The sequence below is a fragment of the Bos indicus x Bos taurus genome, chromosome 26, assembly GCF_003369695.1.
Source record: "Bos indicus x Bos taurus breed Angus x Brahman F1 hybrid chromosome 26, Bos_hybrid_MaternalHap_v2.0, whole genome shotgun sequence".
NCBI classification, from domain to species: domain Eukaryota; kingdom Metazoa; phylum Chordata; class Mammalia; order Artiodactyla; family Bovidae; genus Bos; species Bos indicus x Bos taurus.
The window spans coordinates 27,677,512-28,254,227 of NC_040101.1; the positions used below are offsets into that span (position 1 = coordinate 27,677,512).

Sequence of the window (576,716 nt, forward strand, 5' to 3'; positions counted from 1 at the left end):
CTTTTTTGAAAAGCAACCCTTATTCTTGGTTGTTTGAGAATCATTGACTGAAGAAAATAAAGCATCCCTGTTAAAAATCCCTGTACAAACCCTTGTTGTATATCCTTGGATGAGGCCTCACCTCTTCGCTGTGAAAACTAGAGCCATTTTCTTGCTTACGAAGGCCCAGTCTTCAAAAGACTAAGTAGATGTGCTGTCCCAGGCATTTATAAGCGCTCAAGAAAGTGCTGAGAGTTTAAATAGGCATTTCATGATTTCTGTAAGAATGGAACTTTTTTTTTTCAAGGAATATCTAATAACATCTCACAGAACTAGTCATGTCAAAATATACTTTGGAACTCCCCAAATAAATTTCCCAAATGGGGAATTTAAGGAAAAAGCAAATTAGCCAAGATGGAGGGGTCAGTCTCTCTCAGCCCACGGCCTCTTGCTCTTGCCCCACGTTTTGTAAATAATGATTATGTAGCAGCTGAGAGCACTTCCAGCACTGGGCATGCCTGTCAGGAGGTATGTATTTGGCCATAGGCTAGTTTTGTTCCGTAAGCATATATAAGCTCCACCTGGGGGGACCCTTTTTGCTGTTGCCAGGAGAGAGGTTCGGAGGAGGCGATGGCACCCCCACTCCAGTACTCTTGCCTGGAAAATCCCATGGACGGAGGAGCCCGGTGAGCTGCAGTCCATGGGGTCATGAAGAGTCGGACACAACTGAGCGACTTCCCTTTCACTTTGCACTTTCATGCATTGGAGAAGGAAATGGCAACCCCCTCCAGTGTTCTTGCCTGGAGAATCCCAGGGACGGGGGAGCCTGGTGGGCTGCCGTCTATGGGGTCGCAGAGTTGGACACGATTGAAGTGACTTAGCAGCAGTAGCAGCAGCAGCAGGAGATTGGCTGTGTGGTTATGTTATGTTACGTTGTTAAGTTATGTTAGTCTGCTGCTACGGCTGCTGGGCCAGACAGGAGAGAATAAGTAAGTCTGCGATTCTTGTGGCTTCTCACATTTTCTTCCTGTCTCTCAGCTCGTGTCTTGCCTACCATGGGTTCAGTGAACAGTGTGCACAGTGAGATACAGCAAGACAATTGGTCTCACGAACAGGATCAGCAAGACAAGGGAAATACTGTTCAATATCACTGGGAAGGAGTAGGGTGGGACTCAAGCAGGGTTCGATATGAACCCAGGACTGGAGAGAATGGCTAAGATGCAGGCCTGAGTCTCTGATGTGACCAAGAGGCACCATTCTTTCCCTAGGAAGGTGGGACTATAGCACGTACATAAAGAACACTACAAAGGCTTCCTGATTTTTCTAAGAATCATTGCTGTTAATGAGTCACTGTTGCTGATGAGAGTGTGTTCTTAATATAGATGCTGCTTAACCTGAACTTGTGAAATGCTAGGGGGCTAGCAGTTCTGGTCCCACAGTGAAGAGTGTTCCATCTTAATTAAGCCCAACAACTTGTTATTTAGGAAGCAAAATCTGAATGGTTGGTGATGGAACAGATCTACGTGGAAACAAATTGTACTAGTGTCTCATTCAGGTTCCCGCTCTAAGAGACTGCTGATGACTTCACAAGGAAGAACACGGGGATGTAAGAATGAGAGCCCTAATATGCTTTGTTTTTTAAATAATTTAATCAAACTCAACGCATTGTGAAAGACATTAAAATAAAATCCACTCACAATCCTACAACACATTTAGTTACTAATTTATTTATGTAAAAATATATATGGAATCCACAACGTACCAGACCCTGGGCTAGGTGCTGAACTCACTCTCGGGGGATGAGATAAAACACAGTGGACAAGACTGTCCTTGCATCTCTGGAGCTTACAGCCTAATGAGAAGGCAGATGTTAGAGACACAAACACACAAATATTTAACTGCCATTGTGGGAAGTGGAGGGAAAGCATGAAAGAAAATGCTGGGGTAGTGAGACTGGGAAGGCCTTTCTGAGTTACATTTAAGCTAAGGCCATGAATAGAGTTCACAACGTAAATAGTGCTTTATGAAGGGTTGTGGGGACCAGCAACTGAAAAGTGACAATTTGAAATGAGCTCAGTGAACATAGAGGAAACGGTCCTACTTATATATTTGATTTCTTCTTAAAAAATTTCTTTTCCACTTGATTTTTTAATATTTTTATCTGTGTAATAAACATGTGTTTTTTCTTTTCCATTATGGTTTATTTCAGGATATTTAATATAGCTTCCTGTGCTATACAGTAGGATCTTTTTGTTTATCTAGTCTGTGTGTAATGGTTTGCATCTGCTAATCCCAAACTCCCAATCCATCCCTCCTTTGAATACTTTTTACTATGGTAAAATATATATAACATGAAAGCTGTCATTTTAACCATATTTAAGTGTACAATTCAGTGGCATTAGTACTTTCGCAGTGTTATGCAACCATTACCACTGCCTGTTTTCAACACTTTTTCATCATCACTAACAGATGTTCCGGACCCATTAAGCAATAGCTTCCCATTCCTCCCCGCTGCCCCAGTCGCTGCTAACCTCTAATCTACTGTCTGTCTTTATGAATTTGCCTATTTTAAATATTTCACAGAAGTGGTATATAATGTTTTCCTTTTGTGCCTGGCTTATTTTACTTGGTATAATATTTTCTTGGCATAATGTTTTTAAGGTTATCTGTGATGTAGCATGTACCAGAACTTCATTTATTTGTATGGCTGGTCTGTTGTATGGATGTACCATGTTTTGTTTATCCATTCATGTGTTGATGGACATTTGGGTTCATTCCACCTTTTAGCTACTATGAACATTGGTGTGTGTATGTGTGTATCCATTAGAATCCCTGTTTTCAGTTCTTTTGGGTATATACCCAAAAGTAGAATTATGGTAATTCTAGGGGCTTCCCTGGTGGCTCAGTTGTAAAGAATAGGCCTGCAATGACAACCCACTCCAGTATTCTTGCCTAGAGAATTCCATGGACAGAGGAGCCTGGTGGCCCACAGTCCATGAGGTACAGAGTCGGACACGACTGAGCAAGTAATAATTTTCACACACTTGGTTTAGGATTATGAAAATATATTACTATTTCAAACTTGGTTCATTTAGAAAATCACCTTTTTATTTTATTTTATTTTTTTTAAATTTTATTTTATTTTTAAACTTTACAATATTGTATTGGTTTTGCCAAATATCGAAATGAATCTGCCACAGGTATACATGTGTTGCCCATCCTGAACTCTCCTCCCTCCTCCCTCCCCATACCATCCCTCTGGGTCGTCCCAGTGCACCAGCCCCAAGCATCCAGTGTCGTGCATCGAACCTGGACTGGCGACTCGTTCCATATATAATATTATATGTATTTCAATGCCATTCTCCCAAATCATCCCACCCTCTCCCTCTCCCACAGAGTCCAAAAGACTGTTCTATACATCAGTGTCTCTTTTGCTGTCTCATATACAGGGTTATTGTTACCATCTTTCTAAATTCCATATATATGCATTAGTATACTGTATTGGTGTTTTTCTTTCTGGCTTACTTCACTCTGTATAATAGGCTCCAGTTTCATCCACCTCATTAGAACTGATTCAAATGTATTCTTTTTAATGGCTGAGTAATACTCCATTGTGTATATGTACCCCAGCTTTCTTATCCATTCATCTGTTGATGGGCATCTAGGTTGCTTCCATGTCCTGGCTATTATAAACAGTGCTGCGACAAACATTGGGGTACACGTGTCTCTTTCAATTCTGGTTTCCTCAGTGTGTATGCCCAGCAGTGGGATTGCTGGATCATAAGGCAGTTCTATTTCCAGTTTTTAAAGGAATCTCCACACTGTTCTCCATAGTGGCTGTACTAGTCTGCATTCCCACCAACAGTGTAAGAGGGTTCCCTTTTCTCCACACCCTCTCCAGCATTTATTGCTTATAGACTTTTGGATCGCAGCCATTCTGACTGGCGTGAAATGGTACCTCATAGTGGTTTTGATTTGCATTTCTCTGATAATGAGTGATGTTGAGCATCTTTTCATGTGTTTTTTAGCCATCTGTATGTCTTCTTTGGAGAAATGTCTGTTTAGTTCTTTGGCCCATTTTTTGATTGGGTCATTTATTTTTCTGGAATTGAGCTGTAGAAGTTGCTTATATATTTTTGAGATTAGTTGTTTGTCAGTTTTTTCATTTGCTATTATTTTCTCCCATTCTGAAGGCTGTCTTTTCACCTTGCTTATAGTTTCCTTTGTTGTGCAGAAGCTTTTAAGGTTAATTAGGTCCCATTTGTTTATTTTTGCTTTTATTTCCAATATTCTGGGAGGTGGGTCACAGAGGATCCTGCTGTGATGTATGTCGGAGAGTGTTTTGCCTATGTTCTCCTCTAGGAGTTTTATAGTTTCTGGTCTTACATTTAGATCTTTAATCCATTTTGAGTTTATTTTTGTGTATGGTGTTAGAAAGTGCTCTAGTTTCATTCTTTTACAAGTGGTTGATCAGTTTTCCCAGCACCACTTGTTAAAGAGATTGTCTTTAATCCATTGTATATTCTTGCCTCCTTTGTCAAAGATAAGGTGTCCATATGTGCGTGGATTTATCTCTGGGCTTTCTATTTTGTTCCATTGGTCTATATTTCTGTCTTTGTGCCAGTACCATACTGTCTTGATGACTGTGGCTTTGTAGTAGAGCCTGAAGTCAGGTAGGTTGATTCCTCCAGTTCCATTCTTCTTTCTCAAGATAGCTTTGGCTATTCGAGGTTTTTTGTATTTCCATACAAATTGTGAAATTATTTGTTCTAGCTCTGTGAAGAATACTGTTGGTAGCTTGATAGGGATTGCATTGAATCTATAAATTGCTTTGGGTAGTATACTCATTTTCACTATATTGATTCTTCCAATACATGAACATGGTATATTTCTCCATCTATTAGTGTCCTCTTTGATTTCTTTCACCAGTGTTTTATGGCTTTCTCTATATAGGTCTTTAGTTTCTTTAGGTAGATATATTCCTAAGTATTTTATTCTTTCCGTTGCAATGGTGAATGGAATTGTTTCCTTAATTTCTCTGTTTTCTCATTATTAGTGTATAGGAATGCAAGGGATCTCTGTGTGTTGATTTTATATCCTGCAACTTTACTATAATCATTGATTAGTTCTAGTAATTTTCTGGTGGAGTCTTTAGGGTTTTCTATGTAGAGGATCATGTCATCTGCAAACAGTGAGAGTTTTACTTCTTCTTTTCCAATTTGGATTCCTTTTATTTCTTTTTCTGCTCTGATTGCTGTGGCCAAAACTTCCAAAACTATGTTGAATAGTAATGGTGAAAGTGGGCACCCTTGTCTTGTTCCTGACTTTAGAGGATGATTTTTATTTTTTTCAAGCATCTGTTTTGTTTTTTTAAAATCCTCTTGGGCTCAAAGATCTGAAAGAAACACATTTTAATGTTTTACCAGCTTCATCAACTTTAGATTCTGAGCCATTTAATTAAGTCCAGCAATAAGTTTATTATTTCAGTTACTATTTCAGAACTAGTTGATACCATGGGCAATATCTAGTCTCCATCTTTTCTGAGAAATTGTCAGGAGGGAGAAAACAAATATTAAGCATATATTATTAGGAGCTATGAAATGTACTTTACATACAGCGTACCTTTTAATTCTCACATCAGCCCTCTGAGATAGGACTCACTAGGTAAAGAATCTGCCTGCCAGTGTAGGAGCTGCGGGTTCAGTCCCTGAGTCTGGAAGATCCCCTGGAGAAGGGCATGGCAACCCACTCCAGTATTCTTGCCTGGAGAATCCCATGGACTGAAGAGCCTGGCTGGCTACAGTCCATAGGGTCACAAAGAGCTGAACATGACTGAAGTGACTGAGCACGAAAGCATACACATGTTTAGCTTTAGGAGGAACCACCAACCAAGGCTGCACCATTTTACTTTCCTACCAGCAATGTGGGCGGGTTCCAGTTTCTCTACATCCTTACCAACACTTACCTCCTTTTTCTTTTCTTCCTTAAAGTAGGTATGAAGTAGTATCTCTATGTATTTGGTTCTTACTCTTCTGTCTCCTCAGGAATCCATCTATCGCGAAACTTTAAAGTTCTTCGGGGCCACTGATGTAGCGTGGGTCTTCTAATGACCTGATTTCATGTTTTTCCTAAGTGTCTAATTTCTTAAATAGATGTTCAGCCACTCTGGGGTTAAGTATGGAGGATGTTCGATAAATAGGATTGTGATAAATGTTGCAGATCTTGTCTCTCTCATGTTGTATACACCCAACAGAAGTTTCCAACAGGCATCTAGGAGTTCTTTGCTCGATTCAAATGAGTTAATTTTCGTGAGTGTATGAGGCAATTGATCAGTTGGTTACATCCCATTCATTGAAACTGCAGACGTGACCTCTGTCACTCCTCTGCTTTATGCCATCAGGTACTTATGATAAGGCTGCAGATCATTTATCTGATCTACAGTGCCCTGCGAAGTCTGGTTCCACCTCCTTCTGGATCATTTTTTGGCCACTTTCTCCCTTTTTCTTAGGCTGCTGTATATTCTGCAGATATATAAGGTCTAGCCCTACTTCAGGACCTTTATGCCCACAGGTCCCTCTTTAACGATTTCTCTACTCCTCCAAGTAAGCCCCTCTCTCACTTTTTTTTACTTTAGAAAGTTCTATTCAACCCCTGGGTTGGGAAGATCCCCCGGAGAAGGGAAAGGCTACCCACTCCAGTATTCTGGTCTGGAGAATTCCATGGACTACACGCAGAGTCGGACACGACTGAGCAACTTTCACTTTGATTCATCTATTCAAGTCCCAGCTAAGATGTGATTTCCTCAGAGAAATGCTTCCTGACCCTCTCCCTGCCCCAAAGCTGACCCCCTATTTTGTTCTCCCTCAAAGCATCTTTTACTTTTCCTGCATAGCAGTTACCAGAATTGTAGTAAAATTATTTGCTTATTTAAAGTCCATCTTTCTAGGCAGTCAGAAATGTGCATGAGGGCAGCAACTCATGTCTCTATTGGTCAGTGTGAGGCACATGGTAGGAGCTCAGTGCATATTTTTGAACTCATGTAGGTGCTCCTAAGTCCTACATGGACGTCCTTCTCTCAAGTTGAACTAGATGTTTCTAGTTGGACTAAATGTTTTCTAATTAATTGTCTCCTCACATAATACCTGTACTGGCATTATTACAGTTAAGTGCTGACACTGTGCTGTTAGAGAAAGATAGATGAAAAAGAAAGGAGACTTGCAAGCTGGCTGATTGGATCTCTGACTGAACACTTCCTGGGAGAAAGCTTTGGGGGTAGACTCTTTCTAGGCCGTAGGCCAGGATGTTGGGCAATGCTTTCATTTCTCTGAGGGATTCTGCCAAGAAGCAGAAAACTGATGAATGACCTATGAATGCATCTCACATTCTGGGTGATCCAGAGTTTATGGTATTCTAGGGGAAAATTGTGTTAATCAGAAGGGTAGGGCAGCCATGTAGGTTCTTAGGCAGGAAGTTTGGTGAGAAGCCATCCAAGGCCACAGTGGGATGGTCTTTCTTGCCAAGTACTGCCTGAGCCCTTCAGCCAGTGTCAAGACAGAGACACCAAGCAAGCCACTTAAGGCTCTTCTTTGCTTCTATAGGCTCTCCAACCTTCTGTTAGAAGGTTGTTTCATAGTTGGCATGGCTTGTCTTACTCCTGAAAGTCATGAGACCAAGAATCTTGTACTTTTGCGTTTTTTTTTTTAGCTTAATATTTGATTTAAAAAGCAATGCATGAGTGCTTTTATCTTCTAAAACATTACAACTAAAGCTAATACCCCCTTTGAACATTACCCAGAATCTTTGTCTTTTACCCTTATCTTTAAAGATAACCTCTGATTAAGAGTTTGGCCTATAGCCTTACAATCTGTTTTGAAAGTCTTAGTTTGGGCTGATGTAACGGGATACCTGAGACTGGGTGGTCTCTAAATGATAGAAATTTATTTCTTATAGTTCTAGGGTCTGGGAAGCCCAAGATCAAGGTATTATTAGGTTCAGTGTTTGGTAAAGGCCCACTTCCTGGTTCAGAGACAGCAGTCTTCTCTTCTTGCTGTGTCTCACAGGGCAGAAGGGAGTAGGCAGCTCTCGGGGATCTCTTTTATAAGGGCACTAATTCTGTTTACTACCCTCACAATCTAATTACTTCCCAAAGGCCCACCTTCAAATGCCATCACATTGGGGCTGAGGTTTCAGCATATGAATTTGATGGGTACACATACATTGTCTATAGCAGGATGATAAGAAATTATGGTATGTATGTTTGTGTTTTATATTAACTTTTGACTTTGAAATAAGTTTAGATTGACAGAAGAGTTACAAAGATAGTACAGAAAGTTTCAGTGTGCCCTTCACTCAGCCTGTCCTAATGTTAATGGCTTATATAACTCTGGTTCAGTGACCAAAACTCAGAGGTTAATATTGGTACAATACTATAAACTATAGACTTTATTAGAGTTTCAACAGTTTTCCCCCTAATGTCCTTTTTCTGTTCCAGGATCCAATCTAGGATCCCAAATTGTATTTAATTGTCTTGACTCCTGAGTCTCCTTCAATCTGTGATAATTCTCAAGTCTTTGCCTGGCTTTCATAACCTTAACAATTTCAAGGAATCCAGGTCAGGTATTTTGTAGAATATCCCTCAATTTGGGTTTATTTGATGATTTTTCATGATTAGACTGAAATTATGCATTTTGAGGAGAGTGTCTATATGAAATCAATCAATCTCATGCTGCAACTTGCTGTTTTCATTCAAAACTATGATTTTGCTGCTAAGCTGCTAAGTCACTTCAGTCGTGTCCGACTCTGTGCGACCCCATAGACGGCAGCCCAGCAGGCTCCCCCGTCCCTGGGATTCTCCAGGCAAGAACACTGGAGTGGGTTGCCATTTCATGATTTTGAGATAGATCTAAATTAGCATATAGATCAAGCTCACTTATTTAAAGTTCTGTACAGAATTCTTTTACTGTAAGAATTTTCTATATTTTATTTAGCTATTGCCCGATTGGTGGGCATTGGCTGATACCAAATTTTCTTTATTTGCAGTATCATAGCAATTATCCTCATTCATATCTCCATAACATCGGATTATAGTAGATAACTAGAAGCGGCATTGCTGAGACATGGATTTAATAGATGTTGTCTGATTGCCCTCTAAAGTGGCTGTGCCAATTTACATTCTGATATTATGAAGCTTGAAAATTGTTGCCAGTTTGAGTTTTAATTCCATTTCTCTGGTTAGAGATTGGGCATCTCTTTGTATTATTACTGGCAATTTATAACTTTCTTTCTGTGAACTGCCTATTTACATTTGCCCATTTTTCTAGTGAATTTTTTTCTTTTTGATTTATTGCACCCTTTATATGTTGCAGATACACATCCTGTTTTATATATTACAAATGTTTTCTCGTAGTATGTTATCCCTTTGTTTCGCATTTTTTTTCTTTATTTCATCTAATTTAAATTTTTTTTCTGATTTTTTTTCTTTTGGAAACAAAGTTCTTGATTACGAAAGTAATATAAACAGTGTAGAAAATCTGGGAAGTTTACAAAAAAGTATAAAGAAGAAACCACCCTAAGTCTTTTTACTGAGAGAAAACCCCTATGAAAACCATACTCAATTACATATTTCCTTCTAGTCTTCGTGTGTGTGTTTGTGTGCATGCACTTCATTTTCATCACATTGCATATATATATTTATTTGCTTAGTGTCATGATCTTTAGACACAAACTTTGGCCTTTTTCCATGTGCACTTGGTTTAAAAGTAGTGTCAGACTACCTTCAAACTCCTATTTCTTTTCCCCACACATCCTGAAAAATCCAACAGGTAAGAGGTCAGGGCCTGTCCTCAGCCGACCTGTACTGAAGTTGGCTCAAAAACACAAGAGAGGGTAGAAATATTCCAGCAGAGCACTTATTAAAAAGTCTTGGAAGTTTTAGTTGACTGCAAGCTCAATGAGTCAATAGTGCAGGTGCCAAGAATTTTATTTCTTGACTGCAAGGCAATAAGCCCTACGAGGCCTGCTTTGCTCTGATGGTATCACAAATATTTGATTCACTCTTGGGCAACATACTCTGAAGGAGCCACAGTCAAACTGACCACATGTGTGAGAAGAATGAAGACAGAGACCCTCAAAATCAGGACAAAGGAAGAAACAATGGAAGCAATGGGAGATACTAGTTCGGAAAAGACAAGATCTTGGGCAGAAGTCTTCAAGTATCTGAAAAGTAGAAGGTGGGAGAGAGATTAGGCCTGTTTGTTCTCTGAGGCTCCAAAGGACAGGACTTGGGCCAGAGAGTGGACGCTGAAGAAACACCTTCTGGCTGGTCAGAGCTGCTGAGGCGAAGGCTTTCTGTCATTGAGCAGCTTTTTTTCAGACACGAGTTGGTTGGGGTAGGAGTTGATATAATTCACCTTTTTTTGAGGATTATGTGCTAGGCCTGTGCCGAGAACATTTCCTCTATTATTTCATTCTGTCGTCATCCTAAGAGGTAGGCACTGTTGTTAAGGATGTATTAACACCCGTATTAAGAATGAGGGAGGTGGTATGATGAACTCAGGTATATCGCACAAGGTCACACAGTTGGCGAGCTGTGGAACCGAGACTCCAATCCTTTCTGACAAACCTCAAAGTCGTACTTTTATTATTTTATTTTATTTATTACTTTTATTTTATCGTATTTTATTATTGGGACTCAGGCGTAGTTTGGGCCAGAGGACTTTTTGAGGTCCTTTCGTCTGGAAGATTCTGTGACTGGGAAAAACGGATGCCTCCACCCCGCTAAGGGTAAGCGTCGGAGTGTCAGTGAAGTAGTCCAGGGCCCTGCAGAAGGCCCAGGGATGGAGACCTAAGGGACATGGAAGGGTTGTCAACGTGCGTCACCCGACAGCTCAGCAACAGGCGATGTTCTGTTATTTGACGATCCCCAGACCCGCGCCAGGGACCCGGACGCTGGCGCGCCTTGCGCCCGCACTCCCGCAGCGTGGCCAGGGAGCGTCGCGGCGGCCGGGTTCTGCGGCGGAGCTGGGGGACGGAACAGCGCGCCGGTCCCTGGCAGGGCGCTAGCGGGGGGGGGGGGGGGGGGGGGGGGCGGTGCCGGGGCGGCGGGGGCGGGGAGAGCGCGCGCCCAGGAGGCTGCGGCAGTTGCGCGCTGGGATTGCTGCCGTGCGGCGGGGCCGGTGAGTGCGGCGGTACCCGCGGGCGGGCGGGGAAGGAGCGGGCGGGCGAGGGAGCGAGGTAGGATGCGCGGCAGAGCGCGCGACCTGGGCCACCCCGCACCAGTCCTACTCGGCTGCTGCGCCCCTCAGGCCCCTCTGGTCTGAGTGCGCGCCCGCGGACCCCGCACCCCAGATTCCGCACGCCCCCAACCCCAGGTCGCCCCCTGCCTCAGAGCAGCCCCTTCCTTCGCGCCGCGGCGACGCCCCCGGCCCCACGTCACGCTCGCGCCATTGTTTCCCGGCCTTGGGCTCTCCGGGACCCGCCTTACTCTCTCAGCGCGGCCCCTAGTCTCAGCAGTCAGTCTTGCCGCGTTCCGGCCCGTTACCCAGCTTTTCCCTCTCGCTGGTGGTAGCCCCTATCTCACCTCTGGCAGACATCCCTTTACTCAGTTCAGCTTATTTTTTCCTGCCGACGCCTGGCTTCCTCCCGTCCGCACCCGATGCCTGCCTTTCCGCCAAGTTAATGGGCCTCCCCTCCCCGTGCGCGTTCCCGGTCGACCGCCCGAGGAAGTAGCCGGCAGCTATGTGTTAGGATGCAAGGTTGACTGCGATGTAGCAAGAACCACCAGAAATTGCCAACTGAAACCCCACAGAACACTGTGGTCGTTTGCAGCACTTCCTTGGAAAGCTCACTTCGAATTGCAAGCCACCACGAGAAAAACGTGCTAGTTCTTTCCCAATGGCTCTCGAGTCCGGGGCCAACTGTCTAGTGGCAGAGCATTTTTTTCCTGGGGACCCCTGAAGCCCTTGAGAGCAGAGAGTGAGATGCGAATCTGAGGCCTGAAGCTGTAGTTATAAGCATGACGTTTGGGGGGCTTTGACTCTGGTAGGCCTTAGCTTTTAAAGGCAAGTAGGTAGAGTTGGGTGTTAGATGTAGCGTTTTCCCTTGACTTCGGGCCCTTGTTTTGAGGATGCATTGTAAGTGCAGTGCTCTGCAGTGACTAGTCACCATTATAGGGTTGTTTTTGTGCGTGCGTGTGCGTGTCCAGATTCTTCATGATTGAACTTGTTTCGTATTGTTTATATACTGTTCATTTTGCTTCTTAAAGCAGTAGATGCAAACTCTGGTAACTGTAATGTGAAAGAGTGCCATTTATCAGTGCAGTTCAGTTGCTCAGTCGTGTCCGACTCTTTGCGACCCCATGAACCGCAGCACGCCAGGCCTCCCTGTTCATCACCAACTCCCGGAGTTCACCCAAACCCACGCCATTTATCGTGGAACCGTAATGTTACTGAGGTCCTTTCAGATATTTACCTCGACACTTTTCAACATGATTAGAATTTTTCCAGATGAAGGCATCCAAGCCTGAAGAGGTTAAGTTCAAGAAGACACAGCTTGTAATTAAAAGCAGAACTCCACATGCTGGGCTGATGCTAGTGCGCATAAACTTTATTTTGGAAATGCTTTCCTATTGCAGTATAAGCCCCTACATTTCGGTATAGCTTGCTGCATTGTTCTCATCAACCCAGAATTTAGATTTTAGAATTTAATGATCAACTAATCTGTAAAGTGAGAGAGCCCAAGGAGATGCTCGGCAAGGGTTCATTCAGCTCCAAGATTTGATTCCATTGTTTGAAAATTTATAATTGGCTGCTGCTGCTGCTAAGTCGCTTCAGTCCTCTCCGACTCTGTGCCACCCCGTAGACAGCCTCCTACCAGGCTCCTCTTTATAATTGGCTACAGGTTTCCAAAAGTTTATAATTGTAGGAAGATTTATATAGATATTTACAAAGGGTATCTGCAAGCCTGATTAGTTATTTCAGGTGTAGCTTCCTAAAGAAAGCCAGAGTAAGTGGAATGTTGGCAGAACGTTCATCTTCTGCCTCTAGGCTATTTCTAATTTCTACTGCTTAATGGAGTAAAGAGAGGGCATAAAACTTGTTTTTAAAGTACATCTTTTTATTGCTTGCCTTTCTTACCCAAAAGCAAAATTTAATAGTTAAAAAAATCCCCCAACTTTATCACATTATTTGTGACAAATATCTTTTCTAGTTCTTTTATTTTTTTACAATTTATTTATTTTTTGGCTGTGGTGGGTCTTCGTTGTGTGGGCTTTTCTCTAGTTGTGGCGAACAGGGGCTGCTCTCTAGTCCTGATGAGCAGCTTCTCTTGTTGTGGAGCACAGCCACAGTGGACTTCACTAGTTGTAGAACGTGGGCTCAGTAGTTGTGGTGAACAGGGCTTAGTTACACTGAAGCATGAGGGATCTTCCCACGGGACCAGGGAGCAAACCAGTGTCCCTTGCATTGAAGGGCAGGTTCTTAACCACTGGACCACCAAGGATGCCCCTTTTCTAGTTCTTATGTAAATATAATTTTTATTTAGTTACATTATATTATATTCCTTTTTCATATTTTAAAATTTGCACTTCCCCACGTATCTGGATGTCGTCCATGTATCTAGAGAATTCATCTACTTTTCTTTTGTGGAGGTTCCATAACATGATTTTATGCCTAGTAGTCACTAGTGCCTGGCATATAGGCTCTCAGTAAATTTTTGTTGAATGAATGTAATATTTTGAACTGCTTAGGCAACATCTCGGAACACAAAATGTTAAATATCGCAGGGCATATAGTAAATGATGTGTGAGCAGTAAAGGTGATCAATACAAAGGCACTGAGCCAGGAGATGGCATCACATATGTTTAAGGGCCTGGGTTTTGGAGTCTGTGTTTGAGACCTGGCTTGCCATACCATTCATGCACCCTTGGAGAATTAACCTTAAGAGAACCTCACTCAGTTTCTCTCACCATGAAAAAGGGAAAAATAGAACACATTTCACAGAGTTGTGTGGGTTCAATGAGATAATTCTAGCACCCATTAAATTCTCTATAAATGTTAGCTATTTGTGTGTGGTGGTGGCTTTTTTTTTTGGTTCAAAATGGAGAGATTACTGTAGGTTGGTGGAATCAGGGAAAATGGAAAATGACACCTGAGAGTATGGAAAAAATTATATTGAGGGTTTGCTGAATAGATTGCTCTCACTAAAACAAAGAATTTGGTAGATCAATAGTATGAAATAAAACTGGAGTGAGAAATTCGAGTAAACTATTCACAAGATAGGCTACATGGGTTTCTTGCAGATAGAGCAGAATTAATGAAGCAAGACGGCCCTTATTTACAAGTAGCTGGTGTTTGTTTCATTTTTAAAGTTTAGCCCTGAAAAAGTTACTTGTTTTAAGGAAATTGATAGCAAATTGTTATGCAGTGTTGAGTCCTTGTCGCTTGAACAGAATAAATGTTTTAACGACTTTTTACCATTTGAAGCAATTACCTTAAAGCAAATATTATTTGAAACTTGTGTCCTATGATTGGTTACCAAAGTTTGCAGTGGCTGTTTTCCTTTTCATGAAAAACAACTTTAGCAGTACTGCTCACCCCACCGCCCCCTGCCAGCAAAATGGCAAGCAGAGCAGCAAAATGACCCCCCCCACCCATTTTGGTGAAATACAGAATCAGAATTAAATTGACTCAGTGTTGAACTATTTGTTCATGTGTTTCTTTTCGTTGGGAAGCATTATCAAAGAGTGTGAGATGAAAAAACCTGCTGTGTCAGGTCTCCTTAGAAAGAGAAGATTGAAATCTGGTGCCTGAAGTTTAATGGTTGAATATGTACTGTAGGTTCCTTGTTCCCGGACCAAGGACTGACTCCGTGCCCCCTGCAGTGGAAGTGCAAAATCCTAACCCCTGGACTGCCAGGGAATTCCCTGTATATTTTATATGTGTCTATATAAAATACATATATATACATATAAAATATACATGCAGGTTCCAGAGGATAGTGGAGGACAGAGAAGCCTGGCATCCATGAGGTAGTCACAGAGAGCAACAAAAATATACATATCAGCAAATGTGTTGGATATAGTAGGGCTGTCATATCTGGCTGCAAAATGGGGAAAAATCGGAAGGACGGCTGTACTGTGCCATTTTATATAAGGAGCTTGAGCATCTGGGAATTTTGGTATCTGTGATGAGGGGGTGTGTGTCCTAGAACCAGTGCCCCCATGGATTTGGAGGGACCACTGTGTTTGTATGTTTCCCTTTCAGATGTCCATGGAGTACATGTTTTTTAATACTTCTTGGTTCAATTTAATGTGATTTCTTTAATATTTTAAATTTATTTAAAAATATGAAATATTTTAAAAAGAATATAATGTAATCATATTAAGTACAGTTCATATTTATTTTGTGTCTTTTTTCCCCCCATATTAGTCCATGTTCTAATTGTGTAGTCTCTCTTTTCAATTTACTGTATTTTTCAAAGGGATAAAATTACCAATGCAGTTAAGGCCTGTATGCACCCTTGCTGATACTGTTCCTCTCTTTTGCCCTTTCATGAATTCAGTAATTATTCCTATTATATTTGTATACTTTTACTAATATGTGTATATCCATAAAAGGGTATACGCTCTTGTTTAATGTGTTACGCACGTGATTCTCTTGTTTAAGGTACTATGCACAATAAACAACTTGCTTTTGATTCATTTTGATTTTATATTTTTGAAGATATTTCATGATAAAGCATTGATGAAAGAAGCTCATATGAAGATTTTTAAAATTTTTTGATTGGTTTATTTGGTAGTGCTGGGTCTTCATTGCCGCGCTTGGGCTTTCTCTAGCTGTGGCCAGCCGGGGCTATGCTCTAGCTGTGGTACAAGTGCTTCTTGTTGCGGTGGCCTCTTTTGCTGCAGAGAGGACGCTCAGTAGTTGTGGCACACTGGCTTAGTTGCCCCATGGCATATGGAAACCTCCCGGGCCAGGGATCGAGATGGTGTCCCCTTCATAGGCAGGCGAATTCTTAATCACTGGACCACCAGGGAAGTCCCCATATGAAGATTTTGGGGGGAGTATGTTTTTTGGAGGGGGCTATGTTTGACTTCTAGCCCAGCCTGTGTTTCCAGGTCTATCCCAATATTGAGGCTGTTCTTTTTAAAATTTATTTTATTGATGTGCATTGATTTATAGCATTATAAAAGTTTCACGAATATAGTATTTCTGATTCTGTATACCCTTTGCTCACCGCCAAAAATGTAGTGTCCATTGATCACCATATAGTTGATCTCCTTTACCCATTTCCCTTTTCCTCTACCGGTGCCCCTGTGGTCACTAGTACTCTTTTCTATCTATGTTTTTGTTTGAGTTGGTTTATTTATTGTTTATTAGTTTTTTATATTCCACATATGAATGAAATCATACAGTATTTGTTTTTCTCCATCTGGCATGTTTCACTTAGCATAATGTCCTTAATGTCCATCAGTGTTACTGCACGTGTCAAGATTTCATTGTCTGATGACTGAGTACTATTCCATTGTGTATATATGTATATATACGCCACATCTTTTCATCCCTTGATTCCAATCCTGACTATTGTGAATAATACCAGAATGAACATAGGTGTGTGCATGTATCTTTTTTCAGATTAGTGTTTTCATATTCTTTGGATAAATATCCTTGGAAGCTGGATCATATGGTAGTTCTGTTCTTAATTTTTTGAGGGATGTTTATACTGTCTTCCATAGTGGCTGCACCAGTTTATGTTTCCACCAACAGCATATGAGGGTTCCTTCTCTCCACATCCTCACCAGCACTTGTTATTTCTTGTTTTGTTTTGTTTTGTTTTGATAGTAACTTTTCTGCCAGGTGAGCAGTGATATCTCTTTGTGGTTTTAATTTGCATTTCCCTAATGATTAGTGATGTTGTTTAACATTGTTTTTGCTGCATATCCATGTTGATATATCTTTAGTTCGTTCATCTTAATTGCTCTATAATATTGTATTATGTGAATAATCCAGTTTGTTTATGAATATGTAGGGGTTTCTGCCTTTTTTGCTATTGTTAACAGTGCTGTAATAAACATTCTTCAGTGTGTCATGTTATTTACAGGTGTGAGAGAGAATTCTAAGCCTGGGGAATTCTTAGGTTGTAGAGTATAAGGATCTTCACCTTTATTAGATAAGGCCGAATTATTTTCCAAAGTACTAAACCTATCAGCAGGTTGTGAGAGTTCCCATTTTGCCATATCCCTGCAAACATGGATATTGTCAGACTCTTCAATTTTAAAATCAAGCTCAATTCATTTTAATTTGCTATTCTGTTTATTGTAATGATTTATTCTGTTTGCATCCATTTATTGTAAGATTTTTCTTCTCTGTAATTGCTGTTCGTATCCTTCATTCTTTTTTTTTCTGTTGGCTTATTTTCTTTTCCATCGTTAGTTTGCAGCTCTTTATCTCTACTTTATACTAGGTATGATATTGCAATGTCTTCTCAGTGTTTGATTGCTCTTTACTTTTTGTTGTGCATGAGTTTTACATTTTTAAAAAAATATTTGTTTATTTGATTTATTTATTTGGCTACCCTGGGTCTTAGTTGTGGCAAAGTGTTAACAACTGGTGAATCCGGGTGAGAAGTGTAAGTATATTCATTGAACTACCACTGTACTTTTCTGTAGGACTGAAATTTTTCAAATAAAAAGTTGGAATAAAAATGTAAAACTTAAAAAAAAGACAAAAAAACCTGTAAACTTGGGCTTCCCAGGTGGCTCAGTGGTGAAGAATTTGACCAGGGATCAAATCCAAGGCCCCGGAGGGTTGCTTTCTTCCCACATCCTCACCAGCACTTGTTATTTCTTTTTTTTTTTTTTTTGAGAATAGCTTTTCTGTCAGGTGAGCGGTGGTATCTCTCTGTGGTTTTAATTTACATTTCCCTAATGACTAGTGATGGTGTTTAACATTGTTTTTGCCCTGACCAGGGATCGAATCCAGGGCCCCTGCATTGAGAACTTGGAGTCTTAGCCACGACCACCAGGGAAGTCCCAAGTTTTACATTAAAAAAAAATTTTTATTTATTTATTTTTGACTGTGCTAGGTCTTCGTTACTGCCTGGACTTCCTCTAGTTGTGGAGAGCAGCGCCCACTCTCTAGCTGTGGTACACAGGCTTCTCGTCACAGAGCACAGGCTCTAGGCCGTGCAGGCTTCAGTGTTGCCTGCCCTGGGCTCGGTAGCTGCGCAGGGCTCCTGGGCTCTATAGTTCTGACGCAGTAGTTGTGGTGCCCTGACTCAGTCACTCTGCCGTGTGTGGGATCTTCCCTGATCAGGGGTGGAACCCGTATGTCCTGCATTGGCAGGCAGATTCTTCACCACTGAGACACCTGGGAAGCCCAAGTTTTAGTTTTTTGTTTTATTTTTAAGCTTTACATTTTTATTCCAACTTTTTATTTGAAAAATTTCAGTCCTACAGAAAAGTGCAGTGGTAGTTCAGTGAATACACTTACACCTCTCACCCGGATTCACCAGTTGTTAACACTGCCATGTTTGTTTTCTTTCATATATAGATTTTTTTCTCTAAACTGTTTAAAAGTAAGTTGTAGACATCATGGCACTTCGTCTCTCAAAAGATATATTAATACTTAAATATCCTAAAAGCAAGGATGGCCTATAAACCTACAGTATAATTATCACATTTAATATGAATCAGCAAGTTTTGATCCTCCTCCCCCCATTCTCCCAATATATATCTAGAAAAATTCCAATATGATAACACTTTCATCAGTTAGCTAAATAGCTAGTGTAATGCAGGAAGCACTCTTCATCTCTTTCAAAGTGGAAGGATGGGGTCATTTCACTTTTCCAACCAGGCCATGAACTCTGGGTAAAGGAGCACTACCATCCCCCAAAATAACAAACCTAGAAAGACATTTTCCAAAAGTAATAACCTTGAGCTGAGCTTTGAATAATGAAATCCGCCGTACCTTCCCTCACAGCTGGTGCATATATTAGTAGCTCTACACATGCTTACTGACTGACTGAATTAATACACCCCAAAAAGCATTAACATGTATATTTAGCAGAAAGAGAATGCCATACATACATGAAAATGAAAGAAGAAGCATGAAGGATATTCAAAGTTGGTAGCAGGATTAGAAATGCTTCATATTGATTAAGCCTGGGAAGGTGAAGAGTTACAATGGTCTCAGAGGATCAAAAGGACAGATGTGTTGGGATGGATCCAAAAGCTATTCCATGGGATTGGAGAGGGAGAAAAAGGACTGTTGCTTAGGAACAGTGGGAACTTAAGAGCGATATGATATTTAATATCATCTATTCAAGGACTTATAAGATGTAACAAAAAAGTGAGATGGTCCCTATTCATAAGAAACTCACAGTCTGATAGAGGAGATAAGTGCAAAAACTCACAAATTAGAATAGAATGGATTAAGTGATAAAGTTGGATAGACAAGATGTTTTATAGACTTACGTAGGATGGCCAGTGACCCCATCTGTCCATAACTAAGGCTTCCTCTAGAGGTTAGCCAGGCAGAATATGTGCAATGGAGTTCCTGGCAGAGGAAATTACAAAAAAAAAAAAATATATGAATACAACATTATTGTCTAATACACAGTGCGTATTAAAAATTTCTCAGTTGTCCCAATAATGACCTTTATAGTTCTTCTTCAGCCCCATCCCTGGTTCAGGATGATGAGTTGCATTTAGTTGCCATGTCCCTTTAGTTACCTTTAATCCACAACAGAGCCCCAGATTTTTGTTTGTTTTCATAATATTGATGATATTTGAAGAGTCCAGGTTAGTCATTTTATAGAACGTCCCTCAATTTGGATTTGTCTGATCATTTCCTTTTGTATTTAAATTCAAACTAAATGTTTTTTGGCAGGGTATTTAAATTCAGACCAAATGTTTTTGGCAGGTATAAACTATAAATTTTAACTTAGTCAAATTTGTCCATCTTTTCCTTTATGGTTTGTGTTTATTGTCCAAGAAAGTCTTCTCTGCCTTGATGTCATAAGGCTTTTCATCATTTTTTTATTTTCTAAAAGTTTTATGGTTTTGCTTTTTTTACATTTAGGCTTAGATGTTTTTTCTGCGTAGTCTATCTTTAATATGGTGTTCAATGAGCATTTGTGTTACACATTCTTTTTCTGCCATTGTGTTTGTTCTGAAATTACTCTGCAAGTTCTAAAGACTGCATGGCTTTTGTTATGCACTAAATTGTGAAAGTTTTGCGTTATCTGAACTGTGCTAAATGTGTAGAGGTTGAAACACCTCAATTATTCTGTATGAAAATTGTGAACATTTTAAGATGTATTTGGAAGAGTTTCAGCATGGTATCTTGATGTAAATAACACCAAAATGTAACATTGGGATCTTTCACAAATCTGAAATCAGTGAATGCTGTATTCTTAGCCTTAAATTATTGACTTTTGCAGTAGGTATGATGAAGTAATCCTAGGAGGAACTGAGAGCTTTCAGGAAAGAAAGAAACCTATAGATAGTAGATTATATTTAGGATACTTAGATTGACGTGAAAAAACATGTGAAATTGTATAGCCTTTGGCATTTAATTGACATTCTGAAGTTTGGACTCTAAAAGTAGAAACCTACTATAACAGTCCTTCAGACATAAAGTATTTACTACATTGTGCAGAAGTCATAAGTATGAAACACTGTGGTCTCTAGTATTATAAATATTGTAATTTATCATGCACTGTGTACCAGCCACTGTTCTTAGTATGTTGCACTTATTGATACATTAAATCCTTGTTCCAACTAACCATTTTGGAGTAGAAGAAGCTGAGGTGATTGTATAATTTGGTCAGTTACAGAACTAATTAGCATTTGAACCAAGTTTTAAACTGGGTCAGAATGGCTCCAGAATCTGCACTCTTTACTACAAGTTTGTTTCTATAATCTTGGTCAAATTATTTAACTTCTCTATGCTGTTTTCTTCTTTGTATAATGAAGATAATGGTACCTAATTCATATGGTCGTTGTGAGAAGTCAGATAAAATATGTATAGAGCTTAGAATAATACATGAAAAAAAAGTGAGCGCTAAATAAATGTTTTACTGTTGTTTAGTCGCGAAGTCGTGTCCAACTCTTTTGCGACTTCACGGACTGTAGCCCGCCAGGCTCCTCTGTCTGTGGGATTTCCCAGGCAAGAATACAGGAATGGGTTGCCATTTCTTTCTTCTAAGGATCTTCCCCACTCAGGGATCGAACCCATGTCTCCTGCATCGGCAGGTGAATTCTTTACTTCTGAGCCACTAGGGAAGTTAGCTATTATTATGCTAACATTACTAAGACATTGAATTTATACATATCTCTGAATTTTAAAAAAAATTGTTTATTTTTTTCGGCTGCATTGGGTCTTCATTGCTGCCTGAGGGCTACTCATTGTGGTGGCTTCACTTGTTGCAGAGCACCAGCTCTAGGGAACATCAGTTCAGTTCAGTCGCTCAGTCGTGTCCGACTCTTTGCCACCCCATGAATCGCAGCGCTCCAGGCCTCCCTGTCCATCACCAACTCCCGGAGTTCACTCAGACTCACGTCCATCAAGTCAGTGATGCCATCCAGCCATCTCATCCTCTGTCATCCCCTTCTCCTCCTGCCCCCAACCCCTCCCAGCATCAGAGTCTTTTCCAATGAGTCTACTCTTCGCACAAGGTAGCCAAAGTACTGGAGTTTCAGCTTCAGCATCATTCCTTCCAAAGAAATCCCAGGGCTGATCTCCTTCAGAATGGACTGGTTGGATCTTCTTGCCGTCCAAGGGACTCTCAAGAGTCTTCTCCAACACCACAGTTCAAAAGCATCAATTCTTCAGCGCTCAGCCTTCTTCACAGTCCAGCTCTCACATCCATACATGACCACAGGAAAAACCATAGCCTTGACTAGATGGACCTTTGTTGGCAAAGTAATGTCTCTGCTTTTGAATATGCTGTCTAGGTTGGTCATAACTTTGCTTCCAAGGAGTAAGCGTCTTTTAATTTCATGGCTGCAGTCACCATCTGCAGTGATTTTGGAGCCCAGAAAAATAAAGTCTGCCATTGTTTCCACTGTTTCCCCATCTATTTGCCATGAAGTGATGGGACCGGATGCCATGATCTTTGTTTTCTGAATGTTGAGCTTTAAGCCAACTTTTTCACTCTCCACTTTCACTTTCATCAAGAGGCTTTTTAGTTCCTCTTCACTTTCTGCCGTAAGGGTGGTGTCATCTGCATATCTGAAGTTATGGGCTTCAGTAATTGTGGCGCATGGGCTCAGTTGCTCTGCTGCATGTGGGGTCTTCACAGACTAGCGATTGAATCTGTGTCCCCTGCATTGGAAGGCTGATCCTTAACCACTAGACTACCAGGGAAGTCCCATATCTCCGAATTTTCATAAAATAAGTAAACTAAGCCATACATATGAATATATATAATAAAAAAGTAGAACTATCATGGTGATTATTGTGGCACCCACGCTCCAGAGTGCTCGGGCTTAGTAGCTGCTCCTCTTAGGCCTAGTTGCTCTGCAGCACATGGGATCTTCATTCCCTGAACAGGGATTGAACCTGTACCCCCTGCAGCACAAGGCAGATTCCTGACCACTGGACCATCAGGAAAGTCCCCATGAACTTTTTAAAAGGATATTCATGAATCATTACTAAATCATCCATTGCAAAGTATTGTATGTTAGCTGAATGCAAAAACAGTTCAGCTCTGTTACCTTTATGCTTTTGACCTTAGCTAATTACAGCAGTGTTTTGAAATAAAAGTCATATGGTGGTCCCCCTTATCCACAGTTTTGCTTTCCACAGTTTCAGTTACCTGCAGTCACAGCCAGAAAATATTACGTTCCAGAGATTAACAATTCATAAATTTTAGATTGTGTCATGTGAGTGTGCCATTCTGAGTAATGTGGTGAAATCTTGCACCGTCCTGTCTGGGATCCCCAATCATTGACCTCCTTTTGGCCCAGTAATTCAGAATCACCCAAAGCAAATAATCCTCCTCCTGACATATCATCAGAAGATCAAGAGTAGCCTAACTAACACTGTGTCACAGTGCCTACATCACTCACTTTCAATTCGTTTTGTCATCTTATGTCATCACCAGAAGTATGAGTACGTAGAGTAAGATACTGAGTGAGAGACCACGTTCACATAACTTTTGTTACAGTTGTATGTTTATTATTAGTTATTGTGGTTAACGTGCCTCTTGTGTGCCTAATTTTTAAGTTAAACTTTATTGTAGGTATATATGTATAGGGGGAAATATAGCTTATATGGCATTCCATACTATCCAGTTTCAGGCATCCACTGGAGGTCTTGGAACGTATCCCCTCTTGGATAAGGGTTAGGGGGACTGCTGTACCACATATTCTCAGGCACAGTCATTTAAAATGCTTTCTTTACATGCTCTCGTTCCTTTCTGTCAACAACTATGTTATTGTTGAAGGTCTGGTATTACTCAGAACATTCAGTTGAAAGCAACCTTCATATATGGATGAGTTCTGTGTGATGTGGCAGAGGTAATGGAATTCTAGGAGTAGCAGCTGTAAAGTGTTCAGGATAACATAAAATTTGGGTCTTTTTTGATCTGTTTTTGGAAGTTTAGGAACATACGCAACACATGCACATTTTCTAGTTATGGTTTCAAACTAGAGATTGGAGCATGTTGTTGCTTGAAGAAGAAAAACAAATTGTCCTGGCAACAGGTAGTACATTTCTCATTTGACAAGATCTTGTCTCAGTTTTGTTGTTTTCCATCAGAGAACAGGGAACCTTTTGTTCCAAGGCCTGGTGTCGAAATGTTAGCAAAAGACTATTGTAATCAAACTAAGAATCTTATGTGTTTCTGAACCAAGAGTAAGATTTCATGAAGATTGATTTAGAGCATTAAAAAGAACCTGTGTAATATTCTTGCATTTTCAGGTGAACACAGAAGTTAGCTTCTGAAAGCGAAATGCTCCAAATGTAGAGGTGTAAGAGTTTATTTCTGCCTGTGTATTTCAAGTCTGCATTTCAGGGAACTGAGGCTATAGCAGTGAACAAAACAAGTCTTAGCCTAGTGGAGCTTGCATTTTAGAGAAAATGACTTGGCAGTACAAAACTGTCAAATATGTTAAATCTAGAAGTGTCAGTGTTCAAAAAAGAAAAATAAAGGAGGGTAAGAGAATAGCTAGTGATATGTGTGGATAGGTAAATGAGATTTTGTTAGTTGGAATTTGTTAGCCATCTGTATCACTTGATGTGTAAACTTAGTCTTTTACACAAATGTAAAATATGGGCAAATGATATAAAGAACTGTGAATGAAAAATGAGCAAAAAACTCTTGCTTATAAACTAAAAAGATAGGAGTTAATGAAACAATTAACAGTTTATACATAACACACTTTTAAGGAGTCTGACTGGAGAAGGAGATGGCAACCCACTCCAATATTCTTGCCTGGAGAATCCCGTGGACAGAGGAGTCTGGCAGGCTACAGTCCATGGGGTCACAAGAGTCAGACACAGCTTAGCAACTAAACCACCACCACCACCCAAGGAGTCTTACTTTTGGGAAGAAATTAATATTCCTTCATCTTAAAATAATTTATGTGATTATTTTCTTTCATGTATTTTATGATTAGAAGAAACAAAGGTTACAAAAATACTTGCAAAGCTGTATTTTATTTCAAAGTGCTGTTCTTTGATTTAGGGGTGGCCCTATTAACTACATAAAAAATGATTTAGATTTTTAGCAGTATTATTAGACAAGTTAATCTGAATTTGGATCTGGCTTCTCTTGTTTTCCAGGGACTGATTGGTTTGTGGTCTTGTTACAGAAGGGTCCCTTGATGGCAACATAATGATGTAACCAACTAATGTACCTCTACACTTTCTTGGTTTTACTGCTCATCTGTCAAGGATTAGGATTATCAAGAGTTATGTGTAAAATGTTAGTGTGATACCAGGTGTACATATGAGCAATATAGCTTTAACTTTTCTTTTTCAGTTTATTATAGTAAACTATAATAGTTTAATATGTGTAATATTCAGTTACTAATGATAAAGAGTCCGCCTGCCAGTGCAGGTGAGCAGGCGACACAAGAGACGCAGGTTCGATTCCTAGATCGGAAAGATCCCCTGGAGTAGGAAATGCACCCCACTCCAATATTCTTGCCTGGAAAATTCCATGGACAGAGGAGCCCAGCTGGCTACAGTCCATGGGGCTGCAAAGAATTGAACACAACTGAGCAAAGCATAATATGCAGTGAAAGTTGTATATTTGAAAATAAATTTCAGGCTAAAGTGAGGAAATTTGAAAAAGCCATTTAAAAGTATCCTTTCCATTCAAGTCTCAGAGCAGTGTTCATTGTTCTTAGAATGAGAATGGTTGATTATAAAACTTATAAATTCCTAGTTTTATATTGCAAACACAAAATAATTTGCAGTGAAATTTAGTAGAACACTAAGTGTTCGTATTACTCTTATTATATATTGCCTGTAGTGACACACTAATTCCATTGAAAAATGAATATTTGGTTCAAACTGCTGTGTGAATTAAACAGTTTGCCTGATGGATCTGTGCTATATACTGTATTGAAGTGCTACTCACTTCTTTCCAAGTGAGCTACTGACGTGACCTGAAACAGACATTAAAATGGCCTTGCTAACCAGGCTGCAGATTACTCACAAGGCTTACCCTGCCATTTCAGTTACTCTGCTTCCTGTTCTCAGAAGTTGCCTAGAGCTTTGGGGGCAGCTGGTTTCCCTTTGTTTGGGGGAGGGTGATACCGGTGGTGAAGGGAGCTATAAATATGTGTATTTTGCCTAGGAAATATTTTTAAAGTGTGAAACTAAGGTATTTTGAATGCCTGAGAGTTCATTTCAGTTGTTACTCTTCAGATACAACTACTTTGCAGGCTGGATATTTTATATTGAAGCAAAGTACTGTTTCTGGAGAAGGAAATGGCAACCCACTCCAGTATTCTTGCCTGGAGAATCCCATGGACAGAGGAGCTTGGTGGGCTACAGTCCACGGGTCGCAAAGAGTCGGACACGACTGAGCGACTTCACTTCACTTTCACTCACTGTTTCAGTATAAGCTGTACCACTACAGCTTGAAAGGAATTAAAATTTGAGCCTTTTATTCAGCATTAGGCACTGCTGTACCTTACTGAAAAAACTACTCTTAAGCTTTACGCTGTAAACAGGTGACAAACGAAATGCTTACTTACTTATTGGAGCACTCTTTTTTTTGCCATATGATAATCATCTGTAATTTTATTGTTGCTATGAAAAATAGTTCAGCATTAGATAGGCTGGCTCTGTGAATAGAGTCCAAAAGTCTGTCATAGTAACACTTATGTGTGTTAGATAAGATCATAGGAAAACTGTCAAGTAAGGAACTTTTTGAAGATGATCTAAGAAAATCTTACCCCTTAACCTTCACAAAACTGTATAGACTTCATGGCAGATTTTATTTCATATTAATGATTATATGGTTAATCATTTATTTTTATGTTTTTTCGTTGAATAAATTTTTATGTTACCTTTGCTGAGACTCTGTAACTTGAATTTTTAAAATGAAATGTGTTTTGTTTAGTCCATGAATGATCCAAGAAGGTGCTTTGAATTTTTCCTACAAATAATATGAAGAAAGTAATAGAAAAAGAAATTAAAATATATAGAGGAACTCTTTTGTTAGTATAATTACTACTTCTAATTTGTAAGGAAAGAGGGAAAGAAAAGCCTGCCTTTTTAAAAAAGTTTTATTGAGGTATAAATACAACAAACTGTATATATTTAGAGTATACAATAAATTTGACATATGTGTATAGCCATGAGGCAGTCACCATAACTGAGGTAATGAACATATCGCACCCAAAGTTTCCTCGGGCCCTTCCACCTCATTCCTCACTCCAGGCAACCACTGATCTGCTTTCTATCACTGTAGATTAGTTGGCATTTCCTAGAATTTTATATAAACAAAACCATATAGTGTGCACTCAATTTTTTATCTTCTTTCACTCAGCATAATTTTGAGGTTTATTCATGTTGTGTATCAATAGTTCTTTCTTTTTTATTGCCTAATTGTATTCCATTATGTGGATAAAAGACCATATGTATCCGTTCACCTGTTCATAGACGTTTGGATTGTTTTTACCTTCTGACTATTACAACAAAGCTGCTATGAATATTCATGTACAAGTCTATATGGATATATGCTTTCATTTCTCTTGGACAGTTACTTGGGAGTCGAAAGATTGCGACCTAGAGTAGGTATGTTTAAAAGAAATGCTGGGAGTTCCCTGGTGGCCTAGAGATTAAGATTCTGGGCTTTACCTGCTGTGGGTCTTGTTGAGTCCCTGGTCAGGGGACTGAGATCCTACCAGCTATGCCGCATGGCCAAAAAAGAAAAACAACAAAAAAGAAACGGCAAATTGTTTCCAAAGTGCTTGTCCCATTTTTTTTTTTTTTTTAAATTCTCACCAGTCATGTATTAGAGTTCTAGTTGCTCTATATCCTCATCAAATTTGGCATGGTTAATCTTTTTTTTGTTTGTTTTGGCCGCACTGTATGGCATGCAGGATCTTAGTTCCCTGACCAGGGATTGAACCCTGTGCCCCTTGCAGTGGAATCACAGAGTCCTAACCCCTGGATCACGAGGGAAGTCCCTGGTCAGTCTTTTTAATTTTAGATGTTGTAATAGGCATGTAGTAGAATCTCATTATGGTTATAATTTGCATTTCCTTGATGATAAATGATGTTGAGTATCATTTCTTGTGCTTATTTGACATCTGTATATCTTTTATGATGAAGTGTCTGTTCAGGTATTTTACCTGTATTTTGATAATTAGATTCTTTGTCTTATTGTGTGTTGTTGTTTTTAATGATTTAATTTATTTATTTTTTGGCTGTGCTGGGTCTTGTTGTTGCTCGGGGTTTCTCTTGTTGCAGAGCCGGGGCTGCTCTCCAGGTGCGATCATGGGCTTCTCGTTAGGATGGCTTCTCTTGCTGTGGAGCAGTGGGCCCTAGGGCACTTGGGCTTCAGTAGTTGCAGCATGAGGGCTCATGCTGTGAGAGGTGGACCATAAAGAAGGCTGAGTGCTGAAGAATTGATGCTGTTGAACTGTGGTGCTGGAGAAGACTCTTCAGAGTCCCTTGGACTGCAAGGAGATCAAACTAGTCAATCCTAAAGGAAATCAGTCCTGAATATTCATTGGAAGGACTAATGCTGAAGTTGAAACTCCAATACTTTAGCCACTTGATGAGAAGAACTGACTCATTGGAAAAGACTCTGATGCTGAAAAGATTGAAGGCAGAAGGAGAAGGGGACGACAGAAGATGAGATTGTTGGATGGCATCACCGACTCAATGGACATGACTTTGAGCAGGAAGTTGGTGATGGACAGTGAAGCCTGGCATGTGGTAGTCCATGGGGTCGCAAAGAGTCGGACATGACTGAGCGACTGAACTGAACTGCAAATGTTTTCCCCCTGACTGTAGCTTATCTCCCCCTTCCCACCTAAAGAGTGATAGAAAACACTTTAATGGAAACACAACATGAAAATATAGTTTTGTTTCATTTATGTCCTCTGTTAGCCATGAAAAGAGACAAGTGGAATATATAAACAAAGAGTCAATATTTAAACTTCCAAAGGGAATGAAATATTTTTGTGTCACTCATATATATATATAAACCATAATGTGCAGAACATGACATGTAATGCCAACCTAATAATAAGTTGATTTATTGTTTATCTATCATATCCTCACTTTACTGAGGTCTGTGAACAAATGCTGTTTCCTTAAGATTTGACTGTTCAGTTTCAAGCCAGCTTTTTCAGTCTCCTTTCACCTTCATCAAGAGGCTCTTTAGTTCCTCTTCACTTTCTGCCAGTAGGGGTATCATCTGCATATCTGAGGTTGTTGATATTTCTCCCGGCAATTTTGATTCCAGCTTTTGATTCACCCAGCCTGGCATTTTGCATGATGTACTCTTCTTAGAAGTTAAACAAGCAGGGTGACAATATACAGCCTGTCGTACACCTTTCCAATTTTGAACCAGTCTGTTGTTCCGTGTCCTGTTTTCAAGTTGCTTCTTGACCCACATACAGGTTTCTCAGGAGACAGGTAAGGAGGTCTGGTACTCCCATCTCTTTAAGAATTTTCCACAGTTTGTTGTGATCCACACAGTCAAAGGCTTTAGCATAGTCAGTGAAACAGAAGTGGATGTTTTTCTGGAACTCCCTTGCTTTCTCTGTGATCCAACAAATGTTGCCAGTTTGATCCCTGGTTCCTCTGTCCCTTCGAAACCCAGCTTGTATATCTGAAAGTTCTTGGTTCACATGTTGCTGAAGCCTGCCTTGAAAGACTCTGAGCATAACCTTGCTAGCATGTGAAATGGGCTTCCCTGGTGTGTCAGTGATAAAGAATCCTCCTGCCAATGCAAGAGATGTGGGTTCGGTCACTGGATTGTGGAGATTTCTTGAAGAAGGAAATGGCAACCCACTCCAGTATCTTGCCTAGAAAATCCCATGGATAGAGGAGCCTGGTGGGCTACAGCCCATGGGGTTGCAAAAGAGTTGTACAGATCTTAGCAACTAAACGGCAACAACAATGTCCCATTTTATACACACACACACACACAACATCTTCTTTATCTAGTCATTTGTCGATGCACATTTAGGTTGCTTCTATGTTTTGGCTATTTTGAATACTGTGCTATGAACATCAGGGTGCATGTATCTTTTCAAATTACATAGTTTTCTCTGGATATGTGCCCAGGAGTGGGAGCTGGATCTTATGGCAACTCTGTTTTTAGTTGTTTTTTTTTTAAACCTCAGGCTAGAGGATGGACTTTCTTTCTTTAAATGAACCTTTTAATTATTTAATTTTTTGGCTGTGGCACGTGGTGTAGGATCTTAGCTCCCCAGCCAGGGACTGAACCTGTCTGTGCCCTTGACATTGAAAGGTTGGAGTCCCAACCATTGGACTACCAGGGAATACTCTATTTTTAGTTTTTAAGGAACCTGCATACTGTTTTCCATACTGGCTGCACTAGTTTACATTCCTCCCAACAGTGTAGGAGGGCTCCCTTTTCTCCACACCCTCTCCAACATTTGTTATTTGTATACTTTTAAAGGATGGCCATTCTGACTGGTGTGAGGACTTTCATGCATTGGAGAAGGAAATGGCAACCCACTCCAGTTTTCTTGCCTGGAGAATCCCCATGGACAGAGGAGCCTGGTGGACTACAGTCCTTAGGGTTGCAAAGAGTTGGAATGAAGCGACTTACCACACAGACTAATAACAACAACTTAGTGTCTTTTATCATCTGTGTCATTTGTGTGTTTGCTTCAGTTAATTTTTCTCCTCATTATGTATCATATTTTCCTTTTTCTTAGAATGCTGCTAATTTTTTATTGGATGCCATACAGTATACATTTTACCTTGTTCAGTTCAGTTCAGTCTCTCAGTCGTGTCCGACTCTTTGCAACCCCATGAACTGCAGCACACCAGGCCTCCCTGTCCATCACCAACTCCCGGAGTCCACCCAAACCCATGTCCATTGAGGCGGTGATGCCATCCAACCACCTCATCCTCTGTCGTCCCCTTCTCCTCCTGCCCTCAATCTTTCCCAGCATCAGGGTCTTTTCCAATGAGTCAGCTCTTCGCATCAGGTGGCCAAAGTACTGGAGTTTCAGCTTCAACATCAGTCCCTCCAATGAACACCCAGGACCAATCTCCTTTAGGATGGACTGGTTGGATCTCCTTGCTGTCCAAGGGACTCTCAAGAGTCTTCTCCAACACCACAGTTCAAAAGCATCAATTCTTTGGCGCTTAGCTTTCTTTATAGTCCAACTCTCACATCCATATGTGACCACAGGAAAAACCACAGCCTTGACTAGATGGACCTTTGTTGGCAAAGTAATGTCTCTGCTTTTGAATATGTTGTCTAGGTTGGTCGTAACTTTCCTTCCAAGGAGTAAGTGTCTTTTAATTTCATGGCTACAATCACCATCTGCAGTGATTTTGGAGCCCCCAAAAATAAAGTCAGCCACTGTTTCCACTGTTTCCCTATCTATTTGCCATGAAGTGATGGGACCGGATGCCATGATCTTAGTTTTCTGAATGTTTAGTTTTAAGCCAACTTTTTCACTCTCCTCTTTCACTTTCATCAAGAGGCTCTTTAATTCTTCACTTTCTGCCATAAGGGTGGTATCACCTGCATATCTGAGGTTATTGATATTTCTCCTGGCAGTCTTGATTCCAGCTTGTGCTTCTTCCAGCCCAGCGTTTCTCATGATGTACTCTGCATATAAGTTAAATAAACAGGGTGACAGTATACAGCCTGACGTACTCCTTTTCCTATTTGGAACCAGTCTGTTGTTCCATGTCCAGTTCTCATTGTTGCTTCCTGACCTGCATACAGGTTTCTCAAGAGGCAGGTCAGATGGTCTGGTATTCCCATCTCCTTCAGAATTTTCCACAGTTTATTGTGATCCACACCGTCAAAGGCTTTGGAATAGAGGAGTCTTAAAATATAGTTTTAAACTAGTTTTTAACTCTAGTTTTTAACTAGAGTCTTTTTTTTTTTGGCCACACCTGTGGTATGCAGAATCTTAGTTCCCCAACCAGGGATCGAACCTGTGAACCCTGCAGTGAAAGCGTGGAGTCTTAACCACTGGACTGCCATGGAAGTCCCTTGACTAGTACTAGCCAGTATCATAGTTACCTAACTAGTATTAGCCAGTACCACAGTTACCTAAAGGGTTTGGAAATTCTGATTACTTCAGAAACATTACAGACCTAAATATATAGCCAAGAGAATTGAAAAGTAGTACTCAAGTAAATGCATTGTTCATACATGTTCATAGCAGTACTGTTTACAGTAGCTAAAAGGTGGAAAGAGTCCAAATGTCCATTAATGGATGAATGGATAAACAAATTGTGGTACATACAAATGGTGGAGTATTTCTTATTCAGCCATAAAAAGGAATGAAGTATCTGAAACATGGTACAACATGGATGAATCTAGAAAACATGCTAAGTGAAGGAAGCCAGACACAAAAACTCACGTATTATATGATTCTCCTTATATGGTACATCCATAATAGATAAACCCAAAGAGACAGAACTGGAATTGGTAGTGGCCAGGGGGTAGGGGGAATGGGGAGAAACTGCTTACTAGGTAAAAAAAAATTTTTTTAATATTTATTTGGCTGCACCAGGTCTTAGTTGTGGCGCGTGGGATCTTACATCTTTGTTGTGTGTAGCATGTGGGATCTTTAGTTGTGGCATGTGGGATATCTAATTCCATGACCAGGGATTGAACCCAGGTCCCCTGCATTGGGCATGTGGAGTCTTAGCCACTGGACCACCAGGGAATCCCTGAGTAAGGGGTTTTACTCTGGAATGATAAAAATATTTTGAAACTCGGTAGAGGTGGTGGTTGAACTATACTATGAGCATACCAAATGCTCATAGTATTGACTTAGTCACTATAAACTGTTTTCTTACGTGAATTTCGCTTCAATAAATTATTTTCAAAAGCTACAAAGATGACCTATTTAAAAATTAATGTAAACAGTGTTAGCATTTTCAAAATGGGCAATAAGTTAGAATGCAGATGTTTTCACAAATATTGGTACTTTGAAAGAAAGAAAGGTGAAAGTGAGGTCGCTCAGTCGTGTCTGACTCTTTGTGACCCCATGGACCATAGCCACCAGGTTTCTCCGTCCATGGGATTTTCCAGGCAAGACTACTGGAGTGGGTTGCCATTTCCTTCTCCAGGGGATCTTCCCTGGAGAAGGCCAAACCCAGGTCTCCTGGGGTCAACCCAGGTCTCCTGCGTTGCAGGCAGATGCTTTACCCTCCGAGCCACCAGGGAAGCCCTATTGGTACTTTAATAAAATGTTAATAAAGATTTAACTCTAAAAAAGGTTATTTTTCATCCTTATTTAAAACTATTTACAGATGAAAACTTTTGAAAACTGAAGCGAAACCTATAACAGGGCCTATAGTTAAAATACAGTAAAGACATTTACCTGCTTACCTAGCTTTAAATGTTTATTCTAATGAGATTAAATCTTTTAGTTTATTTCTTCTTCTAGTTCAGTCTTTAATCCTATCTGGAAGATAATTTATTGTAGAAAAATATAAAAGCATAATCTAATTAGAAGTCAAATGCACGTGACTTATATTTGTAGTACCATTGACCACCTGATCTGCCTCTTGAGAAATTTGTATGCAGGTCAGGAAGCAACAGTTAGAACTGGACATGGAACAATAGACTGGTTCCAAATAGGAAAAGGAGTACGTCAAGGCTGTATATTGTCACCCTGTTTATTTAACTTCTATGCAGAGTACATCATGAGAAGCGCTGGACTGGAAGAAACACAAGCTGGAATCAAGATTGCTGGGAGAAATATCAATAACCTCAGATATGCAGATGACACCACCCTTACGGCAGAAAGTGAAGAGGAACTAAAAGCTTCTTGATGAAGGTGAAAGAGGAGAGTGAAAAGTTGACTTAAAGCTCAACATTCAGAAAACTAAGATCATGGCATCCGGTCCCATCACTTCATGGCAAAAAGATGGGAAAACAGTGGAAACAGTGGCAGACTTTATTTTTCTGGGCTCCAAAATCACTGCAGATGGTGACTGAAGCCATGAAATTAAAAGGCACTTACTCCTTGGAAGGAAAGTTATGACCAACCTAGACAGCATATTCAAAAGCAGAGACATTACTTTGCCAACAAAGGTCTGTCTAGTCAAGGCTATGGTTTTTCCTGTGGTCATGTATGGATGTGAGAGCTGGACTGTGAAGAAGGCTGAGCGCCGAAGAATTGATGCTTTTGAACTGTGGTGTTGGAGAAGACTCTTGAGAGTCCCTTGGACTGCAAGAAGATCCAACCAGTCCATTCTGAAGGAGATCAGCCCTGGGATTTCTTTGGAAGGAATGATGCTGAAGCTGAAACTCCAGTACTTTGGCTACCTTGTGCGAAGAGTAGACTCATTGGAAAAGACTGTGATGCTGGGAGGGATTGTGGGCAGGAAGAGAAGGGGACGACAGAGAATGAGATGGCTGGATGGCATCACTGACTCGATGGACGTGAGTCTGAGTGAACTCCAGGAGTTGGTGATGGACAGGGAGGCCTGGCGTGCTGGGATTCATGGGGTCGCAAAGAGTCGGACACGACTGAGTGACTGATCTGATCTGATCTGATCTGAGTGAATTTACTGTGTTTATCAGAATTTAAAAATTTCTTACTTTGCATATTTTGAACATATGTTAACTGAACATTATATATTTTCTCAAATCTTTGTGTTCTCAGCGCCTCTTCTAGAATCTGGGGTTAAAGTAAATTATTACTGGCTATCATGCTTAATTATTTGAAAGTGATATATGTGATCTTTCTGGATAGAAATTACTATATGAAATTATTTTCCTAAATTTACGTAGTTTAGAAGTGTTGATTTAATTTTCAGTTTATTTCCATATTCAGTACATTTTATTTTATTTTTTCAGAATGTCCCTTTATTTAGCTGCACTGAGTCTTAGTTGTGGCGTGCAGGGTCCGCATTGTGGCGCAGGCTCAGTGGTTGCCCCGTGGCGCAGCTGCTGTGCACTGTCACAACCGTGTGGCACTGTGCACCTAGTCGCGCCCGCAGCAGGTGGGATCTTAGTCCCTGACCAAAGATTGAACCCGTGTCTCCTGCATTTGGAAGGCTGATCTTAACCACTGGACCAGCAGGGAAGTCCCTCAGTATATTTAAATAGATAGTTATATCAGATAGTTTGCAATCTACAATTTTACTAATTTTTTTAAAAACCTAATATCAATATATGGATGACAGTGTTAATATGCTAAATTACTGATTTTTCTTTTCTAGAATTGAGCGTACAATTAAAACAAAATGACAACCTCCTGGAGTGATCGGTTACAAAATGCAGCAGATATGCCTGCTAACATGGATAAACATGCCCTGAAAAAGTATCGGCGAGAAGCCTATCATCGGTAAGTATTTGATCTATTTATTTTATTTATTCTTTTTTCATTTTTGGCTGCACTGGCTTTTCTTTGCCTTGCATCTGGGCTTTCTCTAGTTGCGGCAAGCAGGGGCTACTCTTCCTTGTCATTTGGTAGCTTTTCTTGTGAAGCACAAGCTCGAGGGCTCTTGGGCTCAGTAGAGGCGCATGGAACTAGTTGCTGTGTGGCATATGGGATCTTCACAGACCAGAGATCGAACCTGTGTCCCCTGCGTTGGCGGATTCCTAACCTCTGGCCCACCAGGGAAGTCCTGTTTTATCAACTTAATTCTCAAAACAGCTGTATACAATGGGCATATAATATCTTCATTTTACAGATTATGAAATTAGTGTACAGAGTGGTTAGGTAATTTACCCTAGATCACATAGCTAGTTCATGGTTCAAACTCAGTCCAAAGTCCAGACTTCTAATTGCCAGACTTCTAACCACATTGCTGTTGCTGCTTTAAAATAAAATTTTTTTTACTGCTTCTTATATCTACTTACATCTTCTTATATCTACTAATAAAAGTCCTCAAGAGCAGAAAGTCTTCAGCTGCCAAAAGATTGGGCCTTAGTTATTGATAATACAATTCTTAATTATAATTTACCAGAAACTGATTATAATTTTTAAATAGAGTTTTGGAATTGTGCCTACTGATTACTGTGTTAGACTTGAATGTAAATAATTCTGGATATTAACAGCATTTTCTTATATTAAGACTTTAAAATTTCCTTTAAATCATTTTTCCTTTAAAAGTTTAAAGTGTAAAGTATTCTCAATTTATTTGCCACTTTTAATAGATTCAGTTAAATGGCTGTTTCTAAATTTTAATGGCTATCTGAACCTTAAGTAGCTGAGATACTTGGAAGTAGGTATTGTAATTAGGAATCATTTGGTTTTAGACAGAAATTAGAAATTTATACTTACAGGATAGAAACATCTGGGCTGCACTAGAACCATCTCTGCTTCCGTCTTGGGAAAGCCAGGAATTAGTAGAAATGCTGGTTTACTGGTAGTGCTAAAAAATTGCATAGGAACTCCAGGAAATCTGTGACAGCTCAATTACTCATCTGTTCTGAGATGGTTAAATTAGTTTCTACAGATAAGTTTTTGTAAAGCAGATGAAAGAATTATTCTGGTTCCATTCTTTCCTGTGTAGGAAAGCTAATCCAGATTAGGTAACATTTCAGTGGTTCAGTAAGCATTAATATTTTGAAGAAGATTGATACTGAATATTGAGTATTTTGAAAGTTAATTATCGTTTCAGTAGTTGGTTTTTAAGTAGGTTGGTGATACTTTTCTGATAGTAGGTCACTAGGTAGCATTTTTTTTTTCCAATTTGTTGTTTACATTATGAAAAAAAAGTGGGAACAAATATTATGAGTACTATTTGTACTATAGAACAAAACTTAGAGAGTAAAAGATGAAAAATTAAAAACTGAATTCCCAAAGCAGAAAACTGTATGTTTGAATCATTTAATTTATGATGTACACAAATTGTTATCACTTCAGGTGAAAACCACACCTTCCTGCCAACTACTGTCACATTCTAGAAGGATGCAAAGGATGAACCTTGAACCTCACAAAACGTGCTGATTTTTGTATTCTTGAGTTTAAAACATGGGTACTGACTGCCTTTTCCAAATTCCAAATCTTTCATTCTGCTTTTTCTGTTTGCTTGTTATGTTCGTTGAGAACACCAGTTCCTTCTACATTCTTGATTTGGTTTCGACAAAGGGGTTTTAATGATCATCCAGAGTTTGTTGAACAGCTTCATGCAGTGTAAACTGTCCTTTCTTATCAGTTTCATTTAATGCATATTTATATTTCACATAGTCCTAGAGCTCAATATGGCATAAATTAAACACATGCTGCTGCTGCTAAGTCGCTTCAATCGTGTCCGACTCTGTGCGACCCCATAGACGGAAGCCCACCAGGCTCCCCTGTCCCTGGGATTCTCCAGGCAAGAACACTGGAGTGGGTTGCCATTTCCTTCTCCATGAGCTGACAACAAACCTGTCTTGGCAAGGTGTAATCTTCAGTCCATCCCACTGTAGACAGTATAACTTATTTTAGACCCCCATAAGTTTTCTGTTTTGATCACTTACTGGTACAAATCTATCAGAAAGAAAAATAAGCCATAATTATACTGGTAGTATACTTCAAGGAACCAAAACATTTATATTGAATATTTACACATAATTTTAATAACCAAGGTCAAAAAGAAATGCACACAACTAATGTACTTTAAAAATGTGTCTAGAAATCATATATATTGTTTGTTTATGATACATTGAACCTAGAAACAGTGAAGATGACAAAATACAAGCTTATAATGCTGTCTCTGAAATTAGTTCTAAACAATGGAAAAGGATTAAAACAGGTGGAGTCAGAGTTGGAAGAGCTGAGTTCAGATTTTGTTGTGATACTGGGGAATCCAGTTAGCCTCTCTGGGTGGTGGTTTCTTTAGCTGTAAAATGATGAGATTAAAGATCTCTAATGCTTCTTCTATAAAAATTTTATGCTCAGTAAATGTTTGTTTTTTTAAACTTACTAATGCTAGTTAATAATTGCCTACTGGGGAGCTTACGATACACACTGCATGTGAGTCTTTGGTTAACTGATCCACAAGTGAAAACAAGCTGAGCATTTACTGAATAAACTCCCAGTCACTGGCCCATCATGTCCTGATTTCATCTTCATGGAAATTCTCTGATGAATGTGTTTATATGAAGGAAACAAAGTATTTCATAACAAATTGATTTGACTCTATTAATTGGTGTTGGAGAAGACTCTTGAGAGTCCCTTGGACTGCAAGGAGATCTAACCAGTCCATCCTAAAGGAGATCAGTCCTGGGTGTTCATTGGAGGGACTGATGTTGAAGCTGAAACCCCAGTACTTTGGCCACCTGATGCGAAGAGCTGACTCATTGGAAAAGACCCTGATGCTGGGAAAGATTGAGGGCAGGAGGAGAAGGGGACGACAGAGGATGAGATGGTTGGATGGCATCACCGTCTTGATGGACATGGGTTTGGGTGGACTCCGGGGGTTGGTGATGGACAGGGAGGCCTGGTGTGCTGCGGTTCATGGGGTCGTAAAGAGTTGGGCACGACTGAGCGACTGAACAGAACTGAATTCCCATCAAGATAGGAAAACTCAAAATTGGTCAGTGGGTATCAGTGATCCTCTGCAGCAATGTTGTTTGATGTATGTGGGAATTAAACTGTAAAACAGACTGTTTATGTGTGTGTGTAAAAATAAAAGGCATAACATACGCATTTGGATATGGACTTCCCTGGTGGCTCAGAGGGTAAAGCATCTGCCTGCAGTGCGGGAGACCTGGGTTCCATCCCTGGGTCGGGAAGATCCCCTGGAGAGGGAAATGGCAACCCACTCCAGTATTCTTGCCTGGAAAATCCCATGGACTGAGGAGCCTGGTAGGCTACAGACCATTGGGTTGCCAAGAGTCAGACATGACTGAGCAACTTCACTTTCACTTTCTATGCATTTGGAAGAAATAAAATCCAGAGAGAGGTGTTTTGTACTTTTTATTCAGTTTTTTGTGTGTCTTTATATTCATAAAGTATACATTTGGTTATGATGTAACATCACTGAAAACAGGGGCTTAGAATTAGGTAGTGAAGAGAGGTCATCTAGGAAACATCAAGCATCCTAATTGTATTTAATATGTCACAGCCTGAGAGCACTCTGGGATCATAGAAGCCTGGAAGATTTTAGACAGGCTCTGATACCCTATGTACTTCATATAGTAGAGTAATAGGAAGACTAGAAAAAGCATCCTGAATTTTTAGATCATTTAAAACTTTTTTCCCCTTTTTTCTGTTTTAGTAAAGTGTGAAAGTGAAGTCGCTCAGTTGTGTCCAGCTGTTTGCGACCCCATGGACTGTAGCCTACCAGGCTCCCCCATCCATGGGATTTTCCAGGCAAGAGTACTGGAGTGGGTTGCCATTTCCTTCTCCAGGGGATCTTCCCAAACCAGGGATCGAACCTTGGTCTCCCACATTACAGGCAGACGCTTTAACTTCTGAGCTACCGGGGAAGCCCTTAGTTAAAGTATACATGACCTAAAATTTGTCATCTTAACTGTTTTTAAGTATACAGTTCAGTGGTATTGAGTATATACACATTGTTAGGTAGTCATCACCACTGTCCATTCCCACCACTCTTTTGTAAAATTAAAACCTATATCTATTGAGCAGTAACTTTCCCAGTCTCCTGTCACTCCAGCCCTTGGCAACCAGTCACCATTATCCTTCTGTCTTGATGGTTTTGACCACCCTAAGTACCTCTTGTAAATAGAATCATCCAGGGTTTGTCTTTTGTGACTGGCTTATTTCACTTAGCATGATGTCAACAAGATTCATCTATGTTGTAGCATATTCCAGAATTTCCTTTTAATATAGAGAATTAAGTTTTTGAACTCTTGCAGGTATTTGCTCTTGTTAATTAAAATTTTTAAATAGAAAGCATTGAAAAGAAATTTAGTTTTTTAGTTGTCAATTTATAGAGTATTCTATTTCAGGGCTTTATATTAAAGACATTTATTGGAGTTGGTAATTTATCATTGGTTAAAACAGGCAAGCTATGATGATTTATCATAATTGTACATTGTATGTGATGCTTCAGAATTCCCTTTTGAAAGAAGCTAAATATTTTTAATTAAGTAAATAAATACCTAACTCCCAACTTTTTTTCTTGCTTAATATTAGTCTTCTAAATTTCAATATGGAAATGATGTTCATGTGTCATTATTAAGAAACTGGCCTTTAGAATGTATGACGTGTTCTTCTTCCATTTCCTTATTATGATTGTTGAGTTGTCTATGCTGGGGTTAATCATCAGGCCAAACCCTTCACTGGAATATGTTTCTGTATATGGTCAGAAGACAGGCTGAGCTGTTCAGATCTTATTGTGGCTTGAAGGAGGCAGGTTAAACAATTACCTTTTGAATAGTACCCTGTTGGATATCTAGAATTTGATAATAATGAGTACCGATCACAGTTTGTGTCCACCAAATCCAGGAGTGAAACTATTAGAACTTTCATTTGCTCTTCCTGTTGACAGTACCCAGGATGCTGAAGTCAGGTATTTGGTTTTATCCTTTTAAAGTTTCAATGATTACAGTACAAATGAATTTTTGTAAGTGAATTTGCTCTTCATGAACATAGCTTGTGAATTCATCGGTTGTTTTTATCTTGTCTAACTGAAATTAGATAAGTAACTGGGCTTGTGAATTTTTGGTTATCCAAACTTTTGTCTTATTCTTGAAGACATTGTAGTCACTTTGTCTTTAAAGTTCTTTGTATAGTTGCCTGAAATTATTTTTTAATTGAAATTTTGGCCTTTATATCAGTATTTACTTAGATCTGTTGAATAATAGTTTATTTTTCAGTTTATTTCAGTTTATTGTATATGTCTAAGGAATAAAAGGAATTTAATTTTTAGTACCTACTCCTTAGCACATTAATAGAATTAGAGATGTTAATGATGTTTTAACCTCAGATTAAAGACAAGTGTCAGATTTTATGCAGACAAGGACTACAGGTAAGTAAAGTTTAATTTTTTCCTCAATTACTTACAGATATCCATGAATGTCATTCAGCTTTTTGTATTATCAAAATGATACCATTTTGTCTCATCACCAACCATGTTAGGAATGTGCTTTTAGGGAATAGGGAATGCCAATTAAAACCACATTGTATATACATATTACAGTGGCTAAAATAAAAAAATACTGGCAATACCAAATGTTGATAAGAATGTGGAGCATTTAGAACTCTGTTTCATTGTTGGTAGAAAGGCAAAATGCTCCAGCTACTCTGCGGAACAGTTTGGTAGTTTATATAAAGTTAGAGACCCTTATCTGTCATTAATTACCATTTTGTATCATTTTGAGTTAACCTGCCATTTTAGCATAGTTTCTAATATTCAAGTGGATAAATTGTTAAAATTTCAGTAGCCATATTATAGATTGAAAGTCAAATGGAAATATAGTTCCTCAGAAATGCCAAGAAGCCATCCTTAAATAATGTACAGATGTACTGTCAGAATAAGAAGAATGGGGTAGAGCATCAGAACTATATTAATTTTTTTGTTATATCATTCTAATGCTTTGGTTAGTGTTTCATATTCCTAAGGAATGACAAATGAGGACTCAGGGATTGGTAAGATTTTGAAACATTTGAGTGATGGAATACTATTCAGCAGTAACAAGGAGTGAACTATTGATGCACACAACTTTAATGCAGCTCAAGAAAACCATGCTGAGTTAATAAAGCTCACAGAGTTACTTACTGTATGGCTCCATAGCATGCCTGAAATGGAAATAATGGAGACTGGGGACAGAGTAGTGGTTGCCAGGTGTTAGGGATTGGCTTGGGTGGAGGGAGGTGGGTGTAGCTGTAGGAAGTGGCAAAAGGAATCCTTGTGATGGAACTGTTTTGTATCTTGACTCTGGTGGTGATTACATGAATCTACACAGACACAAATGAGTGCATGTAAAACTGGTGAAATTTGAATAAGGCTGGTGAACTGTATCAGTGTCAGTTTCCTGGTTATGATATTGTATTATATTTATGCAAGATGTTCCCATTGGGGATGAAGAGTATAAGAATCTCTATTATTTCTTACTATTACATGTGAATCTATAATTATCTCAACATAACAAGTTTAATTTATAAAATTCTCTCAGTGACATAACTTCTTGTATCATGGGTATTGTGGGTTCTAGATACAAGTTCTCTTTAAAACGTGCAGTGATGCTACTTTATGGAATACAAATTCTCTAAACTTTATTGTTCAAAAGAAGATGCTAGATCCTAAAACATTCTGAGTTTCTCTGCCACCATTCCCTCTGTGCTTTTTCCCCAAACAAAACGTAAAATTAAAAAGAGGAAAGTAGTGGTGGTCATGGCAGTGGCAAGGAAGAGAAAGAACAAAAGATAGCAAATCTTTGATTTAATGAAACCCTATAGTAAGAAACTTTGGCTGAGGAAATGTTATTCATATTTAGAGATAGTCTATTTCACCTTCAAGGATTCTTTTGTCTGTGTGTGTGTGTGTGTGTTTATACATATGTTTTCTGTAACATCTTACAAGAAAACTTGAATGAACTTTTTGGCCAAACCAATATATTTATAAATTAATATTTGGTCGTGCCATGCGGCTTACAGTATCCCAGTTCCCTGATCAGGGATTGCCCAGCGGTGAAAGCCAGAACCCTAACCACGAGGCTACCAGGGAACTCCCTCAAGGATTCTTTTGGATATGGCTTCTTTTAGTCAGCATAATGTCAGCCATGTTTTTGTGTGTATCAGTAATTTGTTCTTTTTTATTACTATCTGGCATTCTGTTGTATCATTATACCACAATTTGTTTATTCATTTGGAGCTTTCCACTTTTTTCAGTTTTTAGCTACCAACTTAGAAAGTATTTGTAAATCACACATCTAATTAAGGACTTGTATTCAGAATATATGAAGAACATTTAAAATTCAACAATATAAGAACAACTCAATGAAGAAATGGGCAAAAGATTGACACGTCACTGCAGAGGACATGTGGATGGCATAAAAGGAAATTCATAACATCACCAGCCATGTTAGGAATGTGCTTTTAGGGAATAGGGAGTGCCAATTAAAACCACATTGTATATACCTATTACAGTGGCTAAAATAAAAAATGCTGGCAGTACCAAATGTTGATAAGAATGTGGAGTATTCAGAATTCTGTTTCATTGTTAGTAGAAAGGCAAAATGCTCCAGCTACTCTGCAGAACAGTTTGGTAGTTTCTTATAAAGTTAGAGACACTTAGCTAATGACCCAGAGATCTTACTCCTAGATATTTGTACTAGATAAATGAAGACTTTATGCTCACACAAAAATACTGTGCGTGAATAATGTGTAGAGTATATTAGTCTGTTGTTACTCCATCACTAAGTCATGTCTAACTCTTTGCAACCCCATGGACTGCAGCATGTCAGGCTTCCCTGTCCTTCACTGTCTCCTGGAATTTGCTCAAACTCATGTCCATTGAGTCGGCGATGCTATCTAACCATTTCATCCTCTGTCGCCCGTTTCTTTTTCCTTCAATCTTCCCAGCATCAGGGCCTCTCACAGTGAGTCAGCTCTTCGCATCAGGCAGCCAAAGTAATGGAGCCTCAGCATCAGTCCGTTCAGTGAATATTAAGGGTTGATTTCCCTTAGAATTGACTGGTTTTGCCTCAAACAGGAGACAACCCAAATATCCTTTAGTGAGTAAATGCCTAAATAAAATGCAATACATCCACACAATGAAATATAACTCAGGAAGAAGGAACCACACTATTGATAAGATACAGCACTTTAACCCTCAAAGACAGTCCTGGGTCAAAGAAGCTGGTCTTAAGAAGTTTCATTCTGTATGATTCTGTTTATATGGTACTCTCAAGGACAAAACTATAGTGATGGATGGGCTTCCCAGTGGCTCAGTGGTAAAGAATCTGCCTGCAGTGCAGGAGACACAGGTTCAATCCCTGGGTCAGGAAGATCTTCTTGAGGAGGGCACGGCAGCCCACTCCAGTGTTCTTGTGTGGCGAATCCCATGGACGGAGGAGCCTGGCGGGCTACAGTCCGTGGGGTTGCAAAGAGTCGGATACAAGTGAAGTGACTGAGCACACTTAGTGATGGAGAACTGATAAGTGGATTCTTGAAGTTGTCAGAGGGGGAGTAGCATGACTACAGGAGGAAAGCAGCAGAGTTTTGAGGGGGTGATGGAACCATTTTGATTCCAGATTGTGATGGTTATTATACCAATCTATAAATGTATTAAAATTCATAGACATGGCACACCCCAAAAGTTTGATTTTGCTGTATTTAAATTTTGAAAAAAATAAAAGAATAGCAAGAAGTAGTATTCTGGGCCAACGCTTAAAGCATACATTTAGCTTTAGTACAGAGGAAACATCGATTTCCCAAGTGGTTACTCTGATTTACAGTTTTACCTGCAATGTGTGAAAGCAGTGTAACCAGCACTTTAATATCAGTCTCTTGAACAGTATGTCTAATTTAAAAGTAATTTTGTTGGTTATGTAGTGACATATCGGTTTGGTTTTAATTTGTATTTTCTGGCGGATTGTTAGGTTGCGCACCTTTTTCATATGTTAACTAGCCGTTTGGATGCTGTCTTGTGACTTGACTCTTCCAGTCATTCGCTAACTGAGTTGTCTCTTTTTCTTATTGATTTGTCTTAATACAGATTTAAAAAAAAGATGTATTGAGATTAATTCATAGAACATAAAATAGTAATATATAATTCAGTATATTAGTTTATTGGGAGTTGTGTAAACATCTCCATTGTCTAATTGCAGAACATTTTCATCACCCTCCCAAGAAAGTCTACACATGTTAGTTCCTCATTCTCTTCTCTCCCCAGTCCCTGTCAGTCTCTTACCTACTTTGTCTCTATAGAATTGCCTATTCTGGACATTTCATATAAATGGAATCATAAAATATGTGGCTTTTTTTCTATCTTTTTCACATGATGTTTTCAGGATTCATCCATACTTTAGCATGCTGCTGCTGCTAAGTCGCTTCAGTCATGTCTGACTCTGTGCAACCCCATAGACGGCAGCCCACCAGGCTCCCCCGGCCCTGGGATTCTCCAGGCAAGAACACTGGAGTGGGTTGCCATTTCCTTCTCCAATGCATGAAAGTGAAAAGCGAAAGTGAAGTCGCTCAGTCGTGTCCGACTCTTAGCGACCCCATGGACTGCAGCCCACCAGGCTCCTCCGTCCATGGGCTTTTCCAGGCGAGAGTACTGGAGTGGGGTGCCATTGCTTAACATGAGTCAATACTTAATTCCTTTAATGGCTGAATAATATTGCATTGTATGAATATGCCACATTTTGTTTATATATTCATCTGTTGCTTAATACTTGGATTGTTTCTACATTTGGCTGGTATGAATAATGCTACTGCAAACATTCGTGTGTACATCTTGTGTGGATATGTTTTCAGTGTTGGGGTTATATATATAGCAGTGGAATTTGCTGAGTTGTATGGTAACTTTTGATTTAATTTATTGAAGAATAACCAAACTTTTGCCATGCACATGCATCTTTTTACATTCCCTTCAGCAATGTATGTGGCTTCCAATTTCTCTACATTCTCAAAATAACACTTATTATTGTCAGTGGGTTTTTAAAAATTACTGTATCCATCCTAGTGTTTATGTGGTGGTATCGTGGTTTTGATATGCATTTCTCTTATGATTAATAGTGTTAAGCATCTTTTATGTTCTTATTGACCATTTATATAACTTCTTTCAGGATATATCTCTTCAGATCCTTTGCCCATTTCTTAACTGAGTTTGTCTTTTTATTGTTGACTTGTATAAGTTATTCATTTTTCTAGGTACTAAACCTTTGTCTGATATATGATATTCAGATATTTTTTCTCATGCCGTGAGTTGTCTTTTCACTTTCTTGGTAGTGTCGTTTGAAGGACAAATGTTTTTACCGATGAAGTTCAATCTGTATATGATTTCTGTTTCTCATGCTTTTGTTTTCATGTTTAAGAAATTGCTAATCTACGGACAAAGATTTATACCTGTATTTTCTTCTGAGAGTTATATAATTTTATGTTTAGGTTTTAAATACATTTTGAGTTAACTTTGTATATGGTGCAAGGTGAGGGTTTAAATTCCTTCTTTTGCATGTGAATATCCAGTTGTCTTAGTTCTGTTTGCTGAAAAAGAGTTCTGTTTCCAATGCTCTTCCAGTTGTTAAATTAGGAAGAAAGGTTGCAGTCTTTAATGATTAAGTATGATGGTAGCTGTAGGTTTTTCACAGCTGCCCTTTATCAGTTTGAGGCTGTTCCTTTCTGATCTTAGTTTGAGATTCCTTTCTACTCCTGGTTTTCAGAACCAAGGAAATAGAGGGTTGACTGTAGAGTTACATGTGGATTTTCAGTTGTGTGGGGTTTGGTGCCCCAACCCTCTCCTTGTTCAAGGGTCAACTATATTATATATAATAGTAACATGGTTTCAAAAATCAAAACTATGCAAAAAGACTGTCAAAAATGTCACTCCCACTAATGTTCCTCCCAAATTGGTAGGTAATAAACTTTGGATTTCTTTTTATTTATCATACTTGGGAATCATTGGAGTTCTTAATTCTATGCATGCCTTTATGGTTTATAAATTTTCAGCTGTTATCTTTTCATGGGTTGTCCTTGCTCTGTTCTCTTTGGAGAAAGAACTCTGATAAGTGTATGTTAGACTTTGGCACTGTTTTCCTCCCTTCTCATATCCTTTCTTTTTTTTTTTTCTTTTGATTATGGATTTATTCATGTGATTGAGAGTTCAGTTATAGACTTTTCCTCTCCTAAGCTGTAGTTATAAGATGTATAGATGTGTTTTTAAGTTTCATAAATCAATTTGACTTATAAGTCACTTAAAAGTCAAAGAATAAAGAATAGTCTTAACACTTTGAAGCAAAGGCTGAGTAAAAATGGATTTATGAACAGTCTTTTTTCCTCATTTAACAACTGCATTAATCCCAAATAGATGTTTTTCATACTCTTGAAATGTCAAGTTTCTGTGAAACTTTCTCTTTTTAAAATTTTTTTAATATTATTTTTTTACTTTACAATATTGTATTGGTTTTGCCATACATCAACATGCATCCGCCACGGGTGTACACATGTTCCCATCCTGAACCCCCCTCCCTCCCCATACCATCCCTCCAGGTCATCCCAGTGCACCAGCCCCAGGCCTCCTGTATCCTGCATTGAACCTGGACTGGCGATTTGTTTCTTATATGATATTATACATGTTTTAATGCCATTCTCCCAAATCATCCCCCCTCCCTCTCCCACAGAGTCCAAAAGACTGTTCTATACATTTGTGTCTCTTTTGCTGTCTTGCATACAGGGTTGTCGTTACCATCTTTCGAAATTCCATATATATGTGTTAGTATACTGTATTGGTGTTTTTCTTTCTGGCTTACTTCACTCTGTATAATAGGCTCCAGTTTCATCCACCTCATTAGAACTGATTCAAATGTATTCTTTTTAATGGCTGAGTAATACTCCATTGTGTATATGTACCACAGCTTTCTTATCCATTCATCTGCTGATGGACATCTAGGTTGCTTCCATGTCCTGGCTATTATAAACAGTGCTGCGATGAACATTGGGGTACACGTGTCTCTTTCAATTCTGGTTTCCTCAGTGTGTATGTATGCCCAGCAGTGGAATTGCTGGGTCATATGGCAGTTCTATTTCCATTCTTTTGTATTTTTCATCCTTTTTTGTCTCTGTGTTACATTCTGGAATGTTTTTCCTGACCTACCTTCCAGTTCACTAATTCTGTTTTTGGTTGGGTCTGACCTGAATCTGTTCATTACATTTTTTATTTTAATTAATTTTTAGTTTCTTCAGCATTTCATTTTGGAATCTTTTTTCAAATATACTGTTAACTTTCTTTTTATGATTTCCAGTTATATATTAAGCATTTAAATATTTTTTTAATAAAAGAAGTCCCTTTCTTAGGTTTTTAAAAAATAATTTTATTTTTGGTTGTGCTGCATCTTCATTGCTGTGCAAGGGGCTTTCTGTGGTTGCAGTGCGTGGGCTCCTCGTTACGGTGGCTGCTCTTGTTGAGGAGCATGGGCTCAGGAGTTGTGGCACACAGGCTTAATTGCCCCACAGCATGTGGAATCTTCCTGGACCAGGGATCAAACCCGTGTCCCCCTCGTTGGCAGGCGGATTCTTATCCACTGTACCACCTGGAAAGTCCCTCAAACATTTAAATCTTAATGAATTTTGGTTTAAGAATCAAAACGATCTGAAGTACATTCCTATCTCTGTTTCCAACTACTTCCCTTTTCAAAGCTTTTTAAAAATAATTGTAATTGTTACTATTCTCATTAGGAATTCAGCCCATCTGTGTGTGTGACTACCATAAATCCAAGAAATAGAGAGTAATACAGTTATCAATTGCAAATTTTAATCTTGTAATTATTTTTTAAAAGTGCTTGAAATTATTTAGGTAATACATAATTAAATTCTTATTGTGCAATATTCAGGAATTCAGAAATATATACAGTAAAGTATGAAAATTCCCCTTCATTTACATTTTCACTCCCACTCCTCTTTGTCATAGGTAAACACTGTCAGTTTGGAGAGCATTCTTCTAGTCCTCTTTCAGTGCATTTACACACGTGAGCATGTGTGCATTTTAATACAGCCTCCTAATCTTTCTAGATTCTGGCCTGTTCTTTTCATTCCTGATGGTGCTAGTCCAGGCTCTGGTCATCACTGTCCTGCATTGCAAAAGTAACTATAAGCCTGCTTATGTCTGCCTGTTTTTAGCCTTGTCATCTTCAGATCTGTTTTGTAAATCATGTTTATCACCCAGCTTAAGACCTTGAGTGGCATCATATCAAGAATGCTATAGGATAAATCCTAAACCCATTAACATAGCATTTAAGACCCTGTGGGGACTGGATCTTTTGCTTTCCACTTTCATCTTGAGCAGCTCCCTTCCTCAAATGCTTGTATTCTGTCAATGCTGGATTGCATCTAATTTTTTTTCCACACACCATAGTATCTGTGTCACTCGGCTTTTCATTCATAATTTCTCTTCTGTTGGAATGTTCTCCACCCCTCTTTTCCTCTTAATCTGATTAACACTTGCTAATCCTTTTTAGTGTGGTGGTTAGGAACCTGGACCTTGGGTTAGTATTTTGGATTATTTCATTTTAATTTCTTTAGAATCACAGTATTTAACTGCTGTAAACTTTGTTCTGTCGTCTATGAAATATGAGTCATTTCTATCTCATAGAGTTATTGAGATTAAATGAGATAATACCTGTAAAAGTGCTTAGCATAGTGTCAGTTTAACAACAACAATTTGGGCATCTTGTCTTTCAGTAAGACAGAGAGCTGCAGCTCTCTGTTAAGCATTTGTCTAATACTACAATCACATACAACTGTTCAGTGTTTTTGATGGCCCTCCTCCACTAGAGACTCCTTAAAATCAAGAGCTGTCACGTTTGTCTTTGTATTACTGGTACTAGGTACTGGCAGGTAGACATTTAGTAAACATTTCTTAAATATATGAACTGAGTTTGAAATAGCTGGTCAGTGCAGTTTCTTTTGCACGGGAAACTCGTATAAGTGTGTTTACCTTCTGTTCCAGTGAGATTTTTGTTTTCCTTTCTCTTTACAAGTAGAAAGTCTTAAAATAGTAATTACATTTATTTCCACCACACTGAGCTGTGATGCCACAACTGGAAATCCAGGGAAGCCATGGGAAGTTGGCACTCTTAGGGATTAGATCATTTTTCCATATTCAGTTTGTATTCTTGTATTTATGGAATTTGGTTTGAGGATAGTGAAAGTTCTTCATATTCATGTATAATTTGAGAATTGGATTTTTACAGTGTATCTCCCAAGAGATATTTTGGTGAGATAATGTTTTCCCTGTTACCCCCCAAGTTCCAATAGTTCTTTGAGTGCTTACAAATGACAGACAGATGTTATCTGTCTTCTATAGATGAAAAATCTCAGGCTTAGGTTAATTAACTTATTCAGCCAGAAAGCTGAATTTAAACCTAGTTGCTCTGGTGCTCATTCTCTTTGACCATACTGCTTTTCTAAATAAACTGAAAATAATTTTAGTTTGAATTTGTAGTATTTGGTAGTGATTTTAGTTACTTGGTGACTGTTTAAACATTTTATAGTAACTAATAGAAATCTTTATGGTAAGATAGTTAGATACTGTTTAAAGATAAAGTTTTTAAAAATTTAAATCCAACTAGTGTTTCTTTAAGGTATGTATATTTTATTTTTAAATCAAACCATCAGTAGGAGGATTTATTTGCCTTATCAATGTTCTTAGACTTTAGCACACTTGTTTATTTCTTCCCCTGTTGCATAATCCCTATGCATTATATTGGTCAGGAGGCAGGAATGTTGCAAATGTTTTTCTTTCAAACTGCAGCTTTGCTCTGAAATTTGGAATTAACTTTTAGAATGTTCTGGGTGTATCCTCCACGTGCCAAAGATCTGTAAATTTCTTTTCACATGGGCTGACATTTTCAGGCATATGAGTAAAATATTTGTGAACACAGATGTTTTCCTTAAAAGTAGTGAATGATCAGAAAAGAGACCACAGTGTGGAAATACTTTAGGTTACTCCTGTAATATGATCGGCACATAAATTATTATTTTTCTTGTAGTTCGCATTGTTCATTTTCTAAGGGAGGAAATAACTAAACTGATAATTAAAACATACTTCTGTGTATTATGGTGTTTTTTTTTTTTTCCTCCGAGAGTAAACTAAATGATTTGAACTGACTAGGGCCTCTCCATTCTGTGAAACTCACATTGTTTGCGTACTGTTGGCGGGCCTCATTAGGGGGTAAATTTGCTTTTTCTGAGTGTTTGCCAGTAACGATTCCTGTCTCCTATGGGAACTTGCCATTTGGATAGTCTCCTTCCTACACTGGCCAGTCTTACACAGTTCAGACCATCAGTTATTTTTCCTGCTCTTCAATTTTTTCTTATTATTCTTTGGTTTTTAAGTATTTAAAGCTGAGGATATTGGTCTCTGAGATATTGCCTGCTTAGGGTTCGGCATCTTGCCCGAATTTGTTGGGCCTCTCAGGGCCTGAGTTCTCTGTGCTTTAACAAATGAGCTACAGTTCTCAAGAGATCAGTGAAGCTTGTTTGTTGATCCTGTATTCTCTTCCAGAGGAAGTAGATCTTTGAGAATGTCTAAGGAAGGGTAAGTGAGTTTATTATTCTTTTCCCCTCATTTTTCTCAGCAAAGAGATGTTCTAGTCATCTGAGTAAATTGGAAGATTAATAAGCAGTGCTACCAGTCTGAGTGGAGATGGGGGAGCGATTGAAAGAAATTCAGCCGAAAGTTTACATTGCTAGTGTTTCACATGTAATCTGCTGTAAAGTTACAGTTGCTATTTGGAAGGACTGCATTGAGGGTGGATAATCGTCATAGAAATTCAGTGAGAGATAAGCACCGTTTACCTTGTGGTAAACTCTCATTTGTTTTTCAGTAGAAAGTGTTTATGAAGATTGGAAGCAAACTGTAGTGTCTTACCAAAGAGTTTTACATAGAAATGAGTGAAATTTAAAAATTCAAGTGAATTTGAAAATAATTTGTACCTTTAGAAAATGGTGTGAAAGATTGAAAAGCAACCTGTGATTTTGTTTCTTTCTGGTCACTTGTAGACAAAAATAATTTCAAGTGGAATGCCCCGTTCCTCTTTATTTTGCGATATAAAATAGTTCTGTAGGGTTTTTTAATTGTCTTTATAGTTTTTTCTCTTATGTTTCAGAATTTGAATTATTATTGGTATTCTTTTTATGATCACTGTCATAGGTGACGTGCAAGTTAATAGCTACATCCTGTTAACAATCTCATTTCTAACCTTCAAGCATAACTTGACCTGGTTAATTCCAGAGAAACATCCCCTTTGATCAAATAGGACACAGATTCCCTCAAAAAAAAAAAAAAAAAAACCTCTTTAAAAATACAGTGCAATTTAAATTTTGATTTTTTTGAAGTTCTTAATTTTTTTCTAGTAGAAATTTTGAAGTAGTTTCAGAGTCTTGTGTTTATAATTTATTTTAATCTGGTCATGTATTGATTATGAGCAAAATAAAATTGGCCCATTTTACTGCTATTTTATAAAGCCTCATTATTAGTTAAAAAGAGCAGCCATGGGTGTAAATAATTCTGCATTATTTTTAGACCTCTCATGACATCACTGGAATTTTGAGGTTTCTTTAATGTGAAAATTATAAGAGGACTGCCTCTTCAGGTTTGTGTATTTTCTTTCCTTCTAGCTCTAGCTCTAAGCTTGCAGTTTTTATTAAACAATTTTTATGATACATATTATCATGGATGCTGGTAATATTTGTCAGGCTTGTACAGTGGTTATTTATAAAGCTGGTTTATAGATCTAAGAAGAACTATATTTCTAGATGCAGTCAAAGTTCTTGGGAAGTAATTAGTACCTCCCCCCGCCCCCCATATAGAGGGGGGAGGTAAAACATATGTTAGAATTGGTTGTTTAAAAAAAGATCTGTGTAAGTCAGAGGACACTATAAAGCCTGGAGTATTCTTTTAGGTTATTTCTAGGGATCCATGAAGCAATTCTTGTACTTTCTGAATGGGTAATGAACAAGTGCATTTGAATTGCATGGAGACTATAAATGAAGTCAGTTAGCTTTTATTCTCCTTTGCTATCTTTAGAAATAAATGGATAAAGTTTCTACTTTGGGATGAAATGATTCTTATACTCAGAATGTTGGTATATGTGATTATTTTTATATCTATGAAATATTTCCCAAGTAAGTAATAGAAAAGGATTATTAGTAGAGTTAAATCATCAAAAATTATACTTGAGCCTTATGTAAACCTATAGTAGTCGAGACAGTGTTATCAGTGTAAGGATAGATTTATAGAGAGATCATGAAACCTAATAGGAAGTTTGTAGACCCACACATACAGGCAGTTGATTTTCAGTAATGACGCCATGCTAAGTCAGTGGTTAGTCTATGTAACAGATGTGCTGAAACAACTAAACATTCATAAAGAAAAAAAGTGAACCTCAACCTTTGCCTCAATCGTATATATATTTAAGAAAACACAGAAATGATCATAGACTTAAATATAAAAGTTTAAAGCAAAGTATAGGTGAAAATGATTGTGACTTTGAATTAGGTAAAGATTTCTCTTTAAATACATAAAAAAAAAAAATGGAAGATAAAATTGATAAATGGGGCTTCATCAAAAAAAAAAAACAAAACCCTCTGCTTTTAAAAAGACAACATTAAGAAAATAAAAAGGTAAGCCATAGACTGGGAGAAAATATTCTCAATTTATATATATCTGATAAAGAACTTATATCCAAAATACCTGAAGAATTCTTGTAACACAGACAAATAACCCAGTTTGCAAATGATTCTTCACACAAAAAAACATGGCCAGTAAACATTTGAAAAGATGCTCTGTATCATTAGTCATTGCGTGCTCAGTCGCTTCAGTTGTATCTGACTCTTTGCCGCCGTATGGACTGTAGCCTGCTAGGCTCCTCTATCCATGGGCTTCTCCAGGCAGGAATGCTGGAGTGGGTTGCTATGCCATCCTCCAGGGGATCTTCCTGACCTAGGGATCGAATCTGTATCTCTTGTCTCCTGCATTGTCAGGCAGTTTCTTTACCACTAGCGCCATTAGGGAAATACAAATTAAAACCACAGTAGTGTATCACTGCAGACCCACTAGAATGACTAAACACTGACAATGTGGAGCGAATGGAACTCTCATGCATTGTTGATGAAAATGCAAAATGAAAACATTTTGGCAGTGTCTTTTAAAGTTAAACATACACTTATTAAATGGACTAATATTTCCACTTCTGGGTATTTACTCCAAGAGAAATGAAAGCATTATGTCCATACAGATTTGTGTGTGAGTGTTCATAGCATCATTATTTGTGATAGCCAAAAACTGGGAACAACTCAAAATATCCAGTAATTGAATAGGTAAATAAATTGTGGTATATCCATACAATGGAATACTACTTGGGAATAAAGGAACTAATTTTTGATACATGTAATAACATGAATGAGTCTCAGAACTATTGTGTTAAGAAAAATAACCAGACATAGACTACATGGTGTTTGATTCCATCTACATGAAAACTAGTGGAAAACAGCATAGGTCAGTGGTGTTTTGTGGCCATGGGTTTGGGAGAGTATTGCAAAAGGACATGAAGGAACATTTTGGGTTGATTGTGGTAGTTGTTAACATGGGTGTATACCATTGCCAAAACTCACCAATCTTCACACTTAAAATGGGTGAATTTCACTTGAGGTAAATTATACCTCAATGAAGTTGGAGGGGGAATGAGACTTGAGAAACTCAACTTGCTTATTTAAAATCTTATAAATAAAATGATTATTGTCAAAGCATAGCATAGTCAAAGGAATATATTTGGAAAAATATAGGTACTCTAGGATGTGTAATGCAAGGGGGGAAAAAAATACATTCTTCTTTCATTGTAATGATCGATCCCTCGTCTTCTGGAGCTGTTCAGAATGCCTTTTATTACCAGAGCCTGCTGTCTTTTAGGTGAGAAGCCAAAATCAGTTTTGTCATTTGCTTTTATTTTAAGTTCTAGATTTTGACCTCTGTTTTCCATTATGGGCACAAACAGCACACTTGTTAATTTGGCCTAATGATAACATGGGTAAATATTTTCTTCTCTAATTTTTATTCCACAGAATTCAACCTTAATATTTTGATGTATTTTATAAATTATCTTCTATACATTAGTTTTTACTTTTAAAAATTGGGGAGAAAAAGTAAATAATTTAGGGGAAAGTAGGAAAAAAAGATTGGAAAAAACGTGTTTTTAATTAGACTGAGATTTTTGAACAGTAATTTTCAGAAGTACTGCCATTGTTCCCGGTTTCTCCCTTAATTTATGTATTCTTCATTAGTCCTCTTTCTTATTCCCCACCATTCTGCTCTCATTACTGCAGTTTCTTCATTTGAGGTTGAAAGTGAAGGGAATTTTAATGTCTTTTAAAGAGCTTCTCCTTAAAGTATGTTTTGAAATCTTTGGGGAAAGATACCATAATCACTACTCTTACTAGTCTTTGTTTATCACTTTTTAAGATATACATTTTTTTCACATTTAGACATCTCTGAATTTGGGCTACATCTAGTAATATACCACTTAATTCAACTTAGAATTAAGTTGAGATCTTCTAGAGAGAATTTCATTTTTGTCAGTCACGTAGGGGCAACATCAACCATGCTAGTAGGGTAAATTTAAACCACAAACCTACCAGATTTATTGTTCAAATTCTCAGGGGGAGTTTTTTCCCGTTTCTTGGACTTGGTGTCAGGGTCAAGATGCACAAATGTCCTTGTGTGTTTCTTCTATATTGCAGATTTAGTTCTCCCTTTTCCTTGTACTATGGATATAGTCCTTTGATAATCCTAGCTTTACAAGACTCTGACTTTTCTTGGGCACCCCTCCTGGCCCTTTTTTAGTGGCATGTGATATGGGTGAGTTCTACAGTTGATGCATCTTCAGTTTTAACCATCTTTAATTTTGTTCCCTCCACATTCTCTTCACTGGGACTTTTTTATATTGAGTATTTGAATAAGAAAAATTATGATAATTCATGTATTATTTTAGGAATGATAGCATGCTTATTCAGACTTTTGAAGCACAGGGTGCTGTTCTCATGGCATAATCTGATAATGTATCCTTCCTGAGGATGTTCCTCAGAGAAAATATTCAGACAAATTAGTAAGAAACTGTTGGCTGGACATTTATGAAAAAACTGATGCTTCAGTGACTTTACTTTTATAATCTAGGCCACAATTTCTTGTTGTGTCTGTATATTTGAGGTATTTAAACTTTCAGTTTTTAAGGATCCATTTTCATAAATTAGATTTTTTTTTTTTAAGATCACTAGTACTCTTGCCTGGAAAATCCCATGGATGGAGGAGCCTGGTAGGCTGCAGTCCACGGGGTCTCGAAGAGTCGGACACGACTGAGCGACTTCACTTTGACTTTTCACTTTCATGCATTGGAGAAGGAAATGGCAACCCACTCCAGTGTTCTTGCCTGGAGAATCCCAGGGACGGGGGAGCCTGGTGGGCTGCCATCTATGGGGTCACACAGAGTCGGACACAACTGATGCAACTTAGCAGCAGCAGCAGCAGCATTCTTTTACTGAAGAATGGGAGCATAAAGGCAGACTAAGGTGTTGTCATTATGTTTTTTAAATAACAGCATTATTGAGATCTAGTTCACATACCATTCATTTCACCCTTTAAAGAGTACAGTTCAGTGGTTTTAAGAGGTTACCTCTCGAGAGGTGTGTAAACAACAGCACTAATTTCAGAATATTTTTTTTATCCCCCAAAGCAAATTGCCCATTCCTTCTTCTCCACAGCTCCGGCAGTCACTAATTACTATTAAGTTTTTAGTTTAAATTTCTTTTAGTTTAATTTTTAATTCAGTTGAATATTGTGTCTAGTCGTTACTAGGCCCTATGCTATCGTTGGGAAGGCAATAAATCCTTGTCTCCAAGATTATAACCCAGTAAAGAATAAGGGAATTAAACAGTTTATGATAAAATATACATAAGTGCCAGAACTGCTCACATGTATCACATTATAGAACTTTAGTTGCTGGTGAAATATCTTTCAGTTCAGTTCAATTCAATCTCTCAGTCGTGTCTGACTCTTTGCGACCCCATGAGTTGCAGCACGCCAGGCCGCCCTGTCCATCACCAAACACCCGGTGTTCACTCAAACTCACATCCATCGAGTCAGTGATGCCATCCAACCATCTCATCCTGTGTTGTCCCCTTCTCCTCCTACCCCCAATCCTTCCCAGCATCAGAGTCTTTTCCAATGAGTTAACTCTTTGTATGAGGTGGCCAAAGTACTGGAGTTTCAGCTTTAGCATCATTCCCTCCAAAGAAATCCCAGGGCTGATCTCCTTTAGAATGGACTGGTCGGATCTCCTTGCAGTCCAAGGGACTCTCAAGAGTCTTCTCCAACACCACAGTTCAAAAGCATCAATTCTTCAGCGCTCAGCTTTCTTCACAGTCCAACTCTCACATCCATACTTGACCACTGGAAAAATCATAGCCTTGACTAGACAGACCTTTGTTAGCAAAGTAATGTCTCTGCTTTTGAATATGCTGTCTAGGTTGGTCATAACTTTCCTTCTAAGGAGTAAGCGTCTTTTCATTTCATGGCTGCAATCACCATCTGCAGTGATTTTGGAGCCCCAAAAAATAAAGTTTGACACTTTTTCCACTGTTTCCCCATCTATTTGCCATGAAGTGATGGGACCGGATGCCATGATCTTCGTTTTCTGAATGTTGAGCTTTAAGCCAACTTTTTCACTCTCCACTTTCACTTTCATCAAGAGGGTCTTTAGTTCCTCTTCACTTTCTGCCATAAGGGTGGTATCATCTGCATATCTGAGGTTACTGATATTTCTCCTGGCAATCTTGATTCCAGCTTGTGCTTCATCCAGCCCAGCGTTTCTCATGATGTACTCTGCATATAAGTTAAATAAGCAGGGTGACAATGTCTTTAATTTAAAAAAGTAATCTGAGACCCAAGGGCATCATTGTTACAGAAGTTCTCTGGCATGGCCAGAAGAGTTTCTTAAAGAAATTTCTGGGTCTTGAAAAATAAGGTAGAGATAACTAGGAAGGACGTTTCATGTATGGAGCACAGTGTAAACAAAGCTTCAGAGAACTTTTAGGAAATAACAAGTAGTTCATTTTAATTACTAGAGCTAAAGGTGTGTGATGTGGAGCGATGTGAGAGAAAACTGATTTTGGAAAGATAATGAAAGCGTTGAACTCGAAGATTTTTTTAAAAATTGTAATGTATTTGGTAGTAGGTAGTGAGGAATGTCTAAAGGTTATTAAGAGGGAGAGCAACATGATTAGAGCTGGGCCTTAGGACAGTGCTTCTCATCTATGTTGGAGAACCATTTTCTTCTAAAAGACTTCTCTTCTGTTAGAAATTGATACTTAGAATAAAAATGAATTACTTGAAAAATGAAGAGACATAAAATGGAAGTATATCTTTTTTGTTATTATGTTCAACAAACAAAACTTTTCTGACAAATGGTTATAAAAGTTTCTAAATACTTCCAGTCTCTTAAATCAGTAACAGCACTTCACAAATCCGCCTTGGCCTGTGGACCCCACTTCTGAGTGGCACCACTTCAAAGCAGTTAATTTGGCATTAGTGCGCAGGCAGAGCCATTGAGAGATGATTGCTGGAGAGTTAATGAGGGACCTGGACAGGTTGTTAGCAGTTTGAATTGAATGGAATGGAAGATCTGGATTAGAGACATTTGGAAATTTAAATGAAGGCAAGTGAGATGTTGTGGATTTGAGGGAGAGGAAAGAATCAAAAGATTTTAATAACTAGGTTTTCGACTTAAGGGGAAAATGAGAGTGCCCTGGTGGAAATAGAGACTAGTTTGGGGAAAGAGATACAAATTAGGTTTTCAACAAAAATTCACCATAGCATTTTTCTGTTAATTAACAGACACTCACATACATCATTTGGTTGATAATCTAAGTTTGCACTCTCCAACAGGCACTTGTAACTGTAACAAACTTTGAGTATATAATTACACAAACCCATAACCAAAACATGCCTGAGATTTTTTGCTTGTATCCTTAGTCTCATTTTTTGTTGCAGTAACTCTTGTTGGGCCTTTGGCCAGGAAATTGTGACTGCTGGGCAGGAGGAGGAGCTAGGGATAAAGTTCACCAGTGCCAGAGAAATTCTATTCCAAATGGATTCATGTGGAGCAACAGTGATATCCAATGACAAGTTAAATTAGACACAGAGGTGTTTTCTCCAGCACTGTCTCAGAAGAGACATACTGTGGAGGGGCCTGGTTCCGACTAAAACGGTCTTTTTGAAGTAAGGTTAAAGTCACACACACAAAAATTATACTAGGGATTTGAAGAAGAATTCTGTTATGTGACTTCAAGAACTAGTTGACTCAAATAGTTTCACACTTTGCAGAACGGCAACCAGTGACAGATGAGGTAACGCTGCTTTGAATTACAAGTTAAATCGCAAAACCATTAAGAGTTTGCTATTTACAAAATTCCAAATTTAGTAAATTGCATGTTCATGTTCCTTTAGTGTGAGAATACTAGATTCCTGTTCTTAAAGCACATTAATAGTCTTATTTCTTTTGTTTAACGTCTGTATTTATTTGGATAGCATTTCTTCAAGTTTTATGCCTTACTGCAGTGCCGTACGATAGTAAAAGCTGTTACATTTGTCTTTGTGTTGACGTCTGTGCTCAGTTTTATAGTGTTTCTGGGTCTTTCTGCTGAAGATTGTGCCTGTTGTTTTAATGCTCAAATCTATATCTTGCAAATAACTTAGTACATAGGAATAGGAATTTTGGGCTGATAATTACATTTTAATGTTGGTTGCTTAGTTCAGTCATGCTTTCTAGGGTGGCAGCTTTGTGCTTTATTTAAAGTAAGCTTTGGAAAATTTCACAAATATATGCAGGCTCTTGAAGATAGAGATGTGGAGTATGTTCCACTGGTTAATAATTTAGAAAAGTGACACAAGTTAACAGGCATTAATGAAGATACAGTCAAGGTTCTGGGACCAATAGAAAATTTTGGATTCCCCAAGGCAGATAATGATATTTTTGTTTTAAAAGTGTGGTGAGACGATGAATCAGCCTTTTAATTGATAGAGCACCTAGCACTTTCTTTTATATAATAATAGTAAAAAGTATTTATTAGTTTGACGCCAGGAGATCAGTTTCGCTTTAAGGCTATATTCTGGAGACGTGGTATTTCTGGCTCAAGGCTGCCTCTCAGCTGAAGTCAGTGCATACTTTCAGCATTTGGATGTTTATTATCTTTATAAATCATGGCATGTATACTACTGCAGTTATCTATAATGCAGCTGTTCCCTTTTGTCATCACAGCTTTGCTTATGCACTTTAGGTATTCATGCATGAATTAGATTTAATTCCCTATTGCCCCCATCTGCCATGTTGTAGCTTAAATTAGGGAAGGAAAAGGAGTGGTGAGAATATATGTGAGGTTTTTCTTTTGTTTCATAAGTTATAGGGGAGACAGGAGTGATTGTTTTTTTAAGCTCAGGAATTGCTTCTGTAGGTGAGGGTACTTACTTTAAATGAAAATGAAAAGATAAAGGATATTTGGTTTCATAGAAAAGCATCTTTTCTAATTTTAGACATCTAAAAAATCTTACTAGTTTTAGCTACTCCCTAAAGGACAGCTTCTAGGATGTATGTCATAAAATGGTACCTGCTTCGTAATAGGCATTTGACAAACATGTTGATTGAATAAAGTGACCAGTTAGTCAAAGGAAAGAGTGTGATTTAATGGATATTTAGCAATGATTATTTTTGCAGAAACAACAGATTTTTTTATTCCTGATATATATCATTCCCAGAATTTCTATGGACAATGCCTAAGGATAATAGTATGATCTCTGTATCCTTAAAAATGTGATAAGGAATACAGGTTAATCTCTCTTCTGGACGAGAAAGAAGTGGGTGGATTATCTAGCTGGGTCTGTTTCTTTCTACCTTTAGCAGTGACTGATACCAGCAAAGTGTCTTTTTGTCTATGATTCTAGCTGTGTCTAAAACCAGCTTGCATCATTCTTATGTCAGAATCAAAGCTGTGCCTTTTATTATGTGGTCCCATATATCTCTCTCCTTGATAGGAAAATCTTCCCAGTCTGTTTCTGCTGAATTCCCACAGAATATTTTAGGCATGTCAGCTGTTTGGGCTTTAATCAAGGATTTGATCCAGTTGGCCCCCTAGCCTGAATTGAGAGTGTTTGAAAAGTCTCAGCTTCGGTGGATTCCGGGCTGCGATGGCGAGTAGGGAGTTATGTCTCCTACTTGTGCAGGAAGCCGTTTCTCGCACTCATTCTCTGTAACTGGGCGAGGAGGGGTGACCTTTAGGGTTCGCCTTGATCGGAGGGGTCTGGTTCCCGCGCTCCCACCTGGGCCACATAATCTTGCCCAGCACCTTTTCTTCCTTCTTGGTTATGGCTTGACGAACCCTTAAGGACTCGTCGGCCAACGTTGTGGCACATTCCTGAGAAGGACAAGGACCCTTTACCCGAGGGGGGTAAAGACAGTACTTGGAAGATGACGGATCTAGTCATCCTTGCACAAGGAAAGCCTTCTGCGCGCTTTGGCGTCTGTACATGTTGGGACTCCTCAGGCACTGAAATACTGAAGTCCAGCTCATTCTCAGTCGCTTGAAAACTGTGTTCACTGTTGGACAGTACTGGCACAGAGTGAAGCCAGACTTCCCTTCCTGCCAGGCTCACCCCTTCGGCAGCCGGTAGAGCCACAGCAGGGCGGTTACCCTCCTGGCTACAGCTCTGGCCGCGGGGCGGGTGGAAATGGACCCAACCTTTATTCTGCGTGTGAGACCTCTGGACACCCCTCTGAGACTTCACTTCCACCCAAGGAAACCACATCTCTAGCTGAAAACCAAGATGAAGATTCACTAGAAGATCCAAATCTCCACTTGAATATTGAGGAACTCAACAAAGAATTTATGGTGAAAAGTGAAGAGCTCTACCAATCTCTCATGAATTGTCACTGGCAGCCTCTCGATACAGTGTACTCAGAAATCCCAGACAAGACCCCCCAAGAGCAAGATGCTCATTAAGCTACCAACTATCATATTCATTGTGTCTTGTTTTGTTTAAAAAGTTCTCGCAGGAAGGCACTGGATTGTGTGTATAAATACAGATTCTTGAGAGAATGTCATGTAAATAAACGTTACCAGCACGTTCAAAAAAAAAAAAAGTCTCAGCTTCAGTGTTTCCAGAGTTAAAACCATTACTCAGTGTCTTTACCTTCTCTTGTTGCCTTTATGTAACTGAAAAAGGTGATAATAAAGTAGATGCTGCAGTCGGTAGTAATAACAGTGAAATTTGATGAAGTGGCAGAAGGGTCATGGTGATATATTTGGAGTTTGGGGGTATTTTAAAAAAGATTTGAGTAGGTGTCATTTGTCCTCTAGTTCCCTGTATCTTTCAGCTATTCACTGCTCTTCCTCTCCCATCCATTATTAACCCAATCAAAATAAGGGTTGATTTTTCCAGAATAACAGGTTTTCTTAGGGAAAGAAAGTATAAATGTTTTACATAACATCTCTCTCAGAAACTAAGAGTTTTATAAAGCTTATCTAGTGTGCATAGCACACTATGAGAGAAATAAATTCATATTTTTTAGGGAATAACATTTCTGAATTCAAGGACCTATTAAGTCCCCCAGTTAAAATGTTGTAAGCAAATATTTGATTATTTGCATATAAAATTGGTGCATGCATTCTGAGATGAGAGGAAAAGCTTTCTATTAAAGTTTCAAACAATAGTTTTTGAGTTGGTGAAGAGGTTTTTTTTTTAAGTCGTTATCTAGATTAATGATTTCTAAACTTGAGTATTTCATCAGTTAAAGTATGAAACAGTCATCCCTCTGGATGCATGCTTAAATTACATATACTACTATCATTACTTGTGTGTAGTAGAAAACATACACAAATTAGACATTTTAAAAATATGAAATAATTTTGAGTAGAAGCTGTAACCCTTTGTTCTGTATTCCAGGGGAGTCTTTCATATCCTCAGATGCAGTCACTCCTCTTTGGAGACTACTGACCTATATTGTCAGTGGGAGAAGCCTAGCCCAGGTATCTTTATTTTTATCAAGTTTCCTGGGTGATTTGTAGCATTCTCATTTCTCATAGTTACTTATGAGATGAAGGCAAAGAAAAGGTTTGGTAATAAGAGGATAAACCATTCAGTAATTTTGGCCTCCAAACTTTGGGATCAGATTGAGGGGCTGCCCTTATTTTCAGAGATGCTTGAACCTCAGCCCAGAGCACTGTCATGATGATGACCCTCCACACTGTTGTGTTTAGTTTTCCTTGTGTCTCGTAGTTATCTTTCTGGAGTTTGAATCTGCTTATTGCACTTCATCAAAATCTGATAATTTGTTCTTGCCTGCAGGATAAAGTCCCATCTCTCTAGTGTGGCACACAGTCTTCATTAATCTGACCCTTGCTACCCTTTTTTAGCTTCATAACCTTTATTGCTTCTTTCCCTTCTCTGAAGAACTTCCATTTGCAAAAACAGAAAAGTAAAACCAAAGAAAACTCAGTTCCAGCTCCAGTAAATGTTTTTTGGTTCACTGCAAACCTTATCTTTACTTTTTCATTCTGTGTGGAGTGCCTTTCTTGCTTTGTCCTACTGGAAAACTTCTACTGATTGTTTAAGATCAGCTCAAACAACTTGTGCTCTCTCCTGCATGTTATTGTATAGCATTTATTGAAACACTTTAATTAGTTGCTTAAGCCTCTCTCCTGCTACTGCTGAATTCCTCAAGGATAGAGATCGGTTAAAATGTAAATAGCATTAGAACAGGTACTCTTTTGTTCTCTGCCATGTCACAGTGCCTGGTATGTAGTAGGCATTTGGTAAGTATTTGTTGAATAAATCTGTTTATATTTATGTCTTTAGTGTATGGCATATGATGGGCTTTAAGTGAACCTCTATTCATTAAATAAATTATAAATGAGTGAATGAATTATAAAATCTCAGAAATAAGCTATTTTATGGGGTCAGACTTAGAAAAGGAGAATTGATTCTCTGAAATCTTGAGTACATAGCATTGTTAAAATAAAGACACAGTAAGAAAATTCACACATTTTTGTGTAGTATCTGATGCCACCTATGGTATATGGAGGACTTGAATAATTTATATTGCGAGTCTTTTTTTTTTCTTCTTTTTTTTTTAAATTTTATTTTATTTTTAAACTTTACAATATTGTATTAGTTTTGCCAAATATCGAAATGAATCCGCCACAGGTATACCTGCGTTCCCCATCCTGCGAATCTTAATATTGGTATTTAAATGGTATCTAGAAAGGTAGCCAGATAATTCCATTGAACTTAATTTTTTTTTGGCTACAGTATTATCAGTTTTTACTCTTTTTTTTTTTTTCTTTAGGGTGTTTGTGAACCGGAGTTTAGCCATGGAAAAAATAAAGTGTTTTGGGTTTGACATGGATTATACACTTGCTGGTGAGTAGCACTTTCTGGTTGCTTAAGAACTACTACTTTGGATACAACACACTAGACCTTTCAATAAACACTTGTTGATGTAGTCACATATTTAGCTGCCAGAAGCTCTTGTTACCAGGCTGCTTTCATTGACATTTGTGAATATTGAAATTACCATATTTCCTTGAGATTTAGATTGTACAGGTAGAACAAGTGCTAAATTAGAGACCCTGGTAAGAAATGATACAATGAAAGTATGCATTAATATGTATATTTGTGCACTTTTGGCTTTTACTTTATTAAGCTGTTCTTCAAGGATGGAATTTTGTGTCTGTGTACCACAGGTAAACTTTTATCAGTTAAAAATTTCAATGTTATTCTTAAAGACAAATGGAAAATACGTTGGTTTTCTTTTGAAATGATTACGCATATACTATGTAAAGACTTTAAAAGCTAGAGCTATTACTTTTTTCATTATCAAATAGACCTTAGACACCAGCATTGTTGTTTTTGCTATTCTGTCTCTGAGATATATTTGAAATACTTAATGTATTAGCCAATAGTTGCAACATATTTTGAGAACTTACGAAGTTTTTATTAAAATATTTGCAATCTGGCAAAAATGTCATTTAATTTAAGAGGTAGTAGGGATGAACAACAAGATCTACCGTACAGCACAGGGAACTATATATTCAATATCTTATAATCTATAATGGAAAAGAATCTGAAAAAGAATATATATATACATAACTGTATCACTTTGCTGTACACCTGAAGCTAATACCAACATAGCAAATCAGTTTTACTTCAAATAAAAAAAATAAACTAAAAAAAAAGGGGGTGAAGAACTGAGTTGAGCACACGTTTATATGTTTGTACCTGCACGTGTGTACAACTCAGAGTCTTTCAGAAACTTTCTCTAGAACTGTTGTCTTTCAGTACACAAAACGTTAAAATGCATTAATTCACTTACCTTCAGAAACGCTATATAACAGTGTTAGAAAATGGACTTCCATCTCCAATTAGATAAATCTCAATTTGATGTTCAATTTAGGCAACTATAAGTGAATGTTAAAAATGTACAAAAATGAGCACATGTAGTTTATAGGTACTTGTTACAGGGATATGGGTATATTTTACCAAACAAATTATATATTGAAAATATGCACTGACTTGATTTTCATTTCTCTTTCTTCTCTCTATAGTCTTTGTTATTTATTTAGTTTTCTTTAACCTTCAAGCTGTTTTTGCAGTAGATTCTTTTATATTTTCCCAGTTGGACACAGGCGCTTTTAGATATTCTTACCAGAAAGCAGTTAGAAACACTATGCTTTCTCAGTGTAGATCTTGTTTTCCAAATTGGAAGAAAATCCTGCAGTCTCTCCTTTCTAGAATTCTGCTGTCCAGGGAAAAGAAGATCATTTGGCAGCTGAAAGGGGTATTAGCTAAAGCAGAGATAGAAGTTAATGGGGCTGGAAAGTGGCAAACTTTTTTTTCTTGGTTACTAAGACCATCTTACTGTATTGAAGTAGTTCAATAAGTATTTGTTGGAAACTTGTAATGTGCCTGGTGCATTTTGTTACTGAGCATTGAGATAACTGTATATTCTATAGAATAATTAAAAAAGGAATTCTCTCGTTTAACAAAAAAGTCACTGAATCTTGGTTTCTAAACTTTAAAGCTACCTAATGGTTTCTTCTTTTTATATGCTTTTTTTTTGGTAATCTTACTTTATATTTTAATGTTTATTCTTAATTTAGACACTATACTTTGCTATATATAATAGTGATTATTATCATTTATTAGGTACTTATTATATGCCAAGCCCTGTTCTAAGTGTTTTACATAGGTTATTTCATTTAATATGCAGATTATCTCATTCGCATCACTTATTTAATATTTACAGAATCCTATGAGGCAGATTCTACTATTATTGTTTTCATTTTATAGAGGACACTAAGATTTTGAGGGCTTTGTCTAAAGACATTCAGTTGTGATATAGCTGAACTAAGATTCAGACTTAAGCATGCATGTATATATATGTATATAATGGATGTGAATATAAGTTTACATTATATTTTGAATAATGACAGTTTATAGCAGGGTATAATTTGAAAGTGATACACACTTCCTCCTCCCCTGCAGACAAACCAGCCAAGACTTAAGCACTCAAAAAGACAAAGCTCTTTAAAGTAGCCCCCTTGAGAGACTATATATTATTCCAGCAGTTCTATTTTGGATGAAAAACACTGTTACTATCCTTGTGGTATTGCCTTCACTTCATAAAGCATGTAGGGAAACAACCTTACTGATTTTATACTGCCACCTGTTTGCCGTAATAAATATTCATAAAACTTACCTGAATAACTTTTGGTTTTTAAACAAACACACCACACCCTTGAAGTACTAAGGACTGTTCATGAGAAAAATGTGCCATAAAGTACAGTGACAAGACTAAAAGAAGTGTTTTTTTGAAAGCTTTGAGTATTTGGGATAAATATCCCTGAAATAAGTGGAATAGCCTCACAGGGTGAATTCTTGGAAAGGGCTTGTATTCTCTCTGAAGCCGTTCCTGAGACATTGTCTTCTCTGCAATCCTGACACTTGGTGTATCACTCCCCAGAGCAGTTGTAATTCACTTGCAGTCTTTGTTCACTTGCTTGTCTCCCCTTTGGCCTGCTAGTTCCTCAAGGGTAAGGAGTTTCTTTTTCACATTTATGTCCTATGTGTGGCCTAAAATCTGGAGTATAGTAGTTGCTCAGTGGATATTCATTGAATGAACACTTTGGGTGCATAAGTTTTAATATATCAGTTTAAGAATCAATCATGGTATTTTATGTTTACCCAATATAAAATATACACTAATTATTCAAGCTAAATACTTTTAAGTGTGGACTTATTTTAAAAATTTTAATAAACTTTATATTGCAGAATAAGTTACATGCAATGAAATACATGCATTTTAATTATATAGATTGGCTTTGACAAAATGTGTATGCCTGTGTAACCAGCAACCATCATCACCACAATCAAGATAGAGAATTTTTCTACCACTACAGAAAGTTCCCTCACTGCCTTTGTGAAATTAGTTCTGCTCCTTCCTCTCTCTTTCCCCTGGCTTTTTGTCACTACAGATTAATTTTACCTTTCCAGAATTTCATGTAAATGGAATCATACACTGATATACTCTGTTTCTACCTTCTTCTGCTTAGCATAATGTTTTTGTGATTCATTCATGTTGTGTCTGTCAGTAGGTAGTTCATTCTTTTTTTGACCCCTAACTTTTTAAACTTTTTATTTTGAAAAATTTTTAGATTTGTGGAAAAGTTGCAAAAGTAATAGTTTGCCTTTACTCTCTCCTATGGTAACGTCTTACTTGACCCATGGTTAACTGTAGGACAATTATAAAAACTAAGAAATTAACATTAGTACAATACTGTTAATTGAACTACAGACTTTATTCAGTTTTTACACTAATATCCTTTATTCTAATTCAAGATCCAAACCAGAATTTCACATTGGGTTTAGTTGTCATATTTCCTTTGTCTCTTCTGTGATACTTCCTGAATCTTTCATTGCTTTGACACTTTTGAAGAGTCCTGGTTAGATGTTTTTGTAGAATGTTTCACAATTTGTATTTGTCTGATTTTTTTTTTCCATGAATAGATTGAAGTATTGTGCATATTTGGGAAGAATACCCCAGAAGTATATGCCCTTCTTAGAGCATGATACCAGGGGCCCATAATAGGTCTTATTACTAGTGATGCTAACCAGTGAAACGGAGAAGGCAATGGCACCCCACTCCAGTACTCTTGCCTGGAAAATCCCATGGGCGGAGGAGCCTGGTAGGCTGCAGTCCATGGGGTCGCTAAGAGTTGGATACGACTGAGTGACTTCACTTTTCACTTTCATGCATTGGAGAAGGAAATGGCAACCCACTCCAGTGTTCTTGCCTGGAGAATCCCAGGGATGGGGGAACCTGGTGGGCTGCCGTCTATGGGGTTGCACAGAGTCGGACACGACTGAAGTGACTTAGCAACCAGTGAAAATTATGAAATTCTCTTTTCTCTTTAAACTTTACTTGTTTGGGTCGGGAGACCAGGTAGCAGCAGTCCTTTGTTATTATGCTGCAGTTTGTGTGTCCATTTATCTATTGATGGGCATTTGGGTTGTTTCCAGTTTGGGGCTATTGTGAGTAAAACTGTTAACATATGTGTAGGAGTCTTTTGTGAATGTATATTTTTATTTTTTTCTGGGAAAACATTTAGGAGTGTAATTGCCAGATAATGTTTACCTTGTGGGAAACTGACAAATGGTTTTTCAAAGTAGTGATACTATTTTAAATTCGTACCCAGAAAACATGCAAATTCTAGTTGCTCCACTCCTATCTACACTTGATATTGTCAGTCCTTTGAATTTTAGCCATTCTAGTGAATATGTAGTGTTATTTCACTGTGACTTTATTTTGTATTTCTCTGATAGCTAGTGATGTTGAAAATCTTCATGTACTTACTGGGTATATGTGTTTTGTGACGTGCCTATTCAAATGCTTACGTTTTAATTGGGTTGTTTATCTTTTTATTGTCAATTATAGAAGTTCTGTATATATTCTGAATGCTGACCCTCTGTCAGATATATATCTTGTGACCATATTGACCAATACATGTTAGTCTATCTATTGACATTCTATTCCATTGATCTCAGTGAATGTCACATGGTCTTGACTGGTTATTGTAGGTTTATAGTTAGTCTTAAAGTAAGGTAGTGTTAAGTCCTTTAACTTTATTCTTTTCTCAAATTATTTTGATATTTTAGGTCCTTCATATTTTAGAATATGAATTCTAAATTCATAAATTTTAGAGAACGTAATTTTTATGTTCTCTAAGAACATAAATTTTAGAATAAACTTGTCAGTTTTTCAAAAAAGCCTGGATGGGGTTTTCATTATGATTGTCTTCATCCCTTATTCTATTTGACACCTTAACTGTCTTAACTATGCAGAATCTTCCAGTCCATGAACCTGATACATCATTTGATTTACCTAATCTTCTTTAGTATCTTAACAATTTTTTGTGATTTTTGGTATAAAGGTTTCATACATATTTTGTTACATTTGTCTGTTAAATATTTCATATTTTAATGTAGTTTTAAGTGGTGTTTTACATTCCATTTTCTATTTTTTTTGTCATTAGCATTTGGAAATGCAGTGTGTTTTTGTGTCCTGTGACCTGCTTAATTTGCTTATTAGTTCTAGTGACTCTTTTGTAGATTCTTTAGAATTATCTACCTCTATGATCATATCATCTGCAAATGATTTAATTTTTCCTTTCCAATCTATATATCTTTATTGTGGTTTGGTCGCTAAGTTGTGTGTGATTTTTGCAACCCTGTGGACTGTATGTAGTCCACTAGTCTCCTCTGTCCATGGGATTTCCCTTCGAGAATACTGGAGAGGGTTGCCATTTTCTTCTCCATGGGATCTTCCCAACCCAGGGATCAAAACCAGGTTCCCTGTACTGCAGGCAGATTCTTTACCAACTGAGCCACCAGGGGAGCCCATATAACTTTATAATTTATTTTATTAAAAATTTTTTTTGACTTCATTGTGCTGACTAAAACCTTTGTACCATGTTGAATTAACTTCCTGAGTGTTCTTGATCTTAGGGAGAGAATGTTCAGTTTTTCACTGTTAAATAAGGTGTTGGTTTTATGTAGATAATTTTTATCAGGTTGAAGAAGTTCCCTTTTATTCTTAATTTTCTGAGAGTTCTGTTTTGCTTTGTTTTTTAACGTGAATGGGTGCTAAATTTCATCAGATGTTCTGTCTCAGTTGAGATGATTATATGTTTTTTCTTTTTTAGTCTATTAAAAGGGTGAATTGCACTGACTGATTTCTGAATATTAAACCAGTTTTGCATTCCTGGAATAAATCCTGCTTGGTCATGTACATGTTCTTTAAATATTTGATAGGATTAACTAGTGAAGCCATGTAGGCCAGGAATTATCTTTTTGTGAGAAGGTTCCAAATTATTGGACTTCCCTGATAGCTCAGTTGGTAAAGAATCCACCTGCAATGCAGGAGACCCCGGTTTGATTCCTGGGTCAGGAAGATCTGCTGGAGAAGGGATAGGCTACCCACTCCAGTATTCTTGGCCTTCCCTTATGGCTCACCTGGTAAAGAATCTGCCTGCAGTGTGAGAGACCTGAGTTTGATCCCTGGGTTGGGAAGATCCCCTGGAGAAGGGAAAGGCTACCCACTTCAGTATTCTGGCCTGGAGAATTCCATGGACTGTATAGTCCATGGTGGTTGCAGAGAGTTGGACATGACTGAACTACTTTCACTTCAAATTATACATTCAACTTTTAAACAAAAACATGGGGCTAGTCAGCTTCTGTTTCTTCTGTATCAATTTTGATAATTTGTGCCTTTTCATCTAAGTTTCAAATTTATTGACATCAAATAATTCATAATGTTTTAAAATTATTCTTTTGATGTCTGTAGGATCTGTAGTAATGTCGTTGTTTTCATCCCTGATACTGGTAATTTGTACCTTTTTTTTCCTTCATCAGTCTAGCTAGGGGTTTATCTTTGTTATTAATCCTCTACCCCTTAACCTCTGCCAAGAAAAAAAGAACCACCTTTTGGTTTCAATGAGTGCTTGAGAATGAGGAAGAATTAAATTTAGTGATGATTTTAAATTAATTATGACTTTGAGTTTGCAACCTGCTTTTGTGATAATTGTTAACTATAAAAACAGTACTTACAAAATTATTAAAGTACTATCCAAATATTCCAGGCATTTTCTTCATTTGGTTTATATTTTTTATTAGGATCTAGGCAATAATATGGCACCCCATGTCAGTACTCTTGCCTGGAAAATCCCATGGACAGAGGAGCCTGGTAGGCTACAGTCCATGGGGTCGCTAGGAGTCAGACACGACTGAAGTGACTTAGCAGCAGCAGCCGCAGGCAATAATAACTTTTATTTCTGATTATAATTTTTAAGTTTGATTGTTTTGCTTCTGTAGTCTCTTAGCACCATTAATATCTTTGATGTTGTTGACGTACTTTCTTGCTTCAAGCATTAATGAAATATGCCAGTTCTCTATGTTGAATGAAATGTTGCACAATACACTTTGTTTCATTTTTCCCCTTGTATTGACTTTAGAGTTTGGGGGTTAAGGGCTTGGTTATTTTAGCTTGTTTTTTATTTTAGTATTATCAATAACTAGAACTAGTGAAAGTCGCTCAGTCGTGTCTGACTCTTTGCAACCCCATGGACTATATAGTCCTTGGCACTCCAGGCCAGAATACTGGAGTGGGTACCCTATCCCTCCTCCAGGGCATCTTCCTGACCCTGGAATTGAACTGGGGCCTCCTTCATTGCAGGCGGATTCTTTACCAACTGAGCTATCAGGGAAGCCAGTCTTATCAATAGCTCGGTATATATTAAGTGCTTAATAAATAGTAGCTGTTAAAGTAAATGGCTACCTTCTTTGTGTAACTCTATTCCTAAAGAGAATACATTGAATAACCATTTGCTTTTTTTTTTTTTTTAGTTGGGAGAAGGAACAAGCTAATAAACATTCATTTTATCTGGAATGAAATGGTTAGATAGGCTGTAAAATTGGTATCTAGCATAATCAATGAATTGGCTATTCTGGCAAGTGATATTTTGAGTGATACAGGGTTATCATTTACAGCATAGATGGATTACTGGTTTTCAGAGTTAGAATGCAGTGAGATTGATAGTAAGGCAAGGATTGGTGTTTCTGAAGAGTCTGGATAGGACATTACATCTCAAGTGGCAGTCTTGTTTTGAAATGGTTCATTCAGTAAGAGAAGGTGCTTATGGTTTCAGGGCCTACTTTATCACACTGTAAACCTTGCCTAAGTTTCTTCAGAGAAAGCAACTACATAGGTTTTCTCAAAGTTTCTCTTCCTGTGTTTACACATGTTTGAAATATGTATGACCTTTCCATGAAAAGAGTTTGGGATGGAATCTAACTTTGGGGAGTTAAGCTATTTTCATAAGAAAACAGTTCTGCTTGGGTCTAGAAAATGACCATAGGAGACCTTCTTTGGGAGCAGAGGTGTCATGGATTGGGTTAACTTTGGGTCACTTTTAGTCCATATTGATCGGTGAAGCTTTGATAATCTTCATCTTCATGTCAGATGTCAGGGTTGATAGAATTAGTGGTAAATAATCACTTAAAACTTTGGTTTATCACTAATAAATAAGAAAGAGGATAACTGAGGCAAAAATGCATACATGGACTCTAAGCATGTTAAGCTGTGTATGTAATTATTCCAAACTTGCAGTTTTCCATAAGTGAATTATACGAACCCGTGATAGAATAAAAATCAAGTTGTGGGATTTTTGTTCTTTTAGTTTATTAAAAGAGAAATTGATTTTGTTTTTGTTGTATTGCTAAGTTGTGTCCGACTCTCCGTGACCCTGTGGACTGCAGCACACCAGGCTTTCTCTCTCCTCCCCTACCTCCCAGAGTTTGCTCAAATTCATGTCTGTTGAGTTAGTGATACTGTCTAACCATCTCCTCCTTTTCTGCCCACTTCTCCTTTTGCCGTCCATCTTTCCCAGCATCAGGATCTTTTCCAATGAGTTGGCTCTTCGCATCAGGTGGCCAGATGGCCTTATATTAATTTTCAAAAATTTCATGATTTTGCTTAGAGTTTGGTACATTTATTCATTGAGTGAAGTGAAACACAGTGTTCAGTAACAATCCATTTTGATGGGCGCTTCACTGTCTTCATCTTCTCTCAATGTCAGCCTCATACCTCACATAGTTTTTTTTTTGTTTTTTTTTTTTTTACTAGAAGATTGCTTTATCATCAGCTATCCTTGTGATTAAATCAAGCTATACATTTTTTTGTTATTAGTTTATTTGCAGGATTTCTGTTTAAGATTGACATTTTTGTATAGATAAAAATTAAAACTTGGAAACAGAGAACTTTTGGACCTGAATCAGTTTTAATCCTGAAACCTGCCTATAGAATTAATGCCAGTATTGGTATTTATTTAAAGCTTCATCTCTGCAGTACTGTAGGTTAACACTTTATTTCTCTAATGGAATTATGTACATTAATTATAGTATAACCAGTTTGTCTACTAAATACAGATTAAATACATACAAAAGTCAGTGTTTAGAATCTAAGTCATACTTCAGTTCAGTTTCTTAGTCACGTCTGACTCTTTGCAACCCCATGGACTGCTGCATACCAGGCTTCCCTGTCCATCACCAACTTCCAGAGCTTGCTCAAATTCAGAGCCATCGAGTCAGTGATGCCATCCAACCATCTCATCCTCTGTTGTCCCCTTCTCCTCCTGCCTTCAATCTTTCCCAGCATCAGGGTCTTTTCAAATGAGTCAGTTTTTCTCATCAGGTGGCCAAAGTATTGGAGCTTCAGCTTCAGCATCAGTCCTTCCAATGAATATTTGCAACTGATTTCCTTTAGGATTGACTGGTTTGATCTCCTTGCAGTCCATGGGACTCTCAAGAGTCTTCTCCACACCACAGTTCAAAAGCATCAATTCTTTGGTGCTCAGCTTTCTTTACGGTCCAACTCTCACATCCATACATGACTACTGGAAAAACCATAGCTTTGACTAGACGGACCTTTGTTAGCAAAATAATGTCTCTCTGCTTTTTAATATGCTGTCTAGGTTGGTCATAGCTTTTCTTCCAAGGAGCAACCGTCATGCTTAGTCTTGTATATTAGCTTCGTTACCAACAAGTGGTGGACTGTGTTCTGATTTCCTGTTTTATTAAGTTGTCTAGTGTAGGTCCTTTCTAGACCTCGGAATTTGTGTTTGTGGCCTTCTTCTGAGAGTAATGTTTAGCCTTTTTGTGCCTCAGTGAGACAGACAGATGGATCAGACTTGTAAGTGCATTCTCTAGGACAAACCAAGCCCAAAAAGATCTTGATAGTTGACCTAAAATTAGGTTTTTGAACTTGTGAGAGAGCAAGAAAGTTGTTTTTAACCACATTACTCCCTCTCCATAGAATGAAGGGACCAATCTGTACTATTTGTTAGTTTTGTTTCTTTGATTTTGTTTGCATACAGGACTTCTAAAAATGTTATGTTGCAGAATTTTTTGTTACTAACAGTGGACAGAAGAGTGAAAATAGAAAATAAAAGGAGGATTTGAGTTTTTAAGGTTTAGTTCTTGTTCATTTTTCAAGTGGCATATAGGCATAAACAGACCTGGGGTTTCCATTACTGTTAGTATTTTGTTACTTAGTTTTATAATATTATACCTAGAAATTTATTGCTGAGGTTTCAAAGGAGAAAATCTTTTATGATTAACTGAGTCACATAATGTGCTTAAGATTACCTCCTCATGGTAATAGATCATCACTTTCTGACAGACTGCTAATCTCCAAAACGTGGTTTCTTTAACAAGCAAAATGCTAGTCACTAGCTGTTAAGTGAGTGTCGGTTCAGTTCAGTTCAGTCGCTCAGTCGTGTCCGACTCTTCACGACCCCGTGAATCGCAGCACACCAGGCCTCCCTGTCCCTCACCAACGCCAGGAGTTTACTCAGACTCATGTCCATCGAGTCAGTGATGCCATCCATCCATCTCATCCTCTGTTGTCCCCTTCTCCTCCTGCCCCCAATCCCTCCCAGCATCAGGGTCTTTTACAATGAGTCAACTCTTCGCATGAGGTGGCCAAAGTATTGGAGTTTCAGCTTTAGCATCAGTCCTTCCATTCAACACTCAGGACTGATGATCTCCTTCAGAATGGACTGGTTGGATCTCCTTGCAGTCCAAGGGACTCTCAAGAGTCTTCTCCAACACCACAGTTCAAAAGCATCAATTCTTTGGTGCTCAGCTTTCTTCACAGTCCAGCTCTCACATCCATACATGACCACTGGAAAAACCAGTGTAATCTTGATATAAAAAAGTGATTAAAAAAAAAAAAAAGCCAGGATAGCTCTTTTTCTGTTTTGAAGGATAGGTTCCATATACTTTGAGTTCAGACCCAGTCTTGTTTTTCATCTTTGCCTTAGAGGCTCTGTGGTTGGAGAGAAAGAAGAGTGGTAGACCTGGATCTGGATCCCAGCTCTGCCTTGTACTAGCTCTTGGCTACTAGCATGTTACTTAACCTCTTCATTTAATCCAAAAACAGGGCAGGGTTATAGGGATGAACTATTGGTATAAGGTTTGAGTGGAATAATGAATATATGTAAAATGATAAATGCAGGGAAAGTAGTTTTCTTGCTTTGACTGGTGATACCAAAATGTTAATATACTGAACTTGAGCATAAGGGAGACTCTAAGGAGAAAAATATCAATATTAATTAAACTCATTTGTATTCCTCTTAATTGTGGGGAAACCTGGAATGCTGAACAGTTGACAGTGGAATATTTAATCACTCTTTTGAATTTTCTTCTTAAGTATTGCCAATGATCACAAAAAACAGAAAGTTAAAGTTCTTTTCTGAGTAGATTCTTACTGACAAAGTATTTGGCATCAGATTATGTTTCCATAGAAATTAAGCAGTGTTTTCAGTGAAGGGTTATTTCAGCATGATCCTCTGAAGAAATAGGTTTCTGTGAAAAGGTTCTTACTTAAATTTAAAATTTTTACTTTAAGACAGAGGTATCACTGATATGCTTGTAATAAGTACAAGGGGAGTTATTTGCTTTTTTTGAAACAGTAACTCTTTTAAGTGGAAAGAACTAGTTGACTTTTGGGTTGCATGAAAAACTGAAACATACAGTAAGTTCCATAGAATTAACATCAAAATTATATATGTAGAATTGTTTTCAGAAATTTATCCCAAGGGAGAGTAGCACAACATTTTTGGGTAGGAGTGGGGTGTGGAGAAAGTTTCACTAATATTTACTTAATGCCCTTCACAAATATAAAGTCACCCTTGGACTTCCCTGGTGTCTCAGACGGTAAAGAATCTGCCTGCAATGCAGGAGACCCAGGTTTGATCCCTGGGTCAGAAGGATTCCCTGCAGAAGGGCATGGCAACCCACTATAGTATTCTTGCCTGGAGAATTCCATGGACAGAGGGGCCTGGTGGGCTGTAGTCCATAGCGTCGCAAAGAGTCAAACATGACTCAGCTGCTAATACTTTCATTAGGAGCTATGAAATGTACTTTACGCACAGTGTACCTTTTAGTTCTCACATCAGCCCTCTGAGATAGGAATCACTAGGTAAAGAATCTCCCTACTAGTGCAGGAGCTGCAGGTCCAGTCCCTTAGTCTGGAAGATCCCCTGGAGAAGGAAATGATAATCCATTCCAGTATTCTTGCCTGGAAAATCCCGTGGACAGAGGAGCCTGGTGGCTACAGTCCAGGGGGTCGCTAAAGAGCTGGACTTGACTTAGTGACTAAACAGCAATAGCAAAGCTCCATTTTACGAATAAGGCCCCAGAGTCAGCAGGTAAAATGCCTTGTATATAGCTTGTACATTGACTTAAGACTCACACGTGTATACACTCAGGTGCTCAGTTGTGTCTGACTCTTTATTACCCCATGGACTGTAGCCCACTAAATTCCTCTGTCCATGGAATTTTCCAGGCAAGAATACTGGAGGGGGTTGCCATTTTCTATTCCAAGGGGTCTTACCGACCCAGGGAATGAACCCTCGGCTCTTGCATTGGCAGGTGATTCTTTACCATTGCACCTCCTAGCTAAAATTTAAAACCAAGTCAGTTTGCATTTCTCTTGCTGCTCCCAGCTATCAGAGGTACGGAAATTATTTACTCACCTCTTGATAAGAACTTAATAATAGAAAAAAATTCATAAACATAAAAGATAACCCTTCTTTTTTTCCCCAAAATGGGAATTCTCCCTAAAGCAAAATCCCATCTTGCTCTGGCGTCTCAATGTAGTCCTCATCCTTAAACTACAGAAATAGTAGTCACCCCTTTATCAACAGTTTCATTTTTGATGGTTTCATTTACCCAGTCAACTGTGGTGTGAAAATATTTAAGTGGAAAATTGCAGAAGTAAACAATTCATAAGTTTTAAATTGCACATTATTCTGAGTAGCTTAATGGAATCTTGTACCTTCCTGTTTCGTCCCACCCAGAATATGAATCATCCCTCTGTCCAGGGTGTCCTCCCTGTTAGTCACTTAGTAGCCCTCTCAGTTATTGGATCAGCTGTCGTGATATCACAGTGCTTGTGTTCAAGTGACCTTTACTTTTTTTAGTGGCCCCAAAGAGCAAGAGTAATGATGCTGGCAGAGTGTACATGCTGAAGAGAAGCCTTTAAATGAAAAAGTTCTCAATAAAGGGAAAAAAAAATCATATGCCAAGGTTCAGTTGAGTTGAGTCGCTCAGTCATGTCTGACTCTTCTCGATCCCATGAATCGCAGCACGCCAGGCCTCCCTGTCCATCACCAACTCCCGGAGTTCACTCAGACTCACGTCCATCGAGTCAGTGATGCCGACCAGCCATCTCATCCTCTGGCGTCCCCTTCTCCTCCTGCCCCTATTCCCTCCCAGCATCAGAGTCTTTTCTCTTCGCATGAGGTGGCCAAAGTACTGGAGTTTCAGCTTCAGCATCATTCCTTCCAAAGAAATCCCAGGGCTGATCTCCTTCAGAATGGACTGGTTGGATCTCCTTGCTGTCCAAGGGACTCTCAAGAGTCTTCTCCAACACCACAGTTCAAAAGCATCCATTCTTTGGCACTCAGCTTTCTTCACAGTCCAACTCTCACATCCATACATGACCACAGGAAAAACCATAGCCTTGACTAGACGGACCTTTGTTGGCAAAGTAATGTCTCTGCTTTTCAATATGCTGTCTAGGTTGGTCATAACTTTCCTTCCAAGGAGTAAGCGTCTTTTAATTTCATGGCTGCAGTCACCATCTGCAGTGATTTTGGAGCCCCCAAAAATAAAGTCTGCCACTGTTTCCACTGTTTCCCCATCTATTTGCCATGAAGTGATGGGACCGGATGCCATGATCTTCGTTTTCTGAATGTTGAGCTTTAAGCCAACTTTTTCACTCTTTTTCACTTTCATCAAGAGGCTCTTTAGTTCTTCTTTACTTTCTGCCATAAGGGTGGTGTCATCCACATATCTGAGGTTATTGATATTTCTTCCAGCAATCTTGATTCCAGCCTGTGCTTCCAGCCCAGTGTTTCTCATGATGTACCCTGCATATAAGTTAAATAAGCAGGGTGACAATATACGGCCTTGACGTATTCCTTTTCCTATCTGGAACCAGTCTGTTGTTCCATGTCCAGTTTTATCTGTTGCTTCCTGACCTACATACAGGTTTCTCATGAGGCAAGTCAGGTGGTCTGGTATTCCCATCTCTTTCAGAATTTTCCAGTTTATTGTGATCCACACAGTCAAAGGCTTTGGCATAGTCAGTAAAGCAGAAATAGATGTTTTTCTGGAACTCTCTTGCTTTTCCCATGATCCAGCAGATGTTGGCAGTTTGATCTCTGGTTCCTCTGCCTTTTCTAAAACCAGCTTGAACATTTGGAAGTTCACGGTTCACATATTGCTGAAGCCTGGCTTGGAGAATTTTGAGCATTACTTTACTAGCGTGTGAGATGAGTGCAGTTGTGTGATAATTGTTCATCTCTTACTGTGGCTAATCTATAAACTTTATCAGAGGTATGTATGTATAGGGAAAAAATAGTATATGTAAGCTTTGATACTGTCTGCAGTTTCAGGCCGGAGAAGGAAATGGCAACCCACTCCAGTACTCTTGCCTGGAAAATCTCATGGATGGAGGAGCCTGGTAGGCCACAGTCCATGGGGTTGCTAAGGGTCGGACAGGACTGAGCAACTTCACTTTCACTTTTCATTTTCATGCATTGGAGAAGAAAATGGCAACCCACTCCAGTGTTCTTGCCTGGAGAATCCCAGGGACAGGGGAGCCTGGTGGGCTGCCGTCTATGGGGTCACACAGAGTCGGACATGACTGAAGTGACTTAGCAGCAGCAGCAGTTTTAGGCATCCAGTTGAGGTCTTGGAATGAATCCATAGAAGATAAGGGTGAGTTCTATAGTTTTATCCAATTTTTCTTTAATTTTTATTAATAGAAGTAATCTTAAGGGAATGAAGCTTCAGAGTACTATACAAATATTCTATTGTTAGAATTCTAAAATTGTGCTTTTTTTTTTTCAATTAAAAAATCTTGGCAGAAATTGAAAATATGTTTTCCTTTTGAATTTTAAAATATGACTCTTTCCTTTTGAATTTTTCTGACCTCCTCTCCTATCTACACCATATCATGAACTGCTGGGGGTGAAATTTAATAATCCCATATTCCTAAGCACTTTGCATTAACAAGCCTAAAGTGGGGAAGGAAGATAGAATAAAAAGCTACTAGGAGCATCAGGGAAGAAATAAAGAGAAAGTAGTTCTTGGTCTTGGTAAATCAGAAGATTATCTTGCTACTTGCAGAAGCATCTCAGGACTTTTGGTTTCTTATCCTATCCTTTCAGGCATAGTAGATGCTCTCTTATCTTGTTTTATTGTTACTAGAGTTGACTCAACTCACTTGACATTTAAATGAACATTTTTTGCATGGTGTATTTGCTTGGACTAAAGTCAGGGGCGCTCAGATCATGTTTCTGTCAGCAATTGTGTATTCTTACCAAGCTTATTGGCATTATAAGAATTTAAAGGGGTGAGGAAAAGAATTCTAAAGTAAGAAGTATTATATAGTACTGGTGGACTGTCCCTGAAGACATCTCAAACAAGGTAGAGCACATTTTCCCTCCCTTTGTTTAAATTGTGGTAAAATATTCATAACTGCTGTTTTTTCATTTCTAATCATGTGATTGAGTGGCATTAAATACATCCACAGTGTTGTGCAACCTTCACTACTATCCATTTCCAGAACTTTTTCATCATCCCAAACAGAAATTCTGTACCCATTGTGAAAGTCACTCAGTTGTGTCTGACTCTTTGCGACCCCATGGACTAGTCCATGGGATTCTCCAGGCTAGAATACTGGAGTGGATAGCCTTTCCCTTCTCCAGGGGATCTTCCCAACCCAGGGATCGAATCCAGGTCTCCCCCATTGCAGGTGGGTTCTTTACCAGCTGAGCCACAAGGGAAGCCCAAGAAAACTGGAGTGGGTAGCTTATCTCTTCTCCAGTGCATCTTCCCAACCCAGGAATTGAATCAGGGTCTCCTGCATTGCAGGTGGATTCTTTATGAACTGAGCTATCAGGGAAGCCCTGTACCCATTAGGCAATAATTTTTCATTCCCTCCTCCCTTCAAGCCCTATAACCTCTAATTTACTTTCTGTATCTGTGAACTTACCTATTCTAGATATTTAATATAAATAGTAGAGTCATAGAATATTTGTCTTTTTATGTCTGGCTTATATCTCCTAGCATAATGTTTTCAAATTTCATCCATGTTTTATCATATCTCAGATTTTCGTTCCTTTTTGAGGCTGAATAGTGTTACTTTATTTTTATATACCACATTTGTTATCCACTATCTGTCAGTGGATACTTTGATTGCTTCCACCTTTGGCATCTGTGACTAATGCGGCTATGAGCAGTGGTGTACAGGATCTGCTTAAGTCCTTGCCTTCAGTTATTCTCAGTCTATACCCTGGGATGGAATTGCCGAATCATATGGTAATTCTATGTATAACTTTTGGAGAAACTGCCACACTATTTTTCACAGTGATTGCACCATTCTACATTGCCATCAGCCGTGCAAGAGGGTTCCAGTTTCTCTGCATCCTTACCAAAACCTATTGTTTTCAAGTTTCTATTGTTTTTATTTTGATAATAGCTCTCTTAATGGGTGTGAGTTGGTATCTCGGTGTGCTTTTAATATGCATTTTCCTAATGATTGGTAATGTTGAGCATCTTTCATGTGCTTATTGGCCATTTATTTGTATACCTTATTTGGAGAACTATCTAGAGTTCTTTGTCCGATTTTTAAATGGGTTGTTTGTTTTGTGGTTGAGTTGTAGGAGCTGTTTAAATATTCTGGATGTTAATCCCTTTGCAGGTATATGATCTGCAAATGTTGTCTCTCATTCTGTGTGTTGTTTTTTCACTCTCTTGAGAGTGTCTTTTGAAACAGAAAGTTTTTAATTTTGGTGAAGATTAACTTACCTGTTTTTTCTTCTGTTGCCTGTGACTTTGCTGCTTTCACATCCAAAAATCATTGCCAAATACAATATAATGAAAACGTCCTAAATGTTTTATATTTTTAGCTCTTAACATTTAGATCTTTGATCCATTTTGAGTTAATTTTTTGTGTGTGGTATAAGGTAAGGGTCCAACTTCATTCTTTCACATGTGGACATCTAGTTTTAACACCATTGAAGACTGCTGTTTCCTCGCTAAATGGACTTAACATTCTTGTCAATCATTTGACCATATTTGCAGGGAGAGCACTTTTTTAAAAAGTGAAGCATATGACAGTGTAAACTTGTCTGTGCTTCAGCACCTCTCCTTAAAGAAGGATGAGGTTCTTTGCAACAGTGCTGAATGAAATTAATATGAAACATCAGCTGAGTTGAACTTAATTGTGGATAGGTATAAACTGGGTGAATCTGAAGTTCTTAGTGTGACAACAGGGTCTCTTAAAGAGACCTGAAAAAAAAAGTTTTATTTTTATAAACCAGGGATGTAGTTTGATAAGTAAAGTGCATTCATTTCTCCCCTGATAAATTTTTTTTTCTCAAAAGAACTTTTGAAGGTGGTTTTCTGTTCCTTGTTTCTTCTGAAACAGTAGAAAAGGGGGATAAACTGAGTGAATAGAGAAACTAGGGTAGCAGATAAAAGGAGAGAGGGAAACCTTTCTCCAAAAAGAGATGATCCCTTTCCATAAAAGAAAAAAACAAGGATGCTAGTTGATAAATTTATCAGTAAAAGTAAGTTGGAAAACACCCTCATAAAAACAAGCAAAATAAAAATCTAATTAGAATATATTATGAGGACTCAACCCCAAAAAAGAATTGTGAAGATGAGAAGTGATAATTTAGTACTCAAGTACAATCAGTGATTTGTGTCAAAGAATAAGCTGTACTTGACAGGGCCTGTGGTTGAATCGGTTTACATAGCTGGAAGGTTTGTTATGTACAAAGCAATAACATTTACTTTTATGTAAACCCCCAGAAGAGATTTGAAGTGACTTGCAAAATTAAACACATATAAAATGGGTCAAAAGACTAATTTTTATAAAAGAATGTCCATAAGAAGATACGCTTCCAAATACATATTATCCTTCATAAAGTCACCTGATTAGAGAAAAATTACTGTAATATGGCTATTTCTTAGAATTTTAGGATTCTTTTGGAATTGTTTCCATAGCCAGTTTATAAACCCACAAGAAAATGTACTTCATTGCTTCAAGTAGTCACACCTGTTTTGCTTTTTAATATTTATTTTTTAGAATTTTTGGCCGTGCTGGGTCTTATTACTGTGCCTGGGCTTTCTCTAGCTGCTGTGAGTGGGAGCTGTTCTCTAGTTATGGTCCGTGGACTTCTCATTGCGTGGGCTCCAGGCATGGAGGCTTCGGTAGTTGTGGTGCATGGGCTCAGTAGTTGTGGCGCTCAAGTTAGCTGCTGAGGCTTGTGGGATCTGCCCAGACTAGGAATCAAACCGGTGTCCCCTGCATTGCAAGGTGGATTCTTAACCACAAGACCACCAGAGAAGCTCTCCGCACCAACCTGTTTTTTTTTAACCCAGCTTGAATTTCCCTTTTAATCACTGGTTGCTCTCAATAACTGCCTCCCCACCACCTTAAATTAAATTCATCATTTGTTGATGAAAACATATCACCAGGGAGATATATATCTAGAACAATGTGCTGTCAGCTCTGAAAGTAATTTTGAAACAATTTCAGATATGTTTTGAGTAATGCATTATTGGAGTAAGTATATATTGCTGTGGAGTGGTTATTTTGAATGAGAAAAGTCTCATTTTGATGAGTAAGTTTTACTACATTTGCTTTTAAAAGGCATTATTTGGGGAAAGAATAGGGGAAAGGCATAATACAGTTTGATTGTTTTCATTTCAGGATTGTTTTGGAGATTTTTTGGTTTTTCTTTTCTTTGGGGGTAGTTGTGTTTTAGGGAGAACTACTTTGGAATAGATTCATTGATCCTTAAGTAGAAATACTTTATTAGTTTGTTTCTTTAATTGATTTAAGCTATTCTTTTCTTAAACTGAGCTATTGTTGATGGCATCCCTAGCTTAAAATTTTTCTCACACGTTTACACTGTTTTATTTTGTTCCACCCAACATACCAGCCTATATGTTAACTCTGATTTCCTTAGAGTATTAATGCATGGTAATACTAAGCCAGTCCTATCATACTAAAAGATTAGTGCTTTTGGTAGAATGATTTTCTCATCAAGACTATAAAATTGATAACCATAGTATAGTTAAAATATTCCTGAGCAATCCTTAATTTGGAAGGGTTTTATTATAACTTACTGCTAATAAAAAGACTATTCTTCATTGGCCTCTAAATGGAAAGGAGATTTAAACTGTAATTAAAGGATCACCTGACCTAGGTAATGGAATAATTCTGTAGGTGCATGCGTATGATACTTGTGTGTGTGTTAGTCGCTTAGTCGTGTCTGACTCTCTGTGAATTTATGGACTGTAGCCCCCCAGGCTCTTCTGTCCATGGAATTCTCCAGGCAAAAATACTGGAGTGGGCTTCCATGCCCTTCTACAGGGGATCTTCCTGACCCAAGGATTGAACCCTGGTCTTCCTCTTTGTGGGCAGATTCTTTACCATTTGAGTTACCCAGGAAGCCCTTGATACTTGTGTACATTTGTGCTATTTAAATGTTCTGTTAAAGATCAGTTTAAAAAGTTTTTCATCTAATAAAAGTTAACTCAATTGGGGTAGAATAAATTAGGGAGGATAGATGAAACAAGAATACAAAATAGTGATAATTGTTAAAGCTTGGGTGACGGGTTTAAAGTAGTTCATTTAATTTTCTCTCTACTTTTATGTATGATTAAAAAATATCCTTAGTAAAGTTAAATTTAAAAATCAGGTGGAAGAAACTGGCAAAATACAGACAAAGTGACTTTATATTTAAAACAGCCTTTAAATTTAAAGGTCTTTTTTAGTCTTTTTATTTCTATTTGAGAATATAATCTTTATTTGAGCTCCTCTTACTGCTTTTTTCTTAAACTTAAGAATTTCTTACACTACCTCCCTCAGGAAATGAAATACTATTTCTCCAGCTAAGCATACTTTTGAGGTGGTCTCTGTATATTAGGAAAGAATTAAAAAAGAAATACTATTTAATACTCCAGTGCATTTTCTTCTTGTGGATTACAGTTCTTTTTATTAATTGAGATATATACTCTGAAAACTATGATTTTTAGATATAGATTTATATTACATGTATATTAACCTGTGTTAAGCTTATACATTACTTCTGTTATTGTTTAAAGTCGTATTCAACTCTTTTTCGACCCCGTGGACTGTAACCCACCAGGCCCTTCTGTCCATGGGATTTCCCAGGCAAGAATATTGGAGTGGGTTGCCATTTCCTTCTCTTCCCTACCCAGGCATCAAACCTGCGTCTCCTGCATTGGTAGGTGGATTCTTTACTACTGAGCCACCAGGGAAGCCCACATTACTTTTAGGCAGCCCTTTTGTAGATAGATAGATATCAATAAAAATATATCTGTGACTACACGTCATTTCTAAGCTTTGATTGATTTCCTGTCATTTCTATATCCCAGTAGAGTTTTCACTAATTTTAGATTCATCTCTGAATTGCAGTAATATGTGGTTTGTTCCTAGATCATTCAGTTGAGCTCAATTCAGTTTGCGCAGTTATGTCCAACTCTTTGCAACCCTATGGACCAATTCCCTGGATCATTAAGGAATTGAAAAGATTGCTTAATAAAACCCAATTTCATCTCTATATTACATAGTGTAGAAATAATTCATTTTCAGTGTCCATGATCTTTGTTTTCCATTGCCAAGCATAAAGACATTCAAATGTAAGTCAGATTTTTCTGTGTGAATAAACATCATATATTTCTAGCTGCATCAGTAAAATTACTAAAATGAATTTTTAAAAAAGTCATCACATGCCATTTTCAACATGGAGAAGTTTGTTTTTAAAGTATTCCTAACATAATAGCTCTCTTTGATTCATTATCTCTTTTCTGCTTACACATTCTCTGAATGTTTACTTTATTATAGGGATAATGACCACTGAGAATAGGACAAATGATAATAGAGTTAAGCTGTGTAGGGAAGATTTAGGTTAAACCTTATAGATAAAACCTGCTGGGTCAGGGAACTCTGAAAGTTGGTTACCTAGGCAGACCATGAGATGACTGTTTCTTTCAATCACTGGGAACATTTGTTTGATTTCACAGTCATGTGAAGGAATCAGATTCAGATAATTCCAGTTGTTAACGACATAATTGTTCAGCATTGTGGTGGGGGACCAAATCAAGTGACTACAGTAAAGGTTCCTTTATTTCCTAAGTTTTTTTAATCCACCCCTCAATTTTTCCTGTGGCTTAGACGGTAAAGAACCCACCTGCAGTGCAGGAGACCTGGGTTCAATCCCTGGGTTGGAAAGATCCCCTGGAGAAGGGAATGGCTACCCACTCCAGTATTCTAGCCTCGAGAATTCCATGGACTGTATAGTCCATGGGATCGCAAAGAGTCGGACACCACTGAGCGACTTTCACTCAGTTTTTCCTGAGATGAATAGAACATTATCTAGGATATTCTGTGGTTGTTGAAGAATGAATTTATTTCCACCTGGATTTCCAGTTCATTAAGTACCTAAGTTCTATTTCTTTAAGACTCTTTGAAGAGGGGAATTCTCTGGTGGTCCAGTGATTAGGATTCTGAGCTTTCACTGCCAAGAGCCAATTCACAAGTTCAGTCCCTCATCAGGAAAGTAAGATCCCACAAGCTGTGTGGTGCAGCCAAAAAAAAAAAAAGATGACGACTCTTTGAAGAGGACACTTGAAACATTTCAGTTAGATGAAAGAACTTACATGAAAGTATCTGATCTAAGTGTACACTGGAGGTTGCACACCAGTGGCACATGGGCACAACTGAAACCACAGACCATAGTTTGGCTCAAATAAAGTTTATTGGTTTTCTAAATTGAGTCCATAGCTAAAAATTGGCAGATTCCAAGTGAAAATCTAGGCTGGTTGTTACCACATAAATGGCAGCATTTAACTTTCATTCCCACAGGGAAGTCAGCTATAGCTGACAGCTCCTTCACCCTTTATGCCAAGACCTACACCAGCACTTAGACCATTTTGCACATTAATTGACTTGCCTGACCCTGACAGAGGTGTTTGAAACATGTTATGTGAGTCTCAGAAAGTTTGGTAAATTTTGTAGTACCTTGAGATACTCTAAAGGAGATCAGTCCTGGGTGTCCTTTGGAAGGAATGATGCTAAAGCTGAAACTCCAGTACTTGGGCCACCTCATGCGAAGAGTTGACTCATTGGAAAAGACTCGGATGCTGGGAGGAATTGGGGGCAGGAGGAGAAGGGGACAACAGAGGATGAGATGGCTGGATGGCATCACTGACTCGATGGACGTGAGTTTGAGTGAACTCCAGGAGTTGGTGATGGACAGGGAGGCCTGGCGTGCTGCGATTCATGGGTCCGCAAAGAGTTGGACACGACTGAGCGACTGAACTGAACTGAGGTACTGGTTATAAAAATGAATTATCCATATAAGCCTGAGTAAATCACACATATTTTTTTAAAGAAGACTTCCTGGACTGGGCTGATTGGCTCTGTTTCTGTCCTTCTGTACCTCCTTAGTCACATTGTGTTGTAGATCTTCTAAAATTCATTATAAAAATCCAATTGTGGTACACTGTGATCTCCTTCAGGCCTAAGATTATGAATTCTTTTGTTTTCTGTTCACAGCATCTAATAGCTGTATACAGTAAGCATACAGATGTCTGTTACATTCTTCTAACTTCAGGTACAGGCATTTGAGTGTGATGATCTATTCTTACTTGAGGGAAAAATTATATACTAGCTATTTCTCTCTTTTAAAAAAATTAACAAGCATCTTCTTTGGTTAAAGAGGGTGTTTAAAGTTATTATTTCAAAAAATGCCAGTTTTCCTGTTTTAAAATGAAAAATATAGTCTAAGTACACATTCATACTAAGCATATAGGTTCTCAGAGGGGAAAATTTGAGTTAGGTAATTTTTTTCATTTTATTTTAAAATAAATAGTCTTTTAATTTCTTAATAACGTTTTAAACAAATAAATCTTTTATTTACCATTTAATTTTGCATTGGCAATGAATTGAGATTGACAGTCTTTCAGATTCTACTTGTTCACTTACTTACATATTTAGCCATGTCGGAGTTGGTTTTATTTTGTATTACTGAAAATGTTGAATGGTACCTAGCTTTTGGATTTTAGGTACTTTAAAATTGAGGTAGTTTTTATAATTTTTCATTTTTTTTAAGATCATTTGTGATCTCATAGGTTAGAGAGAAAATTTTTGACTGTCTATGATAGCGTGTTGGGGTTTTCAGATAGTTGTGAAAAATAGAAAAGGCTCTGGTATTTGTTTATATGAGAATGGATAGATTTAATTTAAAGTTTCCTTAATGAAAATGTAAATTATTACCTTTCCTAGTTAGCTCAGAGAACCAAGTTCATGTAGCCTAAATAAAGAATGTTGATGTTGATCACATTTATAGCATAAAAGCAAATAACTGTTCTTGAGTAGTTGTGTTGGATTTTTGCTTTTCATAGTATGATTGGTAGTATTTGTTTCTCCTAGTTGTAATAGTTTTAGAAATTTTCAACATTGTATTTGGTCATTTTGCTCTTCCAATTAGTACCGTCTCCCTTTTACAAAAAATACAGAAGTTGGAGGAATCTAACCATATGTTTTCAAAAACCTAGATGTCTCTAGGGAAGATGACACCCTATAACTTAAACATAATTCATATCCTAAATTTATCAATATCTTGAAAGGATTTACATATCTTCAAGTCAGTTATTTTACTAGACTAGGTAGTTTCTTTAACTTTTAAAAAATAGAATAATATGACTCCATTTACCAATGGCAAATATCCATTCACAGAATCCAAAAAAATTTCCCTTCTGTTCCATATTTGGACATCAAGTTAGATTTTTAATAGGGGAAGTTGGTTCTTACCTGTATCAAGATTACAAATTTAGGTGCTGGAAGGGTAGAAAAGTGGGATGTTAGGTACAAGTAGACTTTGTTTAAATGAGCACTTAAAAGTGAGATGAGACTGCTCTGGTTTATTCTTGTATTGTTTATTAGTCTGTTTCACCTACTGTAGTTCAATTTTAAACTGTTTACCAGTTGCATTCAGTTTTGGCATATAAACCTGAAATGTAGCAGAAAAATAAACTAAGACAACAGAAATTTATTTTTCTATTTGTCTTTTGACTTTAACATTTCAGGATCAGGCTTGTATTCTAGGCTTAGGGTATAAGAAAAGTTAAATAATGTATAATACTTAAGCTTATCTTCAATTCTCTTGTTATAGCTAATTAGATGAATTTTAGTGATGGTCAGAGGCTTCTAAATAGGAGGTAGTAACTCCTATTAATACCAATTTCCAAATGGTATCTCTCTGTTCCAGCCCATCACAACAGTTTTAAAACCAGTTTTTGTTTTTGTTTTGTTTTGTTGCTTTGTTTTGTTTTTTAACAGGAGAGCCAGTGTAACTCCTTCAAGACTGGAGTGACACACTCTGCGTCTGCGTCTGCCTCATGTGAGTTCTCATTTTGGCAGCAGCATTCTGCTAGGCTGGAACCTCTGTAGAGGTTTGCCCTTCCTTTTTTCTAAAATCTCTAAACTGTCACACAGTGTGTCTTGGTGGCAAAGGTAAAGAGTGCATGAGAGTTCCCGACTTCCCTGCAGAAAGTTTTCGGCTCATCCAAAGGGACTGTCTCCTCTAATATAGATTGTATCTTAAAATATGAACAAAATCTACTCAAAAGAGAGCCCGCAGCTTTCATCCCCACAACAGGCAGTTGATACTTTTGGAAGAACTGTTTTTCTCTCTCGCAGATTATGGAGTAAAGAATATCTTCAAATGCTCTCAGTAGCTTCAGCTCTCAAAGCTTTGGTTGTTCTCTTTATAGTCTGGTTACGTAACCTGAGAACACTGTGTGCTGCCCTGGTGCCTGAAGCAGGCCTCTTTTTTGGACTCTGGCCCTTAAAATAACCTCTTCCTTTGTCTCTGGATATTGGGTAAATTAGGATAGGCCTGAGGACCTTCTTGAAGAAGAAATAAGCAATGCATGTATAAGGCTGTGTTTACGCCTGAAGCTATTGGCTGTGTTTTGGAAAGTCAAGTTATAAGAACTGAGTTTGAAGCTGTGCATCATTTACTTGCCAGTTTTGCCAGAGGAATTGAAATTAGAGCCTTTGCAGCTGTGGAGAGGCATATAGAGCTCTAAGGCTGAGGTGATACACATGGTTACCCACAGATGTCAAGGCTGGCTTTGAAGTGCCTGGTTGACTGAAAAAGGAATTTTGCTTTTCATTTATTTATTCATTTGAGGCATGATGGTACTATGTAGGCTTCAAGAGTAGTAATTTTTGCCACCAGGTCAGAACAGATTGTAATTATCCTCTGGGGACACTTAGAACCAAACATTTGGATTTCATGCTCTGTGCAGCTGCAGTTCTGCTTCTCCAGCCCTGGTTGTAGTGTATAGTTCTCTAGCAGATGATTTAATGACCCGGGAGTTCGTATTACTGAAATGATTATCCAGGAAGCTTATGAGAAAATGTCAATAGCTTGTAGGTCTTACTGATTAACATAGAGCTTAGTGAAATAGATAGTGTTGTCAGAGTGGAACTTGGACTCTCTTTGCTAAATCCATTCCCATCTGTGAGTAGAACAGTTTTTTTTTTGGACTAGTTGAAAGAAACTGGAGGGAGAGTAGTGTGTTTCAACACCCAAGCCTAAACTTCCATGGCCTGCGCAGTCTAGAAATTCATTTTTAACAGTGGCACTATATGCCACCATGAAAAGCTTTGGATGAGACTCAGGAAAACCTAAATTCTGGCTTCAGCTCATGTTTGTACTTGTCATGCAACTTTAAAAGCAATTGGGGAAAACACAGTGTATTTTTTGGAAGCATCCTAAACTCATTGAGAGAAAGGAAATTTGAAGTATTTACTTTAGTAGGTGGAATTTCTAGACAATCATTTGGAAGTTCTGCCTGGAATAAACACAAACGTGACAGGAGTATAGTGTTTAGTTTCTGCTATTCTGTTCATTATGGTGGCAAAATGGGAAATTGTGTTCTCTAGCCTCCCACATTTTTTTTCAGTAGAAATTCTCAATAAATTGATTTGGGTTTCAGTCCAAATTGCCTCATAGAAATAGATTTTAATGAATATTACTTATTCATCACTTCTCTAACTAAGGAAAATTGTTCATTTAGAGGTAATCAGTGGGGATGATTAACTTTTGTTTCTGTCTCTCATTCTTAAGGTATATCCAGCAAATTATCTTTATGAAAATTTAATAATTGAAAGCATTTTATATGGGCCAAATCCTATGAGAATAAGTGTCAGTGGATTATCCAAATGACTTTGCTATTCAGGAATTTTGTTCCATTAAATAAAATGTTGTTTGAAGTAAGTGGGGCTTTGATAGGATTGAGAAGTAATCTTTGTTTTGTGAAAATTTTGTTAAAATGAAATTTACTTTCAGTTGAGGCGGAAGCACGAGGGGTGAGATTTTATTTTATATTCTCAAAATAATTCCAATTGACATCAATGGATACCATGCTTTCCTAGTTTTTATGATAATACACCAGCTCTGGTTCTGCTTGCATGTATATATACATAGCACTTCCTTTACAACAGTGTGCATCTTCGATGCCTGAGGATTTAAAAAGTTTTTTGTGGGAGGGATGGGTGAGGATGGCGCTGGAATTGAGAGGAGGAGAAAAATATAGCCAGTTTTGAAAATGTTAGCCAGAGTTAGCATTAGCATGAAATCATCATTCCACAGAAGAAATGACGGCTTCTTTTGGCATTTTTCTGGTGAGCTGAGGCTTAAGCATCTCCTAAAGGACCTTAAAATTTGTAGGCTTTTTAATATGACAAATGTTTATTGAAAGCTCACCTTGTTTTTAAAAATTTCAATTTAAAAAGGATAGATAAATATATTAACATATTGCAAGTTTTAGAGGTATAGAAGAAGGTACACGAAAGTCTTCTTTCCTCTCCTCTTAGCTGCTCAGCTCCCTTCTGGAGGCAACCAGTATTACCATTTTATGTATTTCCAGAAATATTCTAAAGGATTGTTTTCGGAAAGGGAAAGTTGAATCATACTCATTAAAATATTAGCTCTAACTTGGATAGGCAGTCTAATTACAGTGAAGAGTCCATTTGAGCCATAGGCTATATGTTAATTGTAGATAGAAGAACTATAGTAATAGCTTCATTGTTATAAGACATAAGAATAGGATGTTTGGGGAGCTTTTTGGGCCTAATTTGGCAGTTAGCAAGATCACAGGTGTTTTTTATTTTTAAATTTTTAAAATGGCTTACCTGCTCCTAGAAAACTGATGGAAGAATGTCTACCTACATCTTTTATTTTGGAAGAAAGCTGTTTAAAGGAGCAACATTTTCTTTATACTGAACTGTGATGATTCTGAAAAGGTTTTTCATTATAGAAAACTTCAGACATACATTATATTTGAGAGAAACTCCCATATTCCTATTTTACTTCACCTATAAAAAACTCATTGTTCTCTAGCAGATAAGGAGTGTATATATATAACATTAATATATATTTTTTATATATACGTGCACATATTCATTCTTCCATAATCAGGTGTCATAAAATGAGTTATAATTCTTCAATGTCTTGATTCCCAATTCATATTCAGACATCCCTGTCTTAGACATATCTTTTTTGGTTGTCTTAGCACTAATAATTTGTAAAATGCAATTTTGATGGCTATGACATTGTTAGGACTGATAAAGAAAACACGTAAGTCCTAACAAATAGAATTATGCTGGTTGGAGTTTAAGGCAACTCCTAAAACAGATAGTAATTCTAAAAATAGACTAGTCTTTTTTAAAAAATATAGTTTCAAAGGATTCCTATACCAGTCATGTACATCAGTGAGGACTTCAACTTATATAGACCTCTCTATCTAGTTTTATATTAATTACATTCCCATGGTTAATACCACAGCTGTGCATATTACGTTCCCCGCCCCCCACCTTTAGATTGTGGGCATAAGAGAATAAAAAGGAAAAAATGATTGGATTAGGTTTCCTAAGAATGAAAAAACCTGAAATGCCGATAATTCATCTTGTTGCTGCTTCTCCTATCATAACATGACCTGTTTCCACAGACTAACAGTTCTGCGATTACTTGGGGCAGTACAAAACATGGAGTTTGAAGGAAAAGAAGAAAAATGGCAAATTAGTAGGAGAGAGGAATTGGGAAAGTAGAAATTCGCTCGTTTGCCTTCCATTTTAATTGGCTGTGTTTTAATGAGAACCTCCTCTTTGTGCAGTGTACAAGTCCCCGGAGTATGAGTCCCTTGGCTTTGAGCTTACTGTGGAGAGATTAGTTTCTATTGGCTATCCTCAGGAACTTCTCAGCTTTGCATATGACTCTACATTCCCTACCAGGTAATTTTTCAAGATTATTTTTGGATTAAAACCCATCATTTTGTCCCCCAAATTAATAATTCCAAATGTGTCCCTAACCAATGCCATCCCCTGGACAAACAAAAAGATGCAACAAAACATCAAAAGGTCTTTGGGGCTTTTTGGTTGGTTTTCTGAAATTACCATGAACCTTTTATGTACACCATATCTTTTGTGTTCCTGATTGGAACTTTGAACTTAGTTCATTGCTGTTAAAGAAGGTCCATTTATGAGAAGGGCCTCCCTGGTGGCTCAGTGGTAAAGAATCCGCCTGCCAATGCGGGAGACTCAGGTACCATCCCTGGGTTGGGAACATCCCCTGTAGAAGGAAATGGCAATCCACTCAAGTATTCTTGCCTGGAAAATCTCATGAGCCCAGGAGCCTGGTGGGCTGCAGTCCATGGGGTTGTGAAAGAGTTGGACTCAATGTAGTAACTAAACAACAACAACAAATTTATGAGAAGAGGGATTATTAAAACTGATGGTCAGTAATTGCAGATGCTCCTCCCTTACGCTGTTGGAGTTTTGCTAATATATTTTGTTTTGCTAATAGCATGTTTTACTAATATATTTAACTTGGTAATCAGGAGCCTTATTGGCAGTTTGCATTCTGGATTTGATAAGAAAGATTTGAGGTTAAACTGAGGCTTATTTTGAGATGCCGTCATATATGTCCCATGTGTGCTTAGGTGCTTAGTCGTGTCTGACTCTTTGCAACCCCATGGACTGTAGCCCGCCAGGCTCACAGCATTTCTCACAAAAGTCCTGGGGCGAGATACGACGGACTGGACAGGTGGGCTTGGGAAGGATTCTTCACTTCTCACCGGGCAGCGGAACGCACTTCCGTCCGAGGGGAACCGCAGGCCACCTCAGGCCGTGCGAGAAATGTCTAATAGAGGGAAATAGAAGCCAGCTCAGTTGTCCAAGGGAATAAAAAGAAGCTCTGTTTTAGAGCAGAACCAGCTGTATTCAGAGAAATTATTGTTTACACCTTGTTTGATTAAGCTCTCTCACACAAAACAGTTGTGATTATTCATCTGGACAGAGTTAAGTATTTGTTAGTTGCTCTGGGATTCGTTATTAAGATTTTATTCACTTACTTTACCCTCTAGGGTTGTATTTTTGGGTACATACTTGAGCCACCATAAAACTTGAATAAGATAAAGGTTGGTTTGTGGTGATTGAGTAAATACTACATTAGATCATTGCCTTTATTACTTTGTATGATTGGTGATATCTTCATTTTCACATAGGGGACTAGTATTTGATACACTGTATGGAAATCTTTTGAAAGTTGATGCCTATGGAAACCTCTTGGTCTGTGCACATGGATTTAACTTCATAAGGGGGTGAGTACAAAGAACCTTTAACCTCTTTCTAGTGTTTTTTTTTTTTTCTCTAGTGTTTTTATAGTCAAACAATATGAAGATGACATTATCTTCCCCAGTATAATATACTTTCTTATTTCCTCATTATTAAAGAGCAATTCCTTTACATAAGAATACTTATTTTTTTGACAGCTAGGACCCAAACTGATGTATAAATATAGTTACATTTTGTTTAAATTAAGTGCCTTCTAAAATTATATAGCATCCAACAAAGCTAATCTTGAAACTTGCCCAAAAAATTGTAGTGGCTTTGACTTATTTGAAATTCTAAGATTTTTATTTTCTCCTTTTTAATACAGTTCTCAGGTAGCTGCTCAAAAGAGGTATGTACATAAAGTGCTTTAAAAAATTTAAAACTACAGCAATGTAAATGAGTAAGATTTTTAATAGCTAATACATTAATTTTTAAATTCTAATATATACCTTCAGGTATTTGATCATGTGGTTAAATTTTTTAAACATGGGGTTAAAATGAATACAGAGTGGTACTATTTGAAACAAATAAGGATAAGTTTTATTTTCATAATTAGCATATTTCCACTATTCTTACTAATTTGGACTCTCCACCCTAGTAATAAACAGCAGATAAAATTTAGTGTCTAGTGTCGTTTGTGAAACATCTCAAATTTTTTCTTTGAAAATCACAATACCCCAGTTTGACAATTTCTGTAATTGTGGCTTTACAGTTATACATTTTCTCTACTATTATACCACTTAATTTACCATTGACACTATTAGGGTCAGAACAACTCTTAAAACCAATATGGGTTAAGTATCAGTCTATTATTTATTTTCAATAGCAAAGTAGTAAAAACCACACAGTCTACACTGAAATTTGTTAAATAAACAATGTCTTTTTGGTAAATACTTTTTTGTGATACGAGACACTAACTGAAACTGTGCCAGAGTCTCCTTTAAATCTGAGGTAACCATCATGCCCTGTTTGGAATTGAATCATCCGTTAAGTCTTCAGCTGGCATTATACAGGCTCAGTGATTTCCAGGTATACACTATGAGAACAGTATGAAATAAACACCCTACTTTGACACATCTGATTAGACCAGTAGTTATATCTACCTTTCTTTCACCATTTCTCTCTGAGGGATTTGTTCAAGTTCATGAATATCAAAAGGCAGGATTTAGAAGGTGAAGTGACTGCAGATAGTACTAGAAACCCAGACTCTTTTATGTATGGATATTGTCACTATAATGCAGAATCCCAATGATGATGAACCAAGGTTCTATTTATGAATTCCTGAAGAGGGATTTTTGTGTTATTGGGTGGGAGATAGAGAAGAAAAGAAAGAGAAGCAGTTCCATATGTTAGAATTACAATTAGATTTACTAACTCAAGATCTACAGACCTTTCTTCCCCCCAGAGAAGCCAATAAAATTTTCTTTGGAAATGTATTTAATATTGTTTCAGAAATAAATCATTTATGAGTTACATGCAGAATCATTCAAACAGTACTTAGCACTGTACAGTCTTTAGAAAGCCCATGGAGAAGGCCAGAATGAAGATGGAGGGAAGCGGAGATAATTATTGAAATACAGTGGTAAACAAAGTTGGAAGAAAAATTATGGCTCCACCAAACATCACCTTACATGCCTTGCCTGTGAGTTGGAACCTCTTTTCAGGCAATAGTAAAATAAAGGCTTTTAAAGTTTTAGGTTAGGATAATGTTGAGGTCAAATCTTTATTCTGTGGGTCACAGATAGTTAGCAATACTGAACTCTGTTTTCTTCCTAACTCTAAGTCTAGCATCCCTTCTTTTATAATATATTACCTCTCCGTGAGTCAGTTTTCATTTTAAAGGTATACTAGCATAACTTGACACTTAAACAAAATGTAATTGCTAACTGTATTTATAAGTCAGTTTGGGTTCTAATTGCCTAATGATTAAGTTTCCTATGTAAAGGAATTACTCTTAAATGATGAAGGGAATAGGGAAAGATATTTAAGAGGACAATGTCATCTTACCTAACCTAACTGAGGAAAGTATATCATTACTATTCCTTTCTGCTTTAATTTTCATTACAGAAAATCTTGGAAGGCTAGAAGATACGATATTCCACAAAGTTATTCTTCATTGGGAACTCTTACTTCAGAATGCTGACTAGGACAGGGAACCAATGTGATTTTATATTCCTAAGTAGAGTGTATGACATTTGTAGTTAACAAACATTACCCAAGTTATCCTGAGTATGAATTTAAATTTGATGTCCTTTATTTAAATTGGTTAATCTTCATATATTCATTGTGAGGACTGTGCATTTTTATATTTTCGTTTTTCTCCTTTTTGTTTTCTCTGTAATAATTAGTACTATCCCCTTCCTCTTCTTGCAGTGTTTTATTTCACTCTTCAAGGTTCTCATGCATCTTTAACAATTTCTGTTTGTTTCACTGGCTTTTTCTTTTAAACTCTGAATGTTTGCTGTGGCCCTCGACACAGTCTTCTCTTTTTTCTCTACACTCAGGTGGCCTCTTCTGCTCTAATAGTCTACCTGACTGCACCTGTTAACCTGTGTGTAGATGATCACAGCAACCTCTCAAATTTGAATCTCTGTTTTAAGTTCTTGACCTTTGTTTCTAATTGCCTATAAAAATGTTTACTTCCAGATTAACATATCCAAAATAAAACTCCTCTTGTATTTTATCTAGTTTTTATGTTTCAGTTAATGTTACCACCACCCTCTCAGAGATACCTTAGTGTAAGAATTATCATCTTTGGCCCTGTGTCCCTCGTCTACCACATCTGTTCAGTTGCCTGTTCTTTGTACCTTGGCAGTCCCTTTTGAGTAATTCTTCTCTTTAGTTTCCTTTGCGCCCACTCTAGGATGTGCCCATGCCCCTCATGCTTTCAGCTGGCCTCCTGCAGGAACCCCTAACTGGTTTCCCAGGCCTCTGTGTCTGTGTCAGTTAGTTCTTCAGTTCAGCCGCTCAGTCATGTGCGACTCTTTGCAACCCCATGGACTGGGGTTAGTTCTTGCTGTATAATAAATGACTTCAAAACTTAGTGGCTTAAACTAGTAGCCATTTGATTTAGGTCAAAATTGCGAATGGCCTCATGCACATGTCTGACAGTGAGCAGCCTGTCGGCAGGGGCACCTCATTTCTGCATGGGGCCTTTGATTCTCCAGCAGGAGTACACTGGCTCTAATGCACAAGTGTTTTCCAAGTCTTCTTGGATCCCGTTTTCTGCTACTCAAGCCTGTATTCAAGGATAGAGAGAGAGACTGTGCCTCTTAATTGGAGAAACTGCAAAGTCACACTACTAAGGGATAGGAAAGACTTGTAGCCGTTTTTTGCAACACATCACATTTCTTTTTCCATTTTATCCTAATACTCCTACTAATTTAATACTTTTATAATTTAGCTCAGGTGAAAAGTGTATAAAAACAATAGCATGATTGCCTCAATTCATCTTTCTAGCTTTATTTTTCTGTTCCCCTTTCTCCACTTGAATCTGACTAGTTTCTGGATTGGGCTGTTTAGGTTTTAAGGATCAGCTCATATGCCATGACTTTCATGGATTCTTCCTAGGTTTTCCTCTCTGCATTCCGTTTTCTCTACCCATTAAGTTGAAATGGTCTGTCTTCCCTTCCTCTTTTTCTCATAGCTCTTTGCACCTTTCTTGCGGCAGTTCTGTTTTGGACCTGTACAATTGTCTGTGTGTGCGACTCCCTCCCTTAGCCAGACTGAGAATGTTTTAGGGGCTGAAACAGTGAGTGAGCCTCTTCATTTTCAGAGTTTTCCATGTGTTTTATTTGGAACCCCACCTTGCATATAGCCACCAAAATATTTGAATTAATTTTTGAATGAGTTATATTATTTTTGAATGTCAGTTAATTTTTTTTTTTCTTTCAGACCAGAAACTAGAGAGCAGTATCCAAATAAATTTATTCAACGAGATGACACTGAAAGATTTTACATTCTGAACACACTATTCAACCTACCAGGTAGATTCATTCTATGCTTACATATACTGATGTCTCCCCTTCTTTCCATGATCATTTGTCTTTGCTCAAGGGAGATAAACAGATTTTAATTATCTCACTTATAGCTTATGAATATCTATTCTTCATTTTTCAGAGACCTACCTGTTGGCCTGCCTAGTAGATTTTTTTACTAATTGTCCCAGATACACCAGGTATGTGTGTACTATAATTTTCTTTTTCCAATTGATTTTTTAAAATTAATGTACAGGGTTTTAGAGAACTGGCCATTGTAGGTCTTTTCTGCTTTTCTGAAGTGAATTTAGTGCTAGTGAGAGATGCTACATTGCCAGCCTGAGAGATGGGACAGCACCAGCAGCTCCATGCAGGCTCTCACCTCCCACACGGCCCTCTCCTTGCCAGTGTGCTGCAGCCATGTTTGGAAGGGACCACTTCTGATTGGCTTCTCCTGGGAATGAAGACGGCCAGCAGAGGTGCTAATTGTGACAACTGAGTGGGAGGTTTGTGTGATGATTATCTGTCCAAGCAGAATTGCACTAAAACCCCCCAACTCATTTCACAGCAGCTACCCAGGAGCCATTCAGGGGTAGTAATTTCGTTTCATTCCCAGGCCCAGCAATATTTGATTGAGGAAGATACTATTTATCCTCCCTGAAGTAAAAATGTGCTTAAGTCTTGAAAAAGATTTCCTTTCCTTTCTAGGGGGAATTGTAAGTTTGGCCATATGTGCCAGAGTTTGCTAACTTCTTATCCTCTTTAGGCCTTACCCACTTCAAGGCACTACATTTGGTTGAGCACTAAGTCACTAAGATATATAAAAAATAGACAATACCTTAGTACCTAGAAACAGTGTCAAAAAAGTCAGGGTGGAGAGAACCTAAATTACCAATTTTGTTTCTTTGATGGGAACCTGTTTCTTACAAGTGATGAATAAAACAACCTGTTATTTTTGGAACACTAGCCTTTTAGCCTCCATCATACTCTTCTACCATTTTGTATCTGTTCACAGTTACTATATTCCATTGAACACTGTAGTCATCTCTGATGGTCAGAATGGATTTTCATTAGGGAGTGATTATTTTCTGAATTAGCCACACAGCCTTTATTATGTGACAAAGGAACCTTTGGGTCCCCTGGGCAGTGTTTGGTATTCCCTTTATTTACCCTCCTTTGGATTCCCTGTCATGTTCTTTTCATCTTTCTGTAGCTGTGAAACAGGATTTAAAGATGGGGACCTCTTCATGTCTTACCGGAGTATGTTCCAGGATGTAAGAGACGCAGTTGACTGGGTTCATTACAAGGTACCTAGGAGCTGCTTCTTTACCTGCTTACTGCCTGGCATGTGTCTTTTATGCTCTGACATTAACTTTCCAAGTGCAAACAGAGCAGAGTTTTTCACCTGTTAAAAAAGGGGGATTTGCCTCTAGTAATAGCTCTCTAGAGTACTTTTGTCCTTGTCTTTGGCTGGCTGGCTTACAGAGGTAATGCTGGTCTTTCCTCAGTGGTGGTGCTTGGCTTCTAGATCTTATTTCAGTTTGCATTTTCCAGACTTACTAGAAGAGATTTTAATGTTAGGGTTATACTTGACATATCCTTTCAGGATGATTATGGTCCATTTGTTTTTTCCAAATACCTCCCGCTTGGCTGATAACATTAACTGATTAATAATATGTTTACATTTATTATAAATTGTGCTGAATTAAATATGAAATTCCTTTTGATTTATATTTTAAATACACTTTGGAGGCAGAGTTGCAGCAAATCACATCTGCCATTTTAATTTTAGAAATATTTAAGAAGTGCATTTAAGCTAATAGTAGACACAGTTTTTATAATAAACTTAAAAACTGATTTTGTTCTTTTCTTGCTTGCTTTTTTTTTTCTTTCTTTCTCTAGGGTTCCCTTAAGGAAAAGACAGTTGAAAATCTTGAGAAGTATGTAGTCAAAGATGTAAGTAGTAAAGGGAAAAGTAGATCTGCATGATAGTTTCCTTTACCTATTAGGGAAATTAACAAGCTTATTTATAATGAAATGGACAAAAGAAGATATTTCTTTGTCTTGGCAGTTTAACACATGCCAAGTATAATCACCAAGTATTCTCAGGTGGAGCATGGGGTTTGTTTTTCCTATTTTTTTATTAGGAAAAGAGGACCAGTATTTCATTTATCCTTTTAGCTCGAATTATAGTAATAGCAGCTAGAGTGGTTAATGTGTACACATCACTGTGCTAAGTGTTTACATTCATTATCCCATTTAACCTTCCATAAAACCCTGAGTTAGTTTTTCTTACCTCCTGTTTCGAGATGAAGAAACTGGGGACTCAGGATTAAGTAATTTGCCCAAGTTCATACAGTTAGTAAGTAGAAAGCCAAAAGTCACACCTTAGTGTACTCTGAATCATAACCATGGCACTAGATCATCTAAAAAAAATATACATGTGTGACTGTTATTTAAATTGTCTTTAACCTATCAACTGGGAATAATGAGGAAAGCTTTAAAATACTTCAAAAGACATTAGTGGTAAACATAATAAAAATTTTAAATGTCTATAGTTAATAGCATTGTGTCAATTTCTTAGTTTTGATCATTGTACTGGGGTTAAGATTAAGGGAAGCTGGATGACGAATACATGGGAACCCTCTGTACTATTTTTACAACTTTTCTGTTAAGTCTGAAATTATTTCAAAATAAATAATACACAAACACACACACACAGCACTGAGATGAGATAACTTCTTCCTTTCTTATGGAGTAATAGTAGTAGATACAATTATTTCCTCAAAGTTCTTTGGTAAAGATGTCTTATTTTCAGACTTTGTACCTCCTATTTCCCATCCACTCCCACATCCATGATTGTTTCAAGAAAGAACACTGAGGGGTTCAGGAGAGGTACAAGAGGATTTGAGTGAAGGAACCTATTTACTGTGAGAGAAGGAAAGGCTGTTTTCTTTCTGGTCACATCAGGAGTCAGAATTTCTTCATGGAGCTGCAGATGAGTCTGGGTACTTGCAAGTTGCATTCTATACACATCATGCCATTTCTGCAAGGTGTTTCATAAAATGAAAGTGTACATACTGAGACCATAGCTGATGCTCTCCATAGAGTACTTAGCTGATTTTTTTAAATTGGCTTCTCCTAATCTATAACACACTTAATTCACTTACTTTAAGAGATTACAAGGTAATTTAAACTCTTTCCTGAGACAGACATAAAGAGGAAGTTAGAGTTATGTTTTTAATAGGCATATAATTATATATTTTATATATGTCTATTATATACACCATATATATTCTACATATATAATAATTCAACATGTGGTCTTCTAAATGCAAAATTCTGAAACCAACCAACTGTCCCTTAAAGAGCATCACCTGTTCCTGTTTCCGTAGACAAAAAAAAAAAAAAAGTCCAGTATCTGACCACTCCACAGTGTAGGTGAATATATATATATATTTTCACTCTCACAGGAACCATATATATATATATTTGGTGATACATTTCAGTATAAACTGTGTGTTGAATTTTGAATCTTTTCCTGGCCTAGTGATATGCCCTCTCCTGAGATGCTGGGCAGCAGCAGGGAGCCATAGCTCCTAATCAGCTAAGAGGTCACAAGGGTAAACAACTGGAACATCCATTCTGCTTTTCACTCTAAGTACAGTGTTCTAGAAGTTACAGTAGACTTTGTGTTAGATGATTTTGCCCAACTGTAGGGTAATGTATGTTCTCAGCACATTTTAGGTAGACGAGGCTCGCTGCCATGTTCAGTGTATTATCGGGACATAACCCCATCACATGCGGAAGATCTGTGTTTGTGTTTTACTGTTTCGCTCATCATCATAATTACATTTCAGGGAAAACTGCCTTTGCTTCTGAGCCGGATGAAGGAAGTAGGAAAAGTATTTCTTGCCACCAACAGTGACTATAAATATACAGATGTAAGTGCTTAATATATTTGTTTCTTTATACAAAGGAATTATTTTGGACTGAAGAACTGTGAATATAATGAAGAAGGTAGTTTATTAAGTGAGAGTAGTTTTTTGCCATTTCATTTTGAAAACAGAATGAAAAAAGCAAAAATAAATGGCACACATCATAGTGGTTCTCAAATTTTTATGAACGTTTCTTTTGACAATTTTCCCTGATTACAATTTGCTACTTAAAGGTTTTCATTTTGAGGTTATTTAAAACATTTGTGCTGATTAAAATGTCTTCTGTGTCTTCATGTGTCATTCTACAACTTGAAAAGTTACACCCTTTATTACATGTGTACATACGTTCCCTCCCTGCCGTTGGGAGCCAGACAGCAATAAATGGTAAAAAGATGTTTTGACTCTTAGCCATCAGAATTTACTACCTCTTAAAATTTTTGCCATGATTAAAGCATATAGAAAAGCTGATTTAATTCCTTAACCTCATGTTACTTTTGCTAAGCTGGTTACAAGTTCATAGTCCTAGCAAGCTTAGTGCTCGCTAACCCTCTTTATGTAAAATGCTGATTTAGAAATCTGGTGATTTGGAGTAAGTTGGCTTGATTGTCCTGGGAACAGTAGCAAGAGGGCCACAGTGTGTTATTTCCATGTGAGTCATCAGTTTTCTGTACACCCTTATCTCAGATACCCCTTACCTCCAAATACATGTTCCGGTCCACTTGGAGAACTTGATAGGAATATGGGGATGAATCTGTATAAAAATATCTCCTAGAAGAACCCTGTGTTCTACTGAGAATGTCAGAAGGCTTGCATTTGTTTGCTGTGATGAAGCATTAATTTCTAGCTTCAACTCCCATGATTTCATAAACTTTAGAGGAAACAAGAATGTAACAAAGCTTGTATTGAAAAAGACACGTCTTATTAAAAGCTTGTGTGTGCTTTACTTAGGTGTCCTATATCTCTTGCAGAAGTAGTAAATGGATCTTATGTTGGATTTTCTTTTTTCCAGAAAATTATGACTTACCTGTTTGATTTCCCACATGGCCCCAAGGTACTCTCTGTAATATAACAGACTGTTGGTTTAGTAATAATGAATGCATTTAATATTCTGGAATATTGAGCATAAGGAATTGGTCAGGAGCCATCCAGAAAACTTCATTAATATTAGAAGTAATGCAGGAGCTAGTATAATTTAAAGTTGCTAGCAATTTGAAAACTTGGTAGACAGAAATAAGAGATTCGTGTGGTATTTAGTAGGATGGGATCAGAATTTTATGCCCAGGAATTATACAGAATTGCTAAATTTGTGTGGCAAAAAGGAATTTTCAGGTTGAAGGAGATAATCTTATTAAAAGAAAGAGAAAATGTATATATTCTTAGCAACTTCTATATTCTGCTGTTAGTAATTGCTGAGATGTGTGTCAAAAGAACAGCTCACTTTGATACTTAGCAGAGAAGTCTTCTCTTCATTCCTTCTGTATGGCCATACTTAGATTTAATGAATACTAATCACAATTTAGGGGCCTTCCCTGGTGGCTCAAATGGTAAAGAATCTGCCTGCGATGCAAGAGACCCAGGTTTAGTCACTAGGTTTCTAGTCACTAGGCTTCTCTGAATAAATGTTCGTTAATGACTTTTGAGATCACCCAGAAGCACAGTATTTAGTGCTCTTTGTCTTGACCTTAAAAGATTAAAAGCCATGGTTCCAGTTCAGGATAAAGTAATGTTAATGGGCATACCTTCCACATTCGTGCTGATTAGCCTGCAGTATGAGCCAAAGACCAGTGTGTACCTGGAACCACCATTCTGAAAGCATAACCCATAAAATTTGCTAATAATAGTTCTGTGTTAGCTGTATACTTCAGTTCTGATGCTAAACTGCCTTTTTCTTAGTCCACCTCTTACATATTTGTCTTTTTGCATCTCTCCTTAGCCTCTTTGAGCCTCTTAAGCCCATTTTTAGAGTATGAGCACACTCTGTCATACATTAAATTGCTTGAAATAAATTAATAAGTAGGTGAAACAATTTAAAATCAGATTATTAGAGTCATTGTTTATATTTTCACTTTGCCTGCTCTCAAGAGGATGTGGCTTATAAGCCACAGTATGCTTTTAATAGTGGCGTTTTCTGGTTTACTTAGTGTTTATATGTTGCTTTCATCCGACTTGAGATGCAACAGTAGCGCTTTTAGATTAGGAGTGACGTTTCGGCTTTTGCTGTTTCTTCCTTATCAGCCTGGGAGCTCTCATCGGCCGTGGCAGTCCTACTTTGACCTGATCTTGGTGGACGCACGGAAACCACTGTTCTTCGGAGAAGGCACAGTACTGCGTCAGGTGGATACTGTAAGTTGAGAGGATGGCCTGTCCACGAGCGGTTATCCTTCATGTTCTTCCTTCCCCCACTCCTATTCTTCCCCCAGGAAACAGGTATTTTTAACTTACTAGCTTTATCTCCTCTTTTGAAGTTAGAGTTTTGGTCTCAATTAATACAGCTGAATAATTCAAATGAATGTAATTCAAAAGTGACATTCATTTGGCAGCCTAGCCAAGGAGCATTTTTGGTGGAGATCGTGATAGCTTTACAAAATCCAGTTTCTTTTCTCACAGAAAACTGGCAAGCTGAAAATTGGTACCTACACGGGCCCCTTACAGCATGGCATCGTCTACTCTGGGGGTGAGTCACGCACTTTCCTTTATGTAAGTCTGTGCTTGAATCTCACCATGAAAGCTTTGGTGTCCTCCTGACACCATGCTACTGATGTTCTTTAGTATTCTAAAGATAGCGTCTCCTGAAGGTAAACACTTCAGTCATCTACTAAAGAGTTGGGAGGATGGGTTTGAGAAGTCAGCATGTCCTAATTTGATTTTCACTAAAAGGACCAGTTTTTCCTGTCCTCCTCCTCTGCACATTAGAGGCATTTTCTCAGTGTTGGAATCATGTGGGTGGTTCCCAAGGCCTCAAGGGGGTTTTAGGAGTCCCTGCAGACATAGATGCATATTTTATTGGAATGAGAAGCAGTTGAACAAAGCCACCCTACTGGCAGACCTGTGAGGAGAAATAGTAGTGGTACTTTGGAGGGTTATGGTCCCTCAAGCTGAGACGTGGTTTTATTGCTCTTGGATTTGGGGATTGAGAGCTCTGGTCAGCACAGTGGAGCTAAAGGCCTTGTCATAGAGGCAGTAAAAAGAATGATGAAAAAAACAATGGTGAGTCTTTGTCTTAAGAAAGGTGAGCCCTTTTTCCAGTCTATTCCTCACATACTTAAAAGAATAAAATTAATCTATATACTATTTAATGGTTACGGTACTTGGAATGCTGGTTTTTATTTTCTCATTGCATTGTTTCAGGTTCATCTGATACAGTTTGTGACCTGTTGGGAGCCAAGGGCAAAGATATTTTGTATATTGGAGATCACATTTTTGGGGACATTTTAAAATCAAAGAAACGGCAAGGGTGGCGAACTTTCTTGGTGATTCCTGAACTCGCACAGGAACTGCATGTCTGGACCGATAAGAGTTGTAAGGAACCAGTATTCTTACTTTATAAGTCTCTTCTATTGCTAGTTTATATCTTGACGGCTAGCTGTGAATCAGTCCTCTTTGATGAACCATTACTTTGTATGCAGGGAGTCAGAGGAGGTCAGAGGCGGGTCCTAATATTTAAGCACCTCTTTCTCATATAGCCACATACTCCACACAGGTCCAGAATTTGGAGAGATTATCTTGTTTCCCCTTTTTCTTGAATTCTTTTAAAATACAGAATGTTACTGCTCTGAAAACTCAGCCTGCCTCAGGTAGTAACCCTGGCTCTACCACTTAATATCTTCATGCCCTTAGGCAGATGCTGAGACACCCTGTGCCTTAGTATCCTCAGATGTGAAAATGCAGATAATACCTACTATCATAAAGTTGCTGAGATTTAACTGAGACTGTGTTTATAAAGGAGATAGAAGTAACAACCTTTCTCAACTGAGGCTCCTTGTTTGAACCTCAAAACAAAGATGATTTGATATGACTCTCAGTTCTCCCACAGATAGTAGATCAAGAATATTTGTTATATAAGTGGATGCATCACTGCTTAATTCTCTTTGGGGACCCCAGGCTGAGAAAGGCTGGAATGCTTACAACATATTTGGCTGTTGCTACTGCTTGTAGTTCTTGGTGGGACTTTGTGGCTAGCCATGGCAACCCACTCCAGTATTCTTGCCTGGAAAATCCCATGAACAGAGGAGCCTGGCAGGCTCCATGGGGTCACAAAGATTCGGACACAACTGAGCGACTAACACTTTCCCTTTCTTTTCAGCTTTCTACCTATGGAACCTCAGAAATTTAGTTGATCTGGTTCTGTTTTCTGAACTTGTGACTCATTTTCTTACCCAAAAGTGAAACTGTTAACACTTGCTTTGCTGACATACCCAAAATGGGGTATGAATTGGCACTTCCTAAGCTCAGAATCAGCATCCAGTTGGGAAAGTTGTATAGTTAGTGGTTTTGAGGAGGAGGAGGAAGGGCAGTTAAAGAGGAAATTCTGGTGTCATCTGCTGCCAGATTCCAAGCAGTGTTAATAATGGGTTTTCCTGAAGGTGAGGCAAGTCATTTTATACATTCACGTACAGCTTTACTCTTCAGCCATATCTGAAACCTTTTAATTTAGTTTTTAGTAATAGTTAAAAACTACATGGTTTTTGATTTACTTAAAACATTTTCCTTTTTCTTCCAAACTTTAGCACTTTTCGAAGAGCTTCAGAGCTTGGATATTTTCTTGGCTGAACTCTACAAGTAAGTTTCCTCGTATCAAAAATTTCTTCCCTAAAAACCATCTACCTCTTCAGGAGTCACCTAGATATATGAGACATCCTTTCTAGAGATTTTCACTGGATTTTTCTTGTCTCCAGGCACCTTGACAGCAGCAGCAATGAGCGCCCAGATATCAGCTCCATCCAAAGACGTATTAAGGTATCCACCAAATGGGATTTGGGAGAAAATTTGGACAATAAACTTGAAGTGATTTCTGTATTTCTGATTTTATACAGGCAGTGGCACATAGCCAGTGTTCAGTAAACGTCTGCTGAACGAGCTGAGCGTTAACCTTGTTTTCTGTTTTAGAAAGTAACTCACGACATGGACATGTGCTACGGGATGATGGGGAGCCTGTTCCGCAGTGGCTCCCGGCAGACCCTTTTTGCCAGTCAGGTGATGCGCTATGCTGATCTCTACGCAGCATCTTTCATCAACCTGCTGTACTACCCATTCAGCTACCTCTTCAGAGCGGCCCACGTCTTGGTGAGTTAATACAGCCCAAGGCCACTATTTACAGTTAAGATAACCTGTTAAGGCAAGTTCTGCAGTTAGCTATCTGCATGACACAGGAAAGTTTAGATCATTTCTTTCTAATGTGCAGAGCCCATGGCCAGCCTACATGGTTGCACAAAAAGGAGTCTGAGAAAGATCAATCAAGATAGAATGTTACAGAGTTTAACTTTGACACTATTAGATTTAGAAGTTGTTTGAATGGTGAAGGCTTTCCTCTATTTAGTACTAAATGAGAGACGTGTAATTTTATATTCCTATATTCTGTTAATAATACTCATCTAGATTTCAACACTTTTTAGCTGTGAAATAGTAATTTCTCTCCCATCTTACCAGTTTTAGACTAGAGCATCTGATCTGGGCACAGTTCTGAGGGCTTGGGAGTTTCTGTGCGGCCATCTAACACAGGCAGAGGGCTTAGGACCTGGGAGACAGCTGTGTCTATTCCACCTGCTTTCTGAACTTCTGGCTTTGTTGTAGATGCCTCATGAGTCAACAGTGGAACACACACATGTAGATATCAATGAGATGGAGTCCCCTCTCGCCACCCGGAACCGCACATCAGTGGATTTCAAAGATACCGACTACAAGCGGCACCAACTGACACGGTCGATTAGTGAGATTAAGCCCCCCAACCTCTTCCCACTGGCCCCCCAGGAAATTACACACTGCCATGACGAAGATGATGATGAGGAGGAAGAAGAGGAGGAGTGAGGAGGAAGATGCTGAGCACTCATTACACAAGTTCTGGCAGGACTCACAGGAGCAAAGGATGTCCCTGTGTGGGTCCTAGTGGGGGGTGGGGGGGGCTCCATCAAAGGTACATCTGGGAAGTTTCTGAAGGCTAAAATATTCTAATCATAGGGAGATACTTGTTTTAGTTCTGTGTGTCTGCACTCTTTGCAGACGGTTCAAAATTGGAGTCTGTATTGGAGGAAAGTAAGGGTAAAGCTGGGCTGAACTGCATGCGACTGGCTCCATCGTGGCTTTGTGACGCGGTTTCCTTGTCTTGTTTCATCATCGGTGTGTGGTGGTGTATTATCCAGATACACTAAGGGTGGCGAAGGGTCTCAGAGTGGAGCAAGGACGCCCGTGGGAAGATGCGATCCAAACATGTGATGGTACAAATTGTGCTCTTACTCCGAAATCCCATCTTTTTCAGCATTGCATAAGTATTGTATATCAGTGGAGAAATATATTATTTCCATTATCAAATGTAGTCTTCTGTTAAGGTCAGGGTTTCTTTACAAGCTTTCAGGTGTTTTCCATGACTCTGGTAAGGTGCTGTCAGTGGCTTTGCAGGAGTGTTCTCTACTTGCTGTAGGCCTGGTCTGGAATGGACTGTAGTGCTTGCATTTTGAGGCAAAAGTCTTCATCCACATCAACAGTATTTAGATTGATAGCAAAAATTGAAAAAAAAAAAATTGTTTTTTTTTTCCCCCCAAAATGGTCTTTTTCCCATCTGAGGTAAATCTGTGGAAAGAATTTAGCTGAAAGAGGACAAAGGAGCAAGCCACCCGAAAAGAACAGAGCCTCCTTCTTTACCATAAGTGAGTAAAATTCATTAATGTGGGCCATACAGGTAGCTCATGCCACCCCATTCCAGCCTTCTCTATCCTCTTTGTCTTTTAAACTCAAGCATTAGAGGGTGGGAAGAGGGCTTTTTTGTGAGTCAGAACCATTTACAAAAACAGAGGGCACAATCAGTGTGAATAAATTCACTTCAGACTCCCAAGTGAAATTACTTCTTGTTGCTTGGAACAAGAATGGCTCATTACTGTACACTTTAAGGTATTACAACTGCCTCTTCAGAACAGTGAACCTTGTTACAACATTTTCCACAGTGGTGTAGATGCTCACTTTAACCTTCATATGTTTCTTCCATTCTTACTGTTATTTGTCAACACGGGATGGTAGATTAGCTGCTCTAGAATCAATAAAGTATAATATTTCTAATACTGACTTTGAGCCCTTCCTTAGCACAACTATAGACTGCTAGTTCAGGTGGGTTTAGGTTTGACTGCTAAGTTGCTTCAGTCGTGTCCGACTCTGTGCGACCCCATAGACAGCAGCCCACCAGGCTCCCCCGTCCCTGGGATTCTCCAGGCAAGAACACTGGAGTGGGTTGCCATTTCCTTCTCCAATGCATGAAAGTGAAGTCGCTCAGTCGTGTCCGACTCCTAGAGACCCCATGGACTGCAGCCTACCAGGCTCCTCCGCCCATGGGATTTTCCAGGCAAGAGTACTGGAGTGGGGTGCCATCGCCTTCTCTGTAGGTTTGACTAAGTGATATCAATTTGACTTTCTCTTAAAGGAAACATAGTCTAGTATGATTAATGACCAAATTTATAGCACTTAAATGGGCCTGAGTTTTTAATGAAACTATTTTGGTACAGGACTATAACGTGGGGCTTTTTTCCGAAAGTCATTTTATAGGTGGGGAACACAGCTCAGTGACTTAGCCAAGGCCATATTACTTCACCACTTTCGATATATATGGCTTTACATCGTCACATCAAGGCATGTACATCTGTTATCTATTAGGAATTAAATGCCGCTTTTAAAGTATTAGGTTGGAAATGCTATTGCAGATAGCAATTACATACTGCTCCTGTTTTAAATGGTAGCAAATGTGGTCACCCCAGATATTAATTATTCTCATTCAAGATGAAAATGTTGCTCAATATGACAATGTCTTTAGTGATCCCAAAGCTAGATAGTATCTGGCTGACTTAGTACCTTTAAATATTCTCCCTGTTAGAGTAAGGACCAACAAGCTCACGTTGCTTTAAGCTGCCACCCATTTTGTATCATTTTATTCACATAAGATCTTACCTAAGAATTTCTTTTCAGCGAGATGAGTCTCTGGTAGTGGGTCCAAAGACTGAGAAGTGAAAAAGCACACTCCTGAAATAAGAATTCCACTATTGGTCACAGCTTGCTTTAGGACCACCAAAATATATTTTAAAGACCCAGGATTCCATGAGTCTGAGACCCAGAGCAGAGCTGTTGTCTCTCTGCATATTATTCATTCCTACTGGGGGAGTGCTGGTGAGTAAGTGGCCCACGGGCAGCTGGCTACTCAGAGTAGCTGTAACTGGACTTGTTAAAACGTGAGCTTCTCTCTGTTAATAATTAAGGAAGTTAAACATAAAACTATAATTTTCTTTTAGAAAAAACAAAAAACTTAAGGTGTTTAGGCTGAGAGGAACTCTGCCAACTCTTCAGAATTTCTTTCCTGGGTATATGGTGACCACCACTTACTTTCAGACTCTTAAGGCCCTAGGCACCCCAGCATATCCAGCAGCTGGTCAGAACACAGCCCAGCCTCTGCAGAAGGACGCACCTGCACGCACATCTCCACAGAGGTGGTCAGGCAAAACTCAAATGGTGTACTTTAGAGAAGTTACTTAGAGCCAAAAAGTTTAGTGTTCTGTTCAGACATTAAGTTTTCTACCATAAGATCCTTTGAGACCTAAAATAACCTTTCTAAGGTGCTTTTAGGAAAAGCAGGTCTTAACAGAACAACTAAGAGCTACAAATCCTTTTGACATGTTAGTGTTGTTTTTAAGCAACCACTTTAAAAAGCCACTTGCAGTGACATGTCAGATTTAAAAGTACTTTCTCCATGTTTAGATATTCCTAAATCAGATTTATTTGTTTAAGAAATATTTTGTCAGCAACTTTAAAGCCCTGCAATTTTTCCAAGGCTGCCACAGCATTTAAAAATACTCCACTTATTCACCACAAATAGCCTGAGACAAACAACGGCATATCTAAGTCTACATTAAGGGTAGGAGCCTTGTCCACATTCCACGTTATGGAAACTATTTAACCTTTCTTTGATGGTGGGAAAAATGATAACTATGATCTAACTATTGCCATACACTTAATCCCGACTCCTCAGTTCAGTAGCTTATGTCTCAACACTTAGGTTTCTCATGACATTCTTTCTTGGTGACTAGAGCATAGAGCTATTCTTAAAGTTTTTCCTCAAATGGAACAATTTCAAACGATACACAGCTTTGGGAGGCCCTGAAAATGAAACCTCAACCATGGGGCTACCTGAGAAGCCTTGAAAAAAGACTCGGTGCACGGCCCCCAGGGAGGACATGCACATGGCACAGCAGCCAGCTGACTTCCCGGAACCCACACAGTCCCAGCCCACGCCTCCCGGAGCAGGAGAGCAGTACACGGTGTTCTCACTGCTGAGCGTGGAGGCACCGCAGAGAGCGAGTCATCTACGGAGAGCGTTCACTTGCAGAACGAACAAGGCTGGTTTTCTGTTTAGCCTGGCAATTTCAAGCATTTCTCCCCTGCCCTCAGACATCATGTCTTCCTCCCAAGGCCACAACTGTCTGACTTGTTCCCATAAAGGTAGATAAAAATTAAAGTATAAACAATAGTTTAAGTGCCTTTAAAGAGCTTTAACCCCAAAAAGTACTCCCAAGTGAGCACAGAACACTTCCTCTCAAGCCCATCAACTCTTAACTATAAATGTAATTCTATTTTCTAATTTAAAATGACAGAAATTTTTGGTCTGGTCACTGCCCATAAAATACCTTTGCTCCACTTTATGGATGAGACAGATTGGTTCATGAATCAAATTAGGCACATATATATTCACCGAAATGCTCTGGTCTCCCACTGTGCTCTTCCCAAAGCTGTGTTTGGCCGGGGCTATAGATGAGGCTGAAGAGTCTAGGCCAATGGAAACCTCATCACACGGTCTTCACATGAAGGACAGTATTAGTCCTTCCAAGGCTCACAAGTTCCTGAGATAACTGGAAAGAGGATTTGTCATGCACACCTTCCCAGCACTGAAAAATATTAAGTGTTCAGTGTTTGCCAGAGGGTTTGCACCAAAGATAATGTTTAGCTTGTGGGTGTGGGAATTTTGAAGCAAGTAACTTTGTTTTTGGACCCATTGCCCTCAGGTCAGTGATGTAGCAGAGTTGTCGCAGGGAAGCTGGCTTCACCTAAAATTCCTGCCATGTGTAAGCCTACTGTTTGAGGGCTTCATAGTCACTCATATCCTAGCAGGAAAAGCACTCTGACAAAGAATTCTGGTACCCAAATCCCCCTGCATCTTTAGGCCTCACAGTCATCCCCTAGGGGAGATGTCCTGCCACCAGAATGTCACAGAGAGGCACTATAACCACGGCTTTGTTCTGGGACTTTTTGAAAGAGCAGAGATGTGAGGATCTTGGAGGGAAAACGATAAAACAATCATACAAAGAAGCCAAACATTTATTAGCCATCTCATATAATGAAACATTTTGGCTTTAATAAGGAATTATCTATTAAATTACCTTCAAAAAGTGTGTTTCCAGAAATCAACTCCAGGCTACAAAAAGGTCATTTGTACTGGTCACTTTCTCTACAAGACCATCTGATCACTATCTTTGTCTTCAGAAGTGCTGTGTTAACAAGAGGCACTGGGGAGCATGATGCATGAGATGAAATAAAAACCCCAGAGTTTTTATCATGATACAGCTCGGGAATGAACCAACGTGCAGGCAACCCCATGGATGCAGAGGGAAGGCTTAGGCAAACCTCATCTTCACTGGAGGAAAAATCACATTTTCCTTTGAGGATTTCCTGATTTGAGCTCAGGACTCACCTAGGCAAAGTGAGTAAAGCAGGAAAAACTAAGCAAAGGAGTGAACTGGGAGCAGACATGCTAGAGAGAATTCCTTCCCTGGCCCTGCTTTCTGCTCTTCTAAGGAGAGCAAACAGGCTCCCAAGAAGATAGCACTTAACTGGGATGTAGCTCTACCTTTTTCCACTTTCAAGAAATTGGGGGTGATGACTGGGGAGGTGGGAGAGGTGGTTAGGTCAGGTGGTGTCTTAGCCAGCTTTGTCAGCAGTTCTTCACTAAAATGTCTCCAATCCACAGGACTAGTGTAAGTAAAATAGATCAAGAACATCACGGTTAAAACAACATGGTAGGAAAAACAAGGGACTAGTCATTAAGAAGCTCAATTCTCAGAAGAATGCAGAACTGAGACAGAGGGGAGGTAAAAAGGAATCCAAGAAGATGTGGTCTAGGAATAGATCACAGAGGGGCTGTGAACCTCGACTGGAAGATCTTCAGGATCTGGTCATGTGAGTGAGGAGGGTAAGGAGGAGCAGAAGCCTGGAATAGAAGTGGCAGTGGGAGAGGATGGGGCTCACACAGGAATCAGGCAGGCCCACGGAATCCTGAAGAGCATCCGACCATGACTCACCACACTCATGCCCTTGATTTTAACTTGGTAGACCATCTGTGCCTCTTGCAACCATTGTATTAGGCTTCCCATCACAGAGAAAGATCTGCAGAGCCATTTTCATCTTTAAGAGCCAACTGAGAGGCTTGAATGAGGCCTCTGGGCTTGCCTAGGGAAAAAACAGTCAAGGCATTTGCCAGCTGAAATGTGTTTTTAGTGATGGAGCTGCAAATGTCTGGGGCAGTTTCAATGGGTACCCCCAGCATCTTTATCTAAAATGAACTGATGGGGAACAGATTATGATCCTTGAAAAAGAGAAGACAGCCCTGCTGTTGGCTGGAAGTTGGAGTACGAGGCTGGAAGTTGGAGGCTCAAGTTCTAGCACCTGCTTCTCTTTTAATGTAAGACTTGGTAGTGTACATCCAAAGGAAATGCCCCGCTGTGTTGCCTTGGTGACAATCAATCTCAGCTTTCCCACTAAGCAGGGGACGAGGCCTGTGTTGGCAGAGGTGATAGGGGAGAGAGGGAAGACACATTCGCTAGAAGGGTGAACAGAAATCATCATTTATCTAAATAGAATAATAGAAATGAACAAAAACCTTTTAAAACAATCACAAAATTTACAAATAAATTGATACAAAATAAATAGATTGTAAATCTACAACATCGTTTGAATTATAAAATGCATTCATTATGACAATCAGCTCATGAAACCTATACATGTCGTTTGTGCTTATTTAGGTTTATGGACACAGCTCTAGATAACTGTGTTCAGAAAACTTCGCTGCGCAAAGCATGAAATGTACACTATGATACAGTGAGTTAAGACTAAGGAGGGTGGAAATCAGACTCAAAGCAGGTCTTCTGTGAGGCGCCAAGGCAGTGCTGGCATCGGACCTCAAAACCAAAAGGCGTCTCAGAAGCCCAGGTGGGTAGGCAGCTTCCCTGGTGCACAGAGATGGACCCCGTGATCCAAGGTGGGAACTGGAGACCATCCCTGTTGTGGGGCCAGGCCACCAACCTGGCTTCGGATTGTGGGAGTGGAGGCCCTGGCCTCAAAGCCATGCTGTACCACTGCCTAGAGAGCAGACCCAGTCACCATGAAACCACCTCTAAAGTATTTCATGGAGGTCCCTGAAGAGGCCCTGCCATGAAGTAGGAGACCTGCCTCCATCCTCATCTCAAAACACTTGCTGTCAGGAACAGAGGCGGGTCCAGTAAAGGGCCTGGCACACTAGGACCAACGTAAGAGCAGCAACCTGTTTAAGACGAAAATAAACAAAACTGCTCCTTCTCATCCACTCTGAAAGACAACAGAAGCCTAGGCTCCATGGATGAGGGGCTCGGGAACAGATCTCATCTTAGTCACAGACGATGCACTAACAGTAGAGGCGTATGTACATAATAAATAATAATATAAAATAAAGCATATACATTTGTGGACTTAAAGGACTCCGGAAATGAAAAGTCAATGGACTGACACACTCCACCTTCACAGTAGACTTTAGACACGGGGAGTAATGAACCAGGAGTGAGGCTGGGCTCTGGGCAATGAGAGGCCTGAGGCCTTCCTTTTTTCTCCCTCTCCCTTCTGCTCTATGAGCCTGCAACCAGCTGTTTACACCCAAGGGGCCTGGGCCTCCAACTTAAGGGCAGGCACCCAAGGTCCTCCAGGTCCACACTTGACAGTTCTCTCCAGGGTAAGTCTGAAGAGGAATCTGGGCCCACTTCTCAAAGGAATCCTTGTTGGTCAGATGTGGGCAAATGCCAGAAGATACGCTGCCAATGAAGACAGTACTCTCAGTCATTCTTCCAAGTCGTTCATGTCTGATACCCAGTGGGTATTCAAACTTGAAAATGAGTACTCACTCAAGTTTTACAGTGCGTGTTGGATGTGTGTACATATAAACCTTGGCATGCAAACTCCTAGAACTTTACTCTCCTGCCACTTGGAACCTTTTGTTTCCATGTTGCTTCAAGTACAGCCCGATATTTAAAATAATTCCTCTGAGATGATGTCAGTGGCTCTAGCATATACAGAGAGAAAGCTCACTTGAGCCAAGTCAACCACAGAAGTCCGCAAAGAAGGTTCCCAGCCCAAGATGGTGGGATGGAAAGCTGCCTCAGGTGCTGCAGCTGCTGTGAACTGCCCTCTTCCCTCCTGTTCTCAGGGCTGACCACGGACTCCTGGCATCTCCAGACAGGGCAGGAGGAAAGCCAGCTCATAAGCGCTCCCTGTAGGAAGGATGCCCGCACGTGGTGGAGGTGGAAGGCCCACCATCACAGCCTTGAGCAAGCTTGGCTTGGGTGCCTTGCACATCCAAAAACAGAGGCGACGAACAGCAAATGAACAACATTCCCCAAACTCATCTCTTCTAACAGCCCACTCAAATACAAAAGAAATGTTGAAAGATAAAAATCTGCAAATGGCCCTGAGGTATAAAAATCCACTGAGTAGGTTCCTCACTGATAACGTTTACATGGGAAAAGTTTCTGAATTCCTAAATCACTTTAATATTGAACTCCTTAAATCCCCTCTAATTCTGCATTAACCTGCCAACCCTCCAAGATGCCCTTGCTAGCCTGAAGCACCACTAGTCTGGAGGCCATAACAGAACCACACCTGACCTGGGACCAGAGGCCATGTCCTCAAGTAAGAAAGTGCACAGTGGCACTTCAGAAAGCTCCACGCCCTGAACTGCCCAGCTCAGTCTGGCAGTCCCCACCACTCTGCAAGAAAAACCATCTCCAGGATCAAAGTGGAGAGGGGAGTTGTATCCCGCCCTCGTGCTAACACGGAGCTTGTGTCATGTGACATGCCCCAGGCCAATCCTCCCTGGTGGCCTCCTGCTTAGAATCCCAGGGAACAAGGTGAGCACCTTCCTGTGCCAGCCCAGGTGAGTCCTCTACCTGGACTGGGCCCTGGCGAACACTGGAGGGATACTGGTCTCCTGGCTCAGGAAAGGAGAAAGTGGCTGGTTTTCAGAAGGTGACAGGGTTGGGTTTTGTTTCTGACCAGCCATGACACAGGCTCAGTGGGCCAGGGCCTACTTAGGTCTGCTCCTCGACTTGAGGTAATCTGAGGACAGAAGTTCATGGCCCCTGCTTAGCCCAAATTCCTGTTGCTTCATTTCCTAAGGGAAATGCACTTCTTGTATCTAGCACTGTTTTCCAAGACATGGAAAAGCTGGTCCTTTAACTGTATGGTACCGGGGACAGCACAGGTCAATATATTCACAGTTAATGTTCCATAATAGTGTGAAGTTTTACATTCAACACGTGCACAAAAGTTCCTTGAAATATTATTAGGAAATGGCAAGATGCCCTCTTCTTCCCACCGAGGGAAGACAGTCCTGTCAGCATGGGCACTGAGCTCTCTTCCAGAAGTGAGGTGAGGGAGGGAGGGGAGGAAAGTTACACAGGGTGCCCTTTCAAATTCAAATTATGTAAGAACCAAGGCTTAAGCTAACTGTAAGTTGACTAACATCCCAATTTCCATGCACAAATCTTAAGGTTCTGTTTTCCTAAAAGTTTAAACACTTGATTTTGGATGAACAGAGAATTAAAAGAGAGGGAACCTCTAAAGCACTAGCAAGTCTCATTTATGAAGAAAAAGCAGATTGTCCTGGCAACACCTGGATACCAGAATCTAGTTCCAGGAGGAACATTCGGGATGCCGGAATGGCTGCTCAGGAGCAGGAGGTGGCCCTGTCTGGTCCCTCAGAGCCAGGGCTCGCAGCAGGGGCCCCGAGGACCCTGAAGAGGACAGCGAGGCCCTGGGCCGGATGGTAGGGCTCCCACACGCTTCGGAACCCCGGGGCCTGTGTCTGCTCCTTGACCCACTTCCTCACCCACGCTTACAAACCCAGCAGCCCAAGGAGAGGACGATCCACCGGTGGTGCTAAGGACTAGCCACCACACATCAAGATCTCAACTATCTGAGATCTTTCTCTGCCCTGCTCCCGTTTACTTTACAGACACAAATTGCACAGACCTTCTAAGCCCAAGTCATTCTCCTGCTCGCCTGCCTCACAGAAGCAATGAGCCAGCATCTCTCCTTCCACAGCCTGAAGTTAGTTTCCAGAAGGAAAGTGGGACCTGGAAGAGATATCTCTCTCTCAGATGTTGAGTGTTACATCTGAAGGGTCCTAAGCTTTCCTCAAAGGAGATGTAACTGTTGCCAAATGTTAGCTTTCATTCCTTCAGGGACCAGACAGGACCTACTTGGGATTCCCTGTTGCTATAAAACAGTGTGAAAAATCAAAGGTAAAGAGTAGTTTATAGAAAATAAATACGAACTTGGGAGACTAAAATTTCATCCTCCAGGAGCCCCACGGCAAAGCCCTCTTGCCACCAGCTCCTTTAGAGAGGACTTTTCACAGAGCCACACTGAGCAGGTATAGCAATGTGGAAAAGTTATCCATTTCTCCCTGAAGCCAAGGAGCCAGCAGCTGGAATCCTCTCAGCAGGGCTTTACGATTCTCAGAGAAGCAGGTGGACCCCAGAAGATCCAGCACGCTAACAGTGGTTCCAGAGGCTGCTTCCAGTGGCAACATGCTGGAGATGCACTGTGTGGGGAGGCAGGTCGGAGCAGATCGGCCAGGGGAAGCTGACAGGCGGAGATCCTGGAGGCCAGAGGTACCACGGCTTGGCAGCCTGGCTCCACCAGGGACGGCAAGTACTGTCCTGGCCCAGAGTGTGGCCCGGGGGCTGGCTCAGAAACCTTCCCCAGCAAGGCCCAAGTTTCCCTTATTACAGGGAACTCTCATTCCTGCACGCCCCCCTACACAGACAATCCCAGTTTCCGAGTCACATCACGCTGGCAGTGTGCTCAGCTCAACGCATCTTAAGAAAGCAAGACCTTTTAAACTTTATGTCAAGCCTGACGGCGGCAGTGCCATCCCATTGGTGGTATCTTGGGTGCTGGCAACAGGCCACTCAGCCCCTAAAGGGGCACCCCAGTGACTTCTACCAAGTGAGGCAGTACTTCCCTCACCAAGGGACATGGCACCTTCTGGGAAGATGCTCCAGGACCGACGCACCAGGGGAAGCCATGTGCCGGGCACACATACGACACTGGAGCCGCCGAGCTGCCCCCTGGGAGGCAAGCCCAGCGTGTTTCTGGTTCTTCCCCGACCACAGCTCCCACCCACCAGCACCCAGCCTGGGGTGCACAGTCCTACCTGGAGGAAGGAGAAGAAACTGCTGCTTAGCCCCAGGGCTTCCCTTCGTGCAGTAAGACCCAATGGAGAAAACGCTATCTTCTTGCCTAGAGACTGGACACAGCGTGGACTGACGGGTCTACCTTAAAAACTGTGGTCAGTAGGAAGTCACTTCAGTGTATGAATGTTGCCCCCAAAATGCACATATCCCTTGGGTTAACACTTAAAACACAGCTAAGAGTTAAGAATTCAGTCATTCAAGAAATACCTCCTGACATTAATCTCACTACACATGATGAATCTGGTATTAAAATAAGACAGAGACACACATGAAATGGCCATGACACACATTTGGTTTCTGAATCCCTGTTTGGGGCCAAACTGACCCTGGCTGTTACAGGCAGCCTCTCTGGCATGGGCCAAGTCCGAGGCAGAGGCACAGAGCCCAACCCTGCTGGGCCCCGTGGGCCCAGGGCTGAGGGGAAGAGGGACAGTTGGCTCCCTGGACGGGGGGGCAGGGGCTGGCAGTCCCCAGAGTTCCCTCCGTGAGACACATGGGTCTGGACGCGCCTTCTCGGCGGGGCACAGAGCACAGCTGGAAGGTCTGACTGCTTTTCTAACAACCACATACCGACCCAGCAGGAAGGGCAGGAGCGTGGACGACACACCTCGAGTTTACTTGAGGGCCCTGTGGAAGATTTCCATTTGGCATCTGTGTAGCAGCATCTTGGGTTAACAAGAGCAAGGCCGGGGGTGGGGTGGGATGACGGCGCTCTGGAGGTTCAGATGGGGAAGAGGCTTGGCTGAGCCAGAGGTCCCAGGCTGGGGGAATGTTGGGGGGATCCACCCTGGCCTCTTGCAAAGATAAACCATCAGTTTAAAATTCATTAACATTCATTTTGGTGATAAAAAAAATTCCTTAGAGTGGGAGCAAAATCACATTCCAAGCAAATGTTAAACCTTTCTGAGGGGAAGGGACATGGTTAAACATTAACTTAAAACAACACTGAGCTCAGAGAGGCAACTGCGGGTCCCTGTTCAGGCTCCACCGCAGGGCTGACAGCCTTCGCAGGTCTGTGTCATTCATCCTTCAGGTTCGACAGCGACACCCACTGGGGCACAGAGGAAGGGTGCCCCTCCCTGGGGCGGTGGGGAGGGAGGGCCCAAGGGAGGCCACTGGAGGGACAAGTCCATCCTCTAACGGTCACATCATGGGGTCATAGCAGAGTTCAGACAGAACAACTTACAACTCTGCAAAAGACACTTTTTAAAAACATGATCTCTCGGAAAAAAATAAATCGCGACAATTTTCAACTTCATGCAAATCGAGGGAGGAGGAGAGTGAATAATGATAAAAGGTACAGCTGAAAAAATAAACATGATTCTATTTGGGCGGAAGAAGTTCATCTCCATAATCTCGAAATGCCACGCCCTGGCTGTCGACTTCCTGTCTCCGGTTTCCATGCCTGCCCTCCCCGGCCTCCTCTGCTGCTTCCAGGAAGGGGACAGAGTCTTTGGTGTCAGGACGTTGCAGGATGCAGCATGGCACACAAGCTCACACTAGTGGGATTCACGGTCGGACGGCGGGAGGCCGGCGGCCTGGTGTGGGGCCGGGCGCCCTAGATGGCGCCTTCGCTGTGCAGGCTGTGGTTGGCCTTGGTGTGCGTCACACAGTTCTGTTCGTTGAGCAGGTTGGCCGTCTCATCCGGCAACCCATCGTGCAGCTCCGTAAGAGTCAATTCAATTTTAGTGTTTTCACTGTCTGAAGACTGAGGAGTCTTGTCCATCCGGGATGCCATCAAGGCATTTTGGTATTGCTGTCTTGAGATCTGGGGCCAGGAGATGGTACAGAAAACAAACCAAGATAATATTTTTAGGCTATCTTTTCTCCACATGGCATTATATTTATTATACCTTATATCCCCTGAAGGGCCCCAAGTAGCTGCCCTAGGTGAAAACCATCCTTCAGTCACTTTGTACAGTTCACGTTGACTCTACGAACAGGTCAGTTTATACTGGCATAAGCTATATCCAAAGTCTGTCTCAAAATTCCACCCAGACTAGAAAATGGAGATAGGCTTCCATCAGCTAGAGCTGGCTCGTCCCCTCAAAGCCATCTTTATTCCAGACTGAGAAAAAAGCTCTGTCTCGGGGGAGGAAGTAAGTTGAGGGTTCTCCCTAGCAAATCCTCCAAGTTTCTCAGAAGTCCGTGAAGACTGGCTGAAAAGGTTTCCTCTTTTTCTTACCATCTCCAGCTCTCGTTCCCTGAAAGAGAAAGCTACATCTGATTTGGCAGCTCACTGGACAGAGCCAGGGAGATCAATGGTCTTCCCTGGCGGAGGCGGAGGCACAGGAGCTGGAGGCAGGGCCCCCGCATAATGACCAAGGAAGGCTCCACACAGGGGCCAGGGAGCCACCTGCTCACAAGGGAAGCAGACCTTCCCCTGCTAGGCCCAGCCGGGCCACCCTTCCCTCTCACCTTAACAAACTGGAGATCGGAGAGGGCTCGCACTGAGTAGTCAGGGATGTAGACCTGGAGGAATGCAGAGTTGAGCTGATTGTTGCTATTCCCCAGCGTCGGCGTTACCGCATCAATTCGGTCGCTGCGACTGAGAGAGTCTGAGTGATTCAAGCCACACGGGCGAGGAGGTGACTTGTTTTCACCTGGAAAAGGAGGAAAAAAAAAAACCCAGCTGCCTTTTAAGTGAGGTCAGATGTCACTCAAAGTCAGCTCTTTATTTTCCAAGTAAAGTAATAAACAAGCTCAGCTTCAGGGTCTCTGACAGCGTGCTCACGGCTTCTCCTGCAACAGATTCCCAGCCCCATCCACAAGAACACACCGAGTCTCCAATAAGCAAAGACCCGTGGCCGCATGCTATGTCAGGGGAGGCGAGGCCCCAGACACAAAAGCTACTTGATAAAGGCCTGGGCTGCAGGAAGGCAGCACAGCATCATTTTGCCAGGAGCAAAAACGCTTGAGAATGTTCCTAAGTCAGTACGTGTTTTTAAAGGATCAAAATAGGTCTATCTGTTCATACTTCCCAGCCAAACCTGTTATTTTTGCCTCTGACCCCAGTAAAATCCCTGAAAGGGAGCCTCAGGACATCTCGGGATTTTAAGCACCCTCAGTTCAGTTCCGGAGAAGACAATGACAACCCACTCCAGTACTCTTGCCTGGCAAATCCCATGGACGGAGGAGCCTGGTAGGCTGCAGTCCCTGGGGTCGCTAGGAGTCAGACACGACTGAGCAACTTCACTTTCACTTTTCACTTTTGTGCATTGGAGAAGGAAATGGCAACCCACTCCGGTGTTCTTGCTTGGAGAATCCCAGGGACGGGGGAGCCTGGTGGGCTGCCATCTACGGGGTCGCACAGAGTCAGATACGACTGAAGCGACTTAGCAGCAGCAGCAGCAGCAGTTTAGTTCAGTCGCTCAGTCGTGTCCGACTCTTTGCGACTGCATGAATAGCAGCACTCCAGGCCTCCCTGTCCATCACCAACTCCGGGAATTCACTCAAACTCATGTCCATCGAGTCGGTGATGCCATCCAGCCATCTCATCCTCTGTCGTCCCCTTCTCCTCCTGCCCCCAACCCCTTCCAGCATCACAGTCTTTTCCAATGAGTCAACACTTCACATGAGGTGGCCAAAGTATTGGAGTTTCAGCTTTAGCATCAGTCTTTCCAGTGAACACCCAGGACTGATCTCCTTCAGAATGGACTGGTTGGATCTCCTTGCAGTCCAAGGGACTCTCAAGAGTCTTTTCCAACACCACAGTTCAAAAGCATCAATTCTTCGGCGCTCAGCCTTCTTCACAGTCCAATTCTCACATCCATACATGACCACAGGAAAAACCATAGCCTTGACTAGACGAACCTTTGTTGGCAAAGTAATGTCTCTGCTTTTGAATATGCTATCTAGGTTGGTCGTAACTTTCCTTCCAAGGAGTAAGCGTCTTTTAATTTCATGGCTGCAATCACCATCTGCAGTGATTTTGGAGCCCCCCAAAATAAAGTCTGACACTGTTTCCACTGTTTCCTCATCTATTTCCCATGAAGTGATGGGACCGGATGCCATGATCTTCGTTTTCTGAATGTTGAGCTTTAAGCCAACTTTTTCACTCTCCACTTTCACTTTCATCAAGAGGCTTTTTAGTTCCTCTTCACTTTCTGCCATAAGGGTGGTGTCATCTGCATATCTGAGGTTATTGATATTTCTCCCAGCAATCTTGATTCCAGCTTGTGCTTCTTCCAGTCCAGCATTTCTCATGATGTACTCTGCATGTAAGTTAAATAAGCAGGGTGACAATATACAGCCTTGAAGGACTCCTTTTCCTATTTGGAACCAGTCTGTTGTTCCATGTCCAGTTCTAACTGTTGCTTCCTGACCTGCATATAGGTTTCTCAAGAGGCAGGTCAGGTGGTCTGGTATTCCCATCTCTTTCAGAATTTTCCACAGTTTATTGTGATCCACACAGTCAAAGGCTCTGGCATAGTCAATAAAGCAGAAATAGATGTTTTTCTGGAACTCTCTTGCTTTTCCCATGATCCAGCAGATGTTGGCAATTTGATCTCTGGTTCCTCTGCCTTTTCTAAAACCAGCTTGAACATCAGAAGTTCACGGTTCACGTATTGCTGAAGCCTGGCTTGGAGAATTTTGAGCATTACGTTACTAGCGTGTGAGATGAGTGCAATTGTGCGGTAGTTTGAGCATTCTTTGGCATTGCCTTTCTTTGGGATTGGAATGAAAACTGACCCTTTCCAGTCCTGTGGCCACTGCTGAGTTTTCCAAATTTGCTGGCATATTGAGTGCAGCACTTTCACAGCATCATCTTTCAGGATTTGAAATAGCTCAACTGGGATCCCATCACCTCCACTAGCTTTGTTCATAGTGATGCTTTCTAAGGCCCACTTGACTTCACGTTCCAGGATGTCTGGCTCTAGGTGAGTGATCACACCATCATGATTATCTGGGTCATGAAGATCTTTTTTGTACAGTTCTTCTATGTATTCTTGCCACCTCTTCTTAATATCTTCTGCTGCTGTTAGGTCCATACCATTTCTGTCCTTTATTGAGCCCATCTTTGCATGAAATGTTCCCTTAGTATCTCAAATTTTCTTGAAAAGATCTCTAGTCTTTCCCATTCTATTGTTTTCCTCTATTTTTTTGCACTGATCGCTGAGGAAGGCTTTGTTATCTCTCCTTGCTATTCTTTGGAACTCTGCATTCAAATGGGTATATCTTTCCTTTTCTCTTTTGCTTTTCACTTGTCTTCTTTTCACAGCTATTTGTAAGGCCTCCTCAGACAGCCATTTTGCTTTTTTGCATTTCTTTTCCATGGGGATGGTCTTGATCCCTCTCTCCTGTACAATGTCACGAACCTCCATCCATAGTTCATCAGGCACTCTATCTATCAGATCTAGTCCCTTAAATCTATTTCTCACTTCCACTGTATAATCATAAGGGAGGGATTTGATTTAGGTCATACCTGAATGGTCTATTGGTTTTCCCCACTTTCTTAAATTTAAGTCTGAATGTGGCAATAAGGAGTTCATGATCTGAGCCACAGTCAGCTCCTGGTCTTGTTTTTGCTGACTGTATAGAGCGTCTCCATCTTTGGCTGCAGAGAATATAATCAATCTGATTTCGGTGTTGACCATCTAGTGATGTCCATGTGTAGAGTCTCCTCTTGTGTTGTAGGATGAGGGTGTTTGCTATGACCAGTGCACTCTCTTGGCAAAACTCTATTAGCCTTTGCCCTGCTTCATTCCGTATTCTAAGGCCAAATTTGCCTGATATCCCAGGTGTTTCTTGACTTCCTACTTTTGCATTCCAGTCCCCTATAATGAAAAGGACATCTTTTCTGGGTGTTAGTTCTAAAAGGTCTTGTAGGTCTTCATAGGATTGTTCAACTTCAGCTTCTTCAGCGTTACTGATTGGGGCATAGACTTAGATTACTGTGATAATGAATGGTTTGCCTTGGAAACGAACAGAGATCATTCTGTCGTTTTTGAGATTGCATCCAAGTACTGCATTTCGGACTCTCTTGTTGACCATGATGGCTACTCCATTTCTTCTAAGGGATTCCTGCCCACAGTAGTAGATATAATGGTCATCTGAGTTAAATTCACCCATTCCAGTCCATTTTAGTTCGCTGATTCCTAGAATGTCGACGTTCAGTCTTGCCATCTCGTTTGACCACTTCCAATTTGCCTTGATTCATGGACCTGACATTCCAGGTTCCTATACAATATTGCTCTTTACAGCATCGGACCTTGCTTCTATCACCAGTCACATCCACAACTGGGTATTGTTTTTGCTTTGGCTCCATCCCTTCATTCTTTCTGGAGTTATTTCTCCACTGATCTCCAGTAGCATACTGGGCACCTACCTACCTGGGGAGTTCCTCTTTCAGTATCCTATCATTTTGCCTTTTCATACTGTTCATGGGGTTCTCAAGGCAAGAATACTTAAGCACCCTGGGAGACACCAAACCCCTTTAGAAGGTTTGATTAGGTTAGCTTAGGTGCTGGGGCAGTCTTCAAAGAACTTTCATTAAAACAAAGTGAAAGGAAATCCAGGTGACTCTAAATGTTGCTGCTTTAAAAGGCACATTCACCATAGCTTCTAACACATTTCATTAAAAATAAAACCCACCTCCCCTCACCAAGGCTTCTTCCATTTTTGCTTTTCTAGTCAACCTACTGCACAAATATCAACCGAGTGCCCACACTGGATTGCACAACGTCACAGGATGGAAGGGGACGTACTCTCCCATCTGATGGCTGGCTCCTCTTTCCAATGTGGTTCTGACTGGCTCTCAGCTGGTCCCACCCTTCAACGACTGGAAAGTCTGTCATCAGAGCCATCAAAATCTGCTTCCTCAACTTCAAGTGACAGCCTCTCCACTCTATGGAGCTCTATTGAATAACTTCCACTCCTCTGCTACTTGGAATAGCCCTGAGGAGTCTGAAGATAATTCTCTGAAGTCTGTCTCTTCTTCTCTGGGCCAAATAATTCAACCATTCACCTTGTATTTTATCTTTCCTTAGCCTATCTGGACCACCATCTGAGAGACCATTGAGCAAAAGTCCCTGTTTAAATATGACAAGCAGAACAAAACATGGCAAGTACCCAAGGAAGCTCCTATGATGGGTTCATTGTCTCCTAAAATTTTCATGTCACAACTTTCTCTACTCTTTTCATGTCAGGAGCCAATTTTCCATTGTTGGTCAAAATTAAAGTCAACAGCACTTCCTCTTGTTGCTTCCACTTAAGAGAACATGGCAAATTAATAATTTATCAGATATCTTCTATTTAGCAGGTGACCAACGACTGAACGACTTCACTTTCACTTTTCACTTTCATGCGTTGGAGAAGGCAATGGCAACCCACTCCAGTGTTCTTGCCTGGAGAATCCCAGGGACGGGGGAGCCTGATGGGCTGCCGTCTCTGGGGTCGCACAGAGTCGGACACAACTGAAGTGACTTAGCAGCAGCAGCAGCAGCAACTTTCATCAGATGGCCCAACTTTGCTAAGCCTCAGATTCCCTATCTATAAAAAGCAAATAGTAATAGCACCCGGCTTATAAGGTCTGATGATGAGTCAACATGAGATAAGGTAAAGCACTTAGCATGGTGTCTGACACCCAGTAATGAGCCTCGTTAACATTATTATAGTCTTCCCCTGAAGCCCCACCCCAGACCTCTCCACCACTCTCCTACCCTCAGGATCAAGCTTCTCTGCACTCCTGGTAACTTTGCACAGGCTGACAGATGCAACCATCTGTGAAATAAGGGATCCCACTCTATCCCCAGGCTTTAGCCCCAGATCTACAGATACTTCTGAAATGGTGTTTACTTCTTTGAGTTTCAATTTAATGTTATGAAAACAAGACATTTGGGAATGTTCTGGCTGTCCAGTGGTTAGGACTCAGCGCTTTCACTGCTGGGGGCCCAGGTTCAGGAAACTAAGATCCTGCAAACCGTACGGCACAGCCAAAAAATAAATTATAAATAAATACATAAAAACATTTTAAGAGCACTTTTCTTATTTGATCAGACCCTGTGCGTTGCCCGATCACTGTCAGGAGGCCTTCGGCTTCTCAGTCTCCTGTTACTTTTCTCCTGAGGAGGATTACAGGGCAATTTCTCTGGTCTCCCAAGGTATCTATAGACTCCCAGTTAGCTTCCTCTCAGCCCACAGACCTCTGTTTTTTGAGAGATAAACCCTCCCCTTTGCCAGGAAACCACTGCCTGGCATCACAGCCACAGTCCAGAGCATCGACCGTTTTCCAGGACCTTTTCTGCAACTTAACAGAAACCAGCACGCTCACCTTTTATCAGCATGTGGTAAGATGTGCAAGTCTTCACACCCAAAGATAACAAAGACTTCAAGTTCCCACCCCGTAGGGCAGGTTTTGTTGCCAAATTTATGTGCCAAGGTTTTATGATGATAATTACAAAAAAAAAATCTATTTTAATTGCTCTTGTGCCTTCTCAGAATTTTCTGTTTGGTTTTTTTTTTTTTGGTCTTGGCTTATATTTTATTCATCCCACCCAGGAATCCTTTCATTAGCTAGTAAGCCATAAAGACACAATCAAGAAACATCCCAGCCTCCTCCCTTAGAGCCGTGAGGCCCTGTGTGGAACTGTTTGCAAATCACTGGTGTAGTTCAACCTCCATTCATCAGGTATCTTATTATTGTAATGCCAGCAGCCCAAAGGCCTGGACCCTCAAAATGGATTTTCTTATGACTAGATCAGATGGAACAGGCTGAACTATGAAATCGCTAAGTTCTAAGAAAAAGTGAAACACAAACGACATTTCCAGGAGCTCCATCCAAAAGTCACTTTACTTCAGTATCTAGGACATTTTAAATCAGTAGCAGATGCCAGCAAATAAAAGGGGAGAAAAAAATACCAACATACATATAAATAAATATACGTTTATGTATACACATGTATGTATATACGTATATGTATGTATATACGTATATATGTATATATGTATATACGTATATGTACATACATATATTCTGTCAGCTGGTAGGATTCAAGCAGCCTGATTAGTATCTTACGGCCAAACACCCTCAAATCTTTTAAGAACAAAGACCTGAAAAATATAACGTTCCTTCTAAGACAAGTAAGTATTGCCTCCTTTACCAAGTATTGGCATTTTAGACTTTTGCTGAAACTGGATGAGGAGATACAAATTTCAGTCAGATTTTAAAATATAAGCTGTACTGAACAAAATACAGAAAAACTGGACTACCAAGTAGGAAAGCCCAGCAATTTTAATTAAAGAGATTAAACCTTTGCCGTTCTCTTTAGCAGCTGGACATATTAGGAAGGCATGACCACATTCTCCTGCGGGGCAAGAACCAGCAGCTCCTTAAGAATGTACACTGTACTAGTTTCAAAAAGAAGAAAGCGAGACAGGAGAAGTGGGGCCACCTGCCTGACGGAGGGTGGAAATACATGCACCTCGTTCACGTGGACATCTGAAAAAAGGACCAAAGAAACAGGAATGCTGGGGCCTCCAAGGATGGAGAATCAAGGAAAGTTCACAGTCCTCCAGCCTTTTGGCTGAATGTGTTCTGCAGAAGAATCCTTGGGTTTGGGGCCTCTGCAGATTCCACACACCATGACTCTGCTGAGGTCACCCAAAGAACCAAAGGGCAGCAACGAAAATCCAAGGTCAGCGGTGTGGGTGGGACCTACAGAGAACACTGGTGACTCACGTTAGAACCACTCTCCTTTTCCCAGTGTCATCGCTGCTCATGTTTCAAGATTCCCTTCCCAGCTCCCAAACCCTCTCTGCCATCTGTTGAGGGCTAATGCTTTCCTGGGTAGCTCACTCTTAGGTCATAGAACCATGGACTTTTAAGAGCTCAAAGAAAAACTGAAAATGGCCTTAACTGAATAGAAGGAGCAGACCTGGCCAGCCAGGCTTTGGCGGGGTCAAGGGAGGCGATCAGAAGAATTATGAAAAGGAAACATGCAGAATTACCTGGAGAACCTGCTGCTAACAACTCTGTTCTGCTGACAACAAAGGTACGAGACAGGGACAAAGGAACTGAAAAATGGAGAAAAACAGGGTGAGACGGTTTCAAAAGGCAAGACAGGAGCTCTCTGTAATCAAGGGACAGGAGTGGATACCTGTTCTACTCATATGAGTATTCGGTTCCAGATATGCAGAAGCCTATATGATATTATATAAACCAAGAGAACACACACTGCTTTCCAGGAAGAGGAATATAGGGAGGCTGAAATCGGGAGAAATTCCACTCACATGCTTCTTTACTAACCTAGAAACCTCTTAAGCCATTAATACCCAATTGCGGTTTATAGCTCAAAATGTGCTCTTAAGGACTTCAAACACAGCTAGCCACACAGACTGGGAGCTCGACCCGTCATCTGCCCCAGGAGCATGACCCAAGACGCTTTTGCCAAAACACGGCGATGTTCGTTCAGTGCACAGCCTACAGCATCCCCATCTCTGCCAAGCAATTAGTTATTCAATTCATTTACACTCTTAATTAGTCTGATTGTAACTTTGACTGGATTGTTTGAAATTGCCAAGTATTCCAAAGCAATTCAAAGTATCAGAGGAAGGTCCTGGGTTGGCCAAAAAGTTCGTTCGTTTTCCATAAGCGCTCACCCAAAAAATTTTTTGGGTAGCCCAATAAACAAACATCATATGCAGATTTCCTGGGAGTGGCAGACCAAAGTCAAACAAAATGCCCTACCAGGCAGGGGTCATATTTCCTGGGCAGGTTGTTTTTTTTTTAATTGAGATATAATTTGACAAGTAACTGGGCAGGACTTGATAACTGATTACCACAGGGTTTTCTAGGCAATCAACAATAACAAACAGAAACATTATCTTGAGACTACAATACTAATGCATCTCTCAATGGATATACAAACCCTGAATCCTAATTGTAAAGTCAAGTAAAATACTGGGCTTTTGTAGTAAGCAGGATGCTAATTCTCATCCTTCTGGACATTTGCATACTAGGTAAGGCTATTGCAGCTCCACATGCTTTCTGTATGGAAGGCCTGCTCTTCCTTTTCTGAATGCGATTTACCCCTATATGAATCCATAGTTCAGTATGAACTGGGCTAATATTTAGGTTTCAAGAACTAGTAACCAATAAAAATGTACAACTTACATTTTTACAAAGAGGACTAGCTTTCTTTTCAAAGCCACCTTATACACTGATTCTGCTAACCTGGGCTAACATGAGGATGGTTGCCAAGCAAGAGTCACAATCTCAACACCTTGTGTTAATATAAACATTTCCTCTTGTTCCTTAAAGGTTACAAAGCCCTTGTATGAGTATCACCACATTCTACTCTAACAATCACAGGAGATGATCTTACATCCTTTTAATAGTGAGGAAGCCAAGGGCCTTTCTCAGTTGGGAGACCCATAAATGATGGAACTCAGGCTGTCACCCAGGTCTTCTCGACCTAGTTAAGAATGTCCCTGTCCTCTCACTAGCAGTGAAAACAGATCATCTTCAGGTTTACAGCAGATACCTATTAATTGTATGGGGTTCAACAGGCTTGTGCTCACACTAGGTGTCAGTTGGCACTTGACAATGGAGATGCTGGCCCATGGAACTCAGTAACCTGCACCAGGGCAGTGAGAAGATGCATGGGGGCAGGGGAGGCTTCAAACCTCAGAATTCTTGACCTTCTCTTGCTTTCTGTTACATCTCTGGGTGCCTGAGACACCATGTGACGCAGTAAATGAGGACCAAGGTCACAACACAGACTTGTCTGGAGACGTCCCCTCCCCTTCATGGGTGATTTTTAAGTTTGAGGTTTATAAGGAAGGTATTTCCTAGCAACACAGCATGTCATTAGGCATTCTGACCACAAGGTGGTACTCCAAGCCCTGTTTACCTGCCTGCCCTGCTGTGCTGTGCTGACTCCTGTTCAACTCTTTTTGACCCCATGGACTGTAGCCCACCAGACTCCTCTGTCAATGGGGTTTCTCCAGGCAAGAAGACTGGAGTGGATAGCCTATCCCTTCTCCAGGGGATCTTCCTGACCCAGGAACCGGGGTCTCCTGCACTGCAGGTGGATTCTTTACTAGCTGAGCTACCAGGGAAGCCCACTGGCCTGCCCAGTTAAAGCAAAGGAAGCTACAGAGAAACTATTCAAGTCCCATCCCAGAGGTGAGCCAAGTCTCTGCAGCCACATTCCCATTAGCACAGACCCCGCTTTCTGGCATTTTGTGTCAGAGAACTGGATTGATACCCTGAAGGTATACCCAACCTTACTTGGCAGACTTAATTGGCCAGCTCTCTAGTTAAGAAGAACTACAGGCAATGGATATGTATCAACACTTATCCTCAGAAAAGTGAAAATTTAAAAAGTCCAGAATAGTTAACACCTAAAAGATTCAACAGTATCTAGTGGTGGCCAGGTGGACGTGAGGCAACTGGAACCCTCGTTAGCAGGGGCAGGCGTGTGGAAACTCCTCAGCACTCTGGGAAACTGGCAAGAGCTATTAACACGGGCCCCAGCGTTCCGCTCTTACATGTAGACCTGACAGAAGTGTCTTCACCACGGGACATGTGCAGTGTTACTGCCACACAATTCACAGTTGCCTCCAACGTGAAGCTACCCGTGTCCACCAGCACCGAAAAGAACAAACGCACTGGTGTATATTCACACTGTGGAACACTATACGGCCATGAGAAGGAAGACTGTAAGCTCGCACAGCAGTACAGATGAAGATGACCAGGACAACCCTGGGTGGGAGAAGCCAGATTCAGTGTAATAATTCCACTGACCTGAAGTTCAAAAAGAGGCAAAACTTATTAAGGCTCAGAAGTCAAGACAGTGGTTACTGTGGGGAGACAGTAACTAAAAGGGAGGGTGGGGTGTCGGGGGGTGGTTTCCTCTGAGGGTTGGTGATGCCCTTTCTGTCTCCTGATTTGGGAGCTGGTCTACACAGGAGAGCTGAGTTTGTGAAAACTTCAGAGGTATATATGTACGAGGTGAGCAGTGTTTTTTGTATGCAACTTCAATAAAAAGTTCATAAAGTAAAGAAACAAGCCTTGTGTTTAGCCAGCAGGTACAGAGATAAGAGTGACAGTACAGGGCGTTATTTCCTGACACCTAGCCCTGCCCTGAGGCTGACCAGGACACTCACCTGGGGAGGCTGTGAGGGCCATCACACCATAGTATGAAAAAGCACTGGCTTCAAACTTCATACCTTCTTTTCCAGCTTCTACTTCCACTTTCCCCTGTGAAAAGGAAAAAGGGAGCATTTTCAGCCTACTTATATGAACCTCTTTGTAAATTCTATGCAAGATTTAGTCCTTCCTCAGATTTTGGTCTGAATTCCTTTCCCAACAATACCAAGCAAGTAAAAAGCCTCAGGTAGCCCTTTCCCACTTAGACAGAGGAGAGGGTTAATCCACGAGAAACTGGATTTAGCTGGAGGTGAACTGGGGATGGTAGTGTGATGTTTAATTTCCATGAGTTCACTTAGTAGTCCCCAGCACCCCTGTTCATGGATTCAAGAGCCCTCCCAGGAACAGAAGGATAGGGCTCTTGCCCCATCCACGGGGCAACACTGAGAAAGCGCTCTGTGACCGTCATCCAGGCAGTCCCATGGGAGCCTGAGTCGGAGCAGAGTCAGGGTCAAGGGCCAACATGGTTTGTGACCATGAAACAAGGAGGACTAAACCAGTTCCTGAGGGCAGAACTTACTCTTCTCTCCCTATCATAGTCGTGACCAATTGAGCAAACAGCCCGCAGGCCAATCCCTGGTCATCCAGACACCCAAGAGGCGCCGCGACACTGCGGTGCTCCTCTCGTCTTGGAAAAGCACCTAAGAAATGTCTTTCCATTAGGACAAGACCTCTTCTAAGGTTCTTCCTTCTTTCCTTCCTCTAACTTGATCACAACTTCTTCACTCTCACCATTTCTTCTGGGACAGGCTGTGCTTTACTTATTCCCCCAGCCTTAGGGTTCACCATAATCTTTTCATGGTAGGTGATATCAACATGCATTTTTCTGGGCTACCGGAAAACCCTCAGAAGCAAGTTGTATTCTAGATTTCTAAGCCAAGGATCAGGAAAGTCCTTGCTCATCTTACCTGTAATTCTTGCCTCTCTGGTAAGAGTGTACCTTCATGGTATATCCTTTACCATGCATAAACAAAGCTTAAGCTACCATTTATTGAAGAGGAACTGTGCCAACAATCATACTGCTTTATTAATTCACTTAATGCTCACAATTCTATGAAGCAGACACAATCATCACCCTCATATAAATCAGGAGAACGGGGCTCAGAAAGATGAAGTGACCAAGAACAAGCTCTTAATCAGTATGCTACACTGTCACCCACGAATCCAAACTCTCACCACTGTGATCACTCCCTTTTATTCTACACTAAACTCCCATTTATGGAAATCTTTTCTCGAATCCCTTCCTCAGAAAGCCATCTGTTGTCTCTCTTTTAGGTTTTCCTTCACTCGATGGAAAATACTAGTTTTATCAATCTCCAACCAATTCTCTTGCTATTATACAAAATCAACCTGCAAACCAAAAGGTGCTAAAACCCTGACCACACAGGGTCCTATAGGAGAGGCTGTGCAGCCTTGTGAGAAGACAGCCTTTGTGCTCCAAGAGCACACAGTTCAGGTAAGGGGAGAGCACATGAAACGCCATGATACAAGGCAGTGAACAAAAATTCCACATGAGGAAAAAGACAAGAACACAAGGACTTCAGGGAGAGAAAAAAATTACTTTCTGTTCTTGTATAAAGACAAATTTTACACAGGAAGGAAAACCTAAGGAGTAGGATTTGAGCCAAGAGAAGGGAACAGTGTCAAGGAAGGTCAGAGGTGGGCAACAGCAGGCTCAGTGGGTTTACCAGGGAAGAAGGGGAGAGGGGTTTGAAGAGAGTTTGGTGAGCAGGTTGGACTGTGGAGCTCCTTGAAGGATGGGCCAGCTCAGTAAGGTTCTTGAGAAGGTTTCAGGAAGATCAAGTCTAGATATACACAAAGGCAGTAACCACAGGACTGGAAAAAGATCGCCATGAGAGGAGCCATGGATAAAGAATGAATATAATTTAGTGAAACCGTAAGGGAGAAAAGCATAAGGAGAGAAAGGAGGGGTGTCGAAAATTCCAAGAAAAGTTTGCTTTTAGTGACTTGAAGAACGGGGACTCCATGCGTGGAGGTGGAAACACTAGGAAGGGCGGTGATGGGAGCTGGGAAAAGAGGACGAACGCCCTTCAAGAAAACAAGACCTTTCGAAGAGCCCATCAAAAAGGCTGAAATGGAAGAACAAAGGTCAGGGAAAAGGTCAGCATTGGAGATGGGGATGTGAGAGAGAAGAGAAAAGTGGGTGGGAAGAGAAAAGTGGGTGGAAACAGAAAAGAAGCAACTGCAGACTGTGACTGAGAGCTGGAGGAAAAACAAACAGAAGTAGAACCAGACGACCGCATCACCGCAGAGGAGCGGAAGAACCTCAGAGTGAAGGGACAGACGACCACATCACCGCCGAGAGGACGAGGGAAAGAACCTCGGAGAAAAGGGAGGGACGACTGCATCACCGCAGAGAGGAGGAGGGGAAGAACCTCAGAGTGAAGGGACGGACGACCGCGTCACCGCAGAGAGGAGGAGCGGAAGGACCTCAGAGTGAAGGGACGGTCACCTCACCGAGGAAGGCACTGTGGCCTGAGTGGGTCTTTTCCCGAAGAAATCAGACAATGGATGGAAAGGGAGGGCAGGCGGGACAAAGCACAGGAGGCAGGGCCACAGAGGGGAGATGGCAGCAGGGTGAGGAGGGTGCTGTGGGGTTAATGAGGGCTATTCTGTCGTTTTTGTTGTTTAGTTGCTAAGTTATGTCTGACTCTAACACTCTTGCCTGGAAAATCCCATGGACGGAGAAGCCTAGTAGGCTGCAGTCCATGGGGTCGCTAAGAGTCGGACACGACTGAGCGATTTCACTTTCACTTTTCACTTTCATGCATTGGAGAAGGAAATGGCAACCCACTCCAGTGTTCTTGCCTGGAGAATCCCAGGGATGGCGGGGCCTGGTGGGCTGCCATCTATGGGGTCGCACAGAGTCGGACACGACTGAAGCGACTTAGCAGCAGCAGCAACACCATGGACTGCAGCCCGCCAGGCTCCTCTGTCCATGGGATTTCCCGGGCAAGGATACTGGAGTGGGTTGTTGCCATTTCCAGGCAGAAAGGGAAGACAGTTAGAGGAGGGAGAAGAGGTGGGAACTTAGGGAGCAAAAGCCAAAAGCTGGCGGGAAAGAATAGGAGGCAGGTCCCTAAGAGAGGTACGGAAGGACAATATTCAGAAATGGTAAGCAAGAGAAATGGAAGTGCCCGTTGGTGGATACCTTCAGTTATATGTCCATTTCGTCATGGACTAATCCTTGATTTTGTATCAGGGAGCTAGGATGCACATAGATGCTATTTGAAAATGTCTGCCTTGGTGATTGTAAACTCAAAAGTGGCTGCAAGACCATCTCCTAACCTGCATTTCTATGCAGAAAATCAGGAGGCAGGATCAAATGCTGTAAAGACTCTTAATGACGTCCATCTGTATGAACCACCCGTTGATCTGGATCTTTTAATTTTTTTTTTTTTTAAAAGAACAAGTGACAGGGCCTTCCGTGTTCTGTGTCCCTGCAAATGGGTATCAGCTCTGGAAACTCTGGGCATTCTGGCCTCTCGAAAGACTCCCCACAAGCTGTCAGTTAGACCAGGACGGCTGCTCAAAAATTCTCAGCCCCCTCAGGTGATCTCTCCCTGCTCCCTAAGACTGGCTGGCAGGCAGAGGAAGATCAGCTACCTTCCTTGTGGAGTCTACCGAGTCTAGATCCATCAGATTAAAGGCAGGTATACTAGGTCAGTGGTTCCCAGCTTGGATCCCAAGAACTAGGAAAATCCATCTTCCTCCTCAGGAACAAAGAGAGGGTTGCCACATTTTTATTTCATAAGAGATTTTTTTTTAAACACACAGCTATCTGTGTGAGACCATGATTTCACAGAAGCCCAGATATTTTAATCCCCAATATAGAAAATACATAATTTCAGAATGTGTGCTTAGTCGCTCCGTCGTGTCGGACTCTGTGACCCCATGGACGGTAGCCCACTAGGCTCTTCTATTCATGGGGATTGCCAGGCAAGAATACTGGAATGGGTTGCCATGTCCTCCTCCAAGGGATCTTCCCAACCCAGGGATCGAACCCAGGTCTGAATTGCAGGCAGATTCTTTACCAGCTGAGCCACCAGGGAAACAAACTGAATACACATAGCTGCATGAAGAACTCATTGCCACTGTCCTTTATTCCCCTCATTTTGCCTCAAACTGGAGAAAACTTTGTCAAGTATCAAGCATTTAGGAACTGCTGCCCTAGGCTAATCTTGCTTCATTTATAAAACGTTAGTAGAGAAGACGAACCCTATGGTTCTTTCAGTTCTAACATTCTGTGATTCTACAACCCCCAAAACTACCCAGACCTCCTTCTCTAGAGTGAGGCTTTCCTGACCGGCAAGTTTTAAAAACATCCAGTGAACACATTTTTATTCATCTGTGTGTGTCAATGACTCAGAAAAGTGACCATTTTCAAGTAAACCTGCTGCTGCTGCTGCTAAGTCGCTTCAGTCGTGTCCGACTCTGTGCGACCCCCTAGAGGCAGCCCACCAGGCTCCCCCGTCCCTGGGATTCTCCAGGCAAGAACACTTGAGTGGGTTGCCATTTCCTTCTCCAATGCATGAAAGTGAAAAGTGAAAGTGAACTCACTCAGTTGTGTCCAACTCTAGTGACCCCATGGACTGCAGCCCACCCGGCTCCTCCATCCATGGGATTCTCTAGGCAAAAGTACTGGAGTGGGGTGCCATTAAGTACACAAAACAGCGCTGCCCTTTGAGGAAATAAGTATTTTGCTGGGCTCAAAACAATCAGGGAACTTCTCAGATAACGACTTTCTATATACGGAAGGGGCTATGTATCAATTTTACTTTTGAAACATTCATGGCTTTGCTCTAGCCTGTCACCAAAAAAAAACTGGGACAGGGCAGGACAGACTCCCAAAGGAAGAAGGGGCATCACATGGGTAAACTGACCAACAGGAAGAAGGCTTCACTGCCCCAAGCAAAGCTGCTGGCTCCTCGAGTACAGTGACTCCCACAGGATCCCACCTTTCCTTGGAAAAAGGTGTAACTCCTTTCAAAGTTTCTAAGCATCCACAAAGTGCTCAGTGATCACATGGACCTGGCCTCTAGGGAGAAGCCTCAGCTGTCCTCGCTGGCATGAACAAGGTCAAGCGATCAGTGGAGGCCATGGGCTCATGGCTGAAGACCCTCAGATCCCATATGCTGAGCAGCTACTTGGTCTCCTGCTCACTCTGGAATTGAGTTCTCTTTTTATTTCCTGTTTTTCAAATCATCATCACAAGTAGGCTTTGACACGTACAGGGAGATACCATTAAATGCCAGGTCACCAGCACTACCCAATAGGAAGAGGAACACCACCCATCCACTCTAAAGCAATATTTTTCAATCTGGAGTCCGCAGATGTTGTCCTGGGACTCAGCAAGTTCATAAATGCTTAAATTAAAAAAAATTTTTTTTTGATGGTCAAAAATTAATGTACACATATTTCAGGCTATCTCGTTGACCATCATCTAACCAAGTGCTACCACCAGATGTCAGTGCCAGCACTTGCCTTTACTGCTCAAATCTCTCTGTTAGGAAGCTGTTCTTACTACATAAATCATTGTGGCTAAGCCTTCTACTCATCCAAATGGGAGTTTGTTAAGACTCCACCCTAGATGTAATGAATCCTCAAGAGATTCCCAAGCACACTGAAGTGTGAGAAGCACTGAGCCAAAGAGAAAGCAGCGAGGAGGACTAAACATAGAAATAATCCGGTCACACCCAGCAGAGGCCAACTAACAGCACAACATACTGTACAAACATACAAAGTAGCTCAAGCTGAGCACAGGGCTGGAGGGTGCCTTCCTCGCCAGGTGCAGGGGAGCCGAGTGCGCTGGATGCAAGAGCAACAGTCTGGGCCCACTGGCACTTTCCTGTCAGCCGAACAACATCATTTACACATTCAAAGTGCTAATTACAAACTTGCTCTCTTTATTGTTCTATACAAGAGTTCTCCGCTCAAAGGGTTCAAAAGGAACTTATATTGGTTTCATATTGGGTTGGCCAAAGAGTTTTTTGAGGTTTTTCTGTAAGGTGTTATGGAAAAACTCAAATGAACTCTTTAGCCAACCCAATATTTATACATACTTTTTTAAAAAAAATAGGGTTGACGCTAGGTAGCTAATTTTTTTCATTAACGTGACTGTGTCATCAGTACATGAGTCAAGAGTGAGGAAATATTATCCACTGAGACACATAAGATCCTGCAACTCAAAACTCCATGAGAAGGTTTGATATTGAAGGCTTAAAATTCCTTTCCCAAATAGCAGGTGAAATGATGTTAAGTATTGTGTTTTTTGTTCACTGTTCATCATGGATTTTTACAGAGATTTTTTTTGGTGGGGGTAGAGGGTTTGTTTTCTAAAATCAAGAATGGATGTTTACCTCTGTCAGTTGCCTTTTTGATAACTATCGATAGTATAAGGATTTTTTCTTTTACTGCTTTCTTAATTAACATGGCATATTTTAGTTTTGTTGTCCTTTTATTAAACTGGCCCTAAATTTCTAAAATAATCCTAATTCAGTCACAGTGAATAACTCTTTGGGTCTACTGTTGGTTTCTAACTGCTATCTTTTTATTTAGGACTTCTCCATCAATGTGGATAAGTGAGACTGGGCCACAGTAGTATTTACTCAGACTTAATTAGATAAGGCCATGTTGTCCTAAAGAATGCATATGACAGTCAATCATTTTTTTTTCTATGTGTGTAATATAGAAATTGAATTCTTTAAAGTCTCAACTTTTCCCCCAAGTGATTCTTTTGATTCTAGCTGCTTTTCAGGGGGGCAAGAGAGAACTTCTAGTTTTGCTTTTTCTCTTATCACATTAATTATGGTATGAGAATACTAAGTTTGTTCATCTTTTAAAAGACCCAATCTTGATTTTGTATATATGTAGAGTTTTTTCACTTTAAAAGTTATTTTCATGACAATCTATTATTTAATTTGTTCTTTTGAGTTTGTTGCTTTGCTCTTTTTCTATTACAGAAAATTATAGGTATCTTTTTTCTTATGCAAATACTTATAGAAATAAAAGTTTAAAATTTGCCATATTATGTATACAGTATTTATATTATTTAATAGTCTTATGGTATTTTATGATAATCTATATATTTTCTCCCTAATTCAGTTGCTACTTAGGGTTTTTAGTTTGCCATTAATTCACAATTTTTAACATATTTAAACAGGTAGTACATACACATGGAAATTCAAAAAGAGCAGTAAGTTTCCCTTCCACCCTATTCCTAGTTCTCCAAACCTCCTCCTCAGAGGCAATGATTATTATGTGTGTGTAAAGGAAGAACGTAGGTTCCTTTAACACAAATGAGAACATCTTATACTGTCTGTTATATACACATCTTTGTAAGAGAACTGACCACAATTTTAAAATAGCTCTGTACTTTTCAATTACGCATTTTTATGTTTAATTTTATTTCATTATGATCTGTGCAGATTGTTTTTATGAAATTTCTTTCTGAATTTACTAGACATTACATGTGACAGCAAATGACCAATTTTTATGAAGTCATATAAAATGTTTTTAAAAGTGTACTTCCCTAGCTTTATATTTAATTTTCTTCAACCTGGTTAATTTTGTTTTATTATGTACACAATTTAAAACTAATATTTTTCCTTCTGTTTTTATGATGGTAGAAAAAAATTTTCCATCAAAATTATGTTCCTATCCATTTCCATTATTTTATTAAGTTATTTAAGGTATGTAGAGCCAATAAAGTTTTCTTTCACTATCTACTGTGTTTTTATCAAAATACATTTTATTTAAAAAACTATTTTCTCAGATAAAACTTGAAAGTGCCTTTTTATTCATCTGTAGTGGGATGTATGTGCCCCATAACCTATAGGATATTCTTTTAATTAAGCTTACTTGAGTGGTTTGCCCTTTGAATAAATTTATTTCATCTAGGGTTTAAACTCAAAATGATGTTTCTATTTATAATTATATTCCAGACATCAATCATTTGATAAGAGTTTTCAAGTATCTTCAGAAGAGGGCAGCTCGCTAGCCCTGGGACAGGAAGGGAAGGCAGCTACTGCTGCTTTCTACTAATTTAATGCTCTTAAAATACAGTGGAACATATTCAATAATCTGGCATGAATTTCCAATGATGGATTAGTGATATTTTAGCTTGGACTATACTCTGTATGGGGCTTCCCAGGTGGCTCAGTGGTAAAGAATCTGCCTGCCAAGGCAGGAGACACAGGTTTGATCCCTGGGTCTGAAAGAATCCCCAGAGGAGGAAATGGCAACCCACTCCAGGATTCTTGCCTGGGAAATCCCACAGACAGAGGAGTGTGGAGGGCTACAGTCCATGGGGTCACAGTCAGTCAGACATGACTGAGCGACTAGGCATATGTTAGACTGACAGGGTATTAGATTTCATTTTGTCATACTCTGCGTACCTCAAGTAACTGGCTGGCTCACAAGAACATGACTTTCACCAAACTCTATAATTTGAACACCTCCATAAATCCTGTACATCTTTATAAAACCCTCATGACATCATCAGTTCCAAGAACTTGTCACATTTACAAAAATATTTAACATGACACAGGTATTCAAATATAGTTACATAGACCTAAAAGTCTTCTGAAAAATATCTTTAAATATTTACTTATAAAAGAACAAAGATTATGAAGTCCCTCTTCCATAAAATCTACTTTTAGATCTATCAGCCAGGAAATGGCTTTCTTACATACCAATAGAGCATTAATGAATCTGAATTCATAAATGCTAACTATATAAAAATCAACAATTGAAAGCCATAGAGTTTCTACTATTACTGAAATTCACAATGTCAACCCTCAGAGTTCTCCGAAATAAACTGTCTTTAATGTCATTTAGCTTCCCTAGGTTTAAGGAATATTCATATCGACCTTTTATGAGAAACATGAATGCTTTTCCTTCACTGTGGTAAATAAAGTTAATTCTCAATAGCCCCCTCAGAGTTTCAAGCTCATCTATCCCCAGAGAAACAAAAAACACAGCTCAGGACTGAATGAGACTAAGTTTAGTAGAAGCATCAGGGTACTGACTTAGAAAACCTGCAAACAGAAGTTTCCAAGGGAACACCCTATGAAAGCAGCATATACCCAGTTAATCCAGACTTTTCTACAGCTCCTGACTTCTGCATCCAGAATTCACTGTACAGGCCAAACATAGGGCATGAACACAACACTTCCCAGAGTCTCCAACATCTAGACATTTGATAAACGTTACTTTCAAATAAAAGAACTTTAGTTCATTTAGATAACTAGGACTTGCTAGATGCAAACTGTAGATGGCCCTCTGCTGCTGCTAAGTCGCTTCAGTCGTGTCCGACTCTGTGCGACCCAATAGACGGCAGCCCACCAGGCTCCCCCGTCCCTGGGAGTCTCCAGGCAAGAATACTGGAGTGGGGTGCCATTGCCTTCTCCTATAGATGGGCCTACCAAGTGCTAATTATACTCTTACAAAGATCCTTCCAATTCTTATTAGGAAGTAACCAAGAAACAGGAGAATGCTAAAAGCGCTAGTATTCTCGTACTGAAATACACTCCGAATTCCCATAAAAGTAATTGTTCACTAAATAGGTATAAGAAATCAATAAAACGAGCACACTGTTCTTTGTACTATGCATGTTGGTCTCCATGCCAAGAACTGTGCTCTACCAGGTGAAACTGTGAGATAACAAGGGCCTCCTGTCAACTCAAGCACAGAAGCCCCTCTAAGAGGACTCAGAATGGAGGGACCTTCTCACCTTATATAGTGGATTATGTTATAGTAAAGAAGGAGGTAAGTAACCACTGCCGTGAGAGGCTGTGATTACCCATCAGTTGCTCATTAAAACAGAATCTGGTTAGTAACCAGGAATAAAAGCAATACATTCGGGTTTTTCCATAACACCTTATGGGAAAACCCAAACGAACTTTTGGGCCAACCCAATAAATGGATTATTCTGACAACATTAAGAGAAGAGATAATAAGTAATCTCTAAGAAGCTGTGTAAGGCCAAGTCTTAATGAGGGATGGAAGAAAGAAAAGACAATGAGAAGAAGACCCAAGGAACTCACAACACTAACATTTCAAATGTCCAGCCAAGATTTAGACACACACAGTTAATTCCCCAAACTCTTCCAAAAAACAAACAAACACCTGAATTCACCCTTCTTCAAAGGAATGCCTCGATGCCTCAGCAATCACCAAGTGCCTATCAGTACTGGAAATTAAAGTAACTAACGACACTGCTTTTGCAGATATGAAAACAGGGAGATGAAATTCTCCCACATATAAGGCCACCCCAGAAGTTAAGTGTGCAATCCTTGACACCCATTCACCTACACCAAGTCTCCTCAGAGCTGGAAGGGTGGGTACTCAATGAGATCAAACAACTATTGATTAATACTTCTGACCTGCAAAATGAGAACGAAGTAGTCTACAGGTTTGTTTCGCTGGTAGAGGTAGTATTCTGGAGCTTTCTTGTTCTTCTCATCATACTTCAGTTCCTGGATGACATTGGGGTGCTTTAGCAGCCTTAGAAGGATCTTCTCTGACATCTGGGATGGGCTAAATGCTTCTACTTCTATAGATATAAACACAACTCGATATTACACTTCAAATGGATGGAAAAAATGATGCTAGTGATTAAAGTGTTTAAAGAATACTTGGAATCGAAGCAATACAGCATGGATTAATGAGACTTCCGTTTCGTGATCCACTGGGGGCAGATAACCTGGGAGAAATTAGAAAATGCTGAATTCTCATGTTTGTTGCTTTAGAATTTTTCTTTTTCAACCTGTCATTGGTATCAGGTATCATAAAAAAAAAAAAAATACCCTCATTTTCTGACTGACACAAAGGAAAATCAACCAGAAGCAGGCTCCATGACTGCCAGGACACCCTGCAACAGGCCACAAAAGACTGACTGTCCAACAACAGCCAAAGGAAGAAGCAGAGGTCAGGAAGCGTCTAAGCGTGGGTTAGTACCAGGTGCTCAGACGCAGTGCTCACATCTCATTCTCCCATCGACTACCCTGAGAAAGTCTGGAAACAGAGGAAGGTAGAGATTCAGAATAAAAGCAAGGCACGTGCACACAACAACATGCACTCCAGCTTGCTATTAAAAAAAAGTAATGTTGATCTGAATTGATAAAGATAGTGATTTCATTTAAAATAACAAAACCCCAAGTTACTGACTTAAGGGTGCTATACTGAAAGTGAACTTTATGGTATCTCTGAGGCAGAATAAGATAACATCTAAATTGTGGTTCTTAAATGATGAAGAACAATATTATCAGAAATAAAAAAAATAAGTTAAAGATATTGTTCATATGTCTTAAAAGGTTTTTAATTATGTTATATGTGAGACCTATAGATTCTGCATTAGTTCAGTGACTTTTTTGTAATAACAAAATAAGATAGTACATCACAGAAGTTTTGGAAAATACAGAAAAAGAGAAAGAAGAAAATAAACCTATAAACCAACCACTCATAACCATTCTGAGCAATTGGTGAATATTTCTTTCCCATACCTCACCTAGGCATGAGTACCATGTACATACGTGTGTGTGTACACTAAAAAATACAAGGATAATCTTGTGTACACATGGTTTTATACTGTTTCTTCTTACTTTACACTAAGTATTTTCACATGTGATAAGTATTATATGATGAGCCTTTCGAGGTATCTGAAAAAATGATCTTAAAGAGTGTATAACATTCCATCACGTGGTTGCTGTTAGCCTTCTTTTCAAAATATCTCAAGTACACTGCATTCAGTTGAAAGGCACTGGCTGCCCATCTTGGACACAGACGTCTTCTATAGGCCACTGGGCACTCTCAGATTCTCTCACACTTCCCCCTGGCCAACAGAGCTCACCCTTCGCCTAGAGAGCCATCTGGGGATGTGAGCAGGGTCAGTCAGTCTCTCAAATCCGTTCGACCTTGACCTCCCTGGAGCAGTCACTGCCGGCTGGGTCGGTGGTTTTAATAATGTGAACACTTGCCTCCTGGAATGGGCCTGAGTTAACAATCTGCTTTGAAGAGGCCATCAGGAAATCTATGTCAGAGTTCTGAGGATTTCTGATTTCATTACAACCAGAAAGGGTAAAGATTTAATTTTGAGAATTTATTGTTCTTCACTGCAAATCATAGCACCTGTGCCACCACTGATGTCCAACTGTTCTTCCGAGGCAAGCTGAAGAGAGAGCTACTCAATGCCTGACACACCGAGATGGGGTCTGGTATGCACTGTCCGCCTGCTCCGCCAGCTGGCTCTCCCCTGGACTGAGCTGAAGCGGATGGCCTGGCCTACCGTTCACATGCAGTGTGGCACTAACATTCATCCTTACCTTTCAGACCAATTTTAAGTTACTGGTCCACCCCTGGTAAATGTCTCAGAGGGTTCATGCCGACACTGAACATAGGAGAGGAGAGAATTTAAAAAGAAAAAAACAAAACAAAACAAACAAAACAAAAAAAACAAAACACAAAAGTGGCATTACTTATCACCCCAGGTCCCAGGCTCCACCCCCAGCCCACCCCAGTCAGCGTGGGCGAGAAACTTGCTCCAGGGTTGGCAGAGATTTCAAACTGTGATAAGCGCACTTGCCTGTTGCTAGGAAACGGTGCATGGCCAAGAGAAGCTGTGGTGATATTTTAACCTTCATCTCGCTGTCTGTTTGCTTAAAGGCAGAAAAATCTTGCTTTCTTTCTCGATGGGCCACTTTCTTTTTCGTTCTGTTATCAGCTGAGGGAGGAACGAGAAAAGGAAAAAGTAAGGAAACACATTCCATTAGATCAGGGCTCTTTTTGAACAAAAAATGACACGATATATTGGAAAGGCTAAGCTCGCTCTCCAGATGGTGGGCACGCTACATACAAACAGCACGTGGAGAGGGGAGGGACACTCATCGGACCAGTGCAGCACAGGCGTGGCTATGACACAATCCAGAGTACGAAATCACAGGTAACATGATTAGGGATGACCGTGGACATACGCTGGGAAGATCTACAGGGCCCTTCTAAGTATTATTAATGGGCAGCTGTGGACAAAAATCCTCCCCTCGTAGAGCCTTTACACAACCACGCAGCGACAGGACATGAGCCCAGGGCGCACACAGGCTCCTGTTACTCAGGCTGCCACACAGCAGGAAGAACAATCACACTACAGAAGACACAGAGAAGCATGTCCCTGCCAGCCTCTGCTGAAAGAGCACACACACACACACACACACAAAACCTCGAGAAATGAACAAGAACACTTTCACAGAACAGTGATTATTTGTGATTGATTTTAATAATATTATCTGTTGATCTTAGTAATAATACCCCAGACCATGAGACCCTCAAGGTCAAGCAAATACGAAGGAGTGATTCAGAACAGAGGTCAGCACATTTCCTCTGCAAAGGGCTGGACAGTAAATACTTCAGGCTTGCGGGCCATGTACACTCTGTTGCAACTACATCTCTGCTGTTGAGCAAAAAGAAGCCATGTGAAAATGAATTAGCAGGGCTGTGCTGCAGTAAAACTGTATTCTGGATAGGACATTTTATTTATTTATTTTTTTTCCTTCATGTAGACCATGTACTTTATTAACTTAGGTCTAAAGAAAAAGTCCATTGCTTTCACTTACATTAAGATACATACACAGGCATACACATAAACACAACAGAGAGAGCAAGGTCTTTGCATTTTAGAAGCATTTATTGTCCCTCTTAATTCCGTATCATTTTTACGTGTCACAAAATAATATTCTTTTGACTTTTTAACAACTGAAAAAATGTTAAAAAAATTTTTTTTAGCTTGTAAGTGTAGTTTGCCAATCCTTGATCTTGAACGTGTCAAATGCAAAACTTCTGAGTATTTTTCTGGACAAAGTAATGATCAAGAAAAAACTAGGTTAGAGACAATTTGCTTGCTTTTCCTAATTGCTTGCTTTCCGCACTCAAGAATCATGAGTCTTTACATTACCATTTCATGCCTAAGGCAAAACACTGACGACTAATCAGGCTTGTCCTGGGGAGAAGGCAATCACAACCTGGAATTTTCCTCTGTCCCAAATTCTCTTTAAAGTCAGGCAGCAAAAATCAAGGCAAGCATTCTGAATCATTTTCTAATGTCAAAGGTCGTCATCATCCCTGAACTGAATCAAGACTATCCTTGAAACACAGTTCAGTATCTCATCTCAGGAAGCCATGTATGAAATCAGTCTCATCAAGGTTTAAAAGAAGTGAGCTGAAGTGTAAACATAAAGGCGCATAAATGTCTAGATTATCTTTCTTACACTGAGGATTACCCCTGGGGAAACATATAAATATGCAGAGACACACTTGGTATTAAACAGTCTCTGTGAGGAAGGATGAAAAGAATGTAAACACACAATTAACAATATTCTCTATTATGAAAGCTCTGATTATTTTCCAAGAGTCAAAAGGATAAAACACATAGGGACCGGGGTTGTTTAAAGAACACTATACAGATGTGAGGGAAAAAAATAAGATCCATTTGGGAAGCAGGTCAAGAAATAAATATTAATTTTTTTTTTTTTTAAGGGTGGACGGAAGACTTCAGTTTTAAAATGAGGGACATTCCCTTTCCAATAGGCCTGAATAAAATGACTCTGCTTTGAGCAAGGCTGGTTTTGTCCTTGGTGCTCCAGGCCACCTGAACGGTCCCTTTTCCCCTCCAATTCAAGCTTGAAAAGCTCAACAGGATACAAAGAGCCCAAATTCTCCTTCTCTATACCACCTTTGACAGCCCCTAACATCTCAGGCCTCAGGCCATCTTTGGCATTAAGAAACTCTTTAAAGAGTATTACTTTGCTAAGAGTGAGGCTGAGGAAATCCAACAGTTGTGGATTTAATAGGACAGAATGCAGGTTCATTGCCCAGCCCAGGATCCGGCCTATGTGTGTGTGCTAAGTCACTTCAGTCGTGTTTGGCTCTGCGTGACCCTAAGGACTGCAGTGCACCAGTCCATGGGATTCCCCAGGCAAGAGAATCCTGGGGTGGGTTGCCATGCCCTCCTCCAGGGGATCTTCCCAATCCAGGGATCGAACCTGTGTCTCTTAAAACATCTCCTACACTGGCAGGTGGGTTCTTTACCACTAGCACCACCTGGGAAGCCCCAGGACCAACCCTACTCCTGGGCAAACAGCTGTGGATACCCACCGTCCCCAATCCAAGCCCACCTCCCAAAAGGCAGAGAAACAGAACGAGAAAGACACGCTTTGACTGTGTACCCTAACCTGTCCTGCTCTTGCTATATACTCCGCAGTGACAACACTACCCAGCAAAACTACGCCTGCAAACTTCACCTCTATCCCGACCCATGGGTACTAGAACGAGGAAATTTCAACAGTTCCTATCCACAAACCCTTTTCAGTTTTTAAGCATTTGAATTATGACTTTAAGTAGAGGCAGAAACTTAACTGAAACAATTTGCCTAACTGTGTAAAATGAAAGCCAAGGATGGAGTTCTCTGTTCAGGGCAAATAATGCCCAGCTCAGAAGCAGTTGGCTTTTCAAAAATAAAAAACCATGGCCAGTTGATATTACAGGACCTGCACTCTTCTTCCTCTGCGGTGGAAAGACTGGTGTATACTTGTAGGTGGTACCCAGCCTACACACACTGTGTGTTATTAGAAATAGACAGACAACAGCTGGAGAGATGTCAGATGACTCACAAACAACATGGCAAATAAAAGCAAAGGTTTTGCAAAGTTATACTCAGGCGACGGTACTCACTGTATAAATCTGTTTCATCTAGAATCTCAGATTTGATGATTTCTTCAATCACATCCTCTAATGTGACAATTCCCAGAACTTCATAAAATGGATCCCCCTCTCCCTCATTGTTTACTCGCTGCACAATAGCCAGGTGAGATTTACCTTTAAAGGAAAGAAAGCAAAGAGGTAATTTTCAGAGGTGATTTTCTCAATTTCCTGAATGAAATCTTATAAAGGATTATGTTAAAAACAGCAGCAAACACAGATACCAGATTATCAAAGTCTACCTTTCAGCATTTAAAAATGGTTTAGAAATGTTTGTCCACAAACAAATGGCAAAGCTTCATGGGCCATCAAAAGTAAGACCAGTTAAGCCAAAACAGCATCATCATCTACACCCCGGGCACCACCATGGCGCCATGTGCTTCTTAATGGAGCTGGTCTTGGTTATGTCAGCTGTTCCTTTGTGACCACTTAGCAACTGCTGCTTTACCTGAGGACAGCAGCTCTCAAGGTATGGTGTGTGGACCCCTAGGGGCACCCAGGACCATTTTAGGAAAGTCAGAAAGGCCAAATCCTTTTCATTTAGATTACTAAAATGTTCCTGGAGTTTTCTACTGTGTTGGTATTTGCACCAATGGTATAAAAGTGCCTCAGCACAAGTCAAGGCAGCGGTAGTAGTAGGTCACTACTAGTGGTCACTGTCTTCTCCAACACACACACACACACAGTAAAATGGGGAAAATCTGTTCAAGTATCCTTTAAATTAGGAGTTTGGGATTAAAACATACAAATTACTATGGATAAAATCTATAGCCATCATGGACCTACTGTATAGGACTTCATAAAATGTTCCCTATAGTACAGGGAACTATACTCAATATCTTGTGAGAACCTACAATGGAAGAGAATTTTTAAAAGTATATAAAACTGAATCACTTTGCTATACACCTGGAATTAACAGAACACTGTAAATCAACTGTATTTCAATTAAAAATTGTAAAAATAATTCTTTTCCATAGGGAAAAAAATATCCTTGATGACACAGTAGAAGTAATCAGCTTAATTAAATCTTGATTCCTGGGACTTGTCTTTCAATATTGTACATGACAAATTGAAAAGTACCATAAAACATTTCTCTTGCATTCTGAAGTATGATAGTTGTTTTGAGGAAAAGGACTCATGCAAACTGAGTTGCAAGTTGGATCAATTTTTTCACCAAACATTTTAAAGAATAACTACCAAGCTATGGTTATTTAGACTTGGATATTTGGCAGACATTTTCTTGAAAATGAACACGATGAGCCTATTACATTCAGGAAAACAACAGCAGTGTTCATTGCCAAACAGAACATCTGAGCTTTCAAGGGAAAATTAGGATTTCTGGAAACTTGGATCCACCACCGTGAAACTTGAGAGCTTCTCAGTGAAGACTTACCTGATGGAGACAGGTGGCGCTATTAACAAATGTGATTTCTAAAGTACTGAACAATAAAATGTGTCAACAGTTCAAAGATCTGCCTAACTCTGTGAACCAGTATTCTCCAAATGACCATGGCCATGATGTTACCAAATCATGCATGGGTAAACGAGTTATTCAAAATGCAATGCATAACAGTGGATTTTTAAAAACCTTTTATTTTGCAGTAATTTTAGATTTACAGAAAAGTGACAGAGTTCTTGTATACCCTTTACTCAACTTCCCCCTTCCACTATTAACACCTTACTTTACCATGATATATTCATCAAAACTAGAAGTTGACACTGATATGGTAACAGTAAGGACATTCTAGATTTTATTTGGATTTCACCAGTTTTTCCATTAATGTCCTCTTTCTGTTCAAGTATCCAATCTTGAGGACCACACTGCACTTAGCTGTCGTGTCTTCCCAGTTTCCTCTGGTCTATGACGGTTTCCCAGTCTGCCCTTGTTTTTCACGAGCTTGACAATCAAGGAGTTCTGGTCAGGTACTCTGCAGAATATCTTCTGATTTGGACATACTTTTCCGATGTGAGTTTTTTCGTTACAGGACATCAGGGCTCACATCATCACAGGCGACGTCCACGGTCACTGTGTGGCCAGGGCAGTGATCCTCAGGCTTCTCCACCACAGAAGTTACCCATTTTCCCTTTGTCCTCATTCTACTCTTTGGAAGCAAGTCATTTGGTCTAGCCCCACCCCCAGGGAGGGCGAGTGGCAGGAATTAAGCTCTACTTGTTGGAGTCAGGGAATAGCTACACACATTACTCAGAATTCTTTTGTAAGGAAGATTCCAGACCAAAAGATCTTAATGGAACAGGGCACCACAAGTCCACTGGCATAGTTTCAGATGCTACACCGCAACTAACCTTAAAGAAGCGATCACTTGGGGGGGTTGGGGTTATTATCAAAGAACATCTAAATATTCATAAAGGTTATTAAAATACCCCTCCCTTTTCAAATACATATCTGTGTGAGGACAGAGTTTCTTCACACGCCTCAATAAAAACAGTGTATAGCACAGACTGAATGCAGAAGAGGATCTAGCTGCCCTCCATTTAGCTTGATAATAAACAATACACAGAAAGGCAACCACTACTCTCTTTACTATTCAAGTTTTGGAAAAAGTTATTTTTACTAAAAATGCTACGTTACCACTTAATGGATTCATGGCTGTCCCTTAAAAATAAGTAAATGTTTAAAATTCCTCAGGTTTAATTTCAAATATAGTAAACATCAAAAAGATATCCTATAAGAACACATGCTGTGAAACCGACCACTTCTGGATGCGAACTCTAGTATCACCGCTTTAGCTACCACCAGCTGTGTGATCAGGACCAAGGCCTATGTAACTTTTCTGAGCCTCAGTCTCCTCTTCTCTAAACCCAGGCTCATGATAACTGCTGCCATGCAGGATTATCGTTAGAATCAGGGATAATGTACCTAGCAAAGGCAGGAACTGGGATCAACTGGGCAATCAATAAATGGTAGCTTATATTAATTTATCAATATTCTTCCTCAATTCTAAGGCACTATCAACTATTACCAGCTTAGTCAGAAAGAAAAAGTCTACTACATTAAATGTGCACTGTGACAGAAACATAAATTACCATATGTAAAATAGATAGCCAGTGAAATTTGCTCTATGACGCAGAGAACTCAAATCAGGTGCTCTGTGACAACCTAGAGGGGTGGGAGGGGGGAGGGAGTTTAAGAGAGAGGGGACACGTGTATATCTATGGCTGATTCATGGTGAGGTATGGCAGAAACCAACACAATATTGTAAAGCAATTGTCCTCCAATTAAAAATTTGAAAATTAAAAAAGGATGCATCTCAATTTCAGAAAGATCTTTTAAAAATATTAAATTTATCTCATACACCAATCATTGGTTTTCCTAAACCAAGCCATGAGGGCAGCTGAAACGTATCCTTAAGCTAAGCCAAGGAGACATGATATCTGGAAACTTCATGATCATTTTAACATTATATTATTTTCTTTAATTGGAGCATAACTGTTTTACAATGTTAATTTCTGCTGCAGGACAACATGAATCAGCTATATGTATTCATATATCTTCCCCCTCTTGAGCCTCCCCCTACCCAATATAATTATATTTTTAAATGACAGGGTGAGGTTTTTTTTGGAGGCGGTGGGAGTGAGGGCACGTCATTTAAATAAACTTTACTTCAAACTGGGTGAGTTTGCTCAGACACAACCAGCCAAACTAAAAATTTCCTGAAGACCAGTTCTGATGAAGTTCCCAGCACCTACTTACTCAGAGGCTGGCTTTGGGTCTGTGGGTTCATCTGCCCTTTCTGCTCTGCCTCAGACCCCTTTGCAGGCAACGCTGTCTGGAGACTGAGAAGTTAAGATTGTTAAGACAACTAGGCATCCTAACAATCTGCATCCTTAGCGTGCTCACACTCAAAGAATGAAAATATTTTGAGCAAATGAGACTACAAGGGAAACTTATCAGCAACAGATATATAAACACCGCATCAGGTCAAGTCAATTCCAGTCTAGTCAGTTTGGTTAGGTCAGTTTCTCCCATCTGCTTTCCCAAGGACCCAAACATAAGCAGTTAAAAATTCTTGGTGAATGCTGTCTGTCGAAAGTTAAATTCTTTTGCTATTCCCAGCTTGTGATCATTTAAAAGGAATTTTCCAAAGCAAGGTCTAATATTAGACTCAAAATGAAGTTTCCATTCCACTGAGGCGCTATTCTCACCAAAGTAACTACCGCATAATCAGATTGTCTTGGAGCAATTCGTTTAAATGCAGATGGACATACTTGAAATACCAGCTCGACAGCACCAACAGATCTGACTGGAAAAGGCCTTACTCTAGAAATTATTCATGTAAGCTAGGCTTCTTAGATGGAAAATTAGGTTTTCTTCCTAGCTCAGTGTTCCCTTTCACACCCCCACCTCCAATGTTGAAACTTCTTCATCTGCCCCAGAGTCACATATTTTTAGCTTTGGAATTCCTGGTGAGAAGTCTTGTTTTCTAACCTTCTTCCCAGTAAGCAGTACCAAAAAAAAAAAAAGATATCCCTCTTCTCTAATCATGCTTTTGGAAGACAGCAATATAAGGTACCTCTTCCCCTACTTAACCATTCACTGCAGGGAGTTCAGCCTTTGGCCTCATCAATGGAACCATCAAAGGGAAAATATAAACTTATCAAAACAGAAATTTAAAGAACTGAGCTCAAATAACATCATTCTTAACCTGAGCGTTGGAGGGATTAAGCCAGGATTGAAAGCAGCAAAGCAATTTTGGGGAAACTAATAAAAGATATTTATAAACCAAAAACTAGAAAAGATTATGAACTGATGGATTCTTAACTTCCAAAGAGAAGAATAAAAACACAGCAATCAGCACAATATGCGATTACAGGCATGAAATAGCACTAAAGCTTTTTAATATAGCTAGATTATATAAACTTGATTAATTATATATAGAATAAAGCAGACATTGCTGGTACAATTAGGGCTTGGAGACAGCCCTTTGTGGCTAGCTATAAGGGGTCTTGCAGTATTCATGTCATTTCAAACTGTCCTGAAACTTATACCTACAGCCTCTCGACTAGTCTGGTCCTAGATGACTAATGGAATACTTAAGTCAGACCTAGGAGAATCTATGCAGGCCTCTCTTCAGAGTATAGGGCTCCATAAACACATTTCCAGTCAAATTCAGAATTGTTAAGTTCACTGTGAAATAATCACCTAGATTTTAACTGCTATGTGTTCAAAACAGGGCACTTACACAGATGAAATTATAATAACACGTCTTCACTGTGAGGTAGGCTAAGTAAAATCATCTATATGCAATAAAATTAGGATCAAATTTCTGCCTCCGCCTGCTTCCACTGCTCCCCAAATCAAAGTACTGCATCATCTCTTTGGAGAATCGGCTCAGAATTGTTGTCGGTTGCCACGCTCGAATCTTTTAACCTTACCACAATGCTAGGCTCAGATTCTGAATGACAGATACCATTTGTATTTTGATAGGGATAATTAACTAGGTAATGATTAGGCTGACAAAGGGTACCGTAACCGCCTGATGAAAATATGGACTCATTTGCTCTCATACAAGTTTGATGTCAATCAAGTGAAATGGAACAGTAGGCAGAGTATCTGAAACACCTAAGGAAGAAAGCCAAGTGAGCAGATGAAGTAGAATGGAATCAGGAAAAACTTGACACAGCTGAGCTAATAACAAGCGACAAGCAGTAGTCCAAACGACCGAACAATGTGAGCACAAAGCAGACAGGGTCTTAAAACGCCACTTGTTTTGAACAGCAGGAAGAAAACAAACAGAAGATTCAACGATGAGAAACTAAAGCCAAACATTTTACGTCTGCCATGGCTGCTGTGTCCCACAACTGTAGGAGTTGTGCAGCGTCATGCGTGCATGCTAAGTTGCTTCTGCTGCTGCTGCTAAGTCGCTTCAGTCGTGTCCGACTCTGTGCGACCCCATAGACGGCAGCCCACCAGGCTCCTCCGTCCCTGGGATTCTCCAGGCAAGAACACTGGAGTGGGTTGCCATTTCCTTCTCCAATGCATGAAAGTGAAAAGTGAAAGTGAAGTCGCTCAGTCGTGTCCGACTCTTAGCGACCCCATGGACTGCGGCCCACCAGGCTCCTCCATCCATGGGATTTTCCAGGCAAGAGTGCTGGAGTGGGGTGCCATAAGTTGCTTCAGTCATGTCCAACTCTGCGACCCCATGGACTGTACCCCACCTGGCTCCTCTGTCCATGGAATTCTCCCCTCAAGAATGCTGGAGTGGGCTGCCATGTCCTCCTCCATAGGATCTTCCTGACCCAGGGACCGAAACCCCATCTTCTGTGTCTCTTACACCACAGGTGGATTCTTTACCACTTGGCTACCAGGGAAGCCCATGCAGTGTTGTAGCCCCCCCCACTAAACAAGGGCATTAGGGCAAAGGAGGCATTTGATATGCCTCTGTTTTTAAACATTTCCCAGTTTACCTAACATAAGAATTATAATAATTCAACAAGTAGGAATCAATAAAGTTCCTAAGAATGAAACCAGTGATAAAATAAAGAAATGCTCTGTAAGTTAGAAGTCAGGTCCCCCTTCACTCAAATAAAACAAGATGGAGGATAGAGTTGAAGGCCATACTTAAGATCTCCCAAGGAAACCAGTTTGCGTATAGGCCGTCAAGGAAGTCAATACACTTTAAGTAGCATTAGTTAGATTTAGTCTGATGTACAAAAATTGAACACACTGACCAATGATCTAACGTTTTTGAACATAATGTATAATCCATAAGGTACAATGCTATGTAAGTGTCATGAACTATAGTCACACACTCATTCATTCACTCAGTAAATATGTACTGATGTCTACTATATATGCCAGGCTTATACCTCAGGGCACAAAACAAAGCTCTGGCTTTCAAGGAACATTCTAGCAGGGGAGACAAACACTCAGGGAAACAGTATAAATGCATGTCAGACTGTATAAAATGTGCAGTGCAGAACAAAAAAGCAGAGGCCAAATTATTTAGCTTAGGCTGGCCAGGGAAGGGCCTCCCTAGTAAGGGGACAGTTGAACAATGCTGGAAGGCGTTAAGGAGCCAAATGAAGTAAGTAAGGGGTTGGGGAAGATGTTTCAGGTGGAGGGAACGACGGAGCCCTGGAGAGGAGAGGCCTGGCGTGCTTGAGGGAAAGCAAGCAGTGTGGCTGGAGCAGAGTAAGCAGGAGAGAAAAAAGCAAAGATGAGATGGGGGTTGGGGGGGAGGCCGGGGTAGTTGGGGATGGGGGTAGTGCAGATCACATCTCCATCACCAAGACCTTAGCTTTTACTGAAGTGTGTGTGTGTCTGTGTGTGCGCGCACGCCGTGTGTGCAGTTGCTCAGTCCTATCTGACTCTGCGACCCCATGGACTGTAGCCCACCAGGCTCTTCTGTCAATGGATTTTCCAGACCCAGGGATCGTGTGTATAAAATAGCTAACTAATGACAACCTACTGTATACCACAGGGAACTGTACTCAGTGCTCTGTGGTGACCTAAATGGGAAGGAAATTCAAAAAGTAGTTGGAATCAAGATTGCTGAGAGAAATATCAATAATCTCAGATATGCAGATGAAACCACCCTTATGGCAGAAAGCGAAGAAGAACTCAAGAGCCTCTTGATGACAATGAAAGAGGAGAGTGAAAAAGCTGGCCTAAAACTCAACATCCAAAAAACTAAGATCATGGCATCTGGTCCCATCACTTCATGGCAAATAGATGGGGTAACAACGGAAACTTTATTTTCAGACAGACTTTATTTTCTTTATTTTCAGTGATTTGGGGCTCCAAAATCACCACAGCCATGAAATTAAAAGACATTTGCTCCTTGGAAGAAAAGCTATGACCAATTTAGACAGCATATTAAAAAGCAGAGACATTACTTTGTCAACAGAAGTCCATATAGTCAAAGGTATGGTTTTTCCAGTAGTCATGTATGGATGTGAGAGTCGGACCCGAAAGAAAGCTGAGCACTGGAGAACTGACACTTCTGAACCGTGGTGTTGGAGAAAATTCTTGAGAGTCCCTTGGACTGCAAGGAGATCCAACCAGTCAATCCTAAAGGAAATTGGTCCTGAATATTCACTGGAAGGGCTGATGCTGAAGCTGAAGCTCCAATACTCTGGCCACTTGATACAAAGAACTTTTACTCATTGGAAAAGACTCTGATGCTGGCAAAGACTGAAGGCAGGAGGAGGAGGAGACAGAAGATGAGACGGTTGGATGACATCACCGACTCGATGGACATGAGTTTAAGCAAGTTCTGGGAGTTGGTGATGGACAAGGAAGCCTGGCATGCTGTAGTCCATAGGGTCACAAAGTGTCAGACAGGACTGAGCAACTGAACTGAACTGATACGTGTATGTATAGCTGATTCACTTTGCTGTAGAGCAGAAACACAACATTGCAAAGCAACTATACTCCGATCAAAATTTGAAAAAAACAAAAGTTATTTCAGTGATCTCAGTGACAAGGATGGTGGCCTGGACCAGATGGCAACAATGGAGGGGGTGGGAAGTACTTAGAATCTGGGTTTATATTTTAGATTAGAGTCAACAGGTTTTGTTGATCGACTGAATGTATGCGGGAAAGGAGGAGACAAACCAGGGCTGACTATAGGATTTGGGGGCCTGAGCAACGGGAAGGACGGAGTTGCCATTTATAGAAGAGGACTGTGGAAGGTACTCGCCTGGAAAGAAGAAATCAGTTCAGTGTTAGGTTAAGTTCAAGATGCCTATTAGACTTCCCAGTGGAAATATCCGGAGAAGGCAATGGCACCCCACTCCAGTACTTTTGCCTGGAAAATCCCATGGACAGAGGAGCCTGGTAGGCTATCGTCCATGGGGTCGCTAGAGTCAGACGCGACTGAGCGACTTCACTTTCACTTTTCACTTTCATGCATTGGAGAAGGAAATGGCAACCCACTCCAGTGTTCTTGCATGACAATCAAAGGGACGGGGGAGCCTGGTGGGCTGCCGTCTATGGGGTCGCACAGAGTCGGACACGACTGATGCGACTTAGCAGCAGCGGAAATATCAAACCGGCAGTTACATACCTAAGTGCAGAATTCAACAGAGTGTGAGCCATGGGAGTTACAGATGAAGAGTGAGAACTCCCAGAGAAGAAAGGCTAGTGAAGCCAGACACCAGTGGAGATCACCAAGAGAGGTGGTGTGTGCAGCCTGAGCCCAGGGCAGGAAGTGGAGATAACTGTCAAAATGGAGACTGAGAAGGAGGGGCTGGTGGCATGAGCAGAGAAGAGAGAGATTGGTGTTTGGAAGCCAAATTTTTAAAAAACTACTTCAAGAAGCAGAAAAGTGGCCAACGTATCAAATGTGGCCAAAAGATCATGAAAGGTGACTTTGGGAACAAAAGATGCTCAAGATAAGAAAGGTCACAGATGAAGAATCCAAGGCTCACCATCTCAGTGTGCGATCCATGCGATTCCCACAACATCCTTCCTTCCTCTAACAAGAACAAACACACTGGCCTGCTTCTGCCAGGGCGCCTTCGCCTGAGAGCAAAGACCTGTATCTTTAGGCAGTCTTTGTCCTTCCTTAGTAACACCTCCCTCTTCTAAGTGCCACCTCTGGCAAAAGGGCCATTGGAGTTCCAATCACCCAGCCTTAAAACTCTGAATCACCTTTGCCTCTTTTCTCCAGATCTTTTCTTCTTTCTTTTTGAATGAAGAGTGAATGAATATAAACCTACTTACAATAACATGTAGGGGCACCGAGTGCAGCAGTGTGTGCACGGGACCTTTTGAAGGAGGTCATTATCTTTGTTATCTCCACCGTAGTTTGGCCTCAGGTCAAATGACAGGGAGGGAACACAGCCCCACCCATCAATAGAAAATTGGATTACAGATTTGCTGAGCATGGCCCCGACCCTCAGAACAAGACCCAGTTTCCCTCTCAATCAGTCTCTCCCATCAGGAAGCTTCTATAAGCCTCTTATCCTTCTCCATTAGAGGGCAGACAGAATGAAAACCACAATCACAGAAAACTAACCTATCTGATCACACTGACCACAGCCTTGTCTAACTCAAAGAAACTATGAGCCATGCCGCGTAGGGCCACACAAGATGGACGGGTCACGGTGGAGAGTTCTGACAAAACGTGGTCCACTGGAGAAGGGAATGGCAAACCACTTCAGTATTCTTGCCTTGAGAACCCCATGAACAGTATGAAAAAGCAAAAAGATAGGACACTGAAAGAGGAACTCCCCGGTATACTACTGGAGATCAGTGGAGAAATAACTCCGGAAAAAATGAAGAGACGGAGCCAAAGCAAACACACCACCCAGTTGTGGATGCGACTAGTGATGGAAGTAAAATCCGATGCTGTAAAGAGCGATATTGCATAGGAACCTGGAATGTTAGGCCCATGGATCAAGGAAAATTGGAAGTGGTCAAACTAGAGATGGCAAGAGTGAACATCAACATTTTAGGAATCAGAGAACTAAAATGGACTGGAATGGGTGAATTTAACCCCGATGACCATTATATCTACTACTGTGGGCAAGAATCCCTTAGAAGAAATGGAGTAGCCATCACAGTCAACAAGAGTCCAAAATGCAGTCCTTGGATGCAATCTCAAAAACGACAAAATGATCTCTGTTTGTTTCCAAGGCAAACCATTCAATATCACAGCAATCCAAGTCTATGCCCTGACGAGTAATGCTGAAGAAGCTGAAGTTGAACAGCTCTATGAAGACCTAGAAGACCTTCTAGAACTAACACCCCAAAAAGATGTCCTTTTCATTATAGGGGACTGGAATGCAGAAGTAGGAAGTCAAGAAACACCTGGAGTAACAGGCAAATTTGGCCTTGGAGTACAAAATGAAGCAGGGCAAAGGCTAACAGAGTTTTGCCAAGAGAATGCACTGGTCATAGCAAACACCCTCTTCCAACAACACAAGAGGAGACTCTACACATGGACATCACCAGATGTTCAATACTGAAATCAGATTGATTATATTCTCTGCAGCCAAAGATGGAAAAGCTCTATACAGTCAGCAAAAACAAGACCGGGAGCTGACTGTGGCTCAGATCATGAACTCCTTATTGCCACATTCAGACTTAAATTGAAGAAAGTAGGGAAAATCACTAGACTATTCAGGTATGACCTAAATTAAATCCCTTATGATTATACAGTGGAAGTGAGAAATAGATTCAAGGAATTAGATCTGATAGAGTGCCTGAAGAACTACAGACAGAGGTTCATGACATTGTACAGGAGGCAGTGATCAAGACCATTCCCAAGAAAAAGAAATGCAAAAAGGCAAAACGGTTGTCTGAGGAGGCCTTGCAAATAGCTGTGAAAAGAAGAGAAGGGAAAGGCAAAAGAGAAAAGGAAAGATATACCCATTTGAATGCAGAGTTCCAAAGAATAGCAAGGAGAGATAACAAAGCCTTCCTCAGTGATCAGTGCAAAGAAATAGAGGAAAACAATAGAATGGAAAAGACTAGAGATCGCTTCAGGAAAATCAGAGATACCAAGGGAACATTTCATGCAAAGATGGGCACAATAAAGGACAGAAATGGTATGGACCTAACAGCAGCAGAAGATATAAAGAAGAGGTGGCAAGAATACACAGAAGAACTATACAAAAGAGATATTCATGACCCAGATAATCACGATGGTGTGATCACTCACCTAGAGCCAGACATCCTGGAATGTGAAGTCAAGTGGGCCTTAGAAAGCATCACTACGAACAAAGCTAGTGGAGATGATGGAATTCCAGTGGAGCTATTTCAAATCCTAAAAGATGATGCTGTGAAAGTGCTGCAGTCATACGCCCCCAAATTTGGAAAACTCAGCAGTGGCCACAGGACTGGAAAAGGTCAGTTTTCATTCCAATCCCAAAGAAAGGCAATGCCAAAGAATGCACAAAACTGCACAATTGCACTTATCTCACATGATAGCAAAGTAACACTCAAAATTCTCCAAGCCAGGCTTCAACAGTATATGAACCATGAACTTCCAGATGTTCAAGCTGGTTTTAGAAAAGGTAGAGAAATCAGAGATCAAATTGCCAACATCCGTTGGATCACTGAAAAAGCAAGAGAGTTCCAGAAAAACATCTACTTCTGCTTTATTGACTACACCAAAGCCTTTGACTGTGTGGATCACCAACAAACTGTGGGAAATTCTTAAAGAGATGGGAATACCAGAGCACCTTACCTGCCTCCTGAGAAAACTGTATGCAGGTCAAGAAGCAACAGAACTGGACATGGAACAACAGACTGGTTCCAAATAGGAAAAGGAGTATGTCAAGGCTATATATTGTCACCCTGCTTATTTAACTTATATGCAGAGTACATCATGAGAAATGCTGGACTAGATGAAGCACAAGCTAGAATTAAGACTGCTGGGAGAAATATCAATAACCTCAGATATGCAGATGACACCACCCTTATGGCAGAAAGCAAAGAACTAAAGAACCTCTGGATGAAAGTGAAAGAGAGTGAAAAAGTTGGCTTAAAACTCAACATTCAGAAAACGAAGATCATGGCATCCGGTCCCATCACTTCATGGCAAATAGATGGGGAAACAGTGACAGACTTTATTTTTTGGGGCTCCAAAATCACTGCAGATGGTGACTGCAGCCATGAAATTAAGAGACACTTGCTCCTTGGAAGAAAAGTTATGACCAACCTAGACAGCATATTAAAAAGCAGAGACATTACTTTGCCAACAAAGTCTCGTCTAATCAAAGCTATATAAATAGAGTAGTCACATATAGATGTGAGAGTTGGACTATGAAGAAAGTTGAGCGCTGAAGAATTGATGCTTTTGAACTGTGGTGTTGAAGAAGACTCTTGAGAGGTCCTTGGACTGCAAGGAGATCCAACCAGTGGGAAATCAGTCTTGAATATTCATTGGAAGGACTGATGCTGAAGCTGAAACTCCAATACTCTGGCCAGCTGATGAGAAGAACTGACTCATTGGAAAAGACTCCGAGGCTGGGAAAGACTGAAGGAGGGAGGAGAAGGGGACGACAGAGGATGAGATGTTTGGATGGCATCACCAACTCAATGGACATGAATTTGAGTACACTCCAGGAGTTGGTGATGGACAGGGAGGCCTGGTGTGCTGCAGTCCATGGGGTCACAAAGAGTCGGACACGACTGAGCCACTGAACTGAACAATAAAATGTATAAGATGCACAGTTCAACAAGTACTTAAAGAACTACCACCCACAAAGGACTAAAGGGGTCAGGGCCTAACAGTGGACCTCAGGGTGTATGAGGCAGGAGGCGGGAGCAGGAATGGGGAACAGAAGGTGATAGGAGAAGTCGCTAAGGAAGGTGAGCAGACTTAGGCAGGTTTCCAGGGGGAACACAGGCCCACTTGTGTCCTCTTCACTAGGACCTCCTTCCCAGAACCCCTTCTCTTTGTTAACGGCAGGTCTCCCCAGAATAGATGTCCTGGTGGTCCAGGAACATATTATTACCTGGTGACTGAGTGCCAATACACTCTCAGAACAAGGAAAGCAATGCTCCTACTACGGTTAGCCTATGCAGAATACTGTGTTCATGTTTGGGTCTCTTATTTTATGAGGCAAACTGAGAAGAGAACTACCAAGATCTTGTAAGATGTATAAACTATGGCACATGAGGAGGAAATGGAGGCTAGAGACGTTGAGCCAGAAGAGAAACCTGGGCCAGGGTGAGCAGGACAGAGGCCTTCAAATCTCTGAAATGGAAAGCAAGCCTTTGGTTCTGTGCCTCCTCACCTGAGCACCTCCTCAACCAACTCACACCTTACTCACCACAAGGCTAGGAGATCATCAGCAACGCCTAGATGACAGGGACCTCTGTGTTCCTCATCTTTGTATCATTCTTCATCCACAGGCCCCACCAAATCTAGCACAATACCTAACACCCCCCACCACCCCCCCCCCACCAAGACACAAAGGTAATACTTACTAAACCCTATCATTCTACAACTCAAAAGTGCTCACTTCCCTTCAATGACTGAATTTAAAAGAAAATGGCTTCGAGTAGGGTTCAAAGGCCATCAAGAACCTGGTCCTTAACTGCCCTGTCTTTCCCTCTTTTGGTCTCCAACATACGCCTCTTAGGGCTTCCCTGGTGGCTCAGATGGTAAAGAGTCCACCTGCAGTGTGGGAGACCTGGATTCGACCCCTGGGTTGGGAAGATCCTCTGCAGGAGGGCATGGCAGCCCACTCTAGTGTTCTTGCCTGGAGAATCCCATGGACAGAAGAGCCTGGCGGGCTACAGTCCATGGGGTTGCAGAGTCGGACACGACTGAGTGACTAAGCACACATACTCCTCTTATGTTCTTCTTCCCCAGCCGATCAAATGACTTGATTTTCTCCAACCGTAACCTCCATGGTTTTATTCATCCCACAGAACAAGTAGCAAGGAATCTCTCTCTCCTCAGGGGAAAGGACCAAAGATCACAGTGGGCCAACCCCTGCACGCACAACCCCCCGGGACTGCCCCGACCTGGGCCATGCTGTGTCATATCACAGCCGCACCTCACTCCCGCCAAAGCCACACCTGGGCTGTGGGAACGCCTGTGTCTCTACACCCAGAGTACATTTTTTTAAAAAACTTTTTATTTTATATTGGAGTGTAGCCAATTAACAATGCTATGGGTAGTTTCAGATGCCCAGCAAAGCAACTCAGCCAAACATATACATGTACCCATTCTCCCCCAAACTCCCCTCCCATCCAGGCTGCCACACTCATATTGGTCTTAACAGTAGATACGTCCTTATCCTACCCCTCTCCCTCAACCAGCACAAAATCAAAAGAAAAAGAAACCCTGAATTACAAGCTATATTACACAAAACAGCTAATTTCTCACAGATTTTCATAATGAATGCATGGATGAATTCTTACACATGCCTTGTAGATCTTCTACTGACTTATACAGTGACCGATCTATTATTATAACATGAGTAAAATGGTAAGATTTGTTTAAGGAGAAAGAAGCAACACAATTTCACTTAGGGAGCTACTACCTTGCTATTTCCGTCCTCTTTAAAGACAAAATGAAGAAAAAAACCCCAAAACTTCATTTCTTTTTAAAGTCTTACTTTACCTTACCATCCCCATCAGAACTAAGTGCATTTTTTCCAACTGAATTTTCCCACCGTAAAATACACCAGAAAAAATGTGACACAGATCTTAAAATAGTCCTATATAAATAATACAGGAGTATATATATAGAAGCACTTGCTGTATATAGAAATCACTGGTTTTAAGTGATGATAACTGTTGCTATTCCAGGAGACAAAAGCTCCCTTTCACCAAAAGTTCAACTACTTTTAAAAATTCCAGTATCCACCCAGTTAAGTGGCTGGCTGAGCTCTCCCTAGCAGGACAGCTTCTCCACCGCAGGTGTGTTGGGGTCCCTCCACCCCCGACAATCTCACTCCCAGTTAGGTCACATCTGCCAGGAGCTGACTGGGGTGAAATATGGAATCATGGTTTCCTAAACACTTGAATTTATGGGGGTGAGGGCAGGAGTTGATTTGATGCAGACAGTATTTCTTAATCGGGCTGTTTCCTGGGTAGAACCCTAAATTTATCTACTAACTTAGATTATAACAGCTTTCAGGGAACAGATCCTGCTGTTCATAGGCCAAACTCTGAAAGAAAGATGGCAATCACTTGCTGAGGTGCTCAGCCTCTAAGGCACTTAAAAAAAAAAAAAGCAAAGCCTACACCTTCACTAAAGGTGACCAGAGAGTCCTGGGCAGAGCGCACGGAGCCCCCAGGAGTCAGATCACTTAGGCCTGTTACCAGGGCCTGGCCCAATGATAAGGGCTTTCTTGGTGGTTCAGTGGTAAAGAATCGGCCTGCCAAGGCAGGAGATATGAGTTCCATCTCTGGGTTGGGAAGATCCCCTGGAGAAGGAAATGGCAGCCCACTCCAGTATTCCTGCCTAAGAAATCCCATGGACAAGAGTCTGCTAGGCTACGTGAGTCGGACATGTAAGTCATGTCCTACGTAAGTTGTAAGTTATGAATCTTACAAAAGTCACGAGTTGGACACGACTTAGCGACTAAAGAACAACAACCGCCCCAATGCTGGTCCCTGGAGGTTACCTGATTGTCTGAGCCTTCTTTCTGTTTGCTATAAATACCTGTTTCTTAACATTTAAACTGAGTTTGGTCCCCACCTTCCCATTTCTTAACTGTAGTTTCCTATTCTATATCCCTAAAATAGAAATACCTGAAAGACATTTCAAGTAGAAAATATCTTTTAAGACAATCCATGAATTACATTTGTAGTTATCTTTATAAGTTACTATTGAATTATTTTTGACTGATGGAATTTCACTTCTCCACAAAAATCTGATATAGTTGGATCAGAAATATACACTGAGAAATTCCAATCCACATGATTCTCAGATTTTGACAGCTGTATCAGTTGAGATTTGGGGAAGGTGTGGCTGCCATCAAGGACATCAATATCTACATCTAGAAAAGTTTCTGAAATACATGAAAACTATAGATAGTTGCCTGGCAGAGAGGCACACAAATGTTCACTAAATGAGTGAATCCACACATTTACCTAAATCCTTCAAACAGTTTTATTTTCAATCTATTCAACTTTCTGGGCTAAGATGGTATTTGTCCCACAACTACCTCCCTCCTGCACATTTCCAATGTTTCCTCTTGATTTACACTTTAAGTTTGTTATTGTTCGGTTGCCAAGTCATGTCCAACTCCTTCTCGACCCCATGGGCTGTAGCCCACCAAGCTCCTCTGTCCATGGGGTTTTTCAGGCAAGAATACTGGAGTAGACTGCCATTTCCTTCTCCAGGGGATCTTCCCAACCCAGAGATCATACCCACTTATGCACTGGCAGGCAGATTCTTTACCACTGAGCCATATGTAATTTATTCAAGCATAGGACTAAGATATATAGATGATTACCTCCTGAAGAAAACATGACTATTTTTTAAAAATGGATTAAAAAATAATTAATCATATTATAAAAGGATTGCTTTATAAAATGGGTTTTTTTTTTAAATTTATTTTTGGCTGTGCCAAGTCTTGGTTGTGGCACATAGGACCCAGCTCTCCTGACTGGGGGTCAAACCCGGGTTCCCTGCATTAGGAATGTGGGGTCTTAGCCACCAGACCACATGCGAGGTCTCTAGAATGGATGATTTTTCAATTAGAATTTTAGTTTGAAATAACTGTGCATTCTTATACAGCGGTGAAAGATCTCATGTGTTTTCACCCAGGACACCACATACACTCTTGCCCATCAGTTTCCGCCACCAAGAATATCTTGTGAAGCCAAGCTGTGTGGCAGCACAACATTACGACCAGGACACTGACCCTGATACACATACAGAGCATTTCTATCAGCACCAGGACCCCGCGTTGTCCTTTCACGGCCTCATTCACTGCTCTTCCCACTCCCCAGAACAGATCATTTTAATAGCTTCTCTGATAAAGTCAGTGCTTGGTTTTCCACTGGCAGTTGGCTCTTGAGCTTTAGCTTTTAAGTTTAAACAAATATTTAAAAACTCACAAAATAGCAATCAGTAGGGAAACATTTTTCAGTCAACAAAACCCTGTTTTATGTGCAACTTTTGAAAACTCAAGAGTGGGGTTTGGTGTCGACAAGATTAACTAACCAGGCTCCCGATGGTGGAGGTACTTGGCAGGCAGTGCTACAGCTGTGGGTGCTCAGAGACGACTGCTTGTAGAGAGCAGTGGACACCAGCCCTGATTTCATGAATGCTGCAGAAGCACCTATGTGGCAGTTATGTCTCAGGCAGCTCCTCTGGCTTCTCTGAATGGGATGGATTTTTGCTGTGTCCATTTGGCTAGGTAACTGCCCTCAACAATTCACTTAAACATGAATCCAGGCGCTGATGTGAAGGGATTTTGCAGATGCAGTCAAAGTCTCTTTAAGGGTTGCCGTCCTCGGTGGGACTGACTCAATGTGCTGACAGCCTTAGAAGCAGGGCGAAGGCTTTCTGAGGGAGAGATGACCTTCCACCTGCTGAAAGCCGCTGCAGACCGTGCCCGTGGGGTTTTCACCTGCTGGGATCCTCCCTTCCTGACAGCCTGCCCTACCAACTCTAGACTTTCTTAGACAGCCTCCACAATTCCATAAGCCTGCTCCTTATAAGAAATTCCTTAACGCATGTGGGTGTCTGTCTTCTACTGGTTCTGCCTGTTGAACCATGATCGACCTACTCAGGACCCACCAAGGGATTTAGAAAGCAGATACCAAAAGAAAACTAGGATTATAGACTAAATTGTATTTCCCAAACCCAAGACAATGAATGACTAATTATCTAGGAAGATAATATGTACTTATATATATACTAAACGCCAGAGAGATTTGCTGAATGAACTTCCTGGTAGAATAGCAAGTGAAGTAACCACTAGAAACAAAATATTAACTTAAACTGAAGTTGTATTCAAAAGACAAGAAACTAAATCATTATGAAAACAATACTGTAATGCAATTATCCTTCAATTAAAAACACATACATTACAAAAAAAAGGCAAATCATTTGTTTCAAATCATCTGCGTGGACTGCCCTATTAAGGAGAGCCCTGTGGTTCTCCCACCTAACTTAGGGTTCCAGGCCACAAATAATGGATGGCCTTGCATTCCCACACCACCATCAGCTGTTTGCTCTCTTTTGCTTGTACTTCAGTCTTGCTGCCAGATACATTAGCCAGAAACCCAAAGTGGGGCAATTAATATAAGATTTCGGTTACTCTGTGACTTGCTTAAAGGCCCGTCCAAATGATTTGTGAGAAAAATCTTATGAACCAACAGAACAGAAACTGTAGAGTTTTTTCCATTATTCTCCTCTCCCAGAGTATTTAAAGACTTGGACTTTCCCATCTTTAGGGGAAATATTTTCTTATAAATAGTGAGGCATGCCGGGCATCTCCACTTCATCTTTTTTGGTGGTCTGTACCACTCACTGCACACTCACTGGAATGTTTTCCTAGTAAGTGATCAGCAATGGAAAACGTGGCTAAGACAAAGGATGGCTTTCGGGATGAGATGATGGGAACCTTCCCGTCTTTCCCAAGAGATAAGCAGTTCTTCTATAGAACCAAGGGGCTAATTTTAGAATCAATGAGTCTATTTCTGTCGTTTCCTTCAGACTTGTAGCTTTCCTAAGGATGATAAATGAGGAATGACTGTGTTAGTGAGTTAACAGCCCAAAAGATGAGTAATTGCCCAACATATCCAATAATAGGAGATTCAAAAACCAGAAATATATTTCCGTTGCTAAGGTAAAACCAACTGTCTGTGCTTTAATTCTTCTCTTCCTTGTGACTTAGTCTTTGGATCAGCAACATTCAGAACTTTGTGCTGCAGTGCAGAACTCTCAATATTGACTGAACTAATTTCTTGGATGACTTTTACAACATAAGGAGGCAAGATCAGTAGTTATATAAAAGACATAAAAACATGGTTCTTTTGTGATACAGTGAATAAAAATTACCTAAGTCCAGATGATGTGCTAAAAAATACTACAGACTCAACTACCTCATACATTTGCCTTAGAAGCAGGCATTTTAAGGAGAGAGGTGAGGTCATCACTTCTTTTAAAACCTGCTTAAAGGGAAAACTAAAGGCTGGTTTTATTCAGAAAAACCTTATCCCCTTTTCTTCTTCAAGTCTCCTCTTTTCAGAAGTCCTTTCTGATGACCTCGAATTGTAATGAGGAAATGGAATTGCTATTATAAATTTGCTAATTATGTATTATCATATCATTAATAATCACGATATGAAGGAAAAGGCCTAGCAAAACTGTCAAAATATCACCGAGTCCTGATGTTGCAAGGAAAAATGAAAAGTCGAGTTCAAATTCTCATCCAGTGCCATTAAGCTCATCTGCAAATTTTGTGCAAACAATAAACTTAAAAAAATACAAAAGGGGGCAAAAATACTGCGTATTTTTCTTGGTGATTCATCATCATCACAGAAAAGAGATAAAACTAGACGACTTTAAAAACCAAACCTTTTCTAAAATTCTTTCACAATTCCTCTCACCATTTCCATTATCTATCTTCCCCACCAAGTATCTCTTAAAAATACATCAGAGATAAAAGAAGTTTTTGTATTTCTATAAGGAAAAACATCCAACAACAGAGAACCAACCCTGATTAAATAAATTCTCATAAATCCATATAATGGACTACTACGCAGTCATTAAACAAGATTAAATAGGTCTACTTAACTGTTAAAGAAAAGTTACCCAAAATAAAGGAAAATAAAAACAGGAAAAAACAGGACTATTTTACATAGTATAATCTTATTTGTATAAATTATATATGTATAGGAAAATTCTGGCAAGGAATAGTTGGTTAGTGGATACTTAGTCTTATCCAAAATGTCTATGAGATTCCCTTGAAATTCAGTCTTGTCCCAAATCACGTGTCATGGTCCAAAAATGCTCAGGACATTTTGGACAAGACCAAATGTCCTGCAAGGGAACTAGTTCACAGTAGCACGTTGGGGGAAATTTTTAATAGCCACGACAAGGTTGAGTTCTACAAGTAGAAATTCTGATAAAGTCTATTTTGTGTGATTGTCATCAAGAAGTAAAACAGAATGGAGATTTATAACAACATGCCCTGTATTAGCATATGTAATTCTAACAACAGAGAAAGTTTGACCATGAATGAATGAGAACAGAATCCTCTGTCAACGTTAGATGGCTCTTAAGCATCACTTCAAAATCCTCTTGGCCCACTGCTTACCCCTTCCATCCCTTCCACTGCCACAGTGACCAGTTCCACACAGGCTCAGACTGGTTTCACACCCATGTAACCAGTGCAAGCAGTTTTCAGGTGCGAGGTCGTGTTGGACTCTTTTGTGACCCAGTGGACTGTAGCCTGCCAACGCTCCTCTGTCCATGGGATTTCCCAGGCAAGAATACTGGAGTGGATTGCCATTTCCTTCTCCAGGGGATCTTTCTGACTCAGGGATGGAACCTGTGGCCTCTGCATTGGCAGGGGCATTCTTTACCACTGAGCCACTGGGGCAGCCCAGTACAAGCAGACGTCACCTCATATACAGCTCACAGCATAGCTCATTGCGTCTCTCACCTCTGCTTTGGGACTTCTGTACAGAGAAGGAATTCATGCCCATGGGAGAATACGTCCCCCTCTGTACTCAAGCACAGTCCTGAGAGCATCTCACAATGCTCCTTTATAAGTCCCAGGTAGGACAGAACACCTGCTACCTGTAGTCAAAAGCCAACAGACTATCACATCCTTTCTTCCCATTTCACTTCCCTTGTTCTGAACTCCTGCACCCTGGGATCCCATTCCAAATACACCTCCCAGCATGCAAGCCTTTGTATCAGGCAGATGTGCAGGCTATAACTTCATCAGAAGTTTTTCTACTAATCAGTTTCTGGCTTTGTACATTTCATCCTCTTCTATTTCCATGATTCCAGTGCCAGAGGTGTAAAGATACATTCATATCTCAATATAGTTACAAAGCTGGTTATGCAGCTTTGTATCACAATACCAGGTGAGCTGGCACAGTGCAGGAGAACTTCTCAAAGTCATTCCTACATTGGGATGGCCAGCAATAACTACACACTGAAGTGCCTGCAAACCCAAATTAAATGCATTTCAGGCTCAGCTTCTCCACAGCTAGAATCCAAAAAACACCCGCGACATTCCAACATTACCAGAGATAGAAAGAGTGAAAGAGGGTAATTAAAAATGCCAAGAGAGGATTTTAGACCAACTGCAGTAATATCTGGATTTTTCAAATTTCACAAAAACACATGACTATGTAAACACATTTGCTAGAGCCCTTCCTGAAGCCTGTGCATATGAGAAGCATATATGTTTAATTAGCTTTATGGTAAATCTACCTTCACTATGTACTAATCAAGTAAGTGTAACCAAAGTAGACAGAACACAAAGACTGAAAAGGATCAAATCTATGCCCTACCACCATCCCCAGTCTAATCTTCTCTCCTAAACTTCAGGCATAAAAATATTCCAACTGCCAACCTGGTCCTCTTCACTTGTCCCATGAGCATCTCAAGGCTCAACACGCCCCACACTATCATTTTTTCTACCAAACCTGTTCCTCCACTTTTACTCCTCTTGCTGACTAATGGTACCAGTATGTATCATGTGTGGAATTGTGGGAGTCATCTTAGATTCCTCCTTTTTCTCTAGTTTCATAGCAGGTGACCCTGCTATGACAAACTGGTCACCAAACACTGTGTCAAGCTGTAAACTGAAGACCACCTCCTAAATATCTATTGGATCTAATAGCCATTGGATCTGCCCCATATTCTCCATTCCTATCATCAGCTCACTTTTAGTTACAGGTCCTCAATATTTCTGTTCTGAACTGTAACAACCTTCTAACTTCTCTTTCTAATTTTACTGTAATCTCCCCATCTCCCTGATGCCATAGTAATCTTTCTAAAAAGCAAATCTGAACATGTTATACTACTGCTTAAAACTCTCTAATAGCTTCCCATTGCTGCTAAGTCGCTTCAGTCATGTCTGACTCTGTGCGACCCCATAGACGGCAGCCTCCTGGCTCCCCCGTCCCTGGGATTCTCCAGGCAAGAACACTGGAGTGGGTTGCCATTTCCTTCTCCAATGCATGAAAGTGAAAAGTGAAAGTGAAGTCGCTCAGTCGTGTCCAACTCTTAGCAACCCCATGGACTGCAGCCTACCAGGCTCCTCCGTCCATGGGATTTTCCAGGCAAGAGTACTGAGGTGGGGTGCCATTGCCTTCACTTGGGATAATCTAAATGCTTCAGTATGACCTACAAAGCTATCATGACATGATCCCTAGCTCTTTCTTTAGTCTCATCTCCTATTTCTTTGGTCATTCAATGTTAGAACACATTCTGCCACTCTCCAAACTAGACATGCTATTTTACAGTTTCTTCTGCCAAGAACCTAGACAGCATATTAAAAAGCAGAGACATCACTTTGCTGACAAAAGTCCATATAGTCAAAGTTATAGTTTTTCCAGTAGTCATGTACGGATGCGAGAGCTGGCCCATAAAGATGGCTGAGCACCGAAGAATTGATGCTTTCAAACTGTGGTGTTGGACAAGACTCCCGAGAGTCCCTTGGACAGCAAGGAGATCAAACAAGTCAATCCTAAAGGAAATCACCCCTGAATATTCACTGGAAGGACAGGTGAAGCTCCAATACTTTGGCCACCTGATGGGAAGAGCTGACTTGTTAGAAAAGACCCTGATGCTGGGCAAGATTGAGGGTAGGAGGAGAAGGGGATGCCAGAGGATGAGATGGCTGGATGGCGTCACCGACCCAATGGACATGGGTTTGAGCAAACTCTGGGAAACAGTGAAGGACAGGGGAGCGTGATGTGCTGCAGTCCATGGGGTCACAAAGAGTTGGGCACAACTTAGTGACCGAACAACAACTGGCAAGAACACCCTCCTCCCCTTTGTTCTTATTCTCCTCAAGGATGCAACCCAAGTATCCCTCATCCTGGAAGTCTTCGTCACGTCACCTATGCCAGTTGGGTTTGATGTCCTGTCTCTGCACTTCCACAGAGCCTTCATTAGTTCCATCAGAGATTTCTTATCCTGTATTATGATTTGCTCCCTTCTCTACTAGACTGTGAGATTCTTGAAGGCAAGCGCTCTCTTTTATATCTAAAGTCTCGGAGGCTAGCACGGTACTAGGTATATAGCACTGTCAATAAATGCGGAATACATGGCTCAAATTAATCATAAGAAAATAAGAAGGAAGATGAAGATTGGGGCGGGGGGAACAGTATCATCCTTGCAAGCTCGTGTTATAAGAAGAGATTGTTTTTCTTCCTGGGACACAATACAGTAAATGGGGCCAATCAGTGACTGCCGGTTGATTGTAATTTTAGCAACGATTTCCCAGAAGAGTGACCAACTATTGTTACCTAATCCAAGGCCTGGGACATAGAAGACTCTCGTTTCCTATTTAATTTAATTGTACTGATTTTATTATTTCAGCTCCTATTGGCACCAACTTTGAGAAAAGTTACAATAGAGTTTGTCCCCAGTTGAAGCCAGCTTGAAAAACAAGTACAAATCAAACCCTGTGCTCCTTCCTGTTGAGTTTGAGAATATCTTCAAAGAATTTTCATTGTCTTCTTAAACACACAACATGAATTCAGCCTGGAAACTGAGACTCCAAATTTTGAAACATGATGGTTTGTCAAATAAGAGAGAGAGAGAGAAAGGCACTTAGCTTACCAAATGAATGAATGAATGTTCAAAAGAGGTCAACGATCATTCATTTACGTAAAAATCCTCAAACACCTTTTGAGGTATCTGCCCCTCAGTCAAGACAACAACCTGTCTTAAGTTCTCTGGGAGTAGGTACTACAACTGCCTGAAAAGAACATCACCTTGGTTCCTGACAACATTCAGAAAATCTAGGTCATCCATCGCCACTAATCCCTCACCAAAAAAGTCAGTTTTAGAGCTCAAATATGTGTGCTGGGACCCCAGAGAATACTGTCAGTGATGACTAAGGGCTTAAACTAAAATTAGACAAATCTGGGTTTGAACACTCTGGTTCTGCTACACACTTAGCTGTATGACCAAAGACAAGTCATTTACCCTCTCTTGGCCTCTGACTTTAATCATCTGTGAAACAGAGATAAATCCTAGGCTTCCTATGAAAACTGAAGAAGTTCAGAATTTAACACAGGGCCTGGCACATAGCAAGTAATGCAATAAACGACAATGAGTATATTCTTGATGAACTTTCTGTTGGTTCTGAAACCTAATAATCATCTCAAAGGAATATGTATAATACGTTTAGTATCTATAGAAGCAAGATCTTGGAATCATTGGGAAAATTCAGCTACAAGCTGCTGCTTTTAAAATAGAGGCTATGGGCTTCTATGAAAAAGCATAATTAACATCCTGTGAGCATTCAGTCCTAGGCAGCCTTGTTTTAAAGTTCTTCAGCACAGCAACTCCACATATTGTTCACTCTGTTTCTCAAAACCAAAACTTTGCCTCTGAGTGGATTCAAATGGATTGTGGAGATCGTCCTCCATCCCCTCTCACCTCTAGAAGTGGTTGCTCCCGCTTACTGGATGGGGCAGTGGGGAGGGCGGCCCATGAAGGAAGCTTGTACAGCCATTGCCTTTGTCATATTTCCTCTGTGAAGAAACAGAAGACTTCAGTTCCTGGGATTGGTTAAGCCCTAGAACAGAGAACTAAGGAACTACTTTGTATTCTCCTACGAATCTCATCTCTTTGTGTATAGCGCCATAGAAGCAGAATTGTTACACATTTTTGCATCTTGATCAGGAAACTGGAATGAAAATGAACACAGGTAGCCTGCCGTACACCATAAATGGAAGCTGGCACAGAGCAGAGAAAGACTCAAAGACTGAGGGAATGTGAAGAGGAAAAGCCAGTGAAAGAATAAATTATACACAACGACCATGCCAAGCCTGACGTTTGCAAAACACTGTGAAGGTTACTATATTTAAGATCAGCGTTGACTTGAGGTCAATGTGGTCTCCTCTGGTGCTGGTTAAGGATTCATTCGACAAATATTTTTATCGTGCACTCATTACCTGCTGGACTAAGCTTTAGGGTTAAAATAAACACATGAAAATAAGACTAGTCTTCACTGTCAAGGAGCTAGAAATCTAGTGTAAAAGACAAGTAAAGATTATAACATGGTAGACTCTCTCAAGGGACATCCATGTGACAGCGTGCTGATTAACTGACATGTTCATTCTCCCTGTGGAACACACTGACTGAGGTCTATAGGACACTGGAAGCTTTTGGCTAGTAAAACTACTATCCAGTACTCTGCATAATCTACTCCCATATATTAAGTAGAATGTTTATCAAGAATTGGTTAGTTTTGTTGTTTTCAAACCTAGTTATACCATCTGCGCTTGATGCTACAAATTAAATGTTATAGAAACGGATGATAATAAAAAGAAATTGCTGTTTCTATGGAAACAACAGACTGGTTCCAAATAGGAAAAGGAGTACATCAAGGCTGTATATCATCACCCTGTTTATTTAACTTATATGCAGACTACATCATGAGAAATGCTGGACTGGAAGAAACACAAGCTGGAATCAAGATTACCAGGAGAAATATCAATAACCTCAGATATGCAGATGACACCACCCTTATGGCAGAAAGTGAAGAGGAACTCAAAAGCCTCATGATGAAAGTGAAAGTGGAGAGTGGAAAAGTTGGCTTAAAGCTCAACATTCAGAAAACGAAGATCATGGCATCCGGTCCCATCACTTCATGGGGAATAGATGCGGAAACAGTGGAAACAGTGTCAGACTTTATTTTTCTGGGCTCCAAAATCACTACAGATGGTGACTGCAGCTATGAAATTAAAAGATGTTTACTCCTTGGAAGGAAAGTTATGACCAACCTAGATAGCATATTCAAAAGCAGAGACATTACTTTGCCAACAAAGGTCCGTCTAGTCAAGGCTATGGTTTTTCCTGTGGTCTTGTATGGATGTGAGAGTTGGACTGTGAAGAAGGCTGAGCGCCGAAGAATTGATGCTTTTGAACTGTGGTGCTGGAGAAGACTCTTGAGAGTCCCTTGGACTGCAAGGAGATCCAACCAGTCCATTCTGAAGGATATCAGCCCTGAGATTTCTTTGGAAGGACTGATGCTGAAGCTGAAACTCCAGTACTTTGGCCACCTCATGCAAAGAGTTGACTCATTGGAAAAGACTCTGATGCTGGGAGGGACTGCGGGCAGGAGGAGAAGGGGACGACAGAGGATGAGATGGCTGGATGGCATCACTGACTCAATGGACGTGAGTCTGAGTGAACTCCGGGAGTTGGTGATGGACAGGGAGGCCTGGCGTGCTGTGATTCATGGGGTCTCAAAGAGTCGGACACGACTGAGCGACTGATCTGATCTGATGGAAACTATGATGAAGCCTCTGGAAGGAATCAGCAAAAGCAAGTTGCTTAAACACACACACACACACAGGCACGTCAAAAACTGATACTGAATTAGAAGTGGGCAAGAGAATCACAAAAAGTGAGGGGGAAAAATCTTTAACAACTCTTTAATTTGTACTATTTGTTTAAAAATCCTTTGTAGGGATTTACCTGGCGGTCCAGTGGTTAAGAACCCACCTTGCAATGCAAAGGACACCGGTTTGATCCCTGATCTGGGAAGATTCCACATGCCCGTGCACCACAACTGCTGAGCCTGTGCTGTGGAGCCCACACACCCCAGAGCCCATGCTATACAACGAGAGAAGCCACTGCCACTAGAGAGGAGCCCCCACTCTCTGCAACTAGAGAAAAGCCCACACACAGCAGGGAAGACCCAGAGCAGCCAATAATAACTTTTTTTTTAAGCCATAACATAATATAATAAAAGTTGCTCAGTCGCAGTCGACTCTTTGCGACCCCACGGACAGTCCATGGAATTCTCCAGGCCAGAATACTGGAGTGGGTAGCCTTTCCCTTCTCCAGGGGATCTTCCCAACCCAGGGATCGAACCCAGGTCTCCCACACTGCAGGCAGATTCTTTAGTAACTGAGCTATGAGAGAAGCCCTTTAAAAGCCATAATTAAATGGAAAAAATCCTTTGTATTGTTTGTTCCACTTAAACAGAAAACTCCAATTTAGAGAACGGAGAGAAAATATAGGTGTTGGATGAGTTCATTCAATTATTACAGGGAACACAAATCAGCCCATATTCAAAGAAAGGGCCTTGATTCTGTACAAGAAGAAAGACAATAAAATTTTCCATTGCCTGTTGATATCATACTGATTCAAGCAAAGAACATAAATGACTGCTAAACACTAGAGCAAAGGGTGGTGGAGAAAATAATTTTCACATGGTGCTGAAGTATCACTCCATGAACTACTGTGGTAATTCGTGGAAGGGGAGAACACATGTTTACAATGGAGACAACTGGTAGTTGCCACCTTAATCAAGTGACTCAACATCAATAACAGTGAAGATCAGACTAGGTGCCCCCTGATGTGATGTGTTGTTAAGTACATACAACTCATTAAAATATTCTTGCCAAAGGTTGCTTAAAAATTTGGATTTAATTTCCAGTATATAGGCAATATAGGAGATCAAAAAAATTAGTTAAATGATAATGAGAAAATCATAGAAGCCCCAAATACAGAATACTCCATGAAAGAACCAGCTTGGTTTCTTTAAAAAGTCAATGCCATTATTAATTTTGTTTGGTATCATTACAACACCAGTTTGGTTACCTAAGAAAATGTTATTTTTTAGAGTTCAAAGAGATAAAATGACATGTCTTGAATTTGTTTTTAAAATATGCCAGCAAAGAAAAAAGATGAGGAAAGGTAAATATGGAAACATGTCGACAATTACTGAATCAATGGACATACTGGGGTTTATTGCCTATTTTCACTACTTTCGTATGTATGTTCGGAGAAGGCAATGGCACCCCACTCCAGTACTCCTGCCTGGAGAATCCCATGGATGGAGGAGCCTGGTGGGCTGCAGTCCATGGGGTCGCTGAGGGTCGGACACGACTGAGCGACTTCACTTCACTTCCAAACACCAAAAACAGAAAACATTCAATGTCATGAAAAAACTGAGGAGGGGATTATTCTGGTTTAAAAGATACATAACAACCAAACACAATGCACAAACCTTGACTGAATCCATGTTAGAAAAAAACAACTGTATATGACATTTTGGGAAAATAGAAAATCTGAATATGGACAGGGAGTAAATGATTCGGGGAACAATAAATTTTCTTAGTTATAATGGAATGCGGATGATGTACAAGAAGTAATGCTGGGTCAGCTCTCACGACAGCTGCAATTTACTTTCAAATGGTTCAGGGAAAATCATTAAGAACTATCAAATCTAGAAGACAGGTATATGAACATTAATTATACTAGTTGTTCAACTTCTCTGTATTTTTGAACATTTTCATAATAAGGTTTTAGCAGTTTGTCAAACACTTGCAAATGTTTTTTTCAAAATAATATATTTAAGATGCATATATAATTTTTTAAATTCTACACTTCAGCTAATTTTGTTATTCAGTGAACTGAAAGAGGGACAGGATCCAGACAGTGGGGCACTGATACATGTTTAACAAGTTCTCTGGGGAATGCAGCCCTGGTTTGTAGCATTCACCAGTTTTCATGGTATGAATATCCCTACCATGACTGATTTCAAATTACTAACATCTCTTCCCAACTCTGTGTTCAGTGACATGAGTACAACTGGTCTTTCAAGACACAGCTAGTTCGAACACATCACTGAATCCATATCATAACAGAAGGATGCCAGCTGTAATAGGAGAGATAGAAAAGATGGTTTGCAGAAAACAAAGAACCAAAGGTCATCAGCTGACAAGGGGTGAGGCAGGGGAGAAGGGTTTGAACACAGAAGACAAAGTATTAAATTATCTATAAATATTCAGCACAGTGCTTGGTATACAGTAATCACTAACTTACTAAGCACTTCCTACAATTCGACTATACAGAAAGCTGAGCACCAAAGACTTGATGCTTTTAAACTGTGGTGTTGGAGAAGACTCTTGAGAGTCCCCTGGACTGCAAGGAGATCCAAGCAGTCCATCCTAAGGGAGATCAGTCCTGGAAGTTCATTGGAAGGACTGATGCTGAAGCCGAAACTCCAATACTTTGGCCACCTGATATGAAGAGTTGACTCATTTGAAAAGACCTTGATGCTGGGAAAGACTGAAGGTGGGAGGAGAAGGGGATGACAGAGGATGAGATGGTTGGATGGCATCACTGACTCAATGGACATGAATTTGAGTAAATTCCAAGAGCTGGTGATGGACAGGGAGGCCTGGTATGCTGCAGCCCATGAGGTCACGAAAGTCGGACATGACTGAGCAACTGGACTGACTATTACCATTTTCTAGCCTGATTCATAATCTAAAAGGTCATCTTATCCTTTTAAGACGGCATTTGACGGTTGCTTCTAAGGAAGGGAACTGAATGGCTGGGCAACTTGCCATCAGGAGTGGGAAGAAGCCACTTCACTGCTCTCAGCCTTTTGAATTTTCAAAAATGTGAATGTACTATAAATATTCAAAATATAAATGAAATTGAAATTTCTAAATCTTAGGACATGGGTCTCTTGAAAGAGCTCTTTTCTCACCATAACCTCCTAATCTGACATCTATGCAGTCATGCATTTATTCCCATCATTCCTAATACAAGAATTTAAAAATCAACAGCCAACAGGGACCTCCTTGGCACTCCCAGTGCAAAGGGCATGGGTTTTATCCCTGGTCGGGGAAGTAAGATCCCAACATGGTCAGAAAATAAAAATAAAGAATCAACGACAATAAACTAGTACCAAAAAAAAAAGTTCCAAATCATCATGCCCGGCTGACAGGGTAGAGGTTGTAGTTTAACAAGTTTATTCACATGTGGAAAAGTTAGAATCTTGGCTGCCTCAGTACCCATGATAAGATTCACACGAAGCCTTCAGTCACTCAGAATGCCACACTTCACTCCAAAATACAGTCATGCAACAAATATTCACTGAGCACTTTCTATGTCTTTGGGTCTGGGAACACACATGAACAGAATTCTCTCCAACTCTAAGGAGTTCTAATTTGGCTTTGGAAAATTTCCTTTGCGAGGAATTTATCTAATCTTAGGCAACTATCTTTAGGCCGAAATTACTATTTATAATTATGAACAGCAGAAGCAACTCTTACTTAGAGGACAAATATTTTCTCATAAATTTGCTAGAAAACACATTTTGTTAAATGAATCCTGGTTTCTAAACCATAAATTAGAGGTGTATTCTTCTCAGGGGAAAAGGCCACAGGAAAAGGAGTACATTAATGTGATCCCTGGACTTAACCACTTAATCTAACTCTATTGTAGGACTCCATGCGTCCCCTGGCAGGAGCCAAGTGAAGTAGCAGAAGTCAAAAGAGAATTGCAATCCTGAAGTAAAATAACCCCCCAGCAGGCCAAAGTCAAGCAGGAGCCCCAGAACTCTGTAATTCTGACAAGACCATACCAGGTCTCCCCTTCAAAACCCATAGCTTCTCTGCCAATGTCTACCTTGGGATAATCATGACTAATTTCATCATGCCCTTGACACCATTCACAAGAAGCCAGGACTGCCAGGCCTTCCTTATTTTTTGCCAGCCTCAAGTGGTTTCCTCACAGGCATGTATTCAATAGTACTCTACTAAAGACTCAGGAGAACCCCTTGCAGATCTGTGCAACTCTCTCTTCTCCAGTATTCTCTGAATTCCAGGCTCTTTAACCTCCTTGGATTCTCAACATTGTCTCAACTCAAGGAGACCGCAGACTCTGTTTAGGTTGGCCCTTCTTGAATCATAACCTCCATATAGGTAGAAAGCTGGTGCAATCATAAGGGCTCATCTTCTGTCAAGATCGTCTCCGGTACTGCCTGTTGTCCAACATCTGAAAACCACTATATGTATCAGTTCAGCTCAGTCATGTCCAGCTCTTTGCGACCCATTGACTGCAGCATGCCAGGCCTCCCTGTCCATCACCAACTCCCGGAATTCACTCAAACTCGTCCATTGAGTCGGTGATGCCATCCAATCAACTCATCCTCTGTCATCCCCTTCTCCTCCCACCGTCAATCTTTCTCAGCATCAGGGTGTTTTCAAATGAGTCAGCTCTTCTCATCAGGTGGCCAAAGTACTGGAGTTTCAACTTCAGTCCTTCCAGTGAATATTCAGGACTGATTTCCTTTAGCATGGACTGGTTGGATCTCCTTGCAGTCCAAGGGACTCTCAAGAGTCTTCTCCAACACCATAGTTCAAAAGCATAAATTCTTTGGCGCTCAGCTTTCTTTATAGGCCACCTCTTACATCCATACATGACTACTGGGAAACCATAGCCTTGACTAGACGGACCTTTGTTGGCAAAGTAATGTCTCTGTTTTTTAATATGCTGTCTAGGTTGCATATCTGTTTACTTATTTAAGGAAGGAGGGTAAATCTGGCCCCTATTACTCCACAGGGGCACAAATGGAAGCCTCTTCTCTGTTTATTTTCCATCCTAACTTAGTCACTTTCTTCCACGGTCACTCCCTTGACCTTGTCATTTACAATTACTGCAACCCCTCATTATCTCAATTCCAAACATCTACTCCCCAACCACCACCACCTCTCTCTCTCTTTTTTTTAGGACAGTCCTGCTAGTACAATCCCAGCAATCCTTTGCCTCACTTTTAATCCACTGTTTCCACCACCTTCACTTGTCCTTTTTCTCCTCCTAATCAAGCTCTACATCATTTCACTGTCAATCATTTTAACTAGATCCTCAATTCCCTGGGCCCTCTCACTTCATCTTATTTGCTTGGCTACATAACAACCCAATTTAAATCCAACTAATTATCTAAGGAATAGTACACATTTTCTGTTTTTATCTTATTTATTGTCTTCTATTCCATAGAAGGACAGCTCCGTGAAGGCAGGGACTCTCATTTGCTTTTTTACTACTTTTGTATTCCCAGAGCTGAAAACAGTCCCCAGTAAATGGATGATACTCAAATTATTTCTTGACTGGTTTAAATAATAAAATCCAAAGTTCAAAGTAAGTATTCAAGTGAAAACACCAGAAGTGAAAAGCAACACTGTCTAGAATATCTAACTGCTTCCTGCTGTAAAACAGATCATTAAAAAAGAAGCAGGTAATGTGTATATACTTTCAGTCCTTTTTTTATAACCTCTTTAATGATTTTTTTGTAATGTTATATACATGGTTCTAATAAGATGGAAAACTATAGTAGGCTCCCAAAAGAAACTTGGAGATCTCACAGACATGTTAATGAAACTCACACTAACACAAAAGCTGTGACAAAAACCGCAGGCAACAGAAAACAGCCATGTTTCAGCTGGAAAGAGATGCCTATGGTAGGTCCTAAGCAAGTGGCATAGAAAACACTGGAAGGGGACAGGCTTCTCCACGTGTGTTTCTCTGTGTTGTTCATGCCTCTTGGCCCCCACTGCTCACAACGCTCTTGCCCAGCTGGTCTGACAGCAGGATCAGGGTGGTATGCTTAAGTAGGCTGGGTTAAATAGAGGTACAAGCAGCTGTAAAGCCCTAAGTATATCTTCCTCTTTTACCCTCCTTCCCAGCCAGAGTGAGATAAGGACTGTCTCAGAGGCATAAGCCAGTGCCTCTGTGTTGTTCACAGTCCAGCGACCCATCAAGAGATGACAGCCAGAAAAAAAGGACTCACAGAGAAGACAGATGAGCTCATCTCAGGGGCACAGCTGCCACAGAGAAGAACAAAATTAAAGCAGTTATATCAAATAAAAGCAAGTTAATAGATCAGTATGTAAAAAAATAAATTAGTAAATATCTTCCAAGAAGGACCATACATAACTGGAAACGTGCAGTAAGAACAAAGTGGAAGCGTTAGTTGCTCAGTTGTGTCCGACTCTTTGCAACCCCAAGGACTGTAGCTCGCCAAGCTCCCCTGTCCACAGAATTCTCCAGACAAGCATACTGGAGTGGGTTGCCATTTCCTACTCCAGGGGATCTTCCCAACCCAGGGACTGAAGCCAGGTCTCCGGCATTGTAGGCAGATTCTTTACTGTCTAAGCCACCAGTAAGAACAAGAAGTTTTAAAATAAACACCAACTAAAGTTAATGGTGTGAAAATTTAAGAGCCAGGATAATAAAGAACCCAACAGCTGGGCTCAAGAGCCAAAGATCAGGTTAAGAAACTCTTAGAAGATATTAGGAAGGGGAAAAAAAGAGGAAAATAAATAGCGAGAGGTACAGGACGGAAGTGGAAGTGTCAATATATCTATATAATGAGGCCCAGAGGAAAGGAAAGCTGTTTCTCCTAGCAAAACAGAAGGACAAAATTTTGAATAAGAAATAACTCAGGGTTCCCAGCTCTAATAAAAGATGTGAGACCTCAGACTGAAAAACAAAAAACAAACAAACAAAAAAACATAAAAAGGATAAGGGGGGTGGGGGGTGGGATTTATCACCAGTCACAGTATAATGACTTCCCTTGTGGGAACTCATTATAATGCTTTCCTTGTGACTCAGCTGGTAAAGAATCCACCTGCAATGTGGGAAACCTGGGTTCAATCCCTGGGTTGGGAAGATCCCCTGGAGAAGGGAAAAGCTACCCGCTCCAGTATTCTGGCCTGGAGAAGTCCATGGACTGTATAGTCCATGGGGTTGCAAAGAGTCAAAAACGACCAAGCGACTTTCACCTCACAGTATAATGAAATGAAAGAAAAAGTTGTCTAAAGTTTAGAGGAAAAGTAAATCACTTATAAAGGAAAAACAAGAATCAGATTGACTCCATAATTCTCAAAGGCAACACTGGTTCTAAGAGGTCAAGGAAGTGATATGTGCAAAAGGTGTGAAAGAAAAAAACTTGAAACTTAAAAATAAGAAATACATATTCTGGAATACACTATAAAAAATGGGAAGGGTAATAAGTAAATAACTTATTAACTATTGTCTAAACAAGGTACAAAACAAAACAAAAAAGTAAATCCATAGCAATTGCAGAACTAGTGTTCTTTAAAAATCAAAGCACATTTTTTTTTAAGGTGGGGCATGGCTGGAGGGTAGAGAGGAAGATGAAAGCTTCTAACATACTAGTCTTTTTTTAAGTATGTGTGGGGAATACATACACTTAAAGGTTTAAAATAGAGAAATTTTTTCAATAGGAACAAACACAAGTACATATATTATCAAATTAAGAGTAAGAGTTACAAGCACTGAAATTGAAGCTGTGATCAAAAATCTCCCAAAAAACAAAAGCCCAGGACCAGACAGCTTCACAGGAAAATTCTATCAAACTTTTAGAGAAGAGCTAATGCCTATCAATCCCAGAGAAAGGCAATGCCAAAGAACAATCAAACTACCGCACAATTGCACTCATATCACACGCTAGTAAAGTAATGCTCAAAATTCTCCAAGCCAGGCTTCAGCAATATGTGAACCATGAACTTCCTGATGTTGAAGCTGGTTTTAGAAAAGGCAGAGGAACCAGAGATCAAATTGCCAACATCCGCTGGATCATGGGAAAAGCAAGAGAGTTCCAGAAAAACATCTATTTCTGCTTTATTGACTATGCCAAAGCCTTTGACGGTGTGGATCACAATAAACTGTGCAAAATTCTGAAAGAGATGGGAATACCAGACCACCTGATCTGCCTCTTGAGAAATCCGTATGCAGGTCAGGAAGCAACAGTTAGAACTGGACATGGAACAACAGACTGGTTCCAAATAGGGAAAGGAGTACGTCAAGGCTGTATATTGTCACCCTGCTTATTTAACTTATATGCAGAGTACATCATGAGAAATGCTGGACTGGAAGAAGCACAAGCTGGAATCAAGATTACCAGGAGAAATATCAATAACCTCAGATATGCAGATGACACCACCCTTATGGCAGAAAGTGAAGAGGAACTAAAAAGCCTCTTGATGAAAGTGAAAGTGGAGAGTGAAAAAGTTGGCTTAAAGCTCAACATTCAGAAAACAAAGATCATGGCATCTGGTCCCATCACTTCATGAGAAATAGATGGGGAAACAATGTCAGACTTTATTTTTTGGGGCTCCAAAATCACTGCAGATGGTGACTGCAGCCATGAAATTAAAAGACGCTTACTCCTCGGAAGGAAAGTTACGACCAACCTAGATAGCATACTGAAAAGCAGAGACATTACTTTGCCAACAAAGGTCCATCTAGTCAAGGCTATGGTTTTTCCTGTGGTCATGTATGGATGTGAGAGCTGGACTGTGAAGAAGGCTGAGTGCCGAAGAATTGATGCTTTTGAACTGTGGTGTTGGAGAAGACTCTTGAGAGTCCCTTGGACTGCAAGGAGGTCCAACCAGTCCATTCTGTAGGAGATCAGCCCTGGGATTTCTTTGGAAGGAATGATGCTCAAGCTGAAACTCCGGTACTTTGGCCACCTCATGCAAAGAGTTGACTCACTGGAAAAGACTCTGATGCTGGGAGGGATTGTGGGCAGGAGGAGAAGGGGATGACAGAGGATGAGATGGCTGGATGGCATCATTGACTCGATGGACGTGAGTCTGGGTAAATTCCGGGAGTTGGTGATGGACAGGGAGGCCTGGCGTGCTGTGATTCATGGGGTCGCAAAGAGTCGGACACGACTGAGCGACTGAACTGAACTGAATGCCTATCCTTCTAAACCTCTTTCAAAAAACTACAGAGGAAGGAACACTTTCCAAACTCATTCTTCAAGGCCACCATAACCATGATACCAAAACCAGACAAAGACAACACAAAAAAAGAAAACTACAGGCCAATATCACTGATGAACATAGAAGCAAAAATCCTCAACAAAATTTTAGCAAACAGAATTCAGCAACACATCAAAAAGCTCATACACCATGATCAAGTTGGGTTTATTCCAGGGATGCAAGGATTCTTCAATATACGCAAATCAACCAACATGATACACCATATTAACAAACTGAAAGATAAAAACCATATGATCATCTCAATAGATGTAGAAAAAGCCTTTGACAAAATTCAGCACCCATTTATGATTAAAACTCTTCAAAAAATGGGCACAGAAGGAACCTACCTTAACATATAACAAGCCAACGGCAAATATTATTCTCAATGGTGAGAAACTGAAAGCATTTGCCCCAAGATAAAGAACAAGACAAGGGTGTCCACTTTCACCACTATTATTCAACATAGTTCTGGAAGTCCTAGCTACAGCAATCAGAGAAGAAAAAGAAATAAAAGGAATCCAGACTGGAAAAAAAGAAGTAAAGCTCTCACTGTTTGCAGATGACATGATACTGTACATAGAAAACCCTAAAGATGGTATCAGAAAATTATTAGAGCTAATTAGTGAATTTAGCAAAGTTTCAGGATACAAAATCAATACACAGAAATCACTTGCATTTCTATATACTAACAATGAAAAATCAGAAAGAGAAATCAAGGAATCAGTCCCATTCACCACTGCAACAAAAATAATTAAGTATCTAGGAATAACCTTACCTAAGGAGACAAAAGATTTGTACACAGAAAATTATAAGACATTAATGAAAGAAATCAAAGATGACATAAAGAGATGGAGAGATATCCCATGTTCCTAGGTAGGAAGAATCAATATTGTGAAAATGACTATTTTCACTACCAAATAGTCTACCAAATGACTATCAAACGCAATCTACAGATTCAATGCAATCCCTATCAAATTACCAATGGCATTTTTCACAGGACTAGAACAAAAAATTTCATAATTCATATGGAAACACAAAAGACCCTGAATAGCCAAAGCAGTTTTGAGAAAGAAGAATGGAGCTGGAAGAATCAACCTTCCTGACTTCAGCTTATACTACAAAGTGACAGTCATCAAGACAGTATGGTACTGGCACAAAAACAGAAATATTGACCAATGGAACAAGACAGAAAGCCCAGAAATAAACCCATGCACCTATGGGTACTTTATCTTTGACAAACGAGGCAAGAATATACAATGGGACAAAGACAGCCTCTTCAATAAATGGTGCTGGGAAAACTAGGCAGCTACATGTAAAAGAATGAAATTAGAACACTTCCCAACACCATACACAAAGATAAACTCAAAATGGATTAAAGACCTAAATGTAAAACCAGAAACTATAAAACTCTTAGAGGAAAACATAGGCAGAACACTCAATGACATAAATCAAAGCAAGATCCTTTATGACCCACCTCCTAGAGTAACGGAAATAAAAACAAAACTAAACAAGTGGGACCTGATTAAACTTAAAAGCTTTAGTACAGCAAAGGAAACTATAAGCAAGGTGAAAAGACAACCCTCAGAATGGGAGAAAATAATAGCAAATGAATCAACTGACAGAAGATTAATTTTCAAAATATAGAAGCAGCTCATACAACTCAATGCCAGAAAAACAAATAACCCAATCAAAAAGTGGGAAAAAGATCTAAACAGACATTTCTCCAAAGACGACGTACAGATGGCTAATAAATACATGAAAAGATGCTCAACATCACTCATTACTAGAAAAATGCAAATCAAAACTACAATGTGATATCACCTTGTAGTGATATCACCGGTCAGAATGGCCATCATCTAAAGGTCTACAAACAATAAATGCTGGAGAGGGTGTGGAGAAAAGGGAATGCTCTTGCACTGTTGGTGGGAATGTAAACTGATACAGCCACTGTGGAAGACGGTATGGAGATTCCTCAAAAAACTAGGAACGCAACTACCATATGACCCAGCAATCCCACTCCTAGGCATATACCTTGCTGCTGCTGCTAAGTCGCGTCAGTCGTGTCCGACTCTGTGCGACCCCATAGACGGCAGCCCACCAGGCTCCCCGTCCCTGGGATTCTCCAGGCAAGAACACCGGAGTGGGTTGCCATTTCCTTCTCCAATGCGTGAAAGTGAAAAGTGAAAGTGAAGTCACTCAGTCGTGTCTGACTCCTAGCGACCCCACGGACTGCAGCGCACCAGGCTCCTCCACCCATGGATTTTCCAGGCAAGAGCACTGGAGTGGGTGCCATTGCCTTCTCCATATATATATACCTTGAGGAAACCAAAATTGAAAAAGACCCAAGTATCCCATTTTTCATTGCAGGACTATGTACAATAGCTAGAACATGAAAGCAACCTAGATGTCCATCGACAGATGAATGGATAAAGAAGCTGTGGTGCATATACACAATGGAATATTACTCAGCCATAAAAAGGAACACATTCAAGTCAGTTCTAATGAGGTGGATGAACCTAGAACCTATTATACAGAGTGAAGTAAGTCAGAAGAGAAAGATAAATATCATATTCTAACACATATATATGGAATCTAGAAAAATGGTACTCAAGAATTTATTTACAGGGCAGCAATGGAGAAAAAGACATAGAGAATAGACTTATGAACAAGGGGAAAGGGGAGGAGAGGGTGAGATGTATGGGAAGAGTAACATGGAAACTTACATTACCATAAGTAAAATAGACAGCCAACGGGAATTTGCTGTATGGCTCAGGAAACTCAAACAGGGGCTCTGTATCAACCTAGAGGGGTGGGATGGGGAGGAAGATTGGAGGAAGGTTCAAAAGGGAGGGGATGTATGCATACCTATGGCTGATTCATGTTGAGATTTAACAGAAAACAACAAAATTCTGTAAAGCAATTATCCTTCAATAAAAAATAAATTAATTAAAAAGGAAAAAAAAGTTAAGGACAACTGCCAAAGAATAAAAACAGAATGGATAACTTTCAAACAGGAGGAGTATTATATTTAGCCAATAATAGATGGTAGGAAAAGAGGATAACAAAAATAAGCAAATAGAAAACATGCAATAATATAAAAAATCAAAATAAATATTTTATGATTGATATAAATCAGTTAGCTCACTGACATTCTCAGAATAACTTTTTGAAAGATCCAGGTAATATATGCTCAGTGTACAAAAACCATGAGGAAATAGTCTGGAAAACAGAGTCAAATGAAGAAATTAAAAATCACCAATAAAATCACCGACATTTTTCTCTACTGTGTATTAATCATTTTTCATGAAAAATACTTTTCTGCACTTAAATCTGAAAATCTTTCCATATCAATCAACACAAAACTTCATGATTTTTACTGGGTAAACTGTAGTTCTGCACTGTATCACCATAATTGTTACATAGCCAATGTATTTCATTTCCTCTAGGTTAGACATTTCAATAGTTTCCGGTCTGTCATCTTTCATGTAACGTTTGATACTTCCTCCCGGGAAAACTACCCTGCCCTGACTGCCACCTCCACAGGTTTAGAAAAGGCCCAAGGGTTTTATGTAGGAAGACTGTCCCCTCCATCACTTGGCTCTCCTTCTCTACGAGATAATTCTTTTTTTTTTTTTTTTAACGAGATAATTCTTATCAGTACATTCGAAGCCCAGAATATTTCCCATCTTTAAAACCAAAAAACCTCTCCAGCTTCTTTATCGCTTTCCTGCTATCATTCCATTTCTCTACTGCTCCTTATAGCAAAGCCCTTAACAGAACTATCTCTGTTCACTATCTCTATTTCCTCATCTTTCATGTTCTATTCAATATGCTGCAAACCACTCTTGTCCAATGAAACTACTCTTGTAAAGATCTCCAATAAACTCTTCTTTGGATACATTCAAAGATCAATTCTTAGCCCTCATCTTAGTCCATTTTTTATCGCTCCTTTCCTGAAACCATCTCTTCACCTGGCTTACACCACACCTCTCTGGGTTTTCCCTTCCTTGACAGCCACTCCATCTCAATCTCCTTGTTGGTTCCTCTCATTCCCCTGACCTCTAGAAGACAGAGTACTCTTGCTCTTCATTCTTGGATCTCTTCTCCACGGACACTTATTCACTTGAGTAATTATCTCATTTAATCTCAAAGTTTTAAATATCTCTAAGTCGATCATCCCTCCATATAGTTCCATCCAGATCATTCCCCCATCCCAGATTTATATATACTATTGTCCACTTGACATCTCCATCAGACTGTGTACCAAGAATATGAAACTTCCTTTCTCTAAATCTGTTCTTCCTTTAAAGGGGGAAAAGATGTTATCAACATTCACCAAAATTAGTGGCTCAAGCTAAAACCCCAGGTTTCATCCTTAACTTTCTCCTTACTTCTAATCCTCTGAAAAAATATCCAGAATTTGATCTTCTCTCACCAGTGACCCCAACCAGTCCAAGCCACTGTCATCTTTCACCTGAACTGCAACAACAGCCAGCTAACTGTGGCCTCTCTGCCTTACTCTCTCTCTCTATAATAAACTCTTTGCAGAATAACCAAAGTAATTTTTTAGAGTTCACTAAGATTCTGTCACTCTCCTGTTCAAAAATTCCCCATTGTGGGACTACCCTGGTGGCCCAGTGGTAAAGACTCCACGGTCCCAAGGCAGGGGGCACGGGTTCGATCACTGGTTGGGGAACTAAGATCCCATGTGCTGAATGATGCAGTTAAACCAACCAACCCACCCTCCACCATACTTAGAGTAAACACAAACCCCTCGCTATGACCTGCAAGGCCTTACTGATCCCCGCTGATCTCTGTGGCTTCATCCCCCATCACTTCTGGCTTACTTTTCTTTAGAAAAGACTAAAGACACTTCTGCTCTTTAGACACTTCCTGGTCTTCCTTAAATATGCCAAACGTTCTCTGGCCTAAGGATCTATGCTCTCCCTGTTCCCAGCTGTGGACCACCCTTCTCTCCATTCTCGTTTCTTACTCCCCCACTTCATTCATGTCTCTGCTCAAATGTCACCCCCTTATGTGGTCTTCCCTGACCATCCATCTAAACTAGCTTCCCTCGACCCAAAGGTCCTCCTTCTATGCTACATGTAGCACTTATTAGTAGCTGATGTTATATTCCGTATTTATTTGCTTAGTGTGCTCCCCACCTAGCTATAGAACGCACAAAGGCAGAACACTCTTCTAGTGATGCTATATCCTCTGTGCCTGGAACACGGTCTGGGACATAACAGGCACCACATCTGAGTAACACTGACTGAATATCCTCAGCCACGCATCTTCACGCATTTGTCTATTCAGGGCTAATGATGCACCTCTTCCTATCCCTACAAAAATCAAGAGAGTCAGACCAAAATTTTAAATAAAGAAAAAATGTGTTATTATAAAATATTTCAGACATAAAAATAGTATAAAGAAATACCCACGTGCCTACTACCCAGTTTAAGGAAAAAAAAAAACATAAATATAATCCCATGAATACTAATTCACTCCACTAAGCCAGCTTAATATCAGATTTGAAGAAAAATAAAGGAGAGAAGTGTGTTTTTTGAATCATCTATTTTTTTCTCACCTGCTTTTTAAAAAAATTAAAATAAAACTATTTCACATATTCTCCAGTAGTTTTCCAATAAAAGTTTGGGAGATGGGAAAAAAGAAACACACACACACAAAATTTAACAAAGTACTATAAGTATCCCTTCCTCCCCCAACCCCAAAAAAAGGAAAAAAACTCCATGTCACAGAGAGACTGGGGGTTTTGAAGGAGAAAACAAAAGAAACAGGAGAAGAAATACTAGGTTAAGTGAGTAGAAGGAAGCAGAGGTCTGGCGGGGTATGCATGGCACGACTGGGAGGAGCAAGGCCAGAACAAGGTAACATCAGGAACCAGGTGCTGGTCATCTGTCTTCCCTACTGAACATATGGCTACAGAGCGATTACAGACAAAAGCTGGCCAGGCACCAGGATCGAAGAAGGCACGTATCACAGAAGGCTTAGACAACACGAAGGTCATCACAGTTCGGCACAGCACCACATACTGAAGTTGGTAAGCGAACGTTGCTGTATACAGAGAGGGCAAACAAGCTGGTGGCTCAAAGCAAAAGTGAAGAGAGACGGAAATTTTTTTTAATTAGAAGAATACTTTAAGGATTTAATAGAGTTAAATCGGAAACTCTGTGATCCATTAAAAATAGATCTTTCAGATCTTTGTCACTAAGGAGCAGTATCAGTAATCCAACGGAACAATTTCATACATAATCAAATTTCAAACATATCTAATAGCATCTAACACTATTCTGCCACAAAAGCTACTGGCTCTGCAGATAGTATCTGACTCTAGTCTTGGGCAGGGGTGGGGGAAGGGATACATCAGGATGGGGCTAGAATATCTTGTTTTTGCCAGAAAGTCTAGAAAGGAGCCAGTTTAGAAGATCAAATGGCAATCTGACCATTAATTCTGTGAAAATTCATGAGTCTTAATGGTACTCAAAAAGGGAGTTTTTGAGCTATAGGGTACCTAAGGCAAACACGGCAAGCCGGAGTAAAAGTCTAGCCAGGCTTAGCTAGCTGAACCTTGAGTCGTGACCTGAGGCCTTTTGTAATTATTTCATCTACCTAGATTGGCACCTGTAATTCACACAGAAAGTACTGTTTGTGCTAGAGATTGTCCTGGGTATGGGATTACGGTGTATGTAAAGTTCCAATAGTACTTACTTTAAAATGTCATGTGCCAATCTGCCAAAATGACTACCTCTGACTACTGGACAAGGTCCTGTTGATGCAAACTCAATAGGAAAGATACCATCCAGGCAGGGTCTACAGAATCCTGTCATCTCTAACGTAGATTAAGAGACTATGGTCAAAAATTAGATAAGTACAGGGACTCCCCTGGTGGTCCAGTGGGCTAACACTCCTTGAGCCCAATGGAGGGAGCCTGGGTTCAATCCCTGGTCAGAGAACCAGATCCCACATGCTGCAACCAAGACCAAGCACAGCCAAATAAATAGTTTTTTTAAAAATTAGATAAGTACAAAATGAACTTAGTTACATAACAGAAAGAGTCAGATATAGAAAACAAATGTATGGTGGGGGGGGATAAATTGGGAAATTGGGATTGATACATACACTGCTGCTGCTGCTGCTAAGTCACTTCAGTCGTGTCCGACTCTGTGCGACCCCAGAGACGGCAGCCCACCAGGCTCCCCCATCCCTGGGATTCTCCAGGCAAGAACATACATACACACTACTCTATATAAAATAGGCAACTAATAAGAAATCACTGTATAGTACAGGAAACTCTACTCAATACTCTGTAATGATCTGTATGAGAAAAGAATCTAAAAAGAGTGGATATCTGTATATGCATGGGCTTCCCCGCTGGTTCAGGTGGTAAATAATCTGCTTACAATGCAGGAGACCCAGGTTTGATCCCTGGGTCAGGAAGATCCTTTGGAGAAGAGAATGGCTACCAACTTCAGTATTCTTGTCTGGAGAATTCCACGGACAGAGAAACCTAGCAGGCTACGGTTGCAAAGAGTCGGACATGACTAAGCAACTAACACGTATATGCGTGACGGATTCACTTTACTGTACAGTGGGAACTAACAACACTGTAAATCAGCCTTACTCCAATAATTCTTTTTAATTAGATAAGTACAAGATACAGAAAGAGGCAGAGGCTTGGGCAGTCCCATTACTATAAGGCATTTAGGCCAAGAAGAACAAGCCTAGAATTATTGACCCAGACATGTATCTCCAACCTGGACGCTATAGTAGCTTCAGAATGGTAATTCTGTCCACTTTGGTTGGGTACATTTGTAGTCTCTGAATGAAGACACAGTAGTAGTGATAATTTTAAGTTGTATTTATACAGTGTAGTAATAACTTTTATTACCATTACAACCATCAGTGGTTGTAATGTTAAAATGTTTAAAATTCTTAAGAGATGATGACTTATCTGTCTTTACTGGAAGTTTGAAGTACTTGAGGAAATCAGACATTAAATTTGTAAGTATGGCTTGAAATGTTTAAGGAACTCTAACCAAGTTTGTAAATAGTATTAATATGAGAATTTCATCTATTTAAAAGCACCTGAGCATCAAAAAACTAGCAAATGTGTTTTTACTTATTTGTTTATTATTTGTGGCTGTGCTGGGTCTTCGTTGCTGCACAAGCTTTTCTCTAGTGGCAGCAAGCAGAGGCTACTCTTTCGTTGCAGTGCGCAGACTTCTCACTGCGGTGGTTTCTTTTATTTTGGAGCATAGGCGCTAGGGCTCAAGGGCTCAGGAGTTGTGGCTGAGGTGCTCCTCAACATGTAGGATCTTCTTGGCCCAGGGACTGAACCCACGTCTCCTGAATTGGCAGGTGGATTCTTTACCACTGAGCCACCAGAGAAGCCTCAGATGTGTTTTTATTACAAGTTTCATGGACTTATTAGAATTCTATTTTACTGGATTTATTATTTTTTTGTTGGGTTTTAAAGGTTTAAAGAAAATAGGTTTTAAAAAATCATAAATTTAAGGACTTCCCTGGGGGTCCAGTGGTTAAGACTTCACCTTCCAATGCAGGGGTGCAGGTTCCAACCCTGGTGGGGAAACTAAGAACCCACATGCCTCATGGCCAAAAAACCAAAACATAAAAGAAGCAGTATTGTAACAAATTCAATAAAGACTTTTAAAATGGTCCACATTTTTTTAAAAATCTAAATTTTTTTTTAATTAAAAAAAGTTAAAATTTTAATAAGCTAAACTCTGACCAAAACATACTGTGGGTACTCAGTGGCTGCCGGCCATAGTAGAACCAGACAGCCTACATTCAAATTCCTGCTCTCTACTCCTCTTTAGGCAAGCTACTTGAATTTTTGTGCCTTAAGGTCTTCATTTGTAAAACAAAATAAAAGCACTTGCACCAAAGTCCTTGTGAGGATTGAGTCAACACGTACAAAGCACTTGCCTAGAAAACTAAGTCCTCTACAAATGTTCGGTGTTCTTACTATAGTCATCATTATTGATAGAACCTGACAAGGCTACAAATGCCTTGAGGACAAGAACAACGTCTTATTTGTCTCTATATTTCTAGCATTTAGCACACCGCCTGGTACCCAACAGGTACCCAGTAAATACTACCTGAATTTAATCTGAAATTCTAGCTATTAGGTTGTAGGTTGCAATCAGTAATACATAAGACAACTACCATCATAAATGGCAATAGCAAAGATAAAAGGGCCAATAAAAACAAGACCCCAAATCTTATATGGTCAAAAAATATTGTTTCTTAGCAGGGTTTTTAAAAAATTTATTCCGGGTTTCTCAAGGTTCAACTCATTAGTAAGGGAGTTCAATTGGGATCGGAAAGTAATAGTTGATCAAAGTCTAGACTCTCAGTCTAGAATTACACAGATTCACTAGAAAATGAGATTCCTCTCCCAATAAATTTAATCTAAGAGTTCATGGTCAAATTAATTACTTTAGCTTTTTCCAACCACAAAACTTGTTTCTGAATTAAAGTACAATACAGCCTTAACCCATTCAATTCGGGGCACCCTTTTGATTTTCCATTGCTCTCGGATTTTCCAGCAGTTTAGTCTCATTTGGATTAATTGCCAGTACTCTAGATGGAAAATTCTCCCAGCAGATTGTTCCATTCATAGCCATTTAGAAAGCACTGCTTGCGTCAGACTGTTTTCTGCTTGAATAAAGGGGGCTGTTACTGCAAACCCCAATTTTTCTTGGCGTCCAGCAGTCACACTTCATTGAGTACACCCTGTGCTTGCCTTCTACTAATGACCTCTCAGAGCAAAATGCTTTATCTAACCCACCAAGTTGCAGATTTACCTTTCCTTAGAGCACTGATTAAGGCCAGAGAGGCTATAATTCCATCAACAGACATCACATGACTGCAGTACTAGTAATAATAATTCACAATTATTGAGGGCCTGTGTATACCAGCCACTAGGCTTGTATATCTCATTTAATTATCCAAGAACCCCAAGAAGAAAATATTAATTCCATTTTATAAATCACAAAACTGAGACTTAAAAAGCCTAATATTCCCTGGGTTTCTGTCCTTGTTTCAAAGGACTCCAAGTAGATTGCTCAAAACAGTTTCCTCAGACAAGCCCAGTGAACTATTGTCCTCATGTTATAAGAAACTGAAGATCAAAGGTATTATAACTAAGAAGTATATAAAAAGTATATTCAAAAAACTAAGATCAAGGCATCTGGTCCCATCACTTCATGACCAATAGATGGGGAAACAATGGAAATAGTGAGACTTTATTTTCTTGGGCTCCAAAATCACTGTGGACAGGGACTGCAGCCACGAAATTAAAAGACGCTCGCTCCTTTGGAGAAAAGCGACGACAAACCTGGACAGCATATTAAAAAGCGGAGACATCACTTTGCTGACAAAGGTCCGTACAGTCAAACAGATGTGAGAGCTGGACGGACCATAAAGAAGGCTAGGCACTGAAGAATTGATGTTTTTGAACTGTGGTGTTGGAGAAGACTCTTGAGAGTCCCTGGGACAGTAAGGAGATCAAACCATCAATCCTAAAGGAAATCAACCCTCAATATTCACTGGAAGGACTGATGCTGAAACTCCAATACTTTGGCCACCTAATGCAAAGAACTGACTCATTGGAAAAGACACTGATGCTGGGAAAGATTAAAGGCGGGAGAAGGGGATGACTGAGGGGCTGGATGGCATCACTGACTCAATGGTAAATGAGCTTAAGCAAACTCCAGGAGACAAGTGAAAGACAGGGAAACCTGGCATGCTGCAGTCCACGGGATCACAAAGAGTCGGACACACTGAATGATTAAACAAAATATAGATAAATGTGAATTCTAGTTGATTACAAAATCCATAGTTAATTATTTTGCTATGCAATCTATACAACTAAATAAGTCCTTTCATAGAACTTCCTTCCACTCTCAGCTAAGGAATAAAAAAAAAAATTGCCTGAAAAGGCTCTATTACCACTGGAAAAACCATAGCCTTGACTATATGGACCTTTGTTGGCAAAGTAATGTCTCTGCTTTTTAATATACTGCCTAGGTTGGTCATAACTTTCCTTCCAAGGAGTAAGTGTCTTTTAATTTCATGGCTGCAGTCACCATCTGCAGTGATTTTGGAGCCCAGAAAAATAAAGTCAGCTACTGTTTCCACTGCTTCCATGAAGTGATGGGACCAGATGCCATGATCTTCATTTTCTGAATGTTGGGCTTTAAGCCAACTTTTTCACTCTCCACTTTCACTTTCATCAAGAGGCTTTTTAGTTCCTCTTCACTTTCTGCCATAAGGGTGGTGTCATCTGCATATCTGAGGTTATTGATATTTCTCCTGGCAATCTTGATTCCAGCTTGTGCTTCTTCTAGCCCAGTGTTTCTCATAATGTACTCAGTTCAGTTCAGTCACTCAGTCGTGTCCGACTCTTTGCGACCCCATGAATCACAGCACGCCAGGCCTCTCTGTCCATCACCAACTCCCAGAGTTCACTCAGACTCACGTCCATCAAGTCAGTGATGCCAGCCAGCCATCTCATCCTCTGCCGTCCCCTTCTCCTCCTGCCCCCAATCCCTCCCAGCATCAGAGTCTTTTCCAGTGAGTCAACTCTTCGCATGAGGTGGCCAAAGTATTGGAGTTTCAGCTTGAGCATCATTCCTTCCAAAGAAATCCCAGGGCTGATCTCCTTCAGAATGGACTGGTTGGATCTCCTTGCAGTCCAAGGGACTCTCAAGAGTCTTCTCCAACACCACAGTTCAAAAGCATCAATTCTTCGGTGCTCAGTTTTCTTCACAGTCCAACTCTCACATCCATACAAGACCACAGGAAAAACCATCGCCTTGACTAGACGAACCTTTGTTGGCAAAGTAATGTCTCTGCTTTTCAATACGCTATCTAGGTTGGTCATAACTTTCCTCCAAAGAGTAAGCATCTTTTAATTTCATGGCTGCAGTTGCCATCTGCAGTGATTTTGGAGCCCCCAAAAATAAAGTCTGACACTGTTTCCACTGTTTCCCCATCTATGTCCCATGAAGTGATGTACTCTGCATATAAATTAAATAAGCAGGGTGACAATATACAGCCTTGATGTACTCCTTTACCTATTTGGAACCAGTCTGTTGTCCCTTGGACTGCAAGGAGATCTAACCAGTCTATCCTAAAGGAGATCAGTCCTGGGTGTTCATTGGAAGGACTGATGTTGAAGCTGAAACTCCAATACTTTGGCCACCTGATGCGAAGAGCTGACTCATTGGAAAAGACCCTGATGCTGGGAAAGATTGAGGGCAAGAGGAGGAGGAGACAACAGAGGATGAGATGGTTGGATGACGTCACCGACTCGATGGACATGGGTTTGGGTGGACTCCGGGAGTTGGTGATGGACAGGGAGGCCTGGCATGCTGCAGTTCATGGGGTCGCAAAGAGTCGGACACGACTGAGCGACTGAACTGACTATTATAAAAGAAGGAAAAAGGAAGGAAAGGCTATGGCAACTTCTATCTCCAAAGGGTCTTAAACTCTTATTTAAAAAAGTAGACTATACCAAACTGGTGAGGATCACAGTGAAATATCATTAAGTTCTGAACCCTTTAACATTCTTCAATGTCTTCAGAACTTCAGTAAACTGCTTAGTTTCCAGGTAAATAAATTTAACCATTTTTTGCAATTCAACTCAAGATTTTATTTTTAATAGATGTGTCAAGTCTCTCAAAACTCAATTATAGCAGGTTATTCTGTAACATGTATCAATCATACAGTGGTCTGCTCAGCTCAGTGTTGACTGATCAATTAGCACTCATTTTTAGAAGCTCTCATTCTATAATTCTTACTGATAAGTATTTTTAAATTCAATCTAGTATTGAATGTTCAATTTAAAAAATTCAGTTGTATCACATTATTTATTACTAATGGAATCTCCAGCAAGTTTTGTTGTTGGTGGTGGGTTTTTCTGGTTTTAAGTATTTGTGTTTTCAAATGAGCTTAGAATTTAAAGTGGGAATTCAAAGAACACTCATGCAGTATTTACAAAGTATCAAACTTTCACTGAGCTAAATACTTAAGGTCTCCAACTAGAAAATTGTTTTATTAAATACTCCTGACCTGAAACCCTGGATGTTCATTGACAATCAGTCCTGGGTGTTCATTGGTAGGACTGATGTTGAAGCTGAAACTCCAATACTTTGGCCACCTCATGCGAAGAGCTGACTCATTTGAAAAGACCCTGATGCTGGGAAAGATTGAAGGTGGGAGGAGAAGTGGACGATAGAGGATGAGATGGTTGGATGGCATCACCGACACAACAGACATGAGTTTGGGTGAACTCCGGAGTTGGTGATGGACAGGGAGGCCTGGCATGCTGCGATTCATGGGGCTGCAAAGAGTCGGACACGACTGAGCAACTGAACTGAACTGACCTGAAACCCACAGCTATATGCTGCAATCTAATCTTACACAAAAGTATCAATTTCACAGCTTAAGTGTGTTCACAAAATTGAGCTCAAATCACATAAATTATCATCTCCTTAATTAAGTAAAGATAATTTACTAAACAGTTTATTCTACATTAATAGTATAAACTGACTACAATTCTATTAGACAATGTTTAAAATAGACGAGAGGTTTATTTTAGTTTGATAAATATTTCATGAAACTGCTTTCCAGAAAGAAAGCCTATTATTCTTTTATACCCTTAATGATGGATTGTCAATCTTTGTATTTAATTTAACGAAATGTATAAAATAAGATGTCTTATTGATTACTAGGTTAGATTTAACATAGTTTCACGTTGTTGACCACTATTTCTTTTTTCATATTCTGTTTTTATCCTAGCATATTTATCCTTCTAAAGATTTAAAAGGTTTTCATAAATTACATATTTTGTCCTATCATTTGTCTTGCAAATATTTACCCCGATCTGTGGTTGCCTTTTAACAGACTTGGCTACAACCCATGAACTACCACAGAGAAGGCAATGGCACCCCACTCCAGTACTCTTGCCTGGAAAGTCCCATGGACGGAGGAGCCTGTTAGGCTGCAGTCCATGGGGTCGCTGGGAGTCGGACACGACTGAGCGACTTCACTTTCACTTTTCACTTTCATGCATTGGAGAAGGAAATGGCACCCCACTCCAGTGTTCTTGCCTGGAGAATCCCAGGGACGGGGGAGCCCGGTGGGCTGCCATCCATGGGCTCGCACAGAGTCGGATACGACTGAAGCGACTTAGCAGCAGCAGCAGCATAAACTATCAATCTTTTCCTTCATGAATTCTGGGTTTTTAGAAAGGCCATCCAACCAGAAGTATAAAAATAATGTATTCTCCTACAGTTTATCCATCCAAAATTTGTTCTGGCACTAGAGGTGGTCACTTCTTCTTTTGAGAGTCCTATATACTCCTAGCTTCTAAAACTCTAAGACGGATTAATCAAAAAGTGTGTGCACATTCATATTTTTCATGACTCAAAAATTTAGATGTATTCCACCCTAGTGTATGTGCTAAGTCACTTTAGTCCTGTCTGACTCTGTGAGACCCTATGGACTGTAGCCCACCAGGCTCCTCTGTCCATGGGATTTCTCCAGGCAAGAATACTGGAGTGGGTTGCCATGCCCTCCTCCAGGGGATCTTCCCAACCCAGGGATCGAACCCACGTCTCTTATGTGTCCTGCACTGGCAGGCAGGTCTTTACCACAAGAGCCACCTGGGAAGGCATCCCACCCCACTAGTTGTTACTTCTTTTTCTGAACAATACTTTTTAACCCCAGTCATCCTCTTAACTGGGCTTCCCAGGTGCGCAGCGTTAAAGACTCAGCCTGCCACTGCAGGAGATGCAGGTCGGAAAGACCCCCTGCAGAAGGAAATGGCTACCCATTCCAGTATTCTTGCCTGAAAAGTCCCATGGACAGAGAAGCCTGGCAGGTTATAGTCCATGGGGTTGCAAAGAGCTGGCTATGACTGAGCATGCACACATCCTAATCGTTAGTTATCCTTCTCCAACTCAGTCATGTTCTTCCCATATCACTGCATCCAAAACTGAAACCAATACTTCAGATGAAATAAAAATATTCCAATACATGACCATGATGATGTGCCTCTGTTAGGTTTCAGATTTCTTAACAATGCCCAGTACTTCATCCAAACTGTACTGAACCACTGTTTTTAGAACATGGTTTATAAGTCTTAGTTCATATTCCTCTAACAAAAAGTATATACTTTATCCTTGTCCACAATGAATCTCATTTGTCAAGAGTCTGATTACTCATGTAGGCACATTTTTCAACATATCAGTGATACCTGGAAACTATAACAAAATCTCTCAGATACTGCTGGTAAAAGTGTTAACTACTTTAACTTCACTGAAGGGCACTTTGGCCAAATCTACCAAAACTGCAAATGCAGACATTCCTTGATTTATCACTTCTATTTCAAGGAATTAATCTCACAGGGAAACTTATACACGTGTAAAATTACATATAAACAAGGATATATTCTATTGCATTGTTAATAGTGGTAAAGTTTGCCAACAACTTAAGTATCCATTAACAAGAGACAGTTAAATCAATTATATATCCATACAATGAATACTGTGTAGCCATAAAAAATAAAAATATAAATTCTTCCATACAACAATATAAAACTTATACACAACAATATAAAATTATCTCTAAGACATACAGTGGGGACAGGGGGAAGGTAAAGAATTGTGCATACAACATGATATCATATGTAATAACAAAGGGGACAACATGCATTTTGAGTATTTCTAGAATGATACACAAAAATTTCAATGTTGCCTCCAGGGGAGAGTCCTGGTAGCAAGATGAAGGGACTTCATGATATGTTTTTGCACTCTAAAGATTTTATGTACAGTGGACCCGTAAACAACACGGGTCCCATTATATGTGGATTTTTTTCCACTAAACATCTATTACAAAAAGCCAGAGTTGGTTGAATCTGCAGATGTGGAACCAGGGATACAGAGGGCAGACCATAAAGTTATATGAAGATTTTCAACTGCATGGAGGCTTGTTATTGCTAACCCCCCACCTTGTTCAAGATCAAGGGTACTGTAAGTACACTACTTTTGCAAAACAAACCAGCATAACATTTACCAATTGCTTTCTGAATGTTTTTAAACTTTTTACCTGACAGTAACACTTTGTAGTCTTTTCCATTAATTCTCACACTCTTTATAACATATGCTTTGCTTAAAAATAGCTTACTTTACTTTGCCCATGGTTACAAAATGTTTTTATTACTCTTTGCGAACCTATGGACCACAGCCTGCCAGGCTCCTCTGTCCATGAAATTCTCTAGGCAAGAATACTGGACTAGGTTGCCATACCCTCCCCTCCAGGGGATCTTCCCAGCCCAGGGATGGAACCCACATCTCTTACATCTGCCTGCATTGGCAGGCAGGTTCTTTACCACTAGCTCCATCTGGGAAGCCCAAAGACGAGATAGTATGAGCAAATATTAGGTGTCTCCCATGTGCCAAGCACTGTGCTGGATGTTAAGACATATACAGTCTCTGCTTAAGTTATATCACTATTATAATTTCTTTTCCCCAAGAGGAAGTATTTCCCCCCAATTACAAAAAAAATCACATAGGCTTATAGCTTTTTAAAATAGGCAACAGAAAAACATGAAAATCAGGTTTAATCCCACTATCAAGAGACAATGATTTTTTACATTTCATGCATCTTTCTAAAGTTTCTCACTTAAGATATATCTTTAAAAAAAATGGGGATCATATTATATTATTTGGCAATGCATATTTCCATTTGAAGAACACAGATAAACACCCTATGTTATTAAGATTATATTTAAATGTTCCAAATTTTGTTTTAAATCAATGTGTTTATGATTAAACATCCTCCTACTTAAATGTTCTAAAATGTTCAATTTTTTAGCAGTTTCTTTTGTAATTATTCCCAGCTCTGATGTTTCTCCCATTATTTTTTGAAAATTTATAACATTTTAATAAAATAACCTGAAGTAGTGAAATCCAACGAGATCCTTGCATTGTAAGTCTTACTAACTGTTCTTTAAGGGGGAGGGGCTTACATCTCCTTTGTCTACATGCAAAAGCTATGAAATCCAGATTGATATGGGGGTGCTGCATTGATGACACAACAAACACCTCACGATGAAGGGCTGTAAAGCTTCCAAAGTGGCAAACTGCTCCATTCACTATTCCCTGACTTAGGCCTTCTGGTCATGGTCTATGGAGATCAGCTCACTGTGCATCATTTTTATCACTGCCCATATCGAGTCCTCTGTGCTCCCTATGTACTTTTTTTAGTGATACATTCTTTATCACTACCTTCATAGCCTTGGAAAATATAATCGTTACTTTCATTTTCTTTTTCTATTTTAAGACAGTAGGCACTGCCTTACCACTTTTAAGGTAATGATGCTGGCACTCTTTTTCATTTAGCTCTCTTCACCTCCACTTCCCTCTCAACGTGTACCATTCTAAGTCTACTCTTTGGTACAATCAAGCAACCACTATCAAGTCTAATGGTTGTACTACTTTCCATTGTATGAATACACCATAATTCACATGATGAAACCTCTACTGAATAACACGTTCCCCATTTTTCACTCTTAAAAACAATGCTGAACAAACATCTTATATGCACCTTATACACTTGTTCAGTTTTTTCTTTAAGGTAAATTCTTAGAAGTGGAGCTTTCTGAGTGAGAAGAACCTTATTAAGGCCAAATTACCTTGCAAAAAAGATTTACAGGCTTTGAAATTGATTAGAAAAATGATCATCTCTGAATGTTCATACTTCCATTTTTTTTTCCCCAAAACTGAATTTTATTGGAAGGTCTGGTTCTCATTAAGTGTCATACAACAAATCATTCATTTATATAAGTATGCATTTGCATATTTCTATTATATTCTGAAAACAAAATAAAATGATTGGGTATATTTACATATTCATAAGCTGATGTTTTTGCCAGTTTATTTGGCAACTTTTTTTTTTACTGCACTGTGTAGCATGAGGTAGCTTAGTTCCCCATCCACTGCGATGGAAGCATGGAGTCTCATCCATGGCCTCTTGAAGGAAGTCCCCAAACTGGCTTTTAAGCATAAATCATAATTTCTTATAAAAGGTATTATTATATAAGCAAATTTCATACTTCCCTAAATTTCAAAATTGATCAACTCGTTTGAAGACACATTTTATACACACCCCCCCCCCCAATGAGGCCATGTACTTTTTTTTGAGGCTAACAATACCTAGACTTTCCTCAAGCATATTTTTTCTTTAAATTTTGTCTCCAAAATCTAATACTGAACAACACTTTCCTGATTCAATTGGTTTTTTAAAAGTCTACGAAAATGTCATAAATCAACACAGAATTTCTCTTATTTTTATAAACTGATCATATTTTTAAGAACACACAAAATGTTCTCATAGTTGAGTGTATCAAGTTGTCTAAGCTGACAGGCATTTAGCTAATATTATAAAATTTTATAATTACAGTAGAAATTTGAAAAATCTGATTTTTCAAATGCTTGGGAATATGCATTTCAGAGTTCAAATTTATGAAAATACAGTGTGAACATCTGAAAAATTTTAAGAAAATTTCTTATTTCTGTCTTAATACAACTATTTAAAACCAATCTATACACAGTGGTGATAGCAGAGCTGGTCATGAGCATGTGAGCAATGGTCAGAAGGACCCCATACTTGGTGTATTGTTCTGCTACTGCTGTCTTGAAATTCTTAATTTTTGAGCAAGATACCTCACATATTCACTCATCCTGCACCTTGCGAGTAACCAATGAGGTAAGCCCCCCAATAATTTGAAGCCAAGATGAATAAGGTTTCTCTCTAGAATTAAACACAAAAACTGGTAAAAATAACAAAAACACACTAGCAGTTCCCTAACACAAGAAAGTGCAAATGTATCTGGAAAAAGATCTGTAACACACACAACTCCTCTTGGCAGGGTTTAGGAACAATCTTAGAAAAAGAGAGAAGTAATGCACATATTATTTTAGTGAAAAGAAATTTAAGTATATTATATCCAGCTTCATGAACATAGCTGGAAAGGCAACCCGTTAAAGATGAGAGAGAAAAAACAAAGAGGTTAAGTTATACTATCTAGCCATGAATTGTTCCTGAGCAAAAATATCTACACCTCATATATCCCTATCACTGATGAGTCACTGGGCTATAAGAGTTTAAGGCCTTGAGAATCAAAATCATAGAAATACCTAATTAATTAAAAAAGCAAGATATGCCATAGGTTTCAATAAATTTCAAAAGATTAAAGCTTAATTTTCTCTGATCACAATAGCGTGAACCTACAAACTAATAACAAAAAGGTAACTAGAAAGATAGTTCTGAATTAACTATAAGAAATAAGGAAATTAGAAAATATTTTCAGCTAATATTAAAAATAAGGCATAAAATGTTGCAGAATGCAGCTAAAGCTGTGCTTTAAAGGGATCCTAAAAAAGAAAGCTGAAAAATTCAATAATTCAAGTATGTATCTCAATAAATCAGAAAAGTTTAAGCCCAAAGAAATAAGGAAACAATAAAGCAAAAAATGAGATAGACAACATGCAATAGACAGTTAAAAAAATAAAATAACAAAGCTGGTTCTTTGAAAAGACAATGAAATTGATAAGAATTTGGCAAGTCAAGGGGAAAAAAAGAAAATGCAAATTATCAACAATAGGAAAGTAAAAGGGCCATAACTAGGGTCCCGTAGATGTTAAAAAGATACTTAAGCGCTTGTTTTGAACAATTCAAGTACATATATCAGAATATTTTTTAAAATATATTTGTAAAATTCTAAAAACAGAAAAATTCCTAGTAAAACACCAAAACTAAGAGATAGTATATAGTTCTAAATCTACAAAATGTATTAAATCCAGAACTAAAAACCTTCCCTAGAAAGACAACTCGAGGCCCAGTTGCTTCGCCAGTAAACTCTTCAAAACATTCAGAGAGGAAACAACTATTTTATATGAACTCTTCCAGAGACAGAAGAAGTGGAATACTTCCCAATTCATTTGATGAGGCAAGCACAAAATATGGCAAACGCAACAAGGAAGATTCTATGCTAATCTCCCTCTTTAACACAGATGTAATAATTCTTACCAAGTATCAGCCAATCCAAACACATATAAAAAAGAAGCAATACATTTCAAACTCCAAGAAAAGAGGATGCTCTGACATTTAAAAAACTCAGTGTAATTCATCACGTTATCAGAGGAGAGGAGAAAAGTCACATATAATCACCTCAATAAAAGAAGAAATAGCATATGACCAAATTCAGTATCGAGCATGACTTCAAAAACAAACAAAAAACCCCCAAAAACTCTTGGCAAAGTTAGGGTTATACGGAACCTTTTTTGATTTGATGAAGGGTATCTACACAAACGCTGGACTGGAAGAAACACAAACTGGAAACAAGATTGCAGGGAGAAGTATCAATAACCTCAGATATGCAGATGACACCACCCTTATGGCAGAAAGTGAAGAGGAACTCAAAAGCCTCTTGATGAAAGTGAAAGTGGAGAGTGAAAAAGTTGGCTTAAAGCTCAACATTCAGAAAACGAAGATCATGGCATCCGGTCTCACCACTTCATGGGAAATAGATGGGGAAACAGTGGAAACAGTGTCAGACTTTATTTTTCTGGGCTCCAAAATCACTGCAGATGGTGACTGCAGCCATGAAATTAAAAGACGCTTACTCCTTGGAAGGAAAGTTACGACCAACCTAGATAGCATATTCAAAAGCAGAGACATTACTTTGCCAACAAAGGTTCGTCTAGTCAAGGCTATGGTTTTTCCTGTGGTCATGTATGGATGTGAGAGTTGGACTGTGAAGAAGGCTGAGCGCCGAAGAATTGATGCTTTTGAACTGTGGTGTTGGAGAAGACTCTTGAGAGTCCCTTGGACTGCAAGGAGATCCAACCAGTCCATTCTGAAGGAGATCAGTCCTGGGTGTTCACTGGAAAGACTGATGCTCAAGCTGAAACTCCAATACTTTGGCCACCTCATGCGAAGTGTTGACTCACTGGAAAAGACTCTGATGCTGGGAGGGATTGGGGGCAGGAGGAGAAGGGGACGACAGAGGATGAGATGGCTGGATGGCATCACTGACTCGATGGACGTGAGTCTGGGTGAACTCTGGGAGTTGGTGATGGACAGAGAGGTCTGGAGTGCTGTGATTCATGGGGTCGCAAAGAGTTGGACACGACTGAGCGACTGATCTGATCTGATCTACACAAAATCTAAAGCAAACATCATCCTTAATGGTGAAGTACTGAATGCTTTCCCCCTGAAATGGGAAATACAAGAATACCCACTATTTCTTTTAGTATTCAACACTAAATTGGAGATACTAAGCAGAGCATTTAGGTGAAAAAAACCAATGGTATACAGTTTGAAAAGGAAAGAAATATCACTTGTTATTTGCATGACATGATTGAGTTCACACACACAAAAAAACCCCAAAACAATCTATATATAAACACTTAAAATCAAGAGAATTTACCAATATACTTGATTAAAAGTAACAGATGAAAGTCAATTGTTCTATGCATCAGGCTTGACATTTATGAAATAATTTAAGAACAGAACTATTTACAACAGCATTAACAAATGAGATACTTCAGAATAAACTAACAAAATAAAACCTCGACGCAGAAAGCTGTAAGTGTTGTTGAAACAAACAAAAGGCTAAATCAATAATGGAGGGTGATATACCACATTCAGAGATCTGAATGTTGGAAAGACATCAATTCTTTCTCAAATTGATCTCTAGAATCAATACAATCCCAATCAAAATTCCAGCAGGTTTATGCACATGGAAACTGATCCTAATCATAAAATGTAGATTAAAATACAAAGGTCCAAGAAAAGCTGAAACAATCTTGAAGAAATGCAGAGTTCAAGGACAGGACTTATATTAGCAAATATCAAGTCTCACATAAAACTGAAGTAATCAGGAATGTAGTACATGCACAAATAGAAAAACCAATCAATGCAACAGAACAAATAAATGTAAACAAAGGAATCTTATAAAATGCTGATAAGAATGTAAACTGACTCAACTACTCTGAAAACTACTTGGTGTTATTTACTAAAACTGAATATAAGTGTATCAGTTATGAGTAGATATATAAGTGTCATAGGATACTGTAACCTTGCTAATTCAAAGTGTAATCCAGAACCAGTACATCTGGAATTCCCTTAAGCTTGTTAGGCACACAGACTCTCAGGGCCTATCCCAGATCTGCTGAAGTAGACTGCATGTTAAGAAGACCCCCAGTGACTGATATGGACAAGATAGTTTAGGCAGCAATGCCCTAGGATCCAGCAATTTCACTCCCCGGTACACATACAGCCATCAGAAGTCCAGTCTCTTGACAAAACCCTTGTTAGCCTTTGCCCTGCTTCATTTTATACTCCAAGGCCAAATCTGCCTGTTACTTAACGTGTATCTTGACTTCCTACTTTTACATTCCAGTCCCCTATAATGAAAAGGACATCTTTGTTGGCTGTTAGTTCTAGAAGGTCTTCTACAGGTCTTCCCAGAACCATTCAACTTCAGCTTCTTCAGCATTGCTGGTTGAGGCATAGACTTGGATTACTGTGACACTGAATGGTTTGCCTTGGAAACCAAAAGAGATGATTCTGTTGTTTTTGAGAATGCACCCTAGAACTGCATTAGGACTCTTTGTTGACTATGAGGGCTACTCCATTTCTTCTAAGGGATTCTTGCCCACAGTAGCACATATAATGGTCATCTGAGTTAAATTCACCCATTTCAGTCCATTTTAATTCACTGATTCCTAAAGTGTCGATGTTCACTCTTGCCATCTCCTGTTTAACCACTTTCAATTTACCTTGATTCATGGACCTAACATTCCAGGTTCATATGCAATATTGTTCTTTACGTAATCAGACTTTACTTCCTTTACCAGTCACATCCACAACTGGGCATTGTTTTTGCTTTGGCTGTATCTTCATTCGTTCTGGAGTTATTTCTACACTCTTCTCCAGTAAGTAGCATTATTGGGCACTTACTGACCTGTGGAGTTCATCTTTCAGTATCCTATCTTTTTGTCTTTTCATACTGTTCATGGGGTTCTCAAGGCAAGAATACTGAAGTAGTCTGCAATTCCCTTCTCCAGTGGACCACATTTTGTCAGAACTCTCCACGAAGAATACAAGAGAAGACTCTATACATGGACATCACCAGATGGTTGATACCATCTGATAACATCAGACTGATTATATTCTCTGCAGCCAAAGATGGAGAAGCTCTATACAGTCAGCAAAAACAAGACCGGAAGCTGAGTGTGGCTCAGATCATGAACTCCTTATTGCCAAATTCAGACTTAAATTGAAGAAAGTAGGGAAAACCACTAGACCATTCAGGTATGACCTAAATCAAATCCCTTATCATTATACAGTGGAAGTGAGAAATAGATTCAAGGAATTAGATCTGATAGAGTGCCTGAAGAACTATGGGCAGAGGTTCATGGCAGAGGTTCATGACATTGTACAGGAGACAGGGATTAAGACCATCCCCAAGAAAAAGAAATGCAAAAAGGCAAAATGGTTGTCTGAGGAGGCCTTGCAAATAGCTGTGAAAAGAAGACAACTGAAAGGCAAAGGGGAAAAGGAAAGATATACCTACTTGAATGCAGAGTTCCAAAGAACAGCAAGGAAAAATAAGAAAGCCTTCCTCAGTGATCAATGCAAGGAAATAGAGGAAAACAACAGAATGGGAAAGACTAGAGATCTCTTCAAGAAAATTAGAGATACCAAGAGAACATTTCATGCAAAGATGGGCTCAATAAAGGACAGAAATGGTATGGACCTAACAGAAGCAGAAGATATTAAGAACAGGTGGCAAGAATACACAGAAGAACTGTACAAAGAAGATCTTCATGACCCAGATAACCATGATGGTGTGATCACTCAGTTAGGGCCAGACATCCTGGAATGTGAAGTCAAGTGGGCCTTAGAAAGCATCACTACGAACAAAGCTAGTGGAGGTGATGGAATTCCAGCTGAGCTATTTCAAATCCTAAAAGATGATGCTGTGAAAGTGCTGCACTCAGTATGCCAGCAAATTTGGAAAACTCAGCAGTGGCCACAGGACTGGAAAAGGTCAGTTTTCATTCCAATACCAAAGAAAGGCAATGCCAAAGAATAATCAAACTACCGCATAAGTGCTCTCATCTCACACACTAGCAAAATAATTCTCAAACTTCTCCAAGCCAGGCTTCAACAGTACATGAACCATGAACTTCCAGATGTTCAAGCTGGATTTAGAAAAGGCAGAGGAACCAGAGATCAAATTGCCAACATCTGTTGGATCATCTATAAAGCAAGAGAATTCCAGAAAAACATCTACTTCTGCTTTATTGACTATGCCAAAGCCTTTGACTGTGTGAATCACAATACACTGTGGAAAACTCTTCACGAGATGGGAATACCAGACCACCTTACATGCCTCCTGAGAAGTCTGTATGCAGGTCAGGAAGCAACAGTTACAACTGGACATGGAACAACAGACTGCCTCCAAATGAGGAAAAGGAGTACGTCAAGGCTGTATATTGTCATCCTGCTTATTTAACTTATATGCAGAGTACATCATGAGAAATGCTGGGCTGGAAGAAGCACAAGCTGGAATCAAGATTGCCAGGAGAAATATCAGTAACCTCAGATATGCAGATGACACCACCCTTATGGCAGAAAGTGAAGAGGAACTAAAAAGCCTCTTGATGAAAGTGAAAGAGGAGAGTGAAAAAGTTGGCTTAAAACTAAGCATTCAGAAAACTAAGATCATGGCATCCAGTCCCATCACTTCATGGCAAATAGATGGGGAAATGATGGAAACAGTGACAGACTTTATTATTTTGGGCTCCAGAATCACTGCAGATGGTGACTGCAGCCATGAAATTAAAAGACGCTTGCTCGTTGGAAGAAAAGCTATGACCAACCTAGACAGAACATTAAAAAGCAGAGACATTACTTTGCCAACAAAGGTCCGACTAGTCAAAGCTATGTTTTTTCCAGTAGTCATGTATGGATGTGAGAGTTGGACTGTAAAGAAAGCTGAGCACCAAAGAATTGATGCTTTTGAACTGTGGTGTTGGAGAAGACTCTTGGACTGCAAGATCAAACCAGTCAATCCTAAAGGAAATTAACCCTGAATATTCATTGCAAGGACTGATGCTGAAGCTGAAAACTCCAATACTCTTTGAGAAGAGCTGACTCACTGAAAACACACTGATGCTGGGAAAGATTGAAGGCAAGAGGAGAAGGGGACAACAGAGGATGAGATGGTTGGATGGCATCACCTATTCAATGGACATGAGTCTGAGCAAGCGCTGGAGATGGTGAAGGACAGGGAAGCCTGGCGTGCTGCAGTCCATGAGGTCACAAAGAGTTAGACATGACTGAGTGACTGAACTGATCAGAAATGCAGACAGATGTCCACCAACAGACATTACAAAAAGTATTAATAATATTAATAGCCAAAACCAAAAATTACCCCAAGGCCAGACAATGGAAAGAATCAGTTGTGGGATAATCACCAAAAAATGAGAAGAAACACTAACTATAATTCACAAATATATAGCTATATAAACAAAGCAGACCAAGAGAATACATCCTGTATGTTTTAATTTACATGATGTACAAAAACAGGAAAAACTATGCATTCTGAGGGCAGCAGTTATTACCTTTAGGTGACCCGGGAACATTACTCTCTCTTAGTTACTATTTCATGAGATGCAGTTTTACATGGATGGGAAAATCCATCAAACTGTATATATACATGCATTTTGTATACTTTCTGTATATATATTGTACTCTTTAAAAAGTTCTTTAAAAAGTGCCAGAAGATTAAATGGGTCACCTATATAGAAAATGAATTCTCTCTCAATAAGTCTGCCTTTTGTTTTTTTAAGTTCTGAAAGGACAGACACCAAAATTTAAAAAATTTTTTCCTCTGGGAGAGGCTTACAATGGTTGCATTCTTTTGTTTACTCTTCTGAGCTTCTTATTTCTTATTTTCTACCACTAAGGACACTAATTTAGTAAATTATTTTACAAATTTTTTGGAGGAAGATGGGGAGATTATTCCTAGCAATGACTTCCCAAGGGTTTCAGTGACTCTGAGAAACCATTCAAAAATTAAATAATTCTTACTATAAGTGAACAAAAACGTTGTAGTTCTAAAAGCTAATTTATGGCGCTTACACACAGTTCAGTTCAGTTCAGGCACTCAGTCGTGTCTGAGTCTTCACAATCCCATGAATGATGGACAGGCCTCCCTGTCCATCACCAACTCCCGGAGTTCACTCAGACTCACGTCCATTGAGTCGGTGATGCCATCCAGCCGTCTCATCCTCTGTCACCCCCTTCTCCTCCTGCCCCCAATCCCTCCCAGCATCAGAGTTCTAAAGAAAACAGGAATCCAGCTAGTTTAGGCAAAGAAGATAAATACAGGCAAAATTTCAATGCCTCAAGTTAAGCTCTGTGGTGTTGGAAAAATTTTTTAACTAGGAGTATATATTACTTTTACATTGTCAAGCTATAGATACCTTTTCGTGTCAATATTTTAAAGTTTACTTTATCTCCCTCCCCTTTGTTTAAAAACTTCTATAACATATAATTCACGGGCCGTATCTTTCACCCAAAGTATACAATTCAATGGTTTTCAGGATATTCGAGAGTTGTATGACCATCACCACTATCTCAGGTGGTGCTAGAGGTAAAGAACCTGCCTGCCAATGCAGGAGACAGAGGAGACACAGGTTCAATCCCTGGCTCTGGAAGATCCCCTGGAAGAGAGTGTGGCAACCCACTCCAGTATTCCTGCCTGGAGAATCCCATGGACAGAGGAGCCCGGGGAGCTGCATTGCATGGCATCACAAAGAGTCAGACACAGCTGAAGAAACAGCATGCATGCACCAATATCTAAAATGGCAGCACCTTTTCATCACTCCCAGAAGAAATCCATTCCAACCAGCAGTCACTCTCATGTCTCCCAATCCCTTCAGTTCAGTTCAGTCGCTCAGTCGTGTCCGACTCTTTGCGACCCCATGAATCGCAGCACGCCAGGCCTCCCTGTCCATCACCAACTCCTGGAGTTCACTCAGACTCACGTCCATTGAGTCAGTGATGCCATCCAGCCATCTCATCCTCTGTCGTCCCCTTCTTCTCCTGCCCCCAATCCCTCCCAGCATCAGAGTCTTTTCCAGTGAGTCAACTCTTTGCATGAGGTGGCCAAAGTACTGGAGTTTCAGCTTTAGCATCATTCCTTCCAAAGAACACCCAGGGCTGATCTCTTTCAGAATGGACTGGTTGGATCTCCTTGTAGTCCAAGGGACTCTCATGAGTCTTCTCCAACACCACAGTTCAAAAGCATCAATTCTTCAGCGCTCAGCCTTCTTCACAGTCCAACTCTCACATCCATACATGACCACAGGAAAAACCATAGCCTTGACTAGACAGACCTTTGTTGGCAAAGTAATGTCTCTGCTTTTGAATATGCAATCTAGGTTGGTCATAACTTTCCTTCCAAGGAGTAAGCATCTTTTAATTTCATGGCTGCAGTCACCATCTGCGGTCCCCTCACCATTAGGCAAGCACTAAGTCACTTTCTGTCTCTACAGATTTTCCTATTCTGGACATTCAACAACTTTTTGTCGTTTGCACAGAACAAGTTTTGCAATTGTTTTGTAAATAGATTCCTAAGTATTCTGACTATAAATAGAAATGTCTTAATCTCATTGTTGAATTGTTCATTGTAAATGCATAAAAATACAAATGACTTTCCTATACTATTGCTACCCTCCCTGATATCCAGGTGAACTCACTCACTAATTCTTATAGTTCTATACTGGATACATTAGGAATTTCTATAAATATATACAAGATCATGTCATCTGCAAACATAGTTTTACTTCTTCCTTTCCAACCTGGGCACCTACCTTATCCTTGTAGGGGCTGGAGATTATATATATCACCTATCACCAACACATTGATATTTTAAAGACCATCCTGCCTAGAGGCACCACAGTATTTTTTCAAGTTCCATGAAGCTGTCCACTCTTAATTAGCATATACACATTAAGGATACATGTTAATTTCTAGAACAAAACAGTAGCCTAGGAATAATACATACGGTTACATTTGAGAGCGAAAAGAAAAGAGTGGAAAGTACTTATCTTTAGGAGTATTGAGTAACTTGTCAATTATGCATATTGATGTGGTTAGCCAGGCCATTCTAATTTCCTTTGCTATTACACTAAAGAGAGTCCTGAGGGACTTCCTTCCTCTAGAGGCTGGTAAATCTACTCTGCAAATATAACAAGTATGCATCTCATGAGTTCCCACCCCACCTGAAGTCATATTTGCACTGTGAATAAGAAAGCCAGTATAAATAAATAACTCATCCCGCTTTTACAAAGCAGGAGATAATTACTCATGAAAATGTTTCTATAAAAGCCACCTAGGTAGGTACCATTTTATGCAGCATCAAAATAGATTTTACAAACTCTCTAACTTAAAGATATCCAGAAACAGGGGGAAGAAATAAAACCTGAATGCTGACATAAGGCTATCAACATGGGATATGTCCTGTGTAGTGCAAGTCATGCTAAATGTATGACTTTTTATGCTCAAGGAGATATCTGTTCTAAACCTTCATAAGTCCAGAGGTAACATCAGTTTATCCTTTTATCCTTTCAGTGTTTTCATTCCTTGAGTTGCTATATATTACTACATACTTGGTCATTTGTTAAGAGGGAGGAAATGAAATCACGTTAGAAATCTAATGGGACTGCCAAGAAGATAGAAGTAGACATATCCATTGCAGTTTTATCTCTGAATAAAATACATTACATTGATTAGAACCTTCATATTCTATCACATAACAGTATTTTTAACCTATACTCTATGGGTCTTTTTCCTGAACTGCTTTTCCATAGAAATTACACTTTACAAATATTTAAACAGACAACTTAAATATAGCTGGTCTATAGCTTGTGGAACTTAACACTTTAGAATGCTGCTGTATATACATAAATATTAAAACCAAAACACTAGACTTTACATCTGTGTTTCCAGTATATTTATTCGTCAGAATTTGAAACAAACTTTTACATACACTCAATATCTAAATTATAGCAGGTTGTATTATGTTTCTAAATCAGAAATAAAATCTCCCATAGAAATAAGGTCGTAAGTTGTTGTAAGATTTTTTTCATGGAAAGCTGTTTATGGGAGAGGCTTCCCTGGTGGTCCAGTGGTTAGAACTCTGTACTCCCACTATAGGGGACACAGGTTAGATTCCTGTTTAGGGAGCTAAGATCCACATGTCATGTGGCAAAAAAAAAAAAAAAAAACTTAAAAAAAACCTATTTAAAAATTAAAGAGTTGCTAAAATCTACCACTTAAATACAGTATTGGACTCAGCAATAATACAGTCAACAAACTTTTGTGGACTATTCTAGCTACCTAACTATGATGGGCTCAATAAAGGACAGAATTGGTATGGACCTAACGGAAGCAGAAGATATTAAGAAGAGGTGGCAAGAATACACAGAAGAACTATACAAAAAAGATCTTCCTGACCCAGATAACCACGATGGTGTGATCACTCAGATAGGGCCAGAAATCCTGAAATGTGAAGTCAAGTGGGCCTTAGGAAGCATCACAACAAACAAAGCTAGTGGAAGTGATGGCATTCCAGCTGAGCTATTTCAAATCCTAAATGATGATGCTGTGAAAGTGCTGCACTCAATATGCCAGCAAATTTGGAACACTCAGCAGTGGCCACAGGACTGGAAAAGGTCAGTTTTCATTCCAATCCCAAAGAAAGGCAATGCCAAAGAATGCTCAAACTACTGCACAATTGCACTCATCTCACACGCTAATAAAGTGATGCTCAAAATTCTCCAAGCCAGGCTTCAGCAATACATGAACCATGAACTTACAGATGTTCAAGCTGGTTTTAGAAAAGGCAGAGGAACCAGAGATCGAATTGCCAACATCTGCTGGATCATTGAAAAAGCAAGAGAGTTCCAGAAAAACATCTATTTCTGCTTTATTGACTATGCCAAAGCTTTTGACTGTGTGGATCACCACAAACTGTGGAAAATTCTTAAAGAGATGGGAATATCAGACTACCTGACCTGCCTCTTGAGATATCTGTATGCAGGCCAGGAAGCAACAGTTAGAACTGGACACGGAAAATCTGATTCCAAACAGGAATTGTCACCCTGCTTATTTAACGTATATGCAGCATACATCATGAGAAACGCTGGCCTGGATGAAGCACAAGCTGGAATCAAGATTGCCAGGAAAGAGAGCAATAACCTCAGATACGCAGATGATACCACACTTACGGCAGAAAGGAAAGAAGAACTAAAGAGCCTCTTGATGAAAGTGAAAGAGGAGAGTGAAAAAGTTGGCTTACAGCTCAACATTCAGAAAACTAAGATCATGGCATCCAGTCCCATCACTTCATGGGAAATAGATGGGGAAATAGTGGAAACAGTGGCTGACTTTATTTTTGGGGTTCCAAAATCACTGCAGATGATGACTGCAGCCATGAAATTAAAAGATGCTTACTCCTTGGAAGGAAAGTTATGACCAACCTAGACAGCATATTAAAAAGCAGAGACATTACTTTGCCAACAAAGGTCCATCTAGTCAAGGCTATGGTTTTTCCAGTAGTCACATATGGATGTGAGAGTTGGACTGTGAAGAAAGCTGAGCGCCGAAGAATTGATGCTTTTGAACTGTGGTGTTGGAGAAGACTCTTGAGAGTCCTTTGGACTGCAAGGAGATCCAACCAGTCCATCCTAAAGGAGATCAGCCCTGAGTTTTCATTGGAAGGACTGATGCTGAAACTCCAATACTTTGGCCACCTGGTGTGAAGAGCTGACTCATCTGAAAAGACTCTGATGCTGAGAAAGATTGCAGGCAGGCAGGCAGAAGGGGACGACAGAGGATGAGATGGTTGGATGGCATCACCGACTCAATGGACATGAGTTTGGGTGAACTCTGGGAATTGGTGATGGACAAGGAGGCCTGCATGCTGAGGTCCATGGGGTCACAAAGAGTTGGACACAACTGAGTGACTGAAGTGAACTGAACTATGATATTCTAGTTACCTAACCGTGATAACACAGAACATTATTTTTAATACTAAGCAAAGGCATTTTTCAAGGTCTTTTAAAAATACTGTGACTTTTGTCCCCCTTCACAGTCATTTAAATTAATTCTTTAAGGTCCTCAAAGTCTATAATGTCAATTGAAAGAAAAACATAGAAAGAAGAAGTAAAGAAATACAATAGCAGTTGATTGGAGAAAAGACAGAAATAATATTTCCTTCACAGGAAAAAGGAAAGGAAGTTGAAACTTTAGGAATGCAACTTTTCTTCTTTAACCCTTCTGGTGACTGTGACCATGTGGCAAGAAAATAACAAAACTGAAGACTGCCCATCAGCACAGCATAGGAATGTTCACACATGGCATTCAAGTCATGCACTTGCTGTATTTCAGAGTGTCTGTACATATTTCTTCAATGGTATTTCAAATTCAAACAGAAAACTCTTTACCTTCTACTTGGGTATATAGAAAATATCAATGGATTAATTGTAAATGATCAGATAAACTATTTACTATAATGAATACACTCATTCTCCTTACTTTGAAAAAAGGATTTATTTCATCTACATTTCCCACTGTTCAGTGAGGTTTTTTACGCGGGCGACAAAGACTTCTCTCTTTAAGCAATATTACGTTAGTCGCTCAGGCATGTCCGACATTTTGCAACACCATGGACTGTAGTCTGCCAGGCTCCTCTGTCCGTGGGTTTTCCACGCAAGAATACTGGAGTGAGTTGCCATGCCCTTCTCCAGGGGATCCTCCCAACCCAGGGATCAAACCTGGGTCTCCCACATTGCAAGTAGATTCTTTACCATTTGAGCTACTCAAGTATTTGGCTTTAAAATGAACAAACATATATCAAAGTAACCTGAGATCTAGTCATTCCTTTCCCCTGGACCTCCACTGGCATGAAGTAACCTGGATTTGCCTTGGTAATAACAAGCTACTGGGAGAATATGGTACAATGTTCCTTAGCTGAAGCATCAGCTCTCCAGGTTCCTAGCAGGGTTTGTGAGCACAACCTGCTTCCCTTTGATCTGCTCGCCTACTGCTACTGCAGCCCTCCAGATCACTTCCCCTACAGCATTCCTTAGCAAATGCTCAGCCTCATTTTTACTTCTACTTTCTCTTTCTTCCTACTACCTTGAAGTGAAAGTCATTCAGTTGTGTCTGACTCTTTGCCACCCCATGGACTATATAGCCCATGGAATTCTCCAGGCCAGAATACCAGAGTGGGTAACCTTTCCTTCTCCACAGGATCTTCCCAACCCAGAGATCAAACCCAGGTCTTCTACTACCTTACTTTGACGCTTATTCTAAATAGATCATTTGGTCATTCTGTTTCTTTATACTTAACTAACTGTTGTTTTCACGAGAGAGCTCTACAACTAGAAAATACTCCTCAGGAACAAGGACTCAGCAGGAGGTATTATCGAAATTTAAATGTTTCAATATTCAGACAAAGGCATTATTTTCCCATATATTTAGATTAGAAATCCAGCACTTTATCATATTTATCTCTTTTGTAGTGGAGTAATATGGGGTCTAATTCCCCTCCCCTTGGGTCTGGTTGGCTCTGACTCATCGGAAACCAAAAAATGAGAAGTGAAGCAATTTCTGGAACCAGGTCAGAAGCAACCCAGTAGCGTCCTCATGTTCTATTGGGATATTTCATCTCTGGACAGGTCATCTCCAAAAAGTTCCCTGGGCAAACTCTCCCTCTCAGAACACAGCCATCATGCATACACATTCAAGTCAATAGAAAAGCCATGCAGAAATGCTCTGGCCAGGAGTTTCAGCTGAGCAGCATCTTCAAGTGTGAGCACTAGACATGGGAGTGAAGAAGTCTCCAGCTGATTCTGCCCGCCAGCTGCTGCTTCTTGGCTGAAACCCTAGATTTCAGAGAACAGAGCAAGCCATCCCTGTTATGCCCTGTCTGAGATCCACAGAATCTATCTGTGTGTGTGATAAAATGACTTTTTAAACGTTAAACCACTAACATTTGGGGTAGTTTGCTACATGGCAATCAATAAGAGTCTCCAGTTACGAATTTCAGAAAGAAAATCAAGAAAACAGGAAAAACTAGCCAAGTAGTATTTGCAAAGAACATGCATCTTCAAACTAAAATGGCCTACCAATGGCCAATACAACAAATTTTAAAAGGTTTATGTCAAGATGTATCATTGCAATCTCTCAAAGATCACATATAAAATCAGACCTCTACACAGGAACAAGCATTGGGATTGGACTGGCCTCCTCATCACTGAGACTGGACGCTAACAGATAGTATAACAATCCATCAGAATTCTCAGGGAAAACACCCAACCCAACCAGCCATTATATGTACAGAGGGAATAAAAGGACTCAAAAAGTGTACTTCCTTCACATTTTTCAATAAGGTGGTTCTTAAGGATATGTTCCATCATAATCAGGGAGTATGTCAAGAAAGAATGACATTTTAGAAAAAAGACCACATAAGAAAGGAAAGGTAATCAGGATATAGTGCTAGGATGAGAAGTGAACAGTATTTATGTAGTCATAATAATGTAAGTGATTTATAGATTCAACCTATATACAAAGCAAAGACATCTAAATTGCAGTTACATTACAGAATGGAATAAAAATCTCACCAGCTTTGATGAAGTCCTTTACTTTTAAAAACAAAAAGTAAAAAGATACCACAAGTTGGAATTATAAGAGGGAAGATGAAAAAAAGGTAAAGGCGCTACTGTTCTAACCACTTAAACAGGTAAAACCAAACTTCTGTTTTTTGGTGTGTTTTTTAAGTCTACAAAATTGATAAATCTCTAGCAAGAATAACAAAGAAAAAAACAGACAACATGAATTTTTGTCAGGAATGAAAGGAGGGAATTTCAATACAGGCATTGAAAGAAGAGAACACTGCAAACAATGCTACAACACAAATTCAACAATTTAGGTAAATGGGCCAATTCCTTAAAAACTCCAAGCCATCAAGACTTATCCAAGGTGAAAGGGAGAACTCAAACATTTAACAAAATTTAACTATAGACAAAAACCTTTTGTCTATCATTTCACAGATGCAGAGAACAAACTAGTGGTTAACAGTGGGAGAGGGTAGGAGAGAAGGGCCAATAATGGAGGAGGGAATTAAGAGTACGAACTATTAGGTGAGTTACAAGGATATACTGTACAACACAGGGATTAGTTACTGTAAAATACTGGCTCTAATCCCTAACTATAAATGCAGTATAACCTTTACAAACTGTGAATCACTGTGGTATACATCTGTAACTCATAAAATATTGTAGAGCAACTATACTTCAGTTTAAAAAAAAAAATCTGGGGAAAAATTCTCCAGGCCCCTATGATTTCACTGGTAAATTCTCTCTCCCTCTTTAGTCGTGAAGTCATGTCTGACTCTTGCGACCCCATGGACTGTATGTAGCCTGCCAGGCTCCTCTGTCCATGGGATTCTCTAGGCAAGAATACTGGAGTGGGTTGCCATTTCCTTCTACCAAACATCTAAAAAAGAAGTAATGCTAAATATATGTAGTCTCTACAGAAAATGGGCTTCCCTTGTGGCTCAGCTGGTAAAGAATCTCCCTGCAATGTGGGAGACCTGGATTCGATCCCTGGGTTGGGAAGATCCTTTGGAGAAGGGAAAGGCTACCCACTCCAGCATTCTGGCCTGGAGAATTCCTGTATAGTCCATGGGGTCACAAAGAGTTGGACACAACTGAATAACTTTCACTTTCACTTTTCACTACAGAAAATATAAGAGGAAGGCACACTTCCCATTCTATGAGACCAGCACTACTGTGATTCCAAAGAGAGACACTGAAGGAAAACTACAGACCAATATCCCTTCCTAACAAACCTATATACTCAAAATTCCTCAATATAATACAGCCAGTCCTCTCCATCTGTGGGTTCCACATCTGAATTAAACTAACTGTGGATCAAAGATTTCAGGGGAAAAAATGGCAAAATAAAATAACAAAACTTCAATTTCCCTCACAGTATTTGCATTATATTTACAACTACTTATATAACATTGGTGGCTCAGATGGTAAAGAATCTGCCAGCAATACCAGAGACCTGAGTTCAATCCCTGGATTGGGAAGAGCCTTCTCCAGTATCCTTGCCTGGAGAATTCCATGGATAGAGGAGCCTGACAGGCTACAGTCCATGGGGTCACAAAGAGCTGGACACAACTGAGCAACTTTCACAAGAAACTTTCACACAAACACACAACATGTAAATGCTATGTAAACAGATGTAAATACAATATAAATACTATGTAAATAGTTGCTGGCATATACAGCAAATTCAAGTTTTGGTTTTCAGAACTTTCCAGAAATTGTTTGAATACTTTGTATCTACCAGTTGGCTGCATACAAGGATGGGGGACACGTAGATTCCCCATCTTCCACTATTGAAAATCCATCCTTGAGTAAATGTACTGGTGAGGGTTTAATTATGATTCCCGTTTTCTAGATCAGGAAAATGAAGCTTGGAGAGATTAACTAGATTTGTTCAAGATTGATCCCACAGCTGGAAAATGAGAGTGCCAAGGTTCAAATCTAGGGCTGACACCAAAGCCTGTACTCTTAAATACTGAGCTTATGCTGTGGCAGCAAGAGAATCAGGAACAGGGGAGGAGTCACACCCCCACTCACAAGAAGGCCGACTGTGCACAGCTCAGCCTCCCAGCCTTCCCCCAGCACAGCCTCCCCTCCCATTCACCAGCACCCAGACGGAAAGGCAGAAAGGAACTGGAGCTGCTTCTCGTAAAGGCTACCCCCAACTAAGACGGGCACCAAGCAAAGTCTTTGGCAGATATGTTTACACAGAAGAATGCCAAGGGCCATGCTTCCTGCCCTCAGAAAGCTTGGTCTAGTTTATACCCAAAGATCATGTCCTCCAATTGCCCACAATACATGGTGTGCTCAGGGACTGTAGTACATGTGCACATATACATCAGCGTGTGTAGTGGATGTAACAGTCATGCAAATGCACATGTATATGGAGAGCACTAGAGAGTCTCCTGAAGCCCTAGTAGTGCCACTCTACTTAATAATATAATCACTCATACAACTGAGCTAAATGGACTCTCACCCTGGCTATGAGAATTAAAAAAAAAAGTTTACTAAGAGCACATCCAAGACCTTAAGGGTTACTACTGGTTAAACTACTAAGAACTCTTTCAAAGTAGCCTCAAGCACTTAAACATATCTATATACATACAAAATCAAGACTCAGGTAACTGAAAATTCCTTAAAGATCATGCAAGGTAACATGTGGTTTACATTTTATACATACATATATAAATATATATATAATTATTTATATGAAATTAAAAGATGCTTACTCCTTGGAGGAAAAGCTATGACCAACCTAGACAGAATATTAAAAAGCAGAGACATTACTTTACCAACAAAAGTCCGTCTAGTAAAAGTTATGGTTTTTCCAGTAGTCATGTACAGATTTGAGAGTTGGACTATAAAGAAAGCTGAGTACCGAAGAATTGATGCTTTTGAACTGTGGTGTTAGAGAAGACTCTTGAGAGTCCCTTGGACAGCAAGGAGATCCAACCAGTCCATCCTAAAGGAGATCAGTCCTGCATATTCATTGGAAGGACTCATGCTGAAGCTGAAACTCCAATCCTTTGGTCACCTGATGCGAAGAGCTGACTCATTGGAAAAGACCCTGATGCTGGGAAAGATTGAAGGTGGGAGAAGGGGACAACAGAGGATGAGCTGGTTGGACAGCATCACCAATGCAATGGATATGAGTTTGAGTAGGCTCCAGGAGTTGGTGATGGACAGGAAAGCCTGGCGTGCTACAGTCCATGCGGTCACAAAGAGTCGGACATGACTGAGCAACTGAACTGATATACACATATACACACAAATGATAATATACATTCCTTGAAAAATACTGTTTAGCAAAGCAAGTGACAAAGGATTAATCTCCAAATAAACAAACAGCTCATGCATCTCCATATCAAAAAAACAGCCTAATCAAAAAATGGGTGGAAGACCTAAACAGACATTTCTCCAAAGAAGACGTACAGATGGCCAAACACATGGAAAGACACTCAACATCATTCATTATTAGAGAAATGTAAATCAAAACTACAATGAAGTATCAGCTCACACTGGTCAGAATGGCCATCATCCCAAAGTCCACACACGGTAAATGATGGAGAGGGTGTGGAGGAAACGGAATCTTCCTACTGCTAGTGGGAATGTAAACTGATAAATCCACTATGGAGAACACTATGGAGGCTCCTTACAGAACTAAAAATGGAACTACCATGCGACCCAGCAATCCCACTACTGGGCATATTCCCAGAGAAAAGCCTAATTCAAAAAGACACACGCACTCCAACATTCACTGTCGCACTATTTACAAGAGCCAGGACATGGAAACAATCTAAATGTCCGTCAGCAGAGGAATGGATGAAGAAGATGTGGTCCATAAACACAGTGGAACACTAGTCAGAAAAAGGAACGAAACTGGGTCATTTGTAGAGACACAGTTGAAAAGAGAGACTAATACAGAGTGAAGTCAGAAAGAGAAAAACAAATATCACATATTATCCCATGCATATATGTGGAATCTGAAAACATGTATAGACAATTTACAAAGCAGAAATAGAGATAGAGACAAAGAACAAACGTATGGATACCAAGGGGTAAGGGGAGGGTGGGGCGAGGCAAATTGGGAGACTGAGATTGACATATATACACTGTTGACACTATGTATAAAATAGATAATTAATGAGAACCTTAAAAGAGTAAAATATACTGGATATGTAAAAGTTTTTAAAGCAGTTAAAAAAAGAAAAATACTGTGTTTATAATTTTAAGCTAGTTAGTTTAGACCGGCCTTCCCTCTACTCCCTCAAATATTTTTAAAGTTAGTATGGCTTTTTAACATACGATGGAAACTAAGAAACAAAGTAAACAAAATTCTAAGAGCTAAGCAAACCAATGACGAAACGTGGGAGATCACCGTAATGGGAGAAAATCAGACGTCACAGTTCAAATCCTGAGATCATATACCACAATTTAAAAAGAAGGCAATCCAAAATAATTCATAAAAATATCCATTTTAATCAATGTCTTATTTCCTCCAATTATCTCTATCTCATTTTAGCTAGAAAGGATTTCATGAGAGAGAAGAAGAGAGAGAACACACTCATTGAAAATGACAAATTTCCTAGGACCACAATTTCTGAGGCCCCAGCCCAGCACCTTACACCATTTCTTAGTTCAGGATGGCATGTGTACTTCATTTTACCTTTCTGTCTCTCAACCGCTCACATATATAGGGACGATGACCCTCTCACATATATGCAATTTTCATGTGTAACAAATACTTTTCTTCCAATTTTATGATATATACTTAACATACATCAGCAGTGCATAAGTTTAAGATGTATAGTATTATAATTTGACATCATGAAATCATCACAAAATATCCATGAGATGATGAATGTTTACTAATCTTGTTATAATTAGTAAACATCCATCATCTCATATAGATACAAAAAGTTTTTCCTTGTGATGAAAATTCTTGGTAGTAAATCCTAACAACTTTCATATGTAACACAGTATTAACTGTCACATCCCTAGGACTTCTTTTTTTAATTGAAGGATAATTACTTTACAGAATTTTGCTGTTTTCTGTCAAACTTCAACATGAATCAGCCATAGGTATACATATAGCCCCTCCCTTTTAAACCTCCCTCCCCATCCCACCCTTCTAGGTTGATACAGAGCCACTGTTTGAGTTTCCTGAGCCATACAGCAAATTCCCATTGGCTATCTAGTTTACATATGGTAATGTAAGTTTCCATGTTACTCTTTCCATACATCTCACCCTCTCCTCCCCTCTCTCCACGTCCAGAAGTTCATTCTCTATGTCTGTTTCTCCACTGCTGCTGCCCTGTAAATAAATTCTTCAGTACCATTTTTCTAGATTCCGTACATATGCATTAGAATATGTATTTATCTTTCTCTTTCTGACTTACTTCACTCTGTTTAATAGGTTCTAGGTTCATTCACCTCATTAGAACTGACCCAAAGGCATTCCTTTTTATGGCTGAGTACTGTTCCATTGTGAAATATGTACCACAACTTCTTTATCCATTCATCTGTCAGTGGACATCTAGGTTGCTTCCATGTTCTAGCTATTATAAATAATAGTCCTGCAATGAACAATGGGATACATGTCTCTTTCCCATGTATCTAGCTATTATGAATAATAGTCCTGCAATGAACAGTCCTGCAATGAACAATGGGATACATGTGTCTCTTTCAATTTTGGTTTTCTCAGGGTATATGCCTAGCAGTGGGATTGCTGGGTCATATGGTAGTTTTATTCCTCGTTTTTTTAAGGAATCTCCATATAATCTTCCATAGTAGCTGTATCAATTTACATTCCCACCAACAGTGAAAAAGCATTCCCTTTTCTCCACACCCTCTCCAGCATTTATTGTTTGTAGACCTTTAGATGATGGCCATTCTGACCGGTGTAAGGTGGTATCTCATTGTAGTTTTGATTTGCGTTTCTCTAATAATGAGTGATGTTGAGCATCTTTTCATGTGCTTGTTAGCCATCTATATGCCTTTTTTGGAGAAATGTCTTCTTTAGGTCTTCTCCCCACTTTTTGATTGAGTTGTTTGTTTTTCTGGCATTGAGTTGTCTGAGCTGCTTGTATATTTTGGAAATTAATCCTTTGTCAGTTATCTCATTTGCTATTTTCTCCCATTCTGAGGGTTGTCTTTTCACCTTGCTTATAGTTTCCTTTGCTGTGCAAAAAGCTTTTAAGTTTAATCAGGTTCCTTAGGACTTCTTTTTCTGATAACTGGAAGTTTCTACTTTTTCATTGCCTTCATCCAATTCCTCTTCCTTCTCCCCTCCACCTCCAGTAACCACAAATTTGATCTGTGGTTTATTCTTGAAATATAGTTAACCTATTATTAAATGTTAGTTCCTATTACACAACAGTGATTTGATAATTCTAAACATTTCAAAAGGATTACTACAATAAGTGATTATGACCTATCACCATACAAAGATACTACATAATTATTGATTATATCCCATATCGTACATTTCATGACTGTGACTCATTTATTTTGCAACTGGAAGTTTGTACCTGTTAATATCCCTTACCTATTTCTCTCCCCTCCATATCCTCAACCCATCTGGCAATCCAAAATTAAATTTTAGTTTTTCTAAACATGGAAATTTACATTATCATGTGTAAAATAGATAGCCAGTGGGAATTTGCTGCACAACTCAAGGAACTCAAACTGGGGCTCCATAACAACCTAGAGGCGTGGGAAGGAAGGTGGGAGGGGGGTTCAAGAGGGAGGGGATACATATACATATGTATGCCTATGACTGATTCATGTTGATGTTTAGAAGAAACCAAGACAATTCTGTAAAACAATTTTCCTTTAATTTTAAAAATAAATTTTAAAAGTTTTAGTTTCTTCTGTTGATCTGACTCATGTCAATTTAATTCCTAGCCTAGAGAGAAGAACCTAAAAGGGTAGAGTTCTTCCTTCCTGACAGGTCTCAGTCTTAGAGATCTCTTCTCTCCAACGATAAGGAAACCTCTCTGTTTGGTTGGAGGATGGGGTAAAAGAAACAATATAGTACATTTCCGCAAAGATCTTTAAAAGTCCACCCCCTCAAACAACCAATCGAGGCACTGCACGTTAAGGAAGGGATGAAGACACCCCTCTCACACCTCACAATTCAAAAAGTGGACAGGTCAGAAAGAGGATCGAGGTTACACTAAATCCACCATCCACCAAGGAAAAGCAGCCAAGATGCAGGTTACCATGATGACCATCACTCTGGAGGTTGAACCCCCGGATACAACAGAAAATGTAAAGACCAGGATCCAGGATAAGGAATTTCCTTCTGATCAAAGACTTCTCTTTGCTGGCAAGCAACTGGAAGACGGACTCTGACTTCAACATCCAAAGGAGGCTACTCTTCATCTTGTGTGGTGGTGCTAAGAGAGAATCTTACACCACTCCGAAAAGAATGAGGGAAAGAAGGTTAAGCTGGCTGTCCCAAAATACCGTAAGGTAGATGAGAATGGTAAAAATAAGCCACCTTCCGAGGGAGTGCCCTTCAGATGAATGTGGGTGCTGGCTTTTATGGCCAGTCACTTTGACAGATGCTATTGTGGCCTATGTGGTCTGATCTGCTGTTTCAAGAAACCAGAAAACAAGTAATTTTACACTGGTTAACAAAAGACATGAACTAACAGGCTAAAAAAAAGATTACACAAAAGAAACGCAGTATGCAGGGTTGGTGACGAGTGTTCTAGATTAGGAACTGGGCTTGTTCTCTCCTCACTGCTATCACCGGCCTTATGCCCGGTCCACCTGAAAGCCCAAGGGACTGGAAATGTAAGGGACTGCAATGACACGGGGGACGTCCCTGGTGGTCCAGTGGTTAAGACTCTGTGCCTTCACTGCAGGGGACAGAGGTTCGATCCCTGGTTTGGGGAACTAGGATCCAGCATGCTGTGCAGCATGACCACAAATCAAATTTTTTTTAAAAAAAGATACTCTTCCTACCATACTAATTACCTTCAAAGAACTAGGAGCCCTAGAGTTCAACAAATGAGTGAAGAGGACATTTTAAAAAACCCAAAGTACATTTAAGTGTTTCATCTTCTTAGTGTAGTTAGACATCACTCACTTCAACTAGGAACTCACACACGAGTTTTTTCTTCCCTGGCACAACAGGCCAGCCTCAATTTAAAAAAATTATTTGCTGAAGCAGCCTCAGGGGAAGAGGCAAGGAAAAAAGACCACAGCTACGTTTTTAGATAAGACAGAACTTACTGAAGGAAGAGTACTTTTCTTCAGGAGTTTTTCAAGATGACCGAAAAGATAATGAACAGTTCCCCGGTTCATCCGAACATGTTGCCTGGGCTTCAGCGACGGGGGTTTGCTTGTCTGAATGGACAGAAGTGATTCAGGGAGAGGACTTTAAAAATACTTCTGTTTACCTAATAGAACTCAGTGTTCGGAACGCTCGTCTCTCTTCTTTCCTGGTTCACTCACCACAAACAGGAGCCGAGATCACTTGCTCAGGAAGAAGGGGAGCAAGACACTGCCACATACCAGTACTCTTATTTTTCCCTTTCACCCAAGCACATGTATTTGGCAATGCTCTTTGCAAACATCTAAAGCATTCTAAAACTACATAAGGTGAATAACCACCATCAGTGAATTCACCAATCCTAATAATGAATGGCCTGCCTCCTTTGACAAAAAATTTCTGCACCAAAATTCAGAAACTCAAATCTAGTTTCCATCACATAACACCCATGTTTAAGGACTTAGAGGGGGAGATTCTTACCATTTATCTGAAAAATACATCTTGTAGGTGACTATTTTCAAGCCTCTGGACTTTCTCAGTCACACTCATATCCCATACCCATTATTTTTTATCGGTGTCTTCAGCTCTGTTTCAGTCACACTTCCATCACACTCACCTTGCTCAGTCCCATCCAAGCACCCATGCTGAAGCCTCCACCATCACCCCCGGAGGACCCCACTCTTGTCTATGACTTAGCGCATGTCAGGCACTGAGATATTGGGATCCCCTTCCTCAAGGGAGGGGCTCTTCCTTCCCCCTCACATCGGGCGTAGGCGGCCTCAATTCATGTTGCAGAATAGTGAATAAATGTTGTCTCCCCACCTCTGAGACACTGATTCATACCCACTACTCTTTTCCCAGACTTGGAGCAGCTTCTCTATTGGAGTGGCTCCACACCAATCCTTCTTCTGTTACCACCACCACAAAACAGATACTTACTGAGCCTCTGTCAAAGCCAGGTGCTGCTGTCCAGCTGGAATAAAGCAATGAACCAAACATAAAAAACCCTGCCTACATGGAGCATGCATTCGAAAAGGGGAGAAGTGATGCCCTGGACAGCTCACATTCAATTAGAACTTCAGTATAATTCAGTTGTTTTGATTCTACATTGAGTCAAGTGACTGCGGGTGGTCTATCTACCAAGATTCCTGTGGTAGATATTCTGCAAAGACAGGTACCCCCAACTCCTCCTAAACCTGCAGACACAGGACTACTCCTCCCATTAAGAGGTAGAGTCTGTTTCCTCTCTACCTGAACTTGAGCTGCCCTGTGACTCAATCAACAGAATTATCAGAAGTGATGGCTGTGTCAACTCTGGGCCTAAGAAAGCTGACAGTTTCCACCGTCCAGGAAACCAGACACCATATGAAGAAGCTCAGCCTATCCTGCTGGAGAGAAGGCCATGCAGACAGAAGGGCCCAGGTGACAACCAGGACAAAGGCCACACGTGAGTGAGGCCACCTCCTACCTTCCAGCCACCAGGTGAATGCAGCCCCTTGAGTGAGCCCAGCAAACATCACTGGAGCAGAGACCACCACCTATGATGAATTTCTGAACTACAGCATCGCAATCAGTAAAGTGGTGGTGGTTTTAAGCCACTAAATTTGGGAGTGGTTGTTAGGCAGCAGTAGATAAGGGAGATCCTGCCTTCACGAGACAGAGTTCTTAGCCAGAGTCAGGATGGTATCTTCTACGTGTTTCTAGACCTTCATTACATAAACCATTACAGTTAGGCAAAAAGGAAATACGCAGCCAAGATCTGACAAGTGACTATTTTTTTGTTTTTTAAAACAGCTTTATTGGGTTAGAAATTACATACCCTAAAGTTCATCCACATGAAGCGTACAGTTTAAGGGCTTCAAGTAACCATCACAGAATCTAGCTTTAAAATCTTTTCATTGCCCCCAAAAAAGAAACCCCACAATCGCTAGCAGTCGCTCCCTATTTTCCACCAACCCCCAGCTCAGTCCTAGGCAACCACTGATCTACATTCTTTCTGTCTCCATGGATTTACGTATTCTAGACATTCTGTATAAATGGGATCATACGTTATATGGTCTTTTATGACTGCCTTCTTTTGCTTAGCATGATTTTTTTTTTAATTGGGGTATAGTTGCTCTAATGATGAGTGAATATTATAAAACTAAATGGGGGAGAGGATTCTGGAGAAGTCGCCAACGTATAACACACCAGAATCTGTCTTCCCACCTAGCCAACTGCACTGGTGGAATCTATTTAACTATTTTGGAACCTTGAATGCTTACACCTTCCAGGGGAAGGTAAGATGATAAACTGTGATGAACTGCAGTCAATCTTGGCTCTTAGCACAGTAGGAGCCACCCGTTCATCACTCCCAGACCCTTAGCAGACAACTGCACATGTGTTCCTAGAACCACTGCCCACAGCCTGTGGGAACTAGGGTGGGCATGAAGGACCCTGTGCTCCAAACACCGGGGGTCCCTGCTGTGACTGCCAATAACTGCTTCTGATCACAGAGGTGAGCAGCCACTGCGCCTCCCCTACCCTATTGCAGTTCCCTTCCCTTGTACCCGAGAAGACTTCCAGGGGATATGAAAGGCCAGGTCCCTTCTCCCCCTTCATTCTTCACTTTTTTCCCCTTTGGAGCCAGACAGTAAAGACTAGGACATTTAAAAACAACTGCATATATGAAAAAAATTAGAAAGTGACTATGTGTGCCCTGAGAAAGGCTCAGAAAAGACCTGGGAAGACCTTTGGTTCCCATCTCAGGCTGATCCTCAGCAAAGGGACTGTGTACAACAATTAAAATCAAAAACAAACAATAAGAAAAACAAGCAAGCCCTAGGGAAAGGGGAAATCTGATTTCCAGAGTTACCACATTATTATACTCAAGAGTCCATTAAAATAAATCATAAGGCATGCAAAGGAACAGCAAAGTACGGCTCATTCAGAGAAAAAAAAAAATCAATAGATGCTGTCCCTAAAAAAGACATAATGGCTAATACACTAGACAAAGACTTCAAAGGAAATGTCTTAAAGATGCCCAACAGACTAAAGGAAGATATGGAAAAAGCCAAGAAAACAAAGTGTGAATGAAAGGAAATATCAATAAAATGACAGAACCAAAAGGAAGTTCTGGATGGAGTTCAAAAGTATATAGCTGAAATGAAAAGTTCCTTAGAAGGATTCAAAAGCAGATTTTAGTAGACAGAAGACTCCGCGAACTTGAAGATAAGACAATGGAAATTACTGAGTCTAAAGAAAAGAAAAAAGATGGAAGAAAAGCCAACAGAGCCTAAGGGAACTGTGGGACACCATTAAGAAGATCAACATAAGTATAGAGGAAGTCACAGAGGGAAAAGAGAGAAAGGGAAGAGAGAATACTTGAAGAAATAATGGCTGAAAACGTCCCAGATTTAATGAAATACAGACTACAAACATCCAAGGAGCTCTGTAGACTCCAAATAAGAACATAAAGAAACCCACACCAAGACACATTATAATCAAACTTTCAAAAGACAAGAGAGTCTTGAAAGCACAAGACACAAGTGACCCATCACATAAAGGGATCCTCAATAAGATTACCAGACTTCTTGCCAGAAAGTTCAGAAATAACAGCGGACAATGGGCTGATACTGCAAAGTGAAGAAAACAAATTATCAAATGAGAACTCTGTTTCTGGCAAAACTGTCCTTTAAGAGTGAGGGAGAAAGCAAGACTTCCCCAAACAATAGTTGAGAAAGTATGTAACCACCAGACCTGCCCTGCAAGAAATGCTCAAGTAGTCCTACAGGGTGAAATGAAAGGACACCAGACAGTGTTTTGAAGCCTATAGAGAAATACAAATCTCAATAAAGCTGAGTGCATCCACAATTACAGAAGCCTAGCATTATTGTAACAGTGGTCTGTAACTACATTCTTCTACATGATTTAAGAGACTAAAACATTTAAAGAAAAAACAACAGTACAAGAGCTAGTATTACTGTAATTTGGGTTTCTCACTCCAAATCTTCTTTTCTATATAATTTTAGATCAGTGCATTTTTAAGGAATTATAAGTTCATTTTAGAGTGTATTATGTATAAAGACATTAGTTTTGTGACATCAACAACCAAAGAGGGTGGGGACAAAGCTGTAAAGATTCACATTACTAAAATCAGAAATGAAAATAGGGACAGTAGCACTGGTTCTACAGATATAAAAGGGATAGATGTGAACAACTGGATGCCAACAAATCATATCTAGATGAAAGGGACAAATTGCTAGAACCACAAAAGCTACAAAGATTAAATTATGAAGAACTAAAAAATCTGGTTATTTCTATAGCCAATAAGGAGACTGAATCAATAATCAAAAATCCCCAAAGAAAAGCCTTGGACCTGATGGCTTGGCTGATGAATTCTACTAAACATTTAAAGAACTAACTCCAAAAGTTCTCAAACTTTTCTATAAGACTGAAGAGGAGGGGATATTTTCAGACTCACTCAGAGGCCAGCATTACTTTGATACCAAAGCTGGATAAGGACACGGTAAGAAAACTGCAGCCCAATATTCCTTATGAACACTGATGACAAAACCTTCAACAAAATGCAACAGAAGTCAGCAGCATATTAAAACGATTATATACCATGAACAAGTAGGATTTATTCCTGAAATGTAAGGATAGTTTAACAGACCAAAAAGGTAGTACACCATATCAACAGAATGAAGGATCCACATCATCATCTTAATTGAGCAGAAAAAGAATTTGACAGAAATTCAACACCCTTTCATGATAAGAACATTCAAACTACAAACAGAAGGAAACTACTTCAACATAATAAAAGCTGTATGTGAAAACCCATGGAGATCGTCATTTTCAATGGTTCAAGGCTGAAAGCATTTCCTCTAATATCAGGACCAAGGCAAGGATACCCACTTTCAGCATTTCAGCTCAACACAGTATTTGAGGTTCACTCAGAGCAATTAGGCTAGAAAAAGAAAGGCATCCAAATTGGAAAAGAAGTAAAATTCTCTTTGCAGATGATATGATCTTATATGTAGAAAATCCTAAAGATTCCAGACATACCAAAAAACTATTAAAACAAATTCATTAAAGTGGCAAAACACAAAAGCCAACACAGAAAAAAATTCAGTTTCATTTCTCTGTATATAACAATGAACAATTTAAAAAGGTAAAAAATTACAAAGACAATTCTGTTCACAGAAACAATTCTATACACAATAGTATCAAAAAGAATAAAATACTTAGGGGTCAGCCAATAGAAAGATTTGTACAATGATAATTACAAATATTGATAAAAAGAAATTAAGGCCATAAATAGAAACATCCCAAGATCATTAATTGGAAATCTTAACACTATTAAGATGTCCATACTACTCAAAGGTACTATAGATTCAATGCAATCCCTACCAAAATCCCAATCATGATTTTTGCAGAAATAGGAAAAACAAAACAAAAAAACCCATCCTAAAATTCATATGGAATCTCAAAATGACCCCAAGTAGCCAAAACAATCTTGAAAAAGAATAAAACTGGAAGACATACTTCCTGAATTCAAAATTTACCACAAAGTTACAATAATCAAAGAAGTGTGGCATTAGTAAACAGACAGACATATACACAATGCAATCTACTAGAGGGCCCAGAAATAAAATCCTTGCATATATGGACAAATAATTTTTGATAAGGGTGCCAAAACTTCAGTGGGGAAAGGATATTCTTTTCAACAAATATTTCTGGGAAAAATGGATATCCACATGCATGAGAATGAAGCTGTATCTTTATCTAACACCATATACAAAAATTAACTCAAAAAATGGATCAAGGACCTAAATATGAGCCCTAAAAGTATAAAACTCTTAGAAGAAAATATAGGACAAAAGCCTCCCAACAGTGGATTGGGCAATGATTTCTTAGATATGATACCAATGGCATAGTAAACAAAAGGAAAAAAATAGACAAATAGGTTGCTGGGAAAATTTTAAATGTTGTGCATCAAAAGATACTATAAGAGTAAAACAGCAACCCACAGTATGGGAGAAAATATTTACAAATTATCTAATAAAGGAATAATACCCAGCATATATAACTCCTAAAGCTCGAACAATAAAACAACCCATTTAAAAATGGGCAAAGGACTTGAATAGACATCTCTCTAAAGATCTATGAATGGCCATGAAGTACACAAAAAGATGTTCAACACTACTAGTCATTCAGGAAAAGCAAATTGAAACTACCATGAGATGCCACCTCATACCCAGTGGGATGGCTACTATTGAAAAACCAGAAAATAAATATAGACAAAGACGTGGAGAAAGTAAAATTGTCCAGGCGCTATAGAAAACTGCTGGTAGTCCCTCCAAAAATGAGCAGTAGAATTGCGATATGATCCAGCAATTCCACTTCCAGGTCTGTACTAAAAAGAAAAACCCGAGGAGGGTGTGGGGGAGCTGGCTTCATTCCCATATTCATAGCAGTGTTATTCACAATAACCAAAACAAAGAAGCAAGCCAGTGTCCACGGACTGAAAACTAGATAAAGAAAATGTGGCATGTATACATAATGGAATATTCTAAAAAGGAAGGAAATTCTGCAATACACTGCAATAATCTTGAGGACATTCTGCTAATTAAGCCTTTTTGTATTTGCCAAAAATACCAAAAGGCAAATAGTGTCTGATTCCACTTATATGAGGTACTTCAGGTAGTCAAAAAATCATGAGGAAAGAAGGTAGAACGGTGGTTACCAGGGGATGTGGGTAGGGGGAAAATGAGAGTTACTGTTTAGTGGGTATAGAGTTGCAGTTTTATAAGATGAAAAGAATTATGGAGATAGAAAGAAGTCATGATTACACAACAATGTGAATATATTTAATACCACAGAACTGTGTGTTTAAAGATGGCTAATATGGCAAATTTTATTGTTTTAAAACAAAAAAAAAATTTAACTTAAATTGGATATCTATAAGCATGGAAGCAGAGAAGGCAATGGCACCCCACTCCAGTACTCTTGCCTGGAAAATTCCATGGACAGAGGAGTCTGGTAGGCTGCAGTCCATGGGGTCGCTAAGAGTCGAACACGACTGAACGACTTCACTTTCACTTTTTACTTTCATGCATTGGAGGAGGAAATGGCAACCCATTCCAGTGTTCTTACCTGGAGAATCCCAGGGACAGGGGAGCCTGGTGGGCTACCATCTCTGGGGTTGCACAGAGTCGGACACGACTGAAGCGACTTAGCAGCAGCAAGCATGGAAGAGACCTAGAGCATTTTATTTTTTGGACAGAGGACTCAAATCATTTTTTACTGCATATTCTGTTAGTTAAATGTTGACCATGTCTCTTCTATATTATTAATTATACACAAATATTACTAAATTAATGCATTATGTACATTAAGAAATACCTTCAATAATAAGCTTAAGTAACTTCCCTGGTGGCTCAGACAGTAAAGGCATCTGTCTACAATGCGGGAGACCCGGGTTCGAGCCCTAGGTTGGGAAGATCCCCTGGAGAAGGAAATGGCAATCCACTCCAGTACTATAGCCTGGAAAATCCCATGGACAGAGGAGCCTGGTAGGCTGCAGTCTATGGGGTCGCAAAGAGTTGGACACGACTGAGCGACTTCACTTAAGTGTTTATATACTTATGTTTGAATAAACATGCGAGTCCTACTGCAATCTGTTAGCTATGCATGCAACTCACCTCGGGGACAACTGCTTCAGGGTAAACCAGTTTCTATGTTATTCTCTTATTTCTTCTTCCAACTCTCTCCCCTTGGCCTTTGTACTCTAAACTATTTCAGTTTTCTTCCTCTCAATGTTTTCCTTCAGCAGTTCCACTTTCTGCTTTCACCTTTTAAATACGGGCTTTGGTGTCTGGGCTTCTGCTTCTGTACTTCTTTCAAGGACACCCTCCCTTGGCAAATTCACCTTACTAACAAATCGCCAGGTTTGTCAACTTGTCTGCTCTCTGAATTAGTCTGCAACCTGAACATTTACACCTGAGTCAAAAATCTCACCACTAGTGTATCATCTAGCCCCTCACCCACACTGCCCAACAAAACTCTCCAATTTGCTTATCTACCTTCTGCTGAATCACCCAATGTAACTATACATCTGGAGCCAACTCAAAACACTTTCTAACAGCTCTACTTAGAAATTCTGCTGGAATTAGGCTAAAACTGACTTCCTTGTAACTTTCACATTGGGTCCAGTTTGGGCTTCTGAGGTCTCACAAAATACCATCACTGCATGCATGCGTGCTTAGCCACTCAGTTGTGTCTTTGTGACCCTGTGGTTCCGACTCAGGGATCAAATCCGCGTCTTCTGTGTCTCTAGCACTGCAGGTAGACTTTTTATCCACTGAGCCAACGGGGACTACCCACACTCAAAGTGAAGTGAAGTCACTCAGTCGTGTCTGACTCTTTGTGACCCCATAGACTGTAGCCTACCAGGCTCCTCCGTCAATGGGATTTTCCAGGCAACAGTACTGGAGTGGATTGCCATTTCCTTCTCCAGGGGATCTTCCCAACCTAGGGCTCAAACCCGGGTCTCCCGCATTGTAGACAGACGCTTTACCATCTGAGCTACCCACACTCAAATCTAAAGCAAATGCACCATTTTTGTCATCTTTAGGTTTCAGTGGCAAGACATGAGGACCTTTTCCAAGTAAAACAGGGCAGCTGGAACCTCACAGCTAATCTGTGTCCTATAAACCAAAACAGGCACTGAACACTTCAGGTGAGTGAATCAGGACAAGCGCAGAATAACGTCCAGGACTCAGACCCAGTTCAGCGGGCATACGAAACTATGGGTTTCCAAGGTGACGGATGATACAAAGTCTGAGGCCTCTCATCAGTTGGTTTAGTTCAGTTCAGTCGCTCAGTCGTGTCCGACTCTCTGCGACCCCATGAATCGCAGCACACAAGGCCTCCCTGTCCATCACCAACTCCTGGAGTTCACTCAGACTCACGTCCATCGAGTCAGTGATGCCATCCAGCCATCTCATCCTCTGTCGTCCCCTTCTCCTCCTGCCCCCAATCCCTCCCAGCATCACAGTCTTTTCCAATGAGTCAACTCTTTGCATGAGGTGGCCAAAGTACTGGAGTTTCAGCTTTAGCATCATTCCTTCCAAAGAAATCCCAGGGCTGATCTCCTTCAGAATGGACTGGTTGGATCTCCTTGCAGTCCAAGGGACTCTCAAGAGTCTTCTCCAACACCACAGTTCAAAGGCATCAATTCTTTGGCGCTCAGCCTTCTTCACAGTCCAACTCTCACATCCATACATGACCACAGGAAAAACCATAGCCTTGACTAGATGGACCTTTGTTGGCAAAGTAATGTCTCTGCTTTTGAATATGCTATCTAGGTTGGTCATAACATTCCATGCTTATTCTCTGCTTAGAGAACCAGGCAAGTCCTCCACGCTCCCAATTCTGCTTTTACGACTGTCCCTTGTTCAGTCATGTTCAGTCACGACATGTTGTGAACTGATAACACTGTAGCTTAAAAAGCTTTTTCATCAATCTGATCTAGTAATTTAAAACCAAAACAAAGACACTATTGTGGAATAAGCCATTAAGTGCTTACTTAAACACTAGGCGCTTCTGGGTACTGATGACTTGGTCATGACATTGGAGGAATTGATGACTAGAAGGAATATGACTAAGAGTGGTCAGTGAGAACCCAAGGAAGAATCTGAAGTGGTACAGAGTGGCACATTAGCCAAGAATACACCCAGAGAATACCAAAGAGAACACACATGAGACTGGTCTTCCAGCCTGTCTTGGGTCATTCACACAGAAGCAAGGGACCAGAAAGACTTCTGATATCTAACTCTGATGATGAGAACTGGGAGGAAAAATAACTTGTGTGTTCTCCATAATGTTTTAAGAAGAATTGACTGTATCAGACAAACTATGTAAATACAGAAGAGGAGTCCTAAATAAGTTAAACATGAGGGTGAGAAGAGGAAAATCATGTAGAAAGAAAAAAAAAAAAAACAACAAACTATTAAAATTCTTCTGAGGGGAAAAAAAAAGACAAAACAATTAGAGCAATTCAGAATTCTCAAGATCTGCCAAGATTTCCTACACAAAGCAAGAATTTTGTCCACTTGCTGTAGAAAAGAAAGATCTTTCTCTTTTACATTTTTACGTGTTAGAAAGTGTTAGCAAAATTCAGTCTTTCAGTCCTTAACAATGACTAAAATGTAGTCACACAATTACATTTAAGTTATATTGCGGACTTGAACTGTCAAAGAAAGAGAGAATATTTCGTGAACTTTTTATACATACTTCTTTAAAATCACTAATAACATCAATTTTTTTTTTCCCTGCAAAAATTTTGAACACATATTTGGAGCCACTGCTATAGCTTAAAATATTGGAATTCCGTTAATGGTTACTGGGAACTATGATAATAGAAATTATTTTTACTAGTATTTCTCTGAATTCTATTTATTTATAACACTTTCTATAGTCATGCTACTCTTCAGCTTTCTTAAATTGGCCCATTTAGCCTTGGCTGTCCCACTAATTATATAAGCTTTTTGAATCCTGACTTTATTTTTTTGGGCTCCAAAATCACTGCAGATGGTGACTGCAGCCATGAAATTAAAAGATGCTTACTCCTTGGAAGGAAAGTTATGACCAACCTAGACAGCATATTAAAAATCAGAGACATTGCTTTGCCGACAAAGGTCCATCTACTCAAAGTTTTGGTTTTTCCAGTAGTCACGTATGGATGTGAGAGTTGGACTATAAAGAAAGCTGAGCACTGAAGAATTGATGCGTTTGAACTGCGGTGTTGGAGAAGACTCTTGAGAGTCCTTTGGACTGCAAGATCAAACCAGTCTATCCTAAAGGAGATCAGTCCTGAGTATTCATTGGGATGACTGATGTTGAAGCTGAAACTCCAGTACTTTGGCCACCTGATGCAAAGAGCTGACTCATTTGAAAAGACCCTGATGCTGGGAAAGATTGAGGGCAGGAGGAGAAGGGAACGACAGAGGACAAGATGGTTGGATGGCATCACCGATTCAATGGACATGAGTTTGGGTAAACTCAGGGAATTGGTGAGGGACAGGGAGGCCTGGCGTGCTGCAGTCCATGGAGTCGCCAAGAGTCGGACACCACTGAGCAACTGAACTGAATCTCTAAAATCTCTTGTCTTCATTCTTTACCTATAATGTACATTTGTTTATTTACTCATTCAACAAATATTTACTGAACAACTACTGCCAGTCAACAGCATTCTCATAAAACTTACAACCCAAGTGCTATATAAAATGGAAAGGTTAGACTGAGATGTTATTGTCCCTTTAAGATCTAAAATTTCATTATATAAAAGATCACCTACATTTACCATTTTAATTGATCAAAAAAGCAGAAGACAAAAACTTGGCATTAATAAGAAATAGAAATATTTAGACCACACCCAAGCAAGGTCTGCTTCAATCCTGGGTACAAATTTCTAGCTCTATCACAAGTTCCTGTCTAAACAAAGTCAATGTCTGTGTTGATCAAACAGTGGGTCACAAATATATGAATCTTTGCAAATTATGAAAAAGCTGGGAAATGATTAAATAGTACATTGTAAATTGGATAGTTATTTAAACCTACAAAGCTCAGGTTTGAGGAACGGTTTTTTTACAGTTAGTTTCTGAGTTCATTTAGAGAAGATCTTCTATAACTTAGGTTCGTTTAAGGTTAATTTTTTATACATTCAAAAGTTCACACTACAGTAGAAGTTTACAGAATACAGTACCAATCACAGAAGTGTACTGCAACTCAGTCGCTGAGTTTAAACACATGTTCTTCAAACACTCATCTGAAATATCAAAGTACTGTCATCTAATTCAGAATAATAAACATTCATATATACCAGTAGAAACACGCTTGTTTCCAGCTGTTTACAAGTCCCAGAGTCGTAACTAACACACTGTTGAAAACAATTCCTTGTAATCTAAAGGCCCTAAAGCCACAAACAATACACTACTAATCAAAGCTTCACAGCCTTGATTACTCAGGGGAGTGCAGCCACCCACCAAAAAGCCCAAAGAGAAGCGAGCTTATCTTTCCCACAAATTGGTAATGTTTTTCCTCTTTTCTGCCAAATTCTTGAAGAAGGGACACACTGCACATACAAAGATTCAATAAAAAGAATCCTAATATTTCCTGTTCCTGACATGTAACCAGACTCATTTAGCTAACATGTATTGTATACTTCACTATGGCAGGCTCTAGGCTAACCCTCTGAAAGACATGGCCCCTGTCTTCCAGGAAAGTTAAGTTCTAGAGGGATAGAGCAGTATGAACAAATAACTAGTGTGATAAATACTGTGAAAGAACAGTAACAATGTTAAAAGACTTAGAGGAGAATTTTACCTAATACAAGAAGGGAAAGAACACCACCTCTTGCGAAAGTAACATTTAATCCGGTATCTGAAGGACGCTGCTTATCTTAAATTTTTTCTCTGCATATTTGCACAGATATTTATTTTTGGTCAAATAAGTTACACATTTAAAAACATCCTATTTTGGAACTATAGTCGGCTGGTATATTTAAAATACAAGAAAGGCACGTAAGCTTACCTGGTTGCCTTCTGCCATCACCAGGTAAATATCACACCTTGGCTAGACTGCCTGTCCCCAGGGAGGATGAGACTCCTGAAACAGAGCTAGGTCACACCAATTGTCCCAGCCAAAACCAAAAGATAGCCAAACTCCTGAAGTCAGCAGAGCCCCCAAACCAACCACCCTAGAAATGTTTTGAACAAATACTTATTGTGAGCAACTGATGTTTCTCAGTCATCTGCCATGCAGCATTACTATGGCAACAGATAACTTATACACAAGATCTTTAAAAATTACTATTCCTGTATCTTTTCTCTGGAAACCACTGAAGGATATGTCCTCCCAAGAGAAATGAGTAAACCAAGAAAGACTCTGATTTGGGATCCAGAAGTGAAGGATTTAAACATAGGAAAAAAGATAATTTTTAGGTTAATTTGTGAAGGGAAGATTCAGAGCAACAGGCTGCTACAGTTCTATAGTTACTGTTGGCAATTCTAGGACAAATGCTTCCAAAACAACCTAAAGAACTAATATATAACCCAATGTGTGTTAGAATCCTGGCAAGGAGTATGAGGGTAGGAAGTTAGTTATGTGAAGAAGAATAAGCAAACAAAAAAAATGAGAATTATGGCAAATTCCAGGGAAAAAAAAACCTAAGATGTGATCATAACATATAACCTGGCTCATATAGAAAAACTTTTATGTTTACAATAATGTATACACTAAACATTTGACATGAGAAGCTAGAGAACAATTCCCCGAGAAAGTGACATTTGTGAAGACCACTGAAAGCATGTTTTAACAACTTAAAAACATTTTTAAATTTTGGACAATTATACTGGGAGGATAGGGGTAAAGAGTGTGTGTGCTGGAGGGAGAAAGAAGTTTAAGAAAAGTAGATCTGTATCTTCCAGTGTAGAAAGCCCTCAAATAAGATCTAAAACTGAAATATAAAAGACAGCGATTTAACCATAGATTTTTTAAATATCAAATTTAATAGCATAAGAAACAGCTAGAAAGTAGTCAAATCTGGGGAGTTGGGAGGAGACAGAAGGCTGCTATTTTTGAATCATAAGCCCAGTGTCTTTTGAAGCTATTATTTTAATAAAAATTAAAATTTTCACCTATTTTTAACCTCATTTGCCTTACTTCCATTCTCCCCAAATTTCTATTTCTAGATGCCTTATATCTATTACAACTAGAACTATTTCCTGAATTCATTTATTCTTTCAACTATTTACTGAGAAGCTATTAATGTCCACTGTTTCTGATAAGCAATTAACAAAAAACTAAGTCTAGTGGGGACACACAAAATATTTTAGATATATTAAACATACAGATAGGCCAAGAATTAAGTGGTAAGAAGAAAAGTAATGCAAAATACACAGATGGATGTGTGCATGCTCAGTCACGTCTGACTCTCCACAACTCTATGTACTGTAGCTCCCCAGGCTCCTGTCCATGAAATTTTTCCAGCATTTATATATGTTGGTGGCATTTAAGCAGACATCTGGAGTTAATAAGGGAGAAGTCCATGCAGATATGTGGCAAAAGAACGGAGGAGGTGGGAAAGCAGCTAATGCAAAGGCCCTAAGATGTACATGCGCTTAGCATGTTCAAAGACAAGCTGGAAAACCAGCTATTTAGGGCCTTATGTGCATTTAAGTACTTTTGCTATTACTCTGCATGAGCTAATGAACCATGGGTCTTCAAATGAGTTACAGCAATAGGAGTTAACTTTTACTCTTTAAAAGATCACTTGCTGGTGTATAATCACTTGCCAAAAAAAAAAAACTGGCAATATATGCTAAGGCTTATAGATATATATATACACACTATATGTTAAGACTGAGACAATATACACTAACACTGGACTTTCCAGGTGGCGTGGCAAAGAATCTGCCTGCAATGCAGGAGACCCCGGTTCAATCCCTGGGTCGGGAAGATCCCCTGGAAAAGGAAATGGTAACCCACTCCAGTCTTCTTGCCTGGGAAATCCCATGGACAGAAGAGCCTGGTAGGCTACAGTCCGTGGGGTCGCAAAGAGTCAGACATGACTGAGCATACACACCATGAGGCTAGTACATACTGAATCAAAAATCTCACTCCTAGGTATATCCCCATCATAAATTTATACATAAATGTATACATGTATTTCTCAAAAGCCAGGTACTAGAACATTCATAGCAGCATGATTCATAACAGCCAAACACTGGGAACTATCTGAAAGTCCATCAACAGTAGAACAGATCAATAAATTGTGGTGTGTATGTGTTAGTCGCTTAGTCGTGTCTGACTCTTTGCAAGCCCATGGACTGTAACCCACCAGGCTCCTCTCCTTCCATGGGATTCTCCAGGCAAGGATATGGGAGTGGGTTGCCATTTCCTTCTCCAGGGATCTTCCTAACCCAGGGATCAAACCTGGGTCTCCCACACTGCAGGCAGGTTCTTTACTGTCTGCACCACCAAGAAAGCCCTAATAAATTGTGGTATATTAACACAAAGGGGACGACAGAAGATGAGATGGTTGGATGGCATCACCGACTCGATGGACATGCGTTTGAGCAAGCTCCGGGAATTGGTGATGGACAGGGAAGCCCGGCATGCTGCAGTCCATGGGGTTGCCAAGAGTCGGACACAACTGAGCGACTGAACTGAACACAACTGAATAGTTCCCAGCAATGAGAAGAAACCAAATTTCACGCACCATTGTGGATGGATCTCACACACATAATGTTGCATAAAAGACAGACTCAACTTACACATTGTAGGATTCCATTTACATGAAGTTTAACAACAGACTAGACTAACCTGTGCTCTTAGACAGTGGTCATCCTTGGGGGATCAGTGTCTGCAGGTGGATGTGAGGAGTAGCTAGTCACATGCCGATTTCAGCTCTGGGTACGGCATACATAGATGTGATCAAGTTGTGAAAATTCACCACAAACCCATAATATGTGCAATTTTCTGCATGTAAATGTAAGGTTCTTTTTAAAAGATGAATCTGCTGGGTGGAAAATGGATTCTAAGGAGGCAAAACACCACGGAGAGCAGTTAGGAAGCTGGTGTAATTCTTCAAAATAAGACGGTGGCTCAAGCAGGAGAGGCAGAGACTGTGCTGAATGGCCACATCCTGGAATATTTTGAAGCTAAAGTAAGCGTGATTTCCTAATAGACTACACCAAATAGTAAAAGCAACAAGGATAACATGAAGTGATTTTGTTTTCTTTTTTTTTTTTTTGCCTGGACAACTAGAAAACAGAAGTGCCTTAGCTGAAGTGGAAAAGACTATAGAAAATGCAGATTTGGAGAGCATGGGGCGGGGGAATGTCTAGTTTTGAGAACCCTATGTTTGTGAGGGGTCCAAATAGAGCTGTTAAAACCTGTAGTTGGATGCATAAATCCAGAGTGCAAGAAAATCTGGATTGCAAAATAAATCTGGGAGTTGAGAGCAAAAGCACAGCTTTAAAACCAAGGGACTGCCTACCTGTGCCAAGTGATCACGGTTACTATCAACATTCATGAAGTCACGTACCCCTGACACGAGACGACGAGAGAGACACTTGGCGGCCCTCTCCTCAAACCCTTAACTCCCAACAAATCCTTCTACAAAATACCTGACTAGTACTCCTTAAAACTGTCAAGATCCTCAGAAACAAGTGAAGTGTGGGACACCGAGAACTGGGGATTCCGTTAGCATTGTTGCTCCCGTGACCTGTTTTCTCACTTCTTCCCTATCACCTTCACGCTGCCCTTGCTTCCACTGTTGCTCCCTCTAGGGCACCACTGTCCAACAGAGGTTTACGTGATAATGAAAAGAAGCGTTCTGTATGGCCGACTCACACAGTAGCCCCAAGGCACATTTATCTACTGAGCACTTGCACTGCGTCTATAGTGCCTGAGGCACTGAGTTTTTAGTTTTATGTAATTTTAATTTAAATTTAAATAGGCACAGGGTTACCAGTTTGGACAGCACAGCTCTGAGTTCATGACCTCTTATTCGATCCGTTCTTTTCTTGACCTTTTATAAACCCTGATACTTCTCCATACTTGATTATCCTGGCCATAGTCAATCCTTAAAGAACATCTGAAGTCAGATTTCACTTGGCCTTTGCTCCTATCTTTCTATACCTACACAGCACACCTGGAAAAGGACAGAAGCCTCCTGGGCCAAACAAGCTCCCTCCCTAATCTGCCTGTTAAGTTAGGCCTCAGAGATTGATGCCTGTGAATTCAAGGAAAGATTTCTCAAATGTGAATTTAAAAAAAAAAAAGAAAAAAAAAGACTCCAAGTGTTAATGATAAACTAGATATAAGAAAAAAAACTCTTTTAGAGACTCAGAGACTTAGAAAACAAACTCATGGTTGCTGGAGGGAAGGGACAGTTAAGGACTTTGGGAAGGTCATGTACACACTGCTATATTTAAAATGTATAACCAACAAAAACCTATTGTATAGCACATGGAACTCTGCTCAGTGTCACGTGCCAGCCTGGATGGGAGGAGAGTCTGGGGGAGAATGGATACACGTATATCTATGGTTGAGTCCCTTCACTGTTCACTTGAAACTATCACATTGTTAATTGGCTATACCCCAATACAAAACGTTTATGCTGTAAAAAAATAAAACTTTAATAAAATTTTAATAAATAAAACCAAAAATAAACTTTTACAAATAGAAAATAATACTCAGATTAATGACATCAACTCAGTGAGTTAAGGAATACTCTCCTCCTAAAACTAAACCACTATTCACAATGTATGGTACCAGCTTACACAGCACGTACTCTCGGCACTTTCCTCCAGTGTAAAATCCTCATTTGTACAGTGTCTTTACAGCTATTAGGTAGGAAGACAATTCTATTAAGACATTTTCTCATGAATATACAATAATTATGGCAGCATAATCTGGTATGGGGGCTTCCCTGGTGGCTCAGCAGTAAAGAATATGCCCACCAATGCAGGACAAGCAAGTTTGATCCCTAGGTCAGGAAGATCCACTGGAGAAGGAAATGGCAATCCACTCCAGTATTCTTGCCTAGGAAATCCCACGGACAGAGGAGCCTGGTGGGCTACAGTCCATGGGGTCACAAAGAGGACACGATTCAGCGACTAAAGAACATAATCTGGTATAGATTCAAAATGAAGTGCCCAAGCTCAGCAATAATCTCATCATCCAGAAGATCCAGACTTTATTTATGCTAGTTTTGAAAGATAATTGAAATAAAGGCAATTTTTAAAAATTTTATGGAGAACAAGGATTCAGAGAGTAAATTCCCAAAGAACTGTAGCTTGAGAAACAAACTATCCCCAGCTGAAAATGCCAACAGCCAAGAGAGAGTAATAAGAGCTTGTTATAGTTTAGCTATCAGATGCTTTCCTCTCTGCAGTCAGATGAGAACAGCTCTTCAGAAAATTACTTCCACAGAGGTCAAAGTTCTTTTGTTCTTTTAACATTTTCATCTGTTCACTTAGTGAACTAAGTGATTCACTTAGTTCAATCACTAAGTCGTGTCCAACTCTGTGAGACCCCAAATGACTGCAATGCGCCAGGTCTCCCTATCCTTTATTTACTATCTCTCAGAGTTTACTCAGACTCACATCCATTGAGTCAGTGATGCCATCCAACCATCTCATCCTCTGTCGTCCCCTTCTCCTCCTGCCTTCAATCTTTCCCAGCATCAGCACCTTTTTCCAACGAGTCAGTTCTTCACATTATTGGAGCTTTAGCATCAGTCCTTCCAATGAATATTCAGGGTGGATTTCCTTTAGGATTAATCTCTCCTTAATATTTTTATTAGGAAGAGATTAATACAATGAGCCTCCCTGTACCCAATACCCAGCATGACCAATAACCAGCCTGCAAAAGTTGTTTTAATAAGACAAGTGCATGATGAAGACATCAGCAACATCTCAGAGAAATGCCAAGACAAGTAAGTAGTACAATGAAAGAGAAGGGAAGTGAAGTGAAAGTCGCTCGGTCATGTCCAACTTTTGCAACCCCATGGAGTATACAGTCCATGGAATTCTCCAGGCCAGAATACTGGAGTGGGTAGCCTTTCCCTTCTCCAGAGGATCTTTCCAACCCAGGTCACCTGCATTGCAGGCGGATTTTTTACCAGCTGAGCCACAAGGGAAGCCAGAGAAGGTAAAGGGGCTCCTATTTATTTAGTCAACAAACATTTATAAAACCCTTACCATGCATCCAACCAACCCTGAAAGCCCAGACACAAAACTGGCCCCTGTCTTCTTGATGCGTATAGTCTAGGGGCTTGGAAAACCACCAGCCAATAACAAAGCAGTGTAAAAGATGTTATAACAGGCTAAGTAAAGTACCAGGCGGGTGCCTAACCCAGAATCAGAGGCTGGGGGAGGCTACAGCGTGAAGGATGAGTAGGAATTTGCTGAGGGCAGAGAAGTCGGCATCACTCTTGACTACATTCTTCTTTAACTAGTCATAAGATTCCATGCACTGTGTCTTCTTCTCTTTTTAAATCCACCACCCCCTCATATAAGAAACGAATCGCCAGTCCAGGTTCAATGCAGGATACAGGAAGCTTGGGGCTGGTGCACTGGGATGACCCAGAGGGATGATATGGGGAGGGAGATGGGAGGGCACCCGTGACGGATGCATGTTGATGTATGGCAAAACCAATACAATATTGTAAAGTAAAAAATAATAATAATAAAATTTTAAAAATAAAATAAATCCACCACCTTTCCAAAAAGTTTGTGAACTTGAAAGAAAATTAGCATAAGGAGGTATGTTTTAGACTATTTGAGGCTCAGACTGCTGTAAGTTTTCTTTCTCAGCTTCTAATCCCTTCAGTCAGCTCAATGAGCTCAGACTCAACAAATGTTATTTTCATTAACCATCCAAATCTCTCTCTCCTTAAGCGTGTCGAGGTTTCCTCAACAGAAAGGACCCAGTAAGGTTCTTTCACGAGAAGGGAGCAGAATTTCACTTCAGACTGGAAGTGGCTCTTTACCATGAGGACACCTCCTCCTCCTCCCCCTATGTTAAGAACATATTTCAAACTGCTGACTTCATTATAACTGTGATTCCCAAAGCTGTGGTCAATTTCAGAGGGAACAATTACAGTCCATTGAAACTTTCAATTTTAACTGGCTATGGTTCTATTACTCTGTAACTCTAAACTGCTGCTTAACATTTATTAGAAGATCATATACCCAAGAATCTTACAACTGGAAGGAGTCCTTAGAGATCAGTTAGTGCCAAGGTTTGCACACTGTCCCAGAGAAGTGCTTCACAGGCCCTGCCAACACAGACACTCACATTTTAACATGAAGAGTACACTCCTTCAGTTTTATATAGCTCCCCACTCGACTCTTCAATGCACAGATATTTGCAGGTTCTTATAACCGTGTCAGTGATGAGAAAAGGCTATATCTGTTTTAAAAAGATTCCAGCTCACACAGTTCACCTAGGGAAACCTGCTCAGGTAGGTCCACTATCCATTACTGACACTGAACTGAGCAGAGCAGCAAAGAAGGCTGAAGTCCATCTGCTGGTTCATGCTAAAGGCATTACTATCACTTGCAAAATAATCAAACTTGATAATGTTATATCAAGAAGTCTATTAAAATTTGAGCACGGTCAACTTTGGATGTTTATTGCCTTTTCAATTTACAATAAGGATATGGGAGCAGCTGCTAACAATTCAACTTAAAATTCCCCTAAAACATGGCTGCCAAGTGTCTGGGCAACCAATGCCCTCACGCCTCTAGCAACAGCAAATTTATCTTCTACTCAATCATTAGACAGCTTTCACTGTAAATTATTCCTTAAACTGAACTATGTCTTTCTTCCCGTAGCTTCCATCCACTGGCCTTAGTTCTATTCCCTGGAAACACAAGGTACAAACCCTCTTCCTTTACAATATTTGACTGTGGCCTCCTTCCCCAGGCACCAAGTTCTCTCACCTCCAAAGCAAATATTCTTTCAATCTTTCTTCCATATGTGGCTTTCCAGTCCCTTCATCACCTTGTCTACCACTTTTGAACATGTTCAAGAATAGACCTGGATTCCATGGTTGTATTTTATTCTGTTCTAGAGTGGATACAACCATCCTCTCCCCAAATCTAGATTTCTAGATTTTTAATTCCTTTTTAAAGAAAGCATCTGAGACTGGCTTTTTTGTTGCCACATCTCCCAGACTCACACTCAGCTGCTGACCATTGCCCCAGAGTGCCTCTATCATCCACATATTCTTCTACATCTTCCAGTGCTTACTTATGCAGTTGGTTTCATGGACCAAAAATAGTTAAACTCCATCTGTATTCAACCCTCCATCATCTTAGTTTGACAAAAATACAATTCCAGTTTGGACATGTACACATCCTCGGGTCTTAGATCTGTTTGTGTTTTCTCTCCCTCTTCATTCAAAGTAAAGGCCTGACTGGATGATCTAGCTTCAGGCTTATACATACTAACCTAAACATCCCTTCCAATCCCTCCATTTCAAGCCAAAAAATCATTTCAAACACAGTTTCACCTGGAATTCAGAGAAACCTGGCAGGCTACAGTCCATGGGGTCACACAGAGTTGGGCACGACTGAAGCAACTTAGCATGCAAGAAATAAGCTTTGCCAAATAAACTACGGACATGCTATCATCCCAATTTCATAAACGTTAAAATGTGAAAAAAAAAATGTACCTTTACAATCAATGAGATATAGCCTACAGTTTTGAGTTTGTTTTAGCACACAATTGGCTCAAGATCAAGAAATTTAATTATTTTTAGGATACAGTATACAACAGTTTTTCTTTTTATCAAGTACATGAAGTCTCTCCTTACTAATTCTCCAGACCTGTCACAGGAATTCAGTGGATGGATGCAGGTGAAAATACCCTGCATGAACTTCAACCAGCATCACTCCATTTTAAGAAAAGACATCTACTTTACATATTGAGATTTATAACCAGGGTTTGACATCACAAAGGAAAGCTTCTTCCTCTCCCTTCAAAATAAAACAAAACACAGAACTGGACCTCAAAGCTGATCTACCAAGAAAGAACATCTTAGCAGGAAATCACAGCATATGTACTGGAAAAACTCACCTAAGTTATTCTGATGCTTCTCTAATTAGGAAACATTAAATTAAAAGATAACTACACTTAAAATACTCAAGCACAGAAACTCTTTCTAAGCTTAACTCCAAACTTAAAAGCAATGACTGTTTGGCAAATCTGACACAAAAAATATAAAACTTCTGTAAGGAAACACTGCACCATAAAGAAAAATAAGTTGTGAGAAAATACTTGCAGATGCCAAAATATATAAAGACTTCTTCCTATTAATTAGAAGATAAACCCAAAAGAAAAATAAGCAAAGCAACTGGCAATTCAAAGTACAAGTGGCTAGTAATTACAAGAAAAAAATACGTTCAGTTTCACTAAAGAAGTGCAAATTATGACAATGAGCTATTTTTCACTTATCAAATAGGCAAAAATTTTAAAAGATTAATAACAGGCAGTCTTTGGTAAGGCTACCTGAAACATATGAGCATATCTAATTAAGAACCAAAAATTCACCAACAGTTCAGTAAATTATAGTAGAATCATACAAATGGTATGCAGCTGCTAAAATCAGGCACCTCTAAATGTATGCATGTGGAAGAAACGGCCATCACAGACTGTGCCAAGTTAAAAAAAACTTTGACATTAAAACAGTATGTATATTATAATTTCATTGTTATAAAAACCACAAAATCCAGAAAGAGGTCTAAAAGTAAACAGACTTAATTCCTAACAGTAATGACCACTAAGAGTATAGGAAGCGGGTGGATGATGGAAAAATGTAACTCTTACTTTACACACTTCTCTATTGTCTTGATTTTTTTTTACAGTAAGCAATTTTTTTGAATTTCCCAATTGATGAAAAAGTTGCACATCATCACTTTCCAAACTTAATACAAACAGTTAACATGATACCTTCCTCTACAAAAGCTCCGGTCCTTTCCCCCTTAGTCTTCTGAGAGCTTTTTCTAACTTAACCCTCCTAACTAGAGCCACCAGCCAGAAAAGAGATCATTAGCAAACGAGTCTTTTAACGTTCCAGTCTCTTCTCTTGCAGGGCGCCAGTCAGCAAATGGATTTGGGTTTTTCAGTAACAAACTGGAGAACCAATGCGAGAACTGAATAAAAAGGCCAGAATAAAATCTTTTCTGAATCTAGGCAAGAGATGGAACAGGTGAGTGAGAAATTAGAAAAGTTCGTAAGCATTTTCTGTAAAGGACCAGAGTAAATGTTTTAGGCTTCACAAGCCATCGTTTCTGTCATCACAACTTAACTCTTGCCATCATAGCACCTAAGCAACCAAAGATCACACGTAAGCGTAAGCTTCATTACGTTCCCATCAAAGTTTGACACGGAAATCTTAGCTTCACATAGTTTTCACATGTCATGAAATATTATTCTTTTGATTTTCTATTCTTCTGATTTTCAACCATTTAAAAGTGGGGAAAAAAATTCGTTACGCTGCAGGCATATGAAAGCAGGTGGTAGGCCACATGCGGTAGTTTGCATTAGAAGATAATCTTACAAATCTCAGAGTAAAAACAAGCAAATAAACAGGAAGTCTCTAGTAAAATACTGTCCGGATTCTTTACATAGAAAATTTCTTCCAAGAGGTCTATAATTATACAGTGAACCACAGTACCAATTATCACTATTCTAAAATGAGCTTTCTCTCAAATGACTGGCAGAATTTATGATATTAAAAGGGGTTCCTGAGATTTCCCTCATAGTCCAGTGGCTAAGACACTACGCTCCCAATGCTGGGGGCCTGGGTTTGATCCCTGGTCAGGGAACTAGATCCCACATGCAACAACTAAAAATCCTGCATGTCGCAACTGAGACTCATCGCAGACAAATAAATAAAAATAAATATATTTTTTTAAAAAAGGGGTTCCTAGTCACTAATGAAAGTGAAGTAGCTCAGTCTCCGACTCTTTGTGACCCCATGGACTGTAGCCTACCAGGCTCCTCTGTCCATGGGATTTTCCAGGCCAGAGTACTGGAGTGGGTTGCCATTTCCTTCTCCAGGGGATCATGGAACCCATGTCTCCCGCATTGCGGGCAGACGCTTTACTGTCTGAGCCACCGGGGAAGCTCTCTTAGTCACTACAGAAATGCAAATGAAAGCCACAATAAGGTATCACTACACTTCCACTAGAGTAATTTCAATGCAAAAGACTGGCAACAACAAATGTTGAAGATCTGGAAAAACCAGAATCCTCAAACATTGCTGGTTTGTAAAATAGTACAGCCACTTTGGAGAACAGCTTGGTGGTTTCTTATAAAGTTAAATATATATTTACTATATGATCCGGACATGATTGAGTGACTGAACAACAAAATATGATCCAGCTATTTCACTCTTAGGTATCTATTCAAGAGAAATGAAAATATATGTCCACAGACAATTATGCAAGTGTACACAGGAGTATTATTCATAACAGCCCCAAACTTAGAAGCAATACAACTGCAATCAACTAGCAAATAAATGTAGTTTATCCACACAATAAAATAAAATTTACCTTTAAAAGGAACAAGTTGCTGACATATGAACATGGCTGAACAAAATACTATGCTAAGTGAAAGAAGCCAGACGGACTACATAATACACAGTATTCAGTACCCAGTTTCAGTGCATGGGTTTCCCCCACATACACACCAAGCTATTCTTTGACACCAGTTGGGTGCCCTACAATTCATCAGTTCTGACACTATCCAGAGATAGCATCAGATTCCACAGGTTTAGGGCTCAGTCCTACCAGACAGCACCCCACTTCAGATGCCAGTCACAAGCCCAGGTTGTTATCTGTGTTTCTGACCAACTGACGGGAATCAGAGGTTCCCATCGCCCATGGGTTCGATTCAGAGAACTCTGAGAAGCAGTTTACTCACTAGATTTGTTTATCACAAACAACGTTAAAGGCTACAAACGAACAACAGCCCAATGAAGAGATACATAAGAGATACATAAAGAGCCTCCGTACCTGTGGGGTTCAAGGCGAAGCACAAGCTTGCCTGAGTCCTGGTTCACCAACCTGAGAGCTTTCCAAACCCAATTCTTTTGGATTCTTGGGGGCTTCATTACATAGGCATGATTGATTAAATCATTGACAGCTGGCGACTACATTCACTCTCCAACCAATTCAATCTCCAGAGGGAGGTGAGAGAGGGGCAAACTGAAAATTCCAGCCTTGTGATCATGTGGTGGTTCTCCCTGGGAACCAGCCCCCATCCTTAAGTGCCTTCCAGAAGCCACCTTATTAACAAACTCAGGTGTGTTGAAAGGGGTTTGTTAGGAATATCCAGGCATCTTTAGCACGCTTGTCACTTGGGAAAGCCCAAGAGTTTTAGGAGTTCTGAGCTAGAAACAAGGGACAAAGATCATCTATTTATTTCCTATGATACATCACAGTGTTACGTTATATGATTCCTACTTTTATGCAATTTCTAGAAATGGCAAATCTATCCAGACAGAAAGCAGATCAGTGGTTGCCTCAGAGGTGAAAGCAGAGATCTAGTAAATCAGGAGGGTGCTCTGTAGGAGGAAAGCAAGCGGACACAGCTAGACTGGGTGATGGCTGCACAACTCCACAAACTGACTTTACAAATATGACTTTTATACTCACGATGGGTAGATTTTATCATATGCAAACTATACCTAAAGAGACTGTTTTAAAGGGGGGAGAGAGACCCCAAACAGCCCTGTGGACCCATCGGTGGCTCGCAGTCAGCGTGCCCAGGCACTCTCTTGATTCGCCCTGTGGACCCATCGGTGGCTCACAGTCAGCGTGCCCAGGCACTCTCTTGACTCTATGCCTTTGCTCTGGAAGGTCCTGGAAAACCTCCTTAACCAAGAACCTCCTCTGTAAGCTTCACTCCACCCCGACTTCGCTCCCGAGGAGTTGGCTTCTTCTCGGAACCATCCCAGCGCTTGTGCTCGAACTTTTTATCATCACCTTTAGTCCTAACCTCTTACCTGTGATAAATTCCTTGAGCAAAGAACTGTGTGTGTCATTCACCTATCTGTTCTTTATTATGCTCTACATACAGCAGGCACTCAGTGACTATTTGTAATAGTTAACAAAATCGACAGGATTAGGTGCTATCTTAAAAACCTTCTTGCAGCATGAAAAGTGGCAAAAATCTAAACCTTGAAGACTCACTCATCCAACCCTACATCCCCCACTCTCCTCCAAAAAACCATTATCTAAATGCCTTCCAATTGTTAAACATTTTTAGTATGCTCATTCCAGACATTTCCATTTTAATCACACAAATACAGGAATCACAAAACCCATTTCAATGCTGAGCACAAGCAAACCTGACAGCCAGTTACTAAATCTGCGAGTGAGTGGAAACTAAGGGAGACTAGAAAATATGGCTTCATACACTTCAACCAAAGCCAGATTTCAACCGGTAAGAAATTTCCAAACTAGTAAAAACATCATCTTTAGAAACCTTTCTGGTAAAAGCCTGGTTGAAATGAAGCTCCTCTGCTGTGATAGAGGCTACCTTTTATTGTAAGAAGTGTTAGCGCTGGTGGTACCAACTGAACATGGGTATACTTGCCAGCCTCGCAGCAAAGCCAACTTACTGACATTGGGTTGTGGTGAAGGAGGAACGTCTGCACCCAGCAAGGAGATCTGGCAGTTCACTGCTCAAAAGACCCAATGGCCTCTAGTGGATGGTTTTTAAAGGCAATGATAGGGGTGAGCACGGCAGGCTGCATGACTTTCTTCTGATGGGTTGCAGGTAAGGTAACAAGTGGCGTTCTTAGGAATCAGCCTAAACTGGTTTCAGTCAGTCTGGGGTCTAAGTGCTGCCCATCACAGAGTTGCCATCATCACCTGGGTTAGGGTCTTAGTTCCAGTAGAACAATTCAAAGACATGTGTCAGATTGCTATGCACATCCCTTGAGGAGGAGCTAGGGCTGGTTTTTAGGCCACTATTATTTCTTGACTGCTTTCCCTTCGTTTCTGTGACTCCCTTCCCTAATTAGCAACTGCTGGAGTCTGCTCTTTGGAACTCAGGGAAGGCTAAAGAGACTAAAGTCTTTTTCTACAAGAAATGGGTGACACAGAGGGGCTTCTGCACCCAGGAGGGCCCTACTGGGCCCTGCTTGGTTTCAATCTCTCCTTTTCTTTGATACTCTTCAATACAGAAGGGAAGGGAAAAGAGAATAAAGTGTTTTTTAATTAATTCATTTTTTAATTGAAGGATAATTGCTTTACAGAATTTTGCTGTTTTCTGCCAAACCTCAGCATGAATCAACCATAAGTATACAGTTTTGAATAAATAAAGTTTTGAAGAGAAAAGTTAATCATAAACTCGGCAGAGGAACTCAGCTTTAGGGGGACCTGATTTCACTGGTCACTCTTGCCTGAAATGGACAATACAGAAACCCTAAAGCTTCTAGCAGCTTTGTGGCTTCTCAAATGTTGGCCATAGGTTTTTTAAACTTCATATATAAGTAACTTCTGGAAACTATTTGCTCTTACTTTCAAAGAAGGTAAGGCAAAGCAAGTTCTTTTTAAAATCACAATTTGCATCAGATGGAATTTAACTCTCCCAAAAATGATGCACTGAGATAGAGGACATAAAGGCCAAACACTGATAAAGACAAAGCGCTGACTCAACACTTAAGAAAAACAAGCTTTAAAACAGTGAAACTGACACTATGAGGGATTAAAAACCATCTACTGGTCATCTTCAAGGAAGGAGTCTGAGAGTCTAAGAACTTCTATCTCCAGTCAAATAGCAAGAATTAACTATGAAGACGTCTGAAGATACCACTGGGACAGAGGCACACATCTGTAGCTAGTGAAAAAGATTTGCCACGTGTCTTTTCACTCAGACCTGCGAATAATTAGACACCTATTTTAAACATCTATGACTGGAGTAAGTGTAAACCTTCTGCTATTAAATATCTGTGCTTTTATTAAATAAACACAAGCCATCCCAATATGTGACTAAGAGGGAGGAGAAATACTGAAAGCATTTTTAACTTTCCATCTTTTAATGGCTGATGCTTCAAATAAGATCAGGCAGGGTGAGGAAGAACCCCAGTTATTGACAGCCATGGGTCAGGTGCATTACATATAATATCTCATGTGATCCTCACCAGACTCCTATGAAGAGTTTTAAAGAGGAGAAGACTGAGGAACAGAAAGGCAAAATAAAACTTAACAGCACTGGGAAACAGCAGAGCCAAAGTTTCTGTCTGTCTTACCATCTCACCTCGCCTCCCTAAGCTGAATAGTTTGTCTAGTTAACTAGCTCTCACTGTCAGTTAATTAATTACAGGACATCTGACACCAATCCTCCTCTCTTGATTTCTACATTAAGAACATCTAATTAGCCAATTAAGTGAACTTTTTTTTTTCTTTCTGGCAACACCCTGCAGCATGTGGGATTTTTAGTTCCCCAACCAAGGATCTAACCCATACCCCCTAATATTACAAGGCAGAGTCTTAACCGCTGGACCACCAGGGAAGTCCCAAGTGAACATTTTCTGTAACTTTCAATATTACTTTATGCATAAACTTACATTTCATTACAGTTGGTAGACTACAAACTCCTTGAAAAAAGGCTTGATAAATATTTGTAGAATATTTTTAAAAATCATTAAGCCACTTTTAGGCTCCTTACCTAAAAGAATAGCATCCAAACATTTTCACCTTCCCTTCATTTATCCTAAAGTAAAGAAAAGCAATAAACAATGGTCTGTTTGTTTAATTTCTAAAAGAAAACTCAAAATATATGATTCCATGACCAGAAATAATTGCCTGATTTGAATTCCCACACACTTCATGTTTGTCTTTTTGAGCCCTGATCATCTTCTATGTGGATTAAAATTATTTCCGTGCATTCTTTACCTTCTCGACCAGACTGTAAACAACTTTAATATACCCCCCAGCACCTGGAATAGCAGATGCTGAATAAATGTTTAAATGAAGGAAATTACTTCTTTTTATCCCTACATTTCTGTCATATAGATACTCAGAATAAATGTTTTTTATTAAAAAAAGATTTATACAATAATAAATGAGATTCTCCTGGAACAATCAGTCTTGAGTCCAAGTTGATTTCTGTCATCAGGTTCTAATTAAGAACGGCAGATAAAGCAGATGGAGAACAGCTTTAATCTTCATGCTAAGTTGATCCTTCTCTGGTGAAAACACAGAAAAATTGTTTGGACAAGCCAACTGAACAAACATGATATTGGATGTCTAGAGGAAAGTCATTCTTCAAGAGTCTTCTTTCCACTAGATGGCTATCTGAACTTTAACCAAGAGAGCTGGTCCACGGGAAAAGGACTACTTAATGTTACTACGTACTCCAGCGAGGCCAAAGAACGGCGGTGGTGGTAATGGGGAAAAATTAAGGACAGGGGGGATTTTTTTCCCCCTATTTTAAAAAGATTTCTCCTTTTGGAACTACATACTTAGTCCTCTTCCCGTTTTACTTGCTCATGTCATTTACTCAGCAATGTAGAAGTATTTTCAGAGAACTGATGAAATTTTGCCAAACTTCTCATCAAAGAAATTTAGGGCTCCCTGGTGGCTCAGACGGTAAAGCATCTGTCTACAATGTGGGAGACCTGGGTTCGATCCCTGGGTCAGGAAGATCCCCTGGAGAAGGAAATGGCAATCCACTCCAGTACTATTGCCTGGAAAATCCCATGGACAGAGGAGCCTGGTAGGCTACAGTCCATGGGGTCGCAAAGAGTTGGACACAACTGAGCAACTTCACTTTCACTTTACACTAAGTTGTCATTTGATTTCTGATTAAAGCTTATCTAAATGTGAAGTCCTCCATTTTTTTTTAAGTAAATGGCCCCAAGATAAAAGTAAACATTAATTATTAAATGCTACCAAATAGTTTTCCATTAAGGATAACGTACTGTGATCTATGCAGTAAAACTCTGGCCATCTAAAGTGAATCACATAGGGCCATTTGTCCAAATCATTATTTCATACTAATGTTTATTCATTTTTTGGTTATAGAATAAAAAGCTCATGAAAAAAATTGGGGAAATTTTAAAAATGTTTGTTTGTTTCTATATAGTCTTAAAAAAATTTTCTGTGCAAATAAATTGACTCTTACAAAACTCACATAATACCGTAAAATAGAAAGTATACCAACCACATTGTGAGAATTTCCCCATGTTATTAATTATGCTTTTTAAGCACATCATTTTAATAGCTATATAATATTTCATCATTTGGATATATCTTGTTGGACATTTGAACTGTTTCCAGTATTTTTCTGGTTGAATACTACTTTGATAAACATCTCTGTGCACATTTCTATGTCTGAGTTAGACCGTGTCCTCAGGAAAAATGACTGAAAGAATAACCACATGAATTTCAAACAAAAATGTTCACTGGAAAGGGTGTGTCCAATCCCACTGGCGGTGAGGATGCCCATGTCCTCATACCCTCATTACCCCGAATGTTTTGTGGCAGGGGGGTGGTTTGGCTAATTAGATAAAAACCAGTATCTGGCTGTTTCAATATTCTTTTATCACCAAATGGAAATTATGTTCACTTTTTAAAATTTAAGTGGCTTATTTCAAGTCAGAAGTCTATTTTTCATTAGCATGATTGCACAGTCTTCGTTAAAACTCTGTAAAATTGGCTCTAAAAGGCTTTATTCTACACCACAACAGATTTGGCTATTCTTAAGATAAATTAACTACTGCAAAATTAAAAAAAGGAGTAATATCTTTAAAACAAAATTTCATATCATATCTTTATCGAATTTAATTGTAAAATTTTACCATTGAATTTTATAATTAAAAAGCTAAGGTAGTTATACTGCATTAAATCCAGGAGTTAAAAACAATGTAAAATTCCTCATTTTACAGGAAGAAAAGCATTTCATGAATGTTTCCTTTGCTAAAAATGTAAATATTTCTTTTTATAAGACATGCTCAAAATGAGTTACTAGAGAAATAGCCTCAGCATCGCAAAAAAATACCATTAACCCTTCAGTTTAAGTAAATGTTCTTTCTTTTTATAATATCAGCTTCTTATAAATGAGAGAGATTTCTTGACTTATCAAGAACATTTAAATATCAGTTAAAACTGCAGAATAAAATTACTCAGTTATCTATTTCGATAGCCTGGTGTTGCCTGCTACAGTATTTGATGGAGAAAGAACAACATGAAGGTTAAGAATGGCCTGCTCCATCTGGTGGGATGTTTCTGTGTAGCCATTTAAAATGGTGTTGAGTTTAAAACATAACATCAATTGAGGGGAACAGATACAACACTATAATCCCTATAATTATGTAAAAATCATAGCACATAATCCCACTATAATTATGTTAAAGATAAATAAATAAAAGATAAATATGCACTGGGAAGAAAAAAGATATGCCAAAATGATGAAAAAAACAGACAACAAGGACTCCCCTGGTGGTCCAGTGGTTGAATGTCCAGGATCCAGTGCAGGGGACCCAGGCTGGATCCCTGGTCAAGGAACTAGATCCCGCAGGATGCAACTAAAGATTCTATATGCTGCAATTAAGACCCAGCGCAGCAAAACAAAAAAAGCATATTTTTAAGACATTGTTTTCAATAGTTGAATATTGGTTGTTTTATTGCAATCACATTATCCATTTACATAACAGTGACAGACTTTATTTTCCTGGGCTCCAAAATCACAATGGTGACTACAGCCATGAAATTAAGACACTTGCTCCTTGGAAGAAAAGCTATGACAAACCTAAGCAGCATATTAAAAAGCAGAGACATCACTCTGTTGACAAAGGTCCGTCTAGTCAAAGCAATGGTTTTTCCAGTAGTCATGTATGGATGTGAGAGTTGGACCATAAAGAAGGCTGAGCACCAAAGAACTGATGCTTTTGAACTGTGGTGATGGAGAAGACTCTTGAGAGTCCCTTAGACTGTAAGAAGACCAAACCAGTCAATCCTACAGGAAATCAGTCCTGAATATTCATTGGAAGGACTGATGCTGAAGTTGAAGCTCCAATATTTTGGCCACTTGATGTGAAGAGCTGCTGCTGCTGCTGCTAAGTCGCTTCAGTCATGTCCGACTCTGTGCAACCCCATAAATGGTAACCCACCAGGCTCTCCCATCCCTGGGATTCTCCAGGCAAGACACTGGAGTGGGTTGCCATTTCCTTCTCCAATTGTGAAGAGCTAACTCACTGGAAAAGATCCTGATGCTGGTAAAGACTTAGGGCACGAGGAGAAGGGGACGACAGAGGATGAGACGGTTGGATGGCATCATCAACTCAATGGACATGAGTCTGAGCAAACTCTGGGAAATAGTGAAAGACAGGGAAGTGTAGCATGCTGCATTCCATGGGGTTGCAAAGAGTCAGAAATGACTGAGTGACTGAACAACAATTCATGTAACAACAACAAAAGATTCCATAATTATTTAGTTACTGCCCCTTCAATAACTCTTCAGTCATGATCTGCAGAGTATGTACATACTTGTACACGCTAGTATGATCATTACAAAGCACTGGCCAAGCTTTAAATGAAATGTGAGTAATAAATCAAAGTGGGGACCTCCTCGGTGGTCCAACGGCTGAAACTCTACACTCCCAATGCAGGGGGCCCTTGGGTTCCATCCCTGGTCAGGGAACTAGATCCCACATCCTCTAAGACCTGGCGAAGCCAAATAAAAATAATATATAATTTTTTTTAAAAAAAGACCAAAATGCTTTTTAAAAATTATTGAGCACTCAATGTGTCGGGTGCGTTGCTGAGTCTTCACGTGGATTAGTTCATTTAACCCTCTCACAAAGCTCAACGATACTATCACTGTTCTCGTTTTAAAGCTGAGGTGCTGAGGCTTACAGGTAAACTGAAATAACTAGCCCATGTCATACGATCAAGTGGAGAAGCCAGGGTTCAAAGACAAGATGTTTAATGGCAAAGCTCATGCTTTTATTGAGAATGAGATGCTGGCATTTCTTCATTAATAAGCACACATCCAACACCCCAGATCCAGATTATAGCTTCCTGGATTATAATCACAACTCAGATCTTCTGCAGAAAGCTGGCGAATCCCTCCTAAAGAACAATGTTTAATTCACTTTTCATGTGTAGTTATACTGGCAAATGTGCAACAATAAACTCACTCAGACCTTCCAAAACCAGGATAACCATCTCTGCCTCTGAAAGCACACACTGAATTCTGGCTATCGTTTAAAAGGGGTTTTTAAAGCACCAATCTGAAATAGCCATCACAAGCCAAAGCACAAAGTCCAAATTGTAAAAAACAAACACAAGTTCCTAGAATTTAGAATAAGTCAATTTAGACTCAACAGTCTATACAGGAACAGGGAATAGCATTAAGAGGAGGCCATGCCAAAAACTATCCAACTTCAAATTATATTCACTTTAATTCGTTTGCTGTCCATACAATATTACTTTTTGAAACTAAATATATTGAAGAGTCTCAAATTGTGCAACATGGGAAGAAAAAAATGAAAATTGGACCTTCTAAAATCTCACACAATTCAACTTTCTCTCCCAGAGCAATTGCTACTTAGTATGGCAGTATTCTAGATTGCAGTAGGTGTAGGCGCTTATTACAGAGAAGCAAAAAGTAATGCCAGAGTGAGCAGTTCTCCTCCAGTCTCCACACCTCAAAATGCCAGATTAATTACTATATGGCACCTGAAACTGTATCAGAATTAAACAGAGAAATCAGTCCCTGTCTTTAAAAGATGTTTTTCTTCCATTAGTGCTTAATTCCAGGGACAAAAGTCAAGACCTTAAGAATGAAAGAAATCCTGACCTAAATAAAGGCTATCAAAAGAGCCTTCTTTGTGAGAAGAAAAGCCACACAACCTTAAAAGCAACAGTTTGTTGATTTCCTAAATTGAAAGCAGTGACTGAGCATAAGAGATGCTTGATAAATGTCAATGAACATATAATCAACTAGTACATAAAGTTTAAATCACTCAACCTTGCACTCACACACTCTTCTTTCTAGATCAGTTTTCCTTTCCAGCCCACACCCCCACTACTCTCTCTTCCTTGCCTGCCTTCCACCCTCCTGACCTACCCCTCTCTCTACCAGTGGAAATCCTACTTATCTCTCAAAGTCTTCTTCAAAAGCCCACTTCTACTTGAAGTCTCCCCCTCCCACAACTGGTTGTTAACAACATTCCCCCATCTGTCTCAAAGCACCAGTTTATCCAATAACTACCAGCAATGTCTTTCTTTACTGCCAAGACACTGCTGCAAAGCCATGAACCAAACAGGGAGCTAAGACTTCTTCATCTTTGCACAGTCCACCTAAGCCTAGCAGTTTTGTGACTCTCACACAGTCGGCTCAATAAATACTTTTTAATAGGTGTAAGAAAGAAAAGTGAAGTCGCTCAGTCGTGTCCAACTCTTTGTGACCCCATGGACTGTAGCCTACAGGCTCCTCTGTCCATGGGATTTTCCAGGTAAGAATACCAGAGTGGGTTGCTATTTCCTTCTCCAGGAGATCTTCCCAACCCAGGGATTGAACCCCAGTCTCTCGCATTGAAGGCAGACGCTTTACCATCTGAGCCACCAGGGAAATAGGTGTATTTCCCTGGAGAGGAGACATTAAAGGTTGATTGATATCAGGGCCTTCACTGTCTTATAAGTAATTATGAACTGATTGATGAACTTACAAAAACTAAATTGTTTTTTAAAAATTTACATACAGAATAGCATGGACAAGAAGCAACAGTCAGAACCAGACATGGAACAACAGACTAATTCCAAATTGGGAAAGGAGTATATCAAGGCTGTATATTGTCACCCTGCTTATTTAACTTATATGCAGAGTACATCATGCAAAATGTCAAGCTGGATGAAGCACAAGCTGGAATCAAGACTGCTGGGAGAAATATCAATAACCTCAGATATGCAGATGACACTATCCTTATAGCAGAAACTGAAGAGGAACTAAAGAGTCTCTTGATGAAATTGAAAGAAGAGAGTGAAAAGACTGGCTTAAAACTCAACATTCAAAAAATGAAGATCATGGTATCCGGTCCCATCACTTCATGGCAAATAGATGGGGAAACAATGGAAACAGTGACAGAGTTTATCTTGTTGGGCTCCAAAATCACTGCAGATGGCGACTGAAGCAATGAAATTAAAAAAGACGCTTGCTCCTTGGAAGAAAAGCTATGACCAATCTAGACAGCATATTAAAAAGCAGAGACATTACTTTGCCAACAAAGGTCCGTCTAGTTAAAGCTATGGTTTTTCCAGTAGTCATGTATGGATGTTAGAGTTGGACTGTGAAGAAAGCTGAGCGCCAAAGAATTGATGCTTTCAAACCGTGGTGCTGGAGAAGACTCTAAAGAGTCCATTGGGCTGCAAGGAGATCCAACCAGTCAATCCTAAAGGAGATCAGCCCTGAATATTCATTGGAAGGACTGATGTTGAAGCTGCAGATCCAATACTTTGGCCACCTGACGCAAAGACCTGACTCACCGGAAAAGACCCTGAACCTGGTAAAGACTGAAGGCAGGAGGAGAAGGGGACGACAGAGGATGAGATGGTTGGATGGCATCACCAACTTGATGGACATGAATCTGAGCAAGCTCCAGGAGTTGGTGATGGGCAAGAAAGGAAGCCTGGCGTGCTGCAGTCCATGGGGTTGCAAAGAGTCAGACACAACTGAGCAACTGAACTGAACTGAACTTGATTAAGTGTTTTTGAGCAGTTTGAGATTCACTCCCACTCAGCCACTTTCTCATGGAGAAATCCTGAACAGTTACTTGGCCTTTCTGAGCTTCAGCTTCCTGACTTGTATATTAGGAATAATAATACTGATTTCATTGGGCTGTTGTCAGGTAAAATTAAATAGCACGCACGGTACCTGGCTTATAGTAAATGCTCAGTAAATGGAGCTATAGTCACTATTACATGAAAACTCTTCCTTTTTGCTAGGTAAGTTTTAAGTAGCAAGCTGAATAAAACCTGAAACCAGCAATTTTTACTTTTCAGAACTTTATTTCACATAAGTCTTCCCTGAGAAATCATAAGTCACTGTCCATAAAATTCCATACTATATAACTGGTAGGATACTAACTTATTTAAGTTTATTAATCTGACTCAATAATTAAATCAATACATACCAAAGTCATATTTTCTTCTTCTGTATACTCATCAGTAGGAAATAATTCAAAGTTTCCCTGTAATATACCCACTCATCTTACAATGAGATCACCAACTAACCCTATTAGCACATTCTATATGTTTCCAGCACAGAACCATCAAGGCCTTTTGTTCAAGTAACAAAGGAAAACTACTTTTCAGTTACAGCTTCACTGATATATTACTATTTCACAGATGTACAGAACATGTCTCGTGGGCTTCTACCAGGAGGTGGGGAATACTGTGCTGCCCTAACACTGAGGCGCCTCAGGAAACAAGCCTCATGTTACCCCGTACTCCACTCCACTAATAAATCCCAACAGGCTTATCTGAAATGGTACTTATTTAACACTTTTTTTAAAAAAGTATTGAAATCAGTATCTATACAGTCGGATAAATCACCACACTAACCTTTCAGTTCCTTGAATACACAGTGTTAGCTCCTACCTCCTCAATATATCTCCTTGTAATAGTCTCTTTTCCACAACCAAATTTCCCCTAGTTGTCTCCGACTTAAGTGTCAGATCTCAAGTCACTCAAAAGTCACTTCCTTCCTCAGCTGATATTCTCTCAGGGCACCAAGCACTTTTTCTCCAAGGCACATCCCATGATGGTGAGTGTATCTGTGTGATTATCCAGTCCATGTCCATCTCCCGCACTTAACTGCAAGCTCCAAGAGGCCAGTGACACACTTACTTGTCAACAGAACTGTTTAAAAAAGAAGTGATTTTTCCGAAACTTGGAAACAGAAAATTATGAGACTAGTGTTTTTGGAGAAGGAAATGGCAACCCACTCCAGTGTTCTTGACTGGAGAATCCCAGGGACAGCGGAGCCTGGTGGGCTGCCGTCTATGGGCTTGCACAGAGTCGGATGCGCCTGAAGCGACTTAGCAGCAGTAGCAGCAGCAGTGTTTTTAACCTGTGGAATTTCAGTGTTCTTCTACATTTCTTCTTTATAACTATTTCTGAATATTTTTAAAAAACCCAGTCAGTGTCTAAAATCACGATGTGAAACCCTGGAGGACTAATACATTTTTTAAAAACATGGAAACAAAGGCATTCCACATCAAAAGCTTTTGCCTGCCTGAACTTATTCCCAGCTTTAGAACTCTGTGAAGCATAGCTATTAAATATAAAACTGAACCTTTTATAGGTTTATTTTAAAACCCAGGAAGCTATAAAAGGATTATAGCACCTATGAAGCAGTAAGAAAACAATTAAAATGTATGCCAGAGAAGAGATTACAGAACATATGACTGGGGAATTTATGGTAACAAGGTTAGTAACTAAAAACCTCTTTAGAGTAAGCCAGTATTTATAAGGGAAAAAAAAATCCATTCTTTAATGGCTCACACTTCCCATCTTACCAACACTTACTATAAGCAAAAAGTTCTGGCATTTGGTGAAGAGTTATTCAAAATATAAGCAGAAGTATATTTCAGAGGGGAAAAAAAAACAGACACTAATGTATTAAAAAGGCACATGTCTAGCTCTTTCTCAGAAAACAACATCGCGTTCTTCAAGTTGGTACCACCTATTAGTAAGTTTCAGGGTTTTCTCCTCATCTGAAAAGAAAACAGCTAGAAAATAAGTATCCTGGTGAAGGCTCCAGGCCATTCTCAACGTGCTTACATCTCAATATTCTGGATGTAAATTACGTTGAATAAAGTTTTCAGATAACAGAAAACACTGAAAGTTCAGAATTGAAGCAGTAATGCTTCATAGGTTTTCAATCATTAACGAACTTTACCTATCTAACCTAAAAGAGTGAAGAATCTGGGCTCACAGGTGTTAACAAGCAGTGAACAGATCTTTAAAAAAATACTTGCGTTGGAACAACAGCTACCCAGTGCTTGCTTGAAAAGTCCTCCATGGTAGAAATTAGCGCAACAAAAGATTTTTCTGGCAATCAGTTCAGTTCAGTTGTTCAGTCATGTCCAACTCTTTGCAACCCCATGAACCGCAGCACGCCAGGCCTCCCTGTCCATCACCAACTCCCGGAGTTTACAGAAACTCATGTCACCCAAACTCATGTCCATCGAGTCGGTGATGCCATCCAGGCATCTCATCCTCTGTCGTCCCCTTCTCCTCCCACTCGCAATCCCTCCCAGCATCAGGGTCTTTTCCAATGAGTCAGCTCTTCGCATGAGGTGGGCAAAGTATTGGAGTTTCAGCTTCACCATCAGTCCTTCCAATGAACACCCAGGACTGATCTCCTTTAGGATGGACTGGTTGGACCTCCTTGCAGTCCAAGGGACTCTCAAGAGTCTTCTCCAACACCACAGTTCAAAAGCATCAATTCTTCAGTGCTCAGCTTTCTTCACCAGTCCAACTCTCACATCCATACATGACCACTAGAAAAACCACAGTCTTGACTAGATAGACCTTTGTTGGCAAAAGAATGTCTCTGCTTTTTATTATGCTATCTAGGTTGGTCATAACTTTCCTTCCAAGGAGTAAGCGTCTTTTAATTTCATGGCTGCAGTCACCATCTGCAGTGATTTTGGAGCCCTGCAAAATAAAGTCTGACACTGTTTCCACCGTTTTCCCATCTATTTCCCATGAAGTGATGGGGCCAGATGCCATGATCTTAGTTTTCTGAATGTTGAGCTTTAAGCCAACTTTTTCACTCTCCTCTTTCACTTTCATCAAGAGGCTTTTTAGTTCCTCTTCACTTTCTGCCATAAGGGTGGTGTCACCAGCATATCTGAGGTTATTGATATTTCTCCCAGCAATCTTGATTCCATCTTGTGCTTCTTCCAGCCCAGTGTTTCTCATGATGTACTCTGCATAGAAGTTAAATAAGCAGGGTGACAACATACAGCCTTGTACTCCTTTTCCTATTTGGAACCAGTCTGTTGTTCCACGTCCAGTTCTAACTGTTGCTTCCTGACCTGTATATAGGTTTCTCAAGAGGCAGGTCAAGTGGTCTGGTATTCCCATCTCTTTCAGAATTTTCCACAGTTTATTGTGATCCACACAGTCAAAAGCTTTGGCAAAGTCAATAAAGCAGAAATAGATGTTTTTCTGGAACTCTCTTGCTTTTTCGATGATCCAGCGGATGCTGGCAATTTGATCGCTGGTTCCTCTGCCTTTTCTAAAACCAGTTTGAACATCTGGAAGTTGGAATGGGTGAATTTAACTCAGATGACCATTATATCTACTACTGTGGGCAGGAATCCCTTAGAAGAAATGGAGTAGCCATCATGGTCAACAAAAGAGTCTGAAATGCAGTACTTGGATACAATCTCAAAAATGACAGAATGACCTCTGTTCGTTTCCAAGGCAAACCATTCAGTATCACAGTAATCCAAGCCTATGCCCCAACCAGTAACACTGAAGAAGCTGAAGTTGAACGGTTCTGTGAAGACCTACAAGACCTTTTAGAACTAACACCCAAAAAGATGTCCTTTTCTGGCAATACAGGTGTTCGATTAACTGAACCAGTAAATATATCCTACTCTTCTCTAAAAGCAAAATGGAAAAGACTCAAGATAGCAACCAATTCGTACAAAGAACCATCTACGTGTATGCTATTTATAAGGCTGCTGCTGCTGCTGCTAAGTCGCTTCAGTCCTGTCCAACTCTGTGTGACCCCATAGACAGTCTCCTACCAGGCTCCTCTGTCCCTAGGATTCTCCAAGCAAGAACACTGGAGTGGGTTGCCATTTCCTTCTCCAATGCATGAAAGTGAAAAGTGAAAGTGAAGTCGCTCAGTCGTGTCTGACTCTTAGCGACCTCATGGACTGCAGCCCACCAGGCTCCTCTGTCCATGGAATTTTCCAGGCAAGAGTACTGGAGTGGGGTGCCATTGCCTTCTCCGATTTATAAGGCAAAGAAGCCTAAAAACCAGTCAACTCAGCTGCTCAAATTCTTCCAAACACAACTTTTCTGATTCTAAGCCTTCCCCAAATTATTCTCTCCAACTGAAATGCTCTGACAATCCCCTCAGCCTCTGGCCTCCTTTGGGCCTACCCTGAGGACACTCTACCCTCCCAGTGCTACAGCAACACAGAAGACTCCCTATAGCATCAATTAACTCATTCTGTCTTTTTTTATAACTATAGTCAAGACTTTCCCCTCCACGTTCCTTGAGGACTTGTATAGCACACAAAATAGCTTTCCATTTTCCATACTGCCCTGCACATTCTAGATCAAATATTTATGGAAGCTATCAGAACTGGAGGGATGTGGAGTTCTGAATCTCAACCACATCTTTATGATAAAGCAATCAATGACCACAGAGCTGAAATGGCTTCACTATTAGAGCACGTATTGATTGAGCATTCTAAGTGGCAGGCCCAGAGACGAACTAAACAGAAATTCCTGACCTCGATGAGCTCACAGTCCAATAAAAGAGACGATAACTGCAAACAATTATTAGCAAAAGGAAAAAAAATCCACACAGTGATACAGGAGATATGAATAAGGTCCTATAATAACAAAGGAGGGCACCTAACTCAGCCAGAAGGTGGGTAGTCAGAGGCCTTCTCAGCAGAACTCAGCTCATTAATAGTTAAAGAGTGAAGGGAAGTAGGTGAAAGGCAATGATTTTTTGGAATTGACACCAAAAGTACAGGCAACAAAAGCAAAAATAAACAAGGAGGACTACGGCAAACTGAAAAGCTTCTGCACAGTAAACAATCAACAAATGAAAAGGCAGCCTATGGAACAGGAAAAATGTATTTGCAAACCATGCATCTAATAAGGGGTTAATATCCAAAATATATAAGGGACTAATACAACTCAATAGCAAAGAAAAAAAAAAAAATCAACAACACACAAATAACTCGACTTTAAAAATGGGCAAAGGATCTAAATAGACATTTTTCTAAGAAGACATACAAATGGCCAATAGGTAGATGTAAAGACACTCAACATCACTAATCATCAGGGAAATGAAAATCAAAACCACAATAAGGTATCACCTTACACCTGGTAGAATGGCTATTACCAAAAAGTCAAAAGATAACAAGTATTGGTGAGAATGAGGATAAAAGGGAAGCCTTGTACACAATCCGTGGGAATGTAAATTGATAGAACCACTATGAAAAACAGTCTAGAAGTTCCTCTAAAAATTAGAAAATAGAACTACCATGTGAACCAGCCATCTCACTTTTGGGTATAAACCAAAGGAAATAAAATCATGATCTTGAAGAGATATGTGCACTCCCATGTTTTAGTTCAATCGCTCCGTCGTGTCCGACTCTTTGCGACCCCATCAACCGCAGCACGCCAGGCCTCCCTGTCCATCACCAACTCTTGGAGTTTACCCAAACTCATGTCCATTGAGTCGATGATGCCATCTAGCCACCTCATCCTCTGTCGGCCCCTTCTCTTCCCACCCTCAATCTTTCCCAGGATCAGAGTCTTTTCAAATGAGTCAGCTCTTCACATCAGGTGGCCAAAGGATTGGAGTTTCAGCTTCAGCATCAGTCCTTCCAATGAACACCCAGGACTGATCTCCTTTAGGATGGACTGGTTGGATCTCCTTGCAGTCCAAGGGACTCTCAAGAGTCTTCTCCAACACCACAGTTCAAAAGCATCAATTCTTGGGCGCTCAGCTTTCTTTACAGTCCAACTCTCACATCCATACATGACCACAGGAAACACCATAGCCTTGACTAGATGGACCTTTGTTGACAAAGTAATGTCTCCGCTTTTTAACATGCTGTTTAGGCTGGTCGTAACTTTCCTTCCAGGGAGCAAGCGTCTTTTAATTTCATGGCTACAATCACCATCTTCTGTGATTTTGGAGCCCAAAAGAATAAAGTCAGCCATTGTTTCCACTGTTTCCCTACCTATTTCCCATGAAGTGATGGGACCAGATGCCATGATCTTAGTTTTCTGAATGTTGAGCTTTAAGCCAACTTTTTCACTCTCCTCTTTCACTTTCATCAAGAGGCTCTTTAGTTCTTCTTCACTTTCTGCCATAAGGGTGGTGTCATCTGTATGTTCACTGCAGCATTTTTCACAGTCACCAAGATATGGAAATAACCTAAGTATCCATCGACAGATGAATAGATTTTAAAAATGTTACACCATGGGATTTCCCTGATGGTCCAGTGGCTAAGATTTCAAGCTCCCAATGCAGTGAGCCTGGTTTTGATTCTTGGCCAGCGAACAGAATCCCTCATGTCGCAAGTAAGAGTTCACGTGTGGCAACTAAAGATCCCACGTACCAAAACTGAGACCCAACACAGCCAAATAAATAAATTTTTTTAAATGTCACACGTGCATGTACACACACACACAGACACACATCCCACAGAGAGGAGTATTATTCAGCCTTAATAAATAAGGAAATCCTACCATTTGCAACAACATGGATGAACCTAGAGGACATTATACAGAAGGACAAATATTGCATGATCTCACGGTTATGAAATCTGAACACTGGAACTCATAGTAACAGAAAGTAAAACAGTGGTTACCAGAGGCTGGGGGGTTATCATGAGAGAAAAAGGGAGATATTGATCCAAGAGTACAAATTTTCAGTTTATAAGGTAAGTAAGTTCTGGAGAACTAGTGAACGGTGATTACAGTTAAGAGCAATGTATTGTATACTGAAATTTGCTGAGAGTAAATCTCAAGCGTTCTCAACACAAGAAAGATAAGTATGGGAGGTGATGGATAAGCTAATTAACCTGAGTATGGCGATCATTTCACAATGTATACATATATCAAAACATCACACTGTGTACCCTAAACATACACACTTTTTACTCATTAAAAATAATAATTAAAGGACTTCCCTCTTGGTCCAGTGGCTAAGAATCTGATCAAACACAGGTCTGATTCCTAGTTAGGGAACTAAGATCCCCATGCTGAGGAGCAACTAAGCCCAAGCAGCACAACTACTGAGCCCACGTCCTCTGGAGCCCAACACGCTGCAACCAAGACCTGATGCAGCCAGATAAATAAATAACTAAATATTTTTAAAATAATAAAAATTTTTATTTAAAAAAATAAAAATTAATTAAAAAAAGAGAAAGGAAAGATAAATGTAACAAGCCAAAGGAACAGCACCTAGGAAGACAAGAGAGCTGGAAAGCATGGAGCTCAGGTTTAGCTGGGCTGCACCATGAAGGATATGGGAGGGATGGGTAGAAGAGCTTGATTTGCCTCTTTTGAATAAGTGAATAAAGGAATGCATGCAGAAGGAAAATGAATATATGCTTTCTACTTGCAAAAAAAGTATACTCTATGTGAGGTAATACATACATGCTTTGGGTTTTGCATTATTGGTTAAGAGTCAATAGAGCACAGCTGGAAGTAGCACTGGATTAAGAACCAGGAAATCCAGATTCTGGTCAGTAACTTTGTTACTAGCTACAGGACTGCTCTGGGGTTGGGGTGATCCCCTGGAGGAGGAAATGGCAACCCACTCCAGTATTCTTGCCTGGAGAACATCCCACTGCTAGAAGAGCCTGGTGGGCTACAGTCCATGGGTCGACTGAGAGCTAAGCGCACACATGCATGCACATAACTGCTCTTGGGCGAAACATTAACTGCTCATCTAGAAAATAAGATGTTTCAAACAGATTTACTACTGTCTCTTCCTATCTCAAATGTCTATTTTCATGCTCAAATGGAAGAAAAACCAGATTAATACAGAAAAGATTGATGAGACAGACTTGCAGAATGATACTTTTAAAAGGAGTAAGATATCAGAACCATTGGATAAAAACTGTCCGGAGAGTCCAGGGTATATACGATCTCAAAGTATCATCCCACAGCTTACTCACTACAAGGGAGAAAGGTTGTCTACAATGTAGTATTCTTGCCAGAAAAAAAAAAAGTTTTAAACTGATTCTAATTATGAGAGGAAAAAATCAGACAAATCCAGATTGTGGAACATTCTACAGAACAACTAGCCTGGACTCCAAACATGTTAATGTCATGAAAAAAAAAAAAGGAAAGAGAACTATTTCAGATTAAAGAAAATGAAAAGAATGCTCAACAACAGTAATCATCAAAGAAATGCAAATCAAAACCACAATGAGATATTACCTCTCATCTGTCAGAATGCTGCTGCTGCTGCTAAGTCGCTTCAGTCGTGTCCGACTCTGTGTGACCCCACAGATGGCAGCCCACCAGGCTCCCCCATCCCTGACATTCTCCAGGCAAGAACGCTGGAGTGGGTTGCCATTTCCTTCTCCAATGAATGAAAGTGAAAAGTGAAAGTGAAGTCGCTCAGTCGTGTCTGACTCTTTGCGACCCCACGGACTGCAGCCTACCAGGCTCCTCCATCCATGGATTTTCCAGGCAAGAGTACTGGAGTGGGGTGCCATTGCCTTCTCCAATTTGTCAGAATGGTTATCATCAAAAAGAACACAACTAAAAAATATTGGTGAGAATGTGGAGACAAGGAAACCCTTGTGCACAGTTGATGGGAATATAAACTGGTGCAGTCACCATGGAAAACAGTATGGAGCTTTCTCAAAAAAATAAAAATAAAACTACCATATGACCCAGAAATTCCACTACTGGGTATATATTCAAAAAAAACAAAAAACACTGAATAGAAAAGATACATTCATCCCAATGTTCATGGAGGCATTATTTATAATTGCAAGGGTACAGAAGCAACCTAAGTGCCCATCAACAAAAGAGTGGATAACTATATATACATATCAGAGATCAGATCAGATCAGTCACTCAGGCGTGTCCGACTCTTTGCGACCCCACGAATTGCAGCACACCAGGCCTCCCTGTCCATCACCAACTCCCGGAGTTCACTCAGACTCACGTCCATCGAGTCAGTGATGCCATCCAGCCATCTCATCCTCTGTCATCCCCTTCTCCTCTTGCACCCAATCCCTCCCAGCATCAGAGTCTTTTCCAATGAGACAACTCTTCGCATGAGGTGGCCAAAGTACTGGAGTTTCAGCTTGAGCATCATTCCCTCCAAAGAAATCCCAGGGCTGATCTCCTTCAGAATGGACTGGTTGGATCTCCTTGCAGTCCAAGGGACTCTCAAGTGTCTTCTCCAACACCACAGTTCAAAAGCATCAATTCTTCGGTGCTCAGCTTTCTCCACAGTCCAACTCTCACATCCATACATGACCACAGGAAAAACCATAGCCTTGACTAGACAGACCTTTGTTGGCAAAGTAATGTCTCTGCTTTTGAATATGGTATCTAGGTTGGTCAGAACTTTCCTTCCAAGGAGTAAGCGTCTTTTAATTTCATGGCTGCAGTCACCATCTGCAGAAATTTTGGAGCCCAGAAAAATAAAGTCTGACACTGTTTCCCCATCTATTTCCCATGAAGTGATGGGACCGGATGCCATGATCTTCGTTTTCTGAATGTTGAGCTTTAAGCCAACTTTTTCACTCTCCACTTTCACTGTCATCAAGCGGCTTTTTAGTTCCTCTTCACTTTCTGCCGTAAGGGTGGTGTCATCTGCATACCTGAGGTTATTGATATTTCTCCTGGCAATCTTGATTCCAGCTTGTGTTTCTTCCAGTCCTTCCAGTTCTTCTTGTCTTTCTCATGATGTACTCTGCATTTAAGTTAAATAAACAGAGTGACAATATACAGCCTTGACGTACTCCTTTTCCTATTTGGAACCAGTCTGTTGTTCCATGTCCAGTTCTAACTGTTGCTTCCTGACCTGCATACAAATTTCTCAAGAGGCAGGTCAAGTGGTCTGGTATTCCCATCTCTTTCAGAATTTTCCACAGTTTATTCTGATCCACACAGTCAAAGGCTTTGGCGTAGTCAATAAAGCAGAAGTAGATGTTTCTCTCGAACTCTCTTGCTTTTCCCATGATCCAGCGGATGTTGGCAATTTGATCTCTGGTTCCTCTGCCTTTTCTAAAACCAGCTTCAACATCAGGAAATTCACAGTTCACATATTGCTGAAGCCTGGCATGGAGAATTTTGAGCATTACTTTACTAGCGTGTGAGATGAGTGCAATTGTGCAGTAGTTTGAGCATTCTTTGGCATTGCCTTTCTTTGGGATTGGAATGAAAACTGACCTTTTCCAGTCCTGTGGCCACTGCTGAGTTTTCCAAGTGTGCTGGCATATTGAGTGCGGCACTTTCACAGCATCATCTTTCAGGATTTGGAATAGCTCAACTGGAATTCCATCACCTCCACTAGCTTTGTTCATAGTGATGCTTTCTAAGGCCCACTTGACTTCACATTCCAGGATGTCTGGCTCTAGGTCAGTGATCACACCATCGTGATTATCTGGGTTGTGAAGATCTTTTTTGTACAGTTCTTCTGTGTATTCTTGCCATCTCTTCTTAATATCTTCTGCTTCTGTTAGGTCCATACCATTTCTGTCCTTTATCAAGCCCATCTTTGCATGAAATGTTCCTTTGGTATCTCTAATTTTCTTGAAGAGATCTCTAGTCTTTCCCATTCTGTTTCTTTGCTTTGATCGCTGAAGAAGGCTTTCTTATCTCTTCTTGCTATTCTTTGGAACTCTGCATTCAGATGTTTATATCTTTCCTTTTCTCCTTTGCTTTTCACTTCTCTTCTTTTCACAGCTATTTGTAAGGCCTCCCCAGACAGCCATTTTTCTTTTTTGCATTTCTTTTTCTTTTTTTTTTAGTTTTTTTTTAAATTTCATTTTATTTTTAAACTTTACATAATTGTATTAGTTTTGCCAAATATCAAAATGAATCTGCCACAGGTATACATATGTTCCCCATCCTGAACCCTCCTCCCTCCTCCCTCCCCATACTATCCCTCTGGGTTGTCCCAGTGCATTAGCCCCAAGCATCCAGTATCGTGCATCGAACCTGGAAAAGACAGCCTTCAGAATGGGAGAAAATAATAGCAAATGAAGCAACTGACAAACAACTAATCTCAAAAATATACAAGCAACTCTTACAGCTCAACTCTAGAAAAATAAATGACCCAATCAAAAAATGGGCCAAAGAACTAAATAGACATTTCTCCAAAGAAGACATACAGATAGCTAACAAACACATGAAAAGATGCTCAACATCACTCATTATCAGAGAAATGCATTTCTTTTTCTTGATCCCTGTCTCCTGTACAATGTCACGAACCTCATTCCATAGTTCATCAGGCACTCTGTCTATCAGATCTAGGCCCTTAAATCTATTTCTCACTTCCTCTGTATAATCATAAGGGATTTGATTTAGGTCATACATGAATGGTCTAGTGGTTTTCCCTACTTTCTTCAATTTAAGTCTGAATTTGGCAATAAGGAGTTCATGATCTGAGCCACAGTCAGCTCCTAGTCTTGTTGTTGCTGACTGTATAGAGCTTCTCCATCTTTGGCTGCAAAGAATATAATCAATCTGATTTCGGTGTTGACCATCTGGTGATGTCCATGTATACAGTCTTCTCTTGTGTTGTTGGAAGAGGGTGTTTGTTATGACCAGTGCATTTTCTTGGCAAAACTCTATTAGTCTTTGCCCTGCTTCAATCCGAATTCCAAGGCCAAATTTGCCTATTACTCCAGGTGTTTCTTGACTTCCTACTTTTGCATTCCAGTCCCCTATAATGAAAAGGACATCTTTTCTGGGTGTTAGTTCTAAAAGGTCTTGTAGGTCTTCATAGAACCGTTCAACTTCAGCTTCTTCAGCGTTACTGGTTGGGGCATAGACTTGGATTACTGTGATATTGAATGGTTTGCCTTGGAAACGAACAGAGATCATTCTGTCGTTTTTGAGATTGCATCCAAGTACTGCATTTCGGACTCTTTTGTTGACCATGATGGCTACTCTATTTCTTCTGACGGATTCCTGCCCACAGTAGTAGATATAATGGTCATCTGAGTTAAATTCACCCATTCCAGTCCATTTCAGTTCGCTGATTCCTAGAATGTTGACATTCACTCTTGCCATCTCTTGTTTGACCACTTCCAACTTGCCTTGATTCATGGACCTGATATTCCAGGTTCCTATGCAATATTGCTCTTTATAGCATCGGACCTTGCTTCTATCACCAGTCACATCCACAGCTGGGTATTCTTTTTGCTTTGGCTCCATCCCTTCGTTCTTTCTGGAGTTATTTCTCCACTGATCTCCAGTAGCATATTGGGCACCTACTGACCTGGGGAGTTTCTCTGTCAGTATCCTATCATTTTGCCTTTTCATACTGCTCATGGGGTTCTCAGGGCAAGAATACTGAAGTGGTTTGCCATTCCCTTCTCCAGTGGACCACATTCTGTCAGATCTCTCCACCATGACCTGCCCATATTGGGTTGCCCCACGGGCATGGCTTAGTTTCATTGAGTTAGACAAGGCTGTGGTCCTAGTGTGATTAGGCTAGTTTTCTGTGAGTATGGTTTCAGTGTGTTTGCCCTCTGATGCCCTCTTGCAACACCTACCATCTTACTTGAGTTTCTCTAACCTTGGGTGTGGGGTATCTTCACGGCTGCTCCAGCAAAGCGCAGCCATTGCTCCTTACCTTGGAGGAAAGGTATCTCCTCACAGCCACCCTTCCTGACCTTCAACGTGGGATAGCTCCTCTAGGCCCTCCTGCGCCCGCGCAGCCAAGGCTCCTTGGATGTTGGGTTGGTCCTCCCGGCCACCGCCCCTGGCCTCGGGCGTGGGGTTGCTCCTCCCAGCCGCCGCCCCTGGCCTCGGACATGGAGGCGTGGGGTTGCTCCTCCCGCCCACCACCCCTAGCATGTGTGCATATCACACATACAATGGAATACTACTCAGCCATAACAAAGAATGAAATTTTGCCATTTTTGGTAACATGAATGGACTTGGAGAGCATTATGCTAAAGTGAAATAAGCTAGACAGAGAAAAACAAATACTGTATAAAATCACTTATATGTGGAATCTAAAAAATACAACAATCTAGTGAATATAACAAAGAAGTAGACTCACAGATTCAGAGAACAAACTAGTGTTCACCAGTAGGGAGAGGGTGGCGGCGGTGGTTGTGGTTTAGTCGCTAAGTCGTGTCCAACTCTTGCGACCCCATGGACTGTAGCCCACCAGGCTCTTCTGTCCATGGGATTTCCCAGGCAAGAATACTGGAGTGGATCGCCATTTCCTTCTCCAGGGGATCTTTCCAACCCAGGAATCAAACCAGGGTCTCCTGCATTGCAGGCGGATTCTTCACCAACTGAGCCACCACGGAAGTCAGGGAAAGGTGCAATAGAAAGATGGGGGAGTGAGAGATATATACTATTTGCTGAAACACAGGCTCTAGGATATATTGTACAACATGGAGAACAGAGTTAATATTTTGTAATAACTTGTATACAAATAATAAAATACACATAAAAAATAAAGGACACCAAATAGATCAGATAATCCAATGAATATGGACCGAATATTAGACAATATGTTTGTATTGACATCAAATTTCTTGAGTGTAATAATGTTACTGTGATTATTTGGGAGAACATCATTATACTTAAAAGATCCATGATGAAGTATTTAGGAGTGAAATATCATGATATCTGCAACCTACATTCAAATGATCAAGGGTTTAGAAAAAAAACACACATATATGTACACACACAATATATATGGAAAAAGAGACAAACGTGGTATCAAAATATTAACAGTTAATAAATCTAGATGAGAGGTATACAGGAATTCATTGTACTATTATTTAAACTTTTCTGTGCTGGAATTTTTTTCAAAATAAAAAGTTGTATAAGAGGAGGATGAGTGAAAATTAGGCAGAGAAGAATAAGGTCGATCTGGAGACAGGCAGTATGACAGACACAAAAGTAGCAATTTAAAGACTGAAGAAAATTAAGAAATAGAGGGTTAATTATATAGGACATAAATGTAAGTAGTGTAAGAGTTAGAGATCAGCAGAGATTTCAGGAAAAAAAAAAACAGCATTTTAACAAGGTACTAAAGGCACAGCAGAGCTTTGATGGGCAGAACTAAGTGTCTATTAGGATAACATGAGTAGAAGTGTGCAAGCCACAGTATGTGTATGCAGAAACACATACACATGTAAACATATAGACATATGTATATATGCATATATTACATATATGCAGTTATGAGATGCCCTTTTGGACAGAAGGTACAAATATGGGTGAGAGTCAGAGCATAAAGAGTTCTGAAAACTCTAGAAGGGTTTGGATTTTATACAAGAGATACAGGGAACTCCTGGAAGTTTTTTGTATTTTCCCCTAAATAATAAAGTAATGCCTGCTTGCTTTGGGGGACAGATTATTGTCATGTGTCTGTGTTACCTGCATTCACTCAGATTCCAAATGACTTGGGGAGAGAAGAGGAGCCTCATCTAACTTCTTTGCAGTTAACACTTGATGCTTCAGGTCCTTTATTGGGCAGGGAGAGTTGGTGCAGTAATATACTATTTTTGGAAGATAAGCCTAGAGAGTTTGAAAATGTTACGTTTGGGCACAATGTTTAATTCTGGAATTCCACCTTAAAACCAGTACAGTAAATAAAATGTTCTATAGCTTAAGTGCCCACTGAAATTTATAAGGAATTCCAGAAGACACTGGAGTGTGAGCAGGTCTGTCTTTTGACCTGGGAGGCCTAGAGATCCTGCCAGATTTCCTATGAGGTGAAAACTTGTCATAATGACACTAACATATTACTTGGCCTTTTTTTTTTTTTTTTTTTTTTACCATTTTCAAGTGGATTTTCTAACTATGCAACAATGAAAGAGCAGATGCTATGAGAACCTAGATGTTGTATTAAAGAGATCCATGTCAATTTCTAACCTATTTATAAATTACAATAGAGATGACTATATGCTGCAGTAGTCGAAGCTGGAATGGAAAGAAAACAAGTATATAAGAGGCATTTTCAAAAATATCAATTAACTTTGGTAACAAGACACAGGGGGCAAAAATGTCTATGTCCTATGTCTTACAGGTTACTCAAGAACAGGAAATATACCTAAATCATTTTTGCATCCTACACAGTTCTTTTTTATTATGATACTGAATAAATGCTTATGGATTAAAAGTGAGTCAAAGAAAACTTCCTAAACATGGAAAAAGACCATGGAATATAAAAACAAAATCTTGGGGAACGCTCAATTATGGACGGAAGGAAGAAATCAGGAATTTAAAAGGAAAAAGGAAAAAGGAAACAGTCAAGAGAAACAGGAGGAGAAACAAGACTGTGAAGAGCTAAGCTGGATGTGACAAGCAGCTAAGGAGTCAAGGGAGTGAGGAAGGATAATAACTAAGACATAGGTCTGGCAATAAAGGGAGTCCTGATCAGTTTGAAGCCAGACTGTAGAGGATTGAAGATGAAAGGAGTCAAGGAAAGGGAAGCAACTACCTATTCCTTAAGAAACCTTGAGACTTCCCAGCTGGCCAGTGGTTAAGAATTCACCTTTCAATGTAGGAGACATGGGTTTGATCCCTGGCCAGGGAACTAAGATCCCACATGCAGCAGGGCAACGAGGCCCACTTGCCAGAGCTAGAGAAGCCCAGGCACCACAACCAGAGAAAGCCTGTGCACCGTAAGGAAGATCCAGCACAGAAAGAACTTTTTGTTTTTAATCTTATAGTAAAAGGAAAAAGGGAAAATAGGTAACAATTCCTTAACACACATAACTGCCAGAAATGCTTACACTGGCCTCTGCACATGCAGTGAGGCTAGGGAAGCTGTAAGGACTTACTTAACAACATTCGTCCTAGTTGGGAGCCTCAACCAACCAGGTAGGCTGAATGAACACAGGAAAGATTTTATCTGTATTATGTATGAAGAGACAGCAAATCTTCACAGTTGCTACTAACAGCTGGTTTCGTTAAGTGCCCTTAAGAGGTCAAAGAAAGTAATACCTGGAAGTGACTTGGTTTGTTGGACTTTAGTTAATGTGTGCTAAACCAGCTTTAGTCAATTAAGATTCTTTTTTCTGTTTGTTTCGTCTCACTATTAGAAGCTCTCCTCAAATATCCAGAGATGTTTAGCTGTCCATTCATATTGAAGAAGCTTATGCATAAACGCTGGCTGAAGGTTCTGTGTCAACTGATGAGTTTCAGTGTAGAGGAACCACAGATCAAATTGCCAACATCCACTGGATCATGGGAAAAGCAAGAGAGTTCCAGAAAAACATCGATTTCTGCTTTATTGACTATGCCAAAGCATTTGACTGTGTGGATCACAATAAACTGTGGAAAATTATGAAAGAGATGGGAATACCAGACCACCTGACCTGTCTCTTGAGAAATCTATATGCAGGTCAGGAAGCAACAGTTAGAACTGGACATGGAACAACAGACTGGTTCCAAATAGGAAAAGGAGTACGTCAAGGCTGTATATTGTCACCCTGCTTATTTAACTTATATGCAGAGTACATCACGAGAAATGCTGGACTGGAAGAAGCACAAGCTGGAATCAAGATTGCCGGGGAAAATATCAATAACCTCAGATATGGAGATGACACCACCCTTATGGCAGAAAGTGAAGAGGAACTAAAAAGCCTCTTGATGAAAGTGAAAGTGGAGAGTGAAAAAGTTGGCTTAAAGCTCAACATTCAAAAAATGAAGATCATGGCATCCGGTCCCATCACTTCATGGAAAATAGATGGGGAAACAGTGGAAACAGTGTCAGACTTTATTTTTTGGGGCTCCAAAATCACTGCAGATGGTGACTACAGCCATGAAATTAAAAGACGCTTACTCCTTGGAAGGAAAGTTATGACCCACCTAGATAGCATATTCAAAAGCAGAGACATTACTTTGCCAACAAAGGTCTGTCTAGACAAGGCTATGGTTTTTCCTGTGGTCATGTATGGATGTGAGAACTGGACTGTGAAGAAGGCTGAGCGCCGAAGAACTGATGCTTTTGAACTGTGGTGTTGGAGAAGACTCTTGAGAGTCCCTTGGACTGCAAGGAGATCCAACCAGTCTATTCTGAAGGAGATCAGCCCTGGGATTTCTTTGGAAGGAATGATGCTCAAGCTGAAACTCTAGTACTTTGGCCACCTAATGTGAAGAGTTGACTCATTGGAAAAGACTCTGATGCTGGGAGGGATTGGGGGAAAGAGGAGAAGGGGACAACAGAGGATGAGATGGCTGGATGGCATCACTGACTCGATGGACGTGAGTCTGAGTGAACTCCGGGAGTTGGTGATGGACAGGGAGGCCTGGCGTGCTGCGATTCGTGGGGTCGCAAAGAGGCGGACACGACTGAGCGACAGATCTTGATCTTGATGCATAAAATAGATGACCAACAAGGATAGCTGTTGATACGTAGCTCAGGGAACTATACTCAACATTATATAATAACCCACAAGGAAAATAATCTGAAAAAGAATATAACTGAATCACTGTGCTGTACACTTGAATGTTACATTATATTGTATTTTGGTAAATGTTCTTCTAGCCTTTGTGGGTAAATGCAGATACACAGGAACAAAGAAATAAAAATTTTAAAGAAAAAACTTAGCAGATGGCCCACCGAGTATGATCATAATAGTATTTTACCCAAATGATTTGCTTGCAGCAGAATCTCACTCCCTCCACCAAACAATCCCATACCCCTAAAGTATAACCACAGGAACAGGGAAAATCTCTGCTCAGTTATCAGCTCTACAGAGACCAAATTATTTCTGCCATGCCTTAAATCAAGGATGTAGACTAGTGACTATTACTCCTACCAGTGACATTACTACTACTAGTAACTACTCAAGAAACAAAACTTGAAGGAGATGAGAACACAGTCTCATTTTAGCTGTTTTTAGTGTTACCTCTAAAAACCTGCTCAAATATTTCCATCTCTTGCATGGTCTTCCCGACTGCCTCAGCCCCAAATGCCATTCTGCAGAGGCTCCATGTTGAGTCAGAACATGGTTTTTATGATTGCAGATGGGCAAATGGAAAAACTGAGGCTTTGCACACCCCCATAAAGATCAGATGATGCCCTCAATATGTCTTTGCTAATGGGAAAACATCTTCCCTGTCAGATTACCAGCCCCCACCCCCTACACAAAAAAAGAAAACAGAGCAAAGAGTTTCATTTTGTCTCTTCCGGTTACCTCGTACCTAAAAACCTTAAGGATTACATTGACAATGGCCGTATGAAATGCAGAGTGACTAAAAGTCAGGGTTTTTTCTAGTCTCTGTAAAAACGACCCAAAGAAAACCTTTGGTAAAATGGCCTGGAGAAGAAAGGCACATTTAGATAGCAACCAAACACATCTGTGCTCATCTCCTAGCCAAATCCCAAGTCTTATACAAAGTCACTCTAAACATTAAATACAGATTAACCTTTAAACTCCCAAGCTCCAGCCAGCTGTATTTTTGGTCTCTCTAAAACATTTCACACAGCCTATTTCTTTTTTACCTACATCTAATCTGAGAAAGAAATTTTATTCTTTCCTATCATCTTTGCCGAAGAATGACAATGTCAGTCATATATAGAGCTTCACTCTATATACATGAAAGTGGTAAGTAAAAATGCCTAAATTTTTTAAAGAAAAAATTAAGTCCACTACAATCAAATGACACATAGGATCAGTTCAGTTCAGTCGCTCAGTTGTGTCCGATTCTTTGCGACCCCATGAATCGCAGCATGCCAGGCTTCCCTGTCCATCACCAACTCCCAGAGTTCACTCACACTCACGTCCATTGAGTCAGTGATGCCATCCAGCCATCTCATCCTCTGTCGTCCCCTTCTCCTCCTGCCCCCAATCCCTCCCAGCATCAGAGTCTTTTCCAATGAGTCAACTCTTTGCATGAGGTGGCCGAAGTACTGGAGTTTCAGCTTGAGCATCATTCCTTCCAAAGAAATCCCAGGGCTGATCTCCTTCAGAATGGACTGGTTGGATCTCCTTGCAGTCCAAGGGACTCTCAAGAGTCTTCTCTAACACCACAGTTCAAAAGCATCAATTCTTCGGCACTCAGCCTTATTCACAGTCCAGCTCTCACATCCATACATGACCACAGGAAAAACCACAGCCTTGACTAGATGAACCTTTGTTGGCAAAGTAATGTCTCTGCTTTTGAATATGCTATCTAGGTTGGTCATAACTTTCCTTCCAAGGAGTAAGCGTCTTTTAATTTCATGGCTGCAGTCACCATCTGCAGTGGTTTTGGAGCCCAAAAAAATAAAGTCTGACACTGTTTCCACTGTTTCCCCATCTATTTCCCATGAAGTGATGGGACCAGATGCCATGATCTTCGTTTTCTGAATGTTGAGCTTTAAGCCAACTTCTTCACTCTCCACTTTCACTTTCATCAAGAGGCTTTTTAGTTCCTTTTCACTTTCTGCCATAAGGGTGGTGTCATCTGCATATCTGAGGTTATTGATATTTCTCCCGGCAATCTTGATTCCAGCTTGTGCTTCTTCCAGTCCAGCGTTTCTCATGATGTACTCTGCATATAAGTTAAATAAGCAGGGTGACAGTATACAGCCTTGACGGACTCCTTTTCCTATTTGGAACCAGTCTGTTGTTCCATGTCCAGTTCTAACTGTTGCTTCCTGACCTGCATACAGATTTCTCAAGAGGCAGGTCAGATGGTCTGGTATTCCCATCTCTTTCATAATTTTCCACAGTTTATTGTGATCCACACAGTCAAAGGCTTTGGCATAGTCAATAAAGCAGAAATAGATGTTTTTCTGGAACTCTCTTGCTTTTTCCATGATCCAGTGGATGTTGGCAATTTGATCTCTGGTTCCTCTGCCTTTTCTAAAACCAGCTTGAACATAAGGAATTTCACGGTTCACATATTGCTAAAGCCTGGCTTGGAGAATTTTAAGCATTACTTTACTAGCGTGTGAGATGAGTGCAACTGTGTGGTAGTTTGAACATTCTTTGGCATTGCCTTAATCCCCCCCAAATTCACATGTTTTTGAAAAGCACTTTCCTATTTTACCATGTGTTATGTAATAAATGAGTTCAGTAAGGCTGCAGGCTACAAGATCATTATACAAAAATAAATTATATTCTATATACTACCTATGAAATTAATAAAATGATTCCATTTACAACAGCATCAAAAAAACTTTTATTCCAAGTATTTTATTTAACAAAAAGATTGCAAATGCACTGAAAAATACAAAACACTGTTGAAAGAAATTTTAAAAGACCTAAATAAATGGGAAGATATCCCATTTCATGGGTGAAAGATTTAATATTGTTAAGACTGTAATACTCCCCAAATTGACAGATTCAATGCAATCTCTATCAAAATTTCAACTGCCTTTGCAGAAATGAAGAAGAATATCCATGAATTCATATGGAAATGCAAGGGATCGATTTCATCAAAATCATCATGAAAAAGAACAAAGTTGGATAATTCATTTGTCCCAATTTCAAAACTTACTATAAAGCTATAAGAACCAAAAGGGCATGGTACTGACATATGAAGACATGTATCAGTGGAAGAGAATTTAGAGTCCAGAAATAAACCCTCATGTTTATGGTTAATTGACTTGTGATAAGAATGCCAAGACAAGTCAATGAAGAAAGACTAGTCTTTTCAACAAACTGTGCTTGAACAATGAGATATTCACATGCAAAAGGATAAAGTTAGACTGCTATTACATACCATATACAAAAACGAACTCAAAAAGGATTAAAGACTTAAATGTAGAAGGTAACCTATGAATGTCTTTGAAGATAACATAGGCAAAAAAGTTTGTGACCTAGGACTGGACAATGGTTTCCTAGAAATGACAATAAAGACAAAGCAAAAAAAAAAAAAGGAATTGGACTTCATCAAAATTAAAACTTTCCTGTTTCAAAGGTTATTATCAAGAAAGTGAAAAGACAACCGACAGAATAGGAAAAAATATTTGCAAATTATACATCTGGTAAGAAACTTCCTGATGTTCAAGCTAGTTTTAGAAAAGGCAGAGGAACCAGAGATCAAATTGCCAAAATCCACTGGATCATGGAAAAAGCAAGAGAGTCCCAGAAAAACATCTATTTCTGCTTTATTGACTATGCCAAAGCCTTTGACTGTGTGGATCACAATAAACTGTGGAAAATTATGAAAGAGATGGGAATACCAGACCACCTGACCTGCCTCTTGAGAAATCTGTATGCAGGTCAGGAAGCAACAGTTAGAACTGGACATGGAACAACAGACTGGTTCCAAATAGGAAAAGGAGTCCGTCAAGGCTGTATACTGTCACCCTGCTTATTTAACTTATATGCAGAGTACATCATGAGAAACGCTGGACTGGAGGAAACACAAGCTGGAATCAAGATTGCCGGGAGAAATATCAATAACCTCAGATATGCAGATGACACCACCCTTATGACAGAAAGTGAAGAGGAACTGAAAAGCCTCTTGATGACAGTGAAAGTGGAGAGTGAAAAAGTTGGCTTAAAGCTCAACATTCAGAAAACGAAGATCATGGCATCCGGTCCCACCACTTCATGGGAAATAGATGGGGAAACAGTGGAAACAGTGTCAGACTTTTTTTGGGCTCCAAAATCACTGCAGATGGTGACTGCAGCCATGATATTAAAAGATGCTTACTCCTTGGAAGGAAAGTTATGACCCACCTAGATAGCATATTGAAAAGCAGAGACATTACTTTGAAAACAAAAGTCCATCTAGTCAAGGCTATGGTTTTTCCTGTGGTCATGTATGGATGTGAGAGTTGGACTGTGAAGGCTGAGCGCCCAAGAATTGATGCTTTTGAACTGTGGTGTTGGAGAAGACTCTTGAGAGTCCCTTGGACTGCAAGGAGATCCAACCAGTCCATTCTGAAGGAGATCAGCCCTGGGATTTCTTTGGAAGGAATGATGCTCAAGCTGAAACTCCAGTACTTCGGCCACCTCATGTGAAGAGCTGACTCATTGGAAAAGACTCTGATGCTGGGAGGGATTGGGGGCAGGAGGAGAAGGGGACGACAGAGGATGAGATGGCTGGATGGCATCACTGACTCGATGGACATGAGTCTGAGTGAACTCCGGGAGTTGGTGATGGACAGGGAGGCCTGGCATGCTGCGATTCATGGGGTCGCGAAGAGTCAGACACGACTGAGCGACTGAACTGAACTGAAGAAAGTAGTATATGGAATACATAAAGAACTCTTACAATTAAATAATAAAAAGACAATGCAATTTTTAAAATGGACAAAAGAGATTGGAATAGACTTTTCTCCAAAGAGGATAAACAAATGGCCAACAAGATGAAATGATGCTCAACATCATTAGACACCAGGAAAATACCAATCAAAACCACAATGAGACACCACTTCACACCTACTAGGATGGCTGTAATTAAACAATCAACAATAACAAGAGTTGGCAAGGATATGGAGAAATTGGAATGTTCATACATTCTCAGTGAGAATATAAAATGGTGCAGCCATTTTGGAAAACAGTTTAGCAGTTCCTCAGGGTTAAATATAGAGTTACCATAGACCCAGCAATTCTACTCCTAGGCATTTACCCATGAGAAGTGAAAACTTACATCCACACAAAAACACGTATACTCATATTTATAATAACCAAAAACTAGAAACAGTCTGAATGTCCATCTACTGATGGGTGAAAAAACAAAATGTGGTATATCCATAATATGGAATACTATTTGACCATAAAAATGAATGAATGAAACACTGATACATGTTACATGGATGTACCTGCATGAACCTTGAAAACATTACACTAAGTAAAAGAAACCAGACACAAAAGGCCACGTAGTGTATGATATAATTTACATGAACTGTCCAGAACAAGCAAATCCACAGAGACAGAAAGTAGATTAATGGTCTCCAGGGAAGAGGGGAATGGAGAGTGACTACTAACATGATTCTTTCTGGAGTAGAAACTGCTCTAGAAGTAGACAGTAGTGATTACTACACAACCTTGTGAATACACTAAAAACCAAGTTGTACACATAAAATGGGTGATTTTTGTGGTATGTTAATTATATCTCAATTTTTAAAAAATGTAAAGGAACCATTTGTCTCAACAGCAAAATGTTCCTAAGGAGAAATGGAATAATATGAGTTCTCCATTAGTAAAGGTCAGTTTTCCCAAGAACAGGACTCATAATGTTCTCAGCAGATTTGAATTTTTGCCAGGTATGTTATTCTGCAAAGTTAACAAAGGGATCTTTGAAAAGATGATCTATGATCACCCTATCCTAACACATCAACTATTAACTTGTCCATGTTCCCTTCCAGTCTATACACATGTATATTTTCACATATCTATAATCTATACAAAATAGTCGGTATAAATCTTCCATATTGCTACATGGCCTTTAATGACCATATGATCATTAAATGGTTGTGATTAATTGATTGTGATTAATTGACACCTATCATTTTCTTAACTCCTTTCTTCCATGTCCTATCTTAAAGTGTTAGATATATTTAAGTCATCTCTAATTTTTCACTATTTATAGGTATTTTTGCAATATACATGCAACATGAAAAGCCAACATAGCTCTTTTCTCCTCTGGAACTGTATCACTGAATTAAGATTTCCAGGGGAAAAAAATTACTAAACCCTTTGAAGGATATTTCTATGATTCCTGGTTGCCGTCCAAGTATTACAAAGTTACATTGCTATTAGCAACAAAAACTTGCTATATTAGACACTGATTATGTCAAAAGCATAAAAAATAGCGATGCTAAAAAATTTTGTCCGAGTAATTTGACATCTTCCTTTAATCTTCTAACTTTGATTATTCAAGGCTTTCCAAAATCCATGAGAATTTGTTCTATTTCTTTTAAACTTCGCTGTCTTTTTCAGTCTCTTACAGTTAAAGAGAATGAAGTTTTTTTTTAATTCAGCATTCTTACTCTAAAGAGGATAGAACATGTAATCAATTGCATTGTTTTCCTTAAAAACATATACACATGTGGCCATCTCGTAAGTAACAGCATTGGCTAGAAAAGCCTAGAATTCAATCACACACACACAAAAAACAACCTACTATGATTAGCCACTTTTCAAAGTTTCGACATCCAGGGGAATTCCAGACTCAGCACTTCCCTGTAGGGGCCCCAGTTCAATCTCTGGTCAGGGAGTTAAGATTCTGCAAGCCACACGGGCCCACCAAAAAAAAAAAATTGCAACTTCCATTAACAACTAGGTGCACACATGACCCAAGGTGTCTCTCTTGACTTGCAATCATTAGTCTAGAGAAATACCAAGACCACCACCAAAGAGTCTACAGAATCATTACATAAAAATAATGGTTAACTGAGCTCTGTGGAAAATTCTTAAAGAGATAGGAAGACCAGACCACCTTACCTGTCTCCTGAGAAACCTGTATACAAGGTCAAGAAGCAACAATTAGAACCGGACATGGAACAACTAGAAAAGGAGTTCACAATTGGGAAAGGAGTACAACAAGGCTATATATTGTTACTCTGCTTATTTAACATATGTGCAGAGTACATCATTCGAAATCTTGGGCTGGATAAATCACAAGCTGGAATCAAGACTGCCAGGAGAAATATCAACAACCTCAGATATGCAAATAATACTGCTCTAACAGGACAAAGTGAAGAGGAAATAAAGAGCCTTTTGATGAAGGTGAAAGAGGAGAGTGAGAAAGCTGGCTTAAACCCAACATTCAAAAAACTCATGGCATTCAGTTCCATCACTTCATGGCAAATATAAGGGGAAAAAGTAGAAGCAGTGACAGATTTTATTTTCCTGGGCTCCAAAATCACTGCAGATGGTGACTACAGCCATGAAATTAAAAGACACTTGCTCCTTGGAAGGAAAGCTATGACAAACCTAAACAGCATATTAAAAAGCAGAGACATCACTTTGCCTACAAAGGCTGATATAGTCAAAGCTATGGTTTTTCCAGTAGTCATGTACAGATGTGAGAGCTGGACCAGAGGGAAGGCTGAGCACTGAAGAACTGATGCTTTAGAACTGTGGTGCTAGAGACGACTCTTGAGAGTCCCTTGGATTGCCAGGAGATCAAGCCAGTCAATCCTAAAGGAAATCAACCCTGAATATTCATTGGAATATTCCAATGGAATATTCCAATACTCATTGGAAGGACGGATGCTGGAAGCTGAAGCTCCAGTACTCTGATGCAAAGAGCCAACTCATTGGAAAAGACAGTGATGCTGGAAAAGATTGAAGGCAAAAGGAGAAGGAGGCAGCAGAGGATGGATGGTTAGATAGCATCACGGACTCAAAGGACATGAATCTGAGCAAACTCCTGGACACAGTGAAGGACGGGAGCCTGAGGGCGGCAGGCCACAGGATCATGGAGTCAGACACAACCCAGCACCTGAAGAGCAAGCAGCAGAGTGACTGCTACTGGTGTAGAAGCATTTTCACATTCATTATCACATGAATCCTTACTAAGTACAGTATGAGTTAGAAAATATCCCATTTTACTATGAAAAAACTGAAGCTTAAAGAGGCTAAGTTACTTGTCCAAAGTAGATTCAGGAAGACCACGTATTTTTTAACCTTTATGCTAGCAGGTAGTAGCCTCCCCACAGGATGTGAATTCAAAGAAAGAAACATTCCCATCTATGTCTGACAGCAAGAGAGGGTTAAGTATGAAGAAATGAGGATCTCATCGTCACTATATCAATATTTATGATCAATGGTCGCACTGATGTCAAAGTGGGGAAGAGTCAGCACCCCCATTATGTCCATCAAGCCCTCAGCCAGTCTAATAAACACATCATCTTCAGAGGGTGCTTGTTCTTAGTCCCCTTTCTCCCCCTTCCGCAGCCTGCCTCCCTGAACATCCCTCTATGCAGACATCCTAGAGGTGCCAGTGATGTGATGTTGAAAGAATGCTTCCTATTGTCTCTCCTTTGCAGTGTTGGTAGGATTTCGGGTTTCTTGTTCGTGTTCTGAGAAAAAGAAGATGAAAAGACAATACTGAAATTGTATTCAATCCCAGTCATCCATGTCTATGTATTTAGTTTAATAAATGTCCTTTACGTGCCAAACAAATCTTACTGGAATTGACGCTTACTACCAATAAAATGTGTATTTAGAGGAAAGGGCTCCTTAGAAAGAAATATACTAATTTATATGTAACTAAAGTACTGTAAACATCTAATTCAAGTCCAGAGGTTTGCTCTTAAAAGTTGAAGTAGTTCAAGAGCAAATAAAATCATAAAATATTATGTTGGCTCAGTCTATTTTGTGCATTTTCCTGGTTAATAAGATTTTAACTTGTGTTTAGGGCTGCTAATAATTAAAATTAACCACTACCTCATAGTATGGTACTGGTTTGGAATGATAAAGACCAAGAGAAAAAGCAGAACAAGATCCTTTCCTATTTCATCCAGGTAATACTAAGTCAGACCTGGTATTCATCTATGGCATGTCTTGACCTAAAAGGCTTCAGTGATACTAACACAAATAACCTTCAAAATTCAGACTGGATCCTCTGTAAGAATTATGTTTACATGATAAAAAACCTGAAAAGGGGAACACACAGATGCATGAATGGGACACATGCTTCAAATGCTTTAATGACTATTTCAATGGAAATGTCACAGACCTGCACCTTGAACAAAAATTAAAACAATCAAAGAAGATTCACCCCTTAGTCCCAAATCCAATCTTCACTACTCTCACAGAAGAAACAATAACAACAACAAAATCATTCAGGGATATCTAAAACAAGTTAGTTAACTCAAAAGAAAAAGAAATAGTTTACACTTTACCTAAGGCTTCAATCTATATATCAACACCCATTTCATAAAACACGCTCATAGTCTAATCTTCAGTTCAGTTCAGTCACTCAGTCGTGTCCGACTCTTTGTGACCCCATGAATTGCAGCACGCCAGGCCTCCCTGTCCATCACCAACTCCTGGAGTTCACTCAGACTCACGTCCATCGAGTCAGTGATGCCATCCAGCCATCTCATCCTCTGTCGTCCCCTTCTCCTCCTGCCCCCAATCCCTCCCAGCATCAGAGTCTTTTCCAATGAGACAACTCTTCGCATGAGGTAGCCAAAGTACTAGAGTTTCAGCTTTAGCATCATTCCTTCCAAAGAAATCCCAGGGCTGATCTCCTTCAGAATGGACTGGTTGGATCTCCTTGCAGTCCAGGGGACTCTCAAGAGTCTTCTCCAACACCACAGTTCAAAAGCATCAGTTCTTCGGCGCTCAGCCTTCTTCACAGTACAACTCTCACTTCCATACATGACCACAGGAAAAACCATAGCCTTGACTAGACAGACCTTTGTTGGCAAAGTAATGTCTCTGCTTTTGAATGTGCAATCTAGGTTGGTCATAACTTTCCTTCCAAGGAGTAAGCGTCTTTTTATTTCATGGCTGCAGTCACCATCTGCAGTGATTTTGGAGCCCCAAAAAATAAAGTCTGACGCTGTTTCCACTGTTTCCCCATCTATTTGCCATGAAGTGATGGGACCAGATGCCATGATCTTCATTTTCTGAATGTTGAGCTTTAAGCCAACTTTTTCACTCTCCACTTTCACTTTCATCAAGAGGCTTTTTAGTTCCTCTTTACTTTCTGCCATAAGAGTGGTGTCATCTGCATATCTGAGGTTGATATTTCTCCCAGCAATCTTGATTCCAGCTTGTGTTTCTTCCAGTCCAGCGTTTCTCATGATGTACTCTACATATAAGTTAAATAAGCAGGGTGACAATATACAGCCCTGACGTATTCCTTTTCCTATTTGGAACCAGTCTGTTGTTCCATGTCCAGTTCTAATTGTTGCTTCCTGACCTGCATACAGATTTCTCAAGAGGCAGGTCAGGTAGTCTGGTATTCCCATCTCTTTCATAATTTTCCACAGTTTCTTGTGATCCACACAAAGGCTTTGGCATAGTCAATAAAGCAGAAATAGATGTTTTTCTGGAACTCTCTTGCTTTTTCCATGATCCAGCGGATGTTAGCAATTTGATCTCTGGTTCCTCTGCCTTTTCTAAAACCAGCTTGAACATCTGGAAGTTCACGGTTCACATATTGCTGAAGCCTGGCTTGGAGAATTTTGAGCATTACTTTACTAGCATGTGAGATGAGTGCAATTGTGCAGTAGTTTGAGCATTCTTTGGCATTGCCTTTCTTTGGGATTGGAATGAAAACTGACCTTTTCCAGTCCTGTGGCCACTGCTGAGTTTTCCAAATTTGCTGGCATATTGAGTGCAGCACTTTCACAGCATCATCTTTCAGGATTTGAAATAGCTCCACTGGAATTCCATCACCTCCACTAGCTTTGTTCATAGTGATGCTTTCTAAGGCCCACTTGACTTCACATTCCAGGATGTCTGGCTCTAGGTCAGTGATGACACCATTGTGATTATCTGGGTCATGAAGATCTTTTTTGTACAGTTCTTCTGTGTATTCTTGCCATCTCTTCTTAATATCTTCTGCTTCTGTTAGGTCCATACCATTTCTGTCCTTTATCGTGCCCATCTTTGCATGAAATGTTCCCTTGGTATCTCTAATTTTCTTGAAGAGATCTCTAGTCTTTCCCATTCTGTCTAATCTAAGCAGAGGAGAAAAACTCAAAAAAAAAAAAAACTAAAAGAAAATGAGGTCACATATTCAGACTCATTTTCTATGTAACAAAATGCCTGTCAAAGATGACTTGAATGCCAGATATCAAAAATATAGATATCAAAATCACAAAGCAAATAAAAACCAATGGCAAAGCTGAATATTTGTTTAAAGGTACCCTGAACTTGGAACCAGAAGACCTGCTTGTTGGAATGGAAAGACCTCCATTCCATTCCAAGTCAGGTTGTAAGGCTACTGATGCTACTAGTTAGGTGGGTGGCCCTACACAAGTCACTTAGCTTTCTCTCCTCATTCTCTCCTGCTCGAGAAAGGCTGACTAGACCAATGATTAAGAGGTTGACTAGACCAAAGTTTCCTAAACTCACCTCATCACAAGAACTACCTCACAGTAACTGTTAACAGTGTAGAGTCCAAAGCCCCTTCCCTAGAGAGTCTAGTTCAGGGGGTCTCTTAGTGAGGCTTAGGAAGTAATTCTTAGTAAGTGATCCAAGTCAGTCTCATCATTTGGTAAGCTTCACAAACTGGACCACATGATCCATGAGCTGTTGCCTGTCTTCCAGCTCTGATTCTATACTATCTGGATATTTCAAAATTATGTTCTAAAAACGTGCAAAATCATACTAGTATCACATGTTTGCACATTAATTTGCAAAGAATTAATAAACCTACAAGATCAAAAAAACAAATATATCCACCCCCACCCCTTCACCCCGACACCAGTCACACCTTTAAATATCAATAAAAACATCCTCCTAGATTCTAGACAAATGGAACACTGTATTTGGTGAGGAAAAAAGTTTTCAATATTAAGCTCTCAGCACATTAATACAGAAAGACTTGTGTTACAGGAAGGGAGAACTTGTATACCTAATGTTTAAGTGAAAATTACACACTGCATTCTTCCCTTAAAGAACATTATCTGATGAGTTTACCTGTTTCAAGTTTTAAAAAAAATGAAAGAAATAGTCCGGCAAAGTCTGCAGCGGCTATAGAACAGCCTGCTCCGCAATCCTGGAATACGACTGTTCCAAAGCTACAAGAAACAAAAGGAAGCAAAACAAACTAGGAGGCTCGGAGCCCACAGACTTTGGTTAGGTTTCGCCAGGTATAGTAGGAGCCTCCAGGGCACTTTCTGCACACAAAGGTAGCAAGCTTTAATTTAGCTTTCCCTTCCTCTACACTACTTTGCTTTAGGTGATTTTTCTAAAATTCTCGTAATCCACTAGTGGGATTTACTTTTATTCTCTTTTTTAGGTTTATAAGTAACTATAAAAGCTTACAAAGAGAAAGGCTGATGGTGGCACACTGGGGGGTGGGGAGGGGCAGGGCTGTACAGGAGGCTCGGTGGCAACCAATTATCCCAAAAGTGGCTACAAAAAATGTAAATAAAATCAGGATTAAAACACAAAACTGGGTTTGAGTTAGCCCTGCAACACAAACAGACGTGAGACTAAGAGTGAAACAGGATGCCATACGTTAGCTACTACTCAGTGGATACAGTAAGCCGCTACAGCGGCAGCGGACTACAACACAGTGTTAGCTCAAAACAGTATCAAAGTGAATCTTGACCCACAATACTGGAAACAGAATTGTTTAGATTTAGGATCATACACATCAGAAACTGACTTATTTTAATGGCAAAAGTGGGGACACCAACTGTTAGGTACCAGATCACAAAAGCACTGGTTTAAGACCGTGTTTAATGTTTAAATACATTTCTGTGTCTGTTGCTTTCAACAAGCCCTGAGGCAATGTTTTGATCAAACCTCACACTCACTTAAAATAAAAATGTAAAATCGGGATCAAGGGATCAGCATAATAGAATGGTTAAGAGTACAGGTCTGGTTGTCACACCAACCCCAAAACAAGAAATTACTCAATGACCTTGAACACATCACTTCACCTATGCCTCAATTTCGTCATCTGCACAATGGAGATGGCGCCTCAATCAGTTATCAGAAGATTTAAACAAGGTGATTCATGTAAAGCACTAAGCCCTGCACCTTGCAGAGAGCAAATAAGTAATAATAATGAGCTAACTGCAAAATTAGCATAATTACTGTCTTCTAACCTCAAGGAAAGCCATGAGTTTCCTGGTAGCCAGGGCTGCATGCATGCTGAGTTGCTTCAGTCCTGTCCAACTCTTTGCAACCCTATGGAGTGTAGCCTGCCAGGCTCCTCTGTCCATAGGATTCTCCACACAAGAATACTGGAGTGGGTTGCCATGCCCTCCTCCAGGGGATCTTCTCCACCCACGGATCGAACCCGTGTCTCTTATGTCTCCTGCATTGGCACGCGGGTTCTTCACCACTAGCACCAAAGCCAGGCAAAAACTTTTAATCATTAGAAAGAAGATTATTTACATATACTACATAACACAGAAAGGTGATTGTTGTTTTAGTCGCTTAGTCATGTCTGACTCTTTTGCGACCCCATGGACTATAGCCCACCAGGCTTCTCTGTCCATGGGATTTCCCAAACAAGAATACTGGAATGGATTGCCATTTCCTTCTCCATGGGCTCTTCCCGACCCAGGAACTGAACCCACATCTCTTGCATTAGCAGGTGGGTTTTTTACCACTGAGCCACCTGGGAAGCCACTACATAAGGTAGCTTTTCTTTGCACATTACAGAAACTTTGCCCTTCCGTAGTAATGAACAACTGAGACTAACGATGCAGACCTATACCCAGGAAAGGCTTCAATGCAGACATTTCTAATTAGGAAGGATAATTTTTAATGAGACATGGATTAAGGGTCTAACCTGTGTGGGGGAGTTATAGTTGGTGGTGTTAGGAGAAAGAGGAAAAGAGAAGAAGTAAAAGTCTTCAAACCATCCCATAAAGCATTATTCAATTGAAAAAAACAGTAGCAGGTTGACTGTTCACATTACTTCATAACTGAATCAGAAAATGAAGGAAAGAAAAATCAGGTGAAATATTTTAACTAACGCAGAAAAAAGAAATAATGCAGCTATTAGTAAGGTTAAAACGGCCACACTCTTTTAAAAAAAAAAAATCAAGGAAAGGAAGGTGAAAAATCAATTATTTCGACAGTTTAAGCAACAAGCACCCACTGTAGCCTTTTAAGATCGTGGCTTAAATTTCCCATTTGCAACCAACTGTCATTGCCCACTCTTCCAAATAAGCTTCTAGCATGAATGCACCTTTAAATCATACTGTCTTCTTAACTGAATACATTATTCTGGTTACAGACAAAAATAAAATCTTGTGCATTATCTTTTTTTTTTTTAGAATTCACAGGAAAATATTATCAATTCAATCAATTTAAAGGATACACTTCAAAGAAAGGACTGTGAGAGGTAATTTGGGGAAAAGAAAAGTTCCTAGTAAAAATAAATCATTCAGAGGAAAACTGCTCAAGGACAATCAAAACCAAATTTCAAAATAATGCAAATCTTGAGATTTTGAGAGAGGGGCAGGATTAATGAGTTGCAAGGGGCAGAACTAAATTCTCAAAGAAAATAAAAGATACAGAAGTGAAGAGAAGATTTCAGCAGGGAGTACACACCAGTGCTACCATCAGCAGATATGCAAAAATTCTGAATAATAAAAATATATATATATTATCTCTATCAATATTGGGAAATTTAGCAACAAAAGGAAAATAAAGTATTTCAAAGCCATTTTCAAGCATTTCAAGACAGTTTTCTGTATTCCACATTCTACTGCAAAATGAAAAAAGAGACTGGTTAGATGCTCTAATTAACAATTTAGTAGTGAAAGAATAATGCCATCTCCAAAGAAGCTCTGTCACTTAGAGATAATGGACATTTTCTTTTTACTGTTTAAGAATCCAGAAGAATCTCCTTCTGCTTTTAAATGCAAATTACCCCATCTCTGAAGCGCATTCTGCTCTATCTGAAAATTACTGCAGTGTGATCCTGTTCCAGAGAGGACAGCGTTCAGGGAGGAAAATGGAATTAGGACAACTGCATACTCTATGTTCATATCATCACAGCCATCGGGCTGTCATCACTTACACATGGCCTTTTTCAGTGGAGAGACCACTCTCAGTGATCAAAATTCTACTGGAAGAAGGAAAAGTTAGTTTTGAGGACTATTGACTCATTAAAAGGTTAGTGCACATTCTAACACAGGAACACGGCACCCACACCATAACAATTTAAAGACTCAGTATCAAAATCTTGGCTTTCAACTAACAAAGCTAGCTACTTACTGGAAACATTTTTAAAGTCAGAATTTCAGTGATAACAGTATGAGTTGCCGGTTTGTTACATGGTAAAACAAACAGAAAACACCACTATGCAAGAAAGGTGAGCACACCACCCTCTGTACTTCTCTTTCCTGGTCAAACTCCCTGGAACAGGGAACAATGACTCGCAGACATACTTCCATTGAACATACCAGGTGATCAAGGTTAAAAAGAACACTTTTAAACCAGAAAGTCTCAAGAAATAGACAAACCGTATAGAGGAATTAATCCCATTGTTAAAGATCCAAGCTTTCTGCCAAAACCACACTCAGTTTGGGAAATTTTATTTGTTGTTAGGTAAATGTAAACAAACAGTGAAGAAAGCTAAGCAATATAGAGCCTCATAAAAAGTCTCTCCAAGTTATATATTAACAAATAGCTTTAGTTTAAAAACAACAACAACAAAACACCTCTTTTCCAGCTAAGGCAAGTCAACCAAATGAGTGATTTTCTTTAGTGATACCTGGCTTATCCCATACCCTATTCTCAAAAGCAGACCCTAATCTCTCCCACAGGTCACCAGACAACCAGGAACTGAGGCAACTGAAAATGCACTTCCAATCTTGGAAATATCAACTGATTGCTCTGGGTTTAGAAAAGCCATTTAAACGTTCTCCAAATGCCTGAGATTAGTACATGGCAACCAAATGGCACAGCATGGCATCAGCGGGTCCCTTTTTTCATCTACCCAGTCAGAATCCCTCAATGAATGCAGCAGATCTCTCAAGGCCAGAGTGCAGGGGGTAAGAGTACCATGCACAGAAAATAGGAAGCCTGCTTTGACAGGGAGGGAAGCAAGCCAGGGCAGTCTTGTGGTTTTAAAGAACCTAGAAGGGCTTACTAGTTCAATCCACCCCCAAATCCATGCCACCCTTTCAACTTTACAATTAAAAGAGAGGAGAAATTCCGGTCAACTCGCCTTGGGGGGTTGGTCTAAGGGTAGAGGACTCAAGTAGGGAGGAGGATGGAGTGAGAAAGAGCAAGCCAATGAAAGGGTACCAAAATTTTCCCACCTTTCTTAAATTCTTCCAGCATAGCGTCCAACTTGGTGTCATTGAAAACAAAGTGCAAGGGGTGGTTATAAAATTTCGTGATGGTTTTCAGGGGAGTACAGTCATCTGGATCCACGAAGGCCAAGTCTTTGACGAAGAGGAGGTCCACGATGTTGGAGCGTTCCCCCTCAAATACTGGAATGCGAGTGTAGCCGCTCTCCATGATCTCCGACATGGTGTTGAAGTCCAGAATGGCTTCGCCGGTGATCATGAAACAGTCCCGGAGGGGAGTCATCACGTCCTCCACCGTCTTGGTGCGGAGCTCCAGCGCCCCTTGGATGATATTCAGTTCCTCCTTTACGAGGTCGTTGTAGGGGTCTGTGACCCGGAGCATCTCCAGCAGCTTTTCCCGGTTATAGACGGTGCCTATCTCCTGGCCCAGAACGCAGTCCAGCAGCTTGCTGACCGGGTAAGAAGCGGGAAAGGTCATCATCATGAAAAACTTGGTGAGGAAGATGGTGTTGGCTCCCACAGCCAGGCCGTGCCGGGAGCAGATGGCCTGGGGCACGATCTCCCCGAAGATGACGATGCCGATGGTGGAGACCACCACCGCCACCAGGCCTGAGCCAGCGATGTCGTCGAGCAGGATGGTGAGCGTGGTGTTGACCAGCACGTTGCCCAGCAGCAGCGAGCACAGCAGGTAGTTGCCCTGCCTGCGCACGGGCTCGATGCGCTTGGCGTAATTCTTCTCCTTCTCGGTGCCGCAGTTCTGCACAATGCGCAGCTCCATCGGGTCTAGGGCCATGAGTCCAAGGTTGAGGCCGCTGAACATGCCCGACAGGCACAGGAGCAGCGAAATGAAGATCACCTGCAGCCAGAAGGGCAGCAGGAACTTCTTTTCCTCCCCCACGATCATCTTGGTATCCTCGCCATCGTGATAAATCCAGGTGGTCTCGGCCCATGGGGGCGGCGGGAGCCCGGCCACCCCGGAGCCGCCCTTGCCCCCGACGGCGCTACCCGCGGACCCAGAGCCGCCGGCGCCTAGGGCTGGCGTGGAGAGCGACGTGCACAGGTAATAGGACTTGCTCTTCTCCATCTTGCGCAGCGGTTTGATCTCTATCTCAATGATGCCGGATGTACGGCGGTTGAGAATGATATGGGGCAAGATGATGATATCTGATGTGCGGATGCCGCAGCGCTGGGGGCCGCTGTCCGGCTCCGGCGGCGCGGGGCCCCCCAGCCCGCGCTCGCCGGGGCTGTGGCGCTGCCGCTCGTGCTCTGTGAAAGCAATGCGGGACCATGTCTCGTTGTTGATGTTCTGCCCGTACACCCGCAGCTTGACCCGGGTCCGCTCGCTCACCCGCAGCGCCCCCCCTTCCATGAAAGACACGTCGTTCGTGTCCTCCAGCCGCAACCCGATGATCACCGTCTCTTCGTTCTCGCCCACCGCCGTGCAGCCGCCCGCGCCGCAGCAGCAGCTCAGCAGTAGCAATGGCAGCAGCCGCCCCGCCGCCGCCTGCAGGACCCCCCGGCCGCGGGCGCTGAGGCTGCGGCGCGCCGCCATCTTCCAAGAGGGCAGTGCGGCGGCTGCCTGCCCGCCCGCCATCTTTACTTCGGGTTCACAAGCGCCACAGCCAATCATAGGGTGGCTGCTCCAGCTGCGGCTTCATGCTTCTCAGCCGGCGGCACGAGCGCAGGGACCTGCCCTGGGGCGAGATTGCAACGCAGTGTTCGAACCCTCTGCTCAGCAGCCCGCCTCCCTGACTGACACTGACTCGGCCTGGGCCAGCACCGAGACCTCGAGGCTAGCGGGAGGGGGGAGAGGGTGGGGGGAGTGCCAGCGGCTCCTGCGAGAGGCAGGCCGACCAGCCAATCACCAGCAGATGCCCGCCCTCCCAGCCAGGGGGCTGGAATGGGGGCGTGGCCGTGAGCGGTGCCGCGAGCCAATGGCAAGATAAGTGGGTGGGGAGACGAGGGACAGCGTCCTCCTCTGCACTCCAAGTTTCCAACTGAAAGGCGCGTGACTCTTGTGTATGTGCGAGGGGAGGAGGTGTGGCCAGCCCGGGCCCAAGAGCCAGTCACAGATGAGAGCCGTACGAAAAGGGGCGGAGTCCCCCGTCCCGGCGGCCAATGCACAGGGGCCTTCTGCGAGTCTGACGTCCCGGAGGGGCCTCGGTAGTACCCCTGTCCCTAGGTTGGCTCGCTAGACTAATGACCTGTGGCCCGAGGCGACCGGTTCTCGCCGGGCCACGCTGCCGGCTCCCGCGTGCTCAGTGCCCGCTCAGAGAAGGCTGCGCCTTCCTGACTCAAGATGCACATTAGCCTAAAATGAAGCTGAGCCACCGGCTGCGCCCCGCTTCTTTACTCCTGTGCGCCTCTCCGCTCGGGATGAGCAGTGGCCGGTGGGCCCCAACACCACACCTACGCGCTCCGCTGGAGCCGCTCACTTGTCCGTAAGGGACAGACGCCCTCTGCAGCTCACGGTCAGGTAGCGCCACCTGCCGGTAGCACAGGCTCCCTGCAATGCTTTCCAGGTACGCTGCAAACCCAAAAAGGTGTTCAGGAGGTGGGGCAGTTCCCCATCTTCCAAGTTTTAAGAATCCCTTCACTTTCTTACTGAAAATATATATTCCCTGGCCCCATTCCATACTTACTGGATGGGTAGGACTTACGAATCTATTCCTAGTAGGCACTTGGGTAAATCTGGGAAATGGGACGGGGCGGACATCCTAAGCAGACCCATAAAGGCTCATTCTTAAACACACTGACCAAACCCTGCTAGGTTCATTGGTGGCTCAGGAGGAAAAAAAATCTGAAGACCAAGGACTCCCAAGCCCCTCTGGATCTGGAGGAAACAGAGTAGCCAAAGTGCTTTTTTTTCTTGGAACTTAAACATCCAAAAAATAATTATTTCCGTTTTTTCTATGCTGCAAGCACATTTTCCTTTCTGTAAAATTTTTATTAATTTCTAATAGACATAACTGCAAGGGCCTCCTCACTGTTCTATCCTCTTCTACACCTGTCCCCTTCCCTTCTCAACCCACCAGCCAGAGTAGTTTTGTTAAATAAGCCACTGTCCCTTCTTTGTTTGAAACCCTACTCTGGCTTTCCAACTCATCACAGTAAAAGCCACTGGCAGCTATAGTATTGACAAGGGTCTAAAAGACCTACTGTCCCCCCCGCTCCCGCCAGATTCTCTTGGTTATTCATTCTCTCTAGGGATGCTCCCTCAGGGAGCCTGTACACCTGCTGCTGTTACCTGTGCCTGGGACTCTCTTTCCCCCAGATGTCAGCACAGAACCCTAGTCTACCTCCTTCAAAACTGTTTCAAGTCCATCTTTATAAACCAGTGACCAAACACTCCCTATACTCCATCCTTGCTGTATTTTCCTTAATTTGGTTTATATCTGTCTCCTACTAGAACTTAAACTTCCTGAGGGCAATGATTTTGTCTGTTTTATTCACTGCTGTATCATCAGGGCCTAGAAGAATAGTAGATGCTCAGAACAGTACTTGTATTTTTAAAAAATGAAAGACTTTTTATTCTGAGTGTTCCAAATAATGTCCTCAACTCTAGTTTCCAGTCCTGCAGTCTTTTTTTTTTTAATAAAGTTGACTTCTCTCTTATATGGAAGAGGACTAAAGGTCTGCATTCAGAGCTGCTATGAAGGTGATTGCAGCCATGAAATTAAAAGACGCTTACTCCTTGGAAGGAAAATTATGACCAACCTAGACAGCATATTAAAAAGCAGAGACATTAGTTTGCCAACAAAGGTCCATCTCATCAAGGCTATGGTTTTTCCAGTAGTCACGTATGGATGTGAGAGTTGGACTATAAAGAAAGCTGAGCGCCGAAGAATTGATGCTTTTGAACTGTGGTGTTGGAGAAGACTCTTGAGAGTCCCTTAGACTGCAAGGAGATCCAACCAGTCCATCCTAAAGGAGATCAGTCCTGGGTGTTCATTGGAAGGACTGATGCTGAAACACCAATACTTTGGCCACCTGATGTGAAGAGCCGACTCATTTGAAAAGACCTTGATGCTGGGAGGGATTGAGGGCAGGAGAAGGGGACGACAGAGGATGAGATGGTTGGATGGCATCACCGACTCAATGGACATGAGCTTGGGTGAACTCCAGGAGTTGGTGGTGGACAGGGAAGCCTGGCATGCTGCGGTTCATGGGGTCGCAAAGAATCAGACACGACTGAGTGACTGAACTCATACTGAACTGATGAAGGTTCCTTGGTCATCGGGTATTATTGGTTCATTTTGGTGTTTTTTGTTGTTTTGGGGGGTTGACTGTGTGGCATGTGGGATCTTAGTTCCCTGACCAGGAATCAAACCCAGGCCTCCTGCAATGGTAACACAGTTTTAACCACTGGACCACCAGGGAAGTCCTTCTAACCCTTCAGTTTCTGACACTGCTTCCCGCACCCACAATTCTCATACTGGTACATCTGAAAAACAAGTTTAGATTTTTAAAAAAGCCCTGATTCACAGACTTGGCATGCATTTACAAAAATAACATTATCAAAGTTTGGAAGAAATGTTGAGCTTTGGGGGAATATATGACAAAGGTTAAGGATAGATATGGTCTTCTAAATGAGCTGATTAAAACTACAACTGTTTTACCTTCATTAAAAGTGTGAGCACAAGTCTGCTTAGGGGAGCTAAGAGGGAAGTTGATTAAAGGCTTTTAAATGCTGAGCGCATACCTTTGGAATAAGAGTGCAGAGAAGAGGGTGAGGAGAGGCTTGCCAAACCTACAGACATCTCCTGTACATTTCAGAGAAAACTAGAACAGTCAGGAAAGTGTGGCATTCAGCAATTTAGAAGCAAGTTAGAAGTTCATAGCAAAATGTCAGAAAACACCCAGCAAGACAATTTATAATATAAAAACAAAGCAAGCTCAAATTTACACACAAGTTCAACAATTCCCTGTGTGAATTTAATGTTCATCTAGATGTGAATGTGGCGAGTGGGGATCATATTCTCCATGAAGGAATTCCCTGGTGGTCCAGTGGTTAGGATTCTGCTGTGCTTTCACTGTTGAGGGCCCAGGTTTGATCCTTGGTCAGGGAACTAGGATCCCACAGGAGGTGCTGTGTGGCCAAAAAGCAAACAAACAAAAATACATTCTCCATGTACACCCAAGACACAGAGCAATCTAGACACCCCAGCCGAGTAATTTTTCCATAGCAAGTGGGATCCTGCTTCAAGTTTGGAGGCTTTTTAGCTGGCCTACCCTCTCTTTAGTGGGGGCCTACTAATACAGACTTGACCTTCAGGAGCTTCCCAGTCTGTCCATCTGGATGAATTGAGGGCAGGGGCAGCACCTATTTCTCAGGATCTCTTTTTTAAAAATCTGGCAGAAAAAAATAAAACAAAACCCTGAATTCTGAACATGTTTAATCTCCACAAAGAGCTACAAAAGGCTCAAGACTGCTTACTGGTTGCTACGGATGTCTAATCCTAGGTAGGCTCTGACTCTGACCTTCCACACCTCCTTAGGTAAAGCAGAACCTCCAGCAGATAACTTCCCTAACTTACCCTCTCTTGCTAGAATCCATCACTGGGTCCTCCAGGGGTCAGGCGCCTGTTCAGTTCTCTCATCTGCCAGCAATATGCTCCCCTGTCTGCAGGTTCAGAGACAGGAAGGCACTGTATCCAGACCTAGAAGTCTTTTCAAGTTTGATTTTAAAGATAGCAAGTAGAACACCAAATGGCTCTCTCTGCATTTGGTTTCTCAACATAAAGCTCCAGTTTTATAGAGAAACTTTTTCCCCCAGAAAAATGCCTAGCTGTAGAAAAATATTCAAAATGACATTTTAATGTCACTGAAGCACTGGGTCTTTTGAGGAAAATTAGGAACTGGGTGATGCTGGTGTTGTCCAAACTTTGCCTCCAATCAAATCAGCTCCCCCTGAAGCAACGCTGTCCACTTGTTTAAAGACAGAACTCTTTTAGCTCAAATGAGAACTCTTCACAACAGAGGACAAACAAAATAAGATCAGCAATGCAGTCTACCTTCTATAGAGGGCTTTTCAGGCTTTTTGTTTCAGGCTTTCCTATTTCCCTCCTTTTCTGGATACTTTCTGGACATAGTCACTGGGGTAAAAGAGAAGGGAAAACATGACTTTTTGACAGAGTTGTGAGAAAATCTTCCTCCTTTGAGAAGGACCCAAGCTCCTCAGGAGAGAATCCCTGCCAATGGTGGATGGCCCCCTGCCACTTAAAATTCTGCTGCCTCCTCCCTCCTCACTGCCCTCCTCCTGGCCCCGGCCCCATGGTGCATTGGACAGCACCCTACCTACTCCCCTTCTCCCAGGGAGTTTGCCCCTCCTAAACCTCCCATGGTGTCCTTCTTCTGCACTAAGTCCACTATTTGCCCTGCCCCCAGTCCTCCAGACTGCCAGACCCTACAACTGTGGGACTTTCTAGAGTCTTCTACATGTTCTTTCTGACTTCTGTATCACCTCAGTTCCAATCTCCAGCTCAGTCTTGGACAAAGTTGTAAGAGATGTTCTGTGCTCCACTATCTTTATCATTGTGACCAAAACATTCAACCCAGGTTGCAATTTTAGGTTTTAAAATGTTGCTCCCTATGAATACTGCTGATTCAAAAATCTAAACATAAAAGCCACACTTGGGGAGTGAGGAAGATGTGGGAGGTAAGGCAGACTCTGACAGGAGGAAGGTAACTATGAGATCACAGGACTGCAGGAAAAGGAGCAGGTCCCTCGAGTCCAATTCTGAGCCCTGGATCTGATACCCAAGCTCTGATCTTCGATTATGCCTCTAGACATAAAATGCTAGTTTTTCCATATCAACTGAGTTCATTTGTATGGTCTTCTTTGCAAATCATTTGAAGTTGCAGCAAAAACTCTACTCTGGTAATTAGTCAAATCTCCACATATAGACAAATAATAGGCCAGGCATCAGTGGGAAAAAATTCTGCTCCTATTTTTAGTTCCTCTGAGATATTTGTTTTATTTGAAACACCACTACACTGAAGATTTAATGTACTTCTTCCCATTTATTAATACCACATCTCAATTCTCTGCTTTCTCTTTAAACTTTAAGTGTGTGTCTTATTTCTCACCCCATTTCTTTTTTTCTCTTTCATTCATTTTTTCCCTCATTCAACCCATAGAGATTGCATTTCTAAATAAGCACTAGGCATTGCGGACCTAGAGGTTACCCCAGAAAACTTACTAGTAAGAACATCAGGAAACATGCACTAAGTAACTACATAATGCAGGGTGGAATATCGAATGTCTTTAAAAGAAATACAAATAAAACGGAGGAATTGAAGGGAGCTTCACGGTCAGTCAAGGAACTTCATGTGTCAGTCGCTCAGTCCATGTCCGACTCTTTGCGACCCCATGGAACCCGCCATACTCCTCTATCCGTGGAATTCTCCAGGCAAGAATAGTAGAGTGGGTTCCCATGCCCTACTCGAGGGGATCTTCCCGACCCAGGGATCGAACCCATGTCTCTTACATCTCCAGCACTGGCAGGTGGGTTCTTTACCACTAGCACCACCTGGAAAGCCTCATAATAAACATCATTGCTGTTGCTGTTGCTGCTAAGTCGCTTCAGTCATGTCTGACTCTGTGTCACTCCATAGACGGCAGCCCACCAGGCTCCCCCATCCCTGGGATTCTCCAGGCAAGAACACTGGAGTGGGTTGCCATTTCCTTCTCCAAAGCATGAAAGTGAAAAGTGAAAGGGAAGTCGCTCAGTCGTATCCAACTCTTCACAACCCCATGGACTGCAGCCCACCAGGCTCCTCCATCCATGGGATTTGCCAGGCAAGAGTACTGGAGTGGGGTGCCATTGCCTTCTCCAAATAAACATCATAAAGGTGCATAAATTTATAGTAGCTGACCACATAATTTATTGTTTAAAACAGAACCTGTTTTAGAGTAAAAAATAAAGGTACTATTAATAAATAACCTAGTTTGAGGCTAACTGGGACAGTCCCAGGCAAAGATTATGTTGACTTTGTAATCTTTTATAATGGTAACAGGAACCACCCCCTCATTGAGAAAACTCCTATCTATCACTTCTGGATCGCACACGTTCTTTACCCTACATAGTGATCCTTGTGTGTGTGTATTAGTCGCTCAGTCGTCTCCAACTCTTTGCAACCTCACGGTCTGTCCATGGAATTCTCTAGGCAAGAATACCGGAGTGGGTTGCCATTTCCTTCTCCAGGGGAATCTTCACAATCCAGGGATTGAACCCAGGTCTCCTGCATTGCAGCCAGATTCTTTCATTTAGGCAGGAAGATTGCTTACCGTCTGCACTACTATAGTGATGCTTGCTTTTGTACTAATCATTTCCCGTCTTAATTCTATATTTTAAAATTTTGGGATCACCTAAAGGAGAGCATTCTTTGGCATTGCCTTTCTTTGGGATTGGAATGAAAATTGACCTTTTCCAATCCTGTGGCCACTGCTGAGTTTTCCAAATTTGCTGGCATATTGAGTGCAGCACTTTCACAGCATCATCTTTCAGGATTTGAAATAGCTCAACTGGAATTCCATCACCTCCACTAGCTTTGTTCATAGTGATGCTTTCTAAGGCCCACTTGACTTCACATTCCAGGATGTCTGGCTCTAGGTGAGTGATCACACCATCGTGATTATCTGGGTCGTGAAGATCTTTTTTGTACAGTTCTTCTGTGTATTCTTGCCACCTCTTCTTAATATCTTCTGCTTCTGTTAGGTCCATACCATTTCTGTCCTTTATTGAGCCCATCTTTGCATGAAATGTTCCCTTAGTATCTCTGATTTTCTTGAAGAGATCTCTAGTCTTTCCCATTTTGTTGTTTTCCTCTATTTCTTTACATTGATCGCTGAGGAAGGCTTTCTTATCTCTTCTTGCTATTCTTTGGAACTCTGCATTCAGATGCTTATATCTTTCCTTTTCTCCTTTGCTTTTCACTTCTCTTCTTTTCACAGCTATAAGCATCAATTCTTCGGTGCTCAGCTTTCTTCACAGTCCAACTCTCACATCCATACATGACCACTGGAAAAACCATAGCCTTGACTAGACAGACCTTTGTTGACAAAGTAATGTCTCTGCTTTTCAATATGCTATCTAGGTTGGTCATAACTTTCCTTCCAAGGAGTCAGCATCTTTTAATTTCATGGCTGCAGTCACCATCTGCAGTGATTTTGGAGCTTAAGAAAATAAAGTCTGACACTGTTTCCACTGTTTTCCCATCTATTCCCCATGAAGTGATGGGACCAGATGCCATGATCTTCATTTTCTGAATGTTGAGTTTTAAGCCAACTTTTTTACTCTCCTCTTTCACCTTCATCAAGAGGCTTTTTAGTTCCTCTTCACTTTCTGCCATAAGGGTGGTGTCATCTGCATATCTGAGGTTATTGATATTTCTCCCGGCAATCTTGATTCCAGCTTGTGCTTCTTCCGAAGAGTTGACTCATTGGAAAAGACTCTGATGCTGGGAGGGATTGGGGGCAGGAGGAGAAGGGGACGACAGAGGATGAGATGGCTGGATGGCATCACCGACTCGATGGACGTGAGTCTGAGTGAACTCCGGGAGTTGGTGATGGACAGGGAGGCCTGGCGTGCTGCAATTCATGGGGTCGCAGAGAGTCAGACACGACTGAGCGACTGAACTGAACTGAAAGGAGAGCAAGGACAGACCTTCCGAGGCAGTGGTGCCAGTCAGAAGAGCCGGGTGTAGCCTTGATTCTAACATTTCTTAGACTGCACTCCCACTGAGAAAGTCATTTAAATACCTGCAGCCTCAGTTTTCTCCTCTGTAAAATTAGAAAAATCAGCATTATGAGGGAGGTGTAAGGGAGTTCTTTTCAGAAGAGAAACAACTTGGGATATTTGGCATGCTTTATATGCACACAAAGCAGTGAATTTTCCTCCTCCCCAGGAGAAATCACCATTTGTGAAGGGCTGCCTCGGTGGGGTCCTGTTACATTATTGAAAAGCAGAAATAAAAACACCTCCTTTACATCATTTCCCTAGTTAGATCCGACTGAAAGGAATAATAAGGTTAATAAGAAAAAGAAAAGAAAGACAGTTAATAAAAGATTAACTATTAAGCCTAGAAGCCACACAAATCCTTTTGCGCTCACTGTGCAAAACCTTTCCTCCCGAGCAACTTGACATTTTGAGGCTTTGCTTTCCTGGGGATGCTCATCTCATATTCACAGAGACACTGATGTGATGGGAGCCTGTTAACTCGGAACAGAGAATAAACCATCCAGGTCGCCTCACCTGACACAATCAGGCTCCGAGTTATATGTCAAATTACCATAAGCAGCCCCAGCGCTCTTCGGTTCCCCGCTGTGAGCACCCCTGCCCAGCTCCAAGTGCCCTTCTTAGCTTCTGCTTGTAATGAATTAAATATATAAGTCAGAGTCATAGATTAAGCCAGAGGCCAGCCATCATTTGAATTATAATGGGGAGACACACCCTCACTTTTAATTATGATGAAACTGTGCTAAATTCCAGTCCTAAAATGGGACCCTTTGCCTACAGGGGTCAGCAAAGTTGACCAGGTAGAAACGATGCCTAAAGAGACATGCCCTGTGTAACAGGGAAACCAGTATTCACTGGGACCATGGCAGCTGTGCAGAAATGCAGGGTCAGGTTGCCAATTTTTCAAGAGAAGCCAGTAATTCGTATTTTTTGGAAAACCTTCTGATTTATAAATGTGGGTAACTAGTTCAATTGTTCAAAACTCTGTGGCTTCCCCAGAATCTAGACCTGTTAAGTCTGTTTCTGAGATGGAAGGGAATTATGCAGAGTTCAAAACCTCATTTTACAGCTGAGCAAAGTGAATCCCAAAGTGGACAAATGATTTTCCAAGGGGAAAGTGACAAATTCAGCAGCAGAACCAGAACTAGAAAGAACACTGTTTTCTGTCTCCTGCATCCCTTTTCCTTCCATGAATGAGGTTAATGGCTTTAGGCAAAGTGAGCAGACCCAAGTCTGGCTTACAGAGCACCCAGAACATCATCCATTTGCCATTCTACTTACTCTCTCTGGCTTCTGGACAGTGTACAGGAAGCATTCTCTGTTGTTATATGAGGCAAGAAGCAGAATGCTTCTGTTCCCAGTTGATTTTCCCCTCACCTGTCACTGTGGTAGGGCTCGGCGTCATGAAAGGACGGACTAGCACTCCCACGCCTATTGGGGAAGGGGACTGCGATGGTCGACAGTCCAAGACAAGCAAGGCTCACCCAGCAGGAGAAAATGAAGAATAAAACTTATGTTCACATAACACTCCCACTAACCTCAGTGGGAGCTGTGCTTACGGGAACTGCAGCATCAGCAGTTAAACAGAAACTGGAATGAAGCAGGAAAGCTCAAGCCATAGGTCATGATTAGGACTGTAGAATTCCAGCTTCCAATTTATAGAAGAGTTCACTATCTAGGGAGATCTCCCTCTGCTGACTCTTAAGGCAGGGTCTACAAAAGAACCCTGGTTTAGATCCAAATGGTGGTGTGTGTACAGTTGAAGAAACTTGGCAAATCAGAGAAGTAAGGACAGATGCCAACAAAGTTTAGAAAATACGCCTAGCTGGTTTTGTCCTGTCGGCCTCTAAGGTGCATAATATTCCAGTGTGAGGAATCGGAGCCTGGGATGGTGCCTGGGAAACAGCAGGTACTTAATTAATATTTAGTGGCCAAATGAAAGTGTAGACTGAAAGAAAAATGCAGAGTTGAGCTGAGTTTTATTCAGGGTCTTACTAAAGACTCTAGCTTGGGAATCATCCCCTCCATAGCTTGGGGGGGTCTGCTCCAAAGAGACAGGAGGAAAGTCAGTATAAAGATGACTTTGACTAGGGAATTGGTGCAGGAAAGCATGCATCTCAGTAAAAGGTTACTGTTAATCCAGAGGAACAGATATCTCAGTTAATGATTTTAGTGCTTTTCTATATATGTGAAGATACAAGAATCTGGGTTCATAAAAGTTTTTCTTGAAATCTATGTAACTGTCTAAGGGAACTGTTTTGCCAAAATATAGAGTGCTTCATCCTGTTTTTCATCCTTAATTCTTTCCAGGGTGTACTGTCATCAGTGACTGAAGTAGCTGAAGACTTGATCCTTGCAGAACCTGACAGCAAGCAACATTCTTTGACTTACAAAAAGAAAAAAAAAAGGATAGACAGGTTCACATTTCCTGCTGGACTCATGTAACAGGCCTCTCAGCCTAATAGGACAGAACTAGCCACTACGTTGGCTGCTTCTTGGGAGCCATTGAAGAAAGGCCAAGAATCTATAGGAGGAGAGGGTTCTGCTGCTGTCCTGACACAAAGCCATGACCTTTAAAGCTGTGTGTGGCTCAAGGCAGGGTGGGAGTAGGGGCCCAGTTCTGGCTGCAGCTGGGCCTCCCCCAGTAGGTAAACGGAAAAGCCTCTCAGTTCAGTTCAGTTCAGTTCAGTCACTCAGTCATGTCCGACTCTTTGTGACCCCATGAATCGCAGCACGCCAGGCCTTCCTGTCCATCACCAACTCCCGGAGTTCACTCAGACTCATGTGCATCAAGTCAGTGATGCCATCCAGCCATCTCATCCTCTGTCGTCCCCTTCTCCTCCTGCCCCCAATCCCTCCCAGCATCAGTCTTTTGCAATGAGTCAATCCTTCACATGAGGTGGCCAAAGTACTGGAGTTTCAGTTTAGCATCGTTCCTTCCAAAGAAATCCCAGGGCTGATCTCTTTCAGAATGGACTGGTTGGATCTCCTTGCAGTCCAAGGGACTCTCAAGAGTCTTCTCCAACACCACGGTTCAAAAGCATCAAGTCTTTGGTGCTCAGCCTTCTTCACAGTCCAACTCTCACATCCATATATGACCACAGGAAAAACCATAGCCTCGACTAGATGGACCTTTGTTGGCAAAGTAATGTCTCTGCTTTTCAGTATGGTATCTAGGTTGGTCATAACCTTCCTTCCAAGGAGTAAGCATCTTTTAATTTCATGGCTGCAGTCACCATCTGCAGTGATTTTGGAGCCCAGAAAAATAAAGTCTGACACTGTTTCCACTGTTTCCCCATCTATTTGCCATGAAGTGATGGGACCGGATGCCATGATCTTCGTTTTCTGAATGTTGAGCTTTAAGCCAACTTTTTCACTCTCCTCTTTCACCTTCATCAAGAGGCTTTTTAGTTCCTCTTCACTTTCTGTATTAACTGACCGTGTTAATATATTTTTTGAAAAATTTGATGCCTCCACCTACCACCCTGTTCCCTCAGACCTCCCAGAGATTCTTGTTTCATTCATCATTTTCCTCCTGCATCTTCCACTCACCCTCTTGGTTGGCCTTTTCTCCTCAGTTGACAAATACGCTTAAGACTTTTATCTCAAACAAAGTTTTAATATCCTCCACTGATGCTATGTTCCCCTCTAATTTTCCTTTAATTTCTCTTCTCCAACTTGCAATCAGGCTTCTTGGTAGTATAATATGATGAACATTTGTGTTTCTATCTTATTCCCCAATCATTGTACACTTGTAGTTTGGCCTCTGACCCACTACACTGGTAGATCCATAGGATGTCTTTCAGACCTTCTATCCATCTATCTATCTATTAATTATTGAGATATAGTTGATATTATAATAGTTTCAGGTGTATAACATGGTTCAAAAATTCTAAAGGCTATATTTCATTTGCAATGATGAAATATTAGCTAAATTCCCTGTTATACAATATATCCTTGTAGCTCTTTTAATACAGAGTAGTTTGCACTTCTCAATCCCTTACCCCATCTTGCCCCTCCCCTCTTTTCGCTCCCAGTGGTAACCACTAGCATGTTCTCTATACCTGTGAATCTGTTTCTTTTTTGTTATGTTCACTAGTTTGTTTTATTTTTTAGATTCCACATATAAGTGATATCTTACAGGATTTATCTTTCTCTGCTTATTTCATTTACTGTAACACCATCCAAGTCAATCCATATTGTTGCAAATGGCAAAATTTCATTCCTATTTGTAGCTGAATCAAATACCATTGTGTTTGTGCGTATATATGTGTATATATCTATATCCCACATCTTCTTTATCCATTCCTCCATTGATGGACATGTAAGTTGCTTCCGTATCTGGATTATTTGTAAACAATGCTGCAGTGAACACTGGGGTGTATCTTTTTCTTTTTGACTGCACTCTTGCGGCTCATAGCACCTCAGTTCCCTGACCATGAACTGAACCCTGCCGTCCCCAGTGAAAGCACTGAGACCTAACCACTGGAGAACCAGCGACATCCCCGCAGGTATCTTTTTGAATTAGTGTTTTCCTTTTTTTTTCAGATATATTCCCAGAAGTAGAATTGCTTGTTTACATGGTATTTCTACTTTTAGTTTTTGAGAGAAACTTCCATATGTACTGTTTTTCACAGTGGCTGCACCAATTTACTTTCCCACCAACAGGGCACGGGAGTTCACTTTTATCCACAGCTTCACCAGCGTTCGTTATTTGCGATCTTTTTGAGAACAGCTATTATGGATGGCATCACATTGTGGTTTTAATTTACAGTTCTCTGATGGTTAACAATGTGAGCATCTTTTCAAGTGCCTGTTGGCCATATGTCTTCTTTGGAAAAAAGGTCTATTCAGGTCTTTTGCCCATTTTTTAATCAAGTTTGTGGGTTTTTTTATGTTCAGTTGTATGAGCTGTTTATATATTTAAGATATTAATACCTTATCTGTCATATTGTTTTGCAAATATTTTCTCCCATTCAGTAGGTTGTCTTTCTGTTTTGTTGGTGGTTTCTTTTGCTGTGTAAAAGCTTTTAAGTTTAATTAGGTCTCATTTGTTTATTTTTGCCTTTATTTGCTTTTCCTTAGGAGACAGATCAAAAAAAAAATTGCTTCAATTTATGTCAAAGAATGTTCTGCCTATGTTTTCTTCTAGGAGTTGTATGGTTTCCAGTATTACAATTAGGTCTCCAATCCATTTTGAGTTTTTTTAATATAGTGTTAGAAAATGTTCTGTGCATGCTAAATCACTTCAGTGGTGTCTGACTCTGCGACCCTATGGATTGTAACCCAACAGGCTCCTGCGTTCATGGGATTCTCCAGGCAAGAAAACAGGAGTGGGTTGCCATGCCCTGCTCTAGGAGATCTTCCCACCCCAGGGATGCAACTAACATCTCTTATGGCTCCTGTGTTGTAGGTGGATTCTTTACCACTGAGCTTCTGGGGAAGCCCAACATCATCCCTTTACATGTAGCTGCTTTCAGACATTCTCTTGTAAAGACTCTCAATTAGCATTATCAGTTATTTTCATCTTCTTTACACCTTCTAATATGAAACATCACATAGCTCTGCATTCCTGGTAATTGGTTTCTCTTCTAGTTCCCCGTGTCTTCTCATGGATGTCAGGTTTCCCTAGTCAGCTGTCTTTGGCCCTTCTCCATCTGCATTCTGCCTGAATGATCTCACACTTTCAAGGTTTTATCTATTATCAATACTCAACCTTTTTTTTTTAATGGTCATTTTTCTACCAATGTTCAAAGTTTAGCAAATCCTTACTGCTTTTGACCCTCACAGAGCTTAGAGACGTCTGTCATTGCCTCCCATACTCATCTGACTTCCCCCAGTTTGTGTGTTTGTGTCTTGTGACCCTGACTGAAATAGGAGGATATGGCCAACGGGGAATCTATTCTCAGGCTGAGTTAAGCCAATCAAATTCCTTTTGGGAATTTGACCCTGCACTGTCAGGAACGATGCTGACTTAACAACCCTAGTCACAGTCTAGTCTGGCGGTACATTTTCCTTTTCATCCTTGTTAGCCGCATAGGCGTGTCCAACTCTTTGCTACCCCATGGATAGTATCTGTTCATGGGATTTTCCAGGCAAGAATACTGGAGTGGATTACCACTTCCTTCTCTAGGGGATCTTCCCAACCCAGAGATCAAACCTGGGTCTCTGACACTGCAGGCAGATTCTTTACCAACTGAACAACCTGCAAAGCCCATTTCATCCATAGGTATCAGTTATACATTTATCATCTGACTGTTGAAAAGTCTTAGTTTATGAAAACCTTTACATTTTAATTAACTTGCAAAAAATCTACCATTTCAAAATTAAAACAAAAATCCCCCCAAACAGTGGTCTATCAGTATCCATGGGGTGTCGGTTCCAGGACCCCCATGGATGTGAAAATTCACAGATGCTCAAGTCCCTTACATAAATTGGCATAGTATTTGCATAGAATCTACTCACATCCTCTTGTACACTTTAAAATATCTCTGCTGCTGCTAATGCTGCTAAGTCGCTTCAGTCGTGTCCAACTCTGTGCGACCCCACAGACGGCAGCCCACCAGGCTCCCCCGTCCCTGGGATTCTCCAGGCAAGAACACTGGAGTGGGTTGCCATTTCCTTCTGCAATGCATGAAAGTGAAAAGTGAAAGTGAAGTCACTCAGTCATGTCCAACTCTTAGTGACCCCATGGACTGCAGCCCACCAAGCTCCTCCATCCATGGGATTTTCCAGGCAAGAGTACTGGAATGGGGTTCCATTGCCTTCTCCGAAATATCTCTAGATTACTTATAATACCCAATACAATGTAAATGCTATGTAAATAGTCACTGGCGTACAGCAAGTTTAAGTTTTGGTTTTTAGAACTTCCTGGAATTTTTTCCCCAGGAATGTCATCTATATGAGGTTGGTTGAATCTGTGGCTGTGGAACCGGTGGTTGCAGAGGACTGGTTGTACCTTTAGTCAAAATGGGCTTTTTCAGAAAGGCTGATTATGTAAAGTTGATGATAAACTGATCTACTCAATAGTAAGGCAAGAATCACCTGTTTGCCAGTGTAAAAATTCCTTCCAAGAGTACATATATACCTGGTGAGGGTGTAATTATGATCTGTTTTCTAGATCAGGAAAATGAAGCTTGGAGAGATTAACTAGATCTGTTCAAGATTGATCCCACAGCTGGAAAATGAGAGTGCCAAGGTTCAAATCCAGGGCTGACACCAAAGCCTGTGCTCTTAACTACTGTGCTTATGGTGTGCAGCAAGAGAATCAGGAACAGGTGAGAAGTCACACTCCTACCTATAAGAAGGCACACTGCACAGCTCAACCTCCCAGCTTTCCCCCAACACAGCCTCCCTCCCATTCACCAGCACCCAGACGGAAAGGCAGAAAGGAACTGGAGCTGCTTCTCATAAAGGCTGCCCCCAACTAAGACGGGCACCAAGCTAAGTCTTTGGCAGATATGTTTACACAGAAGAAGAATGTCAAGGGCCATGCTTCCTGCCCTCAGAAAGCTTGGTCTAGTTTATACCCAAAGATCATGTCCTCCAATTGCCCACAATACATGGTGTGCTCAGGGACTGTAGTACATGTGCACATACACATCAGCGTGTGTAGTGGATGTAACAGTCATGCAAATGCACATGTATATGGAGAGCACTGTAGATTTTTCTCTAAAAATATCCTAGCAGCTCCACTCTACTTAATAATTTAATACTTCATATAGCTGAGCTAAATGGACTCAACCTAGCTATGAGAAAAATAAAAAAGGTTTACTAAATAAGAGTATACCTAAGCTTTAAGGGTTACTGGTTAAACTATTAAGGACTCTTTCAAAGTAACCTCAAGCACTTAGAAATTTTCCATTTACATGTAAAACCAAGACTAAAGAAATTGCAAATTCCTTAAGGATCATGCTAGGTAATATGTGATTTATGTTTTTTATATATACATATACACACAAATGAAAATACAACAGTCTTTGAAAAACACTGTATTTAAGATTTTAAGCTAGTTAGTTTAGTCTTCTCTCTACTTCTTCAAATATTGCAAGTTAGTATGGATTTATTACACATGATGAAATTTAAGAAATAATCAAAATTCTAAGAGGTAAGCAATGATGAAAAGTGGGAGATCAGCATAATGGAGATAATTAGTTGTCAGAGCTTAATTCTAAGATCATCTGCCACAATTTAAATATGAAATGTGGAAATAATCCAAAACAAATAATAAAAACAAATATCTATTTTAATCAGTGTCTTACTTTCTTCCATTAATTATTTCTATCCCATTTTAGCTACGATTTCACAAGGGAGACAAAGTGATAAAAAGGGACCACTCCTGAAAAATTAGAAATATCCCAGGACCAGAGTGAAAAACATAAAAATTTGGTCTATACGGGTTCAGAACAAGCATCCCCCAAATGGGCTACTCTTCAGTTCAGTAACTCAGTCTTGTCCAACACTTTGCAGCCCCATGAATTGCAGCACGCCAGGCCTCCCTGTCCATCACCAAATCCTGGCGTTCACCCAAACTGAAGTCCATCAAGTCGGTGATGCCATCCAGCCATCTCCTCCTCTGTCGTCCCCTTCTCCTCCTGTGCCCAATCCCTCCCAGCATCAGGGTCTTTTCCAATGAGTCAACTCTTCGCACGAGGTGGCCAAAGTACTGGAGTTTCAGTTTTAGCATCAGTCCTTCCAAAGAACACCCAGGATTGATCTCCTTTAGAATGGACTGGTTGGGTCTCCTTGCAGTCCAAGGGACTCTCAAGAGTCTTCTCCAACACCACGTTTCAAAAACATCAATTCTTCAGCGCTCAGCTTTCTTCACAGTCCAACTCTCACATCCATACAGGACCACAGGAAAAACCATAGCCTTGACTCATAGCCTTGACTAGATGTACCTTTGTTGCCAAAATAATGTCTCTGCTTTTGAATATGCTATCTAGGTTGGTCATAACTTTCCTTCCAATGAGTAAGCGTATTTTAATTTCATGGCTACAGTCACCATCTGCAGTGATTTTGGAGCCCCCCAAAATAAAGTCTGACACTGTTTCCACTGTTTCCCCATCTATTTCCCATGAAGTGATGGGACCGGATGCCATGATCTTCGTTTTCTGAATGTTGAGCTTTAAGCCAACTTTTCCACTCTCCTCTTTCACTTTCATCAAGAGGCTTTTTGTTCCTCTTCACTTTCTGCCATAAGGGTGGTGTCATCTGCATATCTGAGGTTATTGATATTTCTCCCAGCGATCTTGATTCCAGCTTGTGCTTCTTCCAGCCCAGCGTTTCTCATGATGTACTCTGCATATAAGTTAAATAAGCAGGGTGACAATATACAGCCTTGATGTACTCCTTTTCCTATTTTCATGCAAAGATAAGCTCAATAAAGGACAGAAATGGTATGAACCTAACAGAAGCAGAAGATATTAAGAAGAGATGGCAAGAATACACAGAAGAACTGTACAAAAAAGATCTTCACGACCCAGAAAATCACGATGGTGTGATCACTCACCTAGAGCCAGACATCCTGGAATGTGAAGTCAAGTGGGCCTTAGAAAGCATCACTATGAACAAAGCTAGTGGAGGTGATGGAATTCCAGTTGAGCTATTCCAAATCCTGAAAGATGATGCTGTGAAAGTGCCGCATTCAATCTGCCAGCAAATTTGGAAAACTCAGCAGTGGCCACAGGACTGGAAAAGGTCAGTTTTCATTCCAATCCCAAAGAAAGACAATGCCAAAGAATGCTCAAACTACCGCACAATTGCACTCATCTCACACGCTAGTAAAGTAATGCTCAAAGTTCTCCAAGCCAGGCTTCAGCAATATGTGAACTGTGAACTTCCTGATGTTGAAGCTGGTTTTAGAAAAGGCAGAGGAACCAGAAATCAAATTGCCAACATCCGCTGGATCATGGAAAAAACAAGAGAGTTCCAGAAAAACATCTATTTCTGCTTTATTGACTATGCCAAAGCCTTTGACTGTGTGGATCACAATAAACTGTGGAAAATTCTGAAAGAGATAGGAATACCAGACCACTTGACCTGCCTCTTGAGAAATTTGTATGCAGGTCAGGAAGCAACAGTTAGAACTGGACATGGAACAACAGACTGGTTCCAAATAGGAAAAGGAGTACGTCAAGGCTGTATATTGTCACCCTGTTTATTTAACTTCTATGCAGAGTACATCATGAGAAATGCTGGACTGGAAGAAACACAAGCTGGAATCAAGATTGCTGGGAGAAATATCAATAACCTCAGATATGCAGATGACACCACCCTTATGGCAGAAAGTGAAGAGAAACTAAAAAGCCTCTTGATGAAGGTGAAAGTGGAGAGTGAAGAAGTTGGCTTAAAGCTCAACATTCAGAAAACGAAGATCATGGCATCCGGTCCCATCACTTCATGGGAAATAGATGGGGAAACAGTGGAAACAGTGTCAGACTTCATTTTGGGGGGCTCCAAAATCACTGCAGATGGTGACTGCAGCCATGAAATTAAAAGACGCTTACTCCTTGGAAGGAAAGTTATGACCAACCTAGATAGCATATTGAAAAGCAGAGACATTACTTTGCCAACAAAGGTTCGTCTAGTCAAGGCTATGGTTTTCCCTGTGGTCATGTATGGATGTGAGAGTTGGACTGTGAAGAAGGCTGAGCGCCGAAGAATTGATGCTTTTGAACTGTGGTGTTGGAGAAGACGCTTGAGAGTCCCTTGGATTGCAAGGAGATCCAACCAGTCCATTCTGAAGGAGATCAGCCCTGGGATTTCTTTGGAAGGAATGATGCTAAAGCTGAAACTCCAGTACTTTGGCCACCTCATGTGAAGAGTTGACTCATTGGAAAAGACTCTGATGCTGGGAGGGATTGGGTGCAAGAGGAGAAGGGGAGGACAGAGGATGAGATGGCTGGATGGCATCACTGACTCGATGGACGTGAGTCTGAGTGAACGCCGGGAATGGTGATGGACACGGAGGCCCGGCGTGCTGTGATTCATGGGGTCGCAAAGAGTTGGACACGACTGAGCGACTGATCTGATCTGATATGATCTGTTGTTCCATGTCCAGTTCTAACTGTTGCTTCCTGATCTGCATATAAATTTCTCAAGATGCAGGTCAGGTGGTCTGGTAAATAAATCTTCCTCTGTGATAATGAAGGACTGAAAATACTGTATTTGATACAATAATCAATTAAGGAAAAATCTGCTCCTTAAATTTTTAAGTCCAATATCTTTTGAAAAGGATTTGCAGTGAGGGGAGAATGTTTCTGTGCTTCTATTGTCAGTAAATATAATGTTAAAATGTATTGAATGATTGCAGATGGTTAACAATTTTTTTTTTTTTTTTTTTTGATGGTGGTGGGTAAATGGGTCATCCCTACAATTCTTTAAATCTTTCTGTATGTTTGAAAATGGTTACAGTAAAATGTTGGAAGTAAAGCTGCCCACAGTCAAAAGACCTGCAGGCAGCTTCATAAACCATGTTCTGGCAGCAAAAGGAGCACTTGTCCTGACATCACATGCTTGCAGCAACCATGTGGATCTAAACATGTGCTCTCTCAAAGAACTTTATACAAATCAATAAACAAAGGCGTGGAGATGTGAAATGATTTTCTCAAGGCCAAAATGCTAAACGGCAGAGTTGAGAGGGAAAAATACTAAAGCGTCTGGCATCAACTTTGGCCCTTAATTATCATTCCATACTGCGTCTCACTCTCATAAGGGTCAAATATTCCTAGCTGTCTATTTCACCTATTTTTGAATATTTATGTAACTGTTTATGGCATTTTTCTGGGTAAAACGCATCTAATTTTATATTGTCTAATATATATCTCTTCTAGGTTCTAGACCAAATACAATTCTTAACATGCATAAAGTATGTTATTCTTTGGAAAAGAAAAATGTGAATTTCTAGCCTAATCTCATTACTCAACCTCTTATGCAGGCCAGGAAGCAACAGTTAGAACTGGATATGGAACAACAGACTGGTTCCAAATAGGAAAAGGAGTACGTCAAGGCTGTATATTGTCACCCTGCTTATTTAACTTCTATGCAGAGTACATCATGAGAAACGCTGGACTGGAAGAAACACAAGCTGGAATCAAGATTGCCGGGAGAAATATCAATAACCTCAGATATGCAGATGACACCACCCTTATGGCAGAAAGTGAAGAGAAACTGAAAAGCCTCTTGATAAAAGTGAAAGTGGAGAATGGAAAAGTTGGCTTAAAGCTCAACATTCAGAAAACTAAGACCATGGCATCCAGTCCCATCACTTCACGGCAAATAGATGGGGAAACAGTGGAAACAGTGGCTGACTTTATTTTTTTGGGCTCCAAAATCATTGCAGATGGTGACTGCAGCCATGAAATTAACAGATGCTTACTCCTTGGAAGGAAAGTTACGACCAGCCTAGACAGCATATTCAAAAGCAGAGACATTACTTTGCCAACAAAGGTCCGTCTCGTCAAGCCTATGGTTTTTCTAGTAGTCATGTATAGATGTAAGAGTTGGACTGTAAAGAAAGCTGAGCACCGAAGAATTGATGCTTTTGAACTGTGGTGTTGGAGAAGACTCCTGAGAGTCCCCTGAATTGCAAGGAGATCCAACCAGTCCATCCTAAAGGAGATCATTCCTGGGTGTTCACTGGAAGGTCTGATGTTGAAGCTGAAACTCCAATACTTTGGCCACCTGATGCAAAGAGCTGATTCATTTGAAAAGACCCTGATGTTGGGAAAGATTGAGGTCAGGAGGAGAAGGGGACAACAGAAGATGAGATGGTTGGATGGCATCACCGACTCAATGGACATGAGTTTGGGCAGGCTCCAAGAGTTGGTGTTGGACAGGGAGGCCTGGCGTGCTGCAGTTCATGGGGTTGCAAAGAGTCAGACACGACTGAGCGACTGAACTGAACAACTGGTGTCAAAGAATAGCTTGGTGTGTACGTGGGGGAAACTCATGCACTGAAATTGGATACTGAATACTGTATATTATGTAGTCCTATGTCTGGCTTCTTTCGCTTAGCATAGTATTTTGTTCAGCCGTGTTGTTCATGTGTCAGCAACTTGTTCCTTTTAAAGATAAATTTTATTCTATTGTGTGGATAAACTACATTTATTTGCTAGTTGATTGCAGTTGTATTGCTTTTAAGTTTGGAGCTATTATGAATAATACTCCTATGTACATTTGCATAATTGTCTGTGTGGACATATATTTTCATTTCTCTTGAATAGATACCTAAGAGTGAAATAGCTGGATCATATTTTGTTGTTCAGTCACTCAGTCGTGGCCACCTGATGCAGAGAGCTGACTCATTGGAAAAGACCCTGATGCTGGGAAAGATTGAGGGCAGGAGGAGAAGGGGACAACAGAGGATGAAATGGTTGGATGGCATCACCGACTCAATGGACATGAGTTTGGGCAAACTCTGGGGGTTGGTGATGGACAGGGAGGCCTGGCGTGCTGCAGTTCATGGGGTCGCAAAGAGTCGGACACGACTGAGTGACTGAACTAAACTGAATAAACCAAATAATCAGAACACCATATCTTTTCATCATTTACTGTTGCAGGACCACCGAGCACTGATAGCAAAGTAGGCTTAATCCCAGCTGTACCATTTTAAGTAATACTGTCACTGAAGTAGGTTATGATTGAATAGATATTGAACTCTACAACCAAGAAAGCACTGTTTAGAATCAAGGTCACACAGATGCATCAGCCTTGAAGTATACCACCAGTCCTTTCCTCAGTTTGTAGTAGTAAGTTAATGTCTATACCTGAACCCATTCAGAAATATGAGAGTTTTTCTATTTTGTTCAGCTCTATTAAAAGAGGGTTCATGTCCTATAAATTCATTCCAATGTTTTAGAAGACCTAAAAACTTTCTACCTCTAACAAAAAAAACTCTTCAGTCATGCGTGTTCCCCCCCTTATTCTTTTTGCACTGAACTCAGAGCAACTAGTTGATATTTGCTTGTCAAAATTCTTCATTGCTTGAAGGTTGTTATTTAAAAACTGAACCATCAGCTGATGACCAGGGCCGTGGCTTATACATGACTTACATGTTCTGCCCCTAACAAAGTCTTCAAGTAAAACTGGTCTTCAATTGATCTAATCATTCTTGAAACTTCCCTTAAGGTTCTTAATTTCTAATGATGCAACTGTTAGGTAGGTAGAATATGGAAAAGGAGTCCAAAATGGCAGTGGCTAAAAGACAAGGAAGGTCAAAGGAAGGTCCGAGGACCAGAGTGAAGACTTCAGGCAGAACAAACAGCACTCCTGGCTAAGCCCTATAAAAGGAGGAGCCAAAGTGCTTTCTCACGGACTCACTCTCCTACGAGCATTCGCTCTTTCTCTCTCTCCCTCTATCCCTCTCTCTCTCCCCACCCCCACCCCCCCCCACCCCTCCCCGCGCACTCCTCCACTCTCTTCTCTTCGAGTCTTTGGGTTGGCATGCCCTCACACTTCGAGGATGGATTCTCAGGCTATCATCTAAATAAAATAGAGCTGTAACACTTGACTTGCCTAAGAGCTATAACATGGTTTGTCCAAGACCCGAGAGCTGTGACGCGCCGAGGGCTTTAATGTCCATCACTCCAAATCTTTGTTGTGACGAGACAAAGAATCGAGAAACATACACTCGCGTGACATCTATGGTGCCGTGACTCGGGTTTAACCTGGCTGAAACAACCTCCGCGCAGAAGAGGCCAAGCACAGCAGGAGCCCAACTCAGCGAAGCTCCCACGCTAGAAGTGGAAGGCGAAGAAACCCATGGCAGGGGAAGGCCCTTGGTGCTGGAAACCACGACAGTGAAAAACGAACTCACAGAAAGCTCATGTGGCCCAGTCTCAGGTTCCAGAAGACCTCCGGTTAAGGTAAGAGGTCCTTGCTCCTATGGCTGGAGGGACCTTTACAATCTCCCATTTCTTGTTTCCTCGAACCTCCCTCGAACAGGCAGGCAGCAGGGGGCACAACTGAGGGACTCTGGAGAGGCTACTCCTCAGCATGTCCCAAAGGCGCTATCTGCTGAGCCCCAGTAGCTGTTACACAAGCCGGTGGGGGTTCTTCTGTCCTTTCTCTTCTCTGTGCCAAGCATCAGACCAATGAAACTGTGAGCACCAGTCAGATACTTAGCAAATTTTCCATGAAATTTGGGCTATGAAGGGGATTCCTTGGCACGTTTTTCCCACTGCTTTTTCCTCCTGTCCTTCAGCTCTCTCCCGGGACTCAAGCCCAGCCTAAACTAATGAAACTCAGGTTCCGATGTCTCATTGCAAAAATTCATTGAGAGACAAAGCGATAAGAGGTGGATTTGTTAGGATCTGGAGAGAAGCCACTCTTCATGGTGTGAACCATTGCCGAGGGCAAGGGCTGGGGCCATGGTATTAGGCCTGGCTAGGTTTTGTGCTGCTACTGCTGCTAAGTTGTGTCAGTTGTGTCCGACTCTGTGCGACCCTGTAGATGTCAGCCCACCAGGCTCCCCCGTCCTGGGATTCTCCAGGCAAGAACACTGGAGTGGGTTGCCATTTCCTTCTCCAGTGCATGAAACTGAAAAGTGAAAGTGAAGTCGCTCAGTCGTGTCTGACTCCCAGCGACCCCATGGCCTGCAGCCCTCCAGGCTCCTCCGTTCATGGGATTGTCTAGGCAAGAGTACTGGAGTGGGGTGCCATTGCCTTCTCCAGGTTTTGTGAGGGGGTGGGATTCATATGCTAATGAGTGAGAGGATCATCCCAGCCATTGGGGAACCACCCACTCCTCCCTCTTTTGTCCTTGTGCCTTGGAGCTGCCCTGCCACCTCTGGGTGTGTCTGTTGGCTTATAGATTGGGGATTAAGGTTTACTTGAATTTGACTTGTCATCTTGGACCCAACTGATTTTAATTGGTTTACATTATACCCTTATGCTATGTCATTCTTTCAAAGGTTGTGCTCTGCCCCCTTCCCTCCTGTTTCATGCTCTTTTCCTGAGCCCCATCCAGACCCATAAGGTTGCCTCTACAATCTTCTGGAGAGACAACCAGAAAATAGCTGGCCTTGGGAGGGAAATACTCTATAATATCCAACCCCCTAATCCTACCCAATACTGGTCACACTGGAGATCTTGGGGATGCCCAAACTCCAGTCCTGGGGATCCCAGGAGGTCATCACGCCTTGACCTGCCCAGGGACCCAATTCTCGGGAGGCTGTCACGCCTCGACCTCCCTGGGGATTCGCTCTCTAGGAGGCTGTCACGCCTCAGCCTGCCTGGGTATCTGCACCCTGACCCGGAGACGCCTGGCTCTCAGGTTACAACAGTACTAGGTAGGATGAACTTACATCATATCTATTCCTGTCCACGGTAGGCAAACTAGCAATGAGTTACAAACCTCTTAATTCTACCCAGCACTGGTCACACTGGAGATCTTGGGGATGCCCAAACTCCAGTCCGGGGGGTCCCAGGAGGTCATCACGCCTTGACCTCCCTAGGGATTGGTCTTTGAAAGGTTGTGATGCCTCAATCTGTTTGGGGATCCTCTAGTCCCAGGGGTCCCAGGAGGTCGTCACACCTCGACCTGCCCAGGGACCCAGTTCTCGGGAGGCCATCACGCCTCGACCTGCCCGGGGATTCGATCTCTAGGAGGCTGTCACGCCTCAGCCTGCCTGGGGATCTGCACCCTGACCCGGGGACACTTGGCTCTCAGGTTGCAACAGTTCTGGGTAGGATAAGCTTTAGAAAGGCTCACCCCTAAGGAAGTCCACCCATGAAAATCCAAAGAGGTCTTTTTCTTTTCTCCCTGTCACGACTGTCTTTCAGATGGGAAATAACCAATCCACTTCCCGGCAGACCCCCTTGAGATGTATCTTTGATAACTGGAAGCTGTTCAACCCTCTAGCTCTAAGGAGAAGTTGTTTGAAATTCTTTTGTGCCACTGAGTGGCCACAGTATCCACTGGGGGACGAGGAACACTGGCCTGAGGATGGAACTTTAAATTACACTACCATCATGCAATTAGAATTATTCTGCAAAAGACAAGGGAAATGGACCGAGATCCCCTATGTCCAAATTTTCTTCCGACTAAGAGATATGAAGGAACTCTGTCTTAAGTATGGGGTTGTAGTACACCCTAAAAGTGAGCCCACTAGGCAAATGGTGTTAGGCACAGGCAACCAAGAAAAGGAACCCCCTCGTGAAGGCTCACCTCCCACAGCTCCCAAGTTGCCTGGTGCTCCTTCCTCGTACCCAAACCTGCCCCCATATCTGGGAGCACCTCCTCCACAAAAGCCAGCTCAAGTATGTCCCTTAGTTGAAACTGGAGAATTTGGACCAACCCGGGTCCATAAGCCCTTCTCCCTCTTAGAACTAAGGCAGATCAAACAAGACCTGGGAAGCTATACAGATGACCCAGGCAAATATATAGATACATTCCAACATATTACCTTGGCCTTTGACTTGACGTGGAAAGACATCATGGTCATATTTAGTCAAACTTTATCTGATCCTGAACATACCAGGGTCTTAAAGGAAGCCCGGAGGTATGCAACAGGGCTCCACATGTCCAGTGACAGATACCCAGTAGGGGAAACTGCAGTCCCCTCCTCCGATCCTAATTGGAATTATAATGACCCTGAGCACATCTGGGAAAGAGATCATTTTCTAATCGGTGTGAAGGCAGGACTGAAAGCAGCCCAACAAAAAGTAATTAGCTATGTCTGGGTCTCAGCAATAACTCAGGAGCCCAGTGAGAACCCCATTGCCTTTCTGGAAAGGCTAAAAGAGGCCCTCCAAAAGTTTACCAACCTGGACTTAGACTCTAACGAGGGACAGGTGATTTTAAAGGACAAATTCCTGTCCCAATGTGCATCAGATATCAGAATTAAGTTACAGCAGCTACAACAGCAGGACCCTGCTGCCTCTTTAGATGAGATGGTCCAGACAGCCACCAATACCTTTTATAACAGAGAACAGGAGAAGGAGGCCAAGGCCCAGGAAGAGAGAAAGAAAGAGACAAGGCATGCCCAGATGCTGGCCGCCCTCCAGAGAAGCCCTATGGCAAACCCTGAGTCCTTGAGGGACAAGGCACGAGACAAATGCCTGATCTGTAGACAGGTGGGGCATTGGGCCAGAGTGTCCAAACCGTGACAAGTCTCTTAGAACGGCTTGCCACAAATGCCATCAACTGGGACATTGGGCAGCACCCTGCCCTCGGGACCCAAGAGCCTCAAGGTCAAGGGCCAAGCCTACCCTCACAATGGTTCAAGAGAACTGAAGCGGCCCGCTCCAGCCAGCCCGCCTGTCACAGATAACCATCACTGGGCTGGAGCCAAGGGTGCAACTGGATGTGGCAGGTAGGGCTAAGAATTTCTTAGTTGACACGGGGGCTACCTACTCTGCCTTGCTCTCCTACTCCGGAGCCTTCTCCTCCCAAACCTGTACCATTTTGGGTGCTGCAGGAAAAGCAACTACTAAAAGATTCACCTGAGCACTTCTTTGTTGCTGGGATGGACAAATATCTTCCAACCAGTTTCTGGTGGTCCCTGAGTGTCCTACTCCCTTATTGGGAAGAGATATACTCACTAAACTGGGGACCACCCTTGTGATGGGAAGTTTTTCAGCCCCTAGAGCTCTACAGCTCCTGGTTACTACTGAAGAACCCATTAAACCTTCAATAGAGAGGGACCAAAAACTATGGGCAGACAAAATTAACCCCCAGGTGTGGGACCAGGGGATTCCTGGACAAGCCCACCAAGCTGAACCGGTCATCACTGTCCTCCGAGATCCCACTCAGTTTCCTAACCAGAAACAATATCCTCTCAAAAGAGAGGCTCGGGAGGGACTACAGCCTTTAATAAATAAATTCCTTGCTTGTGGGCTATTGGTCCCCACCAGTTCGCCATGTAACACCCCAATCCTCTCAGTAATGAAAAAAGACGGAACCTAGCGAATGGTTCAGGATCTACAGATCATAAATGAAGCTGTAGTCCCCCTCCATCCCACAGTACCCAATCCCTATGTAATCTTGGGAGAAATCCCACCCAGTGCCAAGTGGTTTACAGTCTTGGATCTCAAAGATGCATTTGTTTTGCACACCACTGGCTAAAGAATCCCAATACCTTTTTGCCTTTGAGCGGGAGGCCCCAGGAGAAAAACACCAACAGATGACTTGGACAGTATTACCTCAGGAGTTCAGAGATAGCCCCCACCTGTTTGAACAGGCCCTTAGCCGGGATCTCCTAGATCTGGACCTGGGACCTAATGGGAAAATATTACAATACGTAGATGACCTACTAATCTGCTCTCCAGATGAGAAAAGTGCCCAAGAACATGAAATTCAGGTTCTAAACTTCTTGGCAGAAAGGTGATATAGTCTCCCGTGCTAAGGCACAGATGGTCAAGACAAAGGTCACTTACCTGGGAGTTCAGATTACACACGGGTCCAGGAGGCTGTCCTCTGATCGGATACAAGGAATCCTCCAGTTTCCCTCCCCCACGACTCGAAAACAATTGTGAGCTTTCCTGGGGCTAACTGGTTATTGTAGAATCTGTATACCCAACTACGGTCTAATTGCCCAGCCCTTATATGAAAACTTACAGGGATGAGATGATTCAATCCCACTGATGTGGGGAACTCCTCAAAAGAAGGCAGAGGCTACACTAAAACAGGCCTTAACTCAGGCACCTGCCTTGAGGTTGCCAGACCCAGAAAAATCATTCCAACTTTATGTCCATGAAAGAGAGGGAATAGTCTTGGGAGTGTTAACTCAAAGGTTGGGATCTGAGCCCCAGCCTGTAGCTTACTTATCCAAGAGGCTCGATCCAACTACCTGAGGTTGGCCCCCCTGCCTTCGAAATCTTGCAGCTATTGCAATCATGATAGAAGATGCTTTAAAACTCTCCTTTGGGGGCAAACTAACTATTTTTACCAGCCACCAAGTAAACAACTCCTAAACAGGAGAAGCCATTTATGGATGTCTGATCAAAGAATCCTCAGATATCAAGTAATGCTGATGGAAAATCCAGGCCTCACTATATCCCCTTGTGAGGTTCTTAACCCAGCCACCCTCCTACCTACCCTTGAGGGCTCTCTCCCCTTTCACTCTTGTCTAGAAACCTTGGACCACTGGACAAAACCCCGAGAGGGATTGTCAGAAGATCCTCTGACCAATCCTGAGGAAATCTGGTACATTGATGGAAACAGCTTTGTCTTGGATGGAAAAAGAGCTGGGTATGCAGTAGTCTCCAATTTTGAGACCACAGAGGCTAAGCCTCTGCCACCAGGTACTTCAGCCCAATTAGCTGAGCTCATAGCCCTGACTCGAGCTTTAGAGCTGGGAAAAGGAAAAAGAGTAGCCATTTACACTGACTCCAAGTATGCCTTTCTGGTGCTACATGCACATGCGGATATTTGGAAAGAAAGGGGCTACTTGACCACCCGAGGGTCCCCAATCAAATATGGTGATCAGATTCTTCAACTCTTGGAGGCAGTCCATCTGCCCACTAAGGTTTCAGTCTCCCATTGTAAAGGACACCAAAAAAGGAACACGGAAGTGGCACGAGGGAACCAAGCAGCTGATCAGGCAGCTAGGAGAGCAGCATTACAGAACCATGACCTAATAGGGATTGCCACCTTAGTTCCACAGACTCATTTGCCAGAAACTCCTTCATATACTGAAGGTGAGACTCTTAAAGCTAAGAGCGAGGGCTTTCAAGAAGATCATATGGGGTGGTTCCAAAAGGAGGGACTCCTTTTTCTGCCTGGGAACCTCCAATGGAAGTTGGTTAACTCCTTACATGCCATTACTCATTTAGGAGAAAAGGCCCTCCAAAGATTACTAGAAAGGTCCTTCAGAGGAACAGGCCTCCAAACAGCTATAAGACAGGTGGTCTCCTCTTGTCCCACTTGCCAGTTAAACAACCCCCAAGGAGCTCGAAGACCGTAGCTGGCCCAGCCCGTCCAACGACGTGGGGCCCACCCAGGAGAGGACTGGCAGATGGACTTCACCCAGATGCCAGTTTCTCAAGGGTATAAATACCTATTAGCTTTGATAGATACAGTCACAGGATAGATTGAAGGCTTTCCCATCTGGACTGAGAAGGCTGAGGAGGTGGTAAAAAAACTGCTCCATGAAATCATTCCAAGATTTGGTCTGCCCAGGTCATTACAGAGTGACAATGGGACATTACTTACTTCTAAGGTCACCCAAGGAGTCTCGAAAGCATTGGGCATTACTTATTATCTCCATTGTGCCTGGAGGCCTCAATCTTCAGGAAAAGTAGAAAGAGCCAATCAATTCTTAAAATCAGTGATAAAAAAGACAACCCAAGAGACCTCCCTGGGATGGAAGGAGGCTTTACCAACAATAGCTCTCCTCTGCACCCGCACTGCCCCTAAGGGACAGGTTGGTCTTAGTCCTTATGAGATGCTATATGGGAGACCTTTTGTTTATGTCAATGCCCTCTTCCTAGATCCAGAGGTTCAGACCCTCCAGTCTTATACCATGGCCATTGGGCAATTCCAACAGGATATATGCTTGTGGGGTATGAACCAGGACCCAAAAGATTCTAAGGAGTCACCACTATATGCTCCAGGGACTCAAGTGCTAATTAAAGTCTGGAAAGATGGGTCCCCAAAGGCTCAACTCCAGCCCACATGGAAGGGCCCCTACCCTGTAATACTTTCTACCCCCACAGCAGTCAAGGTACCAGGACATGACTCCTGGATTCACTACTCACGAGTCAAGCCGTGGAAGACAACAGAAGAGGACACTCGATACACCTGTGAGCCCCTGGGAGATCTCAGATACCTATTTAGAACTACCAATGAGTGTCATTCTAATGAACACCCCCAAAATCTGATTTCTGGGGACAACATTTCTCAGGATAACTCTAAAGAGCCAACACAGCCTGACAGAGACTGTACTCCAAAACAGACAGAAGATAGATCTTCTGATCCCTGAACAAGGAGGGACTTGAGCCATCCTGGCCATGTGAATTTAAAATTGACCAATGTCCCTACTAGTCCTTGTTATGCTATATTGATGATACTTATGATTATTCCATGTACTGTCAATTGTCTAACCTGTTCTGTCTCTGTCCAGGTCAACCAGCTACAACATGCAGTGCCAGTTCAACAAAGATATAAAACTACAGCCGACCACAGAAAATATCACACACCCTTGGACACCGCTATAAGGACTCTGAGGATTGAGACTAGCAAGAGGGGGAGGCCCAATACCCCTCACCATCCCAGTTCAACAGGAAGTAGCCAGAAAGACCTCGATGCCCCTATTCCCAAAGAATTGGGCCTCCCATCTCTTGGCAGGGGGGAATGTTAGGTAGGTAGAATAGGGAAAAGGAGTCCAAAATGGCGGTGGCTAAAAGACAAGGAAGGTCAAAGGAAGGTCCAAGGACCAGAGTGAAGACTTCAGGCAGAACAAATAGCACTTCTGGCTAAGCCCAATTTGCATAGGGCAGGCCCAGGTGGAGGAAAAAAACATATAAGAGGAGGAGCCAAAGCGCTTTCTCACGGACTCTCTCTCTCCTACGTGCGTGCGCTCTTTCTGTCTCTCCCTCTCTCTCTCTGTCTCTCCCCCCCACCCCCCTGCGCACTCCTCCACTTTCTTCTCTTCAAGTCTTTGGGTTGGCATGCCCTCACACTTTGAGGATGGATTCTCCTGCTATCTTCTAAATAAAATAGAGCTGTAACACTAATTTGCCTAAGAGCTATAACACGGTTTGTCCAAGACCCGAGAGCTGTGGCGCCAAGGGCTTTAATGTCCGTCGCTCCAAATCTTTGTTGTGACGAGACAAAGAACGGAGGAACATATACTCGCGTGACACAACCATCCTTGAAATCTTCAACCATCCTTGAAGATTGAGGAGAGAAGAATCCCTCAATCTTCTTTAACTATGGAAACTAGGACTAAACCTAATACTTTCCTACAGGTTTAACTAGGGCATTTTATAAAGAAAAAGAAAACCCACCATTTTTACATCTAGTTTGTCTTTTAAAAAGTATCAAACTGTTTTCCTGATCTGGTTAAGATTTACTGCATATGGTTACCATGTTGTCATATGTTAGGGTAAACTGAAGTCAAAAAAATTAACACTTCGGTTTTTTCTTCATTCAACTGCACATTGGAGGAAAAAAACTGATATAAAAGACCATTATCTCCAGAGCGCTCCTACCAAATTTGATTTGGCAATCTTTTGGCATGATTCGAATGATTTCAGTAGGAGCTTTGTTTAATGAGCACACACGGTGAAAAGTCGAAAAGGTTCTGTGTGGGTCAGAAGGAAGATGTTTTCCCTGAGACTCAGCCAACTCTCTTTTCTAAAGCCTTTCTTGCCCATGGGCCAAGCTTTCAGACTGCTGCTCAGTTCCATTTCTGGCCACCAGGTGGCACCAGAATCAGGTAAGAGGAAACCGGCTTAACGGGTCTTAACGTGATTTTGATGTAAACCTTTAATACTTTGTAAAGATAACTCATTTATTTTTATCTAGAAATCAGTGGACTTCTGCCACTTGTTCTTTCGTGTGGTATGGGCTACGGGAAAGGGTGGGTTAAGACATGTATAACTCATTCTTTCACCTCCTGCCCACTGTCGTCTGGTCAGCTGTTGTTTTAGGAGCATTTCTTTGTACTGCAGCAGCCACCAACAGCAGGGAAACTTCTGGACTCCGCACTGTCAGACCTCCCTGCAAGCTCAAATGGATCTGTGACCACATCCTGTCAAAAGACAAACCAAGACGAAAGGATACGTTAAAGATGTTTTGACAGACACTAACATTTCAGCTGGACTTAACGCTTATTTCCTACAAGGAGGACAAAATTGTACAGTTCTGTGGGGTCCGGGACTCACTTATCAAGGTGGCTGTCTTTTCCTGAAGTTTCTAATCAAGTTATCACTATTTTCAAGGTAGACTTCATTTAAAGCTTCTAAAAGGTCCCTTTTGGGCCAGAAGAGTGGATTTTGCTTTATTCCATGGGATTCCCGTTTGTTTGTGCCTTTTACCTTTTTAGAACTGAGCTACTGACATGCTGGATCTTCTTCTCTTCTCTTACTCTAATCTCTAGAAACGTGTGCAAGAGAAGAAGGAAGTCCCAGATACTAGGGCCCTCGTTAGCAACTGCTGATATTCAGATGTTGAGATTGCCAACCACAACCAGTAAGATTTCAGGGCAGAGTAAGTGGAACTTTCAAAAGACAAGACAGCAGTCTTTATTTTTCCTCCTTTCACCTTCTAATGAGATACCTCTACCAGCAGTCCCAACAGTCAGAGAAAAAACAGGCACAAGACTGCACATCAAGAATATGCTCAAGCCACCTTATTAATGAAAGTGAATTCATTAAACATGATCTTGCTGCTACTGCTGCTAAGTCGCTTCAGTCGTGTCCGACTCTGTGCGACCCCATAGATGGTAGCCCACCAGGCTCCTGGGATTCTCCAGGCAAGAACACTGGAGTGGGTTGCCATTTCCTTCTCCAATGCATGAAGGTGAAAAGTGAAAGTGAATTCGGTCAGTCGTGTCCGACTCTAGCAACCCCACGGACTGCAGCCTACCAGGCTCCTCCGTCCATGGGATTTTCTAGGCAAAAGTACTGGAATGGGGTGCCATAGATCTTACACTCTTATTATTTGTTGGTGGGTTGCAACCTACAAGTTATTTGTTTATAACTACAAACAGAAAGATTGGAGAAGGAAATGGCAACCCACTATAGTGTTCTTGCCTGGGGAACCCCAGGGATGGGGGAGCCTGGTGGGCTGTCGTCTCTGGGGTCGCACAGAGTCGGACATGACTGAAGCAACTTAGCGGCAGTGGCTGCGGCGGCAAACAGAAAGATGTACAAGTAATATCAGTACCACTTCCAAATGTCTGCAACCAGCCCGAAAAGCTCTCAAAACTTGAAGGAACTAGAAGGTGGGACACCCTGACAAGCAGTCCTTTCCAGCACTAACTGTGCTTGTGTGAACAGTATAGATATGGAGAGCTAGTGCAGCATACTGGTTAAGAATGTCAGCTCCAGAAACAGATGTGGGTTCAGATTTACTCCTTTCTAGCTGTGTGACCTTGGATCAGCAAATTAATCTCTCTGAGCCTGTTTCTTCATTTGTAAAATGAAGAAAAGGAGTATTATGAGGACTAAATGATGAGGTGCCTTCAACATATTAACTGTTTGATAAAGATGAGGTCCTCTAGACTACAACCAAAATCACTGTAGACGGTGATTGCAGCCATGAAATTAGAAGACGCTTGCTCCTTAGGAGAAAAGCTATGACAAACCTAGACAGTGTATTAAAAAGCAGAGACAGCACTTTGCCAACAGTGGTCTGTACAGTCCAAGTTATAGTTTTTCCAATAGTCATGTATGGATGTGAGAGTTGGACCATAAAGAAGGCTGAGCGCTGAAGTGCTGATGCTTTCAAATTGTGGTGCTGGAGAAGACTCTTGAGAGTTCCCAGGACAGCAAGATCAAACAAGTCAATCCTAAAGGTAGTCAATCCTGAATATTCATTGGAAGGATGGATGCTGAAGCTGAAGCTCCAATTCTTTGGCTACCTGATTTGAAGAGCCAATTCAATGGAGAAAGACCCTGATACTGGGAAAGACTGAGGACAGGAGGAGAAGGGGGCAAGAGAGGGTGAGACGGCTGGATGGCATCACTGACTCAATGCACATGAGTTTAAGCAAACTCCGGGAGATAGTGAAAGACATGGAAGCCTGGCGTGCTGCAGTCCATGGGGTGGCAAAGAGTCAGACACAACTCAGTGACTGAACAACAGCAATGACTGTTTTCATGTGATTACTCCCACGACTATTAACTAGAGCAAGACAGGACATAGCACACATCCTATCTGCATCACTATAGATGCTGCAGGGTTTTAATAGTTCTTTTAAATAGCAAAATACACTTTGCTTGTCAGGATTAAAGAAGGAGGAGGAGGAGAAGAAAAAAGAAAAACTAGGACTCTCAAAAACAGTCATTATGGAAAAAAAAAAAAAAAAAAAACAGTCATTATGGAGTCAAGTCCCAGAAAGAAGCAGTACTTTGATTCTTCTACTGAGCCAACTGATAGGATGACAGAAATACGAGCAATTCCCCACATGCCTCCTGCCTCTGGTTCTCAGGAATCTATCACAAAGGTCTTCCATAAAAAAGATAAGAATGTCCTCCTCCGAAAGCCCAAGGTTGTATTTCTAGGACACACAGCTGCTTCATTCTTCAAATCTTCCTTCAGCGTCAATTAGTCCCATTTCAGACATGGAACTGACGGCACACCCGCAAGCTGAAAGAAGTACGGCGAGAGAGATGGGAGATGGTTCTGACAAACCAGTTCAAACACGTAGAAAGCTGCATTCCTGCTAGAGGTCAGGCATCCTCCTGCACATGAGGTGCTGGAGAGCTCTGCTGCCAAAAAATTCTCTCCTGCAGAAGCAAACGCATCTAACTACAGTTTCCCAGCCAGACTGGGCTGGGGGAAAGATTCTGTTTACTTGTAACTAATTCTCTGACAGCCTTCAGAACTACGATTCAGGAAGCCAAGTAAAGGAGACTAGAATGATGAAAGTATTTCCAGATAAACACTGATCTTGATCAGCAAGATTTTGTTATCAGTGAACGACCAAGAATTTCAAAAGACCAGTAACACATTCATGAAATGCAATGGACTGATAAGTCAGAATTCAAATTTCTCTACTTTTCCCTCTAAAGTTCTTTTTCCCTCAAAAGTAGAGTGCTCAAGAATCAAATAAAGCAAAAAAAAAAATGAATAAAATCACTTTTTACCTCTAGAGATGGCTTCTACACTTAGCTCAGATTATGCCACCAGGGAATTCCCTAATAAGCTTCACTCTTAAAAGACTGCCTGGGGACTTCCCTGGTGGATAAGAGTCCACCCGCCACTGCAGGGCCATGGGTTTGATCCCTGATCCAGGAAGATCCCACATGCCTCGGAGCAACTATGCCCATGCGCCACAACTACTGGGCCCACACTCTAGAGCCTGGGAGCTGCAACTGCTGAAGCCCATGTACCTTCCAGCCTGTGCTCCACAACACGAGAAGACCACGCACCAAACCAGAGTAGCCCCCCTCGCCGCAGCTAGAGAAAGCCTGTGCAGAGCAACAAAGACCCAGCAAGGCCAAATAAAGAAAGACTGCTTGGGAATTCCCTGGCAGTCCAGCAGTCAGGACTCAGTGCTCACTGCTGGAGCCCGGGGTTCAATTTCTGGTTCCGGAACTACGATCCCACAAGCACTGAGGGAAGAAAAAAAAAAAAGACTGCGAGGTAACAAAAGGTGGAGGAAAAGGCACAAGAGTTACTTGTGTATCAATGTTGTTGCCCCATGCATCTAAAATTTCTACAAAATATAAACAGCAGAAAAGTAAAATTTTTGAAGATTATAGAAATTCTGAGCCAGGAGAAAGGGTACATGAGAGAATGATGAAAGAATCCTGCAAAGAGGGTCAGAATTCAAACACACAGAACACAGTTCCAAGATACCCAGAAACTTCAGTTCAGTTCAGTTCAGTCACTCAGTCGTGTCCGACTCTTTGCGACCTCAAGAACCACAGCACGCCAGGCCTCCCTGTCCATCACCAACTCCCGGAGTCCACCCAAACCCATGTCCATCGAGTCGGTGATGCCATCCAATCATCTCATCCTCTGTTGTCCCCTTCTCCTCCTGCCCTCAATCCTTCCCAGCATCAGGGTCTTTTCCAATGAGTCAGCTCTTCACATCAGGTGGCCAAAGTACTGGAGTTTCAGCTTCAACATCAGATCTTCCAATGAACACCCAGGACTGATCTCCTTTAGGATGGACTGGTTGGATCTTAGTCTTTAGTTGGACCAAGAATCTTAGCAAATACAAATCCATAACCATAACCACCTCTGTTTCTTGGGTATGTTATTACTTGCCAGGCGTTGCCTAACATTTACATGTATCATTCCATTTGACTTTTATAATCTGAGGGGAAAAGGGATTATTATCTTGCCATTAAACATGAGGAAACAGAGGGTTTGAGGAGTTTAGGTAAGGAATCCAAGATTACACATAGGCGGCAGAGCCGAGATGTGTACTTAGTCTATCGTGTACATATACCACCATCCTGCCCCAGAAAGAGCAGGAGCTTCTTTTGCTGGGCAGGACTCTGGTGCAGGTTAGAAGTTCTGTCAGACAAAAAAGACTTGAAATCCATCACTAAGCCTGTTCTAAATAATAGAATATTATAAATTAACAAATGGATTAATAATTATAAGAGCATGAATGGGGGAAAGGTAAAAATAAATAAGAGAAAGATGCCACTATCTGTTACCACACCCTATCCACCTTCTTCATAGGGAGGTTGTGAGAGGTGACTGGAGATAACTTGTGATAAAATGCTTTTTAAAATGCGACACCAATATTTCAGTTACTAGAATAATTTTTAAATAAGAATCTAAAATATTTTAGAAAATATTCATTTTAGAACATGCTGGAATACTGGCTCAAATACTTCACACTAATGAAGAATGGCTACAATCAAAACAGAAAATAACAACTGTTGGCAAGGATGCAGAGAAATGGGAACCCTTGCACATTGCTGGGAGGATTGTAAACTGGCGGAGCCACTGTAGGACACAGTTTGGTGACTTCAGAAAGTTAAATGGAGAATTACCACATGACCCAACAATTCCACTCCCAGATACAGACCCAAAAGGATTCAAAACAACCACTCAAACAAGTACATGAGGCACATAGACATGCATAGTCACAGCAACATTACAATAGCCAAAAAGTGGAAACAACCTAAACGTCTCTCAACTGACGAATGGACTAAAAAGAAAAAACTGTGGTATAGCCATATAAGGGACTATTATCGAGCTATGAAAAGGGATGAAATACTGCTATAATGGATAAACCCTGAAAACATTACATTAAGTAAAAGAAGCCAGACAGAGAAGGTCACAAAGTATTTTATGATTCCACTTTTACGAAATGTCCAGAAAAAGCAAATCCAGAGACAAGAAAACAGATTAGTTACTGCCAGGGATCAGGGAGGGGAGGACTGGGGATTAGCGCTTAATGGGAACAGGATTTACTCTGGGGGATGATGAAAGCTTTCTGGCACTAGACAGTGGTAATGGTTGTACGACATTATAAACAGACTAAAAGCTACTAAATTGTACAGATTAAAATGGTTAAAAAAATTGGTTAAAATAGTGAATTTTATGTTATGCCAAGTTTACCTCAAGTTTTAAAAAGCACTAAAAGAAAACAAGTAAATTTATAATGTTCACAAAGAGCAGATCTTTCTAATGGTAACACCAGAGCCAGATACCATAAAGGAAATAAAAACTGCATAAAAACTGAAAACATCTATTCAGGACAAAAAGCAAATAAAAAGGGGAATTCCCCTGTGGTCCAGTTGTTAAGACTCTATGCTTCCACTGCAAGGGGCATGGGTTCAATCCCTGCCCAGGGAACGAAGGTCCAACATGCCATGTGGCACAACAACAAAAAAAGCAAATGAAAAGGTAAATGAGCAAAAATTTGCAACATAGTAATAAACAAAGTCTTATATTACATAGGAAGTTCACAACAGATGAAATGTAAATGGTCAATAAACATAACCAAAAAGTTCAATGTACATAAAATAAACAAATTATATTCTGCTTATCAGACAAACAAAGATTTTTTTTAAGTTGTTGTTCAGTCACTCAGTCATGTCTGACTCCTTGTGATCCCATGAACTGTAGCATGCCAGGCTTCCCTGTCCTTCACTATCTCCTGGAGTTTGCTCAAACTCATGTCCATTGAATCGATGATGCCGTCCAACCATCATCTTTTTAAAAAAGTAATAACCATATTAGTAAGGATACAGGGAAAAGGTATTCTCATAGATAGCAGCAGGCATGTAGGCTGGTACCATCTTTCTGACTATTCACATAAAAAGGTCTGTTGTTGCTGTTTTGTCACTAAGTTGTGTCCAATTCCTTGCGACCCCGTGGACCGTAGCCCTCCAGGCTCCTCTGTTGGTGAGATTCCCCAGGCAAGAATACTGGAGTGGGTTGCCATTTCCTTCTCCAGGGGATCTTCCTGACCCAGGGATCGAACCCACGCCTCTTGTATCTCCTGCATTGGCAGCGGATTCTTTACTGCTGAGCCACCACAGAAGCCCACATTAAAAGGTGTATGTATATATGTATACTTTGCATAATTTCTTCCCAAGGTAGCTCTTAATCTTTTTTGTATCTGTACCTCTTTGGAAACCTGATGAAAGTAACAGACTCTTTGCCAAGAAAATACACATACAATTTTAAGGGGTTTGTGGATGCTTCAAAGTCCATTGATGGAAATACCAAGTCAGCATTGGAAAAATGAAGTTATGAAGTTAAATCATTTTATAGGTACAAAAATACTAGAAATAAGTTATGATGGCCAACTAAAAGAATAATGATTTGTTTCTTTAGCAGTCTGTGGTGATCTTAACAATTTTTTAAATGGTTCTCCGTTTGAGGTTAGGGAATTAAAAGCCAAGCCAACCTTTACTTCTAAAGCAGTATAGGCTCCACATGTTGGGAACTTCTCTCCATCTGGCCCGATCAGAAAATCTTGGGCAAATCGTGAATTCTTCAAGATAGCCACTGTTTCTTCATCTACTTCAACAACTTCATCTTTCTGAAGGGAAGCATGAAAGACATTCTTAGAGATGCCACTTTCGTCTGAATAGAAGAAAAACACCCTGAAGGGTTCTTCTATCTACTACTATCAAGAAGCATCTCAAGATAAAACACCACACCTTTTGACACAGTATTTTCTCACGTTCAGACCCTGCTGCTAGTAGCTTCATGCTTATTTCTCCATGGAATTGACCAGTGTCATTATTAGTTTTCCTTTGGTGGCAACACCAAAAAAAAAAAGGACACTCATTGCTCCAGTGTCTAGTTTCTGCTCAGAAGCAAATGTAGAAAACCACTGCTCTCCGAGTTTCACCTTATTTGTTGCTAAAATAAGGTCTTTGGACTAATGGCTTTTCTGGTATGTTTCCTTGAGTCCCAGTGTGCCTGGGACATGCGTGAAGGGTCCACGCCTTGGGAACCAGGAGTTAGCACAGGAGATTCTGAGCTGTCCAGTCTCTGCTCCTGTCCGATAAATTCTGCTTGTATCCCTTCAGATACTGGGGTTACATAAGGCAAGGACCTACACATAGTTAAGTATTGGTCTTTTAAATAAAATTGTGGGCCTCCCTGATAGCTCAGCTGGTAAAGAATCTGCGTGCTTTTGCTGAAAAAAAAAAAAAATTCTGGGGGCAAGTAGAGGGTGGGCAGATTGTCTGACGGGGATCAAAAGATACAAACTCTCAGTTATAAAATAAATACCTCATGAGGCTGTAATGTATAGCATAGTGACTGTAGTTAATGATACTGTTTTATATATCTGAAAGTAGCTGAGAAAGATTCCAAAATTTCTCATCATAAGAAAAAAAAAATTTGTAACTACGTATGGTAATGGACATTAACTGTAGACTTACTGGATGATCATTTTGCAATATACACAAATTTTAAATCACTGTGTTTTATACCTAAAGTTAATATAGTGTTATGTGCCAACTATGTCTCAATAAAAAATAATTCTGCCATTAGAAATGTTTTTTTGAAAGCCACTAGACCAGAGTGATGATTTTACTGATTCTGTGGCTCTACTGAGCAGGCAGGTGGCAGTGTGTCAGTGAAAAAGCATTAACGGCTCTGTGGCACCAGGAGTATTTAAGAAATCTGAAAATGCTATCTAGACCAAAACATCAGAGTAGGGAAACAGTTAAGTTCTTCCACCTTTGAAACAAATAATGACTGTATCTTCTATTTACTGAGTTCCCAGTACCAATGTTTTATTACAGCATTGCTAATCCTTATAGAAAATCTGCCACATAGTATTATTATTATCCCTACTTTTACAGTGGAGCAAACTGTTTCTCAAACAATTTTGGTGGCATATTCAAGTTTACTCAAGTAATAAATAAATGACAGAACTAGAATTTGAAACCAGCTATCTAGATCCAAAGCCTGTACTTACCTGTTTTGAAAAAACAAAACCTACTCTAAAAAGAGGAGTAGCAATATCAGCGTCATCATTAAACACGAACAATTCCTTAATCCCAAAATAACAATTAAACAACTGAAATATTGTTGCTCAGTACTCTCACAGTTTTCCATCTTTATAATACCATGACTCTGATGTATGAATGACGTTTCATAGAAAAGTTTTTAAGGTAATGATATTTGGTTACGTAAGAGAACATTCTATTCTTAGGAGATGTATGCTGAAATATTTAAAGGTAAAATGTCATGATATCTGCAACTTACATTTTAATGGTTTAGCAAGTATATATATATATATATATATTTGTTGTTATTTAGTCAAGTCGTGTCTGACTCTTTTTCGACACCGTGGGCTGTAGCCCGCCAGGCTCCTCTGTCCATGGGATTTCCCAGGCAAGAATACTGGAGTCAGTTGGCATTTTCTTCTCCAGGGGATCTTCTTGACCCAGGGCTCGAACCTGGGCCTCCTACGTTGCAGGCAGATTCTTACCACTCAGTCACCAGGGGAGCCCACAAGTATGTGTGTGTGTTTGTGTGTGTGTATATAGACAGACACACAGACACATACACATATACCAAGACCAGAAAAGTGAGAAGCAATGCAAGATTAAGAAAAGGTTTGTGGAGCAAAAGTAAGAAGAGGAAGAATGCTGGAAGTCATGGAAATCTTTAGTTACCTTAAATGTGAAATTTGCATCAAATATTAGTTCTTTTTCATGTCCTCTGATTCCTCCATTGTAAATAACTTGGCATTTTTGGGTTGGTCCTGTCTTAGGGAGTTTGAAGAGGCGAAATGTTGCAGAAACAAAACGGCAGTCGCCTAAAAACAGAATATACTCATGGTTTGTCCCAGCACTGCAGTGGTTATTGCTCTGCTCAACAGATGAAGACTTAAATATTATAAAGATGGTATCTTCTTTGCATGCCATCAATCATCTTTCTGGGCACATGACTCTATTTACTGCATAACTTCAAAGTGCTTTATTAAACACCAAACTTTGGGAAGCTGCCATTAAAGGGGAGATAAGACAGAGATTTCCAGATGACACAGTCTCCTTCAGTGAGACTCACTGAGGAGATACTTGCTAATCACCAAATCAGAACCATTCAGGTTGGAGTTACAACAGTCCCTGCCACTGTTTCTTACCGATCACGTTTTCCAGCTCCTTGTTTTGAACTGTAATGAAATTGGCAGTGACCAAACGTGGAGGGCAGAACCCAACTTTTTTGGCAAGGATAGAAAGGTCCTTCCAGTACAAAGCACCACCCAGGCACTCACCTAAAAAAAGAAAAATCACAGATCAACCAATACAACTAGATATTAGGGAGTTATTCTTCTGGTATAATTGATTAGGCTATGGTATTACTTAGAACACAGGTCCTAGAAAAATAGAAGAAGCTGAGAGTCCCCCAAGGTCTAGAAAATCCAAGTGAAGGCTGGATATGCTAGCTAAATGGTTCTATCAATCATAATATCCATGCATATATTAGGTCACATTCTGAAAAATACTATGTTATGTGAGTAAAAATATACAAGAAAAATTACAAAACTGCCGCTTAGTTCCAGATTAACCTTATAACAATCTGCTACTAGAACAGTAATTACTATTAACGTTCATAAGGCATTTACAGATTTCAAGTTCATTACATCAACAAATTAGAAACAAACTAAATCATTACCAAGAAAGAAATGGCCAAATAAAATATGGTTCAGCTGTACAATATAATTGTATGATACACTTTTAAATATTTTTTAAAATTTTAGGCTTAGGAAATATGCTAAACAAAACTGGAATACTAAAGTCTATATGCAGCATATTCCCAAAATTTTTACACTCACCCACAGGGAAAAAAGCAAACCTAAAAGTGTATATACTAAACTATCAAAAGAGTTACATGTTTAGTAGTAATTTTTTCTTTTTGTATTTTCCGACTTTTTTTTTGGCCACTCCACTCAGCTTTTGGGATCTCAGTTCCCTGATGGGGGATCAACCCTGCACCCACTGCATTGACAGCACAGAGTCTTAACCACTGGATTTCCAGGGAAGTCCCAACAATATCTATTTCTTACTGTATAATAAGAAAAAAGTTAACATAATTTATTTTAAAAGAACTTTTGATTTCATAGCCAAACCGACCAAACACATGCCATTTATCTCCTCAATGTCCAGAAACTCCATGAAAATGACACTCAACAGATCAGCAACAGAATAATGATGAAAATACAGGGAATTAAGGACGCATCATCTCTGGAGCAACTGGCGTCATTTCCACACTAGAGCTTTTAAAAGAATTTTTCACACACATTATTCCATTCAATCTTCATGACAGCCCTATGAGGCAGACTGAATTATTACCTACATTTTATAGTTAGGAAGTCATGATTCAAAGAGCATAATTAAATTGCCCAAGGTCTTATCAGAGTTGAGTGTCAGAGGAGGAAAAGAACCTACGCCTGTTACCTAAAGGCATGTGTTCCCACAGCACAAAGCCTCACCCTGGACATCAGCAGGATGGAATGCTGTACTTGAACGAGTATCTGCCTCAAAACAAAACAAAACACAAACACCTACCCCATAAAACCTTGTGTGTCCTGATTTCTTCTGGCAATTCAAGGCTAGCATAGACGTCACTGAAATATAGCTCCCCACCATGCTGAAACAGAATTAATCCAAACAAGGTTAAAGATTACATTAGTCCCTGATAGCAAAGAAAGGCATGAGGGGATAAAATCAAGTTTTAAAAAAACAACAGAAGTTCCTGAGTTGACCCTTTTTGAACAAATAACTACTTGGCTCCCTCTCTAGTTACAATCAATAGCAAACTGCCAAGATTTTTTTTCAGTGCCTCAGTCAGTCAGTTCAGTCACTCAGTGTCCAACTCTTTGAGACCCCATGAATCGCAGCACGCCAGGCCTCCCTGTCCATCACCAACTCCCGCAGTTCACCCAAACTCATGTCCATTGAGTCAGTGATGCCATCCAGCCATCTCTTCCTCTGTTGTCCCCTTCTCCTCCTGCCCCCAATCCCTCCCAGCATCAGGGTCTTTTCCAGTGAGTCAACTCTTCGCATGAGGTGGCCAAGGTATTGGAGTTTCAGCTTTAGCATCATTCCTTCCAATGAACACCCAGGACTGATGATCTTTAGGATGGACTAGTTGGACCTCCTTGCAGTCCAAGGGACTCTCAAGAGTATTCTCCAATACCACAGCTCAAAAGCATCAATTCTTTGGCGCTCAGCTTTCTTCACAGTCCAACTCTCACATCCATACATGACCACTGGAAAAACCACAGCCTTGACAGGACAGACCTATCTGGCAAAATGTCTCTGCTTTTGAATATGCTATCTAGGTTGGTCATAACTTTCCTTCCAAGGAGTAAGCGTCTTTTAATTTCATGGCTATAGTCACCATCTGCCGTGATTTTGGAGACCCCAAAAATAAAGTCAGCCACTGTTTCCACTGTTTCCACTGTTTCCCCATCTATTACCCATGAAGTGATGGAACCAGATGCCATGATCTTTGTTTTCTGAATGTTGAGCTTTAAGCCAACTTTTTCACTCTCCACTTTCACTTTCAACAAGAGGCTTTTTAGTTCCTCTTCACTTTCTGCCATAAGGGTGGTGTCATCTGCACATCTGAGGTTATTGATATTTCTTCCGGCAATCTTGATTCCAGCTTCTGCTTCTTCCAGCCCAGCCCAGCGTTTCTCATGATGTACTCTGCATAGAAGTTAAATAAGCAGGGTGACAATATACAGCCTTGACGTACTCCTTCTCCTATTTGGAACCAGTCTGTTGTTCCATGTCCAGTTCTAACTGTTGCTTCCTGACCTGCATATAGGTTTCTCAAGAGGCAGGTCAGGTGGTCTGGTATTCCCATCTCTTTCAGAATTTTTCACAGTTTATTGTGATCCACACAGTCAAAGGTTTTGGCATAGTCAATAAAGCAGAAAGGGATGGTTTTCTGGAACTCTATTGCTTTTTTGATGATCCAGCGGATGTTGGCAATTTGATCTCTGGTTCCTCTGCCTTTTCTAAAACCAGCTTGAACATCTGGAAGTTCACGGTTCACGTATTGCTGAAGCCTGGCATGGAGAATTTTGAGCATTAATTACTTTACTAGTGTGTGAGATGAGTGCAGTTGTGCAGTAGTTTGAGCATTCTTTGGCACTGCCTTTCTTTGGGATTGGTCAGCTAATAGCTAATAAAATAACTTTACAAACTTAATCAATCTGAAGCAAAGCAGACCAGGCTTTCACAGAACAGACGTAAACAGTACTCATAAAGTCTCCTTCCTTAAAAATTATATAACTTTTGTAACACTTATTTATTTTTGTAATAACACATTATCTTTTTAAAACATCCTTAAAATTTCAGGCATATGCGTTATCAGGAATTTTAAGATTTTATTTAGCTAATTTCAAGAGCATGGAGGTCTAGATTCTACAGTAACGTCTCTACCTTCTACAAGTATACCCTGGTGAAAGTCATGAACTGGTCTATAGAATGGCATATTAATTAAGACACTGTTAAATCATTTCTGCATAGTGTCCAACTCTTTTCAACCCCATGGACTGTAGCCTGCCAGACTCCTCTGTCCATGGAATTCTCCAGGCAAGAATACTGAATTGGGTATCCATTCCCTTTTCCAGGGGATCTTCCCAATCCAGGGATCGTTTAAACCTGGGTCTCCTGAATTGCAGACAAAAGCCCTTGATCTCTGCAACAGTAATATAAACCAAGAATCTCAGAATCTTCTATCATGAAGAGATACATCTCATGATACATACAGAGGGTGTGGAGTGCCTGCTACTTTAAGAGAGTAGTTAGTGTAAAAGATTCACCTTCTGTAACTTCCCAACGATAATGGAATACTGATGGGTACAAAATAAGGAGCACTGAGAAACACTGTCCATACTAGGAGAGTATATTCAAAATAACCTTAGGAGTCAGTCCAAAGGTCCCCGCAGCTCTGCAGATGCTGTTCTAGGCTCCTCTACAGCAGCAAGCAGGAGGAAAAACAGTCAAAAAAGCAAATTTTAACATATTCAGTCACAATCGTGACTCTCAGATTTATCACCGTTTGCAACCTGAGAGGGAAAACAAATTCATATCTCAGGTATTCCAGTCACCCCCTCTTTCTGCCACTCTTTCTAATTTAATGGATAAATTAAGAGTTGGAGCTCTCAGCTCAAGGGGACAAGGACAGGACAGATTCCATGTGTTCTCACTGATGTTCAAAGACAGCCTGTCTCCCTCTTCTCCTCACCTTTAACACTCGATATACCTCCTGCAGCACTTGCTGTTTATCAGGTACAAGGTTAATGGCACAATTGGATCTAAAAAAGAACAGAGAGAATGTCAAGCACACCTTCAGACTACTAAGACACCCTCAAATCCTTTTAGTCCCTAAAGGTGGTTCCCACCATTTTCTCAAAGCTACACCATTTTTCCCACCTCCCTCCTCTCTTCCCCACACTCAACCTTGTCCCAAGATAAGGGAGATAGAGTGTTTAGAATCTCAATAAACTGTTAGCAAGTTTGAGTGTGCAGAAAAAATTCTGAGGCATGATGTTGGCCATGCAACAAAATGACCTGGGACCAGACGCCTACTGCACAAGGCATTTCTTACACCGCATGTAAATAGGTTGAGCTCCTCAAAGGCAGCTTTGTTAAGGCTGTCACTTGGGCATGATTTGACAACTCGGAGGAAAAACAGAAACACAGAATCTTATCATTTCCCATGAAAATAATATTAAAAATAACAGATCAATGTACATTATACAAGCAGGCTCAGGAGTCTTGCTGGTCTTTTGGGCACATTCATAAACCACAGTTCAACTTAAAATCTGTTCTCTCTTAGGCTAGTGTGTTAGGTGGCTGGACTACAAGTGCTTCAGGCTAGCTCCATCCTTCTGTTAAGCCAGCCTAAGTTGACTTTCAGCCCCTAAATGAGAATCCATTCAACAAAAAGTGGTGATGTTTGTGCGTTCAATCAAGGATGCAGACCTACATAACAATATCATAACTCTCATTCTTGATTCCAGCCTCTTCCAACTTTTCTATGTAGCCATGAATAAAAGTCACATTGGGTGCCTGGAACCCATATTTTTCCATGTGATATTCAATGTACTTGTTAGCTACTTCCACCTACAGGAAGGAAAAAAATAGATTTGATAATCAACATTTTTGAATGCACTAATAATATCCTAACATTTCCTATTACTAATGGAATATACTCCCCCCAGACTATTTTAAGTAAGTAAACAAGGTTCATCTGGGCAAGGAGAATTTACTACAACATAGGACAATTCAATGAAGCATAAACCCCCTGTCTGATACATGGGTTTGATTTGAACGAAGAAAATCTTTCAGGATAAATGGTAGAAAGAAGGAAAAGATCAAACTCCATTCAGACATCATGAGACTCATATATCAGATCAAACCTCTGACTCCCTTCTCCCAGAGAGGCCCCTAAACCTCAAAGTTCTCAGCTTCCAAGTCAGGAAGCAATAATGGCAGAAATGAGCATTGCATTTAGCATCTCTCTTAAATTATCCTTGACACGTAACAAGGAAACAACTTCATCTCTAAAAATGGCAACCCACTCCAGTGTTCTTGCCTGGAGAATCCCAGGGACGGGGGAGCCTGGAGGGCTGCCGTCTCTGGGGTCACACAGATTGGACGACTGAAGTGACTTAGCAGCAGCAGTATCCCTGAAATCACCTCACCTGACCTTCTGTCATGTCTATTCCAGTGACATGTCCCTTCTCACCAACCAGCTGACTAAGAGCATAGCAATCTCTGCCACTTCCACTACCCAGGTCCAAAATCCAGCAGTTTTCCAGACACTCAGGGATGACCAGACCACAGCCATAATACCTGGAAAATAGAAAATACATACATGTGTCTATTATTTTCCCTCTAGAAACTAGAAGACATGGAACCACTAAATCATATAAATCCTTCCTCCTTCCCTCCCTCCTTTCCTTCCATCACTCATTCAATTTCTCTTCCGGTGTTTAGTCTCCCCCAATACACTGGAAGCTCCATGAAGGCTGACTATCACTGCTTTGTTACCACTGAATTGACGGGCACTGTTCCAGGTAGTAACAAATAAACCAACTAAAATATTTGTTAAGGCACTAACTGAGCATCTAATGCAGGTCCAGGACAAGCTCATTACTGAAGAAGAAAGGTAAGACAAGTGTATTTAATGGGGGAGATAAAACACAGACACAGAAAACATTTTCTATGATTTACTGAAAAACAGTGGTACAGGAAGTAAGTGCTATAGTGGTTTGGGGAAGCAGTGCTCAAGGACTGAAGACAGCTTCACAAAGTAGGTAGGACATCAGTGAGGTGTTGGACAGGCGGGATTCAGAAAGCATTCCAGATTGATAACAGCATGCCGGGCAGGCAGAAATCATCTTGGCTGCGTTGATGGTAAGAGGAAAGGAAAGGTGGGCCTAGAGTAGTCCAGGGCATCGGAGGGAGCCAAGACTGGTTAGGAAGGTAGGGCCAAACTGAACAGGTTGGAAAGTCAGGTCAAAGGAGTGTGAATGTAGCCTGTGAGTAAAGGGTTGTGCATTGTGGGGGGTGAGGGGGGATGTTTGGAGCTGGGAGGCGAGGGGGTGTCACTGGATGTTCTTCAACAGAGCAGTAAGATAATCAGTACGAGCTTTACCGATTTTATGACAGGTAAGGCAAGCCACATGGACTGGAGGAGGCAGGTTAATTCTAGTGACCTGGCATCACTATCTTTTGAGAAAGCTGCTGTCTGGGGTCTTCATGGAGGCAGCACAGAGCACTTTACCTCAAGGATACTTCCTCGTGTACATTCTGCAGGGCTTCCCGGATGTGCTGAGGGACCGGCCTGGCTGCAGTGACACAGGCATTGGTCTGGAAGTCTGCTGATTTCTTCAGCACCTGCCCATAGTAGGTCTGACCCAGGGGCCAAAGGTGGGGTGAGAGGTGGGGAAAGAAGAGCTGGTGTCCATTGGGGTAAGGCCCGCTGCACCCCACCAACCCCACTCCAACCCACTGAGGCCTGGTCGGCCTTTGCTCTCTGCAAAGCTCCAAGCCCGGAAGTGGCCCTGCCCCCACCCCAGGAATCCTGGCGGGCCAGGCCGGGCTTCCAAAGGCCTAATGTCCCCACTCAGCCGATGCTCCACCGCCACCACTGGCCCTGCTGCTGGCACCTGCACGTCCTTCCGGATCTCAGCGTCGCGCGGGGTGGCCACTGCCGGGAGGGAGAAAAGGCAGCTGAAAAGCCAGGGCGCTGAGCCCAGCGTGGAGGTGGGGGAGCACCGGGGCAGAGGGGTGGCCTAGAGCCGGAGCTCCCTGGTGGTGGCGGCGACTGTGGGAGGTAGAGGGAGCAGAGTTTCGGGCACAGGGCCTGGTCTGGGGGCGGGCGGAGAGGAGAAGGACCACACTCACTGTCTCCACCGTCTCCGGACTCCAGGGCTTGAGCACCCGCAGACCGCTCTCAAAGCCCAGCGCTCCCGAGGCCCCACCCCCAGACAGGCAGGCCTGATTCCCCGCCCCCGCCCCGGGGCAGGAACCCACCTGTGCAGTGGGAGGGACCACGTGTCCCCACGTGCTGCTCTGGCCCTACTGGGCCTAAAGTCAGCTCGGCTTTTGGTCTTTCCAACCAGGAAAAGGCTATTACTGTTAATTAGTACCTTCCTTTACTGCTCAACTGTAATTTTCATTTTATAACGCTCATATTAACATCCATACATACATTGATTTTTGCCTCTTTAGGGAATGAAATCACCTTTTCTCAATCTAGTTTTTAAAGTCAAGTGTATTGAGATATAATTTACATTCAGTAACATTCACCTTTTTTTATAAAGTGTACAGTTTTGTGACTTCTAACAAAGTACACATCACTATAATGGAGACTCTCTCACCCAAAAGTTTCCTCGTTCCTCTTTGTATAGTAAATCTCCCCACCTCCAGCTTCTAAACAACCATAGATCTGTTGTCCCAACTTTCCCAGAATGTCACAGCGATAGACTCACACATTATGTAGTTGTTCACAATCTATATTGAATGGTATTTAGGAAAGCAACTTGGCTAGGTTCATTTTTAACCTCTAGTATTTTTACTAGAGGTTAAAACAATTCACTTGTTTTCTAGGTATTGTCATCTCATCTTGCAGAAATTTTTTTTAATTTAGTTTTTCCTCCACTAATACATTTTATTTTGTGGTAACAACAAGAATTCCTATTCATTAGGATAGTAAGGAGATACGGGGTTTCAATTAAAAGGATATCTGAATGGAAAATTTACCAAATTTTACTTACTTTTCAATCTCATCTGATAATAACAATTTTCCCAGATGTCAGTTAGTTTTTAAATATTAAGAGGAAGTTGTTGTATTTTTGTATTTTTAACAAACTAAACCCATGGAAATGATCCTTGTTGGAATATTCTTATAGGCCAGAATATTTCTAACTATTAAGTATGTAAAAATGAGTTTTTTAAAAAGTAAAGTTTTATAGATACCTAGTTTTGGGCAATCATTTAATGGTGAAAACACTCCTGAATATGGAACTGCAAGTCCTTGGACTGCAAGGAGATCAACCAGTCAATCCTAAAAGAAATCAACCCTGAATATTCATTGGAAGGACTGATGCTGAAGCTGAAACTCTAATACTTTGGCCACCTGATGCAAAGAGCTGACTCACTTGAAAAGACCCTGATACTGGGAAAGATTGAAGGCAGGAGAAGGGGACAACAGAGGATGAGATGGTTGGATGGCATCACCGACTCGATGGACATGAGTTTGAGCAAGCTCCGGGAGTTGGTGATGGACAGGGAAGCCTGAAATGCTGCAGTCTATGGGTTCACAGAGTCAGATACGACTGAGAGACTAAACTGAACTGAACTTCTAAATATTAAGTTTTTAAAAACACTCTCTCCATTTAAAATTAGTTCGTTTAGAAAAGTAGTCACTTTCTCACTCATTGTTAAAATGGTAACTTTATCTTGAAAGGACAGATGAGTGGGAGGTTAAGGAAAGAAATTTATCATTTTCTACTTGTCCCCTTGTGCTTGTTTTATTATATTATCTTCAATTTGCGGTTATTCACAAGAACCATTTGATAAGCCTTAAATCCGCTTAACCACACACAGATATGCTACAATTAAACAAACCACCATCAACTTACACCGGGCTATTCCCAGTTTTCCCTGAAGTATCTAGTCTGCAGGGCTGGTTTTGGACCAGATGGCTTGTGAACGTCACTCATCCTGATTGGTCAGGGCCTCAGTCACAGAATTTTTTTGTTTTCAGTATCACTCCTTAGAGAAGGAAATGGCAACCCACCCCGGTATTCTTACCTAGAGAATGCCGTGGACAGAGGAGCCTGGCAGGCTATAGTCCATGGGGTTGTAAGAGTCGGACACGACTTAGTGACTACACCACCACCACTACCACCATCACTCCTCCTGAATGGTACACGTGCTAGGTAGACTGAGGTAGAGCTCTCAAATCAAGCCATATTTAAAATACTAGCAAAAGCTAATTTTCTCTTTTTTAATATTTATTTATTTATTTGGCTGAGCTGGATCCCAGTTGCAGCACGTGGGTCCTTCTTGTGCTGTGCAGGACCCTTTTAGTTGCTACATGTGAGATCGAGTTCCCTGACCCGGGATCGAACCCAGGCCTCCGACACTGGGAGCACAGAGCCCTAACCACTGGACCACCAGGAAAGTCCCTAATTTTCTCTTTTAAAAATAAAACATAAACGTACACAGATATTTTCATGTTTTCTTTCCTTACCTCCAAGGATGGCCTTGTGTAGAACTCCACACATCTAACCTTTAAAAGGTGTAACTTAAAGTTACTGGTCTGACAATTCCAGCATGGTCCAGAAAGCCAGATTTTGGTTCAATACACAGAGCCACCTTTCAAGTAGAGCTTCCCAAATGGCCAGCATCCCCAAGTAAAAGATTCTCCAAACATTAGAAGCATTTAAACAGAAGCTATTAATAGAAATACCAACTGGTTGTTTACCTGCCAGAGATGAAGCAGCAGGGGTAAATGGGTTAAAATTCAGTTCCAAAAATCTTTCCTTTGTATGATGCTAAATACTAGAAATGACAGGAAGCATCCTTGTTTCTGGGGCTTCCCAAGTGGTGCAGTGGTAAAGAATCCGCCTGCCAGTGCAGGAGATACAAGAAACACGGGTTCAATCCCCAGATCAAGAAGATCCCCTGGAGGAGGAAATGGCAACCCACTCCAGTATTCTTGCTGGAAAATTCCATGGACAAAGGAGTCTGGGGGGCTACAGTCACTGGAGCCACAAAGAGCCACTATTGAGTGCACACACATACCCTTGTCTCAATTTAAAAGAAAAGTAACAGATAATAGCAAGCTAGACCAGCAGTCAAGACTACCAAGCTCAGAGACTTTGGATAAGTCACTTCATCTCCCTGCCTATGTGTTTTCATCTGTTAAACATGGGGCCAAAATTTAATCATTTGTGAGGCCCCATACAGCTATAATATTCTGGAGTCCTATAATACTTTCCTCTAAAACACACTTTTAGAGAGTTTTTTTAAGTTTCAATTGGAAATAGAAGTTGAATTTTTTCTAGTCCCCTTTTGGTGCTTATTACAGTGATGTATAATTTTTATTGTTTCCTGGTAATCTAATGTATTTTGCAGCTGTTATATCAACTTTGTAATCCTGGAATTATTTTGGCAACTCTTCTAAATATTTCTCTATTTGATTTTTCAGAGATTTTATTAGGATTTTTGCCTCTATATTCATAAATAAGTATCTCCTAAATACTTATATGTTATCTCAATTTATTTTTTTTAATGAAAATTACATTTACTTCAGCAAAGGAACTGGGTATCTTGCTATCATTTTCTGTACTTTGGGAGCATATGGAAATGATTTGTTCTTTGATACTCTAGAAAAGTCTCAGGATAGCCATTACAAATAGATGATATTTTAACTGGTTATTTTTGACAAGTTATGGATTATCTCTCATAACCAGATGGGACATACTCTTTTTTAAATGTCGGTTTTATGATACTATGTCTTTATAATGAACCAGACATTTGATACTAATAATTAAATTTTCAGCATCAAACTGATTTGTTGTTGTTCAGTCACTAAGTTGTGTCTGACTCTTTGCAACCCCATGGACTGCAATGCACCAGGCTTCCCCGTCCTTCACTTTCTCCCAGAGTTTGCTCAACTCATGTCCATTGAGTCGGTGAGGCTATCCAACCATCTCATCTTCCTTGTTCCTTTTCCTCCTGCCCTCAGTCATTCCCAGCATCAGGGTCTTTTCCAATGAATCAGCTTTTTGCATCAGGTGGCCAAAGTACTGGAGCTTCAGCTCAGGGTTGATTTCCTTTAGGATTGACTGGTTAGATGTCCTTGCAGTCCAAGGGAGTCTCAAGAGTCTTCTCCAGCACCACAATTAGAAAGCATCAATTCTTTGGTGCTCAGCCTTCTTTATGGTCCAATTCTCACAACCACACACGACTACTGGAAAACCCATACCTCGGTCTATACGGAATCAAACTGATAATTCTTTTCAAATCTAACTGATTTATATATCTCCTGTTTAATTACAAATTTACACTTTTATGACTGAGCCAACATTTTACCAGTTTAATCTATAAGAACTAATTAATGGTTTCATATATTTTTCAAACTTTTGTAACACATGCTTGGTTTTCTTATTCTACTTTGATTTCTTTTGCTCTCTTTCCAAATTCTAACCACAAACCCCTTGGGTTGGCGGGGGTGGGGGGGGGAAGGGGGGCATTTATTTCTACTTTATCCCTAATATAGAGGGCTTCCCTGTCTTTCACCTTCTCCTGGAGTTTGTTCAAATTCATGTCCATTGAGTCGGTATGACTTTATTTATTTATTTATTTTTAAAACCATCACAATATTGTAAAGTAAACGGTATGACTTTAAAATATGACTTTTTTCCCTTATAGTACTGCTTGGGTGCCATCACATAAATTCACTTGCATAAAATTTGAATTTTCATTATTTTGAAATTATCCTCCAACATATCCTCTATAACCCAGATGTTATTTTAAAGAAATATCTTTTGTCTCCATATGTTTGATCGCCATTTAATTCTACATAACCTATTTCTATAAGAAACAAACTATTAAATTATGTATACATTTCTGCCTATTCTCGTATTGTCTACTTTTCTTTCATGTATTTTGGCATTATGTTCTTTGTTGGAGAAGACTCTTGAGAGTGCCTTGGACTGCAAGGAGATCAAACCAGTCAATCCTAAAGGAAATCAATCCTGAATATTCACTAGAAGGATTGATGCTGAAGCTCCAATACTTTGGCCACCTGATGCAAAGAACTGATTCATTAGAAAAGACTCATGCTGAGAAAGATTGAAGGCAGGAGGAGAAGGGGATGACTGAGTAGGAGATGGTTGGATGGCATCACTGACTCAATGGACATGAGTTTGAGCAAGCTCTGGGAGATGGTAAAGGACAGGGAAGCCGGGCATACTGCAGTCCATGGGGTCACAAAGAGTCCAACATGACTGACTGAACAACAACAAACTAGGGTTTCATTATTTAATGTAAATTTCATCTTTCATTTTAATTGTGAAAATTAAGTTGTAAAATTTATTTTATCAGATACAACATAAACAATAGTGTGTATGTGTTGAGTCGCTAAGTTGTGTCCTGCTCTTTGAGACCCCATGGACTATAACCTGCCTGCCTCCTCTGTCCATGGGATTTTCCAGGCAAGAATATGGGAATAAGCATTTCCTCAACCAGGCGATCTTCCCCCTCCAGGGATCCAACCTGCGTCTCCTGCATTGGCAGGCAGATTCTTTACCACTTGAGCCACCTGGGAAGCCTAAGCAATTACTGATTCTTTAATATTTGTTCCAGCATACATTAATTTTTTTCATCTTAAATATTTCTTTGCTTTGTGTATATTTGGATGGTTAAACTTTGTTTTCTAAACTGGTGACTTTAAAAAAAAATCAGTCCTTGGATTTTCTAAGAAGATAATTCTACTATATGATAACAATTTTGTCTCTTCATTGCTAATAGTTACATTTAATTTTAATTTCTGCACCAGGTGTGGCTTCCAGCGAAATGCTAAATAGAAACTGATGGTAACATCCTCAGATAATATTTCAGATGTTTTACTCATAATATGACAATTGATGTAAGTTTGCAACCATTCTTTTTAAGGTAAATTGAGCCTGTTTACATTTAATAATTGTAATAAATGTTTATAGAATGAATACATAAGTGAATCCCTTCATACCTATTTTTTACTTTAAGTTAATGTGCATATATATAAAATGAGGAATATATGTATAATCTAACATGATTACTCAACTTGATGATAGAGAATATGAATTAAACTGGACTCACATTTGCTTTTCTTCTTTCAGTAAAAACACGATTTTCTTAAGTCAGCTTTCTCCCAATACTTTAGTGAATTAAGAATGGAGCTAAACCAGGTTAGAGTCCCATTTTAAATTCAAACAAAGCATAGACATTCAGACTTGAGAACAAAGGCAATGACATTTAATAAGATAAATTCAGTGAACACGGGTATATGTCTACAAACATAAGGTTTTCTACATGGCACAAGCTTATACTTCAATCTTGGTAATTTAGCTGCATTCTCACTTGGCAGTAATGTCATACAAGTGAATTTGCTGACGACTAGCAAAATTACAAAATGAACCCAAGGCCACTTAATCAAGAGTCACAACAACAAAGAAACCCTAGGAATGAAGGTCAAGGCAGGAGGTTACAGCTGGCCAGATATGATACCATTTGCCTAATTTTCATGAAGGAATTTGCTTCAACAAATAAAATAAGTATCTCTTCTTAGTTACTAGAAAAGAAAACAACTGGTATTACCTAATCATCATTCTGTGACCATGAAATTAAAATATTTCCTGAAAGTCTGATTAAAAGAAAAAAAAGTCTTTAAAAAATATTAATCATTCTTATAAATTCACAGTAGAATCTCTAAGTCTGAATTTAAAACACTGCTCAGTATTTGCTTAAGAAACACATTTAGACAACATGGCTTTTGACATATTAAAATTCTGTGGGAAAAACTAAGACATCTTTTAATTTTGTTTTAATATCAAACTAACAGAACAACTTAAAAATTCATTAAGAACATGGGTTGGTTTGATTTAAGAAGTGCTTCTAAAATTTAGTCACCTAATTTCCTTTCAGGAAAAACTGTTCATCATCACAGATCTTCTCTAACTTAACTTTTGGAGAAGAAAATGGAAAATCAAACCCATAGCACATGGTATGTAAGACACTTCCTCCTCAGGGTCAGGCAAAGAAGTGCTTTTGCCCTCTTCTAACTCGTTCTATTTCAATAGATGATTCAACTGGTCCTGTAGATTTGAAGACTGCTCAACGCTGTAAATTAGGATAGAGAAAAAAGTTTATCTACAATGGGCATCTTGTCATCATAGCAACCCCTCTATGCAATCATATTTTCTTTTGGCTTTAAATGTGGGGGCTATTAATGGGGTCAGATTCATGACTGGGTGCAGAGATAGGGGTATATTTCTCTACATTCTTTGTTTGTAACAGTTTACTATCCCTGAAAGTACAATATCATATGTTCTCCCTAGAAAAATGGAGAACTAGATACTGAAAAAAAAAATCAACCGATGTGGGAAAAAAAAAGACATTTCATTGTGCAAATGATTTGCACAGAGTATTTGCACAAAATATATATGCATAGTTCTGCTGAAGCTAAATCAAAAATTTATATTGGTCCACTGGCGGGGGGGACCAGACATGTTTAAAATACGAAGAAAAGATCTGTAAAGCCAATTATTATATAAACAATATTGCAAGCGACTGATTTAGTCCACTTAAAAAAAATACACATATACAAACATACAAGTCTGTTCAATGACTACAGCACATTTACTCTACTTAACAAATATTACCAATGTAAAAAGTTGTCTACTCCTGAAGGTTGGTTCTCTACACCCTATAACTTTTAGAAAACCTGTGCTAGAAGTGAATTGACTTACTGCATGCCTCTGAAATATTCTTTATATTTTCAGTGAGCTATCCTAGAACACAAATCAATTTAAGGGTCTATGTCAACCAGAGTTTTATACTAATCCTAGGCCCAGCAGTGTAATTCCCCCCAGCTTGCTACAGTTAGTTGGCCCCCTACTCCTCTACCATTGGGGTTACTTACTTCTTCTGAATAGCTTCTTGCCTAAATCAGAGAAGGAAAGAGAAAAATAAACATAAAAAAATGTAGCAACCTAGAAGAAGTTATCTATGATCAGATATATACATAGGAAGGACAAATTTCCAGCTTGTCACATTTTCTATTTCTGTCCATCCTATCCTAAGATTGTGCTATTGAATCTCTCTTCACTATCTGAGCACAGAGTTGCTGAAAAGATGGATTTTACACCTAAAGATGTAGTAATACTCTATCAGAGTGAGCGACGTGGTCCGACCGACTATAAGGATGGCTCAAATTCAGTTTGGGTACGTGGAGCTGAGGGGTCACATACCTGATAGGTACATACCCCCAAAATGAATGTTTTAGCTATTTAACTATCAAGAGTTAAATTCCCAGTCAGATTTTTCCAATAGGTACCTAAGTGTAATATCAACTGCATAAAATAAAAAGCAAAATGAAGTAAGATGAAAAGTTAATTAAATTGTAATTTTGTCCAAAACTATAATGGAGAAGGGAGTCTCTATATTTCAGAGTCTGCTGGATGATTTATAGTAGTTAGGGCTCATGCCAATCTATTCTAGTATTCTTGCCTGGAGAATCCCATGGACGGAGGAGCCTGGAGGGCTATAGTCCATAGCATTGCAAAGAGTCAGATACATTAAGGTGACACAATTGAAGCGACTTAGCACGCACGTGGGAATGTAAGACAAAGGTCACTGATGTACTCCATTCCCCAGGGAAGGTGCAGCCACTCTGGGAAAGCCCTCAGGCACAGACAGTTGGCAAATACCACTTAAGTGTCCACCAAGTGCCAAGGGCTATGCATGTGTGCGGTCCTGGATGGGCCCTGGCCTTATGGGGTTTGCAGTCTCTCCCTCTAAGAAGCTCCCAAAATATGAGCGAGGTTCACAAAGGTGATTGCCACTCTGACCGCACCCTGTACACCAACTTCTTCTGCAGTCTCAGGCATCTATTCCAGAGGGAACAATCCTTGACTAACCCCCTCCCCACCCACTCCCACCACCCTCCTGACACTTTGCTCCTGGTTCCCGCCTTCAGGAAAATAAGCAAAAGCACAAAGGCCACAAGCAGCAGCCTGCAGAGAGCGACTGTAGCGAGTGCAGCAGGCACTGGAGAGCGCATACTCACTGGTACTGAAGATGAGTTGTTATTATTGCCATTTTTCTTAAACTCTGCATTAAAAAGAGAGAGAGAGAGAAATAGAGCACTCCACTTCCCAGAAGCCACATAAACTGTGCATATAAAACTCAAATCGTAACAGAAATTGTTTCTTACATCTTCTGAGTGTAAAATGGCATCTTCCTGGAGTACCATGTTTCGAGCTGCCTGACCTAGCAGCTGGAAGACAAAAATAAAATGGTAATAATCAAAATTTCCAAACTTCCTGTAATCTTCTCTCTGCAGCTGTTCTCCCAGGGCCCTCTCTCCTCCCCCTACTCTGCCACTCCATACAAATACAAACCCTCCGAATGTAAAGGAGGATAATTTCCCATTTGTTCATGTTGAAAATCCATTTCATTGTCACTATGGCAGTGCTGGCATGGGCTCGACATCTGTTCCAAAGGCCACTGCCTGAGAAATCAAGTCCTCCAGAATGCTGAGCTTACTCATCAAGCGCCAAGAGGAAAAGTCTGCGAAAACAAACTTTGGCTCCACAAGCCCAATGAGAACCTAACTTCTGACTCTCTAAGGCAAATTTGAGATTTGGAGTTGTTTGGGGGGAGGGAGAGGGCAAGAGTTAGGATAGGGCTTTAAAGGACAAAGGGATGTAGCTGTTCAGAAATGGAACGAGAAACACAGATGTAGGGGGTGGGTAGGGGAGGAGGGCGCTGGGGAAAGACGTGGGAGGACGTTTGGGATTCACCAGTGGGAAAGTACCATGTGAAGAATGGTCAGATGGAGCTGGGGAAGAGAAAAGAATGGAGGAAGGTGGCAGCAGAATTTAATGAATTCACTGATAGCTGGGCCCTGTGGCGGAGAGAGAGAAAGAGAGAGAGAGAGGCTGAGTGAGCTCTGTTTCAGCTGGGTGGCCTGTGGTCAGCAGATCTGACTCTGCACTGAGCAGCAAGAAGAGATCAACAGAAGTGTTCTGCTTCCTGAGGCACCCTGTTCACGGCAGACAGGAAGTCCAGCCATGAAAGGGAGCTCCTGTTACGTGTGTCTACCAATCTTCCCTGTTCCCCTGGGTCAGATGACTTCCAATTAACAAGAAACCAGCACTGATCCAGCCTCCTGACTTCTCTCCCTATAGCAACTTTTATTTTTCTTTTTAACTTCAAAAGTTAGTAAAATCTTACGTGCTTCTAGAGGCAAAACAGTAAAATAAGACCTTCTATCCAGCCTCTTCCTCTCCTGGTATCACTCCTCTATGCATACATATTTTTAAAGTTAGTTTTTGGTTTATCTTTCCATTGTTCCTTTATAAAACAATGGACATGTGTATGTATTTTGCCCATCTTACATAAAATGTACCCTACCATATGCACTCTTCCACATCATGCCATGTCCACTCGATAATATATACTGAGATAGACCTACAACAATAAATATTGAATCTCCACCTGTTCTTTTAGGGCTGCCGAGCACTCCACTGTAGAGATGTCTCATAAGATTATTTAACCAGTCTTCTACTGAAGACTTTGGGGCTGTTTCCAGTCTTTTGCTATCATATTAATAAGTAGTGCTAAAAAAATACCTTACATATCTTTTTGTATCTTTTTGCCGGCATCTCTGGATAGACTCAGAATCTTGATTCTGATTGCTGGATCAGAGGTTTTTAATTTTGCTGCTGCTGCTGCTAAGTCACTTCAGTCGTGTCTGACTCTGTGCGACCCCATAGACGGCAGCCCACCAGGCTCCCCTGTCCCTGGGATTCTCCAGGCAAGAACTACATATTGCCAAATCACCCTCCCTATTAAGATTATACCATTTTGCATTCCCACCAAGTAGGAGAGTTCCTGTTTCCTCCCTGTGGCCACTTTTAAATGGCAAACTCCAAACTCCTACAGACGAGAGATGGTGACCAACAAATTGAAGATTCTGAGGGATGGTGACCAACAAATTGAACATTCTAATAGTATCTTCCTCATTCATTCAACAAATATTTATTAAGTGCTTATAAGCCAGTAAGAGACACAGCCCCCATCCTTTCAGGGCTCACAGGCTGGAATTAGAGAGGACAAAGGTCCTATGGTACCTGGTGGTAGGTGCTGAGGGGGACGCACTAGATGCCAGGGGAGCTTGGGGGCAGTGGTGAATAACCCATTACAGGGTAGGCACTCAGGGAAGGCTTCCAAAAAGAAGTGACTTTTTTTTTTTAATTCCTGATTTCATTATTTATTTATTATTCTTGGCTGTGCTGGATCTTCGTTGCTACATGTGGCTTTCTCTAGTTGCAGCGAGCAGGGGCTGCTCTCTAGTTGCGGTGCGTGGGCTTCTCATTGTGGTGGCTTCTCCTGTTGCAGAGCACAGGCTCTAGGCATGCAGTCTTCAGTAGCTGCATCTCCCAGGCTCTAGAGCTCAGGCTCAATAGTTGTAGCCACAGGCTTTGTTGCTCCATGGCATATGGGATCTTCCTGGACAAGGGATCGAACCCATGTCTCCTGCATTGGCAGGTGGATTCTTTATCACTAGGCCACCAGGGAAGTCCAAAGAAGTGACTTCTAAGCTAAGACCTAAAGGCTGGTGCTTAGAATTCAGAAGTATAATACTACAAAAAAGTGACATGATTAGATTGACTGTTTTAGCATGTGGTGAACAAGATGGATTAGATGGGGGGGGGGGGCGCGATTGGGGGGAGCAGGCCTGAAGGTAGAGAGACTGGTTAGGAGAACATAGCAGTATTCTAGAAAAGTAGTAAGAGTAACTCGAACCACAGAAGTAACAATTTAAAACGGCAGGGTGAGGGGCTTGAGAGTTATTCAGAAGATAGACCTGATGGGACTTAAAATGGCCTGGAATGCCGGGGCTGTGGGCATGCAGGTCCAGGGCCTTTTCTATGATGACAGACATAATCATTGACATTGCTGCATTTTTTGCTTACAGAAACCAGCCACACACATAACATATTACCTAAGATCTCCAGTTTCGGTTTCTTTAAAGTGGAACAACATCTGAAACTCACCTGTAAAACGATCTGAGTATAGAATCTTTGTACATTTCTATGAATTTTCCCCCAGGCTTGCTCATACTTATCGCAACACCAGTTTGTCTTATAGTCACACAAAACAGCTTTGTTGAGACTGATGAAGAGGGAAGCAATGATCTGTGGGCTAAGAAGGACTGAACATCAGTAATACTCCCATAACCTCAGGGCCTAGTAAAGAAAATGGCAAAAATATGCATAAGTAACTATGTTGGTGGTTTAGTCACTAAGTTGTATCTGACTCTTGCAAGTCCAGGTACGGTAGCCCGCCAGGCTCCTCTGTCCATGGGATTTCCCAGGCAAGAATACTGGAGTGGGTTGCCATTTCTTTCTCCAGGGGATATTCCAAACCCAGGAATTGAACACGGGTCTCCTTTATTGTAGGCGGATTCTTGACCAACTGAGCTACGAGGGAAGTCCTAAGTAACTATAGAAAAATGCAATATGGTACATGATAAGTGTCATGTAGGAGATCTAGTAAAAAGACTCAGTTGGTATGCGTGCATGCATGCGTGTGTGCTAAGTCGCTTCAGTCGTGTCCAACTCTTTGAGACCCTGTGGACTATAGCCTGCCAGGCTCCTCTGTCCGTGGGATTCTCCAGTCAAGACTCCTGGAGTGGGGTGCCATGCCCTCCTCCAGGGGATCTTCTCAGCCCGGGGATCGAGCCCTCCTTATGTCTTTCATTACGTCTCCTGCATTGGCAGGCAGGTTCTTTACAACTGGCACCACCTGGGAAGCCCAGTCAGTCTGCTGCTGCTGCTGCTGCTGCTAAGTCGCGTCAGTCGTGTCCAACTCTGTGCGACCCCGTAGACGGCACCCAACAGGCTCCTATGTCCCTGGGATTCTCCAGGCAAGAGTACTGGAGTGGGTTGCCATTTCAGCAAATAGAGACACAGATGAAGACACCAAGGGAGGAAGGTGGAGATGGGATGAACTGGGAGACTGGGATTGGCATATATACACTACTATGTATAAAACTTCCACCGTATAATCATAAGGGATTTGATTAGGTCATACCTGAATGGTCTAGTGGTTTCCCTACTTTCTTCAATTTAAGTCTGAATTTGGCAATAAGGAGTTCACGGTCTGAGCCACAGTCAGCTCCTGGTCTTGTGTTTGCTGACTGTATAGAGCTTCTCCATCTTTGGCTGCAAAGAATATAATCAATCTGATTTCGGTGTTGACCATCTGGTTATGTCCATGTGTAGAGTCTTCTCTTGTGTTGTTGGAAGAGGGTGTTTGTTATGACCAGTGCATTTTCTTGGCAAAACTCTATTAGTCTTTGCCCTGCTTCATTTCGTATTTCAAGGCCAAATTTGCGTGTTACTCCAGGTTTTCTTGACTTTCTACTTTTGCATTCCAGTCACCTATAATGAAAAGGACATCTTTTTTGGGTGTTAGTTCTAAAAGGTCTTGTAGGTCTTCACAGAACCGTTCAACTTCAGCTTCTTCAGCGTTACTGGTTGGGGCATAGACTTGGATTACAGTGATATTGAATGGTTTGCCTTGGAAATGAACAGAGATCATTCTGTTGTTTTTGAGATTGCATCCAAGTACTGCATTTCAGACTCTTTTGTTGACCATGATGGCTGCTCCATTTCTTCCGAGGGATTCCTGCCCGCAGGAGTAGATATAATGGTCATCTGAGTTAAATTCATCCATTCCAGTCCATGTCAGTTCGCTGATTCCTAGAATGTCGACATTCACTCTTGCCATCTCGTTTGACCACTTCCAATTTGCCTTGATTCATGGACCTGACATTCCAGGTTCCTATGCAGTATTGCTCTTTACAGCATCAGACCTTGCTTCTATCACCAGTCACATCCACAGCTGGATATTCTTTTTGCTTTGGCTCCATCCCTTCATTCTTTCTGGAGTTATTTCTCCACTGATCTCCAGTAGCATATTGGGCACCTACTGACCTGAGGAGTTTCTTTCAGTATCCTACCATTTTGTCTTTTCATACTATTCATGGGGTTCTCAAGGCAAGAATAGTGAAGTGGTTTGCCATTCCCTTCTCCAGTGGACCACATTCCGTCAGATCTCTCCACCATGACCTGCCCATCATGGGTTGCCCCAAGGGCATGGCTTAGTTTCATTGAGTTAGACAAGGCTGTGGTCCTAGTGTGATTAGACTGACTAGTTTTCTGTGGGTAAGCTTTCAGTGTGTTTGCCCTCTGATGCCCTCTTGCAACACATACTGTCTTACTACAGAATGAGGTTCGTGACATTGTACAGGAGACAGGGATCAAGACCATCCCCATGGAAAAGAAATGCAAAAAAGCAAAATGGCTGTCTGGGGAGGCCTTACAAATAGCTGTGAAAAGAAGAGAAGCGAAAGGCAAAGGAGAAAAGGAAAGATATAAACATCTGAATGCAGAGTTCCAAAGAATAGCAAGAAGAAACAAGAAAGCCTTCTTCAGTGATCAATGCAAAGAAATAGAGGAAAACAACAGAATGGGAAAGACTAGGGATCTCTTCAAGAAAATCACAGATACCAAAGGAACATTTCATGCAAAAATGGGCTCAATAAAGGACAGAAATGGTATGGACCTAATAGAAGCAGAAGATATTAAGAAGAGATGGCAAGAATACACAGAAGAACTGTACAAAAAAGATCTTCACGACCCAGATAATCACGATGGTATGATCACTCACCTAGAGCCTGGCATCCTGGAATGTGAAGTCAAGTGGGCTTTGGAAAGCATCACTATGAACAAAGCTAGTGGAGGTGATGGAATTCCAGTTGAGCTATTTCAAATCCTGAAAGATGATGCTGTGAAAGTGCTGCACTCAATATGCCAGCACATTTGGAAAACTCAGCAGTGGCCACAGGACTGGAAAAGGTCAGTTTTCATTCCAATCCCAAAGAAAGGCAATGCCAAAGAATGCTCAAACTACCGCACAATTGCACTCATCTCACACACTCGTAAAGTAATGCTCAAAATTCTCCATGCCAGGCTTCAGCAATATGTGAACTGTGAACTTCCAGATGTTCAAGCTGGTTTTAGAAAAGGCAGAGGAACCAGAGATCAAATTGCCAACATCCGCTGGATCACGGAAAAAGCAAGAGAGTTCCAGAAAAGCATCTATTTCTGCTTTATTGACTATGCCAAAGCCTTTGACTGTGTGGATCATAAGAAACTGTGGAAAATTCTGAAAGAGATGGGAACACCAGACCACCTGATCTGCCTCTTGAGAAATCTGTATGCAGGTCAGGAAGCAACAGTTAGAACTGGACATGGAACAACAGACTGGTTCCAAATAGGAAAAGGAGTACGTCAAGCCTGTATATTGTCACCCTGCTTATTTAACTTTTATGCAGAGTACATCATGAGAAACGCTGGGCTGGAAGAAACACAAGCTGGAATCAAGATTGCCAGGAGAAATATCAATAACCTCAGATGTGCAGATGACACCACCCTTATGGCAGAAAGTGAAGAGGAACTAAAAAGCCTCTTGATGAAAGTGAAAGTGGAGAGTGAAAAACTTGGCCTAAAGCTCAACATTCAGAAAACGAAGATCATGGCATCCGGTCCCATCACTTCATGGGAAATAGATGGGGAAACAGTGGAAACAGTGTCAGACTTTATTTTTCTGGGCTCCAAAATCATTGCAGATGGTGACTATAGCCATGAAATTAAAAGATGCTTACCCCTTGGAAGGAAAGTTATGACCAACCTAGATAGCATATTCAAAAGCAGAGACATTACTTTGCCAACAAAGGTCCGTCTAGTCAAGGCTGTGGTTTTTCCTGTGGTCATGTATGGATGTGAGAGTTGGACTGTGAAGAAGGCTGAGCGCCGAAGAATTGATGCTTTTGAACTGTGGTGTTGGAGAAGACTCTTGAGAGTCCCTTGGACTGCAAGGAGATCCAACCAGTCCATTCTGAAGGAGATCAGCCCTGGGATATCTTTGGAAGGAATGATGCTAAAGCTGAAACTCCAGTACTTTGGCCACCTCATGCAAAGAGTTGACTCATTGGAAAAGACTCTGATGCTGGGAGGGTTTGAGGGCAAGAGGAGAAGGGGACGACAGAGGATGAGATGGCTGGATGGCATCACTGACTCAATGGACGTGAGTCTGAGTGAACTCCAGGAGTTGGTGATGGACAGGGAGGCCTGGCGTGCTGCGACTCATGGGGTCGCAAAGAGTCGGACAGGACTGAGCGACTGAACTGAACTGAACTGATGTATATTCCAATTTAAAAATAAATAAAATATTAACCAATATTTAAAATAAAGACAAAGTTCCGGCTTGAGAAGTGTATCAACTCTGTCCCAGAAAACTGGACTGGTTTCAGCTTAACTCAATCCATACCACTTACTGAGCACCCTATCTAAATCTACTACAGAAGAAACTCTTGCGAAAAATACATGAGGGGCTGGAACTGGAAGCAGCAAGCCACTTCAGGGCAGTCAACAGTGGTACTGTGGCTTTTTGACCACTTAATCCAGCTAGGGGCCACGAGAAGTGGCATCCAAGAGTGTGGGTTTAGAACCAGTCTGCCTAGGTTTGAATCCTAGTACTACCTCTTCCCAGCTACTGCATGAACTTGGACAAGTGAAACTCCTCTCTGTAAGAAAAGCACTTCCTTTATCAGTGATTATGAAGATTTATGAATTAAGCTACATAAAATACACACATTAAAAAAAAATAACAGAAAAAGAATCTAAAAAAATCATGAAAAGGAGAAGTAGATATGTCTACCACTAAAACTGACTGTGGTAGTTTTAGTAAAAACTTGGTAATTTACCAAGGTAAAACATGAAGCACAGTAAGTTTCATAATTCTTATTTGGTGAAAGGCGACACAACAATTCTTTAAAACAGGTAGATTTTCCTCTGATGCCTGAGGGTGTGCTCAGTTGTGTCTGGCTCTTTGCGATCCTGTGGACTATAGCCTGTCAGGGTCCTCGGTCCATGGGCTTTTCCAGGTAAGAATATTGGAGTGGGCTGCCTTTTTCTTCTCCAGGGGATCTTCCTAACCCAAAGGATCGAACTCACAGTTCCTGCACTAGCAGGCGGATTCTTTACCACCGAATCACCTGGGAAGCCCTCTGGATCCTAAAATGAGTATACCATGTGGAACTTCATACAAAGCCTATCTGGGATCACCAGATCAATTACTTCAACAATAGTGTTATGGTAAACACATTTTTTATACAGTTGTTTCTTATAGTCACTATCAATAGAAACTAAGGACATAAGGTAAAAGCTAATTTTGTAAAGATAATTGTACCAGACCCTAAACTAATACTTTGAACATTCATATATGAAGGTGAAGACTTGCAGACATATCATGCTTGCTAAAGGAACTATATAACTTAATGGAATAATGATGAAATATGAGGAAAAGAAGAGTGGGGGAGAAAGAGTTGCTATTACTATAAAATCAAATATACTTGTTGAAAATGAGTAGCTAAGATACACTGCTATTGGATGAATTATGAGCAAGACAATGGTCTACAGGAGAAATTATAGAAACCTAAAGACTCTGTCCCCAAATTATTCTGCAAGCATATTTAAGATATCTTCCATTTTAAAGAATCCAAACCTGGACTTCTTACATGATACACCATGTGCGTGGCTGGTCTCTAACAAAACGATGGACATGTTTTCCTTTCTCCTGGGTAAAAACCTAGAAGTTGACAAGCTGGGTCATTAGACCTATTTTGTTGGCCCAATCACCTGCCATATGGGCATTTGGATTGCTTCCAATTCGGTGCTATTTTGGATAAATGTCTATGAACACATACCAGTCTTTGTGTGGACATACAGTTTCATTTCACTTGGTTGAATTCTCAAGGTACAATGGATAGGTCTCTTTTAGGAGAAAGCGTACACATATAAAGCTTGCTGGTGTGAAAAGCCATCAAACAATCCCATTCATGGAACTAGCCAGAGGATGATGAGAGGAAAATCATGGCAAAGGAGAAAGCTAACAGAAAACCAAAAACGTGACCAGAAAGACAAGTCAGAAAAGAATGAATCTGTGGACACACGATATAGAAGAGTCTTGAAGGGGGCTTCCCTGGTGGTCCAGTGGTTAAGAATCCGCCTTGCAATGCAGGGGAGGCCAGTTGGATCCCTGGTCGGAGAGTATCCCACATGCTGCAGGGCAACTAGGCCCCCACGCCACAACTGCTGAGCCCACGCGCCCTAGAGCCTGCGCTCCGCAACAGGAGAGGCTACCGCAAAGAGAAGCCCGCGAACAGCAAAAGGAGAGAGGCCCCTCACTCGTCCCAACTAGAGAAAGCCCCCAGTGCAGCAAGGAAGACAGCGCAGAAATAAAGTCTGAAAGGAATCTGGGCTGTTGAGGGCAAAACCACGCGGAATTTGGGGGCCAAAAGGGACAGATCTTCACTAAAGACAACTCTGAGGAAAAAAATGAGGAACTCGATAGAATCACTATCTCATCCGTCTCCTAGCGCAATGTATGCTTTAAAGCACCGATTCTTATCCTTTGGTTTCTTCCCCACCCCATTCCCCTCTGCTCCCTCCTCGGCTCGTAGAACCATTAGTCCTGTCCAGAGACACACCCGAGTGCAAAGCACGCCCTCCGCGAACGAGCTCTCCTCTCGTCTCCGCTAGTTCACGGACTACAATTCCCAGGATGCAATGCGGCCACCCCACCTCCTTCCACACAGACAAGGAAGAAAAGAGATTCCCAGGGTGCTAGGCCCGGAGAGGTCACTCCTAGCTTACCTCGGAGCTCCGGGAGCCCTTCAGAACCTGCTTGGTTAGAGCGATCACGTCAGTACCACAGGTGTTCACCTTCTCCGTCAGAAGCCCCTTCACGGACTGACCGAATCGGGCTTGCGAATCTGGGGTCCCGGTCGCCATCACTTCGGCCACTGAACGCCTCCCCACGGGCGATGGCGAGTCGCCCGGGCCAAAAGATGTGCAAAGCGGAAGGAAAGGAGGTGTCTTTTTTTCCTACCGTGGGAAAAGGAAGGGACGCATGCGCCTAGCGGAGGTTGTGCTTTGCCCACTTAAATTTAAAATACTCAGTTGATATCCTGAAGAAGACGCGGCTCAGTGAAACATCAACGAAGAGGATGGAGGACAATTTCAGTAAACCTATGGTTTAAAATCAAAAGGTGTGATGGATTACAGTCCCAATTCTGCCGGTTAGTTGCATGACTGCAGATTCTTCAGCGTTTGCATCTTGTGTTCCTCGTCTGTAAAATAGAAATAATAAAATTAAATCTCCCAAGCGTTCTGAGAATTAAGATCATTCAATTCAATTTTAACAAACATTTCGTGAACGAAACACCAAACACTGTTGGACTGAGGATAGAAAAATGAGATGCAGTAAACTCCCAGGCTGAGGAGACAAGTAAACAAACAGAAGATCCAGGAGGGAAAAGCCAACAGAAAAAAGTGGCAAAGTTCACAAAACAGACAATTATAAGGGTAAATGAGATAGCCAATAGGTATGGAAAATGCTTAACCTTTCTAGTAATTTTCAATGATAAATGATCCCTTTGTTCTATTAAAGCAAACTGATGATCACCTTGAAAAGAATTAATATCTGAAATGTTTCATGTAGCTGTTTATTTTCAGGCCAATGTACCAGAGAGAGGTAACAGTACATTGGCAAATTTTGTTTAAAATCACCTATATTAAATATCAACATTACTTTATCTTCCAAGTGTCTATATTCAGATGTCTCTGATTCTTTCATTTAATTCTTGTTCTTAACATTATTAAGGTATAATTTATGTTCAAATAACTACATTCTTTTGAAGTGTACAATTTGGGGATTTCTCTGGTGATTCAGTGGTTAAGACTCTGAACTTCCAATGCAGGTGGTGCAGGTTGATCCCTGGTCAGTGAACAAAGGTCCCACAGGCCACACAGCATGCCCCCCAAAATATTTTTGTAATGTACAATTTGATGAGTGTGATGGATGTGTACACCTGTGAATTACTACAACTATTATGATACAGAACATTTTCATCACTCCCACAAGTATCCAAGTGCCCCTTTGTAGTCCATCTATCCCTCACTCTAGCCAGCAACAAATCTGCTTTCTAGCACTATAGGTTAGTTTGGATTTCTAGAATTTTATATAAATGGAATCATACAGGAAATACTTTTTTGGCTTCTTTCTCTGAGCATAACAATTTTGAGAGTTATTCACTTAGTTGTGTGTGTCACTAGTCTGTTCCTTTTTTTCCTGCTGAGATATAGACCATTGTATCGATAGATCTATTTTGTTGATCCACTCACCTGTTGATGGACATTTTGGCTGTTTCCTTTTGGCGGTTATGATGAATACAGTTGCTATAAACATTCACATACAAGTCTTTATGTGAGTTTATTTTCATTAATCTTGGGTAATATCTGGGAATGAAATGGCTGGGTCATATAGTAAGTCTATAACTTTTCAAAAGACTGCCAAACCATTTTCCAAAGTTATTTACCACTGAATTCCCAGCAGCAGTGCAGGAGATGCCAGTTGCTTCACACCCATAACCTTAGGAAAAGATCAGTTGTTCTAGAGCCATGGTAACAAGTAGCCACCTGTGGTAAGTAAACTGGCTACTGACAGCTGGCTTCTATGATCTGTCTCTGCCAGTGTTCATGCCCTGTGTAATCCTCCTCTCTTACTTGTGGGCAGGACATGTGACCTCCAAACATTCATATATGCATAGGTGATGGGAGATATGTAATTACATGTATGAGATTATGTGATTGCATTACATAAGATTGTAGGGTTCATCTTGCTGGAGTCTCTCCCTCTTGAGCTGTGAGGAAGCAAGCGGCCATTGGAGAACTCCATGCAGCAAAGAACTGTAAGTACCATCTAGTGCCTAAGGGCTGAGCTCCAGCTGACAGTCAGCAAAAAAGGAGGCTCTCAGTCAAACAACCCAAAGGAACTGAATAGTACTAACAACCAGGCAGGTAGAGAAGCAGATCCTTCCCCTGTCAAGCCTCTAGATGAGAACCTGGCCACAACCTTGACTGCAGCATTCTAAGACCCTGCATGGCCCAGAAAAGCTGTCCTTGGATTACTGACCCACAGACATGATAAGGTAATAAACATGTGTTGCTTTAAGCCACTATGTGTGCGGTAATATTGTTATGCAGCAATAGAAAACTAATAGAAAATCATCAGAACTTGTCTGAAATATGTTCAGTCAATGACAGCTTACCTCAGGGGATCCTTTTTGCAAACCAGGATATCAGAATCTGTCCATTGTCCTATGTTCAAGTTCACTGAGTCTTCTGTCTGCTTAAATCTCCTTTGAATCTCTCTAATGAATTTTTAATTTCAATTATACTTTTTAGCTCCAGAATTTCTTTTTGGTTCTTTCTAAGTTTTCTGTCTCATTATTGATATTTCCATTTTGTCCACACATTGTTTTCTTGACTTTTTCCATATCTCCCTTTAGTCCTTTGGGCATCCTTAAGGCAGTTACTTTGAAGTCTTTGTCTAGTATATCAGACCTTAGGTCTTTCTCAGGGACAGTTTCTATTGATTTATTTTATTCCTTTGAGTGCACCATACTTTGCTGTTCCTTAGTATGCCTTGTGATTTTTTTTTAGTGAACACTGGACTTTTGAGTTTAATAATGTGATAACTCTGGAAATCAGAGTGCAAAGTGAAAGAAGGCAGTCATAAAAGACCAGATAGTGTATGATCCTACTTATACAAAATGTCCAGAATAGGCAAAACCAGGGAGACAGAAAGAATGTAGATCAGTGGTTGCCTAGGGCTGGGCTGGGGGTTGGTGGAAAATAGGAAGTGACTGTAGTGGGTGTGGGGTTTCTTTTTGGAGGGGTGATGAAAAGATTTTAAAATTGGATTCTGTGATAGTTACTTGAAGTCCTGAAACTGTACATTTTATGTGTGTGAACTTTATGTAATTTTTAACTCAATAAAGCTGTTTAAAAAACAAACAAAAAAATAGTCATTCATCAGACCTTGACTGGGTATTTCCTTTTTGCCTACAGTGAAAAGTGAAAGTTGCTCAGTCATGTCCAACTCTTTATGACCCCATGGACGGTTCAGTCCATGGAATTCTCCAGGCCAGAATACCAGAGTGGGCAGCCTTTCCCTTCTCCAGGGGATCTTCCCAACCCAGGGATTGAACCCAGGTCTCCCACACTGCAGGTGGATTCTTTGCCACCTGAGCCACAAGGGAATCCCTAACTGTAATGGATATAATGAAGGCCTAGAAACACATAGAAGATACCACCCCTGACTCTGGCTAAGAACTCTGTCTCATGAAGGCCGGATCTTCATTATCTATTGCTGCCTAACAATCACCCCCAAATTTAGTGGCTTAAAACCACCACCACTTTATTGATTGTGATGCTATAGTTCAGAAATTCATCATGGGTAGTGGTCTCTGCTCCAGTGAAGTTTGCTGGGCTCACTCAAGGGGCTGCATTCACCTGGTGGCTGGAAGGTAGGAGGTGGCCTCACTCACATGTCTGTGGCCTTTGTCCTGGCTGTTACTCGGGGTGCCACGGTTCTCCTCCTTGGGGTCTTTCTCTCCACATGGCCTTCTCTCTAGCAGGATAGGCTGAACTTCTTTACATGGTACCTGGTTTCCCAGACGGAGGAAGCTATTGGGCTTCTTAGGTCCAGAACTGGCACAGTGGTAACTTCTGAGGATACTGTTGATCGAGTCACACGGCAGCTCAGGTTCAGGTAGAGAGGAAACAGACTCTTCCTCTCGATGGGAGGAGTAGTCCTGTGTCTGCAGGTTTAGGAGGAGTTGGTGGTACCGTCTTTGCAGAATATCTACCACAGGAGTCTGGGCAGTCGCTTGACTCAATGTAAAATCAAAACAACTGAAGTATACTGAACTTCAGATTGAATGCGAGCTGTCTAGGGCATCCACTTCTCCCGTTTTGGAATGCACACTCCATGCGGGATTTTTATCTGTTTGGCTCATTATTTTATTCCCAGCTGGACAGCACTGCCTGGCTTTGATAGAGGCTTAGGAGTATTTGTCTTAGGAAGGACTGCTTGGTGTGATGGTAACAGAAGAAGGATTGGTGTGGAGCCACTCCAATAGAGAAGCTGCAGTGAGTCTGGGGAAAGAGTGTCTCAGAGGTGGGGAGACAACGTTTATTCACTATTCTACAACATGAATTGAGGCTGCCTACGCCAAATGTGAGGGGGAAGGAAGAGGCATCCCTTGAGGAAGGGGATTCCAACATCTCAGTGCATGACATGTGCTAAGTCACAGTCAAGAACTGGGTCCTCTTGGGATAATGGAGGCTTCAGGATGGACACTTAGATGGGACTGAGCAAGGCAAATATGGCAGAAGTGTGACTGAAACAGAGCTGAAGACAACACTAAAAAATGATGGGTATGGGGTATGAACGTGACTGAGAAAGTCCAGAGGCTTGAAAATAGTCACCTGCAAAATGTATTTATCAGATAAATGATAAGGATCTTCACTCTAAGTCCTTAAAACATGTAAGCTATGTGATGAAAATTAGATTTGAGTCAGGTTATGATTATTTGGTGCAAAAATTTTTGCATTAGTTACAAGAAGAGTGTCAAGGAAGCCCATTCATGTTTAGGATTGGTGAGTTAATTGATGGTGATTATTTACCTTAATGTAGTTTTATAACACTTTAGAAGTTTGCAAAGATCATTGCTAAATACTTGTGCCTTGGTGAAAAACAAAAATAAAAGATTACTAGTATCTGGTAGTATCTTCTTTCTCTTCCTCCTTCTGCCCAGGGAAATGATCTCAACTCTTGTTCACGGTGAGTGAACCAGGAGAGGAGGGGGATAAAGGAGTGAGATGAGTGATTTCCTCTAGGAAAACAAAGGCTGACAGAGACAGCACGAGGCAGGTTAGTTGGGGTAGAACTGGGGGAAGAAATCCATGGTTCTATCCCAGACAGGTAGGTCCTCATGGGGTGGTGATAGAGAAAGGGCATTTCTATGTACTGGTGTCCTGAGTTGTTATAAGAATCCTCCTTGAAGAAAGTGCTAGGGTTGTTTGTTTGTGGGTTTGTTATTGAAGTTTTGTTTGTTTTGCAGGGACAAGTGTTGACCGTGTTATTTACTGCTATGCTGAAACTGGCATCAAGACGGCCCAGTCTGTTAGGAACATTAGCTTCTTTGGTTCAATACTGGTTCAACTTCCAAGACTTATATGCAATGTTTGGTGCCACTATTATCATTTTCCCTACATTAGAGGACACTGAGGCTCCAGACTGCAAGGACATCCAACCAGTCCATTCTAAAGGAGATCAGTCCTGGGTGTTCTTTGGAAGGACTGATGCTAAAGCTGAAACTCCAGTACTTTGGCCACCTCATGTGAAGAGTTGACTCATTGGAAAAGACTCTGATGCTGGGAGGGATTGGGGGCAGGAGGAGAAGGGGACGACAGAGGATGAGATGGCTGGATGGCATCACTGACTCGATGGACGTGAGTCTGAGTGAACTCCGGGAGTTGGTGATGGACAGGGAGGCCTGGCGTGCTGCAGTTCATGGGGTCGCAAAGAGTCGGACACAACTGAGCGACTGAACTGACTGACTGAAGCTCCAGAGGGACTAAGACCAGAGGAGTCAGAGATGAGAGTGCATGAGCTTCTCTGTGAGGCCTCAGTGTGAAGGCCTGAACTATGGCTACAGACCATTCTGGAGACATGTTGTTAGGAACACACTGTGTGTACTAGATTCCTTGATTTGGAAAATTGGAAAGGGTTGTACACATTGGCCCGCAAATTCTCACTGTGGTCAGTGGTATTAATACTTTTGGATGGAAACCTGTGGATGTTCAAAAGCACAAACAAAAGTTAATGACACACATTCTATGAAAGTGCTTCTGTTCACTCACAAAGGACACCTCTAGGTCTGCAGTTCTTCAACAAGTTTTGTTTACATGTTCTGAGAATTCTATCCAAATTGTGGTGCTTTTCCCAGAAGAATGTGCATATGCACACAGGCAATGTGACATACAATTGTAAGGAGGATCTAGGTTTTGCAACCAACTGAGAACATACAGTACATTCAGCTCATTCTTTGCTGACCTCACCAAGGTTGCTTGAATAGAGTGAAATTATCTTCCATCATAAAATTCTTTGCATCTTTCAGGCAGTTTTAAGCTTAACCCAAAAACAGCATGAAGGAAAGTAATCATTCCATCTATAGTTAGAGACAAGATTCTTGAATTCAGCATGGAAACCATGATGGTGCTTTGATCAATGAGATTGTTCTCCAGGGAGGGAGGCTTTAATGACATGTGACTAACTTCTCCTCAGTAGCTCCAGGAGCCGCCTGTGAATGAGTCCTTTCAAAGGAGGTTCAAAGATACGTGACGGGCCCAATTTTAATTCTGAACATTGAGTTTTATTAGGTAAACAGGAGTACTTTTCAAGTCCTCTCCCCTGAGTCATTTCTGTGTAGATAAGGAAACCACTATCAGTGAAGCCCTGGCAACATGTTTGGGATGAGCAGGGGAGAAACTTCCATTATCTTTGTGGTCATCTTGAACAGATCCTGAAGAAAACTACTCCCGTCAGTCCATAACTTTTGTCCTACCTAAAAACTTAGCTGTGGTCTTCTTTTTTCTTCTATTTTTTTCCTGAGGATACATGAGCAAAAAAAAAAAAAATTTATTTTAATTGAGGTTTGTCTGTTATGCCAGGGAAGAAAAAATATTTGTTTTATGTGAGTTCTTATTTGAAGTGAGTCATGCCTAACTACACTAAGAAGATGAAACACTAGAGATACTTTGTTTTTTTTTGTTTTTTTTTTTTTAATGTCCTCTTCATTCATTTGTTAAACTCCAGGAAACCTGGTTCTTTGAAGGTAATTAGTGATGGTAGGAACAGTGTCATTTATAATAACAGTCATCATAGCCTCTTATATTTCAAGTCCATTCGGCTTTCAGGTGGACAGGGCACAAGATCAGTAAAGGAGGTGAGGCACAAACAAGCCAAATTCCCAATCTTGAACTTCTCACCGACCCTTCATACTGAGTTTTATAATGTAGAGAAGCAATCTTTAGTGTAATCTTGAGCCCCTCCCCCTTTTTTATTTGTGAGGTGTGAGGGAGGTGTCTTAGTCCCCTCCTTAATGGGCAGTGCTTTGAATGGTTGTTGAGGATGTGGAACTTTAAAAATCACTGAAATGTACCTTCTCATTGTTTTTATTATGTCCTAAAACCAAATGGAGAATTTGCATTATTGTTGGAGAATAAGAGATCTCTCTCTTTTCAAGACTGAGCTTCGTCAGGAGGGAAGAAACTATCCTCTGCCCTTCCAGGTTCTTCTGGCTTGTCTAAGAATTAAATGAGACAGATTACCAGTAGAAAATCAAATTTAACTTCATATATATAGGAATGCACACACATAAGAGGTCAGAGACTCCACATATGTGGGACAGAAAGGTGAAAGGAGGTACTTATGCCATCCTGAGCTAAGGAATGAGGTATGGGGTCTAGGTCTTCCAAGGACAGGAGGGTCATTCTCAGGAGATTAAGAAGAGCAGATATTTAATAACTAGGTGTTTGTTCTGTCATAAAGATGGGGCCACTAAGATAAATTTTATCTCTGGTAAATACTTTTTCTAGGAAAAATCTCCAATTTAAAATCTTCTAAGTAGTTAAGACAGGAGCAGTGGATTTCTCCTGAACCCATAGGATCTGAATTGAGTTTAGTTCAAAATAAGTCTTGTGTAAGAGTACCCCATTCACGTATGACCTAAATCAAATCCCTTATGATTATACAGTGGAAGTGAGAAATAGATTTAAGGGACTAGAACATTTCATGCAAGGATGGGCTTGATAAAGGACAGAAATGGTATGGACCTAACAGAAGCAGAAGATATTAAGAAGAGATGGCAAGAATACACAGAAGGACTTTACAAAAAAGATCTTCACAACCCAGATAATCACGATGGTATGATCACTCACCTAGAGCCAGACATCCTGGAATGTGAAGTCAAGTGGGCCTTAGAAAGCATCACTATGAACAAAGCTAGTGGAGGTGATGGAATCCCAGTTGAGCTATTCCAAATCCTGAAAGATGATGCTGTGAAAGTGCTGCACTCAATATGCCAGCAAATTTGGAAAACTCAGCAGTGGCCACAGGACTGGAAAAGGTCAGTTTTCATTCCAATCCCAAAGAAAGGCCATGCCAAAGAATGCTCAAACTACTGCACAATTGCACTCATCTCACATGCTAGTAAAGTAATGCTCAAAATTCTCCAAGCCAGGCTTCAGCAATACGTGAACCGTGAACTTCCAGATGTTTAAGCTGGTTTTAGAAAAGGCAGAGGAACCAGAGATCAAATTGCCAACATCTGCTGGATCATCGAAAAAGCAAGAGAGTTCCAGAAAAACATCTACTTCTGCTTTATTGACTATGCCAAAGCCTTTGACTGTGTGGATCACAATAAACTGTGGAAAATTCTGAAAGAGATGGGAATACCAGACCACTTGACCTGCCTCTTGAGAAACCTATATGCAGGTCAGGAAGCAACAGTTAGAACTGAACATGAAACAACAGACTGGTTTCAAATAGGAAAAGGAGTTCGTCAAGACCGTATATTGTCACCCTGCTTATTTAACTTCTATGCAGAGTACATCATGAGAAACGCTGGGCTGGAAGAAACACAAGCTGGAATCAAGATTTCCTGGAGAAATATCAATAACCTCAGATGTGCAGATGACACCACCCTTATGGCAGAAAGTGAAGAGGAACTAAAACGCCTCTTGGTGAAAGTGAAAGAGGGGAGTGAAAAAGTTGGCCTAAAGCTCAACATTCAGAAAACTAAGATCATGGTATCTGTTCCCATCACTTCATGGGAAATAGATGACTTTATTTTTGGGGGCTCCAAAATCACTGCAGATGGTGGCTGCAGCCATGAAATTAAAAGACACTTACTCTTTGGAAGGAAAGTTATGACCAACCTAGATAGCATATTCAAAAGCAGAGACATTACTTTGCCAACAAAGGTCTGTCTAGACAAGGCTATGGTTTTTCCAGTGGTCATGTATGGATGTGAGAGTTGGACTGTGAAGAAAGCTGAGCGCTGAAGAATTGATGTTTTTGAACTGTGGTGTTGGAGAAGACTCTTGAGAGTCCCTTGGACTACAAGGAGGTCCAACCAGTCCATTCTGAAGGAGATCAGCCCTGGGTTTTCTTTGGAAGGACTGATGCTAAAGCTTAAACTCTAATACTTTGGCCACCTCACGCGAAGAGTTGACTCATTGGAAAAGACTCTGATGCTGGGAGGGATTGGGGGCAGGAGGAGAAGGGGACGACAGAGGATGAGATGGCTGGATGGCATCACTGACTTGATGGACTTGAGTTTGGGTGAATTCCAGGAGTTGGTGATGGACAAGGAGGCCTGGCGGGCTGGGATTCATGGGGTTGCAAAGAGTCGGACACAACTGAGCGACTGAACTGAACTGAAGAGTAGCCCATTTAGGGGATGCTTGTTCTGAACCCCTATAGACCAAATTTTTATGTTTTTCACTGTGGTCCTAGGATATTTCTAATTTTTCAGGAGTGGTCCCTTTTTATCACTTTATTTCCCTTGTGAAATCGTAGCTAAAATGGGATAGAAATAATTAATGGAAGAAAGTAAGACACTGATTAAAATAGATATTTGTTTTTATTATTTCTTTTGGATTATTTCCACATTTCATATTTAAATTGTGGTAGATGATCTTAGAATTAAGCTCTGACAACTAATTATCTCCATTATGCTGATTTCCCACTTTTCTTCATTGCTTACCTCTTAGAATTTTGATTATTTCTTAAATTTCATCATGTGTAATAAATCCATACTAACTTGCAATATTTGAGGAAGTAGAGAGAAGACTAAACTAACTAGCTTAAAATCTTCAATACAGTGTTTTTCAAAGAATGTTATATTTTCATTTGTGTGTATATGTATATATAAAAAACATAAATCACATATTACCTAGCATGATCCTTAAGGAATTTGCAATTTCCTTAGTCTTGGTTTTGCATGTAAATGGAAAATTTCTAAGTGCTTGAGGTTACTTTGAAAGAGTCCTTAATAGTTTAACCAGTAACCCTTAAAGCTTAAGTATACTCTTATTTAGTAAACCATTTTTATTTTTCTCATAGCTAGGTTGAGTCCATTTAGCTCAGCTATATGAAGTATTAAATTATTAAGTAGAATGGAGCTGCTAGAATATTTTTGGAGAAAAATCTACAGTGCTCTCCATATACATGTGCATTTGCATGACTATTACATCCACTACACATGCTGATGTATATGTGCACATGTACTACAGTCCCTGAGCACACCATGTATTGTGGGCAATTGGAGGACATGATCTTTGGGTATAAACTAGACCAAGCTTTCTGAGGGCAGGAAGCATGGCCCTTGGCATTCTTCTTCTGTGTAAACATATCTGCCAAAGACTTAGCTTGGTGCCCGTCTTAGTTGGGGGCAGCCTTTATGAGAAGCAGTTCCAGTTCCTTTCTGCCTTTCCGTCTGGGTGCTGGTGAATGGGAGGGGAGGCTGTGTTGCAGGAAGGCTGGGAGGTTGAGCTGTGCAGTGTGCCTTCTTATAGGTAGGAGTGTGACTTCTCACCTGTTCATGATTTTCTTGCTGCACACCATAAGCACAGTAGTTAAGAGCACAGGCTTTGGTGTCAGCCCTGGATTTGAACCTTGGCACTCTCATTTTCCAGCTGTGGGATCAATCTTGAACAGATCTAGTTAATCACTCCAAGCTTCATTTTCCTGATCTAGAAAACAGAGATCATAATTACACCCTCACCAGGTATATATGTACTCTTGGAAGGAATTTTTACACTGGCAAACAGGTGATTCTTGCCTTACTATTGAGTAGATCAGTTTATCATCTAACTTACACAATCAGCCTTTCTGAAAAAGCCCATTTTGACTAAAGGTACAACCAGTCCTCTGCAACCACCGGTTCCACAGCCACAGATTCAACCAACCTCATATAGATGACATTCCTGGGGAAAAAATTCCAGGAAGTTCTAAAAACCAAAACTTAAACTTGCTGTAGGCCAGTGACTATTTACATATCATTTACATTGTATTGGGTATTATAAGTAATCTAGAGATAGTTCAAAGTACGCAAGAGGATGTGAGTAAACTCTATGCAAATACTATGCCAATTTATGTAAGGGACTTGAGCATCTGTGAATTTTCGTATCCATGGGGGTCCTGGAACCGACACCCCATGGATACTGATAGACCACTGTTTGGGGGGATTTTTGTTTTAATTTTGAAATGGTAGATTTTTTGCAAGCTAATTAAAATGTAAAGGTTTTCATAAACTAAGACTTTTCAACAGTCAGATGATAAATGTATAACTGATACCGACGGATGAAATGGGCTTTGCAGGTTGTTCAGTTGGTAAAGAATCTGCCTGCAGTGTCGGAGACCCAGGTTTGATCTCTGGGTTGGGAAGATCCCCTAGAGAAGGAAATGGTAATCCACTCCAATATTCTTGCCTGGAAAATCCCATGAACAGATACTATCCATGGGGTAGCAAAGAGTTGGACATGCCTATGCGGCTAACAAGGGTGAAAAGGAAAATGTACCGCCAGACCAGACTGTGACTAGGGTTGTTAAGTCAGCATCGTTCCTGACAGTGCAGGGTCAAGTTCCCAAAAGGAATTTGATTGGCTTAACTCAGCCTGAGAATAGATTCCCCGTTGGCCATATCCTCCTATTTCAGTCAGGATCACAAGACACAACGCATAAACTGGGGGAAGTCAGATGAGTATGGGAGGCAATGACAGACGTCTCTAAGCTCTGTGAGGGTCAAAGGCAGTAAGGATTTGCTAAACTTTGAACATTGGTAGAAAAATGACCATAAAAAAAAAAAATTGAGTATTGATGATAGATAAAACCTTGAAAGTGTGAGATCATTCAGGCAGAATGCAGATGGAGAAGGGCCAAAGACAGCTGACTAGGGAAACCTGACATCCATGAGAAGACACAGGGAACTAGAAGAGAAACCAAAGAATTACCAGGAATGCAGAGCTATGTGATGTTTCATATTAGAAGGTGTAAAGAAGATGAAAATAACTGATAATGCTAATTGAGAGTCTTTACAAGATAATGTCTGAAAGCAGCTACATGTAAAGGTAGCTGCTTTCACATGTTGGGCTTCCCCAGCGGCTCAGTGGTAAAGAATCCACCTGCAACACAGGAGCCATAGAAGATGCTAATTGCATCCCTGGGGCAGGGAGATCTCGAGCAGAGCATGGCAATCCACTCCTGTATTCTTGCCTGGAGAATCCTATGAACACAGGAGCCTGTGAGCTACAATCCATAGGGTCGCAGAGTCAGACACCACTGAAGTGATTTAGCATGCACAGAACATTTTCTAACACTATATTAAAAAAACTCAAAATGGATTGGAGACCTAATTGTAAAACTGGAAACCATACAACTCCTAGAAGAAAACATAGGCAGAACATTCTTTGACATAAATTGAAGCAATTATTTTTTTGATCTGTCGCCTAAGGAAAAGCAAATAAAGGCAAAAATAAACAAATGAGACCTAATTAAACTTAAAAGCTTTTACACAGCAAAAGAAACCACCAACAAAACAGAAAGACAACCTACTGAATGGGAGAAGATATTTGCAAAACAATATGACAGATAAGGTATTAATATCTTCAATATATAAACAGCTCATACAACTGAACATAAAAAAACCACAAACAACTCGATTAAAAAATGGGCAAAAGACCTGAATAGACCTTTTTTCCAAAGAAGACATATGGCCAACAGGCACTTGAAAAGATGCTCACATTGTTAACCATCAGAGAACTGTAAATTAAAACCACAATGTGATGCCATCCATAATAGCTGTTCTCAAAAAGATCGCAAATAACGAATGCTGGTGAGGCTGTGGATAAAAGTGAACTCCCGTGCCCTGTTGGTGGGAAAGTAAATTGGTGCAGCCACTGTGAAAAACAGTACATATGGAAGTTTCTCTCAAAAACTAAAAGTAGAAATACCATGTAAACAAGCAATTCTACTTCTGGGAATATATCTGAAAAAAAAAGGAAAACACTAATTCAAAAAGATACCTGCGGGGATGTCGCTGGTTCTCCAGTGGTTAGGTCTCAGTGCTTTCACTGGGGACGGCAGGGTTCAGTTCATGGTCAGGGAACTGAGGTGCTATGAGCCGCAAGAGTGCAGTCAAAAAGAAAAAGATACACCCCAGTGTTCACTGCAGCATTGTTTACAAATAATCCAGATACGGAAGCAACTTACATGTCCATCAATGGAGGAATGGATAAAGAAGATGTGGGATATAGATATATACACATATATACGCACAAACACAATGGTATTTGGTTCAGCTACAAATAGGAATGAAATTTTGCCATTTGCAACAATATGGATTGACTTGGATGGTATTACAGTAAATGAAATAAGCAGAGAAAGATAAATACTGTATGATATCACTTATATGTGGAATCTAAAAAATAAAACAAACTAGTGAACATAACAAAAAAGAAACAGATTCACAGGTATAGAGAACATGCTAGTGGTTACCACTGGGAGCGAAAAGAGGGGAGGGGCAAGATGGGGTAAGGGATTGAGAAGTGCAAACTACTCTGTATTAAAAGAGCTACAAGGATACACTGTATAGCACAGGGAATTTAGCTAATATTTCATCATTGTAAATGAAATACAGCCTTTAGAATTTTTGAACCATGTTATACACCTGAAACTATTATATCAACTATATCTCAATAATTAATAGATAGATGGATAGAAGGTCTGAAAAACATCCTATGGATCTACCAGTGTAGTGGGTCAGAGGCCAAACTACAAGTGTACAATGATTGGGGAATAAGATAGAAACACAAATGTTCATCATATTATTCTACCAAGAAGCCTGATTGCAAGTTGGAGGAGAGAGATTAAAGGAAAATTAGAGGGGAACATAGCATCAGTGGAGGATATTAAAACTTTGTTTGAGATAAAAGTCTTAAGCGTATTTGTCAACTGAGGAGAAAAGGCCAACCAAGAGGGTGAGTGGAAGATGCAGGAGGAAAATGATGAATGAAACAAGAATCTCTGGGAGGTCTGAGGGAACAGAGTGGTAGGTGGAGGCATCAATTTTTTCAAAAAATATATTAACACAGTCAGTTAATACAGTTTCTATTTCTATTCTTCTTTTTCTTCTTGCTTTAATGTTTAACTCAACTTTGAAATAGTAATGCATTTACACGGTTCAGTGTTGCTGGTTTTGGCTACACCGCATGCAGAATCCTAGTTCCCCCAACCAGGGATGGAACCATGTCCCCTGCAGTGGAAGTCAGAGTCTTAACCACTGGACCACCAGGTAAATACCCCCAAAGTTTTAAAAGGCATAAAAGGGTAGGCACTGAAAACTCTTCTTCCCGCCACCACCATACCCCCAGCTTTTGTGTGTTCTTAATTCTTCTTCCCACTGACAACCAAATTCATGAGCTTTTTGAGTGTTCTTCCAGAGACACCTTATATACTAGCAAAAAAGTACATATATTCTTCTTCTTTTTCACATAATTGGGGGAATTCAATACACATCATTCTTGTTTTTTTAAGCCTAACAACATATTTGGGAGATATTTCCATAATAAGTATATAAAGTGTTTCCTCTTTTTCCTGACTGCATTTTATTTCAGTTTCCTGTTGATGGAGGCTGTACATTGTTCATTTTATACATTGAACCATGAGCCATCTGCAGTATAAATTCCTAGAGTTGGAATAATTGGTTCAAAATGTATGTACACAAACAATTTAGATCTATATGATGGTGTGATCACTCACCTAGAGCCAGACTTTAGGTGGAGTCTTCAGACTCCAATCCTGGAGTGTGAAGTGAAGTGGGCCTTAGGGAGCATTACTATGAACAAAGCTAGTGGAGGTGATGGAATTCCACCTGAGCTATTCCAAATTCTAAAAGCTGATTCTGTTAAAAGTGCTACACTCTAAACACCAGCAAATTTGGAAAACTCAGCAGTGGCCACAGGACTGGAAAAGGTCAGTTTTCATTCCAGTCCCGAAGAAGAGCAGTGCCAGGGAATGTTCAAACTACCACACAATTGTGCTCATTTCACATGCTAGCAAGGTAATGCTCAAAATCCTTCAAGCTGGGCTTTACTAGTACATGAACTGAGAACTTCCAGATATACAAGCTGGATTTAGAAAAGGCAGAGGAACCAGAGATCAAAATGCCAACATCTACTGCATCATAGAAAAAGCAAGGGCATTCCAGGAAAACGTCTACTTCTGATTCATTGACTACGCTAAAGCCTTTGACTGTGTTGTCATTGTGTAGTCACTCAGTCATATCTCTTTGCGACCCCCATGGACTGCAGCACACCAGTCTTCCCTGTCCTTCACCATCTCCTAGAGCTTGCTCAAACTCATGTCCATTGAGTCAGTGATGCCATCCAACCGTCTCATCCTCTGTCTTCCTCTTCTCCTCCTGCCTTCAGTCTTTCCCAGCTTCAGGGTCTTTTATAATGAGTCGGCTCTTCACATCAGGTGGCCAAAATATTGGAGCTTCAGCTTCAGCATCAGTCCTTCCAATGAATATTCAGGGTTGATTTCCTTTAGGATTGACTGGTTTGATCTCCTTGCAGTCCAAGGGACTCTCAAGAGTCTTCTCCAGCACCACAGTTCAAAAGCATCAATTTTCTGGCTCTCAGCCTTCTTTATGGTCCAACTCTCACATCCACACATGACTCCTGGAAAAACCATAGCTTGTGGATCACAACAAACTGTGGAGAATTCTGGAAGAGATGGGAATACCAGACCACCTTACCTGGCTCCTGACAAACCTGTATGCAGGTCAAGAAGCAACAGTTATAAATGGACACAGAACATAGAATGGACTGGTTCAAAATTGGGAAAGGAATATGTCAAGGCTGTATATTGTCACCGTGCTTATTTAACTTATATGCAGAGTATATCATGCAAAATGCCTTCCTGGAGCACAAGCTGGAATCAAGATTGCTGGGAGAAATATAATATCAACCACCTCAGATATGCAAATGACACCACCCAAATGGCAGAAAGTGAAGAGGAACTAAAGAGTCCCTTGACGAAGGTGAAAGAGGAGAGTGAAAAAGCTGGCTTAAAACTCAACATTCAAAAAACGAAGATCATGACATCTGGTGCCATCCCTTCACAGCAAATAGATGAGGAAGAAACGGAAACAGTACAGACTATTTTCTTGGGCTCCAAAATCACTGTTGATGGTGATTGCAGCCGTGAAATTAAAAGACAATTGCTTCTTGGAAGAAAAGCTATGACAAATCAAGATAGCATATTAAAAAAAGCAAAGACATCACTTTGCCTACAAAGGTATGTATAGTCAAAGTTATGTTTTTTCCAGTAGTCATGTATAGATGTGAGAGCTAGAGCATAAAGAAGGCTGAGTGCCAGAAAACTGATGCTTTCAAATTGTGGTGCTGAAGAAGACTCTTGAGAGTCCCTTGGACTGCAAGGAGATCAAACCAGTCAAACCTAAAGGAAATCAATCCTGAATATTCATTGGAAGGATTGATGCTGAAGCTGAAGCTCCAATACTTTGGGCACCTGATGGGAAGAGCCAACTCATTGGAAAAGACCCTGGTCCTAGGAAAGACTGAAGGCAGTTGGAGAAGGGGAAGACAGGATGAAAACTCTGGGAGATAGTGAAGGACAGGGAAGCCTGGCATGCTCTAGTCCATCGGGTTGCAAAGAGTTGGACATGACTGAGCAACTGTAAAACAAACAAGCCGAAAAATATCATAAGAAGCAAAATAGCACTGCAGTTGAAGACTAAGAGTTCTAGACTGCTTAAATTCCAGCTTCACTGCTGACTAGTCATTTGCCCTCAAGCAAGTCCTTATGTCTGTCTCAACTGTAAAATGGAGATGCTGATAATAATAGCACCATTTTAGTTCAGTTCAGTTGATCAGTCGTGTCTGATTCTTTGCAACCCCGTGGATTGCTGCATGCCAGGCTTCCCTGTCCATCACCAACTCCCAGAACTTGCTCAAACTCATTTCCATTGAATCGGTAATGCCATCCATCCATCTCATCCTCTGTTGTCCCCTTCTCATCCTGCCTTCAATCTTTCCCAGCTTCAGAGTCTTTTCCAATGAGTCAGCTGGAGATATTGAAAATAACAGAACCATTTTAGTTCAGCTCAGTTGATCAGTCGTGTCCAACTCTTTGCGACCCCACGAATCACAGGACACCAGGCCTCCCTGTCCATCGCCAACTCCCGCAGTCCACCCAAACCCATGTTCATTGTGTCAGTGATGCCATCTAACCATCTCATCCTCTGTTGTCCCCTTCTCCTCCTGCCCTCAATCTTTCCCAGCATCAGGGTCTTTTCCAATGAGTCAGCTCTTCACATCAGGTGGCCAAAGTATTGGAGTTTCAGCTTTAGCATCAGTCCTTCCATGAACACCAAGGACTGATCTCCTTTAGAATGGACTGGTTGGATCTCCTTGCAGTCCAAGGGACTCTCAAGGGTCTTCTCTAACATGACAGTTCAAAAGCATCAATTCTTCTGTGCTCAGCTTTCTTTATAGTCCATTTAATAGCACCATTTAATAAGGATTAAATGAGACAGCACATATTATACACAGCAAATGCTCAATAAAGTTATTATCATTTTGCCAACATCTTAGAGAGATTGATTAGAAACAGAAGTAGCAATTATTTAAGATGGAAGAAAGGAAGTGATAAAGTGGAAATTAAGAGACATAGAACTTAAAGTTCTCCGATTCCTTAAGTAAAAGGAAAGATTATCTGCCAAGCATGAAAGGAAAGGGGTGGAGAATGGGACTTGAATTTGGGACTTGAAATTCAGAGTAATTGAAATGAAAGGAAGGATGACAATCCTTGGATTTGAAGTGAAGAAACTGTAAGGATGGGAAGTTGAATGATTGTCCCCCAAGGACCGTAAAGTCCAGTATGATTACAGCAAGAAGAGAGGAATCATGTAAACCTCATGCCCAAAATCTAGACTGGGAACTGCAAAGGAGCAAGAAATCGCTCTCAGAGGTGGAGGTGTGGTGATCTGGAGTCTGCGGGCAGTCAAGATAGTATCAGTTTCATTGCTTTACCTGGACACTGGGAGATAGTGAAGGACAGGGAAGCCTGGTATGAGCTGCAGTCCATAGGGTCTCAAAGAGTCGGACGCAATTTAGTGACTGAACGTCAAACAACAACCCGGACAAAAGGTATCTGCATTCAAAATGAGAGCAGGGGTATCAACTCACATCCATTAGAATGGCTGTTGTCAAAAAGACAACAAATAACAAATATTAGTGGAAAAAGGAAACCCTTGTGCACTCTTGGTGGGAACATAAATTGGTACAGCCACTATGGAAAACAATATGGAGGTCACTCAAAAAATTAAAACTAGAACTACCATGCAGTTCAGTTCAGTTCAGTCGCTCAGTTGTGTCTGACTCTTTGCGACCCCATGCATCGCAGCACACCAGGCCTCCCTGTCCATCACCAACTACCAGAGTTCACTCAAACTCATGACCATTGAGTCGGTGATGCCATCCAACCATCTCATCCTCTGTCATCCCCTTCTGCTCTTGCCCCTAATCCCTCTGAGCATCAGAGTCTGTTCCAATGAGTCAGCTCTTCACATGAGGTGGCCAAAGTACTGGAGTTTCAGCTTCAGCATCAGTCCTTCCATGAACACCCAGGACTGATCTCCTTTAGAATGGACTGGTTGGATCTCCTTGCAGTCCAAGGGACTCTCAAGAGTCTTCTCCAACACCACAATTCAAAAGCATCAATTCTTCAGCACTCAGCTTTCTTCACACTCCAACTCTCACATTCATACATGACCACTGGAAAAACCATAGCCTTGACTAGACGGACCTTTGTTGGCAAAGTAATGTCTCTGCTTTTCAATATGCTACCTAGGTTGGTCATAACTTTCCTTCCAAGGAGTGTCTTTTAATTTCATGGCTGCAATCACCATCCTCAGTGATTTTGGAGCCCCCAAAAATAAAGTCTGACACTGTTTCCACTGTTTCCCATCTATTTCCCATGAAGTGATGAGACCAGATGCCATGATCTTCGTTTTCTGAATGTTGAGCTTTAAGCCAACTTTTTCACTCTCCTCTTTCACTTTCATCAAGAGGCTTTTTAGTTCCTCTTCATTTTCTGCCATAAGGGTGGTGTCATATGCACATCTGAGGTTATTGATATTTCTCCAGGAAATCTTGATTCCAGCTTGTGTTTCTTCCAGCCCAGCGTTTCTCATGATGTACTCTGCATAGAAGTTAAATAAGCAGGGTGACAATATACGGTCTTGACGAACTCCTTTTCCTTTTTGGAACCAGTCTGTTGTTCCATGTCCAATTCTAACTGTTGCTTCCTGACCTGCATATAGGTTTCTCAAGAGGCAGGTCAGGTGGTCTGGTATTCCCAACTCTTTCATAATTTTCCACAGTTTCTTGTGATCCACACAAAGGCTTTGGCATAGTCAATAAAGCAGAAATAGATGTTTTTCTGGAACTCTCTTGCTTTTTCCATGATCCAGCGGATGTTGGCAATTTGATCTCTGATTCCTCTGCCTTTTCTAAAACCAGCTTGAACATTTGGAAGTTCACGGTTCACGTACTGCTGAAGCCTGGCTTGGAGAATTTTGAGCATTACTTTACTAGCGTGTGAGATGACTGCGATTGTGCGGTAGTTTGAGCACTCTTTGGCATTGCCTTTCTTTGGGATTGGAATGAAAACTGACCTTTTCCAGTCCTGTGGCCACTGCTGAGTTTTCCAAATGTGCTGGCATATTGAGTGCAGCACTTTCACAGCATTATCTTTCAGGATTTGAAATAGCTCAACTGGAATTCCATCACCTCCACTAGCTTTGTTCATAGTGATGCTTTCCAAAGCCCACTTGACTTCACATTCCAGGATGTCTGGCTCTAGGTGAGTGATCATATCATTGTGATTATCTTGGTCGTGAAGATCTTTTTTGTACAGTTCTGTGTATTCTTGCCACCTCTTCTTAATATCTTCTGCTTCTGTTAGGTCCATATCATTTCTTTCCTTTATCGAGCCCATCTTTGCATGAAATGTTCCCTTGGTATCTCTAATTTTCTTGAAGAGATCTCTAGTCTTTCCCATTCTGTTGTTTCCCTCTATTTCTTTGCATTGATTGCTGAGGAAGGCTTTCTTATCTTTTCTTGCTATTCTTTGGAACTCTGCATTCAGATGCTTATATCTTGCCTTTTCTCTTTTGCTTTTCTCTTCTCTTCTTTTCACAACTATTTGTAAGGCCTCCCCAGACAGCCATTTTGCCTTTTTGCATTTCTTTTCCATGGGGATGGTCTTGATCCCTGTCACCTATACAATGTCATGAACCTCCATCCATAGTTTATCAGGCACTCTATCTATCAGATCTGGTCCCTTAAATCTATTTCTCACTTCCACTGTATAATTATAAGGGATTTGATTTAGGTCATACCTGAATGGTCTAGTGGTTTTCCCTACTTTCTTCAATTTAAGTCTGAATTTGGCAATAAGGAGTTCATGATCTGAGACACAGTCAGCTCCCAGTCTTGTTTTTGTTGACTGTATAGAGCTTCTCCATCTCTGGCTGCGAAGAATATAATCAATCTGATTTTGGTGTTGACCATCTGGTGATGTCCATGTGTAGAGTCTTCTCTTGTGCTGTTGGAAGAGGGTGTTTGCTATGACCAGTGCGTTTTCTTGGCAAAACTCTATTAGTCTTTGCCCTGCTTCATTCTGTACTCCAAAGCCAAATTTGTCTGTTACTCCAGGTGTTTCTTGACTTCCTAATTTTGCATTCCAGTCCCCTATAATGAAAAGGACATCTTTTTTGGGTGTTAGTTCTAAAAGGTCTTGTAGATCCAGCAATTTCACTCCTGGGAATTTATCTGTAGAAAACAAAAGGACTAATTAGAAAAGATACATGCCCTATGTTCATTGTAGCATTATTATAGTACCCAAGATATGGAAGCAACCTAATGCCCAACAATAGATGAATGGACAAAGAAGTTGTGATATATATATATATATACATACACAAGGAGTACTACTCAGCCATTTAAAAAATGAATGAAATCTTGCCATTTGCAATGAAATGGATAATGGATGGACCCAGTGGGTATTATGCCAAGTGAAATAATCAGGCAGAGAAAGACAAATTTGGTACTATTATCACTTACCTGTGGAACCTAAAACACAAAACAATTGAACAAGCATAACATAAGAGAAACAGGATTATAGGTACAGAGAAGAAGCAGGTGGTTGCCAGAGGGAAAGGGGGTAGGAAGAGGAAAGAAGTAGATAAGGTAGATTAAGAAATATAAACTTCTAGCTGCAAAATATATGTCACAAGTATGAAATGTACAATGTGAGGAATTTAGGTAATAAATATGTATTATCTTTGTATGGTGATAGATATTGCAATTAGATATCATGGTCATCATTTTGAAATATATATAAACATTGAATCACAAAATAAGGAAAGTAAGGAAGTATGCTTGTTCTAGAAAGAGAGAATACCAGAGCAGTCAGGGGGACATTTTTGGAGAGAGGGAGAGAAGAGATGGGAGGATACATGAAGGAGGAGACTGACAAAGCAAGATTAGGGTAGGACTCAGTGAGGAGATAGGAACCCCTGAGTCAGTGTTGAAGTCACTGTTGGAAGAAATTATTGCAAACTATGAATCCAGAAAAATATATATTTATCAGTTCAGTTCAGTTCAGTTGCTCAGTCGTGTCCGACTCTTTGCGACCCCATGAATCGCAGCACGCCAGGCTTCCCTGTCCATCACCAACTCCCGGGGTTCACCCAAACTCATGTCCATCAAGTCGGTGATGCCATCCAGCCATCTCATCCTCTGTTGTCCCCTTCTCCTCCTGTCCCCAATCCCTCCCAGCATCAGAGTCTTTTCCAATGAGTCGACTCTTCGCATGAGGTGGCCAAAGTATTGGAGTTTCAGCTTTACCATCAGTCCTTCCAAAGAAATCCCAGGACTGATCTCCTTTAGAATGGACTGGTTGGATCTCCTTGCCATCCAAGGGACTCTTATGTACATGTAAATGTTGCATGCAATCTCAGGAGGTCACAAACTCCATAGACACCCCAACTTTTGAAAGTAAATTTTTTCTTCATGTATATTTTATTACTTTAAAATTGTTTATTTAAAAAAAAAGAAAAAAATTTTATTTTATATTGGAGTATAGTTGATTTACAGTGTTATGTTTAAAGTAAACTTTTCATTGAAGTATAAGCTACATATGAATATTGGTGTCCCACTTCAAGTGAACTTCCCTGTGTTACCAGAAACCAGATCAAGACGCAGAACATCACCTGTCCCTCAGAATCCCCACCTTTCAGCCATGAACCATCCTGCAAGGATGACCACTATCCTGACTCCTATAACCATAGACTAGTTTGATCTGTTTTTGAATTTTATATAAGTAGAGTTATACAGGATGCATTCTTATAAGCCTGGTTTCTTTACTCAGGATTATGTTTGGGCAGTTCATACATATTAGTATATGGAGCTGCACTTCATTCATTCTCATGTCTATATGATAGCCCACTTTATGACAGATGACAGTTCATCCATTCTACAATCCATAAATTTTTGGGTTTTTCCTGGTCTGGGAGTATAATAAACGGTGCTGCTATTAGCACTCTTAGACATGCCTTTTGATTATATGTACACATTCTGTGGTTATACACCTAAGGATAGAGTTCTCAGGTCATAAGTTCTAGTAGATAATGGGTCTTATGTTTTTTGACAAGGAAAATAGGGATGTAGGGGAAGCGGAATTCATACAAGCTTTCAGTCTGAATCCTAGTATAAAGTTATACATGTTTTGCATTGATCATTTATCCACACTGAGAATGAAATAAGACCACAACAATCAAAGACTTGATGAATAAACCCAAGGAGAGACTCACTGAAAAGATTAATAAAAGTTCTGACAAGTCAAGAAAAAAATAGAAAAAAAAATTTAAGAAATATTAATTGCCAAAGGGACTCAGGAAGTCTCAAAGAGTTGAGGAGATCAATAATTACTGAAGAAACTGGAAAATAATGTTAGAGAATTATCTCTCCCCAAAAGTGGTAGGGCCCAACAGTTCTCACGGTCACCTTTCTTTAGAGCTTCAAAAAATAGATAATTCTCATGTTATTTAATCTGCTTTAGGACATAGAAAAAGATTGCAAAATCACAATACTAAAACTTGACAATCCATAAATAAGAAAACTACAACCCATTTTTTCATATGACTAGAGATGCAACAGAAAGAAAATCCTAAGTAAATTACAAAGAGAATTTGTATTAAAAGACAATTCTTTGGATAAGTTAGTATTATTCTAGGGCTTCCCAGGTGGTGCTAGTGGTAAAGAACTTGTCTGCCAGTGTAGGTGATATAAGAGGCATGGGTTCGATCTCTGGATCGGGAAGATTCCCTGGAGGAGGGCATGGCAACCCACTCCATTATTCTTGCCTAGAGAATCCCATGGACAGAGGCTGGCAGGCTATAATCCATAGGGTTGCACAGAGTTGGACACGACTGAATAAACTTAGCATTCTAGGAATGGCAAAATACTAAGAAATCTACTAATATAATGCATCTAGTAATAATTCAGTAATTGTCAGAGTCTTTAAAAATATGTATACATAGCCTTTGACCAACAATTCCACTTATTTGGATTCTATCCTAAGAAGATATAACAGTTATATCCAAAGTTTTCACCACAAGGCTATTCCTTAGTGTTGTTTATATCAACAACAAAGACAAAAATAGAAACAACTTAAAATGTCCAATAATACAAAACAGGGTCAGTTAAGCTATGCTCTACATATTAAATACATATGACCATGAAATAATATGCAGCCATTAAAAATAATGATGTAGAAAAGTTTTTAATAACATAGAAAACTATCCATGCCAAAAAATGTATATAGCATCATTAAGTTAAAAAATATATTTGAAATTTTTATTTTTTAGCTATCTGTATTCTCCAGATTTTTTGCAGTTATCATGCATAACTTTTATAGTATAGTGATAAGGATGTGAAGCAACAATTTTTAAAAATTCCTGTTTCTTATTTGTGTTTGGATGTGAAATATCAGAGAATTACCTTGGCATTCGCCTGAGGGACAGAAAGTCCTTTCATTTTTCTCTACCAGCTGGTTGACCCCACTCAGGGCCCTGCTTGAATCACAGGCCTCACCACTTCCCACCCAGCTATCAAACATTATACAAGATTTCATCCAGTCTGCCTAGCACTGAGGCCAGATTCGCCCTCCACTGTGCCCCTGTTGCTTTCCTGCTATGGAACTGTCCTTAGCTCCCCACCCTCCCTAGCTTTCCAATTCAGGCCTCCAGAGCCTGATTCAATGCACCTGTCAGATCTTATTTCTCAGGGACTGCCCCTGGCACTCGGAGAAGGCAATGGCACCCCACTCCAGTACTCTTGCCTGGAGAATCCCATGGATGGAAGAGCCTGGTAGGCTGCAGTCCATGGGGTCGCTAAGAGTTGGACATGACTGAGCAACTTCACTTTCACTTTTCTCTTTCTTGCATTGGAGAAGGAAATGGCAACCCACTCCAGTATTCTTGCCTGGAGAATCCCAGGGACAGGATTCTATGGGGTTGCACAGAGTCGGACACGACTAAAGCGACTTAGCAGCAGCAGCAGCAGCCCCTGGCACACCCTCTTCAAGTCTGCAATCAAAACCATCTCACACACTGTGCCTCTTCTAGCTTCCACGTGTTTGACTCCGCTGCTCTCCCTTCCAACAGTGCCCCTCCTCCCCTCTCCCCCTGCCTCTGCCTATTAAGTCATCCTAATTTCTCCTTCAAGGCTTAGCTCAAATCCCCTTGCTTTCATGAAGACTACTCCAGCTCATACCTCTGGCTCCAAATGGCCCTAAAAGTCTGAACAACGTTTGAACTGTTGAAGTAGTGGGCAACGAGACAGTTTGCTTTACAAGGCCTTGTGGATTCATCTTTATCCTGAGCTCCCTGACCTGCTGCCTTCCTGCTTAATTCCAGCAGCCCTTATACAAGTCCATACTCTTTAAAGTACAGACACTGGCAGATCACCCCCAGAGAGGGGCAGAAATTCCATCTCTCACCTTTGTGAGTCTCACTCAGTGGGTCACAGTTACTTGCCTGAGGACCCACCTCCTCTACAATGAATGACACCAGGAGTCACCCTGGTGATGACTGACACTCTCTTGTGACTGTGCCTTTACCTGGTATTATCAAACCATTGATAAGTACTGATTGAGCCACTGAAGGTGTACAGCAGAAGATGAGGATTTTGTTTGTTAGGAAGATATACTAATAAGAACTCAGAAAAATGAGGAAGGCCATTTTGACACAACAATGATTCCGGTAAATACCAAATCAGCATGCACTTCATGTCAGGCAGCACTTTTACATGCGTTATCTTAGTGAGTCACAACAGCCTTAAGAAGTATATTCCAGGGCTTCCCTGGTGACTCAGTGGTAAAGAATCCGCCTGTCAATGCAGGAGACACAGTCTTTTGATCCCTGATCCAGGAAGATCCCACATGCCATGGAGCAACTAAGCCCATGCACCACAACTCCTGAGCCTGTGCTCTAGAGCCCGGGAGCCGCAACCACTACCCTATGTAGCAACTACTGAAGCCTGAGTCCCCTGTGTTCACAAGAGAAGCCACTGCAATGAGAAGCCTCCCCGCTGCAACTAAGTAGCCCCTGCGACCCACAAGTAGAGGAAAGTCTGCACAACCATGAGGATCCAGTCAATAGTAAATAAACTGATTAAAAATAAATAAACATTAAACATTAAAAAAAAAAAGTATATTCCACTGTTATTCCCATTATAGAGGAGGAAACTGAAACTTAAAACAGGTAAGTAACCATAGACTTACTATATGACCCAGCGATTCCACTTCCACGTATTTACCACCCCCAAAACTGAAAACAGGGACCCAAATAGATACTATGTACATGCTGTGGACGTGTACACCCCTGTCCATAGCAGCATTATTCACAGTAGCCGAAAGTGGAAACAACCTAAGTGTCCATCAACTGAGGATGAACAAACGAAAGGTGGCATACCCGCTTACTAGAAGATTGTTCAGTCATAAGAAGGAGTGGAGGGGCCTTCCCTTGTGGTCCGGTGGCTAAGATTCTACACCTCTAATGCAGGGGGCTCAGGTTCAATCCCTGGCCAGGGAACTAGAACCCACATGCTGCAATGAAGACTAAAGATCTTGAGTACTGCAGCCAACTCCCAGCACAACCAAATAAACAAATATTTAGGAAATGAATGAAGTTCTGACGTATGCTACAAAGTAGATGAACCTTGAAAACATTACGCCTAGTGAAACAAGCCAGTCACAAAAGACCAAATGTTATATGATTCCACTTAAGTGAAATAGGCATATTCACAGAGACAGATTAGAGTTTACCAGGGCCTGGGGGGAGGCGAAGGGGGAGTTATTGCTTCGTGGATATACTTTATGTTTGGGGTTAAGAAAACAGTTTTGGAAGTAGACAGTGGTGATGGCTGTACAACACTGTGAAGTATATTCAATGTTACTGAATTGTACACTCAAAATGGTAAACTTCATGCTATGTATACTTTAACATACTAAACCTTTTTAAGTCATATAGCAAGAAAGGGGTTAAGCTAGAATTTGAGGCTAAACCCGTCTGACAATAGGGCCCCTGATCTCAACCCAAGGCTTTCACTCCCCCGGGCAAAAGCAGCAAACGTGGAATGAAGAGAACTAGATTCTTGTCATCACTATCTGTGTGACTTTATTCAAGCCTGACCCTGGGAGGCCTCACTTTCCTCAACTGATAAAGTTGGATAGCTATCTGTTGATTGTGATTTCGTAATACAGAGAGTCCCGAGCCATGATTCCTGATCCAGATATCATTTGCTTCTGCCCACTCTGGAGACGTTGATGGACAGTGAGCAAGGGACAGGAACTAGCTGTCTGTGCCCTTACCTAGCCCCTCCCCTAGGGGTTTGCCCTGGTGTGGAGCCAGCTCTTGAAAGAAGCCTCCTCTCCTCTCCCCTCCCCATTCTGGGAGAGGACTCCTGGCTGTGCTCCAAGATAAACTTCCACAAGGCGATCATTAACATAAAGTCAAGGAGAAGGTCAGGGGAGCCCTTAAAAAGGCCTTCTTGCACCCTAAGGTGGCTGAAGCCACTCCACAGCTCTTTGTCCTGACTGCTGCCACCCAGACACAATGTGGCTGCTCCTGGCTGTCTTTCTGCTCACCCTCGCCTATTTATTTTGGCCCAAGACCAAGCACTCTGGTGCCAAGTACCCCAGGAGCCTCCCATCCCTGCCCCTGGTGGGCAGCCTGCCGTTCCTCCCCAGACGTGGCCAGCAGCACAAGAACTTCTTCAAGCTGCAGGAAAAATATGGCCCCATCTATTCCTTTCGTTTGGGTTCCAAGACGACTGTGATGATTGGACACCACCAGTTGGCCAGGGAGGTGCTTCTCAAGAAGGGCAAGGAATTCTCTGGGCGTCCCAAAGTGGTAAGTAATGCCTCTGACCCCTCCCCTCACCAGCCCCTGGGCACGTTGAGCTCTTCAGCCAAGGCCATGCCTGCAATGCCCCTTCTAGTTCCAGAAGAATCCTGTGATTCTTCCAGTAACAGCCTGGTGGGGCTGTGGGTGGGGAGCGACCCCTCAGACTTCACCCAGCTTCTAAGCTAGGCAGGAAGAATTAAAGGAAGACTTTATTTTCTGGCTGTTTCTGGAGGTGGGACAGGGTGGGAGTGGTGGTTTGAGGGGGTCAGGGAGCCCTTACAACATCATCTCTCCCAGCTGAAAAAGTGAAAGTGTGAGCTGTTGAGTCTTGACCAACTCTTTGTGACCCCATGGACTAGCCCACAACACTCCTCTCTCCACAGATTTCTCCAGGCAAGCATACTAGAGTGGGTTACCATTTCCTACTCTGGGGTATCCTCCTGACCCGGGAATCGAACCCAGGTCTCACCCATTGTGTAAAAGTTCTTTATCATCTAAGCCACTTGGAAAGCCCAAGAGTCTAGCTCTCTGAGCCTGAAATCTGAGCTCTCATGATTCACTGAAAGAGCATCTGTAAAGCATTTAGCCCAGTGCTGGAAGTTCTCAATAACTAGCCTTGATGAACACTGTTCACATGGAAAACGGGTTAGTGATTCCTGTCCTCCGCAAAAAGTTGTGAGGGGGAAGTACCCTGATTTTTGGAGGGCTGGGATCACTATTTCCCTGGAGCTTCCTCAAGCTGCTCCAGCCCTGGGGAGCTGACCTATGAAAGCACTTTCGGGGAGGACGCTGAAGATTCAACCTGTCGAGCTTTCTGTTTACTCCTGGGGGCAGAAGGGAGTGGGAGCTACTCATCCAGGAACACTGCCAGCCTCCAACACAGCACCTGGCTGCAGGGTACTCCCCTGAATGTCCTGGGCAACGCCCCCTGGCTGCTCATCTTTGATCAGACCAAGGCTTGACTCTTCTTTGCTTGGGCCAGTCGGCCTGGTTCTTGGGCCAACTACCCTCTCCCATCTCTGCTGGGCTTCTTCTCTCCAGGGCAAAGAGGAAGGAGGCAGCTAGTCTGATGGGGCCTGCAGATCCGGGGATAGAAGACAGAAGGTCTGGGGGAACCTGTAAAGTTTTGGGGGTCTTCTGGGCAGAAGCAGCTTGGCCCATGTCTAGGCTGGGTGGACAAGACATGTGCCTCTCCCGATGTGGGCCTGTATTGGGCACACGGCTGGCAATGGAAGGGAGAACTAAAGGGGGCTCAGCTGCTGTGCCTTTAGCTGCTCCCATCCCCAGAGGACCCAGGGAAGGGTAGGGGCCTGGTGTGTCCTCAATCTCTGCTCCTACAAGTTTAGAGAGTCCATCCCATCACAGCTGCCTCACCCTGTCATTGATCTGAACAATCTAATTCAGGGTTCCTTCTTTTGCCTTACTCTGTCTCTCTGTTGGAACTGGGAGTATCAGGCCATAGGTTCTGTCCTGCCAAGGCCTTGCAGTCAGGGTGGAGTGAAGCAGGGAGCTCTATAAGGAGGCTGCGCGACAGCTACCAGCCTCATTGCCCTCGGGGAGGGCAGGTGGATGGTGTCTGAGTCCTATGTCCTTTTCTGCTTTCCAAAGGCCACTCTAGACATCCTGTCAGACAACCAAAAGGGCATTGCCTTTGCCGACCATGGTGCCCACTGGCAGCTGCATCGGAAGCTGGCACTGAATGCCTTTGCCCTGTTCAAGGATGGCAACCTGAAGTTAGAGAAGATCAGTGAGTGCCTGGCTGGCCCTGGGCTGAAGGAACCTGCAGAGGGTTGGGGAGGGAGAGGGTTCTGGTACCTCCATTCCACATTTTCTTGGCTACCACTGCCATCTGCTGGACATCTGCTCTCTTCGATTCAGATGGAACTGGTCGAGATGGCGGTGAAGGGATGACTCAACTCCCGCCCTCACACCCCTCTCTCTCCCCAGTTAATCAGGAAGCCAATGTGCTCTGTGATTTCCTGGCCACCCAGCATGGAGAGGCCATAGATCTGTCCGAGCCTCTCTCTCTGGCGGTGACCAACATAATCAGCTTTATCTGCTTCAACTTCTCCTTCAAGAATGAGGATCCTGCCCTGAAGGCCATACAAAATGTCAATGATGGCATCCTGGAGGTTCTGAGCAAGGAAGTTCTGTTAGACATATTCCCTGTGCTGAAGGTGAGGATGGGGCCAGGTCCTATGGGCAGACCTCAGCAGACCCTGATCGTATACCCAGTTCTTTCCTCTTACGGTTCACTCCAGACCTCATTTTTTTCTGACGACCTCAATTACAGTGACCTCTACCTCCTCTGACTCTTCAAAATCTTGCTGCTTCTCTACAGAAATAGGTTTAGCTTTTAAATTATGGGTTTTATTACTCATGATAACGTTGTTGGTGTTGTTGTTTACTCACTCAGTCGTGTCTGACTCTTGAGACCCCACAACTGTTACCCACCCGACTCCTCTGTCCATGGGATTTCCAAAGCAAGAATACTGGAATGGGTTGCCATTTCCTTCTACAGGGCACCTTCCCAACCTAGGGATTGAACCCACGTCTCCTGCATTGCAGGCAGAGTCTTTACCCGCTGAGCACCTGGGAAATGCCATGTGCCAGTCCCAAAGCTCCACATGCATTAGTCATGCATTCCCTTTGGAAGTGGGTTTATTATCCCCATGCAGATGAAAATACAGGCTTCAAAAAGTTAAAGAACTTAATCATGCCATGAGACTCAAGTCTGTGTTATGTTATGCTATGCTATGCTATGCTAAGTCACTTCAGTTGTGTCCAACTCTGTGACCCCATAGACCGCAGCTACCAGGCTCCCCCGTCCCTGGGATTCTCCAGGCAAGAGTACTGGAGTGGGGAGCCATTGCCTTCTCCGCAAGTCTGTGTTACCTGAATGAAGTCTCCGTCAGTGCTAGACGTTTGATTGAAGGGGGAGGGGAGGTGACTCCTTTCTCCCTTGTTTGGAATTGTCCTGGTTGTCACCGATGGTCCCATTCTGGGTCCCTGTCCTGCTTTCCATTCTGGCTGAAGGTTGAGGTTAGAGTGGGAACTCACCAGGGATGGCCAGGGAGAATCTAACATTTCCACTTTGCAGATTTTCCCCAGCAAAGCCATGGAAAAGATGAAGGGTTGTGTTCAAACGCGAAATGAATTGCTGAATGAAATCCTTGAAAAATGTCAGGTAGGTGATGGAGCAGAAGAGATGACGAGTCAGGTGGAAAGTGGCAGGAGAGCAGGGTAGGGTCCATTTTGGACAGTGTAGGAGCTCCAGCACCTAGCCGCGAGCCTGCCATAGAGTCGGTGCTCAATAATCCTGACTTAATAATAAATATAAAAATAAATAAATAGGAGTAGAGAAGTGAGGAACTGCAGAGGACCCTGAAGGGACCCATCCACCCTGCAAATTTAAAGAGGGCCCAGTGCTTTTTCCACTTCCACCAGTTCATGGGTCCTGACTAGCCTCACTCCACTCCCTCATTTCCAAGTGGGAGAAGCCTTTGTGTCTACAGTCTGGGTGAGAGTATGGCAGGGGTTGCAGATGGGGCTCCTTTCTCTTCATCGTCTCCCAATCTCACCCAACCAGGAGAACTTCAGCAGTGATTCCATCACTAACTTGCTGCACATACTGATCCAAGCCAAGGTGAATGCAGACAATAACAATGCTGGCCCAGACCAGGATTCAAAGCTGCTTTCAAATAGACACATGCTCGCTACTATAGGGGACATCTTCGGGGCTGGTGTGGAGACCACCACGTCTGTGATAAAGTGGATCGTGGCCTACCTGCTACACCATCCTTCGGTGAGTTTCTCTCTACCCGAGCCTTCCCAAGCACTCCTGACCCCAGGCACACTCACCTCTGCTCCAGGGAAAGGGAGAGTCCATACCTCGGGACTTCTTTGCAGGATGATTGGGCTGGACCCTTTACCCAAGCAGTGGTTGGCTCTGTCCTTTGGCTGGAGCTGCCCCATCTTCTGCAAGCAAAGCCAGGGTTGTAGAGCCACCTCTGGGAAGGGTCTTGCCCTTCTGGGTGTGACAGTAGGTTCTTCTAAGCCCTTGCTCCTCCTGGGCTGATACATCCTGGTAACATTCACCCTGTTCTGGCCCCCAGTTGAAGAAGAGGATCCAGGATGACATTGACCAGATTATAGGTTTCAATCGCACCCCAACCATCAGTGACCGGAACCGCCTTGTCCTGCTGGAGGCGACCATCAGAGAAGTGCTCCGAATCCGGCCTGTGGCCCCTACGCTGATCCCCCACAAGGCTGTCATTGACTCCAGGTGTGCCTTCCCTCCCAGGAACACCCAACCCTCCTGGTCCCTCCCCCAGCATCTGACCCTTCCAGCTGGCTGGTCAACCTACAGTCAACCACTGACAACTGATCATCGTACCCACGACCTACTGACCAGTGTGTCTCCTACCCACTGACACCCACTGACCCATCGACCTGACCTCCCTCAGAAGCTGCCCGCTGCCTGGGAGACACGTGCTCCTACCCAATCCAAAAGCCGCAACACACACACACACGCACTCATGCACACACACACCAGCTCAATATGCACACCCACAGGCCCTAACAGACCCACAAGTGTTGATCCTAAGTGCTACTCAGGAAGAGAGGGCTGGATTCATATTCAATCTGGCAGAAGCTGAGGAGAAGATGCAGGAGTGGGCATGAGGGAGTGGGCATGAGGGAGCGGGCATGAGGGAGCAAAGGACTCTTTTCCCCAGGGTAGTGACCACGGAGACTTGGGGCAGAGAAGGTGGGGAAGAACGATACTCCAGACCCTCTTTTCCTCTCCCTCTCTGGAGCAGCATTGGCGACCTTACCATTGACAAAGGCACAGACGTTGTGGTCAACCTGTGGGCACTGCATCACAGTGAGAAGGAGTGGCAGCATCCCGACCTGTTCATGCCCGGTGAGTCCCTGTTCTGTCCTGCCCCGCCAGCCACACAGCCCCCTCTGTGCCCACCTCTCCAGCATTGCTTCCCTTCTGCCAATCTTCCTGCTAGAAGACTCCTGACTCCCACTACATGGACCTGTTGACACCCCTAGCCTACCCTACACTTACCCAGATTCTTCACAGCTGGGTTCCCCACTCTCCTTCCACCAACTGCAGCCTCCTCTTCTGAGAAGGCCCATAGGCATATGTCTCCTGTGAAGTCAGCCCCCTCTCCTGTGGGATGGTGCCATTTTCATGTTTAATACACCTTTTCATCCTTCCTGAATATTCCATCTTCTCTGTGTGATTAAGGGCTACCTGAGAGCAGGGCATTTATCTCTCCTAAGATTGCCGCCCCCCCCCCCACCCAAATAAGGCTGTCCACCTTCTCAGACTGGGGCTCCCCAGGCAGGGCCTTGTCCTCCCCCTACTCCTCTACTGACACTGACCCTGGCCCCTGGCTGACGCCTCCCCGTGTCTGCAGAGCGCTTCTTGGACCCCACGGGGACGCAACTCATCTCGCCATCATTAAGCTACTTGCCCTTTGGAGCAGGACCCCGCTCCTGCGTAGGTGAGATGCTAGCCCGCCAGGAGCTCTTCCTCTTCATGTCCCGGCTGCTGCAGAGGTTCAACCTGGAGATCCCGGATGATGGGAAGCTACCTTCTCTGGAGGGCCATGCCAGTCTCGTCTTGCAGATCAAACCTTTCAAGGTGAAGATCGAGGTGCGCCAGGCCTGGAAGGAAGCCCAGGCTGAGGGTAGCACCCCATGACTCCACCCTATGTGACCCCCACCGCACAGAATTAGAGGAGCTCCCCCACCCTCTCCCACCATTCCTTCTTCCTCCCCGCCCACTCTGCCTTCTTTCCCAGCCTGCAGCCCTGGCAGTGATGTGCATAAAACAGTTTCTTTCTCCAAAGGCATCTGAGCAGCTCATTCATTTGTTCACTCGTTTCTTTCAACAAGTATTTTATGGACCACCTACTATGTGCCGCTCACTCACTGTCCTTGGACCTCAGGCTCCTTGGCCTCGTGAAACTTAAAATTCTAGTGAGGGCTGACAAATGAACATTCCAGAGACTCATAAGTGCTTTGGAGTCAGTTATACTGGTTGCTGATGATGTGAGGGGAATGGCCAAGGTGGGGGTGGCTGCTGTGAATGAAAGGTTGGGGTAGCATGAGACTGGGCAGAGGTGCCCCCCGCTGAGGGAGCAGCAGGGAAGAGGCTCAGGACACTGGGTTAACCTGCCACTCTCTCACCCCTGGACACTTACGAGGAAAAAAGTTCTCCCTTGAGGTATCCTGGCAATCCCTCATCACTGGCTTCTTCTGCCATAGAATAAATGCACCGAGAAGTATGCCTTCTTCAGCAAGGGCTGGTGCAAATCTGAGGGACAAAATAGCAGGGAGCATGTGACAAAGCAAGTGGGACTCAGAGAGCAGGAAGGCAGTTCTACTATAATGTCTCCACAGCTGGTCAGGAGGGCAAGTCCCTGCGTTCTGTATTAGCTGTATCTGCCCCTCCTGTTTGAAAGCAGGGATTGCAAACTGCTCACCCATGGGCCACAAAGGGCCCACTACTGAGTTCTACGTCCACGTGGTACCTTTGTTTTACAATAAAAAAAAAATGAAATTAACTGTCAACATCTTAAAATGAAAAGGATTCATACAGAAATTCTGATTTCCAGCTTCTGAAAATCCTGGGGCCATATCAGATAGGGTTACAGTTGTACATGGCCTCGAGCTCCACCTTGGCCTCCCCAAAACCCCTACTGTCCAAAAATCCCTACTGTGCAAAAACCGCATCTGCTTGACTCAAGCATGTCACTGCCTAGACCCTGTGGGCATCCGATGAGCTCCTCCTGCTCTCAAGCTCAGTAATACCCCATTCATCCTCTCACTCTGAGGCTAAGGCCTGCTCAGAGGCCCAAATATGAATGGCAGACATCTGAACTCTCTAGACCGAGGCTCCAGCTACATCTTACAAGTGCCACACAAAACAGGTACCTAGACAAAGAGGAGGGTCCCTCTTCTCTGACTGAGGAGAAGATCTCTAGCCAGTCAGGAAAACCTCCAGCCACAACACTCAGGAAATGAGACAAGAGAACCAAGTTCTGCCCAGTGCCTGTGTTTATCAAGCATCTGGCTGGGCATTTTTATCCAAGTTACATATTCCTCTCTTTTTACGGGAAACCAGAAAACCGAGATTCAGAGTGATCACACACCTAGAACAAGTTTTCTAGATCTAAAGCCTGAATTTTAGTGGAAAAAACCTGAATAATTAGCAGTTATCCTAAACTTTCATGCTGGATGCTGACAGGCACAAAAATGACAGATAAGACATGGACTTTGCCTTTGAGGAACGTTGAAATTAGTAAATTGTTAGATTAAAAAAAAAAGCTTCTGTTTCAGTTCTTATTGCTGAAAATCTTCCTAAAATATTCAGGTTCATTTTGTGCCTCAAATACAGTCCAATCAACAGAATTCATTCCTTCCCCCCACCCCCCCCCCCAATAATGTGACAAAGCCTCAGAGTCATAATTTGAAGCAATGATGGTTATATACACAACACACACATACCTAGTCAGTTTATATAATACACATTTTTACAGGACTCAAAAGCTTTTCAAATTTCTTGAACAGTCAGCCTCACCTTTGAGCCTGCCAGCCAGCACCCGACAAGGGATGAGAAGTGCTACCACCCTTATCTTACAAAGGAGGAGCTGACACCTAGCCTAAGGCTGCAGATGACAGAATTGAGACTGTCAAAACTCGGATCTCCTGACTTTCGGTTCAGTATTCTTTCCATGACTGGGCCCTAGCTCATCAAGTCTTTGCTTTACCTTGAACACGTCTTGATCAAATCAAATAATCACTTTGCCCAAAAAGAGGTGCAGTTTTCAAGGGGATATGAAATATTGAAGGTACATGTTAACTTGTTGCTGATGTTCTTTGAGAAAGATTCACTACGGTTTCACTGGACAGTGAAGGACACGTGGGGTCTCAGAGCCCTTCTTCACTTTAAGCAAAATTCTAAATGTAACCTCGTTTTTTCCTCAGTAGTTCCACCCCACTGCACCAAGCTTTTGTTGGGGGCAAAAGAAATATTAATGGGACTTGTCTTGTGTGCCTGACTGTCTAAAGACCAGTGCTCAGTCACTCAGTCACTTCTGACTCTTTGCCACCTTATGGACTGTAGCCTGCAGCTCTCTGTCCATGGGATTCTCCAGGCAAGAATACTGGAGTAGGTTACCGTGCCCTCCTCCACTAGAGACCAGTACCAGAGATTTATTGCCAGTAGAAAGTTCAAGGAAACCACTGGCTTCTACCTCAACAAAGGGTTACATTAAAAATGTTACCCCTGAGCGAACAGATACAAGACTTCTTAAAATCTTCAGAATCCAGAGGCTTTCTTCAAAAGATTGAATAACCTTAAAGAACTTTATGAATTTTAAGACCTGACATCTAAAGATTAAAAGAGACACCAGATGATTTAGAAGAAGGGGAATTTAGCATCCCCCTTTTCTGTTATCAAAGATAGATTATGATGCAGTCAAGAAGTAATAATTAGAACTGGACATGGAACAATGGACTGGTTCAAAATTGGGAAAGGAGTACATCAAAGTTGAATATTGTCACCCTGCTCATTTAACTTCTAAGTAGAGTACATCATGCGAAATGCCCTCCCGGATGAAGCACAAGCTGGAACCAAGAGTGCTGGGAGAAATATCAACAACCTCAGATATACAGATGACACCACCCAAATGGCAGAAAAGTGAAGAGGAACTAAAGAGTCTCTTGAAGAAGGTGAAAGAGGAGAGTGAAAAAGCTGGCTTAAAACTCAACATTCAAAAAACCAAGATCATGGCATCCAGTCCCATTCCTTCAGGACAAACAGATGGGGAGACAATGGAAACAGTGACAGATTTTATTTTCTTGAGCTCCAAAATCACTGTGGATGGTGCCTGCAGCCATGAAATTAAAAGACGCTTGCTCCTTGGAAGAAAAGCAATGACAAACCTGGACAGCGTATTAAAAAGCAGAGAGATTACTTTGCTTGCAAAGGTCCATATGGTCAAAGCTATGGTTTTTCCAGTAGTCATGTATGGATATGAGAGCTGGACAATTAAAAAGCTGAGTGCCAAAGAATTGATGCCTTCCAAAACTGTGATGCTGGAGGAGATTCGAGAATCCCTTGGACTGCAAAGAGATCCACCCAGTCAATCCTAAGGAAATCAATCCTGAATATTCATTGGAAGGACTGACGCTGAAGCTGAAGCTCCAATACTTTGGCCACATGATGCGAAGAGCCGACTCAATGGAAAAGACACTGATGCTGGGAAAGATAGAAAACAGGAGAAGAAGGGGACAACAGAAGATGAGATGGTTGCATGGCATCACCAACTCAATGGACATGAGTCTGGGCAAACTCCAGGAGAGGGTGAAGGACAGGGAAGCCTGGCGTGCTGCAGTCCACGGATTCACACAGCGTCAGATACAACTGAGCGATGAACAACAACAACAAGGGCCACAGCAATAGGCATCCAGCTTGAGATATGGATTGTTATTAAAATAACTGTAGCCTAATGGTTCTTTAGGGCTCCCCAGGAGGCTCAATGGTAAAGAATCTGCCTGTCAAGCAGGAGATACAGGTTCCATCCCGGGGGTGGGAAGATCTTCTGGAGAAGGAAATGGCAACCCATACCAGTATTCTTGCCTGGAAAATCACATGGACAGAGGAGACTGGTGGGTTATAGTTAGTGGGGTCACAACAGTTGGACATGACTGAGTGACTAAACAACAATTGTTCTTTAAGCTGTATAAAGTTATTGATATTTGGGCAATTCTGAGATTCTACCCTTCTGGGGGTGGTTGTTCAGATTTTTCAGAGATAAAGTATCAGTTCCAAAACAGTTTGATTTTATCTATTGGCGATAAAAAGTGAACTCTAAACCTGTCCTTGAGAAGGCATAGTTCCTGCTGATTGGGGCAACCAAGATGTTAAGATTCTAAACTTGTGGGCAGATAATGCATATTGCTTAGAAAGTAGCAGGAAAAAGTACCCCTATTTCCTTCCTCTTTATTAAAACATCTCCGTTCGCCCGCCCTGAGGCCTCTGGCTTGTGACTGCCTCCTGAGCAGAGTGCTGCGCACCAAGCAGCAGGAGTTTTCCGCCCATCCTGTCTTCACCTTGGCTCATCAGCCCTTGGTACCCGCAGGATGGATCCCAGATGAGCTGAATCCACAGATGCAGAACCTACGTATGCTGAAAGCTAAGTGCATACAGTTATTTTACATGGCAGCCTTGAGCAGCCTCAGATTTTGGTTATCTGCCGGGCTTGTGGAACCAAACTCTCGTGAATACTGAGGGACAACTGTACTGACATTTGAAGTCAGATAATTCGGGGACGACAGAGGATGAGATGGTTGGATGGCATCACCAGCACAATGGACATGAGTTTGGGTGAGCTCCAGGAGTTGGTGTTAGACAGGGAGGCCTGGTGTGCTGCAGCTCATGGGGTCGCAAAGAGTCGGACACAACTGAGCAACTGAACTGAACTGAACTGAATTCTTTGCTGCGGTGACCCTCCTGTGCATTATAGGATGTTCAGCAGCATCCCTGGCCACTATCCACTAGATGCCAGTATCAACACCCCACTCCACCCCTGGCTACTTGTTGCGACAATCAACAATGTCCAAACACTGGTAAAAGTCCCCTGGGGAGGGGACAAATTGCCCTTAGTTTAGAACCACCATTCCAGCCAAACTGAACCACACAACTCCGTGCAGAATCGTGTTGCATCCACTCTTTGTCACCTGATTGTCCTTTGGGCTCCCCAACCACTCTGTAAATTCCCTAAGAGAAGGATGAAGTCAATCTCACAAGTGCACCTACCCAGCAAAGGATTAGACACACAAAAACCTTCAGGAAGTACTCATCCTGGTGACTTGACAATGAAGTAACCCCACAGGCTGTTCCTCCCCCATGTTCCCCACGCCTCTTAGCTACGCTGTACAAGCAGCCACGGGAAGGGATCCTCCAAGGGTTAGGCCAGGGCTGTGGCAACATAATTTCACACGATGACTGGAGACCAATCCACGGCTCTCTGGGCTTACAGTAACCCAGCACAATCTGGGCCTGGCCATCCACCTGGAATCTTACTCCCAAGGCAGGGAAATGACTGCACGTTCTATTTTTGTGGGCAGCCCATCCCAGCCTATCCAAGGCTTCCTCACCACACTCCAGAACCACACCCCAAGGAGTAGGAGGTCATAGGTATTTACACCACTGCCTGGGGGGTAACCCAAGAATTTCCAAACCCTTGAAGAAACCACAGAATACACCATGCAATAATTGAAACCAAGACTGAGACCATGGGTCACAGTTCAGTAGAATCTCCTGAGAACATGTGTGTTAACCAAGAGACCAAACAATAAAGAATATTCTGAATCCCTGACGCAATGGCAATGCCTGAGGGAACCAACAGCTTCTGTGCAACTCAGTCCCAGCAAACAATTCACCACTTGCAAGAAAAGAAGTCACTGTGCCACACTCCAGCTGCCGGTCTTCAAAGCCTGTCTCCCTCTCTCCTGAGTGTGTATTTTCTGCCACTGCCCCTCCTATCTCTTTCAGTTAAAAGAACAAGATAGGTCAAGCAATTGACTTCGGACTGAATCTCCATTTTTGGCAACAGATGCTTCTCCTGAGGTTAAGTCCAGGTTTAAGTCCAGTTAAGCCCTTCCCAGAGGAGCAATGGCTACAGAGCAAGCGCAGAAATGGCTAAACCAGGTCAAATTTGCAGGGCGTTTCAACTCCCTGTTGCTACAAATCAACAAACAGAATCAAGAATAGCGCCAAGAGGAACTGTCATCCAGGTGTTAGGGAGTCAGGGCAGGGGAAGCAATTTTATAGCACAGTTTGGTTTTTATTCCCCCCAAGTAGCCCCATATTTCTCTTTTCCTAGACTAAAATTTACCTCTTCAGGGAAAAATGGTGGGCGGGGGTGGATCAAACTCATGGGATATTATGGAGGAAATGAATGTTTTCTTTGGCCCCTTTCTGGATAAAAGTTTCAAAATCAGCAGATACAGTCTTCTTTTCCACTGAGTAACTGTCCAGTCTGCTGGTTTCTCTTTGCTTTGATAATAGGAATGTGATTTAAAAAAAAAAAAAAACAACGATTTCTCTAAAAAAGCAGCTTCTTGCAAAAGAGACGGTTGGCGGAGGGGTGGGGAGCAGGGTGTTTAAAAAAGTCACCTGAAAGGCTTGGATGAGAGTCACCCTTTCTGTTAGGTGACAGGAGGGAAGTGAGGTGTTTATGGAGCTCCCGCTTGTAGTAGTCACAGATTTGTACAAATCGGTTCCAATACGAATTTTAGCTTCCACCTCTGGAAGTACAAACAAGTGCTACCCTGGTGTCTGCTGCATTATATAAAGCCAGTTCACTTCCAGCAGGGTCTCGCTTTACTATACCTAAACCTGGTATCAATGACAAAAAGCCCACACAGGAGGGTAATGGTGACCGGGAACTCAATCCCAGACGAGGAACAGGGCCGCGGGGAGGCGGGCTGACAGGAGATTTGCTGCAGCAAATAGGAGCAAATGTGCTCCTCCTATGGCATGCAAGAGCGGGACGACACTGAGGACGTCTGCCTCCAGAGTTGCCGCCGCCGCACTGGAGCTCTGTGATCTCCAAGAGTTAACTTCGTAGTTTCAGTTGCCTCATATGAGAAAGGAGATAAGAACTCCTACCTCATGGGTGGCTGTCACGATGAAATAATCGAAATATCATGTCCGGCAGTGTAGAGGTTAAATTAGAAGATAGCAAATTCCCTCAGCCCTCTCCCTGGGCATGCCCTCCCCACTTGCGGCTCCCTCACAGCACTTTCAGTGTTGTCCTAGGGAGTCCCGAAGATTTCTGACTGTGTCCAGGGAGTAACTAGGGTTCAGCACTCTGGCTACTCTGTCGTATTCAGCATCAGGCCATGCAAGGGCCTAACACAAAACTTCCCAGGTGGTCTAGTGGTTAAGAATCCACCTGCCAGTGCAGAAGACATGGGTTTGACCCCTGTTCCAGGAAGATCTCACAAGATGCGGGGCAGCTAAGTCCCTGCACCACAGCTACTGAGCATGTGCTCTAGAAAGCCACGCACCACAACGAAGAGTAGCCCCTGCTCAGCCCTACTGGAGAAAGCCCGCGCAGCAACGAAGACCCAGTGCGGCTAATAAACAAATAAATTAAAAAAAAAAAAAAAGTAAATAGCCCCCTGTGCCTCTACCCCATACATTCCAACCTGGGAAGGGCACACTGCCTGAAAGGGCCCCAGACCCACCACAGCGTCGCTGGGGACGACTTATTTCAGTACCAGGGATCATCACACTTCCTCAGTGAGGACACCTCAGGGGATAATTTTCCGAGAGAAAGGCAACATTCGAGGTGCAGAATATAAATTATCGTCTTGATGGATCCAGGCTGCATTCCAGCAATTAGAACTCGCACTGGTCCTTCCACACACCTGCTGTGCAACAACCGAGACCACTGGACTGTGGAAAGGACCACCTGCAAAAGCCACCTTTCCACCCGTGAACTGTGCTGCTCCGCTCCTAATGTCACGTGCCGCCACCTGCGTAAAGCTCCACCATCCGTGAGCTCGCTCTACGCCCCCTACCTGTGAGCACGGGGATAAAGTTTCTACCCCTTGGTATCCACAACATGCTGTGAGTAGAACAGGTGCTCAATACTTTTCAGATAGAGATGTTGGTCACAAGAACTTCCAGCATTATAAAACCAATACCTTCTGAATTAAACATGAAATAGAATTCATTCAAATCAGCAGACCAAGAACATTCTGTTGTAATCTTGTTCTTTGAAAATCAGTAATCCATCTGCTAGGTATACAGGATAGATTCCCTCTTAACCAGAAAACTCATTTTCTGATCTTGCCAGATAAGGAAGGGATGGCATGCTCAACTACATGTTATACCTAAAATGTGCCATGTGGTGCCACAGCCCAAAAGTACAGCAGGTGATTCTCTTCAGAACTTCAGCCCCAATAAGCACAAACACTGTTCTCTAGTCAACCCTGTAGCTTCCAGGGCGTTGTCTTAGCTGTCCTTAACTGGAAGAACGAACACAGCCTAAGGCTTCCCTGGGGCTCAGTGGTAAGGAATCCACTTGCCATGCAGGAGACATGGGTTCAATCCCTGGGTTGGGAAGATCCCCTGCAGAAGGGAATGGCTACCCACTCCAGTATTCTCACCTGGGAAATCCCATGGATAGAGGAGCCTAGTGGGCTACAGTCCATTAGGGCTGCAAGAGTCAGAGGTGCAGGATAAAACTTAGCAACTAAACAACAACAAGGCCTAGCTGCCCTTTATAGACACTGAATTCATGCCACACTCATTATTGGATTGAGGCCCCTCATGCTTTCCTTCCTTCTCTGTGTCATAAAGGACACCAGTACTTGCTGAAGCAAGGTCCTTGTCTTATCTCAGGAATACCTAATACCAAGACTCATCGATGACAGTGTCGTTTCTCATCTGCAGGAGAAAACAAAAACAACACTCCAACCTAATCTGTCTGGAATGCTCCTTCCCTGGCTCATATGTCTGGTGTTAAAACTCCTACTCATCCTTCGAGACTCAGGTCAAGTATCACCTTCTTAGGAAAGCCTTCCATGCCCATCCTGCTCCCCAAGCTTGATGCTTTCCTACCCTCTGCTGTCCTAGTCCCTGGGGGTCCTCTGTTTCAGGCTTAGCACACTGTCTTATAATTATACCAAAGTTACTAAAGTGCAGGGAAGGGGGTGAGGGGTGTGGGCCAAGTTGAGGCGGAATCTCTCCAAGTGTGGCCAGATATTACCAGGTCTGAACCACCTGGGGAACTTAATAGAAATGAAGATTCCTGGGCCCTGGCCCCACACCTACTGAATCTATATTCTAATCACCCCACTCCTAGGTGATTTTTATGCATTTGAGAACTACTGCACTAGAGTGTGATTTCTAGGAAGAAGCACGGTGCTTTATTTATCCTCTGTGCCAGATCCACATTCATTAAGTGCAGTGGCATTATTCAGTAGATGCAATGTGCATGAGAATCTTCCACAGAGTAAAGAGCAAAAGGGTACTCAGAGACATGCGTCTCATTTGGTACCTGGGCCACCTAGAAATAAACTTCAGAAAACGTGCCCCGGCGGGAGCAATGCATTAATCCAACTCCACTTTCATAGACACCGGTAGATAGCAAGGAAAACACCAGGCTTTGGAATCAAAATGCCTGGGTTTGAAAATTTTAAAACAAAACAAACCAATCAACCAACCAAACAAAAAAAGCCAAAAACAAACAAACGTTAATGACCTAGCTAGTTTCCCTAGCTAGCTGATCAACCTTGGACAAGTGGCTTACCTCTGTAAGCCTCAGCACAACTACCAGAGAAACAGAATCACAATCCACGTAAGATAGGTGTGTAATGTGTATTAAGAGGGAAATAGTATATGAAAGCATATATGTGCGTGTGTGTGTGTGTGTGTGTGTGTGTGTATACATATATATATATATATATATCTCGGAGAAGGCAATGTTACCCCACTTCAGTGCTCTTGCCTGGAAAATCCCATGGGCAGAGGAGCCTGGTAGGCTGCCATCTCGGGTTGCACAGAGTCGGACACAACTAAAGCGACTTAGCAGCAGCAGCAGCAGCAGCATTCCCCACCTGCTGACATAGCATGAGATGCTTCCTATTTCCAACACTGCTCAAAATCCTCGCCAGGGCTTACTCTGCCCACAAGTCAAAAGGACAGCCCTTCCTGAGGGACAGAGGAAGTGCTCCAATAGGGTCCCCACTCTCTCTGCCTGTCTCTGCATCAAAGGAACTCTGAACAGTAACAAAAGCAGTAATAGAACATGTGGAGCTTTTCAGAAAAGCTTACTTTTAGAAGAATTTCAGGCCACCCAAGGGACACTCTAGTCCTGTTCTAAGCATGAGGTTAAACAGCAGTCCCTAGAAGCATATATATTTCTTTTGTAAGACTCTGGTTTGATCACATCTGTGGCTTTTTCTCACCCAGGAACAGGCAGCAGAAGGGTGTGTGTCTGTCCCCACCCCCGCTTACAGCCGCTGCTGATTACAGCTACACATTCCAATACAGCCTTGCCTCTCAGACCAAAGAGGGGGCGGGGGTGGCCTGATCTCAGAAGCCCTGGAACAAATAGTTGGCAACAGCTGTGTTCTCAGAAGACCGCAGTTGGTCGCTACTGTTTTCTCATTCCACACTAGGTTACCGGCTATAACTCAAGTGCCCCTACTTCAAACGGCAGCTCGCAAGTACTCAAGTCTCTGCCACGGGGGTCTGCTGGCTTGGAAAAATCCATCAGGAAGACCAGAGTGTGGTCAGTCCCACCCCCACCCCTCTGAAACATTCAGGACGTCCCTCAGACCCACAGTCCTGACCACAGGCTTAAAAGGAGAAAGTCTCTAAAAGGAGCCCTTCCCTTTAAAAGAAGGCCCCCCACCCCAACTCAGAATCTCTTCAGAAGCAGAGAACTGTGAAGAAATCTCTGCTCACTAACCCAATCAAAATGGAGAAGGAATAAAAGGGGTTTTGATCAGGAATCCTGCTCCGCCTCTCCCCTTCCCGGCCTCACCCCTCAACTGTTTCCTCACTAAGGCTTTGGCAATGGTTTTACGGTGTCTCATGGAAAATCAGAACAGATAATCCAGCAAGAGCTCAGGGATACATGGGGGTTAAGAACCCGGTGGCCAGGGGAGTAAGGAGCAACTAGAAAGCAGGAAGAAAAGCCTGGAAAATTCTGTAAGGGAGCTGGCCTGCTATAACTGCGAGACATTTTCTAAAAGGCTCCCTCCACCCAAAGCAGTAGTGCGATAAGTAAGCTCCCACCCCCTTCCCTTTCCGAACCCAATCCCCAGACCACTCGTTCCATTACCTGTCTAAGACCCAAAAGGAAAGGCATCCTGCAAGAGCATCGTCCACACTAACGTTGGGAACAAAGGGCTTTTGAAAAGTTAAGGTCTTGGAAGCCAATAGTTAATTAATTGATTAATAAATGAATAAATGAACATTAAACTTTAAAAAACAAGAAGTATATTCCACTGTTATTCCCATTATAGAGAGGAAACTGAATTTTAAAACAGGTTGCTGCTAAGTCACTTCAGTCATGTCCGACTCTGTGCGAGCCCAGAGACGGCAGCCCACCAGGCTCCCCCGTCCCTGGGATTTTCCAGGCAAGAACACTGGAGTGGGGTGCCATTTCCTTCTCCGTAAAACAGGTTAAGTAACAATAGAGTTACTATATGACCCAGCGATTCCACTTCCACGTATTTACCACCCCCAAAATTGAAAACAGGGACCCAAATAGATACTATGTACATGCTGTGGACGTGTACACCCCTGTCCATAGCAGCACTATTCACAGTAGCCGAAAGTGGAAACAACCTAAGTGTCCATCAATTGAGGATGAACAAACCAAAGGTGGCATACCCGCTTACTAGAAGATTGTTCAGTCATAAGAAGGAGTGGAGGGGCCTTCCCTTGTGGTCCGGTGGCTAAGATTCTACACCTCTAATGCAGGGGGCTCAGGTTCAATCCCTGGCCAGGGAACTAGAACCCACATGCTGCAATGAAGACTAAAGATCTTGAGTACTGCAGCCAACTCCCAGCACAACCAAATAAACAAATATTTAGGAAATGAATGAAGTTCTGACGTATGCTACAAAGTAGATGAACCTTGAAAACATTACGCCTAGTGAAACAAGCCAGTCACAAAAGACCAAATGTTATATGATTCCACTTAAGTGAAATAGGCATATTCACAGAGACAGATTAGAGTTTACCAGGGCCTGGGGGGAGGCGAAGGGGGAGTTATTGCTTCGTGGATATACTTTATGTTTGGGGTTAAGAAGACAGTTTTGGAAGTAGACAGTGGTGATGGCTGTACAACACTGTGAAGTATATTCAATGCTACTGAATTGTACACTCAAAATGGCAAATTTCATGCTATGTATACTTTAACATACTAAACCTTTTTAAGTCATATAGCAAGAAAGGGGTTAAGCTAGAATTTGAGGCTAAACCCGTCTGACAATAGGGCCCCTGATCTCAACCCAAGGGTTTCACTCCCCCAGGCAAAAGCAGCAAACATGGAATGAAGAGAACTGCATTCAATGCATCACTATCTGTGTGACTTTATTCAAGCCTTACCCTGGGAAGCCTCACTTTGCTCAACTGATAAAATTGGATAGCTGTCTGTTGATTGTGATTTCGTAATACAGAGTGTCCCAAGCCGTGATTCCTGATCCAGATATCATTTGCTTCTGCCCACTCTAGAGACGTTGATAGACAGTGAGCAAGGGACAGGGACTAGCTATCTGTGCCCTTACCTAGCCCCTCCCCTAGGGGTTTGCCCTGGTGTGGAGCCAGCTCTTGAAAGAAGCCTCCTCTCCCTTCCTCATTCTGGAAGAGGACTCCTGGCTGTGCTGCAGGATAAACTTCCACAAGGTGAGCATTAACATAAAGTCAAGGAGAAGGTCAGGGGAGCCCTTAAAAAGGCCTTCTTGCACCCTAAGGTGGCTGAAGCCACTCCACAGCTCTTTGTCCTGACTGCTGCCACCCAGACACAATGTGGCTGCTCCTGGCTGTCTTTCTGCTCACCCTCGCCTATTTATTTTGGCCCAAGACCAAGCACTCTGGTGCCAAGTACCCCAGGAGCCTCCCATCCCTGCCCCTGGTGGGCAGCCTGCCGTTCCTCCCCAGACGTGGCCAGCAGCACAAGAACTTCTTCAAGCTGCAGGAAAAATATGGCCCCATCTATTCCTTTCGTTTGGGTTCCAAGACGACTGTGATGATTGGACACCACCAGTTGGCCAGGGAGGTGCTTCTCAAGAAGGGCAAGGAATTCTCTGGGCGTCCCAAAGTGGTAAGTAATGCCTCTGACCCCTCCCCTCACCAGCCCCTGGGCACGTTGAGCTCTTCAGCCAAGGCCATGCCTGCAATGCCCCTTCTAGTTCCAGAAGAATCCTGTGATTCTTCCAGTAACAGCCTGGTGGGGCTGTGGGTGGGGAGCGACCCCTCAGACTTCACCCAGCTTCTAAGCTAGGCAGGAAGAATTAAAGGAAGACTTTATTTTCTGGCTGTTTCTGGAGGTGGGACAGGGTGGGAGTGGTGGTTTGAGGGGGTCAGGGAGCCCTTACAACATCATCTCTCCCAGCTGAAAAAGTGAAAGTGTGAGCTGCTGAGTCTTGACCGACTCCTTGCAACCCCATGGACTAGCCCACAACACTCCTCTCTCCACAGATTTCTCCAGGCAAGCATACTAGAGTGGGTTGCCATTTCCTACTCTGGGGTAGCCTCCTGACCCGGGAATCGAACCCAGGTCTCACCCATTGTGTAAAAGTTCTTTATCATCTAAGCCACTTGGAAAGCCCAAGAGTCTAGCTCTCTGAGCCTGAAATCTGAGCTCTCATGATTCACTGAAAGAGTATCTGTAAAGCATTTAGCCCAGTGCTGGAAGTTCTCAATAACTAGCCTTGATGAACACTGTTCACATGGAAAACGGGTTAGTGATTCCTGTCCTCCGCAAAAAGTTGTGAGGGGGAAGTACCCTGATTCTTGGAGGGCTGGGATCACTATTTCCCTGGGGCTTCCTCGAGCTGCTCCAGCCCTGGGGAATTGACCTATGCAAGCACTTTTGGGGAGGACGCTGAAGATTCAACCTGTCGAGCTTTCTGTTTGTTCCCGGGGGCAGAAGGGAGTAGGAGCTAGTCAACCAGGAACACTGCCAGCCTCCAATACAGCACCTGGCTGAGGGGACTCCCCTGAATGTCCTGGGCAATGCCCCCTGGCTGCTCATCTTTGATCAGACCAAGGCTTGACTCTTCTTTGCTTGGGCCAGTCGGCCTGGTTCTTGGGCCAACTACCCTCTCCCATCTCTGCTGGGCTTCTTCTCTCCAGGGGAAAGAAGAAGGAGGCGGCTAGTCTGATGGGGCCTGCAGATATGGGGATAGAGGACAGAAGGTCTGGGGGACCCTGTATAGTTTTGGGGGTCTTCTGGGCAGAAGCAGCTTGGCCCATGTCCAAGCTGGGTGGACAAGACATGTGCCTCTCCCGATGTGGGCCTGTATTGGGCACACGGCTGGCAATGGAAGGGAGAACTAAAGGGGGCTCAGCTGCTGTGCCTTTAGCTGCCCCCATCCCCAGAGGACCCAGGGAAGGGTAGGGGCCTGGTGTGTCCTCAATCTCTGCTCCTACAAGTTTAGAGAGTCCATCCCATCACAGCTGCCTCACCCTGTCATTGATCTGAACAATCTAATTCAGAGTTCCTTCTTTTGCCTTACTCTGTCTCTCTGTTGGAACTGGGAGTATCAGGCCATAGGTTCTGTCCTGCCAAGGCCTTGCAGTCAGGGTGGAGTGAAGCAGGGAGCTCTATAAGGAGGCTGCGCGACAGCTACCAGCCTCATTGCCCTCGGGGAGGGCAGGTGGATGGTGTCTGAGTCCTATGTCCTTTTCTGCTTTCCAAAGGCCACTCTAGACATCCTGTCAGACAACCAAAAGGGCATTGCCTTTGCCGACCATGGTGCCCACTGGCAGCTGCATCGGAAGCTGGCACTGAATGCCTTTGCCCTGTTCAAGGATGGCAACCTGAAGTTAGAGAAGATCAGTGAGTGCCTGGCTGGCCCTGGGCTGAAGGAGCCTGCAGAGGGTTGGGGAGGGAGAGGGTTCTGGTACCTCCATTCCACATTTTCTTGGCTACCACTGCCATCTGCTGGACATCTGCTCTCTTCGATTCAGATGGAACTGGTCGAGATGGCGGTGAAGGGATGACTCAACTCCCGCCCTCACACCCCTCTCTCTCCCCAGTTAATCAGGAAGCCAATGTGCTCTGTGATTTCCTGGCCACCCAGCATGGAGAGGCCATAGATCTGTCCGAGCCTCTCTCTCTGGCGGTGACCAACATAATCAGCTTTATCTGCTTCAACTTCTCCTTCAAGAATGAGGATCCTGCCCTGAAGGCCATACAAAATGTCAATGATGGCATCCTGGAGGTTCTGAGCAAGGAAGTTCTGTTAGACATATTCCCTGTGCTGAAGGTGAGGATGGGGCCAGGTCCTATGGGCAGACCTCAGCAGACCCTGATCGTATACCCAGTTCTTTCCTCTTACGGTTCACTCCAAACCTCATTTTTTTCTGACGACCTCAATTACAGTGACCTCTACCTCCTCTGACTCTTCAAAATCTTGCTGCTTCTCTACAGAAATAGGTTTAGCTTTTAAATTATGGGTTTTAATACTCATGATAACGTTGTTGGTGTTGTTGTTTACTCACTCAGTCGTGTCTGACTCTTGAGACCCCACAACTGTTACCCACCCGACTCCTCTGTCCATGGGATTTCCAAAGCAAGAATACTGGAATGGGTTGCCATTTCCTTCTACAGGGCACCTTCCCAACCTAGGGATTGAACCCACGTCTCCTGCATTGCAGGCAGAGTCTTTACCCGCTGAGCACCTGGGAAATGCCATGTGCCAGTCCCAAAGCTCCACATGCATTAATCATGCATTGCCTTTGGAAGTGGGTTTATTATCCCCATGCAGATGAAAATACAGGCTTCAAAAAGTTAAGGAACTTAATCATGCCATGAGACTCAAGTCTGTGTTACCTGAGTAAAGTCTCAGTCAGTGCTAGACGTTTGATTGAAGGGGGAGTGGAGGTGACTCCTTTCTCCCTTGTTTGGAATTGTCCTGGTTGTCACCGATGGTCCCATTCTGGGTCCCTGTCCTGCTTTCCATTCTGGCTGAAGGTTGAGCGCCAGGGAGAATCTAACATTTCCACTTTGCAGATTTTCCCCAGCAAAGCCATGGAAAAGATGAAGGGTTGTGTTCAAACGCGAAATGAATTGCTGAATGAAATCCTTGAAAAATGTCAGGTAGGTGATGGAGCAGAAGAGATGACGAGTCAGGTGGAAAGTGGCAGGAGAGCAGGGTAGGGTCCTTTTTGGACAGTGTAGGAGCTCCAGCACCTAGCCGCGAGCCTGCCAGAGAGTCGGTGCTCAATAATCCTGACTTAATAATAAATATAAAAATAAATAAGTAGGAGTAGAGAAGTGAGGAACTGCAGAGGACCCTGAAGGGACCCATCCACCCTGCAAATTTAAAGAGGGCCCAGTGTTTTTTCCACTTCCACCAGTTCATGGGTCCTGACTAGCCTCACTCCACTCCCTCATTTCCAAGTGGGAGAAGCCTTTGTGTCTACAGTCTGGGTGAGAGTATGGCAGGGGTTGCAGATGGGGCTCCTTTCTCTTCATCGTCTCCCAATCTCACCCAACCAGGAGAACTTCAGCAGTGATTCCATCACTAACTTGCTGCACATACTGATCCAAGCCAAGGTGAATGCAGACAATAACAATGCTGGCCCAGACCAGGATTCAAAGCTGCTTTCAAATAGACACATGCTTGCTACCATAGGGGACATCTTCGGGGCTGGTGTAGAGACCACCACGTCTGTGATAAAGTGGATCGTGGCCTACCTGCTACACCATCCTTCAGTGAGTTTCTCTCTACCTGAGCCTTCCCAAGCACTCCTGACCCCAGGCACACTCACCTCTGCTCCAGGGAAAGGGAGAGTCCATACCTCGGGACTTCTTTGCAGGATGATTGGGTTGGACCCTTTACCCAAGCAGTGGTTGCTCTGTCCTTTGGCTGGAGCTGCCCCATCTTCTGCAAGCAAAGCCAGGGTTGTAGAGCCACCTCTGGGAAGGGTCTTGCCCTTCTGGGTGTGACAGTAGGTTCTTCTAAGCCCTTGCTCCTCCTGGGCTGATACACCCTGGTAACATCCACCCTGTTCTGGCCCCCAGTTGAAGAAGAGGATCCAGGATGACATTGACCAGATTATAGGTTTCAATCGCACCCCAACCATCAGTGACCGGAACCGCCTTGTCCTGCTGGAGGCGACCATCAGAGAAGTACTCCGAATCCGGCCTGTGGCCCCTACGCTGATCCCCCACAAGGCTGTCATTGACTCCAGGTGTGCCTTCCCTCCCAGGAACATCCAACCTTCCTGGTCCCTCCCCCAGCATCTGACCCTTCCAGCTGGCTGGTCAACCTACAGTCAACCACTGACAACTGATCATCGTACCCACGACCTACTGACCAGTGTGTCTCCTACCCACTGACACCCACTGACCCATCGACCTGACCTCCCTCAGAAGCTGCCCGCTGCCTGGGAGACACGTGCTCCTACCCAATCCAAAAGCCGCAACACACACACACACGCACTCATGCACACATGCACCAGCTCAATATGCACACCCACAGGCCCTAACAGACCCACAAGTGTTGATCCTAAGTGCTACTCAGGAAGAGAGGGCTGGATTCATATTCAATCTGGCAGAAGCTGAGGAGAAGATGCAGGAGTGGGCATGAGGGAGTGGGCATGAGGGAGCGGGCATGAGGGAGCAAAGGACTCTTTTCCCCAGGGTAATGACCACGGAGACTTGGGGCAGAGAAGGTGGGGAAGAACGATACTCCAGACCCTCTTTTCCTCTCCCTCTCTGGAGCAGCATTGGCGACCTTACCATTGACAAAGGCACAGACGTTGTGGTCAACCTGTGGGCACTGCATCACAGTGAGAAGGAGTGGCAGCATCCCGACCTGTTCATGCCCGGTGAGTCCCTGTTCTGTCCTGCCCTGCCAGCCACACAGCCCCCTCTGTGCCCACCTCTCCAGCATTGCTTCCCTTCTGCCAAGCTTCCTGCTAGAAGACTCCTGACTCCCACTACATGGACCTGTTGACACCCCTAGCCTACCCTACACTTACCCAGATTCTTCACAGCTGGGTTCCCCACTCTCCTTCCGCCAACTGCAGCCTCCTCTTCTGAGAAGGCCCATAGGCATATGTCTCCTGTGAAGTCAGCCCCCTCTCCTGTGGGATGGTGCCATTTTCATGTTTAATACACCTTTTCATCCTTCCTGAATATTCCATCTTCTCTGTGTGATTAAGGGCTACCTGAGAGCAGGGCATTTATCTCTCTTAAGATTGCCGCCCCCCCTCCACCCAAATAAGGCTGTCCACCTTCTCAGACTGGGGCTCCCCAGGCAGGGCCTTGTCCTCCCCCTACTCCTCTACTGACACTGACCCTGGCCCCTCGCTGATGGCTCCTTGTGTCCGCAGAGCGCTTCTTGGACCCCACAGGGACGCAACTCATCTCGCCATCATTAAGCTACTTGCCCTTTGGAGCAGGACCCCGCTCCTGCGTAGGTGAGATGCTAGCCCGCCAGGAGCTCTTCCTCTTCATGTCCCGGCTGCTGCAGAGGTTCAACCTGGAGATCCCGGATGATGGGAAGCTACCCTCTCTGGAGGGCCATGCCAGTCTCGTCTTGCAGATCAAACCTTTCAAGGTGAAGATCGAGGTGCGCCAGGCCTGGAAGGAAGCCCAGGCTGAGGGTAGCACCCCATGACTCCACCCTATGTGACCCCCACCGCACAGAATTAGAGGAGCTCCCCCACCCTCTCCCACCATTCCTTCTTCCTCCCCGCCCACTCTGCCTTCTTTCCCAGCCTGCAGCCCTGGCAGTGATGTGCATAAAACAGTTTCTTTCTCCAAAGGCATCTGAGCAGCTCATTCATTTGTTCACTCGTTTCTTTCAACAAGTATTTTATGGACCACCTACTATGTGCCGCTCACTCACTGTCCTTGGACCTCAGGCTCCTTGGCCTCGTGAAACTTAAAATTCTAGTGAGGGCTGACAAATGAACATTCCAGAGACTCATAAGTGCTTTGGAGTCAGTTATACTGGTTGCTGATGATGTGAGGGGAATGGCCAAGGTGGGGGTGGCTGCTGTGAATGAAAGGTTGGGGTAGCATGAGACTGGGCAGAGGTGCCCCCCGCTGAGGGAGCAGCAGGGAAGAGGCTCAGGACACTGGGTTAACCTGCCACTCTCTCACCCCTGGACACTTACGAGGAAAAAAGTTCTCCCTTGAGGTATCCTGGCAATCCCTCATCACTGGCTTCTTCTGCCATAGAATAAATGCACCGAGAAGTATGCCTTCTTCAGCAAGGGCTGGTGCAAATCTGAGGGACAAAATAGCAGGGAGCATGTGACAAAGCAAGTGGGACTCAGAGAGCAGGAAGGCAGTTCTACTATAATGTCTCCACAGCTGGTCAGGAGGGCAAGTCCCTGCGTTCTGTATTAGCTGTATCTGCCCCTCCTGTTTGAAAGCAGGGATTGCAAACTGCTCACCCATGGGCCACAAAGGGCCCACTACTGAGTTCTACGTCCACGTGGTACCTTTGTTTTACAATAAAAAAAAATGAAATTAACTGTCAACATCTTAAAATGAAAAGGATTCATACAGAAATTCTGATTTCCAGCTTCTGAAAATCCCGGGGCCATATCAGATAGGGTTACAGTTGTACATGGCCTCGAGCTCCACCTTGGCCTCCCCAAAACCCCTACTGTCCAAAAATCCCTACTGTCCAAAAACCGCATCTGCTTGACTCAAGCATGTCACTGCCTAGCCCCTGTGGGCATCCGATGAGCTCCTCCTGCTCTCAAGCTCAGTAATACCCCATTCATCCTCTCACTCTGAGGCTAAGACCTGCTCAGAGGCCCAAATATGAATGGCAGACATCTGAACTCTCTAGACCGAGGCTCCAGCTACATCTTACAAGTGCCACACAAAACAGGTACCTAGACAAAGAGGAGGGTCCCTCTTCTCTGACTGAGGAGAAGATCTCTAGCCAGTCAGGAAAACCTCCAGCCACAACACTCAGGAAATGAGACAGAGAACCAAGTTCTGCCCAGTGCCTGTGTTTATCAAGCATATGGCTGGGCGTTTTTATCCAAGTTACATATTCCTCTCTTTTTACGGGAAACCAGAAAACCGAGATTCAGAGTGATCACATACCTAGAACAAGTTTTCTAGATCTAAAGCCTGAATTTTAGTGGAAAAAACCCTGAATAATTAGCAGTTATCCTAAACTTTCATGCTGGATGCTGACAGGCACAAAAATGACAGATAAGACATGGACTTTGCCTTTGAGGAACGTTGAAATTAGTAAATTGTTAGATTAAAAAAAAAAAGCTTCTGTTTCAGTTCTTATTGCTGAAAATCTTCCTATAATATTCAGGTTCATTTTGTGCCTCAAATACAGTCCAATCAACAGAATTCATCCCTTCCCCCCACCCCCCCCCCCAATAATGTGACAAAGCCTCAGAGTCATAATTTGAAGCAATGATGGTTATATACACAACACACACATACCTAGTCAGTTTATATAATACACATTTTTACAGGACTCAAAAGCTTTTCAAATTTCTTGAACAGTCAGCCTCACCTTTGAGCCTGCCAGCCAGCACCCGACAAGGGATGAGAAGTGCTACCACCCTTATCTTACAAAGGAGGAGCTGACACCTAGCCTAAGGCTGCAGATGACAGAATTGAGACTGTCAAAACTCGGATCTCCTGACTTTCGGTTCAGTATTCTTTCCATGACTGGGCCCTAGCTCATCAAGTCTTTGCTTTACCTTGAACACGTCTTGATCAAATCAAATAATCACTTTGCCCAAAAAGAGGTGCAGTTTTCAAGGGGATATGAAATATTGAAGGTACATGTTAACTTGTTGCTGATGTTCTTTGAGAAAGATTCACTACGGTTTCACTGGACAGTGAAGGACACGTGGGGTCTCAGAGCCCTTCTTCACTTTAAGCAAAATTCTAAATGTAACCTCGTTTTTTCCTCAGTAGTTCCACCCCACTGCACCAAGCTTTTGTTGGGGGCAAAAGAAATATTAATGGGACTTGTCTTGTGTGCCTGACTGTCTAAAGACCAGTGCTCAGTCACTCAGTCACTTCTGACTCTTTGCCACCTTATGGACTGTAGCCTGCAGCTCTCTGTCCATGGGATTCTCCAGGCAAGAATACTGGAGTAGGTTACCGTGCCCTCCTCCACTAGAGACCAGTACCAGAGATTTATTGCCAGTAGAAAGTTCAAGGAAACCACTGGCTTCTACCTCAACAAAGGGTTACATTAAAAATGTTACCCCTGAGCGAACAGATACAAGACTTCTTAAAATCTTCAGAATCCAGAGGCTTTCTTCAAAAGATTGAATAACCTTAAAGAACTTTATGAATTTTAAGACCTGACATCTAAAGATTAAAAGAGACACCAGATGATTTAGAAGAAGGGGAATTTAGCATCCCCCTTTTCTGTTATCAAAGATAGATTATGATGCAGTCAAGAAGTAATAATTAGAACTGGACATGGAACAATGGACTGGTTCAAAATTGGGAAAGGAGTACATCAAAGTTGAATATTGTCACCCTGCTCATTTAACTTCTAAGTAGAGTACATCGTGTGAAATGCCCTCCCGGATGAAGCACAAGCTGGAACCAAGAGTGCTGGGAGAAATATCAACAACCTCAGATATACAGATGACACCACCCAAATGGCAGAAAAGTGAAGAGGAACTAAAGAGTCTCTTGATGAAGGTGAAAGAGGAGAGTGAAAAAGCTGGCTTAAAACTCAACATTCAAAAAACCAAGATCATGGCATCCAGTCCCATTCCTTCAGGACAAACAGATGGGGAGACAATGGAAACAGTGACAGATTTTATTTTCTTGAGCTCCAAAATCACTGTGGATGGTGCCTGCAGCCATGAAATTAAAAGACGCTTGCTCCTTGGAAGAAAAGCAATGACAAACCTGGACAGCGTATTAAAAAGCAGAGAGATTACTTTGCTTACAAAGGTCCATATGGTCAAAGCTATGGTTTTTCCAGTAGTCATGTATGGATATGAGAGCTGGACAATTAAAAAGCTGAGTGCCAAGAATTGATGCCTTCCAAAACTGTGATGCTGGAGGAGATTCGAGAATCCCTTGGACTGCAAAGAGATCCACCCAGTCAATCCTAAGGAAATCAATCCTGAATATTCATTGGAAGGACTGACGCTGAAGCTGAAGCTCCAATACTTTGGCCACATGATGCGAAGAGCCGACTCAATGGAAAAGACACTAATGCTGGGAAAGATAGAAAACAGGAGAAGAAGGGGACAACAGAAGATGAGATGGTTGCATGGCATCACCAACTCAATGGACATGAGTCTGGGCAAACTCCAGGAGAGGGTGAAGGACAGGGAAGCCTGGCATGCTGCAGTCCACGGATTCACATAGCATTAGATACAACTGAGCGATGAACAACAACAACAAGGGCCACAGCAATAAGCATCCAGCTTGAGATATGGATTGTTATTAAATAACTGTAGCCTAATGGTTCTTTAGGGCTCCCCAGGAGGCTTAATGGTAAAGAATCTGCCTGTCAAGCAGGAGATGCAGGTTCCATCCGGGGGTGGGAAGATCTTCTGGAGAAGGAAATGGCAACCCATACCAGTATTCTTGCCTGGAAAATCACATGGACAGAGGAGACTGGTGGGTTATAGTTAGTGGGGTCACAACAGTTGGACATGACTGAGTGACTAAACAACAATTGTTCTTTAAGCTGTATAAAGTTATTGATATTTGGGCAATTCTGAGATTCTACCCTTCTGGGGGTGGTTGTTCAGATTTTTCAGAGATAAAGTATCAGTTCCAAAACAGTTTGATCTTATCTACTGGCTATAAAAAGTGAACTCTAAACCTGTCCTTGAGAAGGCATAGTTCCTGCTGATTGGGGCAACCAAGATGTTAAGGTTCTAAACTTGTGGGCAGATAATGCATATTGCTTAGAAAGTAGCAGGAAAAAGTACCCCTATTTCCTTCCTCTTTTTTTTTTTTTTCTAATTTTATTTTATTTTTAAACTTTACATAATTGTATTAGTTTTGCCAAATATCAAAATGAATCCGCCACAGGTACACATGTGTTCCTATTTCCTTCCTCTTTATTAAAACATCTCCGTTCGCCCGCCCCTGAGGCCTGTGGCTTGTGACTGCCTCCTGAGCAGAGTGCCACGCACCAAGCAGCAGGAGTTTTCCGCCCATCCTGTCTCCACCTTGGCTCATCACCCTAGGTACCCACAGGATGGATCCCAGACAAGCCGAATCCACAGATGCAGAACCTACGTATGCTGAAAGCTAAGTGCATACAGTTATTTACATGGCAGCCTTGAGCAGCCTTCAGATTTTGGTTATCTGCCGGGCTTGTGGAACCAAACTCTCGTGAATACTGAGGGAACAACTGTACTGACATTTGAAGTCAGATAATTCGGGGACGACAGAGGATGAGATGGTTGGATGGCATCACCAACACAATGGACATGAGTTTGGGTGAGCTCCAGGAGTTGGTGTTAGACAGGGAGGCCTGGTGTGCTGCAGCTCATGGGGTCGCAAAGAGTCGGACACAACTGAGCAACTGAACTGAACTGAACTTGAATTCTTTGCTGCGGTGACCCTCCTGTGCATTATAGGATGTTCAGCAGCATCCCTGGGCCACTATCCACTAGATGCCAGTATCAACACCCCCACTCCACCCCTGGCTACTTGTTGCGACAATCAACCAATGTCCAAACACTGGTAAAAGTCCCCTGGGGAGGGGACAAATTGCCCTTAGTTTAGAACCACCATTCCAGCCAAACTGAACCACACAACTCCATGTAGAATCGTGTTGCATCCCTCTTTGTCACCTGATTGTCCTTTGGGCTCCCCAACCACTCTGTAAATTCCCTAAGAGAAGGATGAAGTCAATCTCACAAGTGCACCTACCCAGCAAAGGATTAGACACACAAAAACCTTCAGGAGTACTCATCCTGGTGACTTGACGATGAAGTCCTGTTCTAAGCATGAGGTTAAACAGCAGTCCCTAGAAGCATATATATTTCTTTTGTAAGACTCTGGTTTGATCACATCTGTGGCTTTTTCTCACCCAGAAACAGGCAGCAGAATGGTGTGTGTCTGTCCCCACCCCCGCTTACAGCCGCTGCTGATTACAGCTACACATTCCAATACAGCCTTGCCTCTCAGACCAAAGAGGGGGCGGGGGTGGCCTGATCTCAGAAGCCCTGGAACAAATAGTTGGCAACAGCTGTGTTCTCAGAAGACCGCAGTTGGTCGCTACTGTTTTCTCATTCCACACTAGGTTACCGGCTATAACTCAAGTGCCCCTACTTCAAACGGCAGCTCGCAAAGTACTCAAGTCTCTGCCACGGGGGTCTGCTGGCTTGGAAAAATCCATCAGGAAGACCAGAGTGTGGTCAGTCCCACCCCCACCCCTCTGAAACATTCAGGACGTCCATCGGACCCACAGCCCTGACCACAGGCTTAAAAGGAGAAAGTCTCTAAAAGGAGCCCTTCCCTTTAAAAGAAGACCCCCCACCCCAACTCAGAATCTCTTCAGAAGCAGAGAACTGTGAAGAAATCTTTGCTCACTAACCCAATCAAAATGGAGAAGGAATAAAAGGGGTTTTGATCAGGAATCCTGCTCCGCCTCTCCCCTTCCCGGCCTCACCCCTCAACTGTTTCCTCACTAAGGCTTTGGCAATGGTTTTACGGTGTCTCATGGAAAATCAGAACAGATAATCCAGCAAGAGCTCAGGGATACATGGGGGTTAAGAAGCCGGTGGCCAGGGGAGTAAGGAGCAAATAGAAAGCAGGAAGAAAAGCCTGGAAAATTCTGTAAGGGAGCTGGCCTGCTATAACTGCGAGACATTTTCTAAAAGGCTCCCTCCACCCAAAGCAGTAGTGCGATAAGTAAGCTCCCACCCCCTTCCCTTTCCGAACCCAATCCCCAGACCACCCGTTCCATTACCTGTCTAAGACCCAAAAGGAACGGCATCCTGCAAGAGCATCGTCCACACTAACGTTGGGAACAAAGGGCTTTTGAAAAGTTAAGGTCTTGGAAGCCAATAGTTAATTAATTGATTAATAAATGAATAAATGAACATTAAACTTTAAAAAACAAGAAGTATATTCCACTGTTATTCCCATTATAGAGAGGAAACTGAATTTTAAAACAGGTTGCTGCTAAGTCACTTCAGTCATGTCCGACACTGTGCGAGCCCAGAGACGGCAGCCCACCAGGCTCCCCCGTCCCTGGGATTCTCCAGGCAAGAACACTGGAGTGGGGTGCCATTTCCTTCTCCAGTGCATGAAAGTGGAAAGTAAAGTGAAGTCGCTCAGTCCTGTCCGATCTTTAGCGTGGACTGCAGCCTACCAAGCTCCTCCGCCCATGGGATTTTCCAGGCAAGAATACCGGAGTGGGGTGCCATTTCCTTTTCCGTAAAACAGGTTAAGTAACCATAGAGTTACTATATGACCCAGCGATTCCACTTCCACGTATTTACCACCCCCAAAATTGAAAACAGGGACCCAAATAGATACTATGTACATGCTGTGGACGTGTACACCCCTGTCCATAGCAGCATTATTCACAGTAGCCGAAAGTGGAAACAACCTAAGTGTCCATCAACTGAGGATGAACAAACGAAAGGTGGCATACCCGCTTACTAGAAGATTGTTCAGTCATAAGAAGGAGTGGAGGGGCCTTCCCTTGTGGTCCGGTGGCTAAGATTCTACACCTCTAATGCAGGGGGCTCAGGTTCAATCCCTGGCCAGGGAACTAGAACCCACATGCTGCAATGAAGACTAAAGATCTTGAGTACTGCAGCCAACTCCCAGCACAACCAAATAAACAAATATTTAGGAAATGAATGAAGTTCTGACGTATGCTACAAAGTAGATGAACCTTGAAAACATTACGCCTAGTGAAACAAGCCAGTCACAAAAGACCAAATGTTATATGATTCCACTTAAGTGAAATAGGCATATTCACAGAGACAGATTAGAGTTTACCAGGGCCTGGGGGGAGGCGAAGGGGGAGTTATTGCTTCGTGGATATACTTTATGTTTGGGGTTAAGAAGACAGTTTTGGAAGTAGACAGTGGTGATGGCTGTACAACACTGTGAAGTATATTCAATGCTACTGAATTGTACACTCAAAATGGCAAATTTCATGCTATGTATACTTTAACATACTAAACCTTTTTAAGTCATATAGCAAGAAAGGGGTTAAGCTAGAATTTGAGGCTAAACCCGTCTGACAATAGGGCCCCTGATCTCAACCCAAGGGTTTCACTCCCCCAGGCAAAAGCAGCAAACATGGAATGAAGAGAACTGCATTCAATGCATCACTATCTGTGTGACTTTATTCAAGCCTTACCCTGGGAAGCCTCACTTTGCTCAACTGATAAAATTGGATAGCTGTCTGTTGATTGTGATTTCGTAATACAGAGAGTCTCGAGCCATGATTCCTGATCCAGATATCATTTGCTTCTGCCCACTCTGGAGACGTTGATGGACAGTGAGCAAGGGACAGGGACTAGCTATCTGTGCCCTTACCTAGCCCCTCCCCTAGGGGTTTGCCCTGGTGTGGAGCCAGCTCTTGAAAGAAGCCTCCTCTCCCTTCCCCATTCTGGAAGAGGACTCCTGGCTGTGCTGCAGGATAAACTTCCACAAGGTGAGCATTAACATAAAGTCAAGGAGAAGGTCAGGGGAGCCCTTAAAAAGGCCTTCTTGCACCCTAAGGTGGCTGAAGCCACTCCACAGCTCTTTGTCCTGACTGCTGCCACCCAGACACAATGTGGCTGCTCCTGGCTGTCTTTCTGCTCACCCTCGCCTATTTATTTTGGCCCAAGACCAAGCACTCTGGTGCCAAGTACCCCAGGAGCCTCCCATCCCTGCCCCTGGTGGGCAGCCTGCCGTTCCTCCCCAGACGTGGCCAGCAGCACAAGAACTTCTTCAAGCTGCAGGAAAAATATGGCCCCATCTATTCCTTTCGTTTGGGTTCCAAGACGACTGTGATGATTGGACACCACCAGTTGGCCAGGGAGGTGCTTCTCAAGAAGGGCAAGGAATTCTCTGGGCGTCCCAAAGTGGTAAGTAATGCCTCTGACCCCTCCCCTCACCAGCCCCTGGGCACGTTGAGCTCTTCAGCCAAGGCCATGCCTGCAATGCCCCTTCTAGTTCCAGCAACCTGTGATTCTTGCAATAACAGCCTGGTGGGGCTGTGGGTGGGGAGCGACCCCTCAGACTTCACCCAGCTTCTAAGCTAGGCAGGAAGAATTAAAGGAAGACTTTATTTTCTGGCTGTTTCTGGAGGTGGGACAGGGTGGGAGTGGTGGTTTGAGGGGGTCAGGGAGCCCTTACAACATCATCTCTCCCAGCTGAAAAAGTGAAAGTGTGAGCTGCTGAGTCTTGACCGACTCCTTGCAACCCCATGGACTAGCCCACAACACTCCTCTCTCCACAGATTTCTCCAGGCAAGCATACTAGAGTGGGTTGCCATTTCCTACTCTGGGGTAGCCTCCTGACCCGGGAATCGAACCCAGGTCTCACCCATTGTGTAAAAGTTCTTTATCATCTAAGCCACTTGGAAAGCCCAAGAGTCTAGCTCTCTGAGCCTGAAATCTGAGCTCTCATGATTCACTGAAAGAGTACCTGTAAAGCATTTAGCCCAGTGCTGGAAGTTCTCAATAACTAGCCTTGATGAACACTGTTCACATGGAAAACGGGTTAGTGATTCCTGTCCTCCGCAAAAAGTTGTGAGGGGGAAGTACCCTGATTCTTGGAGGGCTGGGATCACTATTTCCCTGGGGCTTCCTCGAGCTGCTCCAGCCCTGGGGAATTGACCTATGCAAGCACTTTTGGGGAGGACGCTGAAGATTCAACCTGTCGAGCTTTCTGTTTGTTCCCGGGGGCAGAAGGGAGTAGGAGCTAGTCAACCAGGAACACTGCCAGCCTCCAGTACAGCATCTGGCTGAGGGGACTCCCCTGAATGTCCTGGGCAATGCCCCCTGGCTGCTCATCTTTGATCAGACCAAGGCTTGACTCTTCTTTGCTTGGGCCAGTCGGCCTGGTTCTTGGGCCAACTACCCTCTCCCATCTCTGCTGGGCTTCTTCTCTCCAGGGCAAAGAAGAAGGAGGTGGCTAGTCTGATGGGGCCTGCAGATATGGGGATAGAGGACAGAAGGTCTGGGGGAACCAGTATAGTTTTGGGGGTCTTCTGGGCAGAAGCAGCTTGGCCCATGTCTAGGCTGGGTGGATAAGACATGTGCCTCTCCCGATGTGGGCCTGTATTGGGCACATGGCTAGCAATGGAAGGGAGATCTAAAGGGGGCTCAGCTGCTGTGCCTTTAGCTGCCCCCATCCCCAGAGGACCCAGGGAAGGGTAGGGGCCTGGTGTGTCCTCAATCTCTGCTCCTACAAGTTTAGAGAGTCCATCCCATCACAGCTGCCTCACCCTGTCATTGATCTGAACAATCTAATTCAGGGTTCCTCCTTTTGCCTTACTCTGTCTCTCTGTTGGAACTGGGAGTATCAGGCCATAGGTTCTGTCCTGCCAAGGCCTTGCAGTCAGGGTGGAGTGAAGCAGGGAGCTCTATAAGGAGGCTGCGCGACAGCTACCAGCCTCATTGCCCTCGGGGAGGGCAGGTGGATGGTGTCTGAGTCCTATGTCCTTTTCTGCTTTCCAAAGGCCACTCTAGACATCCTGTCAGACAACCAAAAGGGCATTGCCTTTGCCGACCATGGTGCCCACTGGCAGCTGCATCGGAAGCTGGCACTGAATGCCTTTGCCCTGTTCAAGGATGGCAACCTGAAGTTAGAGAAGATCAGTGAGTGCCTGGCTGGCCCTGGGCTGAAGGAGCCTGCAGAGGGTTGGGGAGGGAGAGGGTTCTGGTACCTCCATTCCACATTTTCTTGGCTACCACTGCCATCTGCTGGACATCTGCTCTCTTCGATTCAGATGGAACTGGTCGAGATGGCGGTGAAGGGATGACTCAACTCCCGCCCTCACACCCCTCTCTCTCCCCAGTTAATCAGGAAGCCAATGTGCTCTGTGATTTCCTGGCCACCCAGCATGGAGAGGCCATAGATCTGTCCGAGCCTCTCTCTCTGGCGGTGACCAACATAATCAGCTTTATCTGCTTCAACTTCTCCTTCAAGAATGAGGATCCTGCCCTGAAGGCCATACAAAATGTCAATGATGGCATCCTGGAGGTTCTGAGCAAGGAAGTTCTGTTAGACATATTCCCTGTGCTGAAGGTGAGGATGGGGCCAGGTCCTATGGGCAGACCTCAGCAGACCCTGATCGTATCCCCAGTTCTTTCCTCTTACGGTTCACTCCAGACCTCATTTTTTTCTGACTACCTCAATTACAGTGACCTCTACCTCCTCTGACTCTTCAAAATCTTGCTGCTTCTCTACAGAAATAGGTTTAGCTTTTAAATTATCGGTTTTAATACTCATGATAACGTTGTTGGTGTTGTTGTTTACTCACTCAGTCGTGTCTGACTCTTGAGACCCCACAACTGTTACCCACCCGACTCCTCTGTCCATGGGATTTCCAAAGCAAGAATACTGGAATGGGTTGCCATTTCCTTCTACAGGGCACCTTCCCAACCTAGGGATTGAACCCACGTCTCCTGCATTGCAGGCAGAGTCTTTACCCGCTGAGCACCTGGGAAATGCCATGTGCCAGTCCCAAAGCTCCACATGCATTAATCATGCATTCCCTTTGGAAGTGGGTTTATCCCCATGCAGATGAAAATACAGGCTTCAAAAAGTTAAGGAACTTAATCATGCCATGAGACTCAAGTCTGTGTTACCTGAGTAAAGTCTCAGTCAGTGCTAGACGTTTGATTGAAGGGGGAGTGGAGGTGACTCCTTTCTCCCTTGTTTGGAATTGTCCTGGTTGTCACCGATGGTCCCATTCTGGGTCCCTGTCCTGCTTTCCATTCTGGCTGAAGGTTGAGGTTAGAGTGAGAACTCACCAGGGAGAATCTAACATTTCCACTTTGCAGATTTTCCCCAGCAAAGCCATGGAAAAGATGAAGGGTTGTGTTCAAATGCGAAATGAATTGCTGAATGAAATCCTTGAAAAATGTCAGGTAGGTGATGGAGCAGAAGAGATGACGAGTCAGGTGGAAAGTGGCAGGAGAGCAGGGTAGGGTCCATTTTGGACAGTGTAGGAGCTCCAGCACCTAGCCGCGAGCCTGCCATAGAGTTGGTGCTCAATAATCCTGACTTAATAATAAATATAAAAATAAATAAATAGGAGTAGAGAAGTGAGGAACTGCAGAGGACCCTGAAGGGACCCATCCACCCTGCAAATTTAAAGAGGGCCCAGTGTTTTTTCCACTTCCACCAGTTCATGGGTCCTGACTAGCCTCACTCCACTCCCTCATTTCCAAGTGGGAGAAGCCTTTGTGTCTACAGTCTGGGTGAGAGTATGGCAGGGGTTGCAGATGGGGCTCCTTTCTCTTCATCGTCCCCCAATCTCACCCAACCAGGAGAACTTCAGCAGTGATTCCATCACTAACTTGCTGCACATACTGATCCAAGCCAAGGTGAATGCAGACAATAACAATGCTGGCCCAGACCAGGATTCAAAGCTGCTTTCAAATAGACACATGCTTGCTACCATAGGGGACATCTTCGGGGCTGGTGTAGAGACCACCACGTCTGTGATAAAGTGGATCGTGGCCTACCTGCTACACCATCCTTCAGTGAGTTTCTCTCTACCCGAGCCTTCCCAAGCACTCCTGACCCCAGGCACACTCACCTCTGCTCCAGAGAAAGGGAGAGTCAGTATCTCGGGGGTTCTTCGCAGGATTCGCAGGATGACTGTGCTGCACCCTTTACCCAAGCAGTGGTTGGCTCTGGCCTTTGGGTGGAGCTGCCTCATCTTCTGCAAGCAAAGCCAGGGTTGTAGAGCCACCTCTGGGAAGGGTCTTGCCCTTCTGGGTGTGACAGTAGGTTCTTCTAAGCCCTTGCTCCTCCTGGGCTGATACATCCTGGTAACATCCACCCTGTTCTGGCCCCCAGTTGAAGAAGAGGATCCAGGATGACATTGACCAGATTATAGGTTTCAATCGCACCCCAACCATCAGTGACCGGAACCGCCTTGTCCTGCTGGAGGCGACCATCAGAGAAGTGCTCCGAATCCGGCCTGTGGCCCCTACGCTGATCCCCCACAAGGCTGTCATTGACTCCAGGTGTGCCTTCCCTCCCAGGAACACCCAACCCTCCTGGTCCCTCCCCCAGCATCTGACCCTTCCAGCTGGCTGGTCAACCTACAGTCAACCACTGACAACCGATCATCGTACCCACGACCTACTGACCAGTGTGTCTCCTACCCACTGATACCCACTGACCCATCGACCTGACCTCCCTCAGAAGCTGCCCGCTGCCTGGGAGACACGTGCTCCTACCCAATCCAAAAGCCGCAACACACACACACACACGCACTCATGCACACACGCACCAGCTCAATATGCACACCCACAGGCCCTAACAGACCCACAAGTGTTGATCCTAAGTGCTACTCAGGAAGAGAGGGCTGGATTCATATTCAATCTGGCAGAAGCTGAGGAGAAGATGCAGGAGTGGGCATGAGGGAGTGGGCATGAGGGAGCGGGCATGAGGGAGCAAAGGACTCTTTTCCCCAGGGTAGGGACCACGGAGACTTGGGGCAGAGAAGGTGGGGAAGGACGATACTCCAGACCCTCTTTTCCTCTCCCTCTCTGGAGCAGCATTGGCGACCTTACCATTGACAAAGGCACAGACGTTGTGGTCAACCTGTGGGCACTGCATCACAGTGAGAAGGAGTGGCAGCATCCCGACCTGTTCATGCCCGGTGAGTCCCTGTTCTGTCCTGCCCCGCCAGCCACACAGCCCCCTCTGTGCCCACCTCTCCAGCATTGCTTCCCTTCTGCCAAGCTTCCTGCTAGAAGACTCCTGACTCCCACTACATGGACCTGTTGACACCCCTAGCCTACCCTACACTTACCCAGATTCTTCACAGCTGGGTTCCCCACTCTCCTTCCGCCAACTGCAGCCTCCTCTTCTGAGAAGGCCCATAGGCATATGTCTCCTGTGAAGTCAGCCCCCTCTCCTGTGGGATGGTGCCATTTTCATGTTTAATACACCTTTTCATCCTTCCTGAATATTCCATCTTCTCTGTGTGATTAAGGGCTACCTGAGAGCAGGGCATTTATCTCTCCTAAGATTGCCGCCCCCCCTCCACCCAAATAAGGCTGTCCACCTTCTCAGACTGGGGCTCCCCAGGCAGGGCTTGTCCTCCCCCTACTCCTCTACTGACACTGACCCTGGCCCCTGGCTGACGCCTCCCCGTGTCTGCAGAGCGCTTCTTGGACCCCACGGGGGCGCAACTCATCTCGCCATCGTTAAGCTACTTGCCCTTTGGAGCAGGACCCCGCTCCTGCGTAGGTGAGATGCTAGCCCGCCAGGAGCTCTTCCTCTTCATGTCCTGGCTGCTGCAGAGGTTCAACCTGGAGATCCCGGATGATGGGAAGCTACCCTCTCTGGAGGGCCATGCCAGTCTCGTCTTGCAGATCAAACCTTTCAAGGTGAAGATCGAGGTGCGCCAGGCCTGGAAGGAAGCCCAGGCTGAGGGTAGCACCTCATGACTCCACCCTATGTGACCCCCACCGCACAGAATTAGAGGAGCTCCCCCATCCTCTCCCACCATTCCTTCTTCCTCCCCTCCCACTCTGCCTTCTTTCCCAGCCTGCAGCCCTGGCAGTGATGTACATAAAACAGTTTCTTTCTCCAAAGGCATCTGAGCAGCTCACTCATTTGTTCACTCGTTTCTTTCAACAAGTATTTTATGGGCCACCTACTATTTGGACCCTCAGGCTCCTTGGTTTCATGAAACTTAAAGTTCTAGTGAGGGCTGACAAATGAACATTCTAGAGACTCATAAGTGCTTTGGAGTCAATTTGGAGTCAGTTATGTTCAGTGCTGATGGTGCAAGGGGAATGGCTGAGGTGGGGGAGGCTGCTGTGAATGAAAGGGTGGGGGAGGCATGAAGACTGGGGGGAGGTGCCCACCGCTGAGGGAGCATCAGGGAAGAGGCTCTCAAGGTAGGAGAGGCCAATGCTCGAGCCAATGAGGGGAAGAATGGTCCCTGATGAAGTCAGACTGCAGGCAGGGCCAGGCCCCGCGGAATGTTTCCAAGTAGGAGAAAGGAGTTCTGGTTTCTAGTCCAGATATGAAAGGAAGTCATAGGAGGGTTTATACATTTAGGTGGAAATGTCTGGCTCATATTTTTAAAAAATCATCCAAGTGGAAACTGGTCTGCAGAGAGATGAGAGTGGGGCTGCGGGGGGAGGTTGTACTGGTCCCTGAGAGCAAAACGATGGTGGCTTACACCCTGGGGATGGCAGTGGAGATGGCAAAACATAGTGGGATTGAGTTTACACTTTGAAAGTAGAGCAGCAGGTCATGTTGGCTTTGATCCAGAGATTGCTGTGTGTACTTCAAAGCTTTGTCTTTGGGAGAGGTGTCTGTAATCCACAAACTCAACCCACCACTACCCCTCCCTCTTGTCTTGTTCCCCAAAGACTGGTAGGTCTCCTTTTCCTTGTTCTGTACTGGAGTAACCATGACCAGGGAAGGGCTTCCACAGCAGCCTTTTGCTGAAGCACCAAGGCTCTGTCCCCATTCCCCACCCCCAAACCCCAGGAAGTCTGTAAACGTCTTACTAGAAAACAGAACCTTCTTCAAACCTTAAAACCAGCATCTTTAAACCTTGGCTGCTCACCAGTCTGCAAGGAAACGATGTCCTGAGATGCCCTGGGAGAAACTGGCCCTTGCTCTTTAGCCTAGACAGAGGCCCCAACCACAGCTCCTTGGCGCCAGCCAGACCAGGGTCAGATCATCAGCGACCCAATCCTTCCGACTGGAGAAGGGCTCTGGACCAGCTGGCAGGGCAAGATTGAGACCCTCCTGGCCAAGTTCCAGACAGACGAAATCAAGGGAGCCCCACAAGGAGGGAGGGTCAAAGTTTTCCATCACAGCAGCATCTTCTTCCTTCAGAGAGCTTTGCTAATCCAGGGGTACCTGACTCCTGTCCCCCAACTCAGTCCTAGCCTTCCCTGGCCCATGACCCTGAGGCCTTGCTAAAGAGCCCAGAGGAGACGGTGGGCAGCTGTGGCTGACTCAGCCCCCAGCCCATGCAGCCGAGAGAGATGACACCACCCGTGAGCTGATGAGAAAGAGGTTAAACTGGAGGTGGCACCGTCCTTCTCACAGGTCCCTTGACCCCATCGGCCGGTCGCTGATCCACAGCTGAGCAACCCCTCAGCTCAGAAAGTGGAGAGCGTCCCAGCTGGAGGAGGGAAGTGATCCAATCTGCTCAGACTCTGAAAGGAACAGGTAAACAACATCCCCTTTAGAAGAGGTGGGCGAGTGTAACTGGGATGGAATCAACCACTCCCCAACTACTGATTCAGACCATTGACTGGCCGTGAAATGAGAGGTGAAGAGGAGAAACCTGAGGGCCAGGGGGGCAGGCATGTGGGGATGACGTGCCCTAAATCACCCAGCGACTCAGCAGCAGGGCTGGGGCAAGAACCCAGGATATTTCAGTGATGTGGAATGAGAAGCCAGCACGCTCTACCCACAGGTCTTCTGCATCTGTGCAGAAGGGCTTGGCTGTCTGGCTGGGAAGAGAGGGTAGAGTTGAGTGTCCTTTCAGGAAGTGACCTCTGACACCTGCCCAAACTGCCCTTCCCCTGCCTGGAAGGCCTTTTCCTACTGACCTAAATCCTTTTAGTGCTCAGCTTTTGTTCCTTGGTGTGGAATCGCATGTGCATCTGAGCACCTGCCTGAGCTGCAAATGGGTGCGGAGACCTCCAGGGACACTGTCTGCCCCAGCATCTCTGGAATTCAAGACCGAGCCCTCTTGTGTTCTTTTGGCTGAATGACAACCTGACAAGCAGAAGGTTAGACACACAAGAGAAATGAGTCAGATGCTCTACGTCACTCAACTAATTGGTCTGGTGATAAAAGAACCCTAACTCCTTATGCAGAAGGAAATCCAGATCTTTGGCAAAGCTCGAAGGTCTTCATCAAGACCCTACAGCCACCTTTTCAGCCTCAGACTGCCCTTAACCAGAGTAGTGGTGTGATAGCAAATAAACATTAAACAACACAAGTTATTTGGTGCTGGTGGGAGGGAACAGCCCTGATTTGTAGTTTGCTGATCACTGTGGTGTGAACATTCCCATCATGACCAATTTCCAGCCACCAATATAATATCACACAGGAGCTGGGGAAGAGACTCACAGTAGCAAAACATACTATTTGCCATTATATTACAGTTAATACCATTATACAGTATTCCCACCCTACATAGACATAAACCTCAAGGGCATCGATAATAGCAATGTAGTAAAATAATTAGAAAATGATCAGTGTTGTGTATTTATTACCTTTGTTTTAAATATAATTTACTCAATTGCAAGCTTATATAAGTTTTCTGATTAAATAGCTCATAAACTCCTGAAAATTTAACGATCAGTTCTTAGGCGTTGTAAAAGCTGGGCTTCGCAGCAGAAACAGGTTGTCCCTGTCCTTCAGAAGAGTGGTTCCCCAAAGTCCCCGTTCTGAGGGGAGGAGAAGAGCCCCTCGCTGGTGACCTAGCTGTGGGGTGTGGGTGGGTGAGTGTGTGAATGTTCTGGTCGGCCTCTGGTGGCCACTAAACCTCAGCATATAAAGAGCCCTCTGTCCAGGGACGCTCATGGGGACAAACACCCATCTCAGGACAGGAATCTAATCACAGAGGCTCTAGAGGGCTGGGGGGAGGCCTGCAGGAGGAGGCCCCAGGTTCTGGTTCCCAGGGGTCTCAGGCTCTGACTCTTAGGCTCACTGTTGGCTTCTCGTTGGGAAAGTGGGGTAACTTAACACCTGGGCTGCCATTATCTGAGGTTCTGGTGAGGAAGAAAAGCAGAAAGGGCTGTGTAAGAAAGGTCCACACTGTTTCAAGTTACAAAAGATAAGAGGTCAGGCTGCAGGAGCAAGTTCTCTCAGAGTAGTCATTTACGGACCAGTGAGCATAGGCCACTGACTAGGCCTTCCTGAACCTCTGTGTTCTCATCTGTAATATGGGTGTGTAGAAATAGCACCACTTACCTCAGAGGGTTGCTAAGGACCAAATATGAATCTGCATTTCCTGTTCAGTGCCTTAATAGTTTCTGGGTTTATTATCAGTGCCTATGTCCAGACCCACCAAATCAGACCTTCTCTAAGGGTTTTACACAAACCTCCCAAAGGCTACCAGCTTCGTCAGGGAGGGGAGCAGGTATCCAGATGGGTCTGATGCAGGACAGGACCACAGTATCCAGATGGGTCTGATGCAGGACAGGACCACAGGAGGCCCCCCTCTTGCAGCTCCAGATGGCCTTGCCCACTGCCCCCTTTCCTGCTGGAGCCAGGGCAGGCTGGCAGCTGGGAAGTGGGTGGAGACCCCAAAGACAACTTTTCACAGTTCCAAAACAGGGTGTTCTGTAACATTTTCCAGTGGGATTAGGTTTCTTGAGACTCCTTAGTGAGAAGATGCACAACGGAAGGTTAAATTGTGGCGAGGAGCAGCCTGATACAGAAAGAGGAGAAATTTTAGCTCAAACAAAAATCCTCTTCTCAACTGCCACAAAAGCTTTTTTTTTTTAATCTTCGAGGAAGAGCAAAACACTCTTGCAAGGAAGAGATACAAAGAAGGTCCAAATAACTCTTGAATCTTTTACAGTGTTTCCAAGGGGTTACTGAAGCAGATACCACCTGCCATCTCAAAACTGAGGGGCTCTGGTAGGTGAAAGCTGGCTGGGTGTGGAGCCTCTGTGGGGGCTCATAACTAGGCAAGGGGAGAGAAAGAGGGAATAAAGTAGCTCCAGAGGAAGCCGTTTCTGATTCAATTGCTACCACATGGACTCCCCTGCTGAACACATCCTTCTCTGGTTGCCTATCACCTTTGAAAAGAAAAAGTTCTTCACGTGGCTTGTGAGCCCAAAGGATACAACTCTCTACTCTCTGGCCAACTAATTAAGCAGTAGTTTGGCAATCAATAGATGTGAGCTTTAATCCTGGCTCTACCACAACTCCACCAGCTGTGTGATCTTGGACTAGTTAATTAACTCCTCTGAATGCTTCATGCCCATTAATAAAGCAGGAATAATTAACAGTCCATACTTCAGAGGGCTGCTTTGAGGCTAAAATAGAAAATGTAGGTAAGATGCTTATACTAAAGACCTGGTGTTAATAAAGTCAATAAATAAGGACACACTAAAATCTTTTTATTACCAGCTTACCTCTCCAGTTTCATCTGCTGTCACTTTCCAGAAGGCAATTACCTAGAGGGATGAAACTGCTCACAGTTTTAGACACGACACTACATTCTCCTGTTTTAGGTTTCCCACACTTTTTTTGGTGCTTTTCAGCACCTGGCATACAGTAGGCATTCAGTAATATGCAGACTGATTGCCTGGAATTGCCCTTACACCTTTCTTCACCTGGCAAGTCAGTTTAGAGGTCCCGGATCCAGGAAGGCTGCCCTGAACCCTCAGGTGGGCTACATTCTCTACAGCATCCTGTGTACACATGCTTCATGGTACTTACCATGTACTGCTAAAACTGTTCATGTGCTTTCTCCCTTGATAGACTATTATTAGCTCTTCTAAAGAGGGGCCAGGTCTAAGGCATACTTGCATCCCCAATGCCTAGCACATGATAGGTGCTCGTAAGTGCTCAGCTCTTAAGGCCAGTCACCTGTCCCAGCTGGGAACTGTATCCCAAACATCTCCCAAGACCCACAGCCCTTTCCAATGAAAACCAGGTTTCCAGCAGGTTTCAACAGTCAGCCAAACCCACTTCCTGCTCCTTCTCCTGAGCTAAACCTTGATTTTTGCCCCCGGCTGAAAATATAGGAAACTGGACAATAGAGGGTGTTTCTTGAAATTCTTGTTCATCAAATCAGTTTTGTGCTTTCAAGGGACTGGTATGGTCTCCACCTGAACTTGGTCACCAGGGGTGGTAAAGACAGCAAATGCTGCACCTCATTTGAGAAATGAGGAACTCAGCGACCCAGGAGCCTGGGGTACTGTGAGGGGGTCGCTAACGACCTGGGCAGTAAGAGTACACGAACAGCCTCTGGTATGCAACCTGCAATAGCTGTACCACTTTGTTTTTGCGCCATTCAGACCTTAGCTTAAGCAGCTAAGAATGATGTGCTCCACCAGTTCCTTCCTGTGCCTTCAGAACGTAACTGTCCCCAGATGCTAAATGGCTCCCCTGGGGTTACCTAGAGGAGCCCAGCAGTTTAGAAGGAACTAGGCGGCGGCCATCCCACCGGAGTTACTGAAGGGCCAGGGCAGCATCCTCTGGCCCAGGGTCAGATGGGGCCGGGAGCATGCCTGGCTTTACTGGACTCTCAGAAACCACAGGGCTGACTGCTGGGCAAACCCAGGGGCTAAAGAGGACAACACCCTCTGCCAGCATACCCTACTGGCCCATCACTCCACCTGGGGAGGCAAGGCCTCACAGGAAGGTTCTGTGGGTACTCATCATCATGCTTTGCCCACCTGCATGTGGCCCAGAGAAGTCTCGCTGGGTCGGGGTGTTCCACCCATCTGGGTAGAGGCAGAGGTTGTTCGTTCCCAGTCTTGGAGAAGGGACTTTAATACCATTGACTCAAAGTGCTAAGAGAACAGTCTTTAGCAAGGGTAAAGTGACAGTAAGTCTATTGGCCCATGATGGCAGATGTTGGCACACCAGTGGCTCCGAGCTGCCTGAAAATCAGTTCTGTGGTCCCTGCCTGGAATGCAAGCCCTACACTACCCCCACGCTCCTCAAGCTTCTCTGAATCTGTAGTGCCCACTTCCTCTCAACCGCCCTCACATTGCTGGTTAGCTATTTCACATGAGTTTGCTTCGTCCTCTCCACTGTAACTGAACTTCCAGAAGGAGGGGCCTTGTCTTACACATTTCTTTCACATTCTCCTCAGGACCCAGCACAGTGCTGAGCACAAAATAGGGGCTCCATGCTGCATTTTGTGTATTAAATTCCAAGGCCAAATACCCACCCACAACTCTACCGTACCAATACAAGAGTTCCCCAGAAGGGCTCGCTTCCTTTAAATGTCTTAGCTACGGAGTCTCTAACAAAAGGTGTTTCTGCTTTTGGCGGGGGATGTGCTTTTAACCTGTTTGTGTGAAGAACTCAGAAATATCCCCTTGGCAGAGCAAGGGGTTTGGAGGGAAGTCCTCAGGACAGAAAGTGCCCTCAGCCCAAGTGCCTGTCCTGACGGCTGTGATGTCTCTTGGCCTCTATGTGGAGAAGGTGAGGAATCTCAAGGGGAGGAGGAAAAAGGAACAAGCATTGCAAGGAAAAAGCGTAATCAGGTTTTGGGGATGGATTTTTTATTTGGGCTTCTCACAGTGGTTAGAGCCACTCTGTCCTCAGAACAATCACAGCACAGGAAATGCGTCACCAAGACTGCCCAGAAAAGTCTGACCAGCTGAATCTTATTGCTTAAAATACACATATTCACAATAACTGACAAAGGGTGATGTGCCTCACACAGGAATGTGTTAGCAATTGCAAATCTTCCGACTGTAGCACCAAACCCTTGACCCGTCCCTTTCTTCTCATTTGCCTGGAACACCAGGCTCCCTCAAATCTGCCCGGCCCCTCAAGGGTCCTTCAGCTCCCTACTTCAGTGCCTCCGTGTGCAGGGCAGCCTCATGTAGCAGGGGCCAGGCGGTGACACTGGACTCGAGTCCAGCTCCACCCGCCGCATTTTCGTTTTCTTCTCGTGCCTTTAGGGTCAGACACTGCAGTGAACCCAGCAGTAAACCTGCAGACCAGTTCCCCACTCTGACTGGAGAAGGAATCTTCAGAGGGCCAGAATCCACCCCTTTAACCAGTTAACTCCAACACGGTTCATTTTGGTAAAACTTAATAGCCTTTGAGACACTTCAGTGAGTTGTTTGGGATTAAAAAAAAAAGGCGTCAGGAAAGGCATCTGAGGGGGGCTGCAGGCACACTCCTGCCTGCTCTGGTCACACGTCGGCCACGTGCTGGACCTCAGCAGAGGGAGGTAAGCCCTATGGCACTGTGGTGGCCATCAAAGCCTCCTGGCAATTCTGGGTAGGGCCGATGCCTGGGCCAAAGCCAGTCTGAGCTTGACTTTGAAGATCCAGTCAAGCTTCTGTCTGAGGTTCCACCTTGGCCCTCTGTCCTGAGGGGGTCTGGACCCTCCTGGGGGCTGATGCCAAGGGCTGGGAGCAGCTGGGGAAAGCAGACAGGTTCAGAGCACTTTCCGCTTACAGGGAACAGGACACAGGCCTCCGTGTGTCCATAGAGCAATGTGCAAATTGCAGTGAGGGGTAGAGTAAAACCTCTACTTGGAGCACAGTATCTCTGGCAAACGTGGAGACTGCCGTCAACAGCACTGCTGAGTACACCCAAGTGCACAGTCAGACATTTGCTCAGTAAACAGTAAATGCGTAAAATAAATTACCTTGAGAGGGCTGCGCCTGCTCCGAACGCATGGGTAATGTGAACAGAGTGGCTGCCGTTCAAAGTATATTCACAGGAAAACAGGGCTAGGGGCTCACACACAATGGACAGACACACACAGGTTACTGGAAAAGTCATCGTATACAGACTGCACTTGTTCAACATGGATTTTGGTTTTGTGGACTCCAAATGCAGACACTTGTTCACCTCACAGCCTCAGATTTGTCTATTTTGTGTGTATGTGTTTATATACATATACATATATATATACACACATACACATAGATACGTGTGTATTCATATATATACAGATATATACCTTCCTTTCTTAACCAAAACGTCAACGCCTACTCTGAATATCATCATTCAAGAGTGGGGGAAGAACCAAGCTCTTCATGTGAACAGGGCTGGGCAGGGAATGTTAGTTTCGGCAGTTTGCTTTCTCCATTCAGATTATTCCTATCAAAGCTCACCTGGTTTCTGAAGCAAAACTACAGGAATCAAGGATCCTGTGGTCCTTCAGGAGGGCTGCCTACACCCTCCTATCTGGGCCACTGAGACTCTTTACATAGGCTACAAAAATCAGATACCCCACTCAAGGGGTGGTGCGGAGCAGGCAAAGGGCATGAAAACCACAGATAACCAAGGCATTCTTATTCCAAGTGGTCAGTTTGAAAAAATAAACAAATAAACAAAACAACTTATTCAGAATCAAGAGAAAATACTGTGTGAGAGCCAGACTGTGGGCCTGCCCTTCCTCAGGACCCACAGCCTCATTTGTTCGTAGAGAACAGTGAGACGTGAAGGCTGGCAGACGTGTGTCTGGGATGGGGGGAGGGCACTGGTCACCCATGGGTGCAGATCAAAGGGCAGAGACAACGGGAAGTTGCACCTCCATCCGCTGCCACACTGCAGGGCCTCCTGCTCATCCACAGGAGTTCCAGAGACAGCCCCCACCCAAGCCTGCACATTATGTATCTCCTGGCTCAACTATAGCCAGGCTCTTTGAAGGCCAAGTTGAGAAAAAGACACAAATTTCCCTTTTCCAAAACAGAATTCTTGCCTGCCCACTGGTCAAATTCTTGTTTTCAGCTTGCTTTTGTTGTTGTTTTTTTTTTTCTTAAAAAAAAAAAAAAAGGCAGGTATATAATCTTCCAGCCTGGAACCAGCCTGTGGCCAGCCAGATCCTGCTGAGAAGGGAGGGGCCCCTCCAGGACACCCTGGCACCGCGAGCTCGTCAGCTGGAATTTGAGAGCACAAGTCCCTTACCAATCCACCACACAACTGCCAGTCAACTCTCCTCCCCACCACAGCAGAACACGATTCTGGCTCCACAGATGCTGGTAGCAAGGGGAGACAATCCCTGGGCCTCTGTGAGCTTCCTTCTTCATCCAGGGCTGAGACCAGCCACCTCCTCTGGACAGAGATGCAGCGAGGTTCTCATAAACTAACACCGGAAAGCACATCCATTCCATCACCAAGAGTCACCTCAGGGCACGGTCTCATTCCCTCCTTGGGGGCTTTTGAACACACATCTCTCTGACCCAAGCAGGCAGTGAGATGTGACTTTAAAAGAGGTAAAGGGGAATGGGGTGGGGTATGAGGAATGAGTCACAGGGTAACTTCTCAGCCCTCCACAGCACTGTGTTTCTGTGGGGGGCAAGCCACCCACACCCCAAACTGTACCTGGAGATGCAGGAAAATGCAGGAGCAGGGGGTGCGGGGGAAGGAACACAGTTATTAATGCTTCTCGCATGGTTTTCCCCTACCCTGGTTGCATCGCCAAGATCTCAGGTATAGCCAGGACCTGCTCTAGCTGGGGGAGCTGCTGCTCTGGGAGTTTGGGGAGTCCTGCTCGTTGATGGTGTTCAGCAGCAGGCAGGCAGGCGGCCTTGGCAGGTGTGGATGCCCGGGTTCCCGGGCCTGCTCCTCGGAGGGCTGGCAGAGACCTTCCTCCTCGTCGCCAGGTGGCCGCACATTGCAGCTGTCGCAGAAGTCCAGGGGCCCGTCCAGAGCATCGTCGATGAGTGCATTGAACTCTTTGAGGTCATCGTCATGGTGGCCCCGGTTGCACACACACACCTCGATGCCTGAGTCACCCGTGAAGCGGCGATGTCTGCCAGGTGTCTTGTCTTTGTTGTCAGGGAGGGCGCTGCCCTGCTCAGAGCTGTACTCTTTCAGAAGCTCCTCCTTACATTCAGAATCCTTGTCCAGGAAGGCCGTGGGGTCCACCTCCCCCAGGCCAGCCACAGAGCCGCCGGGCTCCATGCCAGAGGTTTTGGTGGCTGCTGGGTCTGCTGGCATGTCGGAGGGCTCAGGGTCAGTGACGCTTGGGGGTCGCGTGCTACTTCTGCTGGGCCCGGACAAGGGGCTGCTCTGAGCCCCCTGGGAGCCCCTGGTGGGGTCGGTGCCTGGGGGGCTGCTGCCTGCAGAGCCACACTGTGCAGGTAGCTGCTGCTGCTGCTGCTGCTGCTGGAGCTGGAAGGCACTGTATGGTGGGGGAGGAGTTGGAGGTCGGTTCACCACTTCCTCATAAGGAGGTAGTAAATAGTTTGGCAAAAACCCTAAAACGGGGAGGTAGGGAGGAGAAATTACTGCACTGGCAATTGTTACAGGACAGACTGCAGGCTCACACTAAACAGGTATCTCATCCCACCCCCAGCATACTCATCAAGTGACAACTCTCAGGTGCAGGCAGGACAAAGGGCTGTGAGCGACTTTCCAGATGTATATCGTGAAGACAGCCCTTCTCTGGGAGGCTGGAAAGCTGTGTTGCCTCTCACCCTAGTATGGCTGGAAAGACATACTAAACCTCATCCTGCTTCAGACCAAGAGCAGGTGGCTTACCAATGCCAGGATGAGGGACCTGTCATCAAGGCTTATTAGGAACATGGCAGGTGAGTCATCCTCTGCTTTGAGACACAGATGATCTAATTATAACAGTGATTACAAGCATTTATTGAGCACTTACTGTACACCGGCCACTGTGCAAAGCACTTAACTCTTCTAGATGAGGAATTCCAAATTTACGACTATTTTATTCTGTAGAACACACTGCAGAATGCCTTTGGACAGGCTGCACCACTGGGCCTCCACCAATCCTTTGAGAGATCAGTGGAAGGAACTCCAGGGAAGTCAGGTGAGTGTGCCCTTCAGTGAATCATCGAGTTTCTTGGTTCTCAGGAAATCCCAATATTACCTCCCACTCCTGCCCTTTTTATGGCAGCCTCTGCTTAGGTATATCACATGGCAGGAAGCAAAATGGAGAGATTTCAAGGCCACTGACCTCAAAATCTCCATTCATATCATAACCATTCAACAACACGCCTAACAAAAATCTAAAGGAGCAGAGATGCAGTGAGAACCCAGCCAGTGTGGAATGGAATGGCCCAGGGGCTACATCCACAGCCCTGGCCTCTCTGTGCTCAAGGTGCACACCCTCTTGTTCCCACTTCTGAGACCCTGCTCTAGGCATAAAGAGGCCAAGCCCTGAGGCCCACAGTCTGTGTGTCACACCCGACCCCACCCCCCACTCCCTCGGAGAGCGGGTTTGGTGGCTTCTGGAGTACGTACTGAAATAAAATGGCAGCGCTGAGTAATTGTGGGCTTCCCGGTAGGCGATCAGGTTGATTTCATGCTGCCGCTGCTGGGCCTGAAGGCGATGCTTGGCTCGGCGGTGGTGGCAGACGCAGCAGCAGCTCAGGATGATGATGATGGTCCACACAAGCCAGAACCCTGGGAGGGAAGGAGAGACAGAGAGGGGCAGGCACGCCATGAATGCCAGTGGGACACCAGCTGGAGGGGCCGCTCGCAGCACAGGGAGACTGGGACGGTGTGCACCTAGCCGAAGCTAGCACTGTTGAGCCTTGCCCGGCAGTTACATTCAGAACCGGTATTCAATTTTCATAAATGTTTGTATGAGAGTGAAAGATATGTGGGACGGAAGAGGGCAGGAATGTTAAGAAAAGTGACTCTAAAAGAGGTTACTCACTCCGGGGTGCCTCCAGGCTCTTGGGAGAGGGGTGGAGTGCTGAGCTGCTGGTCTAGCACCCAGGTTCTCCTATGTTTTAGGTCTGGTGGGCATTAAGTATGCTTACCTTTCAGGACAATGTGCCCTTCCTCTCTTAAGAGATCTGAGAAAATGCTTCAGCCCCTCTTGGTGCCCATCTCCCCTCACCAGCCCTGGCCCACAAGGATGGCTCCCAGGCTCCCCACCAAGAATGAAGAGCCCCTCAGAATCCCCACAACTCAGCAGACAAGCAGTTGCAGAGGACCCCGGAGGGACTGCCTGATAAAAGTTTTTTCCTCTACCACTTTGCCTCCATCATACAGGAGTCACGGAAGTTAGAGGTGGAAAAATTCTAATTGCCTCAGCCCATTACTTCCCTGGAGAGTATAAACAACTTCCTCTGCTCTTGATATGAGCTGGTACAATTCCATCTCACATCATCACAAACAATCAACTCCCCCAGCTCGCTCTGCCTGCAGCTGGCTTAGACTGGGAAGCATCAGTGGTCTCCCTTTCTTCCACCTGGCTCCAGAGAGGAGCAGGGGAGCAGGGGAGAAGCCCACAGCTCTCTTTTCCCCAGGTGGACTGTTTCTTCTCATTTCCCACTGATGTTCTCTTTGATCATATTTAGAGAATACTGGCAAACCCTAATATAAGAACCCCTCTCCAATCTTCACATGTATACAGAAAAGACTTCTAATTTGTTTAATAAATGAGCAATTTTGCTTTAAAAAATAAATAGAGATTAGAGGGGAAAAAAAGATTGCAAAGAAAAACACAAAAATAGTGACATCTTTAAGTTGTGGGATTATGAGAAGAAATTTTAATTTCTTACCCCAATTTTTATTTTCTTCTTTCAAATTATAAAACTAGAAACAAAGTAAGTTAAAACTTAAAAATATCTGTGACTAAATTTTATTTTTTCTGGCTTAAAAAAAAATTAAGCCTATTTCTGAATAGGCTTAAAAATTCCTCTGGGAATGTCTTCATACAATGAAATGATATGAATCATTTAAAAAATTATCCACAGAATACTATTTTTGACATAATAATGTTTCAAATACTAAATAGAAAAAAAAGCAATTACAAAACAGCATAAAATATGACCCCGACTTTTGCTTTAAAAAAAAGTATAAATATCCAGAGGGATGATCAGGAAGTTAATCATGAGATTATTCCTGGACAACAGGATTTTCTGTTACCAGTTCTTATGTTTTGCTTATCTGCAATTCCTGCATTTTCTAAGATGAACATTTACTTCCTTGGGAAAAAAATACTTTTTCTCAATTAAAATAAATCTGAGGAATAATTTTAAGGTGAGTTTTTATTAAATGAGACTAGATTATATTATTTTTCATTTGCTCCCTATTTCTGAGGAACTTCAATTTTTTCCATTACAAATGTTATATATTATTTTTAATCATCTGCTCTGTAACTATAAGTTTGTGTTTAGAACATGTTAAGTATTTCTATAACTCTTATCAGAATGAATATTAAAAAAAAAAAAAAGCTTCTTCTTCCTGGTAAACAATTACAAATGAATAAATCCCTGATTTTTTCTGTTTGTACCAGACACAATATTTTGAAAGAGCCCACTGAAATTTAGGGTGTGGCCTCTGGCAACAGCCAGGGTGTTTCTTTCTGTCCCCCAGGGGTGTCCTCTCTGAATCTACCCTATGGGGTAAGACTGGGACAGCAGTACTGCCTTCCAGCCCTGGCAGGCTGGCAACACCATTTGCTGCACCTTGCTGCTTTTAGCACATGTCACAGTTCCACAGAAACTTCTGCTGAGGTCTGGTGACAGAACAGGCGGAGGACAATGAGGAGAGGATCTTTTCCTCTTTTCCCATCAGCAGACAGAAAAACCCCATTCCTAACCAGAGAACACAGACGTAAGTTTAAGTCCGAAGTCTCCCTTGTGGTCCTTCCCAGAGTCACAGCGGACATTTGCTTAATTTAACTTACACTTCTCTCCTTTCAATACTGGCTGACTGGAGACTGGATACTGTTAGTAGAGCCCTCAGGGAGGGGTTTTGAAGCCGGAAAGGAGCTCTGGGAGTGAACTGGCTTCCCACTGCTGCCCTGTAACATCTCCTGCCTCTACAGTCCGGTCAGCTCCCAGCCTTGCAGGGTTAGGTCACACCCAAGGGAGGCGGCATAAGCAAGCAAAATGCACTCTGCTGAAGAGCCTGTCTCTGAGAACATTTTAGAAAAAGAAAGAAAGAAAGTGAAGTTGCTCAGTCGTGCCTGACTCTTTGTGACCCCGTGGACTGTAGCTTACCAGGTTCCTCCGTCCATGGGATTCTCCAGGAAAGAATATTAGAGTGAGTTGCCATTTCCTTCTTCAGGGGATCTTCCCAATCCAGGGATTGAACCCAGGTCTCCCACATTGCAGGCAGACGCTTTACCCTCTGGGCCACCAGGGAATATTTTAGAGTCAAGCCTAAAAGATTCTGGGCTAACCACTTTTTTATATTACCTACATTAACTTGCCCAGCTTCATATCACAATCCTTTATGCTTCTGTGTTACCTCATAATTTTAAAAGTACATTCTCCCTTGGCATAATCAGCACCTAACTCTACTTTTTGCCTCCTGTCACTTTTCTAATTGTTTCTTACCTAAAGGTAAATTAACTTGAAACCTTCATGCTGCACTATATATGATCTAAGGCAAAACTTCTTAGCTATTACAGCAGAGATTTTTTTCATGGTTTTCATGTTGGCCAAATATTTCTGGTTCTTCCCCTTCCTGGCATGTGGGTAGGCTTGAATTTCCTGGCCCCCTTATGATTAGGTGACATTTTGGGGCTACTTCTAACTTAACAAATTGAGACTGGAAGTGACAGATGTCACTAAGAGGCCAGAACATTTCTTGCTAATGTGAGATCCTCTGTTAGATTCCCTTCTGCTACACCAAGTCATAACATTCTAGACTGACTTCAGGGTCAGTCCGGCCCCAGAGAATAAAGAAGTAGGAACAAAGCTACCACCCAATCTGTGATGGACACAGAGTGTGAGCAATAAACCTGTTGTTTTAGGACCTTCAGGAGTTTGGACTTGTTTATTACTGAGCATAACCTCTAGCCTATCCAGACTAAGCCTTTATAGGCTCTTCTGGAGGAGAAGATTGCAAATGTTCATCAGATTCTTAAGAGAATCCTTGTTCCAGAAAAAGCCTAAGTTCCACTGAACTAGAAGTCTAACAGAAAAAGAGGTCTTTTTTTTTTTTTAAAAGAAAAATGAAGCAGGGTGGAAGGAGACCGGGGGAAGAAATGAGACAAGTAGAAGGCATACCTTTGGCAGGGTTACCACAGTCATATCTAACAGCACCAGAAAACTCATGTCTACTGAAATTCCATTAGTTGCTTCTTTTCATGTGGTAGCATGGGTAGAAAAACTCTCCCTACTATGTACCATTTGCATGATATTACATGAAGTCTCAAACTGAGCTCCAATTTCTGCATTTCTAATACAGTATCACAAAGTGACAGTATGCACCAAAACTAGGGGAAAACTGATGTGGGAGCAGAAGGGGCCAAGTGGAGTAACAGGGCATTAGCACAGGTCCAGAAGAGCCCCTAAGGACTGGTTCCACTTGATGGAGTTAATGTGGGAAGACAGAAGGCCTTCTTGTCTGACCCTCACACAACAGATCCTACTGGATTCTAGGCAAAGCCATGTCCCCACATCTTTAAAAAGGGGACCATCTAGACTAGTCCCTACGGAGTTGTGCAAACTTTTGATCTTTTCACTAGTTTTCACAAACAAGGAGGAAAGTTTTTAAAAGGAAACCCTAAAAGAAAGAGCCACACAGAGAAAGACAGAAGCATGCCCTCCTCCCCAAACATACATCTACCCACAGATTACATTCCCCAATGACCTCTGAAAGCTGTGACCTCATTGTGGGGCACGCCTGTCATGCTAAGCAAAATGGAAAACATGTTTTTAAAAACAATCACAGTCCAATGTAGGAACTGAGTCATGTGCCCCGGAGTTCACTATAAACTTGGGAAAACACCACTCCCCAACTGGCAGGAAATTCCTCATTAGGAAGCCAAAGTATACTGTCCACTAGCTCTCCTCCTACCCCATATGATGGTGGGTATCCTCCTTAGCCCTCGACAGCTCTTAGCAGGAGATCCTTTTCCACTGTGGAAAAGGCCTGAATTTGGGAAATGAAGGCTTCAGAGGACTTGCAACTTCATCAGAAAGACTGGACAAGTTTCATATTCTAGCTTTGTGACCCTGGTCATTTTGCCTTGACTTCCCTCATCTGTAAAATGGGGAGAATAACAGTTTCTACCTACTTGGTCATTGTGAGGATAATTGAGTTAATGTCCACATGCAGAGTTCTCAAACCTGCACATTCGAGACCCTCCACAATCTGGGCCCACCACCCTCTGGCCTGGCACTTAAGAGTTCTGGAAGAGGGTAGCTTTGTGTGAGGCACACTGACCCCAGGACTCAACTACAACTGACTGACTGGTGACTGAACACCCCAGGTCCTGAGAAATGGGCCATGCATATTTGGCAGGGTTGTCCTTAGAGCAGGTTGAGCTGACATGTGTGCAGACTTTACTGGGTGCCCAGCCCACAGCAGAGTTTTATGCACACCAGCACTCTCATCTCCCCTGAGTGAACCCCACGATCCCAGGGAAAAGGTTAATGTGATGCATGCTCTCTTCTTTCCCATGGAGCCTTGACCTATGGTGTTTGGCGTTCCTCTGCCTGAGAAGTCATCCTATCCTTCTCCATGTGTTTAAATCTTATCCACCCTTTCTTTAAGGCCTGCTTCAAATGCCACCACCTCCATGCAGCCTACCTGAATCCTGTCCAGCGAAAGCAAATTCTCCTAGCACATACACAGTGGTCCTGGCACACACACTCCACTTTCTACTTTGCATTACTAGTGAGGCATGTTGTATTATCTTCTCTCTCTGCTTAGAGACTCCCTTCTTGATGGAAAGGATTCTCTCTCCCCACACACTTTAACACAGAAGAGGCCACCTCATCCAGTAGAAACTTGGTTAGAATTGCAAACTCTCAGGTCCACCTCAGACCTATTGAATCAAAAACTCTAGGACTTGGGCCCAGAAATCCATGCTTTAATAAGCCCTCCAGGAAATGCAGACGCTTGCCAAAGTCTGAAACCACTGGAATAAGAGTTTGCTGAATAAATGATTGAATGATGATTGAAACTACAAGAGCCATAAAAACGCATGAGATGATAAGGCCAGGTCTTAAAGCCTCAACCATGGCGGTGGTAAAACAGGACTTTCATTCCTGAACTGATGCAGACCCACTAATGACAATGGCCTATGTTACAAGAGATTAAAATGACAGTGGAGAAAGGGTGCTGGTTGAAGTTTTAGGTCTCTGTGTGTTTATGATGTGCTTGTGTGTCTGTGCAAAGTGGGCTCTGCATGTGTGTGTGTGCGCCAGTCCTCAGCACACAGGAAAATTTGGCTTAGCAATGGTATGAGGGTTGATGGAAATGGCATTTATTTTTCCCCGAGGCCTTCCCAGTAGGCAACTATGGTTAAAAAGGTACTCTGACAAAAACTCTGCCAAGGGTTTCCTGGCTGAGATCTTTTCCTTCCAAAGGAAAACGAAAAAAGAATAACCCAAAGCCCATTATTTTCAGGCAGAGTTCAGGGGCAATTAGAGAGAACAGGGTTCAGAGTGACCAGAAGCACAGTTCCCATGAGAACCGAAAGGGCTCATTCCTACACTTGACCTCCCTCCTCTCCACATCAGGCCGAGGCCAGGCCCTCAAGAAGGAGAAAAACCAAAGAATTCAGGAGAGAGGCGCAACGCTTACTGGGCACCTTCTGACCAAAAAGCCATTTCTGGGCACAAAGAGGAAGTTGGGCTTTTAGTCTCTGTCTCTTGAGAACTTGGCAGACACGGGCCATCTTGTACAGGGGTGAGTCTTTCCTCCCCAGCCAGACTGATCTCTGTCTGGCCTCCTTCTTTCCCCAGCTAACCACGACTGGAGAAGTGATTAGTCACTGTGCAGCTCTTCCCCTGGCTTTCTTTAGGCCCATGGGATGAAGTGCCTGGTTCCCAGACCACCTGCCTCGCTGACACCTGTGTCTCGCATCTCCCTGTCCCCATCACCCCACCTCTAGCCTTGGCATTCATGACCCAATTCTGGTGGCTACTGAGTCTGTTCCGCCAACACCTCAGGAGGCTCTGTCAATCTGAGATGGGGGCCATCAGCAACTCCATCCTTTCCGCAACTGATGCCGCCTGGGCCGGGCCCCAGAAAAACAAACCGCAGCTCTGTGGCTTTTTGGCAGCCCAACTTTGACTTTTGTTTTAGTTAAGGGGTGAGAGGGAGAATTTGAACCCGTGGCTATCTGCATCTTAAAACATTTAAACAGCCTGTCCACCTGCCTGGCACGTTGTGTTTCTCCAGTGAGTCTGTCAGCCCCACCCCTCCTAAAATAGCACCGACAACTCCAGGCCTGCCTGTGCTGCTGCTGCTTATGTACTTGGAGGACTGATGGGGACATTTTGAACCCTGTTCTCTCCTTGGGAAGGAGTCTGCCCTTAATCACCCCTGGAATTCCTCAGAGAGGCAGAAGAGCCAATCATCAAAAGGGAAGTACGAGGGTGAGGAGAGGTCTTTTTTGTAGGAACCACTCCCACTGGCTACAAGATCGTTTGCATTCAGAAGGAGAAACTTCCCAGCCAAGAGTCTAATTTCCTTTCCATTTTAAACAACAGCCTTTCTAGCTGCTTTCTGACATATACCTGATGTGGGGTGAATGGGGAGATCAGAAAGGAGAAGGGGGAAAAGGGCAGAGGTGGAGGTGATGGCAAGGATGTGAAGCAAGCGGCAAAGGTTGTCTCCACATGGAGGGAGTGATGGGGGCTTATAATTCTCTGGGAAAACAATCTACTGCCTCCTCTATCAACGGACAGCTTGAGAACCACTGTAGTGCTGGTCACCTGGCAACGCTCTGCCCTCAGAACTCTCCCATCCTCCCCCTTCTTTGTTCAGTATCCTCAGTGTCTCATCTGAGTTTCAGGAAGATCAGAGTACAAAGTGCTTCAGTGAACTCTCTAAGTGTAGGTCACTCCCTGAAGCCCAGGGCATTGTCCCCATCCTTGTACAACTCAAGAAGGTGCAAGTGGTCCTGGCCTCTACCGAGCCACTGACAAGGTGGTGGAGCTGACAACTCAAAATGGCTTTGGGTTGACAGTAACAGGTTAGGTGGACTGAGAAGCCTCCAGACACTTCAGTTTGCAATCTGGGGAAGGAACAAAGGGGGCTGAACCTCTATTCCTCCTCTCCATGAGGGCTCTGTTGGCCACGACCTAAGGAAAGATCCCACTGAGAGGGACCCTCAGAAACAGAGGCGGCTCCTTGAGGATCTGTGGGGAATTGGGAAGTCCTGGTGTTTTGTTTTTTTTTAACAAGAAAATGTTAGAGCTATCCAGAGAGCAGCCCGGGATCCACGGCAGCTTGGCTGCTGCAAACCTCTCTTTGCAAAGACAGGGAGTCTGGGCAGCTGGGCTGGCCTGTGAGAGGGCATAAGTTGTTGTCACTGCTTGGCACACCCTGGAGAGGGCATCCAAGAGAATCCCACTCAGAAGCTTCTGCAGCTGATCTGCTAACCATGGCCTCTTAGGAGGGCTCAGACCATATTTTCCAGTCTTTAGCTCATGGTGTCCAAAGAGCACGGGAGCGCTCCTCCTCTACAGAGGGATTGCTTCCAGAACCTAGCAGAGTCTGCTCGCCAACACTGCCACCGAGAGAGAGGAACAAGGCTGACCAGCTTTCAGTTTCCCAATGAGCAGAGGTGGTGAACTGAGGCGGCTGGACACCAAGAAGCCCCCAGGCAAGACTTACACCAGAGTTCATAGTAGTAGTTGCAGCACTGAGACTGTCCACAGCAGTGTCCTGTGTCACAGATGTAGCTTTGATTGTTGGTGCCCACGCAGGTTTCCTTGTCCTAAAAGAAATTTAAAATTTTAGCACATTGAATTATAGCTTTTAAATATCACTTTTCTTCTCGTAAGGCTTCCTTGGTGGCTCAGTTGGTAAAGAATCTGCCTACAATGCAGGAGACCCGGGTTCAATCCCTAGGTCAGGAAGATCCCTTGGAGAAGGAAATGGCAACCCACTCCAGTATTTTTGCCTGGAGAATTCCATGCACAGAGGAGCCTGGCGGGCTACAGTCCATGGAGTCACAAAGAGTCGGACACGACTGAGCGACTAACACTTTCTTCTTATCCCCCTCTTTCTGGTCACCTATCCATCCTCCACCAAACAGTCTGTACCAATATTTACTCCATTGAGAAAAAAAAAAAAGAACCACCACCACGCAACAACAGCAGATTTAAGAAAAATAATATGGTTTATTAAAGAGGGAAGAAGATTCAGTACACGAAGCCAAGTGGTAAAGAGCAGACTTCTCAGAGAGAAAAACAGAGCAGAGTCCTCCTTGCTTTATGTCCAAGCTGAAGCACTCCATGTTCTGATGCTAATTTAGCCCATAAGATTCATAAGAACCATAGTCATGATTCTCCTGTAACTGGCTGTACATTTTAAATAAAACCAGCTTCTCTGTGAAAGTTCCTGGAATAATTAAGGCAGTACATATTCTAGGATTAGCATCTGGTCAGCCAGTCCATCCTCCCTTTAAAACACATGATCTCCAAGGTTAATTACAGCATGATTCAAAAGAAGGCTAAAAAACCTGCTATTTATTAAAATTCTTCAGTCTTAAGAGTGACTTGCTTAGATGACCTAATGCAGTTTCAATTTGCTAGATCTTTTTTTGCTTATCAGATGATCCCTTAATAATCTTGACTGGATCTAGAATTCACACTCTCCCTTGTCAGGGACAGCTATAGAAAGGGCACTGCTGAGTAACCATCTAGCATTTTGCCAAATTCTATTCACAGCACTGGTGGATGGGAATAGAGGTGGAAGGGTTTATTTTATATTTCACAGTTAAGATATGAAACTTAAATAAACTTCAATAAGTTTATATATAAGCTTTATAACTTACTCATAAATAAGTTTACAATAACCTAAATGAACTTCAGCCTCCAATGTCCTCTGGGCCACAGTGCATGAGACCTATTAAGATGTGGCTTTCAACATTTCTTTATCCTAAAGAAGCAACACAGTCATTGACTGGACACCGTCTCTGTGCCGGACACTGGGCTGGGTATGAGAGACATGAAGATGAATAAGACACTCCCTAACCTCAAGGAGCACAGTTAGGAAGGGAAAAAACCCTGCTCAGCAAAGAAACCAAAACCACAGTATTGTATTTGCTGCTACTCAGGCTGACCCTGCCCACAGTGTACATCCGGGCGGACGCCTGCCAGTGGAAATTCAAGCCACATAGTTGGTTCCTGTTCTCTGGGCCCTGCTCTACTACACTGTCTACTTGGCCAAGGGTATAAACAAAGCAATCCAGAGACTGTCTACAGGGCTAGAGGCTGGGGACCTGAAGCCACAGGGCGAAGACAAAAGAAAGGGCATGGCTAAAACTCAGATCCCTGGCTCAGAGCGTGTTTCCACCACATCCTCAGGTGTTTCCTGGTCTCTTTTAAGAGTCTTACACCCTGGTGCAAAAGGGTTTAGGAAGAAGGAAACATGGGCAAGACATCTGTTGATTCTGACGACAGTTTTGTGACAGCGCTGCACACAGAACCCTATCGTTGCCTCCCCACGTCCACCGTAAGGAAAATGGCACACCTAGAAGGTGGCTGTCCACTAGGATGCCTCCTCTGAGGCCTGACGCATGTGGAGAAAGCAGATCTGCGCTCGATGCTTTTGCCAGAACACACCTCCTCTGACTTCAGAGCAAAACACTGCTTTCCTAAGGACATGAAAAAATTTCTCCCAAGTTTACCAGTCCCTGAAATGCCATTCTTCTGGCCTGGCTCACAAAAGCACAGTTCAAACTGTCCACATAGTTTCGAAAAGAGGCTGTGTTGCCTACACCTCAACACATGAAATAATCCAGTGACACTTCTGCCTCAAAAAATTTTATCAGATGAGGTCCAGGCTTGGAACACAGGGTGGTCAACTGGTCCTCTGTGAGGCAAGAAATGGAATGTGCTTGAAATCTAAACATGTGGCATCTTAATGACCTACTGGTGTCAGGTTTTTTCTTGGCTTTCCCATTCACCGAGACAGGAAGCCTGGTATAAACAGAACCCTGCTCTTTTCCCTGCTCTCCTTCCACTTTCCCCAGGACAGCAGACTGTGGCAGCATCATTTAACTCAGTTTCCCAAATACTTTTTACCTAGGATATCTCATCCCCTGTTCTCCTCTCCTCAAATAGAGTCCCCAAGTTGTCTAGGATGGTCTTGGTTATGGGAACTGTCATTTTCTGCTACAGGAGGAAGGAAAGTAGGTGGGCAGTTAAAGAAGAAGAGACATGGACTCATGGACCTTTACAAGGAAGAAATGATGGATTAAGAGGGTAGTGAGATGTGAGCATGATGAGCTCCTCCAGAGAAAGACCTACTGCTAGGAGAAGAAAATCCAGAAGCCTTGGGTTTGGTCCTAGCTCTGCCATTACCGAGGAACAGGACTCTGGGCAAGTCACTCACTCAGTGGGCCAAGAGCTAGTTAAGATGCTCACTCATGTCTCCTTCATCCTGAAGAGTCTACCAGCCTACCCACTTCCCATTCCTTTCGGCAGCTGTTACTGCTGCTGCTAAGTCACTTCAGTCGTGTCCGACTCTGTGCGACCCCAGAGACGGCAGCCACCAGGCTCCCCCGTCCCTGGGATTCTCCAGGCAAGAACATGAGTGGGTTGCCATTTCCTTCTCCAATGCATGAAAGTGAAAAGTGAAAGGGAAGTTGCTCAGTCGTGTCCGACTCTTAGAGACCCCATGGACTGCAGCCCACCAGGCTCCTCTGTCCATGGATGGGATTTTCCAGGCAAGAGTACTGGAGTGGGGTGCCTTTTGGCAGCAGCCAATGCAAAAGTTCCTGTAACCTGTGTCTCCTCTCAGTCAAAGCAAAGAATAGAGGTGTGCAAATGTTGCTTGCTGCTCTTCTACCCTTCCCTATAGGAGGAAGTCACCCAGAGGACTCTCAGGGATCTCCAGGCAGCTCAAGATCCAAATGGTTAAGATTCAGTCAGATCTGGGTTCAAAGTTTGGCTCTCACACTACGCTTATTAACTGTGGTAACTTCAGTAGTAACTGAACTTCTCTGAGCTCTTAATATCAATGTTATTCTCTGAGTCATTATTGCTGGGCATGAAAGCCCATTCAATAAGGAGCACTTTGCATTCAGTGAGAGAGTATTCAATAAAGAGCACTGTGCATTCACTTAGAACTATTTCTCAGAACAGTAAAGCTCACTGGCAATGTGGGCTGCTTCGGACATAACGAATAGAAAAAGGAACTGGAGAGAATGCAATGGAAAGTTCAAATATGAAAAATTCTCAGCACTCTTCATGAGTATCCTTTGCTTTTCTTCCAAGCATCTCCAAGGACTATACACAAATTACATTGTTTAGGCTAAGTCTCAAGTGGGAAGTTAATATCCCACCCCTCCCCTTCCCTCCTCAAGAGTGAATGAGAGAAAAACCTGTGCCCTTCCTATGGGCAAGAGCTCTGTCTCCTTAATCCCCATCCCCAACTCCAAGAATGGGCACAGTGCTGGGCTCACAAAGGTTTGGTGAATGAAACAATGGCTATGCAGCCTCCATGAAGGCAGAATGAGGTGGGTGAATAATACTGAGTACCTCCTATGTGCTAGGCACTGTTCTAAATTCCTTACAAGAGGATGAAGTGGGTAGTAAAAGAGAACTGAAGTCAAGAGAGGCTAAGTAACTTGCCTGAGGCCATGCAGCTAGCTAATTCATCTGACTCCAGATCCTGAGCTTTTAACTAATAAACTAGAACATCCTTGGTTTAAGTTATTCTTCTTCACTTGCTTTTAACACTTTAGATGCTTAAATAAATCCACTAAAATCCCCAAACACAATCAACATTTTGTCTTTGATGGAAAAGATAAGGTCCCTGCCCTTAAGGAGCTCTTTGACTTTGGGAAAATTTTCTACTTGGCAGTGAAGAGAGGCAACACGCTTGGGGCTCCACCCTTCTTTGCCTGAAAGGTCATTATTTTCACACATGAATTTTCTGAAAAGTTAAACGGTGTTTCATCCCATTGTGGAACATGGGGCCTTCACCCGTTCCTTCAACATTTATTGAGTACCTACCCTGCACCAGCACTGAAACAGCAGTGGGGAACACAATGGGTAAATAAAAGGTGAAACGTGCGACTTCCCTGGTGGACAAGTGGTTAATAATCCACCTCCCAATGCAGAAGACATGGGTTCAATCCTTGGTCCGAGGATTTCACATGCTGTGGGGCAACTGAGCCCATGCATTACAACTCCTGAGTCTACACTCTAGAGCCTATGAGCCACAACCACTGAGCCTGCCTGCTGCAACTACTTAAATCTGAGCACCCCCGAGCCCGTGCTCTGAAACGAGAAGCCACTGCAATGAGAAGTCCGCGTACCACTAGAGAGTAGCCCCGACTTGCTACAACTAGAGAAAGCCTGCACGCAGCAATGAAGACCCAGCACAGGCAAAAAGAAATAAATAAAATGTTAAAATAAAATAAAACAAGCTTAAAAATAAATAAATAAAGGTCTTTACCCTCATGGAGCTTAAAGTCTAACAAAAGATGATAAAGTAATCATACACATAAAACTGCAAGTAGGAAGGAAAAACACCTCATTTGGTAAGAGTTTACAACAGAAACTAGTTAAGGAGGTCCAGACAGCTGTGAGGAAGGTAAGCCTGAACTGAGACTGCCAGGATGGTTAGAAAGTTAGTAGCCACGGAAGAGGGGTGGGAAGAACAAAGGAAACAGTACAAGGAAAGTCCTTCAGCTGTAGATGCTTGAAAAAGTAGGTAGTGAGTTAGGTGCGTGGGGGTAAGATGAGATTCGCATTTTAAAGATACTTCTCAGCAATGTTCCATTTGCACAAACTCCTGGCCCCAAAATACAAGAAATGTAGACTTGTCAAAAAGGAACTTTGAGTGAATAACACATGCTCATATGCTGAGGCCTTTCACCTCAGAATAACTGTGGTGATGACCCTCAAAATTCTCATTTGTTATAGGTGTGACTTCTGGTAGCACAGTGACCAGCTGCTCTAAGAAACAGGGCATATATGGTCACCAAACAAAAAGCACAGGCAGGAAGAACCAGTGAGCTAGACCAACAATGAACTGGAAAGAACATTTTTTACAATGGAAAAGGATGAATAGTATGTCTTTGCACATATGCAAAAAATTATCTCATCTCTTTGGCGGCAGCATAAACTATGGGACTAACATCATTTTCCTTAAGAGTTTCCATGTCTTTGAGTTGCTATTCTTAGCTGAGCCACTGTAAAGGTCAATTTAATCAGTGTAAGAACTTTCAAAATGCCAGCATAAAAAGAGACACTGGGCAATAATAGTTCCCCAGGGATGGTTTTAATTTGCCGATTTATGGGGCTGGAAAACCCTGCTAGCAACTGGCAACAGCATCTTCATGCCCTTAGGAAAGCATTAACGTTTAATAGTGAAAAATAGGAAAACTGAAATCCTTCACAAGTTGCTAAATCACAAACGCTAAATCTCTTGGCTGTTGGGTACTAGTGAATTTGGAGCACCATCTCTGGCCTTCTCTACTGGGAAGAGGAATGGTTTCCTAATGGAAACACCCATTTCTAAAATTGAATAACAAATATGTATTGATATCACTTTCTTCACAAGCCAGGCATTGTGTTAGATGCTACAGCTACTGCACTGAGCAAGAGACTCTAGGGGGAAAGATCTTGCTTCTGATGATATAGCTGAGTAGGTAACTTAAAAAATATCATAATATTATTTTAATTATATAGCTGAAAGCAAGGAAGAACCCCAGGGCCAAAAATGTTGGGGGTGGGGAACTAGAAACTACAGTGATAAATGAGATCAGGCCTTTCCAGTGGCTGTGGAAAGGAGCTGTTTTATTTTCTTGAGTCCACCTAAAACAGGCACTTGGACCTGAGTTCCAATGTAAGGTGAAAACCCTCAAAGAGAGAAAGCAGACTAGAAAAAAGAGCCCACTGGCACACAGCGAGAATAAGAAAGGTCTGAATTGAGAGGAAAAAAGTATCTCTTCTAGTAATCTGTAACTACAAGCCTTTCCATAGGCTATTGAGATCTGAACTATTGAGAGCTGAGTGCCAAAGAATTGATGCTTTTGAACTGTGGTGTTGGAGAAGACTCTTTTGAGAGTCCCTTGAACTGCAAGGAGATCCAACCATTCAATCCTAAAGGAAATCAGTCCTTAATATTCATTGGAAGGACTGATGCTGAAGCTGAAACTCCAATCCTTTGGCCACCTGATATGAAGAACTGACTCACTGGAAAAGAACCTGAGGCTGGAAAAGATTGAAGGTGGGAGAAGGGGACGACATAAGAGGATGAGATGGTCGGATGGCATCACCGATGCAATGGACATGAGTTTAAGCAAACTCCAGGAGCTGGTGATGGACAGGGAAGCCTGGAGTGCTGCAGTCCATGGGACTGCAAAGAGTCAGACACGACTGAGGGACTGAACTCAATTGAACTACATAGTCTGAGAATCCCCAGGCCAAAAGTTTAACACAAAAAAGTAGTCCCAGAATGAGACATCTGGCAGAGAAAATGTAAAATTCTAAAGAGACCTACCCTCAATCACAGCACGAAAGATGCCCACGAATAAAGCTCTCTGCTGAAGATGAGCGCAAGCAAAATGTAAAAACTATGTAAAAATACAAACAAGATGTGGGAATTCAATTAATAGCAGGGTAAGACTCTCCAAAGAAACCTTAATAGAATGATCAGATAAACTGTAATACATATTTCAAATGATTAAAGCCAAAAAGAAAAAATGAAAAACATGAGAAAAGAACATACTAAAAAAGAAACAATGACCAAATGGATTTCAGGAAAAAATACAACTTGTAGAAAAATAGTTATTAAAATTAAAAATTCAACAGATGGTTTACACAGAGATTAGACCATGTTAAAGAAGAGAATCAGTAGACTGGAAAGCAGATCTGAGAAAATTACCAGCAACCAGCTTCTACCAATTAAGAGAAAACACAAAAATGGAAAATAAGAAATAAGACACTAAAGAAGGAAAGAAGAAAATGGAGTCAATATTTAAAGAGACAACTGATTAAAGATGGAATTTTCAGACAATAATAAACTCATATCTGGGCATACTGTTTGAAAGTGGAGAACAACCAAGACAAAAAAGATCTTAAATATATTCCAGTGAGGGAAGACTGAAAATTAACAAGTGAAATTAGAATTTAAAATACTAATAAGCTTCATAAAGATACTAAAACAGGATAATAGGACAAAGGGCTTTAGATGAGGCAGTCAGGAAAGGCCTCCTTAAGAAGGTGATGTCTGAGTTGAGCCCTGAATGATGAGAAGGAGCCAGCTTAAGCAGATCTGTGCGAAATGTGTTCTAGGCAGAGAGAATGTAAAGTACATGCCAAGATACCAATGCAAGAATGAAACTGGTGTGCTCTAGGAAAAGACAGAAGGCTAGCATGGCTGAGCACAGTGAATCTAAGGAAGAGTGGTGTGAAAGAAAGTACTGAGAATTCAGAATGAGGCCAGACCTCATATGCCTTGTACAACAGACAAGTACCTTTAACTCAGAATCAGCTATTTTTGTTCTATCCTAGACAGACTCTTGGAGGGCATGGCAACCCACTCCAGTATTCTTGCCCAGAGAATTCCATGGATGGAGACTGACAGGCTACAGTCCATGGGGTCACAAAGAGTTGAAGTGACTGAACACACTTGCATGCCGAGACAGAATCTTTAAATTCTAAAAACGAAACACTTTCACATCCTTTGCAAGTGGTCATAAAATATAAATACACTCTTTATAAAGTTTTGTGAATTTACCTCTATTTTTATAATAAGTTAGTTAAAATCACTTTTCTCCTACTAATAGTTTTAAGGCTGTTTGAAGAGCTGAAGGAAACAGGAACTGCTCAAAGATCCCCCCCCCCACTTTTTTTTCCCAGCTGCTCTGTGCAGCATGCAGGATCTTAGTTCCCCAACCAGGGATGGAACCCATGCCCCCTGCAATGGAAGCAGAGTCTAAATCAGTGGACCACCAGGGAAGTCCCCAAGGGTGGGAGGACATTGCAGAAGAGCTGGGGATGAAGGAAAGTAAAGTGAGGCAGAGGGATGATTCACAGGAGTCCTGGCCCATTGTTTCCCAGGTGTTTCTCTGGTCTCCCTTTGACAGTAGGGACTGTCACATTCTCCTTTTGTACTCTTCCCAAGGTATACTACACATGACAATTCCTCCTTTAAGCTTTGCTAGCTATGGTTTCTTCCTTTCTAATAAGGGGCAAGCCCCTGCTAAGATGTGAACCAAGATTCTGCTTTGTATGCACTAGGGTATTAGGAATGGATATTTATGCTATTTTGTTGAGCTCAGTCATTTTCCGGAAGGACAAACAGCCTGGGCATGCTTCTCTAATCAAGCCAATAAATCTAATCTGGTAAGATTCAGCCTCAGCCCTCAGATTTGATAGTGTGCTTTACCCCTTAAGGGCTCAAAGCTCCAGCTTCCTGGCTTAGGAGCACCCAGTCTCCCATACGCTGGCTGTAAAGTACTTTAAAGGGTAAAGCTAAACCCTGGAGCTAGTGACACACTTGGAAAAAGCCTACAACCAATGTGGGGAGCTGCTTCAAGATTTGGCAGCAGTGTGTGCTGCTGAAGGAGTTTCTGGGACCCCTGTTGCAGTAGGGACTTGGTCCCTGTATGTCAACCTGTGAGGGTCTCCTAAACAATTCTCTCTAGGACTCTCAAGAGACTGACTCTCTCCAAGAATCTAAGGTAGCACAACACAGTGAATGAGAACAAACCAAGGCATCTCACAAATAAGTGAATCTGCCCTCAAGTGGCCATGAACATATTCAGACAACAAAGGCAACAAAATAGAGACGCATTTCCCAAAGTATGGTCCATAGGCCCCAAATCACTCGGGATATTTGTTAAGAATGTAGACTGAGAACCTCTGGGGGTAGAGACTGAAGATTTGCCTTTTAAAATACACTCTCCTGAATGTATACGTGTATATGTACAGCTTTGCAGTCCACCTGAAACTCACAACACTGTTAATCAGCTACAATATACTACACAATAAAAAGTTTAAAAAAAAGCACACTCCCCTGGTTATGCTCACATATATTTAAATTCAACAACCATCGTCCTAAATTTATAACAAACGTACAGCATATGCATTTCTTTACCTCTAAAAGTGGAAGAGATAGACCTCCACTATATCTCTTTCTATAATCTTAAACACATCCCAACAGTTACCCTCAAGAGTTGTCACTTAGAAACATAGCACATAAAATTACTTATGCTCTCCTGCATCATTTCATAAAAAAATACAAAAAGATCATAATCATAATTTTTTTAAAAGGTGAAAGGTCAGGTAAGCTGCTATCCACACCAGTCCTGCTGTGACCAAAGCTGCACTACAACTGGAGACTCATTAAACAGCCCCCAAACAGAGCAGCTAGCAAAGAAATTAAAACCCATTTCCTGTGTTGCTGTTAGGAACCTGAATAACAAACTCAGAAAAAGCCACTTGATCCTGGTAGGAAAATCCCAGAGCAAAGATCGGAAGTTGCAACATAGACCATGGTTTTATTAAAGGCTACTTGTTGATGTCCCAGTGCATGCAGGCCTGGGGGGTCTGGCCGGTGGTAGCAGCTCAGGATACTGGGTTAACCTGCCACTCTCTCACCCCTGGACACTTACGAGGAAAAAAGTTCTCCCTTGAGGTATCCTGGCAATCCCTCATCACTGGCTTCTTCTGCCATAGAATAAATGCACCGAGAAGTATGCCTTCTTCAGCAAGCGCTGGTGCAAAGCTGAGGGACAAAATAGCAGGGAGCATGTGACAAAGCAAGCGGGACTCAGAGAGCAGGAAGGCAGTTCTACTCTAGTGTCTCCACAGCTGGTCAGGAGGGCAAGTCCCTGCGTTCTGTATTAGCTGTATCTGCCCCTCCTGTTTGAAACCAGGGATTGCAAACTGCTCACCCATGGGCCACAAAGGGCCCACTACTGAGTTCTACGTCCACGTGGTACCTTTGTTTTACAATAAAAAAAAATGAAATTAACTGTCAACATCTTAAAATGAAAAGGATTCATACAGAAATTCTGATTTCCAGCTTCTGAAAATCCCGGGGCCATATTAGATAGGGTTACAGATGTACATGGCCTTGAGCTCCACCTCGGCCTCCCCAAAACCCCTACTGTCCAAAAATCCCTACTGTCCAAAAACTGCATCTGCTTGACTCAAGCATGTCACTGCCTAGCCCCTGTGGGCATCCGATGAGCTCCTCCTGCTCTCAAGCTCAGTAATACCCCATTCATCCTCTCACTCTGAGGCTAAGGCCTGCTCAGAGGCCCAAATATGAATGGCAGACATCTGAACTCTCTAGACCGAGGCTCCAGCTACATCTTACAAGTGCCACACAAAACAGGTACCTAGACAAAGAGGAGGGTCCCTCTTCTCTGACTGAGGAGAAGATCTCTAGCCAGTCAGGAAAACCTCCAGCCACAACACTCAGGAAATGAGACAAGAGAACCAAGTTCTGCCCAGTGCCTGTGTTTATCAAGCATCTGGCTGGGCATTTTTATCCAAGTTACATATTCCTCTCTTTTTACAGGAAACCAGGAAACTGAGATTCAGAGTGATCACACAGCTAGAACAAGTTTTCTGGATCTAAAGCCTGAATTTTAGTGGGAAAAAACCTGAATAATTAGCAGTTATCCTCAACTTTCATGCTGGATGCTGACAGGCACAAAAATGACAGATAAGACATGGACTTTGCCTTTGAGGAACGTTGTAATTATTAAACTGTTAGGTTAAAAAAAAAGCTTCTGTTTCAGTTCTTATTGCTGAAAATCTTCCTAAAATATTCAGGTTCATTTTGTGCCTCAAATACAGTCCAATCAACAGAATTCATTCCTTCCCCCCACCCCCCCCCCAATAATGTGACAAAGCCTCAGAGTCATAATTTGAAGCAATGATGGTTATATACACAACACACACATACCTAGTCAGTTTATATAATACACATTTTTACAGGACTCAAAAGCTTTTCAAATTTCTTGAACAGTCAGCCTCACCTTTGAGCCTGCCAGCCAGCACCCGACAAGGGATGAGAAGTGCTACCACCCTTATCTTACAAAGGAGGAGCTGACACCTAGCCTAAGGCTGCAGATGACAGAATTGAGACTGTCAAAACTCGGATCTCCTGACTTTCGGTTCAGTATTCTTTCCATGACTGCGCCCTAGCTCATCAAGTCTTTGCTTTACCTTGAACATGTCTTGATCAAATCAAATAATCACTTTGCCCAAAAAGAGGTGCAGTTTTCAAGGGGATATGAAATATTGAAGGTACATGTTAACTTGTTGCTGATGTTCTTTGAGAAAGATTCACTACGGTTTCACTGGACAGTGAAGGACACGTGGGGTCTCAGAGCCCTTCTTCACTTTAAGCAAAATTCTAAATGTAACCTCGTTTTTTCCTCAGTGGTTCCACCCCACTGCACCAAGCTTTTGTTGGGGGCAAAAGAAATATTAATGGGACTTGTCTTGTGTGCCTGACTGTCTAAAGACCAGTGCTCAGTCACTCAGTCACTTCTGACTCTGCCACCTTATGGACTGTAGCCTGCAGCTCTCAGTCCATGGGATTCTCCAGGCAAGAATACTGGAGTAGGTTACCGTGCCCTCCTCCACTAGAGACCAGTACCAGAGATTTATTGCCAGTAGAAAGTTCAAGGAAACCACTGGCTTCTACCTCAACAAAGGGTTACATTAAAAATGTTACCCCTGAGCGAACAGATACAAGACTTCTTAAAATCTTCAGAATCCAGAGGCTTTCTTCAAAAGATTGAATAACCTTAAAGAACTTTCTGAATTTTAAGACCTGACATCTAAAGATTAAAAGAGACACCAGATGATTTAGAAGAAGGGGAATTTAGCATCCCCCTTTTCTGTTATCAAAGATAGATTATGATGCAGTCAAGAAGTAATAATTAGAACTGGACATGGAACAATGGACTGGTTCAAAATTGGGAAAGGAGTACATCAAAGTTGAATATTGTCACCCTGCTCATTTAACTTCTAAGTAGAGTACATCATGTGAAATGCCCTCCCGGATGAAGCACAAGCTGGAACCAAGAGTGCTGGGAGAAATATCAACAACCTCAGATATACAGATGACACCACCCAAATGGCAGAAAAGTGAAGAGGAACTAAAGAGTCTCTTGAAGAAGGTGAAAGAGGAGAGTGAAAAAGCTGGCTTAAAACTCAACATTCAAAAAACCAAGATCATGGCATCTAGTCCCATTCCTTCATGACAAACAGATGGGGAGACAATGGAAACAGTGACAGATTTTATTTTCTTGAGCTCCAAAATCACTGTGGATGGTGCCTGCAGCCATGAAATTAAAAGACGCTTGCTCCTTGGAAGAAAAGCAATGACAAACCTGGACAGCGTATTAAAAAGCAGAGAGATTACTTTGCTTACAAAGGTCAAAGCTATGGTATTACCAGTAGTCATGTATGGATATGAGATCTGGACAATTAAAAAGGCTGAGTGCTGAAGAATTGATGCCTTCGAACTGTGATGCTGGAGGAGACTTGAGAGTCCCCTGGACTGCAAGGATATCCAACCAGTAAATCCTAAGGAAATCAATCCTGAATATTCATTGGAAAGACTGACGCTGAAGCTGAAACTCCAGTACTCTGGCCACCTGATGGGAAGAGCGGACTCATTTGAAAAGACCCTGATGCTGGGAAAGATTGAAGGCAGGAGGAGAAGGGGACAACAGAGAGTGAGTCGGTTGGATGGCATCACCGACTCAATGGAGAGAGACAGAGGCAATGGACAGAGTTTAAGCAAACTCTGGGAGAGGGTGAAGGACAGGGAAGCCTGCCGAGCTGCAGCTCATGGGTTCACAAAGAGTCAGACACAACTGAGTGACTGAACAACAAAGGGCCACAGCAATAGGCATCCAGCTTGAGATATGGATTGTTATTAAAATAACTGTAGCCTAATTGTTCTTTAGGGCTCCCCAGGAGGCTCAATGGTAAAGAATCTGCCTGTCAAGCAGGAGATGCAGGTTCCATCCCGGGGGTGGGAAGATCTTCTGGAGAAGGAAATGGCAACCCATACCAGTATTCTTGCCTGGAAAATCACATGGACAGAGGAGACTGGTGGGTTATAGTTAGTGGGGTCACAACAGTTGGACATGACTGAGTGACTAAACAACAATTGTTCTTTAAGCTGTATAAAGTTATTGATATTTGGGCAATTCTGAGATTCTACCCTTCTGGGGGTGGTTGTTCAGATTTTTCAGAGATAAAGTATCAGTTCCAAAACAGTTTGATTTTATCTACTGGCCATAAAAAATGAACTCTAAACCTGTCCTTGAGAAGGCATAGTTCCTGCTGATTGGGGCAACCAAGATGTTAAGGTTCTAAACTTGTGGGCAGATAATGCATATTGCTTAGAAAGCAGCAGGAAAAAGTACCCCTATTTCCTTCCTCTTTATTAAAACATCTCCGTTCGCCCGCCCTGAGGCCTGTGGCTTGTGACTGCCTCCTGAGCAGAGTGCCGCGCACCAAGCACCAGGAGTTTTCCGCCCATCCTGTCTCCACCTTGGCTCATCACCCTTGGTACCTGCAGGATGGATCCCAGACAAGCCGAATCCACAGATGCAGAACCTGCGTATGCTGAAAGCTAAGTGCATACAGTTATTTTACATGGCGGCCTTGAGCAGCCTCAGATATTGGTTATCTGCCGGGCTTGTGGAACCAAACTCTTATGAATACTGAGGGACAACTGTACTGACATTTGGAGTCTTTCCTGTGGCGACCCTCCTGTGCATTATAGGATGTTCAGCAGCATCCCTGGCCACTATCCACTAGATGCCAGTATCAACACCCCACTCCACCCCTGGCTACTTGTTGCGACAATCAACAATGTCCAAACACTGGTAAAAGTCCCCTGGGGAGGGGACAAATTGCCCTTAGTTTAGAACCACCATTCCAGCCAAACTGAACCACACAACTCCGTGCAGAATCGTGTTGCATCCACTCTTTGTCACCTGATTGTCCTTTGGGCTCCCCAACCACTCTGTAAATTCCCTAAGAGAAGGATGAAGTCAATCTCACAAGTGCACCTACCCAGCAAAGGATTAGACACACAAAAACCTTCAGGAAGTACTCATCCTGGTGACTTGACAATGAAGTAACCCCACAGGCTGTTCCTCCCCCATGTTCCCCACGCCTCTTAGCTACGCTGTACAAGCAGCCACGTGAAGGGATCCTCCAAGGGTTAGGCCAGGGCTGCGGCAACAAAATTTCACATGATGACTTGAGACAGACCTTTGAGACCGACCTATGGCTCCCTGGGCTTATAGGAACCCAGCACAATCTGAGCCTGGTTCATCAACCCAGAAACTTACTCCCAAGGCAGAGAAATGATTGCACGTTCTATTTTTGTTGGCAGTCCATTCCAGCCTATCCGAGGCTGCCTCACCACACTCCAGAACCACACCCCAAGGAGTGGGAGGTCATAGGTATTTACACTTCTGCCTGGGGTGGGGGGGAACCCAAGGATTTCCAAACCCTTGAAGAAAACCATAGGATAGGCTGTGCAATATTTGAAACCAAGAATGAGACCACGCGTCACAGTTCAGCGGAAGCTCCTGAGAACATGTGTGTTAAGCAAGAGAACCAAACAATAAAGAATATTCTGAATCTCTTTATTCAATGCCCAAGGGATCCAATGTCTTCTATGCAACTCAGTCCCAGCAAACAATTCACCACTTTCAGGTAAAGAAGTCACTGTGTCACACTCCAGCTGCTGGTCTTCAAAGCCTGTCTCCCTCTCTCCTGAGTGTGTATTTTCTGCCACTGCCCCACCTATATCTTTTAGTTAAAAGAACAAGACAGGTCAAGCAAGTGACATTGCATTGAATCTCCATTTTCGCAACAGATGCTTCTCCTGAGGTAGGTCCAGGTTCAAGTCCAGTTGAGCCCTTCCCAGAGGAGCAACAGCTACAGAGCAAGCGCAGAAATGGCTAAACCAGGTCAAATTTGCAGGGCGTTTCAACTCACTGTCACTACAAATCAACAAATAGAATCAAGATTAGTGCCAAGAGGAACTGTCATCCAGGTGTTAGGGAGTCAGGGCAGGGGAAGAAATTTTATAGCAGTTTGGTTTTTATTTCCCCCAAGTAGCCCCATATTTCTCTTTTCCTAGACTAAAATTTACCTCTTCGAGGAAAAGGGGTGGGAGGGGGTGGATCAAACTCATGGGATATTACTGGAGGAAGTGAATGTTTTCTTTGGCGCCATTCTGGATAAAAGTTTCAAAATCAGCAGATACAGTCTTCTTTTCCACTGAGTTACTTATCCTGTCTGCTGGTTTCTCTTTGCTTTGATAACAGGAATGTGATGAAAAACAAGCACATTCCTCTAAAAAAGCAGCTTCTTGCAACAGAGACGGTTGGTGGAGGGGTGGGGAGCGGGTGTTTAAAAAGTCACCTGAAAGGCTTGGATGAGAGCCACCCTTTCTGTTAGGTGACAGGAGGGAACTGAGGTGTTTATGGAGCTCTCGCTTGTAGTAGTCACAGATTTTTACAAATCAGTTCCAATACGAATTTTAGCTTCCACCTCTGGTAGTACAAACAAGTGCTACCCTGGTGTCTGCTGCATTATATAAAGCCAGTTCCCTCAAACAGGGTCTCTCTTACTATGTCCTAAACCTGGTTCAGTTCAGTTCAGTTGCTCAGTTGTGTCCGACTCTTTGTGACCCCATGAATCGCAGCACGCCAGGCCTCCCTGTCCATCACCAACTCCTGGGTTCACTCAAACTCACATCCATCGAGTCGGTGATGACATCCAGCCATCTCATCCTCTGTCGTCCCCTTTTACTCCTGCCCCCAATCCTTCCCAGCATCAGGGTCTTTTCCAATGAGTCAACTCTTCACATGAGGTGGCCAAAGTATTGGAGTTTCAGCTTTAGCATCAGTCTTTCCAATGAACACCCAGGACAGATATCCTTTAGGATGGACTGGTTGGATCTCCTTGCAGTTCAAAGGACTCTCAACTGTCTTATCCAACACCACAGTTCAAAAGCATGAATTCTTCAGCACTCAGCTTTCTTCACAGTCCAACTCTCACATCCATACATGACCACTGGAAAAACCATAGCCTTGACTAGACAGACCTTTGTTGGCAAAGTAATATTTCTGCTTTTTAATATGCTATCTAGGTTGGTCATAACTTTCAAGGATAAAAAGCCCACACAGGAGGGTAATGGTGACTAGGAACTCAATCCCAGACGAGGAACAGGGCCGTGGGGAGGCGGGCTGACAGCAGATTTGCTGCAGAGACTCCTATGACATGCAAGACAGGGATCATCACACTTCCTCAGTGAGGACATCTCGGGATAATTTTCCGAGAGAAAGGCAACATTCGAGGTGCAGAATATAAATTATCGTCTTGATGGATCCAGGCTGCATTCCAGCAATTAGAACTTGCACTGGTCCTTCCACACACCTGCTGTGCAACAACCGAGACCACTGGACTGTGGAAAGGACCACCTGCAAAAGCCACCTTTCCACCCGTGAACTGTGCTGCTCCGCTCCTAATGTCACGTGCCGCCACCTGCGTAAAGCTCCACCATCCGTGAGCTCGCTCTACGCCCCCTACCTGTGAGCACGGGGATAAAGTTTCTACCCCTTGGTATCCACAACATGCTGTGAGTAGAACAGGTGCTCAATACTTTTCAGATAGAGATGTTGGTCACAAGAACTTCCAGCATTATAAAACCAATACCTTCTGAATTAAACATGAAATAGAATTCATTCAAATCGCAGACCAAGAACATTCTGTTGTAATCTTGTTCTTTGAAAATCAGTAATCCATCTGCTAGGTATACAGGATAGATTCCCTCTTAACCAGAAAACTCATTTTCTGATCTTGCCAGATAAGGAAGGGATGGCATGCTCAACTACATGTTATACCTAAAATGTGCCATGTGGTGCCACAGCCCAAAAGTACAGCAGGTGATTCTCTTCAGAACTTCAGCCCCAATAAGCACAAACACTGTTCTCTAGTCAACCCTGTAGCTTCCAGGGGGTTGTCTTAGCTGTCCTTAACTGGAAGAACGAACACAGCCTAAGGCTTCCCTGGGGGCTCAGTGGTCAAGAATCCACTTGCCATGCAGGAGACATGGGTTGGGAAGATCCCCTGCAGAAGGGAATGGCTACCCACTCCAGTATTCTCACCTGGGAAATCCCATGGATAGAGGAGCCTAGTGGGCTACAGTCCATTAGGGCTACAAGAGTCAGAGGTGCAGGATAAAACTTAGCAACTAAACAACAACAAGGCCTAGCTGCCCTTTATAGACACTGAATTCATGCCACACTCATTATTGGATTGAGGCCCCTCATGCTTTCCTTCCTTCTCTGTGTCATAAAGGACACCAGTACTTGCTGAAGCAAGGTCCTTGTCTTATCTCAGGAATACCTAATACCAAGACTCATCGATGACAGTGTTTCTCATCTGCAGGAGAAAACAAAAACAACACTCCCAATCTGATATGTCTGGAATGCTCCTTCCCCAGCTCGTATGTCTGGTGTTAAAACTCCTACTCATCCTTCGAGACTCAGGTCAAGTATCACCTTCTTAGGAAAGCCTTCCATGCCCATCCTGCTCCCCAAGCTTGATGCTTTCCTACCCTCTGCTGTCCTAGTCCCTGGGGGTCCTCTGTTTCAGGCTTAGCACACTGTCTTATAATTATATCCAAGCTACTAAAGTGCAGGGAAGGGGGTGAGGGGTGTGGGCCAAGTTGAGGCGGAATCTCTCCAAGTGTGGCCAGATATTAGCAGGTCTGAACCACCTGGGGAACTTAATAGAAATGAAGATTCCTGGGCCCTGGCCCCACACCTACTGAATCTATATTCTAATCACCCCACTCCTAGGTGATTTTTATGCATTTGAGAACTACTGCACTAGAGTGTGATTTCTAGGAAGAAGCACGGTGCTTTATTTATCCTCTGTGCCAGATCCACATTAAGTGCAGTGGCATTATTCAGTAGATGCAATGTGCATGAGAATCTTCCACAGAGTAAAGAGCAAAAGGGTACTCAGAGACACGCGTCTCATTTGGTACCTGGGCCACCTAGAAATAAACTTCAGAAAACGTGCCCCGGCGGGAGCAATGCATTAATCCAACTCCACTTTCATAGACACCAGTAGATAGCAAGGAAAACACCAGGCTTTGGAATCAAAATGCCTGGGTTTGAAAATTTTAAAACAAAACAAACCAATCAACCAACCAAACAAAAAAAGCCAAAAACAAACAAACGTTAATGACCTAGCTAGTTTCCCTAGCTAGCTGATCAACCTTGGACAAGTGGCTTACCTCTGTAAGCCTCAGCACAACTACCAGAGAAACAGAATCACAATCCACATAAGATAGATGTGTAATGTGTATTAAGAGGGAAATAGTATATGAAAGCATATATATATGTGTGTGTGTGTGTGTGTACATATATATATATATATATCTCGGAGAAGGCAACGGCACCCTACTCCAGTGCTCTTGCCTGGAAAATCCCATAGACAGAGGAGTCCATGGGGTCGCTAAGAGTCTGATACGACTGAGCGACTTCACTTTCACTTTTCACTTTCATGCACTGGAGAAGGAAATGGCAACCCACTCCAGTGTTCTTGCCTGGAGAATCCCAGGGACGGGGGAGCCTGGTGGCTGCCATCTATGGGGTCGCACAGAGTCGGACACGACTGAAGTGACTTAGCAGCAGCAGCAATACACACACACACACACACACACACATATAATGTATGATAAAGACTAACAGCATATATGTTTTGTGTCATTTTCTTAAAAACAGAATTATCACCAAGTAATTTTTAGAAGGCTGGCGTTTACAAATAGCTCCAATAAAGAACACAGCTTCAATGTCAGACACAGAAATACTGGAAATATACAAAATTATGTTACCAAAGATACTCAGGGTTTTCACAGGCAAAGTTTGAATCACAGAAGGCTGGGGCAGAAAGGGCCTCAGGAGGTCCTCAAGTCCAGCCCTCTACCAGGAACCCATTCAGAAACAAGAACGTAGATTCACCCCTGCTGTGCAGTCTCTGAGACGCTCCCCACAACCAACCCAGTCCTTCATGCCATGCCACCCAGCTCTGCATCCTCTCACTCAACTGTGCGGAGGTTACTGGACATGGCACGGATTATAGTAATTACTACAGTACGGATTACAGGAAGCAACGGCCTCCCAAGTCACAGTCAACAATGTCCAAATCCCAGGGCAAGAGCTCCTGCCATTATATCCTCCACCTCTGCTAGCAGTCCTCTAGCTTCTAGTTTCCTTATGTTTTTCCTAAATGCCTATTCTCAGTTAGCCAAAGTGCTAGTGTTTTAAATACATTTTTCCGTCAAATTCTCCCAATAACTCTTCCAGTAGGTTTTATTATTTTCAAGACGAGGTTCAGAGCAGTTATGCAGCCTCTGAGACCCTGCGGGGGAGCCAAGATACAGAGGCAGGTCTTTCTGGCTCCCCAGGCCTACTCTTTCCACTGTACCAGGCAGTTTCCAGCAGCATTCCCCACCTGCTGACATAGCATGAGATGCTTCCTATTTCCAACACTGCTCAAAATCCTCGCCAGGGCTTACTCTGCCCACAAGTCAAAAGGACAGCCCTTCCTGAGGGACAGAGGAAGTGCTCCAATAGGGTCCCCACTCTCTCTGCCTGTCTCTGCATCAAAGGAACTCTGAACAGTAACAAAAGCAGTAATAGAACATGTGGAGCTTTTCAGAAAAGCTTACTTTTAGAAGAATTTCAGGCCACCCAAGGGACACTCTAGTCCTGTTCTAAGCATGAGGTTAAACAGCAGTCCCTAGAAGCATATATATTTCTTTTGTAAGACTCTGGTTTGATCACATCTGTGGCTTTTTCTCACCCAGGAACAGGCAGCAGAAGGGTGTGTGTCTGTCCCCACCCCCGCTTACAGCCGCTGCTGATTACAGCTACACATTCCAATACAGCCTTGCCTCTCAGACCAAAGAGGGGGCGGGGGTGGCCTGATCTCAGAAGCCCTGGAACAAATAGTTGGCAACAGCTGTGTTCTCAGAAGACCGCAGTTGGTCGCTACTGTTTTCTCATTCCACACTAGGTTACCGGCTATAACTCAAGTGCCCCTACTTCAAACGGCAGCTCGCAAGTACTCAAGTCTCTGCCACGGGGGTCTGCTGGCTTGGAAAAATCCATCAGGAAGACCAGAGTGTGGTCAGTCCCACCCCCACCCCTCTGAAACATTCAGGACGTCCCTCGGACCCACAGCCCTGACCACAGGCTTAAAAGGAGAAAGTCTCTAAAAGGAGCCCTTCCCTTTAAAAGAAGGCCCCCCACCCCAACTCAGAATCTCTTCAGAAGCAGAGAACTGTGAAGAAATCTCTGCTCACTAACCCAATCAAAATGGAGAAGGAATAAAAGGGGTTTTGATCAGGAATCCTGCTCCGCCTCTCCCCTTCCCGGCCTCACCCCTCAACTGTTTCCTCACTAAGGCTTTGGCAATGGTTTTACGGTGTCTCATGGAAAATCAGAACAGATAATCCAGCAAGAGCTCAGGGATACATGGGGGTTAAGAAGCCGGTGGCCAGGGGAGTAAGGAGCAACTAGAAAGCAGGAAGAAAAGCCTGGAAAATTCTGTAAGGGAGCTGGCCTGCTATAACTGCGAGACATTTTCTAAAAGGCTCCCTCCACCCAAAGCAGTAGTGCGATAAGTAAGCTCCCACCCTCTTCCCTTTCCGAACCCAATCCCCAGACCACTCGTTCCATTACCTGTCTAAGACCCAAAAGGAAAGGCATCCTGCAAGAGCATCGTCCACACTAACGTTGGGAACAAAGGGCTTTTGAAAAGTTAAGGTCTTGCAAGGAGCATTTCCCCTGGCGGGTCTGGTGCTCAGCGTTCCCGGTTACCCGGCCTTCCTTAGCAAAGAAGAAAAAGTAAACAGAGTCCTGGGACCAAGCGGGCACTCTTCCTCCTGCTCTCCTGGCTGCTCCCCCCGCCTGGCTCTGACCCACCCCCACCTTCTCGTGACATATCTCAGACGCAGCAAAGCTGAAGCTGTCTGCCAAGGGGGAAATGACATCAGTTCAGGCATGGCAGAAAAAACTCCAGACAGCTGCTGTAGAATACTGAGGAGGATGTGCTGCAAACCCACGAAGTCCAGCTCTGGACCCACCTAGGGCTGGAGCCGACAGTGAGGGGGGACAAGGCTGCTGCCCCCTCCCCTTTGCTCCCCTCGGCTCTGAGCAGGCTGGACTGTACATAAATCAAGGTTTTAACACTGCAAAGAGCTACATTTCTCTGAATAATGACGGGATTCTAAGAGCTCCCAGGGAATTGTTTCTCCTCCTTGGTTAAGAAAACAGGGCCCAGGAGCTGTCAGTTTCACAGAAATTTCCCCATCCCACCTCTGCCAGAACCGGTGCTCAACAGTGCACCGTGCCTGGCTGTTCCAACTTTCTCAAGAGATGGATGCAATTCAGAGAGGGCTGGGAGAGGTACCTCTTTCCCAGCGAAGGTAGGACATGTTACCTTGGGTGCTGACCTCTCGAGCCCTTGCTCTGACAGGAGAGTTTATGTTTCATAAACAGACTGCATGTACAGGTGCCAACATCTTTCCTCACTTGTCTTACAAAAGGTACAACAAGTCCCACCGCAGCCTCCAAGTTGCCAGTGAAGCAGATCTCTATATTTAAACTGACTCTTGCTTCTGAAAAGTTCACTACCTTAGGTTTGTCAGACTTTCTTCTCTAAGTGCAGTTTATGGAGAAATGGCTCTCTACAGGCAAGCTTTTGTACAGGAAGCAAAGGCCCCGGGGTTGGCGTCCTTACCTGACTTTTCCCAGTCAGCAGTGTAAGCCAGCTCTTGACTGGCTAGCGTTCCCTAAACAGCAGGTCACACTCACTTCCTCCAGCTGTGAAACCTTTAGCAAAGACAACAGTAGCAAGGGTCTGTGTTTGGATTTGGACTTGCAGAAACGACGCACAAGGAGAACAATCTTCAGAGGAACGCTGTAAACGCAAAGTTACTTTCTAGTAACTTCCTAGGCTGCAGATTAATGATATTTCCATCACTCAAAGCAAGTATATCTCATCTTTTTATTTTCTGCAACAGTTTTCTTTCAGTGATACTCAGCAAAGGCCCCCGTGGGACTGGCACTGTGCTGGGCAGACCCAGGTAAATAAAAAATGATTCTTGCAAATTATTTTTCACCTCTATTATCTTTCATTTCTACTGAGGACAATACACTTACAGCAAGGTGACTTGCCAAAAGTACTTTTCAATCATTAGCGAAACCAGCCAGACACACAATGTACTTGCTGCAGGTCTCCCACTGACGGTCAAGGTCATATCGACTTTCCTGACAAGGAAATGAATAAGCCAAGCCAGCTGGGCCATTTCCTGGAGTCTCACAAAGAAATGACCAGCAGCCTCATTGCTATGGAGAAGGGAAGAGGGGTGAAGTGGCTTCTGCCACTGCAGGTGTTTGAGGAGTACGAAGCCATTCTTCAGCGAATATGTACCCTCAAGACGCGGTCATCTAGTCTAGCCCATGCCTTGTTTCTACCCTCACACACAGGATGAACAGCCAGCCAGGCAGGCCTGGACACTCAGACACATCCCTCTGGCGAAGAGAGAAGAGACAGCTTTCCATGCCCTCTTTTCATTTCCTCAAATGTAGACCATCCTCAAACACACCCAGCATTATTAACTTTGACAATGAAACTACTGGAAAAGGCATCCTCAACCCCTCCTGGGAAACTCTGCTCTGAACCTACCTGACAAGACAGCATGACACCCACAGCTCTATGGAAAGAGTACATGGCGTAAGCGTACTATTAATTCATTCATTCCACATCTACAGAACACCCACAGCCAGGCACTGGTGTAGGAGCTGGAGGTACCTCTGTGAGCAAGACAGTCAAGAATCCTTGCTCTAATGGACAAAGGAAACTTTCCACATTTCTAAATAATGTTTATCAGCAGTCATCTCTGATTAAATGGAACTGCAACAAGATTACTAGAAATTAAAAAATAATTTTGTCAAAGTTCAATCTAAATGATCAAAATTGCAACACAGGCCTCCCAATTTCCTCGCAACCTAATAAATCATTCTTTTAAGGATGCTACTCAAGACAGTGTTTCTAATCAGCATTTGTCAACTTTTTTCTTCTTACAAGATTATAAGATTCTGTGTACAAGGCAGCATTAAACCGAAAACAACATCACGCACTCTAACAAAGTGACCACTGAGATGGCATCTTCCTCACTGATCCGCTTTTCCTTGCCCCTAGTCCTTGACCAACCCTCACTGAGCTCTAAAATTTGGGGGATGAGGAGAAAGAACAGCTGAAATGGCAAATGCAGGCATTCCCAGGAAGGCAAGTTCACATTGTGCCATGACTTACAAATATTACCACAACCCAGGGACAAAGTAGTCAATTTGGGGATTTAAGAAGCAAAATGATAATCAGTAGTTTCTACTAGTCTGAAAAAAGATTCTTTTATATAAGTGATCCAGGTTCATACATGGTGGACCAAAGCTAAGTCAAATCCATCTTCAAACCATTTTAGTCATCTCCCTGACACAATGTAGAATTTGATTCAATGCTGAATTCACCAACTTAAAAAAAGGGAGGGAGGAGGAATTCTCTGGTGGTCCAGTGGTTAGGATTCTGTGCTTCCACTGCCAAGGGGTACAGGTTCCATCCCTGGTCAGGGAACTAAGATCCTACATGCTGCAAGTCACACTAAACCAGAACTGACAAGGATTATGCTGTCAAAATGTTCTAGTTTAATAAGTGTTTATGGCCCTGAGTAGTGACAAAGATAGTAATGCTGAAACCCTTTGCATTAATTTATTAAAGAAGACATACTGCAACAGCTATACTTCCCTGATATCTCAGTTGGTCAAGAATCCGCCTGCAATGCAGGAGACCCTGGTTCGAGTCATGGGTAGGGAAGATCCACTGGAGAAGGAATAGGCTACTCACTCCAGTATTCTTTGGCTTCCCTTGTGGCTCAGCTGGTGAAGAATCCACCTGCAATGTGGGAGACCTGAGTTCAATCCCTGGGTTGGGAGGATCCCCTATGGAAGGGAATAGCTACCCACTCCAGTATTCTGGCCTGGAGAATTCCATGGACTGTATAGTCCATGGGGTCACAAAGAGTTGGACAACCGACTGAGCGACTTTCACTCACTCACTCATTGCAACATAATATATATTCATAGCTAGTGAAATTCATTCCTTCGCTATAGTTGATTTAAGAATCTTTTGGCAACATTTTCCTAGGCAGCCTATGCATTTATCATCCTTAAATTCTGAGAAAGGGCTTCCCTGGTTGTTCAGTGGTAAAGAATCCACCTGTCAATGCAGGAGACACAGGTTCGATCCCCGCTCCAGGAAGATTCCACATGCCAAGGGGCAACTAAGCCTGTGCACCACAACTACTGAGCCTGTGCTCTAGAGCCTGGGAGCCACAAACACTGAACCTATGAGCTGCAGCTACTGAGGTCTGCATGCTGAAAGCTTGTGCTTATCAACAAGAGAAGTTACCTCAACGAGAAGCTCATGTACTGCAGCTAGAGAGCAGCCCCTGCTCACTGCAACTAGAATGCCTGCACAGCAACCAAGACCCAGCACGCCAAAACTAAATAAATAAAACTTTAAAAATAAATATTAAAAAAAAAAATTCTGGGAAAGAGGCAGGGAGAGATAAGTTATTTGCTAGTACTGACAATGAAACCAGCCTTTATGTTAAGAACTTTTATTTAACCAACATCTCATGATCCCATCATGTAGGTATTAATATCCTTACTGCTCAGCTGTAGAAACTGAGGCATATGGAGACCTGCCCAAGGTCACATAGCAGGCAGAGTAAGAGCAAGGATCTGAATGACGTCTCTGGCTCCAAAGACTCTTTCCTTTACAGTAATACAGGAGTCATGATATTAAACCAGAAGTGACCAGTAAAGCAAAAACCGGAACTGAGGGTCAGCTAAACGCTAAGCAGACACTCATGTTCCCAGTCAGTGTTCTAGAACCTCTGTAGACTGTCACTTACCACTAGATCTGACAGTGGTGTTCCCAAGGACAGGGTCAGGGCCTTGCATTCGGACCGACTCTGGGGCCTGAGCTCCATGAGGTAAAAGACTAGGACAGTCCTAAAGTTCTCAAAAGTTCCCAACATGCACCCCGTCCCCACACGAGGAGCAAGGTGGCATGGAAGGTCTTCCATGCCTTGGATCTCAGGTAACCTGGTGAAATGTTCATTGGCCAGCAGAGGCTAAAGGACACTAGGGCTGAGGGCTCTGAGTTTCTCATTTCGCAATCAAGGAATCTGAAGAAAGAGGGTTTTGTCAGAACAGGATAGCAACTGCCAACTTCCAGGGCAGGAGTTAATCTCCAGACCTAAAGCCTTTTATTTCCAGACGCTTTGAGTAGAGGCTGTGATGCAGACACAGAACATCTAAGATAAAAATAAGAGACCTTTCTTATCACTCTCAGGCTGTCTACAAGCACATTTAAATGCCTTCGAGTTCTGACTCAAAAAATGCAGAAATGAATACTTACCCAAACCCCAGACTGACAGGAGCACCACAATCAAAGTCAAACCAAGACATCATGTCACGAATGCAAAGCTGGGCATCAATAAAAGGATCCTGAAGTAATTATTTTGGGGAATGCCATAGGAAGAATTCCAAGCCCAGAACAAAGATTTGCAGAACCTTGCTAAGTAGAAATGTTACGGACTGTTCAGCTGCCAGAAATCAAGAATACTAACTTATCTGTGTCCTGGGGCTGGACAAAGGCAGACAAGGAGCAAGCCTGCCGAGGCAAGGTAACACACCTCTCCTGGGTTCCGAGAGGGACAAGGAGTTCTACAAGGCACAGGGCTTGTTTCTTCTACAAGGCCTCCGTGAAAACCCGGGGATGCTCTCCTACTACTTTCCTGAGTCTTCCCAGAAGTTGGCTGGGTAAACAGCCCACAACCGCAGTACACAATCACTTGTTAAACATCAGATGATATATTTCAGAGAGGGAGAACCTGAACCTATGTTGCTATCTCATATTTTACAGATGACAAACATGCGCTTCAGTGTAGTTAGGTAACTCTTTCAAAAACACACACCTAGTAGGCAGTTGGAGCCGGCATTTCAGCCAGACCTGTGTGGTTGGACAAAATGGCTTGAACACGCATGGACACAGTGTTTTGATATTACATCCGTCACTTCCCCCTCTTCTGTGACATGATAGTCACAGTCACGTCCAGCCACCAGGATAGACCACGGGGATGGGAAAGATCACTACTGGATGAACTGGCCTTGCCCTGAAGGAGTGACTTACTCAATTACACAGTGAGGGAGAAAAGACCTCAGACAGAAACAAATGGCACCCTATAATAAAAGTGAGGGAAGGAGTAGAGCCAGAAGTGTAAGAAGAGCTTGAAGAAAGGAAGCTGTTGAGGGACAGACTGGCCAAAGAAAGTGTCACCGTGAGATGGCTAACTAAAAAAAAAAAGTAGGGTTTGGGGGAGAAGGTGAAAGCACTAAGCAAGGCCAAGCATGACAACAAGGGCACACGGGGCATTCAAGAAAGGCTGAAGAAGATGAAGCAAAGATCAGCTGGCGGAACAGTGCAGAAGCCAGCACATATGTCTGTTTACTGAGCACCTGTAAGTGGCACAATTTTTCTTTCTGATGACTATGGTAGCACTATAAATGTCAAGGGCAGGAATTTCTATTTTGTTAAGTAAGTTAAGTATCTTGGTTCTCTTGCTGTTTGATTATATTTACTCCGAAAATATGATAAATCCTGAATCTGATTTTGTGGGGGGATGTGGGAGGTGCAAGAAAGACATCCATGCAATGCTGCTACTGCTGCTAAATCGCTTCAGTCGTGTCCGACTCTGTGCAACCCCACAGACGGCAGCCCACCAGGCTCCCCCGTCCCTGGGATTCTCCAGGCAAGAACACTGGAGTGGGTTGCCATTTCCTTCTCCAATGCACGAAAGTGAAAAAATAAAGTGAAGTCGCTCAGTCATGTCCGACTCCTAGCGACCCCATGGACTGCAGCCCACCAGGCCCCTCCGTCCATGGGATTTTCCAGGCAAGAGTACTGGAGTGGGTTGCCATTGCCTTCTCCATGCAATGGTACAGCCTTAATCTTTTAAATAGAGAAGTCAAAGTAGCAGAAGCTGAAAGTGGTTTACAACAGCTTCCTAAGGTTTCTGCCTCCTGCTTATCTGCCCCTTAACAAGAAAATCCTTTTCTGTTGACAATCAATCACTCTTGGTATTTATTACCTTAGTGGATAAATATTTACTGCCTTCTCTGGAAAGTCTAGGGGTCTCTGAAACTCACCACTAACCAGGAGCTGTCACTGATGGTTAATAAGCTGCTGCTGGGTCTACAGTTTTAGCTTTATCAAGCACAACAGCAGCCTTGTTTGTTTTTATACCAAAATGCTAGGTTCATTCTTCCTGCCCTGAAAACAGTTCAACCTCAACCAAACTGGCAAGTAGCCAAGAATTACAGGAAAATCAGCAAGCTACAACTAAGGCTGTCCCCAGAAAGATTTCATGTCTCCTCACAAACTGCTCTCTAAACCAAAAATCGGAATAAGAAAAAAGGGGGAACCTAGGTCACACCAAATACATGATACACACACACGTGACCTGGAAAGAGAACTCCATTTAGGGAAATTAGACTTCAAGGCCTCCACTAAATCTGATTTCAGCTTCCACTTAGGGGCAGGACAAAGAGAGACTCAACCCACTTTTGGTGAAATGGTGGCAGGCCCCTGGAAGGGCCAACATCATGCCATTTTATTCAAGACACCTCAACTCTGAGGACCTGCAAGCAGCTCTGGGCTCTCCGGGTGCAAAGTCATAAGAGCAAGTGTGCAGACTCTCCAATGTAAGATCTTGGTTGTGCTTTATAATAAGATCTGCTCCCTTGTCTGTGTGTCAGCAAAGTCATTTATTCTCAGGCCTACCTCCTCTTGTATAGTATAAGCAACTAAGGGCAAGGTACATAACTTCCATTTCTATGTCCCTCACAGTACCAAGCAATGCATCGCACAAAGCAGGCCTTCAAGAAAAGACGGTCACATGGATGAGGGAATTGACAACTACAGAGAAAATGGTAAAAATGAAGTTAATACAACTAAACCCAAAACATTAGGGCAGGTGACTTTTTCCTGGTCACAGAAACCTGAAAAACAGCTGAGAGATAAAGAGAGCACCTGGATGGTATTCTGAGCTCATAAGGCTTGATGAAGGGATTGGGAAACCCTCTGATTATCCACCTCCAATTTTCTCAGCTGAGGAATTTAAAGCACTTAAGCCATCTCAAAAGCCAAACTCCCTTCCTCAAGGTACACAGCTGGGACATGACTGAACGCCCCAGTAATAGTTTTTCAGATATGGGGAATGGGATGAAGCAGGCCCTGGTTTTGTCTCCCATCCACCAGAAATTCCATTAGCAACACCAGGAAGTTTCCTTTTCTGCTTAAAGGACTATGAGACTTAATAAGGCCTAGCTGGAAACACAGCTCCTGGCACCAAGCCTTTTCTCATTTCCTAGATCTTATGTAAATCAAATATTACCTCCTCCTTCCTTAGGATATTTGGTAACCAAACTTTCTTCAGGTCTAAGATTTCATGGTCAAAAACACCAGCAGAAAACTTTAAGACAACTTATCCTTCCCAGAAGATGTAGGGAGTGCAGAAACTTCTGGAACACACACGTCCATAGCCCAAGTAAGATGATGACTGAGGTGGTGAAACTGGAGAGGGAATCACACCAGATGCCAAGGATGCTGGACCTTTCATCACATTATGGCCAACCAAGGCCACACCTGAACCCTGTGGACTCCCAAAGGATGACAGCAGTATGTAAACCGACTTCAAAGACACTTTGACCATGGCTCCAAATCATGAAGAAAGCATGAGAGCAAAGCAAAGGTGGGCAGGCAGACCCTACTCTGTATGCCTAACGTCTAGGGGAGAAAATGCTGGAAGGGCCTCTGAGAAAGCATCCCATCACAGCAAGAAGTCAGTGCAGGCTACTGTACCTCTCAGGAAAAAAGGCAGCAGGTACCAATATCCTATTTTATATTCACCGTTCCGAAGTCCTTCACTTTGCTCAAGATGCATATCCTTGGCAAGGCGTGCTCAGTATTATAGAAAAGGAGGCACTGACCACTGAGAGACACAATAAAGCATCATTCTTGCAAAGAATTCAAGGTTTATAAACTACTTTCACATCTCTCTTCGTTGTTCCTTACATCAGCTGATGATGGGGCCAGGCAGTTTCCACCACTCCCACTTGCCGGACAGTACACCGAAGGTCTGAGAATGCTAGGTGACCTAGGGCTAGACCGACGGTTTCTAACTGAAGGGGCAGAGGTCTTCCCGTAGAATCCCAGTGAGTGACTGCCTACAGGCAGATTTCCCTGCAAGCTAGACTCTGTCAGGGCTCTGGCACTCTACCACTCCTTCTCATGACCCTGGGCCAGTTACTTCACCTCTCTGAGCCTGCACTACTTCTATCAGCATCACCCAGAGGCCGCTCCAAGGCAGCTATTTGTGTGATAAGATGCTCACATGGTTGAAGAAGTTTACGGTCTCTTTTAGAGATTCACGGTGCATGTGCTTTACAGTTAAGCCTCGGAAGGGTCCCACAGTTAAGCCGCTTCTTTAACCCTAAGCCTCCTACACTTCAAACAGCACAGCCTTTCTTACTGAACATTTGTTCATAGAATCATTATCTTATCGCGTCTTTCAGCCTCCAAATTCTATTTTCCATCTCTACTCATCAGTCGTGAACTGCTCCCCCCACCCATACTGTACCCTGAGGGTAGGCGTAGTCAGTCAGGCTCTGGATGGGGGACACTGCTCTGGACAGCTGAAAGACAAGCCATGCGGGCTGGTCTCCTCTATTCCCCGTGTTTCTCTGAACCTCTGTGCAATCTCTGATAAGAACAGGATTTTCCCAAAACCTCTCCCTACACAATCAGAAGTTAATCTTTCACTTTATATACTGGGCAGAGGCTAGAAATGGATGCATGTATCCCCCACCCCCTAAAAAAAAGACAAAGATTTCAGAGGGATAAAGGAGAGGACTGCCATGATTAAAACTTCACCACTAGAGCTGTTCAAGTGAAAAAAGAAAGACCTGTGGTTGGAAGAGCACTTTTCGATACTCATAGGACTGAAGGGTATTGCTGGGTAGTATAACTTTTTTAAAGTGGTGTAACTCTTCTGGATAATTCCTTATGAAAACAGAAGAACTGTCATAATTAGCTGAATTTTCTCATTAGATTTTTACCTCTAGATCCAAATTAAATTTTCACATGCAAGATCCTCTCCTGTAATATTAAGGAATTATTGTCAAGTTTTTAGGGTGTGGTATGGGAGAGCGGTTATGTTCTGGAACAAAGTTCTTTTATCTTGTAGAGATTCAAACGGAACTATTTATGGTTGAGATGATAGAAGTCTGCAACTTGCTTCAAAATAATTGCAGTGGGGATGAATGAAAGTGAAAGTAGATATAGGTAAAAACAAGACTGGCCAAAATGCTAAATTGCTGAAGTTAGGAGGTAGGTACGTAGGTACTTCATTGTATTATATCATTCTCTTTAGCGTTATTTTTGTAAATGTTTAAAATGCTCCATAGTAAAATAAATAAAGGATCTTATTCTGAATAATGTCCATTTTTTACCCTAAATAATATTAAGTTTAGAAAGCCCTAAAAGAACTAGGGAACACCAAAAGCTTGAGTAACAAAAGAACATAAAGTGACATTGATCAAAATTAAAAACAGCTGTATTTTAAAGGACACCATCAACAAAATGGGAAAAAATCAACAGAGAACAGGGAAAAAATATTTGCAAACCATTTATCTGATAAGATATTAGATAATGATATCAGATAAGTATTAACTGTGGGATTCTTCAGAGGCTTAACTGTAGAACACATGTATCATGAATCTCCACAAGAGATGGTAGAAGACTCTGGCCAAGAGAAGGCAGACTCTGTGGGCCTCTTACAGCAGAAATGACTGTCTCAGAGCCACCTCTAAGCCAGCTCAAGTAATTGGCCCCGGGTCATGAGAATCAGAGGTAGCATGGCTAGGTGTAGAGTGCCAGAACCCTAACAAAGTCTGGTTTTAAAGGAAAATCTCTCCTTGAGCACTCACTCACTGGGATTCCATGGGAAGGCTGCTGTCCCTTCAGTCAGATAAGACTGCTTATTTTAAAATAAGCTAAGGATTGAACAGGCATTTCTCCCAAGAATATAAGCAAATGACCAATAAGAACACAAACAGATGCTCAGCATTACTAGTTATTCAGTTCAGTCACTCAATCGTGTCCGACTCTTTGCGACCCCGTGAATCGCAGCACGCTCCTCCTGCCCCCAATCCCTCCCAGCATCAGAGTCTTTTCCAATGAGTCAACTCTTCGCATGAGGTGGCCAAAGTACTGGAGTTTCAGCTTCAGCATCATTCCCTCCAAAGAAATCCCAGGGCTCATCTCCTTCAGAATAGACTGGTTGGATCTCCTTGCAGTCCAGGGGACTCTCAAGAGTCTTCTCCAACACCACAGTTCAAAAGCATCAATTCTTCGGCGCTCAGCCTTCTTCACAGAACCACAATGGGATGCACCCACCAGGATGGTTATGATTATTAAAAAAAAAAAAAAAAGGCAACAGTGTTAAAGAGTATGTGGAGAAGCTAAAATCCTCACAAATTGGTAGTAGGGATATATAATGGTGCAGCCGCTATGAAAAACAGTTCCTCAAAAGTTAAACAGTGATCATATGACTTAGCAATTCCACTTCTAGGTATATAACCAAGAGAAAGAAAACATATGTCCACTCAAAACTTGTATATTCATGTTCAAAGCAGCATTATTCATAATAAACCAAAGTGGAAAGAGCCCAAATGTCCATCAGTGAAGAACTAAATGTGTTACATACATACAATGGAATATTCATTGGCCATAAAAAAGGAATAACATATGGCAGCAACATGGATGGACCTAAAGACCATCATACTGAGTGAAGTCAGAGACAAACGTCATATACCACTTATATGCGCAATCTAAAAAATTGATACAAATGAACTTATTTGCAAAACAGAAATAGTCACAGATGCAGAAAACAAACTTATGGTTACCAGTAGGAAATACACTGGAAGATTAGGATTGGCAAATACACACTACTATATATAAAATAGATAACTAATAAGGACCTACTGTATAGTACAGGGAAATTGTCTCAATATTCTGTAATACCTACATGGGGAAAAAAATCTAAAAAAGGAGTGGATATAGGTATATGTACTCTTTGGAAGGACTGATGCTAAAGCTGAAACTCCAGTACTTTGGCCACCTCATGCGAAGAGTTGACTCACTGGAAAAGACTCTGATGCTGGGAGGGATTGGGGGCAGGAGGAGAAGGGGACGACAGAGGATGGGATGGCTCGATGGCATCACTGACTCGATGTACATGAGTTTGGGTGAACTCCGGGAGTCGGTGATGGACAGGGAGGCCTGGTGTGCTGCGATTCATGGGGTTGCAAAGAGTCAGACACGACTGAGCGACTGAACTGAACTGAACTGATAACTGATTTACTTTGCTGTACAGCAGAAATGAACACCAGCTTCCCTGATGGCTCAGCAGTAAAGAATCCATCTGCAATGCAGGAGACATGGGTTCAATCCCTGGATCGGGAAGCGCCCCTGGAGGAGGAAATGGCAACCCACTCCAGTATTCTTGTCTAGAAAAAATGCCATAGACAGAGGAGCCTGGCAGTCAATGGGGTCACAAAGAGTCAGACACAACTGAGCAAATAAGCACACATGCACGGAGAAACACAACACTGTAAATCAACTATACTCCAATGAAAATTTTTTAAAAAGGAGTGGCTTACTGACATGTTACAACATGGATGAATCTTGAAAACACAATGCTAAGTGAAAGAAGCCAGTCATAAAACAGCACATGGTATATGATTCCATTTACATGAATTGATCAAAATGGACAAGTCCACAGAGACAGAAAGTCAATTAGTGGTTGCCAGGGATTTGAGGGATCTTGGAAGGAGGGGTGGGAATGACTGCTGATAACAGCACTTCTTTTGTAATTGATGAAAATGTTCTGAAAGTAGATAGTGGTGATGGTGGCCCAAACTTGTGAATACACTAGAACTCACTGAATTGTATATTCCAAGAGAGTGAATTGTATGGTATGTGAATTACATCTCAGTAAAGCCATATTAGGTCTGGCATCCTGCAATCCATAGGGTCGTAAAGAGTTGGATGTGACTGAGTGACTCAACAACAAAAGCTGTATTAAAAAAATAAAATAAAAGCAAGCCTCAGAAAGCATTCTCAACTCAGAAGAGGAAGTACCAAATGGAGGTTGGGGACTGGTGTTAAGAAGCCTCAGGGAGCCCCTCAGCTCAGTAAGTACATTGTGAGCTGAGAGCAGCCAGATCTTCAAGTGGCAGCGCTGGGGACAGAATGAACGATGATCCAAAACCCCCCCTCTCTTCCTTGCTCAAGAGAGTACAATGGTGTGTATATCAGAGTAACAGCATATACCCTAACTTACCTGCTCTAAGAATAAATAATTTCACACTTTACTATTAGAAACCAATTGTTTTGCAGCCAATTAAGCTGATCATGGGGGCCTGGTGCAAAGGCTGCAAACAGCAGCCTCCTCGGTAGTGTATGCAGCCTGTTGCCTGTGCGCAAAGGTTGCTCAAAGGGATCCTGGAGACAGCCCTTTCCAGGACCTTCAAGACTGGCATGCTGTCCCCAGTCAAGGTTCCAGACAGGTAGGCTCAGTGTCTTTGGAAGGCCTCAGTGGCCAGTGGCCTTCCAAAGGGCATAGTGGTCAGGGTCCACGTTGGCCAAATTATAATGTCTATCCGCACCAAGCAGCAGAAAAAGGAGCATATGACCAAAGCCCTCCTTGGGGCCAAGTTCAAGCTCCCTGGCCATCAGAAGGTCCACGTCTCCAAGAAGTGGGGATTCACTAAGTTTAATGAGGATGAAAACATGGGAACAGAAGAGTGGCTCACCCCAGATGGCTGTGGGGTCAAATACATCCCTAATATTGGCCCCCTGGACAAATGGCAGCCCCTGCACTCGTGAGAGCCATGGTGCTGTCTCCTCCTTACTCATACCCACCAGTAAGTCCTACTTTCCTGTCCAAAATAAAATGGCGAAAAAACACCTCTCACCTGATTGCCAAGGGGGATGGTATGTAAAGTGATTCATGTTCAGTTTGGACAAGGAGTAAACCAAAATGTATTCTTAAATCCCTCCACCAAAAATAAGTCTTGCGTCAGTAAGGGAATGGAGAAGCCTTAATGTTCACCAGAGCTAAAATAATTAATAATAACAACAACAAAGGTTAACATTTGCCCAGTAATTACTATGTGGCAGGTACTGCCTATAGGCTAGGTGCTAATATCCCATTTTACAGATGAGGATACTGAGTTAACTAACTAGCCCAAGGTTATATGGAAGTAACCTGGCTCTAGAGTCTGCACTCTTCAACAATGCCAGTTTCAAGCATCTCTTCTTCTGGGATACTACCATGGAAGGGTGGTAGTTTGGGCTTGAAATTAAACTCGTGTGCCTCACAGCGACTGGCCAACAGCTCCAGGCACCTGCCTGACATTCTCGAGGGGACCACAAACCACTTCTTTTGGCAGATGGGCAGGCATTTCTACCCTCCTCTGGCTACAGGCCCACTGCCCTTGGGTGAATCCTGCTCCACAGCAAAGGGAGCAACCAGTTTGCAGACAGGGAGGAGACCTCTAGGCCTTTGAGGAAGTAAACCGAAATGGTCTCTAGAAGCCTGTGTTAAGAATCAGAAGACACATCTTCAAGGACAAGCAGAAGGCGCCAGTGAAGAAATGTTACTCACGTGTGTGGGGAAGTAAGCCCTCCTAATGGGAATGTGAGCTGATACAACCGTGTTGGGAAGCAACTTGGCACTGTTGGCCCCGAATTCCAAATGTCCACACGTTATAACCCCATAACCCCTAATTCCACTTCTAGGAATCTAACAAATTGCAGACAGAAATAAGTGCAACAATGGTCACTATAGCACAGTGTGAAAATGCAGAACCTTGGACACAATGTATGTTCATTAATGGAGGGGTGGTTAAATAACTTTTGATCTCAAGCAGTAACATACAGGCATTAAAAAAAAAATCACGAGGCATACACGCCATATGAAAAGAAGTCTACAATATATGAAGGTTTAAAAGAAGTGCATATTGTTAAAATACTACATGTAAAGTATCCATTTTTGTTTCAAAAACAAATGAAAGATTCTATTCAATACTCTAATGGCTCACATGGGAAAAGAGTCTAAAAAATAGTGGATATGTGTATATGTATAACTGATTTGCTCTGCTATACACCTGAAACACAATATTGTAAATTCAATAAAATTACATACTCCAATAAAATTTAAAAAATAAATGAAAGAAAACAAAGAATGCTACCCATACCAACAATTTCATGTATTTTATGTGTATATAAATTTATACATAGGAGTTATATTGCTGTATCTATAAATATGCAGCATAAGCAGAAAAACCACCAAAAATACACACCAAACCACAAACTTTCAATTTTTCCCCTAAGTATTTTTGTATTTCTCTGTTACTTATCATTGTTATGAGCCATTATTATTTTTGTGTAATTAAAAACTGATATGAAAACGTAACTTAAAGCCCAAAGAAAAGCAGCAATCGGGTCTAAAAAAGGCAATGGAGAGACAGCCAGAGTGGACCTTCTTCTGAATCAGGCCAGAGCAGGTTTTCTGCTCCTCACCCCCATCCACCACAGCAGCAGCAGCAAGAGGATTTGCATATTTGAAAACAAGGGGCTCAAGAAAATAGAAAGAAGTACACAGGATGAACTTCTTACACTATTCAACTCTATATTTAAGTCCCAAAGAGCTACAGTGCTCCAACATCCCAGTGCAGAAAGCCAAATATTAACGTTCTCTCCCAAATAAACCACAAATATGTAAATCCAATCGATAAACTAAGCTATGGTGCTTTCATTCTGTGTTTGATTGGTTAACACAACCAGAGTGAAATTGCCAGGTGAAATCTTAGATGAGGAATATAATTTTTAAATGGGGAACAAATAACAGTTATGAGAAATATGATTATTTTCTCCATGAACAGCATGCTTCTGATCTATAAGAATGTATAATAAAATAGTGTTACAACATAATCCGTCTTGCTCCATATTTAAAAATCAAAACAGATATTTTTTTATAACTTCACTCTAAGATCCACGATTCCAAGCCACAAATATTCTTACAACATCTTACATTCACTCTCATCTCTTCCAAAACAAATTTAAATTCTTTAAAACACCTAAGATTGTGAATCAAAACTGAGCCGTGACACTATGAGAGTGACGATGGCACCAGGAATAGAAGATACACAGCTCATCTGCTGTCCCACAGAGGAAAGTATGGAAAGATGAAAACCAAAAGTAAATAAATCCGGCTATGGGAATGTAGCTGAGTGAGTGAGAGGATCCAAAAAAACCCCATCCAGGCAAGACTCACAAGTATGAAAGGATGACGGACTTTAATTCCCACACTGGGAAAGCCCAGAATTGTATCAACAAGCTGCAGAATTCAATAGAATGCGGTTTGTTTCCCTTTTCCTTACCTCCCAGGTTGCAGTATTCTGGATTTATTGTATTTCTTTGTTTGTGGTTTCCACATTGCATGTGGGTTTTTGGCCAGACTTTGCTCCACCTAGTGGATCTGTAAAGGATGGGCCAAAAGGGCGGTGCCCACGGCTGTCTGCTGTGTGCTGCTGAGCAGACAGGTCACCCAGATCCACTGTCACCACTCCTTGTCACCCAGTGGCCACGCTGTGTGGTCAGAGTAGGCTTCAGTGGCTCCAACAAAGCCTACCATTGAGGCTGCAGGGCAAAGAATGAACCCGCGTCACTGGACTACCTGGTCTTCACGGTCCCTCAAACATCAGTCCAGCTACTTAGGCAAGAAAGAACGAGGCCCTCAGGTGCGTGACTTGGCCAGGCATTCTACAGCAGTTGGAATTTTAAATCCAAAGCCATCTAAGTTCCCCACAGCACCCACAGAGTAGTCAGCCTGTGCCCGGTATCCACAGATGAGCTGCGTCCTGGGGCCTGGCAAAAGGACTCTCCTCCAGACACAGCCCTGCTGAGGTCCAGGACCGTAAGCTTCCATCGTGGCGACAGGAGGACATCTAATGGTTTCTACAGGCTGAGCGTGTGTGAGAACTAACATTTGTGAGGCCAAAAATGAGAGGAGAGTGAAGACTTGGAATGAGCAAAGGAAAAAGTTCTAAGAACATGACTCAGTTCAGAGTGATTACGGGACCATGGAGGACACAGAAAAGGAAGTGACTGGCCATCCCGCTTTCACTGGGGAGAAAACAAACATGTTCTTAAAGTGAAACCACAAGGGTAGACCAAAGTGAGAGGAAAGAAAGTTCAAGATGGGGTGACTGAGGGAGGCTCACCTGCTTACTGAACCACAGACTGAAAAAAATGTGCTTTTGTCAAAACTGTTGATGTTGGCTGACAAAGCGAAGCTGACTGGTAACGCACGTCAACACGACAGAGACTAATCAAGATTCAGGACATCAAAGCTTTAAACTGTCCCACCTGAAATTTGTTGTCAGAGGTTATCTCACACACATCTCTTTATAGGAAAGCAAATCCCAAGATGCTGAACAGGAGCTGGTAAGGGGAAAGCAGGTACCACACAAGGGTTCCTCCACCTTGGCACTACTGATATTTTGGGCCAGACAATTCTCTGTTGTGGGGGGACTACCCTCAACGTTTAGCAGCACCCCTGGCCTTCACACAACAGACGCCAGTAATGCTCCTGAGTTATGACAATCACATGTTTCCAGGGACTTCCCTGGTGGTTCAGCGGTTAAGAAACTCTCATGCAATGCTGGGTATGTGGGTTCCATTCCTGGTCAGGGAACTAAGATCCCATGTGTCCTGGAGCAAGCCCACACACCATAATAACTGAGCCTGAGTACTTCAACAAGAAAGCCAGAGTGCCACAACTAGGGCTCGATGCAGCCAAAAATAAATACTTAAAAAAAAAAATAGATTCCAGACACTGACAAATGTCCTCAGGAAAAATTGTTCCCAATTGAGAAGACCACTCTACATAGGTTCACCATGAAAAGTTACCTACACAAGTAAAAGATCAGAATTGAACTTAAACTCAGACATAGAACAGGATCAAGGAAGTCACTTGAAACTCCCCAAATCTCAGTTTCTGAACCTAGTTTGAGAGGTAACACCAACTTACCAATCACAATGAACTCTGAGGACCCTCAAAAATAATAGTAGTGGTGAAGTGAAGTCGCTCAGTCATGTCCAACTCTTTGCAACCCCATGGACTGTAGCCTACCAGGGTCCTCTGTCCATGGGATAAGTATTATTATATTTAATAACCATTAAGTATACTCCAAAAGCTTTACATACAGTATGTCTTTTCACCTCCCAACAAATCTATAAGGTACATGCTATTACTATCCCCATTTTACAGATGAGGAAACTGAGGCACAAAAAAGTTAAATACTTTGCTCAAGGATAGTAAGTGGAAGAATCAAGTTTGGAACTCACATAGTCTGCCCCCACAACCCATGACTCCACCACTACATTAGACCATATTCCAGCTCCACACTGGAAAACTGTTAGATGTGCATTATCTAATAGGTGGTCAGTAGCCACAATATCCGGAGAAAGCAATGGCACCCCACTCCAGTACTCTTGCCTGGAAAATCCCGTGGACAGAGGAGCCTGGAAGGCTGCAGTCCATGGGGTCGATGAGGGTTGGACACGACTGAGCGACTTCACTTTCACTTTTCACTTTCATGCATTGGAGAAGGAAATGGCAACCCACTCCAGTGTTCTTGCCTGGAAAATCCCAGGGACGGGGGAGCCTGGTGGGTTGCCGTCTATGGGGTCGCACAGAGTCGGATACGACTGAAGCGACTTAGCAGCAGCAACAGCCACAATATCATACCATATCATTCCAGACTTCTGGAAAACAGTCTGGCAGTTTCTCAAAAGGTTACACAAAGACTTATTAGACCCAGCAATTTCACTATTAGGTATATACCCAAGAGAAATGAAAACATATCTACATAAAAACGTGTACATGCATGTACACAGCAGCATTATTCATAATAGCCCAAAAGGGGAAACAGCCCAAATGTCCATCAACTGATGACTGGATAAATAAAATGTGGTACATTCATACAAATGAATATTGGCCATAAAAAAGGGAATGAAATGCTGATACATGCAAATAAATACCAATAGATCAACATGGAAGAAACTTGAAAACATGATGCTAAGTCAAAGAAGCCAGTTACAAAGGACCACGTGGTATATGACTCTATTTATACAGAATGTCCACAATGGGCAAATCCAAAGAGACAGAAGGTAGATTAGCAGTTGCAGGGGCCGGAGGAGGAAGGGGTATAATGGGGAAGGGCTGCTAATGGTTATGCAGTTTCTGTGTGGAGCGACGAAAATGTTCTAAAATTACATAGTAGAGATGCTTACACAACCCTGTGACTTACTGAAAAAATTATTTTCTGTACACTTTAAAAGTATGAATCCTTTGCCAAGTGAATTATCTCTCAATAAAGTTGATATGAAAAAATTAAATGTCATTGAAAATTCAGTTTCTCAGTTATCCTAGTCACATTTTAAGTGTTTAGTAGCCACACATGGACAGCACAGATACAGATGATTTCCAACATCATATAAGTTCTACTGGACAGCACTGCTTCAACAATGGATAAAAGGCCTCCTTACCATCTAACTGCAGCCCACCTTTCAAGTCTCAACCTACTCTCACAGTCCTCTGCACACCCACAGGCAAAGCTTCCACCACAGACTGTGTGCCTCTTCCAAAAACTCCATTCCCACTCTTTCATACTGGAATAACCACCACCCCCCCCCCCCAACTTCCTGGTCCACAGACATCCTACTTAATCTTATCAACCTAGAAAGCCCTGTCCAAATGCCTCTCCCTCTCTGAAGCATTCCCTAAATCCCCACCTTCCCCCAGTCCTAGCCATGGTTCCCATAGTCCTTTGCATGCACTCCCATTATAGGGACTCGTTACAATCCTTAAGACCCTTGGACAGCAAGGAGATCAAACCAGTTGACCCTAAAGGAAATCAGTCCTGAATAGTCACTGGAAGGACTGATGCTGAAGCTCCAATACTTTGGCCGCCTGATGCAAAGAGCTGATTCATTGGAGAAGACCCTGATGCTGGGAAAAACTGAAGGCAGGAAGAGAAGGGGACGACAGAGGATGAGATGGTTGGATGGCATCACTGATTCAATGGACATGAGTTGGAGCAAACTCTGGGAGATAGCGAAGGACAGGGAAGCCTAGCATGCTGCAGTCCATGGGGTCGCAGAGTCAGATATCACTGAGCAACTGAACAACCATTACAGCACTGATCCCTCCAGATTACAAATCAGTGTTTGTTATCTGTCTTTCTCACAAGATTATCATCTCCTTGAGGACAGGAAGCTGGTTACTCATTTGAGGGTTCCCAGTGCCTAATGGCACCCCACTCTAGTACTCTTGCCTGGAAAATCCCATGGGTGGAGGAGCCTGGTAGGCTGCAGTCCATGGGGTCGCTAAGAGTCAGACACGACTGAGAGACTTCATTTTCACTTTCATGCATTGGAGAAGGAAATGGCACCCCACTCCAGTACTCTTGCCAGGAGAATCCCAGGGACAGGGGAGCCTGGTAGGCTGCTGTCCATGAGGTCGCACAGAGTCAGACATGACTGAAGCGACTTAGCAGCAGCAGCAGCAGTGCCTAGGAATAATAATAGCCTGCTGCAAAGAACGAACGTTTCAGTACATGTTTGCTGGAGTCTACTGAAAGGATTTACATAAGCAACTTGTGGTGTTGATTTTAGACAACTGCTCACTTTGGTGTGTAAAATAGGCTAAGAAAGAGAAAGAGGATAAGAATTTGAAAGTCTCATAACTCACTATTCTACAAGAAGGAATGAGGGTGGTCGCACTATAATGCTGTAGTTAGGAAAGAAGAGTGGAGCAGGGCTTCTGGACTGAGAACTAGGGCAGCAGAAACAAGTAATGGTGGGGGGAAGGGATACACTATTGGGGGGTGTGGTGGGAAAAAACAAACCATGACCTAGGGCCCCTGTCCAACTCAAAGTTTGAAGCATGGCAGAGGGAAGGTAAGGACCACATCTCTACAGATTTGCGCCCAACCTATCGGTTGGATCACTTTATGGAAAAAGACATTTCTACTAAAGCTTTAAACACTACAGTCAGATTTTTCCAGTTGAATCTAACCAACAAGAAAAAGAAAGAAACTCTGTATCTCCATCATAATTCAACTGAAAGAGACAAATGTCAAGGCCTTCCTGTTTGGAGACCCACAGCTTTTTTATTCTTTATAGATTCACAGAATCACATCTGAGTTGCAAAGATCTACAGGAGAATTAAGTCTAAGTTCCTAATCACAGAAAGAATTAAACTGATGAACTTATCTGGGCCAGGATGGCAGGAAATAATTGTTCCAGTGCAGAACTGGAACCAGAGAAAGAAAGCTGCCAAATATTATCTGATATGAAATGTAGGTTTTTAAAAGAGATTGTATTATGAAAAAGAATTTATCTGTATATACGTATATACATATATTCATGTGTGTGTTTATATACACGTATGTATATACCCATGTATGTGTGTGTGCACATGTTTCTATACACACACACACGTGTGTGTTAATCACTCAGTCTTGTCTGACTCTTTTCGATCCTATGAACTGTAGCCCACCAGGCTCCTCTGTCCATGGAATTCTCCAGGCAAGAATACTGGAGTGGGTGGCCATTTCCTTCTCCAGGGATCTTCCTGATCCAGGGACTTGGGTCTTCTGCATTGCAGGCAGATTCTTTACTGTCTGAGCAACCAGGGAGCTGAGATACACACACATATATACATAACTGAATCACTTTGCTGTACACCAGAAACTAACACAACATTGTAAATAAATTCAGTTCAGTTCAGTTGCTCAGTCGTGTCCGACTCTTTGCGACCCCATGAATCGCAGCACGCCAGGCCTCCCTGTCCATCACCAACTCCCGGAGTTCACTCAGACTCACGTCCATCGAGTCAGTGATGCCATCCAGCCATCTCATCCTCTGTCATCCCCTTCTCCTCCTGCCGCCAATCCCTCCCAGCATCAGAGTCTTTTCCAATGAGTCAACTATTCACATGAGGTGGCCAAAGTATTGGAGTTTCAGCTTTAGCATCAGTCCTTCCAACACCCAGGACTGATCTCCTTTAGAATGGACTTTAATTAAAAAGATTGTATCTGATAGAGCCATGTCAAGAGAAAAAAAATGCAATGAGGTACCCATACCACTTTCAATACGGAAAGAGTACAGAGAGTCCTCCTCAATTCAGAGCTAGCCAGAAGCTACTTGTTGAAACAAGGACAGCAAGTACCTGAAGTACATCCTATACCAAGTGGTCTCTAATTTTTTTTTTTCTTCACTGATTTCTGTAAACCAAAAAAAAAAAAAAAATCAACAAAAACCAAAAACTAAATTAACTAAATTGTGGGGGATTCAGAGTTAATTATTATAGAGTAACTTCCATTTCAAAGGTCAAAATTCACAAAACAATTCTCACCATAGATACTGAGAAAGAGAGTCTGTAAGATGAAGGCAGGAGTGTTCGGGGGAAAGGGTCAGGGGGATAGACTACTCATTTCAGAAACTTCCCCTTCTCTGCAGGACCTGTAACAACCTAATAGCTGCCGTCCAGTGTTAGCATCCATCCAAACGGAACAAAGTACAAAAGCCGCCCTGTCCCCCAAGTAAGAATCGGAAGTGCCAGAGAGATGATAAGCAAACAGCCTGTGATCCACAAATGGCAACGAGGGCATTACACTGAGGATCCCTCCCACATCTTCTCTCCACCTCCTAGGCTTCCATGACCTGGGAAGGAACCGCCATTTTCCATTCGGTTAAAGAAATGGATCTGGTTCCCACCAGATGCCAATCACTGCTCTCCACTAGGGAGATGCAGTCCACAGGCCCAGGGAACCCAGCTCCAAAGCCTGCACTGTTCCTAAATCAACCCCCTAGTAATGCTAATTACTGGTTATTGGGAACAGTCTTTAGAGATATTTAAGTGCAGGTGTAAAGGAAAAGCAACAGTTTATTCTATATTTTACTCAATATCTACACTTCTTAGCTTGACCAGTCCTAAGGGCAGTAACTTTTCTAATAAAGAAAACTTATTTCTCCTGCCAGTTTATGATTTTAACTAAGAAAAGAAAGAACCCCAACAAAGGCTAGAACAGAAGAGTCCCAGCCCAAGAAAAGGGAATGTGCTGGGCTAGAAAATGAGCTCTGCTCCTTTCACATGTAATTTCTAATATACATAAATACAGTCTTTGAGAAGAGCAGGTGATACTTCCACAGACAGATGAAACAGCAAATTCTGGAAGAGCCACACAATGGAATATTATTCACCCATTAAAAAGGAAAGAAATACATGCTACAATGTGAATAATCCTTGAAAACTTTATGCTAAGGGAAAGAAGCCAGATACAAAAGGTCATATATTGTAAGATTCCATTTACATGGAATATCCTGAATAGATACATCTATGGACACAGAAAGTAGACTGATGTTTGCCAGGGGCTGCGAGGAGGCGAAACAGGGAGGAACTGCTTAATGATAGTGGGTTTTCTTCCCAGGTGATGAAAATATTCTGGAACTACATGGAGGCAGTGGTTGCTCAACACTGTGAATGTACTAAACACCACTTAAGTGTTCACTTTAAAATGGTCAAATGGTTTCAAATGATTTATGTTTTATAAATTTTACCTCACTTAAAAAAAAATTAATGTTTTAAATAGAGGATACTAATGGGCATAACATGATGCTCATAAATTCCTAGGAAAAATGATAAGTATTTTTGCTGGCATTCTGCTTCTACTCTTGACCACACCAAGTTCAAGTGCTAAGCTATACTATATAGATTCTGTCATCTTCCTCTGTGTGTGTCTGTGTGTGTAGGCCTTTCTGAAGAGACAGAGAAAACAGAACGGTAAAGCCTTGCCAAATGCAAAGAAGGGAAGGAGGGTGATTCCCCCCACTGCACCCCACCCAACTTGGCACCAAGGGTAACGCTCCCATTAAGAGTTTCGAAATGCCAGCAGAGGCTGAAATCTGCACAAGCCACCTAGCAAGAAAAGCTAGGGTGCTCCATTTGTTGACCGTATTGGCATCAGCACCATCCTTTGCTCAAAACTGAGCTGGCCCAGGATAGCATCAGTCACTGGCTTCCCCAGGCCAGTCAACCTAATAGTAAAAACTTGTTACAGCTCAGGTGTGCGCTGCTGCTGAGGGGTCCCAGGCTACTTCATCCCACCTGCCTTCCGAGAGTCCCGCCTCCAACACCACTTAAAATGGGGTAAGAGGCCCCTAGAACATACCCCGATCCAGCTGGAAATAGGTATCCTCTCAGCCCCGCCGCCCTCTCAGGCCGGCTCAATAACCCACGTACCCCTACCCGCACCGACGAACACGCGGCACCGCTGCCTCACAGACCTGCTCCACTGGAGGACACGAATGCGCACCCCACACACGCCCCGCCTGATACCACTATCCATTCACAATCATTCCCGGCCCACCTGACTGAAGTGCCGCCTCAAACGCCCCTCAACTCACTTGGCAGCATGCCTCTGCCTCCTCCCTGATACCAAAACCGTCACAGGTGTCCCTCGGCTAAACATCGACGCCCCCTCAGATCCTGTCCACTCGAGCATGGATGACCGTCTCAGGAGCCCACAACTCTCGATAACAACGTTCCTTTAGGCCCTCTCCAGCCACGCCTCAACGACCCCGAGGCCCCCAGCCTGGCCCCTCAGGCCGCCACACGACCCTCCCCCTTACCTGCGGGGGTTCAGCCCTGACTGACAGGGGGCTGGGCAGCGCCTGGAGGAGCAGGAGCGCCATGCCACCCAGGAGCCTTCTCCTCGCCATCCCCCTCCTGCTCCTGCTCCTCCGCCACGGCGCCGCCACCTCCCTCCTCCTCCTCCCTCTCCTCCTCTTCCCTGTTCTTCCTTCTTCCCTTCTTTTCCTGTTTCACTCTCCCCTCCCGTTTCCGGCTCCGCTTCACCCCGCCCCAGCCCAAACGCCCTCCCAGACACTGGGGTGGTTCTCCAGTTCCTACGCTTCATTGGCCATTGCCCTTCGTCCATTGGTTAAAAAAGCTGTCGATCAAATCGAAGTTCCGCCTCCTTATGAAGACGGAAAATTGGAGAAATTCAGCCAATGGAAAGTAGGAGGAAGCCGGGCCATCTTGAGTGCTGGGAGGCGGTATAAATGCGTTCGCTCCGCAGAGAGTGGCGGAAGTACCTCCGACGGGGGGCGGGACCATCCAAAACGTGGGTTGAAAAGTCTAAGTCTGGTGTTTACCATCTTGAGTGTGGCGGAACTACTAGATTTCCACGGTTTAGCAAAGAGAAGAGGTTTGGTAATTCTAAAGGGTGTTGGAAAATAAGTTACTTTCAGAAAGTAACCGGGCGCTCTCAAAGAAGAAGGCTACTATAATCTAAAAATCTCTTTGATTTTTTTTTGTCTTTAAACACAGCCCCAGTACCAGGTCGGTCCCTCTCTTGGTCTCAAATTGCTCAAGCAGCAGCTTGGGTCAATTTGAATTCCATGTCAGATAGTATCTTTACCTAAGGCACAGTGCTTTGTCAACCCAAGTACTCGAGGGAGGAAATTCTATTGACTCTACCTAAGAAATAGCTCCAGTGTTTCAACCTGTTTTCTCATTTTTTGGCTAAATACAGACAGGCTTCCTGCTGCCCAGCCAGTTGCTAATTCTTCCCTCTCGAATTTCTTTCACAGGTCAGAACATAGGTGCTCTACTACCTAAAAGCAAATATCATTGTCTCAGGACTTCCCCTCTCAAAATACTGCAACTACCTACAGAATTTATCATCCGAACTTATCAGTACGGTCCTTTCTGTGTCCTGGCCCCTGCATACTTCTTTATCTCACCTGCTGCCACTACGTTTTCTGCACGCTCTCTCATTCCCCACAGTTAAGAGATCCTCAGCGTACTGTGCTACACAGCACACTTAACTTCATTTACACATTATGCTGTGCTTATTAGCTCAGTCGTGTCCCCCTCTTTGGGACCCCATGGACTGTAGCCCGCTAGGCTCTTTTGTCCATGAGGATTCTCCAAGCAAGAATACTGGACTGGGTTGCCATGCCTTCCTCCAGGGCATCTTCCCAACCCAGGGATGGAAGCCAGGTCTCCTGTGTTGCGGGCTCATTCTTTACCATCTGAGCCACCAGGGAAGCCCAAATACACATACAGTTTCCCCTTTATAAATTCCCAGTTCCCGCCCTCTTGTTTCCCTTGAATTCACAAAACACCACACCGTGTATCTATAGTTTCTACCTGCTTGACCCTTCCCCCTAGATTTATAGCTTTTTGTATGGCCATACCACGTCTTACTCGTTTTTCTTTTTTTAAAAAGAAATCCCTACAACCATGTACAGGCCCCAACCATGAGCTCCATCAATATTGGGAAAATAAACAAATGAAGACTCACAGCAGACAAGCCAGCTTCCTTTAGCTGACAATTTCCTCTCAAAAGCCTGCCAAAGCATTTTAGAGCCTGGCCGGGTCTAGCCACAGCTGAGCCCAAGGAAGTTTGTTCTTGGCTTAAATGGTGGCAAAGTAGGAAACAAGTAAGTGAAGAAATTGGTTCTGTCTCTATGTTGATCCTACTTTCCCAAGTGCTGCAAAGAGTGACAAGTATTTTTGCCAATCTTAAATTTCTTAGAAATGCATCCATTCCACAATCAAACTCCCTAGAGGAGAAGAAAAGATCGAATAACAGGCAGGGGCCATATTATTCTCTTAGTGCAGAGTCTCAATCCCAGCCTCAAGGAGTTTTAAGTCCTCCACAAAAAAGTCAGTTATCACAGGTGGCCAAAAAGCACACAAAAAGATGCCTGACATCACTAATTGTTAGAGAAATGCAAATCAAAAATACAATGAGGTATTCTCTCACACCAGTCAGAATGATCATCCAAAAAAAAAAAAAAAAAATCTACAAACAAAAAATGATGGAGAGAATATGGAGTAAAGGGAACCCTCCTACACTGTTGGTGGGAATGTAAATTTGTACAGCTGTTATGGAGAACAACATGAAGTTTCCTTAAAAAACTAGAACAAAATAATGCCACTTGCAGCAACATGGATGGATCGAGAGACTGTCACATTCAGTGAAATAAGTCAGCCACAGAAGACAAATACCAAATGATATCACTTATAGTAGAATCTTAAAAAAAAAAAAAGAAGGGTCCAAATGAACTCATTTACAAAACAGAAGTAGAGTCACAGATGCAGAAAACAAACTTATGATCAATACGGAATATTCAAGGGAAGGGATAAATTGGGGGATTGGGATTGACATATACACACTAGTGTATATAAAACAGATAACTAATAAGGACCTACTGTATAGCAGAGGGAACTTGACTCAAAACTCTGTAATGGCCTATATGGAAAAAGAAACTTAAAAATGAGTAGATACATCCCCATGGAAAAGAAATGCAAAAAAGCAAAATGGCTGTCTGGGGAGGCCTTACAAATAGCTGTGAAAAGAAGAGAAGCGAAAAGCAAAGGAGCAAAGGAAAGATATAAGCATCTGAATGCAGAGTTCCAAAGAATAGCAAGAAGAGATAAGAAAGCCTTCCTCAGCGATCAATCCAAAGAAATAGAGGAAAACAACAGAATGGGAAAGACTAGAGCTCTCTTCAAGAAAATTAGAGATTCCAAGGGGACATTCATGCAAAGATGGGCTCGATAAAGGACAGAAATGGTATGGACCTAACAGAAGCAGAAGATATTAAGAAGAGGTGGCAAGAATACACAGAAGAACTGTACAAAAAAGATCTTCATGACCAAGATAATCACGATGGTGTGATCACTCATCTAGAACCAGACATCCTGGAATGTGAAGTCAAGTGGGCCTTAGAAAGCATCACTATGAACAAAGCTACTTGGAAGTGATGGAATACCAGTTGAGCTCTTTCAAATCCTGAAAGATGATGCTGTGAAAGTGCTGCACTCAATATGCCAGCACATTTGGAAAACTCAGCAGTGGCCACAGGACTGGAAAAGGTCAGTTTTCATTCCAATTCCAAAGAAAGGCAATGCCAAAGAACACTCAAACTACCGCACAATTGCACTCATCTCACACGCTAGTAAAGTAATGCTCAAAATTCTCCAAGCCAGGCTTCAGCAATACGTGAACTGTGAACTTCCAGATGTTCAAGCTGGTTTTAGAAAAGGCAGAGGAATCAGAGATCAAATTGCCAACATCTGCTGGATCATCAAAAAAGCAAGAGAGTTCCAGAAAAATATCTATTTCTGCTTTATTGACTATGCCAAAGCCTTTGTGTGGATCACAAGAAACTGTGGAAAATTATGAAAGAGATGGGAATACCAGACCACCTGACCTGCCCCTTGAGAAATCTGTATGCAGGTCAGGAAGCAACAGTTAGAACTGGACATGGAACAACAGACTGGTTCCAAATAGGAAAAGGAGTACGTCAAGGTTGTATATTGTCACACTGCTTATTTAACTTCTATGCAGAGTACATCATGAGAAACACTGGACTGGAAGAAGCACAAGCTGGAATCAAGATTGCCGGGAGAAATATCAATAACCTCAGATATGCAGATGACACCGCCCTTATAGCAGAAAGTGAAGAGGAACTAAAAAGCCTCTTGATGAAAGTGAAAGTGGAGAGTGAAAAAGTTGGCTTAAAGCTCAACATTCAGAAAACGATCATGGCATCCGGTCCCATCATTTCATGGGAAATAGATGGGGAAACAGTGGGAAGTGTCAGACTTTATTTTTCTGGGCTCCAAAATCACTACAGATGGTGACTGCAGCCATGAAATTAAAAGACGCTTACTCTTTGGAAGGAAAGTTATGACCAAACTAGATAGCATATTCAAAAGCAGAGACATTACTTTGCCAACAAAGGTCCATCTAGTCAAGGCTATGGTTTTTCCTGTGGTCATGTATGGATGTGAGAGTTGGACTGTGAAGAAGGCTGAGCGCCGAAGAACTGATGCTTTTGAACTGTGGTGTTGGAGAAGACGCTTGAGAGTCCCTTGGACTGCAAGGAGATCCAACCAGTCTATTCTGAAGGAGATGAGCCCTGGGATTTCTTTGGAGGGAATGATGCTGAAGCTGAAACTCCAGTACTTTGGCCACCTCATGCGAAGAGTTGACTCATTGGAAAAGACTCTGATGCTGGGAGGGATGGGGGGCAGGAGGAGAAGGGGACAACAGAGGATGAGATGGCTGGATGGCATCACTGACTCGATGGATGTGAATCTGGGTGAACTCCGGGAGTTGGTGATGGACAGGGAGGCCTGGCATGCTGCGATTCATGGGGTCGCAAAGAGTCGGACACGACTGAGTGACTGAACTGAACTGAACATGTATAACTGATTGACTTTGCCGGACACCCGAAACTAACACAACATTATAAATCAACTATACTTCAACAAAATTTTAATCAAAAAAAAAAAAAAAGGCCAGACATCATTATCATTAGGCAACTCCAAAGGTTTCAATTTGACAAACAGAAAGGAATTCTGTCCTTTCTCAACTTCCTTTTCTCTCTTTACCTGAGCTTGAACTGAGCTCCAGGACAGGACAAGAACTGAGCTCCAGGACAGGACATGACACCCTGCCCAATCTGAACTAGAACTTCTCACCCTGAGGCATGTTAGTCACCCTCATCACCTCGTTCCACACCTCACAGGAGCCAACTCAAAGAAATGGGAGGCTTTTATAAGATAGAACTGAGATGCAGTTTGAATGAACTTTTTAATCTGCCTCTAAACGGCAGTTACTCTCTACTCCAGACTTTTCCAAGAGTAATCGTCTATGAAGAAAAGAGAAATGCCAGGAGGCTTAAGGAGCTGGAAAAGTAAGACGGTTGTAGATTCTTGAAAGAACCTCAGCTCAGAATTGCTGCCGAGTTCCGGCCAGCTCTGGTAATGTTTTTCCTATTTGCCTTTGGAACTGAGCAAAGCTGAAAGCAAATCTCCTGTCCCAAAGAAGCCAGCTCCACAGACATAGGCTTTTCTGCTCAGATATCAGCCCAAATTAAGCTGCACATGTTACAGAATAGCTGAACTTTGAAAATACTCTGAGTGAAAGAAGTCAGACACAGAAGACCACATACTGTATGAGTCCATCTATATGAAATGTCCAGAATAGGTTAATCCAGAGTGACAGAAGATAGATGAGAGGTTGCCAGGGGCTGGGGGATGAGGATATAATGAATGACTACTAATGAGCACAGAGCTTCTTTCAGGAATAACGAAAATATTCTAGAATTAGAGAGTAATGACAGTTGCATGACGTTAGGAATATGCTAAAAACCACCGAACTGTATCTTTCAAAGGATGAATTTCATGTTTTGTGAACTGTATTTTAATTTTTAATGGGGGAAAAAATCAAACTGCTGTCAGTACTTTGACCTCAAGGAGGAGCCCCTTTCTCTTCAGAGCAGTGCTCCTTCAAAGTGGTCCGCAAACCAACAGCATCAGCATCACAATTACCAGAGACACAAATCCACAGGCTCCATCCCAGCCCCACAGAATTAGAAATTCTAGGGAGGGTGCCCTATAATCCATGTTTTGAGAAGCCCTCCAGGTGAATCTCAGGCATGTTTCTTCAGAACCATTACTCCAGAGTAGGGGACACTGTGTAGAGGCCCAAATAGTAAATATTTTCGGTTCTGCATGCCACCCCCACAGGGTCTCACACACCCTTCTTTTTTCACAACCTTTCAAAAATTTAAAAGCCATTCTTAGTTCCCAGGAACATAAAAACAGGCAAACCTGGCCCCTCAAGCCATGGTTTGCCAGCTCTTGCCCTCGAGCAACACATCCAGTCCAGGGAACACTCTAGAGCCTCCAGCAAAGGCAGGTAGATTTTTCCTCCATAATAAGGGAGACAAACAATGGCCTCTGGGCACCAGACAGGTTCCCCTTAGAGTTGTGATACCCTCCTCCATGCCAAGGCCAAAGTAAGAACAGCTCTTGCTTTCCATCTAGGTTTTATTAACTCAGTGTGCAGATAGTCCATTGTGCTCTTTCAAGAAATGCATTCGATTCACATTGATACCCTTTGATCAGTCAGTAAATTCTACTAGACAAAACTCATAGACATTGGCCCCAGGTTGGCTACAGCAGCCCCCTCTCCCTCAAGGGCTTCCAAAATAACCTAGAGCACCCTGGCGGGGAAGGGTGAGTGGCTGCACTTAGCTGTGTGTCCTTTAAGGCTCTTTGGTCCTGGTTGGTTTCCTCTCAGAGGCGTCCAAATAAAACTTCCCTTTCCTATTCAGTCCACACCAGTCTTTCTTTGGTGTTTAACCCAATGGGCTGAGGAAGGGAGGCAGCCAGGAAATTATACCCACTAAAACATGAAGTTAATGCTTATCTATGTCCTTTTTACTCACAGTCAGTGGTTTTATCTTTCAGACACAGAGAAGCAGAATCAGATATGATTTTAGGAGAACAAAGCCAGTGTCAACAGATAGGGTTTGAAGCACCATGAAACTCTGCTGCCTCACTATGTCCTGTTTTTTTTGCGGGGGGAGGGGGGGCGGTGCGGTGCTTTGCACTAAAAACTCCTGGGTGCCTGATAAAAACTCTCAAGTTTAGCAAGACTCCCAAAGAAGCTTTCTGCCCAGGGCGCCCTGGGGAGGAGAGTGGGCAAGAGCAAAGAGGAGGTCCAAGGTGGCCCAGCCTCTCCCCTCCCTCTTCCTGAGGGAGCCAGAACCACACCCCCTCCCAGCGGGAAGGGTACCCTTGACTGAGAACAGATAAGGAGGAAGAGAAAGGGGGTCCTTCCTCAAACCCAGCTGGGACCAGAATCCCAGGTTTCCTAATTTTTCCAAACGGTTTACTTGAGTGTCACCCTCAGGACCTAACACCTTCTCTCTGAGGGGGTCTTAGCTCCTGGTCTCCGGGAGATGGGGGTTCAGGGACAGCAGATAGAAGCCTTGGCCTCTCTCCCCTTGGTCGCTTTTATCCCCTGGAGTCCAATAAACCCAGGTACCTGGGTAGAAGCATGAGGCATTCTCCCCCTGACACCCTCGCCCCCCGAATCCACGCTGGCCTGCAGGCCCTATCGGCAAAGAGGAACGAGGCACAGGGATCCACAGCAGTTGAGGAGGAGCTGGCGTATGGACTGGTCCGTGCTGGGGTGAGGCCTTCAGAGGCCCTTGTTGAAGTAGACATGAGGCACAGGTTCTCTGTAAGCTGGCGTATGGACTGGTCCGTGCTGGGGTGAGGCCTTCAGAGGCCCTCGTTGAAGTAGACATGAGGCACAGGTTCTCTGTGAGCTGGCGTATGGACTGGTCCGTGCTGGGGTGAGGCCTTCAGAGGCCCTTGTTGAAGTAGACATGAGGCACAGGTTCTCTGTAAGCTGGCGTATGGACTGGTCCGTGCTGGGGTGAGGCCTTCAGAGGCCCTCGTTGAAGTAGACATGAGGCACAGGTTCTCTGTGAGCTGGCGTATGGACTGATCTGTGCTGGGGTGAGGCCTCAGAGGCCCTTGTTGAAGTAGACATGAGGCACAGGTTCTCTGTACTTGGCCTTGATGGTGTCCTGGAGCTCGGGTTCCAGATAGGAAACCGGCAATTCACTGAGAAGAGAGAAGTGTTATGAGCCTGCCACCTGGACCAACAGCAAATTACCCTGAGGTAAAATCCAACATAGTTGCCACCTCTAAGAAGCCCTTGCCCATTTTTCCATCAGAATTACAAATGGTTTCTACACAGCACAGTATGTTGCTTTTTACTTTTTTTTTGCTTTTTACTTCTGTTGGGCTCTGACTTCCTTCTCCCTAGTGCCAAACATCTACCTTCTCAAAGATTGCAAGCACAGTGATCAGAACACAGGAGCGGTGTAGGTAACTACTGAGCTGGGAGTACTAGGAAAAGGGAGACGGGCATCTTCCCTGTATCCACTCAGGCTACGTCTGGTCTCCTGGAGTCAGTCCTCTCCGCCACCCTGCCCCCTGCCCCTGACACCCGTCTAATGCTTCCCTTTCCCTTTGCCATCATCTCTTCTCACCCACCCCCTGCACCCTTTCCAGGACATGGAAGGGAAGCTGAGAGGTCCAAGGCATCCACCCTCCGGCAAACATCAGCCAGAGTGAGTACCTACCCTCTTGTTCGATTTCAAAGACCAGATCCAGCCAGGGGAGATGGGTCTAACAACTCAACCAGCAGGGACAGGAAGTCTCTTACTGTTCCCCTACCATCTTTCCAAGGCAGCCTGTGCTCCACTGGGAGTGAGCAACATCCCTCTGCCCCTTGGAGCTCTGTTTCGGTTTCCCATTCAACGGGAGTCAAGAGGCCCAGAGTTCACACAGACAGAGTTCACACTTGTCCCCAAACAGATGCTGCCCTGCCTGCTGCTCCCTCTCCTTCAGGAGAGTGGGCAGGTCAGGAAGAGCAGGGACAGGCAATTCAGTGAAAACAAGTGGGTAATGAACAGCTGATACCATTGCTGCGGGAACAGCCCACACGCCACTGGCACCATGAAGATAAGACTGGAAGAAAGGAGAAACCAAAGCATTAGGGGGTGTCTGGCATCTCACAGACTCATCCACACCCCGTGGCTGAGAGTCCCCAAAGGATAGGGGAGCTGAACCCGAAGTTCCTCTCCCTCCAACCCTGTTCCTGGTCTCTTGGCGCCTGGAGACTCACTCCAACACAGGATAAAACCAGCCCCCCTGCACCCCTCACCCCCATCCATCCATTGTTCTCACAGATGAAGATGGGAATGGAGACACCAGGGAGTGTGAGCAGTGGCACTCATAACCACAGGTGCCCTCTGGTGTTCAGGGAAAGCAGGAGGGGTGTGAACTTGGGGCAGGCTCCTGTACTTGCTGAACCCCCAGGCTGTTGGAGAACAGTGAGGGCAGAGCCTCTGGAACTTCATGGGGCACACAAGGAATTCTAGGAGCTTGTTTAAACGCAGGGCTAATTCAGTAGGTCCAGGAAAGGGCTTGAATCTTTATTCTCACAAGTTCTCAGAGGATGTGGGCCCAGGACTGTATTTTACAGAATCTGGGATTCTAACAGACCTGGGTTCGAGTCCCAGCTGCGCACTTCTTAGCTGTGCCATCTGGGGCAAGCCCCCTCTGAGCCAGCGGAGGGAGAGCAAGAGTGCATACTCGGCAGGGTTACTGCGAGGGTTAAACAGGGTAAAACATGGGACACATTCAGCCCATGGTATGTAACCACTCCCTCAGTGGCAAATCAATTTGCAGAAGACACTCTGGCGGGGACTTCTCTGGTGGTTCAGTGGTAAAGAATCTGCCAGCCAACGTAGGAGACATGGGTTTGATCCTTAATCCAGGAAGATCCCACATGCCTTGGAACAACTAAGCCCAGGCACCTCTGACTACCGAGCCTGTGCTCTAGAGCCCGGGAGTCACAACTACTGAGCCCGCTCACCCTAGAGCCTGTGCTCCGTAACAAGAGGAGCCACCGCCATGAGAAGCTCGTGCACTGCAACTAGAGTAGCCCCTGCTCGCTGCAACTAGAGAAAAGCCTGCACAGCGAAAAAAATAAAGAAGACAGTCTGGCATAATGTTAGACTTATTAAGGATCCAATCTCAGCTCCAGAAATTACCAACTAGAGATGCCTGGGCAAGTCTCTTCATCTGGGAAAGGAGACGCTGACAGGATGTATACCTCGAGGGCTCAGGGAATAAGGGAAATTATAGACATGAAACATCAGCACAGTGGGGGCACACAGGAGACATCCAATACACATGAGCTTAGGCTGTGGTCATTGGCTCATGGCCTCACAAAGCACGATGAATGCTGGGACTTGTCCAGTCCAGGGCAGGCACCCGAGACCGCTGCCGGGAGTCATGGTGCTTTCCGCCCGTGCGAGCCTGGGACACGTGACGGGCCCAGGCTGTGTCATTTTTCACGTCTCACCATACTCGGATGTATTGAGACATAACTGACATGTGCATGCGTGCATGCTAAGGCACTTCAGTCACGTACAACTTTTTGTGATCCTATGGACTGTAGCCCACCAGGCTCCTCTGTCCATGGGATTCTCCAGGCAAGAATCCTGGAGTGGGTTGCCACGCCTGCCCCTCCAGGGGACCTTCCCGACCCAGGGACTGAACCTGTGTCTCTTATGTCTCCTGCACTGGCAGGCAGGTTCTTTACCACTAGCGCCACCTAAATTCACCACTGTGTGAGCTGACCCCCCTATTTCTCTTTTGTGGTGGGATGATCTCATCATTTTTGTCTCTTCTCTACAACTACTGCAGACCTAAGGCTGGAGGGGAGACCCCAGGGATAGGAGGACATCCAAGGGTTCTGCTTTCCACCTCGGTGTGTGCACAGGGCCAGCCCAGCGCCCTTGGAAAGATGGGACAAGTCAGAGGGGCCACAGGTGTTCAAGCCTGGGTGCTTCTGAAGTCAGGTAAAGGAGTATATGTCTTCCCACATGGGTGACACAGGAAGACAGATCTGGGGTGCCCCACCACAGACGCCAACTGAGAAAACACGTTACTCACAAGCATCCAGACAGCAGAACCTGCAAAGGCGCGTGCAGAACCCGGACTCTCTGTGCAGAAACAAGACAAAAGAGAGATCCACGCGGGACTTACGTACTTCGAGGGGAACCCCACATCGGCAAGCCAGCTAGAAACCCACAGGCAGGAAACCCTGGCTCTGCAGCAGAGGTGGGAGTCTCCTTGCTCTTAGCAGACAAGGCTGAGAATTGGGCAGCCAGGGTACTGGGAGAGGCCTTCCCGGAGTGCAGTGCGGGGATGGGAATGAGACGGAAGGGTGAGAGGGTCAGGGACCCCCAGCACGGGTGTGGTTGGGGCCACCGGGCAGTGAAGGTGCAGAGGAGAGTCCACTCACCTGCACGAAGCGCAGCTTCTCCAGTCTTTCCATGAGGACCGGCAGCAGAACTGGAAGAGGCAGAGGAAAGGCTGTGACACTTCCCCTTCTAAAGTCAGATCACAGACTGAGTGGTTCCCCCTCCTTACCCAGAAGTTCCAGAAAACACTTTTCACTGGGGAGAAGGATGTATAGGCATGGCCACACCCACTTCTCCCCCAAGTCCCAGAAGAAGGTGCTTCCCAGACTCCTCAACCTGCAGCCCTATAACCACAGGAGGATGGTACCACGGGCCCAGAGCACCCTTCTTACAACCAACCATCTTTCAAGCAAGTTTTGTATCCTGCTCTGTAACCTGTCCCTGCTGGAGGCAAAACCAGGACAGGGAACTTATTTTCTCTACCACTATCTCCCCAACACATTGAAGGAACTTAAGGAATATTTGTTAAAGGAAAACAACTTTCTCCACCAAATCTCGATTAACTGACATTCCAGGATTTACGGTGTGACTCTCCAGTGGCTCTCGACACTCAAGCAAACCAGTTTGAGAAGAATGCCTATAGAGGCTGGGGTCCCATCCCCCACCCCAAGTGTGGCTGAGGTCTCATCCCCCACCCCAAGTGTGGCTGAGGTCTCCATCACATGAACCAGGGTCCGGAAGGAGGGGAGGGCTTCCCCATCTTACTCATGCCAGGAGCTGCCATGGTGATCCGAGAAATAACCACTTGAGTGATGCCTATGGCTGCAGCTCTCTAAGGACAGAAAAAAGTTAGTTGTCAGTTATGACTTTATGCGGAGTCCACAGGCTGCACCAGAGGGCTTGGCCAGGGTCAGAGTCACGGTCAAGTCTGAGCTGGTAAAGGGGAAGGGATGGACCTGTCAGGGGTTAAGTGACCATACCTGACCCTCTCCCACCCAGCCACGTTCTTATGGCTTCAGGATCAGAAATGACATGAGCAGAGATATGGAGGGAAAATTGATGAAGGAGGAGGATGGCGCCAGGGAAAAGGTTTTTAGCCCAGGCCTGCTCTGAGCGCTAAGAACAGGACAGGGTCTGAGAGGGAACTCCCTCCTCCCACCCCCAGGGCGGGCCTCTGCTCACCCGGGAATGACCGATCTCATTGTGGTTCCTGTCCTTCACACAGATTCCCTGGATGAGTTCCCTAAACACAGACAGGAAGTGCTGGATGGGGGAAAGGGGTGTGTTGGAAGCCCGCCAGCGATGTGACACACCAGGGGACCACGAGCATTCCAGCTCTAGGGAGCCACCTCCTGCAGCCTGGCCCTTGGAGCGGCCTCTCCCACTCCAGAGAGTGATACTGCATATATCTAGGGGAGAGGTTCAGAGAGCGAGCGCCAGGTCCCAGCTGCCTAGGCCGGATCTGGAAGCTGCAGAGCAAGTGTATGCTCTTGAGCAAGTTCCCTAGTCCTTCTAAAGACACAGGTACCCTCATCTGCAAAATGGGGATAATGATAGCGCCCCTTCACAGGACTCAGTGAGGATTAAACAGGATGATGCCTGCCAAGTGCTTGGTCCAGTGCCTGACTACATGACCCACCCACAAACAGGAGCTGCTCTGGCTGTTATATTCAAGCCAGCACTCCATCCAAGACCAGGTGGGTGGTGGGGACTCATTCATTCGTTGGAAGGAGCAACCGGATGGGGGAGGGGAAGAGGAGTCAAGTAGAGTATGCGTGGCTCTCCCGTGGTGTGCTTTCTGCAAGGGTGATCGTGATCACTTTCTACTGACTACTAGTCCTAAGAAAATGTGCCTTACGACATCGGTGATGACCAGGAAGGCATCGATGGCAACTGTGGCAACAGTAGCTAACGCTTAATATTACATTCCAGGCGCTATTTTGAGCGCTTTACATGTATTACATCATTAAATTTTATAGCAGGGGAACATCTTTGCTTTCTCTAGTCAAGGAACAAAGGCTGTGAGACACAGTGGGTTTCTCCTTTCCCCTTTCCTGCTGTGAAGCTTAGAGCCTGGCAGCTGGAAAACATCTATCTACCCCTCTGGCTTCCCTCAGAGCCTCTTGGTTCTGTTTTATCTTTGGATACCTTGCTCTGCGGCGTTTCATTCTGTGAGCCATCCCCAGGGCTCTGGAAGTAGGCCAAGTTCACGACTTAAATACAGTTGTAGTTGAAAGGACGTGAGCTGGTGCCAAACTCCACAGGTCCACACTAAACCTCCAAACCCATTCAGAGAATGACTCCCACAGCATTCATCACAGACGAAACCCAGGTCACCCGCCACTCCTGCAGCCATCACTGTTGGAGCCGCCTGTCCTCGGAGAACCTTTGGAAGTGCAGCCCTCCCCACCCCCACCTCAGCCACCAACGCCACCCACTGCCTCGGTCTCCTGCCCTTTCCCTGCTGACCTTGCGGTTTACAGGGAGGAAAAGGGATCCCTGTACTCACTGCTGGCGCATCATGGGGATGTTGACACAGTTAGCTGCAGCCACGGCGGCAAAGGGCACCCAGCGGCCCACCAGGGGCGGAGCTCTCTGTGGGGGAAGAGGACAGGGGAGTAGGTCAGGTCCCTGGAAGATGGGGGTGGAAGGGGCTTTAGGACCATAAAGTAAGAAATCAGACCTCACTACCACCACATATCCTGACACCCAGTCAGGGCACCCAAATTCCCTCAAAGCCCCGAGAAAAACCAATACCTGGAAAAAAACAGTTTTCCCTCGGATTCTGCTGCCCCCTTGTGACCACCATGTCCAGAGCAGCCCCAAACCGTACCTTTGTCAACATGTTCATGCCCACAGCAGTGGCCACTGCAGTGGTTGTGGCTGTGATGTAGGAAACAGCCATCTGCCTAGTGGAGGAGAGAGATGTTTGGGAGTGGGGACTCCGGGAGGCTGAGGGCAGGACCGAAGCTTGAGTGATAAAGGCTGGAATTGTGGCTTCTTGCCTGAAAACCTCAGCTTCAGCTTGGGATCTCCCTCCAACTCACTCAGATGCTCCTTTCAGTACGTTAAGCACACCAAGTGCCTGCCTGCTCAGAACCTCTGCATGCTGCCACTCCCTCTTCTGGGAATCTTTCCCCGGGCTCTTGCGTGGCTAAATCCTTACCTTTCAAAACTCAGCTGAAATGTCAGCTCTGCAGAAAGGACTTTCCTGACCGGCCTATCTGTACAGACGCCCTTCTGCTGTTCTCCAGCATGTCATATTTATTTCCTTAATGGCAGCTATTATAGACTCAGATCATTATGCTTATTTTCCTAAAAAGACCTTAAACTCCAGAGACCACACATGTCTTACTCAAACGTATCCCCTGCCCCTAGAACCCTATCCAATACCTAATACACACTCTAGACATATTTGTAGCATGAATGAATGAGTGAATGTTGAATTCATCTAGGAAGAAGATACTCTCTTAGTCTGCCTAATACTTCCAAACCCTGAAAAGAGACCTGGTTACCCATCCAGGGCAGGCCCCACCCAGGGAGGACAGACAGCCCCAGAACCCCTTAAGAAGGGCTGTTCCCCCCAAGGCAAGAAGGCAGCTCCAGGCCCACACAGCCAGCCAGGGGTTCAGGCCTCCTACCTGACCGACGTGGGGGAAGCTGCATTCCTGTTGGTGTAGTTGACTAAGGCATTGAAGGACTGGTTCACCCACTGCCAGAAGATCACTGCAGGCATCGTCCTACCAGGAGAGAGGCCAGGAGAGGCAGAGAAGAGGATGGGAGGAGGGCGTGGGAACACCAGTCAAACCTGCACTCCCCAGGCCATTCCCGTGCTGTTTCCTGTACCTGCTCTTCTGCACTGGCTGCCCCTCTGCCTGGAACATCCACACCCCCAGCCTCTTGGTATATGGCTGAATCCTGCTCTCTGGAGAGACCTCTTCTTCCTTGGAACCTTCCTGACCCTTCCCCTGTCCTTCCTGAGACACAGGTAGTCATTTTTTGATGTCTGCTCCCACCACCCCATATTCTGCCCCCAGCCTACCACTTGACAAGCTAGACTAACTGTTTCCTTCTTGGTCTCAACAAAACTGGGTCCTCCTTGAGGGGTGGGCTTCCCTGGTAGCTCAGACAGTAAAGAATCTGCCTGCAATGTGGGAGACCCAGGTTCTATCCCTGGGTTAGGAAGATCCCCTGGAAGAGGGCATGGCAACCCACTCCAGTATTCTTGCCTTGAGAATTCTATGGACAGAGGAGCCTGGTGAGCTACAGTTCATGGGGTCACAAAGAGTCAGACACAACTGAGAGACTAACACTTTTATTTTTTATCTGGCCCAAGGTCTGGCTCGACAACTGGCTAACCGAATGTGTTAGGGAGGGAAGAGGGGCAGGGAAAAGAGGAAGGGGAACAGAGAAAGTGTTCTCTCTCCAACTGGACTGAAAGTGTCTTCCCATTTTTTAATTTTTTGGATATTATGTTATAAAAATACACTAAATTCATTGTTGAATAAGTACTTTTTAAAGGAGTAGAAGAGTTCAGTCATTGAGTCCTAGACAGAACTGCCTCAGTGCATGTAGCCAGGCACCACTATTTCCTGGCTGGTGCACTTGGGCAAGTTACATAACCTCTGTAGGACTGCAGGTCTTCATCTGTAAAATGAAGATGAAAACAGTGCCTCTCTGTACGGCTGCTGAGATTAAATGAGGTGATACATGCGAACAACTGAACACAGTGTCTGGTATCTGGTAAGGAATCAATAAAGACGGCTATTACTATTATCTTACTATGGCTCCCTCCCTAGCAGGTCTAAGTGGTGCCCCTGGCGCTGCCTTGCTCCCCAGTCGCACCTGTAGAACTGGAGCATGAAGCCCGTGATGATCATGCCACCGGGGACCTGGAAGGACATCCGCCCAATGACGTTCATCTTGTGGCCAGTGTCAGGGTGGAAGGCCGAGTCGTACAGCTTCTTAGCATAGAAAAGCTGCTCCACCTGGGTGCCCGGGGGCACAGTCCCCATCCTGTCACCCAAAGACAACAGGCCTGCGTCACCTCCCAACCTCCACCCTGAGTCATCCTGCTCTTGGCCCTCCCGCCTCCCTGAGCTCTCTGACTATCCCCTCATCTTCCATTTCCACCTCTCCCCTAGGGCACCCACCGATGCTGCCCCAGTGCACCCGGCCCGTCCCCCAGCCGCTCACCTGCTCTGCTCCACCATCACTTTGGCCCAGTCTAGCTCCCGCTCTGGTACCAGGACCGTGCGGGGGTCTGTGATATTGAAGAAGTGCTTCACCCGCCCCAGGAAAGTGCACTGGTCCCAACGGGGGGCATCGATGTTAAAGTCAGACAGGTCAGCCTCCATCCTGCCCATACACAAAACTGTGAACTTCAGAACAGAGGAAAAATGAGGACTGTCCCCCGAATCAAAACCTTCTCCAGAGGCCCTGAGCACCTCCCACTATAGGAGATGGACAGTTCACCCCAGCCGCTAGCATCACCCCACTCAGGTCAGGAAGAGCCCAGTGAACTGTCACCCATCTGGGCCACTGGACATCAAATGTTTCCTGAGTGCCTGCCAGTGGCCAGCCCAGGGCATGATCATGCTGGGGGCAACTCAGGAGAAAGGGACAATACAGGGTCTGTCCTTGGGGAGCTGAGTCTGACTGGGGAACAAGAACCCACCTGTGGAACAGCAGATAACACGGAGGGCTACGATAAACACAAGATGAGAGGAGGCTGAGTTGGGGGCAGGATCACAAAAATCAAGGGGGGCTTCCCAAAAGAGGTGGAATGTGGGTGAAGCCCGCCCCAGAAGGTAGGAGAGATCTATCTGCAGGAGAAGAGGCATGGGGTCACGTCGAAAGTAGAAACAGTCAGAGATAATGACAGAAATGGGGTCTTCCCTGGTGGTCCAGTGACTAAGACTCCTGTGCTCCCAAGGCAGGGAGTCTGTGTTTGTTTCCTGGTCAGGAATTGGATCCCACATGCCACTAAGACTTTGTATTTCACAATGAAAAGTCCTGAATGCCACAACTAAAGATCCCACATGGTGCAACTAAAGATCCACATGCTACAATGAAGACCCAGTACAGCTGAATAAATAAACAAATGCATATTTTGAAAAACTGAATGGGAGTTTCCCTGGTGGTCCAGTGGTTAAAAGTCCCCCTGCCAATGCAGAGGATACAGGTTCGATCCCTGCTAAGGGAAGACCCCATGCGCTGTTAACTACTGAGCCCCCATGCCTTACAGCCCGCGCTCCACAATGGCACGGCAATAAGAAGTCAGCGACCACAGCTAGAGAGTAGCCCCTGCTTGTCACAACCAGAGAAAGCCTGTACACAGCAATAAAGACCCAGTGCAGCCAAAAATAAATAAATCTTTACCTAAAAAAAAAAAAATGAAGGAATGGCAACAACGCTATAATAGATGGGATGGAGAAGCTGGGAAGACTCTAAGGTACTCGGACTACCCGTGATGTGGGACAGTATAATTTGAAAGTGGACTTGGATTAGTTGTAAATATATACGGCAAACTTTTGGGCAACCGTTAAAAAAAATTTTCAAAAGACGTATGATCTATATGCCAGAGAGGAGGAAAAAATAGAGTCATGTAAAAAAGCTGCCTGAGAGTTTCAGGAAGCCACTAACAAACTTTAGGAAGAGTGGTAAGATTAGATGTGTAGTTTAGAAAGAACAGTCTAGGCAATTCCATGGATGTAAACAGGGAGTGGCAAGACCTCAGAGGACGCAGAGACCAGCTAGAAGGGAACCCCCAACACTCCAGGCAAGAAGAAATGGGGCTCAAGTGAACCCAAATGCATCAGAACTGGAAGGAAGACCAAAAGCAGAGAAGCTGTTAAAGTAGCCAAATCTGAGGATGTGCCAAGTGACTGGGTATAGCAGGAATTCTATCAGTCAGAGCTCAACCACAGAAACAGAATCAATAGGAGAACTACCTACCTGTCTGTCTACCTACCTCTTAGAATTCCTAACCTCAGGTAGGAGGGGGCCCTGCTGCTGCTGCTGCTAAGGCGCTTCAGTCGTGTCTGACTCTGTGCGACCCAATGGACAGCAGCCCACCAAGCCCCGCCGTCCCTGGGATTCTCCAGGCAAGAACACTGGAGTGGGTTGCCATTTCCTCCTCCAGTGCATGAAAGTGAAAAGTGAAAGGGAAGTTGCTCAGTCGTGTCCGACTCTTAGCAACCCCATGGACTGCAGCCTACCAGGCTCCTCCGTCCATGGGATTTTCCAGGCAAGAGTACTGGAGTGGGTTGCTATTGCCTTCTCCGAGGAGGGGGCCCAGCCCTGTTTTAAAGGGATTCCATCTGATTAAGTCAGGCCACCCAGGATAATCTCCCTTTACATTAACTCAAAGCCAGCCAATTAGGGACTTTAATTACATTTGCAAGACACCCACAGTATGTGAATCAGCATTTGGTCTAATAACCAAAAGAAGGCGTGTGGATGTTACAAAGTGACTACTTCTCCCTCAGCAGCCCCTAAAACGGGAAGCACAGCAGAGAGGGAGTCCTGGTGAGTTCCTCTGGCCATCACAAATACCTAGAGTGATACCAGGGTTTCTGATTGGGACAGTAATATCTGGAGAATACAGAAAAACCGACTTTAAGGGAGAAAACACTGAGTTAGACTTTCCTGATGTTGAATTTCAAGTGCTACAAGACTTCCTCAAACGCAAGAGGCTGCCATCTGTCTCAGAAAGTGAAGTCGCTCAGTCGTGTCCAACTCTGCGACCCCATGGACTGTAGCCTACCAGGCTCCTCCGTCCATGGGATTTTCCACGCCAGAATACTGGAGTGAGTGGCCATTTCCTTCTCCAAGAGATCTTCCCAACCCAGGGACTGAAATTGGGTCTCCCACAGTAGGCAGACACTTTACCGTCTGAGCCACCAGGGAAGTCCTCATGCTTCTTTGCAAATGCCAGTCCAGGATTCTCGTCCTCTCCCTCTTCACTAAATAATACCTGCTCATCTGTTTTTTTTCCTTAAGGAATACTTTCGAGACTTCTATATCTTCTTCTACTATGTCATTTGTCTTTTTTCTTGGAAAAAAAAAATCACCTGACAATCTTCCATATATATTGAATTACAAGTTCACAAGCACGCCTTGAGCAAGATTTAAAAAGCAGTCTGCTTCAAAGTTTGCTGAGGTGCTGCCCCCTGAAGGGCTGGCAGGTAGGAAACGATGCGCTGGAATGCTGAGTCGGAGGGCTTATGAAACTCACCAGGAAGCCACTGAGATTCTGGGAAGCTGCGTGCCGGGATGCTGAGGGAAGCTGCCAGGTGGGGTGTTGTTGAAACTTGATAGGAGGCAAGCACCCAGGCACCGGCAAGACTACCCGTTCCTCATCGGTGCTCCTCCAGCGCCCTCTACTGGTAGAGCTTAAAATCATATCAGAGGGCAAAGGAAAAAGGTTTACAACGTCCAGGATCATAAGACATGATGAAGAAGGGTAGATTTGGAGCTAAGGAGCAATAAACTAACTGGCACTAATACACAACTGACTTTTTTTGCTTCACATCTTAGAGAATTCTCCATTTTACATATACAGCTCCATCTCACTCTTTTATATTATTACATACTACTCCATGTGCCTTGATTTCATCCTTTGGTAGACATTTGGGTTATTCTCAGTTTTTCCCTGCTGAGAATATCCTTATACACATTACTTTGTGTATATGACAACTATATCTTTTTTTTTGACTGCACTATACATCATGTGGGATCTTAGTTCCCTGGTGTGTGTGCTAAGTTGCTTCAGCCTTGTCCAACTCTTTGCAACCTCATGACCTGTAGCCCACCAAGCTCCTCTGTCTGTGGGATTCTCCAGGCAAGAATACTGAGTGGGTTGCCATGCCCTCCTCCAGGGAGTCTTCCCGACCCAGGGATCAAACCCACATCTCTTATATCTCCTGCACTGGCAGGCAGGTTCTTTACCACTAGTGCCACCTGGGAAACCCCTTAGCTCGCTTCCGACCAGGGATCAAATCTCCGCCCCTGCATTGGAGGTGTAGTCTTAACCACTAGACCATCAGGGAAGTGCCACAACCATACCTTTAAGATAGATTTCTAGAAGTGAAATTGCTGGATCAAAGGACGTACATGTTTTAAATGAAATCTTTATAAATATAATTCAAATTGATTTTTCAACCAATTGTATATGATAATCCTCCTTTAGTCAAACTTTTACCAAAATGGATAAATAAATCATTTCTTTCCAATATGATGAGCAGAAACAATATTGTTATTTTCATTTATATTTCTTTTTAAAATTTATTAAAAAAAATTTTTTTTGGCAGCACTGTGCAACATGTTGGATCCTAGTTCCCTTACTAGGAATCGAATCTGTGCCCCCTGCAGTGGAAGTACAGAATCTAAACCACTGGACCATCAGAGTAGCTCCTAAATTGTATTTTCTTGATTCTTAATGAGATTAAGCATCTACTCATATGTTTTTGGCCATTTCTTTTTCTCATTCTGAAAACTTTAAGATACAGAAGTAATTTTTGTAATAATTCAGTGCCAAAGTATATAAAATGAAAATGATAGTGGTTAACATGTTTTTAAAAAAAAGCTAGGTGGACTTCCCTGGTGGTTCAGTTTAAGACTTCACACTTCCACTACAGGGGGTGCGAGTTCGATCCTTGGTTGGAGAACCAAGATCCCACATGCCATGCAATGTGGCCAAAAGAAAATAATTAAAAAATAAAAACTATCTTCTTGAGTTATACAATCATGTAGATCCAAGGTACTCATGGACTCGAGCAAACAAAGCCAGGATTTCATATTAGAGAAAGGAAACATATGGCTGACGGAAGCCATAGACCTAATAAAGAATAAATGTTTTATATTATATAGTAGAATGAAAGGGAACTTCCACTCAAGACACTACCTCCGTAAAGACCCATTACAGCTGCAAGGGAAGTTACAGCAAAGTCACCTCAGAATAAATAGCAGCCTTAAAAGCAGGTGCATTAGCAAATAATCTCAAGGACTCCCCTGCCCTCCCCCAAAAGTAGCCTTTTGCTCTGCAGAGACAGTCTGAATGACAAGCACCTACCCATCCTTCAGATTTTGGTTGAAACCTCCTTTGCTCAGAGAAGTCTCTGAAGGACCCCTTCCTCCCTCTCATGCACTGCTATGAGCTCCTGGCTCTGTACTTGTCCTTCAGAGCCATGCCATGTGTGATATGCTGTGGTTTTACCTGAATTAATGCCCACCATCCCCCACTAGGCCATAAGCTCCTTGAAGCCAGGAGTGTGTCCATGGCTCACCACCATTGCCTCAATGCCTAGCATAGCAATTTGAGTATTTGCTAAAGAAGAGGTCCAGTCAGTAGACAATTGGATATTTAGGCTTAAAACCCCGAACGGAGATCAGGGTTAGAAGTAAAACAGTGAGGGAGCAACATGGGGGTGGGTTAAGATGAAGTTTTTCAAAGAGAAAATGCAGACTGGGAAGAGCAGTGATCCAAGGAAATACCCAGGAAGACCACTATATTTAAGAGGTAACCCATCAAAAATCTGAGAACAACTAGAGAGGGAGCAGGCAGAAGCAGCCAACAGATGAGGTAGAGCAAGAGCAGACATCAACTTTTAGACTGTTTGTTAAGGTGGGGGAGACGGCCCCCTCTCACACCCTACCAGAGCCCAGGAGAAGCTCCAGGCTCTGTCCTTTAAGGACAGGCTGACGTGGCTCCTGCAGGGGGGCTGGTCCAAAGACCAAAGGCATTTCACCCAGTCCCAGCTGAAGCCAGGAGGGGGAAAGAGTTCCCTTTATTCTAGAGGAAGGAAAAACAGTAAGCCTTGACTTACAGAGCCACACAGTTGCACCAGATGGAGACAGTCCTAATGCTATGCCTCCCTTTCAACACACACACACACAACACACAACACACAACACACAACACACATACTTCTTGGCCATCCCTCTCCACTCTCAACTGAACAATCCAACACTGGAAAATCCTCTTTCTTTCACAGTGAAAGCACTTCTACCATGAAGGGGTAGTCATTTGCTAAGTCATGCAAGAATCTTTGCCTTCATTACCAGGGCACATCCTTGTCCTGTCTTATGTAAAACATAAAAGGAAAAAAAATCTAAATTCTATGTCTTAACATTTTTTCCCATTCCATTGGTCCCCAAAGGGGACAGTTCTGTGATTCCTTCAGGGCAAACTCAAGCCTTTCGGTTACATAATCCCATAGTATCCTGTCCTCGTTTGCAGCACATGGGGCTTTTGTAATTGTCACTTTCTTGATGTTTATTAGTGTAAAATCTGCCTCCCCTGACAGACTGTAAGGTGCATGCTATAGTCCTCATCTGCCCTCTAAAAACACTTACCGCCTGCCTGGAACGCATTCCAACTTATTCTTGGGTTCTCCGGGCATCAAGGATGTCCCCGAAATCTTGTCTTTTTTTTTGTCAAACTCAGAACCTGCCTTGGTTACAGAAGTAATAACAGGCTTTCTTTCATGAAGCTGCAAACTGTCTACCCCTCCTATACTGAGTCCTACTGGTTGCTGAGTTTTCAGCATTTAAGCTCCCTCTTCCTACACAAGCCATATCTAATTCCTCCTAAAAAGGTGACTATGATATCCAGGGTTCCGCTACAGGGAATGGGGGAGAGGTGGAAATCAAACAGGTGACTAACCAATACTTCCCTTTTCTTCCAGGGTTAGAGAATGTCACAGCTTAAAAACATTAGGGATCCAACATCTCAGCTTACAGATGAAGAAACTGATGCCGAGGAGGTTCCCATGCATTGAGCTAGTGTGGTGAGCGTTTATGGCACACATGGTCCTGCACTGTGGCAGATACAAATGTGAGCAGGAAACCAATCTAGTCCTATTTATCCAAAAATCTGGTAACAGCTAGGGCCATATTTTCCCAAGGTTATAAGGCTTAGACAGGAATTCCATGACGGTCCAGCAGTTAGGACTCCACCCTTCACTGCCAAGGGGGCAGTGCAGAGTGGACAAAAAAAGAGAGAGACCACAAAGTCACAAGGCTTAGAGTCACCTAGACGGGTCCTCTTATCCACTAAAAGGTGCTTGTCTCAAGAAAGAGAGAAAAGGAGGGAAGAAGGGAAAATATTTTTAAAATTGTGTAACCTACTACCTCTCCTTAAGCAATGCTTGTCCTTCCAGGGAGAGCTGATTTTCTCAAGCAGAGAGTATCAGAGTTTGGGTAACAGGCTTTCCAAACTCTTCTAGAGTATCCTTTTGCAAGGGAGGGGGAAGCACCCAAGATCTCCTATTTGAATCCCCTACTTGGGGAAAAAACAAAACATCATCGCTGGTATTCCCATCAGAGGAAGATCAAGGCAGTCAAAGACTCAAGCAGTTCAAACACAAAGTCCACTGAGATGGGTCAAGGGCTGCTGTCAAGGCTACCTAGCTCAACTTGGAGATTGAGACTAATAATTAAACCAGCAGGCTCTGGTAATACATGCCTATGTACAATCAAATGACTCCCTGGCAGCCATGATGTTAGGCTCCAGGCAATTTTGGAAGAGAAGTCTGCTTTGCCTTTTTCACAGAAGAACCAGCAGGCTAGAGATACGTGGAAACTTGACTTGAATACATAAAATGTTAAGAACCATTCAGGGAAAATCTGCCTTCATTCCAACGATCTAAACTAGGCTGAAAACCTGCTGGTCTTAAAAGCAGCAAAGGCCAAAACCTGGAGGAAACTATTAACAATAGCTAAGCCCAGGGACTTCCCAGGCATTCCAGTGGTTAAGACTCTGCTTCCACTGCAAGTGCACAGGTTCAATCCCTGGTTGGGGAGCAAAGATCCCCACATGCCAAGCATGGAGCGGCCAAAAATAATAATTCCTCAAGAGTCAGAAAGTACTGGATTCAAGTCCCCACTCTTAACCCTTAAAATAACCAATTTCTAGGGCTGTGAGAATGAAATGAAATCTTGTATGAAAAGCATCTCACTAGGAAGGATGTAATTTCCATGAGGGCAGATTTAGCCCCCTGCTGTGTCTCCAGAATTTAGACTAGGACCTGGCACAAATATGGTAACTCTTCTTCCTGTCCTCTGCACGGGGAAGGGGTGGGAAATAGCACCCAGAATGTCTCTCTCTTTCTTGCCTAGAAGTGGAGACCCATTTTTGCCTCCTTCAGGGCTGCAGACGGCGCACCGACCCCTGCCAACTTAGTTCAGCAAAACCATCCATCCCAATCGCCTTTCACCCCCGTAAACCATCAGCTCATCCCAGCCCTCACGGCCAGTCCTCAGGCAGCTTCTTGCCCTCCTGTAGGCAGCCTCGCACCACCAGGACTCCTCCAGCCCGGATTTTAACACGGATGTGTGGAGACGGGTGCGCAACCCATGACGCCCCCGCTCCTCAGCCTGGCACACGAAGGTACTGGAGGCCATAAAGAGATCCACAGGTAGCGCCTTTCCTTGCCACGTGGCTTTGGCAGGTGGAAGCCCAGCCCGCGCCGCAGCCTCGCCTGGGCAGTCAGGACAGAAATGCAAACTCCCTCCTGGGATGTGGGGAATAAAACCTGGCACAGGTAGATGTTGCAGGAGGCCTCCTCTCAAGATCCTTACCTGGATCCGGGAGAAACGGACTAACACAGCCGCTTCCAAAAGCAGCCCGCTTTGGCAGCCAGGCCAGGATGCCCTTCTGGCCTCCGCCAGGGAACCTCCCCTCGCCCCGCCCTCACACCCTCCCTCTGGACCAATCACAAGCCTGGTGGCCCCCGCCAGCCACGTGGGCGAGATTTCACCATTCCCCAGGTCTCTGCAGCCTGCCGCCTTCTCCGGCCGCTCCAGCAGCCCGCCTGCGCAGTGGGAGGGCAGATTGGCGCGCTTGCGCACATTGGGGAAAGCGGAGCTGGACCCCGCCCCGTTCTGCTGCTTTGCTCCTCTGCCGTGCGTACGAGGGACGTCGGGGGCGGCGCCGTCGCAGTTGCCCCTGGTAACGGGGGAGGCAGGAGGAGGAGGAGGAGGAGGGACTCGGCGGGAGGATGGTGAGTGTGGGGGGCCTGGGTCCCTCCGGAGCTGGTCGGTCACCTGCCTCCCTTCCCCTGGCCCAAGGCAGGGCACTGCGCTTAAAGACAGGAGGGAACAGACTGGCGCTCAGCCTGATGTCCGGGTCCTGGATTGGTTTCGGGGGGCGGCAGGGAGCCCCGAGTGTGGGCCCTGGAGGGAATCTGGGCCTGGGGAGGAAGGCGGAGCTTGCAACCTATCCGAAACTAGGGGAAGGGGCTGGAAGGGTGCTGGGTTGTCGCGGTACGGAGCCAGGGCTCCATCATTACTCTGGGGATTGGGATGAGGGCGGATCCGAGGAGCTGCGGAGAGCAGCTTCTGCACGCAGGATTAAATCTTCCCAAGGAATCGGCCTCCCAGTGCCGCAGGAAAGTGGGGTTCACCACTGCCCGGCTAGAAGAGGGGAGAAGGGCCAGCGCTGCTGTCTTTGAGGTCTAGCTGGCGGTACCAGGGGAGATGGTAGCCTAGCTCTCCTGTTCCTCGCGGTGTGAGGGCCTCTGGGGGGGAAGGGTGTAAATCCCCGGACACAAAGAGGTGCCGCTTGGAAGGGATGTCTGGTGTATTTTAAGCGGTCTCCGTGTCTGCGTGGCGGGCGCACTTCTGCAGTCCCGAGTTTTTTATTTGCTGAGGGTTCTGCAAGGTCTGGTTGTTGGTGATAGCCAGTCTCCTGTTCAATACGTGTTGGTGGAGGCAGATTTGCTGCCCGATCTTTAGTATTTACTTCGGACCTGTTGCCACCTTCCTTTGCATATGACCACACCAGAAGCAAAGGCCTTAATCTCAGTTTGGAGTAGATTAAAAAGGGAGAGTGGCCATCAATTTGGGGCTAGCCTTTTCCCTGTCAGGCCAGAATAAAGCTTTCCCAAATACGTAAATTATGTGACGTATCTGACGCTTGACACTCTGTTCCTTATTGATTTCTCTGCACTTAATTGGAGCGTATTAAAATGAAATTGAGTGGTTTTAAAACTAGTGGAAGAAAAAATTTATTTTAGAGTGTTTGGAGCAGGCTGATAAATTTACCAGCTGCAGAGAGCTAGCACTCAAGCTTGTAGGTACTTCCCTGTCCCAACTCCAATCCCTTTTTGACTTTTAGAACTGTTGAACCACTTCTATTGATTTATGAAGTAAGAAAAAGCTAGATGTCCAGAAGGAAAAAAAAGACACATGCACACTTGGTTAGATTATCCAGTGAGTAAATTTTGATAGGAAAAATTTATTTGAATTGATTTAACATTGTCACATTGTTAAAGAAGTAGCATTATTGGATCTGAAGTTGCCAATCACATTTCAACACTTTGTACATTGCAGTTTTATTAACCTCAGGCTAAACAGATTTTTACGTTTGCTTTTTATTAATCATTTATACATGAGCTGTCCATTTAAAGGCTAAGTTTTTCTCAACAAATGAGTACAAATATAAATATTTACACAGAAAATAACTAGAATTGAAATGAAAAAGGCATGCCAAACCAACAGAGAAAGGGATGGCATCGTAAAGGAGAAACGCATGAGAGCTGGCTCACTTTTCCCAGTTTGTTTATCAGTGAAGTGGACTGTGTAATTTCACGATTGTTTAATTTATAATTACAAGCCACAATAAATTAACCACTGTTTATGTTTCCAGGTACAGATTGACACTGTATACAACAAATTGACAGTGTATACAACACTATTGTATACAACTGTTGTATTCAGTGATCAAGACAGATTTGTTTTCTTTTTTTATTTTTTTTTCCTACAATAAACAATAAGGAATTAGGGCAAATTATTCAGGAGTCTTCATCTGGTTTCCAAAATACACTTTTTTTCTATCTCCAAAAGTATGCGCTATTCTTAGAACTCTAAGTGGAATACGGAATTTAAAGGGTCAGTGGTATGATTAAGTATGTCATATCTGATACCCATGAGTCCCCATAGTAACTCTACAGGAGTTCCAGGTTTATTTATTGTCTTAATCCTTCAGCTACGACTAATATAAATTTATTCTTTTAAAATTTGGAATTCAGCAACAAAAACCCATTATTGATTTCTCTGAACCCCTAGAAGTTCAGCTGTTTTACCCCTGCCTTAGGATACCAAGTCCTTGGTGAAATACTAAGTTGACAGTAATTTTTGTGCATAACTAATCACTGTTATTTAATAGATGAGTCCTCCATTCAGGAATTATTTATGGAGTAATTTCTGAATATATAAAGCTAGTGATATTTATCAAGCATGTTTGACATTTGAAGATTGTTCCCAAGATTATGTTTTCTGGTCAAAAATGGTTGGTGAAAAGTAGAAACATATAAACACAACAACTGTTTTGAGTTCCCTCTATGTGCATGCTTCATACATCATCTGATTTAATCTTCATAGCATTTTTCTTGAGATATAAGTATTGTTCCCATTTTCTAGATAAAACTTTGTTGGAGGTTACCCATCGGGATGTTAGTCTATGAAACTCTAAAGCCCATAATGTATTTTTCATTAAGACTCTGATGAAGTAAGAACTCACTCCAACTGAGGAGATGCCAGTATTTTGCTCCTCAGGGAACATTGTATTTATTTAGTAGAGAGATGAGGAGAAAGAAGACAAGATTTGGGTGAGTTCTCCCTAGCAAAGCTATAGTTCCTGGAAATTAACAAGGCCTCATTGGGCAGCACCAATGTTTTTTGGTGAGGTAAAAATAAATGGAAGTCTGTTCCATTTAAGCTAGTTATGGGGAGTGCATGTACTTGCCAGTTGGCTTACTAATTTTAATACTTAAGTTTTAGCTGCTCCTCACAGCCACGTATATTTTCCATGTACCAACATATACCTCTCTCCCTCTCCATCATCCCAGTTTCTTTGAATGACCTAGTTTGTGTCATTTTAGGTCAGCACACCAGGCCTCTGCCAGTCGCTGAGTTTAAACTGAGGCAGATAAAATATCCATCGTCAACAGCATATCTGTTCATGATTTGCCTATAGAAAACTGTTCAAATGTTTTGTGGCTGAATCAGACTGCTTCTGTCCACCAGGGTGCGGGTAACTTGTGTGGATACATTGCTGATAACCCACAATACCCAATTAACTCAAGTTCCTCTTTCTTAAATTGCCTTTATTTCATGTCATGGGAGTACGCATCCTACACAGAGATCCTATCTCTGTTGCTCGCCATTGCACTTGGGGCACGTTATGGGTGTTTAACATAAATGAATGAATAGATTATATTGACCAAAGTACACTAAAAATTCATTTCCTTGTATTTCGAGTTGGCAATGGAGAGGGAGGCCTGGCGTGCTGCAGTCCATGGGGTCGCAGAGTCGGACACGACTGAGCGACTGAACTGAACTGAATACCTCGAAACTCAGCCCCATAATAAAATTAACTTATAATGGCTGTGTTTCCTTTCGTTTGACATTAAAATATAGATATATATGAATAGAAGCACAGAGTAGACTTATTCTGCACTTTTGTCCAATCTCTTAAATCAGCTTACTTTGTCCCTTTCAGGCAGAACCCTGATATCTATAAATACCCTCTTCCCTATTTAGCAAACCCTGATAATCCTGTGATCCCCTGTCCTCAGGAGTTGGGTTAATATGATGCTGTATTGTATTTGCATTTGTCTTGCTGAGACCATGCTTGAGATGCCATTTGTCATTTTGCTGGAAGAAAATATTAGCTGAACTTTCCATTTCTCTGTAATTTCATTTAAAAGTGAAACGTGTGAAGTTATTGTCTCCTGATGAGGAAAAATTGCTCATTGGAAATGTAGAGATATTATTTTTTATACCATTAGATTAATAACGCTTAGCTGTAGTTGGAATGTTTTCTTTCTCACCCATGCTTTGCTTCTCTCCTTTCAAGATGAATAGAAATTATATTTTTATTTTAATCATTCAATTTCAAACATAATGAGTGTGTAAAAGCTCTCAGCCTATAGAAAGCAGTATTTGTATTTAGTGATTTTTTGGGAAAAGACACATGAGGAAAAACATAAAACATTTACTTTGAACCTTGAAAATATTTTATAGAAAACATACCTTTTTCCACAATTTCTTCACTAGTAAATGATGCATGAGAAGAACTTTCTTTTCTTATACTGTTGTTTAATGTACCAATGTGATAAATTCCAGCTATTTTAGAATTTTATTGGAAGGGGTAATGAGGACATCTAATCAGGAACTCAGAAGGAATAGTACAATGTATTTTCCCTGTTCTTAGCCTTTTTGTATCACCAGTCCCCTGAGGATCTCAGAATTCTAATTTTAACTGCTCTGAAAGGTGGTATTATAAATGAGCGATTGCAATGTAGCCAATAGAAGCTAGGGAGATTGCTCATAAATAGAGTTTTAAAAAGGAATAGTGTCAAATAATTCAAGGCTGGATTAGAGGAAAAGAAAAAAATATGCCATTAAAAAAAAAAACACTTGCTTATCTTTTTTGTTTGTTTCAAATCTGTTCATTCTCTATTCTCAACATCTTGTGGGATAGAATTTGTCTCTTAAACTAAACCTTACATTTTATTGCTGGTAAAAATTGAGGCATGGAGAGATTAATGTGATCAGTGTGACTACGAGACTAGAAGTGGTAAACAAAGTGTATCTGAAGCAGAAAGGAATTCTTTACAATTATGCATATTTGCATATCGTTGTCCAAAGTCTCAACTGTTGAAAATTATTTCACAGAATTAGCATTTGATCTTAGTGAACCGACTGGTTTGAGTTATTTCCTGATGCAAAGTGGATAAAAACATAACCATTTTATATCATTTTAAGACTCAGTTTGAAGGAATTTCCACTTGGGCTGGAAGATTAGATTATATGCCCTTTAAACTCTGGGGTTCTTTGATTCTTGATGTAACTATGCCTCACTGGAAAATGATTGTCAGCTGCAAGACACAACAAGTAACTATCTTATAAGAGTTTCCTTATGTTTTTAGCTAAAAAGCAACGTGACTTATTTCCATCCATTAAAAGAATAATAACAAAAACAAGAAACGAAAATATTTGATTACTAGTCAAAAATATCCTGGTTACATTTTGATATTTTTTGCTTCCAAAATGACCTTTCAATTCCTCAGTGTCTCTGTTGTATTAGATATTAGATTCTTCATCTGAAGAACATAGATAAATCTGTTCTGTGCTGGTATCCTGTAAGGGTCATGTGGAATTTAGAAGATGATAGAGTATTTTGAATGATGAAGGCTTAAACAAGAACTGAAAGAAAGTCTTTTTTCTAAAAAGCCCAAGTACAATTTTCTACGACTTTTTGAAATAGTACCTTGAAAATCATGCATTAACTTGGGTGGATAATTCTGTTTAGTTCAGCAACTATCATGGTGTCTAATAAGTGCCAGGAGTTGTGGGAGATGAAAGCTGTAGTCCTTACCCACAAGAAACTTCACTCTAGTATAAAGGAGAAAAATACAAAAATCAGTTTCCTACAGTCAGACATGGTGAGTGCTGTTCTCTTAAGTGTATATAAAGGGCTTCAGGAATATGAGTTGGTTACAAGTACACACTCCCAGGAGATCTAGGGTAACTGCTAAGCTGGATTAATAAGAGGAACAAGAATAAGCTAAGCTATGTATTAAGTTGCTGAATTCACTAAAGTGCTTCTGCCAAAAACATATACGCAAATGGAATAAATGATGTTAAAGTGGGTAACAATAAGCTCTCCACAACCAAGAACTCTTGTCAAGGAGAAGACGTTCAGATACCCAGTAATATCAAAGTCAATGCCCCCAAAATAATCTCTGTTCTTCATGGTTGTTCAAGGGCTTACTCTCAATTCTGCGCAAATTGAAAAGTGCACCAGACCAGGAGGTGAGAATCCTTCTCCTGGGCTTGGATAATGCTGGCAAGACCACTCTTCTGAAGCAGCTGGCATCTGAAGACATCAGCCACATCACACCGACGCAGGTGAGCTCTGCCTCGCCCCCATGCTTGCGTGACACATGGAAGATGCTAATAGCAAGTGAAAGACAAAATGGGGAATAGAGTTGTGTCCGTTTGTAAGTTTTGTTACTGAGAAAAGTCTGTGCAATTTCAAAATAATCTCATATTTCAAAAACATATCAAGAGATTCCATTTGTATGAGATAGTTAAAGTAGTCAAATTCATAGAGACAGGAAAGAGAACAGTGGTGATTAGGGGGCTGGAGATGGGGAGGGATGGGGAGTTATTGTCTAATGGACATAGAGAGTCAGAGTTGCAAGATGATGCATGGATGGCAGTGATGGTTACACAACAGTAAACCAAACTTAAAAATGGTTAAAATGGTAAATTTCATGTTATGTATATTTTACAACAATTTTTTAAAAAGAAATCATTTATATGTATATTTCTATACATATCAAGACACATCAGTTCCCTGAGATCTAAGTGATTCCTTTTTAGAAATAGCCCTATTTTCTCTGATTTTGAAATCAATACATGTAGAAAATACAAAGAGCACATAAAGGGGAAAAAAAAAAGAGTACCCTGAGAAAAACCACTTTTAGTATATATTTTTCAGACTTCATAAATACAAATGTATGTCAATTTTTAAAAGAAAAAACCCAAGTTTATTTTTTTTAAGCTTACTTCTTATTTTATTTTTATTATTTATTCAGCTGCTCTGGTTCTTAGTTGCAATATGTGGGATCTAGTTCCCTGATCAGGGAACAAACCCAGGCCCTCTGCATTGGGAGCACAGAGTCTTAGCCAGTGGACCACCAGGGAAGTCCCTACCCATATTTTAAAATCCAGTCTCATCAACCCTCCTCTTTCCTAAGGCGAAGCAAGCAAAAGCCAAGGCTGGTGGTACTCCCAGCATGGATGTTGCAGACAAGCCCTGCCTGGAAGAATCCTAGTAGGCTTCTTTAGGTCTTCTTTCCTACAAGGAATCCTGAGAACACTTGACCTTTGGCCAGGCCTTTGGGCTTCCTAACTAATAACATCCCTGTTGGTCTTTGAAGTGTTTGAACAAGAGGTTTTAGCAAAACCAGAGTTGCTTAGCGTTTTCTGTCACTGTCCTGCGATGAGCTCAATGTCATGTTTGAATGGCTGTGTGCTGGTGTGTATACTTGATGGCCAGCGAGTCTTACTGATTCGCAGCTCTTTACAGAAAAGTCATTTCAGCTGCTACCAAATGAGCAATTTTACAGCTTCTGAACAAATTTAATGTATAGCCTGAGGAGGAGCAAATTACAGTAGTCTAGCCTAGACAAGCTGAAAACACCTATTAGTGTGTCAGGATTTCTGCCAGAAAAAGAAGAACTAAGTTTTTTGTTTTTTGTTTTTTAAGTATGAGAGATAGGCTGTCTCTCTCAAGAGCACCACTGAAATGAGGAGGTCAACGCTGAGAGCAGGAACATGAAGTCCTAGTTATGGACCCCAAGTTCCAGTTCTAATTTTCAGGCTCTGTTTGATCTGTTACTATATTACGCCAAGGTTTTGTATTTAGAACAAATGTATTTTTGTATTTAGTCTTTTAAAACACACCTATGATGTGTTTTTGTTTTGTATTAGAAAAAATAATAAGATGCTCATGGTAGTAAATTTAAAATATGTAAATATGTAAAATCGAGAAACTAGATATCACCTATAATGCCCAGTCAGACATAACCACTGTTAACATTTGAAACTGTATGCTTTTAGGTTTTTTCTTTCCCCATCCATGGTGGGTATGTTGAAAATAAAAAGTGAAAAATGGCTCATACAGAGTATACTATTTTGTATCATCTGTTTCACTAAATAATGTCTTTCTACGTTGTTCTGTATGTCAGTACTAATACAGTACATGTCTCTAAATGTTTGCACCCATTCATTATTATTTCCTTAGAATAATTTCTAGTAGATTTGTTAGGTTTGGTGACCTACAGACTTTTTAGGCGGTTAACATATGGTCATATTCCAGGATCTACTCTTATTTATTCCCTCATTCCAGAAAGGATTCATTGTTACTGGGTCTGACATTTAATAACGTAGTTAAGTGTGGGATTTTTCAATGCATAAAAGTGGTTTTGAAAATGAGTCAGAATGAAGCTACCTTTTACAATAAGCATAAGCCACTTCCCTTAAGAGTTCTAAAGCTTCTAATTTACTCAGTCATTGGCATTTTCGAGGCCCTGTAGTCAGCATCATCCCCAGTTGTCCTCCAGTGACTGACTATCCTTGGTGGAAACTGGGTGGCTGTGTTCCCCTGTCCTTGCCTGCGCCTTGTCCTTCGGTGCTGGCAAGCTGCCAGGAGAGGCAAATGTTTGTGGCGGCATCTCCAGACCCACCTAACTCCAGCTCTTGTGGATGAAACGTCACTTCTATGGGAGCAAGCTGTTGATCGGGTTTTTCAAATCCTGATTTCACTATGTCATTCTTGCCAGAAGATGTTTTTTCTTTTTCTTTTTTTATTCTTGCTTATAAAATGCCTTCTCTTCAAACCCCAAAGTTCTTGTTAGTTTGTTTCTCTGCACCCCAACTCCCAGCTCACCATTCTGTCTGCCCCCAATTGGTTCACCTGCTCCAAAGTTCCACCTGGCGTCACTGTCCTGAAAATGAATCCTTTCAAGTTCATCAGAGATACCTATTAAAGAACAGTTTCATATGTTCATTTTGTTTGTTTTCATCACCACCCTCACGAGGGGTTTGTAACTACTCCAGTTACAAACCAGCCTCCCCCTTCGTGTCCTGAGTTCAGCTCTTTCCTTTTCCTTATCAGTTCATATGAGGAAAATTTCTTTCATTTTGAGTTGCTCTTGAAGAATCCAGTCTTCCAGACTGTAGCTCTTGACTCTTTTTAAATTTTGTATTAGTTCTGTTCTGTTGAGTCTGCAGATTCGGCTTTGTTTGTTAGTTACATGTAATATCCTGTTAAGTGTTATCATCTTGAGGGTTGATGGGGATTGGAGGTGGTTTATATTCAAAAGCAGAGACATTACTTTGCCAACAAAGGTTCGTCTAGTCAAGGCTATGGTTTTTCCTGTGGTCATGTATGGATGTGAGAGTTGGACTGTGAAGAAGGCTGAGCGCCGAAGAATTGATGCTTTTGAACTGTGGTGTTGGAGAAGACTCTTGAGAGTCCCTTGGACTGCAAGGAGATCCAACCAGTCCATTCTGAAGGAGATCAGCCCTGGGATTTCTTTGGAAGGAATGATGCTAAAGCTGAAACTCCAGTACTTTGGCCACCTCATGCGAAGAGTTGACTCATTGGAAAAGACTCTGATGCTGGGAGGGATTGTGGGCAGGAGGAGAAGGGGACGACAGAGGATGAGATGGCTGGATGGCATCACTGACTCGATGGATGTGAGTCTGGGTGAACTCCGGGAGTTGGTGATGGACAGGGAGGCCTGGCGTGCTGCGATTCATGGGGTCGCAAAGAGTAGGACACAACTGAGCAACTGATCTGATCTGATCTGATCTGGGTTGATTATCTGAGTAATTCTCATTCTCAGTAGTGGCATGCGTGTGTGAAATCAGCATGATGTCATGAGCACCGACTCCGCCCCGAGTGATGGGAACATGTGTAAATACATTTTTCTTCCCTATCAGGGCAAACTTTTTTCAATATCTGTTTCTTATCCTGCAGAGTATCTCAGAATTAATAAATAACATAGCTGGTAAATGTACCTTTGTCAGAAATGTGATCTCGAAGTCTAGTAAAACTTGGTGTTTTTTTTAATTGAAGGATAATTGCTTTACAGAATTGTGTTTTTTCTGTCAAACTGCAACATGAATCAACCATAGGTATACATATATCCCCTCCGTTTTGAAAAAACTTGGTATTTTTGTTTCAGGGTTTTAACATCAAAAGTGTACAATCACAAGGTTTTAAACTGAATGTCTGGGACATTGGCGGACAGAGGAAAATCAGACCATACTGGAGGAATTATTTTGAAAACACTGATATTCTTGTAAGTACTCCTTCAGATTCATCAGTTCATAATCTCTTCTGCCCTGTCTTACTAACATTTACCCTGTAATGATCTATCCTGTCAATAATTCCGTTGCTACAACATTGCTTTCTGTCACGATGAATTTAGGGCTAGCAGACAGATTGTGGAGCTTTGTGTAAGATATTTTGCTGTCGCTCAGTAACAGTGTTGTGCCCACACCCACCCTGGCAAATAAAGTATTTACTAATTACCATAGTGATTAGAACAACAGAAAAGTCAGAAGAGTGAGCCACTGACTCTGTCACTCCAAGAAAATCACTAAGTCATGGTATATCCCAAAGAGAGCAGTCAAGATAGTGAAGGTCCTAGAAACCAGGATGTATAAGAAATGGTTGAAAGACCTGAAGATGTCCTTCCTGGAAGAGAAAGTGCTTAGAGCTGTTTCCAGTTAGTTTCATTGTGACTAGTTCTAGAGGACCGGGCAAGGAGCACTTTGGGGATTGTTAGGGTTTAACACAGAATAAGAACAAAAGTTTCCTGTAATTGTGACTGTCCAGAAGTAAAAGAAGCTGCTCACGCACTGGGATTCCCAGCTCAGGCAGCATTCACGCAGGCAGAGGCTGAGTCGAGCTGCCCGCTCACTGCCAAGTTCTCTAGAACTACTGTTTTAGGATTCTTGGAAATTTCACTGTCTATGTATGATTTATCCGATACTTCAGTCTCAGCTCCTTCAGCTCCCCTCCAGCGAGCTTGTCACCCACCCCACCTCAGCCACTCACTTTCATGGTTATACCCTGAAACCAGGGCCTCTCGTGAGCTTGGGTAGGAAAAAATGTTGCATAATATTTCCATTAACCTCTGACTGAAAGCTTGAATTTAATTATGATGAGGGACAATAAGCTGCAAAACACATTGATATCTTCAGAGCCAATAGAACTCGCCTTGCATCTCAGACAGCTTCCCTCTGTAAGACTATTTCCTAACAGGTCTCTTTCTACCGGCTCACTCCTATCAGCGTGCACACATCCTGTAGTTGCTCTTGTTTAAAACAAAGAACTCGTCTTCCTGTACATCCCCCCTCTAGACAATGTCCCATTCCTCAGCCTCTCTTTATAACAAGCTCCTTGAAAGAGTTTTCTGTGCTCTCTGTCTTCACTTCCTCTCCCTGCAGGCATCGGAACCCTCCATTCAGGCTCACTGAGGATCCTTAGTGCTGAGGCCAATGTTCAGGTTTCATTACTTACCTCACTTGAACTGTCAGCCCACGAAACAGAGCTGGAATGCTGTCCTTGAAGCACTGTCTTTCCTTGGCTTCCAGAATTCCATCCTGTCTTGGTTTTTCTCTTGTCTCACTGGCTTCTTGTTGTAGTTCAGCTGCCCAGTCGTATCTGACTCTTTTCGACCCCATGGACTGCAGCACACCAGGCCTCCCTGTCCCTCACCACCTCCCAGAGTTTGCCCAAGTTCACGTCCATTTCATTGATGATGCCATCCAGCCATCTCATCCTCTGACACCCACTGCTACCCCTCCTCGATCTCCATCACTGTCTTCTCCTTATCTCCCAACCTCCAAATGTTGGAGCGCCCAAGTTCAGGCCTGTGCTTTTCTTCTCCAAGTCTCAGCTTAAGTGACCTCATCCACTTCCAAGGTGTGAATTACCACCTACGTGCTGGTGAGTCCCAAACTGTTCTCTCCAACCCTCAACTCAGTTTCATATACAGCCAGCTAACTATTTGACATCTGCACACCAGTGGTGAGTAAGTCCCTTCAATCTCAGTGTATCGAAAGCCAAATTCCTATCTTCATCCACCCGTTCCCAAGCCTGCTTCTCCTCCAGTCTTCTCAGTGAATGGCAGTCCCATTCATCCCAAAACATTGAACTTACCCTGGGCCCCTTCTCCTCTCACTCCCCACCTCTGCCCTGTCAGCCAAACCTGTCGGTTCTACCTTCAAAGCATGGAGGTAGAATCTGCCCACTTCTCTCCACCTCTACTGCTAGCATGCAGTGGTTGCTGCAGTTTCATTCTGACCAGTTTCTTAAGTTCTGCCTTGCCTCCCCGAAGTCTCTCCTCAACACCATAGCTATAGTGATCCTATCAAAACATATGCTTCCCAGCTCAGAGTAGAAGCCAAAGTTCTTGCAGTGGCCCACGAAGCCCCCCAGCTGCTGGCTTCTCTTCCCCTCTCACCTGGTACCAGCCACACTGGCCTCCTTGCCATTCCTAGAAGACAGGCATGCTCCCACCTCCGGGCCTTTGTCATCACTGTTTCCAATGGTAGAATTCTTTTTCCTTAGATATGCTCGTGGTATAGTCCCTCACCTCAGGCACATCTTTATATATTACCTTTCTCCCCCACTGGAATGTAAGCTCCGTGAAGACAGGAACTTTGCCTTTTTTTTGCCCCAACTGTTGTATCCCCAGTGCTTAGAAAAGTACCAAATAAATGAAATGGATCATCGTTATAGATGGATTCCGACACTAGGTAGAATGTGGAGGTCTATAACTTCTGAATTCCCTCTCAGCTCTCAGGTTCTGTGGTTCTGTATCATTGTGGGTCAGGTCCAGGGGCTTATTAATTCTGTGAACTGGATGGAGCATCTGCTTCACAGAGGGTTTATGAGAAATGGTAAATTCATTTATTTATCACAATTCTTAAATGGGAAATAATACAAAAATATAAAATTGAACTATCATCAAATCAGTAAACGCAGTTGAGTTACTGAGATGGGCATCACAAAGGCTCATCATATTTTTGGTCTGTGGTGAAGGTAAGTTCCAGTATATTCCTGGTGCCAAGTTGAAGATTTAAATGGATAAGAAGAAGATGAGACATATCCATCCATCCATTTATCCATCTATTCAGCCAACTATTCTTCCAAAATGTATTATATACCTTCTAGGAAAACAGAAGAGAAATGTTGGGGAGAAAAGAAAAATTTTCCCTTTAATACAGAAAGAGACTTCTTCTGTAATCTCAAATAATGTATCTGGCTTTGAAATATAATTTTAGAAATTTTCAAATTTATGTAGAGGTCAAAAAAGTAATGTAATGAAACCCCATCATTCAGCTTCCTTAATTTCACTTTTGACAATCTTGTTTCATCTCCCCTACCACCACTTTATTTTTTTAAGTACTTTAAAGCAAATACAAGCCATCATATTATTTCACTTACAAATACCTGAAGTGTAGAAATCAGTCTTTAAATTGTGATACGAAACTACATGTTAGAAAAACTAAACATTTAGTCTTTCAAATCCCAAAAATCAACAAGGAAACTCCTGGAACTAATAAGTGATTGTAGCAAGTTTGCAGGATATAAGGCTAGTAAAAAAAAAAGCTATAGATTCAAGTCAAATCATTATACCATACACCTTAAAGAGTTCTCTATGCCAATCATATCACAATAAAACTGGAGGGAAGAAAAAGCCATAGATTCTCTTTTGCTTTTTTGAGTCAAGAGTAGGGGAACAGCAGGTGATTGAGAGAAATCACAGTTCTATCTGTTCACCTGCTCCATTAGGTACTTTGAAAGAAATGTCCAAATAAGAGCTGTATATAAGGATGTTAATGTCTGTAAGGCTCCATGAAAAGGTCTCAGAAACTTCTAGGTCAGGGTAACTTTAAATTATTCTAACATGTTGAGGATAGACTGCAAGGGAGTTGTGATATGACCCTGGATTCTGCACTCCCCATTAGCTGAGAGAGCATCTGGGAATTATTATAAAATCAGTTCAGAATAGCCCTACAGGAGCTTTCTCCAGCTATACTGCACTGTATCCAACAATATTTTGGATTCAGAGTCAAACCTTTTGTTATTTTCCAGTGTCGTTTGAGATTAAACAAGTCTTGAGGAGCAGCTGAGTCCCCAGGGTTAGATTCTAAGGCCCTGTGACTCTTAGCCTGTCTGCTCATTTTGTAGCATCTTGGAGTGGCAGTGGTGATGGGTTATATTGGTTGGTTGTCTGTATTTAATAGTCTTCCACTGTTGGTTGAAAAGACCTATTATCCTAGACTCCACGCTGCCTAGAAGAGCAGGGTTGAGGCTTGACACATTTCGTTGCCTGGTTAACTCTTTTCAATTCTTTCTAGAGTGCCATAATAGATTCTTGCTTTAGAGCAGTGTCGACAAAGTGATCCAGCCTGCCTCTTGTTATTGTATAGCTCGTGAGCTAAGAATGGTTTTTACATTTTAAATTATTGGGGAAAAAATCAAAAGAAGAATAAGATTTTATGACACTTGAAAATTATATGAAATTCAAATTTCAGTGCCCATAAATAAAGTTCTTAGAACACAGCCATGTCCATTTTTTTTTTTTTTTACATACTTTTTATGGTTGCTTTTGCACTGCAACAGCAAAGTTCAGTAGTTGTAAAAGGTTGTTTGGGCCACAAAGCCGAAAATATTTACTACCTGACCCCTTACAGAAAGTGCCAACTCTCACTTTCGAACATTGTATGTTTCTCTAGAGGTTTGAAAGAATCAGAGCAACTCCTAAAAGTACAGAGTTATTCTCAGGAATGATGACACTGAGAACATCTGACTTCAGCTTTATTAATTTGGGGGAAGTGACTAAGAAATTAACCCTGAGGTGTGACAGAAGGGAGGGTATAGGATGCCTTCCCTTTCTCTCATGCCAAGAAATAACAGCCTTTTGATAGGTTAAAAGCACATCACTTTTTTTCAAGGTGTATGTTAATATTACTACCAAACTCCATTTACTTTATCATTATTGGTCTTATGTTTAAGCACAACATAGTTTATAAAATTTGTCATCATTTCCATATCCAAATGACATCAGGTGAGATAGAGCTCCACAACCGTCTCTTGTATTATTTCCATCTTATCAGTGCTCACACTTTGAGCATCAGTACTACTAGAGCACACGTAACTGAAAGCCACAGATTATCCAGAAAACTTCCTTGTCAGTCAGGTTCAGCCTCCTTTTAGACTTTTGCTCAGGCTATCAATAAAAAGCCACACTTTTTAGTGTCGTCTCTTCTTGTCTCCGCCTACCCCTCTGGTGGAAAAATACTTAGGAACGATAAATTGGCCAAAAGGTGGCAGCAGGAGGGAGGAGGCCCAGAACCAAGAGGAGAAACACAGAGCCCTCCATTCACATGCTGGATAATCAGTCTCCAGATAATGCAGAGTTGGCTGAACTTCCATCCAGAAGAAAATCTTTTCCTCTAGGTGATCTTCCCTCAACCAAATAAAAATGTCAAAGCTGTTGCCAATGAAGATGTGAATTGGCTTTGCTTAAAGCATCATTCTCATTCTGAGTGCCATGGATTATAAGTTTTGGAGTAGGTTTATGACAATTTTTGAAGATCCATAGTGTTTTATAAGATCAATTAAAAGCACTGTATTTAACTTTCTCTGATACTGAGTGTTTTTTGATTATCTGTTTTTGGATTAAATTTAAATATATATATTGCATCACTAGCTTAACACCTATGTTATTTTTTTTTAACACCTATGTTATTAATGAGAAAAAGAAAGGAAAAAAAAGAGGCTCTTCTTAACCATATCAGGGAGCTTCCCTGATGGCTCAGAAGGTAAAGAATCTCCCTGCAGTGCAGGAGACCTGGATTCAATCCCTGGGTCAGAGAAGATCCCCTGAAAAGGGAATGGCAACCCACTCCAGTATTCTTGCCTGGAGAATCCCAGGGACAGAGAAGCCTCTGTCGACAGGGTCGCAAAGCGTTGGACACGACTGAACAGCTAACACTTAGCCTTAGCTATTACCCAGAAACACACTTGCATGAAGAAACTGGGCAGCGCTGGGAAGGGAGTTACCAGGAGAAGCATGTGCCACCACAGAAAAACAGATTTCTGGGATCACTAAAGACTGGCTTGTGCTTATGACTTTTTCACTTGGCCCTTTTAATAAATGGGGCAGTGTTTTATAGCCTTCCTCCTGGAATTATGGTATGGTAGTTTTCAAATTTCATAAAAGTTATGTGAGAAAAATGCTAAATGATAGGGAGAATTTATGTACAGCTTAGGAAAATCCTCCTTTTGAATCTTTTAATGAAAATGTTTTTGTGAAATTTCATGTCAAAGCCATAAATAGCAAGTAATTTGAAAGTGAAAGTTGCTCAGTCATTTCTGACTCTGCAACCCCATGAACTATACAGTCCATGGAGTTCTCCTGGCCAGAATACTGGAATGGGTAGCCTTTCCCTTCTCCAGGGAATCTTCCCAACCCAGGAATTGAACTGGGTTCTCTTGCATTTCAGGTGGATTCTTTACCAACTGAGCTATCAGGGAAGCCCAACAAGTAATTTAGCAAGTAATTAAAAGTTAAAACTTCCTTCTTATTGACTTTAAGCCTCTGAATTCTTTGGTATTTGACTGGTCATCTTTCTTTGTCTACTGTTAAAACTCTCTTTCAGTTTCTGATTATTCTCTCCCATCTGTCTGTTTTTAATCTTATCAAACATTGACTTTTTTTTAAGTTTATGTATTTATTTGACTTGGAGAAGGCAATGGCACCCCACTCCAGTGTTCTTGCCTGGAGAATCCCAGGGACAGGGGAGCCTGGTGGGCTGCCAGCTATGGGGTCGCACAGAGTCGGACACGACTGAAGCGACTTAGCAGCAGCATTTATTTAACTGCATCAGGTCTTAGTTTTGGCATGCGAACTCTTAGTTGCAACATGTGGGATCTAGTTCTCTGACCAGGGATCGAACCGCGACCCCTGCTTTAGAAGTGTAGTCTTAGATGCTGGACCACCAGGGATGCTCCAAACACGATTTCTTAACTGTATCTTTTTTTTTTTTAATGGCCTCGCCACACAGCTTGTGAGATTCAGTTCCCTGACCAGAAATTGAACCTAGGCCCAGGCAGTGAAAGCCTCGGATCCTAACCCCTAGACCACTAGCGAATTCCCATTACCTGTATCTTTAGTTGTATTCTCAGCCTCTTCTACTGTTACCGTCTTACTCACACCTTTTGATCCCAAACACATGTTTTCCTGCTTTGTAATCTGAGCCCAGATCTCCCTCCCAGGCATCACCTGACCCTTCTCCCCTCCCAGACATCATCTTTTTCTCTTGCCTTAGTGAATATCATTTTAATCCACTCTAGACTCCCAAGTAGTTCTCATCAGATCTTTTGTATTGAGGTTCACTCTCCCATTGCATTCCTTCTTTCTACATCTGTGTTTATACTGGGTGTGCTACTTTGAAAATATGAGACACACCAGTGGAAAAATAAGCTACCAGCATGTTCTGCAAAGTGAGTTATCAAATTTTGTATCTCTGTGGTATGCAATGACATTGAGTCAGAAGAATATTAACAATAACAATAATAAGACTACAAATAAGTACTGAGACCAAACACATCCATCCTTCCTCTTCCTGTGATTCTCCATGAAGGAAACACAACTGGAAACATAGGGTGGTCTTCAGAGAAAAGGCTGAACCTGGTCCCTGGTATAATGTTTAACACTAGCGACTCTAAATACAGTGCAGCCTGGCAGGCTACACTCCATGGGGTTGCAAAGAGTCGGGCACAACTTAGAGACTAAACAACAATAACTTAAGCAAAGGAATTTTAATTTTTTTTTCTTTCAAGAGAGTGCAAGTTTTCAGAGTAGCACAGAATTATAAGCCTCCTAAAGGTGGGAGCTGAAGATTGGTTTTCATTGTGTTTTTCAATGAATATGTTATTTTAAAAGGATGTTTCCATTATGCCGTTAAATAACAATTCTAACTTCCTTAAAGAGAGTTTGAAATTTTGATAATTTTTAAGATTAGCAACTGGGAGAACATTTAATACACTGATTTTAAAAAGGACTACAAAATTATATACCTAATTTTCTTCTTAAATTTCCATATGGAGAAGAATTAGAAGAGAACTTTCATAGGAAATTAAAATAATGAATGTTCTTGGGTTCTGTAACTATAGGTGATTTTTCTTTCTTTTTTGGTCTTACCTAATTTCCCTTATTGTTATATCGATGTTATTTATGCAATAAATAAAATACAGTGATGAGAGAGAAAGCTTGGGATTTGTAATTTACAGTAAATCTTAAAACTTCTCTTACTCTGGCAAAGCCTCTACACCTGCTGTTTCCAGTATTTGATCTTAACCTCCCAGCCTCTGAAGGTGGGAATAGGAGGGACATCACTGGAACCTGAAGACAGCTAACAGTTCATAATCAAAATGGTACTTCCCGAAGGATGACGTTCGAGCACTACAGGATTTGTAAATGTCTGCAAGCACCGTCCCTTCCTTTCTGGGACACAGAACAGCAGAGTGTTTAAGAACAACTGAGGGGCCTTCCCTGGTGGTCTAGTCCCAAAGACTCCATGCTCCCAATGCAAGGGCCCTGGGGTTTGATCCCTGGTCAGGGAGCTAGATCCCACTGCTGCAACTAAGAGTTTGCATGCTGCAACTAAAAATTCCACAACTAAGATGTGGCACAGCCAAATAAATAATTTTTTTAAAAACTGGGTACTTTACTGTCACATATGCCTGAGTTTGAATCTCCTTTTTGTCATGTACTAGATGTGACTTGGGCCAAGTTACTTAACTTCTTTGGGCTTATGTTTATTTATGTATAAAATGGGATAAAAATGAAATCTAGGGACGTCCCTGGTTGGCTGAGTAATTAAGACTCCAAGCTCCCAATGCAGGGGCCTCAGGTTCATTCCCTGGTCAAGGAACTAGATCCCAAACACTGCAACTAAGAGTTTGCATGTTGCAACTAAAGATCCCGCATTTCACAGTACAAGTAGACCTGGCATAGACAAATAAATTAAAATAGATATTAGAAAAAATGAAATCTGTCTCATGGAGTGATGATGAGGATTAATAAAGTAAATCTAGGATAAAGAATGCTTAGTGAATTCCCATTAAATGTAGCTATTTTTATCCTACTTGGCTCACCTTTTTACTTTGGAGCTTTGCCGGAGGTATCTTCTGGGCATCTTAATGAATTAATCAGTTTATTTTGTGTCCATTGTTGACACGAGTGACCAGCTCAGTTTCTGTATGCTGTGCTAACATGAACTCTGCCGATGAGGAATCATCTGCTCCTTCACTAGAAACTGCCCTGTCTTTTTCCATATCTGCTCATTGAAATAACCTTCTTCTTTCACTTTACAGATATATGTAATTGACAGCGCAGACAGAAAAAGATTTGAAGAGACAGGTCAGGTAAATAATTGTTCTGTTGAGATATTTCCCAAACAACTGCGTATTCATTAATCAACTTTGTAAATGTATAAGAGTGAGGAAAAGTATTTTTTGTTTAACCTCTGCAATTTAGACAAGACAGTCAATCTGGCAAGCAGGCAAAATACCACTTGCCTAAAAAGAAATTAGTTGAGAATTCTTTAAACAATTTTTCGTTTAAAGGCTTTTAGTTTTAATCAAATTAAATAAACAAGATATAAGCAAATGGAACTTACCACCATGCCCAAAAGCTCTCCAGGTTTCTTCCCAGGCCACAGAGAAGTGAACCCAAAGGACAGTTCACCTACCATTTCTGTGTGCATTTTTTTTCAATACCAACTTAATTGATCCGAGGGTAACTTGGACAAATTAGAAGGTATGGGAAGAAGTATGCAAGCCATGACTAAGCTGCTCTTCTTTCCAAGCCAAGAGATAGGTATACTTTGAATATTGCTTCCAGGGCAGGGTGCGTGTCAGCGTGATTACATGATACAGTTAGCAAATGCAGTTCTACATAGAGACGCAGTGGATATAGACCATTGTACCCAGGCTGACTACTAAGTGAGCAATAGCGTGGAGGTCTCTGGGGAAGCGTGCTTATATTTTTACATTTTAGTACAGCCCTTGGCCAGTGACCTAAACCACCACACACGGCCTTCCAAAGGTAGCAGTCCCCACGTTCATGTTCCTTTTCCCTGGAAATTAGTTTGAGAACTCGCCTGGAGACAGCCCTTCTCCCTTCCATACCTCGATGATTTCTGGACCATCACTCATGTGAACCAGTGCTACACATGAACTTGGGGCTGAAAGGTGTCAGACAGGGATCTGCCCGTCAAACCATCCAGTTCTCTCTGACAGCTCCAGTGTTTTAACTGGCCAAAGTGTGGGTCGAGGGAGGAAGGGGTGGGTCCTGGCTTTTAGGTAAGTATATACCTTCTCCTGGACTTGTTGCAGACAGAATTAACATACAGTTTAGATCCCAAACAATCACCTAAAACTCAGAGACCTTGTCAGATAGACTAACGCAGTTACTTTAGGATGTGGGTTTGAGGAAATGTAATGCACATGCATGCATGTTTTGGAGATAGAGATTGATGAACCAGAATTATAGTCTCTAAAGCAACTGTCATTTTTATTCAAGTTTTTAAAAATATATATGTATCTGTACATATATACATATGTATATGTGTATATATATGCATTGAAAGTTATTTGCATATAATAACCTTGGGTAAGTTTTAAATGTCTAACCACAACTTTTGTTCTCCCTTGAGTTTCTCTAAGCATGATTTATGAATCCCCCTATAACAGAACTACTTTATTAGTAGGAGTACATGCAGATTCCTGGGCCCTGGCTTAGACTTTCCAAAGTCAGCATCTTTGGGGTGGGCCCAGAAATCTGCCAGGGGATTCTTCCACACGCTCAAGTTTGAGAACTACTGCCCTTGAAAGTTACTAGTTGATCAGCTTAACTTTTATTTAGTTTCAATTAGAAGTACATGGTTAAATATCATAGATTTCGTCCCCCTCTTCCCCATCTATTCCCCAAATGATCCAGGAACTAGCTGAATTACTGGAGGAAGAAAAGCTAAGTTGCGTGCCCGTGCTCATCTTTGCTAATAAGCAGGATCTGCTCACAGCAGCCCCTGCCTCTGAAATTGCAGAAGGACTGAACCTGCACACCATCCGCGACCGATTCTGGCAGATCCAGTCTTGCTCAGCTCTCACAGGAGAGGGCGTTCAGGTGAGGTCACCGGAGGGCTCGGTCACCTGGCAACCAAGGTAGCCTGTCTCATTGGTTGCACGGATCTAGATAGAAAAAGATATGAAACAAATAGCCTTTGATGGACAGATGAACCATTCCAGGATGTGGAGGGCCTGGAGGCGTCTGATTCTTTCCTACTTAGCAACCAATCTGATATCATTAACTGGTCCAGGAAAGCCAGAGATAAACCACCCCACACAAGCAACAAGCTGCCCAATTAGGGAGGAGGTCGGAACAGAAGATTTCAAAACTGCTTTCCCAACTCTAGGATTCTCTGATGACTGGGCTGAGGGTTTTGAGTTGAATCTGCTATTATGGATGCTAATACCAGTGCTCTGTTACCTGGTACTCTCAAGGTAACAGAGCCATCAACCACACACTAGTTATCCTAGAAGTGTTTCGTTTTTTTCTGTTGGCTGTCTCAACTACCCTCAGGGTTGGTGTCTATTTCCTGCTGCTTTGGGTTGGTGTCCCACAGGGAGGCTTCTGCCGCCTAAAAGCCTTACGCTTTACACCGAGGAACTGTGTACCGGAAGAGCAGGCTCCCCTTCATTTGATATTAATTTGGGACAGAACACGATGGTAACCCAGACACCAGAGAGGCAGTGTCCTCAAAGAATGATCAACAATTGCAGCTCTGACGCATCCTGCCAAGCAACCTCAAGCCAGTCAACCCTTAGAGTCAGCCCTCTAGGACCGCTTCTTGATTCTGAAGCCCCCAGCATGCCCCCTACGCCTTATTTTCAACATCTGGTATACCTGCCAGGGTGGTGACACAGTGCCGTGAGAACGGGACAGTACCGCTGCAGGGTGCTGTGAGGGGGCAACAGCGTCTAGAGAGATGGCATCTCCCCTCATTGCCGTAGGGCGTGTGTCTGGTGGTGTGGCCAGTTTGCTTTTCTATGATTTGGTGTGTTGGGTTTGGTTCTCTATCGTTGTCCAGCAGCCTCTTTCCATTTCCCTCCTAACACTCTTCTTCCCTTTCCCTGCAGATATTTGACAAATGTAATCGCTTTTATCTCCAGCAAATAATCACTTCCTAGAGTTATCTCACTTGTTCCATCTGTGCGCTGCCTGTTTTTTTCCCTTTGTGTTACACAAACTGCCAGGGCCCCTTCTGTGCTTTGCCACTGGATCTGAGGGCAGACCAGTTAGCACAAGACAAGTGCCCCTGCTCCAAACCCTTCCATACCTGTTCTCAGAAGCTCTTGGGGCGTGTGTGTGTGTGTGTGTGTGCGTGCTCTCAGAAGCTCTTGGGGTGTGTGTGTGTGTGTGTGTGTGTGTGTGTGTGTGATGTAGCCAGAGGTGGTTTCAGCTATGTCCCCAAAAGGGAAGCTGGAGCTCTGTGAGTCTCTGTGAGGTTTAGGTTTGGGGAGGGGGCAAGTGTTAAGTCTCATCTATTTCCTTTCTTCTTTACTAGATTGTGGTTATAAAGCAATATATTCTTGGGAATTACCTGGTGGTCCAGTGGTTAGGACTCTGTATAGGGGGCCCAGGTTTGATCCCTGATCAGGGAACTAAGATCCCACAACCCCACAGTGTGTTCAAAAATAAATATGTACGGCAATATATTCTCATTGTTAATCATATCAAAGTACTGCTGCTGCTGCTGCTAAGTCGCTTCAGTTGTGTCCGACTCTGTGCGGCCCCATAGATGGCAGCCCACGAGGCTCCCCCGTCCCTGGGATTCTCCAGGCAAGAACACTGGAGCGAGTTGCCATTTCCTTCTCCAATGCGTGAGAGTGAAAAGTGAAAGTGAAGTTGCTCGGTCGTGTCCAACTTTTACTGACACCACGGACTGCAGCCCACCAGGCTTCTCTGTCCATGGGATTTTCCAGGCAAGAGTACTGGAGTGGGGTGCCATTGCCTTCTCCATCAAAGTACTACATAAAATTAAAAACTAAAAAGTTCTTTCATTTCCTCTAATCCCACTTAGCAATGAAACGATCATTAATAGTTTTATTCTTCCTAGGTCTCCTCTATAAAATTACAGTCACATATATGGTTGTATGTGTCGATCAGGTTTTGAATTAACTGGGTATTTTTCAGCTTAATTTACAAGTTGGTCCAACAAGTCTGTTACAGCCCAGGATGTTTTTGCATAGGGAAATTCTGATCATTTTAGTTAGCTTTTTACTTTTAAACAAAAATCAAGTTTTACCTAAAGTATTTCTCTCAATTGTGCATAAGATGGTGCTCATTGGGCCTAGGGTTATTTTGGTGAGGGTAAAGGCCCAGGAAAAGAAACAGCTTTCTTGTGTTTATACAGACCACTTCAGCAAGAGGACTATGCCTCTCTCAAATTGTTTAGAGCCCAAATGTAGAAAGTAGAGGATCTTGAGTTTGGGGACTCTAAAGGTGGAGCTTAAGAAAAGAAATACATTTTGTATGCATACTCCTAAGAAAGTGGAAACTGACAGCTGTGTGATCTTTTTTCCCTTGGCCAGAGTGTCAAAAGGAAGAAAAAGCAAAGCTGGAACTAGCAGTGAGGCTCTTGTTTCTTCAGCCAGCCTTAGGGATATGAAAGGGAGGAACTAGGGTCCCCTCAAATCAGTCTTTAGAGGATCTGTATTCAGGTCAAGGGGGCTTCCTCAGAGGAGGTGGGAGGACGCGGCGGTCATTGTCTTCCCAGCCTACACCCCTCCCACCCTGGCTAGGCAGAGATGAGAATGGACTCCCTGCTCCCAACTGTCGATCTGCCATAGAAAGGGAGTTCCCTTTAAGCCACAGGATCTTCAGGCTGGGATAGAGGCCTGAGCTACCGGACAGAGGGTGGGGGCAGGCAGGAATCAAGTCAGACAGTCCTGTATGGTTTGATTTTGTTAGAAAATTCTTCCCAGATCAGGGACCTTCAGCAACTAGGTTCACAGGAAGTGCGAGATCATGAGAGATCCAGCAAAGAACCATGAGCAAGAAAAATAATGATCTGATGTGGAGGAGAAATAGTTTGAAGGTCACTTAATTAGTTTAGTAGATAGTACCATGGTGTATAGAATTGGGTACTTAAGACTGGGATTTCAAGGTTAATGAGATTAGATTATGGTTAATAGAATGATATAAATTTAGAGAATTTAACCATTATTTGAAATGGGTTATTTAATAAAAATGTTAATTAAGAAGGGAATCTGCTGTCTATTGTCCTTTAATGGCAACCTTTGGGGACTGGAGAAAGGTCGTGGAGTTTTCTGTGGAAACAACATTCATTGTGAGGCACTGATTGACCATGTCCCTCTTAGGTAATACCTTTGACCTAAGCTCTTGCCCACTCAGCCAATTTCTTGTTTTTCATTTGAAAAAGAGTTACGTAGAATTCTTTTCCCTGCATTGCTTAGTTCAAGAGCAGGCCTTTTAATGACTCGTACTAATTAAGGCTTTAAGTATTCCTAAAAATGAAAGACTTTACTTTCAGACAGAGATTCTGTGAAAAAGTTACTTAAAATTCCTTAACTTCCTATCTCATCTTCCCATTCTACCCTCCCCACCCATGGCCCCCTGAAAGCTGGTCAGCAATGGGGAGAGCTACCAAAATGCTCAGTCGTGATAGGGGTCAAGCAACTGGGACCACAGCCCTAATGACCCTGAAAGAAAATATACAGAAGTCAAAAAAAAAAAACACCTGGACTTTCCGTTACTGTTCCAGATATTTAAAAACAACTGTCTTTTTACATTGTTTTATGTATATGCCTGATCAAATGCATTTGTGAAGCCTGTCCTGTGCTGATAAATAACCCTCGAGTGGGTGAGTCGGGGGAACACATCTGCTAGGTGAGGAGACTACTCGGGCAGGGAACTCACTTCTCCTTAGCCAAGCAGCTTAAATACATGATTCGAGATTGTGGAAGTTAGTGATTCCTGAGGTGGATTTCGGGTTCTTGTTTTACCTGATATTCTGATGGCAAATACCTGCAGCCAGGCAGTCCCTGGCTCTGGATGTGGAAATTGGCTTTTGCGGGTTTCTAGAGAGTTGGGAACCGGTCTTTGTTTGCCTGACTGATGTTGATGAGGAGGCAGCCCATCACATAATTAAAGCAGGTTTTCAGGGGGAGCTGTTGAGAGCAGAGGCAGGTAAGGGGCACTAAAAGCTGAAGGAGAGCATCAGTCTTGGAAACTCTGCCAGGGAGAGCCCCGTAATCCAGAGGAGTGGTCAGAGAGACCCAGTTATGTCAAGCAGATGAAGGCAGGGCAAAGCGAAACTGAACTGTGTCCGGGAGGGAAAAGCCACGGCCCCCTCCAGCAGAACCCCTTGCAAACACGGAGCAGCCTCCGTCTGCATCCAGGGTTGCCAGGGTTTCTCGTAAACAACACCTAACCCTGGGACTCTTCTCTGCTTTTCCCTGGGTGTCTGGAAAATAGTGAACAAAGGATCTGGCTGAGAGTCAGAGAAAGGTGTACAGAAATCAGTCCCTCTTCCACCTGCAGACCTGAATGTGAATCCCAAACCACAGCTCTCCCTGGCGGTGGTAGTTTCAGGTATTTGAAGACATTGCCTCCCCAGAACTGTGTGTGTGTGTTTAATTAAAATTATACTGCTTTAGAATTTCCTTTCAAAGCAGAGATCAGCAGTTTCAACCTGGGCTCTAACCTTAGTCATAACAGAGATCTGCCTACACCAGTAGCTTCAAGCTAGCAGAAGGTTCTCCTGGGTATTGCTCTCCATGCCCCCACCTCACATCCATACCTTCTTTTCACATCGCTCCCACATGCCCTGTCTTCCTTCTCCGAGCAGGAGCCGTAATCCGGCTCAGAGAGCTCTCACCTTCACAGAAAGGGCCTCTAGCAAGGGCCTCTAGCCATCTGAGTCCTGCCGTGTGAGCTGTCCTTCGGAGTGCCTCACAGATGAACTCTAAACTAGCCCAGGTTCTTGTTTTTGTTTCTTTTTCCTTGATCCGAGGGAAACTTTTTTTTTAATATGCCAACAGAATTTCAATATTTTTTTAAAAAATAACATTTACAACCTCTTTCTAGGCCTGGTTCAGTTATTTTTGACTCCCAGGGTGTATGGAACTGCTTATCTGCAAGTCAGACCTCAGGTTTATTTTTAAATTTTCAACCCTCTCTGTAGAGTAGGAAAGCAAGCTTGGGTCATGCAATTTTGCTACCTCTCTGGGGCAGTGCCTTTTGTCACCAGAAAAAGTATTAATAGCAAGCCATATTTTATGTATGCTGCCTCCAGCTGCTCCTTGACCCTGGGGGCCCAGTGGCACAAAGGAATGGGCTGCATTGCTCACACGGGCCTGAGCAATTACTGATGTGACGGTGTAGTCCTCGTGGCATTAAACAACCAGACCCACCCAACCATGGCTGCCACTGCTCCCTTCCTTCCTACCACATCATGCCTTTAATCCCGAAATGGAGAGCTCTGTGATCAAGTAGGTTTCCACCCATGTGATTAGGGGCCACCTTCCATTTTTCCCAGTGGTTAGTAGGGAATAATCCCATGACATGGTAGAAGTTATTTCCTCTGCAAGAGGCCAGAGAAAGCTCAGTATTTGAGGTTCAGTGTCTCTCCTAAGCCAATCAATTCAAATTCAGTTTCAGCAAGGTTGGTCGGGGGGAGGGGCAGTGGAGGAAGAAAGGGAGGACTATACCATGAGATTGTCAGCCCTGTGAGGAAGATCCAGTTTGCAGAAATTTGGTCAAACCAGTTGACAGTAAAGGTTCAGCCCTTAAACAAACCTACGAGTTCATTTCCTTCTTTGGAAGCAGAGCAGTAACCTGCTTCAGGTAAACTATCACCTTTTTCTCAGTCATCTGTTTAAAAGAAAATCAAAGCCTTGCTAAATTAAGGCCAGAGTGATGTGGCTGCTGATTTAAGGTTCCTCCTCTTGCAATGATGTTGTCTCTAAAGAGAGAGATTCCGCTGGAGATGGCAGGCTTGCAGCGAGTTAATATGCTGGGATCGTGCTGTGATATAAAAATGTAGGATTCCACAAGTATCAGTACCTAGCAACCTAGGAATCTTGAGAGGTGAGTGGCCGGAAACAGCTTCTGGCACCTTCAGAGCTGCAGCAGAGCCACGCCGGGCGCTTCTCTGGGGCTGTTCCTTCTCATGCCCCTGTGTTCAGCTGAAAGTCATAAGAAAAAAAACTGCAGTTGCTCCCTCTGCCAACTTGAGGGTAAGCGCAGCTTCTCCCTAAGCCTGAGGCAGAGCTCCTCCCCCGGCACTTGCTCTCAGTCATTGAGAAATGGTCAGTGGTGCACTCGCGCGGGCGCTGGAACTAGATTGCCTGGGTTCACAGCCCGCCTCTGCCACGCATTCTTCTGTGCCACCATTTCCTCATACCTAAGTACCTACTTCAAAGGGTTGTTACAAGGATTAAAAGAAATTAATTAAGTGTCTGCTGCTGGGTTGGGAAGATCCCCTGGAGGAGGACCATGGCAACCCATTCCAGTATTCTTGCCTGGAGAATCCCATGGACAGAGGAGCCTGGCAGGCTATGGTCCATAGGGTCGCAAAGAGTCAGACAGGACTGAAGTGACTTAGCAGGCAGGCAGGCCAGCCATCGTGCGAAGTTCTGTAAACACCACCCCAAGCCAGTCTGGCATGGACCCTCCCCTCAGGAATCTTTCCTTGCCAGTGGGCACCTTTGAGGTAATATCCTTGTTGACTGTTGCCTCCCTGACACCTCCCAGCTCCAGTTCAGGTCCTCCTCTGGGCAGTAACAGGAAAGGCACAAACCCCCAGCCTCCAAACACTTTAGACAGATCAGCCTTCCTGAACCAGAGCGGAGTTAAGTCTTCCCAGCTTCCCATACTCCAGGTTGCAGGCAGCAGCTATGGAAAGTGCCCCCGCCCCGCCCGCCAGCAGGTCAGCTGGTGGGGCCCGACCTCTGAGCGCCCTCTGCTGACAGGACTGGGGCTCTCACACACATCTGGAGGACACTACCCCTCAGCAGGGCTCCCCATTCAAATCCCCTCTGCCTCCATAACAGATACCCAGTAGAAAGCTGCCCCTCACCCTCCACGTTCTGCCTTGGGTTCCTGCAGCTGAGTAAATATTTTTCCTATCTCTTTGAGTGCATTCATGTTGAGTTACATACAATAAAAGAAGCCCAGCCCCCTCTGTAATCAGCCGTAAAACAAGAGGGAAGACGGTATTCAGTGGGAACACTGCTCTTGATTTCTCTAAGATGATTTGATAAAATAGTGCAAGTCTCTATAGATCAGGAAATATTGAGGTACGCACCTTTGATGGTGTTTGTGCGGGTTCCTACAGATGGAAAGTGCCACGTAAGTGCTGAGCTATTCACCTTAGAAGGCAAAAAGAAGATGGTTATCTTATTCATCTCTCTTTTATTTGTAAAATCTTTTTTGTCTCCTGGCAGGTGATCTTTTTTTTTTCCTGGAAACCAATTAGCTCCTAAAATTAAACATCCTTCTCTTGAAATTAGTCCTTTTCATAAAAATGGTCTTAAAATTGGCCTCAGCTTTTCAGAGTAAGCCACTGACCCAGTTGTAATCGGAGTCCACCCTCTCTCACCTCGCCATCCACCCCACCCCGGTCCCTGCTGCTGCCAGGTGCTGTCCACCTTTGTGAGGTTTTGTGCAGTGGGCCATGGCCAGCCTCCTCTAAGGTCTGCTCTGGGACAGCCATCAGATACTCTGCTTCTCCCAACCAAGTGCTCTGATGGCAACTGGCGGAGTTTTAATCACTGTAAATTCAGGTTATGGTCAGATTAGCCAGGAGATAGGATGCCTGCTGGTTGTTTTGCCGTGATGTATTGTTTATGGGATTAATGCTCCGAATGGCCAAGGGTGTCAGCTGATATTTATTACTTTAAGCTGTCTCAGCTGTTCAGGTTCAACGACTAGCTCCCTGGTCACAGGAAATGCAGGGCTCTGAATGTCATGTATGCCCTGAGACGTCTGTGTGTGACAGAAGCAGGGGAAAAGAGAGGGGGTGCCTTGCAGGAGCCTCCTTCGATTTTATTCTGGGCTTCTGAGAATTCTGCGCAACTCTTAGGGTCACACAGACTCTGGGGAAAGTGAGCTTTCAGGGATGGCTCCTAAGGGGGTTGAAAAAGAGGTCGTCTCTGGTGGGCCTGGGATCCACAAGATACGCCACCTGCCAGGTGGCTGTACATAGACATTGTGTGGATTTTACCTCTGTCCTCCAGCCTTCTAAGAGAGGACACGTTCAAGGTTACTGTGCCTTTAAGGGAACCTTCTCCCCAGTCCCTCTGCTTGGTACTGCTTAAAGCTGCAAGAACCAGGCCAGGCCCCTTTAAACCTTCCCTGGTGCTGCACAGAGAAAAATGAATACACATTGCCCCAGTGTGTGTCTAGTAACGCGCACTGCAGTCGGTTTGTTTTTCCAAAAAGAAATTTAATTTAGCCCAAGTGTACACTGTCACACTGTAAACACACCGGGGCACCAGAAGGGTGGCTGATTATTGAATTTAATGCCCTAGCAAAGGTCAGCTTTTAGAAAAAGCCAAAAATGGCTGGAATCTGTCCTGATAGCTCCTCAATCAGGCCTGGGATCCAGGCAGATGTGTTTATTTTTTCAGAGGGAGTTCCTGAGGACCCATCTCAAGTTCAGGCTCTTGACACTCCCCCTCCCGTCTCCCTTCAACCTCTCAGAGGCCTCCCCACTCCTCCCTAGGAGGTCACTGTCCCTGGTCACCCAGGTGGGCCCCTGGGGCAGGCAAGCGCCATTGAGCCCGTGGCTGGGGAGGGAGGACCCGGGACCTTCTCTCTTTCCCCTCGAGGGCTGGAGTGTGTGGTGCCTTACTTACAACTAACACTGCCTCTCTACCCATTTCCCTCAAAGGACGGCATGAACTGGGTCTGCAAAAATGTCAGCGCAAAGAAGAAATAAAATCTCGACAAATGGAGATGCGGGAGCTGAATTCTGTCCTGAAAAACACTAATTTGCTGCTTTCTGACCAAATGTTTTTCCATCTGTGTACAGCTACAGCTGTATGAAGAGAAGGAGCAACACCATTTAAAAAGAATCCCCATTCCAGCCGTAGATTTAACTGATCTCTGAGGCTCAGTATCATTTTTCAAATAAAGGAATTATATTATTTCTTCTGCATAATTGAAATAGTATTAAATGTCTCAAAGCACATGATTAGAAAATGAGATCTTTTAAATGAGCAAGAGATTGCATTGCAGTTTAGACAATTCCAGTGGGCTTTTTTCTTTCAAAAAAAAAAAAAACAGTGGGGGAGAGAGGAAGAGGACCACAGTTTAGGCTGTGGTCATTTATTTCCTGACCTGTCCTTACTTTCCCCCGTGGTTTTGAAGCCAAGATAGTTTGCTCATGCTGGTCAGTGATCTCTACCATCACCCATTACCAGGGCTGCAGCCTGTCTGGGTGGGAAGCTGCACGGGCCAGGGAAAGGAGGGGGAGGTGAGGAACAGCAGATGATTAAACCATCTTGTCATGCAGGTAAGAGACTATGTAATCCTCACCCTTTGGAAAGGGGGAAAAAAAAAATCCTTTCCTGCAGACAAGTCACCACAGAAACATACCCCGTCCCCAACCCCCCAGCCAGCCACACAGGGAAGCAAATTCTTACCACTTTTGACTGTAATGACATCTGGAATGTAAGGAGAGGTGGGAGGTTTAATTCCAGAAAAATTACAAGGTCCTTAAAAAGCCCTCACATGGAGGGCTCAGGCTAGCGTAAACAGGCTTTCTCCAGTTCAATGGAGCAGTGAGCAGCTGACTCCGAGATTAGCTGCCTTCTCCACGGCCGTCCCATAGAAGGGATTTCTAAAGCTCAAAGAATTCTATGTTTAAATGATCACAATAGGCCGCTGCTATCAGATTTTAAAAATAAATGCAGCTTCACCATGAACCTGCTCCACTGAGAAAAGCCAGGCGGATCGATCTTCAGAAGAGATCAATTTTTACAGTGCTGGCAACTTGGTGGTGTGGGCTGCTCAAGGGTGGAGAGGGCTTGCTGCCGGGAGGCGCTTGGGTGGGTAGGGTTGTGGGGGCCTTGCCCAGAGAAGCCAGAGTCACCCCAGCTCCTGGTCCCCTCAGCCTCTCTCTAGCAAAATGTGTCCTCTGTTGATTGATCAGAGAGGAATGGCAGGAGATTTCTCCTGCCCTGTGTTGCAAAAAGAGCTTGTTTCCTTGAGACTTAAGAAATCCCCAGCTTCAGACAAGGGAAGGTGGGCCAGAGCATCCCTTGGCCTTCCAACCGAGCTCTGTTCTGGTGCCTGGCCTCCCGGGTTTTCAGAGAATGAATAAGAGACCGTCCAGTAGCTGACGGGTCCCAGGCCAGCTGCTTTTCACATCCCAGGAGGCAGCCCTTTCCAAACCCACCAAGGCATGTGAACAGACTGAAGGGGTTGCTCCAGCCCCTGGCCCTCAGTTCCCAGCCTTTATGGACCAAGCTGTGCCCAGGAGGCTGAGGCATGGCCCGCTTCAAAGGCGGTCTGGGGTGAAAGTCATTAACAAGGCCAGACATGAAAAGGTGCCCTGGGGTGGCTATGGACAGACCTGTGGGGACTTGCAAAACAAAAGGTGAGTGTTTTTAAACCACTGTGAGCTTGCTGCTCCCTGCAGCCTCCTTAGGCTTGTCTGTCTTACCCAGATGCCTTTGAAAGGAAGCAAAACAGAATTACAAGGGACCAGAAATCCCCCTTCTATCCGGCTGCAAATATGGCTCTAGCACATGAAAATATTTTTTTCCCTCCAAATAGTGCAGCACGGATTCCCTTCGAATAGTGCAGCATGAGTGTTATCTGAGGGGCAAAATGCCTGCTTTGAGGTCTTCGATTTGCTAACAGCTATGTGGAACTTGGACTCTAGCAGTGGATGATCTGTGAAATATTTTTGTCCTTTTACCACCAACTTAGGGAACTGTTTGAAAGGGCACCCCCCCTACCCCCGCCCAGGGCCTCGGCCAGCAGGCAGAAGCCACTTGCCTTCGTCTGATAACAGCCTCTGTGAATGTTCAGCTTTGCTTTTCAGCTAAAGACACAGAGACATTGTGGATGTCACAGGCTTTCATCTTCCCTCTGAGCCCTACCAAACCCTCCCGGGGCTCACAGGGTAGATGAGAGGAGCCTGAAAATCGCAGAGTTTGACAGCTCGCATTTGTAAAAACAAAATGCTTCTAAAAGTCCCCTTTCCTCTCTCCCTAGTACCCCCCTGCCGCCCCCCGCCGTGGAGGACAAAATTGGAAGCTAGAAGGGGGATGCTGGGTCTTTCCACTCCCAGGGAGTCTCAGTGGTGAGACTGGCTCTGGGCAAGACTGCATCTGAATGTGTAGAGGGAGGGCAGAGGGGTGGAGGCCAGAGGGCAGGCCAGGCCTGGGACAGGGGCCCCAGGATGTGTGCTCAGACCAGCTGTGGGAAAAACTCCTTCCCCTCCCCTCCTCCCAACCTCCCCCGTGCGGCTCCTTCTGGCTGGCTTCCCCGAGCCCAGGGCAGCACACCCTTTCCCCTTCACTCTCCCTTGGTTACTATGGAAACAAGGGTGTCATTGATGTGGGCTGAGCTGGGGAACATGTCGGCGCACAGCTGAGAGTCAGCGATTATGCTGGCGGGTAGAGATGTGCCAGGGTTAAGGTCCGCAGCTCCCAAACTGCGGGAAGGACGTGGTCCTGCCCCCTCCCTCCCTCCCGCTCACTTCTCTCTTTCCTGGCTTTTAACAAATTTCTTTTACTCCCCTCTGGGCTAAAGCCATGGCTATTTTTGCGCCACTCTGGGCCCCACCCTCGCTGTCGGCCGCTCCTTATCCGGCCTGGCCTGGAGGGTGACACCATGTCACCCTCGCCAGGACTCGTCCCTTGATTCCCGTCAGAGTTTGCTTTGATTTCTCTTTCCTTCTCAGGGGCCAGTTCTTACTTCCTTTTATTTTTAGCTCTGCACTCCATGTGGTTTCAGGGTTCAGTCTGCTCCATCGAAAAGTTTTTTTTTTTTTTTTTAGTATCTTTTGAAAATGATAATCAAAGGAAGGGACATGGTATTTGGTCATGTGGAAAATTCAATGTATAATTTAGACGTCTGTCAAAAATCCGACAAATAAAATTTAGCTGAAACGAAGGCAGCCTGGAAAGCGTCGTGTCCTTTGCTAGAGAGGGGAGAGGGCTGCAGTGAGCTCGTCCTTTCAGAGGTCAGCATCTCTCAAGGTGCTTTCTGCAGGAGGGTGTGACATGAACGCCACCACCACCAATAAACATAACCCTTTATTAAGCCCTTCTCACAAAGCAGACCCTTCATCGATGTCATGGGGCAGTGTTAATCCCACTTTACAGCTAAGGAAAATGAGGTGCTGGCCTGGGTTAAGGCATTTGCCCAAGATCACAGAGTCATCAGTGCCAGTGGGCCGGGAACCCAGGTCTGAAGGCAGCAGTAAGCTGCCACCGGCCCCCCAGGACAAAGACAATAACACAATAATGGCTCATTGTCTCAGCCCCCAGCCTTCCAAGTCCACACCAGGGGTCTTCTCTGATCAGTGCTGCTGGCGGGGGGTGTGGGGGTGGGTGGGTAGGGAAGGGGGGGTCCCCTGTCCCAACTGTTGTTGTCCTCTGTCCCCACGGCAGCACAATTATTTTGTTTTGGTGCCATCCTTTGCACAGACAGAAAAAGGGAGAAATTAGGAAAATGGGGGCTGCAAGGATACTGGCAATTACCTAATACTATTTCCTTTTAGACAGGGTTCAGAGAAGGGAGGAGACTTGCCCAAAGCCACACAGTAGGAGGCAAAGTGGGTTCCGGTCCAGAGCTCTGCCCTCTGGAGAAGAGCTCGTCTTCCCCTCCGGCAGCCTCACTTCAGCAGCCTAGAGACATACCAGCCTGACTGGTCCCAAGGGCTGGCCTTTAAAGGCAAGCTGTTGGCAGAATAGAGGGGAGCTGGAGGCAGGAAGAGAGAGAAAGTCTAGTGTTGCCAGACAAATGGCAGGACACTCAGTTAAACTTGAATTGCAAATAAACAAAGAATCATTTTGAATATAAGTACATAGATCTGAGACATGATACTTATAAAAAAAAGTCACTGTTTACCTGAAATTCACATTTAACTGGCCATCCCAGTTGTGTTTGTGTTGTTTTGCTAAATCTGACAATTCTACCCAGAATGCCCTGCTCAATACAGCGACAGTGAGATACAATTATACTGTGTTCCCTGGGACTCAGACCCAAAAATCTATCCTTGCCCATCCATAAATCAGCTGTGATCTTAGGCAAGTTGCTTCCTTTCTTGGAGTCCTGCCTCTTCATCTGTGAAATGGGACAAGAGTGGTAGGGAGATTGAAGAGAGATATAATGGCAACAGATGTAGATAGAAGGCAATAGCTAGCACATAGTAGGAACACTGTACCTCAGTTTCTTCCTGTAACATGAGGTAATCACCTACCTTGTTGAATCTCCAAGAAACTAAATGAAGTTATGAATGTCTGGTGCAGAGTAGGTACTAAATCATTGGTAGCTATTATAATAACAGGCAAAAATTCTGGAGTCTAGGCTTTCCCAGGCCTCCAAGAACCTCTGCCCTCCCACACGGCCCCCCACGTGTTGCAAGGGTCAGCAGCCTTCCCAGAGGTGCTGGCAGCCCCCTCCTCTCTCCAGGGGGCTCCCTGGGCCACCCCAGCCCCACCTCCTGCAATTAGATTTGTAAGTGGGAACAGGCTCTTGTCAGCGGCTCCTGATTGGCTCTGGGCAAAAACACAGTTTAGCGCTCAGTCAAGCTGCATTTCAGGGCCTCTGTCTCTCTCTCCCCCCCACCTCCCCCTTAATTGCAATCTGTTCAGTAATTTCCTTTTCCAACACTGCAGAACACGGAGAAGCTGCAGCATGGGAGCTGGGCAGGGAGGAGGGGAAGAGAGCTCCTGTTCCCTGCAGTGAACCTGCTGGTCCAGCACTGCGTCCTGTGTCATGTCCATGCATGCGTGCGTGCGTGCATGCGTGCGTGCGTGTGCGTGTGCGTGTGTGTGTGTCCAGAACCAGACAGACACGAGCTTGTGGTGATACAGCCAACAACCAGGCCCCTGCAGGGTCAGACCAGGGCATCCACTTGTACCAAGCACTTGGCCGTTATCATTCATTTAATCCTTGCAACAACATTAATAACTATAGGTGTTATCACTCAGTTTGAGGCTAGGGCTCAGAGAACTGGATTCACTTGCTCAAGATCACAGCATGAGAATGGGGCAGGGTCACGATTTTCACCTGGGCTTGTTTGACTGCTGGGCCCCAAGCCCGTCTCATGAAACCTTTTCCCCTTTTGGCTTCTGAACTCAGAAAAGGAGCTGAGGACTCCGGCACAAAGGAGCAGGGAGAGGTTTCTTTTCCCAGGGTGAATAGCAGTGTCCCAGGGACAAAAAGCCTTCAGTAAAGAAATGAAATATTAATGACAGAAAGGCAGAGAGCAAGCTGAGTCAAGGAGGGGCAAGGTTTGCAGGAGAACTCAGGTGGATACCTGAAGCTGAGACCTGCAAGGGTTGAGGTCAGAACTACCATTTAGATCAACAAACGACTCCTCCTGTTAGTCATTCACTGACTGGATCCTTCTGTAGCCCCACAGGGTAACCATTCCCACCCTTCTCTTCCAGTTGAGGAAACCAAGGCTCTCAGAGCGTAAGTCACTGGCCTAGAAACACACAGCTAGGAAATGGTTTAGCTGGGGTTCCCTTTAAATAGAAAGACCATTTTTCTCCAGGGCACCTTCTTGACTAAACACAGGAGCTGAGAACAGTGGGGAGCGGGGCTCCAGGAAACCAGGCCAAGGCCTACGTCTCTTTCTCTCACTTTGCCACCCACCTCTTTAAGATCCACAGGAAACTTCACAGAGCCCAGAGGTGGTTGCTGCTCTGAAGGCCACCAGCAGAGGGGGCAGGCGGTGGCCAGGCCCCGCCCTGACAACAAAGGAAAAAGGCTGGGGAGGCTGTGACCCTTTGGGCCTCGATTCTCCCCCAGGGCTCTGCAGCCCCCACCGAGTGCCCTGGCCCCGAAGGAGGAGAGACGGGCTGCAGCAAAGTGGTAGACGTCCCTGGAGCCCACTTAGATCACTGGAGGGCAAGAGAAAGGGCCGACTGCAGAGTCACACACAGACGCTGCCTCCCCCTTTCTTTGCCTTGTTAACAGAATGGGAATGCAAGTTCCTAAGACTGGGCAAGGCTGGCACGTGGCTTCCGCACACCCATTTGGGAAAGGATGCCCCCCTGACCCCACCAGGGTGCAAGTCTTGGCACTGGCTGAGGGCCCCTCAGCCGGGGTCAGTCATACTTATTACATCAGCCAGACCTCCCCCTGGACCAGGCTCTTAACACTCACATCGCCAATGCAGTCCCCAGTCTCTCCTGGACGACCTGCTCTGGTGAACTGGAGCCCACCAGCCTCCCTTGCTGCCGAGAAGGCAGAAGCCTGTGCCATCGCACCATCACTCCCAAGCCCCTCTGATTCTGTCTGGGGCCACAGAGCAAGCCTGGTTTGGGCTTTCGAATATGATCTGAGGCTTCCCCGGAGCTTCCAGATGACAGGGTCGAAGCAGTTTTCCTGCCTGGAAGCTACAGATGGAATTGGGAGAGAAATAGATAAGGAGCTTGGGTTTGCAAGCAGCAGCCCATCCTGGGGCCAGAGGATACCTTACAATCCAACCATCCCCTCAACTCCCCCAGCTCTGGTGGGGGTGCAGCCTGGATTTCCTCCTGACTCACTCCCCAGGCTCCCTTCCCACCCTGAGACCCTCAGATCTGGAGAGCAGCAGGTTGGGAGGAAGGAAAAGAGGGAGGACGGGGCAATTCAGGGGCTGGGATGCTGATCCAGGCAGGGGGGAGGTGTCTGCACAGCTGCAAGCAGCCCCCCTACCCCCAGCCTGTGAATGGGCACATCACCCCCTCCCGCCCGCCTGCCACCGCTCCTGAAACAGTTGGTCCTAATGAGCGCAAAGCAGGCAGGGCAGCTGTGTGCATTATCCATATGCATGGGGAGGTGTATATTTATCCTCATGTCCCACCCCACCCCGCAGCTGCTGCCAACCCCGATGCCAGGAGGGTGAGTGGGCACGAGCGCCCAGGCTGCTCGGGGCCCTGGGCCTCCTCTCCTGCCAGCCCTCCCTCTCCAGCCCACGCCCACAGCCTTCACTTGACCCATTTTGGAGGCAGAAGTTTGTGTGTGTGCTTGAGAGAGAGAGAAAGCGAGAGCGTGCACACATCATTTCCCCAGTTGGTGCTTTTGATTTCCTCTGAAGTATCTTGATTGCGGACGTACAATGGCATCTTGCTGCCAGTGCTCCCTCAGCAGCTTCTGGCTCTGCGCCCCCGCCTCCTCCCCAGGGCCGGGGTTTTCTGCTGACTCTGGGGCCCACGACTGGCTGGGAGGGAAGGAGCAGGGCCTGACCCCGGCTTCCATCTCTCAGCCTGAGCAACGGGACCCAGAGGTCCAGCCACAGTCCTTCCTGCTCCTTGGGCTGAGGCAACCTGCACCCTGACTGCGCCACCACCCGCCCCCCCGACCTCCTTGCTCCTTGGGACCTCCCATTGCCTCCTAGTTGGTCCCCTTGTCCCCACTGCTTGGCCGCTCACCCCTTAGTGCTCAGAAGAGCCATCGTTCTAACATTCAGTTCCTCTGTTCAGATGCCTGTGGAGGCCCCGCTGCTCTGAGACACGCAAGGTCAAGCTTTATCCTATCGTTCAAGTCCCCTCTGGTCTGACCTCAAATCTTTTTTTATCGACCTGTCAATCACGGGGTCTCACACACACCCTGAGCTCCAGATGAGCAATCCTTGCTGCCCCCTGACAGGGATTCATCTCCCCACCTGTGTTCATAGAGACCTCCTCTCGGGGATGTCTGTCCTCTCTTCTGTGTTTTGCTCACCCCTCCTTTAGGGCACAATTCAAGTCCCACCTCCCCAGGACGAAGGCCTGGCAGCCTCTAGCCCACAGGGCTCCCTTGGGAAACATTCAGAGCCCCAATAGCCCAGGCATTCGGTGTTCATTCATTCATCCATCATTCATTCATTCAGCAGATATCTTTTGAGTGGAGGCAGCGCACCTACAGTGCTTCATGTCCTGGCCGCCTCCTACCTGCCCCCCACCGCCCCCTTTTACTCATGCCTTTCTGACCTCATCACTCCCTGCTCTGCCCCTCACCCACCTTTCCAGCCACTCCTTGCTCTTTCTGAAACAAGCATCTTCTGCTTTTAGCCTTTGTGGTTGTTCCCTCCACCTGGGACTCTTTTGCTCCAAATATCCCCAGATCTTGTCTCCTCACATTCTTAAGATCTCCACTCAATGTCACCTTCTCAGCAAAGCCTTCCGCAACCACCTACATATATAAGAATTACTATAGCTCTTTACTTCTACTGACAAGCCCTGTCCCTGCTTTACTTCCCTTCTTGGTACATATCACCAACTCACAGTTGTTGATTTCTTTTTAAAAAATATTTATTTATTCATTTGGCTGCTCCAGGTCTTAGTTGAAGCACACTGGATCTTTAATTGTGGCATGTGAACACTTAGCTGCAGCATGCAGGATCCAGTTCCCCAACCAGGGATTGAAGCCAGACCCCCTGCACTGGGAGCATAGAGTCTTAGCCACTGGACCACCAGGGAAGTCCCTTTACTGACTTCTTGTTTGTCAGCTCTTTCCCACTAAGTTATTAGCTCCAAGAGAGTGGAGTTTGTGTATTCCATTCACCAGTGTATCCCCAGCATTGGAATAGAGGCCAATATTAGAAGGACAGCAATAATTATTAGTTGAATAAATGAATGAGTGAATGAATGAAACAGGCACTGTTTCTTGGGCTCTGAAAAGTCAAAGATGACTAATATTTCACGTCCTCCAGGGATGCACAGGCTACTCGGACACACAAGCTATGCAGCCTCTAACCTGACACGTAAATCACAATGAGTTAGAATACCAAGTGACAGTGCTAAGTGCATGGGAGTGTGGTTGGCCCAAAGGAACTTGAACATCGTGATAAGTATCAATGCTAGAAAGCGGCCTACACCAGCCCCATCTTGGCATCTCACACACATCTTTCCTTATTCTTCATACACCCTCTGGAGAGGTGGGGAGGAATGCACAGAGAAGATGAGACTCTGAGGCTGGACAGGCAATCCAGGCAGAGAGAACAGCAGTTACTGGGGCACGGAACCACATGGGCTGCTGGAGGACTGACTCTAAGCCTATGACCTGACGGGTGGAGCTCAGGGAACTGCAGCTGGTAGGGATGGTATTTGGTGTGGAGGGAGAGTCCCTATGCATTAGGCCATGAGCTGCCCATTTGCTCAGTGCCCTGCAGCAGGCACACACATGGAGAGTGTCTGAGGACAATATCCAACTCACAGCCAGGCAGCCAGGACACCCATATGTCAAGTGACTCACTGCCATTTTTTTCAAGTGGGCTAGAAGTCTACCCTGCCCTTACGGCATGGCTCTTGGAAGCCTGCTCCCTCATCCCACTTCTTATCTGCAATTCTGAGATGTTGCCTATGCCACCTCTACACCACATTCTACAGGCTGTTGCAAACTACGCTGCACCCCACCCCACACATCACCCTCTTCTTGCCTCAATGTAAACCAAGAGAAATAATGGATGGCATTGAGCAGATGGGTTCTCTCTCAAAAAAGACCCAATTATTGAAGATCTAAGTGCAAGGAGACGTCATAAATAACCCAGTTTGCTGCAGTTGAGAGGAATTAACCACATAGCAATTAAGGAAAACTGGTCGCCTGTGGAGGAAACATCCAGCCTCCCAGTGCAGAAGTCCATTGGCAAGTCCTGGCATCATAAATGCCAGGGACAGGGAATTTTAGGGAAGAAGCCCTGGGCTTGTAAAGGCCTCCCTCACTCAGGGGATGTGATTCTCATACACTGGAGAATGTGGTAGAGGCCAAAGCTCGACCCACCAGATGTGTTTGTTCTTTGTAAGAGCTTTCATAAAGCAAGGGATGTCTCGAGGTTGTGAGTTCTCTGTCACTGGAGGAATTCAAGCAGAGAGTGAATACATCCTGCGCTGGAAGGGAAGAAAGACTTTGGAGTGCAGGTGGGTGGCACACAGTGTTGGAGGAAGACAGATGCTGGAGGAAGAAGCTGGTATCCTGAAGGCCAGGCCCCTTCATGGGGGCCTCTCACCTCTCACCAGAAGTCCCCAGCCCCAGCTGCCTCTGCCTCCTATTACTGATCCGTTTCCCATTCCTTGCAGCCTCTAACGAAGTTTCTAGAATCTTAGCCCCAGCACTTTGGCAGAGTAAAGAGAGGGAGCAACCGAAGAGTGTCCTCTATTTCCTTCCTTGCCTCTTTAACTGAAAAAAACTGGATTCAGAGAGTTCTAGAATCAGTACCAAGATCCTAAGTTCTAGAGACCACTGTTGCTAAAGCCCCTCCAAAGAAGAGTTTTCCAAAAGCCTACAGGGAGAATCTCGCTATAGAAGAGGGGTAAAGTGTGGTGGGTCTGTCCAGGGATATCCAGGAATCGTTTTTCTTCCTCCCTTTACCCCACGGCACCCTCTGCTTGTAGGCCTAGAGCACTAGGCTGGGCAAGGCCTTCTCCTAGACCTCACAGCACCACACACCCAATCTACAGAGGGCAGAGATGGGATGGGGTAGGAAATCCCCCAGGGGGCCAGGTCTGATCCTGAAAGTGTTCTCTGGTTCTCCCCCACCCTCATATGGGAGCAGATGAAGGAGTCTGAGGAAAGGGCATGGTGGAGTGGGTGTATGTGAACAGGGCCTAGAAGAACCCAGAAAGGAGGTTAGAACTCAGGGTCTCAGCCTCCAGAGAGGGCCCTGGTGCACTGACTCAGCGGCCTCCCCATTCAGGGTGTTCCCCCAGGGTGCCCTTTGAAGCCCGGAGGGGGCTTTGATCTGGGGTCTGCCGGCTCTCGGCAGGCCGGGCCAGATGCGCTGGGGGCGGGGCAGGGGGTGGGGAAGAGGCGCAAGGGCCGACAATCCCCCAGGCCTCACCCTCCCCCTGCACCCGGCCTGGGCAAGGAGACTGTTTCCGGCTGTTGCGGGAGGGCACTCGAACCCCCCCACCCCCACCCCACGCCTTGCAGCTGTTCCCCAGCTGCCCGGCCCCACCCCAAAGACAGCTGGGAGAGAGGCTGGGGGCGGAGAGCGGGGCGCAGCTGCTCAGCTCCGGGGCTGGGACCGGGGAGGGCGACATGAAAGAGCCCGGGCCCGCGGGGGTGGCGGGCGGAGGAAACCCCCCGGCGGTCGCCTCCCTGCGGGCTCCGCACATCTGGCCCACAGGAGCCATCAGTGGGGTGGGGGAGAAGCGCTCCGCTCGTGACACCCTGCCCTGCCCTGCCCGGAAAGGGGAGGAGCGATGGCCTCCCTGGGGAGGGCGGTAAGTCACTGCCTGGGGGGCAGAGCCCGTATCTCTGAGACAGCGCTTCGCGGAGGGAGGCACAGGGTGTGCCTGTGGGTGCGGGGGTGGGGGTGTCTCGAGTGTGCAGGGTGAGAAAGGCTCCCACACTTCCTCCCGCCGGCCCCTGTTCCTGGGGCAGCTCCAGCTCTCCAGGCCTCCTCTGCCCCTCCTCTGACACTTTTGGGAGGTGGGTGACAGCTGCTCCGACAAAGCCAGGGACAGCTGGGTAGCTGGGGACAGCTGGATGGGGTTAGCCTCTCCAGGCTTCCCTGGCTGCCCAGGCACCCCTGGCCATACTACACACAGTTAGCTGCATGGCTGCCTACAGCCTCTGTGCCTGGGTGTCTGTTTGCTGTGGTGGGCTTTCAGAGGTGGGGCCCAAGACCCTCCCACTCCCACCAGAGTCTCTCCTCCATATCCCACTTTCATTGATGTACATGGAGAAAGAACCTCTTCCATCCGCTAGGCCAAGTGGGAAAGAAATCGGGCAGCTTTCCGTCTTGGCTCCCAACTCCTGGCACAGAAAATGTCCCAGGGTTCCTGACAACCGGAGAAAGCGAGAGAAAGCGACAGTGAGACGGGAGCAGATGTGAGTAGAGTTAAATGTCTATCTGTCCAGCAGCACCTGCCCCCAGGCATCCTTCCACCCTGGGTTGGAGGAGCACTGTGCTCCAGCCATCTGCCTCCCCTCAATAGTCCCAAACAGGTGCAGAAGAGAAGGGGGCAGGCCAGCTGTTGTCATCTTGAACTCCTGGCTCTGGCTCCTTGCCAAAGTGGGGAAGGGGGAGTGGTGATCAAGGTCCACTCACTGCAGACTGAGTCATTTTCTACCCCATAGGATTGGAGGATGGAGGAACTTAGCAAGACCAAGACTTTGGTCTGGCCAGCCCTACTGGCTGGGGGACAGGGACTAACAATGCCCTCCAACTTGCATCCTTTTCCTAAAAAGAGGGGTGACTAGCTGTCGGTGAAGTTTGGACCCCTGGCGAAGGACTTACCCATAGCTCCCTGTCTTGTTCTAGCCTTTCTGGGGTGGGAGGCATTCAGGCCCTGATTCCATCCAGACAAGGGGAAAGAGAACTAGGCACCCAGGAAAGGTTACCCCTTCTACTTTACACATACGCAGATCTATGTAAAGTGTTAGGCAACAAACCAGAGAGCTTTTAAAAAGATCAGCCCCCCAATATTGTAAAGCAATTATCCTTCAATTAAAAAGATTTTTTAAAAAATTAGCCCCCACCCACCATCAACCTGGCTCCTTCCCCAAGAGGGCTTGGTGTGCCCTGCCCATCCTTCCACCCTACCCACAGGTCTGACAAGCAGGTCCCTGGCCAGTCCCTCATGGCAGCACTTCTCAAACCCCAGGATGTGCCAGAATTACCAGGAAGTTAAAAATGCGATTCTTGGGAATCCCCTGATGGTCTGGTTAGGGCTCTGCGCTTCCACTGCCAAGGGCAGAGTTCAATCCCTGCTCGGTTTGATTCCTGGTCAGGGAACTAAGATCAAGCATGCCTTGGCAACACACACACACACACACACACACACACACGCACACGCACACGCACACACACACACGCAGGTTGCCCTCAGTGATTCCCACTGAGTCCATGTAGGGCCCCAGGAATCAGCTCTTTTTAACAAGCTCCTGACACAATGGACTTTGAGAAGCTCTGCCAAAAGGGATGAGGGTAGGATGTCTTTTTCACCTTGCCACCCAACCTCCATGCTTCCCAGCGTTCAAGATTTTCCTGCCTTCTCTTCTTCCATGCTCACTGGAGGAAGGGGCAGGGGCCAGAGCTTAAGCCACCAAAGGAAGAATGGAGCCAAGTGCCCCCCACCCTTATCGCATCAATGGGGGCTGAGGCTCCATTAGACTAAATTCCAAGATAGAGACTGCTGTAGCTCTGTGCCCTTAGCCCTACACAGTGCCTGGCGCTTAGCATGTACTTTAATAAATATTTGTGGAGTGAAGGAGGTAAACTTTGCAAGACTCATAGAAAGGTATTTTTTCCTTTGTCTGTCCTTGCTAATAGCATGTTGGCAGAAACTCAAAGAGATGCCGGGGCCCATGCAGCAGGGAGGCTGGGCCTAGGAGGCCTTCAGCAAATATTTGTCAAACGAACCCAAGGCCGAGAGTAGATATAGTTAGTGGCTGACGAACTGACATTCACAGGCCTGGAACAGCCTAAACCCAGAAGAGAATCAAGGCCGGGGCTTCCGTCCCTAGAAGGGGCCCCTCCTCACACCAATGCCTGAAGACCCCAGGCCTGGGGGAGTTGGGGGTAAAAGGCGAGGCAGGGAGTGGGACTGCGCCATTATGTTTATTAGAAGGTTGGATTTCGGTGTGTGCTCTAGACAGATTACAGAATAAATACCTGCGCCTTGAGAACAGGAAGTCCACGATTCATACAAAGTGCTCACTACAGGAAGTTGCTGTGTCAAAACCCAGGCAAGGACCCAGCTCCGGGCAGCCCCTCCTCTCCCGCTGACCTTGACAAGGGCTGTGCTATGGTTTCTTATTTTATTATTTCTTTTATTTCTCTTTATTATTATTAATATTATTATTATTTGCTTTTGCTGTGGTCACTATCATTGGCAAAGTTCCTTTTCCCCTTTCCTGGACATGGGGTTCCTGTCTTTAAGATTCCATTCTGAGGCTGAAGGTGCCGAAAGCTGCTTGAGAAGTGGCCTTTGAACTCCGTCTGGGAGGATGGTGAGAAGGAAGCAGGAAAAATCATTCTTCGTTTAAAAAAAAAAAAAAAAAAAAAAGGCCCCACAATCTACAGGTCATTCCTTATTCAGTCAGTGATCAAACTGCCCAAAAGAAAACCAACAGGAGAAGCAGGCCAGTGGGCACCTGGGCCCTCCTCCCAGGGCTGGGTGAGGAGAGTTGGAAACTGCCCCTCCCCTCAAGGCTGTAAAGGAAGCTGAGGCTCCTTCCAGCCAAGGGGTGGGAAGGGGAAGGAGGGGAGGGAAAAAGGTGAGACAGAGAGAGAGAGAGAGAGCTCAGCGCCTTGAGGTAGACGCTTTCCCAACTCCGGGGCCACCTGCGGCCCCGGCCCAGGCCAGCTCCCACTGTCACCTCCGCGTCCAGGAGATTCATTAAAAAAAAAATCAAAACAAGCCCTAAACAAAACAAAATCCAAAAGGAAAAGACTTGGGGGAATGGAGGAGGGAGGGAGGGAGGGAGGACAGGAAGGTAGAGGGGCAGGTCTCTGGATGCATCATCCCCGAGCCACCGGGGGCTGAGGGGGCAGATTCCCCGGTGCTCACCGCCCGCGTGGCGTTAGCTCGTCACGTAGTGTTTGGTGGACGGCTGCCCATACACCCTGTAGAAATCTTGGTGGCCAGGCTGCTGGGAGGCATCGAGCCAGTCTCTGACCGCCAGGCCGGGAAGGGACTGGGGGACGGAGGGGGTGGGCGGGAGCGGGTGTGAGTACTCCTGCGAGGGCACTGTCCAGGGGAAGTGGCCGGAGCGGGGGTAGGGCTGGTGGCCGCCGTGGTTGGCCACGGAAGAACAGTAACAGTTGTCCACAGAACAGACGAGAATCTTGCGGCCGCCATACTGGGGGAGCATGGGCTGCTGGGCGGCGGAGCCGTTGGGGTACTGCGATGGGGGGAACACCGGACTCGAGTGCACTGGTTGGGCGCCGCCCGGCAGGGCCACCAAGTGCTGCGTGGAGCTGCAGGGCCCCAGGGGCTGCCCTGACTGGCCCTCGCCGCTGGCTGTGCCCGCTGCCCCATACTGGCCGCCCACAGGGCCCGACGACGTCTCTAGGAAACTGGCCTCAGGGAAGGCCGTCGAGTGCTTGCGCTTTTCCGCCCCAGAGCTGCTCACGCCACAAGGGTACAGGGGGACGCTCTGCAGGAAGGGCACCGGTGTGCTGAAGGGGCCTGTGGAAAGTTTGGGCAAAAGTCGCTAAAGCCCCATCCCAGGCCACCCCAGCCTCCTCTCCCTGGGGAACTTTTCTGTCTATGGGGCCAAGCACAGTACATCACACATCGTCTTGATGCTGGCTACTCCATTTCTATTTTACAGCTGAAGAAGCCAAAGCTCAGGGAAGTACTATGGCCTGCCCAAGGTCCCACAGCTGGAAGTGGCAGAGCCAGGATATGAGGCAAGGCTTATGACAGGCCAGGCTACCGCTCAGAGGGAAGGCTCTGGCATTTACCCTTGCCCAGATGGTTCCCTCGGCTTTCCCAAGTGGCTCAGTGGGTAAAGAATCCTCCTGCAATGCAGGAGACACAGGCTTGATCCCCAGGTTGGGAAGATCCCCTGGAGGACCGCATGGCAACCCAGTCCAGTAGCCTTGCCTGGAGAATCTTATGGACAGAGGAGCCTGGCCAGCTACAGTCCATGGGGTTGCAAAGTATCAGACACAACTGCACTGAGCATGTATGCAAAGGTTTCTCTTCCTTTGATTGAGGATCTCACCCTCACCTTCTAGCATCTTCCGCAGCTGTTTCTCCTTCTTGGCCACCTCGTTCAGGAAGAGCTTGGAGTTCAGGTGGCCGATCTTAGGGGGAGAGAGGCTGCTGCCTGTGCAGGTCTGGGTCCTGGGGGCAGTGGATGGGGCGTCTGCTGTGAGGAGGTATCACGCGTAAGCCCGCCCTACCTCCCCGCCGTGGGCCTGCCCCTTCCTGCCCTCCTCCACGTGTGTTCCCCTGAGGGCCAGCGGCCATCTGCTCACCTGTCCATTAGGATTTTCACAGACTTGGTGTTCTAGGGGGAGAGAAAAGGGTGTCAGTGGGAAAGGCAGCATGGGAGAGGGGAAGATGGAAGCTGCCCCATTCTCTCTCTCCCTGCGCAGGGCTGACACTTTTGAGGCTGGCCAGAGTGTTCAGGGGCAGAGGGTGTGGTGCCTGTTTTCAGAAGACTGAGCTCTTGCTGTGTGACAGACAACACTATGAGTGCTTTCCAGACATCCAGCATCTTATCTAAACAACTACCAAGAAGAAGGTTCTGCAGGCACTCAATATTTTATCCAGAATCTTTGGGGCAGCATATGTTTTGGATTATGGAATTTTTTGGATTTTGGAAGGGACATGTGATGCCTGTATCATAATATGTGATTACGGAGGACACCATAGTCTAACACATCAATGTTTCTACAGCAACGTTTCAACATTTGTACCAAGTAAGACCAATAAATACCATAAACTGCCAACATTAGTTCAGGTCAAATGTTTGCCATTAAATGAGTTGCCTGAACTTTTCTCTTTCGGTTTTCAGAGATTTTTAAAAATCTGGAATTATGGGTAACAGATAATAGATTTGTATGGAAAAGACCCTGATGCTGGGAAAGACTGAAGGCAGGAGGAGACAGGGATGACAGAGGACGAGATGGTTGGATGGCATCACTGATTCAACAGACATGAGTTTGAGCAAGCTCTGGGAGATAGTAAAGGACAGGGAAGCCTGGCCTCTGCAGTCCATGGGGTCGCAAAGAGCTGGACACGACTGAGTGCCTGAACAAAAACATTATCAACACTATTTTATAAGTGAGGGAGCTGAGGCCTAGGGAATGTATATGACTTGCCAAGGTCATAAAGCTAGGAAGAACAGGGGTGGTGGGGAGGTTCTGAATCCATGCAGGCTGGCTGCAAACCCCTGTGGTGGGGGAGCCAGCTGGGGAGCAAAGCACGCGGACTCCAACTTAGAAATGCCCCCCCGGGTCCCGCCAGCCAGCCCTGGGCCCAGCCCACCTTCATGAAGCTGACGTCCTCTGTCTTGTCGAAGAGCAGCTGTAGGGAGCCCAGGAGCTTCTTGGCCTCCTGCATGCGCTCCCCGAGATGCAGCGCCTGCGCTGCGTTCTCGCTGCAGAATTTGGCCTGGGCCTTGTCCAGGACCTCCACTGTCTGCCGCAGGTCCTCGTCCAGCAGCTGGTGCAGCTTCTCGTACTGCAGTCGCACCTCCTCCTTCAGCTGGCTCACCTTCTCCTGCAAGGGTCGGGGGACCGGTGAGTAGGGGTGGCTCTGGCTGCCACTCGTGCCTGACTCCCATCCTGGATAGGGGAGTCTGGGACCCCAAACCCCCAGGCTGCCTAGGGCTTCCCGCGGTCAAGGTCGGACCTGGAATCCTGAACTGGTAGTACAGCAACCCTGGCACCAGTTGGGGGCTCATCCACCAACAGGTCATTGAATGACTGAGCAAGGGATTCTGGCATATAGAGCTGACCATGCAACAGGTCCGAGCCCAAGCAAGGAACTAGCCCCAGGCCTTGTACCCAAACCATCCCCACCCTATACCATGGGCATGGGCTTGGCTACCTCCACCAGGCGTTTGTCTGACTCAAGTTTGTACAGCTGGTCCTCAATATCCTGCTCTCGCTCCTCCAGTCGGTCCTGCTGCTTCATCAGCATCTTCTGCAGAGACAGTAGGGGGAAGGGCATCAGAAGGGGCTAAGATGGGTGAACACCATCCTTCCCTGTACAGAACAAACTCATCCTATTGATCCTTTGACCCAGATGATCTAAAACTTCGGCCACCCAATCCCTTCTGGCCCTCATGCAATCCCAGGGCCCTGGTGACAAGTGCCTGGCCAGCCTGTCCCCAGAACAGAGAACCGGGAATAGCTTCCCACACATATCTAAACCATGAGCTTTCTGAGGGCAGGGTCAGGCCAGCCTCCATTCTAAGCACTTTTCCTGTATAGAATTATCTAATCATTCCAGTAATGCTGTGAGATAAGTACTATTATTATCCACATTTCAGAGAAGAGGAAACCAGAAAGGTTAAGTAGTTCCTCCGAAGTCACACAGCTAGTAAGTGTCAGAGCTGGAATACAAACTTAAATGACCAGGCAGTACGGTCTGTTCTTATCCAAGTCGTGGGGCCTCTCTCTGGGGAGCACCATCTTAGAAATGGTGCAGAGCTTCACACAGCCTTTCTGGGTCTCACAAGTCCTCTGGCCAGCCCAGAGATCTGATCTTATGCTTGCCTTACACTTGCAGGACATCAAGCCAGCCAGCTGACCCCTGGCTTGCTCCTGACACTGAGAGCTGGGCCTCTGAAGTTCTTGCTAGTTGGAGCTGGAGGGAGAGGAGACTGGCTCTCCGAAGACCTGAGGCCAGTTTGCTGGAAGGTTCTGGACCATGCTGCTCTTCTCAGCCCTTAATCTGACTCCACAACCCCTTTCCTCCCAGCGCTGCTCATCCTGGCTGTTCCAACCACTTTGTTATCCTCCCTTACCAGACACACCTCTTGAAACAGGATCTCTTTGCTGCCCAAGAACCCTCAATGACCCCTCCTTCCAAACACCTTAGGCTCTTACGACCTGCTTCTCCCAGTCAGGTGGGCTGGTATCTTGTCCCTGACACTGCACATGTGAGCTCCCTGAAGCCTGCTGATGCCCTTCTGTAGCCCACGGTGCCTTCTCCCATCCCCCGTCTATCCTTCAAGGCCCAACTTAAGGCTCCGCTCCTCTCCATGGCCCCTGCTCAGAGGCTCTGAAGGTCTCTCCCTGTCCTGGCTGTATGGTGGGGCTGTCACATTGCTCTCCTCCTACACCTGTGGTGTCCAATATGGTAGCCACTAGTCACAATGTGGCTATTTCACTTTAAGTTAATTAAAAGTCAAATACACTAAGCACCAGTTTTTCATGTGTACCGCCCGCAGTTCAAGTGCTCAACAGCTCCATGTAGCTAGTGGCTACTATACTGGACACTACAGACACAAATCGTGGCCACGTCACAGGAAGAGCTATGACAACAGTATTCTATAGTCTGTCTGACAAACTGCACTCTGATCTCCAAACAAAACTCAAGGCTTCTTGAAAACAGGGTTTTGCTGCTGTATTTTTCTACTTCCCTTCCCAGTTGAGACCCAAGGACCCCAGCACCCTACAGATGCATAACGTTGTTTGCTGAATAAACCCATGAGTTTTGTGTAGAAAACAAGATTTGCAAAACAGATCACACAGACCCTAGCTCACAGTAAGTGTCCACTCCGCAAGAAGTGGTTCTTTTTCTTCCTCTGTGTACACCTCAAAGTGCCCCTCAAGTTTGACCCCGTGACCCTCACTCCCATTCACATTCAGGTGGCTTCCTCAAGACAAGCTACCAGCAATCCCTCCCTTTTACCCCCAACCCCTTTTACATATGGGGAAACCAAGGCCAGCAAGAGAGTTCAGTGACCCTGTTTTGTGTTGGTGGCAACCCTGGAAACAGAAAACCAAATCTCTGGGGCCAGGAGGAGGCATTCACATTCTGAGCTAGGAAAGTCTGGGACACACTGCACTGCGCCCTCCAACAACTTGACCTTTCAGTGACCCAGGACAGCACCTCATGACACGGATACAGCCCTGCTCCCACTCCAGCACCTCATCCTTCCAGCAGGCCCCTCACCCCAGCCCCACGTGCACAGGGATCTGCTGCCAGCCTGGGAGTCAGAGCCTGTCTAGAAACACAGCTGGCTCGGAGCAGGAATGGAGGTAGTCACACGTCCTTCCTTGGGTCTCCACTGGGAAGGTCCTTGGGTCTCAACTGTGAAGGGAAGTAGAAAGTGCCCCCAGTGACATGAAGAGGGCAGGCAGCCCCCAGAGTACGGCCCAATGACATGTATCCAACTGCAGGGCACACACCAGCACACACCGCCCCCTGGGCCCTGAGGCCGCCCCAGGCACGCTGTCACACACACCCCTGCACGGTGGGGGCAGGGCCTCCTGAAGGCCCCAGACAACAGAGGGAGGCCTGCGTGAAGGTGAGGTGGCCAGAATACCAAAGGACTTTAGACCTTTGTACCTCCCTGCAACAAATTTCTGCCTGGCGGCTGCCTCATCCCCACACTTGGGAGGACAGTCCCCCAACCCAGATGCCTCTGAGGCTCCAGGCCTTCCCAGTGTCCAGGACATCTGAGAGCCCAGGCTTCACCCACCCCCACACATCTGTGCACCACCAAACCCATCAGTATCAGAGTAGGGGTATACCTACTCTGGTATAGGCCAAGTCCCAGATGAGGGGCAGGAGAGAGGCAGCCCCAGGTGGGATCCCAGCCCCCTTTTCCTCAGAGCCCTGAAGTGGGCCTGTTCACTCCCATCCTACAGACCAGTGGGAGGCCCCCACCCCACTCCTCTGAACCCCCCTCAGCCCAGGGAGGCACCTTAGGTCTTGTCCCAGGGGGTGGGACTCAGCCCCTTCCTTCTTCTGGGCTTTTCCCACATCCTCTCCTGGGAGCACTGTCACCCTGGGACCCTGAGGTTGTCCTCCCTTGACTTCCAGATCCAAGTCCTAATTCCTGCCTGCCCCGAGCCCTCTGGGACAGAGCCCAGCCCAGCCAAGTGGGCACATTCCCTAGCAGGTGGCTGGGTTTCATCAGCCCAAGCCCAGCCCAGAGGCCATCGGCCTTCTGTCTCCATTACAGGGGGAAGGGAGAGGCCGGGGATAGGAAGGAATCTGTCAGAGGGTAGGAGCCACCCTTGGCCTGGGAAGGGGGCCTACCTTGTCCAGCTCCCCCTTGCAGGAATCACTCTCCCTCGGGGCTAGGTAATCTTACTCCTGCCACAGTCAACATCTGGGGGAACAGCAGGCTGGGGGGATACTGCTGTCTCAGACAATGGAAAACTGGGGTTAGGAGTGATGGCGGGAGAAGGGCAATCTGCTTGCTGCCCCTCGACCCCCCCAAATGACTGAATCAGGTTGCTAAGAAGCTAGAAGATGGAGAGCAGAGGAAGCAAGGACCCCTTCCTCTACTAGCAGCAGCCTCCTTTCCATCTCAACCTCCCGGAAATTACTGAGTTGAGGCTCCATTTCCTAGCTGGAAAAACCCACAGGTGAGAGACTTCCCAACTTGACTGCCTCTTATTGCAGGAGGCAGTGGGACACACACTCCACAAACTGCTCCCAGCACGAAGCGGGCCACCTGGACCGTGGCACGCCTCAAGGGTGCAGAAGCAGGATGGAGAGAACCATGGTCTAGACTAGCCACACTCAAGGGACAACACCTCCTGCAGAAGGAGCGGCACTGTGGGCCCAGCTCCATTCCCACCCCTGTGCCTTCCCTGAGGACTTAAGACCTGCCACAGTCTGCTCCTGGGCCTGTGAGGCCGAAAGCATCAGGAAGACTTGGGGGCTCACTATTCCCACACTTCCAAGACCCTCATACCTGTCGCCTAATGTTCTAGACTGCCTGGAGCTGCTCTCTCTGATGCCCAACCCCAGCTTGGAGAGGGATCCATCATAAGCCCCTCACATTCCTGCCCTGGGAAAGCTTCCCAGCCTTCTGGAGACTGACTGGCCAGGCCCAGCTGGCATTTCTGGTGCCAGACTAGACTGGGCAGACAGGTAAGGCCATAGAGACTCTAGGCTGTATAAAAGTTAATAAATGATAATAATAAAGTCCTCAAGTCAACCTTGAAGAAAAGCAGTCAGGAGGGAACAGGGCCCCAGGAGCCAGGGCCCTGGTTTTTCAGAGAAGGCTAGGGCTAGAGGTGAGAAAAGGGTGCTGGACGGCCAGAGCACCTCTTCCTGCTCACATGACCCCCATGCCAGCTCCCGCTCTGGAGGCAGCCCCTGCGCAGAGTGACCCCCTCCTAACCTCCTCCCCAGCTGCCAAAGCCGCCCCCGACTCTCCCACATCAGCCCTAGTCCCAGGAGTACGTTAGTTAGCCTCCCCTCTCCTTGGGCCACAGCACTCCCGCCTGGCCTCAGAGCAGCTTCTGCCTGCCCTGGTCATCCCTTCCAGGGCCTCAGTCCCTGCCTGGGGCTACTGTGTGAACCCCTAGGCTGCAGACAACCACAGACCCAGAGTGAAGTGGCTACAGGGCAGGAGCCAGGGCAAGGAGAAAGGCGGCACCTCGGAGGCAAGCCCCGGCAGACCCAAAGAGGGTTTCCCAGCTGCAAAGTGGAATTAGCTTTTGCCATGCAGAGAGCAGCGCTCTGGGGCAGCAGAACAAAGAGACGAGAGAGAAAGCCCCCCTTTGTCTGAGTTTGAATGCCAGGCCAGCCGGGAAGGAAGGCTTTCCCAGAACCAGGGATACGGCCAGCCAGGCCTGCCTGCTCAGGCCGGGGCCGGGGTCCCAGCCAGTCTCCCCTTCTTCCTACGACCACCCTGACTGCCCCCAACACAGCATGGCAGGATCCATCTGGGCTTCCACCTCCAATACCCACCTCGGGCAACACGCTCACCCAAAGGTGCGTCCCCTCCCCTCTCCACTCCAACATCCCCACCAGGTGAGAAAGTTACACAAGACTCACACCTACCAACCAACCACACAGGCAGGCAGTCACACACACACTAGTGCCATCACTGATAGACATGTGTGCACACTCAACTTCCACTCACAGGTATACAGCAAGCAGGGCACCCCTAGCCCCCGCCAATAACACACACATGGATCTTCCCAGCCCCACAGTCAGACACAAGACAACTCTGTGATTAAGTCAGTCATTCACACTGCACCTTCTCGGAGATATACACGTGAGATACAAAACAGTAGTTCCGCATGAGATGCACACCCAGACACACCAGTTACACACGCACATCTGTGGAGATGGATGCACAGGCACCCAGAGCTGGGGGAGGCAGAGTAATCAACAGCGCGTGCATGACAGGTGCCCGGCTGTATCAGCAGGATCCTGGGGTGGAGGTGGGGGGCTGGGCCTCCACCTCAGGTTCCTTCCTCTCTGCCTGGGGCCCAGGGAGGAAGGCCAAGCCCTGCCCCACTTCCCGATCCTTCAGGATGGTAAAGGAGCAGTTACCTGACCCTCACACGTCACACACACACTTACACACAGCCTCCCCATCCTAGCTCCCACCCCACCTAAGACCTGAGGGTTATGGTCCGTGGAGGGCGGCAGGGAGCAGTGGGGTTGATACTGCCTGAGGCAGGCTGCAGCCACAGCTGGGCTCTAGCTGGGCCAGGGCAGCCCTCTCCCCCAGAGCCTGCCTGGTGACAGACACATGAGGCAGAGACCTAGGGTCCCCTCCCGGGTCCCAGGGCAACCCCTCTGGCCAGCAGGAATGGGAACAGCTGCGAACCCCAAACTGGCCCAAGAAGTGGGATCCTGCCCCCAGAGAAAAACCTCTTCTCAACTCTAAACCTTTGAGAACTCAAGGTACAGAGTCCTGGGAACATTTCCAACCTCAGTCTGGGGGACTAGGAATGACACAGAGGCACAACTATGACCCGAACACACACACACGCCCTGAGTAACCATTTACAGACACATCTAGGCCTTATCTTGAGTCTTCTTTCTATGTTGAGGAAGGTTCTAAGATAAAGGTGCTCTCAGCTCAAACCAGTCCCAAGTTGCTCACATGAATCCCTTAAACCTGGGGGCTGAAGAGGGTTTGACAACCTGGATGCCCCAATCTTGGGTCCTCAGCCTTCCATAGCCCCAAAGGAGAACACACTGGGGTCTAAAGGTGTCTCGGGAGCATGGTCTCTAGAGTCTACCCAGTGGGCATCCAGGCTTCAGGGCAACACGGCCTGCACACTGGCTTCACAAGGGCAGAGTGGGGCAAGGATTTCAAAGGCCTGCCTTTGAGACCCCCTGCTAGGTGAAAGCCCTGCTTGGCTCCCTGAACCAGGTGGGTGCTTTGACTATGAGGCAGAGGACCACTGGGGGAGATTGATCAGGGTTTCCTGTTTCTAGCCAATAGGGCATTTCAGCAGCCCCTACCCCTTCTCTAGGATGACAGAAGAGGAAGCACAAGAAGCAGAGCTGTCTGTATCTTAAGGTGTGATCCAGGTTTCCATGCATCTGCTCCTGTATCTGGGAGAATTCTGTTGCCTTCATCCATGGCACCAGCAGGGGCCCTTTAAGACAGCCTCCCTCCCAAAAGGGAAAAGAGGCCAGGAAAAGGCCCCTCCCCCTGGCAGGCCTAGTGAGGACGGAGCGCAATGGGTTCTTCCATTCAGATTCTCTGCGGCTTACCCCCTCCCATGAGGGTGAGGCCCTCCTGTTCAGTAAGTCCAGCTCACACCGAGTGGCAGGGGCATGGAGCTGAGACCACTGCAGGGCTTCCAATGCCAGTGCCCTGACACCAGAGAGGATCTGGAGAGCCTGGGGTAGGGAAGCCTGGGAAGGAATGAGACTCAGGCTGCGGGGCACAGATGCTGAGCACACAGAACTGCACATCTGGCTGTGATGCAACCCACTACTTCTGCGCCTGCCCACAGCAGGAACGGGAACGAACACACACACACAGCCGCACATGCACATGGAGCCACTAACAAAGTTCAGGCCCTTCCACGCGCTCAAGGACCTGCTGGTGGGAACTCAAGGGTGCACTGGGTACGTGTGCCAGGCACCTTCGAGGGCAAAGCAGACAGTCTCAAAGACACTCGAGAACACGAACCCACATCTACAGACACCCTCCTACTACCAAATCAGGCACAACGGTGTTTTCTCCCTCACTGAAATGAAAGACACCTGAGCACTCTGACACAACTAAGCGGAAAGCCGTGGGTGCACACTACACTACACTCATCACCCTGGTGGTTGTCCCTTTCTCTGCCTTTCAGCCACATCTCCACCTTTCCCCTCCTTTCATTTTCCACTGTCAAACCCAGGACAGACAACTGGGCAGCTTTTCTTTCTCTGCACTTTTCCCAGCCTCCTTCCCAGCCCTTCTATCTTTATTAACAGCTTCTCAATACTAGGGACAGTCTCGGCTCTGCCTGCCCTGGGTAGGGGGTGGAGTACACTAGGGGCTCATATCCTCCCCTAGGCCTCTGCCTTTTCCAGTCCTGATGTGGCTCTTCTCTCCATCCTCCCCCGTCACACACACACTTCCTTTAAGAATCGAGAGGCCCTGCCCTGGCACAAAACCCCAGAGCTAGCCCATCCAATTGGAAACTAATTATACAGCAAATTTTATTTGTTATCCCTGCCCTCAGCCTGTGGCAGCCCTCCTGCCTTTTGTTAGTTGTATGTGTATGTTTGTTAATTGCTAAACAGTGACTCATTCTGACTGGTCCCCCTCACAGGAAACAGCCCCCATCTCCAACTGTGCCCTGTTCAGAGCTTCCTCATACCCAAGCTCCCACTGGCCTCAACTAGCCTCCAGGGGTCCCCACCCAGCAACACTCCCAGTCTCACCCCCGTGATATCACACCCAGGCCCCAAGCTGGGGCTTCTGAGATGGCTCAGACAGTCCCAGGCCAACCCCTTCCTTCTGGTATGACTCAACCCTGAAAGCCAGGGGACCAGGGAGGAACCTAGGAGGAGCCCCCTCCACTGAAGGGGACGGAAGTATTGCTTCAGTCCAGCTCCACAGCCAGGCCAGGCCCAGAGGCCTGAGGGGGAAGGCGGTTTTGACATTGGCCGCTGCTGCAGGGTGTATACAATGGGAGGGGATGCGGTTCCATAATCACCCAGCCGGCAGCCCAGGGGAGCCAGCTGCCTGAAACCAGATTGCAAGGCGGCTCAACCTTAAACCCACAGGATTCTTTTTCCGTCTTCCACTTCCCCTCCCCAAATGTGGGAGGGCTGTGATAGAGGGCTGGGCTGGGAGAAAAGGGTTCAGGGTGATGAAGACATACTTTAAGGTGTGTTCATGCAGACGCGTGCAACACACACAGGCACACCGTGGGCAGAGATTCTCACACATGGAGAGGGGGTCACGGGGAATAATCCCAATAGCCGAGATGCTGTCCTGGTGATGCCGTTGGCTGCCCAGGCCTTGGCCAGGGGCTCTGTTCTCCCTCCGGAAGCTCCCCCTCCACCCCCCCAATGTGTTTCCAATAGGGCTTGAAACTAACATGGCTGCTTTTGTTTACTTCCTCATTGGTATGCCAGCATCATGGATCATGTCAGCCACAGCAGAGGCACCAGGACACTCATTACATAAACAGCAGCTGGAGAAGCAGGACCTGGGTCACTGCCTTTAGTGACTTCCCCTAGGGCCTACGGAAACAACTGCCGGGCCAGGGAGCTGCGCGCAAAACAGAAAAGCAACAGCCAAACTCTACCCCTGACAGCCCCACACCTCATATCTATAAGTGACTCACAAGATGGACCCTATGAGCACAGGTGCAGGAATATATCAAGTAGCGATTGGGCACCCTTCTTCCCAGGACCTTGCCTCCAAACTTAGAGAGTAGGAGTTTGGAAAGGGGGCCTCTGGGCTGATGTCTCAAGAGTCAGCCTGTCCGGAAGGGTGGTCCCAGGCTGCCTGGAAGGAGGGGAGTGTGTGAGTGTGTGTGTGTGTGTGTGTGTAGGGTACTTGCCCGGATCTCATTCCTCCGGATCTCCACGTCGCACACCGAGTGTCCCTGATGCGCACCGCTGTAGTAGCAGCAGTACTGGCACACGGCCACCTGCTCGGCTTCGCAGTGGTAAAGGCGGTAGGCGTTGTGCTGCGGGCAGCTCCAGGCCCGCACGTCGTCCGCCTCCACCAGGAGGTGCCCGCGGGCGGTGGAGGGCTGCTGCAGGTGCGTCTGCACGTGGGACTGGCAGCAGGGCGCCTCGCAGCGCAGGCAGACCTTCTGCGCGGGCAGCGGGGGGCCGCGGCGGCAGAACACGCAGTGCAGCGCCGCCGGCGGCTTCTCCAC

The 576,716-nt window shown here is 42.9% G+C and overlaps 12 protein-coding genes, 2 long non-coding RNA genes and 2 pseudogenes across 29 annotated transcripts in view; 8 read left to right on the forward strand and 8 right to left on the reverse strand.

Moving 5' to 3' along the window:
- Nucleotides 1-11,066: 11,066 nt before the first annotated feature.
- NT5C2 (5'-nucleotidase, cytosolic II) lies at nt 11,067-108,892 on the forward strand. Of its 3 annotated transcripts, none has more exons than XM_027528647.1 (19): nt 11,076-11,153; nt 34,857-34,981; nt 63,640-63,713; nt 92,208-92,325; nt 93,597-93,692; nt 94,031-94,054; nt 97,600-97,691; nt 97,825-97,882; nt 98,896-98,989; nt 99,585-99,638; nt 101,543-101,626; nt 102,630-102,671; nt 103,856-103,963; nt 104,228-104,294; nt 104,969-105,139; nt 106,348-106,399; nt 106,516-106,576; nt 106,727-106,903; nt 107,411-108,892. In XM_027528647.1, exons 2-19 carry the CDS (start codon nt 34,881-34,883, stop codon nt 107,642-107,644), a joined length of 1,707 nt encoding a protein of 568 aa, XP_027384448.1. In that variant the 5' UTR covers nt 11,076-11,153; nt 34,857-34,880; the 3' UTR covers nt 107,645-108,892. The 3 variants fall into 3 exon arrangements, with proteins under 3 accessions (XP_027384449.1, XP_027384448.1, XP_027384450.1); XM_027528649.1 differs by lacking the exon at nt 94,031-94,054 and adding an exon at nt 88,363-88,423 and having other exon boundaries at nt 11,117-11,153; nt 107,411-108,884; XM_027528648.1 differs by lacking the exon at nt 94,031-94,054 and having other exon boundaries at nt 11,067-11,153; nt 107,411-108,886.
- C26H6orf52 (chromosome 26 C6orf52 homolog) lies at nt 53,704-61,471 on the forward strand. The gene is made up of 2 exons (XM_027528381.1): nt 53,704-53,750; nt 60,856-61,471. The coding sequence occupies exons 1-2, from the start codon at nt 53,704-53,706 to the stop codon at nt 61,292-61,294; spliced, it is 486 nt and encodes a 161-aa protein (XP_027384182.1). The 3' UTR covers nt 61,295-61,471.
- A 3,272-nt stretch (nt 108,893-112,164) lies between the features above and the next one.
- Nucleotides 112,165-298,634, reverse strand: CNNM2 (cyclin and CBS domain divalent metal cation transport mediator 2). Of its 3 annotated transcripts, XM_027528644.1 has the most exons (8): nt 294,918-298,634; nt 147,257-147,400; nt 144,120-144,257; nt 141,922-142,091; nt 131,473-131,566; nt 128,311-128,376; nt 120,781-120,965; nt 112,165-120,130 (listed from the first exon to the last, which is right to left on the reverse strand). In XM_027528644.1, the coding sequence occupies exons 1-8, from the start codon at nt 296,536-296,538 to the stop codon at nt 119,921-119,923; spliced, it is 2,628 nt and encodes an 875-aa protein (XP_027384445.1). In that variant the 5' UTR covers nt 296,539-298,634; the 3' UTR covers nt 112,165-119,920. The 3 variants fall into 3 exon arrangements, with proteins under 3 accessions (XP_027384445.1, XP_027384446.1, XP_027384447.1); XM_027528645.1 differs by lacking the exon at nt 128,311-128,376 and having other exon boundaries at nt 294,918-298,633; XM_027528646.1 differs by lacking the exons at nt 112,165-120,130; nt 120,781-120,965; nt 128,311-128,376; ... (2 more) ...; nt 144,120-144,257; nt 147,257-147,400 and adding an exon at nt 286,305-287,021.
- Nucleotides 224,176-225,171, forward strand: LOC113884264 (annotated as a pseudogene).
- A 1,170-nt stretch (nt 298,635-299,804) lies between the features above and the next one.
- Nucleotides 299,805-302,128, reverse strand: LOC113884265. Its single transcript, XR_003508835.1, has 2 exons — nt 300,923-302,128; nt 299,805-300,531 (listed from the first exon to the last, which is right to left on the reverse strand). It is a non-coding gene; the product is annotated as an uncharacterized LOC113884265 (long non-coding RNA).
- A 25,934-nt stretch (nt 302,129-328,062) lies between these two features.
- On the reverse strand, nt 328,063-345,244 carry AS3MT (arsenite methyltransferase). Of its 2 annotated transcripts, XM_027528640.1 has the most exons (11): nt 345,139-345,244; nt 344,901-344,941; nt 344,516-344,643; nt 343,431-343,581; nt 342,713-342,849; nt 341,969-342,038; nt 339,274-339,355; nt 337,848-337,979; nt 337,378-337,520; nt 335,145-335,279; nt 328,063-328,346 (listed from the first exon to the last, which is right to left on the reverse strand). In XM_027528640.1, coding segments are annotated over exons 1-11 (1,125 nt in total). In that variant the 5' UTR covers nt 345,140-345,244; the 3' UTR covers nt 328,063-328,241. The 2 variants fall into 2 exon arrangements, with proteins under 2 accessions (XP_027384441.1, XP_027384443.1); XM_027528642.1 differs by lacking the exon at nt 335,145-335,279.
- Nucleotides 345,245-351,242: 5,998 nt separating this feature from the next.
- BORCS7 (BLOC-1 related complex subunit 7) lies at nt 351,243-364,291 on the reverse strand. The gene is made up of 5 exons (XM_027528643.1): nt 363,801-364,291; nt 354,224-354,286; nt 354,077-354,120; nt 352,931-352,951; nt 351,243-352,128 (listed from the first exon to the last, which is right to left on the reverse strand). The coding sequence occupies exons 1-5, from the start codon at nt 363,936-363,938 to the stop codon at nt 352,077-352,079; spliced, it is 318 nt and encodes a 105-aa protein (XP_027384444.1). The 5' UTR covers nt 363,939-364,291; the 3' UTR covers nt 351,243-352,076.
- A 26,740-nt stretch (nt 364,292-391,031) lies between these two features.
- LOC113884492 (steroid 17-alpha-hydroxylase/17,20 lyase) lies at nt 391,032-397,491 on the forward strand. The gene is made up of 8 exons (XM_027529113.1): nt 391,032-391,627; nt 393,230-393,368; nt 393,569-393,798; nt 394,722-394,808; nt 395,211-395,426; nt 395,737-395,906; nt 396,442-396,545; nt 397,054-397,491. The coding sequence occupies exons 1-8, from the start codon at nt 391,331-391,333 to the stop codon at nt 397,338-397,340; spliced, it is 1,530 nt and encodes a 509-aa protein (XP_027384914.1). The 5' UTR covers nt 391,032-391,330; the 3' UTR covers nt 397,341-397,491.
- A 12,561-nt stretch (nt 397,492-410,052) lies between these two features.
- On the forward strand, nt 410,053-416,186 carry LOC113884520 (steroid 17-alpha-hydroxylase/17,20 lyase). Its single transcript, XM_027529144.1, has 8 exons — nt 410,053-410,502; nt 412,104-412,242; nt 412,443-412,672; nt 413,419-413,505; nt 413,908-414,123; nt 414,433-414,602; nt 415,138-415,241; nt 415,749-416,186. Exons 1-8 carry the CDS (start codon nt 410,206-410,208, stop codon nt 416,033-416,035), a joined length of 1,530 nt encoding a protein of 509 aa, XP_027384945.1. The 5' UTR covers nt 410,053-410,205; the 3' UTR covers nt 416,036-416,186.
- Nucleotides 416,187-423,992: 7,806 nt separating this feature from the next.
- LOC113884536 (steroid 17-alpha-hydroxylase/17,20 lyase) lies at nt 423,993-430,142 on the forward strand. Of its 3 annotated transcripts, none has more exons than XM_027529167.1 (8): nt 423,993-424,442; nt 426,041-426,179; nt 426,380-426,609; nt 427,368-427,454; nt 427,857-428,072; nt 428,392-428,561; nt 429,099-429,202; nt 429,709-430,142. In XM_027529167.1, the coding sequence occupies exons 1-8, from the start codon at nt 424,146-424,148 to the stop codon at nt 429,993-429,995; spliced, it is 1,530 nt and encodes a 509-aa protein (XP_027384968.1). In that variant the 5' UTR covers nt 423,993-424,145; the 3' UTR covers nt 429,996-430,142. The 3 variants fall into 3 exon arrangements, with proteins under 3 accessions (XP_027384968.1, XP_027384969.1, XP_027384970.1); XM_027529168.1 differs by having other exon boundaries at nt 429,778-430,142; XM_027529169.1 differs by lacking the exon at nt 427,368-427,454.
- A 6,617-nt stretch (nt 430,143-436,759) lies between these two features.
- WBP1L (WW domain binding protein 1 like) lies at nt 436,760-495,326 on the reverse strand. Of its 2 annotated transcripts, none has more exons than XM_027528334.1 (4): nt 495,144-495,326; nt 449,755-449,857; nt 441,457-441,618; nt 436,760-440,447 (listed from the first exon to the last, which is right to left on the reverse strand). In XM_027528334.1, the coding sequence occupies exons 1-4, from the start codon at nt 495,231-495,233 to the stop codon at nt 439,696-439,698; spliced, it is 1,107 nt and encodes a 368-aa protein (XP_027384135.1). In that variant the 5' UTR covers nt 495,234-495,326; the 3' UTR covers nt 436,760-439,695. The 2 variants fall into 2 exon arrangements, with proteins under 2 accessions (XP_027384135.1, XP_027384136.1); XM_027528335.1 differs by lacking the exon at nt 495,144-495,326 and adding an exon at nt 470,870-471,156.
- Nucleotides 483,771-483,893, forward strand: LOC113884726 (annotated as a pseudogene).
- Nucleotides 495,327-501,351: 6,025 nt separating the features above from the next.
- On the reverse strand, nt 501,352-519,808 carry SFXN2 (sideroflexin 2). 7 transcript variants are annotated; one of them, XM_027529457.1, is made up of 13 exons: nt 519,702-519,805; nt 511,795-511,942; nt 511,314-511,475; nt 510,963-511,133; nt 509,759-509,857; nt 508,951-509,026; nt 508,627-508,712; nt 507,300-507,360; nt 506,883-506,949; nt 506,219-506,268; nt 505,867-505,916; nt 503,824-503,871; nt 501,352-502,959 (listed from the first exon to the last, which is right to left on the reverse strand). In XM_027529457.1, the coding sequence occupies exons 3-13, from the start codon at nt 511,472-511,474 to the stop codon at nt 502,860-502,862; spliced, it is 969 nt and encodes a 322-aa protein (XP_027385258.1). In that variant the 5' UTR covers nt 511,475; nt 511,795-511,942; nt 519,702-519,805; the 3' UTR covers nt 501,352-502,859. The 7 variants fall into 7 exon arrangements, 5 of the variants coding, with proteins under 5 accessions (XP_027385258.1, XP_027385259.1, XP_027385255.1 ...); XM_027529458.1 differs by lacking the exon at nt 511,795-511,942 and adding an exon at nt 514,357-514,513; XR_003508960.1 differs by lacking the exons at nt 511,795-511,942; nt 519,702-519,805 and adding an exon at nt 517,476-519,677 and having other exon boundaries at nt 507,300-507,380.
- Nucleotides 519,809-520,016: 208 nt separating this feature from the next.
- ARL3 (ADP ribosylation factor like GTPase 3) lies at nt 520,017-549,983 on the forward strand. 2 transcript variants are annotated; one of them, XM_027529460.1, is made up of 6 exons: nt 520,017-520,123; nt 525,894-526,037; nt 529,889-530,005; nt 539,107-539,157; nt 540,734-540,919; nt 549,714-549,983. In XM_027529460.1, exons 1-6 carry the CDS (start codon nt 520,121-520,123, stop codon nt 549,759-549,761), a joined length of 549 nt encoding a protein of 182 aa, XP_027385261.1. In that variant the 5' UTR covers nt 520,017-520,120; the 3' UTR covers nt 549,762-549,983. The 2 variants fall into 2 exon arrangements, with proteins under 2 accessions (XP_027385261.1, XP_027385260.1); XM_027529459.1 differs by lacking the exon at nt 520,017-520,123 and adding an exon at nt 521,244-521,333.
- LOC113884661 lies at nt 545,805-548,373 on the reverse strand. The gene is made up of 2 exons (XR_003508963.1): nt 548,127-548,373; nt 545,805-547,005 (listed from the first exon to the last, which is right to left on the reverse strand). It is a non-coding gene; the product is annotated as an uncharacterized LOC113884661 (long non-coding RNA).
- A 13,538-nt stretch (nt 549,984-563,521) lies between the features above and the next one.
- Nucleotides 563,522-576,716, reverse strand: part of TRIM8 (tripartite motif containing 8) — a 13,886-nt gene continuing 691 nt past the window's right edge. Inside the window, exons 1-6 of the mRNA XM_027528537.1 lie at nt 576,393-576,716; nt 567,490-567,585; nt 566,926-567,159; nt 565,911-565,942; nt 565,661-565,776; nt 563,522-565,113 (exon numbers count right to left, since the gene is read on the reverse strand). The exon at nt 576,393-576,716 is cut by the window's right edge and continues 691 nt beyond it. Of these exons, the coding sequence (XP_027384338.1) occupies nt 564,506-565,113; nt 565,661-565,776; nt 565,911-565,942; nt 566,926-567,159; nt 567,490-567,585; nt 576,393-576,716 (1,410 nt within the window). The 3' untranslated portion in view covers nt 563,522-564,505. The remainder of the gene's footprint in view (nt 565,114-565,660; nt 565,777-565,910; nt 565,943-566,925; nt 567,160-567,489; nt 567,586-576,392) is intronic.

Excerpts from the sequence above, each read along its gene's own strand:
- NT5C2 (XM_027528647.1), top strand. The coding sequence starts at position 34,881 with ATGACAACCTCCTGGAGTGATCGGTTACAAAATGCAGCAGATATGCCT. Across the intron at positions 92,326-93,596 it reads GACTCTACATTCCCTACCAG|GGGACTAGTATTTGATACAC; the intron begins GTAATTTTTCAA and ends ATTTTCACATAG. Across the intron at positions 93,693-94,030 it reads GGATTTAACTTCATAAGGGG|TTCTCAGGTAGCTGCTCAAA; the intron begins GTGAGTACAAAG and ends TTTTTAATACAG.
- C26H6orf52 (XM_027528381.1), top strand. The coding sequence starts at position 53,704 with ATGGTGTTTGATTCCATCTACATGAAAACTAGTGGAAAACAGCATAG. Across the intron at positions 53,751-60,855 it reads ACTAGTGGAAAACAGCATAG|TCCAGCTCATTCTCAGTCGC; the intron begins GTCAGTGGTGTT and ends GAAATACTGAAG.
- CNNM2 (XM_027528644.1), bottom strand. The coding sequence starts at position 296,538 with ATGATTGGCTGTGGCGCTTGTGAACCCGAAGTAAAGATGGCGGGCGGG. Across the intron at positions 131,567-141,921 it reads ACTTCGTTCTCATTTTGCAG|GGGAAAGTGGAAGTAGAAGC; the intron begins GTCAGAAGTATT and ends TCCTTTTCACAG. Across the intron at positions 128,377-131,472 it reads GGCCCTCACAGCCTCCCCAG|TTCCTTTGTCCCTGTCTCGT; the intron begins GTGAGTGTCCTG and ends TCCATTTTTCAG.
- AS3MT (XM_027528640.1), bottom strand. Across the intron at positions 339,356-341,968 it reads AGGTATATCGAGTGTTAAAG|CATGGTGGGGAGCTATATTT; the intron begins GTGAGGAGAAGA and ends ATTCTGTTTCAG. Across the intron at positions 337,521-337,847 it reads GGAGCTGGAAAACGTGATCG|GCGACTGCCGTTTTGTTTCT; the intron begins GTAAGAAACAGT and ends TTCTGTTTTTAG.
- BORCS7 (XM_027528643.1), bottom strand. The coding sequence starts at position 363,938 with ATGGCGACCGGGACCCCAGATTCGCAAGCCCGATTCGGTCAGTCCGTG. Across the intron at positions 354,121-354,223 it reads CCATTTTACACTCAGAAGAT|AGTTTAAGAAAAATGGCAAT; the intron begins GTAAGAAACAAT and ends TTTTTAATGCAG. Across the intron at positions 352,129-352,930 it reads CAAGAAGCTATTCAGAAGAA|CGTTGAGCAGTCTTCAAATC; the intron begins GTAAGTAACCCC and ends CCTAATTTACAG.
- LOC113884492 (XM_027529113.1), top strand. The coding sequence starts at position 391,331 with ATGTGGCTGCTCCTGGCTGTCTTTCTGCTCACCCTCGCCTATTTATTT. Across the intron at positions 391,628-393,229 it reads TCTCTGGGCGTCCCAAAGTG|GCCACTCTAGACATCCTGTC; the intron begins GTAAGTAATGCC and ends TGCTTTCCAAAG. Across the intron at positions 395,907-396,441 it reads AAGGCTGTCATTGACTCCAG|CATTGGCGACCTTACCATTG; the intron begins GTGTGCCTTCCC and ends TCTCTGGAGCAG.
- LOC113884520 (XM_027529144.1), top strand. The coding sequence starts at position 410,206 with ATGTGGCTGCTCCTGGCTGTCTTTCTGCTCACCCTCGCCTATTTATTT. Across the intron at positions 413,506-413,907 it reads AAATCCTTGAAAAATGTCAG|GAGAACTTCAGCAGTGATTC; the intron begins GTAGGTGATGGA and ends TCACCCAACCAG. Across the intron at positions 414,603-415,137 it reads AAGGCTGTCATTGACTCCAG|CATTGGCGACCTTACCATTG; the intron begins GTGTGCCTTCCC and ends TCTCTGGAGCAG.
- LOC113884536 (XM_027529167.1), top strand. The coding sequence starts at position 424,146 with ATGTGGCTGCTCCTGGCTGTCTTTCTGCTCACCCTCGCCTATTTATTT. Across the intron at positions 428,073-428,391 it reads ACCTGCTACACCATCCTTCA|TTGAAGAAGAGGATCCAGGA; the intron begins GTGAGTTTCTCT and ends TCTGGCCCCCAG. Across the intron at positions 429,203-429,708 it reads TCCCGACCTGTTCATGCCCG|AGCGCTTCTTGGACCCCACG; the intron begins GTGAGTCCCTGT and ends CCGTGTCTGCAG.
- WBP1L (XM_027528334.1), bottom strand. The coding sequence starts at position 495,233 with ATGGCGAGGAGAAGGCTCCTGGGTGGCATGGCGCTCCTGCTCCTCCAG. Across the intron at positions 449,858-495,143 it reads TCAGGGCTGAACCCCCGCAG|GACAAGGAAACCTGCGTGGG; the intron begins GTAAGGGGGAGG and ends AATTTCTTTTAG. Across the intron at positions 441,619-449,754 it reads CTACTACTATGAACTCTGGT|GGTTCTGGCTTGTGTGGACC; the intron begins GTAAGTCTTGCC and ends CTTCCCTCCCAG.
- SFXN2 (XM_027529454.1), bottom strand. The coding sequence starts at position 517,669 with ATGCTGAAAACTCAGCAACCAGTAGGACTCAGTATAGGAGGGGTAGAC. Across the intron at positions 508,713-508,950 it reads GCATGAACATGTTGACAAAG|AGAGCTCCGCCCCTGGTGGG; the intron begins GTACGGTTTGGG and ends CTTCCCCCACAG. Across the intron at positions 507,361-508,626 it reads ATCCCCATGATGCGCCAGCA|GGAACTCATCCAGGGAATCT; the intron begins GTGAGTACAGGG and ends GTCTGTGTTTAG.
- ARL3 (XM_027529459.1), top strand. The coding sequence starts at position 521,310 with ATGCACACTTGGTTAGATTATCCA. Across the intron at positions 521,334-525,893 it reads ACACTTGGTTAGATTATCCA|GGCTTACTCTCAATTCTGCG; the intron begins GTGAGTAAATTT and ends TGGTTGTTCAAG. Across the intron at positions 539,158-540,733 it reads GATTTGAAGAGACAGGTCAG|GAACTAGCTGAATTACTGGA; the intron begins GTAAATAATTGT and ends CAAATGATCCAG.